Genomic DNA, 576,716 nt, shown 5'->3' with positions numbered 1-576,716 from the left:
ATAGGCTCTGCTCAGCAGTGTGTAGGTTGCTCATTTGACTGAGACATAAATAGATGGTAATTTTGAGGAAAACCTATAGCATGGATTCAATATAATCAAAACTCATGAGCCCCGGCTGGAGCTGCTTATCCTTGGCACTGACACCTTACCATGTGAGTGCCTATTGCCAGTATAATCTTTGATAGTGCCTCCCACAATTTAAAATGTATGGCAATCATCCCAGTTCACACAAAATTTTGCTCACTTTAGGAATTCAGACAATTCTAGACCTGCTCACTGAGAGTGGGTTATGCAATTTGCATAATATTTAAGGCTATAAACATCCCAGGTGGTTTTGGACAAGACACTCAACTTTGCTAAGCTTCATTCAACCATGGTTAAAATGGGGATAATGGGAGCATTTACTTCATCAGCTTGTTTGTGAATCACATAAGAAACCATATGTGTAAGCACCTCACCCACAATAAGCACACAATCCTATTTACAGGAGGACATTTGCATAAGGGGGAAATATTTGCACAGAGCTGCCCAGCAGAGAAAAAAAAATGAAGGTAATAACAGGTGGTCTATTCTGTGAGCTATAGAAAGAACTTGTGTCTTGTAATGAAAGAAAGAAATCAATTCCAGAAGGTGTTTTGTAAGAAGACAGGGCTTACTTGGTCTTCTTTTAAGCAATGACTGACATGGAGGGCAAGAAGGAGAAATTTCTCCATTGTTCTTGAACAGAGAAAGTAGTAAGAAGCTCAGAATCCTTTGGAATCTCAATGCTGTACATTCTGGGGAACATGGAGAGATCATTCCATTAGTGTTGACATTGGATTATCTCTATGAATGCAGATGCTGTTGGTAACAGGGAGATCCACCTTCCAGAGACTCTTTTCTACCAAAAAGAAAAGAAAGGGCAGGAATGCAGACATTAAAAGACTGTGTTGAGGCACACAGAAGACTTGCCTCTGAATTTTCTAGAAATATCAAGAAGAAACCTTGGTGGCAGCAAGCTGACATGCCATTTGTAAATGCCTATATATATATATATATATATATATATATATATATATATATATATATATAAATATATAAATTATATGTGTGTTATTCGTATGCATATGCATATATGTGTATATATATATATATATATATATATGTGTGTGTGTGTGTGTGTGTGTGTGTGCATATATATATGCACACATACACACACAGTAGGTAGTGACTCTAATACCTACTTTGAGATCAATGATGGAAAATCAGGTTTTTCAGTAGGTAGTGACTCTAATACCTACTTTGAGATCAATGATGGAAAATCAGGTTTTTATTAGCTCAACTTTGTCACTTTAACCCCCTGGTAATGTCTTCTGAGGGAAACCTATTTTATGAAAAGCCTCTAGTGTTTGACCCAATATGTGGATAATTGCTAGCAATTTCCCCTAATATACATACTTTTCATAAAAGGCAATTCTAGAACCACCTCAGTGCTTAGAGGAATCTCCCAGTGAAGCATGATCATTTGGGACTCTATGAGGACTGATTTGGAACTTTGTTCATTTTGCATGCCTGTCATCAAATTTGGGAGAACAAATGTTTTTCAGGTTCTTCGTCAACTTCTCCCCTTTGGCCTATTTCTGTTTATCAAGCAGGAAGCTCTTCTTTTGCCTGTATTTTGCAATCTTACCAAGTTTTATCCTCCATGATACAATACAACATAAGATTCTCTATCACTGTACAAAACATCTCTGAAAGCAGTGATGATTTGAAACACAAATATGGTAAGATCTGTATGGATTAAATCTATTTTATTTTTTATTAAGCTGATATTCTAAAATCAAATTTTTGAACTGAATATAATCAAAGAAGTACCAACATAACTAATATTTTTGGCTTTTCTTATGTGAAAGAATAATATAATAGAAACTATTGAAACACTTTGGAAAACTTATACTGAGGTGGAAAAGGAACGTGACAATTAGAAACAATTATCTTTCATAACTTTTCCTTGAAATGCTGGGAAAATTATAATATAAATTTAAATTATAATTAAGTCTGTAAGAATAATAAAATTTTTAAAGAGGACAAGGAAGAAGAGGAGGAAGAAAAGGAAGAAAAAAATAGAGGCTTCAATATATGAAAGCTGTTTTAAATTGATGTATATTTTACTCATTTCTGTATGCTGTAACAGTTGTTTTGTAAAAGCTCATATTGCCAAGGGAATAAACTTGCTTTATTGTTTTTTTTAAATGTTAAATTGGTGTCTGTTTTTTTCTTTCTTTGCTGGGATTTTCAGATGGTGGAAAATACTAAAACTCTTTTCTCATTTGGAGCACTACAGGCCTATCCATTTTTCTATGTCCTTTCTTCTTGCATTTCTAAGTGGATCGCACCAAACCAGAAAATGTACCACAACACACGTAAGAAATAAAATGAATAGTGATAATGCAGGTTAGTCCTTGCCATTAGTTACTTCCTTTGCCTTAGTTTTCAGTCGGCAAATAGATCAATTTGAGGTGTCTGCTTTATTTCTCACAAGCATATGTAAGCATTCACTTACAGGCTCCCTCTTAATACATTCCACATTAGAAAAGGCCAAGAGTATAACAATTCTTTAAAAATTCAAATTTCTTGAGAAACATGGAGGAGGTGAGGAAGAGGGAGTGTTAACTTGGCAGATTGTGTTTAAAATATTTTGCAAAAGGAGACCCCTAAGGAGCTGTCCATTAAACTCCCACCATTTTTCTGTGAGAAGAAAATATTTTTTCTGGCTTGGAATTTATGTGATTCTTAAATGTTCTCACAGATTGAAAGAGACTTACTTACTGTTTGAATATATGCTTGGCTATCCATAACTGAGTTGTCTCTATTAATTACAAGAAAAATTTGCTTTTGCTTGAACTTCATACTTCCCTTTTTCTTCTTACAAAATGCAAAATATGTGGATAAGTTTTATCACTATTCTTCTAAGAATATCAAAGAAGGAACCTTAGATTTATGCAACAATTTTTTTTCCCTCATGTCTGTGTTCGTCTGATTTTGGAGTGCAATTCACAATTGCAGGAAAGCAGTTATGTCTTTGAAAAGCACTAAATAAATTTCATTCACTGAATGGGTAATTGTTCAAGGTCATCCATTCGTTGTCTTTGTCTTGGTTGTTTGAATTAGTAGCTAATAACGGTGCTGAAATGTGAATGAATTATTAGCAATGGGGCATATTTGGGGGAGTGTCAGGAAATATTACAGGGCAATTATGGTTATCCAATAGCAGAGCTGTGTTCCCAGCAGATGTCTTATAATTACTGTGTTTAAAGAGTGTAAGGCTTAAACTAAGATTATAGCTTTTATATTGTCTGCGTTAAGAAGTCATATTTGGAATTTATTCAGTTTATTCTCCTGCCCTTTCCCTTTTGTTCTGATTCTGTCGCTTACATTTTGATTTAAACATAGTCTTTTTATGAATTAAAATAAGCATCAGCAGATGGTATGTAGTATTGGTGTTTATAAAATAAGAAAATGGCTGCAGAGATATTTAAAAATGACTATTGACAAATAACTTGTATTGATATTATTTATTTGTTCCTCATTTTTAAATTTATGTAGTTCAAATATTTTTAAATCTCAAAGAGTTCACAATCTGGTATTCATGAAAGTGTTGCTCCAATATATTCATTTTCAGCAGCCTGATAAAAATTATTCAGGAAATGTTGAGTTACCAGTAGTTTCAGAACTCCTCAGTTTTAACAGCTAAACTTAGTTCAGGACTAATTTTCTCCTTTCAGCATTGACCTCTCATTTTAAAATGAGAGGGGTAAAAATCCTCCCTTGTCCTCAGAATTTGCAGCTGGGGCTTCAGGAAACCAGTACACTGCATGCAGTGATCGCATCTGTTGTGAGCTTACATGACACAGCAGTGGAGGAGAGAAGTATTTCACAAACCCATTGCAAAATATGCTTGGTTTCCTTGTGTTGACATATTTGACATTGCAACCAGTGGGACTATTTTTTAGAAGTGCTCATATTCAAATCTAAAAGTAAATTTATTTGACCAACAAGTAAGTGTATGGGGAGGATAAAGAATGAGTGTGAGGGGTGGGGGTGGGGACACACAGTTTCCTTACTTGTAGAAATGTGTCCTTCCTGAGCTGTACAGAGGGTTTAATAAAGTTGAAATGAAAAAGAAATAACAAAAGAAATTTTTAAACTAACTTTAAAACTTTCAAGCATTAAATCTAAAGATCTCTGTCTTACATTACGAAGATTTGCTCACTTTTGGGTACCCTACAGAATCTAATAGATCACTTTCTTATAAAAATGTTGACAGTACTACCAATCAGACAGTGGATTTTCGTATTACACTTGATTTTTCATTCTAACATATTTGGGCAATTCTAATTGGGCTTTCTTATTATTTTTAAATAAATAATTTCAAATATAAATTTTACAGAACTTTTGGAATAATTTACCAGTAATTTGAAACCTTCATCAAGTGGTTTCTTGATCTTGCCTTTCTCCTTACAATAGTAGTTAGAACATGTGGCCACATCCTTTGATAGACTCATCATGAATAGTAATTATGAAAAGGCATATGTATTTTTTCAATATATTTAAAAAGTTTTAAAAGTCAACAAGCAATTCTTGCATACTTATTCTGCGTATACACTGTGATAATCGTTTACAGAAGTACCCCTCTGAATAAGAAGTGAATTCTCTACCAAAGGAAAACTAGGGATGCTCTCTTGTACATCAGGTATGCAAAATGTCCACATGGTGATCCATAACAGAATAACTGTTCTCATAGAAACGCAATGCACAATATGAACATAGAAGGAATAAAAAGGGGGAAAAAAAGATACATCAAGTGACTGGAGCCATTTTTTTCTGGGCCTATCAGGTCTTTATGTATGGAAAATAGGAAATCAGGTAGACTGGATAAGAAAGAGTACAAGAATGAGACTGACCCAGAAGCAAGCATGGAAATGGATGGCAATGTGAATAGATGGTCTGATTAGAAATGAGAAAAATAATTCTTTATACATAGTATATAGATTTCTGACAATGATTAAGAAGAAATAAGCCTGAGAAGTTTTGTTGGAGTTTGACTAGGTAAGAACTTAACTCACACAGAGGAATAGTTGTTTGGGGCTTTGGAACAAGGAAAATGACCAGATCTGTGATTAGGAGATAATCCTGGAAATGATGTGAAAGACTGGATTAAAGGGAAAGATTGGTGACAGAGAAGTCAACAGGGGCAGTATTGTAATAGCTGAATTGAGTGATGAAGGAGCCTTAAAAACCAATAATTGTGTATGGTAGCATTTCTTTGTATGTGCTCATGTTGTCTTTTCAGATAGAAAAACCCTTCTTCTCACCTCATTGCTTACACACACACACACACACACACACACACACACACACTTAATAAATTCTTTAAAAAATTAAACTTTCATATGTTAGTTTAAAAAATATATTAACTCAGGATTTTAACAAAAATAGTGGTACTTGGAGGCAAAACGGGGAAGGATGCTGAGGTAAAATTTAAATAAAAATTACAAATAAATTTTCTTGAGAGGAGGGTGAGAAGAAAGCACTTAATATGGTGCAAAAGTACTGATTTTAGTGTTATATAATAAAAAGTTATTGACAGCAGTAATATATGCATTTAGTAATAAGGCTGAAGGAATAATAGAAACTATTTTTTTTACTTTACTGTGATATGTATTTTACTTATGTTGACTTTTGTCATCACCTTATTATTAAATAATAATAATAATAATAATAATAATAATAATAATAATAAATTAAATAAATAGTAATACCTTATCTTACTGCTATCAATGACTTCTTGTTATGTGACATTAAAATGAGCACCTTTGTACCTAATATCAAATGTTGTTCAAAACATCTCCTTTCAACAAAATCATATCATAATTTTTATTTAAATTACATTTCAGAGTTTTCCACTTTCTTTTTAAAAGTATATTATATTGCTTACTTCTGTACCAAATAGTTTACTAAGCCCTGTACCCTTATTTAAATAGCTTTTTGTTTTTCCTGGACTTTTCTTTCTCTTTTCTGTTTCCTGAATTGCTATACCATAATCATTATAACATTTGTGAACAATGTTTTGCTGATTTTTTTATTGTCAGTCTCACCAGGTAATACTTTATCATTAATTTAGTCGTTCTTTTTTATTTTCCTAGAGACATTCATGCCTTAGTGTTCATAGTCTTGCACATAGCTATTCTCTTAAGAATTCCCTTTACCATTATTCCAGGAATCATTTACATCCCTTCCAGTGTTGAAACCATTTTTTCTTGAACCTATGTCTTCTTTGTCTACTTAATTCAATTTTTTTTGGTGAAGTATAACTTCCCATGGAAGAGCAAATTACAAATATGTATTATAAGATATAATGTGTCCAAATTGCTTTAATGTTTCTCCTCTGATTGATTTTTTTTTTAAATGGAGCATCTAATTTTAGATTGGAATTAACTTAATTTAGAAGTCTAAATGTTATAGTCTAGTTCCCATATGTTATCCCATTTATGCATTTGGAAGGTTTTTAGTATCACATTTTCGTATCTGATATCCTAAAATTTCACTATGAAGTACTTTATAATGTCTTTTTTTTTGTCATTATTTTGTTGGGTCTTCAGAGTGAATTTTCATGTATTTATTCAACAATCTTATTGATTGTTGCTAACATGCTAGGCACTCTCCTAGATTTTTGTAAACTAGTGATTTTTTATTAGATTCTAACTGATACACTGGATAAATAAAAATCAAATTATAATCAAGTATAAAACTACACACTCTAAATCATATTAATGTTAATTATCTCTGAATATGGTGTCATAATTTCACCTATCAGTATATTCTAAGCCTTTACAGAGAAAATATATACTTTTGATAAGAAAAAGGTCAATATACTTTTAATCCTAAAATAATTTTTGAAAAAAATTCACTTGTAGACAGTGAAGAATAATGTTCAGTTATCTCTGATTACTTGGTATGATTTAAGTTAGGCTCTTTGTACTTTGTTCAAATACTTTATAAAAAAAAAAAACTTAAAGATGAATAATCTCCAGAAAACACAGACTTAATACTGTTTCAAATACAAATTCATGATTCAACATTAATTTTTTGATGCATTAATGTATATGGGACATTATAACAAATTATTTCAGATATAAGGCAGATAATAGAAAGAGACAATAGAAATGCTAGCTTTCTCATTCAAGGAATACCACTAATCTTTTTGCCTAAAACTTTATTGGTTTCAACATTTAGTGTTTACTTAGGGAGGGTCTAGGAGTTTTTAACCTTTCAGACATATAAATTTGAATTTTTTGTCATGTTATAAAAATGTGAAGTTGTACTCATTAGAAGTAATCTAATTTGGAAAAGGTTCATCATTTCAAATTTTAGCTTCTACTAATATATTAGTTCTTGTGTAACAGAGCACAGGAACTCTAAAATAAAAAAAAAGTTCTGAATTCAATAGAGTATCTTAGGAAAGTGGATCTGTTGTATTGAATGACTGTGTAAGGGTTAGGGAATACACAAAGAAACTAGAGTTCTTAAAGGTTGGTAAAAATGGTTTTAAAAAATGGCAATTGATCCTAAATTAACTGACCATGGTAGCTTCCAAATTAGTAAAATCCTATACTGCTATAATTTTTAAAGCCCCATCACTTCTGTTGCAAAAACTTAATGGATACCACATTCTGCATTGTCCTTTGTAATAAAATTGAAAATTACATTATATGCATTTATGTGTCTCGTTATTTCTTAAAAATGTAATTGGATTATAGTAATTTTAAAGGGCAACCTCAGAACGTTAAAAATCAACCTTATCTTTCCTGAAATTTCTGCCCTGGAAAAAATAAGTCTTTTTTTTTCCCCCAGCATACTCAATATGCACCATTATGAATGCAGCAAAGGAATGTTCTAGGAATAAAACAAAACATAAAAAACCATGCTTAAGAATGGAAAATTTCAGGCAATATTAAAATAATCTAAAATCAGAAATTCACTAAATCAATTTTAAAAACATCATTGTACTACATATAAAATGTGCAGACTTGATATGGGGAACCAGGAGGACGATTCAGTTTTATATTATGAACTGTATCAAACATCAACTGTTCTTGCTAATTTTAAAATTCAGGCTGAAAGCAGGGACATAGACACCATACACTTGAGAGGAATAGTTTTCTTTTACTCCCATAATTTTGATCAGTAATTTTTATATTTTCTACTTCACAAACTATTAGAAAAAAATCATTCAAAATTTTGATGAGAAAAAAAAATCTGTATTCCAGAATATCAACACATTTGTTTTATATTTCAGTCTTAATTCACTCATCTTTAGGTGCTGGTTTGATTTTCCTACATTTGAGAAAACATCATTTTGTCCCTTCTGCTATCAAAATAGAAAAGATCATTTTATATACAATTTTGGTTAGCTTCTCGTTTTCTCTGTCAAATTTAGAACCACTTGAACACTGTGGTTTCTAAATTTAGTCAAACCCTTTGAGCTTTAAGTTCCGTTTGGCTCTAGCTGAACATGAACCGCTGCTTTGAAAAAAAAAAAAATCCCCTTGGCACTATCAGAATCTAGATGTGTGCACAGCACAGACCTCCTCTTATTTAAAAGAAATACATTCATTTTTATTTGAAAGTTGGGAGCTCCAAGGGAATAAATAATAAAATATGAAACTTTAAAGAAATGGGTCATATTTTTAAGACAGTTTTCAAGCAGAATTGGGACTTTGGGTTTAGGGCATGATATTCTTAAAAATAAATAAATAAAAGGTCTATTTTATTATTTAAAAATGTATTTTCTTTGACTTAGCAAATTAAAGCAAAATCTATTCATTATGTTACCAATGGTAGGTTTAATGCTATTGAGAAAGACCTTGTTGAACTTATTTTTTTCTTTAATGGTAAATTATTCTCCGCACTGTAGGAAAGAATCAGAGTATGCATTCCTGTAAGTCAGATTGTCAATCTTTCGCTTTTCATGCTTAGGCTACAAATTTAACCTGTAATGATAATAAAAGTAACATTTAAATAGGAGACATGTCAGGATATGTTCTAAGCTCCGTACATACATTAATTAATTCCACACCACTACCCTTGAAGACAAGTACAGGTCTTATCTCTGGTTAACAGATGAGGGAACTGAGACTCCATGTGATGAACCCAATTCCCAAGCATCACGTCGCTTACTTATGGTGGGGCTGGGGTCAGAACCAGAAGTGTCCCTCCCTAGAGTTTTCCCTTGTGACTCCTGTGCAGTATCCCAGAGTCTGGACTAAATTTAAAAACCACAATGTTCAGGGATCCAAGTTTCTCCCTCAGTCTGCCCACATCAAGCAAGTTAGCCTGTGTTTGCATAGCCAACTGTTTTTCCAATGTGTGCACTCATTCTTTAGGCACCCATGCTGAAAACTTACTTAAAGCCCACACACCTAATGTTCTGATTGTGATTTAACACAAGGTTGTAAAGTACAGGAAGTTTTCCAAGTGTAGATGTTATTTGTCTCTGAAACTGCATATTGTGTTTGCTTGCTTGGAGCTCACTCCCTGGGAAAACACACACACACACACATATTCTTCCTATTGTTCCTCGCACTTCCAGTCTCAGCAGCCTTCCTCTTCCTGACTGCTTGAGTGTGGGTTGTGCATTCTTCATTCATGTATTCATTCTTCTAACATCCATTTCCGTATTTCCCTGTATACCTCCTTGGCTTCTCCTATAGGCTTCATGCATAGTTTGTTTTGAAAAATGCTGGTTTTAAATAAGTTAACAAGTGGATAAAGGAATTCCTGTAACCTAGAGAGCTGTTCTTTTTGAAATGTTACACTTTAAACCAAAACAGGGGTGAGAAAATATTTTATGTGCACATTTTTAAAGTCTTCCCTTTGCCTGAGATGAACCAAAAAAGTTAAGGAGGGGAGGCAGAGAAAGTCTTTTTTCTGTGCCTACTGCCTCATGCGTGAAAGATTCATAGTAGTCTCCAGAGAAATGGGAGGATCAAGCTGCAATGTCAATGAGATCACTTCTGAAAACACTTTGGGATAAAATCTCCAGCTTTTATGAGCCTCTCCACTGGCAGTATATAAAACAAAACATTTAGATATGTTTATTGTTTCACTGTGGACCTTATGGGTACAATTTCTTAAACCATATTTTCCTTTGTCATTTTAGTCTTAGTTTATTACTCATATGTCTCCTTCCTAAGGAGGAGAAGGAGCTCAGATATCTGTAAGCCCTATGGAAAAAGAATTGTTCAACACCAACAAGCCCTACTCTGCAAAGAGGTAGTTTCTTTTCACTTTTTTGTATTTAATACCAGATCTTATTTACCAGACCTTCTTGTATACAGTCATAATTTTTGGTACTCAATAAATGTGTGTGTATTGAATTTGAATGAGTATTTAAGCACAAACCTTTGATGATCTTGTAACATCTTTCTTATAGCAACAAACTGAGGAAGAATTGCACAATTTTTCTCCATTTTATGTTGGACTATATATGACACTTTTAGGAAGTGAAAAATGTAGAAAATTGCTGGGGCAATAATTTGCTGAGTGTTGGGGATAGAAACATCAGCAAGATGATGTACTCCTAGCTCATCCACTATTTAACTCTGGATAGCCAACTTCTATTCTGTTTCTTTATATTATTGTCCCTGCCCTATCATAAATCATAGTGACAAGCACTGTAGCTATTTCTAACATTTTTCTGAAGCAGTATATGCAAAATCACCAATGTCACAGTCTCTACAGTTTCATGTAGATGGGAAGTTTGAAAAATAATGGAACTTTGAATGAGAAAAAAAAAAGGAGAAAAGACTTTAACAACCAACATTAACAAACTTGCAAAACTCTATCATTCCACATGCATTTTATTTTCATGCACTCTAATGTATAAATCCTTTTCCTTTCCACAAAAGGAACTGACAGAGAGGTCAAATGCTTATATACCTTTAAGAAGTCACGATTCTAATATGTGAGAAGAATAAAGTGAAAAGTTAGTATGGAACTGTAGCCATGAAGAAATCAAGAAATCTGCTTACCCATCCTCCAAATCAGCTGAAATTTCCTCTTCCCATCTTTCCCTTTTCCCTTTATGAATTATAATTCTAACCTGAAGCATACTGGTTATGCGAAAGTATTTACTATTAGTTCTTCCCTACAGGTTTTGTTTGTTCCTGAAAAATTAGGTTTTCATGGCAATTTGCTTTGGTGAGTAAACAGTACTTAGAACATCATTTACTCAAAGTAGGCACTCAAAATCTATTGACTGGATAAATTAATGAATGTGTTTTATGTCATGTAAATGCACCTATTCAATTATACAGCGTTGAATAAGAGTATTTCAAGGAGAGATTGTAAAGAGGAAGATTGTGTTTGAAATCTGTTCTAGCTCCAAGCTCCTTCCCTTCCATCCCTTTTAGATTGTCTTGCCTAAAATTGCAAAATTCGTCTCTGAATATAGCATGAGGTAACTGCAATCTCTACTTAGCAAAAAGGAAAAATTGGGGATTAGAATTTTAGCCCAGTTGAGGAGCATTTGCTTACATGTGCATGGTCCTGGGTTCTATCCCTAGCATTGCAAAACAGGAAAAACCTAACTCTCAAAATGAGATAATCTATGCAAAGATATGAAATTGGAAAATTAATACATGGAATATACACAAAATTATGTAATATTTAACCAGAGGAAGGGTATTCTGGGGGATCTGAGGGAAATTTAATTTCTTCCACTAGATTGTAAATTTTATAGAACAATGTCTATTTTGTTGGCTATTATGGTCCTACCTGCTAGTATAGAGCTTTACATGAGATACATGCTCAAGAAATTCTTGCTAATTAGAAGACATTGCATTTGTCTTTCTTTTATACAGGTTTTTATACAGAGAAAATAGTTTCTAGTCCGAAAAATAAACAATAAGGACCTTCATAAATATTTGTTGAGTGACTGAACCCAAGCAAAGAACATAAAACCAGTCATGCAAATTGTGAAATGTGAGTCACTGTTCTTCAGGTGGATGAGAAGGACACGTTTTTCACCAACATGAAAACCTAACATGGGCATGCACAGGTCACCGGTGATCCTGCCCTTCCCCGCATTCTATGTGATTATGCTGCTGCTGCTGCTGCTGCTGAAACCAGAACTTGGCAGTGACAGCTGGTTCCATCTAACCTCTGTTCTAATTTAAATGTACCTTTATCTCTGTGAATTTTTTTTCTTACTCTGCAGAGGTAGAGGAACAAGTACCATTTTCATTTCAAAAGCTAATGTCCATATCTGTGTCCACTGTTGCTTTCCCTCCTTCCTGCTCCAGGATCCAATTCCATCAAGTGCTTCTTTCTTTCTGGAACACAACTCCTGACAATGACCTTTGCCTTTTAGCCCACAGCTGTGCACAATTCATGTCTTCTGCAAATAAATCCCAAGTGCCTAACACCTGAATACCCAATCAAGCCACTGTTCCTTTAGTAACTTCCCTTCACCTTTCAAAGGTAAGCTATTTGCTGAAAATCTGAGGGATATTTGAAGCCTGTGGGGAGACGGGCACCACGGCAACTAAAAGTAACCTAAAAAAATAGCAAGATGCCCAAATAGGTCTGGCCAAACTTCTGCTCCCTTGGCAACCACTGCTGGTTCCTTATTTGAGTTTCCAATTCACAACTCTGATTGTTGCCCTTGCCTCAAGTAGCTGTGGCCTCTAATTGGGACATGGTATTTAGCTCTGCCATGCCCTGTTGTCACTAACCAGATACAGCCTTCCCCTGGCCCTCCTCATGACTACCTGAGATGGTTTGCTCAAGTCTTACAATACTGATAAAATCAGATAGGTTTTTTTGTTTCCTGACCCCACTTTCTCCTTATTTCCTAATTTTGGTTTCTGGCTCCACCACTTAAACAATTCTCTAAAGATTATCATTAGCCCAGGTGCGAAGTCACATGCCTGTCACCTGAACAACTCTGGAGGTTGAGGCAGGAGGATGGCAAATTCAAAGCCAGTCTCAGCAATTTAGCAAGATCCTGCCTCAAAATAAAAAGGGCTGGGGACATATCTCAGTGGTTAAACACCTCTGGGTTCAATCCCTAGTACAAAAAAAAAAAAAAGGATTATCAATAACCTCTAATTTGCAAAATCAATGGCTTTCTTCCATTTTATCCTACTTCATTTGTTATTATAGAGATAACAAACTAAAATGCTATGGACCAAATTGAGGTAAAAAGTGAATTTTCTATTTGAGCATTCTTTTAAAAAACATATTTCTTTTAAATTAGTTACTTTAAAGGTGGGGGGGGAGCACATGAATTTCATTTTGCTTTTGTCCCATCCCTTCTTATTACTTTCAACTTGTCTTGCTTCATTGACATTTTCCTGACCACTCGAGACTTGGGTTCACACTATTTACAGTGTCCTTTCCTTGGTTGTACTATTTTACTTTGGTTCATACTCTTATCATTTTTAAATAAACTCACCATCACTTTCTCTATATATACTTTTTATCTGAAGTTCTTCCAATGCTGTTTGCTTCTTGTGTATTTGAAATACAAATACTTTATAAAGATGTGTTTACAGTTGTAAGTTCTGTTACCATCTTCACCATGTCGACAACTACACTTGTATTCTTCAACTGCTCCCTTTACTTGGAGGCTCCTCAAGCCTATGTGTCTGCAATTGACTGTCCCTTGTAGGGACAGCTGTCCAGCACTGCATTTCTCAGTGTGCACTGACATCATCAAGTAACAATTCTCAAAAATATTTAAATTTAAATCCAATATTTAGAAACTAAAATTTTTCTTCTTATCTCTAAATCCTATTCTTTTCCCAATACTCTATTTGTTTCAGTTATTATTAATCGCCTAATCATGTAGACTCAAAATATCATTTTTTTTTCTTTCTCTGATATCTCTATATTGTCAAGCTCTGCATACTTTTATTTATTTCCTTCTGTCATTTTTTATTCCTATTTCTACTTTTCTTGTATAATGCTCATGAAAACACAGACTTTTCCTGAATTTGATGGTGCTACTTATCAAGAGTTAGAAACAGGAGTCTAAAATCTTTGTAAAATAATGCAAAATTCACTCCTTTTTTAGACAAACGGCCATTAATCTTTTTTGATTCGTATAGCCTCTCGAAGATGCTAGATTATGTTTACAAAATCCACCTTCTTCTTCTGTTGAGCATCATGAGGTCTCAGATCCCACACCTGTGTCTCATAGCTTTACTTCTCCTTACAAAGGCTCCTCCAAGTGATGTTACCTTGCATTCATGGACAAAGGGAAACCAATAATTTGGATGTATTAAGGAACTGATGAGTGAGTGAGCCCTTGCTTTTCCTAATGCACTTTAAGAAACAAAAGCTTTATTTTAAATTTTGAATTTGTGGTCATATGTTCTATAATACCATTATTTAATTCATTTTTTCAACAAATTAATGAATTATTCACTTTTATCCTAAACCAATTATTTGTTCTCCTTATCCATTTTGCAAGTCCTTTCCATATTAAACTGTACAAAGCTTAATGCCATTGATTTTCCTACTTTTTGTTCAAAATTATAAACTATGATTTTCTCTTGTTCGTGAAATATTGTTCAATTTCAGATTATGGCATTCCATTTTCTCCATGATCTGAATCTAATACTTCTTTCCCAACATGATTACATTGACTGACAATTGCCAGCCCCTCAGCTAAACCAAAACTTTGACCTTCCTCCTTGGTGCAAAGACTGGAGGGTGGTTCTCCATAATCTCCATCTCTGGGTATTCATGGTTTTGTACAGCACTGCCCCCTGGAGCATAGGCATGGCTTCGTGGAAACAATGAGGAAAGCAATAAGACAATCAGAAGAATGGGAAGAAATATCAGCAAACTATTCATCTGATGGGGGATAAATATCCAGAACATATGAGGAGAAGAGTTCACAGCAAAAAGTAAATAATATGATTAAAATGGATAATTGAGCAGGGTAAATGTCTTTCAAAAGAAGTCATACAAATGACCAAATGATTAATAATTAATATCAATTATTATAATACATAGTCATTATTACTAATTAATATTATTAATGTTATTAATCATCAGGGAAATGTGAATCAAAACCACACTGACATATCATCTTGACTCAGAATGGCTATCACCAAAAGGCCAAAAATAACACATGATGGTAAGGATGTGGAAAAAGGGAAATTCTCACACACGGTTGATGAGAATGTAAATTAGTATAGCCATTGTGGAAAATAGTGTGGAGGTTCCTGAAAAACACTAAATACAAAACTATCTTATGATCCAACAATACCACTACTGAGAGTGTATCCAAAGAAATGAAATCACTGTATCAGAGGTACCCGCTCTTTCATGTTTAGTAAAGCACTATTAACAATAGCTAAAATATGGAATCAACCAAGGTTTAAATCAACAAATAAATAGATAAAGAAAATTTGTGTATAAATATGCAGAGTGGAGTACAATTAAGTCATAAAGAAGAATGAAATCTTGTCATTTGTAGCATCATGGATAGTACTGGAAGATTATCATTCTTAGTGAAATAACCCACACATAGACAAATTCCAAATGTTCTCACTCGTTTGTGGAAGCTAAAAATGTTTAACTAATAGAAGAAGAGAGAAGTAGTTATTAGAGTCTAAGGAGGGTAGAGGCAGTGGAGGATAGATAGAAGCTTGATAACAGGTCAAGAAACAGAAGGAATTAGTTCTAGTGTTCTATGGCATAACAGTAACCACCGACTATAAAAATTTATGGTATATTCCAAAATAATTAAAAGAGTCTAAGGGTTTACCATGCAGAAATGGTAAATGTTTGAGAAAATGGAAATTTTAATTACCTTGACTTGATAATTACACATCATGTATGTGTATTGAATTATTGTACGGTGCCCCACACATATGTACAAATATTATGTGTCAACCTAAGATTGAATAGACAAGAAAGGGGAAGAAGGGCACCTATGCCTTGGGAAGCAATCTCCCCCACCTCTCAGCTCCAACAGCACCACAATGAATCTGCTGCCAAGAGCATATTTCCGTCACTCTTATGAAAGCTTATCTTCTTTTTCAGGCCATAAATCTCTTAAAAGGCAGAATGTATGTTTGATTCATCTTAGATACAAAGTGACCTGGTACATTGCCTTAAATGTCTTCATAGCTTAAGAAGTAGTTTTAATTAACCAATAAAACTTTATAAATAATTTGATCTTAAAAATTTAGTTCCTGGATAATAAAAATGCACGAATAGATGCTCAACTTTCTGTTTCATGAAATGACCACGCCAAATGGGAAACTGGTTGAAAAGATCCAGCCTTTTATGAGGAAATAGACTCAGACTTCCAACTATCTATTTTTCATATACACTTTAGCTGATATACAGTTTGGATTATAAGTCTTCTGTAAGGATTGCTAGGAATAAGTGGTATTAGTATTATGAAATTATTTAGAAATTAATTTTTACACAAATGGTAATAGTTGTCCCAAAAGTTTTACAAAGGCCTCATTACAAGATAAAAGTAGCTAAACATCTCTCCATGATCCAAGACCCTTGAATCTTCTATTCATAATGAACTTTCTAACTGTTGTGTGTACTGGAAGAACGATTTTTATCAATATACACAGGAGCATAGATAAATAATTTAACTTTTTTCTGCCTTCAGAACAAAATATACAAAAATGGTAGGTGACATGAAGAGAATTTCCAATTAACATGAAGATGGTCTAGGACTGTATGTGTGCTTTGTGGAACATCCATGTCATATGTCAAAGGTAGCTATGATTTCGTAAGAACTGCTTAACACTGAAGGGATTGTAATAATGTTTAATACTACATATGTTGATGTATAATATTAATATAATATGAACAGATTCAGAAATACATTATGCTAGGAAAGTATCTTCAAGTGACAGTCCTGGTTGTATTGAGAAGCCACGATTGTTACATTTATATTCCATGCTAATTAGCTGATTTCCTGAGTGTAGCAAGTACCAGTATATCCAAAGATATGAAATTGCTCTAAAAACTGTTTAGGTGTAATTGAGATAAACAATACTTTTCTAAATGCTCATTGATTCAAAAATTATTCATTTGCCATATTGTGATTTAACAAAAGACATTTTCAGATCTACACTGCATGAACCCAAAGGAACTAGTATTATAGTAAATTTTCTTTATACACAAATTTAAAGTGCTAACAAAAAGATGAAAATGATCTTTTGTGTTTTGAGATTTAAAAGGGGTATTCTGTATCTCAAAAATCTCAAAAAAATAAACAAAAGAAAAGCTTGACAACAAATTGATGCTATATTCCCTAATATGCTCCCTTCATGCCTGAAACATACCATTAGTATTCAGAAACTGCTATCAAATCAGTCTACATCAAAAGCATGTTCCCTTGCTAGAATTTGTGTTGTCATATTAAAATATGACTTCAAAGTACGAATCATATAGCATATAAATGCTATTGTCAAAAAAGTCATGCTATATGTTATTTAAAAGAACACATTAAATTCTACATTGCTGTAGATGTGCTTTTCATAATGCTGTTAGTTTTAAAAAAACTTTAAAAATATTTACAAGTTTATTTTCTAAAAGATTTTCATAGAATGAGAGATTTTTAAAGCACATATTCTAATTGTGCACTTCTGTACCCAGTGATTTCAGGATTATCATTATAATGAATACATTTTAAAGTATAGTTGTCTTCAATTCAATAGTCCTATAGTTGTCTGTTAGTCTATACATGTATATTCACATATTATTTCTATAGATTTTTATCTTTATTTCCATTTTTTTTTAAGTACCAGGGATTGAACCCAGAGGTGCTTAACCACTGAGATACATCCCCAGCCCTTTTTATTTTTTATTTTGAGACAGGGTCTCACTAAGTTGCTTACGGCCTCACTAAGTTACTGAGGCTGGTTTTGAACTCATGATTCTCCAGCCTCAGCCTCCCAAGCCCCTGGGATTATAGGCATGTGCCACTACACCAAGCTTCATTTCCTTCTTACATTTTCATTTTGTCTCCATAAAGACAAGAGTAATCAGTTTAAAACAAAACCATGATTATGCTATTCTCCTACTTGAAATATCCAAATATCCTCCCAATAATACTTAGGATGAATCCAAATGACTTGTTACTGAACAACACCCTGTTTGACTGTTCCTTGTCTCTATCCTCTAATATAATTCCTTATCATTGTTTCCTAGGTCAGGAAACTTTAGCCACAACAGTCAACCCTCTGGTTCCACAATACTCTTGCATATCCCAAGATTTACCTCTGTATTATAGTCCCAATGCCCCCCCACACACCTTTTGTGCATAGTTTCTTCTTGATATAAAATCTTGGCTCAAATGATATCCCCTCAGAAGTCTTTGTGGACTATCAACCTGAAAGTAGCTGCCATCTCCCAGCCATTGCCCATAATGTCACCTTGTTTAATTTTCATCTTAGCTATCTTATCACTGAGAATGTAGCTGTTTATATGTTTAGTGTCAGCCATACTTAGCCAGAAGTCAGCAGTATAGACACAGTGCCTGGCATATAGCATATATTCTGAAAGAATGAATGGAATATTAGGATAAAAAGGGCTGTACTATAACTTAATACCTGATATTTAAATTTTGGCTTTTTTTCATTAGTTATATAAACATAGGCAATCATTGAAACTCCCTGAGCCTGTTCCTTCATCAGTGGAAAAAAACATCTATTTAATACAGACTGTTTTGAGAAAAAATGATATAATACATGAACTATTTAACCTGTCAGTTGACACATATGTCAAAAGTTGGTAGTTATTTAATTGTTATGTACACACACACACACAGATAGTCTCATTCCCTAGGCAATCTGGTATTTTTTTCTGATGCTAATATTTCATGTCAGTTATGAATATTTTATACATAAAATAAACAAAAGATAAAGATTTGAATAATAAAAGGAATATTAGAGACTATATTTGGAATTTAACATAGTTGTGTCAATTTTTCCTCTCTAAAATTTGACTGCATTTTATTACAAATGTAAGAAAATCAAATAATGCAGAAGTATATGAAGTAAAGTTTCAAAAACACCCCATGATCACTACAATTGTATGATTATTGGTGACTCAGATTTTTTTTTATTTCTCAACAGAGTATGAAAAATCAGCATATTTTAAAAAATTAAGTCACTGGTGGGCAGACATTAAATATTATTTCATGAAAGAAAAATGTATTTCAAGAGTTTTAATAATAATATGTTAGAATTTATATTTTATAAGCTAAATTGTATTATTTTTCCAAAAAATTTAATTATTTCACATTTGCAATATGCTGAACTTCTGTAAGAACTTTATGCTTTGATTGAAAATATATTCTTTCTAAATCTTCATTAAAAGGTTGGCTTTTGCATTGCAAAGTCTTAAAAAAAACTCAGCTTTAGAAACCTTTGATATAGATAAGGGAAGAAAAATTATAAAAATGAATGAATTTATAATATTTTGATCAAAGCAATCACTTCCCTTCACTGGGATATAAACTTTTCTACTCTGTCTGGGTTAGTGTATAAATGTTGATTTAGGAAAGATACAGCAAGCAAGCAAAAATTTTACAGAACAAAATTCTACATGGCAGTCTGAACTTTTAGGAGGATATGGGTGGGATTTATGAACACTAAAAGACAGCAAAATCATCACAGTTTTAATATAGCATAAATGACTTTCTTTAGTAAAAATGTATCTACTCCTAACCCAACATTTAAACATACAGACAACTATAAAAAGAAAAGCTCACTACCAATTAACTGAGTTTTTTTAAACCAATCATGCAAACTTCTTAGGTACATTTGTTATTTTAGAAAAGTATATGCTAGACTTTGAGAAAACCCACATGGGGTTTGGCTTTTTTTTTTTTTTTTCCTTTTCAAATGAAACATGAACAGTCTTGTTCAAAAGAAGATCAAATTGATGAACAATTGCATTTGTTAAATTTTTTGTTAATCACATAATAATTCCCTTTTTTTCTCACAAGCTTAATGAACACCATTAATTCAGTTCATAGCATTTGGAATATAGGGAAAGATTTCAAAATATCAAGTTTTAGAACACAACAGAGTTCTAAAGAGTAAAGTTCACAGATTCAAACTTGCATTTCAGCCATGCAAATAAAATATTAATTTATACAATAAATAAATACATAGAGTACTTACTGCATCATATGCCAGGCATTTTTGCTAGGTGCTGGGACAGAGAGCTGAGGAAAAGCAAGCCCTGCCAGGGACAGTTTCTGTATATTGTGTAAAATGCTCCATGCACATCTCTTTGCTTGGTCTTGGAACTTTTTGGAACTTTTCACAGGAAACATAGTTTACTAATTAGCCTCTATATAATTTAATTGAATTACATGTAGGGTTAAGTTTTTCTCCCTTTGTTCCTATGTGTGCTGTAGGGTAAAGAGGAAGTGTCCTGTGTTGACTAGGCAGGCCGGCTCGGCTCTGAAGCCAGATGGTGCTGCTGATTGTCTCCTACACGTGGAACACTGGGCTCTTTCTGGCCCTCAGTTTACTCATCTATCCATTGGAGATTATAACAATATCTACCATATAAGTTGTTAGGATAAAAAATTAAATAGTACTTCTATAGTTCTTGGCATAGCTCTTGCCTAACACGCACTAAATAAACGTTCATTGTCATTGCTTAGGTCAAGAAAGCAAGTAGCTTGCCCCAGATTCTCATAAGTTGCTGCATAGGAGCAGACCTGAGAAAAAAAATTCATGTTTGTATTTTCTTTCAAAGAATTAAGTAAATGAACAATGAACAAAAGACTTTATACATGTAGTTCTAACCTCCCTGAGTAATTTTAATGAAAGAGGAAGATCATAGGTCTCACAAACTTTGTTCAATCATTTTTTATCAAATTGAAATAGAAACACTTTATCAGACTTCAGCTTTCTATAGAGTCTCACTTTATAAAGATATAACTTTACTTATCTACCTGTTTTATGACCCTACTCTTACGGTAATATTGGAGAACAATCTTTCCTTTGGGGATCTCTTTCTCATTATACACCACTCCCTTTACTGTTTTTTAGAGAAGGAATAAAATAATGACTTTTGGTGAACTTTGGAAATGAATTTCAGTAGCATGTATGAGAAATATTTTGCAGAGTTTTTCTTGTAAATGAGAGGTATTGTCCTGTTATGAATATGGCCAAAGCTAAAGTTCCTTATGGCCTGAGTACTAGCATCACCACCAATAATTAAAGGCTGCCATGATGTCTCTACTTAGCTATGATACCGTGACCATAATTATTTTAGGACTAAAAGAAGTATAGTTTGTCTCTGCTCCAACCCTATCATTTAACAGTTAAAGAAACTAAGACTAAGATGAATTTGTCTACCCATGGCCACTTGGCAAGTTGGCAATAGGAAGGAGAATAGAATGCACATCTTGGAATCCATATCTCCTGATTCTCACAATTGTGCCCTGGCCCTGGGCCACTTGAGCCCTCGTGATAATGAAAATGCCATACATCTTAAATAGTTTATTGTCATTTACTCTCCTTTTATTTTCTCTAGAAATGATAACTATGGAGAATTGCAATGAAATTGAAGGTAATATAATCTGGACTAGTTTTTTTTTAAGTTTTTAAATTTCAACTTCATATACATTCTGATTCCTGTAAGAATTCATACCCACCCAAATCCACTGTATTTCTTATATACATAGATAACAACTGAATATCTGAGAAACAAACATATGTGATGGCATGATATATGCACTGTTTCTGTGTTGGGCTTTTTATATAATTTCAAATTTTTAAATAAAGTTTTTATTAAAATAATTTGAGTAATTTAGGAAGTAAGTCATTTGCCCAGACTTCTCTAAGGAACCAGGTAACTGGGGATGTACTTAATGTATCCTTTTTTAGTCAACATAAAAGTAACTGATTTACTGTACTTAAACATACTAAATCATAAGTTAGACATAATAGAAATTTATCTATCTACCCATCCCCTAATTCAACTGTGTTCTATATAAATCATTTTGGTTTTCTTTCCCATTTTTAATCTTCATGGTTTTCCTCCTTAATAACAAACATCAATAAACATTTCACCTGTCATACATCAAGGATTGACTAAATGAATGAAGATGGTTTGATCTTATCGAGGTTAATTCTAAATTATCTAAACTGTCTTATCTATTAATGTCACCTCTTCAGTTTGAACAAGTGAGCTTTCTGGGTAGATAAAAAGGTAACTGCAGCCATATTATGTGATAATTTGGAAGAATTAAGTTAATGGGATAAAGTACAGCTCAGACCATGAGTTTCCATTCCCTCTAAGTGGAATGAAGACAAGCTTATTTTCAGCATTCAGAAAGCTCTGGGCTGGCCCTGTGAGTGGATGGTTTATTGGGCATCTGGATGAGAGTTAGGACCACTGAACTAGAAGAGGCTAAAGTGAAAGAAAAAAGTACGTATCTATTTGCCAGTTCTAGTATTTTGCCTGAGTCTGGCCCTTAACACGAGTGAATGAATGGTCTTCCTTCTTAGGTTTTTATGACACATTTTCTTTGGGTATGCTTCAGCCAGACATGCATAAATAAGATTTTTCTAACATGTTTTCATTCCTTGGTTGTATGCAGCCACTGAACACACTAGTTAAAATAGCTTACTTAGCTGCCTTGAACAGTTCATCAAGTCAGCTGGGGCTTCCCCACCATCAAGAAGTTGTTTTCTCTGTCCTTGCCCAAGATCTGCTCTGTAGAGCTTCTTCACAAGTTCAGGGGTGACTTTGTCCACATTGGTACAGAATTTTGTGCTCATTATTTGATTGCTGTTACACCTTTTTGGTATGTGAAATGTATTCCTCTTTTTCTTTTCTCTTATTTATTTTTAATTTGGCCAAATTGCTCTTTATTTCATTTTTCTTTTTCTAAGTTTTGTTTCCATTCTGTTAATGGCTATTCCTTTACTTGCTCTTACAATTACGTACTTACAACTAAGTATCTAATTAAGACCAACTACTCTTCCAATAAACAGGAACTGTCTAACCCAGGACAACATTCAATAGTTGTCCTGTTGTTATTGCTATTATCTTCATAGCAATAACAATAAAAATGAAGAAAACTTTAGAATAGTTATGTTAGGACTTTCCACTCCTTACATTATGCACCTTCAATTTCAAGAGTTTTTAACTTACTATTAAATAATCAAGTACTAGACTCTATTGATGAAGACAGGAAAAGATTATAGGTAAAGGAGATGAGTAGATTAATAGATGATGGTTGGATAGAGGGTAGATGAATAAGTACATAGATCACTACCACCTTCTTTCTTCCTCTCCAGTGTCTTAGGGATTCTGTTTTACTCTATTAGTCTCTTTTCAGGTATTTTCTTCAGACAGGGTATTTGGGTGGTAAGTTTTCCAGATTACTTATTGCATTTTCAAATAAATAAAATCTCAGCTTATTGCAGAAATCTTGAGTCACAGCTTCCTCTTGGCTTCAACCAACACTAATAACAAATATGATGTAAAATATGCCTTCCACCTCCCTTTGTAGGTGAATTTGTTTCCATTTGGAGGCTTGTATATTTTTAAATTTCTCTGTGTTTCAATCCTTTCACTTTTAGGAGTTTTATCAAGATACATTCAATGTGTTTCTTTGTTCATCAATTTATTTTTAGTACCCAAAGTCCTTTTACTCTATGGACTTGATTCTTCATGTCTGGGGAATTTTCTTAAATAATTAGTTGAACTATTGCCTCTCTTCTTTGTGTTTTTTCTCCTTTGGAAATTCTGTCCTTTATATTATATCTCAGGGAGCTAGCCTTCAATCTTTTTACCTTTTCCTTCAGGATTGCCATCTCTCTGCTTTTTTGCTTTGTTATTTGAAATGTTGCACTTGATCATCTCGACCACTAATTGTGATTTCTACACCGTCCTTCCCCTTTGTCAAATTGCCTGCTATATTGTTTAATCTGAAATAATGATGCTTGTTTTCTTTTTCTTTTTTTTTAATTGTTTTAACAAACAGGCTTTTAAATTTCAAGTGGTTTTTGTTGTTGTTGTTTGTTTGTTTGTCTGGGGTTTTTTTTGGAACTGGGGATTGAACTCAGGGGCACTCCACCACTGAGCCACATCCCCAGCCCTATTTTGTATTTTATTTAGACACAGAGTCTCACTGAGTTGCTTCGAATCTTGCTTTTGCAGAGGATGGCTTTGAATTTGTAATCCTCCTGCCTCAGCCTCCCTCCCGAGCCACTGGAATTACACGTGTGCACCACCACTCCCAGTTCAGATGTTCTTAATATTATTTTATTTTAGATTTTTGTTCGGACCCATGAGAAGTTCTACTTCACTGCAAATGAGCCCTGATTATTCTGCCTGATCATCATCTTCCTTCTGGTTACCAGGAATTTAGACAGGTTGTTAGTTTTCCCTATTGTCACACAGGACTCAGGTTGAAAGTTTAGAGTTTCCAAAATGGTTAGGGTCTCACTGGTAAGGAAAGTGAGGAGTTTGGGCACTGACCATTTGGAGGCACAGGGGCTGCTCCTTGTCACAACACCTGGAGGAATCCTCTGTACTTACAGATTTCCCTGAACACTTCCAGCTGCTGGGAGAGGAAGGACCCATTCACTGATATCTCCACCCTTTAGAGGCTAGGGACACCTTATGTGCTAACTCAAAGTGATTTCAGCCTTCTTATTATGAGTTCCAAAAATATAACAGGATAGCAATCATAAGGAAAATAATAAAAGAATTGAATAAGAGGCCCAGAAGGTATAAAGCTGTCAAATTTTAACCTTCTTCCTAGGTGCTTACAAATCTCCAAAAGCCAGGGTCATCCTATAATCTCCTTAATGCTCCTTTCCCCCAGGTAATAATCTTTTTCTCCCAATAGCTTACTCTGCCACAGTTCTTCCTGCTGTGAACCTAATGGATGACAGATCTCAATTATATCAGTTTTCCATGGATGCTAAAATCTCTTTCATCAATAGAGTCGAATAATTTGTAATCGGAGTTGATTAAAAAAATAAAATAAAGCAGAATAAAATAGCTATTCATCTTAGTGCCAGAATGTTGGCTCATGGCATCTATTTTCTATAACATTCATATAGTGAGATAATCAAATACTACCTTCAATTGCTCAAGAAACATTTGACTACCTCCTATGACACCAAAGAATTATGCCATTCACTTTGTTTTCTTGTCCATTTTGTATGTTTGAAGAAGGTAGATGCCAGTATCCATCTCTTTCTCATTATAGATAGTACTTTTGTAAATGCTAAGTGATAGAATAATAAGAAGTTGAGTCCCTCCCAAGAAGATTCCAAGTGCATTTTTCTTGCATGTGAAGATTTATAGTGAAGTCAGTGAACTGGCAATCCTAGATATCCATACTAATGAATGGTAAAGTATTTATAATGAAATCCAGAAAAATAAGAAAATGACTCATAGGCAAAGGGGAACAAAAACAAATGTAAAATTTTTTTTCATATAATTTTCATATATTTGACTCTTTCATCCATAAAAACAAATACTACCCATTTGTTGAGAAAGTAGTAACACATTTTTTTTTCTACAGTTTATATTGGGATTTGAATTTTTCCAACTCTAATGTTGTGATATGTAATACATTTAATTTTTTTTCTATCCCACATCCACAATTATGGATTAAGCAGCTCTGAATTTTGCCATTCTAAGTTGTTTTGATTTTTTAGTCATCTGCTATGTCATTAATAGATACAGAACTGCTATAGCCAAACTTAACAATTTCTGTTCTTCTGAAATGAGAACAATTACATACATCAAGTTCTCAAGTTACTATAGAGTCAAACAAATCTTTGGTACCACATTGCAAGATCTCAAATGCAGTGTCACAAAACTGTGTCCTCACTTCTGTTCAGTTCAACATTTTCAGCAATGGATTGTTGTGTGATTTGTAAGGCAAGTTCGGGGTGTGGCTTTGAAGCCAGTTGTGGCATGAGAGGTGCTGGTGGAAATCAAAGACATAGAAAACTCAAAATAGATCAGCAATGTCACTAGCCATGAGACAAACAGGCCAACAAAGTACTGTAATTTTTTTGTTGAATTGCAAGGAGAATGTCAAAATATCTAGGTTGTGAGATGATAGCACATTTAAAGTGGCACACCCACAGATTTTCAACTAGAATGACAGGAACACTCATATCCAAAACATGAGAAATGCTTGAAAATATTGATGTGCACAGTCCGTTCAGTCAGTGCTTTCCTGGGTCTGTCAAATGGGGACTGATCAGACTTATTCAGTAGTCTCAGAAGGCAGAACCAGCACAATCAGGTTTGAAGTACAAGGGAATAGAGTTCAGTTTTCTCAAAGAAGCTTTATTTTTTAATGACAAACTATCCAAAAATAAATGAGAGAGTCTCAGAAGGTTGAGGTTTTCCTGTCACTCAGAATATTCTGTCAGTGATAGAATAATGAGATTTATAATCCCAAAGTGGTCTATGATTCCAATTAGAGAAGGAATTCAAATAGCAGAAAGTGTAAGTGTTTAAAAATCCTTCCAATTTAAAATTTTATAATACTGTTAGAATTTGTTTTTTATTTGATTTAATTGCATGAAATTATTGATATTTGACTCTTTTCATCCATAAAAACAATAATAGCCTATGGATTCCTCCTAATATTATTGCAGTATTAACAGAAGCAGAGAATATGTGATTAATTTTGAGCTGCTACCATATGTCTGATATGTAATGTCTGTCCCAAGGAAAGGAGAGTGTCATCTTCACCCCTGCCATTTCTTCCTCATGCCCACACCTCCCTCATGCTTACCCTTGTGACATTAATATGTGTCATGCCTAGAAGTACGAATTTCACATGGAGATTATTCTAGATAATATTTAATTTTAAAAAATAAGACCTACAATGTAGGCTACTTGTGGCACAATCCAATGTTATTCCTAGCATCTATTTATTCAGCCTGACAAATTCCTTGAAGACATTCTGAAGAAAAAAAAAAAAGAAAAAATTCATTTTGGAAATCACCACTTGAAGCAGAATGTAGCATCCCACAGTGAATTGTGTTCCAAGAAATTATAAGCTTGAAATCCATAATCCAAGAAAAGTGTTGTCCAGAAGGTTGTTAATAGAAGGATCAAAGTAGCATTACTGTCAATTGACATTAATAACTCAGGGCCAGAGTTCTGGACCCTCTCAATGGAGATCTAGTGTTGAAAGTACATGTCGGTTATATAGAGAGCAAAAGATCCTAGAATTAAAATCCAATACCGTTACAGGGTAAAAAAAAATCTTGTGAATAATTATTTTGCATAGTTTGGGGTAATATTTCTCGTTGTGGCTCATAAATCTGGAATAGATTTCACCCAAAAAAGGTTATTGCATAATGTATCATCTGCCTAAAACAAACACAGTGTGCAAATACCATTAATAATGGATTAGTTGTGTTATATTTTAAACACTAATGTAGAGAAATTTTCTAAGATGGTTTAAAGGAATCTTGAAAAGAAAAAGTTGACAATTCTATCCATATTCAATTCAACAAATTGCCACTAATTATAGACAAGGAATGGCGTTGAAAGAGAAACTCATGAGTAAACTGTATCTTTGTCCTTAAGAGACTTGAAATCTGCAGATGACATTGGAAGAAATATTGAACAAAATAACTACAGAAACCAGAGACACCCCGTATTTGCCTGGTGTCCTAGCTGGCCTACTGCTTCAGCTTTCCATCTGGCTTGCTGTATGGGATAGGATCAGTGGATTTCATGTTCTGCACCCATTGACAGACCCCCTTTTGATAATGGAATAATTATGTGGGCTCTCATGTTGGTGGATCAGACAGTCTATAAATCCTTATATAGTACTGTTGGCTGAGTTCTTGTAGGTAGGAAAGGCAACTCGTGCCCAGAGCATGTATCAATTCCAGTCAAGATAAAATACTGTCCTTCCATGTTGGAAGAAGTCCAAAGCAGTTAACTTACTACCAAGTAACTAAAGACTGGTTTCCTTCAGGAGTGACGTTTAATCAGGACTCAGCATTGGTTTGGCTGCAGCCAAATTGAACATGGGTATCAGCAGTTGCTGAATCATCCTTGATGAGTGAGAATCCCTACTGCTGCTGGGCCAAAGGATAGTCTCCTCACTGTCAGTACAGTTACACCAAGAACCCCTGTGCCAACATCAAGGTGGCTAATGATGAGAGCTGAATAAGGTCAGGTAACTGAGTCTTCTATTTTATTTTCAGCATCTCCAAACCCAAATGTATCCCTTCTATCTTATGATGCTTCATTGTGGAGCTTAAGAAAATGTATGAGTTTTCAGGTCTGTGAGAACCCAGCTCATGGTGAGAATCACCAATTGATGTTCCACCCTCAGGTAGGTGCCTGGAGCTGTTTCTGATGATCCTGTGTCTTATAAATTCTTCCATGTATTTCCTTCTCCATATGCATCTGGTCAAATAAACATGACACTGTTGATAGTATGGACACTGTGAATATCTGAAGATGATCAAGATGGTAGAGATCCTTTAGATTGTTATGACAAATAGGCATAAAAACAGCACAGCCCTTGGTCAAGATATATAAGAATTTTTATCACAGAAAAATAAAAACTGTAGGGGTGGAAAATAATGAATTTGTTACATCAGTCACTACATGTCTGTGTGTATGGAGCTTGCTGATCTGCTGTAGCAAAGATAGTGTGTATGGCAGAGTCTATAATTGAGACATAAATTTCTTCATGTTATTGTAGCCCACTGTCTTGCCCAAAGATCCATAGGGCTTTTGTAAGTTGGTGAGTAAATAAAGATATCATAGAGACTATGTATCATTGCATCTTTAGGTTCTTAATAGTTGCATTAGTTGAGACTGCTTCCCAGAATTAAGTACTGGGATTTCCTGGGAAATCTTAACTTCCCAGAATTAAGTACTGGGATTAAGTACTGGATATCCTGTCTTGACTAGAAGGTATAGGGGCCATTCACAGGCTTCCATTTAGCATTACATTTTACAATAACTCCTATTTCACAGACTAATGAGCACTGTGGTATTTTTTCAGTTATGAAGTGTGACTACTCCAATTATGTATTCAAGATCAGGCAGGTGACAATTCATGGGCCTGGGGGACACACTGTGAACAGGACCTGTGCCAGAATCTACACCTCTTACCCAGTCCTCACTTGCCCCTACTCTAACACAGGGGCCATGATATTACCTTTAGTCCCTGTTTATCTATGTTAATCTTAAGTCCAACAGTTTATCTGAAGTCCAACAGTCCTTGAAATATTTATCAATTATCAGTTACCTGGAAAAGATGGCTATAGGCCCTTTTGAAAGGGACTGGAGAATTGCTACCTGTACACTTGCCATGTAATGCAGAGTCCGTCTCGTGAAGGCTTGCTCTCTTCTCTAACCAAAGGGTTCTAAGCCTGAAAACTACTTACATTGATAATAAGCATGAAATTGTGACTCTTCCTTCCTTAGGCAACTGCCCTATGTCCCACATTATCCCTCCCTGGTTTTGTGGTTTATACAGATAGAGCCAGACTGCTTACCAGTCTATACGTGAAGACTGAATAACTGAATATCTCAAGTATGATTAACGCATTTGGAAATATGTGATCTCATTGGTGTCTTCATCTATTGAATGGTCTTAGGCATAAAAAATGCATTTTGCCCCAAAACAACCTAAAAGTGCCTGCACCATTCTAGCCACTGTGGTTATTCTTGCCTCCTAGGGAGGCTTTATCTGGCATTACTCTATGGAGATCTGTACATATAGAACATGCAGACTACCTGTCTAGGTGATGTGTTTCTAATTTACTTGATTCAGAGCAATCTCAGATTCCAATGTGTAGACTCTATATCATTTGCTCTCAGTTTGTCCCTTCACTACCTCTCTCACTGACAGTGGTTCTGCCTCATTCTATATAAGGAGTAGGCATAAGCAGGTGTGTGTGTGTGTGTAAGTGTGTGTGTGTGTGTGTGTGTGTGTGTTTAAAGCAAAGTAGGAAAGGGCTGTGGGAAAAATATATCTATATTTTTTCCTCTTACATACTACCTTCTGACTTTACCGATTTACTACAGTCGAGCACCAATACAAAATGTAACTCAGGTTCAAGCATAACTTTCAGAGGTCTGAAAATGCACACTAAACTCTGTTCTCAGAATATATGTTGATTTTAAAAGACATTTAATCAGGTTTTTCATATTTTTTTACAGATAAAATAAGTGAATATTGGATGAATGACAATAAAATTATCATTGGTGGTTTTGAATAACCACACTTAGATTTATCAGGCTCTGAATCACTGTCAACCTAGAGTTTGGTTTCCTATGACATGTATTGGATGCCTTTTATTCACCATTTTAATCAATGACATAAATAAAAGTAAAGGTACACGTACTAAAGCAGAAGCAGCTCAAAATATTCAGATTTAAAAATAAATAAAATTCATGATGTAAAATTGACAACATGGAATTTAGAGAATACCATGTCAGAATTATATGACAACTTAAAGACGGTGCAGTTCATACTACTGATTTTATGGTGCAAGAAACTTATTCCCAGAGAAGTAAAGTCACTCAGCTTGCTTATATCAGAACTTGTATCAGAACTTGGACTCTTGATTTGTTTCTCCAGAGCAATGTCACAATTTCTTGGTTTTTTTTTTTACTTAATAATATCCTTATATAACCTTGATATTATATCCAAAATTGATTTTTAATTTATTGGAGTTTGAACAGATATCAACAGCTATGCTTATCAACATAGAATGCTATATTTAGTCCAAAACAAACAAACAAACATTGCTCTCATTAAGTACAGGATGGCCAAGGCAGATATGTGAAAAAGACATGCTTTTTTTGTTTTATTTTTCAACACTGTTTCTAAAATGTGATTTGACTTCCTGAAATGCTAATTCATTCTTATCTTGCATCAGAAGAGGTGAGGCTTGCTTTTCCTTGCATTCTCTTCTGCAATAATTACATGATAGATGGAGATAGAGGATAGATAAATAAGATAGATACATAGATAGATAGATAGATAATACTCAATGCAGTGCTGCTAATCAGCTTAACAAACTTGAGAACATTCATCACAGGACCATCTGAGGAACAGTCTCGAAATCATGACAAAAATTTGAGCATTTGTCAAAACTCACACTGAGGTATTTCACCTAGGGGAAATGTGACTTTTATTTATATGCGCGCTTGTGTATTCATTTGTTGGATTACCAAATAGCTACAAAGCATAAGCATGACTTCTTTTTAATCACGTTCAGTTCTGTCTGAACTGATCCGAAATTTCTGTATTTAAGAAATTCTGGTAAAGCTGAACTTTCTGATTAAAAGCACCATCAATCCTCTTTACTTTTATTAATCGAAAATGATCCAGTACTTTTTTTCTCCCAGAAACCACAAAGAGTTCCATTTCTCTGTTTAGAACCTGAAAATGTTACCCACTGAGCCAAAAGATATAAACCTCAGAAGAACTTTTATTCTTTTGGCTGTTAGGCTACATGGGCAATCTCTGGCCAAAATTTTATTTGAATGTTCTGAGTTAACCTTGCCTGAAAGTCTGTCGATTTATGAGTTACCCCCGTATGGTCATAGTCTTATTTTAAATCTGTGAAAAGGTTTTATTTAAAAAAAAATAAGTCATCTTTTATTTCTCCAAGCTGTTAGTAAGTTGTTCAAAAGGACACTGAAAATAAAGTGGGCATTGCATTTTTATTCTCTTAAAGTATCATTTTCTTCACAAGGAGAATCATTTTAGATCTTTTAGAAAAATATGAATTGAAAATATTTTATTAGTTAAAATACTCAAAGATTATATCTGTTGATATTCTTAAAAGGCATATATCCATATGAATAGAATATTGAAAATATTGATGTGAACCATTTGGGTAGCCCATACTTCTCATGTTATATATTGAAATTAAAAAATGCAATAATTCATACTGATTTTTGTTAGGAAGAGAGAATGTAGTCCAAAGAGTTCATTTGAAAAGCAAAACAAAGCATTAACATCAATGAAGGCATTTTGGCTATCATCTAAGCTTTAATTTTAATAATCTTTTCTTCGTTTGCAGCAGAGGAAATTACTTCATATTTTTCCAGTCCTTTCTCCTCTAAGCCTGGGCCACTGATTAGTTCACAAAAGCCAACAATTTGCTGCCAACATTATGATATTTTAATGGCTCTGTCATAATGTCTCTCTTGGGTGTCAAGCATGTCATTTCAAGCCCTGTATCGGTAAAGGAGTTGGAGTAGGGGCCATTGCTGGATTGAAAGGAAATGTGTGTGTCCAGGAGAGAGTAGGTGTGTAGCAAAGCCAGGCTAATGCTTCACAGTATTGTTTTGCTATACAGGCTCCCTAATGCAAATGGGCATATTAGAGAAAACTAGATACCTATGTGGGGATGAAACTAGGGGTCTCTCTCTCTCACTAGAATGTAGCTTCCTAAGAGAAGGGACTTGTTTTGTTTACTTGTGTAACTCTGCAGTAGAGCCTGGCACACAGTAGGTGCTCAATTAATAAATACTGGTTTAATTATTGAAGGAGTATCCGGATTGGAAGTGTTCTTAGGTTCAGCATTGTGCTTCAGGGTAGACCTGAAAATAAATTAAATGAATGAAATGTCTATCTCAAAACAAGACTAAAGTTTTGGAACTTCAAAATGAAGAATAAATCCATTTTTACACTTTGAAATGTTATATATCTCAAGTGGATCCTTTTATGGTTGAGCTCTGTAAGAAACTTTCTAAAATGTGACCAGTGGGTTGAAGATAGGAGATTAATGTACTGTAGACATTTCCTACTGGTTCACTGTGAATGGGTCTGTGAGTGCCCCATATTGATCCCCTTAACACTGTGGGTGGCAGGAGTCCCTCTGTGACCACTTTCATCTGAGAGAAGCCTCCTCCTTCTTCTCCCATGAAAATACAAACGGATTGTTTCATATATATATATATATATATATATATATATATATATATATATATATAAAGCTGACCTATATCCAAGTTTTCTGACTTATTTGAGCCTTCGTTTTCTCTAAATTTTAAATTGCCAAGTCTGTAAGGTAATGTGTAAAGTACATGAACTGACTGCCAAACAGTAATATTAGTAATTTTACAGCCTTACTGTAGAAAAGCTGATTTTGAACAATGCTGTACCCCTTACTGACACATTAGGCATGGAGTCCCTATCAACTTAAGCAGCCAAGATTTTATCGCCATTTAAAAATATTAATTTTACAACAAATATATCACTTCCTTAAGGCAAACTTTCTGGAATCTGAAAATTCACCTGTGCTGTTGAGTATGGATGGTTATTTGACTTCATAATCTTTTAGCCCATTTCCTTTACATCAAATAAATTAGAAGTGACAAAGGTAAGTCCCAGAATAATATATTGTTTTATGCTATTCATAGTTGGAGTTTGTTGATTCTGAACTGTTCTTGTGTATCTAATTTTGGTAGTATGTTGGGGTGTGTGCCTTGTGAAAATGTTAATGACCTGGCATCTCAATTTAAAAGCGTTTTGTACCAAAGGCAGATATAAGCGAAGGAATAATGCATTCCTGAGAAACTGGTAGACTTTCAAGGGATGTGTTTTAAAAGTTGGAAGATAGTATGTGAAGGAAAGCACAAAAAAAAGTATAATTTGGGATTTCACTTTGGAAGATGAAATAAACAATATTGAGTTCATTCTGAGAGAAATCAATTTAAAGATTTAATTAAGGAAATTGTTTGACATGAAAAGAGAAGGTTATTCATTGATAATATCTAAATCATTTTGACAACTAAAGGACTTTTCTCAGTGTTGCATTTATATTTAAGCAAATGATTAGTCATTTTAGAGTAAGGTAATATAATTGGATCAAAAAACAAACAAATTTTATAATGTAGGAGATTTTTCACAACACCCAAGTAGAATAAAATTTTAGCCATCAACAGATTTATACTCTCATAATTGTTCTTGTGAAAGCCTAATAGTATTTTAAAAATTTGGATCTGTAGTTGTTCTTAAAGGCTGAAAGGAACACTGTTCTTTGATACCCTTTATTATCTCCCCCCACTCACACTCAGATTATTTGCACTTTCTAAATTTTAAAATTAGTATTTATTCATTATTTAAAATCAAAATTCCATCTGCGATTTTAATTCACTTATTTTATCAATATTATTTTTCTTCCTATCTTTATAAAGCACAGATATTGAATGACATTTAATTGTCTAAAAATGGGATAGTCAAACCAGCTTGCCACGTTTCTAAAATCTGTCAGGACTATAATAGAGGAAATGTTTCCCCATGGAGTTCTTGGATAGAATGATATAAAAAGGAATTTGACCTCAAAGTATGATTTTTATGTACTTTAGAAGACTAACTAATTAGCCATATCATTCTTTGGTTTTACCTTCTAATAGTTTATAATGTTCAAATCATTTAGGGCAATAACAGTGACAATGTAAATTTTTTTTAAAGAAAAGCATTTACAATTGTTATAAAATATCTGCCTCAAGAACAGGCAGGAAAAGGACTAATTTTAAACAATGATGCTAGCTAGCTCTTTCCTAGAGAAACAAATTACCTTTAGATTTCCCACAGGCTACCACTGAGCATTATCCAGTTTTGATAATGACTTTAACCAGGTACTTTTCTCTTTGATTCAAACTGTTCTTCCTAGTGAAAGAGCCCAAAGGGAAGTGAGCTCCTCAATCCCAATCTGTATGCCAGGACCATTGACAATCCTGGCATCCAAAACCACTAACATCATTAAGTCAGATAATGGCTATTTGTATAAAGTTCACAGGGTTGCTAAATTGGTTCCAGATGTCTAAATAATTTGCATGCCATCAGCAGGAGGCATATCAAATCTATATGTATGTTGTATAGACATTAAACTACCACCTGTCAATTGTATCAGGATGGGACAGAGGACCAGGAATGATGGAGTTTTATTAGATGTGACTGGTAGCTCTGGAGCCAAGAGTCTCACTTGAGTACAAATGCATATAGCTAACTCACCTTCACTTTCGTAAACATGGCTTTGAACTAAAGATGGGGAGAACAAACTTCGACAGGGTTTTAATTCCATTAAAATTACATCTTTTGTGACCCTAAGGTAAAGTCAGAGAAAAGTTCAAAGGTGAGGTCTTTGCTTTGCGTTACTCATCGCAGGAGAGGATTTTAGTCGGAAAACTGGTATAATCTTCCCTAAGTTTCTTCAAAAATAAATTGTGGGATATTCCTAGGAATGTCTGTCTTTACTCCTCTTTTTAATAGAATATTGTCTGTTTCAGAGATTTAATCTGCAACATGAAGTATGATATGTTAGAAATATTGATTCGTATTTGTGGGATCCCTTCTCCCACTTCTAATGAACAAATGATCCTAGAGGAGAGCTGGCCTCTGGTTCTGGGATGGCTGACAGTGTGGTTGGATGCCTCAAGTGAGCACCGTCATATGGCGAATTTTAAGTCATGATAGGCGTCAAGGTCATAAATAGACATTTTAGATAATATAGATTCCAGTGCTCTCCTAGGAATTGTCTTTAGGGTTCAGGTACCTATCTGAGGTTGATAGTTTAGGATCTTGAAGGATCATTATAACCCTAGGAAAAGGAGGAATGGAATGTGAATTCCTTCCTTCAGAGTTTTTTTGTTTTCTCTATTTTCTGCACACAGAACAAATATGAAGATATATAAAATATTTTAAAATACAAACTCTAAAATTTGGTACATTCAATGAAGCATTAGGATACAATAATAAAATCTATTCTGGTGGTGGTGATATGTTAATATGTTAAGGTTTTTCCATTAAAGGAATGACTCTTAATTTTTTAGAGTTGTGATTACTGAGACTTTTATCACCAGATGAATGTCCTGCACCCATTTCAAATGTAGTTGACCCCTGCCTAAAGCCAACCTATGAAATTTTTAATAGGAAAGTGCCCTTCCACTAGTATTATCTCCCTCACCCTAATTTTTTTTTTATAATTTAGCCAGAAGCTATGTCAACCAGACACAAATGTAGTATATTCTTCAAAGAGTGTGTAAGAAATTTTTGTACAGTTTTAAATGAAAAGATTATTGTATCCTGCTGAAAGGATCTGAGTGTTTTTTTCTGGAAATGTCAATTTAATTAGAACCAAGGAATATGCTGGATTTCAGAAGGAACAGGCCAGGGTTAGCATATTCCCAACAGAGGAAATAATGTGATCAAATATTTATAAAAAAAAAAGAAAGAAATCTCTAACATGGTTGGTGATCAGCTCCATTTCTCAAACAGATGGGTCATGAAATGAATCTGAAAAAATGTTGGGATTGCATTATAGATGCCCTTGCATATTAGTTAACATTGTAAAAATTCTTGCTGTTAGTCAAAGAAACCATGCCAAATATTCAGAGAAATTTGTGACTTTAATATTACTGCTTTGGAAAGATTAATATCATGAAATTTACAGGATGGAACAAGGAAGAGAAACTAGATGAAGAAAAACAGATTTTTATGTCATCAAATATTTCAAACTAGGAAAGTTTCACTTCTGGCATTATTTCATTGAAACACCATTTGAAAATATCTTGGAAATGAACACCATAGAGCAAAGATCCTAAAACAAGAAAATAAATACCAGGTGTAAGAGATTCTGTGTAACTTTATGTTGAACTTTTATAATCACTTGATTCACGACAAATAATTCAAATAATAGAGAGAAACCAAAGTCTCCATGCAGGTGGTAACTTTGAGAAAGTAAAGAAGGTGACATATTGTAAAAGAAAAACATGATTGGTGGTTACTTACATGTGTACATATTAAGCATAAGCAGACCTTAAATTAATGATTGCTAATACTTGCTTTACATATTAATAAATCCAAAGGGTTTTACATAATTTAAAGATATGCTTCAAGGAGCTTACATGACATCTTACTCTAGGATGTTCACAGTATTAACAAATCAAAGTATGTGCGAAGTATGGTGGTAAAGAAATCTACTTAACTGTGTTTTAGCAAAAAATTCTCAAATTTACTAAATAGTAGAAACTTACATGTTTGTATAGAGCAGTAACTAGTATTGAAAAACAAGCATTCCGTTATACACACTTTCTGATGCTTATAGCAGTAATGAACATGAACTCTGCCTTGGGTTGTGACAGGGACATACTTGCTCAACATTTTTATTCTACATATATCATTGCTATTCAATGTGCATATTAGGGAAACATTTCAACCTTAATGGGTTTTTGAATCACCAAATATTATAAACTTGAAAATTTTCCATTCAGGTGAAAATCCACATGAAAATATCTTGGAAATTGATACCAGAAAAGCAAAGACAATAAAATGGGAAACTAAATACCAGTGGTAAGAGATGATATGAAAAAAATTCTGTTGAACTTTTATAATCAATTGATTCATGAAAATACAAATACATTTGATGTTTTAAAAAATGAGCAGGTAAAATAATGATGATTTCTAAAGACTGAATTAAAATACTCTATCAGTAAAGTAGACATAATACTCATAGTTTGTTTTGGCAGCACATAATTAATATCAGACATTTCTATTTTTAGATGAAAATTTTTAACACACAAATAATATCTTGACATTTTTTATTTTACAAGAATGAAGGTACCAGAATTCTTTCATTTCTTATAAAAAGCTTGTATTTATGTTTATCAATCTAATTTGATTTTCTATTTTTAGGTCTATAGTTGCAACTAAAAATAATACATTTATCGATAAAGGGAATGATTTAGACCCTGATGTTAAAATTTTGCAAAAGTTGGCCAAAGAGATAAGTGATAAAATACTTTTGCTTTGATTATTATAAAAATGTAAAGAGTTCTATCTTCCCAAACAGCAAAACAATGAACTATCTTACTGTAACTTTGACTTTGAGGCAGAAGTTTGTTTTCATTTTTTGTATAATCTGCCACTGTTTGACAGTTGCATTTTTTGGGTCCAGATGAGAATTGTACGTCAAAGCTCAGGTCCCAAGAGATGTTATCAATCTGAACAGCCCAGTGAACAAATATTTGTGAACCTCCTTCCAAATGTGATGTTGTATAGAAAGGTGGAAGTGGTAAGAAACCGTTGAAACCGTGGTTAAGAAGGTAGGTCTTTGTGGGTACTGATGGGAAATAGTCGTTAGGGGAAAGCTGCTTTACCACACAGGAAACAGAAAAACTCTTGAAAGCATCTTGTCCAGCTGTGGCAGAAGAATTTACATAGATAACACTTCAAAGTCAGATAGTTTGTACTCAATTGGTGACCAAGAACAGGAGAGAAGTCAAGGGCAGCAACGGAGGAGTGGAAAGAAGATGTTTTAAAGTTACAAGACCTATGAGCTGTGCTCTTTGCAAATCACATATTTACATACCTTCCCAGAAAAGATGCTTAAAATAGAGAGACCTGCATTTCATCATAGTGAAAACAGGGTGAATCTCATTGAAGGTGAAAAAAAAAAAGAAATGTTTCCCAAATAAAAAAAAGAAACTCAAAGGAGCTTTATATATTTTAATGTAACAATTAAAAATTGAAATATTTACATTTGCTGATAATACATTTGCTGATAATAAATCTAAAGATGACAACAGAAATTTTGTGTCCTTAACAAGGAACTGATGTGCTTTCATAATTATGCTTAGCCGTTCTTAAATTCTGTGAGCTTAGAACCACCACGCAAATAGTATAGATGAGCAAAGTGAGACAAAGGAAGGTTGAAGTTCTTGACCAAGATCACAGAATTCAGGTTTTGAACCCAAGCGTGCTGTGTTGTGCCTGTTAAAGATTGCTATGCTACTTCCACCATGGTATTTGGAATCATAATTTAAAAATTACATTGTTTTGTTTCATTTTCTCTTTTATCTTAAGTTTTTTTCTTCCAGGAATTCATATATATCCCTAAAATTTGGATATAGGTGATATGTATCCAAATATATGTGGATATTTTATCCTTAGAATTTGGAAATGCTTTCTTAGAAACGCCTTCTTGTGGCTTCTGGCTTTACTCATTATTTTGTTTTTAACTATTATTAGTACTATTCTTTCTCAATATTTTGGCATTCTATCAGACATTTCATTTTAAATACTTCAAAACTAAACAAGCTTCAGCAATAGTATTGTGGCTGTAACTCAAATTCTTGTCAATGTATAAATAATTGTGTATTTTTTTTTTGCTATGAAATTCACATCAAAAAAAGAAGCATGATGGAGAAAATGACTAAAATGTTGAAGTAAACTCATTCACAGGGTTCTTTCAAAATACTCTATTCATCCAGTACATTTACAAGATGGTAAGTTTGATAATTTACTTAAGCAATCCCAGTACTATTATTGGGGGAAATCTCAAAGTCAAACACTATAGTATTTTCCTCCCTAATTTAAGAGCATGCATACATACAAATAGTTGGCATGCATTTTTTTCCATCTTCTTGCCTCTTTTTTTGGGGGGGTCCCTTTTTCTAGTTGATCTCTTTTATTAAGAAAGTCCAGGTGGCGTTTCTTCTTGCCTCTAAAGTCTAAGCAAAAATTCTGCACCCTATTTCCTTTCTTTTCTTTGTGTTGCCTGGTCTGAGTACATCAGGAAGGTGACAATTGACCTGTAAACCTGCTTTATCCATAATTTCTTCTTTCGCATCCACAAAGTCTGGTTCATCTCACATCTGATTTCTCTTCTAATTCTTGTCACTCTCCCAACTGAAGAGTGACTGTAAGAAAAGTCAATCTCTCCCTTTGTATTTTAAGTACTTAGAAAATTGCTAGTCTCAGGGGAAGAAGTAAATTTATGTGAGAAAAAAATTCTGGTTGTTTATAATCTACTGATTTTATGATATTCTATTAGAGCAGCCTGAACTGAGTAAAACAGTTCCCATTCTTCCTAGTTTTATGAACATTTTGAATCAGTTGTAGTTTCTATTCTATTAGTCCAAAAAGATGAAATTTATCTGTTAATAAGTAACAAATAAAATAAGATACAACAAAGTACAAAGGAATCATAGTGTTTGAACTATGATGTTCAAATGTTTTATTTCGCCAAAGCCAAAGTAGAAAAACTTAAAGACAAAAGCAAAGGCAAACAAACAAACCGAAAAAATATTATCTACATTCATGTCATTTGAAATAATTTTATGTTGAAAACATTGAGACAATATCACCTCCATGGTTCTGAGATTCTTTTGGTACATGTTGGTAGCCTGTGACAATCAGAAATGTGCTTCTGGGCCTGTAACTTTACCACCTATTATGATGTTTTGATGAACCAACAGTCTAAGAATGAATTTGCTACATATGCAATCATTTACTAGTAAAAAAATACAAAAACAATGGTAAAGTTTGTTATAAGTAGTGGCCAAAGTCGATGCCTTCTGTTGCTTCAAGGTAGGTGAAAGAAGAACTTGGAAATCACCCTCAGACAAACTTCTAAGTTGGAGAAGGGCTATAATGGCAAACTCTCTACGAGGTTCATATTCACACTGTTCTCAATTCATTACAATTTTTAGTTTTGAAATGTTTTACATTCCCAGAATTAAAACATTTAAACTGGGAGGGACCTTTTACAGGAATTGAATCCAAACTTCTAGTTTTACAGCAGAGGGGAATGAGACAGTCTTACTTGTGCTTTGAAGGTTGGGATAAAGACCCAGTTGTTTTCTGAATTCAAAGTCATGTACTTAATTTACTATAATTGTTGTAATCAATAAGAGGATTAGAGTGTGCAGAAAAAATTAAAAATAAATGGCCAAAAGAACTTGGATGCTGTTAACATATCTAAATATTCCTATTTTTCAGAAAACTATGATAACATGAGTGGATTTAATTAGGACATAGATAAAGTATTTGGCTATCCTCATGACCACTGATTCACACACCTTTAGATTTTGAAGGTACAGGTCTTTAATAGTATTTGGAGGTGATCATCCTCTTTTGGTGCAATTGAATACTTAAGATAGTTTGTTTGGGAGTAAACCACATGAAACCACGAAATTAGAATAAACAGAAGTTACAGGGAAGACCAAGCATACACAGCCCTGAACAAGTCAAGATAGTTTTTATGATTAATGACTTTGAGGACCTGGGACTTGACTTCTGTAAAAAATTGCTTTCATCAGAAACGCTTCTCATACTATAATTTAAATGCAGTTCTTTGTCTGGTTTAGAATGGGCTGGAGAAGAACTGGCAAAGAGCCTATATTTCAAATTCTTTAAGGATCTTTAAACTTTCCCATGTATTCCAGTTTGTTTTTTTTTTTTTTTTCTCTCTCTCTCTCTTTGTTAAATCCATGATAAAATCAAAACTTTCAGGATGGTCTGGGCTGTGAGTGAAGGAAGTTCATCACTGCCATTTATACTTTCATGTTTTCTCTGCATTTCTATGTCATACACAGAGGTTTTGGTTTGTGCGAGATATTTTATTTATCTCTGTCTTTATAAACTCTGAACAAGTAACTTGCTTTCTCAGCCCATATTAATTGATTCTCTGTGAAATTTTTATAACACATTCACACATAAAACCCCAAAATTGTGATTATCAATTGCTTTCAATACTCTTTATATTTACCTATACAAATAATATATTTTTGCATTGTAGATTTTTTTTTGTTATGGGGCTAGGGTTCAAACTCAGGGCCTCATACATGCTAAGCAGGTGCTCTCTCTCACTGATCAATGCTCCCAGCACTGATTATACATCTTAAGATATATTCTTAGAGCCTATGTGCACTCTGGAAAGTCTACTGAAAATTCTGTTGCTCACTGATTTTTTATAGACTCCATGGTTGAGACTAGGGACATTGGAGTAGACAGAATGAGGCAGAATAACAGAGGACAAAGAAAAATTTTTAAAATAAGATTTTAGAATGGATGAGAGAAATCGAATATGTTGGAAAATAGAAGAGGAGCAAACTGAGGAAAGACTAAAAAAGAATATGAGGGAAATGTGAATTTAAAAAAGTAAGTCTATTATGCAAAACAAGAATATTGGGGGGAAAGTAAATTAAGCAGATTGACTATTTTGGCAGCACACAATAAAATATGTATCTTTATGCAGATAACCATGTCTATGAGGAATAGAAAAAAAGAAAAGCCAAACAATAAGACTGAAAAAAAATTATCATTGCTGTTCCTGTTTTTCTTTATCTTTTGTCACATTAAAGTCATATGACTAAAACAATTTCCTATGAACTGAGTCTTATGTTCTTACATTAATCAAAGTAATTAATAATGAACTAGCGGAACACATCTTTTCTTTGCACTTGCTTTTTCAAAATAATCACTTTGTTTTACTATTTGGTCAACTTGTTGTCCAGTGTTGGTCAAATTACTTCATCTTGTCACCATTTGAGACATCTTTTAAAGTGCAGAAATTTCAATTACTATGTAATGACTGTTAGGATTCAACAAATATCATGTTCAAATCTATCCAGAATACTTATTAAAAGAGACACATCAAATTGCTTTTAAATATTCCACATTTTGATCCCTTCAAACACCTTACTCTTGATGAATAAGAAAGTGCTTTAAGTGCTTAATACATGAAGTGTGTTTAATAGCTTAAATTAATTTTTATGTTCCTTCTCTTTGCCAAATGGGGTCCCTTTTCATGATCTGATAATGTGATAATGACAAGAAGGGAATTTTTGAAAACAACAACTCTACTTCCAAAATCTAGACCTGATTTAGCCTTGAAACTCATCCCAATGATATAAAACCTATGATATTTATTAGAAATAGATTTTAATTTCTAATTTTTATTTATTATGTCCCAATTTCGAAAAATAACTTACAGGATAATTACAGATGTCCTACCTGTCAATAGCTCAACAACACTTTCTCACATTCAAAGAAAATTTTGATCTTGATCTTGTTCCTGCCTACCCCATGCTTATTTTATAAGTATTTAATACAAAAATTAAGTTGCAAAAACAAAAATAAAAAACACTATGTAGCATTTTGATTGGTTGATTTTAAGTTACATAGTAAACCAAGGTTTGTAGAAAGAATACAGCTTTCACCCACTTGAAGACTACTTTGTGTCCAAATGCAGCCAGTTATTAGAATTTAGAGTAGTTTATGAACATCACTGAACATGTATTTTTTTAGCTTTGAAATGGAAATTATAATACAAACTTTAAAATATTTTGGCCAATTAAACAACATTATACATACAAATAATCTGGAAAATCTGAAACATCAATAATTACTGATATATATGTACATACATTCACAAGTAAAAACATACATATTTTAAGCTCACTTGTCTCAATGTTACTGAAATTTACTAAAAACTTTTAATTTTAAAATCCTATGCCCTTGAAGTACTAAGTCTGTCTTCCTTTTACATTTGGCTAGGTTTTTATACTTTGGTACCAAGGATCAGGTTATACTTTGGTACCAAGTGCTTGTATGATTTTGAAGTACTAATTTCACAAAATCCTAATATTTGTAAAAAGGTACTTTTAATAAACACATCATTGTAAAGAATAAATTTTCTACTTTAAAACATAGAATACATCTGTTTGTTTCCATTTATTATATTCATAATAAGTAAACTTTAAGTTTTCACTGAAATATAAGTGAATATTTTTACTTCTTGGTTGATGTAAGAAATATGAATGTTTTTAAGAGGAAATACTCTACTAAGATTACAGTAACTGATTTTGAGTCTATTCCATCCCAGAATATGCAATTGAATACATGTATGTAGATTTCTATTAAGACACCAATAGAAATTATCTGACTTGATTAAAAGTGCTTGAGGTCCATTAAAAAAAAATCACTGAATCTACTCAAGCATTTTTGTGTTGACTGTGGTTCTGCTTTTATTGGTTTTGGTGGTGATGATGATGATACTACCTTAAATGTTCCTGGTTGTTAAACCAGAAGGGCAAGAAGAAATGTGCTGAGTTTCTTAAAAGATATGGCCATTCTGAAATCAAGTTCCATTTCTTAGATAAAGCATTTCAAATTTAAATTTTTGGCAACCCAGGATGGTGGTACTGAACTAGAAGGAATCCCGCACTTAGAGACATTTACTTTAGACAGAGTACCATTGCATGCACCTCATTAGAAAATAAAGCTAATGGATCATCTTCATTTTCTAAGTGAACACTAATGGAAAGTCCTGGGACTAGAGAGAAGCAGAGAAACACTATAGCTGAGCCAAATTATGCCAGCATTCTTTGTCTGAATTGTCTGAAGGATGGTTTTCTGGGGAGAGAAAAAGAAAACAATTCAAAATAGCACTTTGTTTGTTGACAAAGTATTTAAAGATGGATCACACAGAGATTGAAAACTAATTCACAGAATAACAAAATTATGACATATGGGGCTTTTCCTGAATGGTCAATTCAACATTTGATACACAATAGAAAAGTTTACATCATTCTTTGGGTCAGATGAAGACTCACTAGAGAAACACATGAATGATGGACTATGACCTAGTTCATCATATGGCCAAATTCTCATTCTCCAATTTTCTCAGCAGCCAGTTCACATGGTGTCAGATTGGTACACCTTCAGTTAGCATAACATGAACATCTAGAAGAGGCGAGAAAAGAAACCGAGTCGTGTACCATGGCACTTATTATGAAAATCATTTGATCTTTAAAGCTAATAGGCATTGAAATAATTTGGGGAACACTCATATATTTAGGCATTCGTTATTTTTAATGACATTTTAATCAATGTGCAATGAGAAAAGTAGTTTAAAAGGAGATTGAACTCACCACATGTAAATTATTCAGCTCTGTGTCTGGTGAATACTTCATCTTTTTCAGGCAGTTTTCCTACACAGCTGCCCCAGAAAGCCTACTCATGTCTAAAAGCCTCTTGAAGGTCGCTTTTAATTTCCACTGTTGATGAAACTGCTTTTGGCAATCAAAGACTTCCTACAGATAGACCTGAAGGCACTCTTGAAGCTACAAAAATGCCTCATGGCAGTAACTACAAACATTGCTGAGCATCTGTGTGTTTTGTAGAGTGATGAGATGATGGGAAAAGGTTGCAGTGATGTTTGCACCTGTATGTCTAAGTTAATATTTACTGTGATTATTCCCACCCATTATTAAAAAAAAATATTATACAGTACTTAAATTTAGTGTGAAGTAGGCAATGTTTCAAATTATTTTAGAGACACAAAAGAAACATAAAAATAAATTAAATTATAAACTCTGTTTCCCTACATTTAATACTTTAAGTGATATCTATATCAATATGTACATGTACATATACTTTTTTGAAGGAAAAATATCCAAACACCTAGTTGTCTTTGCTAGTTTCCGCTAAAGACTTTATAAATACTCTGAATTACATTGGATGAAGTGTTTTTGCAAAGAATTGATGCCTTTTTTAAAGGATGGAAATTAGGATTTAAAATTATCCTATTAAACTGGAATACAGTAGCACCTTCTTATTGGTGAGCTTTGCTTAGAATACATTCTGATACCCTCAAGAGTTTGATAATTGTTGTCTTCTTGTCATCTAAAGGCAGTAAAATATTATTTAGATAGTCTCTTCATCTAAAAATGAAAACTTTTCCAGACATTTTCAGCCTTACATATTTTGTAATGAATTTTTTTGTAATAATAAAACTGAAGTTTAGAACTTAATAAGTTCATAAATTTTAGAACTTTTCTATCAATATTTCTTTCAAAGCCAGAATAAGTATGATATATAAGTTCACTGTGTTAATCTCAGAATGTGAAATACCTCAGGGAACTTAAATCAATTACTTTATAGTTAATCATATATGTTAGTGTATGGGTGTGTGTATATATGTTGGGTGTGTGTATATATGTATATAAATATCCGATGGTTAATCAGAGAGGGAAAAACAAGACAAGACATATATTGCTGATTGCTTATCTCTGGTGTCACTCAATAACAGAAAATGTCTCACATCATAGGAGAGCACTCATAGCAGAGTGGATCAGAGCTGACTAAATATGTCCAGAATACTGGCTATAGGAAACTTTTCTTGTATTTCTCATTCCAGGGTGTTCTTTTTATGTCAAGGGCAATGGGAAGCACCACCTGGGTTTACATGTCATACCAATTTAATTTTCTGTAATTTAAATTGTCTGTTTCATATCACTAAATTATTTGAGTGCCTACTGTTTGTAGAATACTGTGCTAGGTGCTGGAGTCTAGAATTCATGGTATCTGCTACAACTTACTATAGTGCCTAGCATATATCAGGATTCAAAAGATATTTACTGAAAATAATTATAAATAATAAGTGATAACACGGGAAGTTAGAATTCTTATCTAATTATGTGTCCTATTTCTAGGTTTGGAAAATAATATTTTCTGTATTGCTGGTAATAAATGACTTTGGACTTCAAGAGAACTTTTTGAAGAACTGCATAGATCTCTCACAGTCCATATCTAGATAACATAGGGAGAAAGGTCATATTTTGTTTGCAAGTCTCAGACTTTTATATATCTGAATTTGTTTTTTCTAAGGTGGAGAAGAGACTTCAACTCTAGAAACTGGTTCTGTCTGAATTTCTGTACTACTTAGAAATCTTGGTTTAACACAGTAAATATTTATTTCTTGCTCCTCTCAATGTTCAGAGCATTGGAGTAAAAAGCATACTGCTATACAGGGGCCCAGGCCTCTTTCATATTATTTCTCCTAAAGTCTTGAATTTCTCAGTGGAATCTTCTGTACCTGGTTGGATAACATATAAAGAAAAAGAACATGGAGCATAGAATGAGAGTGTTTAGAGGTCAGATCCGGAGACAGGTACATCAATTCTACAATACTCCATTGGCCAATAGGTTCCACATATCTGCAAAGACTCTGAGAGTTGAGTCTTGTATACTGTCTAGGATGAAGAGACACATGCTGTCAGTGAGCTTGGGCATTGTCCGTTACAATTGGCGAGACTCCCAGGTAGAAATGTGCATTTAGGATAACTACTAACCTTCACAGTGTTTATTTCATTAATATTAATTTTATTAATATTGATGTTTCACTACCCAGCTTTGAAAGAAAAAAGAGAGGAAAGAGGAGAGATAATGTAAAAACTGTCTATTTGTAAACAATAGCTGATTTTTAACTTTCCCAGTGCAAAAAAAATTGGTCCTAAATCTTTAGGAAAGAGATGGAAATTAGACTTACATGAGCTTTTGGAAGGAAGTTCTCCATAGGTTTATAGCTGTAGTAGGATGACCCAAGTAACGTTTAAATATGTAAGTATTTATAATTAGTCACATATATAAGTGTCTGTGACTATATGCATCTTCTCTGGAGATGCATGCTTGTTTTTCTTAAGGAATAAAGGTACAACATTATTTTCCAGATCAGAAATCAGTGGTTGAAGTGAGAGCCTGAACTCCCACTCAAAACAGTTCTTTATTTCCTTCCACTTTGGCACGACCCCTCCCCCAAAATCTAACATTGCTCTTTGATTTTTTTTCCTATGGAAGGAAAACTGTGTCCCCTGGAGGCATTCTCACAGAGTGGGAGTAACAGCCAGAATTTCTCACCATTGCCTTCTGTGGGCCCTGGAGATCTCAAAGGCAAACAAAGTCAATAGTGAGGTTTTGTCACTTATGGTTCAGGGATCTCATCCTTGCTTTGGGCAGACCATGTGATGACAGTGAGGGTTTAGAAAGTGCAGGCTACACTGAAATTTTCCTGGGCGTCTGAACGGCCAGGAAAGAATCAGACAGAGTGTTATCTGCAATTAAATTCACTCAATATTTCCTGAATAAACATCTCCTTCATAAAGCCTTCCTTATAAATTGCATGATTTTATTCTAAAATGGTATATAATTCATTTTCAGAAATTTTATCTTGTATTTTACTTTTAATATTCATTTTTTCATAATAGATGTCTAGAGATTCTACTTATTTTACCTATAAAAATGATGAGATATTTTAGTATGAAAAATGATTTAAGTGACCCTTTTTAATCAGTTTGCAATGTATTTGCTCTCTTTTTTTTCTTTCAGCCATAGAAAATTTCAATTTTTATTTCTAACATAATGCAATGTGGAAGAAAAAAGATTATACTAAGAAGTGTGTATTTCTGAAAGTGCTTTCCTATAGTTGAAGTCAAGGAAGTCTATTAGCACTAGAAATTCCAGTAAAAATCCAAACATCTATCTTAGATTAAGACTATTACATTGTTTATTATTCTGTTGATCTGAAATTACATTACTATAAATATTAATGTAATATATACACATTAACCATAGTGTAAATACTTAAAAAGTAACAACATAAATATATTCAATGAAATGAAAATAGCCTCTATTATATACTCTAATGAAAAATAAATTTATAGTTCATTTAATATAGAGCAATTATAGGTTAGATATTAAATTCCCTGTAAAAGACTATTTTATCACCTTGTATTTTAATTGTTTACATATTTATATACTATTAAACATAACATGTAGTAAAAGCTATTATGAACATATCACATTCATTCATTCATCAAATATTTATTAATAGGTCATTATTGTCCTAGTATTAAACAATTATAATTTAGAAAATGACATGTTGATTATAACAATGTAGCATACTTGTATTTTCTAGTGCTTAGAGAATTTTCATGCAGTGCCTTATTTGACTCAGAACAATCAAGTGACTTTCTACATTGAATATCCCCAAAGTTTCTAGAACATTTTATATAAGTAATCTCTCAATTAAATAATATTATTTAGACCTTACTCTCATTTGTCTACACATTATATCACTTGAGAAATAATATTACCTTTAGGAGCTGAGTTTCAGTTAATTTCAAAGTCTGTTTTCTAATGCATCCTACATGGTATTATAAAAGTTTTACCAAGAGAATAAAAGATGGGAAAAATGATTTCGGAATGTGTTTATGGCTTCCACATCCATAGCATGAGGTAGTAGCCAAAATACCAGCCTTGAAATCAAATGGCCCAGATCTGTGTCCTCTTACACTGGCCAGCTGCGATATTGGGTTAGTCATTTAGGCATTGTTTCTACCTCTGTGGAGAAGGTTGTTACTGTTGATAATGATGGTGATGATGATTAATACTTATTGAGAGCTTCTTCTCCAAAGTCATGCATCTTGTTGTTTAAAATATGTACCATTTAGTAAAAAGTTTTCAATAGTGATTTTGTGAGTAAAAGATGCATATGTAAAATACATACACACACACACACACATACAGTGTTATGAGATCCAAAAGCATAATAAAAAATAAAGAGTCTTGCTTTCTGAAGTTTACATGGAAAGGCAAAAGACCCAGATTAGAGAACTGACACTACTTACTTCAAGACTCACTACAAACTCATTGTAATCATAACACTGTTGTATTGGTAAAGAATAGGAAGATCAGTAGGACAGAAGAGAGAGCCCAGGAATAGACAGACCCACATAAATACACTCCACTGGTGTTCAACAAAGGAACACAAGCAACACAATGAAGAAAAGATAGCCTTTTCAACCACGACACTGGAACAACTGGACATTCACATGCAAAAAAATTGATATAATAAAGACCTTCAAAAATTAAATCAAAATGGATCATAGATGTAAATGTAAAATTCAAAACTATAGAAATGTTAGAGGACAACATAGGAGAAAAATCTGCATGACTCTGAGTAGAGTGATGACTTTCTGGATACAACATCAAAGCCACAATCCATGAAAGAAAGAAGTGATCAGCTGGATATCCATAAAATTAAATATTTTTGCTCTGTAGAAGATATTGTCAAGAGAATGAAAAGATGAGTCAGAATATTGACTTTTTTCTCTAATAAAAAGCTATGATTCTATATATATAAAGATTTCTCAAAACTCTAGGAAAATGAACAACCAGATTTTAAAAACTGGCAAAATATCTGAACAGAAACCTCACCCAACTAGATACACAGATTGAAAATAAGCATATGAAAACATGTTCAACATCATATGTCATCAGGGAATTGCAAACTAAAACAACAATGAGATAGCATACATTTCTATTAGAAATAGAATGGTAAAAATCCAAAACACTGAAAACAACAACTATTGGTGAGGTTGTGAAGCAACAGAAATTATCCATTCATTGCTGGTGGGAATGCAAAATGACACAGCAACTTTGGAAACCAGTTTGGTAGTTTCTTACTAAATCTGTCCTTTCCATATGAAACACCAATAATACTCCTTGGAATTTACCAGTACTCCACATAAAATCCTTCACAGAGATGTTTACAGCAGCTGTATTTATAATTGCTAAAATTTGAAGCAATTGAGATGTTCTTCAGTAGGTAAATATCTGTGGTACATCCAGATAATGGAATACTATTCGGTGCTAATAAAAGGAAATGAGCTAACAAACCATGAAAATAAATGGAGGATCTTTAATTACAGATTACAAAATCAAAAATGCTGATCTGAAAAGGTTACATACTGTATGATTCCACCTACCAGGCATTCTGAAAAAGTAAAACTATGAAAATGATTTTTTAAAAAAAAAAATCAGTGTTTTTCAGAGGTTAGGGGAGATGAAGGTATGAACAGGTGGGTAGACAGAGGACTTTTAGGTCAAGAAAACATGGTTACACATCAGGCAAAACCCATAGAACTTACAATGTCAAGAGTGAACCCTAATGTGAACTCTAGACTCTGGGTGATAATAGTGTGTCAACGTAGTCTCATTGATTGCAACTTATGTACCACTCTGGTGCAAGATGCTGATAATGGCAAAGGCTGTATATGTGTAGAGGCAGAGGGTGTATAGGAACTCTCTGCACTACTTGCCCAAGTGGCTGGAAATCTAAAACTTCTGTAAAAAATAAAGTCTATTTTAAAAATTTAAATAAAATTTAAAATGTTTAAATGTTTTCAGTATGTGATGGAAGTGGCTTAAAGGTGTTTTGGATTTATTGGTGGATTCTAAATCTTCTCCCCACTGAGTCTGCTCAATGTATAAATTCACAAAAGTGCATGTCTGCTTTGCCTTTCTAGTTTGCTTCCTTCTTCTTTTCCATTTCTTACACACTTTATGATGCTTGAGATACATTTAGAGTTGTATGATAAGGTTCAAGTAATGGAAGGTACCAGATTTCACTGGAAAATAGTTATTTTTATTCTTATTTCCTCACTTCAAGATCTAATTTGAAAATCTATATCTTTGACTGAAATTATCAATCATTCTTTGGTGTAACTACAACTGTTGCTAAGAAAAAGGGAAGTGATGTGTTAACATAAGAGAATATAAGCATGTAGCCCTTGAAGTGGATCTGAACAAACGTCAATATAGAACACACACACACACACAAAATAGTCTTCAACCATCTTCTTAACTAGGAACAATGAGAAATAATTTAATCTTTTAACGTTTTAATTGTATACATTTAAAAGACAATGTACTTTGGCAATTTAGAATACTTCTCAATATGTAACTAATATAAATAGTTTTAGAAGTTTTTATTAATTCAACAGACTTTCATTTAGCCTCTACCATGTGTTGAAAGCTGGGATATAGTAAAGAGCAAGACAGATAAGTTTCCTGCTTTTGTGGAGCATGCATTCTAGTAGAAAAAAAAAATATGATAAGCATGAAAACCTCAAATTACACAAAATAATGATAGTGTAAACACTTTTAAAATGGATTAAAAATAATGAAGGATATGACTATAGAAGACCTGACAGAGGGGGTGACATTTAACCTGAGAACTGCAAAATAAAAATGAACACACCAAGCAGAAAGCTATGGCAAAGGACATTCTTGGAAAACAAAGTAATGATATTCTTGGACAGGAAGGGTTTTCACAAAAATAAACAAACATGAACCCACAATTAAATGTAGGAAGGGAAGAATTCATAAGATGGAGTGCATAAATAGGATGAAGTCAGATCACCAAACAGCTTGCAAACCAGGGAAAACTTCAGGTTTAACCTAGACTCTTGAGACTTCGTTGTAGGGTTTTAATAGAGGAGTGCTATGATCTGATTCATGTCTTACAAAGTTCAGCCTGGTAGTTGTCTATAAAATGATGACAAGAATATGGTGGGATAGAGGAGTTGCTTTCCTGGCTCTCCCAAAGCAGACTGGGGACACAGGAGATTGGATATGATAAAATAAGGAAGACATTCCCAACAGCACAGCTGTTGCCAATGGCTCTATCCTATACTCTCGAATCCTACTGCTTGCAGGACCAGCTGGGAGAGATAGGTCTGGCAGGGAATTCAGAAGGGCAGAGGTGGGAGTGATTAAGTTGAAGATTGAAACAAAGACCAGAAAACATGTGGGCCACAGGTGATGTAGTATTGAAGAATTGGCTCCTCCATAACATGAGTGAAACCCAGGAGATCCCTGAGGTATAGTTTTTCAGCATGGACCAGCAATTACTGGACCCTAAAAGTGCACTAATTTAAAAATCTCCAGACCACTTGGCATTCAGCAAAGAGCTTGGAGCCCACCTAAGCCTAAAGCCTGCCTCCTGGAATTCTGCCTATGGGATTACCTCTTTCACTCTAAAGGGTGGAACAATATGACTTCACCTAAAACTGCTGAGAAGAGAAGCTGAGAATCTTTTGAACTCTAATGGAAAGAATTCTTTAACTTTTCATTGAGCTTTTTTTTTTCTCTTTTTTTTCTTTTTCTTTTTCCTCTGTTTAATTGTGACTTTAATAGAAAGGACATTTATACATATGCATAAATTTGCTTTTTTTCCCCTCATTTCTAGCATTTTTGAAGCCAGTTATTTTTCATGGGTCAGTTTTTTTGAGGACTAGGCTGTTTGTAATACAAATATAGTATAATATACTAATTATATATTTTAAATACTATGTATAAAATATATATACTACTAATTATATTTTAGTTTTGCTTTATATACTTTTGTTTTCATTTTTAATTTTTAAATTTTTACTTTATATATTTTTTCTCTTACCTGTTTCCCTAGATTATCTTTCACTCTTTTCTTTTGCTAATAGCCAATCTCTACTCTTCTCTTTTTCACTCTTCCTTTAATTTCTACTTCTCTCTTCTCTCCTCCTTCACAATTATTACATCCTATATCATTTCTGTTCTTTCCCTGTTCACCATTTGAAATTGTAAACTCTGTTGCAAACTTGATGTTTTTATTGTAGGCAATAACTGATCATATCATTTGTGTTTATTGCGATAATTAACATTGCATACATCATAGTAGGAATTATTTGGATTAATGCTGTATATTGTTTTCATTGGTTGTTGTTATTGTATGTCTCCCCCTAAACAGTGAGGTACTGGAAACCTTCAAGAACACTATAACTCCACAGGATAGAAACTACTGCCTCAGAGCCATACTGTTAGATAGATAGACACACAAAACAAAATGAAAAAGCAAGAGTACAAATTGCCCCAAACAAACCAAGATCTAGAATCCATCAATACCATGGTGGAAGAAATGCCAGAGAAGGAGTTTAGAATGTACATAGTTAAACTGATCTGCAGAGTTAAAGACAGTATAAGGAGTGAAAATACAGGAAGTGAAAAATCACTTCATAAAGAGAGACATTCTAAAAATAAATACATAAAACAGCAGAAATCCTAAAAATAAAGGAATCAATGAACCAAATTAAAAGTTTAATTGAAATCATCACCAATAAACTAGATCACTTGTATCATAGTGTTTCAGGCAATGAAGGCAAAATGTATAATCTTGAAAACAAAGTGACCATGGATAAAAGATGTTAAGAGACCATAAACAGAACACCCAAGAAATATGGGATAAACTCAAAAGATCAAATTTAAGATTTATTGGGATAGGTGAAGGCTTGAAGGTATAAATCAAAGGAATGCACTACTTTTTCAATGAAGTAATATCAGAATGTTTCCCAAACCTAAAGAATGAAATGAAAAATCAAATACAGGAGGCTTCCAGAACCCTAAATATACAAAATTACAACAGACCCACACCAAGGCACATTATTATGAAAATACCTCATATAAAGAATAAGGATATAATTTTAAAGGGTTGGTAGAGAAAAATGACAGGTAATATTTACAGGGAAATGATTTCAGCTGATCTCTCAACCCAGATCCTCAAAGCTAGGAGGTCTTGGAATAATATACACCAAGCTCTGAAAGAAATGGATGTCAGCCAAGAATACTATACCCAGCAAAATTAACTACAGAATTGATGATAAAAGTTAAACAAACTTTGACATAAACAAAAGTTAAAAGAATTCACAACTAGAAAGCTGACATTACAAAACATACTCAGTAAGATATTTCTTAAAGAAGAAATGAAAAAGAAAAGTGAAAACCAACAAAGAGAGAACTAAACTAATAGAACAGTAAATGAATGGAGAAATTCAAATAAAAATCAGAAATGGATCAAAATAATGGGGAATAAACATCATATTTCAATAATAACAGTTAATGTAAATGAACTTAACTCATCAATCAAATGACATAGACTGGTAGATTGATTAAAAAATAAGACCCATCAACATACTGTCTCCAAAAGACTCATCTCCAAAAGACATGCACAGACTGAAGGCAAAAAATATGAGAAAAAAAAAACATATGATTCACATGGATCTTGTAAACAAGCAAGGATTTTATTTTCATATCAGATAAAGTGATATTCAAGCCAAAGTTAATCATAAGAGACAAAGAAGGACACTTCATATTGCTTAATGTAATTATACATCAACAAGACATAACAATTGTAAATATCTCATACTACTTGTGGGAATTATATATGAGCAAGATGTAACAATTGTAGATATTTATGCCCCAAACAATGGAGCACCTTCTTACACCAAACAAACCATTCTCAATATTGAGAATCAAATAGATCACCCAATAATACTGAGTGACTTTAACACAAGTCTCTCACCACTGGATACATCCCTCAAACACAACTAAATAAAGAAGCTCTAGAGCTAAAAAATATAATTGATAATTTAGACTTAAGAGACATATATAGAATATTTCATCCATAAATGATTGAATACACTTTCTTTTCAGCAGCACATTATTCCTTCTCTAAAACAGACCATATCATGGGTCACAAAATAACTCTTAGCAAATTAAAAAAAATAGAGATAATACCTTATATCTTATCAGCTCATAATGGAATGAAATTAAAAATAAATGATAAAATAAAAAATAGAAGCTACTCCATCACCTGAAGACTACATAATATGCTGTTGAATGATGAATGGGTAGCAGAAGAAATAGGGATAAAATAAAAAAATATTTAGAGGTGATGATAATAGCAATAAAACATATCAAAATATCTGGGACACTACGAAGGCAGTGCAAAGAGGAAAGTTTATTGCATTGAGCTTATTCAATAAAAGAATAGGAAGTCAACAAATAAATAACTTAATATTACATCTCAAAGCCCAGGAAAAAGAAGAACAAATCAACCCCAAAAGCAGTAGAAGACAGGAAATAATTAAAATCATAGCTGATATCGGTGAAATTGAAACAAAAGAATCCAAAAAAAGTAAAATAAAACAAAAAGTTGGTTCAACAAAACAAAAAGTTGGTTCTTTGAAAAAAATCAATAAAATTGATAAACTCTTAGCCAAGCTATCAAAGAAAGAGAGAAAAAATCAATTTTCTAAAATTCATGATGAAACAGGAAATATCACAGATACCATATCACAACAGATACCACAGAAATACAGATAATAATCAGAACTTATTTTGAAAATTTATACTCTAGTAAAATATAAAATCTTGAAGACATCAACAAATTTCTAGAGACATATGACCTACCCAAATTGAATCAGGAGTATGTAGAAAATTTAAACAGATCAATTTCAAGCAATGAAATTGAAGAGATCATCAAAAGCCTACTAAGAAAGAGAAGTCCAGGACCACATGGATTCTCAGCAGAGTTCTACCAGACCTTCAAAGAAGAACTAATACCAATCCTCCTCAAATTATTCCATCATATAGAAAAGGAGGGAACCCTTCCAAACTCACTCTATGAAGCTAATATCACCCTGCTACCAAAATCAGACAAAACACATCAAGGGAAGAAAACTTCAGACAAATACCCCTGATGAACATAGATGCAAAAATTCTTAACAAAATATTGGCAAATTACATACAAAACATATTAAAAAATATTGCAACATAATCAAGTGGAGTTCATCCCAGGGATGCAAGATTTGTTTAACATACAAAAATCAATAAACCTAATTCATCAGTTCAACTTAAAGATAAGAATTGCATGATCATTTCAATAAATGCAGAAAAATTATTTGACAAAATACAGCACCACTTTATGTTTAAAACACTAGAAAAACTATCTTAACATTGTTAAAGGTGTATATGATAAACACAAGGCCAATATCATTCTAAATGGTGAAAAATTGTAAGCATTCCTTCTAAAATCTGTAATAATATATGGATGCCCTCTTTCACCACATCTATTCAACATAGTGCCAGAAATTCTAGCAAGAAAATTTAGACAGAAGAAAGAAATTAAATGGATAGAAATAGGAAAAGAAGAAATGAAACTGTCCCTATTTGTTGATGATGTGATTCTATATTTAGAAGACTCAAAAAAAAAAAAACTTCACCAGAAAACTTCTAGAACTCATAAATGAATTCAGCAAAGTAGCACGATACAAAATTCACACCCACAAATCAATTGCATTTGTATACATCAGGGATGAATCAGTGAAAGAGAAATTAGGAAAACTATCCCATTCACAATAGCCTTAAAGAAAATTAAATATTTTGGAATTGATCCAACAAAAGAGATGGAACACCTCTACAATGAAAATTACAGAACACTAAAGAAAGAAATTGAAGAAGACCTTAGAAGATGGAAAGATCCTCCATGTTCTTGGATAGGCAGAATTAATATTGTCAAAATAGCCATAGTACCAAAAACGCTATACAGATTTAATATAATTTCTATTAAGGTTCCAATGGCATTCTTCATAAAAATAGAAAAGGCAGCCATGAAATTCATTTGGAAAAATGAGAGACCCAGAATAGCCCAAGCAATTCTTAATGAGAAAAATGAAGCAGGAGACATCATAATACTAGACCTTAAGTTATACTACAGAGCATGGTATTAGCACTAAAACAGACATAAAGACCAATGAAAAGGAATAGAAGACACAGAGATAAACCCACATAAATACTGTTATCTCACACTATACAAAGGCACCATGAACATACATTGGAGAAAAGATAGCCTTTTCAACAAATGGTTCTTGGGAAAACTGAAAATCCATATTTAATAAAATTAAATTAGACCCCTATCTCTCACCCTGCATAAACTAAGCTCTAAGTGGATTAAGGACCCGAGGCATTAGACCAGAGACCCTGTGCCTATAAGAAGAAAGAAGAAAAAGTAGACCCAAATGCCCATCATGTCACTTTAGGAACTGAATTTCTCAATAAGACTCTGAAAGAGCAAGAAGTAATATCAAAAATAAATAATGGGTATGTATGAAACTAGAAAGCTTCTTTACAGCAAAGGAAACAATCAAGAATGTGAAGAGAGAGCCCACAGGATGGGAGAAAATCTTTGCCACCTGTGCCTCAGAGCATTAATCTCCAGGATGTATAAAGAACTCAAAAACTTAACACCAATTAACCAAATCATTAAATAGGCCAAGGACAGACACTTCACAGAAGAAGAAATACAATTTATCAACAAATATATGAAAAAAAAAATTAACGTCATTAGCAATTAGAGAAATACAAATTAAAACTACACTGAGGAGAAGAGGAGCAGCGCCCTGCTGAGAGGCAGAGCCGCCCCCTCCCCCTGCACCGGCAAGGTAGAGGGAACTGTGACCACGCACAGAGCAGGCCCAGCGGCCTGCTGAGGGGCAGAGCCGCCCCCCACCCCCGCGCCTGCCAGGTAGGGGAACTGTGACCACGGACAGAAAAGGCCCAGTGGCCTGCGGTGGGACAGAGCTTCCAATCACTCCTGCAAGGTAGGCGGGCCTGCGACCCACCGGCAGAAGAGGAGCAGCGGCCTGCTGAGAGGCTGAGCCGCCCCCTCCCCGTGTGCCGGCAAAGTAGAGGGACTGTGACCATGCACAGAGCAGGCCCAGCGGCCTGCTGAGGGGCAGAGCCTCCCCACACCCCCCGCGCCTGCCAGGTAGGGGAACTGTGACCACAGACAGAAAAGGCCCAGTGGCCCGCGGTGGGACAGAGCTTCCAATCACTCCTGCAAGGTAGGCGGGCCTGCAACCCACCGGCAGAAGAGGAGCAGCGGCCTGCTGAGAGGCAGAGCCGCCCCCTCCCCCTGCACCGGCAAGGTAGAGGGAACTGTGACCACGCACAGAGCAGGCCCAGCGGCCTGCTGGGGGGCAGAGCCGCCCCCCACCCCCCGCGCCTGCCAGGTAGGTGGAACTGTGACCACGGACAGAAAAGGCCCAGTGGCCCGCGGCGGGACAGAGCTTCCAATCACTCCTGCAAGGTAGGCGGGCCTGCGACCCACCGGCAGAAGAGGAGCAGCGGCCTGCTGAGAGGCAGAGCCACCCCCTCCTCCCCCGCGCCTGCAAGGTAGATGGAACTGTGACCACCATCAGAACAGGCCAGACCTGCAACCAAGAGACAGAACAGGCCCAGTGGCCTGAGGAAGGGTAGAGCCGCCCCCCCCGCGCCTGCAAGATAGGCGGACCTGCGACCCACTGGCAGTACAGCCCCAGAGGCCTGCAGAGGGGCAGTGCCGCTGCCTGCGCCTGCAAAGTAGACAGAACTGTGACCACCGACAGAACAAGCCTAGCGGCCCGCAGAGGGACAGAGCCTCCGCCCGCGCCTGCGAGGGAGACTTTGCAACTATACAAGACCAATATAAATATATAGGGGGAAAATTCAATAGCACAACAGTTTCACCAAGTAGAAAGGAACGCGAACAGTATGAAGAGACAAGGAAAGAAAGGACCACAAGCATTGCAGGTCAACTCAACGTTAGAAGAGGTAATAGATGCAGCAGATGGAATGTCAGATAAAGAATTCAGGATATACATGCTTCAGATGATCTGGAGTCTCAAGGAAGACATCAGACAGCAAAATCAGACAATGAAAGATCACTTCAACAATGAATTACATAAACAAATCCAAGAAGCAAAAGATCAACTATACAGGGAAATAGAGGTTATAAAAAACAAACAAACAGAAATCCTAGAAATGCAGGAAGCAATAAGCCAACTTAAAAACTCAATTGAGAATACTACCAGCAGAGTAGAACACTTAGAAGATAGAACATCAGACAATGAAGATAAAGTATTTCAACTTGAAAAGAACATAGACAGCTCAGCAAGACTGTTAAGAAACCATGAGCAGAACATCCAAGAAATATGGGATAACATCAAGAGACCAAATTTAAGAGTCATTGGGATACAGGAAGGGACAGAATTTCAAACCAAAGGAATGAGCAATCTATTCAATGAAATAATACGAGAAAACTTCCCAGACTTGAAGAATGAGACAGAACCCCAAATCCTAGAAGCCTACAGGACGCCGAATGTGCAAAATCATAAGAGACCCACACCTAGACACATTATAATGAAGATGCCCAACATACAGAATAAGGAGAGAATTTTAAAAGCTACAAGAGAAAGGAAGCAGATCACATTTAGGGGTAAGCCAATCAGGATAACAGCTGATCTTTCAACACAGACTCTGAAAGCTAGAAGATCCTGGAATAACATATTTCAAACACTGAAAGAAAATGGGTTCCAACCAAGAATTGTGTTTCCAGCGAAATTAAGCTTCAGGATGGAAGATGAAATTAAAACCTTCCACGATAAACAAAAGTTAAAAGAATTTGCAGCTAGAAAACCATCTCTTCAAAACATCCTTGGCAAAACATTACAGGAAGAGGAAATGGAAAATAACAATGAAAACCAACAGTGGGAGGTAGGACACTAAAGGGGGGAAAATAATCAAAGAGGAAAACAAACCATGTTTAGTAACATAAATAAACAAATATGGCTGGAAGAACAACCCATATCTCAATAATAACCCTAAATGTTAATGGCTTAAACTCACCAATCAAGAGACACAGGCTAGTAGAATGGATCACAAAACAAGACCCAACAATATGCTGCCTACAGGAGACGCATTTGATAGGAAAAGACATACATAGGCTGAAGGTGAAAGGTTGGGAAATATCATATCACTCATATGGACTTCGGAAACAAGCAGGAGTATCCATACTCATATCAAATAAAATAGATTTCAAGCCAAAGTTAATCAAAAGGGATAAAGAGGGACACTACATACTGCTCAAGGGAACCATACACCAACAAGACATAACAATCATAAATATATATGCCCCAAACAATGGTGCAGCTATGTTCATCAAACAAACTCTTCTCAAGTTCAAGAGTCTAATAGACCACCATACAATAATCATGGGAGACTTCAACACACCTCTATCACCACTGGACAGATCTTCCAAACAAAAGTTGAATAAGGAAACTATAGAACTCAATAACACAATTAATAACCTAGACTTAATTGACATATATAGAATATACCACCCAACATCAAGCAGTTACACTTTTTTCTCAGCAGCACATGGATCCTTCTCAAAAATAGATCATATATTATGTCACAGGGAAACTCTTAGACAATATAAAGGAGTAGAGATAATACCATGCATCCTATCTGATCATAATGGAATGGAACTGAAAATCAACGATAAAAGAAGGAAGGGAAAAGAATACATCACTTGGAGAATGAACAATAGGTTACTGAATGATCAATGGGTTATAGAAGACATCAAGGAGGAAATTAAAAAATTCTTAGAGATAAATGAAAACACAGACACAACATATCGGAATCTATGGGACACATTGAAAGCAGTTCTAAGAGGAAAATTCATTGCTTGGAGTTCATTCCTTAAAAAAAGAAAAAAACAACAAATAAATGATCTCATACTTCATCTCAAAATCCTTGAAAAAGAAGAGCAAAACAACAGCAAAAGAAGTAGAAGTCAAGAAATAATTAAAATCAGAGCTGAAATTAATGAAATCGAAACAAAAGAAACAATTGAAAAAATTGACAAAACTAAAAGTTGGTTCTTTGAAAAAATAAACAAAATCGACAGACCCTTAGCCATGCTAGCAAAGAGAAGAAGAGAGAGAACTCAAATTACTAGCATACGGGATGAAAAAGGCAATATCACAACAGACACTTCAGAAATACAGAAGATAATCAAAAACTATTTTGAATCCTTATACTCCAATAAATTAGAAGATAGTGAAGGCATAGATAAATTTCTTAAGTCATATGATCTGCCCAGATTGAGTCAGGAGGATATAGACAACCTAAACAGACCAATATCAATTGAGGAAATAGAAGAAACCATCAAAAGACTACCAACTAAGAAAAGCCCAGGACCGGATGGGTATACAGCAGAGTTTTACAAAACCTTTAAAGAGGAACTAATACCAATACTTTTCAAGCTACTTCAGGAAATAGAAAAAGAGGGAGAACTTCCAAATTCATTCTACGAGGCCAACATCACCCTGATACCTAAACCAGACAAAGACACTTCAAAGAAAGAAAACTACAGACCAATATCTCTAATGAACCTAGATGCAAAAATCCTCAATAAAATTCTGGCGAATCGGATACAAAAACATATCAAAAAAATTGTGCACCATGATCAAGTAGGATTCATCCCTGGGATGCAAGGCTGGTTCAATATATGGAAATCAATAAATGTTATTCACCACATCAATAGACTTAAAAATAAGAATCATATGATCATCTCGATAGATGCGGAAAAAGCATTTGACAAAGTACAGCATCCCTTTATGTTCAAAACTCTAGAAAAACTAGGGATAACAGGAACATACCTCAATATTGTGAAAGCAATCTATGCTAAGCCTCAGGCTAGCATCATTCTGAATGGAGAAAAACTGAAGGCATTCCCTCTAAAATCTGGAACAAGACAGGGATGCCCTCTCTCACCACTTCTGTTCAACATAGTTCTCGAAACACTGGCCAGAGCAATTAGACAGACGAAAGAAATTAAAGGCATCAAAATAGGAAAAGAAAAACTTAAATTATCACTATTTGCAGATGACATGATTCTATACCTAGCAGACCCAAAAGGGTCTACAAAGAAACTATTAGAGCTAATAAATGAATTCAGCAAAGTGGCAGGATATAAAATCAACACGCATAAATCAAAGGCATTCCTGTATATCAGCGACAAATCCTCTGAAATGGAAATGAGGACAACCACTCCATTCAAAATATCTTCAAAAAAAATAAAATACTTGGGAATCAACCTAACAAAAGAGGTGAAAGACTTATACAATGAAAACTACAGAACCCTAAAGAGAGAAATAGAAGAAGATCTTAGAAGATGGAAAAATATACCCTGTTCATGGATAGGCAGAACTAACATCATCAAAATGGCGATATTACCAAAAGTTCTCTATAGGTTTAATGCAATGCCAATCAAAATCCCAACGGCATTTCTTGTAGAAATAGAGAAAGCAATCATGAAATTCATATGGAAAAACAAAAGACCCAGAATAGCAAAAACAATGCTAAGCAGGAAGTGTGAATCAGGCGGTATAGCGATACCAGACTTCAAACTATACTACAGAGCAATAGTAACAAAAACAGCATGGTACTGGTACCAAAACAGGCGGGTGGACCAATGGTACAGAATAGAGGACACAGAAACCAATCCACAAAACTACAACTACCTTATATTTGATAAAGGGGCTAAAAGCATGCAATGGAGGAAGGATAGCATCTTCAACAAATGGTGCTGGGAAAACTGGAAATCCATATGCAACAAAATGAAACTGAATCCCTTTCTCTCGCCATGCACAAAAGTGAATTCAAAATGGATCAAGGAGCTTGATATCAAATCAGAGACGCGCTGTCTGATAGAAGAAAAAGTTGGCTACGATCTACATACTGTGGGGTCGGGCTCCAAATTCCTCAATAGGACACCCAAAGCACAAAAGTTAATAACTAGAATCAACAAATGGGACTTACTCAAACTAAAAAGTTTTTTCTCAGCAAAAGATACAATAAGAGAGGTAAATAGAGAGCCTACATCCTGGGAACAAATCTTTACTCCTCACACTTCAGATAGAGCCCTAATATCCAGAGTATACAAAGAACTCCAAAAATTAGACAATAAGAGAACAAACAACCCAATCAACAAATGGGCCAAGGACCTGAACAGACACTTCTCAGAGGAGGACATACAATCAATCAACAAGTACATGAAAAAATGCTCACCATCTCTAGCAGTCAGAGAAATGCAAATCAAAACCACCCTAAGATACCATCTTACTCCAGTTAGATTGGCAGCCATTATGAAGTCAAACAACAACAAGTGCTAGCAAGGATGTGGGGAAAAGGGTACACTTGTACATTGCTGGTGGGACTGCAAATTGGTGCAGCCAATTTGGAAAGCAGTATGGAGATTTCTTGGAAAGCTGGGAATGGAGCCACCATTTGACCCAGCTATTCCCCTTCTTGGTCTATTCTCTAAAGACCTAAAAAGAGCATGCTACAGGGACACTGCTACATCGATGTTCATAGCAGCACAATTCACAATAGCTAGACTGTGGAACCAACCTAGATGCCCTTCAATGGATGAATGGATAAAAAAAATGTGGCATTTATACACAATGGAGTATTACTCTGCATTAAAAAATGACAAAATCATAGAATTTACAGGGAAATGGATGGCATTAGAGCAGATTATGCTAAGTGAAGCTAGCCAATCCCTAAAAAACAAATGCCAAATGTCTTCTTTGATATAAGGAGAGTAACTAAGAACAGAGTAGGGTCGAAGAGCATGAGAAGAAGATTAACATTAAACAGGGATGAGAGGTGGGAGGGAAAGGGAGAGAGAAGGGAAAATGCATGGAAATGGAAGGAGACCCTCAGAGTTATACAAAAGTACATACAAGAGGAAGTGAGGGGAAGGGGAAAAATAATATAAGGGGGACAAACGAATGTCAGTAGAGGGAGCAGAGAGAGAAGAGGGGAGGGGAGGGGAGGGGAGGGGAGGGGAGGGGAGGGGAGGGGGGATAGTAGAGGATAGGAAAGGCAGCAGAATACAACAGACACTAGTATGGCAATATGTAAATCAATGGATGTGTAACTGATGTGATTCTGCAATCTGTATATGGGGTAAAAATGGGAGCTCATAACCCACTTGAATCAAATTGTGAAATATGATATATCAAGAACTATGTAATGTTTTGAACAGCCAACAATAAAAAATTAAAAAAAAAAAATAAAAAAAAAAAAAAACTACACTGAGATTTCATATCCCTCCTATCAGAATGGCAATTCTCAAGAATATAAGTATCAATAAATGTTGTCAAGGTAGTGAAGGAAAAGGAACATTCATACATTGCTGGTGGGACTGCAAATTGGTGCAATCACTCTGGAAAGCAGCATGGAGATTCCTCAGAAAACTTGGAATGAAACCACCATTTGACCCAGTTATCCCACTCCTCTGCATACACTCAAAGGATTTAAAATCAGCATACTACAATGATGTGGCCACATCAATGTTCATAGAAGCTCAATTCACGGTATCTAAGCTGTGAAATCAACCTAGGCGCCCTTAAAAAATGAATGGATAAAGAAAACATGGTACATAAACAAAATGTAATATTACTCAGCCTTAAAGAAGAATGAAATTATAGCATTTGCTGGTAAAAGGATAGAACTGGAGTCTATCCTGCTAAGTGAAATAAGCCAATTGCACAAAAACCAAAGACTAAATGTTCTCTCTGATATAAAGATGGTGACTCACAATAGGCGGGGTGGAGTGAGGAGTGGAGTCTCTCCAGATTTGACAGGGGAAAATGGGAGGAAGGGAGGAAGAGGTGGAAAGGGAAAGACAGTAGAATGATCCAGACATGCCAGACATAGTTTTCCTATGTTCATATATGAATAGAGGACCAGTGTAACCACATCATGTACAGCCACAAGAACGGGAAGTTATACTCCATGTGTGTTTATATGTCAAAATACAAATTAAAAAGGGCAAATTAATTAAAAAGGACAAATAAAAAGTTTTTAAAAAATAGAAAAAAAGGGAAAAATAATGACAATATAAAATGCTAAGGAAAAATTATTGAGCAACTTCACTTGTGAAGACACAACTAAACATGGCTTTAACTAGAGAAGTGATGGTGGAAAAAGAAACAATTGAAAATATTTACCACATCTGCTAGAAATCAACTGAATGTCAAATTACATGTAGTGGGTGGGAAAATCCAGATATCGAAGATAGCACCCAGGTATTTGTCAAGTAGGCAACTGAATATGCATCTGGTTTGGGCACAGGTTGTCAACATGCAGATCTATTCAGATTCATTTTTTTTTCAGTAGAGATTCCCACAGTGGGAAAATAGAAAATTACAACTTATAGTTTTACCTCTGTGGAAAGATTATTTTAGGATAAGTAAAAACACATTTCAGGATTAAGTCTCTCTGTTTAGAATTCATAGTATTTTGATACATCACAAAGGAGACCTCCTCCCTAAATTGAACATGTCTAAATTCAGAAGTCACAAAGCTCTTCTCGCTAGAATTTGGAAATGTGTAATATGAGATATCAGAATTTCTTAATTTCAATGTTTCCATAGATATGTAATCATCAGTAGCTGGTATCTACCAAACTGTGAGAAGTTTTCAAAAATGAAATATGCTGTACTTTTCTGCAAAGTACAGCATGAATTCACAATCTTTTCCTTTGTCAATTATTCCCAGGACAAATATAGAAGTTTGCTCATGTATTGATAGTGATAAAGCTGAATTCTTTTTAAGACATTGATCAATTAAAAGACAAAGCATGCATATGTTTCATTATACTATGAGTCATATAATTTGGAAGACAGATCAATTAACTCACCAGAAATGAAACTAAGTCTCATGATTTCTTGAATTCAATTCCTCTCAAATCTTTGTGTCAACAATTTAATTCTGAAAATGCCATATCATTCCAGGAAAAGATTATCCACCAATGAACCCATCTGTTATTTCTTTTTCTTTTTTTTATTGTTAGCTGAATGACATACTACAGCAAGAATGGAGAGGCATACAATTAATACTTAAGGTATTAAGCCAAAAAGTTCAGAGTTCTCATAGCATGGTCAGAGCTTTGCCATGCCCACATCATCATAGTTGAAATAACAAAACCCAGCAAGGTTTAAAGGCTTGAGTACCAGGAGGACTGCTTTGGCAGCTTTTTGCAATGAGTCTCAATGAAAAAGGAGCGTAGATAACAAATTATCCAAGTCCCCAGTGTCTATGGAAAGTGAGGGGCTAAGGCCAGGAGGTAGTCATCACAGAACCAGAATTCAAATCAGCAGTCAGAAATAGACCCAGAGGCAAAAACTGACAACCCATTCACGAGTCCAGTGGACAGATGCAGCCAGAATGACAGCTTGGTGACAACTGAATATGCTGTGCTCCACAGCATCCTAGAACCAGTTGGTCTTAAAGAATTGCTGAGATATGAGCAAGTCTGACCATGGGGCTCAAAGGAACAAAGCTCAGCCTTCTTGGGCACTGCAGAGGACACTCAACCTCAGAAAACGGCCATCTAGCTCCTGAGGCTCCCAAAGTGTGGCTACTTAAAATTCATGAGGTTCAATTGAATCCATCTGACAGAGTTCCTTGCAACAGACCAGAAATGTTATTTAATAACAGTGCAATTGGATTAAGAAAGTTCATTGATAAAACTTTTAAAAACTTATTCCATATCACTGCACAGATAAGACTTTTACCATAGTAAAAACTATATGTGGAGATGTTATATTTGTCTGAGGTGCCTATTGTTTCTCACTGTTGCTCTTGTTCTACCCGCAGAGGTCTAACAAACAAATTCTGTGTAACTTCTTAAATAACTGTTTCTTTTTCCAACCTGTGCTCTAGCCCTTGTTGCTCATTGAGGTTGAGTACTAGGTCTTTTTAAGTAATAGAAACTAAACGTATGTCTCCACTTGTGGTTGAATTTTAAGATAGGAAATACTTTTATGATCTTGAGATAGTTTATCATTTACCTTGTGATGCAATAGCATAGGAATTATTGTGATACTATACTTAGAAAAAAGCCACAGTTATTTTACAGAACACCAAACTTGCTTACTGTTTCCATTTCAATAATTCTGAAATTTGTCTTGACAAATTGTCTTCCTTCCATTGGGGGTATTTTTACTATTTTTTTCATGTCATATACAAATGAGCTATAGGTATTATAGTATTCAAAACTAGATTTTTATTCCCAACCCCATTTCTGCTTTTCAGTACACTTATTTTTATTTGTTACTTGTGTGTAAAGGCTTCTGATTTTATCACCTCTCCTAAATTCAATATATTCATTATAAGTAGCCATAAACATTCCCTACATTATGCTTTTTAATAAAAACACACCTAAACATTTAAATGCTAAATCATATAATTTTATTATAAATTAATTTCTTTTTTCTTTTCCTCTACCTTTGAGTTAGGTTACTATTTTGATTTTTTTTCTAATTATGTCTACAGATCATTCATACCAGTAAATTTTGGGGGGAATAGTAAAAAAGACAATGTTATAAAATACTTCATAATATTTTATGAATTTAATAGGCATACAATACCTAGTCAGCATTAAGTCTAATAGAAATGACATCCATTGGTATAAATGCTTTTGCAGGCAGATTATTAGATAAGATCATCCAGGAAATTGCATAAACAATAATGGCCAGAAAAAAGAGCAGTGCCCAGGACACTGTCCTTGGGCATTTGACACATAGATTGGACACTGAAGAGTACCACCAAAAGACATTGAGCAGCAGCCAATGAGGTAAGAAAAAAAAAACAAAAAAAAAAAAAACAGGAGATACTGATTTCTTGGAAGCCCAAAGAAAAAAGGTCTCAAAAGGATGTAGGGTTTTCTTTGTTTAAGACTGCTAAGAAGCCAAAGATGAAGAGAGACCAGTGTCCTTAACACTAGTCAACCACAGTTGACAACCACGGAACCAACAGAAAAGTAGGGGGAAAAGACTGCAGTAATTTCAGGGATTAAATGAAAGTATAAGTTTTTCTCTTTAATGAAAATAAAACTTTGTACATAGTAAGAATTTCAGAACAGTGGAAGGAACTTTCAAGATAAATATTAGAACATGGTGACAAGATAAAAAGGATTAAACTTTAGCAGCAGTATCTTCTGATTTTTTTCAGTCCGACAGTTACCTTATAAAGGACAATATATCTGTTATGGAAAACATTTTATAAAATAATATAATTTTTAATTTTAGTAAAATAACATAAATTTTAATTAGCAACAAATGGCTAATTATAAGCTTGAAATTTAAATAAGAAAAGGAAAAAAAAGCCCTGGCATATAGAAGTCACTCAGAGTATATTTTTAAATAAATAAGTAGATTATTTGTAAAAGATTGATATATTTACTGCTCTTTGGAAAAGTGTGTAAAGAAAAACCATAGACCATATTAGACATTTTCAGACTTTCTGCTGGGATTATATTTAACTTTTCTTCTTAAAAGAAAGAACATTAAGTCCTTCTTGGTTTTTACCTTCAAAGAACAAGCAGATATTTGACGGATATTTGATTGGTAATCTATGTAACCATCATAACTTAAATGTTGAACATTAAATAGAAAATCATTAGTCTGCTTAAAAATTGAAAAGGAAAAAATATTCAATGACATTCCTTTTGTTTTGAAGCACTATGCTAACATTTTATGCGGAAATTTTAAAATCTTGTCATAACAATGTAAAATATACTGTTCCAGTGGAAATTTTTCCCAGTGTTATTTTCTCTTTAGGCAGAATACCTCAAAATACAATGATAAAATTGTATTTGCTGGCAATGCAGTTTCTGTTAATCATCACAGAGCTGCCTTAGGGCAAAAGACTTTATAAGGTGTGTGCTTCAAGTTGTTTGAATACGTAAATTCAGGTAGGCTTGGAAAATGGATAGTAGGCTGAAAATTGGAGGAGTGGGCTTCTGCAAAGCAGTAATTCAACAGCTAACATAGTAATGGGCTAAATAAGTAGTTAAGTAGCTAAACCTAAGGGAATGAAAAGCCTATGCTGACCAGGAATTCACAAATAACTTTTCCCTAATACACAGTAGTTTGTCAACAAAAAGCCTTAGATAGGTCACAACAAAACCCTTGTGCCTCATTCCAAATCGTGTCACCTATCACTGCACTCACCATTCACCACTGGATGTAGGTTGGTTGTGGAAGGGAGGAATGGAGGGTGAGAACTGAAGGGGACTCTAGATTGCCACAAAATTATGAATGTTTCAGTCTCATGAGATCTTGAATATGCACTATCCTTCAAACAAAATTATAGAATCTGTTTACTATTTGCCATATACTCCCTGGAATTCTTCACAACCAAATTACTCCCGGGAGAAACTGACTTAGATTTTTTTTTTGTCATAGCCCAATGAAAATGTTACAGGTACAATTATTATTGTGGAGAGAATTATAAACTCAACCATAAGGAAAAATATTACTCAATGGCTAATTTGAAAAAAAAATGATCAAGAATTAAGTTTTAATACAATGATAGTAATTCTCATCCTACTACTTGCAGATAATATTTATTTTCTTCTTTACTAAATTTACCATGCTTAAAAACATTTCTTTTCTAACATTAGCATTTCAAATGTCTCTTTTCCCATATTGGGATCATGTATGGACTTGTTACCCATTATTAGATATTTCTTGATTTCAAGAAGTTCCTTTCTCTCCCCTCTCCCCTCTCCCCTCTCTCCTGCCCCCTCCCAACTCCCCTCTCCCCTCCCCAACCCCCACCTTCTCTTTCTCTTATCCAATCCCCATTACCCCTGTATTCTGTTATGGATACTGTAGTGAGTTTAAGATAAGGAGGAGGATTGAGCTTCTGCAAATGTTTTTGTCATATTTTGTCATATTTCTTTATGTCATATTTCTTTAAAGTGTACTATGATATACAATATAATGCACTACATCTTGAAAAGTTCTTAATTTCAAGATCGCACATAATTCAAAATAAATTAGCTTCCTTCATTAGCAAACTTCAAAGTTCAATTTGCTGCTGTTTAAGTTTATGATGAGTGATAGTTGTGTTTACCAACATAGAAGAATATAATCCATTTTATTTAGAATGACAAATTATTTATAAACCTGTTGTAGAGAGTGCATTGATTCTTTCTGTAAGCAATCAATTGTTCCGGGGTGAAAATATTTTATCTTAGTCCATATGCTGCTCTTTTTACCTTATGTTTAGATTTTCAAACTTAATCCTCAGGGTTTACTTTTTGGTTCAGTTTCCTATTTTTGAAAAACTTAATGATTAATTTTCTTCCCTATAAAATTTCCTCCAATCTATTCTTTTCAATGTTCCTCCCTCCTTAAATAGGTTTTGTTAAACTGAAATTTAATCAGAACTCAGTATGTAGTTTTCCCCAATTACCTCTACCATTTTGCAAAACATTACATGTATTTCTGAATCCAGGTCTGTGTAATACCTGAAAGGAATTAGAAGACACCTCTCCCATCTACTAATATAATAGATGGGAAAACTGAGGTTCTCAAAGGTCAAATGATTTCTTCAAGAAGTTAAAACTGGCTAAGACAAAGGATATTTCTCAAAATTAATTTTCAAAACAGTATATGTTTGATCACTTGAAAAACAAATCTCTTCAAATTTGTTAAATAAAATAAACACATTTTAAAACAAAAACAAATTATGTTGCAGCTGCATGAGATACTTAAAGGATAAGATTGTTATTATTTCATATATATAAACTTGAAACTTTCATTGGAGTAAGATTGTTTATATATATATATATATATATATATATATATGAAAGTTTCAAGCATATATATATATATATATATATATATATATATATGCTTGAAACTTTCATTTCAATGAATAATACCAACATTTTTTCCTTGTAAGATTTCACAGGAACGGTTGGTTAGTTGTGCTCCTAAGTATGCCTGTGGCTAATTCTGTCGATGAATTATTACATAACCACTCCTGCTCCAAATATGATCATATAGATGATCTTTGTTCACTGTACAGCATTTGGAAGATGTGTTTATACTGAGTGACCATGCCACAGGATGCTGATGATGGGTCTAGATGAAACTCAGAATAGCACTTTAATGGATTTGCTGCTGGCTATGGAGAAGTAACTTTGAATTAAATCAAATATATTCTTTATCTTACTGTGAATCAAGAGAAAAATTCTTGCATGGGTGCTCAGCACTTAATTTGATATAAGAAAGAATAAATTTCCAAGCTCTTCCTGTATTTTAAATTCCCATTGCTATCCTTTATCTTCACGCAACATGTAAATCATCTTATTCTATAAGGTGAAATATATGCTTTCGAATATAAATATTTCAAGTTTTTCTAATTATTTCAGAAACGCTCTCCAAAGTAGAATGCTGTAGACCACTAACAAAGCTATGAGTTAATCTTTAGTAGTGATACAACATAAATGTAATTTATCCGATTGCAGAGTAGATCAGTTCATGCTTATCTAGTTTTAGTATTTGGGAAGTAGCAATGTGAAATTTATTAAGCAAATGATCTCTAAGATGCAGAATGGTCTCCATTACAGAAGCAACATAAATCTGATAGCTGCATGGACTAAGGGCAGAAGAAGCAGTGAAATATATATATCAAGCCCTGAATCACTCTTTGAAATAAATGTTGGAGCTTTTCAGCTTTATTCATGAGTGGGAAATTTTAATGTACAAAGTTCACTAGACATGGAATGGGGTTGTGGCTCAGCTGTAGAGCGCTTGCCTAGTGCGTGTGAGGCCCTGGGTTCAATTCTAAGCACCACATGTAAATAAATAAATAAACAAATAAATAAATAAAAAGAAAGGTATTGTGTCCAACTACAATTAAAAAAAAGTTCACTAGACAAAGAGTGAGTAGAGCAGTAACTACCTTTGTCATAAATGTGTTTTTAATGGTTCACTATTTGAAAGAAACTTGAATGCTGGCCTATTGATGATGTGTGTCATTTTTTTTACAAATAGGAAAAAATATAGTCATTTTATTTGACCTTTGACAATGTAGGACCACATTCTTAATGGCCCCTTTCCCCATTTCACTCAAAGACATTGCTTGGTCACACCCAACCCTTCCACATTATATCTTCTCTGCATGGTAACTTCATTGATAGTATTTCCTACAACTCTTGATTATTTTGGTTATATATAACTGAAACATAAACATCATTATTATTTTTATTATGCATTTTTCCTTAGACACTAGAAAATAAATTTAACACTAGTAAATGCCCAGGCAAAAACTGCGTAATTTAATGGTAGTTAGCAATAATAAATTGGGCATATCGACTGCATCTTGCCACTCTATTCTTTTTTAAAATAAAAAAAAAAATTTAAAACTCCTTGCTATTTTAATCTATTACATTTGGGAATTTATTAAAAGAAGAAACCTGTCTTTTATTAAAAGCAGAAAACTGTCCTTTTTTTGACAGCATCTTAGATAAAGCAAATAAAAGTGATAGCTAGTGTTTATCAAGTGCATGTTTTCTAATCTTGACTGTGTTTATCTGTCTGGTATTTCCTTTGGGGAACATTACCAGAAGTGGCTACCCAGTGCACTTTAAACTTTCTAGCTTGTGATATGGTTTACCTGTGAACTTTACTCACATTATCCTATCTTCAAATCAGTAGTACCCAATAAGAATCAATCTTGTACAAAAATAGATTTCAAGTGTAATCCTTTTATGTAATTTTGTTTGAAAATTGCAACTGGTTTCCTGTGTATTAAATGTGAAATGTACTGAATAATTTAGGCTTATCTAGTTTAATTTCTAATCATGGATATTTAAAAGTATCTGAAGAATGAAGGATGAAATATTTATAATTAGAAATACTTATTAAAGAATTGCAATGTATTTTGTATTTTTCTTTTTTCTTGATTTATTGATGCATTACATTAGATAGACAAGCTCACATGTGGGTAGTTTGAACCTTACAAAACCATTATCATGCTGTGTTACTAAGCTCTTGGACATGATAATTTGTTCTAAATGTAACTGTGATGCTATGTTATGAGATTAATCAGTAGGCTCTTCAGAGTTAGAACTCTAGGAATGTCTCCTTCCCAATTCAGAATATACCATCCTGCAAAAACAAAATAAAAAAGATAATTTATTCTGTTTGTATGTACACTGTTAAGTGTACATTCTCCTCTGTCTTAATTCTTACCTAATAACTTTGTAATAATCAATAGTCGTAATTATGCCCAATTTAAATATTTACTTAATGTTGAACACTTATTTTTCAAAACCTTCCTCTATTGTATTTTTTCTAGAATATCATCACTCTGATCATTTTTCTCAGGACATGTGACAGTTTGAAATTATAGTTCAAGCCCCTCTAGAAGAGATCATATTGTAGATTAATGTATTGTCCATCACTTTCCTCTGCCTATGGGACATCTCTTCCTGCCATGTTACTTCATCAAAGGGATTCAGAGCATGAAGGGGTGAACATCTATCAAATGGGACTCCCCAAGAAGCTGTTATTGCAACAACACACTTGTTTTACCTTGCATCTCATCCATGTTTGGACATTGACTTTATATGTTAAAAATAACATTAAATACATAGCTGAGGAATAATGATGGTGAATTAAATATAATGCATTTATATTTTCTCAAAAAACTCCACTAAGATAAAAATAAAGGGATTTTTTTTAAATGTGAAAACATATACAGGCAAAGATAATGAGAGTAGAGACAACCATAAGCCTATTTTAAAGGATGGAAAATGTATAGATAGGTGGTATATCATTTAACAATATGGAAAAATTGAATTCCTAATCTGTGACAGAAAGGCCAAGAAACAACCTAATTAATACTGAAGAATATCCCTTAAAATTAAAAATTTGTAATGCCAGTTTTCTGTTGGGAAGTAAAGGCCATGTGGACTAAAAAGAAGATAATTAGTTGAAAAATGTAAGCAACAGTTAAAACTGCACACTCCTTACTAGGGATAAAATAAAATATAAATATCAACATGTGTCAACAAGGATATAGATTGTATATAAAATGATACACTCACTTTGAAAAAATGGAGGCTTCTTAGGAGTGCAATCATGTACATAGGCAAGAGAAATAGATGTGCATGTCCATACTAAGATTTATACATGAATGATTATGACATCTTTATTGAAAATGGCCCCAAACTGAAAGTAGCTGAAGTGTCCATTGGTTAGTAAAACTGATAAAATAAAGGTGGTATGTTTATATAATGGAATAGTAGTTAGGTATTTAAGTAAAGAATCACTGTAATACAACAACTGGGATGAATCTCAAAACCATCATGCTGAAAGAAGGAATGCACAAGAGATTACAAACTGTGTCCCATTTATAAGCATTGCAAAATCCCCTATGGTCACTGTCTGGGGTAAGGACTGAAGGGAAACTTGACTTAAAGGGACTTCAGGAATCTTGATGGGTGGCAGATATATTCTGTATCTGTGGAGATTTGGTCATAAGTGACTATAACTATTAAAATTAACTAGACTGTGTCCTTTAATTAAATGTAGTTTATTGTATACCTTATTTCTCAATAAAACTGATGAGTTAAAATGCAGTTTAAAAAACAACAAAGAAACAAATAGGACCTTGAATCTTCTCTATCATTGCCTGTTTTCAAAGGAATATTTCACATCAGCAGAAAACTGATACGAGGCAAGATAGGTTTCTCGACTGATGGATATTTGAGTTTGCAATATTCTTTGCAACACAGGATTAAATAAACACTTACAATATGGAGTACTGATTCCCTAGTTCTCTCCCCAACTTATCTTCTAGAATGACATCAACCAGGACTATAATCTTTATGCAGACTATTAAAAGATCATATATGGGGAATCTGCTCAGCTGAGAAAACATTTTTTTTCCTAAGAAAATGACATAATGATGATCACAGTAACAAAGCCCAATCCAGGAGATTAATGTTCCAAATCAACTTTACATGTTCTGCTTTTAAATAATAACAGATACCTAAAGATCATTCCTTGTATGTGAAAAGAAATCTTCCAATTAAAAGACATAGATCAATTTCCAGTTTTCCCAGCACCATTTGTTGAAGAGGCTATCTTTTCTCCAGTGCATGTTTTTGGCACCTTTGTCCAATATAAGATTTTTTTGTATTAGTCTCTGTGTCCTCTATTCTGTACCAATTGTCTACCAGTCTGTTTTGGTGCCAATCCCATACTGTTTTGTTACTATTGCTCTGTTGTATAGTTTAAGGTCTGAATGCCACCTCCTTCCCTCTACCTGCTAAGGATTGCTTAGCAGGAAGCAATTAGCTATTCTGGGTCTCTTATGTTTTCCAAATGAATTTCATGATTGCTTTTTCTATTTATATGAGGAATGCCATTGGGATTTTGATCAGAATTGCGTTAAATCTGTATAGTGCTTTTGGTAGTATGGTCATTTTGATAATATTAATTCTGCCTATCCAAGAGCAAGGTAGATATTTCCATCTTCTAAGGTCTTCTCTGATTTCTTTCTTTAGGGTTCTGTAATTTTCATTATGTAGATCTTTTACCTCTTTTACTAAGTTGATTCCCAATATTTTATTTATTTAATTTTTCCTATGTGTATCCCTTTAATTTCCTTCATCTGTCTAATTGCTCTGGCCAGTGTTTCAAGAACTATGTTAAATAGAAATGGTGAAAGAGGACATCTTCTTCTTGCTCCAGTTTTTAGAGGGAATGCCTTCAATTTTTTAAATTTAGAATGATGTTGGCCTGGGGCTTAGCATAGATAGCCTTTAAGATGTTGAGGTATGTTCCTGTTATCCCTAGATCCATATGAAAAAAAAAGAAATTAAACCCTATCTCTCACCACACACAAAACTCAACTCAAAATATATCAAGAACTTAGGAGTAAAACCAGAGACCCTGTGTCTAATAGAAGAAAAAGTGGGATTAGGCTCCAACTTCCTTAATAAGACTCCTTTGGTGCAAGAATTAAAATCAAGAATCAATAAATGGGATGGATTCAAACTAAAAAGTTTCTTCTCAGCAAAAGAAACAGTCTGTGAGATGAATAGAGAGCCTACATCTTGGGAGCAAATCTCTACCCCTCACACATCAGATGGAGCACTAATCTCTAGGGTATATAAAGAACTCAAAAATCTAAGCACCAAAAACACCAAATAACCCAATCAATAAATGGGCCAAGGAACAGAACAGACACTTCTCAGAAGATGATATACAATCAATCCAAAAATATATGAAAAAAATGTTCATCATTGCTAGCAATTAGAGAAATGCAAATCAAAACCACTCTAACATTTCATCTCACTCCAGTCAGAATCGCACATATTATGAAGACAAACAACAATGAGTGCTGGCAAGGATGTGGGGAAAAAGGTACACTCATACACTGCTGAAGGGAATGCAAACTGGTGCAGCCAATATGGAAAGCAGTGTGGAGATTCATTGGAGAATTGAGAATGAAACTATCATTTGAACCAGCTATCCCTCTCCTCAATCTATACCCAAAGGACTCAAAAACAGCATACTACAGGAACACAGCCACATCGATGTTTATAGCAGCATAATTCACAATAGCTAAATTGTGGGACCAACCTAGATGCCCTTCAGTAGATGAATGGATAAAAAAAAAATGTGGCACATATACACAATGAAATATTACTCGCGAAAATAAAAGAAATTAAAATCATGGCATTTGCAGGCAAATGGATGGAGTTAGAGAAGATAATGCTAAGTGAAGTTAGCCAATACCAAAAAATCAAATGCTGAATGTTTTCTCTGATATAAGGAGGCTGATTCATAGTGGGGTTGGGGGGAAGCGTGGGAGGAATAGACAAACTCTAGGGCAGAGGTGTGGGAGGGAAATGGAGGGGGCATGGGGTTAGAAATGATGGTGGAATGTGATGATCATTATTATCCAAAGTACATGTATAAAGACAATAATTGGTGTTAATATACTTTGTATACAACCAGAGATATGAAAAATTGTGCTCTATATGTGTAATAAGAATTGTAATGCATTCCAGTGTCATATATAATTTTTTAAAAAATTAATTAAAAAATTAAAAGACACAGATCAAAATAAAAAGAGAAAAGAAATAAATTTCTGAAAATAAAGACAATGCAGGGACAAAATACAAATGTTTTTGATATTTAAAAAGGAGATTTTTTTCAAGGAAAAAAGGCGCTATATAAGAATTTAGCAGAACTGAAAAATCTATCAACATGTTCAATGAGAAAGTGAAAAAAAATCTACCCCAAAGTGGAGGAGTATAAAGTGAGAAAAACATAAGAGGAGGAGAATTAGGAAATAAAATTTCAGGAAAATGAGAGGAACAAAGAGATAACAATATTTCAATAATAGAAATGCTAGAAAGAATAATAAAAACAGAAGGGAGGAAATCATCAATTAAATAATTCATGAATATTTCTCACAATGGAACATGGTTCACAAGAGTATAAATTTAAAAGTTGACCCCATATCAAGGAGCATTAACATGAAATTTTAGAACACCAGAGGCAAAGATCAGATTTTATTTGTTTTCAGGGAGAGGGAAATAATGGTCCCCATGAAAAGAACCCATAGTTGGGAAGGCTTTAGGCTGCTCAAGCACAATACTGGGAACTGGACACAATGAAGTACTGTCTACAAGATTCTCAGCAAATATTATTTCAAACCTAGGGCTTGATACCTAGCCAAACCATAAATCAAGGATAATGGTAGAGACATTCAGTGTCTCCAAAAAAATCCATTATATTTCTCACAGGCAGCTATTCTAAGAAGAGCTTCATTTTAAAAAGAGGGGGAGGGGATATGCACTAACACATATAGAAACGTGGTAGGAAGTGCAGGGGAAAAGCAAAGAGCAACTCTGGGATCTTGATGAAATGGAAAGCCCAGGAAGATAGCTGTAGCTAAAGGACAGCTACAGAAAGGTGGCAGGCCAGAGGGATCACAACAGATGTCTTCAAAAGACACATTTTATTGATAAAATGTTGTGTACTAAGAGGAGATTTAGACAACTGTTGAAGAGTATGAATTTGAATTAGTGCTAATTATGTGAAAAATAAATAAACATGCAAAAACAGGATATTTTAGTCCAGAGGATGAACAATAGTTTTAATATACAACAGGGCTTAAAATAGCATTTATATATTTATAATTATGTAAACACTGCTCTAACCAAAATTATGATATCTGTAATGAGAAGTGGGGAGAAGATTGTGTGTGTGTGTGTGTGTGTGTGTGTGTGTGTGTGTGAGAGAGAGAGAGAGAGAGAGAGAGAGAGAGAGAGAGAGAGAGAGAGAGAGAGGTAAGAGGTGTGAAGGTATGGCAGTAAAAGAGTGACAAAACTCATGTTCTCAGCAGGAGACAAAGAAGACCTGAACTAGAACAAAGAGTCAAGACACAGCCATTTGGTTCTGCTATTTAAAGTACAGAGTAAATACCAAAAGAATCAGCTAAAATGTTGAAAGTAGTTTCCTCTGTAGACAGGGAAATAGGAAAAAAAAAAGAGCACAATAATTTTGTCTATTATAAGCCTAAAAGAACTACTTGAATCTCCTAGCCTTGCATGTGCATATATATGTTGGGTAAGGATTAAAACAAAACCAAATGAAACCAATTAGAAAAATCAGAGTTAATACCCTGGCTTCAGGATTTCTTACTCATGTGCCTTTGTAATGATCTTCATCTCTCTTGCACACATGTATCATCATAAAATAATCACACTTTATCATCACAATCAACTTGTGTCATCAGATAGGAAGAAATGCAATTTTGTTTTGATACTAGGTAGAAATTCAAGATTAGCCTTCTAGTTTTTTCTTGCATCATCTTCTAATACCTGAATTTACCATGTTATTCTCCTTGTGCTTTAGAGTGTTTTTCTATCCTTAACACATTCCTATTCCTGTCTCTTTTCCCCCTTCCCTTGATCTGCTCATCACCCTGAACTACATATTCAGCCAAATACTATTACTTCTCCAAAGGTCATAGGTTCCTTATATACTTGATTTCCTCCATTGTTAATTTCTATTTTTTTTTCTTTTTAATTTGGTACCAGGTGCTTAACCACTGAGCCACATTCCTAACCCTTTTATTTTTTTATTTTTAGACAGAGTCCATATTCTTTCCAAGTTCCAAAAGAGAAGCATGGATTCTTTTACTGTTTTGTTGATTATCTATTCTATTCTATACACATCAGAATATCAGTTTTACTCCTGTTTTTCTACATTCATTTATACTTCTTTCATGGGGCTTTGTTTTCTCAACTTTGCATTTTTAATGAAAATATCCATAATGTTTGATCATTTTCTATGAAAAAAATTATTCCTAACTTCTTCTCCATTTTAACTAGGTCAGGTCCTTTTGAACTGTGTGATGATCAAAATTATTATACATCATCCGAGGAAGTCAGAAAATCCAAAGCACCGTTGCTTGCTTAAAGATGGAGGGTACATATGGCTAAGGATGCAGTCGTCTCTTGAGGGTTGGAGCAACCCTTGACTAACAGCCAGCAAAGAGATGGGAACATTGCCTAAAAGTAACTGCATTCAACCAAAAACAAGAATGGACATGGAGACTGATTGTTTTCTACATCTTCAAGATGAAAATTCAGTCTGGCCCAACATAGTGGTTCACGTCTGTAGTCGCAGCAGCTCTGGAAGCTGAAGCAGGAGGATGGCAAGTTCAAAGCTAGTTTCAGCAATTTAGGGAGGCCCCAAGGAACTTAGTGAGACCCTGTCTCAAAATTTAAAAATAAATAAATAAAACGAGCTGGGGATTGGCTCAGTGTTTAGGCACTCCTGGGTTTAATCCCCAGTAGCAAAAAATGAGGCTCATACCTTCACTTAATTTTAGATTAAGCCATTCCCTATTTAAACTAGTCGCCAATTTGTGGTTTTATAGTACTTTAAAATTAATTCTTATTCATTCTCATCCCCTCTCCACTCATACTTTTTCATTTTAAGTGTAAAAGTTGAACTCTAACTTTATTTGATATACTTTTTAGGTGGTGTGATTGGGTTGAACTAATTATATGCACTCCCAGTGATCTGGGATGCTACATTATATATAATATTGATCATCATGATTTTCAAAATTATCATTAACTGAATTGGCCTAGAAATAAAAGGTCTCCCCATTCAACCTTCCTCACATGCCAAACCAGGAGCATCAAATGCATTATTTCTGGGTACACAAGATTTCTGTTAATTATTACCTGTCAACTTTCCATCTATTTTCCCATACAAGACTCTTAATTTATATTGAATACATTTTAACTGATAGATAAAAGTCATACATATTTATGGGCCACTACGTGATGTTTCAATACATGCATACATTGTGTTACCTTTAAATCAGGTTAAACATCTCTACCTCCTCAAATACTTCCCATTTCTTTATGGTGAAAATATTCAAAATCTCTTCTCCTAGCTCTTTGGAGTATGTAGTACATTATTATTATCTATAGTCACCCTACTATGCCCACCAGGACCTCTTCCTCCTAACTGTAACTAGTACACATTGATCTACCTCTCTCCATCTCTCTCCACACTGTTCTCCCAAGTGTCTGGTAATCACCACTCTATCCCAACTTTTATGACCTCAAATTTTACATTTTCCACATGTGAGCGTTCCTGGCTTATTTCATTTATTATAATAATCTCCAGTTCATCCATATTTTCTCACAAGAGGATTTCATTATTTTTTTACAATTTCATGGTACTCCATGGTACCTGTGCCATATTTTCTTTATCCTCTCATCAACCGATAGAACTTTGGATTGTTTCCACTTCTAAGTCCTTGTGAATGGGAGAGAAAATGGCTTTGATATACTGATTTCCTTTACTTTGGATACATATTTAGTAGTGGGATTGCTGAATTTCATGTTACTTCTTTTTTTTTGAGAAGCACCTTTTAGCTGCTTTAGTGCACATTCTCCTCCCAAAATGTTCTGGGGTTCCCTTTTCTTCACATTCTCACCAGCAGTTATCTTATGCTTTTTTTTTTAATAGTAATTGTTCTCATCTGAGTGAGGTGATATCTCATTGGGGTTTGCATTTGTATTTCCATGATGATTAGTGATGTTAAAAAGACTCTTCAGACTCGTTTCAATCATTTCTACATTCAAAAGCCTCATTCTTCTGACTTTAGCAACAGCCACATGTTTCATGTATTACATTGTAGAATTCTAGAAACAAGTAATCACCACATGTTGCTGAGTTTTCAGATCAACTGCCTCCTTGCTCTGAATATTCGGTTTATGAATGTCAACATCTCATGCAAATAGTCATTTTTTTATCAACAATTTAACAATTTTCAGCCACCAGCTCCCACATTACTTTCCTGCAAGAGAGGAGTTCAGCATTTGCAATCTTCTAGTAATAATCTCAGTTACTGGATCATGACAATTAAGCCAAACCAGGATCTATAATACCAGGGATAGAGGATTACTTGAATAGATGATTTCTGCCACGGATTAAGTTATTCTTTGCATAGTGGCAGAAAACATGATACTTTCTGAGTCTCCATAATAAATATTTGTCCTTTTCTGTCCTTTAAAATTTTTAGCTTTGAATTCTTCCACAGAAACTATAGATATAAGCATAGTAAACGTTACATGATTCTGAATTTACCAGTACAACTAATCTTATGTCATCTTGCTCCTCAGAATTAGAGCTGCCTGAAATCTCAGAACCCACATAAAGCTGATGAGTCTGGTTCATTTTGATTGCAGCCCAATTTTTCCTCTTCTGCCCCCATCGCTGTATACTGTGGTCTACAAAGTCAACTAGATTTTGTCTTCTGCACACCAGATCTGATCTTCTCATGCTTTCTCTTCCTTCTTGCCCTCAGGTTGATGCTTGTATAAACATATTCAAAGGAAATGAACCAAAACAAGCAGAATATGGGAGGTTTCTGTTTTCTTCAGCTACCACATTGCATTTCTCTTTCTTCTTAATTCATAGTTACTTGGAGCTTGTTCTCAACAAATATATTTTTAAAAATTTTTCTAGGACATCTCCTGGAATGTTCTTTTTGTCACTGTTTGGGGCACATATAGAGACACAATTCATAGCACTTTTGAAAATGATACTATAAACTTGCTGTGAATTTTAAAACTCAATGCATTTAGCATGCTCTTTCACAGTCTTTATGTTTTATGATCTGACTTGAAATAAGCTCCAATTCTAGCTATTATTTTGTATAGCACATTGAAATAGATCATAACATTCCTTTTTAAATAGAAGGAACAAATCATTTTCACTCTTCCCATTAATGTTGAAGGCTCTTTTAGTAGCAAGTATTTGATAAAATACTTCTATAGAAAGTCCTACACAGCCTACAGAGAATTTTAAATAATATAAGACTGGTAGGAAACTAAGGTCTGAACAAATAAAATAAAAAAGCCAGGAAGTACAAAGAATCTGATAGTAGTAAAATGAGTACACAGAATAGAGAAGGATTTCGGCTACCAGTTTCTTACTACATTTGACATTTCACCAATCTTACTAGAACCCTTAAAAATATAAATTGCTTTAGGACTCGAGATTTTTCTTTAAAAATAATCCACCCATATTTTATGTACAAGTCATGAGAAATAACTATTATGGCAAAGGTGTGGCCCCTGATGGAAACTGACCTTTATACTCCACTGAGATTCACTAGGCCTACAATTGCAAAGAGAAAAAGCAGACATAACTCATAACCCTTTTCACCGGCCACATTTCTATAATAGAAGCCCATGCCAATTAGCGGTACCAAATTAGTAGGAGGAATAACCAGAAAGGAGTCAGAAAGACCTACCTAACAATTTCAAATCCATTCCTGAACTATTTTTAAAACGTTTACCAGTAATTAGGCTACTCATTTTATTTGACAAAAAACTAAAGACTATGTGTTCTAATTTCCATTTACAAACAAATATTAACAGATAATAATAATGATTTTGTTAAATGTATTAGGTTTCTGGTAAATGCTTCAATAATGGCCCTGGAGAACTTACCCATATGATTGCTACCCCTTATAGAGTTCCTATGTTTGAAGGGATTTATGGCATTTATGCCTGTGGGGGAACATATGGAGTGGAGCTTTCCAGAGGCTTCTACAAGCAGTTAAGTTTCCTGAAGAGTCTTGGTTTATGTGCTCAAAGGCATCATCCTTTGAGTTTTCATTTTTTCTCAACATTCTGCCAACTCTTTTCCAACTGTAAATTCAAACTCTCTTTGTTAAAATCTTATATCATCACTCTTTCCTCTATGCTTTGAGGCACGTTGACAATCTTCATAACAATTTCAATATCACTCCTTTTTCTACAATTGAACCTTGCTTTCACCTTCATTTTTTTGTTGTTGGTAGTTGTTAGTTTGCTTTTGGGAATAATGCAGAGAGAACCCTGGCCCTTGAACATGCTAAGTATGTGCTCTACCACTGAGCTGGACCCTTGCCCTTGATTTTGTATACTAATAGCTCCTGTTTTATTTTTTTCTCATATTTATCTACATACCTGTGACTTTGGCCAAAATATTTAACTGTTCTGTGATTTTTTTTTTTTTTTTTTGCGGCGGCGGGGGAGGGAAGGATTGCTAATGGTACCTACACTGCAAGGAACGGTGGAGATTATGGGGTAAATAAGATAAAAGGCACTAAGCAGGAGCCTGGGTGCTTTGCAGGCATACCAAGCTCTATTTTCTCAATTTCTTCTTTTATTACTTAATTTTACTTTTTCTTACTTAAGATATTCTCTTTTGCTATACTTAATTTAGATATGCTTTTTTCATTGGTGCAAAAAAGATTAACATCATTCTTGTTTAATATTTCTTATGTCTGTTGATATGTCTTGTGGCATTATTATTTTACCACCAATAACTAGGAATTTCAAAAAACCAGGGGATTTAAAATAGGGCTTGATCATACGAAGGCCAGTTCAGTGGCCAAAATCAGGACCCTATGTGCTTCAAAAAGCCTTTGGTAGAGCCGGGCATTGCTGACCTTCCTACTTCTCAGGTAAAGGCCATGCCCATTGGATAAATGATATCATGGGCCAAGACATTTTTGGTTTCCACTGCTCATACTTGACCTTTGAGTCCTATGTAATCCTGATTATTGTCAACTCACCCCCTCAGGATGACCTCCTGCCTCAATAATAGTTTCCCAGCTACAAAGTCATGAATCTAGCTTTTTGGGGAGAAAACATGACCATGTCTTATTTCCATAAAAGTAGAAGATTTCATTAACCAGGCTGTGGCTACACAATTGTGCTGAATTTTCCTATCACGGAAATAAATAATGTTGTGTTCATCTGTGCAAACCCATAGTTCACAAAGCTCTTCAGGTAACAATAAAAACTCAAATGGGTTTTGTTTTGTTTGTTTGTTTGTTTTACTCCAAAGAGACACCATCTTATCCCATTAGTTAAAGAATAATTAATTTCATAAGCTGAACCTAAAAATATGGACACTTGCAAAACATGAAACCTATTTATTCTGGTCAAATGATGGGTTACCACTGAAATTGAAGTGGCATTGTATAAAGTTTTTGCTGGATGGTTGTTCTATTTATTCTATTTCTCATGCAGATTCTGAGACATTTGAACAGTAGCTGTCTGTGATGTGGCAGTCCCTCTTTCCAACAATACTAAGAATCAGTCTTTTGTCTACACACACCAATTGCAATGCAGCCTCTGTTCTATCAAACACTGATGCCGTTGCCTATTTTCAGCTGGGTCGATGACCACATTCCAGACTCAAAACTGAGCACTGCTGTTATGGTACAAACCCTGGGTTTTCCTCTTGACTGACACTAAAAATACCCACCAAATTTGTAATTTTCAAGATAATTTTGACTTTGGCTTTATAATCCATGCATCTGGATGATGTCTTCTTACCTTGACATTATTCTTTCAAGTGTTGTCTTTGAATCCCTCAGTGCTTAGTGTTGACTAAATAAATTCATATTGAATTATTTGGTTCAGTAGCTATGTGAAAAGATACAAGTGCAAATATCTCAAAGATGATGCAGTATATATATTTACACTTATTCAATTTAAAGAAAATAATATTTACATGGCTATAATATATTGATTTACCAAGCTTACTTACAACATTTAAAATGCAATATTTTATTTCCAACTACTTTTCTTCCCCTTCAGATAGAAATAAAATATAATTGAAGTACAACTTCATTTTTTCATTTTAATTCCTTCAAAGGAATTAAATTTGGGCTTACCAAGCTTTCAAACTTTATTTCTTGTGGGGTGCTTATTATAGGCACTGAAGAGTGAAAAGTCTACTCATGCCTGTCTTCGGATCCTGCGACAGTGAAGAAAAGAGATTTCTAGCCACGCTCCAGCCTCTGCCCCAGCAGAGGGATAACACACTGGTTCGAGTGGGACATTTCTTGGGAAGCAGGAAGAAGCTGATGCAACTGGAAGCTTTGTCATTTGACCCTGTGACCACAGACTCTACACAGAGATGCTCCTACTAGGTCATGTATTTAGAGCTGTGGTCATGAATTTAGACTATGTAATTAGGACTGCTGAGGAGAGAAGAGGAAGGCTAGACAGTGAGGGTCTCTCCTTCAAACTCTTATAAAAAGCTCTTCCTGCCCTTGATGGCCTGATGTTGATCCAGAACTTTTCAAGCTATCAATTTAATGTAATAGATGGTTGTTGTGACACTAACAAGGAAGGTCAAATTACACGCAAAATGAATTTGGTGTTTAAAATTGGTCAGAGTTTTTCATGGACAGAATACAGAAAAATCCTCAGTAAGACTGAAGACATCTTCCTTTGGGGACTTGAACTCTCAGTCAGCAATTAACTTTATCAATAAGTCAGAGAGAGATTGGTTAGAAAATCTTAATGCCAAGGTAAAAGAGAGAAGTGGGAATAAGAAAAAATATACAGAAAAAGGAAAACTTTTTAAAAAATGCATACAATGTGGGAAGGATGTTCCTGGTGACATTTCAATGCATGCAGTCACTCATCACAACTGATGGAAAGAAAGAATAAATTTGCCTTGTATTGCTTCCCTAAGGAACAGAACAGTTAGTAAGAATTTGCTTCTTTTGTAACTTGACAAGGGAGAAAGCTGTATTCTGCCCTTTAACATGATGCATGTTTTTCAGATTAATAAACAATATTAACTTGGAGCTCAAGTTAAGAATGAGAGCATCACTGAAATTTCTGGCAATCAGTCAAGCCACTCAGGATCTTTAGAGCAAGTGTCTCAACCTAGTAATAGCACCTTAGCATGATTGCTTCACAGAGGAGGCCAAATGGATGAAAAAAAGAAGTCACACCCTTTGAAGTCACTCCACGGAATATAAACTTACACATAAAAGACTGCCTGGCGTTTATTATAAAATCACTGGAAATTTTTAGAAGATGTTAGGGCATACTCAGACTCTTCTAACAGGCTCCAGGAGGTTTTCTCAGCACTTTCTCCTACACTATGGCAGGGTGCACTAAAAAATCCACCCAGGGGGATCTCAGTTGTCATCTAGACAGGATCTCTGATTTTAGAGGAAAATAAGGAGGAAGGAACGGAGAGAGGGAAGGAAGGAAGGAGGGGAGGGAGGGAGACAGGGAGAGAAGGAGGGAGGGAGGGAAAGAAGGAAGGGGGAGGGGGGAGGGAAAGGAAATGGGATGGAAAGGAGGGAGAGGGACAAAATAAGAAAGAGAAAGGACAGCAAGATGACAGGAAGTGGGAAGAGAAAGGGAAAAAGTGTCACAACAAATAAAACAAGTTGAGACATTTTCTCTCTTCGACTAAACACAATTAGGGAGGAAAAGGAAATTTAACAATCTGTTGTCTTCACTGAATTGAGAGCTGTCCACTAAAAATGACTCAGTATGAAAGAGAATTCCACTTAGTAAATTTTTTTTAAAAAAATGAATTTCATTGCCTGATGATTATTTCGAGGCACCAAAGGGGCCTATGTTCTGTTCTTTCTAGAATCCGTGGGAAACTTGAATGTGCCGTCTTGTCTGATTTGCAGCATGTCATCAGGGTTAGGCTTAGAATAGCACTGAGAGGATCCCTCTAGTATTAGATGCCAAATGCAGTACAACATCTCCTAGAGGTTTCAGTCCAATGAGAAAACTGTAAAAATGCATAACTAAGAACGTATTAATGCAGAAACATACATAGAAAGACAAAATTCCATCTACTTTCTCTGAGACTGCACCTCCATCTTAAGGAACACAGAAGAATTATGGTCTTTTGGGGGCCCAAAATCCTTTTCCCTATTTCTCCCTTGGGTAATGTTCGTTAATACAAAATGGAACTTCTATTTCTTGAATGTCATTTTTTTTTGCTTCATTTGTTATCCTCACAACACAAAGTAGAAACATTCTTATAACAAGATCTCTTAGCACAAGAAATTTTTCCATTGTCTCCTCAATGAGCTCCTCTGGGACAGGACCTATATCTTATCTATCCCTTTAAAAAATATTTATTGGGCTTAGACACTTGATTTTTTTTTTCTCAAAAATAATACAGTGAAAAAATAATTACAGAAGATTAGGAGATGCAAAGGGGAAACATCATGGGACATTTAGGGACAATCAGAAAAGATTTCTGAAGATAGAAGGGAAGAGGAAAACATAAATTAGAAGCTATGAACTAGGGGAGTGTTAAAGGCGAAGAGCGTAGGAGTGTAGGTAAATAAAGCAGAAATAGGGAGTCTGGGTATAGGAGATACAGAAAGTTCTGTGTGAGAAACTGAGAGATAATAGTGAGAGGCTGTAACCTGAAACTGTGGGAATTAAGTCAAGAGGAAAATTGACTGATCAGCATGAAGAAAGAAAGGGAGAAGAATGAGAAAATATTGACATCTATGCAGAAATGGAGGAAATGAACGAGTTTGGAATGAAGGAGTACTAAATATACTAACCATGCCATGTACTAAGCGCGAGACACTACTGAAAATGGTGAGGCAAAACCAAAAAATATGAGAAGCAAACTTGTCCAACATTTTTACTAGAACTTCCTAAAGTTATCAAAGAAGGTTTCTGTGGATTATTTCATTGGGCCTCCATACTGACCATTTGAGAAAGGCAGAATAATTATCAATAACCTTAATTTGTGAATGAAAACATTGCCTCAGTTCTAAAGGGACTATTAACAAATCAAAGTGAGAAAATACGAAGAATAGGAATAAAAATATAATAGCAAGCAATGGCAGTAGATGAATGAGAAGTGTTTTATATGTTCACAACTGGGATTTGTGCTTGTATCTAGAATGGAGTGGCCTGAGATACTGTGAAACATCCTACAAAGGATAGGACATCCTCCTACAACAAAGAATTGCTCAGCACAAAATGTCAATAGTGCCATAGTTGGAAAAATCTGGTATATGGAACTCCATTAAGTCTATTTATTTAGGCAAACTCCTAATAAAAATAGAGATCCTTTTTTTACATACGCTTTATGTTTTATCAGCACAAATTTCAATTGAGACCTTCACTCTGATGATATCAAGGTGACTTTTGCTTTGTTTCACTATCTAGAAATCAATGATTTTTAAAAACATCTTGTTCCAATAAGTAATAACCCATTGCTTAAAATATCAAAATCCAAAATATGAAATTCCATATGGGACAAATGAACTAGTTTCTTCAACAAGTCCCTTACAAGGAAAATATCCATTGCAAAAGATAAGAAGGAAAAACATATTGATTGGAAGAGACCAACGTAATATATCAACAAATTTAATGCAAAAATTTTGTTCAAATTCTAATTTGAATAGAAACCTTAAAAATTCATGAGATGGTCAGAAATTGAAACCTAAATGGACATTTGATGCTAAGATATTATTTTAGGTGTGATAATCATATAATATTAGAATGTGTTATAAAAGGAAAACTTATGCATTAGAAAGGTATATCAAAATATCAATAGATAAAATGATATACAATATTGGATCATGGAAAGAAATATATATTGATATATTAAAAGTGGCTTTCCATGAGTTTATAATTTTTGAAACAAGGTGCTGGTTAGTATGGGTTTATAGTACTATTTAAATTGACATATTTACTAAAAGAGAAGTTTTGTAAAAAAAATCACATTTACCAATATATGTGTGTAAACACACACACATATACACACACATATGTGATTGATGTGTGTATCATATATATGATATATATATATATATATATATATATATATATATATATATATATATATATATATATATATATATATATATATATGTCACTAATTTATCCCAAAAGTAATAGTGCAGTGGGTTACTTATGGTTTTTCAATAAGTAGCACTACATCAATTGATTATCCATTTGGGAAAAAATAGTACATTAATCTGTACTCACCCAAGTCACAAAAATCAATTACAATGGTCTGTGGTCAAAGTGTGAACATACTAACAATAATACAATAATGGCTTAAGCTGACCACAGAAATGACCACCTTCATGCCTTTGGAGTAATACAAGTTTTCCGAAGCAAAACAAAGTAGCATTTTTTTTTCTGCAGAGCTGGGGATTGAACCCACAAATACATTTAAATTAATAACAATTATTCATCAAATAAACAGAATTTTTATTTATGGAATAAAAAGGAAACAACAAAACATTTGCCCCACAAAATATCATACATTATGTAGATTACCTAAAAGTCAATAAGAAAGAGAAAACCTGCAGAAAAATGAACAAAGCATTGTTCACTTTGATTATTATTTAATTATTTAAATAAACGACTCACAGAAAACCACATGTAATTGATCAATAAACACAGGAAAAAATACTTGTATGTGTTTTTCATTGGTAAAAAGTTAATTGAAACCAAAATATGTTATCTATACACTGTCGCCAGAATTGCTAACATAAAAAGCCAGATAGCCCTGGATGTTGGTGAGGATCTGCAGCAGCAGAAAGTTTGATGAATTGCTGCCTGTTTGGCAGTGTCCTCTGCAACTGAACATTCGTGTATGAGATGACCCACAATTCAAATCCCATGGACATACTAAACAGAAATGCAGACACGTTTACCAAAGTTCCTGTATTAACATTGCTCATAATTCTAGTAAAATCCAGTGTATCAGAATGAATAGCTACTTATAAATATGTGAAAAATAGTGATGAATTTTCCAAGCATGAGATTAAACAGGAAGTCACACATGACAAACACAAAGTGAATAGAATTTTGTTTTAATAAAATTCATAGACAGGTAAAATCAAGCTATGATTTTAGAAAAGTTAATGAGGGTCCACATTGGGGAGGAGTGCAGTAATGAGGTGACATTAGAAGGGATTTCTGAGGTGTCAGTAACACCTCTTCTTTGGCTTAGGTCATGGTTACATTTCTGAAAATGCATTGAGTGATACATTGAAGACACACACAAGTTTACATAAATTCCTCAAACTTCCATAAAAGATTGCCTTAGCAATGCTGCTAAGTCTACTTTTTGTTAAAATTTAGAGTTTGGTACAGGTAACTGAATACCCTAAAAGATGTACTTGAACAGGAAGTTTCTAGCATTTCTTGTGATCTTCCCTCATTGTAATGTAATGATAGAATAAATGTGTCCTTAAAAATGGAAAAACCAAATCATGATAAAACAGTCAAATATTGTCATAAACTGATGACGGATATTGGTTTTGATAAAATATCAAAGAAACCGAAATGAGAATTATTATTATATTTTCATGATCTTAAAAATAATATTTCAAAATGAATGAATGAATCAAGATGTGCAAAGATGTAATTTGATTAAGTGATGTAATATCCTAGGTAATTGAAAATACTAAAACTTGGAACATTTTCTTAACAAGAATCTGCTAAAAACAAAGCAGGAGAGAAAATATTGAAGTGACATTTTCCATAAATGCCATTATTTACAAACTATGAATTGCTCTTTCAGAGGAGGTTATGGTCTGATATTTATCAGTTGGTTCTCAATAATATTTTAGTATCAGCTTGTGCCATCATGGTGAGAAGACAAAAAGGGACATATTAAAACTGAAAAATTAAGGAACAAATTTCTCTCTAGAAAAAGACAGTCTCATAAATCCATACAATGGGATGCATCATTTGATCAATGGAAGAAAAAATATTAAAATACACTTCTGTATTTAATTCTTGCTTCCCATTTTTTTTTCTTTTCATCCTTTAAGCAAATGAGTGAGGTTTAAAACAATGTCCAATGACCAAGGCTATTTTCATAGCTGTTGATTTGGAATTGGACCCTGAAGCACAGATAATTCTCAAGAATAGTTCAAATCGGAAGCAGAAGTCATAAAATTTAAAATAAACTGTATTCACCTTATCCTTGAGATTTATGGCAAGTCCTAATGCCTGGTACCTGCAGGTGTTGCCTTATCTGGAAAAAGTGTCTCTGCAGATATGACTGTTAGTGATCTTGAGATGACCCTGGATAATCTGGGTGAACCCTAAATGTGATGGCACATGTTCATAGGAGGGGGAAGTAGAGGGAGATTGCACATAGGAGAGAAGCAGCCACATGACTGAGACCAGAGAAGCAGAGATGGGTGTGAGGTAGCAATGTGCAGCCATGGTTGCTCCATCAGAGCATCTGGAGAGATTTCTGTGCTGCAGCATAGGTTTCATCTAATAAACATGACTTAAGAAAATAAATTTGTGTTCTAAGCCACCCTGCAGATGTTGCTGATGGTGTGTTGCAAATCATGCACAGCATTTTCACATGAATGATAAATTTAAGGGGAAGGGAGTGGCTTGGTGGGAACTTCTGTAGATTATGAGGATACTGAGGAACACATCTACTTCTTCATACCGTGGTTGCTTAAAACCGATAGTTTCAGAATAGGTATTGTTTCCTTTCCCAGTGTTCCTCAAAACCGCTCATGTGAGGCAGTTGTGAAGACAGCAGAATTGGGCGTGCAACACACATAAATCACTAAAGCCAGATGGTGACTACATCATCAGGTAATCTCTCTTCAGCTCTCACTGCAAGCGGAGGAGGAAGCAGGGGAAAAGACTCCAATAAAAGAAGAGGAAGATGCTGATTACCATCCCTGGTCACCTCTCCACACTTCACTAGCTTGGGACAGCCACAAGTCAGGAGAGAAGAAAAATCTGAACTGGTGGAGAGATGTGACCTTCGGGGCTGGCCTTTCTTTATACCTGAAAGTCTATGTATGTCTACTATGCAGTTTGCCTAGGATTTCATCTTGGAAGGGAAGAAAACTTTGACAAGGTTTATTGAAAGAGGTAACAGTGAGAATTAAGTTTTGTTTACGAGCACATGCATTTAACATATTCAAAAAATATTATTCTTGTATATCTCATTTGATTTGCAGAATAAGTTTCAAAACTCACAAAAATATCAAAGTTAGATAATTTACTTAAAGTCACATAAGAAAGGAAAAATGATAAGAGCTATTGTTTTCTTAAGCTTTTTTTTTCTTGGTTAAGCAGTGCTAAGTGCCATATAGATTTTATCTCATTTAATCCTCACTTAACCCTAGAGGTGAGCAGTTGATCTCCAGTCTTTAAGGGAGAAATAGCCTTTCAGAGTTAAGCAACCACTGATTGGAACAGAGCAGGAATTGAATCCTCTATCTATCAAAATTCCGAAGAACATGTGCTTTTTTTCTTTGAAATGTGTAAAGAAATTAATCAAATTTCAAATTACAGCAAAGCATAGGCATTCTTTGTTAAGAGATGAACTTGATTAGATTCATGTAAGAAAAAGATTAGGACTTGTGAAAGTCTGTGATGGGGAAGAACTTAATTTGTTACTGTCTTTTAAAAACATTGCCAACTTTTATCTGGTGTTGTTTGAAAGGAAAATAAAACAACACATTTATTCTAGAAAGGGAAATTAATTTAACATTTTCTCATAGATAACTGTATTAATCATACAGAGGTTTTGGTTCAGCTCCTACAATTTTGTTAAAAGACAAGTCAGAGCACTAATGCTCCAGCTGCAGAAAATTGTTGGGAATTAGGTGATCAATTCCAGATAAATAGCCCCTTTATTGCATCAGTGGAAATGAAGAGGATCCTGTGTGCAATTTCTAAGCCCCTGGACCCTGGATGTGCAGGGTATAATTTACCTGGGGAAGAGCTGGGGTCTCACACAGCTGAAGACTGATGCATCAGGCAACAGAGTCTTTAGAGATATGACCACATATGAAAGACATGGACACTTTCCACGGAGACACCAAATACATAGAAATACCTGGGCATTTTTCTATTTATATATGGAGTGAATGAGAGCTTAGAGGAGATAGATCTGTCACAACAGAGGTTCGACTGCAAATGAAGAAAAGTCCAAAGCAATACTATGACATTTTTATGATACAGTAATATGGCAATTAATTTGTGGAGTAAAACTAAAAAGATATCAGAGGACAGTTTACTATCTTCTTTCTGTCACTTCCTAGCTGGCTAATTTTGTCCCAGTATCTTCTATTTTTGAGTTTTAATCTCCTAATACGAGTATCAATAAGTATTGATGTCTTTCTATAACCATGAGAAATTGCCAAATGATGTAGAATATTGCCTTTCTTTCTTCCTTCCCTTCTTCCCTTCAAGCGATGATACAGTTGCTAGCTTGGGAACCCCATCTCTTTCTGCAAAATTTGCCAATTCCCCAATATAATAAGGAAAATGCAAACACAATAAAAGGTAAAGGAAAAGACAGTTTTGATACATCAATGAAAGGTGAATTCTAGCTGGGCCGTAATCACGGCTGAGGTTATTACCAGCTGCCTTGCTAAATAAACAACAAGTTCCACTGACAGGAGCCCAGTCAATATTAACTCCCTTCTCTGCAATTATTCTACTGAAAAAAAAGAAAGAAAGAAAGGAGAAAATAATTTAATACAGGCAATTGTTTATACCCTTAGTGAAGAGCTCAAAAAGTTTACAGGGGAGGCTGAGTTTATCCAGAAATCAATAACTATCACCACTCCTAGGACTGGGAAAACCTAAAGGGAACTAGACCCTAGGACATAGGTGCTTGTACCTATTGAGAAAGGCTCTGTTTGGAAGAGGCATCACGTGTTTGACATTCAGATTTCTGAGGAGCCGGCTGTAACTCCAGCTGCCAAGTCGAAACTGTTACTAATACCTCTGAGGGGCTTCTTTGTGGCTGGCAGCAGGAGACCTGAAGAATATAGAAATTGGAGCTGCAGATGGCTGCTTTCTTTTAATGAAGTACACTGTTGACATTGCCAGAAACTAAAGGCGGGAAGGGAATCTCTTGTTCCTTTCCTCTTTCTTCCAATCTCTCTCTCTCTGGATTCTAAGAGCAGAAATTAGAGGTAAATTAGCTGACAAAGATATCTAGGAAGCACAGTGAAGTTTGGATTTACATTTCCCTGATGAATACTGACATGGAGGATCTTTTCATGCCATGGTATGTCGTGTGTGGATAAATGTCTACTCACATTTTTTTTTTGCCTACTTTTGAATTAGGTTATTTGTCTGGATGCTATTGAGATGTAGGGGTTATATTTTATGAATGTTAACACCTTATCAAATATGTGGTTTGCAATTTTTTTTTTCCAATTCCATAGTTGTTTCAAGCCATTGGTTGTGTCTTCTGCTATGCAGATTTTTAGTTTGATGTCATCTGTTTCCTTATTTTTCCTGTTGCTGGTGATGTTTATGTTGTTATATCCAAGAAATCTGGCTATGACATGAAATTTCCCTTTTAGGCCATGTTCTAAAAGTTTTATAGTTGCAGACTTTATGTTTTAGTTTTTTATTCATCTTGAGTTGATTTATGTGTATGGTGTAAGATAAAGGTAAATTTCGTTTCTTTCCACATGGCCATCCAGCTTCTCCAACACTATTTATTGTAGAGAACTTCCTTTACCCATTGTACATTGTTGGATCTTTGTTGAAGGTCAGTTGACTATATAAATGTGTGGGTTTATTTCTGGGCTCCCTACTCTGTTCCATTGCTCTCTATGTATGTTATTAATTTAATGGTGCGCTCTTTTGATTATTGTATATTTGTAATGTGTTTTGAAATAAGGAGTGTGAGGCCTCCAACTTTTTTTGCTTTTTTTTTTTTTTCATCATTGTTTTGGCTATCTATAGTCTTTCATAGTTCCATTTGAATTTTAGCCTTGTTTTTCCCATTTCTGAAAAACAACATGGAAACTTTGAAAGAGATTAAATCTGTAAATTGTTTTGGCTACTATGGACATTTTAAGAATATTATGTTTTCCAATCCATGAATATCAATGTCTTTCCACTTATTTATGTCTTCTTAAATTTCTTTGATCACGGTTTTGTAATTTTTAATGTTTAAGCATTTCACCTCCTTAGTAAGTTTATTCCCAAATACTTCATCTCTTTGAAGACACTACAAATGATATATTTGAAATGGTCATTATTAGTATATAGAAACTCAACTGAGTTTTACATTCTGCTTCTTTACTAAGTTTATTAATTTTTAAAAAATGATTTTTTTAAAGAGTTTCTACTTATTATAAGACATGTCGGTGCAGAGGTAATTTTGCTCCTTCCTCGTTTGGATACCTTTTCTTTCTCTTGCCTACTTTCTCTGACCAGGACTTCAAGTGCTATACTGAATAGAAGTGGCAATAATTGGTGTTGCTGCCTTGTTTCTGATCTTGGAGAAATAGCTTTCAGTTTCCCACCATTGAGTAATGTGATAACTGTAAACTTTTCATATGTGGCCTTCATTATGTTGAGGTAAACTTCTGTTCCTAGTTTGTTGAATTTTTTTTAATAATGAAAGGTATTAAATTTTGTCAAATGCTTTTTCTTCATCCACTTAAGCCATCCTGTGACTTTTATCTTTTTTTTAAATAATTAATGTGGGGTATCACATTGGTTGATTTTCATATATTGAGCAGTTTTTCTATCCCAGGGACAAATACTACTTAGTCATGGTAAGTGACCATTTTAATGTGATATTGAATTACATTTGCTACTATTATATTGAGAACTTTTGCATCTGAGTTCCTCCAAGATATTAACCTATATTTTTCTTTCTTTCTTTTTTTGGTAATATCTTTTTCTGACCTTGTAGGTAGGGTATTATGACCTCATAAAATGAATTGCAAGTATTCCCTCCATTTGTACATCTTGGTAGAGTTTTAAAATGATTGGTATAATTTTTCTGTAAATATTTGATAGAATTCACCAGTAAAGCCATCTGGTACTGAATCTGTTTATTGGGAGGTTTTAATACTTGTTCAAATTCCTTTCTAGAAGTAAAACAGCATAGTTCTTCTATTTCTTCATGAATCAATCTTGGTAGGTTGTAGGTTTCTAGGAAATTTCCATTTCTGGTGTGTGATCCAATTAATTACTGTAAATTTTTCACACTAGTCTCTTATATTTCATTTTATTTCTGTAGCATTAAGTGTAATGCCTCTTCTTTCCTTTCTGACATTATTTACAGTCACATATCAATTAAAGATATGGATATGTTTGGTAAAATGTGTTATTAGGCAATTATAAACTATAGTGACACACAACTAGAGTGTGTATCCTACTACACACCTAGGCTTAATAGTGCCACCTATGAATAGCTTTTACACTTCAAACCTATTCAACATGTTATTGTAATAAATACTTTTAGAAATTACAAAACACTGGCATTTGTATATCTAAGCATATCTAGACATAGAAAAAGTACATAAAAAACATGGTATAAAAGACTTTTTAAAATATAACCTGTCTTTGGCACTTGCCATGAATGGAGATTTCATACTTAGGAGTTGCTCTAGGTGAGTCAGCATGTGAGTAAATGTATGTGACTACCTTTGGACATGATAATTTAGCTCCTATAGATTTTATTAAATGGTCCATTCAGGCAACAATTAATTTATAAAATCTTTTTCTTCAATAACAATGACTTTGGCTTACTGTAATTTTTTCCCCATTTACAAACTTAAAAATAAATCTTAACATTCTGACTCTTTTGTAATAACAGCTTAAATCACAAACACACTGTATAGCTATTTGCTTTATATCCTTATTCTACAAGGCTTTTTATTTTTAATTTTTTAAAATTGTTTTTACACTTTGAATGTTTTCTGGTTATAATCTAAGATGAAAATGCTCTGTTATAGTCAGCTTTTGTGTCTCTGTGATCAAATACCTGGCAAGAACAACTAGTAGAGCTTATTTTGGGTTTATCACATATGAAACAATGCAAGAAAACTCAGAGGTGAAATGATGGGTTATGAGACCCTTAACCCCAGTCAGTTAATTAATCCCCTGATGAGATTAACTGAGTGGTAATGGGGTAAATTGGTCTTGGTAGATTGTAGGTTTCTAGGAATTTTTCATTTCTTGAGTAAGATCCAATTCATTATTGTAAAATTTTCACAGTCCTCTCTTAGAATCCATTTAATTTCCATGGCATTAGCTATAATGCTTCTTCTTTCCTTTCTGATATTATTCACTGGCATGTATCAATTAAAGATTATGATATATTTGGTAAAATGTGAAGGTAGTGGGGTATGGCTGGAGAAGGTAGGCATCAAGGGCATGGCTTTGGGTATATATTTTGTATCTGAAGAGTGGAGTCCCTTTCTCTGCTTTCTTATCATCATGTGAGCTGCTTCTGTCTGCCACACTCTTCCACAATGATGTTCTGCCTCTCCTCCAGCCCTGAGGAATGGAGCTAGCTTTCTACTGACTGAGACTTCTGAAACCATGAGCCCCCAAATAAACTTTTATTCAACTACAAGTGTTCTTGTGAGGTCTAGTCACAGCAGTGAAAAAACTTACTAAAACCAAAATTGGTATCAGGAGTGGGGTTGTGACAAGCCTGACCACATGGTTCGGAAGACTTTGGAGTTTCTTGGAATTTGTTGGAAGCATTTTGAGATGTGTAGCAGTACAAGCTGTAAATCCTTTAGACTCTTGTAAGCAGAGCTTAATGGCTGATTATGGTGGGATCTCGGAAGACCAGAATGTCAATAGGACTGTAGATAGTGAAGACAGGCTCAAGAGGTTTTAGAGGAAAAGGAGGACATTATTGGTAATTGGACCAGAGGCCATCATGTTACTTTCTGGCTGAGAAATTGTGTGCATTTTGCTCATGTTCTGAGACTTTCTGTGAGGTTATTTAATAGTGATGGACTTCTTAATGAGGAGGAAGAAATGTCTACACAGCATAGCATTCAGGCAATGCAATGGATATTGTTGGTGAATTTTAGACAAATTTATTGTAATAATTAGGTCAAGAAAGCAGATAAGAAAGATTTAAAATTCTTGGACTTGAAAGGTGGGAGTAAAATTAGGGTTAAAGGAAGTTGCAGTTATTAAAGACATCACTGTCAAGAAAGAAATGCTAACTTTTCCCAGAGACAATAAGAAAGATAACTTGAGGGAATTGCAAGACTACACCCATTCAGGCTAAAGGGAGTAAAAGTAAAAATTCTCTTGAGAAGAGATCAGTGGGACACCCTCCCTGCAGAAGGGAGCTTAGGAAGTTGTTTCAATGTGCTCAGCCACACAGGCACCCAGAAACTACTGCATCCAGGATCCCTGAAGGCTTGGTTACTGCTGGAGATGGAGGCAGACCTTGGTGTCAAGCACGTGGTGCTGGTTCTTCAGGAATGCAGGATACTGGACTTAGGGAGTCATGGAGGTTTCCACAAAGATTTCAAAGGAAGGCTTGGGAAGCCAAGCAAATTGCAGCAGGGTCAGAGTCCCTGTAGGCAGTCCCTGAGAGGGCAAATGTGGAGATGTGAGGAGGAAGCTGAAGCTGCAGTGGAAATCCCTGAGGTTAAGAAATGCCAGTACCACAGAATGTTTCCTGAGGAAAGCTGCAGGAACTGAGCAGAGACAATCCAACAGAAAGGCCACTTGGGATGCCACCAACAAGGTTACAGGGGCAAATCTACACAAGCTCTCTGGAGAAAACATCACCATGCCATGTGCCCCGGCTGTCATATCTGGAACTACAGCACTTGTTTTCCCAGCTGGATTTCAGTCTTGTTTTGGTTCTAGCTCTGTTTTCTATGCTCGTATTTTTCTGAATGAAAATGTTTATTTTGTACCTTTGTTATATTGAATACTTGTAAATTTCTTTTAATTTTACAGGAGCTTACAATGGGAGATAGTCTTGAGCCTCATAAAAGACTTTGGATTTGAACTTTTAGTCAACCATGGAATTGATGAGACTATGGGGACTCTTGGAAATGGATTTTGCATTGTGAGATGGCCATGAGCTTTGGAGGTTAGGGGCGAAATATTACAGTTTGAATGTGAGGTATCCTCCAAAAGCTCACGTGTGAGACAATGAAAGAAAGCTCAGAGATAAAATGATTGGATCATGAGAGCCTCCATCCAATCAGTGCATTAATCCCCTGATGGGATTAGTTGGGTGGTAACTAAAGGTGGGTAGGACATGGCTAGAGGAGGTTGGCATTGGAGGCATGGCTTTGGCGTATATATTTTGTATCTGGAGTGTGGAGTCTCTGTCTGTTTCCTGATCATCATGTGAGCTGCTTCCCTCTGCCACACACTCTTCTGCTATGATGTTCTCTTTCACCTCAAGCTCTGAGGGAGTTCATAGAAGTTGGACTTCTATGAACTGAGATCCCTGAAACTTGGAGTTTCTAAATAAACTTTTCCTCCTCTACAAATGTTCTGGTAGGGTCTTTTAGTTACAGCAGGAAAAATAAATAAACTGACTAAAACTGGGTTTATCATTTCAAAGTTCTCTGTCCATAGATGGTCAACTCCATTGCTCCCTTTTATCATAGGAGGAAGAGGAAAGGTGCTCACTTCATGACAAGGTCAGAAAGAAGAGAGAGAGAGAGGCCTCCAGGGCATGCACCCTTCCAGAGCAGGCCCCAGTGACCCACCTCCCCTAGCCATATCCCCCCAAAATTATCTAGTCCAAAATAGAATAGACTAAGTTACAGCTCTCATAAACTAATCATTTCACCTCTGAATATTCTTGCATTAACAGAATCTTTTTGGGGGGGGGGGGTCATCTCATATTCAACCCATAATACTCATAAAATAGTTTAGGTCTCCACAAGGTCAGGATCATGAATATCACTGTTTTCTAAATATTTTGCCATTGGAAGGTCTTCAGCGGCAGTAACATGCATGTAGCTGTCATCTCCTATGATAACAATATTGTCTTCTATAATCTTTCCTGAAAGACTGCTTGAGGCTGTTTTATAGTTAACCTTTTTATAAGCAGGAATAAGATCTTAATTAATGCAAAAATATAGTACGATACCTTCATAAACCAGTACCATAGTGATTTATTTTCATTATCAAGTGTTGTGTTCTCTACTTACATGTGTGAGCTATACTTTTATATGATTAACAGCACTGTAAGTTCATGTACACCAGAATCACCACAAACATGAGCAACGAATTTTGCTACAATATGCAGTGGATGCAATGTCACTGTGTAATAGAAAATTGTCTGCTGCATTATAATATTATGGGACCACTGTTACATATACAGTTTATCATTGACTGAAACATCATTTTGTTGTGCACAAATGAATTTGGATCTCTTCTTTTTTCTTAGTTTATCTAAAGGTTTTTCAGCTTTTTTTGATCCTTAAAAAACCCAACTGTTAACTTCATTGATGTTTTTCTATTGTGTTTCAATTTTCTATTGTTTATCTCTTCTGTAATCTTTATTATTTTCCTACCTTTGGTAGCTAAAGACTTAGTTTGCTCATGTCCCTTGAAGTGTGAATTTAGGTTGTTCAACTGAAATCTTTCTTTCAAAATGGAGGTGTTTAGTGCTATCAACTTCCCTTGTATTACTACTTTGGTGTATTTTTTGATTTGTTTTATTTTTTTGTCTCTTTCCAGGATGTCACCTCTTATTTCTCCCATGAACCATTTGTTGTTCAAGATTGTGTTAATTCCCACATATCAGTGAATTTTCTTGTTTTCTTTCTACTATTAACTACTAGTTTCATTCCATTGTGGTCAGAATATGATACTGGTATGATTTCAATTTAAAATTTAAGATTTATTTGTGACCCTAAATTGTGATACTTTTTGAAAAATTTCATATGTGCTTCAGAAGAATGCATATTCTGCTTCTCTTGGATGCAATGTACTCTAGATGTGTGATAGGATAATTTGGTCTAAAATACTAGTCAAGCTCTCTATTACTTTCTTAATTTTCTTTCTGGAAATTCTATCCATTATTGAAAGTGGGGCATTGAAATCTCCTAATATTCTTATGTTGCTATTTTTTTCCATTGTTCTATTGCTGTTTAATTCACATATATGGGAGCTTTAGTATTATGTGGGTGTGTATTTGTAATTGGTGTTATTTGCCTACTCAAATGACTCTTGTATCACTATAAAATGTCCTGCTTTGTTTCTCTCTCGAGTTTTGACTTAAAATTTATTTTGTCTGATATAAATAATGACAACTTTGCTCTCTTTTGGGTATCATTTTCATGGAATATCTTATGCCACACTTTCATTTTCAGTCTCTGTCTTTATTTCTAAAATGAGTCTCTTGTTGGCAGACTAAAGTTAAATCTGGTTTGTTCAGCCATTTTATGTCATTTGATTGGGGAATTTAATCAATTCACTTTCAGAGCAACTATTGATAATGAAGGGCTTACTATTAACATTTTGCTATTTATTTTATGTCTGTCTTGTAACTCTTTCACCACCCATTTCCACTTATGCTATCTTTCTTTGTTAGTTGGTGATACTTTGTAGTGTGTTATAGTTTCCATCTGGGCTATCTCTAGAGTCTCATGCATTCAAGGCTTGGTAACCAGTCCATGGCACTATGGGTCATGGAGGACACTTTGGGCGCTAAGGCCCAAGGGAAGGAAATAAGGTCGTTGGGGGCATGCATACCCTTGAAAGAGAAGTTTGGATCCTGATCTTTCTCCTTCATTCACTTCCCAGCCAATACGATATGAGCTGGTTTGCTCTATCACATGCTTTCCACCATGATGTTTAGCTTCACTCCAGGTCCAAAGCAACACAACCAAGTGAACATGGATGGAAACTTCTGAAACCATGACCCAAGATAAATCTTTTCTCCTTTAAGTATTTTTATCTCAGTATTTTGTCACAGTAATGGAAAGATGACTAGCTCAGAAAATTGCTACCAAGAAGTGGGGTCATTGCTGTGATTGTATATGGCCATGTGGTTCAATAGTCTTTGGAATTGGTTTTGGAAAAGTTTACATAAGCTGGCTAGAAAAATCCTAGAGTGCTATAAACAGAGCTAATGGGAAATTCTGTCAGTGATTTTGAAGACCAGAATGCTGATAGGAATCCAGACAGTGAAGGTTGTGCTGATGAAGTTTCAAGTGGAAATGAGGACTGTTGGGAATTGGACCACAGGAGATTCATGTTATACATTTTACCCATGCCCTGAAACTTAGTAGGATGCTGAATTTAAAAGTGCCAGATTAATTAATCTGGTAGAGGAAATTTAAAGGCCTCACAGCATTTAGGCATTGACATGAGGATTGCTGGCTGCTTTTAGCCAGATGCACTGTGAGAACTAGGAGCAAAAAGCAAAGCAAACTTACCATTTTGCCATAAAAGGAATGCATTTAAAGACACAATCAGGGAGGATACAGTTGCTAAAGACATCAGCTCCATTAAAAAGAAGCCATTTTGTTGCACTATAACAACAGGAAAGATTCCTTGAGGGCCCCTCAGTATTCCCAAGATCCAAACCACCCATCCCAGGATGAAGGGTATTAAAATGTTAATTTTTTTCAAAACTTTGCTTAGAGAAGAGATCCCTGGGGCACTCTGTTCTTGTAGCTCTACCTAGGGAATTATTTACCTGGGATTTATTTTCTCCTGCTCAGCCATTTAAGAATTCAGAGGCCACTATCATGGCCTAAGCCGGCCTGGCTACTACTTAGCAGGTGGCAGAAATTGGCCTCACCCCCACAATGCTGATTTATTCTGGCATGCAGAAGGCAAGAATTGTGGTTGTATAGAGGCTTCCACCAGGATTTCAAAGAAAATCCCTGGAGGCCAGGCAGAGTGCCTATAAGGAGACCGTGGAAAGGTGATGTCAAAGAGTAAAGTTAAAGCAATAATGGGGACATCAGGAAGTTAGTGATGTCATGATCATTGATCATCTGCTGAGAAAAACCTCAGATGGTGAGCATAGCCAGCCTCAGAGAGAAGCCATGTGGGCTGCAGCTAGAAAAAATCACAGGGGTGGCAGTGCCCAAAATCCCTGAAGACCTTCTTCCTGCCACCAGGTGCCCAAGGTGCTTGGAATAGAGCTGTAGGATTTTGCCCTGCTGGACTTTCATCTTGGTTTGGACATAGCCTTTCTATTCCCATATTTCTTCTTTGAACAGGATTGTTTAGCCTGTGTCCTTGTGTTGTGAAAGTATGTGACTTTTTATTTTCACAGAGACTCAGAGCTATTAGTTTGCCATGAAGCTCAGATAAGACTTTGGACTTGGACTTTTGAGCAATGTTGGAGCCTTTAAGATTTGGGGACTCTTGGACTAAATACATTTTTCTTTATGAGATGGATGTGAGCCTTTGTGGGTTGTGATACAAAGTGATAGTTTGGAAATGGAGTGTCCCCAGTCTCATGTGTTAAAGTTTGATCACCAGCAGTAAAAACTATTGGGAAGGGGCGGAAACTTCAGGAGGTGGTGCCTAATGGAAGGAAATTAAATCCTTTCAAGTATGATCTTGGAGGAGACATTGGAACCCTGAACCTTTCAAAACTCTTTTGCTTCGCAGCTACCAGAATGTAAGCCGCCAAGTGATTATGGACTAAAACTTATGAAACTGTGAGCAGAAATGAATCATTCCTCCATTAAAGTTGTTTATCTCAGCAACAGAAAGCTGACACAAAGTGTGGTGATTTGATTCCATTTTGCTTTCTTTTCTGTTTTTTTCCTTATTTTTCTTTTTTTCTGTTGTGGTTTTTATAGGGCTCACATAAAACATTTTAAGGTTGTAAGACGGCTTTACACTAATATACATTAAACTTAAATTGTAAAACTCTAAAATTTACCTCGCCATCTTCTTATATTACTGATGTCACAAATTATATCTTTTCACATTGCATGTCCTTTAGCAAATTATTGTCGCTATAGTTATATTGTATATTTTTATTTCACAATTTCTAAAAATTGGAAGTGATCTATAAGCCACTGTTCATAGTGTTCTGTATGTATCCATATAGTTACATTTAATGACAAGCTTTATAGTTCTACATTTTCAAGCTGCTGTTTAGTATTCTTTCATTGCAAATTGAAGACTTCCTTTACCATTCCTTCTAAGATAGGCTAGCAGTGATAAACTCCCTTCATTTTCTTTCTTTTTTTTTAACTGAAGGCTTTATCAATCCTTCATTTTCTAGATATTCTGGATATTGAATTTGTAGTTGGCAAGTTATTTATTTTGGCTTTTAAAATATATTATCCAACTTATATAGTCTATAAGGTTTCTTCATAGAAATCTACTGATAGTTTTACAGACAGAGACACTCTCACATATGACAATATGTTTTTCTTTTGGTGCTTTCAATATTATATTTTGTCTTTTTTGACTATGAAAATTTAATTTTAATGTGTCTCAATGTGGACTTATTTGAGTTAATTCTATTTGGAACCTGTTAGGGTTTTTGAATATGGATGTTCATTTTCCTCACCAGATTTGGAACTTTGGGGTCATTATTTTTTTAAATAAGCTCTTGTCCTCTTTCCTTCTTTCTTCTACTTCTGGAACATTCAAACCATTGGTTTGGTCAATGGTTCTTAATTCCCTTAGTCTTTATTAATTTTTCACTTTTTTTATCTCCTCTAACTCAATAATTTCAAATGATCTATCTTCTAAGTCACTATTTCTTTCTTCTGCTTGATCACGTCTGCTATTGAACCTATCTGATTTTTTTTCCAGATTGGTTATTGTACGCTTTTAGTTCCAAAATTTCTGCATCTGTCTCTTTGTCAGAAGACTGGTTTTTTTTTTTCCATGAATTATTTTCCTGAGATAATCAAGCATTTTTGTGACAGTTATTTTCAGTCCTGTGCCAGTCACACCACATGCTTTCTTTTCTTTAGGGCTGGTTTCTGAACCCTTTTTTTGTTGGTCATGTTTATCTGTTTCTTCATGTTCTTTTTAAATTTTGTTGGTATCTGCATATTTTTTAAAAAGTTACCTCTCCCATTGTTTATAGAGTAGCTCTGTACAGAGAAACTCTTTCATCAGTTAGCCCAGCTAGAGATCTGGGGACTGTTTAGACCCTTCTTGTGGATATGTTTTCTGTGGACTTGTGCATGTAAAAGAATTTTAGGGATCAGTTAGACAAATCTCCTAGTGTACAATTTTTTTTAGGAACTCTCTTGCTCTGGTTGCTAGGGCTCTGACAATTCTCTGGTTCTACAGCAGTAAGCTGTCCCATGCTATCTGGTTCTCAGTGACTGACATGCAACTCCCTGTCCATATCCTAACTTAATCCTAACCCTAATCCTTATTCATTCTAGAACAGTTGTTGGGCGGTCTTCCAAAAAGACAGATTGCAGGATGCACACTGTACTCCTCTCCATCTCTCTCATTCTGATTAAGGAGTGAGATGAAACAAACAAACAAAATCCATCAGACTGTTCTCAGAAAATCAAGGACATGGGAGGCACACGATTCGTCTCTTTTTATTCCAAAAAAGTCAGGTTAAGTACTTTCTCTTAATCATGCAAAGTCATTCCAGCTTCTGAAAGCTATCCACTTCTGTGTTTTCTACTGCCCCCAGATCTCCAAACTGCCAGTTTTCACCATAATCCACATGAAGAGTGAGGTGACACAAAAAGCAATCCCTTAGAGAACTCTCAGAGAGAAAGTGAAACATTGCAGGAAGATTCCACTCTTCTGTCTTACTATCACAGGGGAAATCTTAAGCTGAGTGCATTCTCCCAATCAAGCAAAGCTTTACCAGCCATTGCAAAGCTATCAGTCACTTTCTGCTATTCACAGATGTCCTAGCCTCCAACTTATGTCATTTATTCCAAAATTCTGAATGAAGAATTAGGTGAGATAGAAACCATTTCCTTAGTCAGGACTTCATAAAATTAGAATATTGGATGCATGTCAACTTTTATCTTTCCCCTAAGGGGAAATTAATAGGATGGGACCTCTCTTTTCACTGAGCTGTGCTGTTGTGGGAAAAGGGCTGGAACAAATAAAGTAAAACTGCACTTCATACCCATTTAAATAAAGCTGCTCTCAGCTGTGTGCTCACTGGGGCATTACTGGCTTACTTTGGTATATGACAGCAGCATTACAGATGCTAATACCACCTTTACTTGCTGTGCACCCACAAGCCCCTTGACTTAAAATGTATTAATATATTAAGTTCTGTGACCAAAATTGCCTCCCAGTGGTTCAATTTCATTATAATACCATACAGCCAAAAACCAAGATTCATATTAAATCCAAGTGGGTATCCATTTGAAAAGGATTTTCAGTACCACATTCCAGAGAGCAGTACTTCAGCCAAGACATCACCAATGAAAAAAACACATTTTATAATGACAGGGGCAATGGTCACATTAGGATAGGGAAAACATGGCGATAGAAATAGGGACTCCTCTTTCAATAAACTCTTTTGAAACATATTCGAAGTAGCAATAACTAAAGTTGGATGCTGGGCAACATTTTGTTGTTGTTGTTTTACCTGGATGAGAATTGGCAGCATTTACAACTGTGGGGCAAAAGACACTGAGAGAAAGAGATCAAGGATACAGATTGGGTATGTTGAGCAGGATCATTTATTCCTGTCCAGAGATTGTATTTTAATTGATCTGGGATGAGCAACAGCAAGCATTCGGTATTTTTTTAAAAGCTCCCTAGGTAATCTGCGTGTGCTGAGAACCAGTATTATAATTTATCCACTAGCGATTCTTTAAGTATCTTCTGTGTTCAAAGAACTGTGCAAGTCGTTTGCATTATAAACTTAACCTCCAGCTACCATAAAACTGTTGGTTTTATTTTGTTTAGTGTTAATAGCATTGGGTTATCTTAAGGAAGGTGTTGTTGAGTAATCAAGGCAAGATTTTCAATGTCAGGAGTTTCCATTTCTGTTCCTGGAAACTTTTTTTTTCCCTGTAGAATGACTGAATAAATATCTCTGGGTAAAGTATGTAACCTCTTAGTGTGTTTATTTATTTTCTTATGAAACAGAAACATGTATTTATCTGTTTAGTAAAGGTTTTCTGTGTATATTTTTTTTGGGGGGGTGCAATTTTAAGCCATGGTTCATGGTTCATTCTTAGAAACAGAAGCTTCACCTCTGATCATTTTCTTTTTTGTTCTTTGTCATTGCAAAGCCAGTGACAAAACCATCCACTAGAAGAAATATCAGAGGTAATATCCAAGGAGGATCAAAAGACCAAAGCAAGAACCAGTCTTGTGGTGTTCCTCTACAGAAGAGTCTCCATTGTTCCAAACTTGATCTTCCCTTGGCATCCTGCAGTTGTTCCTGTGCAGTTAGATCTCTTGTTATCTCCACAGATTGTAGCTAAGGTTTTGCAGTGATAATAAGGAGTCAGTTAAACAATATGTAATATTTTTTTTCAAAAATAGTGATAAGCCCACAGTGGGAGATAGAATTATGTCTCTAGTGGCAGGTGCTACAGATGGAATAGGTATCACAGAGACCTATATGTTGACAATTTGAAGGTTTGGGCAATACCTGCACTATTTCCCAAAAATGGTTATCCACATATTGGTAGCTTTAGCAGCATGAGAAACTGATGCCTATGCCATACCCAGAGATGGCTCAAGTTATACCAAAGGACAGTGATTTCCAAAGCCCAGGTGAGTAACAATCCTTCTCTGTGTGTGGAGTAGATGGCCAGGTCAACTCCATTATTTCTCTTAATTTTCCACATCCATTTCATATGAATGATTATGTCACAAGTCATAACATGGCACAATGGAAAATCAACATTGAATCCTATTACTCTCAAGAATGCATTCTATCTAGCTATTATAATAAACAAACACTAATGATTTTTAAATTATCAATTTGATGACAATACTCATTATTTTCCTTTCCTTTAAGACTGCAATCAAGTTTCATTTGATCAACCCATTAACTACTTCTGTCAAACATTCAAATTCATACATAGAATAAAAGGAGATGAATCACTAGCCAAAGGTAGCTAAGGGACAAAGGTAGAATTCCAATCTGGTGTATCTGACTATACAATTAATACATTTTTCACTAAGTTCCATCTTGAACAAGGTAATTAAAGGTATCATAAACACTCTAAGGTAAAAATCAATGTCATCTTTCTTTATTCTTTTGAGAAACAATGATTGAAACATTACAGCTTACTTTGTTGGATCCCGGATTTTATACTGTTCCTCATGTGAGTTTCAAATGCCTCCCACCACACTATTTATCTTTATTGTATCCTGCTAATTTAAGTTACCATTTAAAGAAATCATCTTTTCCAGTCAAAATATTCACACAATATTCAAAATATTCACACACCCCAAAGTAGAAGTGTATTCTTCTCAGTCCACCTAAAAATTGTTTTTCTGTACAAATAAGAGGTAGGAATTTTTACATGGATTATATTTGTATGCAAAACAAAATACACAGGCTTTTACTTTGTTTAAATAAACCATCTATTTTTATTACAGTAGAGGATCAAAGGCAATACGTTGCTAATACTGACATGGAAAGGGATTAAATCATGGGTTAAGTAAAGGAAATTAAAGGGGGAGGCTTGGCTTTGCTGGCTAATTGGTACCTAGAGTCTATGGACCTGTGTTTTCAGTGGTAATACTGCTAACATTTTGCAAATGGGTTCCAAACTTAAGATACTGGAATGAAACTATGTTATTTCCTTTTCTAAATTGCCTACTCTGCCTCTCAATACAGATGCTAATAAATTCTAGGGGAATCCTAGTGGGATACCTACACAGACCTTTTTCTTTTCTTTTTGTTTTTGGCCTGGATTTACTAAACCATAGATCAGAACAAAAGCAGCCATTTTTATGAATATTAATATAGTATAAATATTAATTTCAAGCCTTTTCATAGTTCAAATGTAAAGGGTAGTTGGAAAGCAATAACTATGAGAAAATGTTATTGAAAGGACCTATTGTTCTACAAAATTCCATGCAATTATCCAGGCTCCTATGATTTTATCTATTAAATGATTTATTTTTAACAATTAATAGAGCTCTTGATTCTCCTATTAAACCTAGATAAGTAAAGTCATACAGTGGTAGCTGAAAATTGGCGTTGATGGAGAATGTCACATTGACAATTCTCATTTTAAAGTTTAAAAACGTTATTTCTATACTTACACATGGATTTCATGTTTTAAAACACCACTTATCAGAAAAATCATGAACATTTACTAATTAAAAAATGTCCCTAAGAAAGTGTTAAGACACAGGCAAGCAGTTCTGGAAAGTGAAACCTACCGCTCTATTTTTTAAATAATTCAATTACACATCACACTAAAAAAAAATGAGTTTCTGATTAGTTTTCTTTATTATTTATTAGTTTTTATAATATTTAAGATCTTTCATGAGACTATCACTTTGCTCATTAACATGTTAATGATCTGGAGCTCATGTCTAGTATTTTCTAAGTTGCTTTTACTTTTACTTCTCAAAATTATATTTATTACCCGTGTTATGATCAAGGTGGCTCTGAGAGAGCAAATGTAATACTCTATTTGGAAATGAGCCAACCACACCATGCTCCCAAAAGCCATGGGACTCTTTCCTCTTTGTGGGTAGTTTGCAAGTATTCTTGAATGGCAGGTGGAGTATTTGACTCTGTGGCCACAGAAAATCTTTTAACAGACTATTTGAAAAGCAAAAAGAGTAAGAAATATAATTTTTGCTATGACATCAAAAATGATTTGCATTTCTTGTTCTCAACTACACAACAAACATCTGCTCATCCCTTTTTTTTGAACTCACTGGCAGACTTCTCAGAAATCAATATTTTTAATGGATTAAAAGTCTTCACTGTGGTTGTTTGTTTAGTAATTTGAGAATATCTTTCAAAGGCACTGAAACAAATATATTCTATTATTTTTAATTCATTAGACATGTAAGGAAAAATTTCCATGATATTTCTGTATAGAGAATAAACACTATATTAAAAGTGCAAATCACTAAAAACAAAAAAAAATAAATAAAACCTACATTGAAAATAAGAACTTATTTTTCAACATAATACACTCATTTAGGGATGTCTCAAACCCTGTATATACCCTAATATAAAAAAGTTGGCTAAAATACCCACATTGTAAGATTCCAAACATTGTGAACTTGTTTACTTGACCCCCATGGATTCTACTCCCAAGTATAGGTAGCCATTTTTCCTGAAGTGGTTGTTCTTATCTAGATGGAAATTGAAAACTAAACCTCTCCTAAAGTGCAATCCTCAAAGATTCTCAGCAACAATCATTCCTTAATTTGAAACTTCTGCGTGGGGACAGTGCTATGAATAATAATAATGTGAATTATTTCCTAATTCATTTATTGGCAACTTGACCTTGAGGAAATCACTTATCTTTATCTTTCCCAGTTTCTTCAACTAGAAAATCATCATTAGCTTTTTAGTTATTAAAAAGCATAGAAATTTGTGTTTCTAAAAGCCACTGTTCAATTTACTCTACCTAGTTTTTCTAATGTCTTCAAGTTTAATTTATTTCAATAGGACTCTGATAATTTTAGCAAAACAATTTTCCTAGCTGCTTAAAATTTTCCAAGCTGTAGAAAATATATCAGAGATAGATACTGGTTATATGTAATATTCTTAACAAAAGACAGCAACACAGCTATTTTATGCTTACTTTCTTTTGCCTAAGTACTAATGCAGGTGTTTGGAATTACTTTTCATTAAAAAAAAAAATCCCTATTTTTAGAGAAGGTGTATGTTTACAGAAAGTACACAGTCCCCATAAACTTCCTCCACCCCTCCTTCCAAGTTTCCCCTATTATTAACATCTTACATTTGTGTGATACATCTGTTACAGCTAAGAGGGCATATTGATACATTATTATTACCTAAAGTCTATGATTATAAAAGTTATTATTCAATTTACACTCTACATAAAATTTTGAGTACTTATTATATGTTAGATATGTTTCTAAATATTTCACAGGTACTAAACTAAATAGATTCTCATATAATCCTCATCAGGTAAAGCCATATGGTACTCATTTTGTAAACAATATAAAGCGCAAAGAGTTTAAGTGTCACACAAGAAGTCACAGTTGAATTTGTAAGAAAAGTAGAATTTGGATCCAGGCAGTTGAGTCTGTGCATTGATTACTGTATTAACATCCTCTGGATTTTTCCAAAGTGTTTTATGAAATGCTAATTCTCCAAAATTAGGGGGGGGGGCGAGAAGAGAGGGAACTTATTGATCTCTTGATTATGAGTGATTTCATTTTAGATGACAAGGAAATATTAATTCAAATCTATTTAAACAAAAATGAAATTTATTAACTCAAGGAATGAAAATGTTGCCAGGCATGGTGGCTCCCACTTATAATCTCAGCAGCTCAGGAGTCTGAGGCAGGAGGATCATGAGTTCAAAGCCAGCCTCAGCAAAAGCGAGGCTCTAAGCAACTCAGTGAGACCCTGTCTCTAAATAAAATACAAAATAGGGCTGGGGATGTGGCTCAGTAATCTAGTGCCCCTGAGTTCAATCCCTGGTACCAAAGAAAAAAGAAAAAAAGAAAAAATGTTGGGGAAGGAGAGAAGGGACTAGCTTTAGAAATATTTAGGTTATATCATTATGATTTAATTATCCTAGGTCTTTGGGCTCCAAGCAGTAAAAAGATGTAGCCAGCAACTCATAACTTCTCAACCTTCCCCACAACAGAGTAAGACTTTCATGTATAATTTCCAGTAAAAAAAAAAAAAAGAATACTTATGGCATAGTTTCTCTGATTGATTCATATGTCTATCCACAAATAGACTATGACTATGTAAATTGCTATGTCTAGGTAAATTTCCCAAGTCATTTGGCAGTAAGGCTGAATCCTGGGGGCTTTGATAGAATGTTTTTGATTAGAGTGTTTTCCAGGTATCCCAGGTATCAGAGTGTAATCACTAAAACTGGTTAATGGATGTCTATTGACAACCAAGATGTAGAGTTCAGCTTATTTTAGAAATATTTCATGATATATTTCTGTTGAAGATGTTATTGATGCACATAAGCATACTGAAACCTTCAGTAATTTCTGCAATAAAGTTTTTTTCACCTTATCATTTCCCAAATGTATTTGGCAGTGGAACAAATTATTCAAGCAAAATTTGTTAACATCTCTTTGACATAGTTTTCTACAGAACACATTTTGGAGAATGCCACTGAAGAGTCAGATTTTGACTTTTTAAAAAAGTTCCTAGTTTCATGTTACCTACATCATTGACTTAGCTCTGACTCATAAATTTTCCTTATATTAATTAATATTGAAATATAAAACTCATATTTTAGCAATATAACTCATCAAACCTTTTCAGAAAGTGCCAGCATGATTTTTTTTTTTTTTGCTATTGAAGTTTATTTAACAAAAAGTTTAATATGAAAATGTACATGACCCAGTTTTCAAGTCATAGATAAACAGGGCTTCTGGAGAGAGGACATCTGATGAAAGCATAATCACAAGTTTGAGCACCTATGTGTTCTATAAGGAATTTGTACTTGTTATCTTTTGCAAATTTAAGCAACCATAGTGATTTAAAACTACAAATATTTATTATTATTATTATTTTGTGAGCTTGCTAGGTAGTACTTTTAGACTGTGTCAATCAGCTGGCACTGGATTGTGTAGGATGGCCTCCACCTCTCATCTAGGGTTCAGTGGACTGGTCTGGCTGTGAAGTCTTAGCTTTGCTTCAGGTGGTCTCTCTCACCAAAGTAGCAAACGGGCATTTTCATTTGGTGTATCATGTTTCAAAAGAGCAATAAGTGGAGGCAGATACACACATGCAAGTGTTTTTGAAACCTTTGCTTTTATCATTTTAATTTCCAACCCAATTGTTGAAGTAACGAAATGACCAAACCTACACCTTGATGAAAGAAACTCCAATGACACATTGCAAAAGTGCATGCAGAGCATTCAGATAGCAGCAGGAAGAATCAGTGGCCATTTTTATCATTCATAACAGAGCTCTTAAAAATGGTTTCCCCAAACATTAGGTGTAATTTATTGAGCAAATGAGTTAATTGCTTAAATAAACCACAATATCAAGCTATATATTAAAATGATACATGCACAGAAAATGTCCTTTGATTGCTCTGAATAGTTAGGTCATGCTTAAATGATTCAACCTGTTCAGCAAGATTCCAAAGTGTCATTCAGGGAAGTGGTGGAGCTTTCATAAGATGATTCTGGACAGACTGAAATGTAGATTTGCATGAGGAATAGCTGTGGAAAAATACCTGTAATGAAGTGATAGAATTGAACTGTGAAGAGGTTACAAATTAAGCCTACTTTATTCCACAGGGATCTCAGTGCTAAAATGGACTTTGGAGTTGTCCACAAATAAGTTAAGAGACATGTGGTTTATATCACACACATGTATGCCACAAGCAGTCCCCAGGTGAGGGCAAACCCTGGGAAGAAGCTAAGCTTGTGCAAGGTGGATTCTGGGAACCCTGAGTAATTGCTGACACAGGACTCAGCAGTGAGCCATCAGCAGAAGGTACTCCTGCAGCTGCAGGGAGAGTCCTGGTCCTGAAGAAAACATCAGAATTCAGCATCAACCAACCAGAAGGCACTAAGGAGAACGATTTTAGATCAATAGGAAAAGATTGTTTTAACAACAGAAGGAACTAATGAGATCCCCTCTTTGGTGAAACTTAAAAATCTATCAAATTGACATTTTGTGACTACCTTGTACAATCAAATTATGGGAATGCCCATTGATCTTACAAATACATCCTTTAAATCTTAAGAATTTTGTGATATCTTATTCAATAGAAATATAATGTTTAAAATCGCGTAAGGATAATTGAATTAAAAAAAGACCATAGTATATCTGTTGGAATGTATGTAGTTTTTAAAAAAAATTTAAATAATATAGATGTTTGGTATTGACAAATTTTTAAAAAGTATCTCATCTGTTTGGTTTTATTCAATTGAATTTAAAGAGAGCATTCTGTTAAACTCAACCACTTTCCTGGGTACTTTCAGTGATGTATACCCAAGGACTGTTTTCTAAAATTAGCTGAAGGAAACATAATACCAAGACATTATTGCTTGCAAGCATGCCACATGACAAAATCCAAATAAATATTTCCAGGGTACTCAAGGAAAATTTGCAAATTATATAACCATGTGTTTACTTTCAAATATTGAATATACAAGGTTTATTACTCTATAATAAATTACGTGTTTGCAATCAAACTATATGTGAATTATTGAGGGGAGTTTTTATTAAAGTACTATTTTTTTTGTAATTCTTTTGGAAGTTTAAAACTTAGAATTATCTCTTTCATAAATATCTATTTTTAATATATTCAATTTACTTCTAATTCTTCTTGGAGAGAGCATCTTCTTTTTTTTTTTTAATTTTTTATTGTGGGTTGTTCAAAACATTACAAATTTCTTGACATATCATATTCCACACTTTGATTCAAGTGGGTTATGAACTCCCACCTTCACCCCATACACAGATTGCAGATTCACATCAGTTACACATCCATTGATTTACAAATTGCCATACTAGTGTCTGTTGTGCTCCGCTGCCTTTCCCATCATCCACCCTCCCCCGTCCCCACCTCTCCCCTTCCCTCCCCTCCTTTCTCTCTACCCCCTCCACTGTATAACCCTGAGGGTCTCCTTCCATTACCGTGCAATTTCCCTTCTCTCTCCCTTTCCCTCCCACCTCTCATCCCTGTTAAATGTTAATCTTCTTCTCCTGTTCTTCGTCCCTACTCTGTTCTTAGTTACTTTCCTTATATCAAAGAAGACATTTGGCATTTGTTTTTTAGGGATTGGCTAGCTTCACTTAGCATAATCTGCTCTAATGCCATCCATTTCCCTGTAAATTCTATGATTTTGTCATTTTTTAATGCAGAGTAATACTCCATTGTGTATAAATGCCACATTTTTTTATCCATTCGTCTATTGAAGGGCATCTAGGTTGGTTCCACAGTCTTGCTATTGTGAACTGTGCTGCTATGAACATCGATGTAGCAGTGTCCCTGTAGCATGCTCTTTTTAGGTCTTTAGGGAATAGACCAAGAAGGGGAATAGCTGGGTCAAATGGTGGCTCCATTCCCAGCTTTCCAAGAAATCTCCATACTGCTTTCCAAATTGGCTGCACCAATCTGCAGTCCCACCAGCAATGTACAAGTGTACCCTTTTCCCCACATCCTCGCCAGCACTTGTTGTTGTTTGACTTCATAATGGCTGCCAATCTTACTGGAGTGAGATGGTATCTTAGGGTGGTTTTGATTTGCATTTCTCTGACAGCTAGAGATGGTGAGCATTTTTTCATGTACTTGTTGATTGACTGTATGTCCTCCTCTGAGAAGTGTCTGTTCAGGTCCTTGGCCCATTTGTTGATTGGGTTGTTTGTTCTCTTATTGTCTAATTTTTTGAGTTCTTTGTATACTCTGGATATTAGGGCTCTATCTGAAGTGTGAGGAGTAAAGATTTGTTCCCAGGATGTAGGCTCCCTATTTACCTCTCTTATTGTTTCTTTTGCTGAGAAAAAAAATTTTAGTTTGAGTAAGTCCCATTTGTTGATTCTAGTTATTAACTTTTGTGCTATGGGTGTCCTATTGAGGAATTTGGAGCCCGACCCCACCGAATGTAGATCGTAGCCAACTTTTTCTTCTATCAGATGGCGCGTCTCTGATTTGATATCAAGATCCTTGATCCATTTTGAATTCACTTTTGTGCATGGCGAGAGAAAGGGATTCAGTTTCATTTTGTTGCATATGGATTTCCAGTTTTCCCAGCACCATTTGTTGAAGATGCTATCCTTCCTCCATTGCATGCTTTTAGCCCCTTTATCAAATATAAGATAGTTGTAGTTTTGTGGATTGGTTTCTGTGTCCTCTATTCTGTACCATTGGTCCACCCGCCTGTTTTGGTACCAGTACCATGCTGTTTTTGTTACTATTGCTCTGTAGTATAGTTTGAAGTCTGGTATCACTATACCGCCTGATTCACACTTCCTGCTTAGCATTGTTTTTGCTATTCTGGGTCTTTTGTTTTTCCATATGAATTTCATGATTGCTTTCTCTATTTCTACAAGAAATGCCGTTGGGATTTTGATTGGCATTGCATTAAACCTATAGAGAACTTTTGGTAATATCGCCATTTTGATGATGTTAGTTCTGCCTATCCATGAACAGGGTATATTTTTCCATCTTCTAAGATCTTCTTCTATTTCTCTCTTTAGGGTTCTGTAGTTTTCATTGTATAAGTCTTTCACCTCTTTTGTTAGGTTGATTCCCAAGTATTTTATTTTTTTTGAAGATATTTTGAATGGAGTGGTTGTCCTCATTTCCATTTCAGAGGATTTGTCGCTGATATACAGGAATGCCTTTGATTTATAAGTGTTGATTTTATATCCCGCCACTTTGCTGAATTCATTTATTAGCTCTAATAGTTTCTTTGTAGAGCCTTTTGGGTCTGCTAGATATAGAATCATATCATCTGCAAATAGTGATAATTTAAGTTCTTCTTTTCCTATTTTTATGCCTTTAATTTCTTTCGTCTGTCTAATTGCTCTGGCCAGTGTTTCGAGAACTATGTTGAAGAGAAGTGGAGAGAGAGGGCATCCCTGTCTTGTTCCAGATTTTAGAGGGAATGCCTTCAGTTTTTCTCCATTCAGAATGATGCTAGCCTGAGGCTTAGCATAGATTGCTTTTACAATATTGAGGTATGTTCCTGTTATCCCTAGTTTTTCTAGAGTTTTGAACATAAAGGGATGCTGTACTTTGTCGAATGCTTTTTCCGCATCTATTGAGATGATCATATGGTTCTTATTTTTAAGTCTATTGATGTGGTGAATAACATTTATTGATTTCCGTATATTGAACCAGCCTTGCATCCCAGGGATGAATCCTACTTGATCATGGTGTACAATTTTTTTGTATGTTTTTGTATCTGATTTGCCAGAATTTTATTGAGGATTTTTGCATCTAGGTTCATTAGAGATATTGGTCTGTAGTTTTCTTTCTTTGAAGTGTCTTTGTCTGGTTTAGGTATCAGGGTGATGTTGGCCTCATAGAATGAATTTGGAAGTTCTCCCTCCTTTTCTATTTCCTGAAGTAGCTTGAAAAGTATTGGTATTAGTTCTTCTTTAAAGGTTTTGTACAATTCTGCTGTATACCCATCCGGACCTGGGCTTTTCTTGGTTGGTAGTCTTTTTATGGTTTCTTCTATTTCCTCAATTGATATTGGTCTGTTTAGGTTTTCTATATCCTCCTGACTCAATCTGGGCAGATCATATGACTTAAGAAATTTATCTATGCCTTCACTATCTTCTAATTTATTGGAGTATAAGGATTCAAAATAGTTTTTGATTATCTTCTGTATTTCTGAAGTGTCTGTTGTGATATTGCCTTTTTCATCCCGTATGCTAGTAATTTGAGTTCTCTCTCTTCTTCTCTTCACTAGCATGGCTAAGGGTCTGTCGATTTTGTTTATTTTTTCAAAGAACCAACTTTTAGTTTTGTCAATTTTTTCAATTGTTTCTTTTGTTTCGATTTCATTAATTTCAGCTCTGATTTTAATTATTTCTTGCCTTCTACTTCTTTTGCTGTTGTTTTGCTCTTCTTTTTCAAGGATTTTGAGATGAAGTATGAGATCATTTATTTGTTGTTTTTTTCTTTTTTTAAGGAATGAACTCCAAGCAATGAATTTTCCTCTTAGAACTGCTTTCAATGTGTCCCATAGATTCCTATATGTTGTGTCTGTGTTTTCATTTATCTCTAAGAATTTTTTAATTTCCTCCTTGATGTCTTCTATAACCCATTGATCATTCAGTAACCTATTGTTCATTCTCCAATTGATGTATGCTTTTTCCTTCCTTCTTTTATCATTGATTTTCAGTTTCATTCCATTATGATCAGATAAGATGCATGGTATTATCTCTACTCCTTTATATTGTCTAAGAGTTGCCCTGTGACATAATATATGATCTATTTTTGAGAAGGATCCATGTGCTGCTGAGAAAAAAGTGTAACTGCTTGATGTTGGGTGGTATACTCTATATATGTCAATTAGGTCTAGGTTATTAATAGTGTTATTGAGTTCTATAGTTTCCTTATTCAACTTTTGTTTGGAAGATCTGTCCAGTGGCGAGAGAGGTGTGTTGAAGTCTCCCATGATTATGGTGTGGTGGTCTATTAGACTCTTGAACTTGAGAAGAGTTTGTTTGACGTACATAGCTGCACCATTGTTTGGGGCATAAATATTTATGATTGTTATGTCTTGTTGGTGTATGGTTCCCTTAAGCAGTATGTAGTGTCCCTCTTTATCTCTTTTGATTAACTTTGGCTTGAAATCTATTTTATTTGATATGAGTATGGACACTCCTGCTTGTTTCCGAAGTCCATATGAGTGATATGATTTTTCCCAACCTTTCACCTTCAGCCTATGTATGTCTTTTCCTATCAAATGCGTCTCCTGTAGGCAGGATATTGTTGGGTCTTGTTTTGTGATCCATTCTACTAGCCTGTGTCTCTTAATTGGTGAGTTTAAGCCATTAACATTTAGGGTTATTATTGAGATATGGGTTGTTCTTCCAGCCATATTTGTTTATTTCTGTTACTAAACATTGTTTGTTTTCCTCTTTGATTATTTCCCCCCCCCCTTTACTGTCCTACCTCCCACTGTTGGTTTTCATTGTTATTTTCCATTTCCTCTTCCTGTAATGCTTTGGCGAGGATGTTTTGAAGAGATGGTTTTCTAGCTGCAAATTCTTTAAACTTTTGTTTATCGTGGAAGGTTTTAATTTCATTCTCCATCCTGAAGCTTAATTTCGCTGGATACACAATTCTTGGTTGGAACCCATTTTCTTTCAGTGTTTGAAATATGTTATTCCAGGATCTTCTAGCTTTCAGAGTCTGTGTTGAAAGATCAGCTGTTATCCTGATTGGCTTACCCCTAAATGTAATCTGCTGTCTTTCTCTTGTAGCTTTTAAAATTCTCTCCTTATTCTGTATGTTGGGCATCTTCATTATAATGTGTCTAGGTGTGGATCTCTTATGATTTTGCACATTCGGCGTCCTGTAGGCTTCTAGGATTTGGGATTCTGTCTCATTCTTCAAGTCTGGGAAGTTTTCTTGTATTATTTCATTGAATAGACTGCTCATTCCTTTGGTTTGGAGCTCTGTACCTTCCTGTATCCCAATGACTCTTAAGTTTGGTCTCTTAATGTTATCCCATATTTCTTGGATGTTCTGCTCATGGTTTCTTAACAGTCTTGCTGAGCTGTCTATTTTATTTTCCAGTTGAAATACTTTGTCTTCATTGTCTGATGTTCTATCTTCTAAGTGTTCTACTCTGCTGGTAGTATTCTCCATTGAGTTTTTAAGTTGGTTTATTGCTTCCTGCATTTCTAGGATTTCTGATTGTTTGTTTTTTATAACCTCTATCTCCCTGTATAGTTGATCCTTTGCTTCCTGGATTTGTTTGCGTAATTCGTTGTCGAAGTGATCTTTCATTGTCTGATTTTGCTGTTTAATGTCTTCCTTGATACTCCAGATCATCTGAAGCATGTATATCCTGAATTCTTTATCTGACATTCCATCTGCTGCAGCTGTTACCTCTTCTAAAGTTGCGTTGACCTGCATTGCTTGTGGTCCTTTCTTTCCTTGTCTTTTCATACTGCTTGCGTATCTTTCCTGCAGGTGCAGGCGGCGGCTCTGCTCTCTCCTTATTCCAATTGGGGTGTCGTGGCTACCACGCCAGCAGGTCACTGGGCCTGTTCTGGGAGCTGGTGGCGGCTCTGTTCTGCCCCTACTCCAATTGGGGTGACGAGTGTACCACGCCGGCAGGCCACCGGGCCTGATCCGCCAGTCGGTTGCAGGTTTGCCTACCCTGCAGGCGCGGGCGGCAGCTCTACTCTGCCCCTACTCCAAATTGGGTGACGTGTCTGTCGTACCAGCAGGCCACTGGGCCTGTCCCGCTGGTCGGTCGCAGATTTGCCCACCTTTCGGGCACGGGTGGAGGCTCTGCTCTGCCCCTACTCCAATTGGGGTGTCGTGACTACCCCACCTGCAGGACGCTGGGCCTGTTCCTGGCAAGGGAGGCGACTCTGCTCTGTCACTACTCCAATTAGGGTGGTGTTTGTACCACGCCGGCAGGCTCCTGGGCCTGATCCGCCGGTCTGTTGTAGGTCTGCCTACCTTGAAGGCGCGGGCAGCGGATCTGCCCTGCCCCTCCTACCACGCCTGCGGACCCCTGGGCCTGATCTGCAGGTTGATCACTGGTCTGCTCACCCTGCGGGCACGGGTGGCGGTTCCACTCCGCCCCCACTCCAATTGGGGTCACGTGACCACCACACCGGCAGGGCCTGATCCGGGCGTGGGAGAAGGATCTGCTCTGCCCCTACTCGAGTTGGGATGATGTGTGTACCACACTGGCAGGCCACTGGGCCTGACCCGCCAGGCTGTCACAGGTCTGTTTACCTTGCAAGCGCGAAGGGCGGCTCTGCCCTGCCCCTCCTACCCTGCCCATGTACTACTGGGTCGTGGGTCTGCCCACCTGGCGGGTGTGGGTGGCGGCTCCGCTCCGCCCCCTCTCCAATTGGGGTCACGCGGTCACCACGCTGGCGAGCCGCTGGGCCTGCTCCGGGGGCTGGCGGCGGCCCGGCTCCTTCCCTCCGGCTCGAGGACAAATTGAGGAGACTCGGGTGACTGAGCCTCACCCCCCTTACCAGGAGACCAACTGCTTATGTCACCGCTGGTATTGATGAAGATCTCTCCTCCACCGCTTTCTGCTGACATCAGATCTCTGCCATGTTGGTATCCTATGCGAATGGCAGCATTTCGTTCCCCTTGCCGGGCAACCCAAGCAACGGGTGAGTCCTGACCGGCCCTCAGCAGGACCCGGACCGAGACACAGTTTCCGCGGGCTCCTCCCCCGGTCCAGGGAAGTTCCGGGAGCCGGAACTCGGCCGCTCCGTGCTCGGTGTAAGCTCCTATAAGTGTAAGCTCCAAGAAGCAGTCCCCGCGGGCTCAGTTCCGGGAGCTGGAATTCGGCTTCTTGGTGTTTCGTGTTTGCTCTGATATTAGCAGGGTCCAAGAAGCAGCCTCCGCAGGCTCCACAGCCCTGAGCCAGGGCGGTTCCGGGACGGTTCCGGGAGCCGGAACTCGGCCGCCCCGCGCTCGGTGTTCACTCCGATGAGATCAGATTTTAAGAAGCACCCAGGCGCTGAACCCTAGCAATCTGTCTGCAAGCCGCAGGAGAATTGCAGCCTGAAATTACCTGTTCTATGGCTGAATGAGCTGCGGTCAGTCAAAAACAGGTATGGTGACATCAGTTTACCAACATGGTGGCTGCTGGCCTCCTCTGTGGTCTGACCGGTGTGGAGAACCGAGATGGACCGCTTCCTTCCCCCGTCTCTAACCCAGAATTCAGCCCTGAGTGCGGTGCTTGTGCGGCTGGCAGAAACTGCAGCACTGTAACCCTGCGTCTCTATCCCAGCGAGCGTTTCAGACTCTAGCCACGGGGCGATTTGCTGAATAGAGAGAGCATCTTCTAATGTGTCTTTCAACACAAAATTGGTTCAAAGTAACTATTGTCAATAAACCACAGATTCCAGGTTTTTACTTGAAATATATGTACGTCACTCATTTTCAAACTAAACTACTTATAAAGGTTTTATCATCCTTTCTTTTCTAAAACCAGGTAGTGCTCAAGTATCTTTTACATAGGCTGTTTTATCTGCAGGTCACATTTTCATTGCAATATGCAAATTATAATTCTCATGCCACTTTGTGGTAATATATAAAACCCTTATTTGCAAACTTCTCTGATTTCTGTCTGTAAGTCAGTGAAATTAAATGCAACAAATACCATGCATTATTATTTCCCTATCCAGTGGTCATTTTTGTGGTGTTAAGAAATGGACATTAGCCATTGGAACATAGAACCAATGGTCTTAAAATATACTTGGTACCATGACCAACACAATAAATCAAAGTTAATGATCAAGAAGAAGCCACAAAACATTGCTAAATTTTAATAGCTTCCTAGTTATAACTTACATTAGAGAGGATTTAGTTACTGGTAACAAATGTCTCTACTGCCTGGAACCCTGATTTCAAATAATTTTTTAAAAAATAATTTTATGGAAAAACAGATCAAAATGTATTTTTATAACTTAATCATTTCTAAGAGTAATTTAAAGCATCAGATGTATACCCAAGGACTGTTTTCTAAAATTAGCTGAAGGAAACATGATACTATTTATTAATATCCTAGTATGAAGTTGAACTTGGATAATACAATGAATAAAATTTCTAACAAACAACTCTATGGAGATGCATGGAGAAGAACTTTTGCAAAACACATTTTAGGGAAACAAAGATTAAAATGTACTATTTTAACTTTAATATCCCTAAGAATAATTAAAATACAAGGCTTATTCCTAATATGAAATATCACTTAGAAATTAAAGCAAAGAAAATTTCCAAATTATTTATCTTTAAAATGTTTGTGCCCTGTTTATGGTTATATGAATCCTAACATGACAGAGAGTAGAGATTAATTAATGAAGACACACAGAGAGCTCTTGAGGACTATTCTGTCTCATATGCTCTCTCTTTACTCTATTCTTCCTAGAAAAAGAAGTCTTCCACTTTGCATGAAAGCAGAGAACCTTTACAAAATAAGCTATTGTAAATTGCTTTACTTTTATCTTATACATTTCTTGAATTTGGAGAAATAATTTAACCTATAAAACAACAGTAAAGAAAGACATGTGACATTACATTCTAATACAATGAAATTATGCAACTATAAAATGAGAAAAATATGCATGAATAATTACACCAGAGCAATTAATCTATAAATAATCCAGAAAATTCTATACTGCTAATTGACAGCAACTTATTTAAAAAAAAACTACAAAAAATGAACTGAACATGTATATCAGAAGTAGTGTTTTCCTACCATGTACAAAGCCCAGGGTTTGATCCCAGGCACCATGAAAATAAGGAGGAAAAAATCAAAAGGCTCATTGAAAAGATTCAGTATTATTTATTAAGCAATTTATCTACAGAAGTGTTTTAGTCAGTTTTTTCACTGCTGTGACTGAAAGGACACAACCAGAACAACTGTAGAGGAGGAAAGTTTTATTTGAAGGCTCACAGTTTCAGAGGTTTTAGTCCATAGGCAGTCAGTTCCATTACAGCTCAAAGTGAGGCTGAACATCATGATGCGAGAGTGTGATGGAGGGAATCAGCTCACATCATGATCAGATATCAGAGAGAAAGTCCACCTACCAGATACAAATATATATCCAAAGCCACACCCCAATTCCTACCTCCTCCAGCCACACCCTATCACTTCAGTTACTAACCACTCAGTTAATCCCTATCAGGTGATTAAATCACAGACTGAGTTAAGATTCTTAAAACCCAATCATTTCTCCTCTGAACCTTCTTGCATTGTCTCACATGTGAGCTTTTGGGGGACACCTCAAATCCAAACCATAACAAGAAGAAATGAATCAAACTTGTGATCAAATAATGTGATCAAATTTATGAATAAATGCCCCCAAATTAAAATAAAATATATGATTTTACCCTAAAGATTGGTACATATTAAAAGACTGATGATATATAGTGTTGTACATGTAAGGCAGTAGACACTAGTGTTGTTAATTGTAATGTGAACAATTTTCTAAGGAGTAATTCAGCCATAGCTATCCAAAATTAGTTTGTATGAATTCCTATCAGGTCCTTCCATTTTTAGGAATTTATATTTTTTAAATACACTAATGTTCATAATAATTTGAATGTGTCTTAAGATATTGTTTTTGTTGCTCCAGCCGAAAAAAGACCTGAGAAGAACAATTAGAGGAGTAAAATATTTGTTTTGGGGCCAACAGTTTCAGATGTCTCAGTCTATAGATGGTCAACTCCTTTCCTCTGGGCCCTAACTGAGACATCATGGCGGAAAAGTGTAGCAAAGGAAAACAGCTGGAGACAAGGCACCAAGAAAGAGAGAGAGAGAGAGAGAGAGAGAGAGAGAGAGAGGAGATATTTACTCAGTAAGAACAAAACATATATCCCAAAGGCAGCCCCATGGGAACCCACCTTCTCTAGCCACACCCCACCTGTATACAGTGACAACCAGGATAATCCCTATCAAGATTAATACACTGCTTGCTAGACATATGCCCAGGAGTCACCACTCTTTGACATAGGATGCAGCATGCCTCATGGTACCTCCGGGCCACTTTCTGTCCGGTTCTGCTGAACCACATCATTCCAGATGCCACCTATATTCTTATGTGCAAAACTGTTTACTCAATGCAGGCAGAGACCATCTACTCTGTATCGCAGTTGCCCTAATTAATTGACTGTTAGATTAGAATCAGTGGTAACTGTGGTATGCTGATCCTGCAAACAATAAACCATTTTTCTCATTAAGTAGAAAATAATTATGTTCCTTTTTAATTGACACACTGATGCCCTAATATGCCAAATGAAGAAAAGAATTACAGTAAAAAATATTGGAGCTTTGCTTTCCTTAAATTATGGGGAAGGTGCTTGAATTACATGATATATATTTGTGCATTTATTTCAAGTAAATTGATTTATTATTTTTGACTGTTTACATCATCTAGTTCATTGATAGTTACATATTTATTGATTAAACCAATAATTTAAAAAATATTTACATTGGGAATATGAACACAATCCCACATTCTGATGGCACAGATTAAGTAAAAACTCAGTAAAACCCAGTCATTAAAACAAGAAATATGTATCTACCATCAGAATGTATTTAGCACATATTTTTATTTCTTGTTATGCTAATTTTCAATTAGTTAACTACAGTAAGTGGACTAGATCTACATTGATCTGTATTCACAAATAAATATATATTACTTTAGGCGATGTCTATTTGTCAGATGGATTTGATCAATTTGTGGCTAAAACAGTAATTTTGAATAATATCACTCCTAAGTACTTAGTTGTCAATATAGGGTTGAATAGTTCATCTGACAGTTTTGTCTTAATGACTAATTGTCTCTTTGACCAATTCAACTTGACCCATTTATAAGGTAATCAATCTTTTAGTTATTGATCTGCAAATGACATATCCAGGAAATCACAAAAACCTTGTCTCAGGCTCTTGAAAATATAACTCAAATATACTTTTACTATATCCCTAATTCAAAATGTACCAGTACAGATTTGGGTCACATGAAAAGTTTTAGTCCATTAAATTGGACTGTCAAGGTTGAAAGTACAATGAGAAGTAGGTTTTTTCTTTTCTTTTCTTTACATTTAAATGTTTATAAAAGAATTTCAATTGAAACTCTAGGTATAGAAATTCACGTTGTTCTAGTTTGGCATGGATATTCAAAATTAACTCCAAAACTGATCCATTGCATATGTTCATGTCTATCTTTAGTTTATAGCACTTTAGATGTTCAATTATAAACTCCAGCCAGAATTTTTAAAAATGCTTTCTTTATGCTATAATAGGTAGGATAAGAGCTCTGGATTAATGTACACAAAAATATTTTAAAAAGATTAAAACCTTATTTCTTGGAAGGGGGTAAAGTTATGAGAGTTCCTTATGTATTGTCTCTATGTTTTTGTATTGTTTAAAGTTGTTTTTCATTTAACATGTATTGGCATACAATCACAAATAAAAGTGAAACAAACAAGAGTTGAATGGATGATACACTTCAAAAAAATTTACATTTATAAAAATAACTTTCATTTTTTTCAATTGTTTGATGTTTTTCTTTGCAATTTCCCTGGGAAATAGATTATTATTAATCTCATTTAATTTGTCTAGATATGGGCATATTAACAATTTACCCTTTGAATTGGAGGACTTGGGTTATTACTGAAGTATTTAGAGTATCTCTCTCCAAACATCAATCTGAAAATTATAAACTGTCACATTGACATGAGAATTATAAAACTGCAACTTTATCTTATTGAGGACTGTTTCTTCAGTGATATCATCACTCTTTTAACATAATTCCTTTTATTTTCCTTTTTGGCCATCTGCAGAAATTTGAGTTATACAAAACAAATTGGAAAGATTTGTGAGAATTCGCTAAATTCAAGACACACAATATTCACTGAGTGGAATCATACAGATGATACAGTTCATATACTTTTACTCTCTGCTTCTATTTAGTGTCCTCAGTTTGTAGTTATTAAGCACAGATAATTCACTTAAAAATATTGTTGCTTACTTTCTAGAAGTTGAGAGTTACTGAGACATGAACATTTTTTCACAATGTATAAGAGAAATTGTGGAATCTACTTTGAAATATAAACAGTTAACATAATGATCAGTAGTTTTTAAAAAAATGTTTTTTAAAAAAAATTTTATCTATAAAAAACATGAACAAAAAAGCCTAGTAATTCCCATACCCTGTGTGTTGTCAGATGTAAAACTCTAAGGCCATTCTGCCTAGTCAGTGTTTCCCATCTAATGTCAGTATTTCTGCCTTTAGTGATTCTTTGATTTATTAATCTCACAAGATAGCAATTGTAATGGCAAGGTACCTTTTACTCTGAGCTGAACTCCCATATCTAGTTGCTTCTATATTCAGCCTTACATCCACACAATTTGTGACCAAAAACTCACTTTTTTTTTCTAGAAGTGGTTGGACTGTTGTTCAAGCCAAACTATTGCATCTTGGGTTGGACTGGTAAGAGAATAAAATATTTAATTAGTATCTATCATATGCCAAATCACTTGTATACATTATATCGATTAAATATTAATTTAAAACTTTGACCTTGGCATGCAAATTCTGATTTTTAAAATGAGGAAACTGAAGCTCAGAGACACTACTTAGCTTGTCCCATCTTGCCTATAAATGGTGGAGCTGGGGTCTGAGACCAGTTCACTTGTCTTTGAAGTTAGTGATATTTTTGGTATTTCAATGTTTCTCACAATAAGCGATACCTGCTACGTGCATCAGAATTACCAGGAAAACTTGTTAAATTACCAAATCCATTGCATCAACACAAACTTACTGAATCCATTTTTGGATGTGGATCCCAGAAAATTCCAGTTGAAACAGTCACTGCATTGACGCTCACCCAGAATTTACACATGTGACCAAGGTCAGGCCTGGTACAATCTCCTCCTCTGACCCTCATAATGCATCTAACAGGAGATGACCAGATGTTCCTGTTATTTTTTCTTTCTTTCTTTCCTCTTGATCATTTTTTTTTTATTTCTAATGATGGAGATTCAGAATTTTCTGGTCAGACAGTATGGACTTTTTTTTTCAAGGATTGGGTAAAGCTAGATAGCATACTGATCAAGACAATCGCAGACATGAACTTGGGAGAGGAAGTCAACATATTGGATATGAGTTGGCTACAAATTCAAAATGATCTTGGCAGGCGAGAACAATGAGCTAAATCAAATTCTACATACTTTAATGAAGGTCTAAAACCAGCCCACAGATTAGTAGAAAGAACAGGAGGGCTCAGACCAAAGCCGTCTGAAAAACATAGAATTTAAGAAGATCTACAACAGGGCATCCTCCTACCATTCCTCTTCTGAACAACGCAGAAAATGAAATCCTCAAAAATAATAAATAAATTAAAAATACAATGCAGTGTGATCTTAGACTTTTTTGAATAGATTTATCAAAATAAGAGAAGGCATATTTCTTTCCCATTTCATTTTGTACCGGTTGAACTGCCTGTGGAATTTGGTGGATAGCCCTGAAACCACAGTTGAATAATGACATTGATAAATTTATTGTTTACCAAGGAGATTACCCCCAAAAAGTCAGGCATGTGATACTGTGTGATATGAGGGATGAATTAAGACATAGGAAAGGTTTAACCTGAGAAGGAAAAGTCACCAGATACACGAGAGCTATCTTCTAAAATTTGATAAGTTATCCTATAGAAAAGGGATAGACTTATTGAACAAGGCTAGAGTTTAAAGTAAGAACAAGGAGTGGAAACTTTCTAAAGTTTTCTATCAACATAAAGCAGGAAGCTTTAAAATAGAGGACTTATTAAACACTTGAAATAGTATTCTCAATATAAATCTACTGGCGCAGAGTATTTTTAAGCCTTGTGTTAAATTCTTCTTCTTCATTGTGGCTATGATCTTGCCTGCCTTGATTTCCATTCTACCTAGCACACAGTCATTTCTTCTTTTTTATTTTTATTTTTTTGGGGGAGGGGATGGATTGAGCTCAGGGACACTCGACCACTGAGTCACATCCCCAGCCCTAGTTTGTATTTTATTTAGAAACAGGGTCTCACTGAGTTGCTTAGAGCCTCATTTTTGCTGAGGCTGGCTTTGAACTTTCAATCCTCCTGCCTCAGCCTCCTCAGCCTCTGGGATTACAGGTATGCACCACCGTGCCAGGCCATAGTTATTTCTTGATAAATATTTTTTAGTGAATCTATGTACCAGTTTTCATGATCACATTTGCCAAACACCAATTCCACATTTACTTATATTTTAAGAGAACAGCATTCATTTTTCTTCTGGCCACATTGTCCAATGTCCCATTTGTCCCAGAGTCCCATGGTCAACACCTACCCCCTTCTAGCCATTTAGAGAAAATATGCCTCTGTCTGGTAATTGTGATAGATAATGGGGCATTTGTTTTTATCTAGTAATATTCCATCTAGAAATGTTGAATTTTGATGGTTTTAGCACAAAACTCACTCTTGAATGTTCCAAGCAAGCTGGTTACTAGACTAAACATCAATTGGCTCTTGATAAGAACACATGCCAGGCAAATTTAAAGTTCAAAATGGGAAAAAAAATATGTGATTTTAAATAACTATTTCCTAGTTATGATTAAAACTTTGGGATCCTGACCTGAAAAGGTATGTGTGAGTGCTATTAAAAAGTCACTGGAATGCAATGCATGCAGGTGAAAAAATAAAATAAACAAATATAATTATTCCTAGACCAATGATGTATAAAAGTCCACCCTTAATTTTCTTAATCAACTTATTAAAGTTTAATTTACTCATTGTCATTTCTCATTGTCATGTTAACAACTTAGGCATGGAGGAGACACAAGATTCATGCTTTGAACCTATATAGAATATCTTATTTTCATATTAATTACACCATTACCTTAATAGATACTGAGCAATAGGTGGTCTCAGTTAACACCGAGTTCCAAAAAAGTTGCAACTTCTCTTGGTAAATGTGAATCAGCCTTCCCAAAAGATAACTGATCTTTAAACATAATTTTGATTTAGCTTTATATTAACTTAGATCAGTTTCTTGTTGGCAGTTTCCATATTTTTAATTGTATGCAACATTAATATGCAATGTTTTAGAATATAAATGACTTATAGTACCCATTAAGTTTATAAGTGGTTCTTTTCCCTTTATCCCTCCCTCCACTTGGAACAAATTGCTTTGACTGATATTCTTTTCACATTAAATCCTTGTGGTTGCTATATATCACAAATATCTCAGTATATCTCAGTTTGTACTATTTATAAGCACAGTTTAACTTTTCTCATGCATAGAGTAGTTATAAATATATACAAGATCCCTCTGAATATTTTATTCCAGTGATTTATCGTCTGTAACACAGCTGTGGTTGAAAGGTAATAATGATAACTAGATAGCAAATTATGAATTTCCTGTAAACATGTTCACATATTAAATCAAAACACATTCTAGCATACAATTCATGTTGAAAACAGGTAAATTATCCAGTAATAATTTGACATTCACTGGTAAACAAAAGCTTTCTTCAATTATTTTATCACCTAAAATTTGTCATGTTTATTAGAATGGCCTGGGTAAATATTAAATAAAGACATTTTCCTTTTTTCAGGAACTGAATATTCTATCTTTGGATGTGCTCCATCTTGAGACTTCATCTTGAACGTTAACAGAGTATTTTTACTATATGTAAAAAAAAAAACAGGTGGCGGTATATAACTCAGTATTTCTTTCAGCAGGCTTTATATCTTGAAAATTTTATTTTGCCAGCTTGTGAAGCAAGAATTATTTGGTTCAGATAATTTTAAATATTCTTGCTGTTTGACTACATTGGTGTGCTAGTGGTACACTTTAACACACTTTTGTTTTTGATCCTAGGTGGTGTGAAGACTCAGACTAATGATATGAAATCATCAGGTTTCAAGAATTCCCAACTGCTTTACCTAGAAGGGTTTGTGGGGGTTTTTTAACTATCCTTAATTAACTTGTTATTTAATCAGCCTTACAGCTGCCTCTCATTCTGCTTACTTAGAAAGATGCCCGCCTTTGTGCACATGCGCACCCATACCTCCCACCTGCCAGACCAGTGGCTAGGAGATCAGATTCAGAACCCAGTGTTCTGTGTTCGAAGCATATAAGGGACATTCCAATGGTGGGAAGACAAAGAAGGTGAAGAAGGAGGGTTTCAAGTCAGTAGGGATTTTCTTGGGGGAGCCAATCTATAATGATAGGGAGGTGAGTTGGAACTTTGCATTATGTTATAAAAGATACATTGACCTATTTTAATGATTAACTGCATGTGGATATCTATTGCCCTCTCCCTCCATCTCAAATCTCTCTCCCCTTGATTATTTTCTCCTGGATCCTCTCTGATATCTTGAACTATTCTTAATGTATTTCTTTCAATTCACTGAAGTTCTATGTTTGTCCTTCAAGTATTGATATTTTCCATTGATTTTTCCTCAGTCTGTGTTCTTTATGTATTCATTCATTAATTCACTCATTCACTCATTTTTCAAGGAGTGCATATAACCTCCTTGTCTAGCCAGTTGAAACATAAAGAGCTATAATATTCAGTCTTTTCCCTAGGAAAAAAATCTAGTTGTACAGGTGATAAAAAAATAAAGCAAATATTCAGGTATTTGGTAAATATGAACTTTTCCTGAAAATCTCCCTGGGTTTCTGCCTCTTCATATGTTTCCTGAGAGCATGGTTTCATATTGTTTTTCTTTCTTTTCAGTCTAAATTTTAAAAGCATAACCAACTTATGTATAAGAAACTAAGTAAATCTTTTGTTGAATCCTTCACATTTTAATATTCTCTTCTAACAAAACTAATTTTAACTCCTCAACCCCCCAAAACTGAGTTATTAGAATGGATACATGTCTCTTTTGTCTTTATTAATTATACATGTTTCCCATGCCACTTTAATAAAACCATAATGACACAAAAATGAAATGTTCTTTGTATTTATTTCTATAAAATATGATGCTATTATTTTGTAATTTCCTAGTAAACTCATAATTCTTATACTTACTTGTGGAGTTATTTGCATGTTTAATCACTACATAATTTGTAAGAGTACATCTTAAAAAATATTGAGTGGATTTTCAGAAAACAGCATAAGACCCTATTATTTGGGCATTTGGCCACTTGCTTTTTGTTTTTTTATTAATTTGTACTTGAAGAGTAAAAATGGAAACACTAAAAAATAAGGGTAGTTTCCTGTAGTTGGTAGTTGATTTGTTTTTTCCTTTCTATCTTTTCTTTATAACAGGTAATGTGCTAGTCAGCTTTCCATTACTATAAGAAACACCTAAAACAATCAGCTTATGAAGGGAAAAAGGTTTATTTTGGGTCAGAGTACTGGTGATTGATTGACCTTATTGTTTTTAGACCTGTGGTGAGGCAGCATATCATGGTGGGAATGTGAGGCAAAACTCTATGATGAGGACCCTAAAAATGAGAGGAAAAAAGAAGGGACTTGAGTCATGAAATATCCTTCATGAACACATCCCAGTTTTTAGAAAACCTCCTTCTAGGCCCCACTTCTTAAAGGTCCCACCATCTTCCAGTAGCACAACTGGGTGAAGAGTAAGCCTTGAACACACATGGGTCTTTGGGAGACACATGTCAAAACCACAGCAGTTGAAATATGGACACCACTCATCACCTACTTTGATTGATAAGTGGTACACTGGATAATACAATCTGAAGGAACTACTTTGATTAGCACCTACAGGACACGGCAGAGATTGTTAAAAAGGTGTATGTTGCACCTGTCTTTCCTGTTAACATTATACAGTCACAACATTAAATCCTTCTGAAGTCTTAATTGAAGGTCTTATGGCCCCACCATGGATATGATGTTGTTTAGGAGCCTTTTTAAACTTGAATATTCTGAGAGACTCAAGTGACTGTTTTGCTTCGAACTGAGGAAGCAGTGGAAATTTTACACTCAAAAGTTCTTCCTTTAGTTCATCTTTCCTTGACCACATTTTACTATAAGCAGCAGGAAGCCAAGCGACAGTTTCGATACTCTGCCCAGAAATCTCCTTGGCCAAAGCATTCGGTTCATAAGGTTTATTTATTTATTTTAAAATTTTCCTCTAGCAACGGTGTCACTAAACCTGCTGCTGTTACAGAACAAAGGTTCTCTCTCTTTCCTTCAGTTTCCACCATGTTCTCCTCCTTACTTTCCTCTAAGACCTCACCAGCAGCTTCTGCATGGCCTTCAAACTTTTTAAGTGTTTTCCTGTCCCTTTAGGCTGTTTCTAACACTTCCTTCAAGGTCCTTCCAGCTTCTTTTCATCCACCTCCTGGTTCTGGAGCTACATTTTAGGTTTTGTGATGGCAGCATCCTTCTCCTCCTAAAAGAAAAATCTGTCCTAGTTGCTATGCCTCCAGGACAAACTTCTGCCAAACACAACGCTGCTGTGAAAAGAACCCTACAGTGCAGCCCTGGTTTCTGTGTGTCAGGATTTCAGACCCAGCACACAGAAAAGGCACCTTCCTCTCTGCTCCCACCTCAGCTTCTGCCAGAGCTGCTCAAACACCAGGACTGAAACCACCTAATGAACACGTCAGGCAGGTGACAGGGGAAGACCCAAAGAGTTCTTCAGACTCATGTGCCATTTCCCTGGGAATTCTCCAGCAGGTTGTCTTCAAGGGGCTGGAATTCTTATATGTTGGCTCAGGGATCCTAAAACATGTATCCAGAGAGTTAGTAAAAAAAAAACAAACAAACAAAAAAAAGAAACTGTGTCTCCTTTTCTAACCTAGACTCAGAGGTCACATGCCATCACTTCTGTCAAATTCAGCTTACTAGAAATAATTTACCGAGGCTGGACCCATTCACAGGAAAGAGAATTAAACTTCACATTTATGGTAGACAAGTTAAAAAAAATTAGATATTGCTTAAAACTACCACATGTGGTATAATACAGAAAAAAAGACTGAGAACAGAATTACAGGACACAGCAGGGAAAACAATTTTCCATAACTAGGAACATTCGCTATACATAGCAAGTTTTTTGAGAAGTAAGGAGAAACATAGAAAGCTGTCAGTGATGCTCATAGATTTATCTGTCCCTTGTTCTGCAGGGCTTGACCTGTTTTTCCTTGTGCCTATAGGATCACCCATATGTGTTTGGTCAGAGATCAAGCCTCACTTATGGTTGGGGAATACTACGATCTTATGATCCCCTAACTCTCCTCATTGTTTCACTCTTTAGTTATGAGTTCTTGAACCTGATTGTATGGTCTTAATCTTGAGTCTCAGTTCTTACACCTGGACTCCTGCTTTTATTTCTACTGCAACTTTTTCCTGGAATTTTTTTTTTTTATTATAGATTATCTTACCTGTAGGTGTACTGAATCCTTGAAGCACAGGGAGTTTTTCAAGTGGAGAATACAGGAAGACAGACAGTTAATGCTTTTTGAGTTTGATTTCTGAAGCAGATGCTGTGTGAGATGCTATACATGTCTTGAGTTCCTTAATTTAGTCTGAGAAACAGGGAAGGGAGCCCATCTCTTTGGGAAAAGTTGGGCAGTATTGGAATACCAAAGAAGTAGGCCAAATTAACAGAAGAGACTTCAGTGCATGCAGTGATCGGGGCAAAATGAGAACTAGGAGAGATTTAGTCATAAAAACTGAATAAAATTGGAATACACATATGTGTATATATACATATATATACATATACATGTGTGTGTATGTGTGTATATATGTGTGTGTGTGTGTGTATATATATATATATATATATATATATATATATATATAAAATATTTATATCCATAGTGCCTAGCCACTCCTGGCTTTCAGTGAATGTTTGTTGAACTAAAAAAGAACTCAACTATTGGGTACATGGATGATGGGTCAGAGAAAAAGAGAAAGAAAATAATTTATGTAAGGAAACCAAACACAGATGATGCTAAACTCCACATTTAAATCTAACCCCCAATCTAATTTGGCCCCTTCTGTAGTGTTAGGATTGTTTATCTCTGCCTCAGAATGTCAATAGGAACATGGTTTTAGTTTGCAGAAACTGTAGTACTTATACCAAAGCAGCTAGGAATTACTTCATGAGAGATCAAGGGTCATGCCTTTATCTTGCCACTTTCCTCAAAAATTAACTTTACCTAGGAGACTGGGATTTGATTCTTGTGGATGAAGCCAAATGTGTCTAGACTTTGGGACATTATTCTTTTGGCCTCTTGCTGTCGTATTGTATCTAAAAGCTGGAATCCCTTTTCCTGGCAGTTGGGTTCCTCCATTCCACTGTTGACCTCGACTGAGATAAGAGATGGCAATAATTCTTAGGCACATAGGGAGGCCTGAGCTTTTTCCTTGGTTCCCAAAATTGAGCCATCAAAGTTTTAGAAAGAAAACATGAGACCTATGACAAAGGTTGATCATACTTTGGGAGATGTGGCAGAAATGGAAAATTGATGGCATTTTCCTTCTATAGAACACCCAGCCAAATTCCATTTCTCAGCCTCCGTTGCAGATAGGTAAACCCATGTGACTGAGTGTAGCCAACAGAGGTGAACAAAATTTACAGTAAAACCTCTGTTAGCATAATTTTACCTAAAACAATGATCTTGGAAGGTAAGTGTTAAAGATGGCAGAGATCAAATAGAAGGTGACTGAACCCCTGTATCATCATTTGGAAGATAGATTCCTAAGGATCACAATCCTTGTTAGATATGTTTGTGAGACATAAGCTTAAATTGTGTGATGCCTGTGAGATTTTAGAGTACAGCTTTTTCATCATTTCCTGTACCCTTAACTAATGAAAAAGACATTCTTGAATTGGGAAAGCTAAATACATAAAATTCGATTCTCAAAGAACTTGCAACATATCCTGGGAATATATAGCTATTTTTAAAATTAACTAATAAAAAGTAGTATGAATTTGTAAAATAATTAATCTCATATAAGTTATGATGAGAAATATCACTGTATAGTTAACCATTTCTTGGGGTTAATATGGTGTTTGTAATATTGAAGGAAGGAAGAAAAAGAGCATTATATAATGTGGGTCTAATGAAGATACATAGTAAGGGATGCATCCTACAGACAACCATAAGTAGACCAGGCTGTCTGGAGCTTTCAATGTATCCAAAATGCTGGAGATAATGGGCTGAAGGTGTGACTCAATGGAGTGCTTTCCTAGCATGTATAAGGTTTGGGGTTTGCTCCCCAATACCCCCCACCCACACAATAAGTAATCAAAGATATAAGAGATTATTATGTATAAAAAGGTATACCAAGAACAGACGTCAGGGATAATTTAATATAAAACACTGAATTTGTAATTCATCTTTTATGCAATGAAGAATCATTTTGAGATAGGATTGAAATGTTGAATCCAACATTTTGAAAGAGGACCTGGGAAACCAAGTGTCTGTAATATTAGTAAAAAAAAAAAAAAGAAAGAATTGTAATATTGTGTAGTATATAAACTAAGATGGTGACATAAAGAATAAAAACATATGGCAATTCCTCTTTGGCTATTATAGAGCAATTTGGGTGAAAATAAAATCCTCCCATCATAAGCTATTGAACTGAGAAGCAAGGGGGAATATGAGAAGCTTCTGTTCCAAGGACTAGATATGCACTGGAGAAGTTCCTGTGAGAAGGAAGACACATACTCCAGGATTGCCATTGCTCTTTGCTTGGGGACATGATATCAACTATGAAATGGCAAGCTGGAGTTCAGGCAGAGTATGATGGAGTAAGAATAGCTCAGAGGTAGAAATCAGAGAAAGGAGCAGATGACATGGCTGTGGTCTATGGAACAAGGGAGAGATGAGACAACCATGAAGAAGAAGGAACCATGAAGTCCACATGGAAATTCTGTGGAAGACATGACTCGCTAATACTAAATCAATAAGGAAATCTTAATATCTCTTTATAAAGAAATGGAATTCATTACCAAAACTGTCCCACTAAAATAACACCAGACCTAGATTATTTAATTGGTGAATTCTGTCAACATTTAAAAATGAAATGACAGATTTAAATCAGTTCTTTTGCAATCTAGAGGACGTTTCTCAACTAATTTTGGAAGCAACAGAATTGTGCTAACAAGACATGAGAGAAGCATTATAAGAAAAGAAAATCAAAGACAAAAATTCATTAAAAACATAGCTTTTTCCAAGATTCTCAACCAAATATTAGCAAAATAAATATAACAACATAAAAATAATAACCAAGTAGCTTAATCTAGAAATAACAGATGAAGTCCATATATCAAAGTCAATATAATTCACCTTACTAACAGAATAAAGGGGAAAATCATATAAATCAATGAGAAAAATCATGTTGATTAATAGGGTCCATATATAAACCCACACGCATGTGATTAATTGATTTTTAACAAAAGTCTCAGTGTAATCAATACAAAAATCCTTTCTTTTTCAATAATGACACTGGAACAACTGAACACTCATACAGAAAAAAAAGTGAACTTTAATTCCTGCCTTATTAAATATTCCTTATTTTATATTAAGAAGTAACTAGAAAGAGAGCATCAAGTTAACCATAAAAGCAAAATCTATAAAGCTTCTGGAGTAAGTCATAGTAAAACATTCTTGCTTTGGAAGTAAATATCTCTTTTTTAATTTTTATTAATTTATTTATTTTAATTAGATATATATAAAAACAGAATACATTTTGATTCATTGTCCACAATTGCAGCACAATTTTCCATTTCTCTGGTTGTACACAATGTACCATCCCACCCTATGTGCAGTCATACAGGTACTTAGGGTAACGATGTCCATCTCATTCCATCTTTCCTATCCCCTTGCCCCTTTTCCCATCCTTCCCTCCCCTTTGCCCTATCAAAGTTCCTACATTTTTTCCCATGCCCACCCCCATTGTGAGTCAGAATCCACTTATCAGAGAGAACATTCAGCCTTTGGTTTTTGGGATTAGCTTACTTCGCTTAGCATGATATTCTCCAACTCCAGCCATTTACCTGCAAAATGCCATAATTTTATTGTCTTTTAATGCTGAGTAATATTCCATTGTGTATATATGGCACAGTTTCTTTATCCATTCATCTATTGAAGGGCATCTAGATTGCTTCCACAGTTTAGCTATTGTGAATTGGGCTGCTATAAACATTGATGTGACTGTATTACTATATTACGCTGATTTTAAGACCTTTGGGTATAAACCAAGGAGTGGGATAGCTGGGTCAAATGGTGATTCCATTCCAGGTTTTCTAAGGAATCTCCATACTGCTTTCCAGATTGGTTGTACCAATTTGCAGTCCCACCAGCAATGTATGAGTGTGCCTTTGCCCCCACATTCTTGCCAACATCAAAATTTCCAGGAATGCAAGTAAATATCTCTTATATGTTAAAAAAAAGTGGGGGGACAGCACTAACCATCAGAGGTTTATCAAAAGATAGGGTTCTTGAAGGGTCTGTTCCTGAATTCAGAGGATCTGTTTTCTATAGAGAATTTAAAAAATAATAATAGTGCTGGCTACATTTGACCTACTTTTAATTTTTATCACATTTTCATGATTCTAATAAATGTCTGTAAAGAAATTGAAAAAAAAAGTCTAAACAGTCTCTATGATTACTTTGAAGTTCTAGTAATACACACATAAGCCTCATTTTAGCAATTTGGCTTATGCATTGTTAATAAACATTGTATTGTATGTAGAAACTAATTCATACAATTATGAACAATGCAGTCAGCCCCCAACATGCCCAGAGTCTGCTGTGCATGCTCATTTCAAGAGTAAATTTGTTTTGCTCCAGAGGCATTTAAGCTTGCAAGCAGGCTCACATGAGACCTTTTACCCCTTTGCTACTATGAAGACCTCTGTCTAAACAGTAGTTTTGAAATAAAGAGTGAAGGCAAAGTGATTGAGAGATAAAGAAACTGTTAGAGACTGTAAACAAGTCTGGATGGCGCCTGGCATTTTGCCAGAGGGAGTGGTTTGTGAAGTAACACCAGCGAGCCATTAAGTGTGGAGATTCCTTATTGGTTGACTGCTGTATCTAGTTTATGTTAATTAGATAAGCTGTGTGGAATGTATAAATACCCCTCCTGTCTTACAATAAACGGCTCCCACTCCTGCTGTATCAATCTACGAAAGTTGTTCGTCACCCCCCGGTTATTTTGCTGCAGCCGGACTGCGGCAAGAAACCACTGGAGCTAATTCAATTCTATCAGTCCAGGTGAATATTTGAATTTTATTTGTGATTAAAATTTTAAACAGTAAAACATAGTGTTAATTGTGAGGCATAGATATATTTGCTTATAGGGGAACATGTTAGTTTATAAAAAAATATTTTCTGAATTTGAATAACAAAATTTAAAATTAAAATTTTCCTTAGTGATCTGCATCAAAATAACAATAAATCAAGAACAGAAAATGTAATATTATTATTAATTACTACAACATACTATAATGCTTTTGAAGTCTTTTTTGTATCAAACCTACTTTAATATAGTTAAGTTATTGAGACATTACTCTTTTCTGCACTGTGTTATTTAATTTTCCTGCACTCAAAACATGTACACACACATGCCTTATCTGTGATACAATACTGAGAGTAGAAAAAAATAAATAAAATATAATCTTTGCTTCTGAGGGATGAAAACAGTTTCTATCCTCTCAAAGAAAACAGTTGTTTTTTACCTTCCTCAAGCAGATGTATTATAACTTCTTTAAATCATATTTCTATTGTGATTCACATATGAATGTATCATTTAACACTTAGCCTCTTCCTTTATCCAACAGAGTTATCATGCAAATGAACAATGAAGACTTGACAGAAGGCATAAAAACTTAGGCTTAGAGACTAACAGTTTAAAAGTACAATACAGTCAAGTTAACTAGAAAATGCTTTAAAAATACCGTTCTTAATTCTGTTTCTATGAAAACAGTGTACGAGACAAGTCTTTGTCTCTTCTCACACCCTCTGAGCAGAGTTTTTATCCAGAAGATGTTGTGACAAGCAGCTGTAAATATATACATCCTGGTAGCATGTGAACACTTGAGTAAACCAGATAGGAAGGGAGTCAATATCCATGGGTCATTACCATAACAGGGACAGGACATGGCAACTCCCTCCTCCCTTTGGACAAGAAATCCCTGGTGTCTTCCACACAGACACGGAGAGGGGTTACCGTGGGAACTGAACTCCCCTTGTCTAGAACAGTGAACAACCTGAACAGCAACCTTGGACAATATGCTTTTCCATTGATTCTTACACTCCCCCTGTTCTGATCACTTGCTAAAATAAAAAAAAATCTGCATATCAGTCCTTGATTCTATTTTCTTGGAAGACCCACGCTAAAACATTTGGTAAGAGTATTTTCATATATCTATCTTCTCATTGTAGAGGCTCTGAACTGTTCCAGGCACTTATGCAAGACACTCTTATCTTATTTCAGAAAGATCATTTCTTTTTGTCACCTGCCAACCAAATACCCATTAGAGTAAATGTTTGTCTATGTATCTGTGTATGTCTTCACATGCTTGTCATGAAAGAATTTGCATGTCGCCTGGCATTAAAGATTCTCTGTATTCTAACTCCATTTACATACTCCATTTACATATTCACATTCATTGGCCATTTTTCCCAACACAAATAGTGAATTAAATGCCAACATTTCTCCTTAATTTCCTCCCTCAACTCCAAACATATTATGCTTCAAAATTATATAATTTCCATGTGTTTATATTACTCATTGCTACCTGTTTCTCAACCGTTAACTGTACACAAATGTTTAATACATAATAGATATGACACTGTATTGTTTCCAGAGTAGGTCCAAGACTTCACAAATACTTAAGAATTTTATTAAAAGGCAAGAATGAGATAAAGTGGCAAAGCTAATCTAGGCAAAAGGACCTGGTTATACAAGGATATAAAAGAAAGAAAGAAAAAGGGATATTCAGAATATTTCTATTTTATTAATGTTTAAGAAATAAATGCACAGAAAAATCCTAGGAAAACAAATTCAGTTTACATGTCCATTAAAAAAATTTACTGTGACCTATACTAAGAATGACTTTGCCATCCATTACCATGGTAAATAATACATTTCATCATACAACCCATTAATCCTTGAATGTGAAAGGTAAAACTAAAGATAATTAAAGAGGAAACAGGCATAAGTGAGGTTTTTCCTGGAAGTTGGAGTGCATGTTTACCCAAATCAAAGGAGACACAAGCACCCAGGTTTATAGTGAGTGAGAGTCACAAATTTCTCTTCTGTTTCATATTTCTGAACATCCTGTTGTGACCTACTGTGTTGATGTTTCACTAAGGGCTAAAATTAAAATACTGGATTAGAGAAAACTCTACCAATATTCTTCACCAAAAATTGTAGCTATAGATGTAGGCGATAAGAACCTTTGAAAGTGTTTGAGAATCAGAATGATGCAACTCTGTTTACATGTTAGAAAGACCGTTCACACAGGAGAGTGTTGGGGTGTTGTGGTTGACAAAACCAGAGGTTGTCCTTGAGCAGTCTTTCCAATTAAGTCTCACTCTCTGAGTAATAAAGCAGATCACTTATGGCAGGTTATTTATTTGTCTCACCCCCAATTAGAAATTTAACCAAACATAAATAGGCTTTAATGCATATAAGAAAAATAGATTTACGAAGTCTAAATGATCATTAAGATTTCTAATTGTCCATTTTATTTATTCAGCATTAACTGCTTATTCTTAGTTTCTTCATGTTGTTTCATGGTATAAGCTTTCCTTTACATTGAGTTTTCTTTAACTTCTAAACTTGGCTTAGGTTTGCCTGATAAGTCTCTGCTTGTCCCATGTAAACCAGAATTCAAGAATAGACATAACATGAAATACCATATTTTGAAACTATATAGCATTTGTTCCCAAGGAAAATTACAAAATTTACTGTAATGACTTTAAACTTTATTTGGATAACCAAGACAATTACAACTAAATCTCAATTCAGTATATAAGAATGTTCTCAGTTGTGTGACTCACTCCCTTATTTCTATATATATTTGAGAAAGAGGTAAGTGTGATTTAACAAATTCTAGGAAACTTTTGTGATTGTGATCACTTGGCTCTAACCTTTACAGAGGAAGATGTGAATGCAGTCATTCTTGGGAAAATAATTTCAGAACATGTTCAGTCAACAATGATTCAACATTATCATCCATGTACTAATTCATTAGGAACCTCTAACAACCAAGGGTCCTCTTACTTTAGGTCTATTTTTTGTTCCTCATGGCATTTCTCTGACTCATGATTGGTTTGACACTGAGTAACTGTATTTAAGTTAGCAATCACAATCAATAATACTATAAAATACAACTTACAAACAATATAAAAAAAACCCCACAAACTCTTACATAGATCCCAAGTAGCAATCAATAATTAACTGAATTTTAATCACGTAAAGAACAATTTAGGTTAATTTTTTAATTTTCTCAGATTATGGGGACAGTGTTCCATAAAAACTCATTATATTACTAAAACTTATTTTTATATACTATTAGATTTTATTTATCTGTATGTGTTTTCAAAAGACTGAAAGATTTCTAAAACAATCTTGTTGTAACAGAATTAACTGTAACATTACCTCACAACTCAGAATTAGAAATGTTGTATTTATAGTAGTTTTAACCCCAAAGGAATTTGAATAGAGGAAAACATAAACAGCATATTTAAAAAATATAGAAGAATCTCTAGCCTAAGAAAAAAAATCAAGAAAGATAAAAATGGGCAGAATATAACAAATGATTCCTAAAAAACTGCAAAGAAAAATAATAATGAAATGCAAGCTATTGACTATCAAAGAGACTTAAGAATAGTTAAACTACTAGCTGCTTTTTCTAGCTCAGCTCCCAGAACATCAGCAACCAGACTGAGAGAAACCTTGGCTCACAGGAGTAGCCCACAGAGAGAATCCTCATAACATGACATCTGGGGTCAACCCAAAAAAGCCAGCCTACCACTCTACAAGTATATCCAAGGCACACAGGGTTATTTTTTCCCCTAGCATTTTTAGTAATTTCATTAGTAAAATGAATCTGCAGTTGAAAATCACCAGGCTTTCTTCAAAGACCTCCAACATGAATGAAACAAATATATGAAAAATAAATAAAAGGAAAAAAATAAAGATGAATTCAGAGGGCATATAAAATTCAAAAAAGTAAGAAAAGTCTTTTTAAAAAACTATTATTAATACAGTAATATATGAGAAGAATGGTAATGGGAGCAAATGGATCTGGAAGGATATTTTATAATTGATGTTTGAGGAATTACTGGTGCACAGTGATGATAAAAAACAAATTTATTCTTAATCAGATCTAGTATTTTCTTTAAATACTCTACAGTAACCACCTTCATTTCTATACCAAGAAGCAACCACTTCTACCACCCAGGCCTTGACATATTGCTAAGTTACTATCTTTGGAGTGATGAGAGAAGCATTTTCATCCAGCTCAGACTAGACCAGTGCCTGGGACACTTCTGCATGGAGGTTTTAAACAAAATTCAGTGTATTTGACCCCAGAAAGTTGTATTCAAAGGTTGTTGAAGGTATGGGACAACTTAGAACTCTGTCAAAAGCCTAAACAGTTGAAAAAAATTAAGAAATTATTTAATATGACAACAGATAAAAAAGAGTACACAAAAAAAAGAAAGAAAGAAAAGAAAACATGGAATGCTAGTAACAGAGAATAGTGATCACATGATAAAAATAGTGGCAATAAAAATATTGATAAGAATATAAAATAATACCTCTCTGTCAAGAATTTTATATCAAAAATAACATAACCTGTTTTTTTTCTTTTATAAATATGGAGTTGATAATAGAATAAAGATCCCAAAGAAACTTTGGTATCTATCTAACCTATGTGCATCTTCTCATATACTTTAAATCATTGCTAGATCATTTACCAAGCCTAACATAATGTCATAATGTAAATGACATGTAAATTTTTATTGTACAGTACACCAGTACACACACACACACACTCACACACACAGATATATAAATGGAATAATTGCAAGAAAAAAGTCTTTATGTGATCAGTACAGATTCCTGAATTTTTCCACCAATGGTTGACTGAATCCATGGAGGTAGACCCAAAGACACTAAAGGCCAACTCTAGCTGTGTCTAGGGATTATAATGATTGTAGTTCAGACAGCAAAAGCAACTACTTTACATTATGAGTCTTTTGGCATAATTCAACTTTGTTAAATAAAATACATGCATTACTTTGATTAAATTAAAAGAAATCAAAGATTATGTGGATTTAATGAGAACAAAGTGATTATAATGACATAAACCATTTCTCATAAATTGATAGGCTGTCATATGGTATAGAAATAAAAAATATCAGATCTGCACATTTATTTCACACTATATAATTATATTTTACTACCTTTAAAAACTTCTGTAATTCGAACATAGTAATTATTATTAGAATGAAGCCTAACCTAGTTATTATTAGATAGAGAATTCTTTTACAGCTTAGAACATGACCATCTATTTCATTTTTAGTCTAATAAATGACTTGGAGATATTTATTTTAACTTCAAAAATAAATAAGCATTTTTACAATAAAATGCTTACTTAGAGTTTTGTGATAGAGGATGTGATCTTTTTGGCTAAGTATACTTTGGATTTGATCAGGTTCAAATTGATACATGTCAAATGAAATATTCTAGAGAACTCTCTGACTTTTGGGCTTAAAAGAATACTCATGAATAATTAACAAACAAATTTCTTTACATATATGAAGGAAATGATTTTTGTTGCCATAAACTAGAGAACAATTAAAACACATTCAAAATTTAAAATGTTAATTTAAACTGATTTGAATTTAAATTTGTATGTCTTATTTGGTGGATTGAAAGGTATAAACTCCTAATTCTATCAAGATCATAGTATATCATGGTCATATGGGGAAGAGTTTTGCAAAGCCAAAAAGTATCGGACGAAATGGTCTTTGCTGACAGTGTGTAATACCCACTATAATAGGGTAGAGGATAATGCTTAGATTCTTTTCTATTAGCAGCAAAATGTCCTTTTTTGAATACTGAATAGGAGCATAAACAAAATTTGCTTTATAAAAAAAGGAAATCTGGTCTGTTTGTCTATTTGCTTTATTTGGGGGCATTTTTCACTAGAAAAGATTCCTTCCTGCTGCTATAACATAACAGATTTCAGGATTATGAAAGTTTAAAAGTGCTAGCATTTTAGATCCTCAAATTGAGGACATTATTTTGGTAAGTTTCAAACTTGGATTATATCAAATTTAACTTTTATCTATACAAATTAAGCTGCATAGTTTTCCTTTCAAGTTGAGATCAGGTAAATTGAGACTTAGATGCATCTAATTCATTTTAACTAAATCTTGTTGAAGGTTACCTAAGGGCCCAGTAGACAGTTACAAATCAGTTTTGTAACTTCTAGCAATAGCTTTTTAATTTTTCTCTCTAAAAGCACAATTAGTGAAGAAGAATTTTCTCTAACATTTACTGTATCAGCTATTTACAAAAGAGTTTCATATAGGATTTTATAAATAAGAGGACATCAAAAATTAGAAAGTCAATGATGTTATTCTTATTGTGCACCTGAAAGTTGGTTTCCCTCTATCAAGGCACCATAATAGTTTTAAGGTCATGAATCATTTTGTGATCATCCCTCACATATTTTCCTCTCAGAAATATGTGCTTCCTATTTCATATCCATTGCTCAGATTAGTTCTTGCCTTTGAATTTTATTATAATAGACACATTGGGGTTGGCTAGTGCTTGCTCTATCCTTTCTTGTTAAGAACTCTGTCATCCTGGTCCAACAGCTTTGTGTATGATTCGAATTTTGCTTTTCACAGAAGCAACTTTTAACCTACAATGCAAACATCCTCATTATGGGGGGGATGAGAACAAATGACAGCATGATATGCTGTCTTCTGAACTGTGCTCTTATTGACCTATTTACCAATTATAGCTTTCTCATTTTAACATTGTGCATTATGGATATTCATAAAGGACAGCTGATAAGTCTTATGAAAGTACAATACATATTCCTATTGAATGGTGGCTACACTATTTCCTGTAACATTTACTAAAAGGCAAGCATTAAAAACACAGAAATAAACATGTAATACAGAAAGTCTGATTTAGTACATAATTATTACAATAGTGCTATGGTGGATTGGAAAGATTAGCATTTCAATCTATATTCAATCCATTTTAATAAGGTTAATAATGCTATATATTTATGTTGCTATTATAAAATGAAGATGTTTTTCATTTCATTTTTTTTCCTCTGTGGTTGACCGAGTAGGACTCCAAAATGATCAGAAATATTTCAGAGCAATAAGAATCATTTGCCCTTGACAGGTTCTAGTTTAGCAGCATGAGTGGTAAGATCTTGTCACTTCATAGTGTCATGTCTTTGACATTTCAGATAAAACTAGTTCAAATATATGTGTGTGCATGTATGTATGATGAGAATGATTAAGTGTACTGTGTATAGTTAAGTGTAATGAAGTTAGAGGATGATATCGAAAAGGATAAAAACCAAACCCCATAATTATCAAAACTTAAAACTGTATTCATAGGAATCAAGTTTAGCTCAATTATTTTCCCATAGAAAGTACCAAAAATACCATAAACTAGGTCAGCAGTTGTTAATACTTTGAAGCTATTTCATTGATACATTAATACTCAGTTTTTATTCTTTCCAAAGGTGTAGATTGAATGGAATCCACACAATATATATTAGATACAATGTGTCTCAGTAATAAAGAAATATGGACAATTAATTATTTTATTACAAATATATGGAAAAAAAATCCATAAATAAAGTTAACTTTATAAACATATTGACTAAATTGTTATTAATCATGGGGGGAAAATGTCACCATCAAGAAAAAATAAAACTTTTTATTTTTGCCTAGAATCTTCACTAGTCATTGAAAAAGTAGGTCAGTGAAATAACTGGATTACTGAAAATAATCAGAACTGACAGGTAGACTACTAGAAGTCTATACACTATAGATTTTGTGGTTTGAATGTTTTTGTAAATCTGGCATTTCTTAGGAGACAGATGAGAATTAATAAGATTATGCTAATTTATAGCATAAATTAAAGTGTTTCATAGGACTAATGCATAGAAGACTTTTACTGGGTACTGTTAAAAAGATAAGTAAAATTTAATCATTCCAGTTTTATATTCATTTTACATTTTTCTAAATCAGAAATATTTCAAAACAGCTACATTAATGTGATTATTTGTGCATGCAAATATAGCTGGAATGAATATTTTATAATGCTTAACCTCAAAATGATAATAAAATTTCCAATACTATTATATTTTTAAGTTCATGGCAAGAGAATCTAATTTATTTAAGAAAAAATAGGTCTGAAATACATGTATTGAATTATAATATTGTAAACCATAAATAAGTAAACAAAGTCTGTGAATAAAACAGGAAAAATAATATAGGCCTAAGCAAGTATAAACATAATGTTTTTTGAAAAATAATTCTATGTGGATTTGATACACCTGTATGATCCTACTTGACAAATTGAATATATTAACGAAGGCCAGAATTTTAGAGAAGAGTGATAACGAATATACTTATGCAGCCCAAGGTTTTAAATCTCGAATTATTCTGAAATGGCTTCTTATGCTACTGGATATGTCACCAGATTAAATATTCTCTGGATTTCAAATTGATGGTAAATGTCTTTGCCCCCAATTGAAGATTCCATGTTAAAAATGCTGTCTGCAAGAAAATGCATCACTCTGAAGTGTATTTTAAATCTATTAGTAAAGGCACTTTCCACCCCAGTAATTTGCATAGAACACAGTGAAGCAAAGAAGAATGTGCTGCCTTCCAGCTAGATGCTAATAAGGCCACAGGGAGGAAAAAAAGAAGTAGTTATTTCAAATCTGTCTGTATAAACCCATGTCTTTCTCCAAAATAGACTAAAGATTCTGCTGTTGCTTATACTGCAAAAATTTAGAACACTTTCAAATAAAATATATCTTTACCACTTTTCTAAAGGAAATTATTACATGTTGCTCTTAACCGATCTATTTTTAGGAGCCAAAAGCAGCAGGGTATGTCAGAAAGGCCTGCTTCATGAATTATGTATTTGTCCTTTTCCACTTGACTACATTCTCTTTATTTTATGAATCCCTGAAATCCTAAAACCATAAGTTTTAGGTTGAAATTTCAAAATCTAGCCGCATGCTTACTTGTCCAGTTACACCTTTCTACTATCCCTTGCTCCTGAGAGACACCAATTCCAGACCCTTTCCTCACACAGTATACTAAATACATTCATTTTAAAATGAAGTTTGTGAGTTACTTGTACTTATTTTTGTTTGGATCACAAATTATTATTATTATCTTCATTTTCACTGAGAGTTGTGGCTAAGGGTTCAAAGTGTATTAGCTTCTCAAGGCTTGAATTACATTATATAGCATCTATTTCATGATTGGTTACTGCTTTCTAGAAAATGAAAACAAATTATTGAAATTAAGTAAACTAGAAAGCAGAGAAGCTGTACAAATCCTGCAATTTCCATTACTGGAGTTTTGTAGCTACAGAAGTGTAATACACAAAATTCCTACATACACAAAATTCCTACATAAAGCTTTATTTGAGTTACAAAAATAATTCTGCTACCATCAGTGACTATTACTCCAGAAATATGAAGGCCTTTTTGCTGTCCCTGAGCTGAATATTGAACATAAAAATATTGATTTGATCCTCATTCTCCACAAGAACATTTACCTTAGCCGTGAATTAGAGGGTCTATCTCACTGGAAGAAGCTCCCACTCTGACCCTCAGCATCCCTTTGTCTTTGTCTAATTCCATCATCTCGGATACCAAAGAGATTCCCATTCACAATGGTTTGCATTGGCTTGTCATGCATGACCCTCTGTATTTTGCCTGCTCTTTTCTTTGCCCCTGGAAAAGCTAAAGGGCAGGGGAGTAAGTTTTACTGCCTTTCCCAAAGCTGCCTCTGCTCAGTGTTGTCCCTGGAGTAACTCAAAGAAGGTGAAACTCCTGTTCCATGGACTGTTTTTTTTTTTTTTTTTGTTGTTGTTGTTGTTTTAACTTTAACATGGACTTTAATTTTTAGAAGTCCACATCATACTTAAATAATATAGCAAATGCAATTTTAGCCTTTTAGCCAAGATTCCAGCCAAGAAAGCCATAATCGAAGAAGCTAATTCAGATTTACTAGCACCTACTTTTAAAGACACTGATACAAAAGTTGATGTGGTAAGAATTTGCAATCACCTTCTTAGAGATCAGGGATTCTTTTCCTTAATAATTTATTAAAGTTTGATAATATTAGGAATAATACTACCTCAAATAAAAGTGGACTATTTGAACTTTTAAAGAATTTTTTTTTGCAAAGTGATTTTTCTTCTGTCCAAGGCCCTATGGTTTGCAACAAATCATATTAAAATTGCATTGGAATAATTTTCTGGAAATGTTTTCCTGTAAAAATAAAATTGGCACTTAGTGTTTTGCTCCATTCCAAATATTAGAAATTTTGTGATTTCTGGTGATATTAAAAGATGACAAAACGTGTGCTAAATGTGAGAAGAAGTGAATGGTGGGAAAGGAGCAGAATGTGTAAACAGGAAATTTACAAATTTTAAAATTATCATTGGACAAAACAAAATTATCAATGGTGAATATTAATGTTGTTTTGTAATTATTGTTTATTGCTTCTAGAGTTTATCCAAAGCACCCTTCTATTCTAAACTTTTACAGATACACATATACATACACACATACACATTGTGTATTTCCCCTATTTAAAGATAAAATTTCAAAGTATATGGGCTATTTTTCAGACACAATAAGCTAATGATTTGTAAAGTGAAGTTATTTGATGATTTTAAAAAGGCAAAGTAACCAGAGAGAATCTTATCCACTTGATTAGAAAGTTTGATCTCTAGTGCTTACACTGCTCTTAAGACTGAGAATACAAATATAATATAAAAATGATGAAAATAGCTGAGTTTGCAATATCTTTGCCCACAGAAGCAGAAAGAGCACTATTTTTGCTCTTGACTTGTAATGAGATGCTCTATTATTAATCACCAATTGTGAAACAAGATTCTTTTTTATACACTATGTTCAAGTTGTTTCCTTTTGCTTATTCAATTCCGTTTTGTATAGATGAGGGTTGTTATTAGCCTTTCATCACTGAGACAAAATACCTGAGAAAAACGACTTAAAGAAAGATTTATCTTGGCTCACAGTTTTCAAGATTTCAGACCATAGACAGCCTGCTCCATCGCTTTGGGCCCAAGGCAAAACATCATGGCAAAAAGGTGCAGTAGAGAAAACCTGCTCACCTGACAGCAGTTGGGAAACAGAGAGGAAGGGACCAGGGACAAGATGTACTCCCCAAGAGTGTGCCCCCAACTCCTCTAGGTTCTGCTCCTACAATTTCCACCAAGTCCCACCAATGACAAATCCCTGAAGTGATGAATTCATTGATGAAATCAGAGTCCTCATGACTCAATCACTTCCTAAAATCTCCATCTCTGAACACTTCTGCATTGGGAACCAAGCTCTCACATGAACATTTGGGAAACATTCCAGACCCAAACAGTAACAAGGTGATCATTATATCCAAAGTATCTATGCTTCAAAGATTATGTGGATGGTTGCTTAAAGCCATTCATAAAGTTTGTAAGGAGAGACATTGACCAAAGAGGAAAGACTACTCACTTTGTATTTAATACTACAGTTTTTATTAAGAACAAATTCTGTGTAAAATTTCTTTCAAAAAAACCCTATAAACAAAACCCGAAACCAAGTATAAAGGTATAGTTTATTTTTATTTTTTTTAATTTTTTATTGTTGGTTGTTCAAAACATTACAAATTTCTTGACATATCATATTCCACACTTTGATTCAAGTGGGTTATGAACTCCCACCTTCACACCATACACAGATTGCAGAATCACATCAGTTACACATCCATTGATTTACATATTGCCATACTAGTGTCTGTTGTGCTCCGCTGCCTTTCCCATCCTCCACCCTCCCCCCTCCCCACCTCTCCCCTCCCCTCCCCTCCTCTCTCTCTACCCCCTCCACTGTATAACCCTGAGGGTCTCCTTCCATTTCCATGCAATTTCCCTTCTCTCTCCCTTTCCCTCCCACCTCTCATCCCTGTTAAATGTTAATCTTCTTCTCCTGCTCTTCGTCCCTACTCTGATCTTAGTTACTCTACTTATATCAAAGAAGACATTTGGCATTTGTTTTTTAGGGATTGGCTAGCTTCACTTAGCATAATCTGCTCTAATGCCATCATTTCCCTGCAAATTCTATGATTTTGTCATTTTTTAATGCAGAGTAATACTCCATTGTGTATGAATGCCACATTTTTTTTTATCCATTCGTCTATTGAAGGGCATCTAGGTTGGTTCCACAGTCTTGCTATTGTGAATTGTGCTGCTATGAACATCGATGTAGCAGTGTCCCTGTAGCATGCTCTTTTTAGGTCTTTAGGGAATAGACCAAGAAGGGGAATAGCTGGGTCAAATGGTGGCTCCATTCCCAGCTTTCCAAGAAATCTCCATACTGCTTTCCAAATTGGCTGCACCAATCTGCAGTCCCACCAGCAATGTACAAGTGTACCCTTTTCCCCACATCCTCGCCAGCACTTGTTGTTGTTTGACTTCATAATGGCTGCCAATCTTACTGGAGTGAGATGGTATCTTAGGGTGGTTTTGATTTGCATTTCTCTGACAGCTAGAGATGGTGAGCATTTTTTCATGTACTTGTTGATTGACTGTATGTCCTCCTCTGAGAAGTGTCTGTTCAGGTCCTTGGCCCATTTGTTGATTGGGTTGTTTGTTCTCTTATTGTCTAATTTTTAGAGTTCCTTGTATACTCTGGATATTAGGGCTCTATCTGAAGTGTGAGGAGTAAAGATTTGTTCCCAGGATGTAGGCTCCCTATTTACCTCTCTTATTGTTTCTTTTGCTGAGAAAAAACTTTTTAGTTTGAGTAAGTCCCATTTGTTGATTCTAGTTATTAACTTTTGTGCTATGGGTGTCCTATTGAGGAATTTGGAGCCCGACCCCACCGAATGTAGATCGTAGCCAACTTTTTCTTCTATCAGACAGCGTGTCTCTGATTTGATATCAAGATCCTTGATCCATTTTGAATTCACTTTTGTGCATGGCGAGAGAAAGGGATTCAGTTTCATATTGTTGCATATGTATTTCCAGTTTTCCCAGCACCATTTGTTGAAGATGCTATCCTTCCTCCATTGCATGCTTTTAGCCCCTTTATCAAATATAAGATAGTTGTAGTTTTGTGGATTGGTTTCTGTGTCCTCTATTCTGTACCATTGGTCCACCCGCCTGTTTTGGTACCAGTACCATGCTGTTTTTGTTACTATTGCTCTGTAGTATAGTTTGAAGTCTGGTATTGCTATACCGCCTGATTCACACTTCCTGCTTAGCACTGTTTTTGCTATTCTGGGTCATTTATTTTTCCATATGAATTTCATGATTGCTTTCTCTATTTCTACAAGAAATGCCGTTGGGATTTTGATTGCCATTGCATTAAACCTATAGAGAACTTTTGGTAATATCGCCATTTTGATGATGTTAGTTCTGCCTATCCATGAACAGGGTATATTTTTCCATCTTCTAAGATCTTCTTCTATTTCTCTCTTTAGGGTTCTGTAGTTTTCATTGTATAAGTCTTTAACCTCTTTTGTTAGGTTGATTCCCAAGTATTTTATTTTTTTTGAAGATATTGTGAATGGAGTGGTTGTCCTCATTTCCATTTCAGAGGATTTATCGCTGATATACAGGAATGCCTTTGATTTATAAGTGTTGATTTTATATCCTGCCACTTTGCTGAATTCATTTATTAGCTCTAATAGTTTCTTTGTAGAGCCTTTTGGGTCTGCTAGTTATAGAATCATGTCATCTGCAAATAGTGATAATTTAAGTTCTTCTTTTCCTATTTTGATGCCTTTAATTTCTTTCGTCTGTCTAATTGCTCTGGCCAGTGTTTCGAGAACTATGTTGAACAGAAGTGGAGAGAGAGGGTATCCCTGTCTTGTTCCAGATTTTAGAGGGAATGCCTTCAGTTTTTCTCCATTCAGAATGATGCTAGCCTGAGGCGTAGCATAGATTGCTTTTACAATATTGAGGTATGTTCCTGTTATCCCTAGTTTTTCTAGAGTTTTGAACATAAAGGGATGCTGTACTTTGTCGAATGCTTTTTCCGCATCTATGGAGATGATCATATGGTTCTTATTTTTAAGTCTATTGATGTGGTGAATAACATTTATTGATTTCCGTATATTGAACCAGCCTTGCATCCCAGGGATGAATCCTACTTGATCATGGTGCACAATTTTTTTGATATGTTTTTGTATCCGATTCACCAGAATTTTATTGAGGATTTTTGCATCTAGGTTCATTAGAGATATTGGTCTGTAGTTTTCTTTCTTTGAAGTGTCTTTGTCTGGTTTAGGTATCAGGGTGATGTTGGCCTCGTAGAATGAATTTGGAAGTTCTCCCTCTTTTTCTATTTCCTGAAGTAGCTTGAAAAGTATTGGTATTAGTTCCTCTTTAAAGGTTTTGTAAAACTCTGCTGTATACCCATCCGGTCCTGGGCTTTTCTTAGTTGGTAGTCTTTTGATGGTTTCTTCTATTTCCTCAATTGATATTGGTCTGTTTAGGTTGTCTATATCCTCCTGACTCAATCTGGGCAGATCATATGACTTAAGAAATTTATCTATGCCTTCACTATCTTCTAATTTATTGGAGTATAAGGATTCAAAATAGTTTTTGATTATCTTCTGTATTTCTGAAGTGTCTGTTGTGATATTGCCTTTTTCATCCCGTATGCTAGTAATTTGAGTTCTCTCTCTTCTTCTCTTCGCTAGCATGGCTAAGGGTCTGTCGATTTTGTTTATTTTTTCAAAGAACCAACTTTTAGTTTTGTCAATTTTTTCAATTGTTTCTTTTGTTTCGATTTCATTAATTTCAGCTCTGATTTTAATTATTTCTTGCCTTCTACTTCTTTTGCTGTTGTTTTGCTCTTCTTTTTCAAGGATTTTGAGATGAAGTATGAGATCATTTATTTGTTGGTTTTTTTCTTTTTTTAAGGAATGAACTCCAAGCAATGAATTTTCCTCTTAGAACTGCTTTCAATGTGTCCCATAGATTCCGATATGTTGTGTCTGTGTCTTCATTAATCTCTAAGAATTTTTTAATTTCCTCCTTGATGTCTTCTATAACCCATTGATCATTCAGTAATCTATTGTTCATTCTCCAAGTGATGTATGCTTTTTCCTTCCTTCTTTTATCGTTGATTTTCAGTTTCATTCCATTATGATCAGATAAGATGCATGGTATTATCTCTACTCCTTTATATTGTCTAAGAGTTGCCCTGTGACATAATATATGATCTATTTTTGAGAAGGATCCATGTGCTGCTGAGAAAAAAGTGTAACTGCTTGATGTTGGGTGGTATACTCTATATATGTCAATTAAATCTAGGTTATTAATTGTGTTATTGAGTTCTATAGTTTCCTTATTCAACTTTTGTTTGGAAGATCTGTCCAGTGGCGAGAGAGGTGTGTTGAAGTCTCCCATGATTAAGGTATGGTGGTCTATTAGATTCTTGAACTTGAGAAGAGTTTGTTTGATGAACATAGCTGCACCATTGTTTGGGGCATAAATATTTATGATTGTTATGTCTTGTTGTTGTATGGTTCCCTTAAGGAGTATGTAGTGTCCGTCTTTATCCCTTTTGATTAACTTTGGCTTGAAAGCTATTTTATTTGATATGAGTATGGACACTCCTGCTTGTTTCCGAAGTCCATATGAGTGATATGATTTTTCCCAACCTTTCACCTTCAGCCTATGTATGTCTTTTCCTATCAAATGCGTCTCCTGTAGGCAGCATATTGTTGGGTCTTGTTTTGTGATCCATTCTACTAGCCTGTGTCTCTTAATTGGTGAGTTTAAGCCATTAACATTTAGGGTTATTATTGAGATATGGGTTGTTGTTCCAGCCATATTTGTTTATTTATGTTACTAAACATGGTTTGTTTTCCTCTTTATTTTCCCCCTCTTTACTGTCCTACCTCCCACTGTTGGTTTTCATTGTTATTTTCCATTTCCTCTTCCTGTAATGTTTTGGCGAGGATGTTTTGAAGAGATGGTTTTCTAGCTGGAAATTCTTTTAACTTTTGTTTATCGTGGAAGGTTTTAATTTCATCTTCCATCCTGAAGCTTAATTTCGCTGGATACACAATTCTTGGTTGGAACCCATTTTCTTTCAGTGTTTGAAATATGTTATTCCAGGATCTTCTAGCTTTCAGAGTCTGTGTTGAAAGATCAGCTGTTATCCTGATTGGCTTACCCCTAAATGTAATCTGCTTCCTTTCTCTTGTAGCTTTTAAAATTCTCTCCTTATTCTGTATGTTGGGCATCTTCATTATAATGTGTCTAGGTGTGGATCTCTTATGATTTTGCACATTCGGCGTCCTGTAGGCTTCTAGGATTTGGGATTCTGTCTCATTCTTCAAGTCTGAGAAGTTTTCTTGTATTATTTCATTGAATAGACTGCTCATTCCTTTGGTTTGGAGCTCTGTACCTTCCTGTATCCCAATGACTCTTAAGTTTGGTCTCTTGATGTTATCCCATATTTCTTGGATGTTCTGCTCATGGTTTCTTAACAGTCTTGCTGAGCTGTCTATGTTCTTTTCAAGTTGAAATACTTTTTCTTCATTGTCTGATGTTCTATCTTCTAAGTGTTCTACTCTGCTGGTAGTATTTTCCATTGAGTTTTTAAGTTGGTTTATTGCTTCCTGCCTTTCTAGTATTTCTGTTTGTTTGTTTTTTATAAACTCTATCTCCCTGTATAGTTGATCCTTTGCTTCCTGGATTTGTTTGCATAATTCCTTGTCGAAGTGATCTTTCATTGTCTGATTTTACTGTCTAATGTCTTCCTTGATACTCCAGATCATCTGAAGCATGTATATCCTGAATTCTTTATCTGACATTCCATCTGCTGCAGCTGTTACCTCTTCTAAAGTTGCGTTGACCTGCATTGCTTGTGGTCCTTTCTTTCCTTGTCTTTTCATACTGCTTGCGTATCTTTCCTGCAGGAGCGGGCGGCGGCTCTGCTCTCTCCTTATTCCAATTGGGGTGTCATGGCTACCACGCCGGCAGGCCACGGGGCCTGATCCGCCGGTCGGTTGCAGGTTTGCCTACCCTGCAGGCGCGGGCGGCGGCTCTACTCTGCCCCTACTCCAAATGGGGTGACGTGTCTGTCGTACCAGCAGGCCACTGGGCCTGTCCCGCTGGTCGGTCGCAGATCTGCCCACCTTTCGGGCATGGGTGGCGGCTCTGCTCTGCCCCTACTCCAATTGGGGTGTCGTGACTACCCCGCCTGCAGGTCGCTGGGCCTGTTCCTGGCACGGGCGGCGACTCTGCTCTGCCCCTACTCCAATTAGGGTGGTGTGTGTACCACGCCGGCAGGCTCCTGGGCCTGATCCGCCGGTCTGTCGCAGGTCTGCCTACCTTGGAGGCGCGGGCGGTGGATCTGCCCTGCCCCTCCTACCATGCCTGCGGACCCCTGGGCCTGATCTGCAGGTTGGTCACAGGTCTGCTCACCCTGCGGGCACGGGTGGCGGTTCTGCTCCGCCCCCACTCCAATTGGGGTCACATGGCCACCACACCGGCAGGGCCTGATCCGGGCGTGGGAGAAGGATCTGCTCTGCCCCTACTCCAGTTGGGGTGACGTGTGTACCACACTGGCAGGCCACTGGGCCTGACCCGCCAGTCTGTGACAGTTCTGTTTACCTTGCAAGCCCGGGCGGCGGCTCTGCCCTGCCCCTCCTACCACGCCCATGTACCACTGGGTCGCGGGTCTGCCCACCTTGCGGGTGGGGGTGGCGGCTCCGCTCAGCCCCCTCTCCAATTGGGGTCACGTGGTCACCACGCTGGCGAGCCGCTGGGCCTGCTCTGGGCGCTGGCGGCGGCCCGCCTCCTCCCCTCTGGCTCGACGACAAATTGAGGAGACTCCGGTGTCTGTGCCTCACCCCCCCTACCAGGAGACCAACTGTTTCTGTCGCCGCTGGTATTGATGAAGTTCTCTCGTCCGCCGCTTTCTGATGACATCAGATCTCTGCCATGTTGGCATCCTATGCGAATGGCAGCATTTCGTTCCCCTTGCCGGGCAACCAAAGCAACGGGTGAGTCCTGACCAGCCCTCATCAGGACCCGGACCGAGAAGCAGTTTCCGTGGGCTCCTAGCCCTGGGCCAAGGCAGTTTCGGGAGCCGGAACTCGGCCGCTTCATGCTCGGTGTATGCTCTGATAGGAGCAGGGTCCAAGAAGCAGCCTCCGCAGGCTCCCCAGCCCTGGGCCAGGGCGGTTCCGGGAGCCGGAACTCGGCCGTCCCGCACTCGGTGTTCGCTCCGATAAGATCAGGTTCTAAGAAGCACCCATGCACTGAACCCTAGCAATCTGTCTGCAAGCCGCAGGTGAATGGCAGCCTGAAATTACCTGTTCTATGGCTGAATGAGCTGCGGCCAGTCGAAAACAGGGATGGTGACGTCAGCTTTCCAACATGGTGGCTGCTGGCCTCCTCTGTGGTCTGACCGGTGTGGAGAACCGAGATGGACCGCTTCCTTCCCCCGTCTCGAACCCAGAATTCAGCCCTGAGTACAGTGCTTGCACGGCTGGCAGAAACTGCAGCGCTGTATCCCTGCGTCGCTATCTCTAAAGGTATAGTTTAAATGTCAAATCCAGTTCTCACTAAATTACTGAAGAAACAAAACAGGTAGAGAGGAAAGATGAAACCAGCAGTTGGGGAATCAAGCCTTGTCTGTACCCAAGCGCAATTTCACTGCTCTTGAGGTAAACTTCTTTCTTCATGAATGGTGGCTATGATCCTGATGGTGAAGTTTCAAACATAAGAAAACAAGAAGGGAATAATTTCTACAAAGGAGCCCATATCCTGCATGATATTGACCTGTCTTCAGTGTGAGATCCTGACCATGTTCTTAGTATTTCAGAAAAAGTATTCCATGGGGATTACGTGCAACTGTGGGCCTTTTATTATCCTATTTCTCACAGGTGTCCTCCAATTTCCACTCACAATGCAGGTCCAATTCAGTTATTATCTTCTCATTAATTGTTTTCTAGCCTCCATATTCCAAACCAACCATTTGCTCTTCTGATCACACTTAGCCCTTTGCTTATGCTAATATTATGCCAACTAAGTGTTTGTGTGTCCTTCATTAACTGATCAACTTGTGAAAGAAAAGAGCAAACTGTCTGTACTCAGGGACTTTTTTTTTTTAAATCACCTAGAATAGTACAGTTAAGTTTTCACAAACATAAACAATTAGCATTGAAAAGATAACATTATTGTGATGGTTAATTTTAGATGTCAACTTGACTATCTAACAGGACGCGCAGATATTTGGTTGAATTATTCTGAGTATGTCTGTGAGGGTGTTTCTGGGTGAGATTTAATTCATACTGGCAGACTGAGTAAAGCAAATTGCCCTACCTAAGGTGGTAGCATCATCAAACCTACTGAGACCCTGAATAGAAGGAAAAGACTGAGTAAAAGAGAATTGCTGTATCTGACCTCATCTCATAGTATTTAAAATGAAATATCAATGTTCTCCTGACTTATACTTTGACAGTAACTTAGACCAGTAATTCTCCTGGTTCTCATGCCTTTGGATGTGCATGTGCGTGCACTTGGTTATGTATATATTCTCCTATGGATTCTGTTTCTGACAAATACAATTATCAAAATCATTTGGGGCTAAGGAAATTTGCTAGTCTTGAATCTGGTCCAAAGTCCCACTTTAAAAATAGTTTTTCTTTCTATTAATTATGGAACTAAAATCAACTATCATTTTCAAAAAAGAAATAGGAACTTTGTAAAACATTTTTCATCACTTTACAAACAATTTTCAGGGTGTAAGAAGTTTAGTTTGTATATTTTGTGATGCTGTTTTATCAGAAGACAAATGATAGGCCACATATAGAAAAAGGTTCCACATAAAAGTAATTAGATCACCTCCTTCTTACCTCTGTTGCAATGGCTTATAGTGTTTCTAAAATGAGAGAAAAGATATAGTTACCCCAATTATGACTTGTTGGGTTTTGTCACTTAAAACATTAACCTGTTTTTAGCAAAGTTGTTTTGGATCGTCCATATTTATCAAGCAAATGTTGTTCTTTTTGCAAACTTTTTCCTGTGGGATGTCATTTAAATTATTTACAGATCATCAACACTAGGGAAAATTTATATAACATATATCAGCCTCTGCTTACAAGGATTAAGACATAAAATATTTGAAATAATAACTTATGGATAGACCCTAGAGATCTGGTTCTTCTAGAAGGGTATACATAGAAAAGTGCCCATGTTTAAAAATGTGTGTACTTGGAAAACATGGCTCACAATAGCTTACTCTTGGTCTTTCACAAAGCCAAAAGAATATTAATGACTCTGGGAGGAGGTACAATAAGAAAATACATTTGATTTTATTTTGTGGACTCTAGGTGATAATGATGTGCCAATGTAGGTCCATTGATTGTCACAAATGTACCCCTCTTGTGTGGGATGTTGACAGTATGAGAGCTGTGCATGTCTGTGGGCAGGGGTTTTATGAAAATTCTATTTCTGCTCAGTTTTGCCATAAACCTAAAACCTCTCTAAAAATAAAGTCTATCTTTAAGTAGAGGCAGTAATCTATAAGCATGGAATCTTCAAGGGGTAACTAGCCTTTCCAGATGCAGGATGTGCTGGTCTGCTTTTGCCCTACAAGTCCAATAAGATCAAGGGCCATTGCCTCTCATGAATGTACTGAGGACCTTGAGCACAAGGGCCAGATGACTTCCTATCTCTCAGTCAGAGAGGTCTAGACTTAACTACTATCAAGAGAATGACAGAGGCAGAACTCAGCCTACCTTCCAGGAACTTTCTGGCTCTTCCAAAATATCTTTTCAAAATATCTTTTCAAAATATCACCAAAAGGTGATGATATTTCTTTAACATTCATCTTTGCATATTTTTTTCTTAAATACTGAAAAAGAGAAGGGAAGACTATAAGCCCCATAAAGTGCAAAGGGGAAGAGAGTGCTGTTAACAAGGGTGATAGATGTAGTTGAAATCTGGAGTGCTGTTAAATTTTTAACTGTATCTCCTAATTATAGCCCTCCTGACACTGTTTCTGAGCTCCATCAATATATGGTAGAAATGACCTCAATACATTTCGTTAACTAGATCTCAAAATTTTTTTTTCATTCTTCAGTCATGTAGCAAAGCATCTCTCAAGCCTTACTGTCCTGTGAAAGGTGAGATCCCCTTCTTGAATTGAATGACTCCCTTGGGGTTAGAGAGTCACTTACCTTTGCTTAGTCCAGTAGATGGAATGTTGCATCCTTGGCTCAGGACTCCTGGCTCAGTGCCCTGGCTGTTAGCACAGTTGCATCACTCACAGGGTGGCTTCAGACACAATCCTGGTCCCTCTTTCTATGGCTCTCAGCTACTTGAGAAAGAAATGAATTACTGTTACTAAAAGCTTGATACAGAATCCTACATTAGATATGTATTCAAGAAGTAATTTTGATAAGACATCCTTATTGATTCATTTCCAAAACTTAGAAATGTTGGACCAACGTCTTAGAGAAACCAAGGGAAGAAAGGGGAGTTTCTTAATCAGACATTTATTTCTTCTGCTTTAGTTTTAGTTACATCAGAGCATTGATACTAAAATCCATGTTTATCAAATAACTGAGTAGTTGATAGAGAACATGATGCATACTTCACAGATTGTCAAAATTAGTTAGGAAGAGATGGGGTGACACGTTCATAGAGCATTACGTTTGTGCTGTGGTTTGTGCTAGGCTGTTTGCAATGGATTATCATGCTTCTTTTTCACTGCCTCATTACTATTTTACTCTCTTTTGGATGGGTGGAAAGAGAACTGGAGATTCAGACATGAGAAGAGTTACTCTACACAGTTAGTAAAAGACAAAATTGGAATATGAGTTCAATTATGCTTCTTATTAACAAACTAGGACAGAAAAATGCAAAAGCGCAGAATTTGAAACTCTCTCTTGACCATGAGTGTATATTGCTTTGATGACAATTCATACATTGCTATGGTTGCCTGAGAATTTTCTGGTAGAATGAGAACTAAAAGGGTAGTGGACAATGATGTATCCTGAAAAATTCAAGGGCTTCAGAGGAAGACTTGCCTTAGTCTAAATCTTAATGGAGCAATTGAAGGAAGATGTAATTGGGGGAAAATAATTTAACTTCTATAAAATTTCCATTTCAACCTTGCAAACCACTAATATTCACCTCATAGGAAGAAAAAAACATAAGATCTATAACTCATATATGGGATTGTGAAAACTGTACATAAAGTACATAATTATGATATTTGGTGTTCAGCTGTTGGATACTCCATTGTAGACAATGAAAGTTTTTCCAAATATCTTTCTAATATTGGTATAAAATGAAAATATCTTGCAAATATATTTTTGTCTGAGTCTATTCACCCAACTAAACTTCTAAAAGCTTATAGGATAGGGGATGATGTGAAAGCAAAGATAAGAAAAATGAAAGGAATATTAGTTTCTTAAATGCAAAACAGGAGGTACCAGGAAAATAATAGCATTGCAAAGTGGACTCATATCTTGCTGGAAAATTAACCAAAAATTTTTTACCCTTCCTACCTGCTACCTCTTGAGCATATTAATGGTTAAAACACTGCTAACATGTATGGAGAAGATGCCTGTATGCCTATAACAGCCAAGCACCACCCAACAATAAGATAAGGAGATGTACTATCACCTACGAGAGGCAGCACGGAGGGCAGGTGGTCCTCTCGCACCTTCTTTCCCTACCCCAACCTAGAGAGAGGGAGCTGTGATCTAGCTGTGATCTAGGTTTCAAACATCTGTAAGCAGCGGATTCTCCTTCCACTCCCTCTAGGACTTGAATTGAACACCGCTAATTGTTTTGTTGTTGTTTGGCTCAGTTTTTGTATCTGGTGTTCTCTACTTGAAAAAAATCCCATCACCAGGTTTGCATGACTTTGCCCCAAGTCTGTGGTTCCTCCTCTAACAAAACAATCAGGAAGGAAGAAATAAGCAAGGGAGAGAGGGAGTGAAGAAGGAAAGAGAAAAAAATCAGGAAAATCAGCCAGCAGTAAGTAGGGGACGTGGTGTTTGGGAGTAAGATGTGAATGGCCATACATACAATAAATAAATGACTTTTCTTTGCACAGTTTGGTTAAATTTTTTTAAAAATTTATAATTCTTTAAGAGATTTTCTCCTGATGCCCTCCTCAATTTCCTAATTCAATGTTATTTAAATTAATTTTATATTTTAATAGAAATACTCCAGTTAGCTAATAAAAAGCATTTGGATTATTCTTAGATGGGATTTAAGAATTTGGATTATTTTAATTATATTTTCTTTCCCGAATCATTCTTTCTTTGCCTCTGTTTCAGCATATAGTCAGCTCTGTGCTCCATGCCTCAGGGGAGTGAAATGCAGAGAGCAGGAAACAAAAGAAAACAGCTATGGCTGTGTTCAGGTTTTAATTAAGTCACTAATTTACTCCTTCAATGTTTGGAATTGCTAAGGAATCTCTAAAATAGCACCACCTTTTCCCCCCTCAACTATCCTGGGAGAGTCATGTCAGCTCAGAACTTACCAAGATTCATTCACTTGGTAAATAAATATTTGTGTGTGTACATGTATGTGCCAGAGTGTTCTGGATTCTAAAGATAAAATGACAAGAGGACAAAATCCATTTCATCTGGAGAGAGAAGGTGGATAGCAAATAATAACAATAATATGAATATTAAGGAATGGTCTTGATCTTGATGAATTTTCTATCCCACAACTAATTTCCCCTAGTCAGAAACTAGGTACCTTATAAAATACAGTTTTATTTTGTGTTTTTTATTTCATGGACTACGACTCATATTTATGATACTAGTATTTCTCACCTACGTCCCATGCACTCGGTAGAATTTGGGTTTCCTCTCTGTGTAACGGGCTGGCTTCGAAACAAAGCAAAATGGTGAAGAAACCACAAGACACAGGAAGTAATTTTAGAAAGCAGGGATGGGATGCTCTTGGACCTTAGGGACCGAGCTTCTCTTTCTGGAAAGAGAAAGAGAGAGCCTGCATTTGCTTTATTTATATTGGGAAAGCATCAAAGATTTCTTCATATTGTTTTGCCAAATAAGGCAGGAGGTGGGCTGTCCAGATTCCAACGGGTTACGCCCAGCTCTGGAGCTACCAGAGCTGTCCCACTAGTAGAGTAAGGACAGAGATCTCACACCTTGGGCAATCTGCACACGGGAATGTCAGGATTGTTCCCAAGGGGAGACCTAAGTCCCCTATGACTCAGTACCAAGTAAAAGACCACTAAAGTAGCTTCACAGGTGGCATCCCACAAGTATTATACCTGAGAAATATGTTTTGATATCTTTATATTTTGCATTGCCATACTAAAGCTGATGTCAAGTTCTGTTTACACCTATGTAAGTATCTCTCACAACTATTGCCGTCTATCTTAATTACTATTAGCTGAGTTCATCTCTCTGTCTTGTTACCGTAAGTCCCCAACCAGTGTCCTCATTTCCTATCTTAGTGTCCTTTAATCAATACAATATCCACAGCATCCTATTTAAAATCCACATCTCTCAATGTCACTTCCCTGTTCCATGCCTGCCAACAGTTTTTCTTTGCCACAGAGTCAAGGATATGACACACGAATGCTTCATGGACTAGTTTTCTATTCTTCTCCAGATTTCTCCAGCCTTACCTCTCTACATTTTTGGTTTCTATTTCATCAACATTGAATAATCCCCCCTTTTCCCTCCTAGTTTCAATTTCTTTGCTCATGCTGTTCCCTCTGCATGGAATTACATTTGCACTGACTGTCCATATAACTCTTGGTTATTTTTTAACATGTAGTTCAGGTGTCTTCCTTAACAGGAAAGTCTCTGATGTCGTTTTAACCTACCTCCTGTAATACTATGCTAATTTAAGTGATAATTACACTTAACTCCATTTTACATTCTGTGGACATTCAATTATATATTCATAATTATGTGTCCATAAACTGTGAGTGCTCTGAAGGCAGGAGCCATGATCTCCTATCTGCAAGACTATTGCCTTGAACAATTCCTGGCCTCTAAGAGACATTCAATTCATGTTTGGAGAACTGAATAAAATTATCTACACAGAAATCTGGCAATACTTCAGGGATCTTTCATCAGGAATCTAATTTTAGAGAATCCAGATGTTTCTAGGCAAGCAAATTAATGTGCCAGTAATTCTTCAGGGACCATCAATGTATACTTTATCTGATGAGTTTAAGGACTTATCAGATGCTGTTTCACAGATGGGAATGTGGAGAACTGTTCCTGAGGTAAGACAGTAATTATGCAGATGTGTCCTTCAGATCTGGGGTCAGTCCTGTTATCATGATTAGCCGAATAATGATAAGTACAGTAATAGCAAGAGTCCTCACCATACAGTGTCTCACAGTGCGCAAAACAGTTTCTTACACAAAACATCTCTAAAAGATAAATGAGGTGGGCCTTATTTCCTGCACTTTATAGACAAGATAACTGAGAGCCAGAGAGATTAAATGCATGGTCTAAGACCTCAGGCACATAAATTTCAGATCCAGGATTAAACTGATTTGTTCATACTTCACTTACACTGTCTGTTAAAACATGTCAGCAGCAATCATGTTCAAATATATTTCAATTCATTTTGAACTCTAATTTCAAACACAGATGGAAAGAGATACTGATAGATAAATGGGAAACGAGGTGATATTTCTGTTGTATACCATTGCTTTGGAGTTCTCCATTAAATCAGGTAAACTGAGTCTGCTTTTATTAAATAAATAAATAACATGATGATTGATTGATACTGATCATCTGAAGGTAATGTAATGGATAGGTAATTATTTTTAAATTGAGCTTAGGGTTGGCACAGAAAATTTGAAAAGAACAAGGGAAAGTCATTCAGAGCTGCTTGATCTCCACCCCTCACCCCCACCCCCAGCATCTTCACTCTAACTCACCACTCTACATGATCAACTTATGGTAACTAATCTCTCAATATTTGTCTTCTGGTGTTCTGTGCCCAGGTCTCATTCCCTGTCCTAGTGCTCAGACACTATAAATATAGAATTAATATCTAATTTAGCCTCATTAAGTCATTCATTAAGCATGAATTGAATGTTAATTATGTGCCAAGATTTTATACTCTCTAGCATTACTCAGATGAGTAGGACCTAGAGAGTGTCAGCTCAGTGTGGCACATACAATCCAGTGGGGGTGACAGGCACAAGAAGCATCATTCATTCCTGTGGGTTGCAGAAATATGTAACATCACCATAATAGACCAAAAAGGAATAATCAGCTCAGCTTCAAGAACTCCAATAAGATCCCAGAGAGGATGCATATGACTGTTGAGCTTCAATTTCAACATAACTCATCAAGCATAGGGCATATTGTAGACAGTCACTAAATACCCACTGGTTGATTAATATAATCTGGTGCAAGTTATTGAAACCCTTTTTTTTTTAGATATGAGGCTGATGCCAGATAAGTTTTTATTATATAAGAAATGTAATTGGAAATAAAGGTTTATTGAATCCTTTTTAAAGTCAAAGTATTCTATTCCTTCTCCTTGAGTCATAGACCTTGTAGCTTCATATGACTTGTGGAATTAAATTTTTCTATTATGGTAACTAAACATTTGCAAAAGGCAGTGTGTGATGCGCTGGAACAGACTTTCTTCCAGTTATATTTGACAATCAGCTCCCATTCTTTCAAGCAAAGTAATAAGTCTTGTCTCAGAAGTTCTTCAATCTAAATGACTGGTTTGTCCACTTTCAGGAGACTGCGTGCCTCCTATACTAGAGAAGTCTGTCTTCTTGACTGATTTAGGTCTTTTCTTTAGTCTATGTTCTAAGATTAAATGCATTGTAGAGGTTCTTTCCACCTACCCATCTAAGTTAAATGAGTCAATATGAAACAATAAAAGATTGATAAGTACTTAAAAGTCCCTGCAATCTCTTAAAATTGACCACAAAATTAAAAATAGTTTCATTAGGTAAATTCCAGAAAACCAAGCTAACTGTTATCTATTGCATTTTTTTTCCTTTTTGTGGATACTCCAAAAATCTACTTTAAAACAAAATTTTGTGACATTATTTTTTTGCAAAAGATAATAGAGCAAAAATGATTCTAATGTTTAAAAGTTGCATGTTTCCCAAAATGGAATAAAAATCTTTTGACAGCATACATTTGTAGTTCCAGGAAATTCAAATAAAAATAGTGTTTGAAGACTTCAATAAATCCCCAATAGAACTATGGTCTTCTGGAGTATCTGTAAAGCACTTCCTGCCCTTTGGGTCTATTTCTTTGCACAATTCCTATTTTAAGAATTTCCTAATGGCACTGATTCTGGAGTTGTACACTAGCTTCCTAATATAAATATGCCTGCAAACCTGGCTTATGTACAAGCAGTATACTGGATGCTCAAATGTTGAAATCAAATAAACCCCTTATTCATAATTTTCCTTCATCCTCCCTTTCCCCTCTCATCCTAAATTCCACAGCCTTTACAGCAGAGATCAAAAGGCTCAAATATTACTGATATTTTGGAGGGAAGAACAGATAGAATCCAGATGGATGGAAACCTTTATCTGATCTTTGCAAATATGACCACACTTGACTACTGCATTAATTTCTGTCAATGGTTTCTCTGTTCTTCTAGCTTGATGACTTCTGCCAAAATATCTTTCCAAAAATGGAGAATAATGCTTTTAAAATAAATAATATAGTACTTTCATAGAAAGAACTTCATAAAAACACTCTTCTTCCACCAACAGTCCATGCAAAAATCTAAACTATTAACTTGTTTCATATTAACCTAACCTAGTGAAGTAAATAGTAGGTAAAATAGTAAACATTCACTTGACATTATTCTATTCTGAATAAATTTAGAAACACTCCAACTCTGTTGCCCTCATTTAAATAAGGAAGCTTAGTTATCACATATTAATTTGCAATAAATTATCTGGAATATATATAAAAGTATAATGATAATTATTTAGAGTAGCAGTTATCAAAAGCAGTCACATGACATAGTAGAAATAATAATGAATGACAAGTCAAAAAAATCAATATTTTAATCCTAGATCTGCTACTTTTTGCTCATGGTCTAATGCAAATTACTAAATCTTTTAAGAAAACAAAAACAAACAAATACAAGAACCAAGAGAGTAGCTATAACTTCCCTGAAGAAGCTTATTGTATTTTCATGAGGCATTAGATCCAGTATCTATAAAGTACCTAGATATACCAATACGTGAAGAAGTTATACACATTTTTCAAATGTATATGCACTATATAGATAATGTATGGTGAATTTCATTTCATTTCTAATGCTCAAAACTGATAAAGTAGAAATAGAACGTATCCTACACAGAAATTATGGTTGAGACTTATTGGACTACATGCCAAATATTAAACACTTCCCACCTACTAATTTATTATTCTGCAGGACAACTCTAAGAGAGGGATACAGTCTGATGCTCATTAACAGATAAGCAAACTGATGTTAGAAGCTGTTTTTTCCTACTCTTTTCTGTTTGCACCATTGCTATATTTGGCATGGGTGATAGATTTTCAGTCAGTCACATGTTAACACCCAGGTTTTCCTACAAAACAATCTCCAACTGAATAGGGTTAAAGTTTCAAGTAACAAAACACTAAATTCTACTAGTGGATTTTATTCCTGCCCCTCCCCCCTCTTTCTTTCCCACTCTCCCACTCTCTCTTCTATTTCTACAACTGAGCTTACCATCCTTGAAAAAGCAATGTTTCAGTGAATACAAAGGCATAGGTATTAGTTAAGTGTGTATTTCCTTTAAGCTAAAATGTAATTCTAATATGTTACATAATGGACTCTTGTGACGTCCTAGGGGGCATTTTTTTTCTTTTTTTTTTTTTCAATTTAGGAACCAAGAATTTTTTCTTTAAGAGTCCAGTTTTTATTTAAAAACTTACATCATTAAACACATTTTTACTTTTTGAAAATGTACATATTATTTAGAGCAAAAACATGAGATTCCATTGGCTTTGTTAATGCCTTATTATACTTGGCATCAAAATTTTGAATTAAAAATGTTTCTCTGTAGTTATTTTAAGGTCTATAATTTTGTGCCATTTAAATAAAAGCTATGTTTTAAGAAAATTTGAAATAAATCTACTGTGCTCTTTAATATCTGTGCCTTGGGTAATGGAAGGACAACTGAACTAACCACTTAAATGCTTTTACACTGATTACTTTATTTTACATAAACTTTTCAGTTTTTGCTCAGATGTCTTGGGTCCAAGGAGATGAAATTTAAAGTAAATATGGAAGATTGTATTTAAAAAATTCACCATATTATATGCAGCATTTTAAAGTTTCAAATAATATAATTAAAAAATATCTTCAAAGATTATAGAAACATCAAATTTCTGGAAATCTTAGCAAATGTTTAACTGACTAACCTTTTGGTATTTAGTAACAACTGTACCAGCCTTGATATTGTACCAACTACCATGAGGACTATTAAACAAACAAAACAAACAACAGACAAACACACAAAAAAAGCTTTTTAAAGCTCCTGAACTTCTGAGGCTCATAATAGTAAGAGTAAATATTATTTGTGAACAGGAAATCATTTCAGAGCTATAATAAGCATGTACAGTTAAGTGTTAGCCCTATATGGTCTTCTGGAGTATCTGTGAAGCACTTCCTGCCCTTTGGGTTTATTTCTTTGTACAATTCCTATTTTAAGAATTTCCTAGTGGCACTGATTCTGGAGTTGTACACTAGCTTCCTAATATAAATATGCCTGCAAACCTGGCTTATGTACAAACACTATACTGGATGCTCAAATGTTAAAATCAAATAAACCCCTTTTTTATAGAATTTATAGACAAGAATCTAGGCTGGAATGATATTTTGGATACATGTGTATTATATCACATAATTCAATAGTCTCTAACAGAAGTATATCAAATTCTGGTATTTGTTCAATTTGAATACATGCATACAATAAACATTTTTAAGAATCTATTATGCACTAGGCTCTATACAATGCACTGTAGGGAATACAAAGGTAATTAAGCTAGCAAGGTAAATAGGAAGGGAAGAACTGAATAGGACAGTCAGTATCACACGTGTAATAATGTGTGAATTGTAATGAAAGGCTTAGGGATTGATGGAAAGGAGTAGCCAATTCCAACTAAAGGAAAGTTCCAAGGGCATTTGGTTGCAAACTAGATATGATGGCAAAGATGTTTTTGAAAGCAATCGGAGAAGGATTTCCCAAGATGGAAGAATAAGAATATAGGTACAGAGGGAGGAAATATAAATTTTGGGAGTGGGGAGGGGTAAAATCATTGTGTCTTTTAATCAAGGAACTCAGGAACAAAGAATTTGGATCTTCACTTGCTAACTCCTAATTCCCACAAGGTTACCAGAAGAAACAGATGTGCAGAAGCAACGACCAACCAAAAGGAGACTTCTCTGAAGCTGTGACTTTAAGCATTAATGTACTGGCTTAGGAAGCTAGTTTGACCTTCATAGAGAATACCTTCTCAGCTGCAAGAGGCTTCTCCCAGCAAAGATCAGCAGCTTAAAACAGGTCTTTCCAGTCCTTTCCTAGAAACTAAAAGCAAATTTTCTTACCTTAACTAATTCATTTATTCAACAAATACTCAGACAGTCTTATAAGCCCTTGGGATTCAAAAGTGAACAAAACAAAGACCTCTAAAACATAGTGTGGTGAGTTTGTATTCATATAGGTGGATACAAGTTTATTTCTCTATAACTGAAATCATCCCTGAGTTCTCATTCCTTAACCTTTCTGATTTAAGGTATATAGTGGAATCCCCACCTTCAGTCAGATTACTTGGAGAGATGATTCTGCAGTTAGAGAGAAATGATAAGATTCAATTTGTAGTCTAGGAAAATAAAACAAGGTAGGCCAGGCACCTGCCCAAGAGCAGAGGGAAGAGAGCTTGCTGCTGCTGTGTGCATTTGGAAGAATGCCTGAGTGCTTCTCAAGAGCAAAACATGGGCTCTTCCAGAAAGAGGGCTGACCTAGAACCATTTTAGTTTCTGCGTATTGCACTGAATGGAGGGGAAAAAGACACTGAAAAGGAAAATCTGTTTGATTGAATCATTGAAAATTAAATTAAATCAAAGATCTAGAAAGAACATCCACTATTCCAAGTCAAGTTCCTTCACTGTTCTAAGTCAAGGAAAGGTCATTTTAAAAAAAATTGTAAAAATACCCAAGACAAAAAGGTCAGCGAGAGTGACGTCATCCTGTATGAGTACTGACCCTGTAAGAACTGCTGGCTCCTGGGGGCGGTGGCCTCTAAGTTTGGGAGGCTAAGATAGGAGGATCTTGAGTTTAAAGTCAGCCTCAGTAACTGCACGATAACTAAGCAACTTAGTGAGACTCTGTCTCTAAATATAATACAAAAAAAAATAGGTCTGGGAATGTTGCTCAGTCATTGAGTTCCCCTGAATTCAATCCTTGGTACCAAAACCAAAAGCAAAACAAACAAACAAAAAACCTGCCTGCCTCCCCACCTGACTCCCCGATCTGCGGTGATTCCAGTGAATGTCTGACTGACTGGTTGTAGGAAATAACCAAGTGATAAAGACAGAAATACCCAGAGAAGGTTAAATGCACTCTTCCATTTCTCCAAACCTCCCTTGAAGTTAGCTGGTCCTTTATCTAGTTATAGCTAAATAACTGTAAGTAAAATGGATGTGCATCAATTTAGGATGGCTTTCTCCACGTTGCTATGGTTGCATCACAAGATGAAAAGTAAGCACGTCCTCAAGCTACCAAATATATTATCTCCCTACTTCTGCTTAACAAATTATCCAAAATGACCATTTATCGTCCCATAGTTTCTGTGGCTTAAAAGCCCAGGCATAACATAGTTCAATTCCACTGTCTCAAGTTTTTGCATAGACTGCGGTGGTGCTGTTTTGGGGCTGGATGGAGTCTCCTCTGAAGGCTCAGCTGGGGTGGCGGAGGATCCAAACCCTAGCTCATTTGGGTTTGTCTGCATGCTTGAGTCCCTTGCCACCAGGGCCTCTCCACAGACTTCCTTTATATTCTGACAGTAGGCTTCCTTCAGGGCAAGTGATACAAGAGTTTCTAAGATGAAACCCTGGGTCTTCTTAGAGCCTAATCTTGGAAGTGATGATCTATTATTTCTGCAGTATTTTATTCATAAGAGCTAAGTTAATAAGCTCAGTACATATTCAAAAATAGGGGCCAATCCAAGGAGGTACAGAAAGAATAAATACAAGGAGGCAGGATCATGGGATCCCCCAAATTTTTACCCCAACAGATGAAACACAATACACAATTAGCACACAACTTCACATGAGTAAGAGGAAAAAAAAACATTTGCTTTATGCTATTGAGGTTTTTGAGGTTGTTATTTCAGGATAGCCTATCCATCATGACTAATAAAAGATCTAGTAGGAGACAGAATTGAATTGAATCATTCAAAAGCAAATCATGAAAGTAGATGGAGATGATAGGGCATGATCCTACATCAATGTTGTTTTCAAATATTATGCTTATAGGAAGCTCTACAAAATAATTTGGATGCTACACATACTTTTTTATTTTTTAGGTTATTCTTCTAAGGTATTAAATATCATTAGTCCTCCTAAATGATGTCAGTGTGATAAAATCTTTTTCCGTGGTGATTATCTAAGGCTGCCTATATGTAGGACTGTTAAAACATGTCTAGAGACTTTACAAACAGATGGTTCTTTGTATCCTCCTACAGACTGTCAGCATGAAAGTGCAACTAACAGCTTTCTGTGATCTTCTATACCTCTACTTCCTCCATTTAGTTACCAAAATTGATTTTAATTTTTTTTTCTCACACCTCAAATTTTGATAATCTAAAGTAGGTCACTCTGTGGCATCCAAAACACTCACAGTAGCTCTGTTCACAGAGTGTGAAGTCAGACACTTTTAGAGCATTCAAAGTGAAAGCCAGCACCAGGAACAGAAACATAAAATGTGTTCAAGTAGCTCTGGAACAAAACAAGACGCAGCTAGGTCTCTTAATATAATCTAATTCAATGATGATGTTCACGGTTCTTTCCATACAGCTGAGTTTGGTCATTGTTAAGAAGTCTTAGCATCGTTCTCTTTTTGGCTAGCTGATTTCCTGCATCTGGCTTATTTAAGGTTTTAGAAACTGAGCACACAACTCTTAAAAGATACCTCAGAGAGGCATGTTGGCTCAAACGGTGTCTCCCACAAATCATGTCCAACCAGAACATGTGAATTTGGCCTTCTTTGGAAATGGGCTCTCTACAGATATAATCAAGCTAAGATGAAGCCACGCTGGCCCTACATCTAGCAAACATAAATGATGTCCTTAGACAAAGAGGAAAATTGAGAGACAGAGCTGAGGGAGGGGGCCACGTGAAGATAAAGACAGATACTGGAGTGATGATAGAAGCCAAGAAGTACCAAGGAATAACAGCAACTGCCAAGAACCAGGAGAGAACACAGAACAGATTCTCCCTCACGGCTTCCAGAAGGAACCAGCCCTGACAACATCTTGATTTTAGACATCTCCACTTCGGAACTGTGACAGAATACATTCCTTTTAAGCCACTCCGTTTATGGCTCTTTGTCATGGAAGCCCTAGGACACTAAGCAAGAAGGGTAGAAGAAAATTATGCTTGACAAAAGTTCGGCCACCTTGCCTTGTGCAGCTCGGCCTCCTCTCTAGCTCTAGCCCCAGCTCTAATGCCACCTCCACCTCAGCCTTAGTCCCTAGGGCCAGCAGGATAGATCATATCCTCCTGATTCAGATGGTTGGAAGAGAGAGCACTGAGAAAGAAATCTCCAAGTGTAGCTACTCCTCTTTAATGTTCCAGGAGGCTTTAAAAGCAAGTTAAATGAAACCCACTATTACATATAACATACTACTGGGCTCAATGGTGCATGCCTGTAAATCCTAGAGGCTTGGAAGGCTGACACAGGAAGATTTTGAGTTCAAAGCTAGCCTCAGCAATTTAGTGAGACCCTAAGCAATTTAGAGCCTCTAAAAAAAATATATATATATATATATATATATTTTTTAAGCCGGGTAGGGTATGGGTCAGTGCTTAAGTGCCCCTGGATTCAATCCCTATTATCAAAAATAAACAAATAAGTAAATAAGTAAGAAAGTAAATAGATAGTGAGAAGGAAATCCATAAAATGGAAAAAATATTTGCAGGTGATTTCTTTGATAAGGAACTTGTATCTAGCACATATAAAGAATGCTTAACAACTCAGTAATAAAGACAAACAATGTGAAAATGGGAAACACATATGAATATAGGCTTATGTTAATTTTCTTTTAGAATTAATAGTGAAAAACATTCTAATAAATAGACTTAATATCATAAAAATGATAAGCATTTTTCAAACTTTTCTTGGCACTTATTTCTTGGGCATAACCTAACTTCCAGTTTGTCAACCAGCTGGTGTCTGCCCATCAACCTTCTCAGATTCTTTGACTCCTACACATGAGAGTTTATATTCCAGCTTTATTTTTCTGCCATTTTTTTTTACATTTGCCTTGAGATAGTGAATATCAAACAGAGGAAAGGCTATTTGCTTCTCCTTCCTTAGCAATGTTTAGAAAGTAGAAATCCTGTGGTGTGTAGTCAGAAAAACATTTCCCTCAGAGCGATGCCATATTTTTGCAGGAACTTTTGTGGTTTCACGCTTGAAACAGGAATCCTAAACCCAGAGTGCCCCCTCCTCAATTTCTACATTTTTAAAATAAATTATGATGCAATGTAACTTTGTTTCAGTGTACTATTTAGTTTCAATTGCTTAAATTAAAGCATTTTTGTATTCTTAAAGTTTTGTAGCAAGTCCTTTTGACTAGAAAATTGCTTTTGTCTAATGATATGTGAATTTTCCTGGTAAGAGTAATATGAATTGAGAAGAATCATTTTAAAAAAATCAGCAATCCCATTGCCTTGTGTGATTTTCAGTGTAAGCACAATTTAATGATTCTCACACAGGGCAGCACTGGTCATGCCCTGTGGCTGGATGCCATATCTACCACAGGTAGAGACATAGCCCCATGGGGAAGGGTATTGAGAACATTCTCATGCACTAAAAAGGGAAAAGGGAAAACCGAGGAAATCTTTAATGGGGACAAAGAAAGAGGCTAATGTTACTGAGTATTACCAACTCTCGGATTGCATAAAGATAGAAATGAACTGCTTTCCTTCGCCCCCCCCCCCAAAAAAAAATATGTGAAACACTTCCTCCTCATTCTCCCAAAGCACTGTTGTGGAATTTTCCTTTTGAGGATTAAATGCCTAAAATTTCCAGCAAGAAAATCCCTTTGAAGTGTCAAAACATATGGGAAACAACCAAAACCATGTAACACTCTCTTTAAAAAGTCTAGAAAATGCCTTTCTAAAATAATGGGTTGAAAGGCAGTAGGATTCCCACATGGCAAATATTGGTATTGTTTGGTTGTTTTGTTTTGATTCTGGGGGGAGAGGGAGGAAATGCTTCTGTCCCTAACTACGACCAAAGTATTGGTTTTATTCAGCTCTACTTTAGACATACGCATTTTCAGGTTTATGCTCTATGTGTTCCTTATTATAGCTTTTTCATTCTGAGAACAATTTAAGAACGTAAAATTTTGTCTGCCTATATAGATTCTGTATTTTATTTTACATGTTATTTTCTGCACCACAACTCCATGTACTTTAGAAAATTAAAAGAGAACAGAAAAGATTAACAGCTACTAAAATTAATTAGAGTCTACAAGGGGTCTACTAACATGTGTATGGTAGTCTGTGTTCATTGTAAAGAAGCATCTGAGAATTTTTAAAGCCTGTAAGCTCTGCTTTTGTCAAGGCACTTTGAAAAAAAAATCTCATTCTTACTTATTCCTATAAAATCTCCTATTAATTAATTACTTGGGAGAGAATCATTCTATGAATCCTAATGTCAAACTGAAGATCATTGAAAGCAAAAAAAATTGCAGATTATTGACAAACTGTACAGCGTGTTGTTATTACAGAGATTTACAAGTCTTGTTGAGTATTTCCATTTCTATATCCTACCAGCATCTGAAATTCAAAAAATCATCAAGCTTTCTTGTATATTTATAGCTTCTTACTCCTTATGCCAAATCTTTCCATTCTAGTCTTTATATCAGCTAAAGAAACCACTTTCTCTGAAAGGGCAAGTCTAGGAAATTTGCAATTATCATTAATCCTTTCTCTTCCACTCTATCTTCCCAATCATTCGTCAAGTTGTAAGTATTCTACTTCTATGTATCACATACACATCTATCTATTTATTCCCACTGTCTTTTTAAGATTATTTTCAATCTCTCTTCAGCTATCTCATCATTCACTATAATTTTTTTTCCAAATGTAAACCACAGAATTGCTGCTTTTTCAAATTCAAAGTATTTAATTTGAAAAATAATGCCTTTCACCATCTAGATTCATAGTATGGTTTTAGCCTCATAGGCCTTTAGTTCCATCACATTCTTTGTTTTCCAATTCATACTAGAAAATTCAGGCCACCTTGAACTGACCTTGCATTTTTATGTCCCTGTGCATTAGCACATGGTGGTCTCTGAGCTTGGAAATCCTTGCCTGTCAAAGGTTACCAAACTCTAACACCTTTACTGGATGAGATGTTTTCAGTTCTAAATAACAGAACATCAATTGAATCTGGCTCTAGAAACAAGAACATATAATATCTCACATATCAAGAAGCCGGGAATAGAAGCAAATCTAAAGCTGGCTAATTTGGCAGCTCCAGGTGTCATAATGTTAAATTAGCTTCTCTGAATTCCTCCAGATTTTCCTTCATGATGGCAAAGTGGCTGACACTCTTATCATCATACCTTTACATGACCATGTCTTAAGGCAGCAAGTGTCACATTTGCAGCTCTACCCCCTTCTTAGGGTTCCCCCTGACTATCCATGTACCTTGCCTTGGGAAAAGTAATTATCATGATTGACTTTAACAGGAGCTATATCATCCCCAAGAAGGTCATGGCTGATAATGGGGGCTGAGGATTAAAAAAAATTCTACTCTAATTTTATGCATATACAGTACACGTAAATAGATATATACTATATCTGCAGTATTAAAATTTCATAGGGGAAGGTAATTGGAGAAAAAATCCTGAGGGACAAGATAATGAAAGGAGCATTGGTACAACACTAGTTTAAATTACTCAGCATCTAGCCCCCAGCGACAGGTAGAGCTGTGAAGCACACAAAGACCTAACACTGAAAACAGTCAGAATCTTATTAGTAAATAGAGCACAATGACCCTTGGTAGTTTCTGCCCTGGCACCTCATTGAAATGGCACATGCTTTTGGGAAGGCACCACTTATCTCCTCCAGCTGGAATTAATTACATCCACGCTGCTCTGACACTGCACCTATTTTAGATCCGTATTGTTACCTTATTCCGTCTGCTGTGTATTGTAGCTAGTTATCTACAGACACACCTCACCCCCATGGAAACTGGATAATAAGCTACTTCTGGGAAGTTAGGGTGTCCTAATCAATTCTTGCCTCTCCTAAAAATCCTTGAACTAACAGACACTCAAATGTTTCTAGTATTTAGTATACACACACACACACACACACACACATACATGTTCCTTCTGAATTCATATATTGAAGCTCTAACTTCCAGAGTGATGGTATTTGGAGACAGGACCTTTGGGGACTATTTAAGGTTAGATTAGGTCGCGAGGGTGGGGGCCTCATGGTGGTTGTCTTCAAGAGATCACACTTTCTCTCTCTCCCTGCCCCTTGCCCACTCTCTCATATTGTTTATGGAGAGGCCATATAAGGACACACATCTATAAACCAGGAAAGAGCTTAATCCACCAGAAAATTAATCCTGGATTTCCCAGCCTCCAAAACTTGGAGAAATAAATTATTTTCTTCAAAGCATTCATTCTGTGCTATTTGGATGTAGTAGCCCAAACCCACTGAAATGCACGTATACACATTCATACATTATGTATAGTTACTCTCATGTATAATCATATTTAGTAATTTTATTTTACTGTGAAGGTGTGAGGGACAGGCTGGTACTTTCCAGGTAGTTCGGAGGCTCTCTGAGCATGGAAGTGACTGAAAGCCACAGTCCTGGGGATCTCTTTCCCATCTTCCTCCTTCACATGGGGAAGGACTGCTGCTCCTCTGGTTGTCTCTAATCAAGTTCATCAGTACACCCATGACACCTTTTGCCCCCCCCCCCCGAGTAGAAGTAATGTAGAAGGACTTCAAGTAGCATTCTCTGTATTTAAGGAGCTGGGGGAGGACGACGGAAACCTTATCAGAATACTAAAAAATCAACTAGAGGCTTGGTTTCCCCTGCTGACTGACTCATTGGAAACAGAAAAACATCACAGTAACTTAGTTTGACAACACTGAGAAAAGGCTGTCTGAATGTACTAGTTCACATTAAGACAAAATTCTTAAAGGTTTTGAGTATGTTTTCTTGTTAACAAAAAGTTCCATTTACCTTATGCCTTTGAAGATCGGCACCCCAATTCTTTGGCATAGTTAAGATCTCACTGTGGAAGGTCTGCCCTGAAAGAGCTCACCAGAAGTGGGAAGGCTAAAGGGCATGGTGAATTGCTGACATAGTACCCCTGAACCTTGGTTTTCATTACACCTTAGCAGTGGATGACTGCAGGAAACAACAGAATTATAGCATCATTCTGAAGCGATCCTTGAGAAGTGAGAGTGGCATTGTCAAAATAGCAGTGAGAAGCTAAAAGTATTTACAAGCTTCTTGTTGAGAGAATTGAATGTATTTCTCCTAGAAATGGAGTTGGGCAAAGCAATAGAATTTTCAAAAATATAACTTCACTGTTCATAAGGACTGAGTTTGAGAGTAGAGGGAAGGAGAGGGATGAAACAGAGCAGAAGCCAGCACTCTCCCTGAGGCCTGTGGCAGGCACACAGGGACCAGACCACTGGAACCTAACACCTTCCCCCCTCTTTTGAATAAAACTAGTCTATAAAGTTGATTCTGAAGCTCAGTCCAAATTTGTCCTACTTCCCTATCCTCTGCAACATGTAAAATTAGAACTAAAAAGACATATGTTTGTATTGACAAAAAGTCAATGTAAAAGAGAAAGAAATGACATGTGATAAAAGTGAAGAAAAGAAATCTCTTCAGTTCTAACGCAGAGTGTTCATTTCGTCTCTCTGCAACTCACACAGGCATGTGGGATCCTCCCCGGTCTGAGCATCCATGCCAGTTATTGGTTGGTCTGTTTTAGTCCATTGCACACTGCACTGCTCTTCTTCTGGTGTATCTTCCTCACTAGACCCAACCAACGTGCAGCAGCACACAGATGTGTCAACATGGTAAATTTACCAACGCTTTGTAATGGCAAAAGAAACGACTTCTAAAAATCAACCACAAATGCATGCAATTTAAATAAAACTACTCATTAAAAAAGGGCTTTAAGCCTTTACATTTTCAGCAAGAGATAGTCAAAATTCATAATTGCTATGAATTAAATCTAGTTTGAGATTGTCCCCCAGTATGGTCCCCAGTGTGGCAATGCTAAGAAGCTATAGGACCTTCAAGAGGTAGGGACTAAGGTCATTGGAGAGTTGTCCTTGAATTAAGCTAACTCTCATGGTACCCCTGAGTTCTTGAAAGGGTAAATTATTTTAAGAGCAAACTTGAACCCTGAATTGCTCTCTGTCTTCCTGTTGTGATGTGATCTCTTGATCTCCTGCCCATAAACTCTCCTCCCAATACCAATAGCCACGAGGTGACATACTAAGGAGGCCCTCACAAGAGCCTGACCCTTTGTGCTTGGACTTTCAGACTCTAAAATTGTGAGCTAAATAAGAAACCTCTTTTCTTTATAAAGTTACCCTACTTCAGATATTTCTTTACCTTAGTGAAAAATCTTATAAAGATTTTAGAATTTCATTGTTTGATAAACAATAATTAAATATTCTAATATTATTTTGCTTATGTCATGCTTAATGTTTCAACTTTTATGTGATATTTATAATACCTTTAAGAAAGTCAAATTTCAAATCTATTTTCTGTGATGAATAGCCTATGTCTTTCCAGAGTACTTCATATTTAAAGATGTTTAGTTTTAAAAACTAAAGTCAAATGTTTTGAGTAGAGATGGAAAGTAATAATACAGACATTGTAAATTAAATTTTCAAAAAATCCAACTCATTAAATAAATAGCATAATGAACAGTTAGGTTAAATTTGGATTGATATACCTGATAAACATTCTCTTCCTCAGACTAACTGACTTTTCTAACTTGCATGGGAAAGTTATCAAACAAATCTACAAGCCCAGCAAAGCTATATACATGTTACACTGAAAATAATGATAGAATTTTTTAAGTTGGAAAGTGCAAAATAAGAAACAAAATTACTTTCTGAGCTTAGTTAGTTATAATAGAGTTGGAATGAACTCAAGAAGTTAAATGCAAGGTCTTTTTCTCAATTGGTATTTGAAACCAAAATGTCTTAATTGCAAAATTGTTTATATTGTGAGCCTGTATGGAAATTGTTGACACTGTATTTTTGGACTACTAAAATAAAGGAAATAAAATGGACACAGTTAATAGCATACAAGTTCAAGTTTTTCATTTACTGGTATCATTTTGATTTGTTACACCAATTCAATATGCAATGTATTCCCTAATGTTTTAAATTTCAGTTTCTTTTTAGAAATTGTTGTTTAAAGAAAATATATATTTTTTTCTAAGCCTCAGGTACATGCCCCAAATCCACTCCAACTTACCCGCAGTGTGCTACAGAAATATTGCCATTTTCCTTTTGCATGGTATGATAAAAAGTTTGTGAATCATTTGGCATATGATTTTCCCTGGTAGGATTATATCTTATTAATTATTCTGTATCACTTAAAACACAATAGTCTATAAGTCTTTGATAAATAGATGTATAGAACAACAGATAAATAAAGCAATACATCCTTTCATAACTTTAAAAAAGCTTTCTCCAATGATCACTGGCTTTGAATAAGGTGCTTTATTTTTTTTTTAACTTTTTATTACAAACATTTTCAAATATACAGAAAACAAAAAGAAAAGTAAAAAAACACCCATATGTTCACTATCCACATTCAACATTTGATAACAATTTTCCAGGTATTTTTATTATGCATTTGTATATTTAATTAACTCTTATAGCAAATTACACATCATTTTGACACAAAATATGCCTGGGTGAGTTACAGACAAGCAAAATTAATGCTTAGAGCCAGAACCAGAGAGCTTTATTTTTTTTTCACTTTTGCCATATGTCATCAATTTCTGTATCACCCTTTTTAATTACATGACTTTTTCCAATAAAATTTTTGTACACTTGTCATTTGTTTCATCCTAATTTTACATATTTCAAGTGACACGAAAATGTGATAAACTTAGACAAAGTTTAAAAATTTTTTAAAAGAATGAGGAATTCTCTTTCATAAGGGCAATATCATTTTCAAATTTAACCAAGCTAATAGCAAGACAGTATTGTTTAGTAAGCAATTCACATTGGAATATACTAATTATCTCCAAACATGAACTGGATAGATGGTTATTCAAATCAGTGTCTAATTAATGACCACAAAATTGCATATGTTTTCCAAGTCTTTAATAGGGTAAACTTTTATGGATATCCTCCCTCTGTTTAAAATGATGAGATATTTGTGACATATTTCACTCCAAATATCTTGCTGGTTTTCTAGAGTCAGTTGTTAATGTTTCTATTTATGCTGTATCATTACTAAAGAGTGTGGTTACTGCAACACATCACATTAAACATTTGTTTCCTAAGAAATAAATTTAAAAACTTACTAATATTTTTGTAAAAATAATTCAAAGGACCCAGGAATTCATATTTTGCATGTAAGTGATACTACTGCTGAAATACTGTTCCATCAAGTTCGAAAAGTATTTTTCTAGTACAAATGGCCCATATAAATGCATTGTATTCACACATGCCATCATATAAGAAAGCATAATATACAGCACCTCCAAGTTCCTGAACTAAATTTGCTTGTAATAAAGAAAAATAAGTTTGCAAGATGCAAATAAGTAAGATATTTAATGTTGATGATCAAAAATGGTTCCAAACACTAAATCTTGCATGTGAATTTACATGGTACTTTTAGCACAACAAAGTTTTGTCTAATTTACTAATAATTTATGTTCAAATTATAGGGCCTTATTTTCTACCTACAAAAAAATGAATTTGGGGAAGTTAGTAAAAAAGAAAAAAAGCAATTCATTTCAATGACAATAAGGAGAATACCTACAATGACAAAGAAGAAACACTAAGTTTTAAAAGTTGAAATCCCAAAAGGTTCATGAGCCCCATGTTCAATGGCATCACTCAGCACATGAGTTTTTCTGTGAACTTTGCAAGTTAGGTTTACCAGGTGATGGCTGAGAGAAAGTGGACCACAAGGGAAACTTCTCTTTTTCATTACTGGTTAAAAAAATTATTTGAAAAAAGCCGAGATGAAATATGAAGGATTTTGTTGTCTTTTTTTTTTTCCTCCCCCCCCCCTTTAATGCTACAGAAAAGTCAGAAAAGCTTTGTGAAAGAATTTACTGAGCTAATTCCTGATCAAGAGCTTTTATGGAATGAAATTTTGCTGAGAGACACAAATTGTCAGCCACTTAGCAGCTTTCAAGAGGCAGCTTTCTTAGTGATCTGACATAACTAATCAAACACAGGAAACTTGAACCTGCAAGGAAAACAAGAAAAGGCCATTGTTGACCTGTATAAAAAGTGCACGTATTCATATTCAAATGACATGGTAGATTAAACAGATGTCACTGAATCACGGATTTTGTAGAATGTAGATCTATTTTGGTGGAAATGAGGTCAGCGTTTCAGAATAGATTCAGCGTTTCATGAGTATAATCATGTGTCAGGTTTCTGTGCCTGCATTTTGGGATAAACCTTCAGGATAGTTCTGCATATTATCATTATACACCTCATCAATGTGATTTAGCTTCAAATTAAGTACATAAATTACAACCAAAATGTTCTTTAAAACAAAACAACAAAACAAAAACACAGCTTCACTGGGGTTTGAGAAATGACATTATGAATTGCAATGTGGCCTTGACTGAACATGCCTGCTCTCATATTAAGATGAATTCTGTCTCTTTTGTATTATTTGGAGAATGAGTGTTTGTTCACCATTACCACAGCACCTGGCATTGCTCCTGGCAGACCAATATGTCCTCATAAATTCATGCTTTGGGAATAAATGAGTGAATAAGTAAATTAATATTAAGTATGGATTTTTCTATAAGTGGATCAAAGTTGTTTAATGATTAATTCTATCTCCTTAACTGTGCATGAAAGCATACACAAAGTTCATGTAACAGTTTTATCCATATTTTGAATGTTTCAAAGTCTACATTTCACCACTACTAGAAGCAAACTGTGCATCTGGAAGATATAATATAAATTTATGGTTACATGACCAAGTGAAAAACTTGGAAATCCTTATACTAGAAAGTACACAATGAAACAAATTGTTTGGCTATATGTAGTAAAATATATATCTTTTTTTTATTTTAAGCTTTTCTCTGTTACTATCAGAGGGAATCTAGAGAAAAGATCACAACACAAAAGCCAAAATCAGATTTGTAAAATAATTACAACCATAAATGCAATAATTTCATTTTTTTTCTATTCTGATTCATGTTTTATCTCTGATCCTTATTCTGGGTTTCTAAAAGAAAGTATCTTGCATTTTTAAAGTTTTATTTAGTCTTTAGTAAATATATACATACTTACAGTTATTGTTATAGGTATGTGTATATGAATGTGTGTAGACACACATACACATATATCTCACCTAGTACCAAAGTACATTACAAAAGAAATCAATTTCTATCTCAGACCTCTGAGTGGGTACTTTGGTACCAGGATGAAAATAAACTGGTAGGAAGAGAACTTTCTCTTTAAATGCTTTTGGAATTAGAAAAAAAAAAAAAAAAAAAACAGAAGTTCCGCAGACATAATATAAATCTGATCAGTATATTGGCTTAGGCTGGGTATAAGGTTGTGTATGTCAGGCAATCATACTATTCCAAAAATTTTAAATGATTCTAACTTATCCACCACTGCAGCTGTTCCACCTGAATCTTATAATAGGATTAGAATCTGAATTGGAAATTTTTTTTTTTGGTAGGGTTCCAACTGTGAATAAAATCATAGCAACCCCTGAGTGCTAAGATATATTTTTAATGGGAATAGGTATAAGACATTTAATTTAAGGAGAGAGCATGACACAGTTATGGGTAGGCCAGAACCAAAGAATTCTCAGCAGGAGTGGTGTCTCAGCCATGTCCAAAGATAAACTCGCCAGCAATAGGCTTCCACCTCAATACAGGACTTACTCCTTTTGTAAGTTTTTTTTTGTTGTTGTTGTTGTTGTTTTTTTAATACAACTTTCCAGAAAATAGCAAGAACAACCTAGTTCTTTCCTGATTTTTACCTTTACAAATCAGAAACATTTTCTATGTTGAAAGAATCAAATGAGATGATATAAAAATTAATTTATAACATTCCAAACAATTTACAAATGCCAGTTATTTTTCAGTCAATATCCACTGCACGGCAATTTTGTTCACCTAGGATTAAACTGAGGGAAGAGAAACTGACAAAATAGAGAATAGCTCTTTATGGGGGAAAGTGAGAGGAGATTGCAAATAAATTCTGAGTAAAGAGTTTTCACTTTTCTCAAAAGTTTTCTTTTTAATTACATTTAAATGATGACTAAATGGTTGGAATTGAATTTGAGTGCACAGACTTATTGCTCAAACATTCTGGATTATGCGTTTTGGGGGATGCTGGGAATATTTAGGATTCTACATAGCAGGTGGGCGGTGTTCTCCTTCTCTAATCAAGTTATGCTGCTTTCCTGTGTTCTAAGGTCACGAGGAGAAGAGCATAAATTATTTCATATTTGCAGGTAACATTAAGTTGCTGGATTATATTCAATCTCCTCACCAAGCTCTTTATCAGATTTTCAGGTAAGTAAAAAATGAGCTTAAATTTTAGTGTGTTCCATTTCATTCTTTTTATGTGAGGATGCTAAGAGGCCAGGTTAGAATTAAGAAAATGATTAAAATATTAATGCTAGCCAGGTGTGGTGATGCACACCTGGAATCCCACCAGCTCCAGAGGCTGAGGCAGGAGAATCATGAGTTCAAAGCCAGTCTCAGCAAAAGCGAGGCACTAAGTAACTCAGTGAGACCCTGTCTCTAAATAACAAAATAGGTCTGGGGATGTGGCTCAGTGGTTGGGTGTCCCTGAGTTCAATCCCCAGTTCCCCCAAAAAACCATTAATGCTAAAATATCTTTGAGCAATTAGTTCTTAAATACCTTGAAATGTATCATCTTTATTGTTTTATTCCTGCTTATTTATTTTTGGTTTGCATTACAAAAGTTTTATAAATTATAAAGAACTTGACTCAGTAAATATAATATGATGTATTTAGATAATATTTAAATGCCCTCAAATAAAAGCTATTGATGATTGAATTAGCCATATTTAAATGTGATAGATATTTACATAGAAATATCAGAGCTTGGTGCTGTGTTCCTTATTTTAAAAAAAGAATTAAAACTTCAAGAGAAGTTTGAGCTGGAAGCTTGTAATACGAACTTCTTGAGACAAAAAATTTTCATTGTGTGCTCACTTTTGATTTTAAATAAAAATACATATTTTCCCAACATGCCACTTCAGTTCCACAAAGAGAAGCAGTCACGAAACTTTATGGTGAAATATTTAAAGAGAACCTTGAACACTTGCCAAAAAAATGCTTTTAAGCTTTCTTAAAACAACTGAGATCCAGGACTTTATTTGCTCATTAGGCTCGTAAGGGGCACAGGCTGACTTTTATAAAGAAAGAAAAATTCCTTCCTAGGTTATGACTCTGATGGCTTTGTGAGCCTACTTTAAAACAAAAGTCAGAGCAAGAGGAACTCATAGTTTTGAAAGTGACTCTAGAAAACCAACAGCATACTTGCAAGAGAATTCAGCAAGGGTATGGACAGGAACTCAAACATGACATTTATAAAAGATACTGAGTAAAATAAAATCTTTAAGATAGTGAGTTAGAAATAAATCTTCCAGAGACTCTTTGTATGACCAGACCTGTCCATATGTAAGACAGAATCATGACAAGGACGGTCAAGTTCTTGGCCTTGGCAATCATGAAGTCTGATCATTCCTTGAGATCCATGTGCTGTTCTGTGAACTGAATATAAAGGGATTTGTAGTTGCTCTGGGATGAAGAGGATCCCATGAGCCAACAGCAGCACCAGGCCTTCCCTACTCTTGTGGCTCAGTGCCTCAACTCGACCCACCCCAAATTCTTCCTACCTCAAGGATATTCAGATGTTATTTCTGAAATCAAAGCTTCATCCTTCACCCTACTAGCCTCTGGCTTCAAGGTCATCCTCTAGTTTGCATGTATCCTTGTGGGGTGCATGTGTTTCATTAAACTGTGGGATTGCATGTGTTTCATTAAATTGTCAGGATCTTTAGGCCCTATATATGTCTATCTTCATCATCTCCCTCCCACAGAAATCCCAACACACTGAAGTGCATAGAGTAGACACAACATTAAATAAATTCAACCCAAACTTAGATGGAATAGTATATCATATAATAAAATATTTGAATATAAGTTTCTGAGGACAGGGAACTTCTATGCCTTATTTGATTCTTTTCTCCAGTTCTTAAAGCTATGGCTGACCTACAGGAGGTATCCTGTAAGTATTTATTAGATCAATGTCCTGATATATGTGAACAATATTTACCTAACCCCTCTTACATGCAGTAAGAATTTCATCCTACACTGAAATTATTTCATCCTAAACTGAAACTAGTCTGTAACAATAGACTATGGTTCCTGTTCTCAAGGAGGCCAAAAACAAGCCCAGAATTAGTAGAGATGAAAAACAGAAGGAACGTGGTAAGGTAGATAACAAAGAATGAAAATTAAGTGCTGAGGAAATTGCTATGAAAAGAAACAGTGGAGATAATAATGTGGTTTTCTGAAGGGAGCCCCAATATCCCCTAAGAACCCACAACAGAGCTAAAGTAAAGTGAAAAATAGAAATAAATTTTTAAAATATCAAACCCTAAAAAGGAAGAGAATATGTTCAAACTTGCAGAAGGAGAAACTAAATTGCAGTGATTATGTGAATGGCTTCAGTGAAGGAGGACACAGAAGGAAGGTGCGCTTGAGTAGGTTTTTTTTTACAATCTGGTACAAAGAAGGATAGAATTTTCCTGGTGCCTAATTTAAAGTCTGGAGAGAAGTTGCAAACAATAACTAAAAATGATTATGTCAGAGATTTGATTTTAAATTGATTCTAAAACAATTAAAATGACACATTTGGAGAATTAATGGTCAGTGGTAAAAGTTAATGGAAGAAAAAGGAAAAGCCATGTTAAGTAAGAGCATTAGGGTTCAATTATTTGAAAAATATAACAAGGGCCTGGGTTTTCTCTTCAGATAAAGAAGAGGAATTTACCAAAGACAAATGGATCATGAAACAATTGGTGGAGAAAGAAAGGATAACTATCAACAATACCCTTCTGATCCAATTGCAGGAAGACTGTGATATCTACCCAATAGCCTTTGGGTGAATTCATTTTTCTAATTAATACCAATAATAATAAACTGTAGTCAAATGAGCACATCAAATCAGCACAGTGTTAAAGAACCAAAATATTAGATGGAAAACATTTTCTAGGTGCTATGTTGAATTTTATCATGGAATTTTAAAATATAAATGTAAAATAGAAGGTGCAAAATCTACCCAGAAGGGCTGTGGCTTTGGCTCAGTGGTAAGGCCCTAGGTTCAATCCTCAGCACCACATAAAAATAAATAAATAAAATAAAGGTATTGTATCCAACTACAAGTAAAAGAATAAATATTTTTTTAAAAAAAATCTACCCAGAAGAAGAAGAGAAAAGTCAATTTCAATGGGACAACTAGGTTGGTGCCATTTTCTAATCAGCAGGATAAGAATTGCTAGTAGAGGAAGTAGCAGCAGCAGCAGTAGCAACAACAACAAAGTTACTTAGGGTGAGTGATAATGAGTGTAGAATTTCATGCTTGGGTGAAATATGTGGGTTGGGAGATCCACACAAAGATGTTCTAAATCAATCAGAGTCTGAAAATTTACCTCTCACGCTTTCATAGGAAATGACTGAGGGAGAAGTTTAGAAAAATGAAGGCAAAATTAGCAAATTTAAAAGATTTTGGATATAAGAATAGGAGAAGACAATTGGGCAAAAAGTTAGTAAACCATAGCCTTTTAGGAAAGAAGAATGGATTTTAGAATAAAAAAGTAGTCTAGGTTCCAGATAATTTTAGCAGCATGGCAAGAAGAACCTAATGTCTCATATCAGCCAACAAGAAGGAAACAATTAAAAGAAGAACATATAAAATCTATAAAAGAAATTAAAATGCAGAATTGACTAAAAGAAGAAAAGAGATGACTTTGTGTTAGATACTAGGAAAATGATCTTTTAACTGGCAGAGGAGTGGTGACATTAGAGGGGGCAACTTCCTAATACAGTACCTAGCACTGCAGTGAACAAGTTATTTTAGATATAATCTTATGTCCAGACAACATATCTAGATGCAATAGTATTAATACTATTTCTATTTTCACTATTTACCTTCTAGAGTCAAGCATATAAGCAAAAGATAGAAAGTTTAAGTGTGGTTTTAGAACAGAATGAATATTTTAATTTTCTTAAAAATGTGGAAAATTTTGTAGCTTCCTGGAACTGGGGAATAGAATGTAGGCTGAATGATGGCTTCCCAAATCACACATCTATGTCCTAATCCCCCAAATCTGTGACTGTTACTGGATATGGCAAAAGTTCTGACTGAAGTAAGGATCTAGAGACCAGGGTTTATGCTGGATTGCCTGATTGGTCCTACCGGCCATCACATGTGCCCTTCTAATGGGGAGTCAGAGGAAGTTGGAAGAAAAGAGGAGACAATGTGATTGCCAGGTAGGGTTTCATCTGATGCAGTCCCAGCCAAGGAACAATAGGAGCCACCAAAAGCTGGAATATAGAATTGTCCAGTGGAGACTTTGGAGAGTACATGCCTGCTGATACCTTGATTTTGGACGTTAGGAAATACAGTTCTAGTGTCTTAAGCCACCATGTTTATGTTAACTTGTTAAAACACCTATAGAAAAGAAAAATGAGTAGAAACTCATAATTTGAAGTAAATCAGTCAAAAATGTTGCAAGTTGAATCAAGAAAATAAGAAGATATGTATACATTACTATGGAAGTGAGAAAGGTCCATAACTATAAGTATAGAGGATATTTTAAAATAAGGGAGCACTAAGTATAAAGTTTATATAAATAAGTTTGATAATTTGAAAAAAATGAGGTCTAAAAAACAAAATATATAGTCCTAAAATTTTCTTAGGAAAAACGTTTGGAGAGACTAATATACATAAAGGAAACTGAGAAGATAGTTAAAGACTTGCTTCTAAATAAACATCAGTCTTAGATGCCTTTCAAGAGATTTCTTATAAAATATAAGTAATACCAGTATAATGCCGAGTAAGAAGACATAATGTCTTTGAATGACCTAGCAAAAGATACATTTAATACATCCATTCTGATTATTTACATCCTAATCTTGGCTATTGTGAATTGTGCTGCTATAAACATTGAAGTATCCCTATAGTATGCTAATTTTAGATCTTTTATATGTATACTGAGAAGTGGGATAGGTAGATCTTATGGTAGTTCCATTCCTAGATTTTTGAGAAATCTCCATACTGTTTTCCAGAGTGGTTGTACTAATTTGCAGCCCCACTAACAATTTATGAGTGTATCTTTTTTCTCCCTGCATCCTTGCCAACACTTATTATTATCTGTATTCTTGATAATTGCCATTTTGACTGGAGATGAAGTCTCAATATAGTTTTGATTTACATTTCCCAGATTGCTAGAGATCAACACTAAAATCTTAAACAAAACATAGTTAAAGGAAAATTGGAATCATATCATGAGACTAATACTTCTCATCTAGATAAGGCTTAGTTGCAGAAATGATATAGTTCAACAGCAGATAGGAAGCTTTGTGCAGTGGTGTTGTGGCATCAGAGAAGTCCACCCAAGAATCCATAATCATTGAAAGCAATAGTAGACAACAATCATTAGGTCAACATGTGTGAGAAAATATCAAAGAAGTTTCATAAATTTAACAGCCATTCCTGGTTCCAAATTGAAAATAACGTAAACAAGGAAATTTCCTTAAATTGATACAGAGAATCTGAAGAAAAAAAAAAACTTAGAGCAAACAGCATAATAAGGGTAAAATATCATGGTTAAATAAAGGAGAAGGTACACCACCACTGTGTAAAACTGCACAGAGTTTCAGCATGAAAAGGAAAAGAAAGACCAAGACTGAGTCTTTAAAAGGATGAGCCAAAGCTCACAATTTCAGAAGATATAATTATCTTTTTTATTTATTTATTTATTTTATTGTTGGTTGTTCAAAACATTACATAGTTCTTGATATATCATCTTTCACACTTTGCTTCAAGTGGGTTATGAACTCCCGTTTTTAGCTCATATACAGATTGCAGAATCACATCAATTACACATCCATTGATTTACATATTGCCATACTAGTGACTGTCGTGTTCTGCTACCTTTCCTATCCTCTACTATCCCCCCTCCCCTCCCCTCCCCTCCCCTCTTCTCTCTCTACCCCCTCTACTGACCTTCATTTCTCCCCCTTCTATTATTTTTCCCTTTCCCCTCATTTCCTCTTGTATGTTCTTTTGGATAACCCTGAGGGTCTCCTTCCATTTCCATGCAATTTCCCTTTTCTCTCCCTTTCCCTCCCACCTCTCATCTCTGTTTAATGTTAATCTTCTTCTCCAGCTATTCATCCCTACTCTGTTCTTAGTTACTCTCCTTATATCAAAGAAGACATTTGGCATTTGTTTTTTAGGGATTGGCTAGCTTCACTTAGCATAATCTGCTCTAGTGCCATCCATTTCCCTGCAAATTCTATGATTTTGTCATTTTTTAATGCAGAGTAATACTCCATTGTGTATAAATGCCACATTTTTTTAATCCATTCATCTATTGAAGGGCATCTGGGTTGGTTCTACAGTCTTGCTATTGTGAATTGAGCTGCTATGAACATCCATGTAGCAGTGTCCCTGTAGCATGCTCTTTTTAGGTCTTTAGGGAATAGACCAAGAAGGGGAATAGCTGGGTCAAATGGTGGTTCCATTCCCAGCTTTCCAAGAAATCTCCATACTGCTTTCCAAATTGGCTGCACCAATTTGCAGTCCCACCAGCAATGTACAAGTGTACCCTTTCCCCCACATCCTCGCCAGCACTTGTTGATGTTTGACTTCATAATGGCTGCCAATCTTACTGGAGTGAGATGGTATCTTAGGGTGGTTTTGATTTGCATTTCTCTGACAGCTAGAGATGGTGAGCATTTTTTCATGTACTTGTTGATTGATTGTATGTCCTCCTCTGAGAAGTGTCTGTTCAGGTCCTTGGCCCATTTGTTGATTGGGTTATTTGTTTTCTTATTGTCTAATTTTTGGAGTTCTTTGTATACTCTAGATATTAGGGCTCTATCTGAAGTGTGAGGAGTAAAGATTTGTTCCCAGGATGTAGGCTCCCTATTTACCTCTCTTATTGTTTCTTTTGCTGAGAAAAAACTTTTTAGTTTGAGTAAGTCCCATTTGTTGATTCTAGTTATTAACTTTTGTGCTATGGGTGTCCTATTGAGGAATTTGGAGCCCGACCCCACAGTATGTAGATCGTAGCAAACTTTTTCTTCTATCAGACGGCGTGTCTCTGATTTGATATCAAGCTCCTTGATCCATTTTGAATTAACTTTTGTGCATGGCGAGAGAAAGGGATTCAGTTGCATTTTGTTGCATATGTATTTCCAGTTTTCCCAGCACCATTTGTTGAAGATGCTATCCTTCCTCCATTGCATGCTTTTAGCCCCTTTATCAAATATAAGATAGTTGTAGTTTTGTGGGTTGGTTTCTGTGTCCTCTATTCTGTACCATTGGTCCACCCGCCTGTTTTGGTACCAGTACCATGCTGTTTTTGTTACTATTGCTCTGTAGTATAGTTTGAAGTCTGGTATCGCTATACCGCCTGATTCACACTTCCTGCTTAGCATTGTTTTTGCTATTCTGGGTCTTTTATTTTTCCATATGAATTTCATGATTGCTTTCTCTATTTCTACAAGAAATGCCGTTGGGATTTTGATTGGGATTGCATTAAACCTATAGAGAACTTTTGGTAATATCGCCATTTTGATGATGTTAGTTCTGCCTATCCATGAACAGGGTATATTTTTCCATCTTCTAAGATCTTCTTCTATTTCTCTCTTTAGGGTTTGTAGTTTTCATTGTATAAGTCTTTCACCTCTTTTGTTAGGTTGATTCCCAAGTATTTTATTTTTTTTGAAGATATTGTGAATGGAGTGGTTGTCCTCATTTCCATTTCAGAGGATTTGTCGCTGATATACAGGAATGCCTTTGATTTATAAGTGTTGATTTTATATCCCGCCACTTTGCTGAATTCATTTATTAGCTCTAATAGTTTCTTTGTAGAGCCTTTTGGGTCTGCTAGTTATAGAATCATGTCATCTGCAAATAGTGATAATTTAAGTTCTTCTTTTCCTATTTTTATGCCTTTAATTTCTTTCGTCTGTCTAATTGCTCTGGCCAGCGTTTCGAGATCTATGTTGAACTGAAGTGGTGAAAGAGGGCATCCCTGTCTTGTTCCAGATTTTAGAGGGAATGCCTTCAATTTTTCTCCATTCAGAATAATGCTAGCCTGAGGCTTAGCATAGATTGCTTTTACAATATTGAGGTATGTTCCTGTTATCCCTAGTTTTTCTAGAGTTTTGAACATAAAGGGATGCTGTACTTCGTTGAATGCTTTTTCCGCATCTATCGAGATGATCATATGGTTCTTATTTTTAAGTCTATTGATGTGGTGAATAACATTTATTGATTTCCGTATATTGAACCAGCCTTGCATCCCAGGGATGAATCCTACTTGGTCATGGTGCACAATTTTTTTGATATGTTTTTGTATCCGAGTGGCCAGAATTTTATTGAGGATTTTTGCATCTAGGTTCATTAGAGATATTGGTCTGAAGTTTTCTTTCTTTGAAGTGTCTTTGTCTGGTTTAGGTATCAGGGTGATGTTGGCCTCGTAGAATGAATTTGGAAGTTCTCCCTCTTTTTCTATTTCCTGAAGTATCTTGAAAAGTATTGGTATTAGTTCCTCTTTAAAGGTTTTGTAAAACTCTGCTGTATACCCATCCGGTCCTGGGCTTTTCTTAGTTGGTAGTCTTTTGATGGTTTCTTCTATTTCCTCAATTGATATTGGTCTGTTTAGGTTGTCTATATCCTCCTGACTCAATCTGGGCAGATCATATGACTTAAGAAATTTATCTATGCCTTCACTATATTCTAATTTATTGGAGTATAAGGATTCAAAATAATTTCTGAATATCTTCTGTATTTCTGAAGTGTCTGTTGTGATATTGCCTTTTTCATCCCGTATGCTAGTAATTTGAGTTCTCTCTCTTCTTCTCTTCGCTAGCATGGCTAAGGGTCTGTCGATTTTGTTTATTTTTTCAAAGAACCAACTTTTAGTTTTGTCAATTTTTTCAATTGTTTCTTTTGTTTTGATTTCATTAATTTCAGCTCTGATTTTAATTATTTCTTGCCTTCTACTTCTTTTGCTGTTGTTTTGCTCTTCTTTTTCTAGGATTTTGAGATGAAGTATGAGTTCATTTATTTGTTGATTTTTTCTTTTTTTAAGGAATGAACTCCAAGCAATGAATTTTTCTCTTAGAACTGTTTTCAATGTGTCCCATAGATTCCGATATGTTGTGTCTGTGTTTTCATTAATCTCTAAGAATTTTTTAATTTCCTCCTTGATGTCTTCTATAACCCATTGATCATTCAGTAACCTATTGTTCATTCTCCAAGTGATGTATGCTTTTTCCTTCCTTCTTTTATCGTTGACTTTCAGTTTCATTCCATTATGATCAGATAAGATGCATGGTATTATCTCTACTCCTTTATATTGTCTAAGAGTTGCCCTGTGACATAATATATGATCTATTTTTGAGAAGGATCCATGTGCTGCTGAGAAAAAAGTGTAACTGCTTGATGTTGGGTGGTATATTCTATATATGTCAATTAAGTCTAGGTTATTAATTGTGTTATTGAGTTCTATAGTTTCCTTATTCAACTTTTGTTTGGAAAATCTGTCCAGTGGCGAGAGAGGTGTGTTGAAGTCTCCCATGATTATTGTATGATGGTCTATTAGACTCTTGAACTTGAGAAGAGTTTGTTTGATGAACATAGCTGCACCATTGTTTGGGGCATATATATTTATGATTGTTATGTCTTGTTGTTGTATGGTTCCCTTAAGGAGTATGTAGTGTCCCTCTTTATCCCTTTTGATTAACTTGGGCTTGAAATCTATTTTATTTGATATGAGTATGGACACTCCTGCTTGTTTCCGAAGTCCATATGAGTGATATAATTTTTCCCAACCTTTCACCTTCAGCCTATGTATGTCTTTTCCTATCAAATGCGTCTCCTGTAGGCAGCATATTGTTGGGTCTTGTTTTGTGATCCATTCTACTAGCCTGTGTCTCTTAATTGGTGAGTTTAAGCCATTAACATTTAGGGTTATTATTGAGATATGGGTTGTTGTTCCAGCCATATTTGTTTATTTATGTTATTAAACATGGTTTGTTTTCCTCTTTGATTATTTTCCCCCTTTACTGTCCTAACTCCCACTGTTGGTTTTCATTGTTATTTTCCATTTCCTCTTCCTGTAATGTTTTGGCGAGGATGTTTTGAAGAGATGGTTTTCTAGCTGCATATTCTTTAAACTTTTGTTTGTCGTGGAAGGTTTTAATTTCATCTTCCATCCTGAAGCTTAATTTCGCTGGATACACAATTCTTGGTTGGAACCCATTTTCTTTCAGTGTTTGAAATATGTTATTCCAGGATCTTCTAGCTTTCAGAGTCTGTGTTGAAAGATCAGCTGTTATCCTGATTGGTTTACCCCTAAATGTAATCTGCTTCCTTTCTCTTGTAGCTTTTAAAATTCTCTCCTTATTCTGTATGTTGGGCATCTTCATTATAATGTGTCTAGGTGTGGATCTCTTATGATTTTGCACATTCGGCGTCCTGTAGGCTTCTAGGATTTGGGATTCTGTCTCATTCTTCAAGTCTGGGAAGTTTTCTTGTATTATTTCATTGAATAGATTGCTCATTCCTTTGGTATGGAGTTCTATACCTTCCTGTATCCCAGTGACTCTTAAGTTTGGTCTCTTAATGTTATCCCATATTTCTTGGATGTTCTGCTCATGATTTCTTAACAGTCTTGCTGAGCTGTCTATGTTCTTTTCCAGTTGAAATACTTTTTCTTCATTGTCTGATGTTCTATCTTCTAAGTGTTCTACTCTGCTGGTAGTATTCTCCATTGAGTTTTTAAGTTGGTTTATTGCTTCCTGCCTTTCTAGGATTTCTGTTTGTTTGTTTTTTATAACCTCTATCTCCCTGTATAGTTGATCCTTTGCTTCCTGGATTTGTTTGTGTAATTCCTTGTCGAAGTGATCTTTCATTGTCTGATTTTGCTGTCTAATGTCTTCCTTGAGACTCCAGATCATCTGAAGCATATATATCTTGAATTCTTTATCTGACATTCCATCTGCTGCAGCTGTTACCTCTTCTTTAGTTGAGTTGACCTGCATCGCTTGTAGTCCTTTCTTTCCTTGTCTTTTCATACTGTTTGCATTTCTTTCTTCTTGGTGAAACTGTTGTGTTTTTGAAATTTTTCCCCCCCCTATATATTTATATTGTTCTTGTATAGTTGAAAAGTCTCCCTTGCAGGTGCGGGCGGGGGCTCTGCTCTGCCCCTCCTCCAATTGGTGTGAGGTGTCTACCACGCCCGTGGACCCCTGGGCCTGATCCGCCGTTTTTTCGCAGGTCTGCCTACCTTGCAGGTGGGGGCGAAGGCTCTGCCCTGCCCCTCCTACCACGCCCGGGGACCGCCTGGCCTGATCTGCAGGTTGGTCGCAGGTCTGCCCACCTTGCGGGCATGGGTGGCAGTTCCGCTCCGCCCCCACTCCAATTGGGGTCACTTGACCACCACACAGGCGGGCTGCTGGGCCTGATCTGGGCGCGGGCGAAGGCTCTGCTCTGTCCCTACTCCAGTTGGGGTGAAGTGTGTACCACGCTGGCAGGCCGCTGGGCCTGATCCGCCGGTCTGTCGCAGGTCTGCTTACCTTGCCGGCGCGGGCTGCGGCTCTGCCCTGCCCCTCCTACCACGCCCGCAGACCGCTGGGCCTGATCTGCAGGTTGGTCACAGGTGTGCCTACCTTGTGGGCGCGGGCGGCGGCCCCGCTCCTCCCCTCTGGCTCAAAGACAAAGCGAGAGAGACTCGGGTATCTGTGACTCACCCTCCCTACCAGGAGACCAACTGTTTCCGTTGCCGCTGGCACCGATGAAGTTCTCGCCTCGGCCGCTCTCCGATGACATCAGATGTCTGCCATGCTGGCATCCCCTGTTCTATGGCTGAATCCCATTTTCTTCTCTTCCAATAGGCGGAGCTGTGCCCTCTGAGCCGAGCTTCTGCCCTCTATGTGCTGACAGAAATCCCTGTAAGGTGGCTCCTGGGAGTCTCTCAATCCTGTTAGTCCAGAGCCCTTTCACTTATCCGGCCCCTCCCCCTGTTCCTCCTCCCAGCCAGCCAGCCAGGTCCTGTTCACCGGAGGCGGTTCCCCAAGGATCTGATTACACTTGCAGCCCCACCACGTGTCCTATATCCCGAACGATGAACACCCTCTCTGTCATTCATCTAAGCCCCAGTGCTGTGGTGGGGTGATCTGGGAACCAACAGTTTAATTTTTCCGGACCCCTTTGGTGGGCACGCCCCCAGAAACTGGCGGCTAAGATCTTGGGTGTCGCCGCTGGTGTTAAGGGGAGGTGGGGATCTGGAATCCCCTCTGCTTCCCTACAGACACGACCCCAGAGGGATTCCCGAGGTTTCCTGGCTGCTTGTATCTGGGCGGGGGGGGGGTGGGGGTGGGGTGGGAGTCACACACCTGCTAACGTGGATTCTGCTGGGAAGGAATTCTGTTGGCGGAACTCTGGTGATGTCACCTCTCTGCTATGGCGGGCCCCAGGCTCCTCAGATATAATTATCTTGAAAAAATAAAAGAGAATAAACTCAAACACTTGAGTTATTAATAAAACTCAGTAATTTAACCAGATGAAAGCAATAAAGCTATATAAGATATTGAAAAAGTAAAACTGGCAAACACATGTAGGAGGTTGGTATAGAAAATTATCAATCTTGATAAAGTGGATTAGTGAACATCTAAATAAATGTATGTTCCTGAATTGGATGACGCAATATTGTTAAGAAGTTAATTTTCCCCAAATTAAGATGTGAATTTAAGTGAGATCCCAATCTAAATTCCAAATATTTATGGAACTTCACAACTTGACTCTTTTCATCTGTAAAATATGAAATAATTAAATCAGAATAAATAAGAAAAATCAAAAATAGTAAATAACTTGCTTTAACAGATAGCTTTCAAAATATACCCCAAATTTTATTAATTATAACATCATGGTATTGGCATAATATAAAGTAACTTTATGCAAAAGATGATAGTTTAAAACAGAGAAAATATGAAATATTTGTTTTAAAATGTTGACACAGTGATAAAAACAATAAAATTAGGTTTCTCCCTCATGTGACACATGAAAATACTTCATTTATCAAAAATAGATGAAAATATTAAAATTAAAAATAGATGAAATCTGAGGGAATGTTTGTTTTGTCTTATGGGGAAATAAAAGCTCCTTTTTTCTTTCTTTTTTTTTGAAAAGACAAAACTCAAAAGTGCATTCATGAACACTCAAAGGAATGTAAATTGTTAAAATCTTTTTTGAGGACCTGGTACTTGACACCATTCTATCAATAAAAAAAAAAAAAAAACGTACATATCACTTTTTCCCAGCAATCCTACCCTTTCAAACTACAAAGCCATTCTTCAGAAACACACACACACACACACACAAGATGTCATGCACCCAGAGTGCTCATTTCAGCCTTGTTTTAATTGGGAAATTGATGAAATATGGGAGTAGTAGAATAAATAGTGGTTCATTCATATTATGTAATACTTACAGACGTTTAAAAATATCTCTCCTTGAAAAGGAGGAGCACAATTCCCACCCCCTGAAATATGGCTGACACTGCAACTTTTTCCAACAGTACAGTATGAAAAGAGTAACTGTAGAGAAACCTGACACACCAGGCCATCAAGGTTAATGAACTTCACCAGTGACAGGCCATGTAAATGGAATGTACCCTTGATAGGATTTAGCAAGACTGGTACTTCATTTCTATGATATTCTTCCAAGAAACATCTGTCTAACTATGAGCAGAACATCAGGAGAAAATACATGCTCACACCACACACACACACACACACATAGAAGAAAACTGCACAAAACACATAACCAATGTTCCTCACACTGTAAAGGTCATCAACAGAAAACCTGAAAAGGCATCACAATCTGGAGGAGACTAAGGAGACATGACAGCTAAATATCCTATTATATTCTGGTTGGGATCCCAGAGCAGGAAAAGGACATCATTTAAAAATTAAGGAAATCCAATTAAAGTATGATCTTGAATTTAATAATAATGTAAATATTGCTTTATTGATTGTAATAAAGATACCATAGGCAGGTAAGACATGAACAATGGAGGAAAATTAACAAGGAATATATGGAAATTTTCCTTGCTACATTTTTGTTAATCTAAAATTGTTCTATAATTAAAAAGTTTATTATTAAAAGTAAAGTACTTAAATATTCAGGACTATATGGCCTAACATAAAGTTTTTACAATTCTAAAGAAAAATCAAATCACAAAAATCCAAATAGTATGATTTTATTTATGATCAAGTATTGAATTAGATGTGCATTAAAAAACTGGTAAAAATATGCATTGAACTACTAAGTTTGTAGAGTGCAGTGAAGCAGAATGGCAGAGTCAGGATGAAATAATGGATAATTTTTCAGAGTTTTGACATATTAAATACTCTTCAAATACTTTATGAAAAAGCATTTCTTGGTTAGCTGTAAAGTTATAATGAAAAGACAAAAACTACAAATGAATCAAGCAATAGAAAATAAGGAGGAGAAAATTATAATTCTCTGTAGTAAAAACTTTGTAACAAATTTAATCTGAGCTCAAAAGAGGTGAGATGAGTCCTTGCAAGTTCATGATGATGATGCAGGAAATTATGCAGAATCACACAACCTGTAAGTGAAAGAGCAAATACTAACACCCAGATCAACTACCTGCAAAATTCTTGTCCTTTTTCCACCATGCTATGTTTTTACAGAGCATAATTATGGGGTGGTGATGTATGGGAGCAGTCTTCACTCAGAAAACTCTGTTCCTGTTATTATGTTTTAAAATGTAATATTATAAGCCACAATAAATCTCAATTACCTTTTCTTTTACTTTATATCTATCAATCAGCCTATCCTTCACAAAATTCAATCAGTGAATAATCAATCTTTTAATCTCTTATAAGGTAGGTTTTCTTTCATATCTATGGAAATTTCAGTGATAACCCATTTTCTTTTTGCTCACATTTCTTATATCTCAAATCCTGAACTCACAAGAAGTGAATAAGTTTGTAAGTCTCTGGACATACATACCTCACGCGTGTGCATGCGCGCGTGCACACACACACACACACTCATGCACACAAAACACAGACATTGCAATGCTTGATTATTCCTGGACTTATAAAAACCTATTAATTCAGAATTTCTATTTTGAATTTTTAGGATGCTGCTCATTAATACCAGAATTATACCTACCATGAGAACACTAGCAAACATAGAATACAAATTAGGTTTAACTCTCCTTGAACATTTATGAAAGTGCAGAATATATAATATGCATGTTTATCTTAGCTCCAGTCCCTTCTATAACTCAGGATGTGTGCACTAGGTCCATTACTTCTATCTGTTTAATTTTAACATGCTTCACTGAATGGTCAGGAGATAAAGGGGATATTAAAGTTCTTAAATATAAAAAATAGCAAATAAATAACTATGTTTCAAAATATTACTATAGAAATGGGTGCAATGATGTAATAGTGTTTAAAAGGTAACATTTCTAATCCTAGATACAACTGAATTTCATTTTAGTGCAGAACTTAGACTAAAGTGGAAAAGGGTTATATTCTAGATTTGATTTACATTACCAATGGGAGCTAACCCCCCTTCAAGTACACAGGACACTCCAAAAATATGTTTATTTTAAAATGTCAACATAATTAGATCCTTTTGGATCTCTTTGAAATTACCTACACAAGAAGCACTTAATTTGCTGTGTGAATGGGTGCCAGAAACTAACATGCATTAGTGATTTGAGTTAGCTGACAGAAGGAATAGGTGGGACGTATAGAAGAAAATTCTGTGGCTTAGTATTTTCAACCAAGCTAGGAAAGAAAACCCTCTGATTTAACCTCAAATGGAAGTTTTAATTTTTAATTATGAAAATTATATTTCCTAAATTAGCTTGAGCTGTATTACACATATATACTGCCAGGATCTATAGACACTAATGTCTAGTGTCTTCCCTGAGACTTGAGATGCCTTTCTTCCTGTCCTACTAACAAGGAGACTCTTCCACAGTACAGCAAGAGCCTGAGCAGATTGCTCAGTTGAGTGCATATTTCTAGGAAATAGTAAAACATGGGCACAAGTTTCTGGAGTACATACATATGTATATACTAAAGGAGTGTCAGAAATGCCAAATTTTAGGCAGCAAAAGACATCTACTTCATATTTAGAGAAAGGGGAGGATATTTAAAATAAAATCAGTAACTAATGTACTGCAAAACTTGAACATGTACAGACTTTGTAATAGACCAGGTCTCCAATTCATAGTATATTTAATTAAAGTCAAGGAAACCTTAAAAATTGAGTTCCCTGTTAAAATAGAAATGCTTTTTTTTCTGCTTCTCTGAACACCATGCACAGTTCATTGAAGAACTTAACATTTTGGGAGAACCTGCTCATTTCTAGAAAGCCATCTAGATTCAAAGTTAATACCATCCCATCCAATTATTTGTAGCAAAGAGTTTTGCCACGAGACTATGGTAAAACCTAGCAAGATAGCATATCCAAGATCTAGTCCATGTTGGTAAAGCTGTGTTAGTAGTCAACTGCCCTAACCAAGCTGTTGCTTCCAGGTGCTTCCTCTTCCAGCTTCTCAAAGGAGGAGGGATACTGGTGTTAAAAAAAAAAAAAAAATGTTTGGCAAGGTGAAAGGAAGTCAAGTGTGAATGAAATTACAAAATAAATATGTTAACTCCTTGAGTCTTATCAGCTTCCAGGAAACAGTCAAGGATCTGCCAAGGCCCCTTATTATCTAAATTAGAAAGTCCAAACTCCTTAGTGGTATTCAAGACAGCAAGACACTTGGGAGTTACTGCTTCGGGGTAACTGTTAAGTCTCATAACTCCTCACCTCCATCCAGACCCACCCACTACTCACCTTGTAGGAGTTGCAGACATAGTGTTCCCATTCATATACCTGTGATATTTTTTTTTTCCACTCTGTGGTCTCTTTCTGAAATGTTCCCCCAATCCTGGCATTCTTGACATTCCAGATAAAATTTCACCAACTGAAAACTTTTCCTGTACTTAGGCAAAATTAATTACTTAGTTCCTTGTATATTACTTAATATAACATTAGTTACATTTTGCTATAATAATTTATATTTTTATCTGACCTCATCAGAGAGTACTGAGAACAAAAATATTATATTATTCATTCTTTAATCCTTCAATTTTAGCATAGTATTTTTCAGTGTTCTAGACACAATCACTAATCTCCAGATAAAATACATTTAAAAAATTAAAATACAATGAAAGATATTTTGCTAAATGAAATTAAATAGGCTATTTACAACAGAAATTATTAGAATCCCCAATATACTAATTTACATTCATTTACCCTAATATAGTAGGTTGCATATGTTAGATTTCATAGTTATTTAGCTATGGAATCTTATTCAGGGCTCTCTGCTACTAAAAATACTTTGATAGTTGTCTTTGTAGCACATGGCAGATACTCAAAAAGGTATTTTAGATAAATAATTTTGTTTTATGCTATGAGATACTTACTTTATCACAGAGTTTGAGATTCTCTTACACTGCCCAGTGGTTAAACTGGAAAATGTTTCTGCCTGTTTTATGCAAGGATATATATGATGAATCACACAACTTGTCTGCATCCCTATTTCTCTATGGTTGAAGCAGGTAATAATCACCTTAATGGTGCCTGGGGATAGTTTTTGAAGTATTCAATTTTGTTGAAGTGCAACTTGAAGTGAAGATATATGATTATTGACTGAAACCATTATAAAAAAAAATAACAGTTTGCTTTGGTATGGAGAAAAAGACCAGGTCTGTGTCATTTTGTCTGAGATGTAATCAGTATTTTCAGCTTTAATGAACAAGCCTTTCATTTTGGTTTAGTGGTAGTTCTTATATGCAGCAAATCATGTCTTTGGGGGAAAAAAAAGAAGTCTTTACCATAAACTGTCTACCATAACTAATTCCTTCAAAGTCATTGGAAAAAAATAGACATATTTTCTGAATTTGCTTTCTGGCTCAAGATTGCTCTAAGTTCCCTGAATATATTTAATTAAAACCTTTATACAAAAATCACATGAAGCAGATTTCTGAAGCCCTGTAATCTGGGCTATTCGTAGGAGCCGTCACCTTGCTATAGACAGACTTCTCTTGGTGGAAAAAATCCTCTTTCCCAGTCATCATCTAAAGGTTCCTTAGGCATGTGCTGTACTTAGTATTTCTCCAGGCTCAGTTTTGCAAGACTTCTTGTTTCACTGTGGGTCTTCAAATATTTTTCAGTCAGTCATTAAGCCTATAATTAAATGTCTTTCAAATAAGGAACATCCACTTCATTGAATGCTTCTATATTTTTCACTCTACTGAAAATTAAATGCATATTTCTAACTAAAACATCAGATCAAGTATGGCTGCGGCAGACAAAGGTGGCTCATTGGCAAGAACATCTGACCCCGGGATATTTCAATACCCCACCTGGAGGTCAAGCTTCCAAATTGTTTATCTGCTCTCGTGGTCTTTGTTCTTTGTATTTCCTGGCAAATTGGTATCCATGGAGAATCATTGTTACAACAAAATAATGTAATTTCATTGTATTGGGTGAACTTTGGTGGCGAAGAATGTAAAACAGCAAATTTCAACCACATTTATTAAATAAAAACAATTCAGTCTGAATTAATTGGTGCATTTGGTAAACATTTACTGTGGTCTTAATATGTGCTGGGCACTGTTTAGGCACACTGATACATTAGTGAATCAGTCATAATTTCTGCCCTAATGAAAATTACATGTTGCTATTTTAGCTCAGCAAAATGAGCTTTTTCTTCTGTATCTCCTCTATACCTAAATATTGCTTTTCATCTTTTTAGTTATTTTATTCCTGTGAAGTTCAGTTTTCTGCGTGCTTTGGACAACCTTAATTTGGAATGAGAAAAATGGTAATGCTAAATTCCATGCAACTGAGCAGAATCAGGTGATAATAGGAGAAATGAAATTATTTCACCTTATTTATAAGAGCATGACACTAATTATTATATATAGCAAACTGATATGCCTGATCATCATCACTAAGGTAAGTATAATTTATACCCAGTCTACTAGGCACTCAAATATTTCTTCAGCAAAAGATGACCCTTTGTGACATATTGTCTCAGAATTATCTTTTATACTTGCTTTAGCTGATTTCTTGTGTATGAAAACATGCAGAGGATTGGTAGTTCAGAGATTATAATGTTCCCTCAAATAAATTCTTCTAGGATTGGCTCTGAACCTCACTTCCCAAAACACAAATTGTGGTAAAGGAGATCTTCAAACCTTGCCCAATTAGATTCAGAAATTTTAAAGTTGGAAAAGACAGTAGAGAGCATTTGTCTCCCATCTCAGTTCTCTTTTCACACATATCCCAGCTATATCCCTTGTAGTTCCAAATCCTCCTTATCAACACGGAGAACAATGTAAATCAAAACTCAGTACTGACTCCCTGTATGAATCTCTGAAGCAACAATGCTATTAGGAAGAACTACTGAATCTCTTGCATTTGTACATCTAGTAGTCTGAAATTATACTAGAAAGATATGAAGTTAATTTATCCCTCAATTTCCTTAATCCATCAATCAAATAAACTGTGCAAGTATTCAGAATTATATCTTAGGACCCATCTGAAGTTTTTACTTTTCTTCTCCTTAGGAATCTCTCCCTATTTTCCCAACTCCTCTGCTTCTCTCTGATCGAATTACAGGGTCTAATTTGCTTTCTCCAAAGTCTCTTTCCCATTTGTCCTTTGCCAATCCCCAAAGTATTTGCCTAACCAATTACCCAACTTCTCAACTACTTAATAATGATAAATAAAGGTTTTGATTTATCTGCCTCTGTGTTGGCAAATAAAGGCCTCATACTTCCATTAGACAGTCAAGTTAAAGACCTGTTCCAGTTAAAATAAAATATTCTATCCCAGTTAGTAAAAGAGCTGTAGGGAACTTCCATAGGTGGCTGCCCAGTAAGGCAAGTGTTGGTCTCAGGTGAGGCATTTGTGTATGTGTGAACTCATACAACCCTGAAAGTCACTTAAACATTCTATTACACATGGCTAAAAAAGTATATGGCTTCGAAGATTATAAATGGGCACTTAATTCCACCAACAAAACCACAGCATTGAAAATTTTTCTAAGACCTAGCTCTAAGTAAACAAAGGCAGCTGTGAAAAAAAGTTCCTAAATCTGGGATTGAAGATGTGCCAGAGGAAGGACAGATGGGAGGTGCCAAATGTTGATTATTTCTACACTTTCATTCCTTACTGAATACAGCTGTCACAGGTTGGGTTCTCTGAAAGCAGATGCTGAGACATAGTTTGGGGTACACATGCTATAAACATCAGTGAAGGGAACATGAAAACTCAGCTTCTGGCAGGAAGGGAAATCAATCTGTGTTAACCATAATGCTGACTTAACCAACCCTCTTTCAAACACCTTGAGTGCTCTAGTGTGAGTATGGAGCTTTAGAGTGTCCATGTTGGGCGGATGGACTGTGCCTTTATATTCTTCCTTTGCCTAGTCAACAGATTCAGGCAGCTGTGGAAGAATATGATCTGAAGGGGAAGAGGTTGGTTCTCTGGAGCCAAGACAGGCTCCAAAAGAGCTAACAAATAGAGGCTGTTTGACAGCCAGAGTGGGCACAAGTCCTTCCCTGAGAGGGAATCTGAGTTCCCATCACCATGTCTTCAACACGAGCTAAGAGAAATTATGCATAAATCTAGAATGTGTATGTGAAATATTTCCAATTAAGAACGTGTCTCCAAGCTTTCTAACACAATAGGACCTAGTTATGACTCTTATGGGAGACTTCTCTCCTGCAGCTGATTCTATAGTATAATCCCAAGGACCACAAGATCTCCTCTGACGTCCCTGAAGCTTGTAGCCTCTAGATGTAGGCAACAACATCTGTGGGAGCATCATTGGCTGACCACCTTATTCTAACAGTGCTTTGACTATTGTCTATAAGTGAGGGAAGCATTCTTTCTAGAAGGCACTTATCCATTTATGCAACCATTATTCATTCATTTATTCATTAAATCACGTGTTCTTCCTTTTGGCGACTTTAAGAGTTGCATGTGAAGAATCTGAAACTGGAAAATTTTCCGAGAGGTCAACCTTGTTTTATAGATGGCCTCAACCAAAAATCATGAACATTTACCCAAGATTTTACCTTTTAACCATCTTGACTATCACTGCAAATTACTGTAGCTAAATTACTTGACAATGATCTGGATGAACATAATAGTCACACATTAGTTGTGTTGGCTATTTACCAATTTTTCTCTCCATATATGCTAGAAAGGAAGACTACTTTGATGGCAATATGGAGGATATAAAAGAAAGAGAATTTAAAGTAGAATGGAAATACCAAATTGGGTTTTAAAAAAGAGTAGCTAGAGGCGGGGCTGTAGCTCAGTGATAGAGTGTGAGCTACACTTGCATGAGGCTCTGAGTTCAATCCCTACCTCCAAAAAAAAGACAGGAGGAAGGTAGGAAGGGAGGGAGAAAGGGATGAACAGGAACCATAGGGCGGGTTCTCAGAAGTGAATTAGGGACAAAGGTACAGGTTTCTGGCTCTCAGATAATATATTGACCTTTGAGATGGGTGTTTACCATGTACTTTTCCCTGAGAAGTTCATACTTTAAGGTAAAAATTATTTTCCTAAAATGGTGGATAGATATTTCATAGTAAAGTCTAATAGAATGAGAATATTCTTTTAAACCTATTTATAAGGAATTTCTGGAGCAATGCAGGAAAAAAATGATTTTTCTGGCCATCCTTTGTATACTAAATAGGCACATACCAAAATATATTGATGACATTGCAAAGGGGGTTTTCTAACACTGAGATACCTCTCTCTCTCTCTCTCTCTCTCTCTCTCTCTCTCTCTCTCTCTCTCTTTTAAAATTTTTTATTTTGTGGCAAAGGTTTTCTAAATTGCCCAAACTGGGCTCGAACTTGTGATCCTCCTGTCTCAGCTTCTCAAGGATCTGGGATTATAGGTGTGTATCAATGCATTGACCACAGATCTCTCTTTTGCTCTCATAAGTGCTCTTCTCAAAGTCTAACAGAGATTTTTCAGGTAAAGGTAAAGGAGAAATTGAGAAGGATCTGGGGTAATTGAGGCTGCATCTCATAGGTCAAGAGAGGCCCTGGCTACTGATCTTTTGAAACATCTGCTATATAAATCACCAAAGTGTCAAGGCAGAAAAAAACAAAAAAAAATTGAGTTTTAATTTAACAATTTAGAAAATTACCACTTTGGGGTAAATGATAACATATTGTTCACAGGGAATACAAGAGTCCTAAAGCTTCTAATTAACAGTTTATTTAAGACAATATAATTGGATGATGGGACAATAGGACCCATGTTCTAAGTTGTACAATGGACAATTTCTTCTTTCAAACCTTACAGTGGTTTGAAATGCACTGGAATGCACCTATAAATTTGGTGATAATATCAAAATGTCCACATTTGAGAATCTGTTAAATAATGGTGAGATAATCCCTCCCATTGCACCCTAATGGGCTTGTAAGAAAGGAGAAAAGGAGGAAAACTGAAAAAAAGACAAATGGGGAGAAAGAAGTAATGGTGGCTCTACTTCAGACCTGTAGCAGGTGGGGAAAGCTGAGGAAAAGCAAATGGCAGTCTTCACTGGGGTGGATGGGGATTGATTGATTGTATGAAGGGGGAATCTTACAATGGGAAAGGAATGTATCGATTTCATGTTAATCCTACTCTTTAATTCACCTGAACTGATTTAACTGTCTGCCAACTTCCTGCCTTGGGCACCCAGTCTTTAAAAAAATCTTACCCTTGCTATCACTTATCATAAACTGGAGGATTCTATTACATGGTATTCTTTTGAAACCTGGCTCCCTATATCCTCAGAAGGCATCAACACTGCTTTTCAGTCTACATTGCTCTTTGCCCATCAAGAGCTTTTGCCAAAATCTTCAGGGCTACTACAAAAACCCAAGGGTTCAATGACTGATTGCTTGACTTGTTCATTCAGTTGTCACTCACATGCATGAAACAAGTGTTCACTGAGCACCTACTACATGTATCAGACAATAAATTAATGCAGGATACAAAACTAACCAAGTTGTAAAATTCATGATAGTAAAACACTGCCCTTCTTATAAATGTTGGCTTGAGTAGACATTAGCAATATCTGTGGTCTCAATTCCTCATTTTTGGATATGGGTTATTTGTCACACACTTTCAATGGATCAAAGTGGAAAATAATGAGGTTTTATAAGATTGCACTAGTCCATTCTTCATTCCTATGACAAAATATCTGAGGCTGGGTCAGTTGTAAGGAAAAGAGGTTAATTTTGCTTACAGTTCTGGAAGTCCTAGAGCATGATGCTGACTTCTCTTCAGCTCTAGTGAGGGCCTCCTGGCAGATGGTATTACAATGGCAAGATTATGTCTGGAAGATTCTTCATGATAGGAAGCCAGAGAGATTCAAAGGACAGGCTGTTTTCTAACAAACTGTTCCCACAGAAACTCACTCACTACTGGAGAAGCAAGCCTATCCTTCCTGAAAACACACTCCTGACGACCTAATCACCTCCGACCACATCTTTCCTCTCTAGGGGACTGCCACCTCTAGCATGGTCACACTGGGGACCAATCTTCCAGCATATGAATCCTTGAGCAACAGACCATGTTCAAACTACAGCAAAGGCTGAACATTAAATTTAAAAGATGACTTTATGTTCTGAGATTATTTACATTATTTCTTTTTCTGTGCATTAAATTTATTGCCTTCTTACTAAATAATGGTAACAAGGTATTTTAATTTGGAAGTCTATTTACTTTTGGTATTTAAAATGGTACTTGTCAAAATAAAATTTGCACATTCTGTGGAATCTTCTTCTTTTTTTTTTGGCAATTTTGTGAACCGTGAAATCTCAAAGTCTGAGCACCACTGATTTACACCTTGAGGTCAGGCCTGAGTCTTATATCAACTCTGGGAAATTACTCCTTGTATCCAGTTGACAAAATAGGTATTCAATATTCCTGGGCCTTGGCACACTATGCCCAGCCACAAGCATGACTGGAACTTTCAATTCTCTTAGGTTTTTACAAAGCAAGCACATCTTTCTAATTTACTTCTTATTGCTTTATGTGCAATTCTTTTAGCCAGTGACTATGATTATATTTATCAACACCGTAATTAGAAAAAATGGCCCATGTGATTTATCACAAGGAAAAATGTAATGCATTTAGAATTAGCAAGTTAAAAGTAAAATATAAGATCATATTAAACTCTCCCATTTTACAGTCTCCGGGCTAGGGATGCCAGTTGCTATACATTCTACTGAGACAAAGAGTTTTAAATAATTTGTCTGGACTTTAGGATATAGTTGCTAGAAAATTAAAAAACCTGGTTATTATAGCTATTTCTCCTCTCCCATCCAATTAGGCACAAAGCCCTGGTAACTGATTTTCCCAAATGATTTCTCCTGCATCCCTGACTCACTCTTTGTATTGTCACTACCTATGTGGGCACTTCACCCACATGTGTGCAGCGTCCTTCCCCTAACTTTCTGAGAGACAGCTGTAAACATGTCACTCCTGTTCAGAGGTGTTAAGGCCTTCCATTGCTTCCTGGGTGTCCTTCAATCTCTGTGGCCCATCATTTAAAGCCATCCTTAACCTAATCCTATACACATTTCTGGATATTAGCTTAAAATTTCAACACACAGGAAAAAATAAAATTATTTTCATTAAAAAGGAGAAGAAAAGAAATAATTACTGAAATTCTCCCAGATTCTTAGTCAGTGAGCTCTATGAAAACAAATAACCAAAGACCAGGTGGCTTGCATGATGGAAAGTTACTTCTCACTGTTCGGGAAGCTGGGTAGTATAAGGTCAAAGAATGGACAGACTGGAGTCCGGTGAGGGCTGACTCCTTGCTTTGCTGATGGTTGACTTCTTGTTGGATCCTCATGTGGTCAAGAGAGAAATCATGTCATATCTCTTATAAAGGCACTAACTGGTGAGAACTCCACCTTCATCACTTAATTGTTTGCCAAAGGCCTCCTTTCCTAGTACTGACCTCACTTGGATGTCACCATACGAATTTTGAGGGGATATGAATATGCAGTCTATAACAGTGCTAATTGGCTTATGCACAGTGTCACATGTATTTCTCACCAGAAATCTGAGATAGCTATTATTATTTCCATTTCACATATGAGGAATCTAATGCTCAGAGACTCCAAGAAGCACATGAAAGTGTATTAAAATAATAAGTCATGGAACTGAGGTCTGGATCTATCTTCCCTCCTGACTTGTGTTCTTTCTACTATGCAGAACTGTTGTCTTTTAATTTGGGAAGCAAAACTTTTGTTCCAGCCTAAAGTCATTACCAGCATCAGTGGACAAGCAGGGACCATTTAGAAAGGTATTGAAAGCTTTGCTGCAGCCTCTGAAATCATGCCAAACACTTATCCGTGACCTGCCACTGTGGGGACAATAGCTTAGACATTCCGACACTTGACTAGAGAACTTTCCCTAGGAGGCTGAGAAGATCCACTTCACTCAGGTTGTTTCTCAGTTATGTCAATCTGACCTTTCAGTACCTGAGGAGAGGAGCCTCATGAAAATATAGTCAATTGCTAGAAGTGCTCAGATCACAAAGTGAAAAGACCAAAGGAAGATGCTATTTATACCTTCCCTTCACCAGTGTGGCCAGTGGAATCCAGAGAGAAGGGGCTTCTTAAAGTCTCCCAGCTAAGAGGCAAACGGCAAACCAAGAAGATCAACAACATTCACACATGTGGAAATTCTCTGATTATTCGTTAATGTGAGGTGTACCTGAAGTGGGAAATAAAACAAAGGGTCATTGCATTGTCTTATATCATTTACATTAATTTAACATTTTTCATCATTTTATATTATCTAAAATCTAAAGCAGTAAAAATGTTGTGTTCACAAAGATCAAAGGGATTGAACTAAAATTTTTTAAAATTAAATATGTTTGAAAAACTTGAGGGTATCATCTGAACAGGACCTTGAAAAAGTGTAGGTCCTATTTTGCTGCTGTGGTCTAATGTGGCCTCCGAATCCTCCTGTCACAGCACTCCATGCATCCTGCGATATGTGAAGTGTCAGGCTGTGCAAGATGAAATCTGTTTTTGGCACTGAGCTATCCGGGAGATAACAGAGGCCAACAAGACATCAGTACGAACATATATGGACCATTCAAGGGAGATTAAGTTACCAGGATGCTCAAGTATTATTTGCAAACATCAGAGTATGAAATGAAAACAGGACAGGCTTTGACACAAAGCTCATTTTGACTTTGTTTTTATATGTCTTCCCTATACACTAAATCATCATATTTTTAAGACGTGCTTGAATTCTTGGCCCTTTTCCCTCAGCAAAGATTTGGTTTCAACGCCCCCCCCCCCCCCCTTTTCTTGAATGGGACTGTTCTAAATGTTTGAACATGTGCTGAGTGATTCAGGAGGCTCTTGCAATCACTTACAAATTGGAGCACTCAAACAATTCCACATCAATGTATTCTTTGGTGTCTGCACATGCCCAGATGTCAGAATACAAGTGAATGGCTTTATGTTTTACGGTACTAGGGAAGGAACCCAGGTTCTTGTGAATATTAGGCGAGTGCTTTATTGCTGCCTACATCCCCAGTTCCTTTTCTAAAAAGTTTCTATTTTGACAGAGTCTCTCTAAGTGGCCAGATCTGGCCTCAAACTTTTAATCCTCCTGCCTCAGCCTCGGGAGTAGCTGGGATTACAGGTATGTACCACTATGCTGGGCTTTTTTGTTTTTTTAAAAAGTATTTCTAGAAGCATCAAATTTTTATGCATTATGCATTCCTGGAACCCTGATAACGTTCAAATTGAAGCACTCTGGGAAATTTGAAGAGCTTGAATAATTTTAAATTGCCCTGTGCATGGCTCAGAGCTTATGTACTTCTCAAATTAGGGAACCCTCTCAATTTTGAAGCATTTCAATAATTTTAAATCAAAGCATGTGCATCTAAATTTAGTTTTGTATTTGTTTATTTAACGTAGAGTCATCTCACATAGGACAACTGAAAAATAAAGAGGATCTTCATTTTGAGACATTTTGAGCAACTCACTTTCCTTTTCTAGTATATTTTTGGTCTTTTGCTTTCCTGTTTGTGATTAAATCAATACAGCAAAAGTATTACAGGTTGAAGAGGTATGTTTGCTTCACAAACAAGTTAAACTTGACTATGATTGTTACACTTGAATTCAAAAACATCAATACAACAATGTACCTTCCTCTAAAAAATTAAAGCCATGTCATCATTAAAGCTGACATTTGGCAGTTGCAATAAATATCACAACTGGCAAGCATTGACAACAACAAAGAACAGCCCTTTTCTTAAGCTAAACTAGCTACGATAACCAGAGTGGAGAGAGGGAAAATTTGAGATTGTGAGGCACTGTAGAGTTTTTATTTTCAAAAGCACAAATTATAGAATTTAGAGTGAGAAGGCGCCTCCGAGGGTACTCAGTGAGTCTGCAGAGTTATACAACATGCCTAAAGGAGCAAATAAAAAGCTCTGTACATTGTAATTTGGGAGACACTGAATGAACTAACCTCTCATACCCCCCACCTCCTCAAAAGTAAAGATGTTTAAAGTAAAAGCAAAAGAGTCTGCCATCCAGTCTCACCAAATAACTCCATGGGAATTCTCCACATGAAAGATTACAGGATATGACCTACAGGATACATCACCCTACACAGTCATAAATTAAATTTACTGTAACAACCATACAAACAGAGAAAAAAGAATCTCAGAGCCAGACAACAAAAGGAAAGCTAAAATTAAGGGTATTGATCATTTGCCTCAGAAGTGAGAGCACAAAACCATAAAGTGATTAATAGTATGATTATGAGAGGGCTCACCCAGCCGCCTGTATTTCCAACCGAAAAGTGACAATGTATTAAATGTTCTCCCTGCTGTAATTTTTAAATATGTCTGCCAAATGTTTTGTCTCATCTAAGTGGGCTTCAGCATAACCAGAAATGATTTTTAATTCAATATAAATAAGTGTTTACATTTCATGTGCAGCAGAGGGGAAAGTCATCTAATTCCATATATATTTTTTTTTGGTTGCTTTTCTCTCACATGAAATTCCTAGACAATATAGTGGCATTTCCCCTAAGTAAACATGAGTAAATCAAGCCCAGAACCCATTCTCCAAACTGAGAAGATTGGAAAATGTCCTTTCCCACCCTGAGGTCTCAGATGAATAGCCATGGGTGCTTCTTAGCAGCTGGGACAAGAGGAAAAAAAAGATACATGGAAAATACACCTCTGTTTTTAAATAAAAGTAAAGACTTGATTTTAAGTGGAGGTGAGGGTCAGGCCAGGTCAGACATTTGATTCCCTGGGTCATGCTTCCTCAGTCTGGGACCTACCAAGAGAGGCAGCATGTTCTAAGTCTTCTCTGACAAAAGCAGCAAAAACAAAGCATTTTAATACAATCTGGACTAATTAGGCTTCCAAGTTAGAAAAAAGGGGCGCTTAAAAAAAAAAGACATAGAGCCTTTTTTATTTTATGGCAATTTAAAAGTGCATTGTGATCAAATAAGGGCGTAAGTAAAAAGGGGCATGAAGCAAATTACCCCGCTTTCCAAATTTCAGGAAAATCATTTTTTTTCCAACCTAATAGGATTACCCATCACAAAGAACATTCAAAACTGCTATTTTATATGCCAACAAATCCAACCATGGAAAAAAGAAAACAGAATGAACAGCCTCAAGAAAGAAACATAATGGAAAAGGCTCATCGGGGGTTGTATCTGGCCCATTATTTACAAGTGAAAAATTCTTTTGTTAGTTGTGTGTCTTGAACAGATTTTATGGCACAACCTGACAAACCAGTCTCTGACCAAAAAAGATCCCTTTATATTTGTAGGAATTAGGCTTCTATACATTAGGAGATCTTGGTGCCAAGCTTCATCATTTTTAGGGAAAAAAAAATGTTGTGTACCTTCTTAGTAAGAATTATGAATAATTAATTATATAATGAAAATACTGGCGTAAGATACACAGACCCTCATTTGAGAAATTTGAGAGTTTCATGCTGCGGAATTTCTATTGTGCCTCTGAGGCATATTTAAATCATGTGACTTCAGAAATATTTTCCTTTTTACAGTGGAATTCCTAGTATGCCAACTCTTTACTTTTTAGTTAATAAAATTAGTCATATTATTTATTGCTGAATAATATTTGAGAAAATAAACATTTTAGAAAATAACCAAAAACTGTTAAAGGGATGATATGCAACTTTCAATCTGTATGCGTCTCTGCACAAGATACCACTGCAAGTACTGAAGAAGTATCAAAAAGACATTAAAAGATTTCTTTTTCTGGTTTCATCATTTCTTTTCATATTCAAGCTCTAAGCATATTAGAAAAGAAATTATTTTATTTCTCATTTTGCCCAAGCAGAGCTATAATTTTGGTTAAATCTCGCAAATCACTCAAAGCTTACTCACAATCTGCAGAAGTCGGTGTGTAGTGCCAAGTTGTCATATTTACTCATCACATGGTTCAATTAACAATATAGAAGGAGCCCACCACTCAGTGAGCTAACACAGACCCTCATTTTATTTCTAACAGTACAAAATTGTTAGTAAATAAAGCTGACACATCGTACAAAGCAGAAAATACAGTAATGACCCCTTTTCTGTAAAATGTCTGCCTATTTTTATGTTTATATGCTGAGCATAGACAAGGGCACCATATGTGGTTGCATAAAGGGAAAAGGTAGGTTACAAAAGCATTTGCGAGGCAAAAAGATAGGCCTTTGTCATGAGGTGAACACTTTTAGGAAATAAATTGAGAAATCAAGATTGAATTCAAAAACTTCATGGATAGAAGGTGGAAATTAAAATAAAATAATTTCAAGTATATCCTAAGGTATCAGCAGTATAGCTAAGTGCAGAATGGAGGTTGATTTTTTTTTCTTTTTAAAAAGTAGACACAAAAGCATATGTGAAAATCAAAAGGCAAGTCAGTGGACAGAAAGAATGACCGAGTGAGGTCAGCCCAAAATCTAGAAGGCATTTTTTTTCATTTCACTAGTACAGCTGTTAACACATTAAGAGTTTGAGTAATAGGTAAGATGTTGAGTTCTGGTTCAGTGTTTTCCTTTTAGCTGTAGGGCAAGAGGATTTCCAACAAGAGGTAGGAAAATGTCTGGCATTATTTTGGACATATTCTATAATAAAATCTTGAAGACTCTCCCTGTGGTCTATTGGATATTTTTTTCTGGGAATACCCTACAGAATATTTTTTTTGGCACAAATCACTTGGCTGATATAGTTCTCTTTGGGATTTTACGTAGTTGGTAGACTCTGACTTTTGTAAGAAAAGGAAGTTTCATTAACATTTTGCAGACAGTTTGCAGATCAGGTTGGAATACCTAGATCTGTTACAGAAATGACCATTAAGTAATATGGAAAATTTGTCAATTTGTTATATGCTGTGTCAGGAGGTAAATAATCCAATTAAAATACTGTTGTCTTCATTGTTTCGTGGAAGTTCACAATTTGAAGTTTCAGCTCAGTAAGGGTTTACACACAGACTAACATTAGCACTCACAAACATTAGCTTTCCTAATATAACTGAACTTAGAGAGTTGGTTTGAATATCATCCTATGGAAGCCAATGTAATGATAATAATATCTTGTAATTATTAGGCTGATTTTTTTTTTTGTACCAGAGATTGAACCCAGGGGAACTTAACCACTGAACCATATCCCTCAACCCCTTTTCATTTATTTATTTTTAAACAGGGTCTTGTGAAATTGCTTAGGGCCTCCATAAATTGTTGAGGCTGGTCTAGAACTTAAGATCCTCCTGCCTCAGCCCCCTGAGTTGCTGGGATTACAGGCATGTGCCACAGTGACCAGATACGCTGATTTTAATATAAGGAATTTAGAACGCTTTGCAAACATTAATACTATTGACTATGTTTTCATGTGGAGAATCACAGTAAAATGAGATGCCATCATGGTAGCTATTTTAGCTACTTGAGAAAGAATGGGCCCTAGGCAGAGACCATGTAAGTGTGATTTTCCAGGCACTGAACATCTTGCAACTTTCCACACCTCCTCCTTCAACTCTCAAAAATATTTCCCTCAAAAGATCTTTACTCTATCTAAAAATTCAAACAGTAGTCAATCTATTTTGAATTGCAATTTAGGTGGTTTTAAAGTATATTTAAATGCTTCTCTAGGAACAGAAACGTATTAAAACATTAATAACCACAAAATCTTTAGGGTAAATTAGTTTATTAGATTATTTAACCAATTATCTTGCAAATTCTACACAGAGAGTTTCATTTCAATGCTTATGAGGAAGTTCAGGCATGACTTTAGAAAAGAAGAATTGCTTAATAGGTCAAGTCTGCATGAAAGACAATGTATTATTCCTCTAGTAGTAGGGGAGAACTTATTCTGAAAGAAGAAAAAACAAAAAAAGAGAGTTAAGAAAAAAGCACAGGACAAAGAAAGCATCTCCTCAAACTTCATTTTGATTATCTATTGTATAGTGGCTTAAAACAACCACACTCATTATATTATGTCTTAGCCTTTATATGAATCAGGAATGAGCGAAGAACTTGGAAATGTGGTTTTGGCTCAGGTTTGCTGTGAGGTTAGTAAGTCCACAGAGAGAATCAGAACAGAACAATGGAGAGCTGAGTCAGCTGGGGGCCAGATGGGCATGTTTCTCTTTACATAGTCTCAGCAGCTCCCAGTGATCTCCTCATGTGGACTAGCACACAACAACAGCACAGCCGGACTGCTGATGTGGGCTTGAAGGACTAATGCATAAATAGTACAGCAAGCAAAGTGGAAGCAGAAAAACTCGCATGATTTAGCTTTTGAAATCATAGTGCATTATTTCTGCCATAATGTATCAGCTGAAATAAGTCACAAAAGTTTCCTCATTGGAAGGAGAGTCAGTCACATTGCAGGAAAAGCATATGAGATGAAAGGCACAGTCAGAATCATCTTTGGAGCACACAAGCTGCCAGAGCCTGGCTACTTACCTGCCACAGCTCTGGCCATCACCTTTAGCTTTACTGTCCCTTATATAAACATCCATAGAGTCAACATGACTACTTCTATGTTACTCACCAATGCAAGCAAATTTTAGCTCTATAAATCTTTCTGAAAGAATTATAGTTAAAATCATATACGACTTTCCGTTAAGCACTGTGTTAAATATTTTATATGCATTATGTTTAAATCCTCATAACTTCTAATAAAGACATACAAAAATTAGAAATTACAGGTGCAAAACCATTATGTTCACGATTCCATAGGTCATATCTAAATTTCCCTCATTCTTTCACAGTTGAAAAGAAATAGAAAGAGAGAGCAAGACCTGGCAATACAAATTGATAGTTCAAATGGGTCTTCCGAGGTCATCTATTCTGCATCTGATGAATAGCGACAAACAATGGATGGGCCAGTTCCCACTAAATAAAGTTTCAGCTTATAATGAGCGTTGCTCAATTACTAATGGGTAACCAAAAAATGGAGAAAAGTTTCTGGGTGAAAATTTGAATTTTAAGTCTGTAATTCCTAACAAGATATGTACTGCCTAGAATAAAAAATTATAAGACATGAGAAGATGGATAAATAAAGAGTATCCAAAGTGAGGCACAGAATAATAAGAGGGATATAATAGGACAAAAGTTGTATTTGAAGAGACGATGGCTAAAAAATTTTCCAAATGATTAGAAATATATTTACCCACAGATTTAGGAAGCTCAGAAAATACCTACAGTGATAAATGGAAAATATGAAAACACTTGAAAAATTAACATACTGAAAACCACATACAAAGAATCTTAAAAGCAGTTCGTATATTTACTTCAGGTTTGAACATACAACATAACATTTGAAGATAAGTAATGGAACTTAGAAAACAATGAAATAACATCCATGAAATACATAAGGTTTGGGAGGAGACTGCCAATTTATAATTTTAATTTCCTAGTATGTGTAGTTTAAAAATGAGGCAATATAGCCAGTCGCAGTGGCTCATGCCTTTAATCTCAGAAGCTCATGAAGCTGAGGCAGGAGGATCAAGAGATCAAAGTCAGCATTGGCAATAGCGAAGCACTAAGAAATCCAGCGAGACCCTGTCCCTCCAATTTAAAAAAGGAAAAAGAAACCTAAACCTGTGTGCCAGTTGACCTGCCATATAAGTGTTACTAATGAAGTTTTTCAGGTTGAAATGAGGTAAAACATGGAAGCATAAAGTCACATGAATGAAGAAGAAACAAGAAAGGCAAACTTGTAGAGAAAAATAAAAGACTGTTTTAGTCATGTTTTCATCATTGTGACAAAAATACCTGACAAGAACACCTTAGAGGAGGCAAAGTTTATTTGGAGCTCCCAGTTGCAGGGGTATCAGTCCACAGATGGCTGACTCCATTGCTCAGTACCTGAGGTGAGGCAGAATGAGAGCCCAGAGGAGGAAAACTGTTCAGCTCCAAGTGAGGGAGTGGCTGGGGAGAGGTCAGGTAGCAGAGAATAAGTGAGAGAGAGAAGGGGGAAGAGGCCACAGGGAAAATGACCCACCTCCTGCAGTCACGGCCCCCTGCTTATAGCTATTACCCAGTCAGTACATTCAAGCTGAGACAGCCTGATTAGGGTATAGCTCTCATGATCTGATGATTTTAACTCTGAATATTTCTGCATTAATAAGTGCTTTGGAGGGACACCTAATATCCAAACCATAACAAAGACTGATTTTTAAAAAAAAAGTAATGATTATGCTTCTAATTTATAACATAAGGAGAAATAAAATATTATCAATAATATCAAAAACTGTGGATAAGGGGTGGTGGCAAATGGAATTTGACAATTTTAGTTTCTTATGTCATTCAAGAAGTGGGTAATGTTCTAATCGAGGGGAGATAAGTCAAGAACAGGTATTCTAAATCTTATTGTAAGCATGAAAATAATAATACAATATATTAAAAAATCAAAGGAAAGAGATAAAACAAAATATCATTAAGGGCACAGAATATTTTATAAACATTATTAACCATCTGAACTTGATGCTTACAAACCACAAGAGTTGAAGAATGATATTATTTATAGTATACAATGAGACATTTAAAATAATAGATCAAATTAGTGATGAAACACTACTGTGAACAAATTTGAAGAGACTGGAATCATAAAATATGTTCTGACAAAAACTATTAAAATCAATAAAATTAAATTAAACAAAATTCAAACTGGAAAATCTCCATATGATTAGAAATTAAGCAATGCATTTCTATATAATAATAAGTAAAGAGGATATTGAAATGAAAATTAGAAAATATTTACCTGGTTGATAAGGAAAAAATGCAGATCAAAATGAGTAAAATATAGTTTAAGTAGTTTTTAGAGGGAGGTTTATAGATATATTGCATACGTAGAAAAAAGAAGAAAAATTGAAATTCAATTACTGAGCAACCTGTTGAATAAGTTAGAACATAAACAGAAAAGAAAGTAGAAGAAAGTAAATAACAACAATACAATCAAAATAATAAGGAAAATAGAATATAAATAAGTCTACCCAAAACCATTGCTGAAAGAAATGTAAGAACACCTAAACAGTCAGATACACTAAGCTCATGGAACAGAAAACTTAACACTGGGAAATGTCAATTGATCTATAGAGAAAGAAAGTAATCTCAATTAAAATCCCATGATTGTTGTATGGTTGCTATAAATAATCACTACAGACTAAAATAGAAATGTATGTTTTCCCAATTCTACAGACCATAAGTCTTCAATCAAGCTTTCAGATGGCTACCATCCCTCTGGAGGTCTGGGGACAGTCTGTTTCTTATCTCTTCTACCTTTCCATAGCTGTCAGCGCTCCTTGGCATTGGTTGGCCTGTGGCCACATCTGTCCAATCACTGCCTTTCTCTTCCCATAATCCTCTGTCTGTGTGTATCTCTTCTAAGACTATTTGTGATTGAATTCAGGGCTTTTCAGAATAATTCTGGCCATTCTCCTTTCAAGACCCTTAGATTAATCACATCTGAAATGTCTGCTTTTCCAAATAAGATAATATTTGCAGATTTCAAGGATTTGGGTGTGAAGATGTTTTTGAGGCTGCCACCCAACCCACTACCAATATCAACAGAATTTTGTCTTGGAAATTAATTGATTCTAAAATTATAAGGACCTGCCTGGAATAGCTAAGTCCATCGTAAAGAAGATGAACAAACTTGGAGGACTTTTACACTATCTGATATGAAGACTCCCTGAAAAGCTATAATAAGTAAGACAACATATTATGCAAGCAGAAATAAAGGAACCTATGAAACAGAATAGAGAGCCCCAAAACACAACCACACATGTTTGGTGACAAAATTTTTCTGACATTTCAGTAGAAAAAAAATCTTTAAATGAATGCTGGAGTAATTGCATATCCATATAGAAATAAACAAACAAAACCCACCTTGGCTCCTACCTTATACCATACACAAAAATTAACTTGGCATGTGTCTGAGGTGAGACCTCTGGGGGAAAAAAAGACCATAATTCATTACATGAGATGTACTAACAATGTTCTTCAGGAAAACAAGAGGGATTGAAGTACAATAAGAGAGGGTCAAAAACAAGTAGGTCTCGGATAAGGTCTGGTCTTGACTTGATCTGTAGTTTATGTCCCTGAGGCATAGACTGCATCACCTGTTACCTTTCCTGGAGTCAAGGAGCTTTGCACTTGACACACCTGACACACCTGTCAGTCAATTACTGGCCATTGCCATGACTGAGAGAGAGGTATAACTTCCTAAGCCTTGGAGCCGTATTAAATGAAACTGCAGTTTGAGATGGATGGATGCATGGGTCTGAGAAACTCAGTCTTGGTAAGGATATTACAATATTTACTGCAAGATGGATCATACAACTAAAGTAACAGAATGTTTAGAAAGGAAGCATAGGAAAATATCTGTAGAAACTTGGAATTAGATAAATGTTTCTTAAATAGGGTACAAAAGGAATTAACTACAAAAGAATAAATTGATTAGTTGTACTTTACTAAAATCAAGAATTTCTGGTAGAAAAAATTAAATGTGAAAAGGGAAGCCATAGAAATTCACATATTTTACAACATGTACCAAGAATGTATCAAAAACCAAAAATTAAGAAGAAGACCTAATTTAAAAAGGACAAAACATTTGAACTAACATTTGCTTATTGTTATAAGAGGTGTTCAATGTAATTACTCCAACCCAAGCAAAATTCAACATAAAGTATACATGTTTCATCCAATCATGTATCAAATAACAATATTAGCAAGGGTATAAGGTATATGAACAAAAAGCAATTAGGCACTATATTACAAAACATAAAATGTATAAAAATCCAACAATCCTGTTTCTAGAAATTTAACTTATTGTGATAAATATTCAAGCATGAGAAAAAATGCAAGAATTCATATTTAAATACTACTTATAATGGTAGAAAATAATACAAAAACAATCTAAATATTCATAAATAAAAATCTGATTAATACAGTGTAATACAACTCAAAAATGATCATACATTGACACAGAAGATGCTCACTACATTGTTTGGGAACCTATGTGAACCATTGAATAAAATATTTGGCTTAATGTTTGATGTGAAAGTATATGTGTATATTATTTCACATAGAGACATCTCAAAAACTTTCATAAAAATATGAATGACTGGTGTCTCTGGACAGTAAAATTTCAAGGAATTTCACTATCATCTTATATGTATATAAGATACAAGTTTTTGCAATGAAAATGAGTAATGCTACAATTTTTCCTACTTAAAAAGCAATTTTTAAATATCAGCCCAACTTCCAAGACTGCACTGCACATACAACAAAATGATATCTAGAGTATTAGGGGCAGCGTGTGTCTTGTGTTGGGCAACTACAAACAAACTAAAAACATTCTCAGAAGATATACCCATTCAATATACTACTTGAATATATTATCTTGCTGACAGGTAGATGAACAAATTTGGGGTACTGAAACCAGTAAAATATCAAAGAAGATGGGCTGGGGTTGTAGTTCAGTGGTAGTGCACTTGCCTAGCATGTGTGAGGCACTGGGTTCGATCCTCAGCACCACATAAAAATAAATAAACAAAATAAAGGTATTGTGTTCATCTACAACTAAAGAATTAAAAAAAATATATTAAAGAAGAATGAGCAATTTAAAATTGTGGTTAGAAAGGGGAATTTGAGTATGAAAGAAGAAATATAAAACATAAAAAGGAATAGCTGAATATAAGGATAAAGCCCCCATATCCCACCACTGAAGACCAATACGCCAGTGAAGGACAGAGAACTAAAGCATTCTTCATGTCACAAAAGGACACATCAGAGAGTTTCAGAAAAAGGCCTTTGTGCAGGCAATGCCTTCCAGTTGTGTTTTTACGTTTCTCTCTCTTCTTTCTTTCTTTCATGAATTTAGGAAAATTACTTATTTCTTATTAGCAATTTTCTTTTCTGTTCAATAAAAACAAGATTACTGTAAGAACATTTGCCCACCTCCACCCGCAGCCCATTGTCCACCTTTCCCTGTGCAGCCCAGTAGCTCAGGAGGAGACTTCCAGCAGCTGCCTTTTGGGCTCCCAGGCCTACAAGCTTCCAGGAAGCCTGGGTCTGTGGATGGCTCCAGAAGTAGGAAAGAGGGGAGAGGGCAGCAGATGACAGCATTTCTCCCCACTCGCCCTGTTCTGGCTCTGGCTCTGGCTCTGAAGTCGCTGTGCCCTCCTGAGCATGAACACAGCTCCTGTCCTGTAGCTGGTCCTCTGACCCTCTGTGACTCCAGATCTCACCAGACTGCAGAAACACTGCTCTCCCCAAGTGCCTTTCTCTGTGACCATAAAACATTGTTGCTGTTGCTGGTCTCTGGGTGTTGCCCGGTGCCTGCCTGGATTCCCACAGCCAGCCTACTCTCTGGAAACAGACTCATTAAAGTCTTCCCATACACATTATCTGGGGTAAAATATGTTTCCTATGGAAACCTAATTAATACAAATATGCAGAACTGGGATTGTTGTGAGGCTTATATGAGATTTACATATAGTGCTAAATATAAGGCTTAGCACACAATAAGTACTTAATACATTTTAAATTAAATTAATACTTCATTTTATAAGTTTAGCAAACAAATCTCAAGTACTTTGAGATAAGAAAGACCACTTCTATTTAAAAAATACTGTCATTATATATTATTTTAATGGTATTGTGTCATTTATTTCCTCTAATTCTCTTTATCTTAATTCTATGCTCTCAAAGCAGCCTTCTGAGTTTCATTGTTTCTCATTTAAATGAGAAATATGAGACAATGTCTTATAACAGATTTTTCATGAGTAGTCCATTCTGTGATGATTATTTCTCACTTCACATTAACAAACTGGTGCCTGGATTCTAGCAGGACTACTTAAGCTAACCTGATTAATGGAAATAAAAACGCCATTCACATTGGTTCAAATATTCTGTCTTCTTTGACAATGTTAATACTCATTTTAAATGAACATATTGTCATCTTACTTTTATACATAAATCTCATGAGCTTGTCTATTTCTATTCAAGAATTCAATAATCATTTATTTACTGCTGTGTGCCTGAATAAGCCTATGACCCAGCGATATATCAGCACATTAAAAAAAAGACTAGTCCTTATTCACATGGATCCTACACTCTTAGCAGGAAAACAGAAGTAAATAAATACTTGAAAAAAATCAGAGAGCAATAAGAACAATGCTTAAAATTAAAACACAATGTTGTGATAGAGGGTGACTAAAGTCTCGTTTAGACTAGTTGGCTAGGAAAGGCATCTCTAGTGAGATTACATTAAAGCTGATGTCAAGAAAAAGTCAGTTATGACAAAATTAGGAAAAAGAACATTTCAAGCCAAAGGAATGGCTAGGTGCAAGGTGTGAATGAGCTAGAAGTTCCAAAAGAATTCTTTGTCAACTGTAATACGTTTACCAAAATATGTTTCTGTACTGATTTTCTCAGGTATGAGAAAGTCATGGTGTGAAATTTGTTTTTCTTTTTTTAATCCCACACTTCTACTTTTTCAGTATTTACATTTTTATCATTTTTTAAATTGGAGTAAAATATGTATTATAATCTATTTTAACCATTTTAAGTGCATGTGCTGTGTTGTGCAACCATTACCACTCTCTTGTTCTAGAACATTTTCCTCATCCTAAATAAAAATCCTGTACCATTCAATAATAGTTTCTTATCCCCCCTCACTACCATCACCCTTAACCTCTATCTGCTTTCTGTTTCTCTGAACTTGCCTATTTTTGGTATCTCATCCAACTAGAATTACATGACATTTGTCATTATTTTGTCTATCTTATTTCACTTAATTTTTTCAAAGTCCATCTGTGTTGCACTGTATATCCAAATTTCATTGCTTTTTATATTGAATAATAATCCTTTGACGTATATACTATGTGATGTTTATCCATTCATCTGCTGATGGGCATTTGGGTTGCTTCCATCTTTTACAAGTGTGAATAATGCTGCTATGAATCCTGGTGAACAGAGACGTTTTGAGTCCTTGCTTTCAATTGTTTTAGGTATATACCTAGAAGTGAAATTGCTGGTGGATCATGTGTTAGTTTTATTTTTAAATTTTTGAGGAACTGCTAAACTGTTTTCCTCAGCAGCTGCATGATTTTACATTCCCACCAATAATAGGAATGTTTTCCAATTTCCCCACATCCTCTCAGCACTTGTTAGTTTCCATTCTTTTGATAATAGCTCTCTTAATGGGTGGGGAGAAGTATCTCATTCTGGATTTCATTTGTATTTTCCTAATGACTAGTGGTGTTGGGTGTCTTTTCAAACACTTATTAGTCATTTGTATATCTTCTTTGGATAAGCATCTACTTAAGTCTTTGCCCATTTTTTAATTGGGTTGTTTGTTTTTTATTGTTGTTGAGTTTTAGTTCTTTGTATATTCTAGATCCTTCATCAGATATGTGACTTGTAGATATTTTCCCTAATTCACTAGATTGTCTTATACTCAAAAGTTTTTTTTTCCCATTTTGATGAAGTCCAATTTATGGATACTTTGTTTCTTTAATTACTTGTACTTTGGTGTCATGACCAAGAAATCATCAATAAATCCAAGGTTATGGGATTTTCACATTGTCTTCAAAGAACTTTCTAGTTTTAGTTTCTGTATTTAGTTTTTGATCCACTGTGAGTTATTTTTCTATATAGTATAAGGTAGGATATAACTTAATTCTTTTGCATATGGATATTTAGTTTTACAAAAACTATTTGTTAAATAAATTGTCCTTTCCCTTATTCAAGAGTCTTGGCATCCTTATTGAATGCTGATTGATCATTTGTGCCATAGTTTATTTCTGGGTTCTGTTTTGTGGAACAAGACTGTTTTAATTAGTGTAACTTTGCATTGCAATTTGGAAATCAGCAAGTGTTGTTTCTTCAACTTTGATCTTTTTCAAAATTGCTTTGGCTATATGAGGCATCTTGAGATTACATATGAATTTTAGAATATACTTTTTATATTTCAACAAAATATGCTGTCGAGACTTTGAACAGCAATTGTATTGAATCTGTGCATTGCTTTTGGAAATATTGTCATTGTGTTAGCTCATTTTCTGTTACTATAACGAAGTACCCATGGCTGGGTAATATATAAAAAATATCAGTTTATTTTACCACAGTTTTGGAGGTTGAAAGTCCAAGATTGGGCAGCCCCATAGATTTGACTTGTAGTGAGAGCCTTCTGGCTATATCACACATGGCACAAAGAATCATAGAGGAAGCTCATGCAAGAGGAAGAGAGTAGTCAAATGGCAAAACAGGAAGTAGGGATATTCAGAACAGGCTTTTATTTATTTTTTTTTAATTTTTAACTTGCTTTCATGAAAGCTGAGGTCCTATAAGAACTACATTAATCCTTTCAAGGGAGCAACACCAGTGACCTAACCACCTTCTACTAGGCTCTACCTCTTACGGGTTCCCCCACCTCAACACTGCCATACCAAGGATCAAGTTTCCAACACAGGATCCTCTGGGGGACACATTGAAGCCATAGGTAAATAATAGTCACCCTCTTAACAATATTAAGTCTCCTAGTACATAAACATGGTTGAATTTCCTTTATTTACATCTAATTTATTTTGGGAATGATTTTAAATCTTCTGTGTACAAGTCTTTTACCACCTTGGTTAAAATGATTCTTTTCTGTTTATGTGTGTTTATGAATGTTCATGGTAACTGGGGATTGTATTAAGGGCTTCATGCATATTAGGCAAGCACTCTACCGTTGTACCATATCCTCTGCTCTCTCTATAGTTTTATGTCTTTATTTTCAGCAACATATCAAGTTATAATTTTACTCATGATGTTTTCCCATTATGTTGGCATTGGTCTTTCTAATTCCTATAGAGGTATGGCAAATATCATTGGCCTATCTTTTACATCTAACACATCTCTCAAATCTTTCATATCTCTTTCTTCCTTGTTTTTCATGATTAAAACAAAATTTCTCCAACTTCTATTTGTTTGAGATATAATACTTGGTGTTTTCTTTCTTTCGTGTTCCTTTGCATTCAGTATTCATTCTCCAAATTATCATTTCATTTTTTCCAATCGTCTTTAACACAGTGCCAGCTTCTTTTTAAATCTTCTTTTTTTCTAATTATCAAATATCTGAGTTTTCTAATTCTCACTGATGTTTTTACTTTATACTTCTATTGTTTCATTAATATTTTAGCTCATTTTGATTTTAATTTCATTTTTCCAATATAATACAGTCATACCTTTTTTTAGTAATAATTATATAGAAGATCTGACCACAGACTTTTATATTGTTCCTAAATAAGTGAGATGAGACTTTCTGCATTATTAGGAAGGAAGGGAAGGCAATGTTAGCTCAATTAGCATCATGAATATAGTGCTTCCTCCCCCTAGTTTTTTGTTTCCAGAAAGTGTTAGAAATGATTGCATACTTTCTGAGATCTGCTGGTTCATGGTTCACTTCCCTTCTCTCACTTATATCTCAGCCATCTCTCTTCTTTGTCTCTGTTGTCCCTATCCTGCTAAATATGGTTCCTACTCATTAGTTTCTCTTTAGTTCATAGCCTAGACCTAGAAGGGAACTTGGGGCAGATTTCAAAAGTTCTTACAACCCAGATCCATCCAGCACCATCCAAATTTATCACAATCTTTTTTGTATTCATGTGCTAATATGAGGCTGTAGCCTAACTGCTGCTCCAGCTTTGACTGTTGGTCTCATATTGGTTCCTTTAAAATTACAGTGAGTACTCATTGGCTCATTTGACACTGTATGCAGTAACTGTATGCAGCTTGTACAGGGAGTACAGATTTGCAATCTGCATACAGTTACTGACACTTGGATCTTGTTATTGTCAATACTTTATCCCTTGCATGTGCATTTAAAGATATACAATGATATCTTAATTTTGTTTCAGATTTATTGTAGACATGTTGTAGATTGTCCAAGAGATTTTGCTTTAGCTACCGTGTTCTAATAGTTCTTTATTTTATAATGGGGGATTTAAGAGGCAGAATCACTATTGCTGCCATCTTGTTCTAATCATCAGATTACCTTTCAAAATTATCTTTGAAAAGAAATATTTAAACAATAATTTATGTTAATGAAATATATGATATTTAAAAATCTTTTAAATAGCTGTTACAGGGTGGAAAGATAGTATTACATTATTGCCTTGTTTTGATTTTTAGTTGTGTTGTAAATTGCACAGATGTTATGCATTCATACCTATGTGTGTGAAGGTATCTATATATGTGTTTATGTATATATGTAACAAAGGAACAACTATTGGATGTTTTCCTTTTTATACTGTCTTTGTACTTGAATGTCTTTTTTATAATTGAAATATTTGAGGAAAATCACACTGTTTCATGCTTAGACAGTCCACTAGCAAGATGACTACAAAGAGTAAGTATATCTAAATAATGGGGCTAGGCTGTTTATGATGCAAACTAAATTTTAATTGGATCAACACAGCTTTTCAAATTTATGTGCAAAGGAGAACAAAACTATGAAAACATGATTATTTTGATTTGGAGACAATAGAACGAATTGCAGAATTTACCTGAATTTTCAACCAGATGCAATCATGTTTTTCAATTTGAGAAACTTAAGCTTTTTTCCTCACAAGTGAAGTGAAGCAGGAAATCAGTTATCTGCTCTAATGCGTAAAACAGCTGATTAGTCCAAGTTCTCCTTGGGATCCTATTTTATTCACTGACACATAAGCTTATGCTGATGGTGAATATAAGATGACAATTTCCCAGATGTCATTTTTAAAGATTTATATTAGGATTATAATAAAAATAATCTTCAATGCAGATGCATGAGAAAACTCTCATTTCTTAAGTCAGCACTCAAAACACACAAGGGAAAGAAATGGATAGAATACATGCACCATACAATGTATTTTCATAAGTATTATACTTACCATGTTGCATAATAGAGTAGGTAAACATGGTGACATGATTTTAAAAAAAGAAAAGGCTGAGAAATAAAGTTGTTAGACTTTCCTCTACTCCTCTGCTATTTCCAAGCTATTCACTGAACTTTCTGTATGATTTATTAATTAATATCTTATAAAACACATTTGTCTCAACCAGTACAAAATTACATTCTCAAATTATTGCCATGTGACTTACCAACATTCAAAAACTTCCCATTTTGGAAGGAATCTCCAAATGGTGTTTAGATAGCCTCTTTCTTCCATTCTGAAAGTCAAATGGAAGGCGATGATTCTATTCTCTGTCAATTTAAGGACAGATATGTAGTTTAGGCTCTTGATCAGATCTTTGAATCTTAAAGGTTGCATGGATAAAGGAATTTCCACATATTAGTTACATGACAGTGGTAGAATTGATAGCAATAGGCATCAATAGCTCAATAGTGACAGTGACTGATTTCTCGATTGCTGAGTTTCAATTATTTCTAATACAATTTTCTTGAACATGTTATTTTGTCTTTCTATTGGATATGTGAGCTACTATTTTTTCTTAATCACTTACTCTTTTTTTCTTTACTGTCTCCCACAGACACATTGGTTTCTGCCATTTGCAACCAAGAAGCCTTAGTTTGGAAGACAAACTATTTACAGCATTCAACTCAGAACTGAAGCTGATAGAACAAATCACTTAAAAGTTGCAAAATACCTGTTGAAGCTTTAATATCTAAAGATGTGAGATTACCTTGTCTATTCCCATTCTTACTTAAAAATATGTTATTAAGTAACTATTTTTTCAATTATTTTCATATAATGCATATAAACCTGTGAGCTACTAAAGACTTAGAGTTAGCATATATAATATAAATATACAAAGCTTACTAATTTTGAAGCAAATTTTAAAACAATAAAACTATCATCACTCAGATATAAAATTCTAGTTTTTCAAATCCATATTCTACCACTTAGCATATCATGACTTATCATTGCAAAAACGACTTATCTTTTCCAAACTTAATTTTCCTCATCTTTCAAAGAGAAATAATAGCAATGTAATATTAGCCTTGCTAATATAATACTTGTTATGAATATTAAATATATAATGATTTTGAAAATATAACCTAAGTTAAAGTAAGTCACTAAAAACAAAAACAGAGATGATTTTCCAATGTTGTATGACTTGCTTCTCTGTTTTGCTGTATCAACACTGGACTCAAAGAAACTGACTTTGAAATCAATAGTTGCAGAATAAACACTGTGTAGTTCCTCACTCCCTAACTCTCTGATACACCTCCTCTGTAAATTAATTTGATTCCCCCCCCCAAATTTCTCATCTTATTTCTATTAACAGCCCCCAAAAGGATGAGTTTCTACTCTCCACCTGATGCAGCACCTTTGCCAATCACTTTCACAAAAGACTAATCTGCCAGAGCTGAAATAAACACTCAGTTTCCAACTATGGCCCCTCCACCCTGCTCTTTCCTACTTATTTTCCTTTATATCCGCCTGCTCTGTGAACTTCACCACCTTTTGGCTCCCTCTCCAAAGGAAGTTCCCCAAGGGCGTGGTTTGCTTTTTTGCTTATATTAAATGGGTCCTATCCCTAAAACCCTTCCCTGACTTACATACCCAGCCATCTCTCCTTTCCTTTCCTCATTTGCAAAGTAATTCTGCAGAGCTTCCTGGCCCTAATTCCCTGTTCTATCCCAAGGCCACTCCAGAACCCATTAAAAAAAAAAGAAGAAGAAGAAAAAAAAAAAAAAGAAAAAAAACTTGCAAGACATCATTTATTTAAATCCAAGAAATCTGTTTTCCAAGCTCTTTGATTTCTCTGCTCCCTGAATCCCTGTGGGCCTCAGTTCCTTGGCTGTTATTTGAGGGATATAGATATAGACTAAGGTCAAACCTTCCATGATCAGAGAAGGGAGGAGGAGGGGTCAAGTTCAAGAATGAGCAGGAGAGGAGACAAGGACAAAACTGGAGGATGGAGTGGAAATGGAATAAAGCCAGAGAGCAAGACACAGGGCTGGGGGAGGGACCTTCTCCCACTTCAGCTCCCAAAAGACTTGTAAGGCAGAGTACCAGCTCCCCCTACAACCCAAAGCCCCTGCTCACCTAGCTGGGGTGCATTATCTGTACTTGATGTGCAAGTACTCAAGTTACCCCTCTTCAGTTTTGCCAAATCAGGCTCGTCAGCTCCCACCCTATGAGTTTAACCCATGACACCTGTCCTCCCAGGCTCTCTTGCCAGCCCATTTTCTCTGGCATGCCTTAGATTCTATAACTTGTTCTGTTTTCTCTTCTTTGGCCTGTGGTTCCCTTGAGTAGCTTCAGGATTGGGTAGCAGACTGGGTAAAAGACACAGGTGAAGGAAGAGGAGGCTGCGGTGGTAAGGACAGGGGCACCAATCCCACATTCCTTGCCCCACCTTGTGGGGGCTGTGGATGGCAGCAAGTAGAGGGTGTTCAAGGCAGGGGTGGAGGGAACTCAAAAGCAGGGAGGAGGAGAGGCATTGCCAGCGACAGTGGTGGAAAAGGTAAGAGAGAAGAGTGGGATATTAAAGTAAGCCTTCCGTAGTTTCTGGCTTCTTTCCTTGAGAATGGAGAACATAGCTTCCATCAGGCGAAGGCAGAAAAGTGGGAGGGAACACCAGGGGCCATGTGGGGAAGGTTTCAGAGGCTGGAAAGTCCGTTGGCTTGCCATTCAAGCAGAGAAGCACCTAGGGTCCAGTCTACAGATTCTTGGCCAGAGCTTTTCCTATGGGGTCCAAGTCATGCTATCAGTAGAAGAAATCCAGACCTGAGGGTGGGAAACCTTACTTGCATTTTTCAATTCTGAATTTTGCCTAATGTAAATACCCATTAATCCCCTCTCCCAAGAGTTGACTCTGTACCCAGCTCAGAATGAAGATGTTTCCAACACATACCCTTGTCCCCACTTCTGATCATGGTACCACTATTTCTTCAGAGAATTATGCATAAAAGTCATATACTTCTCCCCCCCACCATCCATCTGTTATGTAATCAGATATTAATTTCTGTTTATTCTTCCTTCACAATATTTTCCAAATCTACTTTCTCTTGTAAATTCTTTTATTCCCCACTACCATCTACAAGTAAAACTTCAGTACTTCTGGTGTGTGTTATGAACCATACGTAATTAAATAAATATACATAAAATACCAAGGTAATATAACAAGAAAGTTATATATGCAAGTTCAGTTCCCAGTGCATATAAAAACTATATGCAGAAAACTTGGAATAGGACCACTATTTGACCCCACTCCTTGGCGTATACCCAAAGGACTTAAAATCAGCACGCTACAGTGACGTGGCCACATCAGGTTCATAAGAGCTCAACCTAGATGCCCTTCAACAGATGAATGAATAAAGAAAAGGTGGCACATATACACAATGGAATATTACTCATCCATAAAGAAGAATAAAATTATGGCATTTGCTGGTAAAGGGATGGAAGTGGAGACTATTATGCTATGTGAAATAAGCCAATCCCCCAAAGCAAAGGCTGAATGTTCTCTGTGATGTGCAGTTGCTAATTTATAATAGGTAAGGGGGAGGAAGGAGTAGAGATTCACCTAATTGAACAGGGGGGGAACGGGGAGATGGGAATGGGAAAGACAGTAGAATGAATCAGACATAACTTTCCTATGTTCGTACATGAATACATTGTTACTCCATATCTGTACAACCACAAGAATGGGAAGTTATACTCAAATATGTATGAGATATCAAAATATATTCTACTGCCATGTATATCTAAAATGAATAATAAAATAAATAATAAAATAAAAAGTCAAAAAAATAAATTTCTATTCATACAAACAAAAAAGTCATGTGTATGTTATACTATAATCCATTAACTAACTATACAATAACATTTTCATAAAAATGTATATATTCACTTAAAAATACTTTGCTAAAAAATTCTAATGATCATCTGAGCTGTTAGAAAAACGGTTCAGATAGACTTACTTGTTTAGATTAACTCTCATGACTAATCATTTTGCCTCTGAATGTTCCTGTATTGTTTCACACATGAGCTTTCAGAGGACACCTCATATCCAATTCCTAACAAATACAATGAGCAGTTCTATGTTTTCTAGCTCTTTAATATTGTGGCATACAGTATCTATATGGGAGATGATGTGAACCAATCACCAACTAAAATTAAATGCCATCACTAATGCTGAAACATATACATATTTATACCAAGTATATATGGGCATCCCTTGTATGCTTGGAGGAATTGGTTCTAGAACCCCTTTGAAATACCCAAATCCATGAATGATCATGTCCCTTATATAAAATTGGATGTTGTTTGCTTATGACCTATGTCTATCCTCCTGTATAATCTAACCTCTAGGATATTTATAATAGCTAGTATATTGTAAATGCTATGTAAACAGGTTTTTTTTACTGTGTTGTTTAGAGAATAATGACAAAATAAAGTCTGTATACATTCGACTCATACACAATTTTCTTTCAAATATATTTGATTAATGGTGTGTTGAATCTGCAGATGCAGAACCTGCAAGTGTGGAAGATCAACTGTATCTATGACACAATTGGAAGCAAACAATTGAATTTAATGAAGAAATTAGACAGTATTTAGTAACAGTTATAAGTGCATATTATAAGTCAATAGAATTCTGGGAGAAACTCCTTTACTTAATTCTATCATACTTAAAATATTTCTGAATGTGAAAGCATTTTCTGAATCTGAATATATGTAATCATTGATAATAATATTGGATTAAAGTAGTATCCATTCATCCACCTTACAGTGCAGGTGACCAAGTAACAAAGCCAACCATACAGTGTGGAAAATTTCTTCTGCTTTCTAACTTCAATTCATCAAATGCCTTGCCGGCCTTGGAAAGCTTTTTTAAAGCTCTCCTCCTCATGTCTTATTCAGCATACATTTTGAGGACAGCTGGAGAAGCTCATAATGAGTTACATTAATAACTGAAGATGAAGAATGGTAGGCATTCTTAAAGGTAGGGGAAGAGAAAAGGAGAAAACATGCAGATATTTGTGCACAGCAAGGAGTGAATCAGTAATGAATGTAGTGTCCCTACATCAGGGATGGAGACGTCATGGAAAGGAGGCCTACAAATATGACTTTTGGCAATATATGACATGCTGGAATGTCACTGCCTTAAAGCTACATAGTGTGTCAAGCCAGTTACCCAATCTGGAGAAAAACAGAAGGGAACATTTACTCAACCTCTTGGGTTATTTATTTATTTACTTACTTACTTAATTTATCTCTAAAGGAATTTGGCCAATTAGAAATCTATTTTTATTTGAAGGTTCAGGCAATCTAGAAGAAGCCAATGCTTCATTATAATAAGAGGGCAGACACAAAAAGGGAAAATATATTGAAAGTAAAATAAGGTATTACATACCCAAATTTTACTATTTATCTTAAAATTTGTCTTACTTTTCAATTAATTATCTATTGTTTAAACCCAAGTATCTCTCAATTCAGCAAGATTTTTACCTATGTCAAGACAAAAATCTCTTCATACTAATTTAATCTATTTTGTAACTACTAGACCAAAGGTGAGGAAAGAGCTGGCAATAGGTAACTATTTATTTAAGTTAAACTCTTTATGAGTACCAGTTTACCATATCAGAAGCCACATAGATATTACCAAAATCTATTTTCAATTAAATCTTTAAGTACTTTGCAGAGGTAAGGGCAGAGAAGATGTTACACAGAGGATATTATGGTTGCATATATAAGAAATGACAATTTTAAGTTTGTAATGAAGGGTGAGGTGTATGCTTTGTTTATGCCCTTACCTGAATTAATCATCAATTACACCCACAGCATGACAGAGTACATTTGTCATGGAAAAGCTCTAATTGGTATTCCTTTGTTCCAGTTCATTAAGGAAGATAAAATAATGTTCTGACACCAAATGAAAAAAATAATTCAAGAGGAAACCCAGAAGTAAAACATTATTAGTAACTAAAGAGTGCATAAAAGGACATGACTTAGCCAGAGGAAGAAATGATACTGGATAATGAAATGGACCTAAAACGTCTCCCATGAACAATGATTTCTGGCTTTCTGAAAAAGCTTCATTTTCACTTTGAGGTGGTCATGTCTTTACCCATTCTGGCACACCACCTACCAACACCCTCAAGTAACTCTACCTATAATACAAATGTACATACAATACAAAGTAATGTCCTATTTTGATAAAGGACAACATGTGATGAACATTTATCACCTGGTACCTGTGACTCCATTTCTTTTTCATAACTCTATCAGACAAACTAGTGTGTTACAACATTGTGGTTGAACTGTAATCCTTCAACATAATGCCCAAGAGCCACAAGCCCTAGCAACAAGTTAAAACAATCTTGCTATTTACTACAAATGAAGAGAGGTCATTGTAACAGTTAAAATAGTAAAGCAGTCATAACTAGATGTACATCCCTCTAAAGTGGATGTCTGAAGTGTAGTGGTTTCAACTGCTAAGATGCATCTAACAGACTAGTCACCAACTATTTCTGTTGTTCCACATGGGGAATGAATAGTAGGCAGATCTGAAATATGTACACATACAAATTTGGTAGAGAATGAAAATAAATGGCTGCCTAAATATACAGTGTGGCAGACCTGTATGTAATTTTTAAACATACCATGAAAATACTGAAAGCACAGATTTTGGGTAAGAGGTTCATATGCACATCTCAGAAAGAGTTCAAGAACATATATAACAAGTCTTTTCATGTGCTGGCTTGACCAAGAGACATTTAAATGAGCTAAAGTGTGGTGCTGTGTAAGAACTAGATAAAGGTGCAAATAGGAAAATAGGAATAGCTATAGAAAGAAGTTCTTTGGTGAATGAGAGATCCAGCAATTTCCCATGACAATTAAAATGATGAAGGGTGAGAAACAAAAGTCAACATAGTTCTACAGAGAAATATACCTTGGCCAGAAAACCAACACAGTAGACAACACGTAGGAAAAAAGATTGATCTCATTATATGCCATTAGAAAGATGTAATTTAGATTTGATTGAAAAAGACTCACTAAGGAAATAAATAATGATTAGAAAAAAAAGTTTTAATAAGAATAATTTTAATATGAATAAATATCTATAAAATTGAATATGGGCATAAAGGGAAGATTATTTAATTCACTCTTTGAAGCTCATGAAGAACAAGGAGACAAAAGTAAGAATATTGGGCTGGGGTTGGGGCTCAGTAGTAGAGTACTTGCCTACCATGTGTGAGGCACTGGGTTCAATTGTCAGCACCATATATAAATAAATAAAGTCCACTAACAACTAAAAAAAAAAATTTAAATGAGAATATTAACAATAATAGCTAACCATTTTGAAGTCTTATTATGGACCAAATACTAATTTAAGTGTATTATGTGTATGAGTTGACATTTGAAGAAAGTACTGAGGCAAGAACTCTATTTGCAAACAGTTTTCAGATGAGAAAAGGTTAAATATCTTGTTCAAGGTAATACAGCTGGTAAGTACGGAAGCTTGACCTTGAACTCCACCAGGGTGTCTCCATAGTTAGCCTTCTTAACCACAACCACCTCCCAAATAAAAAAGGGTAAGTGAACTCATAATTATGTAGGTCTAGCAGCTAAATATCAACATTTTTGCCTGAAATCCTTCTTTTCAAATGCATATTTATCAAAAATATTGAACACATATCATTAGTTTACAAAATCTCAAAACACCACACAAAGTAGATAAAATACAGATAAAATTTCAACTGTAAATTTAAAAAATAAAAAATACATTACACTATTAAAATACATTTAAAATTTTTTGAAATAACTATATAGCATTTAGATACAGAAGAAATTAATATAAAAATAAAAGTTGAAATAACACTGGTCTTGAAATACACATAACACAATGTGTGTGGCTCATTTAAATTAGAACCAGAAAAAAAGTCTCTGTGTCTCCATCTAAAGCTAATCTTCTCATCTATGCCTTAGATCACATTGCCCCTGCAGTCTCAGAAATGGTCTACTATTGATTATCTCTTGCTTCCTGTATATTCAAACCCACATCACCCTGCAATATCTGCTTCCCGTTAGCTTTTAAATATGGACAAGATTTCCCCATAAAAGTATATACCATTCAAAAATCTTCAACTATTCATTTCCATTTCACAGCCAAACTTCTTGAAAAGGCTGACCATATTTACTATCTCAGTCTTGATATTCCTTAACTCATAAAATCTGGCTTCCAATCTCATTTATACCCTGAAACAGCTTTCATTTGTATTACTCTGAAGCATTCAACAACCATGTCCATGTTTCTAACTGAACATTTCTCAGGCTTCACTGTTTCTTACTCACATGAACACTGTTGATCAGACCTTCCTTTTTAAAACACTCTCTTCTTTAGGTTTCTGTGATATTGAACTCTCCTGATTTTCTCCTACCTAAATGGCTATTCCCCCATTTATTTTGAAAACTTTTTATTTAATATTCCATCTCTCAAGGCTTGTATCTCTACTTCTTAGCTTTGAGTTTCTATATAGCTTCTAGCTTTTTCTTACTATACATACTCTTTCTAGATGATCACATACGCACTCATAACCACCTTCATGCCACTTAAATTAAAAAAAAAATTCTAGCATAGAAGTCAATGAGTTGCAGATGTACATACAAAACTGGCTAGTTTCAATGACAGCTCAAATTCAAAGCAGTGTAAACCCTCCACCCCTTTATTTGCAGGTGATACATTCCAAGAACCAAAGTGAATGTATGAAACCACAAATATTATCAAATTCTATCTGTCCTATACTTTTTCCTACACATACACAGCTATGATACAGCTTAATTTATGAATTAAGTACAGTAAGAGATTAACAAGAGTAACAATAAAACAATCTACTTTAATAAAAGTTGTGTGAATGTGACCCTCTCTGTCTCAAAATATATTATTGCGTGTAGTATTTTTGGAACATGGTTGAACATGGGAAACTGAAACCCATAAAGTGAAACTGAAGGTAAGAGGGATTACTGTAAGTTTAAAACCAAATTCATAATCTCCCTCCAACCTCTTCCTCTTCTATTGTTTCAGTGTGCTAGCTTCCCATCACTGTGACCATAATACCTAACGAGCAATTTAGAGGAAGAAACGTTTATTTTCAGAGTTTCAGTCCAGAGTCAGCTGGTTCCACTGCTCTGGGTCTGAGACCAAACATCATGGCAGAAGGGCATGCCAGAAAAGTGCTCTCAGTGTATGGCAGACTGGAGGCAGAGAGAGATGAAGAACAGGAAGGGGTCACAGAGAAGAAGAGTCCTTCCAGTGCTTACCCCCAGTGGCCTACCTCCCTCAGTCACTTTCCACCTGCCTACAGCTACCACCAAGTTAGTGCATTCAAACTGGGATGGACTGATTAGGTTACAACTCTGACAATCCAGTCACTTCACCTCTGAGTATTCCTTCATTAAGACAAAATCTTTGGGGGAATACCTCATATCCAAACCATAACACTCAGTGAAAGACACTTCCACCAGTTTGATCAGTTGCTCAAGCCAGAACTCAGAAGCCATTTTCATGAGCTCACTCTCCCTGTACTTTCCCAGGTTCAACCTATTACAAAACTCTGTTGATTTTTATCCCCTAAGTATATCTTAAATCTATCCAAGTCTCTTCACATTTGCTATTGCTTCTGAAGTTCAAATTAAAAATGGTTATAAAGAACTTAACACATATTACTAAACTCTGGACAATAATAACTTTTAAAATATGCAAAATATCAAATAAAGTAAAACAGTAAGTCACCTGTCATTTTGTTAATCTCAGAAGAAATATCTCTAGCAATGATTAGCTCGAGTGCAACTTATGTACGAAAAAAACTAAAAGCATCTTAGAAGCCACTATATAGTTGAAGCAAATATAATAAAGTATAATTTACTAGAGAACCAAAGGTTCATTCCTGTGTTTGATGACCATTGTAATCAATTTCCCAGTATCTTAGTGGACTTGGGAGTAGGGGAATTAGTTTAGAAGGAGAAACAATGATCAAGTGGATCAAGAAGTATCCATGTGATTTAAGTATAGCTCTCTAATTTGTGAAGCAATTTATGAATGTGTTCACTTGTCAAGGAGAAAAAAAAATGTATCCTGAAAGAAGGAGAAGATGTCAGTTTCTAGGAATACTCCATGATGATATAATCCCTTCTTCATTAAATGGCATGGTTTAATGCCAAATTGGCAGCATAGACTTGACTTGCTCTTGGTTTAAAGATTTGCTCTTAACCGTTGTGCTGTACCATACCACCTGATAATCAAAATAACAGCTTGGGAAGGAGAGACAAGGGCTGACTAAATGATAGAAAATGGTATTATCAACTGGAGAATATGCCTTTCAAAAGTCAGTAAGACTTAGTATTGGGCATATGTGAAAATAATTGATCTTTTTGTAACTATCAAGATAGTATGCCTTAGTAAATTGCAACCCAGAGTTTTCAGTGATTTAGATAGTGATAGCTTTATTTCTAATTATCACTCTGCAAGTTCACTATTGTCCTCTTTCGGAAACTCAAGTTTAGGGAGCCTCGACCTCTTCATTTTCACTATTGCTGAAATAGGAAAGGGGGAAATGACAAACAATATCCTTAGTCAAATTTTTTGCCCAGAAATGTTTTAAATCATATCTACACACATAGCATCTTCCAAAACAAGTTCCCCCAAGAGGATAATCCTACCTTATTTCTGAATGGAGGAGAGAGTTTGGCATATTTGATGAATAAAACTAATAGCAACAGCAATGGCTGCTAAAACTTTACAGAATATTGGGGCTCTAGGTCAGATTGTTGCTGCAATGCCCAGTGAAGCACAGCTAAGTCCAGAATCCACCTCTGGTATATTTCTGTGTACTCCAAAATATACTGTGGGTACTCTATTCATCAGGACGTGATGCTCAGAAGACAGCACGAGCATGAGAGTAAGCTGAGCTATAACTTGAAAGTTACATTGTCTCCATAAAATTAGGGCAATGGAATTAGTTACATGGTTCATATATTTCATGACTTTCAATGGAAATAACTTAAAACATCCATTTCTATATTTTATGTTTCCAAGAATATGACAGTTGAACTTTTGGCATTCTCTTTGTGGATAATGTTTGGTTAGAACTTCCTAGTTCAACTTTTATGATTCTCTTTCTTCTATACATACAATAGCTGGATGAACTACTTTCAAGTCAGTGCATTTGTTAGATATAATAACTTATTCAATCAGGTCATGATCTAGTGTGGCACATCTGGGAGTCATTATGTCTTTCTAAATCTCTACACATAGTTTTCTGATCTAATTCCATATATTTAAATCTAAGCTTTGTCTCAGAAATCCTATTTAATCCATTCCCAAGTTATGGAGGAGCTTGCTATGGTATGAATGTATCCCCTAAAGTTCATGTGCTGGAAGCTTGATCCCTAATGAGTGCTGAGGAGTAGGACCTTTAAGGAATGTTTAGATCACAAAGTTTCTTCCCACACGAATGAATTTATGAGTTATTGTGGAAGTATGTTCCTGAAAAAGGATGAGTTTGGGCCTGTTTATTCACTCTCTTGCCATGTGATTCCTTCTACAATTTTATGATGTGGCAAGAAGGTCTTCAACAGATATAGGCCCCAAATCCTAGGTTTCTCAGCCTCCAGAATCATGAACCAAACACACTATTTTTTATTATGAATTATCCAGTGTGTAGTATTCTGTTATAGATACATAAAATGGATTGAGACCAAGTTCCACATGATATTTTCCAATTCTTTCTACTCTCACTTAAAATTTCTTCCCTCTCCTATGATACATATTGTCATTGAAACATGCTGGTATTTCTCCCATCTTTAAACATACAAAAAAGTCTTAATTTCACTTCCTCCTTTATCTGTGGCCATATTTTTCAACACCCCATTATGAAAAAAATCCTATATTTACTGTCTCTCTACCCTCATTCTAATTTTCCTTAATCTAAATCTAACCAGATTTACAGCTACATCTAATAATGACTTATATTTTATAAATCTAGTGGGAGATCCTCAATCTAACTTGATTGGTGAGTAGCATTTGAGAGTGAATTTCTCTTTACTTCGTAAAATACTTTCTAAGCTTGACTTTCAGGATACTGCTTGCTTAGCTATTTTCCTAGTTCACGAGTCACTACTTCATTGTCCTCTCTAGTAGTCCTTCCTCATTTTCTTGACTCCTAAGTATCAGAGACACCCAGGTTTACTCCTCTGATCTCTAACAGATAATATGATCAAGTCCAATGGATTTTAATAGAATTTATATGGTGGTAATGTCCAAATTTATGACTTATCCTTGGGTTTATCCCCTAAACTCCAGACTCATATATCTGATTATTGACTTATTCTACTATCTAAAAGGCATCTCAAACCTAATATGTTCAAAATTAAATCTCCAGGGCCAGGGTTGTGGCTCAGTGGTGTCTCTGGACAGTAAAATTTCAAGTGATTTCACTATCATCTTATATGTATATGTATCATATGTGTGTGTATAATATATATATGATATAAATTTTTGCAATGAAAATGAGTAGTGTTATACTTTTTCCTACTTAAAAAGCAAATTTTAAGTATCAGCGTGACTTCTAAGACTGCACTGCACAAGGCAATGAAATGATATCTACAATATTACGGGTAGGAGGTGTCTTTTGTGGGGGGCAACTACAAACAAACCAAAAACATTCTCAGATAAAATATATATTCATAAATATACTACTTAAATATATTATCTTGCTGACAGGTAGATGAACAAATTTGGGGCACTGGGCTGTGGTTGTAGCTCAGCAGTAGAGCACTTGCCTAGCACGTGTGAGGCACTGGATTTGATCCTCAGCGCCACGTAAAAATAAATACATAAAATGAAGGTATTGTGCTTATCCACAATGAAAAATATTTTTAAAAAAGAAGAAAATTAAATCTCTGATTGCTACCAAATTTACTTCTAATTATTCCCCATCCTTCAAAGTGCTCAATATAAAAAGTGTGGAATCATCATTGATCTTTCACTTCCTCACAATCTACATACAGTTCATCACAAAGTCTTGTTGACTCTACCTTCCAAATTAGTGAAAATTAAAACTCTTCCCACTATTTGGTTCAGTCTATCCTCATCTTACTTCAAGTTTATTGCAGGTGTCTTGTAATTGTTGTCCTTCCTCTATCCTTTGTTTGCTCTGATCTATTCTTGACATTGATGTCAGAAAAAATCCTATTTAAAAATAATTTATAACATGTAATTCTTCTACTTAAGATCACTCACATACTCACTATAAAATAAAAAGAAGAAGAAAAAAAAAAACAAGAACCATACAATCAGCTGAAAATATCCTTGCCCTAAAGATCTGACATAATACCCTTTATCACCTGTCTCTTCATTCTAGTCCTTGAAATCTTGCTCCACACAACTCAGGTTCCTTTTATAATGCCTATTCCTCAGATAGCTGCATAGCATGCTCTCTCACATTAGCCAAGTGTTGGCTCAAATTTACTTTCCAGTGAAGTCTTCATGAAAGGCTTAAATAACATGGTAACCCTTCCTTGCATGTCTTCTATTCTTTGACTTCTCATCCTGATAGCTTAGGGATAGTTGGCATACTGTATTTTGAGTTGTTTGTTTATCAACTTTTTACGATATTACAAACTCTATAAGAGCAAACTTATGTGTCACCAGCTCCTAAACCAGTACCAGCACATAATAAGCACTCACTAACTCTTTGGTGAATGAATTGACAAAATACTAGTGACAGAAAGTAATCAGAATTGAACATGTCAGTGCTCAACAATTCCTAGCTTCCCCTGATCTCTATCTCTTCTCTAGTTTCCTTGAACTCAGAATCTTTCTTAGAAACTCACTCTCATCATGAATGTGGCAGTTGTATTATACAAGATGATATGAGGTTCCTACTACTCTATAGACAATGCTCCCCAGAGATTCTGTCTGAGAAAAGTTTCTAAGAATTTCTAAACCTTCCAATCACTTCATTATTTTCTTATATGTGTTCTCAAATCTGCATCCTTTTGGATGTCAACTTCTGCTGATAAGATACATGGTGAATGGAATTTTCTCTGGTCATTAAATTCACAAAACAATATTTTTTTCCTGTGGACTATGGTTGTCACAAGCCATCTAAAGGATTTGCTATCTCCTTACCAGTCTTAACCTAGAAGCGTTAAGTTGAAGTAGTCCAAATTCAACTGAGTGTTTAGTCTTGTAGTAGGATAATGTAATTTGGACTTCAGAAATAGGGCTTCATATAAAAAATAATACTGCTATGAAAGTATTAACTTAATTTTTAGGGACTGGGGAGGTATCACGTTTAGGAGTTTAGTACCTCCCCAGGAAAGACCAGTTATCATACAATATTTTCTTCTTATCATTAAAGAAATGGGTCATGGGCTGGGGTTGTGGCTCAGTAATACAGAGTGAGCCTAGCACATATGAGGCTCTGGGTTCGATCCTCAGCAGCACATAAAAATAAAATAAAGGTATTGTGTCCAACTACAACAAAAAAAAATTTAAAAAAGAAATAAAAGAAATGGGTCAAACCATTTCTTAGGAGGCTGTCATAACTCATTTCTGCGTGTTGTTGCACAGGCTAAGGCTGCAGTCCTTATTCCCTAAACGTTACGACATGTGATTGTAAGGGGCACACCCTGATTACCTTGGTCTGACGCATGTGTCTTATATTTTAAGCAGTTCCTCCAGTAGAAAGGTTTTATGCTTCTATATACTTGCTATGGGTTAAACTGTACCCCCTAAAAGATTAGGAGTCTTAATCCTCAGTCCTGTGATTGTGGTCTATGTGGAAAGAGGATCTTAGTAGATGGCCAAGTAAAGGTGAAGTTGATGAGACCTATCAATTCCTTTTAAAAGATTAATATTGAAACACAGAGAAAGACATGAACACAAAGAGACTACCATGTGAACACGACAGGGGAGATCAGAGTGATGTATTTACAAGTCAAAGAATGTCGAGGATTATCCGCAAACCACCAGGACTGAAGAGAGGCATGGAAGTGATTCACCCTCACAGCCCTCAGAATGAGCCAACAAGGATGCATTTCTCCACTAACACACTAGGTCTTATAACATGCAGATTCCAGTATCTATAGTTGGTTCTCTGCCTTAGCACTTCTCAGTGATTTCAGCTAATCCTACTAAAATTCTGAATTCTTATTTTTTTTCCCTTTAGAAACCAGATTTTCTTCAGTCTCACCCACTGAGATCTGATAATGTGAGTATTTCAGCAAATACAGAACATTCTTTCTGAAACAGGACTCTTTAATAATGTAATTATAGAAATCTCAGAGACAAAAATATATATATTCAGTTACATGAAAATTGAAGTCATATTGGTAAAAGTCTACTGTACATAGCATGTTTGAGATTGTATAAGCCAATGAATACAACCATGATTTTTCAAAATACCTTGTGCCATCTAAAACAGGCTGGAAAGTTGATGGATTTCATTAAACAATTAGTAATATAAATATGTTAATATTACCCAAGTTATCTTGCTGACACTGATGATGTCTTCTTCCAGAAGTATTCTGGACAGATTTCGGGGGGGGGGGACTATTGGCCATACTTATTGTGTTTAAATTCTTCATGTTTTTGTTCTCTGCTTTTAATGACACTGGTTGCTCTTTTTTCCTCCTTTATTCCATAGGATAGAAATTACTTTGCAGGTTTTATTTAAAATCATATAAAACAGCATAAATAAATGATTACATCTATTATAAATATTTCATTGCTATATCTCTATATTACTGATGGCTTCAGAGGAAAAGAAATCCTGTGGATGGTAGATTATATTTAGTACAGGAGAGATAGGAATAATTGTTTCAAGCATTCACAGGAGTGTCTAGGAATAAAACCCCCAAGGATAAGGTGGAGCGGGTGGTCACATATTTACTGAGTAGCTTTTACTTTAAGAAATGTGATTACAGAGATTAATAAGTGAAATCAGGTCCCTTCTATTCAAAACTTTCATTACAGTAATGGCAGGCAGATGATATTCAACCACATTAAGATGATTTTATATAACAAGGGATGATGATATGACAGAATCATAGGGAACTGGATATTTTTTTTATATTGAGTCTTCAAGAACAGGTTCTCTGAGAATATTACACATTTGAATTAAGACTATAAAAAAAAGCAGGAATCGGCCACTCAGGGAGAGAAGAGGATCAGCCAAGCAAGAGAACAGCAAGGCCCTAACGTGGCAGAGTGTTCAGGAACAAAAACAAAGTCACCATGGCTGGAAGCAAGTGAGCAAGGATGTGTGGTAGAGACAATCAGGTGCCCACCAAGGATCTATGCTTGCCCTTCACCAGTAGTAGCAGGAAGCTACGATCTAGTCAGTCACTTCATTTCCTCTCACATCTCCATGGAGCCCTATGAGTAGTTTCCATCTGCCAGCTGAGTGCTGTCCTTGGGTCAAATTTGAAGCCTCCAGTTGAAGTGGAGTTTTGTCAGACTGGGTATCTGAATGTCAGAATCTTCCCCCACTCCTCCCTATTACCCTGACTTAGATTGCAAGTGAGTAAGAAATTGGCTTTTATTATGTTCAGCCATGGAAATAGCAGCTATCAGTACCTCATCCAGTATACGGGGTTAGTGGTACAAACTTGAGGCCATACAAAGACCCGATCATGTAAGGTTTTATGGCATAAGACTTCAGAGCAGTATTTTCAGAGTTCTTTGTGGACAGTTCCCATAAAAAGCTGAAGGTCACATAAAAAGTAAACTCTTCATTTTTCTTAGCCTCTACTTGCTTTTCCCCTTATTTTTCTTCTTTCTATGAATAGAAAGCTATTGAAGCCTACTGATTTCCAGCATAAGATAAAAGGATTAAAAGGGAGAAGAAAGCTCTGAATGAAATACATGAGGACTCATCCCCACAAAAAAGGATTCTGTGTGGTATATGGAAAATTATATTGATTTAATCTTTACTCTGATTTTCCTGGATTTCAATTCTAGTTTTATCACCTATAGGTTTAAAAATAGTGGACCATCTACTTTATCTCTGTGGATGTCTATTCTATCACATATGCACATGTTCTAAACCACAGCTTCCATATCCAGCCCAGCTATAAATCATGAGGTATAAATTGTTAATTGACTGTTTTCATTTCACTGGACCAGTAATAAGATGTTATCTATTCAATTAAATAAATCTGAAAATTTCAAAATATTTAAAATTTGATACAAATTTTTTTCACTTTACTTTTTAATATAAAATTGGTAACTGATTATTGATATACATATATGTATGTGTATGTATGTCCAGGTAAAGGATGTTGTTCTTTAAATTATTAAATGTTTTTTTTTTCTCTTGGTATGATATTGTGAATGCCTTTGGCGAACTCAGAGATATTTTTAAGACTTGATAGAAAGATTTAATTATATACTGGGAAACAGTCTATCCTTTTCTGTTGTGGAGAGATTTGTGTCATGCATGCAGTGACCATCTAGGCCTCTCAGGAACTCAAGGAGGGGTTGTTCAAACAAGTCTGAACTATAGGTACAAGGTTTTGCTTTGTAAAAAAGTGTTCAGAGCCAGAATTGAAATTTATACCTTATTCTATCACCCTGGGCCAGTGTTGTTATTTGGGAGAAAACTGTCTAATAAATGATGCATGATAAATAACCTGTCTTCAGCATCAGTTAGAAAGCTGAATAGTTCAGGTAGTGATTGCATCAGACAGTTGTTCTAAATGGTGATTAGGAAGCCATTTATACTTTATATGCTAATATTTTATTATTTTACTAAATATTAATGCAATGAAGTACACATCTTGATTCTGGTTTTCTAGTACTAGTAATTTTCCTAGTCTTTTCATTTCCCCATCTGCTTCCCCTCTTTTGACTGTTGCTCTGGTTAGTGTTCTGAGTTTTCTTTGTGGTTTTTCTACTAAGTAAAGATGAAAATGCAACCAACTTACTTTAAAATTCTGAGCCTTGGTTTTCCTTTGAAAGCCTTAATATATGTGTGAACACAGACACACAAATGTAATTTTAAGAATGTTCACAATGGTCAAAAGAATAGATAATCTTTAGAATAGAGAATTTTGGAGCATGTGTTTCTTTAATCAAATACAGTAAGTTCAAGTTCCTAAGAAATACAGTAAGTTCCAGTTCCTAAGTTGCCAAGAACAAGCTGTGAGACCATGATCAAATTACTTAGTTCCAACAAGATTATTTCCATCATCTATAGATTGTGGATAAGAACATCACCAACTCCTAGAGTTGTGTTAGTTAAGTGGCCTACTCACTCCAGTGCCTAAAACACATAAGTGTCCTTGCACATTAGTTCTTAATTCTACTATTAATAGGGCCACCCCTCTGTGTAGACAGCAAAAACAACAACAAAAAAGACCCTTTGCAATTTGGGACATTCTATCTTAAATTTGAGAAACAGAAAGCAATTATTATACACAAAATGTCTCTCCTAATTGAAGACTCTTAGAATATATTATATTTTAATCTTTTTTTTTCTTATTGTGTTTCTGAGGACTGAATATAGGATCTTATCATGGCAGGTTAGCACTTACCAATATCCCCAGCCTTATTTTTTAGTCTCAGCAGAATATTGAGAAAATACAATTTGCAAGAGTAACACATACACTGTTAATGGACCTGATGAGGAAGAAATTTTCTTAGTATGAATAAGTGGTGAGAACTGAAACTATTTTGAACTTAGCTAGCAAAGAAAGGATTTCTGAATTATACTATTTTCTTAATAAAATCCTAAGATGAAATGCAATGCATAAAAGACATGTGTTGCTCATATTTAATACCCTATGAAACACAAGCACTGCCAGAGCCCAGCATGCATCTTTCTGTTAAAAAAAATATGAATTTCCCTGTTTTATAAAGATGCTGTGCTAGGTGGCAAATCACAGGTTCCTTCTACACCCAAGGAGAGGGGATTTACATGGGGCATTAACATGGAAAATGCTCCAGGATCAGTCTGCTGCACCATATTTCTTCATTCTTGACTGCTATTGTCTTTATCATAGGGAAACAAGTAATTTGGCACACAAGGCATAGAAAAGGAATTAAAATTTGAGTTTCCTCTTTTCCTTGAAATCTCTAGAAAGGCAGTTGAAACTACAAAAAAAAAATCTGTTTATTTTCTCAAGTCCAGCTGTCTGTGTTGTTCCTGTGGCCCATTACCACAGATAACTGATTCAGTTTTAAGCATGTGCTGTGAATCACATGCTTTAAGTTATTAGAACATGGTACCAATCCTCCATAAAGAAAGAGGAAAAAATATATCTTTGCTTGCTAAGATTTTTTATTTTGACTCTTTATCATAAAAGTTATCTGGACAGAAACAGAAATACTAGGAAAGCACAACTAGTAATTACAGAAAAATCAAATGTTTGGGGTACAATTTTGCTCCTAATATGTGTTATACAAAAGAAAATATCCATCAGAAACTAAGAAGTTGTTCTATATATGGATATTTAACTTACCCAGCACCATTTGTTTAAAAGACTATCTTCTCTCTAACATATGCTTTTGACAACTTTGTCAAAGATCTGATGACTATATCTAAGTAGATTTGTCCCTGTGTATTCTATTCTATTCCATTGTTCTTTTTGTTTATTTTAATGCAAATGCCATGCTACTATTGTTATTATAGCTCTGTAGTAAAATTTGAGATTGGGTAGTGTGATGACTCCAGCATTGTTCTTATTGCTCAGAATTGCTTTGGCTGTTCTAAGTCTTAGAACTATTCTAAGAACCCTTCTAAGTTCTTCCATATGAATTTTAGGAATATTTTTTCTAATTCTAGGAATAGTATCATTGGTATTTTGATGGGGATTGCAATGAATCTGTAGATTGCTTTTGATAATATGGTGATTTTACCAATATCTGCTTATCCAAGAAAAGGGGAGATCTTTCCATTTCTAAGGTCTTCTTTATTTTCTTCTTCAATGTCCTATAATATTCATTATAAAAATTTTCATCTTCTTAGTTAGATTTATTCCAATGTATATTTCCTGAGGATATTGTGAATGGAACTGCTTTCCTAATTTCTTTCTTAGCAGGTTCATTATGGTTTGCAGAAAAGCTAATGACTTTTGTGTGTTGATCATGTATTCAGCTAATTTGCTAAATTTGTTTATCAGATTTAGAAGTACTCTGGTCAAGTTTATTTGGATCTTTCAAGTATAGGAACATGTCATCAGCAAACAAAGATAATTTGATTTCTTCTTTTCCTATTCATACCTTTTTATTTTTTTAAATACTTATTTCTTAGGTGTAGATGGACTCAACACAATGCCTTTATTTTTATGTGGTGCTGAGGATCGAATCCGGGTCCCTCCAGTGCTAGGCTAGGACTCTACCGCTGAGCCACAATCCCAGCCTATTCATACCTTTTTAATTTCCTTGTCTTGCCTGATTGCTTTGGCTAGAATTTCAAGTACTGTATTGAATAGTGAAAACAGACATTCTTTCCTTGCACCTGTTGTTAGAGAAAATGCTTTCAGTTATCCTGTTCAATATAATGTTGACTTTGAGTATGCCATATACAGCCTTTATGATATTGAAGTAATTTCCTTTTAGCAGTAGTTTCTTTAGTTAAAGGGTGTTGTATTTTTTCTGCATCTATTGAGATTATCATGTAATTTTTGTCCTTAGTTATGTTTATGTGTCTTAGTTTTGCTTTACATATGTTAAACCAATCTTGCATCCATATGATGAAACCAACTTGATCATAGTACACAATCTTCAACAGGGAATTGATATCCAGAATATATAAAGAACTCAAAATATGCTATACCATAAAACAAATAACCCAATCAATCAATAGAAAAATGTTCTAAAAGACATCTCTGAAAAGAAGAAATACCAGTGGCCAAGAAGAAGTAAATGAAAAAAATGTTCAACATACTTAGCAAATCAGGGAAAAGCAAGCTAAAGCTACACTGAGAATTCACTTCATTCCTGTTATAATGGCAATCACTAAGAATACTAATAATAATTGCCAGTGAGGCTGTGGGGAAAGGGGGACTAAAATCATCTTATACATTGTTGGTGGGACTGCAAATTAATACAACCACTTTAAAAAACAATATGGAGATTTCTCAAAAGACTAGCAATAACACCACCACATAATCCAGTTATCCCACTCCTTGATATTAATCCAAAAGAACTAAAATTGCCATACTTCAGTGATATGTGCAGACCCATGTTTATAGCATCACAATTTACAATAGTCAAGTTATGGAACCAATCTAGGTGTCCATCAATAGATGAATGGATTAAGAAAATGTGTCATACATACACAATGGAGTTTTTCTCAGCCATGAAGAAGAATTAAATCACATCATTTGTGGGTAAGTGGATGGAACTGGAGAATATTAAGCTAAGTGAAATAAGCCAGCCTCAGAAAGTCAATGACAGAATGTTTTTTCTCATATGTGGAAGTTAGAGGGAAAAAAATTAAAAAGAAAGAATAAAAATGGGGATCTCGTGAAAACAGAGGAAGACCAATATAATAAAAGAAGGGGATCTAGAAGGGAAGAGGAGGGGAGAGCATGGGGAAAAATTCTACCAAATTATGCTTATGACCATGTAAAAATACACCACAATTAATACAGTTTTATATATAATTAAGATGCACTAATTAAAATAATAATAGTAATAATAATAATAAATAAGAATATGTGGAGTATAGCAAGTGGATTAGGGAAAGAAAGAAAGGGAGAGAAAGGGAAGGTATGGGGAAATAGAATGATCACATTACCTTATATGGATATACAAATATGATATAATGAATCCTATTATTATGTATAATCATATCAGTGAAAAAAGGAAAAAAAAGAAACCAAGAAATTGGATTTTAGTCCATCAATCATCAATGATATTACAGAAGTTAATTTAATGTTTAAACATTTGTTTGAAAAGTCCAAGTTCACTTTAGAACTCTCCATGACTTCCTGAGGACAAGGTGTAAGCACCAAGATGAGAAAACAGGCTTTCAGGATGAGGGCTCCCTCCCTGCTGTGCTTACATGGTTAACTTCCTGCCTAGACACCAGTGAAGGGCAGGCCCAGGTGGCCAGTACAAGTTAGCACCCTCCCCCACATCCTTCTCTCTTCTTTCATTCATCTCACATTTATTGGGCAGCTTTTATTCCTACTGACACCTAATAAAAAGTTTTGCACAAGAGTATCTGAAGAAAGTACTCTTGGCTGTTCCTCCAGGGGCCTTCATGTGGTCATTTTTGTGCTGCTTTAAGTTTTCTTAGCAGAAAAGTTTCATCTAATAGGCTCTCCTCAGCATTTTCTTGTTTTGAGACTTGGTTATCAAATGGCTTTTGGGAGAAAAAAATACCTGCAATACTAGCTCTCAAGTTGAACTTTTGAAATCAAGGTTAAAAGTTCTCAAATATCATTGGAAATTGCTCAAAAATATCCAGATATACAATTTAAGTTCAGATGACGATGTTTTGCAAAGCAATTTGTTATTAGTACTGTTTACGTCAATACAAAACTGTGACAGGAACAGTACTATTTCTTCCATCATTTTCTAGTTAACAATACAAATGACAAATGTTTGCATAGGTAATAATAATAGGTCATGCCCTATTATTATCAGGGCAATGCTAGGCACGTAGTTTGCCCTAACTACATTCATTGAAAAAAAAAAAAAGAATCTCTAACATTCAAATCCCACTTACTAGGCCCAATTACTTGTTTCTACTCATCATTGTTCAATTAAATCTATACTGATATTGGAAGCTCTTTGAAATATCTATAACATTTTTTTTTCTTCAAAGTACAATAATGAAGTATAGCACAAATCTTCTAATCCAGACTCACAGTGATAGCATTTCATGCAGAATTAGAAAATCCTCAGGCAATAATGACTAGTAAGGAAGGCATTTCCTGGCAGCTAATGATCAGCATAGGGGAGCTTGCTCTTGACACCAAGCCAGCAACCCTCAGCCCAGCTGGCTACTGCCTAAACCGGACATGCCAGGCCTCCCTCTGAGGTTACTGCGTATTTATTTATAAACTGTTAGTATAGTAACAAGAAATGGAAAATGAAGTAATTTTTAGGTGTTGTTCAGTTGAAAATACCTGTGGGCATTACAATTTCTTAGCTGTTGTAATTATATGGCCCAGATTATTCTTTCTCTGTAGAGGTGACATTATATATGTTCAACATTTAGAACTTTGGATATTAAATGAAGCCTGCTTTTGGAAGCAAACAGGAGGTGTAAAAGAAATAACAATAACAGCAGAAACAATAATATAGGTAGTACTTCCTGAACATTTTTAAGGTGCCAAGTTCTATAAAAAGCACTTTATATGCATTATTTGATTTAAACCTCATAGTGTCTCTACAAAGTGCTATTTTTCCAAAGGAAGAAACTGAGACAGAGAGAGGAGAAAATAACTTGCCTTAAATTCATAAGTAGTAAAAATTACATCCAACTCCAGAGTCCTTGATACAAACTGCTACTTTCTGTTATTACAGATCCAACAATAGAAAAACAAGGCAAAATCATTTAAGCCATAATTAACAAACTGTAGAAAACCCAAAATCTTGCATGCACTATAATCTATTGTTTGCCTATAGGATGGCCCCAAAGTTTTCAATAAAAAAATATTTAGAATTTATGAAATGTTCTTCAATAAACTTAGAAAACACCTCTTATTGTCTGAATGTGTCCCTGAAAGTTCATGTGTTGGTCCCCAACACAGCAATATTGGGAGGTGGAGCTGAAAGGGAGGTGATAGGCTCAATGGGGCAGAGCCTTCATTGATGGATTATCGCAAGTGTGGCTTAGTTATTTTGGGGTGTTATATAACTGTTTCCTCTTTTGCATGTACTTACTCACCCTCTTATCTTCCACCATAGAAGAACCCAGCAATCAGATCCTCTCCAGATGCAAAGCAGATGCCTCAACTTTGCCCTTAGACTTCCAGCCTCCAGGACTGTGGGACAAATCAAGTTCTTTATGTATTACTCAGTCTCCTTACAGCAACACAAAATGCACTACAATGCACTCAACAAATGAGACAAAATCAATTTTTCTTTAGATTTAAGTAGCAAATTATTAGTGAGCCTATTTTCAGAGTCCATAAAAAATTCTGAAATTTGTTTCAATGAAGATAATATTCCTGAAACTTATTTAAACCTTTGTGAATATGAGTAAAGAGGAATGAGAGTGAACATACAGAAAATGTTGCCTTCCAGAAACATTTCCTTTACTGTTTAAATATATATATATATATATATATATATATATATACATTTACCTTTTTAAAATTGCAACACTATCTATTAATTGGCAATTTACTTGAGTTAACAAATTTCTATTATTGAAATGCAAGTGTTCCTGGAGAGTAAAGATAACCTCCTTATTAGTCACTCACACCAAAGTAAAATTTATTTTAATGAGCTTTCTCTTAATATCCAGCATAATGTCTAGCTCTGGAATAATTTGAGTTGTAAAAGATAATAGGAATAAAAAATGGGCTGCTGAGTTATTTTTGGAACATGAGAATTTGAGTTACAGTGGCTATTGTGAGACCTTACCACTGGGAATCCTTAAAGGAATTTGAAACTAGATGGGAGCCAAGAAATGGAGATTGGAGGGAAAATATTATCAGATTTATAAATGTAAGCATTATGATTTCCAGATATGTTTAAAAGCAAGAGCTTATAACTTCTCCAGGCTCTAAGCATTGAGAAACAGGTGGTAGCAGTGCCAATGGACTGAGAAGGTCCCCTCTGACTTGGCCTGGCATTGCTGGAATGCAGCCAAAGTCCAGATCCATGTTCTTTCCAGGTGCCTTCTGCCACCTGCCACTTGCTACAGCCCATCAGGTATTCTCACATGAGCCACATTCAAGGTCCAAAGTAGTTGGCATGTGAGTTCAACACCTGAGGAACTGTGTTGCCTTTTCTCTGGGCCTAAGGCTTATTTTATTGCATTTTAAAAAAATTCATAACAGTCTTACCTTGACTCAGAGCAGTCTACAATTATATACAAGATATTGTTTCTTAAACTGGGGTTGTGGCTCAGTGGTACAGCACTTATGTGGGGCACTGAGTTCAATCCTTAGCACCACATAAATAAATAAATAAAGATATCCATCTACAATTAAAAACATATTTTTTTTTAAAAAAGATATTGTTTCTTTTAACCCAATGCAGCATAAGGTATAATGCAAATACACTGGGCTTCTGAATTTACTGTGCATTTTAGCGCAAAGAGGACCAGCTCTTTGACATTAATGTTTTGGGCACAAGACTGTTATTCCTCGCTTGTTAACCTCTACTCTGCTACCACAGACCTGATGGATGAGGATCACATGTGCATCCCTGTCTGTGGACATTCTGGATTTATATGGAAACAAATCTGATATAATCTCATTTGCTAATTTAATTGTGTTTACCATGCTTATGGTGTCATATTATTACCAAGACCAATGTCAAGAAGGTTTTCTTTTGTGTTTTCTTCTAGGAGTTTTACCATTTCTAGTTTTGTGTCTTAAGTCTTTAATCCATATAGAGCTGATTTTTGTATATAGTACGAGAGCAATTTCATTTTTCGTATGTTTTTTTTCCAATATCATTTGTTGAAATAATTTTTCTTTTCCCATTACATGTTCTTGGTAACCTTATAGGTTTATTTTTTGAGTTTTCTTTGTGGTTCCTTGTGAACTTGAAGATAATTCTTTTTGTTTCTGTAAAAAATGTCATTGGTATTTCAAAAAAAAGCTTCTGCACAGCAAAATAAACAATTGACAAGATGAAAAGGAAATACATGGGAATAGGAAAAAGAATTGTATGACATATACCCAATTAGGGGTTAATATCTAAAATGTATAAGAAACTTATACAACTTAATATCAAAAAGCAAATAACTCAGAAAGTATACAAAGGACCCAGATGCTTCTCAAAATAAGAAATTCAGATGCCCAACACAGGAAAAGGTGCTCAGCATCTCTTAATTATCAGGCACATTCAAATCAAACCAAAATGAAAGATCACATCTTACCTCTCACTTTACTATCAAAGACAAGAGATAGCCAGTGTTAGTTAGGATGACAAAAAGGGAGCCATTTATAATATTAGTAGGAGTTTAAATTGATAAAGTTGTAAGAAGCAGTATGTACTTTCCTCAAAAAATTAAAAACAGAACTACCGTAAATTTAGCTATCTCAGTTTTAGCTATATATCCAAATAAGTCAAAAGCAGTGTCACATATAGATATCTGCACTCCCGTGATAATTTTAGAATTAGCTAAGATGTGGAAATATGCAAATGTTCATCAATCACTGAATAGATAAAGAAACAGGATAAAGAAAAGGTGATCAATGTATATATCTCATATCTATGCATACATATATCAAATTTTCTTAATGTATTCAATTATTCAGGCTTTACAAAGAAGATCCCGCCATTTGCAGCGAGATGGACAGAGCTGGACATCACTATGCTAGGTAAAATAAGCAATATACAGAGAGGTACCACATGATTTCACTTTTATGTGGAATGTTAAAAAAGTCAGACTCATAGAAGCAGAGTAGAATGGTGGCTGCCAAGGGTTGGAGGAGGGAAGAATGAGATGATGTTGGTCAAAAGGCACAACGTTTCAATTATGCTAAATGAATAAATTCTGGATAGGTAATGTATAGCATGGTGAGGATATGTAACTACCATCTCACATACTTAAAAATTTCATAGAAGAATAGCAGTTAAATATTCCCAACACACACATGTGCATGCACACACACTCTCTCTCTCTCTCTCTCTCTCTCTCTCTCTCTCTCTCTCTCTCTCTCTAATGGTAACTAGGTGATAGATACTTAATTAGCTAGAATTTAGTGATCATTTCACAAGACATAGTAAAAAAAAATTATATTAAAGTGAATGTGAAGCACAATTCCCAATAGCTAAACTGTGGAACCAACCTAGATGCCCTTCAATAGATGAATGCATAAAAAACAATGTGGCATATATGCACAATGGAATATTACCCAGCAAAAAAAGAGAATAAAATCATGGCATTTGCAGGTAAATGGATGGAGTTAGGGAAGATAATGCTAAGTGAAGTTAGCCAATTCCAAAAAAAAAACAAATGCTGAATATTTTCTCTGATATGAGGAGGCTGATTCATAGTGGGATAGGGAGAGAGAGCAGGGGAGGAATAGACAAACTCTAGATAGGGCAGAGGGGTGGGAGGGGAAAGGAGGGGACATGGGGTTAGAAATGATGGTGGAATGTGATGAACATTATTATCCAAAGTACATGTATGAAGACACGAATTGGTGTGAATATACTTTGTATACAACCAGAGATATGAAAAGTGTGCTCGATATGTGTAATAAGAATTGTAATGCATTCTGTTGCCACATATAAATTTAAAAAGTTAATTTTAAAAAGATAAGGTGAATGTGAGTGAGTTATAGAATGACCTTCAAATCTACTCTGATTTTATATTTTCTTACATGGCTATAAAATATAAATTTTAAATAATAGACTAGTTATATGCATACTGAATTAAGTAACAACCAATTACTTTCCACACCAATCACCAACATGTCATGTTCCATCATTCAGAATCCCTGCACCAACAGGTTAAAAAGCTGTCATAAAATCTCACGTGGATTATTTCTCTATTTCACAAAATGTAAATTAATTCAGAATTAATCAGTTTGGGGTTGGTCATTATTAGGAACAATGTTAGCCAGTGTTGGTTAGGATGTTAAAATTCTATTCCCCAGTAAGTCAGAAAATATCTGTACTTGGAAATAAGGCCTTTAAAGAGACAATATGAGGTCTGATGGGTAGGCTGTAACCCAATGTGACTGATTTTCTTGTAAGAAAAGTAAATTAAGACACAGTCATACATACAGGAGAGGCCATGTGGAGATACAGGGAGAAGATGGCCATCTACAAGTCCAGAAGAGAGACTTCAGATAAATGAACTTGGCCAACCCCTTGTTCTCAGTCGGACTTCTAGCCTTCAGAACTGTTAGAAGATAAATTTCTGTTATGTGCCCAGTCTATGGTACTTTGTTACAGTCACCCTAGAAAATGAATATAATCATCAAATCTAAATGACCTAAATTGTTCAGACTTCTCTAAATTCATAACAATTTACAGAAAAAAATATCTGAAATGGGAATCACACAATGTATACCTTTACTCAGTTTTCTTATTGATTACCTTAAGTAAAAATCTGTCAGCTTAGATCACATGTTCTGTAAAATTTGATTAAATTTGGTCTCTGTCCTGCTTCAACCAGAACTTCACTTTTATTAATATTTTATATGATGGTCTTATGTAAGATTCTACTGGGAAAAAAATGACTTCTTTTGCTAAAGAAGTTTTTGAAAACCCCCGAATTAAAGGGTCCTTAAGGCCACAGCCAAATTCTACAAATCCACTTGCCAACTGACTACTCTGATTTCACTGTCATATGTAATTGTCAATCATCTATCCTGAAATATTCGACATAACCTTGTGAGTATATGATAATGTTAAAGTTATTATTTAGGCCACTTGAGTCTCAACTCAAGAATATACTTAAAGCTTTGTTTATGAATTTGTTAATAGATATTTTATAATTAGCAAATGAGTATTAGATTCTGTGGTAGTCCTTAGTATCCTTATTAGTAATTCAAGACAAATCTATAGGGCTGCCTCTCTTTTGTTATATTTTTCATGTTCAAAATATAATGTTGGCAAGGCAAGCCTTCTAGGAATGCTTTACATTTGTGAAAGATTTTCTTAATCTGCTGCTTTCTGAATTTAGTGGGTCCAAGCAAAATTCAAACTCAGCCACCCTCTAATTATCCACTTCCCTAAAGTTACAAATAGTCATAAAACCTAAATAATGTTGCTAGTAGGTTTCTGGATCTCTTTCAACACATTTTGGCATGGTTAAGGAAGCTCTATTTCTATTATTGTTAACATATTTAACAAGTGGTCCTAATGGAATGGGCATGGGGCCTGGCTTTGAGGGAACACTGTGTAGCACTCTTAAACTTTCCCCCTGTACTCCATAGGAACAGAGTGGCGATCTAAATTTACACCCATCCCCCATCACATGGGTTACAAGCACAAGCACATACGAAGAAGGAAAGGGTAAACACTCTTGCCTTCTTGTCACTAGTATTTCAAATCTAGATCCCTGTCAATTACGAGTATTTCCATCTCCTTTCTTGGTTTGGTTGTCTTATGCTTTTGTCCATATTTTCTCCACCCATAATGACATTCTTTTAGTATTTAAAATAGAAAGCCAACCAATAAATAGAGCCACCTCTGATGAATTCTATGCTTTGGGGTTATACCATTTAACTCATGAAGTGTGGTCCAAACCCAACTTCTATGTCTCTGAGAAGAAAAGGATGCTCTTCTGCCCTCACCCCGCCTCCACTATGCACCTAGCTGTGTCCCAAGCCCAGTTTCAGGGTTGATATCAAATGGTAAGTCCTTAGGGAGATGAATCAAGTACTCTGTGGCTGTCAGCACGTTCAGGAGCAAAAATCAATAATTCACAACAAATACACAGTTTTGACAGTGGGGAAAAAAAAACTATTACTATTTTCCCATAATGCAAAAGCTAATATTAAGAGAATTTTTCTTTGACTTTTTAACCAGGTCAGCGTGCTGGTGGTTAAACACACTATGTTCTACTTCACTTAAGTCATACTAATGTCTTTTCCTATTTAACATTTTTTTTCAAGTCCTCCCTTGTCATATGTGTCAAAGAGTGGTTCTCCTGCCAAAATCTAAAAAAAATCTCTGATCATCTTGCACTGGAACCAGTAGAAGTAAGAATGGATTGCAATTCATTATTTTCTAGTCATCCCAATTCATATTCCTTTTAGGTCAGACTCTAAAAATATGTGTATTCTTTTTAATTCAGTGTTTAGTCTAGTATTCTTCCTAATCCTTACTTGTTGGCAGACATATTTTGGGGGGAAATTATGGTTGATCATATTATTTCTCCATCAGACCATTTATAGAAGTAATAGAGATCATCTCCACTTTAATACACATGCAATGTGCTTTTGGATAAAATTCTTTAATTAATTCCCTTCATAACAGTAAGCTTAAATTCTCAATTAGCAAAATGAGAGCTTTTGTAATTCAACTAGGAATTACAGGAGTGATTCATTTACATTTATTTACTGCACATTTTTTTTCAATTTTTTTTTAAAGAGAGAGGAGAGAGAAAGAGAGAGAGAGAGAGAGAGAGAGAGAGAGAATTTTTAATGTTTATTTTTTAGTTATTGGCGGACATAACATCTTTGTATGTGGTGCTGAGGATGGAACCCGGGCCGCACGCATGCCAGACGAGCGCGCTACCGCTTGAGCCACATCCCCAGCCCCTATTTAGTGCACATTTTAATCTCAAACTAATTTAACTTCATTATTTGTTAAAATTTATTGTTATGTAAACTGAAAATCTACCAAAGAATATAATTCAGGACGATGTTATCTCTCTGAAGTTGAGAATAAGTTTTAAAACCACATACGGATTTATCACTCTGCTTACCCTCACTCTAATAGTGTCAAAATTGTTTGACACAATTATCTATGTCTTAATTTATCATATGTACATAACAGTAATACTAACTCAGAATTTTGAATTTTAAATTTGGCATACATTATCTTGACAAATAAAATTTTGAAAATTTTCAACATTTCATTGTAAAAGACACAGCATATAGTTTAATGTTTGCAACCAAAGACTCAATATAATTAATTATTCCCTAACGTTTTTTGTCTTGAAAATTTGAATAAAACAGTATTTTAAATAATATGTATCTGAGAAATAAATATTTTAATAACTGATTTTAATTTCTTAGTTTTTTTTTAGTTTAAGATAAGTAATCTCCTTGGAAATAATAAAATACAGTTCATTGAATACATTCTCTAATCCATCTTTATCTCCACAGACTACTGCTATCAGTCTAAATCAATGTGGTTTTATTATAGTTACACACAAAACAAGATATTCATATTTTCATAGTATAATGAACATTGAGCCATATAATTTTATTTTTCACTTTTTGTCCACTTATTCATTTATCCATTCAAAGAATATTTAGTTTTTCCATTATGTATATTATTCTTTGCAAATTTCTGGAGTATACAAAGAAAAGAAATGGACAGACAGCTCACTCCATGCTGTCCTAATGTAGTTGATGTGTTCATAATTAACCATGAAACAAATTAAAAAACAACTTCATCAGTAGTTTATGCCTGAATTTAAATGATCTCCAAAAGTAGGGCCTGGGAAGGAAATGATGAAAAGTTTGTAAGAAGGGATGGTATCTGCAGTAGGATTTTTAATTCACACAAGCAGCAATGGAGATAAGAAAACTATTCAGAAGAGACATTATCAAAGTAAAAAGAAAGAAAAGCCTTCATCCTGCAGGGAAAGAAGTGATGCCATTGCCAAAGGTTAAGTCAGCTGGTACAGGATCTTACATGCCAACCTAAGGTTTTCGGTAATAATGACTTGTGTGTGGTCAACAGGATAAGACACAAACTCTATCCTTGGCTTTTAATGCACCATAAAATGTAGCCTTGGCCAACTTTTCCAACAGTACCTATAGGTGCTCAAATAATTTCTGTTGATTTGTACTAAAAGTGAGTCTCCACCTGTGCCTTCCCATATTCTCTCCACCCTCAGAGGATACTTTACTTAGCATTCCCATACTTAGTCTGAGATCTGTAGCTCTGCAGCTTTTTCCATATAGATTACTGTTTTTCTTTTCCTATCCATTTTAGTTGTTAAAATTCTTTTTTTTCTCACCCAACTAGAAATGTGCTCAATTTTCTTTATATTCTCTATTATCATTTTTATTTTTGGTTATTTGTTATATGCTACAATATAGTGCAGTAAAGGCATTTTTAAGTTTCCTATAGGATTACAAATCCTCAAAATGCAAAAAAAAAAAAAAAAAAAAAAAGAAGAAGAAGAAGAAGAAGAAGAAGAAGTTTTAAATGCTGTGCCATTGAGTTTCATTAAGATTTCACCTATAGTTATCAATCTCATCCTGGGGTGAGGTTAGATATGAGACGAACAGAACAGAGACTCAGAGTTCCAGGGACTTACAATCCATCATGAATGACAAATACCTCTACTACTCTGATAGCAGACACAGTAAGTTCTGATGTATTTTAAACCTTCTAGAGTAATTAAATTCTACAATATAGGAATATAAAAATTTTTTAACAAAAATCCCCAAACTGTTAGCTAGCCCCTCCTTCCAGGAACAGCAAATGCAATTTGAAAAATTAAAGGAGCAAATTCTCCAATAATAAAACTTAAACTAATCTGAAACCTGTGAGTGAGAAGTTACTTGCAAGTTTGAACTTCATCTTTCCTAAGATATTTTTCATTGTCTGTGCCAGGGAACTGGGGAACCGTTTAACTTACTATAAGTGATTGATCCAAAAGTGTGGCAGCAGTCCTGCTATCCAAAAATACCAGGTGAAATAGCAGACTGCCAGATACGCACAGCTGGATATGTTTCGCCTGTACTGGGTCATCCAAGTTTACCACATGTCAGTTCAGCAATTTAGGGTGGACTGGAGATAATCCAGTAGAAAGAAAGGGAAAGTTGTGTTGCTTGCAGTCTGCAGAGGTTCTCCTCCTTGTGTTCTTAATTCATCTCTTTCTCAGAGTTTTGTGGTTTGTTTGTCTTTTCAGCTGCGGCAGTGGTTAATACTGCTGATGGGAAAATAATTTGTCCAACCTGAGCAGATCTTTTAAAGTTTTCAGTTTACTGAATGTTAGTCTGCAGGTGCCCAAATATTAGGTACTGAAAATCTGTGTCATCATTGCATAAACTCTTAGGATTTGCATCCATCAATGAGATTTGCCAGGACTTCTTTTTTTAATCCTTCACTACCCACTCAGAGTGGCTAAATTTAGATGTGTTCCACTGTCTGCTTCACTCATTTAAATTACGAGTTGACCTACAAAATAAAGACTCATAAGAGGATCTTTAGATCAAGTGATCTTAAACATCTGTAAGAAATATGAATGTTTTAAAGTCCTTAATAAGACAAGAGCAAGACCCAATTTAAAGGAAAAAGGGAAGCTATTCTGTCTGCTATTTCCCCAGGTCTGGATGTAAAAAAGGGGGTCTACTTGCTTATAATTCCTCTACTGTAACATTAATCTGTTTACTAAAGTATTTGATTTCTTTTTCTAATTTAAGCCATCATTTTTATTCCATTACTTTTAAGCACTTAGCACCCTCCTCCCCTCCCAAAAATCTTCTAACGTTGACTCTTTATTTTCTCCAAGAGATTTGCAAGCATAAAATGGTTATACCTGAATTTTATTGCATAGCTGAAGTTTAGAGCAGCTTATCTGCTATTCTCATATAAAGATATAGAAGCTAGGCACAAACTGTAAGAGAGCACCAGGCTAGAAGTCGAGTAATGTTTCTGTTTTTCAAGGAACAAAATTGTACAAATTTGGGCAAGATGTTGAGAGACTCTCAAACCAAACTATTCTCTATCATTCCCTCCCAAAGGGGCCAGAGAACAGTTCTTTTCCATATTTGAAATATGTCAGTATATAAAATGGAAAGAAATATCCAAAGATTTATGAAAATTGTGATACCTTTTAATGGTATACTTAAACAAGACTAACACACATACAGAAATGTACCAACTCTGTATAACTTCATGTGAAAACAACACCAAAATTCTAAAAATGTAGGCTGTTTGTGAGCAAATTACTACACTTCAGTGTGGGCTCTGCTTCCCATTGACCCATTTGTCTTCCTTGGGGTAACTGTTTTGTAAGTGAACTGCCTGATTCTAGTCTTATCTCCATTTTGGAACCATACTGATACAATCACTATGATATAAATGTGATTGACACTTTTCAATTTTTGTCTTAAAACAATCATGAAGGACCACATACTATAGTTTCCAGATTATTACATTGCTTCATATATAAATCTGTGATCAAGTTGCTTCCTCTCCAGAGAAGTTTTTCCAGCGATTATCTTCATGTCTGAGAATCAAGACATCAAGGGATAGACGATACCTTCCCTCACATGCCATCTGTATTAGTCCTTTTTCTGTTACAAATAATATGATACCATAAACTAGGTGACTAACAAGGACAGGACTATCATCGGCTCACAGTCTGGAGATCCAACATTGAGGGGCTACATCTGATGAAGTCCTTTATGCCAGCAGAGTTCCAAGGTAGTGCAAGATGTCAATGGTTAGAGACAGGGAACTTGTGTGTATGTGTGTGTATGTGTGTGTACCTTCTGATTTCTCCCCCAATTCCAACATTGCCACCGTGATTAAATCATGGGTGATCCACCCTAAAGATATATATAATCCCAATTTCCTTCCAAAGCCCTGACCTCTAAACACCGTAATCAGATTAAGTTTCCACGCTTAATGTAGAAAACACAATATATTAAACCAGTGCAAGTCTCAGGGGAGCAAACCATATTTAAAGCATGGTACCATTCTTAGCAAGGCCATGTATATATTCTTCAAATGTGATCTAGAAGCACCCATTTGTCCATATAGTATCATACTTACCACCCTAAATTGTGATTGACTGGCCAGTTATTATCTTTACACAAACTGTAAACTTCTTAAGAAGTTTAAGGAACTCTTGTTTTCAGTCTCTGTGGCCTTATAATTTTATTGTGACTATCATTAATGAGGATGATGAATAAATATATGTTAATAAATACAGAAATTTTGAGATATCTCAAGAATGGTTTGTAACTTCCCATATCAATCTTTAACACCTTCGAGGTAAACGGAGATATTTGGAAGGTCTGCAGAGTCAGGTGTAGTTTGGGGATCAAAGAACAATATAAGCATTTTATTCTTGTTTTTTTCTTTAGCAAAACCCCAGGTCACTACAATTTTTTATTGCTATTGTTCTCACTTTAAATGCTATATATAAAATTAAATCTCGTTTATACTTCATTATCTATGTTCTAGTTAGATCTCTTCTGAGAAAGAATAAAAGCTATCTGAAGCTGGATTTTATGCATCACGCACCCAGTGTAATTACATGTCTTTAATTAGCACATGTGTTTTATGTTCCAGAATAAAATGCCTTTGATAAATCTATAATGAACAAAGGACCTTAGTGAATGTACGTGAAAAAATATTTGGAAGTACAATAATCAGGTTATTCATATTTTACCATGTTGATGTCACAGCCACTATGCTTTCTGTTATTGGCATTCATCAAAATAATTCAGTGGCTAAGGAGAAAACTCAGATAAATAGCCATAGGATGAAACAGATGATTATTCGCAAATTAAATTATATAGCATATAGCAAGAAGAATCTTACTAAGCCAACTCATTTTCCTAAATCTGACTCATGGTAAAAGCTTTGGGGATTTTTTTCTTTAAGTGCAGTAAGTTCATCTATACCAAATGGCAGATTTTTTCTGAGGATCAGAAACTCGTTCCAGGGATAAGAAATGAATGATGACAATGTAAATTGTTAGTTTCTCTTCAAGGAATTCTTATTTTATTGGGTTAGATGTCTTAAACTAAATGTAAGAATATAGGACAAAAGGGTAGCATTTTAAGAATGAGAGAGCCAAGAAGGAAAAGTATATGTGTGTGTGTGTGTGTGTGTGTGTATGCGCCCAAGCATGCATGTGTCATGTATAGCAGCTTAAAATGATATAGTTTTTTATGTTGTGTACATGAAATGCTAATAAGTGGAATTTTCTTCTGACAAATTAGACTGAATCTCTTAAAGCACCTGAGCTAGTTTCCTAACTCCCCTGCATTCTCCAATGTTGGTTGGCACATCATAAACATGCAATAAAATTATAGAATTAGTGATTACAGCCTACTGAAACAACAATGGTCAGGGAAAGTTTATATTCTTCTGTTTCAAAAGTTGTATCTCAAAATTATGAGCCTTATTTTTTTCTTACTGAGAGAAAAATCAAAGGCTGGAGACTGAACCACATGAAGTCTCAAGATTTCTTTTCAACTTTTTTATCACCACAGCAATAAATTGAAATAACCCCCTGCTGTGAGTTGACCATGACCTCAGCATTGACTCATCTCAGGATCCTCACAAGCACTGCTGACTTGCAGTGTCAGAGGACCCAGATCAAGTACATTTAAAGTCCCCTCAATCAAACGCAAAGAGGGTTGACTACCTTTAAGATTCAGGTTTTGATTTCAACAGGGAAGAAATTATTTCTGGCTCCACTTGTAAGGAAAACCAAAAAGTTAAAAATGACAGAGAGGATGACAGAATATAAATATCTTAAAACATTTATAAGCTATAAGATTGCATTTTGGCAGGACCAACTTTTCTTTTACAATAGTGGGAGATGGTCTGTAGCATTCCAAGCTGGCTCTGTAAAGATCTGTTCTCAGTATTAACGTGTCCTTTGGGAATGCCTGAGCTGATGTTTCCCACATTGATTCTCATGTCATTGACCCTTCTTCCGTGCCGGCAAAGCAACTCACATACACAGGGAAACAGGCCACAGGAACAAAAGTTGCAGATACCATGACCAAGATCAAAGAGTCTCTCTAGTCTTGAGTAAAAAACAGCAGCCGCCTGGCATTTCTCTAGAATAGCTCTGGCAATCCCCAAGAAAGGAAGGAGGGAAAGACATTGTGAGCAACAGTAGCCAATGGCCTGCAGAGAACTTGAGATGGGAGTCAATGCCAGGAAAAATACAAGCTCAGGATACTACTTTGTACTTTATGGAGTCATAAAAGCTTTATTCTGAAAAGTTCAAAGCCCTTGACAGACATTTCATTAGTCCTCCCTCTCTCCTTTGAGGTACACAGGTGGCAAGTGTAATTATTGTCATTTTTATGAATAGGAAAAAAAATGAAGCATGGAAAGTTAAGTAATGCATCCAAAGTTACATGAAATCACATACACAGAAGACTACACTAACCCCTCCCTGATGCTTCCTGAGATGCCTTATGACCTTTCTCACTGTGTGGGTCTTATATCATGTTTTTCCTAAAAGCTACTGCCTTAAAAGACTTCTTCTGCTCCTTAGTACATGCTGTTTCCAATTTTCAATAAAAAAAGGAGGAGGAGTTAAAAGAAAAGCACACTGGGTCTTGGCTTGTGTTTCAAACAACCAAATCATTCTTTCAATGCTACTGATATAACCTCATATATCAAATTTATTATGTTTTTGTAACAAAACTTACAGCTGACTTTCTTGGTGCCATTACTTCATCTAAAAGCCTTCTTACATCCATATTGCTCAGATGCATGCTCAGATTCTAAAATCTATGAATATATTAAAGTTAATTCTTCACAACACTGCTAAGTATCTCTGAAAAGATGAGTCATATGACTCCCTGGAAGTGCCAAGAAAAGAGTAATGACCTCTCTTTCCTCTTGACAGCTGGCAGGAAAACACCAAGTGGTGATATTGGAACCATTCACTGGCACTTCACCTCCACGTCCTGAAAAGACATCTTTGCTTGGCAGCTCTTCCAGTTGAAACATTAAAAAAATAAATAAATGGTAATAGCAACCAAATGGAAAAAGCTGAAAATTACTAGAGAAGGGGAAAATTTTTAACTTCTAAGAAGATATTAGAAAGTGGAAAATTTACAGAATCTCTTTTTGCCAATGAGGTTATCCAAAAATCAACCAAATTTAGTATAGAATAATAAAAACCAATTTTGTGCATGAATCAGTGATGATGTAAGACAGTACCATGTAAGCATTACTTAAGGTTTATTATTACTATTTAATTTATCTTCAAAGTAAGACTTCAGCTTGAGGCTTTCCACTGCATTTCGTTATGTAATGGCCATGTTGACTTGGTGCATTGCCGCAGATGTGAATCTAATATGATTTGATTCATCATGATGAGACTAAAATGAAACATACCACTTTTTTCATGCCACTTTCTCATAAGCACAAGTTACAATAAATAACCAATTTGAATATGAGAAGAGTGTTAAGTTCGAGACTTAAAGATACCTTCCAAAGATTATTTTTCTGTATCTACCATACACAGTTTATTTAGGGAAGTAATATTACGTAGCTAAACCTCCATCTCTATTAGTGCTAAAATATCAGAGTTGAAAACTAAATGTTTGGTCACCTCATGTGAGGATAATTTAATGGAGTTCACACTGCCTGGTAACATGAAGTGCTTTTTCTCATCTGCCTTTATAAATGTACAAAGTGGAAACCATTATACCAAAAAAAAAATTGGTTTAGCTTTATCCAGTAAGTTACTAATTGTTCTCATATCAATCTATGAACATATTTTCATGTATAAAAGCCTGATTTTCCCTTTGTCTTTTGATATTCTAAAATAAACATAGATATCTAAACATTCAGACTTTGAAGTTGGACTATTAGAATGACTGTCAAATATTACATTGATTTATTAATAACTCCCATATGGTAAGGAATTCTTTCTAGACCTTGAACATCTTTCAACTGTTGTAGCTAATTGTTGTATTGAAATAATTTTCTTGATCATTCTTACCTAATTCCTCCATATAAGATTGTACTTACTTATTTTACTGCTTAAGAATTCACAGTGCTTTGTAGTTCATTTTTTCAGCAAGAAAGCCCTTTATTCCCGTGGGAGGGAAGTGTGCAGGACTTATATAGAGAGCAGCTGTGAAACAAATGCAATACTTCATGCTCAATTGTAAAGAGACCTGCTAAAATCTAATTTCCTGGGCTTATTGTTAATAGTACCTATTTCTATGCTTAATACAGTTTCATAATACTTTCTCTTTTTTTCATAATAAAAAAATTATCTAGATGGGGTGTGGTGGCACGCACCTGTAATCCCAGGCTCAGGAGGCTGAGTTAGGAACATCGCAAGTTCAAAGCCAGCCTCAGCAACTTAAAGAGGGCCTGAGCAACTTAACAAGACCCTGTCTTAAAATAAAAAATAGAAGAAGCTGGGGATGTGGTTCAGTGCCCCTGGGTTCAATCCCTGGTGCGAAATAAATAAATAAATAAATAAATAAATAAATAAATTGACATGCTATGAAATACATAGCATATTACTAGCTTTTGATACATGATTCATAGTGTGTTGTATTTATATTAGCACTAAAACAACTACTATTTATAATAAAAGGCTTATTTTGTGAATGACACAACTTGCAAATTTAATTTTTAGATGACTGATAAGTGCAAATGCTTGGTCATTTTCAACAACCTCAACATCATGAAGGTAGCATTTTGTTTCCTTTTGTGCCTTCATTTCTTTCTGACATTCTTAAATACACAGCTGTTGGAATCATTGCTTTCTTATTATCTGTTGGAATTCCTAATAAAAAATACCACGTCTAGGGGAGATTTCTCCACTGTAAAATTTGTCAGAAAACATGATTAATTGTCTAATATACTTCTCCTGGAATCCACCCCCACCACCATCACATTTTTGCTTTATTAGTTAATTCTAAATATTAATTTTTATTAAGAAATACATGACACAAAGGAAGGGTGGCAAATACATTATGCTTTAACTGTACTTTATCAGCAAAGAATGCCTATAAAAACTTTGTTTAGAAGATCTGTGGGAAAAGCACATAGGTTTAGGAAAGAGGCCAACTCTTTCCTTCCTAATCAAGATGTATCTTCACTTCTTGGTAAAGAATAATGCTCAGATCTCACTCATCAGTGGAAGTTGGATATCAATATGTATTGAATTGCAAACAAGTTCAACCATTCAAGGTTAATCTAGTGTCACAAGGTTAATCTAGTGTCAGATCTACTGAACAGAATCTTCATGTATTTCCAAGGTAAAAATTTTAGCTGCAAATGATCCACAGGAAAATACATTGCTCACCTAGTGTATACAAAGAAATATTAGAATAAATTTTAACTCAGTTTCTAACCTTTAAATTTCCAGGGACATATATATTATTGAGCTTAGTAATAAATGTGAAAAATCACTTTGAATGTAGATATTTTCTATTATAACTCTAGTAAAATGTAATAATCTGTTTCACTGGGAAACAATTTTAAATCTGAAGCATGTCAGCTATGATATTCAAAATGTATTAAACATAATCCGTTCTCTGATTCAGGATGTACTTCATGACTTCACAATACCATCTGGTCACGTTTATGAAGACAGATATAAAATATGGTCCTGACACTGAACAAGCAACAGTATGCAGAATTGTTAAGTGCTGAAGCCAGACATTTATGCTACTCTTCTGGTTTCACTGTTTATGTCAACATTGTTCCTTAATTTCCTCATCTGTAAAGTGGGGATGATAATAATATTACCTACCGTTCTGATAGCAGCATTTAGCACACAGCTACTACTTCATAAGTTTAAGTCATTGTTGTTCTGTCATTGTTATAAAGTATAGAAAATTGACCTAATTTTTTTTGCTTCTGAAAGACAAACTTTGACATTTTATGATTGTGTGTGTGTGTCTTTGAGTGGTTTTGATAGAGCATGTAAGCATATGTGTTTATTTTATTTTGACAAATCCATATTTTTACCTATTTTTTATCATGTTTTTCTTATGACTAAAAAATTAAGTCCTACATGTATTTAATATATGAGCTGTTCTAGATAATGTACTATTTATTTTGTTCTACTACGTCTTCATTTGTACTATATGAAGGGACAAATATCAATTAAATAATGTCATGCCTTTAGCATTAATTCTCTACCATTTAAAAAAGGGAAGTTTTAAATGACATCTACTGATTTTTATAAAGAAATTTTATTTTAAAACTGTGAATTAATCCTCACTTTTTAAATTCGAGGATCCACTATTTTCGTACCTCATCAGATGAGATATTGTTTTATATGTTCTACTTCAATAGGAGAGGAATTTTAGTTTGAATTTTGTGTTTGAGCAGTGCATATGTAAGCTGAATGGGAATTTTTACCCTGCCTGGAAGCTTTGCTGAAGGGTGCTGAGTATGAGATTAGAATTGGGTTCTGTATGCTTAATGAGGAACAGATTTTGATATCAACATAATTCTGTATTTGGATATCCTTGATCTAAGACTACTAAAAGGAATAACCATGCTTAAAAGCCAGTGACTGTGAAAGATGGGCAAATTGAAACTTAAATAATCACTTACTTGAAATATTCAAAACAATTTCTAAAAATAAATAGATTATTTAAGTGTGAAAATATCTGACCATTTTTTCCTCTGGCCAATGTTTTTTCTCATATCTATCAGCATTAAAAATCCTGAAATTCTATAAAATTCTGATTTGTCAGTCTGCAGTCCCACAGGAAAGAATATAAGGAATCTTAGGGGTGCTGAATCTCTAAAGCTAGATATGTAGGTTTTGATAAGGAAACATTTTGTAAACTAACCACATCAAATCAAAGCTATGAACTTAGCCAATTACTAATGATTCCAAGGAACTTGGATGACATCATTGTATGCAAATCTCAAAGGGTTTAGGACTTAACCCAGGCCCCTTGAAGGTGGAAAGCAAACCCAGTCTTGGCTGGGTCCTATCATTAGTTTTGTATAAATATCAAACAGGCTCTGGGAATCTGTCCAGCAGCCATCCAAAAAGAGAAACATATGCATTACAGTTAGCACTGTGGCTACCTTGGAATAGAGGAAAGGCGGCAGGTTCATGTTCATGTAAAATGCTTTGAGACTAACCTGAATCAGTCTAATGACCTTTGGCATTGGGAATGCTGAACCATCTAATAGCCCTGCATCTCCAAGTGCTGTTTCTGGGAAAGGCTGAGAAAATTAGTTGATGAGGCAGTGAAATGCTCAGAAGCACTTCTCTTGGATACTGCATTTATGGGAGTGGGAACTAAACATATCTAAGGAGTGGGAAATGTAGCTCTACTGCTGGTAATGCTGGAACTCAGCTGTGAGCAATTAGGAGTCTTTCAAACAAGGCACTCAGAATTCCACAATCCGAGGCAGCAGGGAGCTTGTAAATGTGCACTAGTCATAAGTGTTGCAAGCGCACACCTTTAGAATCAAATAATCGGAAATCTTTGTAGGACAAATAATGGATCATAAGTGTAACATCCTAATTTGTACATTAATTGTTTTATGGATAGAATATGAAAGTGGCTTCTCTTGATTTTTAAGCCTATTATAAGACTGTAAAGATTGGATGGCCATGAATGTAAAGTAACCTCGCCCTCCTTATGTGGGGCAATTATCTGTACAAAGTAAGAAACAAGTCTCATGGTTATTATTCTTGCTTTAGGCCTGACACCAATTACTACTGTTATTCAAATGTAACTTCTTAGAATGAACCACTACAAAATCGATTTGTTAATAACTTCATAAAATGTAATTTTTTTTCTGCCCCAAATTAAGAACAAAAGATACATGACATATATCAATGAAGTGATCTGTTTAACTACAGTATTTTTGAAGCATTAGATTTTAGTTAATAAGGGCTCAAGAAAATGAGTGAAACATATGCATAATTTTGTGACTTTTTCTGAGCCCTAGAAGAAAGGGCTAAAGAAAGCAATGACTTTGGTATATTACAGATTTTCTTTAACCCAGCAGTTTTTAAAAGTCTGGATTGCTTTAAAAAAAAAAAAAAGCTGCACCCAAGTTGGGAGTGGTGGAAAGTTCTGGAATCTCAGCCATTCCAAAGGCTGAGGTAGAAGGATCATAAGCTTGAGGTCAGCCTGGGCAATTTAGCAAAACCCTATCTCAAAATAAAAAATAAAAAGTGCCGGGCATGGCTGGCACCTCTGGGTTCAATCCCCAGTTCCACATTAAAAAAATGAGGAGAAGAAGGAGAGGAAGAGAAGAAAGAAGGAGGAGGAGGAGAAGGAGACAATGAGGAAGAAGAATAAAAGAAACAAAACAAAATGCATGATTGCCAAGGGGCAGAGCCAGGGGGATTTGGAATGGGGTCTGTCTGACTCCAATTCCACCCACCACTGCATAGGGAGGGCATCCCTCAGAGGGAGTCAAGGCACAGATGAAGGGCACCTGTAAAATTCAACGTCCCTCCTTCTGAAGTCATTTGTATTTCATGTATTTCTTAAAGCACTGGGTATGTAGTTCAATGGTACTGCTCCCCTGGGTTCAGAACCCAAGACTGCAAAAATAGAAATTAATTAATTAACTAGTTAATTAAATAAGAAAGCACCCACTATAAGTGCCTTTTATTCCTCAATTTTTAAAAGAAATTCCATGTTCTTTTTCTAAACAATCTCCAAGCCTGAGTATGTACTCTTCCTCCTAGGACATGAGATTGCTCTCAAAAATATCTGAAAGACATAAATGTTTCGGAACTTTTTTAGCAGAAATAAATCCCTGACTGTCATAAAAATATCATGAGCTCAGCCAAGCCAGGATCAATAGCAGCTGCCTGGGGGCAAGTAGATTTATCAAAACCATGAAGCCTCCCTGCCACATTTCTAGGAGTGAGTACCTTCTATTTCTGTAGAATTTACATAATCTGCGTATGTCATGAGGGCACCCAAATGGCATGGTCTTAACATTTAAAAAATGATCTACTTTGTTCCCTCCACATAGGAAGGGAAAACCTTTTTGTTTTTTGCTTATGCACTTAAATATAATTTTAATTCACCTATTACCTTTCTCTTCCATTCTTCAATTCAATTATTCAGGAGATGCATTAATCTGGGCCTCTGTTTGTGCTCTAATGCTTTTCTGATGGGTTTCCTTTCCACAGATGCTTTTTTAAAAGCTGCATTTTATGCACCCCTTTTAGACAACTTCTGATATAACCCAATGCCAAACAACAGGAGTCCACTAGATATATTCCCCATATACTTGGAAAGGAACCAGCGTCAGTATTAACCCCATGCCTTCCCTGCCACTAAATTTAGTACTTTAGTGACATGTGATGGTTACAGTAACAGTGGCCACACTGATTCTTCTAATCTTCTCCAGTTCTAGTTCTTTCTATTTGATTAACTATATACAAAGTTGCTTAGGGTGAGACAGATCCTATAGGAGGCTGGAGAATGTGGAAAACGCCTTCTCATCTTCTTCCAGTCTCTCAGAAAATCAACTGGCTGTGGCTGTTATCTGCTTGCAGCCATTGCTAAAGCTGTCAGTATAGATAATAATGTTTAAAATGTCAATGGTTACCAAGCAAAACTGGCTATTGGGGTCAAGTTCCTATTCCTAGAATTGGGTTAGGTACTATAACCTTTACAACATTCACCCAGTAAGATAATCATAAAAATACTTTCACAATTGCTTTTATTAGATCCAGTCTAAAAAATATAACAGGATACTTTTAATCAGAGATGTACTAATTCATGTCGCTAACTAAACCCCCAGGTTGTATTTACCCCAGATTGCCTAGCTGATATTTTCCTCTTATCTGCAGAAGCTGAATGCATTTTTTTTTCTGTTTATCTCAACCTTCTCTTGTTCTTTTCTTGTAATTATTCTCTTTTTTTCCTCCTAAAGTTGAATCTAAAACTCCTCCTATCCACACATTCCTTGACTTCCAAACACTCTACCGCTTTTGAAATATCTCCACTGTGGTTCGCTTCACTCTGCTCACCTGTGCCCTAAGTCTTCTTTTTCAGGTCTGTGTCTATAAGGATAGATTCCCCCATTAGCTTTCCCTGGAACTTCAGTACAATACCTGCTTGCTCAGATGCCTACTAGTATTGTTATCTGGAGACACGTTTTAAAGTCTCTGATTCCACAGATTCTGTACCCTAGTGGACACAGAATTTTGTAAACATATAGTCATCATTTCACCTTAGAAAATCCAAGAAGGCACTTATATTTCTAGATATCTAGGGTGGGTACACTAATGTCACTACAACTACCCTCCCTTGTTTGGACATGTGCAGTACTCATTCCTTAGCACATACACAGGGAGTTCACCCAGTGTTAACCAATAGCACAGGGCATGCTATAGGTTTCAATACTGAATGGCTCCAAAAGGTCCATGTGTTAAAAGCTTCAGTCCTCAGGGTGGCACTACTGGAAAGTGGTGGTATCTTTCAAGTTGAGGTCTATGGAAGGTCCTTCAGTCATTAGGGAGTGGGCCCTCAAGGAATTGTGGGACTCTTGTTCTTTGTATCTCAGTTTGTGAGATATGTGGTTTTGCTCTGACAGGTTTTTGCCACAGTCCCAAACAGTCATGAACTGGAATCTCCAAACCTGCAAGCCAAAATAAACCTTTTATCTTTTTAAGATAATTATCTCAGGTATTTTGCTATACTGTTAAAAAGCTAACTAACAACAGAGGTTATAGTCCACTATGAAAATGATGTTAGTTTATTATGTAGAAAGATATATATATATATAGCTTTTGTAGTTTTGTCCTGCTGCTTGCAGTTTGACACCACTGCCGCAATCCCCATATCTCTTTTATGCAAATGAATTTGCTTGGACTGTAATTACAACTTCTTAGCTACTTAAAATAATGCTGCTCAAAGGCCTTTGGTGTGTCTGTTTTAATCTAGATTTGGCCTTTGATTTTCCAAGTTTAAGGCACACCTGTTTGTTTTTTGGGTCCTATTTACATGTATGCTCCAGCAGAATTTAATTGTTGACAGTATTCTAGCAAGGCGGGTGGACGATATGTATTCCAGGGCTTTGTGGTGGGTGGTCCTGTCCTGTCATTGGTTGTTCAACATGACATTAAGATTATGTTGAGAAAACTTCTCAAGAAGCAGCAAATGGTATCTGTAACAGATCCAACTCTTGAACGCTATTTTGCCAATCACTTGTTAGACAACCACTTAATACATATCAGTATTAAGTCTGGCTTCCTGCATGCTGTTCTTTATACTACAGTCTTCAGGTTCTTTATCTGTGCTTATTTATTAGTGTTTTTCTAATGGGGCATCTATTCCTTTTACATTCCTGTGTGATTATAGCTCTCGTTGTAAGAAGCCTGTCATAAACTTTGTTGCCTTTAAAATAACACGGGTGAGGTGTTCTGAAAAAGGAAAAAAAAAAAAAAAAGAGAGAAGAAAGGGGAAGACAGAAAGTCCATGATGTGCTGCGTATGGTTTTCTCCTTCCTTACAGGAGCATTTAAGGGTTTTCCAATCTTGAGAACCTTTACATAATACTGCATGTATGCTTACAGAAATGCTCAAGTCTGTGGCAGGCACATACTCTGGATGCATTGTGTTAATTTAATCATGATTCTACAAAATAACTGTAAAAATAGGTAATTATGTGATCTTTTCAACTCCTTTTCCATTATTCATATGACATACTGGTTGAAATTCATCTATAAGCCAGACTTGTGCTAGGTGCTGGGGAAACAGGAGTTGGGCTGGGATGGAGCAGACTCATCTTGTTGCATATGGGAAGGTTTCAAGTAAAAGCAGGAAACTGAGTTGAACCAGGAAAATGGAAGCTCTCAGGAAGAAGGAGGTGGGGAGAGTGGAGGAAAATATAAAGCAAGGAACAAGCATAAAATCTCAGCAATCTGACTGAGCACTGTTGTTTTTAAGAAATAAAAACAACAGCAGTGATTCTATTTATTGATTGCTTATTATGTGCCAGTCTCTGCTATAACTACTTTATCAATATTACTCAGTCATTTAAAATTCTTTGTGGGATAAGGCAGAATATTGATGATAGATTGTGCATACATATTTAATTCTTAAAACAGCGATACAGTCTGAATAAAATTATCTCATTTTACAGATACAAAACTAAGAATCAGAGATACTAAGAAATATATCCAGGGCCTGTTAAAACTGTCTCCAGGGCTGGGGTTGTAGCTCATTGCACACGTGAGGTACTGGGTTTGAGCCTCAGCACCACATAAAAATAAATAAATAAAGATATTGTGTCCACCTACAACTAAAAAAAGATTTTTTTAAAAAAACTGTCTCCAAAGACTATGTTCATTTTTCTACCCACTACCATACTTCTGTCAGACTATATTCACAATCATTTGTAGAGCAAATTGTAATTTCTTCAAAGACACTTACTACTATGCCTTATAATTCCTTTCAGTTCTCAGATTGACTGAAACTTGACACATTTAATGATAATAATATCTTTTCAGCTCTGGGTTCAAATACAATACTTAAAATTTCTAAGTAAATCTTTCAATTAGAAGTAGTTTTGGTAATCCAAAGACCACCCCCCATCCCCTGCCAGTATATACACAGCAAGGTCCAGAGGTTTTTAGCAGACAAAATCTGAGAAATAAGGTAAAAGTAATTAGTGTGACACACACACACACACACAAAAATGCTATGAAATATATTAAGTGTATTCCCTATGCTGAGTTCAAAAAAATAAAACTAATTGGAATAATGTATTGGTAATAAATCCAAATGCTTCTTTTTATAAAATTTGATAAGGACCAATGACTTCCTCTCTTGGAGATTTAATCTAAGGACAACCCCACCTACAAAAAAAGAACAAAGTATTATGTCTAATATTAAAATATTATACATAAATTAAATGTTTAACAATGGATGAGCAATGAAATGATGGCTGATCCTCCCCTACAGGTTGCCCTTCTGATAGAGTTTACTAAGTTTTCATAAAAACAAAATATATAAGATATGGTAATAAAACAAAGGAAGAATACTCTGTATTTTCAATGTAATGTTGGATTATGTTGAATAAACTAACCCAAAAAGTGTCTCTGTGTGGCTCACATATATTATTTACCATACTCACATTCTGTTAAAGAACATATGTCAACTTGAAGATTTGTGTCCTATCATGATGACAATACAAACTGTTATGGCCTAATTAAAATGTAGGTTATTAATTAATTAGTTGGGTGTCTAAACTAACAATCCTTTGCCAGCATTTTTTCCTCCATTCCTAAATAACTTCTGTCTCTCCAGTTATTTCTTTGAACTGACTAATCCTATTGCTGATTTTCTCATTCATGATATTTCCATGAGAGTCTTGTTTTTAACTTCTTGAAACATATATTCTGACACAGTAAATGTCACCAATTATTTAAGCCTAAAATTTTGAGGTCATCCTTAATCTTCTCTTTCTCTTGCATCTTGCAATTAACCTATTAATAAATCCTGTTGCCTCTGCTTTTAAATCCCACCCCTTATCTCTGTCTGTGTGGCCAAACCCTTATGCAACGTTAAACATGTAGGTCAGATCATCCCCTGTTTTTAAACATCAAGAGGCTCCAACCCTCTAGTAAATAGAAAGTCTTTACCTTGTTTCCTCAGCCCCCGGCCTACAGGAAGCCCTCTCAGTGATGCTGACCTCATTCAGAACTCTCTCACTAGATGAACACATTCCTCCCGATCTGGATTGCAGGTTTTTCCAAACTTTAAGCATGATTACATATCAGGGCCTTTGTACTTTCTCTTCTCTTTGCTCAGATTTTCACAACTAACACCCACCCCCTTTAATGTCTCTAAATATCTCCATCTAGGAGAGATGTAAAACATCTCATCTGAAACAGTCTCCCGCTCACTGATTTTCTGTCCCATTTTCCTAATTGATTTTTTTCTTCAAAAGTCTCATTACTACCCATCATCTTATTAAATATTAATTTATTTCTTATCTGCCTTCTCCCTCAGATCTTGTGTTCTCTGGTGTATGCCCGGTTCCAAGAACAAGGCCAAGAATGTGGCCCCAAGTATGAAATAAGTATTGCTGAATGATTGAATTGGAAGCTTACTGGATGACAGAATATTTTTGCAACGATTACAAAGTTTAAAGATAAAGTGAAAGTATCCATAATATTTATATCATCTTAAATAAAGACTTATAAAAATGTCTAAAAATTATATTGCTAGTAGTTTGAACATCCTATTCTTACAAAAATAAATATAAAACAGAAACATTAAAATTGCTTTCTAACAGCAGCATGATTCCTATTTTCTATTTCCTGAATTTTCTTGTATTGTTATAGTGACTTTCCCTTCAGAAAACATCATTATATAATCATTATATAATGCCTTATACGGAAGAAAATATCCACATGATGGTGTCATATTCTTGAGGCTTTTTTTTTTCTGAGTATCCCTTCTGTTCCTTCAGCGTGAGATGCCTTGGGCTACCTTTGCCTATTACCTAGGACTACACTTGGAAAACCTTGAAATCAGGGTTTCTCTCTTTGCCATTCTTAAGTTCCCTTTCCTTGATTCTTCCCAGAAGATATTTATCCCTGTTCTTATCACGGATTGCATTCTGATAATACTAAAAACTTAATTTATCATGTTTCCTAGAGGCATTTTCACTTAAAAGGAAAATCTCAATTTTAAAATAAAGGACTGACTTTTAAAAGATGGAATTTGACATTTTGGCTTTTATTGATCTGCAAGGTATATTCAAGGACACTCTCCTGTACCTCAACCCAGGTTAGAGTTTTCTCTTTAGCTGCTTGCCAATCACACTGACTGTGGATGGAATATAAGCTTATAACCTAAATTGCCAGTTTAGTCTCAAGTTCAATTGAGAAGAGAGCAAGGAGAGTATATTTAGTAGCCATGGCTAGTCTCCCAATTTGTGATCCACACAGAGCTTAAACTTTAGGCATGCAAACATGTCAAAATATTTTATCTTTGACAAGCGAAGCTTTCCAGAGAGTTGCCTAGTTCTAGCCAGTCGGTGTGGTCTTGAACTATAGTGTCATTTCTGGCAAAAACTTTCAAGCCTGCTTAATGTTAACATCAATTGCCATAATACACTTTGACACTATTTGGGATTTTACACTAGGTAATCTACCCTCTCTCAAGTCAAAATTGAAGCATCTAAGAATACCTTAGAAATTGAAAAAGTTCAAGTATAATCTTGTGTCTACTTGACCCATACTCTGGTTCTTCACATGCCAAAATTGGTGTGGTTAAAAGAAATCTGTGACTCAAATATTTCCAGACACATAACAACTTTTTTTTTACTTGATTTTTTAAAAAGACATTGAATTATTTAGTTCATTGTACTTGACTTTTTAAGTTTTCTTACATTTTTTGAGTGATACATTCTTATTCCAAAGTTACTATAAATGATCTTTATGGTAACATAATTTCTTAGTTAAACAGTGGGGATTACAAGTATACCTCTTATACAGGTGATAGATACTTCTTCTACAAGTAGGTGAGATCAAAGAAAAATGAATTAATGTGACAGTTTCTCTTTTCAATAAGACAATTTTGGGGAGAGGTGGGATGTAAGCAAAATCAATCAAATCTATTATTTGTCTGGTTTAGACACTCTTTTCTTAGTCAAAAGTGTCCAGTTGGTTTTGTATGGTCACAGCCTAAAAGCAGTCTCAATGAGCCAACTCGATATAGGGTGCTACAGTCCAACTCCACCTGAACACAGAAAGACACATGTTATGGCCTAACATCCTTCTCATCTTTAAAAATACATAATTTCAAGGTATAATGAACATTTATTAATTTCATTAAAGTCAACAAAATGTCTTCTATTCTGGGAGAACTACTTCCTATTTCCATATTCAACATCACAGTGAGTAAAACCTGCCTCTACACAACCTCCACTCCTTTCCCTCCCGTATATCACATCATATTCATTTTTCCTTCTACTCCTTTCACTCCAGGACGGGCAGTTTTCAAGCATGTATATGTGGTTGACAACAGAGGAGAAAAGAATGGTGAGAAAAATGCACAAGTACAATTCTAGTGCCCACCCACTTCCTGATTGGTATTCCATATTATTTTGCCAAAACATACTGAATTATATGTTCAGATTTAGAGGCTAGCTTTACAGCCCATCTGGTCTTAATTCTCTGCATATCCAATTGTACATCATGAATCGGTCTACAATTTTAGTTTATGTCTCTGTGTTCCTGTTTGATCTGAAAATGAAATTTTACTCTGCACTAAATGAAAAAAAAATGGCTATGAATAGTCTTTATACTATTTTAAAATGAAACATATAAAATTTTAAATCTTAACATTATGTCTGAAATAAAAGAAAACTGGCTTTGGAAACAATGAGCCATATCTTCCAACATACATCCACCATGGGGTTTTCTCAAGATCAGTTTTCCCTTTTCATTTATTATTAAACTTGGCAGTATTAATATTTATTAAACACCAATGGGGTGCCAGTAACAATTCAGAGCACATAAAAGAGGTGGTCTCTAATGTCAAAAATCTTAAAAAGCTGTTATGTGCCATTGTACCTAATCACATGCTGGCCAGAGAGGAAATGTTTTTATCATCACCCATCAGAGCTGTTGCTTTCATTTTCTTTTGTCAGGATGTATCTATCCTACATGTGTAATTCTAAATGTTAAATGCTACTAAGTCTAGTAAATGCTCTTGAGAGTTCATATCTACATTTCAATATTTTTTCAAACTTAATTGAATTTGAAAAAAAAAAGAAAGAAGGTGAAAGCTAGATAACAATAGCTGGAAAAGAATGAGTCACAAGGATTGGTGGAACATATCTTTCCCGCCATGGAAGTGACACACAGGATCTAATGAGAGTGCACAGAATACTAAGAGGGGATAATGTGGATTACTTTTTTCATTCCACTTATAGAGCACAAAGAGCTTTTAATGAAAGTTAAAGGAAAATAAAGTCAGTACAGACTTAAGAAAGCACTTTTTCATTCTGCAAGTAATAAATGTTTGGAATGGCCTGCCAGGCAGGGATTTTAAGGTAAAGGACACTCTGGGGTCATTCAACAATCGGATGCTGAGCTGTAGTAAATTCTAATCAGTTAAACAACGGTATTTTTCCTTATTTCTTATGTTGTTATGACTATATATCCAAGCAATACTTTACAGGCCCTAATTAGAACCAAATCTATATAAATAACATTCACAAGAAATCACCTAGGGCAAATGGGAGGAAATGGAGCAGATGCCTGAAGTCAAGTTTATGTTCTTCAAATCTCATTTATAACAAAGAAAACATACTAATTCATGAAATTTAAAAGCCATTAGAGAATTTCAAGTGTATTAAGTTTTCATTATCCTTACTATGATTTTAACATATTTTTTAGATCTTGAAATTTTAATAATTATACAGATGATAAGGAAATATGGATAGATAGCCCTATTTATTGAAATGCATTTAAATATATTAAATATGCATATATTACAAATATATGAACAATCCAACTAAAAACAATAAGCAATTTAAATGCCTGTAGAAAAGGTATGAATGAAACAAAAGAGTGGAACTGTCCCCAGAAGTCATATATCACATTAGCTATTTAGTCCCCTTCCTCTCCCAAATACACACACCACACTTACCACCAAGACTGTATTACACAATTGAAACAGTGCTCACTGTTTGTATAAAACCAAAATAGAAACGTTGTTATACCCCATACCTTTGTATTTACAAGTTATCATTATATGCAGTCACAAGTAATGTTTGCTCACAGTGCCTTGGTGATGCAGCTTAGCTTCATCTGGTTCTGGAAAGTTCTCTTAGGTCTAGGTAGCAAAGCTTTCATTCATTCATCCTTCCTTCTCTCCATGGGCACTTAGTGAACATTACCAGGCTAGGAGGTTATGGTATAAATATGATCAAAACATTGATTTGTAGGAATTTAGTTGGAAAGATACACAAAAAAGATAGAGAAGTAAATAATAACCGTGATGGTTTAATATGATGAATCTTATACATGTTGTTCTGTTAACACCAAGAAGGGGCACATAAATCACACTGGGAAATCAAAAAAGGATCAGAAAAAGTTCTTATTCTTAGTCTTAAAGGACAAGTGAAATTTAATTGAACAGAGTCAGTAGACAAGGACATTTGAAGCAGACAGAACATGTGAAAGAAACACCCTGGTGTATTTGGAGAACTTAGTCATTCAGTACAGCAGGTGCAAAGACTCTGCATAAGACACTGGCAGGAGATGGGCCTGGAGAAACACAGACTCCAATGTTCAAGGGCATAATGTGGTAGTCTTTAGTTGACCTTTATCCTGGAGCTTCAGGGAGTCATCAAAGGACATGCAGCATGCCCAGATCTAAACTTGTCTGGGTTACAGAGGACAGCTTAGAGGAATATTGGCTTCTGTAAGATGTTCCTGAGTTTTCTCTCCAACGATATAGAAAGAAGATGTCTGCTGAGTTATTGGGAAAAGTCTAGTGGGGTTGAAAGGAATATATAGTACTATACTATACTATATTAAAATATAGTAAATAAGATAATAAGATGTAAGTCAATTAATTTTCTCATTGAATAAAGTGACACTGACATAGCTTCACAAAATGTATGAACTGTGATATGCAATGAACATAAAACACACATCTGAAAACCCATTTAACCTTCTGTTTTGGAATTAGTATGCATCTGGACATGTCTTCTGTGTCTCCCATAAAGGCAAGAAAGCTGTGCGTGCAGAAAAATCAGTCCTCAAAACACTCGCATGTTTATGAACAACCTGTGTTTCTAACCGGTACCCCGTGGCCCTTTCCAGCCCCAGTGAGTGGGCCCATACACTCCATTAGATTTGAGGACATAATGGTCACATTGTCCTCAGCCCTCCATTGCTTAGCAAGCCTCACTTCTAGAAGAATCTGAAGGATGTCCTGCTTTACTCAGCACTTAGTGATATCAGTCCTCTGGAATGATCTGCATTCAATATGTCATGAGTTGTAGCATATGAGTGTCATTTTAAATAAAGGAAGGCAACTCCTTGCATTTACCTGATTTTACATTCAAGTGCTCATTACAGCCTGCTTATCTAAGCATTTATAGGTGCACTGACCTAAAAGGAAAGCCCTAAAATGTCTTCCCAATACCCCAGAGTTTATTTATTTCTTTGATGTTTGGTTTTGGTTTTGTATGATTAGCTAATGTGTGTTATTCTATATATTAACTAAGTTACATGTTTAATTGATTAGAAGGGTAAAGAAAAATATGTTGTTAATCTTTTCAGTATAATCTGATTCAATCAATCATTGTAAGGGAGCGAGTGGAATAGAATAAAGTAGCCAGGGAAGTTTTACCAGAGGGGAATGCTGAGAAGGTACAATTAATAACAGCTAAGTCATGGAGTTGGCCTAGGTGCCTGACAGCTGATGAATGAATAAAGGAAATATGTTATATATACATGATGGAGTATTACTCAGCCTTAAAGAAGAAATAAATAATGTCATTTGTAGGAACAGGGATGGAACAAGAGATTATAATGTTAAGTAAAATAAGTCAGTCTCAGAAAAGCACTGCACATTTTCCCTCATATATGGAATCTAGGGGGGAAAGATTTTGTGAAAGGAACTGGGAGACTATTAGAGAAGAGGAAAATGGTGGGAGAGCGGACTAGAAGGTTAATGGGGGTAGATATGATCAAGTATGTTATTTGCATGTACGAAAATGCCACAAAGAAACACATGCTTCTGCCTAAATAAAATGCACTAACTAAAAACCACATTGATAGAGGGCAGAACTATATTTTCAGTTAAAATAAATAAAGGGCTGGAGAGTCAGACAGAAAACTATGGAAAGTAGCAGTTATTAGTATTTCTATAAACTGTGGACTCATTTAAAGTTCGCTAAAAGAACTAAAACCTCAAAAAAATATATCATCATCTGCATGTAAAAGTCTGCACAGAGCCACATACTGGAAGCTAAGAATGCGTTATCTAGAACACCGCCAGGGAGTACAGATTTTCAAGACAAAGTGTGTGCCAAAGTATGTGGAAACATTGCAGTGTTTTAAAGGCATGTTCAAGGATACGAAGATTAAGCTGTGATTTTACTTTATTTTATGTAAGTACAAGGGCAAAAGGTAGTGGAAAATACATAGTTTCCCATCCCTGGAGTAAGACGAACCTGAATCTGATGCTTCTGGACAACTGCCTACAGGCGAGACTGAGTTCCCACTATTTCTAGAAATTGAACAAGTTATTTGAAAAGCTCTGCCAGACCCAATCCCATTTATTTCACTTTCTCCCCTGCTGCACAGAAGTTCCCTGAGGTAGTAAGAGTCCTCTGGAAAAGCCAGTGTAGCAGAAAGACTTCGCATGGATGCTCATAGTCAACTTGAGCAATCTGGAATTCCTCCTGGTAACTCACCAAAGAATTGTCACAACTACTTGTTACTTTCATAGTGTTTCTATCTTTAGATAAGTGGCAGTATAAACCTAGAATGACCTATTTCTGGGTAAATGAACAAACAGTCATGAAGAGATAATAACAAAGGGATGATAATTTTTACTGAAGTAATATCCATGAATTTAAAAGCCTTTTATGGTTCTGGATGCCAGTGTATTTATAACCAACCTCCTTTTACTTAGTAGCCCAACATCTTCTTCTATCTTATAGAAATCACATATAAATCATGAAGTTGCTCCTTAGTAAATTCATGTGCATCTTGTAAGAATATCACACTTTGACTTTTACAGTATGCTGTAGAACACTGAGGTATAGGCAGTCTGCTCACAAAGTTGGTTGTCAAGGAAACTGCACCTTCATCCAATAAAACACCAAAGGGATCTTCCAACAACATCTTGGGGATGAAATATTTAAGAATTTACTGCTCCCATGCTTGTTTTTCTTTGATCTATGGATGATGATATAAATGTTTATATTAGTTACTTCGTAAATCAATAAAAAAGCTCTTTTTCCATTTCATCATCATCTGGAGACAAAACTGATGGAGTACAGGTATGAATAATCACTTCACTTCCCATAGCTTTCCTCAGAACACCCTTACTTAGCATATGTTATAGAAGATTACAAGAATTAAACAGAAAAAGGATCTAAATCTCTTTTATCCTACATGGCAAGCATTATGATTATTTGATTTTCTAACTATTAAAATATGAAACTACAGCACACTGTTCCTCTACTCTCTTTTTATCTTAACTAGCTCACATAGTTCTGATGTATATGGAGACTGAATAATGGAAGCACCATGGAGGGAAATAACTCTAGAAAAGGCCAGAATTAAGTTCCTAGGACAAAATTTATAAGCTGTTTCTTCATGCATCTGAGTCTCCTTTTTTTCATCTGCAAAAGGAAAATAATGAATATTTCATCAAGTTAACTGTGGGGATAAGGAGAGACAGCAGAATGTGATGGTGTTTCATAAATCCTGGAGGCAGAAGGTAGCTACCATAGGAGGCACAGGGAAGCCCGTAGTCCTGTCATAATCCCAGCCATCCACTTCTTGGCTTTGTAGTTAGGGAAGGTTTTCTCTGTGCTTCAATGATCCCATTTGCAAAATGGGCAAAATAATATGTAGAGGTATTTCATAGGAGTTTTCAGGGTCTCAATGAGATACCACAGGTAGAGCAGTGTCTATCTACTATTAGACAATGGAAGAATATTTAATTTCTTAAATCCAAATTAGTGAAACAGCGCTGTACTGCTGGAAAGAGCAATGGCACATCTTGTGAGCAGCAATGAGAAATTAATTGGTTCATTTTGTGAAAGGTTGATTCATTTTGAGAGGAAAAAATTGAGGCTAAGAAGTAGAAGTCATTGAAAAAAGGGGGGGAAGGTTTTTCAAATAGCAGCTAACATCTTGAAGGAAAGAGTGTTTTTTCAATATTATTTGACAATTTGAAAAAACACTACTGCCTCGCTCCTCTCAGCAACAACTGCAACATGATTTTGCTGATAGTTTTATATGAATTACAAAAAGATAATTTGTATGTTTTGCTTCTTTGCACTTTCCCCTGCCACCACCCAATTTCAAATTCTCTTCATTTTATTCCAGGATTACTTCATTATCTTCCTTGTTATTTGCTCCCCTCTAATCAATCCTGTAAGAGGTTATATTAATATTATGAAAATTACATTTTGTCATATAATTCCCTAGGGAAAAGAAGGGGTTCTACCATCTGTCCCGTGACAATCAAAGGCTACCACAGTCCCTTGTAGAGCTGCCTGGATAACCCTATGCCCTACGTCATCAAGAGAACCCTCCATTTCATGCCCATCATCCACCCTGCCACCTGCATTCCTTGGCGGCATTTATCCCTTTTATTCCTGTACTCAAATGCCACCCATTCTTTGAAGAACCTACTCAAGTTCCACCTCTTCATTAAATGCTCCCATAACCTCTCTGGTACCTTCATGATCTTTCCATCCTCTGACTTATCAGCACTTACTAATTTCACTTCATCTGCTACATGGTCAGATTTTTTTTTAATTCCATTTTTATATTTTTGCCCAACTCTTCAGCAAGACACAATAGCCATTTATTAAATTTTAAAAAAATCCTCACTGCTACCACAATCCTTGGCACATGGTATGTATTCAAAATATATTTGCAGAAATACACAAGTTTTGAAACCATAGCCTTGGCTTTATTGACATTCCATCTATATTGCATGTTCAAATAAACAGCAATCGTTCTCCACCCACACCAAAATTAACTGATGTATTCTAAATAAGTGTCTAAATAACAGTCCCTATGCTTTCAGACTCAGCTGTCAACTCTTATTTTTGAGTAGCTAAATAAGAGAATGATCTGACATTTCTAAAATGTTGGTGCATATCCTTCTTTATACAGCACAAGGAAAGGTCTGTTAACCTAAAATTCCTAGCTGTGAAATTCCCCTTTGCCTTTCAGCTCAAGTTTTCTTTGAGTGAAATGTTATCTCCCACACATTTAACCTAAGAATAAAATAGCAACATAGAAGCAGGGCAAAGAGGTAATAGTTTTTATTGATGTGGGCAAAAGCCAGACTTAAGATCTATTGTAGAAAGTGTGGTTCACAGGAAAACCATAGCATCAGAAATTCTTAGTTCCTAAAATAGGTCTTGTTTCATCAGTGTCTTCTCTCATCTCTTCATATATAAAATGGTTGCAATCACAATCTTAAGTAATAGCTCACTTTCCATTTTTCCCTATTTCAACTAGATGAATTATAGAAGAAGTCATTATGGAGCTTTCTTCGTATACCCTCTAGAAAATTAGATTGAAAGTCAACAATTTTAATCAACTTCTACTCTGTTCTTTGATATTTCGGACACAACAAAAAACGTAGGCCTTTAGGGAGCTATAGGTCAGACGGGAAAACAGCTTAAATGAGATTAAAGCATATGTTGTTTTAAAAAGAAAGAAAAAACAAGTTTACGTGCACTGGACTGTGTTAACCCCATGTAACATTCGCATGACAGTTGTGATTTACAGAGCATTTTTAGTGATCCCATTTTGACCCTTATAGAGACATGTAGTGAGATTAAGTTATATCCATAGTCTGCCCTCTAACTTAAGCACCAGAAGAAAACTGGCACAAAGACGTAAGATGGTTTTTCCAGAACGATGTTAACAGTAGCTTAGGCAGGACCCCAGCTTATGAATGATCGTCAATGCTCTTTCTGTAGAATTATAGTCAGTCTACTTTTCTAGACAGACTGACCCAAACATTTGGTATGGACCCTCTAAAGAGAGCTCCTGCCTCCGCCAGTGACCCTCCGCCAAGAACTCACTGTTATAAAGAGGCTGACTACATACATGAAGGATAGATGTGGTTCCTAGTCCTCCCACCTCAAAATTCCCAGAAATTTGGAGAAAAGCAGACTTCTATGAATTCAATAAAATGTTATGCTCCCATCTAGATGTTTCTGTAAGTTTGGTGCAACCGGGTGATGTTTCCAGAAACCATAGCGATAAAGAGAAGAAAAATTTTATGTTGGTGTGAATAGATGAGCCTTGCTACAAATCTAGCCCCAGACAGAGAAAGCCATCTTCTTTGCTCCTTTGACTTTCCTCTCTTATGCTGACAGTACAGCAGTAGCACAGAAAGCCGCGGGGAACCAACAGTGCCCAAATAAAGAAACTTTTCATTTCTAACAGGAGGACATTTGAAGGGTATACAGCCTTCGGGGACTTCATAAAACTAAATCAGCCATTGGAAGGTTTATGTGGATGCTTTTTAGTAAGATCCAAGAATTAGGTTGCTGGCCTTTGTTTCTGGTCGGAATTGATTTTCCTTTGGGGTGAAACTTAGAAGTCCCTCATTTTGAAAAAATTGACTTTCCTTAGAAATCCCTGTGCAACAGAAAATGAGACTTGTCAAAGCAGCATAACAATGGGGTGGTGGTATTTTAAGGAAAGATAACTTGTATTCTTTCTTCACTCTGCTAAACCTTTGGACTGCAGTAAGGATTCGGTTGCAGCCATAGTGAGGAAAGCACCAATGGAGCTGACACCTCATGAACACGTCTACATTCCAGGCTCTGATGAAGTCCTTCTCAGGCCATTTATCTTCACCAGGTAACAAGAACAGAACTAGGGAGGGCAGAATCAGAATTCAAATCCAGGCATCTTCTGTCCAAAGACAACCTTTTCCCAATCCTGATCATGTCTTTCAGCAGCTTGACTTTTATTATAACCTAGCCCTATATCTTTAAAAGTTTTTTTTTTTTTTTTGAGACTGTAGGAGGGAATTGGGGAGGAAAAAATTGAAGATCTAGCAATAACATAGTTGATTTCAGTCTATTTCTGCAATACACTTCAGACTGGGAGAGCAGTGAGGAATTGAACTAATGACCTGGAAAACCAGCTCAGATTAGGAAATATCAAGTCAGCGTGACTTGGTAAAGGAATGGAAATGAAAGCAAATAGGATTCTCCCACACCCTGTTTCATTCTTAACTTTTATTTTATAAAATGAAAGGAAGGAAAAGAGGATGATCTTCAGTTTTCTGTAACAAGCCATGCGTTGTTGTACATCCTGCAAGGCCAATTTACTCATATCCTCTGCATTGTCTATGCAAAAACTGCAATCCTGATAGAAAGGAAATAAATAGCAAGAAACCCTGATCCTGCAGCCGGTGTTTGGCAAAGATATTTGTAACACAAGTACATCGGAGTCATTAATTCATATTTCACTATGCTATGAACCTGAAAATTCTCATTAAAAAATAGCATTTCCTGAAGTGCCACCAGGATATATTGACTGTCAAAGTGGCATTTCCTAATTGTCTACTGAAACCCAAGGAAAGTATTTATTATACTGTTAAATTCTAGCCTTTTTTTTTCACAGTATAATGAAAACACATTTGTTTGGAGTAGCAACCTTGATTCTTTCCCATTTTATTTGTTGATATCATCACTAATCTGCCAAATTTAATAGTTTGCTAGTCACTAAAAAATGAATTCTGAACTTAAGATCAAGTAGGGGTAGATTGGCTATCTGTACTTTAGGAAAATGAAGAAATATGTGTGTAAATTTCCAAGCAGGGTTTTGTGATGTATATATGCTTTTGCAATTTGATTTGAAAATTTGCTATTCTTAACATAATGTGATTAAAATAATAGCTAACTTCTATTGAGCATTCTCTGGGTACCACATACTCTTCTAAGTGTTTTTAATGTACTAACTCATTTAATTCTCTCATCAACCCTACACAGTTGGCACTACGCTACTACTGTTTCACACACATACACAAACAAAGTTATCCAGTGAGTAAAGAGAACATCTAAAACTCAAATGTATGCAGTCTGACTCTAAAGTGGGATTTCTCAGCCTCAGTACTATTAACATTTTGGACCAGTTCATTCTTTATTGGAAGGGGGGTTCTGTCCTGTACAATGTAGGATACTTGGCAGCATCCTTGGTATCTACCCTCTATCTGCCAGTAGCACCCTGCATCCTCCCCTCCTTGTAGTTGTGACAATAAAAAATGCCTTCAGACACTGACAAATCTCCCCTGAAGGATAAAAAATGCCAATTAAAAGCCACTGCACTAGAGCATACATTTTCAAAGGAAGCAATATTGCCCTCAAGAGGATAAAATTTGGTTCTGGGATTGGGGTGCAAAAAGTCCTCTTCTAATTATGAAGATATACATTCATATATATATATATATATGTATATATATATATATATATATATATATATATATGTGTGTGTGTGTGTGTGTGTGTGTATGTGGGTGTGTATGTGTACATACATACATATACATATACATATAGATACACATATATTATGAAGAGCATAAACAGATACATAGTATATTTGTAGTAATAGAATTCCATATAGAGGGTTTAGAAAAACTAAAATATCTAAAAAAATCTAAAAAATTTTCTTTAGGAGAGAAATAATGAAAAAAAAGAAGTTTGAGTACCCCTGGACTAGAGCTTACATTTCCATTCTCTGTGCTATACAACCCAGTAGTAGGGCAAATATTCAAGACCAAATTCTGGGATGAATCCTTATTTGAATAACTCCTCCACAATGATCAAGGAGATTCTCTGACATCCTCAAGAATGAGAAGATAACCTTCACCTTTCTGAGGGTTCACCATCTTCACCCTCTCCCTCTGGATTGAAAAACTTGGTACTTTGAGTTGTGGGTTCACAAAACACTTCAAACTATTTTTCAAACATTTTATTCCAGCAAAAACTATAAAACTATATTTGCCAAGAGCAATTTTTCTTAAACTTTTTAATCCCCAGTGTATTTCAAAGGAAATTTATGCATATGGTTCTCATTCATTTACTCTTAATTCATCAAGATGGTGTTTTGTAAAAACCAGTTGACAACCAAGGAGCTGTATGTATGTTTTGTTTTGTTTTTTAACTTGAACCTGAAAGTTCTACTTTACTTGGATTAAACAGAGTTTAAAATCTTTACGTTTTCTAATACTTGGCTAGGTATAAATTTCCCAGTTTACCAATCATTCATTTAATGTCTACCTTTTTGATATAAAATGTTTTATGGTAAAAGAAGCAAAAGTGGAAAAAAATATAATTCACCAAGAGAAAGACTTTAAAAACTAGAATATAAGAACAAGAATGTGGACAGAAAATTTTATCTGCAAAATACATTGCTTCTGTAACCTGATTTGCACTCAGTAGTACTTGGTAATATAAGAATTACACACACACACCTCTTTTAGAAGTTAGGATTATAATTTTCAAATAGTTCTCTGTTTGGCAAAATACCATGATTTTATAGGAGACTTGCTAGCATCTTCTTTTACTTTTTCCTCCATTCCTACTCTCCCCATACCCCACATAATAATCTTTAAACTTTGCATCACTCTCCTCTTTGAACATAGTGCCACCACCACCAATGATAATGCACAGTAGGAGTCATTAAAGCTAAATACATATGAAAAAACAATAAAATTCAAACATGCATCTTTAAAAGCACTTTACATGTTGCATGGGAATAAATTGTTTAACATTCTGACTCTAAAGGAAGATTTTAAACTTTCACATGTGTTATTTTTTAAAAATCAGTCAAATGGTTCAGAAAAAAATTCAAAACTCTGAATAACCACACTTTCAATGATCCTTTTATGAGGAGAGAGGTGCTGTTTTTACATGACAGGAAATAATAAGATCATTTTCCCTTTAGTATTTCTATCACTAATCCGGCTCTCTGTTTTAGGCAATTGATATTAAAAAATAAGCAAAAACAACAAATTCAAGGAATAAATCATACTACACTGAAGATATCTTTTATGCAATACAGATTTGAAGAATTGTACCAAGATTGGTTTTAGAGACATTTCCAAATCATTTTGTCACATATACATTTCTAAGTTAAGAAATAGCCATTTCATTACAATTCAAATCTACTGAATAAAAATCTCTATGAGAGGGACCCAGAAATGTGCTTTTTATAAACTTCCCAACTAATGTTTATATATAATAGTGTTTGAGAATCATTGACTTTGATCATAGTAATAACTGATTTGGGGGCTAACATGAAAAATTAAATGATCAAATCAAACTTACATGAAACAGAATTCTTATCTTGCATCAAACATTACTTAAATTGTTACTGGGATGATGAAGAAGGAGGGGAAGGAGGAGGAAAAGGAAAAAGAAGGAGGAAGAAGAAGGAGGGGAGAGAGAGGCTGGGATGTTGAAGGTGGTTCCAAGGTGGTACCACATTCCCCTTGGTCCAGAATCAAGAAGATCACAATTGTTGTGTCTGAGGCTCCTCAGAGCTCTAGAGAATTGGAGAGATGATGTGACATTCTGCAGAAGCCATGTCAAGGATTTACTTACTCTTGGGAATCCTTAGGAATAGTTTTCCAAGTCTATTTCGAAGACAAGATTGTTTTCTAGCAAATATTATGAGTCTGTTCACCCAGAGTACAGTCAAAAAGCATTGTGGGTGTCCCCCAGTATAAGAAGTAAGTGGGTCACAACCTAGCTGCTTTAACTCCTTTCTCCAAAATATGAATGCAATGAATATTCTACAGACCTGCATGACCTGGCTTTAGTGATAAAAGGACACAGAAGGCCCGGAGGAAACACCTAACAGGATGCTCTCATTTATTGATATGGCATCCAAGTTGATAGCAATAGCATTACATAAGAAATCAATCACCTTTTAAAGATACAATGATAAAACTATCATTGCTCTTTCTAGAGTTTAAATTAACTGTAAATATTACAAAATTCTTGTTTGTTTGTAAGTTAATGAAAGGCAAATAAAACATTTAATAATTTATATTTTCCACTTGAAATGACAGTACCAACCTTTGCCTTTTATGAATACATACAAATTAGAATAATATAGTGCAATTCTAATTTGTTCAATTCTAATTTGTTCATTATGTCTCAAGGTATGAAAAGCTATACCTCAAATTTATTATATTTTAAAAGTTCAAAATGGTGAACTCATTGGTTTTAAGGCTGATAAAATATGTCTACAGCTAAAGACCTACAGGAAGTTATTGGAAACCATCATGATGATTCTAATTCATTTTGCAGGTCCAAGCACTAACTCTGTACTTTCACTATACAGAAAACATCCAGGGTGTCCTTAATCAATGCAGGTGTTAAAAGCATCATCCAGTTGTTTGGACTAGAAGCAGAAGCTACGGATCACAGAAGTATTTGATTATAGCTTACAGTCAATTCTCAGTGCATGTTTTTATAGAGCAGCTAGGTGTGAATCCTTGAATGGCTCAGTTATTATTGTCATATAGAAAGCTTACCATAAACACTTCCTTCAATCTGACATGACACAACAGCTCATATGAAAATTCAAAGTAACATTTACCAAAAAAATCAGAAGACTATGTATTAAAGAACAAAATCTTATGGTAGAGATTTGCCACAGATGATAGAAGATAGACGAATTCAGGAGGATTGGGGAAAGATAATTAGGGAAGAGTCCTGAAGATGGTAAGTCAGGGTGAATTTGTTCCTTTTCAACTCACTGTCACCAATAAGGGAAAAAACAGGAGAATGGTTGAGCATTCATTGCATATTCTGTCAAAGGACTATGCACATAAATGACATGAAAATGGAAAAGAAGGTTATGTTAGGCTAAGTTATTCAGACATTCTGCTCTTTTCTTTTTTCATGTATCAATACATTTTTTCATGTTGCCTGAGGATATATGAGATGAAACAATTTTGTATATCTAATCAAATGTCTTGAGTTTTATACTTAAATGTTTAAGGATTTTTTTTACTAGAGAAATGCATAGTCCTCTTCAGATGAAGTTTCTGAGCATAATAATTCAGATATCCTTAAGCTTTCGATCAGAAATGTTGCTAGAACCTAAGGGAACCATTGACTTCAAACTTCTAGTTCCTATGAGACCTAGCAAAGAAAGTTTTTAAAAAGTTTCTACAACACAAAGAACTGCTTTTCAATTTTTAATCTCAAAAACTGACAAGGAAACTCACAGCAGCTTTTTTTATTGCTGCTGTGACTAAAAGACCTGTCAAGAATTATTAGAGCAGGAAAAGTTTATTTGGGGGGCTCATGGTTTCAGGGGTCTCAGTACATAGATGGCCAACTCTGTTGCTCTGGGATGGAGGGGATATAGAACATCATAGGGGACTAAATATAAACTCCAAAAGACACTCCTCCAATAACCTACCTCCTCCAGCCACACCCTATCTGCCTATAATTACCAACCAGTTAATCCCTATCAGGGGAATAATTCACTGATTAAGTTAAGGTTCTCATAACCCAATCACAAACTTTCTTGCATTGTCTCACACATGAGCTTTTGGGGGACACCACATATCTAAACCATAACAGTGACCTGCAATTAAAAAAAAAACAGAAGAAACTAAATATGTTTACTATCTATGATAGAATTATATAACTAAACCATTAGGGAGTTTCTACATAAATTAGAGATTAAGTGTCACTTGTAAAGAAAGAATGGAGATATGAGTTTTTCAGCTTTGATTCTGGATCTTTGTTATCCAACCTGAGTAAAAGAGGAACTGAGATATAATTCATCATTATTTCTATAATGGAAACTACAAAGGGACTTTCATTGCAAATGAATGCAAAGTTAAGTCTTAAATAAAAAATGAACATTTTAAAACTGAATTAAACAGAAAAAAATAATGTTTTTTTCTCTTAACAATATAGGCATGAAAAAGTTAACTATATAGGCAAAAAAATCATATATATATATGTGATTCTTGAATGTGTAAATAAATATATAAAGTCACCAGAAGCTCTAGTGACAACACAGATTAAGAACTGGTGGGGACTTGGACCAGGCTGGTAGCAATGGAAGTAGTAAAAATGAACTTCAGATTTTACATATATTTTGCCTTCGTTTCTGCCTCCCATAGGCTCTCTTTAACTTAGCAATTACCCAAGTGATCCTGGTAAAAGTTAAGTCAGATCATTTTACTTCCATGTTATTTTCATTCCATCTAAATAAAGGCTTGCCTTTTATCTTTATAGAAATAGGGTGTCTATATATTTGTTATGCTCCAAATCAGAGCCCTGCTAAATGTGAAAAGTTGTTATAAATTATAGCAGGACAAAGAGCTTCAACTTAGGCTGTTTCAGACAAAATAATAGAACCCTATATTACCTGCCTTTTCACTACCTCTCTGACCACATCTACTACTTTCTACTTTGACAATAAGCAGTAACTACTCTGGCCTCCTAAACCTGCTCTTTTTTTTTTCCCAGATCCAAAATGTTCCCCATTTACTTCTTAACTTTCTTTTCAAAGTTACCTTCTTAGTTAATACTTTCATAGACAAATTATCTCATATCCTGATCCTGACCAATTTCTTCTATCTTTTGAAATTCCTTATTCCTCCCTATAGAACTTTCCACTTGCTATCATGCTATATACTTTTATCTTTTTCCTTAACCTGTCTCCTGTACTAGATGAATGGGGATTTGTTTACAGTAGCACCCCCACACAATACATCCACCCTATCCCATGTCTGGAGATACATTCCAAAACCCCCAGTAGATGCATGAAACCTTGGATTGTACCAAACCTTTTACATAAGCACTGAGAAACTACAACCACTGATCTGATAACTGAGACAGTAAATGACCATTGGGTTGATAGCTTATATGTTTGGATACCCTGAACAAAGGAATTATTCATGTTGGTGGGGTGTTAAGTGGGAATGGCATGAAAATTCTATGACCTTACTCAAAGCAGGGCACACTTTAAAGCTTACTGTTTATTTCGAGAATTTTCCTTTGGATATTTTTGGACTATGGTTAACAGCAGGTACCTGAAAATGTAGAAAATGAAGCTGCAGATAAGGGAGGACTACTGAATATTTTTCACTAATTAGTTCCCAAAAGCAAGAAAAATACATGACCTATAGAAACCATTTAGTAAATAGTTGTGGCTTTAATGAATGCATAAATGAGTGGGTAATTTTGCTGTTCTTTTCCTATAAAGTGTGCATTTCTTTCAAGGTTAGATGACCAATCTAAGGACCACGTGGATTGGATTTCTATATGTTAGCAATAAAATATTATTTATGGATATATTCCACTCCAAGCAATATAGATAATTGTCTACATATGAAATATTCTGACTGAAAGAAATATATTTAGAAATGACGAGGAACTTCTTGACTCTAACCTACATGTGACCTTTGTACATTCTGAAAGATTCTTCTGAAGGTGAGGAACATTTCCCTTCATGGATATAATGATAAATAATGTGGGGATGATAGCATCAGTAATAAAATTCTCTAGAATTTGAGATCAAATGGTCACAGAAACCTTGCACTTTGAATTTGTTGTGCTTTAATTGGTCCAGCATATTCTTTTCTTCTGCCTGATACATGCATTCAGATCTCTAAATTTCCTTTTCAATGTCATTTAAGCTGTATTGCACAAATTTGAATATATTCCTTTAACTGTTATTTAATTTTAATGTATCCTTTTAATATTTGTATTATTATTTACTTAAAATTTTAATTTTTTTTATTTTTCAGACTTTCTTCTTACTATATTTCTGTTATAGGTTTCTGATTTTGCATCCTTGTATCATATTAAATGGTCTATCTGTATTGATTAATTTTATAATTCTGAGACTTCTTTTGTTGACAATTTTTAAAAAATATCCCATATGAGTCAGATGTTTCTAAACACTTATTCAGGTTTGTTAACTTTATTGTTCACTATTGTATATTAAGTTGACTTTTGTTTATTCCATTCATTTATTACTGAACTGTGAAACGTAAAAACTCATGACTCTACCAATAGTTTTTCATATAACTGTCAATATATTTTTTAAAAAAATGTTTTTGAAGTTTTCTGGGTAAGTGCTATGCCTACTATCAATTTATTGCCTTCCAATTCCAGGTCTGCCTTTCATTGTCTCTTTGTAATTCTAGAACATTTCTCTCTTAAAAACTTCCAAGAAGTCAAGCTTTGTCAGCAGAAGGCAATGAGAAATGTCGGAGAAGACTATTTTCCTGGCCCTCTGTGCTTTGATTCTTTTTACTCCTATAACTTGGGCATGGTATGCAGGACATTCAGTGGGTCTCAATCCCCAGTGCTAGGGTGTTCAGTCTCACCACCAGAGGTGGACTTTCAGCAGCAAGTAACCTCAAGGAAGTTTGACAGAGTTTCATGGATGCCCAAGTTTTCTAGTGACAGCTTTTCAGGGCATTCAATAACATCCTCCTCCCCAACTATTGGCAGCTTCCTGGTAGATTTTCAAGAGTATAGTTATTGCCCCAGTTGACTTTTCAGCAAATTTAATAGTACCCCTTCCCAAACAGCTTCCCAGTGAATTTTGTGCGCACAAAACAGGTATTTCTATGCCAATAAGCTATAGTTTCCTGGTTTTAGATCAGTTCAGGAACGACCCTGTGAACTTCTACAAGATCCAGTAGGTTCCAACCATACCCTCCCTAGTGAGGTCTGCCTCTCAGACTAGACAGAATTTACCTCCCTTCCCCAACTTCCAAGACTATTCCTTCCTTGAATACTCTCCTGTAGTTCTATAGTATTCTTTAAAAGGAATTATTTCTTATGTGATCTTAGTTAACTCCCTGTAAATGGTTAATAAATTTTCATAATATATTTTCCCTGATAAAATTCTATCTGGTTTTTGAATCCTTATTAGAACTTGACTGACACAGGTGTATACACAATAATAACAAAATTAAAGACTCCAAGTGTTTATTATTTACTAGACCTGCCTTATAAGAATTGCTAAGAGGAATCTGAGTTTAAATAAAGAAATATTAGACAACAACACCAAAGATATAGATTTCTGATAAATATAAATGTATGAACAAATGCAGAATCATGTAATAATGTAATGGTGGAACATAAATCATTTTAAAATCAAGTATAGAATAAAAAAATAAAAGCATGAAAAACTTACAACCATAAATCTATAGTAATTGGTAAAGATATTAAAATATTCAATTTGTGACATTAATAAGATAAAATGGATTGTGTAGAAGACTGGAGTTTTTGAAAGCAATTGAAGTTATGTTTCTATTAGTTTAAAATAGATTACTATAACTATAAAATGTTTTCCATAATCCTGATGGTTGCCACAATATACATATAGAAGATACACAAATGAAAATTAGAAAGAAATCCAATGTCGCTACAAAATTAACAAAATATCAAGAAAAGCAACAAGAGAGAAAAACAGTGACAAATATAAAACAACATACAGAAAATAACAAAAAAAGTCAATAATAAGTCCTTTACTATCAGTAATTTCTTTCAATATAAATGGATTAAAATCCTCAATCAAAAAGCACAGAGTGGCTAACTGGCTTAAAAAAAAATAAGATTCCTTTATGTGCTTCCTATGAGAGACTCATTTTAGATATAAACATACTGAAAATGAAATAATGGAAAAAATACTCATGCAAATTGTAACCACAATGCAGCAGAGATGACTTACATCAGACAAAATAGACTTTCTCAACACTGTCAAAGGAATAAAGGATGTAATATGATGATAAAAGGGTTAATTCACCAGGAAAAAATAATTAATACATGCATCTTGTCAGAATTGAAAGATTAGATATAAACAGATAAGGAAGAAATACTATCAACAGGAAAAGATCAACCAGACAGAAAAATCAACTAGAAAACAGTGGACTTCAATAATGCCAAAGAGCAATTGGCATTGCCTAGTAAGCACATACAGAACACTCTACCCAACAAGAACAAAAGGCACATTCTTCTCAAGCGCACACAGTACATTCTCAAAGACAGACCTCAACGTTAGGCCATAAAACCAATCTTCATATATTTGAGAAGGCTAAAATCATACTAAGCACCTTTTCCAAATATAATAAAAGAAACTAGAGATCAATAGGCAAAGGAAAACTGAAAAATTCACAGATATGTAGAAATTAAAACAACATACTTTTGAACAATCAATGGGTCAAGGAAGAAATCACAAGAAGTTAGAATATATTTTGAAACAAATGAAAATACAAATATTATACCAAAACTTATGGGATGCAGCAAAAGCAGCACTAAAAGAGAAGCTTATAGTGTTAAATGTCTACATTGAAATAGAATGAACAGATTTTTCTCAAGATGGTGGATTAGCAAGAGGCACCATTTCTCTTAGCTCAGCTACCCATAACTCAGTGGGAATAACACATCTCATGAGTTCTAGAGTGAAAATTCATGATTCTGGAGGGATATTCTGTCCTAGCCAAACCAAAGACTCTTTGTTTCATCAATCAGATATACAAAAAAAAAAAAAAAAAAAAAAGAAAAAGAAAAGAAAAGAAAAAGGAAAAAAGCCTTCTCCACTGGTCTATGATTGAGGAGCCATCTTGGAACTGCAGCCTGGGAACTGGAAACTCAAATCCGTGAATTTGCAGCCAGGTCTGCATGGACTTGTCTGAGACTAGCAAACCTGTGGAAGGTCAGAAACTGGATTCATTTCCCTGGGGGAACAAACAAGTTAGGGAAGCAGGAGAGAGCCTAGAGGGTTGTGGGGATTGATGGGTCTGGGGATGGGGATGTTGGAAGTGGGTGTGAGGGCATTTTGCCCTTGGCTTGTGCAGCCAGTGGTCTGGCACCCAACAGATTCCTGGGGTTAACCTAGACCAGCACTCACCAGGTCCCAGCACCAGCCTGGTCCCCATACTCCCACCCTCAACCACCAGTTCCTGAGTCCTGCTGGGACAGGCATCAGTCTGGCACCTAATAGGCCCCTTCAGCTCCCCAGTCCCCAGTCTCCTAACCCCCCTCTATGCCCCGACCCGGCCAATTGTTCCCAGCTGCTAGGAGCAATTGACCTACATGCAAGTCAGGTGTCCAGCCTTGATCCACTCAGTGCTAAACAGCTGGGTCCCTGGCCTGGTCCCAAATTGCCCAACAGGTGGAACAGCTGCCAGACTCACCCAGTCTAGTTCCCAGCTTTGCCACTGACTGAAAGTCCTGGGGCTCACCTGCAGGTTCCCACAACCTTGATCCCACATGCAGAACAGCTGACAAGCTCACCTAAGTGCTTTGTAGGGAAGCTGAGAAACCTTTGAACTCCAATGAAAACAATTGTTCAATTTTTCATCACATTCCTACCATTTTTGAAGCCAATATTTTTCACACATCAGTTTATTGAGGACTGGGATGTCTAAATAGTATATTTCAATTTTGTTTTCCATTCTTTTATTTATACCTTTTTCTTTCTGTTTTTTAAAATATTTATTTCTTTTAGTTGTAGTTGGACACAATACCTTTATTCCATTCATTTATTTTTATGTGGTGCTGAGGATCAAACCCAAAGCCCAGCGCATGCTAGGCTCTACTGCTGAGCCACAATCCCAGCCCCTCTAATTATATATATATATATATATATATATAATTAGAGGATATATATATATCCCACTTATCTTTTTCCTTTGATCACCTTTGTCTCTTTTCTCCTGCTAACAGTCAACCTAAATTGTTCCCTCTTTCACTCTTCCTATAAACTTTTACTTCTATCTTCTCTCCTCCATCCTCATAAACATCACATCATACACCACTCCTGTTCTTTGTCCAGCATCTGAAATTGTAAACCCTTTTGCAAACTTACTGTTTTTATTGTAGGCAATAATTGAACACATTATTTCTTTCATTGCAAAAAAAACCTGCAGATGTCCTATAGGGGCTATTTGGCTTAAGGCTATAAATTGTTTGTACTGGTTGCTGTTATTATTTGTCTACCCCTTAAAGGCAATGAACTTGGAAAACTTCAGAGACACTATGAATCTCCAGGATATAAACTGCACTGCCTCAGATCCACACTACTAGATGGAAAGTCACACAAACAGCATGAAAAAACAAGGGTTCAAATCACCCCCAAAGAAACCAAGATGACCCAACAATAGAATACAATGATATCATAGTGGAAGAAATGCCAGAGAAGAGTTTATAAGTATATAGTTAAATTAGTTCATGAAGTAAAGGACAACGTGAGGGGTGAAATCAGAGATAAAATTCATGAGGTAAAAGATCACTTCAATAAAGAGAGATATTGGAAAGAAAGCAAGCAGAAATCCTCAAAATGAAGGAATCAATAAACCAAATTAAAAATTCAATTGAAAGTATCACCAACATACTAGACCACTTGGAAGACAGAACCTCAAGCAATGTAGACAAAATATATAATCTTGAAAATAAAATCCACAATGCAGAAAGGACATTAGAAACTATGAATAGAACTTTCAAGAAGTATGCAACATGAAAAAAACAAAAGTTAAGATTTATCTGGATAGATGAAGGTGTGGAGACACAAAACAAAGGAATTCAATGAAATAATATCAGAAAACTTCCCAAACCTAATGAATGAAATGGAAAATCATATCCAATAAGCTTAGAGAACACCAAATGTACAAAATAACCACAGACCCAAACCAACTCACATTATAATAAAAATGCTTAAAATACAAAATAAGGACAGAATTTTAAAGGCTTCCATAGAAAAGCAACAGGTAACATTTACAAGGAAACCAATCCAGATCTGAGCTGATCAATTAACACAGACCCTCAAAGCTAGGAGGTCTTAGAATCACATAAACAGAAATGGATGTCAGCCAATAATATTATACCCAACAAAATTAAGTTTCAGATTTGAAGATGAAATAAAAACATTCCTTGATAAACATTAAAAGACTTTGCAACTAGAAAGCCTGTACTACAGAACATTCTCAACAAAATATTCCATGAAGATGAAAGGAAAAAAAAAGTGAAAACCAACAAAGAGAGGAACTACTCTATAGGAATAGTGAGTCAAAGGAGAAACTAATTCAAATTAAAAACCAGAAATATACCAAAATGACTGGGAATACAAATCATATCTCAATAAAACCTTGAACATTAATGGCCTTAACTCATCAATCAAAATATATAGACTGGCAGATTTGATTAAAAACAAGACCCAACAATATGCTGTTTCCAAGAGACTCATATCATAGGCAAAGACATCCACAGATTGAAGATGAAAGGTAAATCAAACATTATTTCCCCATGTGCATATATGCTTACACAGCCAGTGTGATTCTACCTCATGCACAACCAGAAGAATGTCCGAATGATTCTACTATTCTTTCTACCCCACTACCCCCTACCATCCTTTCTCTCCCCTCTGTCTAATTTAAAGTACTTCTATTCTTCCCTAGCCCCCACCCTTTTGTGAATTAGCATTCTGCATATAAGAGAAAATATTTGGCCTTTGGTTCTTTAGGGATTGGCTTATTCACTTAGCATTATGTTCTCCAGCCCCATCCCATTAGCCAGCAAATGACATAATTTCATTCTTCTTTAGGGCTGAGGAATATTCCATTGTGTAAACATTTTCTTTATCCATTTATCCATTTTAGGACACCTAGGTTGGTTCCATAGTTTAGCTATTGTGAATTGAGCTGCTATAAACATCAATGTATAGTATGCAGATTTTAAGTCCTTTGGGTATAAACTGAGGAGTGGAATAGCTGGGTCAAATGTGGTTCCATTCCAAGTTTTCTGAGGAATCTCTATGCAGAAAGTATGTTAGAAACTATGAACAGAACTTCCAAGAAGTATGGAACAACAGGAAAAAAATTTTAGGATTTATATGGATAGATGAAGGAATGGAGATACAAACCAATACTGGTTGCACCAATTTGCAGCTCCACCAGCAATGTCTGAGTGTTCTTTTTCCCCGCATCCTTGCTAACATTTATTGTTGCTTGTATTCTTGTAAACTGCCATTCTGAATGGAGTGAGATGAAATCTTGGTGTAGTTTTAATATGCATTTCTCTAATTGCTAGAGATGTGAACATTTTTCATATATTTATTGATTGATTGAATTTCTTCTTCTATAAACTATCTGTTCAGTTCCTTTGCCCATTTATTGACTGGGTTATTTATTTTTTGGTGTTAAGTTTTTAGACTTCTTTATATAACCTGGAAATTAATTCTTTATCTGAGGTGCATGTACTAAAGATTTTCTCCCATTCTGTAGTCTCTCTTCACATTATTGTTCTCTTTGCTGTGATAAAGCTTTTTAGTTTTATTCCATCCCACGTATTGATTCATGATTTTACTTCTTGGACTTCATGACTCTTGTTGAGGAAGTCAGTTCCTAAACCGAAATGGTGGAAATTTGGGCCCGCTTTTTCTTCTAGTTGGCACAGGGTCTTTGTTCTAGTGCCTAAGACTCTGATCCACTTTCAGTTGATTTTTGTGCAAGGTGAGAGATAGGGATTTAATTTCATTTTGTTACATATGGATTTCTAGTTTTCCCAGCACCATTTGTTGAAGAAGCTATATTTTCTCCCGTATATGTTTTTGCACTTTTGTCCAGTATGAGATAACTGTATTTATGTGGGTTTGTCTCTGGGTCTTATATTGTGTACATTGGTCTATGTATCTATTTTGGTGCCAATACCATTCTGTTACTATACCATTTTGTTACTATTGCTCTGTAGTGTAATTTAAGGTCTAGTATTGTGATACCTCCTGCTTCATTTTTCTTGCTAAGGATTGCTTTGGATATTCTGGGTATCTTATATTTCCAAATGAATTTCATGATTGCTTTTTCTAGTACTATGAAGAATGTCATTGGATTTTAATAGGAATTTCATTAAATCTATATAACATTGTTTGTAGTATGACCATTTTTTTCTATGTTAATACTGCCTATCCAAGAACATTGGAGATCTTCCATCTTTTAAGGTCTTCTTCAATTTCTTTTTAGTGCTCCTTAGTCTACATTGTAGAGTAGAGCATATCACCTCTTTTGTTAGATTAATTCCCAAGTATTTTATTTTATTTTTTTGAGGCTATTATGAATGGGGTGGTTTTCTTATTTTCTCTTTCACTGCATTTATCACTGATGTAGAGAAATGAGTTTGATTTATGGGTGTTGATTTTATATCCTGCTACCTTACTGAATTCTTTATTAGTTCTAGAAGTTTTCTGGTGAAATTTTTTAAATTTTCTAAATATCAAATTATGTCTTTGGCAAATAGTGATAGTTTGAGTTCTTTTCCTATTCATATCACTTTAATTTCTTTCATCTGTCTAATTGCTCTGTCAAGAGTTTACAAAACTGTTCAGAAGTGGTGAAAGAGGTATCCTTGTCTTGTTCTAGTTTTTAAAAGGAATGCTTTCAATTTTTATACATTTAAAATGATGTTTGCCCTGGGTTTAGCATATATAGCTTTTACGATGTTGAGGTATGTTCCTACTTTCTCAGATGTTTCTAGTGTTTAAAACAGAAAGAGAAGCTGTACTTTGTCAAATGATTTTTCTGGATCTATTGAGATAATCATATGATTCTTGCCTTTAAGTCTAACTGATGAATTACATTTATTGATTTTTGTTTGTTGAGCAAACCTTGCATCCCTGGGATGAACCCCACTTGATCATAGTGTACTTGGCATCCATATTCATCAAGGATATTGGTCTGAAGTTTTCTTTCCTTTGTGTGTCTTCATCTGGTTTTGGTAATAGGGTGACACTAGCCTCATACAATGAGTTTGGGAGTGTTCCCTCATCTTCTATTTTATGGAATAATTTGAAGAGTATTGGTGCTAATTCTTCTTTGAAAGTCTTGTAGAACTCAGCTGAGAATTCATCTGGTCCTGGGCTTCTCTTGGCTGGTAGGCTTTTCATGGCATCTTTTTATTTCAGTGCTTGAAATTTATCTGTTTGAATTGTATATGTCCTCCTGGATTCCATGTAGGTAGATTATAGGTCTCTAGAAATTTGTCAATGTCTTCAAGATTTTCTATTTTATTGAAGTATAAATTTTCAAAATAGTTTCTAATTATCATTTGTATTTCAGTATGTCTGGTGTGATATTTCCTTTTTCATCACAAATTTTAGTAATTTGAGTTTTCTCTCTCTTTCTCTTCTTTAGCATGGCTAAAGATTTATGAATTTTATTTATTTTTTCAAAAATTCAACTTTTTGTTTTGTCAATTTTTAATTGTTTCTTTTGTTTCAATTTTTTGATTGGAGCAATGATTTAATAAATTACTGTCTTCTACTGCTTTTGATGTTGATTTGTTCATTTTTTAGGGCTTTGAAGTGTAATTTTAGGTTGTTTATTCATTGACTTTCTAGTCTTTTAATGAATGAGCTCAATGCAATGGCATTTCCTCTTAACACTCACTTCATAGTATTCCAGAGATTTTTATATGTTGTATTACTATTCTCATTTACCTCTAAGTAGTTTTTTATTTCCTCCTTGATTTTCTATGCTATACATTTGTTATTAAATACTTTACTATTTAGTCTCCCAGTGTTGGAGTAGATTCTATTTTTTTTTTAATTTTATCATTGATTCTTAATTTCATCCCATTATGATCTGATTGAATGTAAGCTCATATCCTATTTTTTTGTATTTGCTAAGAGTTGATTTGTAGCATAAGATATGGTCTGTTTTAGAGAAGGATCCATGTGCTGCTGAGAAGAAAGTGCATTCACTCATTGATGGATGAAATATTCTATATATGTCCACTAATATAAATTTTAATTGTATTATTTAGTTCTATAGTTTCTTTGTTTAGTGTTTGTTTGGAAGATCTACCCAACAGTGACAGAAATGTGTTAAACTCACCCAGTATTACTGTGTTGTGGTCTATTTGATTCTTGAAATTGAGAAGGGTTTGTTTGATGTATATAGATAATCCATTGTTTGGGGCATAATATTTATGATTGTTATGGCTAGTTGATATTTAAATCCCTTAAGCAATATGAAATGGTTTTCTTTGTCCCTTCTGGTGAATTTTGACTTGAAGTCCACTTTATCTGATATAAGGATAGGAACCCCTGCTTGTTTCAAAGGTCTAGGTAAATGATATGTTTTTTTTTTTTTCCCATCCTTTCACCTTCAGTCTGTAGATGTCTTTGACCACAAGATGAGTCTCTTGGAGACAGTATTGTTGGGTCTCGTATTTTAATCCAGTCTTCAGTCTATGTCTTTTGGTTGATGAGTTTAGGCCATTAACATTCAGGGTTATTATTAAGATATGATTTGTATTCCCAGTCATTTTGGCTTATTTCTCATTTTTAATTTAATTTAGTCTCTTCTTTAATTGACTTTTCTTGTAGTGTAGTTCTTCCATTTGCTATTCTCCCCCATTTTTTTCTTTTCCTCTCTATGGAATATTTTGCTAAGAATGATCTGTAGTGCAGTGTAAATATTCCATATTTGTATTTCTGAAGTTAAAAATTCCTGACACATAAACTTTATCTTCCATCTTTCTTAAAGTAATCTCAACACATCTATCCATACTTGTGAAAACCAAGATGTAATTACTAAGTGACGGGTTCATAGGTCATGACCAAATTGGATTTTGGACACAACACTGTTAACACTTGGTAGAACTCCTCTTTGTTTTTCCTATGTGACACCAGCTGAAACATTCTTCCCACAATGCACCAAGGCAAAAGTGGATGCAATCTTATTCTTGAAGCTTTCTTAATTGAGGCCATGTAGATTCCAGAATGTACACGAAGACAGGAAATGATTCTGAGACCCCAAATGTTTGTTTTTAATGATTGAAATGACTGAAAATATTAATAGATATATCCTTGCACATGGATAATCTTATGTGTGTATACACAAATATATATAATATAAATGACATAATTAACATTTGATTACTAACCACATGCCCAATACTTTTCTAGCTGTTTAACCTATATAATCTCATGTCATTCTTATATTGATTTTTGGCAACTAATGATAAGCATGACTTAGAAGGAAAATAATTTATTCTGCATTAATGAAGCTGTGAAATGACATGAAACCTACTCTTATCTCCAAGTCTGGGGTTAATGTGGTGCACAAATATGAGTTTCATAAGACTGTAAGACATAAGCAGAAAAATAGAAAGGTCATGAGAAGGAAAATCATTCTACCACGAAGGAGAAAAACCGGTCTTTTCCACAACCATTTAGCTTTGGCGCTTAATGCAGAAAAGGCAGCAAGATTTAGTCTGATGCTAGTGTGTTTGCTACATCTATTTGACAGGAGGAAGAGAAATCTTTAAGTTATCAACTTCAATGTATTTCCTCAAAAATCCTGGGATTTCTGAAAAGTTAAATTTTCTTAAAAATAACTTTGGATATCTAAGCAACCATGTTTAAGTTCTCTCAGTCTCTGCTAATATTTATATTCCATTTTCTTTGTTTGAAAGTTTTTAACTCACAGGATTACAATGTTTCACAATATTAGTTTTATTAAGCCCAGTTCTAAGAACTATGGGAGCTATTACTTGTGAGTGAGTGAAAAGCTTTGGGAAGTAACCTTAGATCTGTGGCCATGTTTCTTAATGTTCTTGCTGACTACTAAGGGGAAGTTTGTGCAATAAAAATATTTCTCATCGTACAGTACATGGAATAATATTCACTGTAAAGTCTAACACTTGCATTACTTTCCTTAGACATAAAAGCTATAATCAGGTATAAAGCTTTTAGGTTTGGAATATTACACAAGAATAACACTAGAATGATTAGGTATTGTTACTTATTAAATACACACACAATTTTTTTCAAGTAGAAATTTTAAAAATAGTAGTTTCTTCTATCATCATTTATTGAATTGTTTTTGCCAGAAAGTTTACCTTCTTACTGTAGGTCAGGCATTTTTTTATTTTTAAATTTCATGACTCCTTAGCCTGGATATTCATGTTTTTCTACATTATAGATAAGCAAACTGTCACCAAAAAATAAAAAGAGTAGAACCTAATTCCAGGCCATACAGTTTTTAAATGATAGATTCAGGATTTAAACCTTGTCTGACTTTAAACCCTCATAATAATACCTAATGTCAATCAGTTACATAAATTAAGTATATGTAATCTATGATGTTATCAAGGTATCTAACATAATACTTTAAGAAAATCTTATAAATTCCAAGAAGTTAATAACACAACTAGGCTAATTAAAGCTGTGTGAAAAATCACAACTAAAGAGTCCTCATTCAACCATTTTATATTTAGTATCAGCAGTTTCAACAGCTTTGGACTGTACACTAAAGATTTGTTTATCAATAACTATTCTCCCAGAGTTAATTAATTTTATTCTAAAATACTACTACATGAAATTCAGAATTAGTCAACTTCTTTGTCCACATAACAATAAAGATTTTGGAGAAACTACATATAATAAAGACTGTTCTATTTGGATCTGGAATGTCCCCAGTCTTGAAGTCTTGGTCCCCGTAATAGCAATAATCATAGGTGGATCTTTTGGAAAGTGATTGGCTCATTAGGGCTCTGAGCTCTTTGATGGATTACTCCATTGAGAAACTGATGACTGAATTTATTATTGGGAAACTGTAGAAGGTAGAACTGATTATTGGGAAAATGTAGGAGGTGGAACTGAGTAGTAGGTAGCAAGTCCTTAGAGGCTATACTGGGGAATATATCTTGTCCCAGGTCTCCTTTTCCCTCTTTTCTTCTCTCTTCTCTCTCCTCTCTCTCTCTCTCCCCTTGGGTAAGCAGCTTTGTTCCTCCACACCCTTCAACCATGATATTCTGCCCCACTCAGGCTCAAAACAATGGAACCAGCTAACCTTAGACTAAAACATCGAAAACCATAAGCCAAAATAAATCTTTTCTTCTCTCAGTAGATTTTCTTGGGTATTTATCACACTGATGAAAAGCTAGCACAAATACTTTCTTTTAACACTGATAGAAGTCATTATCTGGCTCAAAACTTATGCTACTTTCTACTCCACAAATGGTGACTTTAGCATCAAAGAAACATCTGTATCTAATGTTTCCTATTTAGAATACAGACAATTCTACAATGACAACACCACCCTAACTGTTCACTACTGCTAAAGACAAAATAATAGCTACGGCAATAAAACATAAGATGGTAAATTATGTTAAAAGTAATCCAAATAAAATACAAAATAGAATAATACAAATACAATTTCTTGTTCTTAATATCTATGTAACCCTGGGCAAGGCACGTATCCTCTTTTTATCTCAATTTTCTTATCTGTATGATGAAAATAATATTGTGAGGGTTCATAATACATATGATGTCCTAGACCAATGTCTTAAAAGGAAAAATATTTTTAAATACTACAAATAAAAATATTTTAAAATACTACTCTAAAATATAATAAAGAGGTAAATAAGTCCATTGAAGAGGAGGGTGAGAGAAATTTTTTAAAAAGATGAAGATAAAAGCAAAAATTAAAGAAAAAAATTAAGATACAAACCAAAATATTTAGAGTTGAGTTAAAATTAATGAAAATAGTTTTAAAATTTAAAAATGTAAGATTGTAACTGCAACAAACTAAAAAGCAGATTAATAAGCAAAGATACTATTCCTATAACTAAAATACTTTTATCAGAGCTCTTTGAGCTGTGAAGTTCTCCACTGGTTAAAGTCCCTCTGTAAGATGATAATAATAACTTGAGTTTATATATCTGAAAATCCCTTGAAATTTAATAATAATTACAATAGTAATTTAAACTAATTTTTATTATGTGACAGTATTTTCAAGTAATATTTATTAACCCACCTACTCTTAAAACAACATTGTAAAATATTATTTATATTTCTGTTTTTCAGATATGGAAACTAAGGAAGTTAAGGAATTTCCCAAAGATTATATCTCTAGTACAGGCAGGAGTCAGAATTTCAACAGTTATGTTAAAGATAAAGGAAAAAGATATGTAAGAATATTGGGCTGCTGAAAACTAGAAATTTGAAAGAAAGAAAAGAATTTAAAGAGAAATTTTTAAAACTCTTTATGATGTGTCAGCTAAACATTACAAGAACCCTATTGTAAAGATCAATGTGAGTCTTCAAGGGCTTAGCATCAAATTTGTGGTTTTGGTTTGATTTGATGTGGTTTGGGATAAATGAGAATGTTCAGATTGGTCTTTAAAAAACAGCAGGATGACTCCACAGACCTATTGCAAGGGGTCACACAAAGATTAATGAAGGTTGTCAGAGCAAAACCACATATAAAATCCAAGATGTTCACATGCCCCTCTTTCTTAATTAATCTTTATTTTTAGATGAATAAAATTATGTAAGAAAACATGACGTGTTCTATTATTTCATAAAAAACTTACAGGAAATCCTTTTGCTATATGTTATGCTCTAAACAGAAAAAGAAGGTCAAGGTGAGGAGACAAGTTATAGAATTTATTTCTTTCCTTTCTGGAATGAAACATGGACAGAAGTTGCAAAGATAAGTGCCAAGACTCTTGTGAGAGAATGTTTTTTCTTCAGCTGCCTGCTACAGTTTGTGGAACAATGAAGAACAATGAAAATAATGACAATTGTTTTCACATTTGACGAACAAATGTAAAAATTAATTTTTGAACTCTAATGTACGATACTTCCTCTAGGAATAAGTTTTTCGTCTGCTAATTAAGTGGGCTTTGTATAATCATGAATTCACAATGCTTTGGTAGGGTAAATTGTTTCCTTAGACAAGATCATATAATTTTGTCAAGAGTCAACTCTTAGAAAGAAATGTGATTTATCTTAATAAATACAGGGTCATGCAATTAATGTTAAGAAAAGAGAATACAGTGTTTTTTTTCCTTATGTACTTCTCCATAATTACTTCTTATTTGTTTTTTGAAGTCAATATTTAAGAGATAAAATAAAAAGAGAGATAGTAATAATATTTGATTTTTAGATCTGTCATGTAAATGAACCTTTTCCAAGTTTGCAAAATAATGTCTATCACTGTAATTACAGCTTGGAAACCTAATTCAGAGAACAAAATCAAATTTGACCTTTTTTTGAACTGAACTGAACCTTTGGGGTTCATAGGAATTCAGTTTGCTTCTTGGAGTCTTAAAAAATATGCTGTTTTTAATTATAATGACTAACTGAAATAGTTCATTGTCATAATTCTATATTAAGCAGGCATGTGTCAAGACTAGCAGAGTTCAGTGCAATATTTCATGCTTCTTGCCTTTTGACCTCCATCATTTTCTTCATGCTTAGTGTCTATAAGTGATTAATTGATACAAGAACAAGATTGATGAACATAAATACAACAGTAACATATAAAAGGTTAGTAACATTAGCTGAAATTAGTTTCTACAACCAAAAAAAAATCAAGAATCCTCAAAATACTTTTTACGATTTAGATATTAGGTGTCCCCCAAAAGCTCATGTGTGAGATAATGAAAGAAAGTTTAGAGATGAAATGATTGGATTATAAAAGGTTTAACCTGATCCGTGTATTTATCACCTGATATGGGTTAGCTTGGTGGTAACTGTATGTAGGCAGGTGGGTGTAGCTGCAGGAGGTGGGTCCCTGGGGACATGTATTTGGGGGTATATATTTTGTCCTTGTTGAGCAGAGCTCTCACTCTGCTTCCTGGTGTGATTTCTTGAGCCATTTCCTTCTACCCCACTCTTCTGTCATGATGTTCTACTTCATCTCAAGCCCTGAGGAATGAAGTTGGCCATTTATGGACTGAAACCTCTGATAAACTTTTCCTTCTCTAATTGTTCTTGTAAGGTCTTTTGGTCACAGCAGCAAAAAAAAAAGCCAAGTAAAACAATGCTTAATATGATTCCCCACCTCTGGGGCAATTGTTGGGTAGAGGAATGCTCACAGCTCACTCTTCAGTTTTGACTGCATGATTCTAGTGACTTTTATTTGCAGTTCAGGAAATTACTTCCAGGGCCATATGCTGAATTTTCTGAAATTCAAAATAGAGTGATTTATGAACTCCTCCCTATAATTTAACATTTTCCTATCAAATTCTCCCATATCCTCTTTCGTGTAAACTGGTATTTAATTCTATCTAATCTCTAATTGTTCAATTTGTCTAGCTTGTTGATAATAATGACTTTCACTAAAAATTTTATATTTATATTTATTATTCATGAGGAGGCATTTTCTCCACTAGGGAAATGATGAAACTTTGGCTGACAGATGTGATTTAGTTGATGATCAGCAACACACTGCCTTTGACTTAGGTTCACTTAAGTATAAAGCTCATGTTCATAATCACCACAAAATATGCCCTTCATTGTCTTTGGTTTCTTTCCCATGTATTAACCAGTTCAGCCAAACAATCTATAATATCTTAGATTTTCTCTTCCTCTTGGCTCTTTGAAGTCCCAATATTACACTACCTTTAATCCTAGATAAATCTGCAAGCTTTCTCTTCCTTGCTTTTGAGAAATGTTTGAGAAAATTAATTTTCTATGATTAAAAGCTATATCAGAAAAAATGTTATTTTAAACTTTAACTAGAGCTTTAAATATGCACAGCAACATTTTCACTAGTTTTGTGACTTCCCTTTCTTATACTTAACTCTGGCTATAAAAAAATCCATACAAGTTTCTAAGGCCTCCAATTCTACTTCAAATTTTCTTACCCATGGGGAACCTTTGGTTCTTCTTTTTTTGTTGTTTGTTTGTTTGTTTTTTAAAATATTTTGGTTGTGGATGGACACAATAACTTTAATTAATTTATTTATTTGGTCCTGAGGATAAAACCCCCCGTGCCTCACACATGCTAGGAAAGTACTCTACCACTTAGCCACAACCCAGCCCTTGGTTATTATTTTGAAAAGAAGAAATGAATGTGCACTCAGGCTCCAAGGCTACCTCAGTGCCAACAGGACACCAAGGACCTAAATGCTATGTCCACCTGGGCACCAGACTGGACCTTAGGGAACCAGGATTCAGGTCCCTACCTGTGAGTCCAGACCCCAGTGAACTCCAATACTAGAATAACCCCCATGGATCCAGACACCAAGATTAATCCAATCCCAGACAGGCCTTTATATACTCAAGGTCAAGTCATGCCCATGTAGATGCTCCAGGATTAAACCCACAAACACAGATAGTAGTCCTTTTCCTTTTGGACCCCAATGCCAGGATGACCATCTGGACTCAGACACCAGACTTACTTACCTACAGACTCAGATATCAGGTCAACCCTTCTGTGAACCTCCACAGAAAGCCTACCTGTGTTTCCTATCTGCCATTCCTTCCCTCCAAATCTTTGACCAGGTTTACTTGTTGAAGGGCTTTCCCTACCAAACCTTGTCTATAAAGATTGAATGAAGTAATCATTCTGCCAAGACTGGATAAACACTGTATAAATGCACAGACATCAAAGTTCAGAAAAGTCTGGCATCACCGAAGAAAAAAGTGAACAAGAAAAAAAAAGAGATAAAATGGACGCTGATCTATGATGGCAGGGAGGTGGGGTGGGCATGGGAAGAATAGAGGAACTTTGAATTGGGCAAAGGGGAGGGTATGAAGGGGTTATAGGGGTAGCAAAGATGGTGGAATGAGATGGATATCATTACCCTAGGTATATGCATGATTACATGAATGGTGCACCTCCACACTGTGTACAACCAGAGAATTGAAATGTTATGCTCCATTTGAGTATTATGAATTGAAATGCATTCTGCTGTCATGTACAACTAAGTAGAACAAGTAAAAATAATTTAAAAAGAGATAAAAAGCTAAATAAATAGAGATCTATGAATTACCTAACAGATAATAAAAAAATAATCAGCTCAATGAAGTTCAGCAAGCTTCAAAAGAACACACATAGACAATTAAAATCAGGATAACAATTCATGAACAAAACTAGTATTTCCACAAAGAAATACAAGCCATAGATGTTCTAGAACTGAAGAACACAATGACCGACCAAAAAGAATTCAATACAGTTCTTTGACAGCAGAATTTGAGCAGAACAATCAGTGAGTTTCAAGACATATAACTTAAAATTAGTCAACAACAAAAACTGAAAGCTTTCTAATATCTGGAACAAGACAAGAATGTTCATTCTTACCTCCTCTATTCAATATAGTACTGGAAAACTTAGATTGTGCAATCAGGCAATCAAAATAAATACAAGACATCAAAATCAGAAAGGAAACAGTAAAATTAATGATATTATATGTAGAAAACTCTGAAGATGCCACAAAAAGACATTGCTAGAACTAAGACTATATTCCATGAAGATGCTTGATACAAAACATATAGGTATGTTTTATCAATTTTATTTCTATACACTAACAACAAACCATCTGAAAATGAAACAAAAATAATTGCATTTATAATAATGTCAAAAAGAGTAAAATATTTAGGAACAAATTTAACTGAGAAGATGAAAAGTTTATACACTGAAAATCTTAAAACAATGCTGAAAGACATTCAAGACAAATAGAAATATATCCTATGTTCATGGATTGGAAAAATTAGTACTCTTAGTATTTGTACAATCCAAAGCAATCTACATTTTCAATACAATCTCCATCAAAATTCCAACAGAATTTTCCATAGAAATAAAAGTCATTTCTAAAATTTGTATGAAACTGCAGAAAACCCTGAATAGAAAAGCAGTATTTGACAAAAATGAATATATCATACTTCTTGATTTCAGCTTATATTGCAAAGTTAATAATGAAAACACTGTAGTACTGATTTAAACATAGACATAAATACTGGTAGAACACAATAGTTTAAGAATAAACCCCACTGACGAAGTCAACTGAATTTCAACAAGAGCACTAATAATACAGAATGAGTAAAGAATGGTCTGTTCAATACATGGTGTTAGGAAAACTGAATATCCACAGGTAAGTGAAATGAAAATGAATCAGTATCTTACATGGTACATAGAAAAAAAAAACTCAGAAGGGATTAAAGACTTAAGCATAAGTCCTGAGACTGTAAAATAAAGTAAAACTTCTTTACATTGGTCTTAGCAATGATTTGGGGAATGTAATACTCAAAGCATAGGCAACAAAAGCAAAATAAGTGAGATTACATCAAATTGAAAAACTCGGCACAGTAACAGGAACAAGCAACAAAATTTTTAAAATTTGTAAAATATATATTTGATAAAGGATTAATATACAAAACAAATAAGAAACTCGGAATATTTAATTAAAAATTATAACAACCTGATTAACAAATGGGCAAGTACCTAAATAGGCATTTCACCAAAGTCACACAAATAGCCAACACGTATATGACAATGGATTCAACATCACCAATCATGGAAATGCAAATCAAAATCATAATGAGACATTACCTTATAACAGGACGGCCATTAAAAAAAAAGTGGTAAGTGTTGGCAAGAATGTGGAGAAAAGATATCCTTAGTACACTGCTGATGGAATAAAATTATGTCTGCCACTTTGAAAGACAATATGGAGTTTCCTAAAAAATACTTAAAATAGAACAACCATATGATCCAGAAATTCCCTTTTGAGTATTTATACAAAGGAATTGAAATCGGGATCTCAAAGATATACCTGCAGGCACATGCTTATTAAAGCTTATTAGCAATGGTAATGCTACAGAAACAACTTACATGTTCACTGATTGCTAAATATATAAAATAATGTGTGATATATTTACAATAAAATATTATTTGGTCTTAAAAAGGAAAGAGATCCTGCCATTCGTGACAACATGGATGGACCAAGAGGACATAATGCTAAGTAAGGTAAGTTATATACAGAAAAATAAATAATATACAACCTCACTTTTATGTGAAAGTTAAAATTGCACATTTATAGAAGTAGAGAATAGAATTATGATGATTTCTCCAATGAGGTTTTAGTTATGCAAGATAAATTCCAGAGATTTACTATACAATATTAGCTATATACAGCTATATACAATATTAGCTATATACAGCTCATTGCCTCTTGCTAACAATGCAGTGTTATATACTTAAAGTTTCCTGAGAGTGTAGATTTTACAGTAACTGTTCTTACGCACACACACACACACACACACACACTCTCTACATACAATAATAGTAATAATTAAGGGGGCAGGAGAAAACCTTGGGAAGTGACTAGTATATCAGTGACCTTGGTTTTCATGATGGTTTCCCAAATATACACTTATCCCTAAACACATCAAGCCTTACAGAACGCATATGTACAATTTTTTGCATATCAATAATAAATAAATAAAATGCTTAATAAAACATAGTTCATTAGTACTTCCATAAGGAATTAAAATAAGATGTTCCATAAATTTTCTCTCTTTCTCTAAACCACAAAATAAAGAATACTAGGAATTCTTAACCAGACTCTAGAGACTTCTTGAACCTGTCAAGTTATAAGCAGAAATGTGGGAGGTTGTTCATTTTTTTTAAAGAACAGGACAATAATATTCGATACCCCAAAGGAATCAGTGAATCAATGATATAAAAGAAATTATTCAGGACCAGGTGCAGTGACACATGCTTGGAAAGGCAGTGACTTGGGAGGCTGAGGCAGGAGGATAGCAAATTTAAGGCTAATGTTAGCAATTTATCAAGAACCTAAGCAACTTAGTGAGACCACCTCAAAATAAAAAGTTTAATGAGTTGGGTATGTAGTTCAATGGTAAAGTTCCCTTGGGTTCCACTTCAGTACAAAAAAAAAATTGGGGGGAATGACTCCAAGATGTCTAAATGTATTCAGCACTTAGTCTTTCCTACACAAAGAAGAATGAAAACAACAAATGAATACTTTCATCTTGAAGAGAGAGGCCAAGGAAGAATACTGTAATTAATCAAGGGACACATGGGAACCCTGCAATACACAAAGACCTTAGATGCTGTCATACAAAACAAAACACACCAATAATTCTGATTATTTTTAAGTAATTTGAATTGGTTCCCTTGATATGTAAGGAGCAGGCTCACCTAAGGAGCATGTGAGAATGAAAGAAGGCAGGACTGCATCGTGGTTAAGCATATGGATTCTGGATTCAGGCCACCTGGGTCACATCCCAGCTCTGCCACTTGCAAATTCTGTGACCATCCCTGTATTTTCTTTCCTTCAGTACTTTCTTTTAGACATAAAACAATTCACAGTGGCAACAGCACCTATCCCTAGGGTGGTTATGGTAAATGGATTACTTAATACATGCAAAAGAGTTCAGAGTAGTTCCTGATCACTCATTCAAGAGGCATGCATTAAGTTTTGTTTTCTACTATTATAATTAGAACAAATATCCAAGGAACCGAATACATAAAGAAGTAAGTGGGGAGGGGTAGAAGAAAGGAATGAAGCCTGCAAAAAGAAGCTGAGGGAAAAGGAGGAAGAACAGAGGAGCTCACAGTCCTGGGGCCCCAGGACTACATGAGGAAGAGAATCAACAGTATTGGAAGTGGCATGAAGTAAAAAGAAAAAAAGGTAAGCATTGCAAATAGCTCCTTGGATATAAGGAATGGAGGTTTTGTTGAGCCTGGAAGCAACAGTGTAACACAAATTTCAGTGAACTAAAAATTTAGTGGAAATGAAAGACATGAAGGTAGAGATAATAGATAATTCTTTCAAAAAGTTTGGGGAGTCTGAGGAGGAGAATTTCAACCATAGGTGAAGGAACATGATGGCGGTCTGGGGGTTTTGTTAATAGAAGAGACTATTAAGCATCTTTACAAAGCAATTTGTTTAATTTATTTAACATTAGTTTTTGTAAGTACAATAAAATCTCTCCCCATCCCCTTTTTCTCTTTCCCCCTCTTTTTCCTCATATATATGTAAATACAATCAGAATAGTCCCTCTTAACCATGGGAGACAATTTTTCAAGATTCTAAGAGGATGCCTGAAATTACAGATACACACACACACACACACACATACACTGTGCAATGCAACAAGTCTAGACCAGACAGCATCTCAAAGACATGTGAAGCCCTGTGTATCCAAAGGCTTTCCCAATCCAAACTGTATAAAGGAATTGCAGTGATGAATTTTAAAAGAGCAGAGAGGACAAGGGATGTATTCATAAGAATATTTAAGAGTGAAAATTCTCCCCATCTGCTTGTCCTTCTTTCTACAAATGCTCAGTGAGAGAAAGTATTAGTGCTCCTTACAACACTAAATCCCAAACCTATCTAACTCTTTAAACTTGAATGCAACTAATGATATATTCAAAAGACTAAAGGGAATTTTAAAATGATTTTTGGAATTGATGCATAAATGTTTCTTGGGACCTTATTAAAAATTAACAACTGTAGATTTGCCTGCTTTTGCAGAGCTTAAGGTTTTGGAGTAGAGCTCACTGCTGTGTTCAGGTTTCACGAGAAGCCAAATTCAGGGTGAGTCCTGATGGTTGATCCATCATAAAAGTTACTCCCACCTCCCTCTGTGCAGGTCTTACTGGAGAAAAGCTTAAATAAGAGAAAAGCTGGGGAGGGGGGTGGGCAGAGGGTAGAGGTGGCGGGGAAACTGGTGCAGCTGTGGGTCATTAACAATAATCACAGCCCGCCAGCATAAACGGAAGCAGAGCGTGAGGATCCCCTCTTCTCCCTCTCCCTGTAAGAAGCCATCTGGACAAGGCAGTTTGAATTAAACGCTACTAAGGGAATTTTATTCTGTCTGAATTTATTAAAGGTCCTAGTGTAGACCGGGCCTCTGCTATGGCTTTGAAATTTGGGACTAGGAACCCCGTACATAAAAGCACACCTCAGGGTTAGCAGCACCCGGTGTTGTCCTAAAGGAAAGTTCACAGCAGAATGAGAGTTTATTCCCCTCACTGGACAAGGAGGGAGAATGACTCACTGCAGTGGCCCAAGGCTCAGTGCCAAGCTGCATCCTGTTTGGGGTTGACGGGCCAGTACTATCTTTGCTGTCTGGTAGAAATGTTAATGTGCTAATAATTACCACTTTGCTTAAAAATCCAGCCCTAATATTTATTGATAAAAGAAATAGAAGGAAATACTTTCAAGAAGAAACAAGCAAACTTCAAATTTCTTTGGAGTATAAAATTTACTTATGTCTTCACTTTTCTCTTTTGTCTACAAACTTTTCTTTATTTTTTTTTTCATCAAGGCCTTTTGGTGAGAAACTTAAAACAAAATAAACCAAGCCATTACCATTATTCACTTAGTGAATGGAACAGGACTCTACTACTTTTAATTCACTTACCATGTTTGAAAGTTTTATTGCACTTTGAGGATACTAGAGAAATATCTTCAATTACAATAATGTTTGAAGGCACTGATTTTAACCAACTAATTCCATTCCTTCTTGGAGAAAAGATATGTTTTCCTCTTTGAAAATCACACAAAATAATACTCTATAATGAAACCACATAAGAGTTGTAGTGGCTTCTTAAGAAGAATTGAGTTGTTCTCTTATTGTTACATTTGACTTTTTTTTTTAGTTTGTACCTACCTAAACAATAATGAACCTAGGGATGTGGTGAAGATTATTAAAACAATGCTAAGGATACATGTGAACACTCAGAGTTAGTCTCTCAGCTTCTCATAAGTTACATATCGTTCCAAAGCTGCTAACCATGAGACAACATCTTTGGACCTGTAAGTAAAGAACAGGATTCTACAGTATGGCATTTAAGATGCCCACAGATTGTCAAACATGGGAAGCCCAAATATATAAGAATAGCCAAAAACTTTGGCATTCTCACCCAACAGGAATAATCCCAGTCCCCAAAGTAACTCCATCTGTCTTTCTTGAGCATCTAATGTATGGTTGGGATTCGTGTAGTCATAGTGAAGATGCATAATGACATAATGCATAATGACAGTGAGAAAAAAAAGGATATTTTATATATTTACCAAGGAAAGAGCTTCATATAGCAACTTCTGTTTTATAACAGTTCACAGCATGTTTAACATATAAAATATATATTTTAAAATAGTGTTAGTTTGCTCAAGAAACACAGTATACAATTGGTAAAGAAAAAAATAAAGCAATTATAATTTTATGCTTGATTTTGTTTAGATGTTGTTTAAGAGAGAGGAACAGATGTTGTTGGGTTTTGGCTATAGAAATAAAGAGCCCATGGAATTTTATTTTGCCTTCTCCTATTCAATGGCATTTATAAAGTTACATATTTAGCGCTGCTTAAACTGATCAATCTGGACATGAGGCTAGAAAACTGCTAACACTGACTTGATGTTCAAAACCTTTTTGTGTGAAGATTGACTTGAGGAATTATGTCAGTTAGAGGGTTTTTTTTTTCAGTAAGATCTAACTGGAGTTTGGTTTACAAAACTCAAAATGAATCCAACAAAAATAAGCTGAAAAAAGACTAGTTGTCCTCATTTGTCCGTGCTTTCCTCTTCTCAAGCTATTTTTTCCCTTTGGTGGTCAAGTTTTTACTGTGGGGTTTCTGAAATGCCCTCGCTAGCTGTTATTTACATTTTGAATACCTAGTCATGTGGAAGCTTAAATTCTCTATTGACACAGCTTTGAATGACGTGTTTCTTTGAGAACCATCCAAATAGAATGTTCTGGATTCACAAACAGCTGATGCCACCCCTTATGTATACAATGGAAAGGAAAAGCAGCCTTTACAGTAACAGAGTGTTTCCAGTGTTGCTAGAATAATCTGCACAACTCAAATAGTGAAGTCATTTTACAGACAATGTTATTAGAATGATTTGTTCAGTTCTGTTGTGGGAGATGTCCTACCAGAAATGAAATATCATTATTAAAAGAAGTCGCAGCAACAGGAAAGAACAAGAGGGAAAGGAAATCCCCTGAGAATCACAAAGGCCTTGGAAGGAAATGCTGCCCTGAGGTGAGAGGAGCTTTAGATGTCAGGGTACATGGAGGATGAGGAGGTCTGGACGTCCAGGGAAGCAAAACGATACCTGGGGACTTGGCCCAGGTGACTTCCAAGGGCGGCCTGTCTGACCAGTGGGGTGCGTGAAACCTGATGAGTCTGTATCAGTGCTTTTGGGGCCAATTTCCCTCCTGAGAAAGAGCTGTATCCAAACTGAGATGGTTAGTAGCTGTAGCTGAAAAACTTTCTGCTCAATCCTGTATTAAGCATGAAGCTGGGGACTCACTTTTCTGTGGAAAACAGCTATGAAAGGGTTTCGGTCTCCTCTCTGATCCCATATCCATCTTCAGGGGTACCCTCACCTGCTCTGCCTGTCACTCCTGCTGACTGAAATCCATATCCCTCCTCTCCACCCTCTGTTCTCTTGGCTTCCCTCAGGGAGGCCCAGAAACCCAGCTCCCGTATTTTAAACATGAAATGTTGCAATGTTTTAAAATCAACTCAAAACTCCAATACAGAGATTTGATTTTCCCCTAAATTTCCTCCTAACCTAATCTTTCCCATTTCAATAAATGGTACCCCAGCCCTCCAATGTCATCTCTAGGAGTTGTTCTTTTCTTTTTCTTTAGAAAGTATTATTTTTTATTTTTTAATTTGTTCTAATTAGTTACACATGACAGTAGAATGCATTTTGACACACTGTACACAAATAGAGCACAACTTCTTCCTCTGGCTGAACATGTGCAGAGTCACATTGGTAGCATAAACATACATGTACATAGGGTAATAATGTCTGTCTCATTCTACCGTCCTTCCCATCCCCACACCCTGCCTCTCCCCCCACTCCCCTCTGCAAAATTCAAAGTTCCTTCCTTCCTGTCTGCATTATGGATTAGCATCTTATTATCAGAGAAAACATTTGGCCTTTGGTTTTCTTGGTTTGGGCTTATTTCATTTAGCACGATATTTTCCAGCTCCATTCATTTACCTGCAAACGCCCTAATTTCATTCTTCTTTAATGCTGAGTAATATTCCATTGTGCATTTTCTTTATCCATTCATCTGTTGAAGGGCATCTAGGTTGGTTCCATAGTTTAGCTATTGTGAATTGAGCTGCAATAAACATTGATGTGGCTACATCACTGTGGTATGCTGTATTATTTTAAGTCCTTTGGATCTAAACCAAGGAGTGGGATAGCTGGGTCAATTGGTGGTTCCATTCTAAGTTTTCTGAGGAGTCAAAGAGTCATCCTTAATTGATATCTTTATCTCATGCTTCGCATTCAGTTCCTCAACATTTCCCATTAGAATTTACAGAATATATCCTGAATCCATTTCCACTGCTACCTTTTTAGTTGAGACTATAATAGGCAAATGAAATACCCTCCACTCTGGTCTCTTAGCTTCCTCTCCTGTCCCTCTATAACTTGTTCATCAGATAGCATTCAGAATGATGTTTAAAAACATACATCATGTAATCACACTTCTTTAGGGGGTCTTCCTTCTGTTCTTACAATAATTCTCTTTCACTATAGCCTACACATCTTGGCAAGAGATTTCTCTTAACTCACTTCTTCTGATCATCCTGTAATATTCTCCCTGCTGTTCAATTTGTGATAGCCACACTGGTCTTATTCCCAAAACATGCCAAACTTATTTATTTTTTAAATCCAGGGGCACTTACCCACTGAGTCACATCCCCAGCCCTTTTTTAATTTTTATTTTGAGAGGGTATCTCACTAACTTGCTGAATACCTCACTAATGCTGGCTTCAAACTTGCAATCCTCCTCTCTCAGCCTCCCGATTTGCTGGGATTACAAGCATGCACCACCACACCCCCATGTCAAGAATTCTGTTATTAGAGAAGTTAAGTGTTATTTTTATTTCCATGATGTCTTCAAAATATGATCTTGAGAAAAGTACGTAAACTCTGTAAGACTCAATTCTTTCACCTCTAAAATAGGGCAACTATTTGGTGGTACAATATACATAAGGTGCTTAGTATACTGTGTCTGGCATAGAGTAAATAGTCAATTAATATAACCTAAAATTATTACATGATCCAATAGGCCACTTTTTTTAAAAAGTACTATTGTGTATGATCATAACAAATCCTTAAATTATTATTATTGGAAAGAATGGAAGGAAAAAAAAAAACCTTCCAAGGCAGTCAAAACCATTTTTTCAGACATTTTAATTGTCTTCCTGCACTTGAACTCTGGGTTGAGCACAACTTGATCTCAAAATAATGACGAACTAGTGAAGGCCAAAAAGCCAAATTTTCCCCAGGCTATAATTGTGATAAATTGAAAATGTTTTCTGAGTGATACATTGACTCAAATCCACTGAAGTAGTTCTAATTATGCTGTTGTTTATTACTATGACAAGTGTTTTGACCACAGGATTGATACTAGAAACAAACACAGATTTTGTTAACTTGCTGTAAATTTTTTAAGTATGTGGGTTGCGTTTTGGAGAAAACATGCAGCTATAATAGTGGAATCACTGTTTTTTTCAAGCCACAAGAAATGCATGGGTAGATACTCATTTTTCTTTAAAAGGTATCTTATAATTTAATAAAACTGTTTTGGTTTTGGGAACCTTTTTTTTCCCCACAATGAGAAGAGAGTTAACTCTTTAGATTCTGAGATAAACAGTACACCCGCTGGTTTCCAGCATCCCTAAGAGGATCAGCCTCCAAGGAGCAGATGCTTAGAAAAGATGGGAGGGACTCAAGGAGAAAAAGCAAAATGGTGCCTGTACTCAACAACTCCCCTTCCGATGGCTTCCTTGGGGCAATTACTACTTAGAATGCAAAGAAGGCATCTCTCAGGGTTTGACCCCATCATTTAAAAAAAAGGAAAAATGAAAAAGAAGGACATATTGTTTCAAGAAAGGGACAAGGTGAATAGGCCACTTGGCTATGCTATGTGCAGTGGCTTGGGAGCTGGAGGCTGAGGCTCCACATGAACTACAAGACACCAGTTTTCCCAGAGGAAACTTCCTCAGATGCCACTTGCTTTCCAAAGTGGCCAAGAAGTTGTTGGCTGATGCATGTTACTCACATCCATTAGTTCATATTGAGTTTCGTTTCTCATCTAAACCTGAAACTTTCATTCAAATTTCAGTGAATGTGCTTTTTAAAAAATCCTACATAATTTAAAAAAGCTAACATAACCACTCTTCTATTTTCCCTCTCTGACTTTTTCCTTCCAACAAGGTCTTGCTTCCAGCTACAATCTTTCCTGAGTGACAGAGAAGCGTTTCTCAAGATGGGATCCAATAACCAATGCCATCAAAATCATAATGGAAGCTGCCTAAACATGCATATTTCTGGGCACCATCCTGGACCTACTGATCCAGTTAGTCCCCTCCCCAATATCTGAGCCACTGGGTTTTTTGAAAATAATTCTAAAGACTTGAAATATCAGGACAGTGGGATATGTGTTTAATCCCCCAAAATGCTGACCAGAGTTTCTGGCAGATAAGAGGGAACTGGCAAATGTTTGTTAAATACAATGAACAGCAAAACAGCAGAATTTCAGGTACCAGCATTGATCAGACAGTTCTCCCTGTGTCCTGAAGATTATACTCTCCAGCTAAGCTTACTAAAGAAATTCTCCAACTTTCCATTGAGGTAATGATTATGAGGCTAAAATTTCTTCTGACTTGCAACATGGATGGTTCAGTAACTCCTTTTAGCAGAGTCCTATAAAAGAGAAGCAAGCTGTTTGCAAAAGGAAGTAAATTCAATTCCAGATTTGAACAGTTGATTTGAGAGATTCTTTTTGATCCCAGAAGAATCAGCTAAGTACTTGGTTGCAAATTTCCATTAACTGCTGTTTTCTAAGGGGAGAATTACTTTATAGCCTCCTTTTTATAATTTTCATCTAAGGAATTTTTTTCAGTTACTTTTAGCTCCCAAACATATGTAATATAACATCCAGAATACGATTACCTAATAGGAAAGTGTTTCAATCTGCAACTGGTTTACTAATAGAAATGCTAGAATAAACCCAATAGCTCAACTTAAATTTTTAGAGTGCCTTACAGATTTTTCAAGCATGCTCATAAGTAGGATAGTTACCATTTTAAGGTAATGTCACTGAAGAGCTATCAGTGTGATTGGTCACCACTGACCCCTTTGTTTTCCTCCTCTATTATCCATTTTAATTCCCCATTGCCCTCAGCTAGTTTCAGTGGTTTTACCTGGTGGTATGAACCAAATCTTTTTGTTCATGTCACCTGGACAAGAGCAATAGTCCTATGTATCAAATTAGTTGTTTTCAGTATCAAAAGAGACCTACTAGACACCACACTTCCTTTTTGTAGTGGACAAGATACAGAAGTTTGTTTTTTCATTATAGTAATGTGATGGCACACTCTGGCCACTAAAGCCTTAAGGAAAGCCTGTTGTGGCAAGCCCCACAGGATCTTTTTTTTGGGGGGGAGGAGGGGGGAACAGAGGCAGTTGCTGCATTTGAACTCAGAGGCACTGAGGCACTGAGCCACATCCCAGCAGTATTTTGTATTTTATTTAGAGACAGGGTCTCACGAATTGCTTAGTGCCTCGCTATTGGTAAGGCTGGCTTTGAATTCGAGATCCTCCTGCCTCCGGCTCCCAAGCCACTGGGATTATAGGCGTACGTGGGTACACCACTGCATCCGGCTTCCCCATAGGATCTTCATACAGTGTGTTTTCTTCTCTAAGGAGCATATGTAACTAACTTACCAAGGTCCCCAGCATAGCAACCTCCTGTTACTCCTCCTACTCTATTAGCATGATGCCATTGATAGATCAAGATGATGTTTTCTGGGATATCTACAAGGTCCAGATCTTTTTAGATTATACAGAGCAGAAAATAAGAGAAAAACAGTGAATGTATATTTTTTGTCTATTCTGTGAAGATGCAAATGCTTTTGGATCCTCTTTCCTAACTAAGAAAAAGGCACACAATTTACCCAATCACTGGATTCCCACAACTTACTGTAGGCTGTATCAATCTGCTCAGCAAAAATTGTCATCCTTGGCATGGCAGACTCCTATCAAACCAGAACTTGTGATGATAGATCTTTTTCTGACCACTACCAAAAATAATGATCTTCTTTGGTAATCATTTCTTTCTTCCACTAGGTCCCCTATGTTCTTCTCAAGGACATCATTCTAGCAGTTTTCCCTGCTTTCTACATCAAAATTTCTTCCTCTTTTTCACTATTGCCATTAACACATATAACAGACGCATACTCTTATTTCTTGATTACAGGGAAACCTGCTATCCCAACTCTCTTTGCCAGCTACTAGCTACTGAGCTAGTTTTGTACCAAAACTCAGATTTGATATACTCCATTTCTTTCCTACAATTTTTTTTCAAACAATTTCCAAACAGACTTCACCACCACAAATCGGCATAAACTTCTCTTCAAAGGTGATCTTCCAACTAGATCACAATTCAGTTGACCTAATGAAGTATCTAACACAAATGATCATTCTCTGTTTCTTAATATATTTTATTCACCACTTTGTTTTTCTCCTACACATCAATTGGACCTTCTTGGTATCTTTTGCTATTTCCTTCTTTTCTGCATGATCTTCAAGTTTCTTTTTTCTACATATATTTTTACTACCTTATTCATTAATTTATTCTCATGGCTTAAATATTATCTTTATTCCAATAATCTCATAATTTTTATCTCCGTAACAGGCCTCTCTCTTAAGTTGCAGATTTGAATACCTGTATTCCTACCAACCACATCCATAAGGATGTCTAATATTCATCTAAAAATCAATAAAACAAAACTAACTGTTAATCTCATTTGTAACTTTTCACATTCTAATAAGTGGCAACTCCTTTTGGGACAAAAGTATTATTGTCTTCTCATCTCTTCTCTTTCACTTATAATTCACATTCCTTCTGTCAAGGAATGCTGATGGCTCTGCCATCAAAATACTTATAGAACCCAACCATCCCCTCTACCATTTCCTTGAATGGAACCATTGTCATCTCTCAGATTCCTCAAACAGCCATCTCAACTACTTCAACCACAGAGATTATGACATCCCTCTGTACCAAACTTTGCAAATCTTTTCAGCACCCCTAAAATAAAGGCAAAATTCCTTGGGAGATAACCAGATCCTGCAATATGCAGCCTCCATTACTTCTCTAACCTTCTAAACTCCTCATTCATTTTTCTCAAACCTCCTTACTATTCTGGAATTCTTCAGGCACAATTCCATCACAGGACATTTGCCCTGGCTGTTGAATCTGCCTATAATAATTTATTAGTCCATTTTCTGTTACTAAAAAAAATATCTGGAACTGGATACAACATAAAGAAAGGAGATTTATGTCACTCACAGTTCTGTAGGTTCTAGATCACAGCAATGGTACCAGTTCAGCTCTTCTGAAAGCCTCATGGCATCATGGTGGGAACACATGTGAGAGGCAATCTTTACGTGGAAAAACTAGAAATCAGAGAACAGCTCACTCTATTTATTGGGGTGGGATGTGTACTGGGGATTGAACTCTGGGGCACTCGACCACTAAGCCATATCCCCGGACCTAGTTTGTATTTTATTAAGAGACAGGGTCTGAATGAGTTGCTTAGCACCTCACTTTTGCTGAGGCTGGCTTTGAATTCATGATCCTCCTGCCTCAGCCTCCCAAGTTGCTGAAATTACAGGCATGTGCCACAGAGACTGGCCAGCAGCTCACTTTTCTATAACTTGTTTTCACATGAAATAACTCAGTGTCCCACAGAATTACCTTAATCCCTTCCCTCAATGAGTAAACAATTCCTATTAAGCCCCACTTCTCAAAGTCTCAACACCTCTCAACACTGCTACACTGGGGAACCAAGCTTCCAACTTACTAACTTTTGAAGGATACCATAGCAAACCATATCAAATATTCTTCCTTCAATTTCTTTAAGTATTTACTTTTTTTTTCTAAATTAGGCCTATTCTGACCACCCTATATAAATGGAAAACCACTGCATTTGCCCCATGACTCCTGCCATCTGATTTCCACTAATGTACTTTAGCTTTTCATTTTTCGCTTAGCGCTTAACATTGTTTGACATACTTTGTATGTTATTTATATGTCACTTTACCTGGTTGGTATAAATTCCATTTTCTCAGTGATACTCAAACACTTAGAATAATATCTGGAGCAAGAAGGGCTCAAAAAATATTTGATGATATAACGAATGAACTTTATTGAAGTTAACAAAGCAAGTATAATTAAGGGTGCCATGAAAAAAAAAAAGAATGTCATAATGACATCAGATTTCTTCAAATTTGTAAAAACTTCACTGATATAATTAATTTTAAATTACAAAATCCAAAATTAAATTGAGAATGCCCCAAATAATAATGAACAAGAAGAATAAGCTTGAGAGTGGCATTGTCACTGGTCTACACAAATAAATGAATGGAAATCAAAGGATATGTCTAATGTGTATTCTATCTATGTGTGATGGCTAAATAGCAACTTAGAAAATCATAGTGATGACCTTGTAAGTCACTAGTAAATGAAATGAGAAATATATGTCATACAGAAAATATAACATTATTCCACTTCATAAAAATTAACTATAGACTTCTTAAAGGTCTAAATATGAAAATAACACCTTATTCCTTAAATAAGGAATTCAAAAGAAACACAGAAGGCAAGTTTATGATATTAGTGCAGTAAAAACCAAACTTCAAAAAGAAAAACCACAAAAGAAAAAAATTGGTAACTGTGACTCAATGACAAAAAAATATATATTTTTGTAGATTTAGAGACAGGGTCTCTAAAAAATGTGTGTGTGTGTGTGTGTGTATATATATTTTTTAAGATTGTCATTAACTTAAAGACAATTGATAAAATATTTAATGGATAAGAGGTGGGTATTTACAATAGATATATTTTTACCACTTGCACATTTATAAGAAAAAGAAAAACTTCACAAAGAAAACCATAACCATGGATTTCACAGGAGAATAAATGCCCCATACAAATATGGAAAGATGAAAATAATGACAGAATTTTTATAGCCATCCAAGGGATAAATATTAAGAAGTCTGACAATATTATAAGATGGCAGGAGTGTTAATGGTTACTATTTTGGTGAAACATCTAAAATATCCAACAACAGTGAAAAGCACATCTTATGACTCAGCAACTCTAAGAACTTCCCCTGAGAAAGCATTGCCCCTGTGCTCAAGGAAATATGAAAAGATCTCCCTGCAGAACTGCTACCAATAGTAGTTGAGGACAGAACAGGAATTTATAGTTGAAGAAAATAAATTCATAATTTGAGATATTTAAGCTGAGCCATTTTGAGATGAAGGTAATCAAGGAATTACAAAATCAGGATGTTAGAACCATCCCTAATGAGGCTAAAAGCAGATGATAAAGTGGAGATAAAGGCTACAACCCAGCACTGGAATGATTGAGAAAAATAGATCTTTTCTCTGGAAAGGAATATAGCAAAGGGGATCATAGAGGGGGAAAGCATATACTTCAAAAGAGAAGTCCAGTTTCATTTGCAAAATAATATGGATATGGCTTCATGGGTTAGGTGAAAAAATAAAAGACCATTAACAGAGTGATTGCTCAAGGCAAAATGGAATGACAAGGAACAAGTCCAATTTAAGTTAATGGAAGAAGGAATACCAATTTCCATGTCACTTATATTTTATGTTTATCTTCAGTTGTAAAGGTAAAGATTTTATAATGTCAAAAAAACACCTAGTATCATGTTTTCAGTCTTTACCAATTCTCTGATTACAAATATAAATATCATCAAAGATAACTACTGGAGCAAGCAAAAAGTCCGGCAGTCAGGACTACAGCAGCCCTGGCTTCACTTACTCTTGACATTATAAACAGGAAGGTGTGTGCAATTTGATCACTTCAGTTGGATTTAAAGACAATGTAAAATAAAATAAAAACACAAAGAGAAGAAATAATCAAAACTGATTTTTCTTATTCAACTTGAAATTTACTATCCTTATATTTTCCAAATAACAGTTTTAGAAAAAAAATATAAATATCAAATCTTTCTGGAATACTGGAAAGGAAGAAAAGAAGAAAGAGAGGAAAGAGGAAAGGAAAGGAGCAGGATGGATTTCAACAAATCTATTAAATTTGGTGACATACTGAGATTATCACTTGGAAGGGAGAGTGAAACAATAGCATTAATTACTAAAGTATCACATTAAAAATAGGAAAAAGAAATGGGCTGAGTAGAACAGCAAGAGCTGGTCTGGCATTTCACTCCCCACTGAGGGCCCCTGTTTAAAAAGTTTGAAGGAAATATTTTTTGGTTCAGATGTCTAGCGAATGACAAATGGGCTCTAGAACTGTCATCACTTTATCTGGGATCTTCCTTACTCTCATGCACAGGTGTGAAACTCTGGGTAGCCATATCCTGATCACATGATAGTAAATTCATATAGCAAATTTATATACTTAGAAAGTAGATCAGTGCTTCCCTGGAACAGGAATTAACTATAATGAACTATAAATTGTTACAAATGGTGTTACAAAAGAAATGAAAATGTTCAAAAGTTGATTTATACTGATAGTTGCAATACTTGGTGTTATTCAAAACCCTTCATTTGTATATTTGAAATGAATAGTATTGCAATATATAAAATACATACCAAAAATTTTTGTTAAAAAGTTAATTACCTATTTAAAATGAAAAATATATATATTTTATCATAGGATTTAAAATAGCTATAGAATAAAAATGTATTGTAATAGTCCAAACATTATAGGAACAAAAGGTTTATTGTTGTAAGGTTCTGATACTATATTTGATGTCATAGAATATTTCATGAAAGCAGATTGTGGTAGGTTAAAAGTGAACACTACAAACCCCAAAACAACTACTAAACACCTAAACAAAATGTTATAGCTAATGAGCTCACAATTAAGTTAAAAATTAATTTTAAAATTAGCTAATTTCAAAGAAGGTAGACAAGATGAGCACAAAGAAACAAAGAAGAAATGGAGCATATGGAAAACAATTAACAAGTGTTAGATTTAGACTCAACTATAGTAAAAATCATGTTAAATATACAAGGTCTAAATTCCCAAGTTTAAAGACAGAGATTGACAGATGTACAAAAAGACAAGCATCAGCTATATGCTGCATAAAAGTATTTACTTAAAATATAAACACAAATAGAATAAAAATGAAAGGATGGTAAAAGATGCATGATGATTGTAACTGATCAAAATAAGCTTGGAGTATCTGTATTAATGCCAGAAAAATATGATTTCATAGTAGAGAGTATTACCAGGAAGAAATAGGATCATTTCAATAAACAATCAATTTTATGTGCTTAATAGAAAATCTCTAAATATATAAAGAAAAAACATCATTTTAGCATATGGGACTTTGAGGGACATTCATCATGTAATATATGATAGAACCAAGGAGATGTAAGCCAATAAAAAAATTACAGTAAAATATTTCAACATCTCTTAATAATTGATAAGACAAAGAGACATAAATGTTTTAAACAACTCTATCAATCAATCAATTGGCCTAGTTGACTTATATAGAATATTCCAATGAAAATAGCCAAAGGCAGACTCATTTCCAGTATACACAAAACATTTACCAAGGAAGATTACATTCTGCTCCATAAAATCTCAATAACTTGAGAAGAATATAAGTCCTACAAACTTTATCTGATCACAGTGAAATTAAGTTAGAAATCAATAACATACAGATATCTAGAAATCTCTAAATATTTGGAAAATATCATACTTCTAAAATATCCATGGGTCAAAGAATTAAGCAAAAGAAAAACTGAGTGAAATGGATTTGTGAGATTAAATTAGTGTTTAATTAGAAGTTTATAGTATTAAACACATTTATAAAAGAAAAAAGGTGTAAAATCAATTCTTATAGACATATCAAAATAAAAAGAGCAAATCAAACCAAAAGAGACAAATGGATAAAGGAAATATGTATATACATATTGTAGAGTTTTACTTGGTTGTTTAAAAAATGAAATTATGACATTTGTGGGTAAAAAGATGAACCTGGAGAACACCATGCTAAATAAAATACTACTAAGTCATGGGTCAAATGTTTTCTCTCATGTCCAAGGTAGAGAGAGAGAGGAGAGAAACAAAAAGGAGTTAGGGGTGTGGGGAAGATCTCATGAAAGTAGAAGGAAGATTAACAGAATAGAGGAAGGAGACTGAGAGGGAAGGAATGGGAGAGGGAATGGGGAAGTATGGGGAATGAAATCTACCAAATTATACTACATCAATGTATTAATAAGCCACAATAAATATATATATATATATATATGAATAATTATAACACACTAATTAAAATAGTAACAATAATAGAAGGAAGATCTGAGAGCAGAGCAAACAAGGGGGAGGGAGGAAGCAAGATAAAGGGAAGGTCCAGAGAATGCATTATGAATACAGCATAATGAATCCCACTATTAGGTATAATGATAATGCACCTATAAAAATAATTTTAAAAAGAGTGAATCAAACCAAAAATAAGCAGAAAAAGGAACTAAGACAACTATTATAATTACATATTAAATTAACTATATATAATTATGTTAATTATATATTTTGTTAATTATACAATGAACAATTCAAAGCAAAACATCTAAGATATAAGTAAACATAATGTTCTTTGTTGTTTGTAGAGAAAAATCATTGAAAATTTAAAAACAGTTGTATCTTTGAAAAAATTAATAATATTGATAAACTATTAGCAAATTTCCCAGAATATATGAGAAATAAAACCATAAAATACCAATATCAGGAATAAAATAGGGATCATAACTATAAAGCACAAACTATAACTTTAAAAGTAGTTGAATTTGTGTTTTAAAAATTCCCCAAATGGAAGTCAAATCCCAGGCCCATATGCTTGCAACAGCAAATTCCACCGAATAACTAAGAAATAATGTCAATTCTGTACAAATATTTAAAAAGAGGGAATATTTCTCAAATCATTCACTAAGAAGAAAATAAACTGGTTACCTGAATTAGCCAACTTCCTTTTAATATAATGAAATACTGAAGGCAAATAACTTATAAAAAGAAAGGATTTATTTTGACTTATGGTTTCAGAGGTCCAAGTCCAAAATTGAATGGCTTCTTAGAGCATCTGTCAAGGTCAGCACACCATTGTGAGAGTGCACTGATAAGCAAACAACTTATATCTTGACCCCAGAAATAGAAAAGAAGAGCCTCAGTTCCCCCAATCACCTTAAGATCATATTCTCAGTGACCTGATTGAGGCCCCACGTCCTAAAGGTCCCACCATCTTCCAATGGTGCCATCCTGGAGCCAAGATTTTAGAATATGGGACTTTGAGGGACATTCACCATTCAAATTACGGCATTCTACCCCTCATGGTCAGAGATTCATAATCCTCTTACAATGCAAAATGCATTCATTCCTTCTCCCAAGATTTCTCAAAGTCTTCACTGTTACAGAATTGCTTTAAAGTTTAGGTCCAAATTCTGCTCCAAGACTCAAAGCAAACTCAACTGTGAAACCCAGCAAAAAATTTAAAAGAAAGATACAATACCTACAAGATGCAATGATGGGGCAGGCACCATGTCAACATTTACGTTTCAAAGAGGGAGGAATAGAAAAATAGTAAGGAAAGATCAACCTAAAGCAAGATGGAAACCTAGCACAGCAACTTAATCCTGAAGCTCCATGTTTGGCATCTGAGGCCCTGTAGTGGGATTGGGGGTTACCAAGGGCTTGAGCAGTCCTGCCTGTACAGCTTTGCTGGTTGTAGTCCACATGACTATTCCCTTGAGCTGGCTTTAGGTGCTGTCTCTAGCTTTCCCTGATTAGTGTGACACATTGCCAGCAACTTTACCTTCTGAGACCTCCACTGCAACATCAGTTCCACCCTGAGAGCTCCATACATAACACCTATCAGTAGCTGAACCTGGTACCACAGCTGCAGTCACTGAGTGCTCTGCTGGCTCAATGTAGAAAAAAGTAATCCTCAATCCAATCAGGGTACACAAAATCAATGCCAAAATGAGATGTAGATAATACAGCAAATAAAACTACTGATCATTATTCCTCATGAAGATAAAATATAAAAGTTGCATACTGAAATTTAGCAAATTAAATCCAGAAATATATCAAAAGGATAAGAAGTCATGACCAACTGGTGTTTATCTTAGAAATATAAAACTTATCTAATGTTTAAATGTGTTTCAATGTGATTTACCTAAAAACAAAGAAATAGTCAACTCAGTAGAAGAGGGGAAATCATTTGAAAAAATTTAACATCTAGTCATTAAAAAAAAAAAAACTCAGCAAACTAAGTACATAGGGTCTTTGTCAACTTGACAAAGAGCATCTACAAAATTTTTCCAGCTATTCCATACTAATGAAAAAGACTGAATTATTTCCTAATTAACTTAGGAAAACAATCATCATTTTTACCACTGGTGTTCAGTACCAGTTTAATACTGAACAAACTGGAGGTCCTAAGCAGTAAAATCTGTCAAAAAAAAAAAAAAAAAAAAAAACAAGAAAGAAAAGAGAAGAAATCAAAGCATGTAGATTAAAGAGAGATCAAATACTCTGTATTAACAAAGAAATAATTGTGAAAAACTTTTGAAAAAAATGGTAATAGAATAAATGAAAGCTTAACAAATTTGCAGGCTACAAGGTCAAGAAAAAATAGTATTCTATTCACTAGCACAGAACAATTAAAAGTTGAAATTAATGTGCAATTTATAAAAGCAGCAAAATGTAAGTAGAAATAAGAAAATGGTAAGATAATTATAATACAATAACATAATCCATTAAAGAATAAATCTAACAAATTTGGTATAAAATCTGTATACTGAAAACTATAAAACACTGATACAAGAAATCAAAGAAGTTATAAATAAAGAGAAAGATATACTACATTCATGAATCAGTTAATCCAATATCACTAACATGTCAATTTTTCCCATTTAATCTACAAGTTAAATATAAATCCAAATTCTTAGCAACATTTTTTTAAACTGATGAATTACTTCAAATATTTATATGAAGAAGCTAAAGAACAAGAATAACCAAAACATTTTGAAAAAGTAAAAAGTTTCAGGACCCAACTAATTAATTTAAATATTAATAATATAGCTGTGATAAAAACAAATATGTTATTGGTAAAGAGAAAGATTGATAGATCAGTAAACTATAAAGGGATTCACATACAAATGATAAATTGATTTTCAACAAAACAGCAAACAATTCAGTGAAGAAAGGAATCTTTTCAATAAACCTATCATAAGCAAACATCAACTTAAAATGGATTGTAAATCTAAACCTAAAGTGAAAAACCATAAATCTGTAAACTAAAATAAAGAAGAAAATATTTGTGAACTTCAGCCAGGCAAAGATTTCTTACATCTAATGATAAAAACACAAACCATACAAGAAAAAATTATGTTAGACTTCATCAAAATTTAAAACTTCTATTCTTCAAAAGACACTATTAAGAGAATGAAAAGATAATCCATAGGATGGGAGAAAATATTTTCATCTATATATCAGATAAAGAACTTGAATGCAGAGTACAGAAATAACTTTAAAATCAATAATTAAAAATCAAATTTGAAAATATGATAGTTGGGGTACAGCTCAGTGGTAGAGCACTTGCCTAGCATGTACAAGGCTCTAGGTTAGATTCCACCCATGCAAAGATACAAACTAAGATTACACCCATACAAAGATACAAACTAAAATTTTAAAAATATGAAAATGATTTGTACAGAAATGCCAGGTAGAAGATATATAGCAAATAAGCATTCATATTAACATTTTATTAATAAATCATTACAAAATTTAAATAAAATTCTCAATATCAATAGCCAATAGAGAAATGCAAATTGAACCTTCAATGAGATACCACAACACATCCATTAGAATGGCAATATTAACACAAAAACACAGATAATCAAGTCTGGCTGAGATATTTAGATCACTGTAATGCTTTACATTTTTCTAGTATATGCACAAGATGGTGATGTATTCTTTGGAAAACAATTTGGTAGTTTCTGATAAAATTAACATATAGTTAGCATATATCCAACAATCTTTTCAATAAACAAATACTCCTCCAAAGTATTTGTCCTAGTGAAAGGAAAACACACATTCACCCAATCTGTACATTAATGCTCATACAACATTATCCATAATCACCTATAACTGAAAACAACCCAAATTTCCTCCACATGCAGAATGGATAAATACATTGTGGCTATGCATACAATGAAAGACCACTGAGCAAGAAGAAGGAGCAAAACACTGATACAGGTAACAGTTTCAAGGGCATTAACCTAAGTGAAAGAAGATTTGCTCTCTGTTGTGATTCCATTTACATGATTTTCTGGAAAGGTCCAAGTGTGGGAACAGAAATCAAATCAATTGCCAAGTCTAGGGATAGGGGACACTAACTATGCAAAAAAATGGGGGTTTGATCCCTCGAGTATGAAAGAGAGTTTTTAAAAGTTTAATTCTTACAACCAGCTTATGAGACAGTTTTATGATGCCCATTTTAGAGATGAAACATCAAAGTAGATGTGGTTGCACTAACAACTTCAGGGTTAGAGGGACCAGTGACTATGAGCAGTAATGAACCTAGTGGGTCCAGCTCATAGTCCTGAATCTCAGTCACTGCAAGATTGCAACAGGGACACAGTTTTTTTTTTTTTTTAATTTTTCTTTTCTGGTAAATGACTACTTTAAAAAAAAATAGTCCAGAATTTCAAAGGTCAAACAACTTATTGATTACAATTCAACTGCATTAACAGCCAACAAATTTAGTTTGGAAAGAGCACATATCAGAAGGACTTTCTTATAACATGTCAGAAATTATAATATTCATTTTGTTTACTATTCTTTTCAGGAATATACTCATGCATTCGTTTTGTAACAGTAATTAAATATCATTTCTTCCTAAATAAAAACTTACATAATGCACTTTTCCATGGGGATGGAGGTAGTGAGAAAAAATATTTTCTGATAGGTAATCACTGAAATATTTTACATGTTATCCACTTCACACAAGGAATGAGTAGCAAATATATTGGTCTTAATAATTCTCTATTGTATATATAAATTTTATTGTCTCTGATAAAAAAAATTGACCAAGCACTTCTGAAAATAACTGACTTGATTGATGTTCCTGCTGCCTCCTTCTCAAGTACACGCCAGCCTCTGTTGAATTATGCAGAAACAAGGAAGGAAGGAAGGAAGGAAGGAAGGAAGGAAGGAAGGAAGGAAGGAAGGAAGGAAGGAAGGAGAGAGAGAGAGAGAGAGAAAGTATAAGTGTTTGTTTTATTTTATTGGGAATTTGCATGATTATTTTTGAGAGAAAACAAATTCAGAAATTTCAATATTTCAAATTAAAGTGATTTGGGGCAGTCCAGATGATGTTCAAGTAAGTGAAAATTGTTAGTCTGAGCTTATTTTTACATGACCAGTATAAGTCCAGATTCACAAATTTAGAAGTCTTATGGGAAAAGAAGGATTCTGATCTTGATTCTTTCTACACATATGTCTACATGTGAATTCTTGAACTTTCATTTCACATTAAGCCTACAAGTGTTCATAATTACCAAATGGGGTGAAATTATTTAAAAATTAACTAACAATGCCAGTTATAAAAAGGAGTAATAAGGATTAACTGATCATTTAGGAACAGGAGCATTAAAGCCCCAAAGGGAGCTCTTAGTCATTGTCTACCTTTATTTACCTGTTTCTTTCAGGTACAATGTTTCCATCTTTTTAATCACTCCAACCTGTCTGTTGGTCACTGAAGAATATTGCCAAATAAAGGAAAATAAAGACATGGACTTTATAAAAGTAGACATCAATAACTAAGGAGACGGTGAAGATTTTTTCCTATTTTTCATTTTGCAGTTGCAGAAGATATATAACAGCTGTGTTTCTAATGGCAGAAAAATTGAAGTCTTAGGTGCAGGGCTGAGAGTCACAGATGCACAATATCATTCAGACATTGGGTGTTTACAGTCCACTTCCAAGGGAACCTGCTATTTATTCTTTCCCTCGATGTCATTAATCACTTTTCAAGATATATTTCTATCTCACATCTTGTCCTCCCAAATTGCTTTATCTGGAAGTACAATTAATAACTCTTCAACCCACTTCAAAAGCAAAATTGTGTTCAAATAATAGTTGTTTTTCCTTGAAGAATACAAATTATAGTAATGTATAAAGACTTAAATCTATAATACAAGAGCAATTAACTTGTTGGAACCCAAAATGTATTTGGCTAATACTAGGATATTTTAAAGTAAGCATTGCATTAAAGAAAACCAAACAACAATAACAAGATAAATAGAATCAACTGATTTAGAAATTATATTATTTACATATTTCATAGAATTTATTTCTTTTTTCATATGGACAGTTACCATCAAAGGATCCATTAAAAACTTGTCATTCCTCTGGAATAATATATGAAATAATATTATATCAAGGACTCCTTTGAGTTTGTTGTGACTTTCCTCCACCTTTGTGCAGTGAGACTAAACACAGGGTATTTTTCTGGCCATTGTAAAGCTATTCACTCTTGGAGTAAGACCAGTGAGTAAGTCTGATTTTAAAACTGACTACACTTTCCACTGGAATTTATGGACAGAGACAGATGTTAACTTGTAAAAAATTTGAAAACATAATTTCATTTTCAGAGCCATGAACCAAATATGAACTTTCCAATGTTAATCACTCCATTCAACCATAACTTTTCAATATTTAGTTAATTCATTATGGTCATTTACTAGAAAAGGTTCCAACTCAAATTAGTAGAAATACCACAATACCACTTTTTTAGAAATTTTATTGAGATATGATTTGTATACTAAGCAATTCATCCATTAAAGGTACACAATTCAATATTTTTAGTATATGCACACAGATATGCAACAATCTCACAATCTAATTTTAGAGCATTTTTCAGTCAACTCCCTTACCCCCAAGAATCCATATATCTATTAACAGTCACTCCCCTCCGTAGGCAACTACTTTCAGTTTCTAAACCTTTGACTATTCTGGACATTTTATATAATGGAATTGAATCTTTAGTGACATTCTTCTCTCAATAACATAGTGTTTTCAAGAGTTATCCCTATCGTAGCTTAAATCAGTATTTCATTCCTTTCTGTGGCAAAATAATGGAATATGTCATACATTATTTAGCCATGCATAAATTGATGAGCATTTGGGTTATTGCCACCTCAGGGCAATTAGGAATAATAGTGCTATAAATACTCATTCACAAGATCTTGCACAAATGGAGGATTTTCAATTCTTAGTTATAGTCCTAGAAGTGGAAATGCTGAGTTTCTTCTTTAGGTTTAACATTTTTGAGACCTGTCAATTTTCCAAAGCAACTGTAGTTTTACATACCCACCAACACATGCAAGTGTTACCATTTCTCCACATTCTCTCCAACACTTTTTACTCTGTATGTGATGATAACATCCTAGTGGGTGTGGACTGGCATTTCATTGTGGTTCAATTTACATTCTCTAATGACTTACATATTAAAGATCTTTTCAGGTGCTGATTGTCCATTTGTCTATCTTTTCAGAGAAATATTTATTCATCTCTTTTATGTACTTTAAAATTGCATTTACTTGTCTTTTTATTGCAGAGTTAAAATAATTCTGATTATATTCTATATATATATATATATATATATATATATATATATATATATATATATATATATATTATAGCCCCTTATCAGGTAATAATTTATAAATGTTGTCTCACTGTATGGGTTTTCTTATTATTATCTTTATTTTATTTTTTGTAGTCCAAGTTTTTAGTTTAAAAAATTCTGTTTTCCCCCTTTGGTCAGGGGTGCTTTTAGTGTAGTGTCTAAGAAGGCATTACTTAACAATCATGAAGATTTACTATTTACTATGTATTTTCTAGATACTATCTAGATACTAGATACTACTATTTACTATTATGTTTTCCTTAGATCTTCATAGTTTTAGCTAAAAGTATACATCTATGATAAATCTGACCTAATTTTGTATATGTTGTATGGAATTGGTCCATCACTTATTCTTTTGTATATGGATATTCTGCAGTTCCCACACCATTTATTGAAAAAAAAATCTTCCTCAATTAAAATTATTTGATATTCTTGTTAATTGACCATAAAGATAACTTGTTTATTTTTTGATTCAAAATTCTAATCTATTGACCTATATGTATTCTTTTATTCCAGTACCATGCTGATTTGATTCTTTTGACTTTGTAGAAATGTGGCTCCTACTACTTTTTTCTTTTCTCTAGATTGCTTTGGACATTCTAGGTCCCTTGCAATTCCATATGAATATATTAGTCAGGATTCTCTAGAGAAATAGAACCAACAGGATGTGTATATGTATGATTAGAAGAAAGGGGATTTATTAGATTGGTTTATACAGTCAGAAGCTGGACAGTACCACAACGGCTTCCTGCAGGCTGGAGAGCCAGAGGAACTAGAAGCTGAAGCTAGAAGCCGGAGCCTCAGAAAAAAAAGCAGACTCAGTCTAAGACTAAAGACATGGAAATTCCTTAGAGAATCACTAGTCAGAATCCAATTTGGAAGAGTAAAGGAGACTCCAAGTCTTCAAGCAATTACAGCAGCAACCAAAGCACCCACTCAAGACCAGCAGAGATTATGTCTATGTTGGCTTCCTCCTTCTTCCATGTTTTGTTATATCCAGATCCCCAGCTAATTGGACTGTGTTGCCTACCTTCAGGGCCAGCCTCTCCTGCCAGTTTGCTGTTCCTTATATCAGTCATTCCTGGAAACACCCTCATGGACCCAGCCAGAAAGAGATTAAGGGATGGTTGGCACCTCTTGATCCAATCAAGTTGAAAATTCAGATTAGTGAATTTTAGAATAAGTTTTTAAATTTACAATTAAAAAAGAAAGCTGTTAATTTGTTAGGAATTATGTTGACTCTGTAAATCAATATGGGCAAGGATTAGCATTTTTACATATTAAATCCTCTAACCAATTAACAAAGGATATTTTTCCATTCCTTTGTGTCTCCTATGATTTTTTTCAACAATACTTCCTAGTTTTTTGACTATAGGTTTTGCACCTCTTTTGTTAAGCTTATTCCTGAGTATTTTATTCAAAATGTATTATTTTCTTAATATCATATTCAGATTGTACATTGCTAGTATGTAGAGATAAAATAGATTTGTATATATTGATCTTGTATCCTTTAGTCTTGCCAAAATTGTTTATTAGTTCTAATTGTTTTTTAATGAATTCCTTGGGATTTGTTATATACTAGATCATGTTGCTGCAAATGAAAACAGGTTATATCTACCTTTCCAATTGAGTCTTTTACTTATATTGCTAGCCTAATTGCCCTAACTAGAACTTCAGGTAAAATACTGAATAGAATTGGTGTGAGTGGGGATCTTTGTTTTATTTGTGATCTTAAGGGGAAATGAATTCAGTCTTTCACTATTAAGTATGTGTTTTAGACAGCTTTTTTGCTGCTGTGACGTAAAGACCCAACCAGAACAGTTGTACAGCAGGAATAGTTAGAGGTCTTAATTCATAAAAGGCTGGCTCCATTCCTCTGGGCTTGACGTGAGTAGAACATCATGGCAGAAGAGTGTGGCAGAGCAAAGCAGCTCACATAATCATCAGAGCAGAGAGAGGTCTCCACTTGCCAGATACAAATATATACCCCATAGCCACGCCTCCAATGAACCTCTTTCTCCAGCCTCACCCCACCTCCTCCAATCATCATTCAGTTAATCCGATCAGGGATTAATTCACTGATTAGATTAAGGTTATAACTCAATGATTTCTCCTCTAAACCTTCCTTCATTGTCTCACATGTGAGCTTTTGGGGGATATCCAAAACATAACAGTATGTTATCTGTGGATTTCTTATGGATGTCTTTATCACTTGAGAAAATTTCTTTCTATTCTGAGTTTGCTAAAGAATTCGAGCTAGTCAGACAGAGGAAGAAAATTTAAAGGAAAAGGGGTTGTTAGGAAAAAGGCCACAACAGGAGGCTGTTACTAACTCCGTTTTATCACAAGAGGGCGTAATTCAACCAACAGCCCCACCGATGGAGACAACCGAGTGGCCCTCAAACCCTGTAGTTGATAAATGGGATCCTGAGACAGGACCTCAAAGATTAGCATGCCCTGTACTTGAACAGGTAGGAGGGCAGCGAATTCACCGTGCTTTAGATTTTAAAACAGTGAAGCAGTTAAAGGAGGCTGTAACAACCTATGGTCCCCAAGCTCCCTTCACGGTAAGCATGGTCGAGTCCATTACTAACTTGGACATGACGCCAGCAGATTGGGCTAGCATGTGTAAATCTGTACTAAATGGAGGACAATATTTGTTATGGAAGGTTGCCAATGAGGAATTTTGCGCGGAGACAGCTAGGCGAAATGCAGCAGCCGGTTACCCTCAAAGAAATCTAGATATGTTGTTAGGAAAAGGACCTTATGAGGGTCAACGGCAACAAATTGAATATGATCCTGCTATATATGCACAAATTGCTGCAGACGCAGTTAGGGCATGGAAGACTTTACAAGGACATGGAGATTTACAAGGTCAGCTATCTAAGGTAATACAGAGAGCTAATGAACCTTACGCTGACTTTGTAGATAGGCTAATTCAAACAGCTGCCAAAATTTTTGGGGATACAGAACAAGCAATGCCATTAATAAAACAACTGGCTTATGACCAAGCAAATCGTTGCTGCAGAGAGGTTATTAGACCATGGAGACATGAAGATTTAAACACATATATTAAATTATGTAGAGATATTAATGAACAAGGGCAAGTCTTGGCAGCTGCAGTACAACAGGCTTTAGATGCCAGGCCAAAAACATGCTATGATTGTGAACAAACAGGACATTTTAAAAGGAATTGCCCCATAGGAGGAGGGTTTAACAAAAGTAGGTATCAAAGGAATAGAATACCGGGTATTTGCCCACGATGCTGTAGAGGGAGACATTGGGCTAATGAATGCTGTTCTCAAACCACCATAGACGGTACTCCCTTATCAAAAAATGGACAAAGACCAGGTATTTAGCCACAATATCGTGGAGAAAGGCATCAGGCTCCATTGCCAAAAAACGGACAGGGGGGCCCAATGCTCCGGGGCCCACAACCACAAATCTACGGGGCAATGGAGGAACCCAGCAACACCATCAGGGTGGTGCACAGGACACATTGTCCATTAAATCCCTCATCAGACAAACCTGAGGGAGCTCAGGGTTGGACATCTGCGCCTCTGCCAGAGCAGTATTAACTCCAGAGATGGGAGTTCAAATCATTCCCACAGGAGTAAAAGGACCTCTTCCCCAAGGAACAGTAGGCTTATTATTGGGACGTAGTTCATCTACATTAAAAGGACTTATGATAAGTCCTGGGGTAATTGATCCCGATTATGTAGGTGAAATAAAAATTATAGCTAGTTCTCCAAGAAGTATATCAGTAATTTCACCTGGAGATAGAATAGCACAGTTGTTAATAATACCCAGCCTACATAATAAATTTCCTAGTCATAGTGTAGAAAGAGGTTCCAGGGGATTAGGCTCCACAGGTGTAGATTGGGCTATGTTGTCTTTAAATTTAGATTCTCGACCAATGCTAAAACCAAATATTCAAGGTCATGAGTTTAATGGGCTACTGGACACAGGAGCTGACCTTAGCATCATATCTCATCAAGAATGGCCAAAACATTGGCCATTACAACAAGCCACTCAAACGCTTCGAGGCCTAGGAGTGGCGACTAATCCCCATAGAAGTTCTATGATATTAGATTGGAAGGAGCCTGAAGGATGTGAAGGAACTATACAGCCATACGTATTGGATCATCTTCCTATAAATTTATGGGGATGAGATGTCCTAGATCAATTAGGTTTGACGTTAACAAATAACATCAATCCTAATGCGCCCACTACTAGGGCTAGACAAGGCTTTAGGAAAGAAAAAAGATTAGGAAAACAAGGGCAAGGTATAGCAGCACCAGTACAAATAGATCAAGGAACAGACAGACATGGGTTGGATTTTCAGAAAGGGCCACTGAGACAATCAAAATTACTTGGAAATCAGAAAGACCAGTGTGGGTTCCTCAGTGGCCCCTGACTAAAGAAAAGATACAAGTAGCCCATGATCTGGTCAAACAACAATTAGCGGAAGGACATATACAACCTTCTGTATCTCCCCATAATACTCCCATTTTTGTCATCAAAAAGAAATCTGGTAAATGGAGATTATTGCAAGATTTAAGAGCCATTAATAATGAGATGGTTATTATGGGACCTGCTCAATCAGGGATTCCTCAATTGTCTGCTTTGCCAAAAACCTGGCATGTTTTAGCTATAGATATTAAAGATTGTTTTTTTTCAATTCCAATTCATCCCAAGGATAGTCCACGTTTTGCATTTACTATCCCTGCATTAAATCATGAAGGTCCTTATCAGAGATATGAATGGAAAGTACTCCCTCAAGGCATGGCTAACAGTCCAACTATGTGTCAAATATATGTTAACAAAGCAATCCAGCCACTTATAAATCAAAATCCTGAACTACAAATATTTCACTATATGGATGATGTATTATTGGCACATAAAGATAAAAACATATTGCTGGAATGTTATGCCACACTTACAAACTTATTAAAAAATTATAATCTAGAGATAGCAATAGATAAAGTACAATTAAATTTTCCAATTAATTATTTAAGAGTTCTATTATTCTCAACCATGGTCCGTCCACCAAAAATTCAAATATGAGTAGATCAACTCAAATCACTTAACAACTTTCAAAAGTTATTGGGAGACATAAATTGGATAAGGCCTTATCTAGGTATACCAACAGGAGAGTTGGGACCTTTATTTGATATTCTAAAAGGTCCATCAGATCCAAATTCACCCCGCATGTTAACTCCTAAAGCAAGAAAGGCATTAAAAATTATTGAAACATATATGGAAGTATACATTTGGATAGAATTGATATAAGTTTGTCTTTATTATTTATTGTACTACCAACAAAAAATATTCCTACAGGAGTATTTTGGCAAGAAGGTCCATTATTGTGGATACATTTATCTTATTATCCTAACACTATTCTTACTAGGTATCCTGAGGCTATAGGACAAATAATACTCAAAGGAATAAAAGCAGCGAAGGGAGTGTTTGGAATTTCTCCCAATAAAATTATTACTCCATATACTATGGATCAAATTGATGAGTTAGCTAATGAGTTAAATAGTTGGGCAATAATCATGCATAAATCTAATGTTTCATTTGATAATCATTTACCATCTAATCCTTTGTTGTCTTTTTGGTCTAAGCATCCTGTAGTTTTTCCTAAAATGACAAGAAAAACACCTATCATGAATTCTCCAAATATTTTCACTGATGGGTCAAATAATGGTACAGCAGCAGTAGTTACCCCTGATCAAACTTTTACATTTTCAGTACCCAAACAATCAGCTCAAAAGGTAGAGCTTAATGCAGTTTTACAAGCTTTTGTGATGTTTAAATATTCTGTATTTAATTTATTTTCTGATAGTCAGTATGTAGTTAATGCTATAGTATCTCTTGAAGATGCTGGTAGGATTTCCCATTCTTCTACTGTCTTCTCTTTGTTTTCCACTATACAAAGTCTAATCTGGGACAGAAAAGATCCATTCTTTATAGGACTTATTAGGGCACATACAGGATTGCCTGGAGCCCTTAGTTTGGGCAATGATTTAGCAGATAAAACTACACACGACATACATATTTTCTCTACATTTGAAGAAGCTACAAATTTTCATAAAAGGTTTCATGTTAATGCTAATACTTTACAAAAGTGTTTTAAAATAACTAAGGAACAAGCCAGACATATAATAAAACAATGTCAAAATTGTGTGACCTTTTTACCACAAGTTAATCTTGGAGTCAATCCTAGAGGACTGATACCTAACCATATTTGGCAGATGGACGTCACACACTTGCCAGAATTTGGAAAATTAAAATATTTACATGTTACAGTCGATACTTCTTCTGGATTTTTGATGGACTCCCTTCATGCCGGAGAAAAAACTAAAGATGTTATAGCTCATTGCTTACAAAATTTTGCCACTGTGGGCGTTCCTAAACAGTTAAAAACCAATAATGGTCCTGGCTATACCTCTACCTCTTTTAAACAATTTTGCTCATCATTTGGTATTACTCATATAACAGGAATCCCATACAATCCACAGGGACAAGGCATAGTTGAAAGAGCTCATCAAACTATTAAAACGTACTTATTAAAGCAAAAAGAGGGAACTGGAAGGGGGTATATATCCCCCAAAGATAAACTTAAAATAACGCTTTTTACTCTAAACTTTTTAAATTTGGATTCATCAGGACTTAGTGCTGCGGAAAGACACATGTATCCAAAAAATGTACATAAGCCTAAAGTACTTTGGAAAGATATTCTAACAGGACAATGGAAAGGTCCTGACCCAGTGATTGTCTGGAGTCGGGGGTCTGTTTGTGTTTTTCCACAGGGAGAACAGCAGCCAATTTGGATTCCAGAGAGATTAACTAAAACAATTTCTACAGATCGAAAAGAAGATGATTTGACTCAAATCCATAACAGCTGATATCCAGAACTCCAGCTGGGCCATTCTTACATCTGCGACAGTGATTAACCAGGATGCTTTTTTCAATAGCTATTTTAATATTGCATTTTTCCACATCATAAGGTTCTATTTTTATTTTTTGAGCTCATACAAACCTAGGTTAATGTTTTTCTGATCAGTTTTATTTTTTGACTGTGGAGTTTTTAAACATTGCAATGGAGATTTCACCTAGGTAAAGCTACAAGGCCTTTACTATTTTCTTATGTGTTGTACGTTTGTGTGCACTCTTGTGTTTTGTGTTGTATGTCTGTATGTGCGTATGTCCATATTTCTTATATGAGGAGCGCTCATGAAAAAATGGATCCGAATTATTATTATTTTTTTATTCACGTGATTTAAATGGTTTAATTTAAATTAGGTAAACAGCTGTTAAGGATTGTTTTTAAAGGTGGTTAACAGATCTGTTTGTTTACTAATTTAAATTAGGTAAACAGCTGTTAAGGATTGTTTTTAAAGTAGGTTAACAGATCTGTTTGTTTACTTTCACCTTTCCTTTTCATTATATTTAATAATTCTTTTCAGGATAATGTCTCTTTAGCATCATTGCCAGAATTCCTATCTTCATCCCAGTGCCGGTGAAGACAAAGATAAAACCAAACTACAGCTTCTATGATAGCTATCACAGTAAACTGTATAAACTGATGCATCAATGAATATAACTCAACAAGTAATGCTCAATCAAGGAGTCAACTTACTTTGGGAGGAAACGGATTTTGGGAGGAAATGGACATATTGATAGATTCCTCCGCTTTGAACTGCTTGCAGAACTTGCCTGTACTATGTAACTGTCGTTTGGTGCAGCGAATTGTGGTAATGCTGGCATATCTTTGCTGATGGTGTCACCAGTGATGCAATTTTTATTTCCTTGCCAGCGCACCCCATGTTAATTGTGGTAGTGCTGGCATATCTTTGCTGATGGTGTCACCAGTGATGCAATTTTTCCCAAGGAGCCGTCAATTGGCTTGGTGTCATGGCATTTCTGTATCCTCCTCCCTTCTGCTAGTGATGGTCTAAAATTTGGGGGCCAATGGCTATATGCTGGACTGGTAGTCAGTGACGGGTATGATCCAATTGCAGTGGTATCAACCTAAGACAGGAGGCTGACGCCTAAAGGTCAGTTTTCCAATGACGGGTAAGAACCATATGTTGAATTGGACAACCTACCAAGCACGGTCCTTAAGCCACATTGCTTGTTGTTTAATTAATCAGAAGGGGGGAGATGCTGGGAGCCATTAGCCAAGTAGGTATGACAATTTCCCTGCCAGCATACCCCATGTTGCTTAGTGGAAGGACTCGTGGAAATAGGACATTTTGCAGTGACATTGCATGTAGGTGACCTTGCTCAAGGACCAAGGCGGATCCGAGTTTAGGGCGTTCCCAGTTTAGGTTCCAGGTTTAAGGTTTAAGATTATTCCTGCTGGGAATAGGGCATATCCTGCTGCCTGAGTTCCCCTTGAGTTCTCACAGGATTCAGACAGTATTTTTTGGGAGACAGAAGCCCAGTGGAGGTGGATTTGGGCAGAGAACGTGGATTTCCCCAGAACGTGATTGTAGACGGCTGGTGTGAGTTCAAGAATAAAGAGTTGATGTTTGAATCTACAAGCTGTGTGGTGGCTCGTGATTTTGTGCCCAGCCAGACTGCGGCATTTGTGCCCAGCCAGACTGTGGCAGTCTATTGGATTCTGTGAAAAAAAAAAGAAAAATTTTTATTATGTATTGTCATGAACATGCATTTTTTTTTGTTCTTTGTTTTATAGAGAAGGCATGTTACATTAATTACTTTTCACATGGTAAACTAACCTGGGATAAATCCCATTTGAACATGGTATAAAATTGTCTTCTTTCCTATGCTTTTTTTTTAATTGCTGTATTGAGTTTGCAAGTATGTTGTTGAATTTTTTGTGTCAATAATCATAAAATGTATTGGTATACAGTTATCTTTCCTCAAGTTGTTTTGTCTGTTTTAACATCAAGGAAATACTTTCTTCATAGAGTGAGTTCATAAGTATTGCCTTCTCTTCTGTTTTTCAGAGGAGTTTGTGAAGAATTCTAATTAAATCTTTGCATATTTGGGAGAAATCACCAGGGAAGCCATCTAGGACTGAGATTTTTCTTTGTAGATATTTTTAAGTTCCTAATTCCATTTCTTTTCTTATTATAGGTATGCTAAAATTTTGTATTTCTTATTGAGTTACTTTTGAATATTTATGTTTTAGCAATTTGGCAGTTATTTAGTTTATTGGCATATAGATATTCACTGTAATCCTCATATTCATATTTATTTTTGCAAAGGCATTAGTAATGTCAACTCATTATCAATTGTAGCAATTTAAGTCACTTCTTTTTAGCATGCTCACACCAGTGTTCAATATTGTCAACATTTTTAAAGAAACATACTTTGGTTTTGTTCATTTGCCTATTATTTTTATCCTCTTCTTAATTTATTCTACTCTAATTTTTATTATTTTCTTTGTTCTGCTCCCTATGGAGTTTTTCTTTTTCTTTTTCTTTTTAACCTTTCTTCCAGATTTATAAGTATAAAGTTAGGAAATTGATTGGAAGTTATTCTTATTCTTATTTTCAGATATGGGCATTTACATAAATAAATGTCACTATAAGCATTATGTTAGCCATGTTACACAGTCATTGTACCATGATGTGTTTTCATTTTCATTCATCTCAAAGTATTTTCTAGTTTCCTTGGTGATGTTTATTTGCCAGAAAGAGTCATTGATTAACTATTTTTATCAGGTCAGTATCAAAAGAAAAGTGTAAAGTAGAACTAATTTTCAAATGTATGATATAAATTAGTTTCAAAGAAGTAGAAATTTTAAAAATAATTTAGATTTATAGTGCAATTTGAATTTTCCCAGACTGTAGCAATCTAAAGAATATATATCTATAGATTCATATCTGTACATACATACATACATATATGTTCATTATACATATATGTGTGTACATATATATGTGTGTGTGTGTATACATATATTTTTTATATGTAATATTAATGGAAACAAACTCTTTGTATTGGCTTAGCTCTCATTTTCAGAATTGCTATTACCATTGATACATCTAGTCCTTGTTCCTGTCTATCTGAAATAGCTAGAAAATCTTGGCAGATGTCTGATATACTGGTTATTGTAGACATTTGGACTACTTGCAGTTCAATGTGCTTCTATCTTACTCTTTAGGATGGCACCAAAGATCCCAGGTCATTCCTTGTAGAGGCACCAATCCTGGCTGCAGAGGAAATGTCCTTCCAAAAAAATGGTAGTCCTTGCTTCTTTCCCATAAGCCCTAGTATTGGTGGTCATGTTTTAATGACCACTCCTTGTCTTTAGAGAAATAAGTCAAATCACTTATTATAAGGTGATTAACCAAAGAAAGAAAAAAGATGTAGACTAAAATCTGAATAATACACATTACAATCACTTCAATATCATCATTCCATCTGTCCTTAGGAGAAGTTGGAGTTATCTCTCTTAAATTTCTACCCATGGAAAGCTTAATATTTCATACAAATAAAGTTAAAGCAATTGTTGTGGCTGAGATATGAGATGCCCCCCAAAATTTCATGTGAGACAATGAGAGGAAGTTTAGAGCTGAAATAATTTGGTTATGAGAAATTTAACCTCATCAGAGAAATAATCCACTTGAATGGATTAACTGAATGGTAACTGTAGACAGGTAGGGGGTAGGTCTCTGAGGATGTGACTTTGTGCCAAATATTTTTTCTCTGGTGAGTACAGCCCTCTCTGTTTCCTGTTGGTGATGTCCTGAGCTGCTTTCCTCCTCCATACCCTTCTTCTATGATGTTCTGCCTTTTATCAGGCCCAGAACAATGGAATTGGTCATTTATGGACTGAGACCTCTGAAATCCTGAGTGCCAAATAAACTTTTCCTTCTCTGCATTGTTATTGTCAGGTCTTTCCATCACAGCAATGAGAAAAGACAAAATTAGCAATGTTCTAGATATTGTTAGTTATATTAATGTTTTGGAGCTTCAATTATGCCATCAGTCAGGAACATTAATAAACTAATATGAGTAAAATAGTAAGATTAAAGTTATTGAACTACTTTCCATCATGAAATGCATGCCATTATTTTCTTAACAGAAACATTTATATATATTTTACAGATACACTTTTTCCCTATTAGGTTTAGAATATTTTTTAAGACTCTAGAAAATGACTAGGTTATGAAAAATTAACCAACTATAGAAAAGGTTGAAATTGTACTTAAAATAAAGAATGTAAAATAGCATATTGCTGCTTATGATACTTGTGTTTTAAGTATGGTATATTGACCAACATTATACACAGTAAAAAAGCATATTTACTACACAGGACACAGTCAGCTGAGGCTCTTCAAAAGCAGATATTTTAAAGTTTACTTTCACATTTTATGTCTTAAAAATTACTATTAATTTCTTTAATATCATCAAATATTCAGTGTTCAGATTTCTCTCATGGGCTCAGAAATATTTTTATGAGTATATTATAGTTAAACATAATATTTAGGATCATTTGACATAATCATACAAATATGGAATATAATTGTTCCAATTCAGTTTTGGGTACTTCTTCTTTTACTCCCTTCCTCCCTTCCCCTGTTTCCTTTCTTCTATTCCACTGCTCTTCCTTCTATTTATTTCTAAGGTGAAATTCACTTTAGTACATTCATATATGTACACATGATAATTGGTTCAATTTCATTTTATCATTCCTCTCTGTTTCCATTCTTCCACCCTCCCTTTCAATCCCAGTCTTCTACTCCACTGATCTCTCTTCTATCTTCATAGCATCTCCCCTGCCTTTCGTTTTCTTCTTATTTTGTTCTGCTTTCTGCATACGATAGAAAACATTTGACTTTTGACTTCATAGTCCAGCTAATTTCACTTAACATGATGTTCTCCTGGTCCATCCATTCACCAGCAAATGTCTTATTTCATTCTTCTTTATGGCCAGGTAAAACTTAATTGTGTATATATACCACATTCTCTTTATCCATTCATCTGTTAATAGGCATCTGGGCTGGTGCATAACTTCTGAACTATACTGCTATAAAACTTGAGGAGTGGAATAGCTGGGCCAAAGTCGTTCCATTCCTACTTTTTGGAGGAATATCCATAATGCTTTCCAGGATGCAGTCCCACCAATGATGTATGATTGTACTTTTTTTCCTACATGTTCTCCAGCATATATTATTATTTTATTCTTGATAACTGCCATCCTAATTGGAATCAGATGAAATCTCAATGTAGCTTTTATTTGCATTTCCCTGATTGCTAGAGATATTGAACATTATTTCATATCTTTGTTGAACATTTGTATTTCTTTTGAGAAGTGTCTGTTTAGGATTTTCTTTCAGAATTTTCTTTCTTTCTTTCTTTTTTTTTTGCCCATCTATTAATTGGATTATTGGGGATTTTATGTTAAGTTTTTTTACTTCTTTATGACATTCTTCACAGAACTACAAAACAAAATAAAAAAACACAGTTCTAAAATTTGTTTGAAATAACCAGAGGCCCAGAATTGCCAAAGCAATCCTGAACAATTAGAGTAATGCTAGAGGCATCACAATACCAGACCTCAAATAATACTAAGAAGTATAGTACCAAAAACATCATGGAATTGGCACCAAAACAGACATGAAGACCAACTGAACAGAATAGAGGGCACAAAGACAAATCCATGGAGATACAGTCATCTGATTCTTGACAAAGGTGCTACAACATATGTTGGAGAAAAGATTGCTTTTTTTAACAAATGGTCTGTGAAAACTGAATATCCATATGTAGAAGAATGAAACTCGATCCCTATCAAACTGCACAAATGTCAATTCAAAGTGGATCAAAGACCTAGGAATTAAACCAGAAGCTTTGCAAGTGCTAGAATAAAACATAGGCTCAACATATGGGCACATGAACTGATTTCCTTAAAAGGATGCCTAAAGTGCAAGAAATAAAACCAAGAATCAATAAGTGGGACAGCATCAAATTAAAAAGCTTCTACATAGCAAAAGAAACAAGAGCATGAAGAACAAGCCTACATAGTGGGAGATCTTTGCCACCTGCATCTTGGACAGGGAATTGATACCTAGAATACATGAAGAAATATTTAACATGTGCAAAAACTCATGTAAACAGAAAGGAAATAAATCTATTGTTCTTTGGAAGTTTCTAATTTTCTACTATTGAAACATATATTTTTGCCAGAATAGCATAGAAACAATTCATTGCAGGTTAGTTTCCCTATAGATCATAAATTAATACCCTAAGTAAAAATTTCTACAATATTCTTTTGCCTATTATTAACTGCTAAGCACTTATCTCTTCAAGTGAGATATGTTCCTTCATTCCTAGACCTACATAGGATGCTTAGGATATATTTATACTTTGACCTTAACCTCTGTCTTCCACAAATTGTACATTGCTTCAATTTTGTTTCATATCTTCCTGCTGGGCATTAATTCAAGATGACTAGTAGTGTGAAAAAGCACTTAGATTCCTTCCATCTCTGAAATTCTGTGTTCTGTGACCTAAGGTAAGTCACCTGTTGTTAAAGAAAGCTTTTTATATTGTTCTTCTTAGTCCTTTTAATTTAATATATTTTTGAGCTTATTCTGTGGGATTGAATTCTTTTGCAGACAATGCAGTACCTCAAAGATATAAAATAAAACAAATAATCAAAATACACACACACACACACACACACACACACACGATTGAAGCATTTTATCACAATAGAAAAAAAAATGTCCCATAGAGAAATAATCCTGTTGGCGGGGGAAGATGGCGGCGAAGGGAGAGCATTACCCCCGTGTGCCACATCACTGTGTGGGAGAATGACGAGTTAGAACGGCTAAAAGCTATCTTGTTAGGAATTTCCAGCAAAATTGGGGTGCTCCAAAACCTAGAGGAAGGATTTCCATCGCACGAGGATCAGCTACGGGAGCTCAAACGCGAGAGATTTGTCCACACGGAGGGTCACGCTGCTTATTCAGCAAATCGCCCCGCGGCTAGAGTCTGCGGCGTGCTGGGAAATGAGGAGATAGCAACGCAAAGATACAGCGCTGCAGTTTCTGCGGGCTTCTGCCAGCTATGCAATCACCATACTCAGTGCTGAATTCTGGGTTTGAGACGGGGGAAGGAAGCGGTCCAATTCGGTTCTCCACACCGGTCAGACCACAGAGGAAGCCAGCGGCCACCATCTTGGAGAGCTGACGTCACCATCCCTATTTTCGACTGATCGCAGCTCATTCAGCCATAGAACAGGTAATTTCAGGCTGCCATTCGCCTGCGGCTCGCAGACAAATTACTCAGGCACAGTGCTAAATAACCCGCGGAAACTGCTTCTTGGAGCCTGCTCCTATCAGAACATACACCGAGCACGGAGCGGCCGAATTCCGGCTCCCGGAACTGCTCTGGCCCAGGGATAAAGAACCGCAGAAACTGCTTCTCGGTCCGGGTCCTGCTGAATACTGTGGAGGTAAATACCAACCGAGCCTTCATAGGCAGTGGCAACAGGACTGAGACGGGGCTTGTGAGGGCCGGTCAGGACTCACCCGTTGCTTTAGTCACCCAGCAAAGGGAACGAAATGCTGCCATTCGCATGGGATACCAACATGGCAGAGATCTGATGTCATCAGAAAGCAGAGGAGGAGAGAACTTCATCGATACTAGCGGCGACAGAAACAGTTGGTCTCCTGGTAAAGAAAATGAGTCACAAACACCCGAGTCTCTCTCACTTTGTCATCAAGCCAGAGGGGCAGAGCAGAGCCACCACCTGCGCCCGCATGGTAGGCAGACCTGCGACCAACCGGCAGAACAGGCCCAGTGGACCGCAGGCATGGTAGGAGGGGCAGGGCAGAGCCGCCGCCCGCGCCTGGAACAGGCCCAGCGACCTGCCAGCGTCGTAGTCACATCACCCCATTTGGAGTAGGGGCAGAGCAGAGCCACGACCCGTGCCCGCATGGTAGGCAGACCTGCGACCGACCGGTGGAACAGGCCCAGAGATCGGCCGGGGTGGTAGGCACGTCACCCCAATTGGAGTAGGAGCAGAGCAGAGCCTTCGCCCGCGCCCGGAACAGGCCCAGCGGCCCGCGGGTGTGGTAGACACACCAATTGGAGGAGGGGCAGAGCAGAGCCGCCACCCATGCCTGCAAGGTAGGCAGACCTGCAACCGACCGGCGGATCAGGCCTGGTGGCCTGCCGGCGTGGTACACATGTCACCCCAATTGGAGTAGGGGCAGAGCAGAGCCTTCGCCCGTGCCCGAGACAGGCCCAGCGGCCCGCCGGCGCAGTAGTCACATCACCCCAATTGGAGTAGGGGAAGAGCAGAGCCGCCACCCGTGCCTGCAAGATAGGCAGACCTGTGACCGACCAGCAGAACAGGCCCAGGGGTCCGCAGGCGTGGTAGACACATCACACCAATTGGAGGGAGGGCAGAGCAGAGCCGCCGCCCGCGCCTGCAAGGAAGGCAGACCACCGCCCGAGCCTGCAAGGGAGACTTTTGAACTATACAAGAGCAATATAAATATATAGGAGGAAAAATTTTTCAAAAACACAACAGTTTCACCAAGCAGAAAGAAACACAAGCAGTATGAAAAGACAAGGAAAGAAAGGACCACAAGCAATGCAGGTCAACTCAACTTTAGAAGAGGTAACAGCTACAGCAGATGGAATGTCAGATAAAGAATTCAGGATATACATGCTTCAGATGATCTGGAGTCTCAAGGAAGACATTAGACAGCAAAATCAGACAATGAAAGATCACTTCCACAATGAATTACACAAACAAATCCAGGAAGCAAAAGATCAACTATACAGGGAGATAGAGGTTATAAAAAACGAACAAACAGAAATCCTAGAAATGCAGGAAGCAATAAAACAACTTAAAAACTCAATTGAGAATACTACCAGCAGAGTAGAACACTTAGAAGATAGAACATCAGACAATGAAGAAAAAGTATTTCAACTGGAAAAGAACATAGACAGCTCAGCAAGACTGTTAAGAAACCATGAGCAGAACATCCAAGAAATATGGGATAACATTAAGAGACAAAACTTAAGAGTCATTGGGATACAGGAAGGTATAGAGGTCCAAACCAAAGGAATGAGCAATCTATTCAATGAAATAATACAAGAAAACTTCCCAGACTTGAAGAATGAGACAGAATCCCAAATCCTAGAAGCCTACAGGACGCCGAATGTGCAAAATCATAAGAGATCCACACCTAGACACATTATAATGAAGATGCCCAACATACAGAATAAGGAGAGAATTTTAAAAGCTACAAGAGAAAGGAAGCAGATTACATTTTGGGGTAAGCCAATCAGGATAACAGCTGATCTTTCAACACAGACTCTGAAAGCTAGAAGATCCTGGAATAACATATTTCAAACACTGAAAGAAAATGGGTTCCAACCAAGAATTGTGTTTCCAGCGAAATTAAGCTTCAGGATGGAAGATGAAATTAAAACCTTCCACGATAAACAAAAGTTAAAAGAATTTGCAGCTAGAAAACCATCTCTTCAAAACATCCTCGGCAAAACATTACAGGAAGAGGAAATGGAAAATAACAATGAAAACCAACAGTGGGAGGTACGACAGTAAAGGGAGGAAAATAATCAAAGAGGAAAACAAACCATGTTTAGTAAAATAAATAAACAACCCATATCACAATAATAACCCTAAATGTTAATGGCTTAAACTCACCAATTAAGAGACACAGGCTAGTAGAATGGATCACAAAACAAGACCCAACAATATGCTGCCTACAGGAGACGCATTTGATAGGAAAAGACATACATAGGCTGAAGGTGAAAGGTTGGGAAAAATCATATCACTCATATGGACTTCGGAAACAAGCAGGTGTGTCCATACTCATATCAAATAAAATAGATTTCAAGCCAAAGTTAATCAAAAGGGATAAAGAGGGACACTACATACTGCTTAAGGGAACCATACACCAACAAGACAAAACAATCATAAACATATATGCCCCAAACAATGGTGCATCTATGTTCATCAAACAAACTCTTCTCAAGTTCAAGAGTCTAATAGACCACCACACAATAATCATGGGAGACTTCAACACACCTCTCTCACCACTGGTCAGATCTTCCAAACAAAAGTTGAATAAGGAAACTATAGAACTCAATAACACAATTAATAATCTAGACTTAATTGACATATATAGAATATACCACCCAACATCAAGCAGTTACACTTTTTTCTCAGAAGCACATGGATCCTTCTCAAAAATAGATCCTATATTATGTCACAGGGCAACTCTTAGACAATGTAAAGGAGTAGAGATAATACCATGCATCTTATCTGATCATAATGGAATGAAACTGAAAATCAACGATAAAAGAAGGAAGGAAAAATCATGCATCACTTGGAGAATGAACAATAGGTTACTGAATGATCAATGGGTTATAGAAGACATCAAGGAGGAAATTAAAAAATTCTTAGAGATAAATGAAAACACAGACACAACATATCGGAATCTATGGGACACATTGATAGCAGTTCTAAGAGGAAAATTCATTGCATGGAGTTCATTCCTTAAAAAAAGAAAAAAACAACAAATAAATGATCTCATACTTCATCTCAAAATCCTAGAAAAAGAAGAGCAAAACAACAGCAAAAGAAGTAGAAGGCAAGAAATAATTAAAATCAGAGCTGAAATTAATGAAATCAAAACAAAAGAAACAATTGAAAAAATTGACAAAACTAAAAGTTGGTTCTTTGAAAAAATAAACAAAATCGACAGACCCTTAGCCATGCTAGCGAAGAGAAGAAGAGAGACAACTCAAATTACTAGCATACGGGATGAAAAAGGCAATATCACAACAGACACTTCAGAAATACAAAAGATAATCAGAAATTATTTTGAATCCTTATACTCCAATAAATTAGAAGATAGCAAAGGCATCGATAAATTTCTTAAGTCATATGATCTGCCCAGATTGAGTCAGGAGGATATAGACAACCTAAACAGACCAATATCAATTGAGGAAATTGAAGAAATCATCAAAAGACTACCAACTAAGAATAGCCCAGGACAGGATCGGTATACAGCAGAGTTTTACAAAACCTTTAAAGAGGAACTAATACCGCAGTCTGACTGGGAACAATCAGGAGCCACTTGTCAAAAGAAACTAACTTTATTTTTAGAACCACACACGCCAAACAAAACAGCCTCTCAGGAAAAACCCTCAGAGCCTCAACCGCCACCACCGGCTTTCCACAAGCCTCTCTCTCCCACACAAGCTTCTCTCCACCTCCCACAATCCTCCTGCTCTTGAGGCCGATTGGCTGGGTCACGTGGGCGGAGCCAAAAAAGTCCCCCAATGAGCAGCTCCGTGGTCTGAAAGGGCAGGGAAACAGCCCAATGAGCATCACCGCAGAGGAGCCAATCAGCTAGATGTTGCTGGGACCGCTGTGAGCCAATCATCAGCCGGCAGCTGGAAGTTTGCTGGCAGCTGGAAGTTTGCTGGGGCCCCTTCAGCTGACTCTCAACATCTCCCCCTCTCTGTTTAAACAACAAGCATGTGGCTTAGGGACCGTGCCTGCCTTAGGTTGTCCAATAGTACATATGGTCCTTAGGTTGGTACCATTGCAATTGGATCTTACCCGTCACTGACTACCGGTCCAGTATACAGCCACACCTGTGGAGAGGTCTTTGTACCAGCGGGGGGGTGAGGTTCTTTGCCTCACCTCTGTTGGCCCCCAAATTTTAGCTGGACAATCATGACAAGCAGAAGGGAGGAAGACACACCAAGCCAATTGATGGCTCCTTTTGGAAAAATTGTACCACCAATGACATCATCAGCAAAAATACCCCAACACTACCACAAGTCGCTGCACCAACAGATAGTTCACAATGCATACAGGTGAGCTCACAATGTGTCCAGGCAAGTTCTGCAAGCAGTTCAGTGATGGCTATTGTAGAAGCTGTAGATTGGTTTTATCTTTGACTTCACCAGCACTGGGATGAAGATAGGAATTCTGGCAATAATGGCTAAAGAAAAAATTATGTAACATTACAGAAGGCACTAAAACAAAACAATTTTCTTAACAATTTACATTGTCTTCACCGGCACTGGGATGAAGATAGGAATTCTGGCAATAATGGCTAAAGAAAAAATTATGTAACATTACAGAAGGCACTAAAAGAAAACAATTTTCTTAACAATTTAAGTTATCTTTAAGAGAATTATTAAATATAATGAAAAGGAAAGGTGAAAGTAAACAAACAGATCTGTTAACCTTCTTTTTTGTTTACATATTAAAACAATCCTCAACAGTTGTTTAACCAATTTAAATTAAACCATATAAATCATGTGAAAAAAAAATATTTGGATCCATTTTATCATGAGAGCTCATCATATATGATATATGGACATACATACATTCAAACATATAACACAAAACACAAGTGTGCACACATAATATAATACATACACACATAACATTATAGTAAAGGCCTTATAACTTTTTACAGGTGAAATATCCATTGCAATGTTTAAAAACTCTATAGTCAAAAAATAGAACTGATCAGCAAAACATTAACCTAGGTCTGTATGAGCTCAAAAAACAAAATAGAACTTCATGATATGGCAAAGGGCAATAATAAAATAGATATTGAAAAAAGCATCCTGGTTCTGTTGCAGATGTAAGAATAGCCAAACTGGAGTTTTGGATATCAGTTGTTATGGATTTGAGCCAAATCATCTTCTTTTTGGTCTGTAGACATCGCTTTAGTTAATCTTTCTGGAATCCAAATCGGCTGCTGTTCTCCCTATGGAAACACATAAACAAACCCCCGACTCCAGACAATCACTGGGTCAGGACCTTGGTTAATCTCTCTGGAATCCAAATCGGCTGCTGTTCTCCCTGTGGAAACACACAAACAGACCCCCGACTCCAGACAATTACTGGGTCAGGACCTTTCCATTGTCCTGTTAGAATATCCTTCCAAAGTACCTTGGGCTTATGCACATTTTTTGGACACATATGCCTTTCCGCAGCACTAAGTCCTGATGAATCCAAATTTAAAAAGTTTAGAGTAAGAAGGGTTATTTTAAGTTTATCTTTGGGGAATATATACCCCTTCCCAATTCCTTCTTTTTGCTTTAATAAGTACATTTTAATAGTTTGATGAGCTCTTTCAACTATGCCTTGTCCCTGTGGATTGTATGGGATTCCTGTTATATGAGTAATGCCAAATGTTGAGCAAAATTGTTTAAAAGAGGTAGAAGTATAACCAGGGGCATTATCTGTTTTTAACTGTTTTGGAACACCCACAGGGGCAAAATTTTGTAAGCAATGAGCTATAACATCTTTAGATTTTTCTCCGGCATGAAGGGAGTCCATCGAAAATCCAGAAGAAGTATCAACTGTAACATGCAAATATTTTAATTTTCCAAATTCTGACAAGTGTGTGATGTCCATCTGCCAAATATGGTTAGGTATCAATCCTCTAGGATTGACTCCAAGATTAACTTGTGGTAAAAAAGTCACACAATTTTGACATTGTTTTATTATTTGTCTAGCTTGTTCCTTAGTTATTTTAAAACGCTTTTGTAAAGTATTAGCATTGACATGGAACTTTTTATGAAAATTTATAGCTTCTTCTAGTGTAGAGAAAATATGTATGTCATGTGTAGTTTTATCTGCTAAATCATTGCCCAAACTAAGGGCTCCAGGCAATCCTGTATGTGCCCTGATATGTACTATAAAGAATGGATCTTTTCTGTCCCAGATTAGACTTTGTATAGTGGAAAACAAAGAGAAAACAGTAGAAGAAGGGGAAATCCTACCAGCATCTTCAAGAGATACTATAGCATTAACTACATACTGACTATCAGAAAATAAATTAAATACAGAATCTTTAAACATCACAAAAGCTTGTAAAACTGCATTAAGCTATACCTTTTGAGCTGATTGTTTGGGTACTAAAAATGTAAAAGTTTGATCAGGGGTAACTAGTGCTGCTGTATCATTATTTGACCCATCAGTGAATATATTTGGAGCATTCATGATAGGTGTTTTTCTTGTCATTTTTGGAAAAATTACAGGATGCAATGACCAAAAAGACAATAAAGGATTAGATGGTAAGTGGTTATCAAATGAAACATTAGATTTGCACATGATTATTGCCCAAGTATTTAACTCATTAGCTAACTCATCAATTTGATTCATAGTATATGGAGTAATAATTTCATTGGGAGAAATTCCAAACACTCCCTTTGCTGCTTTTATTCCTTTGAGTATTAATTGTCCTACAGCCTCAGGATACCTAGTAAGAATAGTGTTAGGAGAATAAGATAAATGTATCCATAATAATGGACCTTCTTGCCAAAATACTCCTGTAGGAATATTTTTTGTTGGTAGTACAATAAATAATAAAGACAAACTTATATCAATTCTATCCAAATGCATATTTTCCATATATGTTTCAATGATTTTTAATGCCTTTCTTGCTTCAGGCGTTAACATTCGGGGTGAATTTGGATCTGATGGATCTTTTAGGATATCAAATAAAGGTCCCAACTCTCCTGTTGGTATACCTAGATAAGGCCTTATCCAATTTATGTCTCCTAATAACTTTTGAAAGTCATTAAGTGATTTGAGTTGATCTACTCGTATTTGAATTTTTGGTGGACGGACCATGGTTGAGGATAATAGAACTCCTAAATAATTAATTGGAAAATTTAATTGTACTTTATCTATTGCTATCTCTAGATTATAATTTTTTAATAAGTTTGTAAGTGTGGTATAACATTCTAGCAATGTGTTTTTATCTTTGTGTGCTAATAATACATCATCCATATAGTGAAATATTTGTAGTTCAGGATTTTGATTTCTAAGTGGCTGGATTACTTTGTTAACATAAATTTGACACATAGTTGGGCTGTTAGCCATCCCTTGAGGGAGTACTTTCCATTCATATCTCTGATCAGGACCTTCATGATTCAGTGCAGGGATAGTAAATGCAAAACGTGGACTATCCTCAGGATGAATTGGAATTGAAAAAAAACAATCTTTAATATCTATAACTAAAACATACCAGGTTTTTGGCAAAGCAGACAACTGAGGAATCCCTGATTGAGCAGGTCCCATAATAACCATCTCATTATTAATGGCTCTTAAATCTTGCAATAATCTCCATTTACCAGATTTCTTTTTGATGACAAAAATGGGAGTATTATGGGGAGACACAGAAGGTTGTATATGTCCTTCCGCTAATTGTTGTTTGACCAGGTCATGGGCTGCTTGTATCTTTTGTTTAGTCAGGGGCCACTGAGGAACCCATACTGGTCTTTCTGATTTCCAAGTAATTCTTATTGTCTCAGTGGCCCTTTCTGAAAATCCAACCCATGTCTGTCTGTTCCTTGATCTATTTGTATTGGTGCTGCTATACCTTGTTCTTGTTTTTCTAATTTTTTTCCTTTCCTAAAACCTTGTCTAGTCATAATAGTGGGTGCATTTTGGTTGATGTTATTTGTTAATGTCAAACCTAATTGATCTAGGACATCTCGTCCCCATAAATTTACAGGAAGATGATCCAATACATATGGCTGTATAGTTCCTTCACATCCTTCAGGATCCTTCCAATCTAATACCATTGCACTTCTATGGGGATTAGTCGCCACTCCTAGGCCTCCAAGCGTTTGAGTGGCTTGTTGTAATGGCCAATGTTTTGGCCATTCTTGACGAGAGATGATGCTAAGGTCTGCACCTGTATCCAGTATCCCATTAAATTCATGTCCTTGAATATTTAGTTTTAGCATGGGGCGAGAATCTAAATTTAAAGAAAGCATAGCCCAATCTACACCTGTGGAGCCTAATCCCCTGGAACCTCTTTCTACAGTATGACTGGAAAATTTATCATGTAGGCTGGGTATTATTAGTAACTGTGCTATTCTCTCTCCTGGTGAAATTACTGATATACCCTTTGGAGAACTGGCTATAATTTTTATTTCACCTTCATAATCGGGATCAATTACCCCAGGACTTATCATAAGTCCTTTTAGAGTAGAAGAGCTGTGTCCCAATAATAAGCCTACTGTTCCTTTGGGAAGAGGTCCTTTCACCCCTGTGGGAATGATTTGAACTCCCATCTCTGGAGTTAGTACTTCTCTGGCGGAGGCGCAGATGTCCAACCCTGCGCTCCCTCTGGTTTGTCTGATGAGGGATCTGATGGACAATGTGTCCTGGGCACTACCCTGATGGGGTTGCTGGGTTCCTCCAGTGCTCCGTATATTTGTGGTTTTGGGCCCCGGAGCATTGGGCGCCCCTGTCCATTTTTTGGCAATGGAGCCCGATGCCTTTCTCCATGATATCATGGATAAACACCTGGTCCTTGTTCGTTTTTTGATAATGGAGTACCCTCTATGGTGGTTTGAGAACGGCATTCATTAGCCCAATGTCTCCCTCTACGGCATCGTGGGCAAATACCTGGTATTCTACTCCTTTGATACCTAGTTTTGTTAAACCCTCCTCCAATGGGGCAATTCCTTTTAAAATGTCCTGTTTGTTCACAATTGTAGCATGTTCTTGGCCTGGCATCTAAAGCCTGTTTTACTGCAGCTGCCACAATTTGCCCTTGTTCATTAATGTCTCTGGCATCTAAAGCCTGTTTTACTGCAGCTGCCACGACTTGCTCTTGTTCATTAATGTTTCTACATAATTTAATATATGTGTTTAAATCTTCATGTTTCCATGGTCTAATGATATCTCTGCACCAACGATTTGCTTGCTCATAAGCCAGGTGTTTTAGTAATGGCATTGCTTGTTCTGTATTCCCAAAAACTCTGGTAGCTGTTTGAATAAGCCTATCTACAAATTCAGCATAAGGTTCATTAGCTCCTTGTATTACCTTAGATAATTGACCTTGTAAACCTGCATGTCCTTGTAAAGTCTTCCATGCCTTAATTGCAGCAATTTGTGCGTATACGCCAGGATCATATGCAATTTGTTGCTGCTGATCCTCAAGAGGTCCCTTTCCTAACAACATATCTAGATTTCTCTGAGGATAACCAGCTGCTGCATTTCGCCTAGCCGTCTCCTTGCAAAATTCCTCATTGGCAACCTTCCATAACAGGTATTGTCCTCCATTTAGCACAGCTTTACACATATTAGCCCAATCTGCTGGCGTCATGTTCAAGTTGTTAATGGATTCGACCAAGCTTACAGTGAAGGGTGCTTGAGGACCATAGGTTGTTACAGCCTCTTTTAGCTGCTTCACTGTTTTGAAATTTAAAACTTGGTAAAATCGCTGCCCTCCTGCCTCAAATACAGGGCATGTTAATATTTGCGATCTTGTCTCAGGATCCCAACTATCAACTGCGGGGGTTGGGGACCTCCCAGCATATGGAGGTGGCCTTGTTCGTTGGACACTTATGTCCTCTGGTGATAGAAAGGTGTTAGTAGCAGTCTCCTGTTGTAACTTTCCCCCTGATGGCTTTTTCTGTTTTACACTTTCTTTCTCTGTCTGACTAGCTTGAGAGGCCTTCTCTTTTACTTGAATCTTTTCCTCTGTCTGACTAACTTGAGAGACCTTCTCTTTTACTTGAATCATTATGTCTTCTTCTTCCTCTACCATTGTCTGAACTGAAGGCTTTGGACTAAGCAAACAAGATATGAACGTCCACAATGCAATGTGCCAACTGGCAGAGTCCCTGGGCTTTTCTTTTCTATTCTTTTTAAATCTTCACCATGATGGTTCCATTGTGATATATTTAACAACTCCTCCTTAAAAAGCCATGGGCTACATTTTTGTATTGTATCAACGTATGCCCTGATTGTTCTTGATTTTACTGAGATGCCTCCTTCCTCTAACAATTTACTTAACAATCTTTCAGTTTGTTTTTTACTAATTTCTGATCCCGTATTTCTACTATAATACAACCCAACAAGATAACGCCTAACAAAACTGAAACAGAGTGAAACAAAATTGGAACAACACAAAATCATTATAATAGCCTCCTGAAATGTCCATCCGTCCTTTCTCCCTATCTGTTCCTCAGATGTGAGCAGTTTTTCTTCCATCTTACACATCTCCAGGGACAGGCAACTTAAAACAAAAGTGAAACAAAATAACAAAAGAAGAATCTTAAAATGGCTACCCATCCTCTTGCCCTGCCCTCAGGGGCGAGCAGTTCACTTACCCTCAGTCGCTCCCCGTGCGAGCCACCAAATGCCGCAGTCTGACTGGGCACAATCAGGAGCCACTTGTCAAAAGAAACTAACTTTATTTTTAGAACCACACACGCCAAACAAAACAGCCTCTCAGGAAAAACCCTCAGAGCCTCAACTGCCACCACCGGCTTTCCACAAGCCTCTCTCTCCCACACAAGCTTCTCTCCACCTCCCACAATCCTCCTGCTCTTGAGGCCGATTGGCTGGATCAAGTGGGCGGAGCCAAAAAAGTCCCCCAATGAGCAGCTCCGTGGTCTGAAAGGGCAGGGAAACAGCCCAATGAGCATCACCGCAGAGGAGCCAATCAGCTAGATGTTGCTGGGGCCGAGGAGCCAATCAGCTAGATGTTGCTGGGGCCGCTGTGAGCCAATCATCAGCCGGCAGCTGGAAGTTTGCTGGCAGCTGGAAGTTTGCTGGGGCCCCTTCAGCTGACTCTCAACACTTTTCAAGCTACTTCAGGAAATAGAAAAAGAGGGAGAACTTCCAAATTCATTCTATGAGGCCAACATCACCCTGATTCCTAAACCAGACCAATACACTTCAAAGAAAGAAAACTACAAACCAATATCTCTAATGAACCTAGATGCAAAAATCCTCAATAAAATTCTGGCGAATCGGATACAAAAACATATCAAAAAAATTGTGCACCATGATCAAGTAGGATTCATCCCTGGGATGCAAGGCTGGTTCAATATACGGAAATCAATAAATGTTATTCACCACATCAATAGACTTAAAAATAAGAACCATATGATCATCTCAATAGATGCGGAAAAAGCATTCGACAAAGTACAGCATCCCTTTATGTTCAAAACTCTAGAAAAACTAGGGATAACAGGAACATACCTCAATATTGTAAAAGCAATCTATGCTAAGTCTCAGGCTAGCATCATTCTGAATGGAGAAAAACTGAAGGCATTCCCTCTAAAATCTGGAACAAGACAGGGATGCCCTCTCTCTCCACTTCTGTTCAACATAGTTCTCGAAACACTGGCCAGAGCAATTAGACAGACGAAAGAAATTAAAGGCATAAAAATAGGAAAAGAAGAACTTAAATTATCACTATTTGCAGGTGACATGATTCTATACCTAGCAGACCCAAAAGGGTCTACAAAGAAACTATTAGAGTTAGTAAATGAATTTAGCAAAGTGGCAGGATATAAAATCAACACGCATAAATCAAAGGCATTCCTGTATATCAGCAACAAATCCTCTGAAATGGAAATGAGGACAACCACTCCATTCACAATATCCTCAAAAAAAATAAAATACTTGGGAATCAACCTAACAAAAGAGGTGAAAGACTTATACAATGAAAACTACAGAACCCTAAAGAGAGAAATAGAAGAAGATCTTAGAAGATGGAAAAATATACCCTGTTCATGGATAGGCAGAAATAACATCATCAAAATGGAGATATTACCAAAAGTTCTCTATAGGTTTAATGCAATCCCAATCAAAATCCCAACGGCATTTCTTGTAGAAATAGAGAAAGCAATCATGAAATTCATATGGAAAAATAAAAGACCCAGAATAGCAAAAACAATGCTAAGCAGGAAGTGTGAATCAGGCGGTATAGCGATACCAGACTTCAAACTATACTACAGAGCAATAGTAACAAAAACAGCATGGTACTGGTACCAAAACAGGCGGGTGGACCAATGGTACAGAATAGAGGACACAGAAACCAATCCACAAAATTACAACTATCTTATATTTGATAAAGGGGCTAAAAGCATGCAATGGAGGAAGGATAGCATCTTCAACAAATGGTGCTGGGAAAACTGGAAATCCATATGCAACAAAATGAAACTGAATCCCTTTCTCTTATCATGCACAAAAGTTAATTCAAAATGGATCAAGGAGCTTGATATCAAATCAGAGACTCTGCATCTGATAGAAGAAAAAGTTGGCTCCGATCTACATATTGTGGGGTCGGGCTCCAAATTCCTTAACAGGACACCCATAGCACAAGATTTAAAAACAAGAATCAACAAATGGGACTTACTCAAACTAAAAAGTTTTTTCTCAGCAAGAGAAACAATAAGAGAGGTAAATAGGGAGCCTACATCCTGGGCACAAATCTTTACTCCTCACACTTCAGATAGAGCCCTAATATCCAGAGTATACAAAGAACTCAAAAAATTAAACAATAAGAAAACAAATAACCCAATCAACAAATGGGCCAAGGACCTGAACAGACACTTCTCAGAGGAGGACACACAATCAATCAACAAGTACATGAAAAAATGCTCACCATCTCTAGCAGTCAGAGAAATGCAAATCAAAACCACCCTAAGATACCATCTCACTCCAGTAAGATTGGCAGCCATTATGAGGTCAAACAACAACAAGTGCTGGCGAGGATGTGGGGAAAAGGGTACACTTGTACATTGCTGGTGGGACTGCAGTTTGGTGAAGCCAATCTGGAAAGCAGTATGGAGATTTCTTGGAAAGCTGGGAATGGAACCACCATTTGACCCAGCTATTGCCCTTCTCGGACTATTCCCTGAAGACCTTAAAAGAGCGTACTATAGGGATACTGCCACATGGTTGTTCATAGCAGCACAATTCACAATAGCTAGACTGTGGAACCAACCTAGATGCCCTTCAATAGATGAATGGATTTAAAAAATGTGGCATTTATACACAATGGAGTATTACTCAGCACTAAAAAATGACAAAATCATGGCATTTGCAGGGAAATGGATGGCATTAGAGCAGATTATGCTAAGTGAAGCTAGCCAATCCCTAAAAAACAAATGCCAAATGTCTTCTTTGATATAAGGAGAGTAACTAAGAACAGAGTAGGAATGAAGAGCATGAGAAAAAGATTAACATTAAACTGGGATGAGAAGTGGGAGGGAAAGGGAGAGAGAAGGGAAATTGCATGGAAATGGAAGGAGACCCTCAGGGTTATACAAAATTTCATACAAGAGGAAGTGAGGGGAAAGGGGAAAATAATACAAGGGGGAGACATGAATGACAGTAGAGGGGGTAGAGAGAGAAGAGGGGAGGGGAGGGGAGGGGAGGAGAGGGGGGATAGTAGAGGATAGGAAAGGCAGCAGAATACCACAGACACTAGTATGGCAATATGTAAATCAATGGATGTGTAACTGATGTGATTCTGCAATTTGTATATGGGGTAAAAATGGGAGTTCATAACCCACTTGAATCAAAGTGTGAAATATGATATATCAAGAACTATGTAATGTTTTGAAAAACCAACAATAAAAAAATTTAAAAAAAAAAAGAAATAATGCTGTTATACACAAATGAGAACATTAAGTCATATTAAGCTTTCCTAAACAATTATGATGGTGGAATAGAGTAAATTATCACTTCAAAGTCTTCATTTCTCAAACATTCTCATAAAAAAAAGTTTAAATCAACACTTTTTATTTTAAAATCGTATGGAAAATGGCTATTATTGGTGTCTATTTTCATTTTTATCAATGACTATTTACTAGAAAATAATTTCCTATTATTAAAAGTTAAAGTTAATTCTCAATGCATATAGACTATATATAAAGACCCAATAGTATCATTTTTTAAAATTTTTTTTAGTTGTTGATGGACCTTTATTTTATTTATTTATATGTGATGCTAAGGATCTAACCCCGTGCCTCACACATGCTAGAAAAGCACTCTACCACTGAGCCACAACTCCAGCCCAAGACCTAATATTTTATGTAATGATACACTCTTATTCCTTGTTGTTATTAAAGTTTTAAATGTTTCTATAGCCATGCTACTATCTAAATATGGAACCAGTGTTTAGACCTAAAGTTTGGTGATATTAAAATGTTAAATGTCAAAGGATGAAGTAGATATACTTCTTTCTACCGTTCTTACTTAGTACAGCAAAAAACTTTAACCATTAAGTGTACAAGAAACATAAAAGTTTTCTGAAACTTGAGAGAACACTGGCTGTGGATAATAGGCCTCCAGAAAGGACATAATGGTGTTTTTCTTGACTTCCTTTTGCCAGCTATATCCTAGATTGGGACCTAGAGAAGCCAGCAACCCACATGTGCCATCAGGTACAAAAATAAAATAAATAAAAATTCTAAGAAAAACTGCTTTATCTAACAGGTCAGGGAAAGAGCCTTGCAAAACAAAACTTTCAGATAATAACCTTCCAAGAAGAAAAATGGCACATCAGAACACACAATTTCATAGCAGCAATACTGAATTAAACTAACAGTTCTGTGGTAGCATATTGAGGAGGAAGTTTGTGGGGAAATTTGGATACTAGCTCCAAATGAAAAAATAAAACTATTGGTTTCTAGAATAGAAAGAAAATTAATAAAATCCATAGATAGAAGTCGTGCCTGGTGCATGGTGGCTCAGTGGGAGAGAGGAAGCTCTCCTCCAAAACAAAAGACATTCTTCCACCAAGTTTAAGATAAACAGGTGCCACTGTCCAACAGTTTTACAATCTGAAAGTTCAGATTTGACAAGCAGAGTCAATGAGGGAGAGTCCTGGCACTTTCCAATGGAAATACTGAGAATGGGGTAGTGGTGATGGCATAAAGACTCTCTGGACTTCCTGAGTGGGAAACTAGAAATCCATGCAGTTTGCCTTTATTTTATATTTTGCTCTCTAGTTTTTGTTATTTTTGTTATTTTTTGTCTTATTCTTAAAATAGTTGCTCTTTGAATACCTGAGATCAAACATCCACTTAGACTTTACTTTCACTGGACTGGTGAGTGCTCATGCCATGAGTCATTTGGGCATAGGGTTGAGACTACATCACAGATTCAGGGGAAGGTCTGGGCAGTCGTGGGAGTTTCAGTGCTAGTCTGGCAGTCTGCAGAGTGGAGAAGAGTAAAGGGCACTTTCATTTAAAATTGTCAGTCTGATCTCTGGGATAAGAAGCATGATTGATGGATGGAAATGAGATAAATCAGCATCAGATGACCCTGCAGCAGCCTATCACAGAAATTGTGCAACCTCCTCCATGCCCAGAAGGGTCTAAAAAACAGACTGATGCTTCTCTCACACTTCCCCACAACAAATGGACTGAGGCTCTCAGAACAAGGGGTGTGACACAGTTCAGAGCAGTCCAAGGTGGAGAAGGTGAAGAAGCTGACAACAGCCTTGCCAGACTTACACTCCCACTAGGGTCACAATGACAAAGACATTCTGAGACTGAAGTCAGCTGTGACTCAGATAATGTACCCCCAACAGATGCTATCAGGAAACAAAGGGAAGGAGCTCAGTATAAAGACTCTCTAAATAAGTGTGGCTGATTTGGGTTAAGGCTGAAAACAAACAGCATGAAAACTATGTCACCCAACCTTCCTCAGAAACAAACAAACCTTTCTAAAATCAAAACCCAAAGAGAAATGTCTTCATTTAAAAAACCTCAGCAAGAAAAAAATTGAATTCATTTACTAGTTCTAAACCATGGGATGAGATGTGTGGTGAGCCGCTTCTGCCGTTTCTGCAGATTATGGTCGCCATTACAAGATGACGCTGGCTCCGCTGTGGTCTGTGACAAACAACTCCTTATCTGGGAGAGTTGGCACATGATTTTTCACCACCCTGTGAGAAAGCTCCACGCGGCAGCTTTGCATTGGGGCTTGGGATGCTTTATTAAGGCTGGGAGGGGCATCCGGGAGGGAGAAGAAGAAATATCAAGGGCCTGAATAAACTGTTGAAAGAAGATTCTCGAGTTGCGTCTTCCTTGCGGGCAAGGGGTCGCGACAAGTGGTGCCGAGACCCGGGAACCAGAACTTTCAGCAGTCAGGGGTGGTGCACCGGTTAGTCCCAGGTAAGTGGGATCCGCGATCAAAGCGGGGTTAGTCCCTAGTAAGTGGGATCCGCGACCAAAGCGGGGCAGCTCCTCTGTAATGAAAGAGAGAGCCTTACATTTTATTGCAGCTGCACTGTGTACTTTCGCTTTTGTTTTCTGTGTTTCTTTTGTTGTGTCATTTCGCTTTTGTTTTTTGTGCTTCTTTTGTTGTTGTTACGACAGGGACGCTCCCCTGTAAAAGGAAGAGAGCGGGGAATTCATAGAACGGAACGCTCCCCTGTAAAGGAAGAGAGCGGGGACTTTTGTACTTTCACTTTCTTTATAGCTCTAAAAACATTATGGGCGTTGCTTCTTCAAGCCCAATTTTGTTGGCCCTAGATGGGTTGTTACATTCAAAAGGACTTAAGATAAAGCAGAGTACTTTGCAGATGTTTTTAAGAGAAGCTGATATAGCGGCTCCTTGGTTTGCTTTTTCAGGGAGTCTTAGGATTCCTAGCTGGGACAAATTAGGGAAAGATCTAGATTTCGCTCATGAGCAAGGTACCTTGCAGGGTGGCATTATACCACTTTGGAAGTTAGTTAGAGGATGTATAACAGATGGTAAATGCCAGGAAGCTGTGAGTGAGGGTCAAGCTATTCTTGAGCAATTGCATGAGGAAAAATCTGAAGGATCATGTAGTGAAGTGGCAGAGAGTATTAAAAGTAACAGTAGTGAGAAGGCAAAAGAGCCTGAAGATAAAAATAGGAGAAGGCTCTACCCAGACTTGACCGAATTAAAAATGCCTGAGAACACAAGCGACTCAGAGAGTTCTGAGGACCTTGATATATTGTTACAACAACTACATAAGATAAAAATGAAAAAGAAGAAAAAGGAGACACAGGGCACGCAGGCCTACTGTAAGAAGGGGAAGGGAGTTAACATTGGTCAACAAAACTCTGAGGAGGAGGAGGTAGAATATCTAGAAGAAGATATGGTGCCGATTGCCCCACCTCCGTATGTGGGGGGAGCCAAGGTTCCGGGAGATCTTTTCATGCACAAGTTTGGAGGACAGTTAATACAGATATGGGACTTGCATACCCTGTATTTCAGGACAATAACAGGGGAAGATATCATGAGCCTTTAGACTTTAAGCTAATTAAAACCTTGGCAGAATCTGTCCGCACTTATGGCATAGATGCCGCTTTCACTCTCACTCAGGTGGAGGGACTTACTAGATTTTGCATGACTCCCTCAGATTGGGCTAGTCTAGTCCGCGCTTGTGTTTCCCCAGGGAAATATTAGGAGTCCAAAGTTGGCTGTTTAATGTTTCTGGCAGTACCCAAGACTCGGAGAGAGGTAGGAGGCTTAAAATTACTTCACACAATTCACAATTGTTTAATGCTACATTACCCTCCGCAGCAGTCTGTCTCCAATCTCCGTTCCTGTTTCTTTTGGCTAATGATACATCACAGGGGATGCTTAATTGCTCTAATATTACCTGTTATTTGTCTGAGTGTTGGAATGGATCCTGGCCTATGGCAATGGTTATGAAAATTCCAACTTTTGTCCCGATCCCGGTTACTGCAGATCCAGAGTCATTTCCTATTGTTGAACTACTTAGAGCCCATAGAGATTTTGAAATTACGGCAGCTATAGTGACAGCTGTGGCGGTATCTGCTGCTGCAGCAGTTACAGCTGGAGTAGCCATGGCCAGCCAGGTACAAACTGCTGCCACTATTAATCAGGTTATTCAACAAACATCCACCATACTTGAATCTCAAAGTAGAATTAATCAACACACTTTATCTGGGATTCTAGCTGCTAATCAAAGGATAGATCTGCTTCAAGCTCAAGTTGAGGAATTGTCTGACCTAGTACATTTGGGTTGTATTGATCAACGTGCACATTTATGTATAACCTCTGTCAGATTTAATAATTCCAGAAATGCCTCCCGCATCATCGGAGAATATTCATCCGGAACCTGGTCCATGGAAGCAGAAAACATGATCCAGTCTCAACTAACCCAGATAGCTGTCTTGAACAGTACCCGTGTCGAACCAGTGACTTTGGGTCAATTCACCAGTTGGCTATCCTCTGCCTTTTCCTTTTTTAAGGAATGGGTGGGAGTGGGCATTTTTGGTGCTATGTGTTGCTTCGGTGTTGTACTTTGTTTGTGGCTTCTCTGTCGCCTTAAAACTCGCCATGCACAAGAAAAGGCTATGATCATACAAGCTCTTGCAGCTTTAGAAAATGGCAACTCGCCTCAAGTCTGGCTTGCGCATCTTAAGCAGTAAACCTTTGTCATGGTCATTACACCCCAAGTTATTATAACATTGCACTGGGATTGACATGACTTTCCTTGTTATTCTCTTAGTGTTGGAAAGCCCTTGCACTCTGCCGGTCTTACTGCCATTGCACACAGATGGGTTTCCACACTAGTGCTTTTCTATCGCCTTAAAGTCCGTGCCTTTCTTTCAGGGTGCTGTCAACTTGTTTGTCATTATAAACAGCCACAGTTCAGCCTCAGCTATCCCCCTTCGTCCACCATCGTCACGATACAGGATGCGAGGCAAGGCACTGCACTTGAGTGATCCTTGACGTGGACCTCAAGGAGAGCATGTCCTATTGCATGCGGGTTAGACGCGTTCACGCCCCGCCCCACGAAAAAAGGTGTCGGCTGATATGGCCTCAGATCTGGGGAAGGGCCCTCCTTAGGACTGAGTCATACTATGCAGCCACTTCTGCACAGTGGGATAGGACCTCTACTCTCGCCTGTATTGTTTTAAGAAAACAGAAAAGGGGGAACTGTGGTGAGCCGCTTCTGCCGTTTCTGCAGATTATGGTCGCCATTACAAGATGACGCTGGCTCTGCTGTGGTCTGTGACAAACAACTCCTTATCTGGGAGAGTTGGCACATGATTTTTCACCACCCTGTGAGAAAGCTCCACGCGGCAGCTTTGCATTGGGGCTTGGGATGCTTTATTAAGGCTGGGAGGGGCATCCGGGAGGGAGAAGAAGAAATATCAAGGGCCTGAATAAACTGTTGAAAGAAGATTCTCGAGTTGCGTCTTCCTTGCGGGCAAGGGGTCGCGACAGAGATGAAATACAAGAGGCATTAGAACATCAAAGAGACAACATCAGAAAATAACCTTTCCATGACACATTATAATTAAAATATAAAATATGAAGAATAAGAACAGAATTTAAAAGCCAAGAGAGAAAAATATCAGGTTACATTTAGAGGTATACCAATCAGAATAATATCCAATTTCTCAATAGAAACCATAAAATCTGGGAGGTCTTAAAATGATTCATTGTCAAGCTCTAAAAGAAAATTACTGCCAACCAAAACTGCTATATCCAGCAAAGCTATCCTTCAGAATCAAATAAGAAATAAAATGCTTCCAAGATAAGCACAAAATACTAAAAGAAAGCCTATATATAGAAATTAAGAATGAACTTCAGATCTTGGGAAAGGATGAATCTTATTAGAAGAGTAGTTAAACAAATGAGAATTAAGATGGAATTAAACATTAGGAATGAACTAAAATGGCAGAAAACAATAAAATCTCTCTATAATAAAACCAAATGTAAAAGGTCTCAACTCTCCAATTAAAATACATACACCAGAAGAGTGTATTAAAAATAAGGCCCAAGAGCCCTCCCACCCCGAACCACCACGGCCAGGAGTTCTGGGGGAGATCTGCCCCTGGAGTCCTAGGGGAGAGCCACCTCGTACCCATGCAGAGAACTACCCCACTCTGGGGTTCCTTATTCACCAAAGCATGGCTCCACAGCTCAATATCAGGGTACATATAGGTTTGAGGCTGCCACGGCCACAAAACTGGGATAGCACCACTTCTATCAAGGGACAACAATAAGGACCTGGTAAGATGTTTCCAAGGTCCCTGTGGGCCTGGATGCACCAGAGGTTTCTCTACTAAGGGAGCTAACAGTTATTCTGTTGCTAAGGTAACAGGGAGTCTTGCATGGGGTTGTCTATCTCATGTTTCTCCTACTAATAGCCAACTTCTTATTATTACCCTCTCACTACTCATATAATCTAATATCTACATATTCTCACATCCTACCTCATAAAAATCTCAGCCAATCCCCAAACCCCCTTCCACCATCAAAACTGTAAACCATTACACAAACCTATTGACTATATGGCAGAAGATAACCAAACTCATCATTTCTGATTATAGTGACAAAAATGTAAATGTAAAAAAGAAGTTAACTGATATATGGCTGCACATTGGGTACCCAATTGAGTGCTGTAATACTGATCTCTCCCTTAAAAGTGAGGTATTGGTAACCTGTAGGGATACTATAAGACAACAGGGCAGAAGCTATAATACCTCAGATCTACACTGCAAGAGAGGAAGACACATACACATGATGAAAAACAAGGGAGGAAAGTGCCCCGGTATGGATTCCTTGCAAATCTGGGAATGGAACCACAATTTGACCCAGCTTGCCCACTCCTCAGACTACACCCAAAGGACTTAAAAACAGCATACTACAGGGACACAGCCACATAAATGTTTATAGCAGCACAATTCACAATAGCCAAACTGTGAAGCCAACCTAAATACCCTTCAGTGGATGAAAGGATAAAAAAAAAGGTGGCATATATATACACAATGGAATTTTATTCAGCAATAAAAGAGAATAAAATTTTATGGCATTTGCAGGTAAATGGATGGCATTGGATTAGATAACTCTAAATGAAGTTAACCAGTCCCCAAAAAACAAATGCCAAATGTTTTCTGATATAAGGAGGCTGACTCATAACAGGGTAGGGAGGGGGAGCATGGGAAGAATAGATGAATTCTAGATAAGGAAGAGGGTGGGAGGGAAAGGAAGTGTGCAGGGGATTAGCAAGGATGATGGAATGTGATAGACATCATTATCCAAAGTACATGAAGACACAAATTGGGTGTCAGCATATTTCATATACAGAGATATGAAAAATTGTGGTATATATGTGTAATAAGAATTGTAATGCATTCCACTGCCATTTATTTATTTATTTAAAATCAATTTTAAAAAATCCTGAAAGTTAACATCCCTAGAAATGTTGAAATTCTAAAAGTCAAAGTCCCCAAAATTCTTACAGGGGAGAAAAGGCCATATAAGAGAGGTAGAAAACAGGATTCTGGGGAAGGAATTGGTCAAATTTTCCTTAAAACTTCTGTTTAAAAATGCATTATTTGTCTTTTTTGGCATTCCTTTCAGCTGACAAAATTCAGGAGCTTTTAATAAATTAAAGCCACACTTGAGGAAACTAGTAAAGTTAACTGATTGGTTGGAACAGAATTATGTCAGTAGGATAAGAAGACACTTACAGAATGGTGTTGCTGTTCCATCACCAGTATTGGTTTCATGAAATTCGTGGTCTGTGTGAAGACATGTGGAATAGATTTCTATCAACATAGAAGCATCCCACAGAAGATGGGGAAGCATTGTAGGGAATGCTGATGTTGATTTTATTGAGCCAGAGAACTTCAAAAAGAACAGTATCATGTAAAAAAATACATATGAATGAAATCTCAATGAGAGCTGTAAATGAAAAGAAAAACACAGCCAATCATCATTATGCAGACTTCAAAATATACTTACTGTCTTTGAGTATTGGTCAACAATTATGGACTACCTCTGCGCAATTGCTCATAATCTAACTCTGTGATATCCTTTTGCATGTATTGAATTCTCTTTTTAATATTTTTTCTTATTTGTTGGTTTTCTTTTTTCTTCTTATTTTTTTTATTAGTTGCTCAAGACAATTCAATGATCTTGACATATCATACATTTGATTCAAATAGGGTATGAATTTTCATTTTTCCACGTGTACAGATTGCAGGATCACATTGGTTATACATCCATGTGTATACATACAGCAATCCTAGTGTCAGTTGCATTCTGCTGCCCTCCCTATCCCCCCTCCCCTCCCCTCCCCTCCCCCATCACTATTCTCTACCCATTCTACTGTGACACTTATCTCTCTCTCTTTTTTTTCCCTTCCCTTCCCCCTCACACCATCATATATGTATTTTGTGAACCCATGAGGGTCTCCTTCCGTCTTCCATGCAATTCCCCTTCTTCCTCCCTTTCCCTCCCTCCTCTTTTCCTTGTTTCGTGGTAATGTTCTTCTCATGCTCTTCCTTCCTACTCTGTTTTGAGTCACCTCCCTTATATCGGAGAAGACATTTGGCATTTGTTTTTTAGGGATTGGCTAACTTCACTTAGCATAATTTGCTCTAGTGCCATCCATTTCCCTGCAAATGCCATGATTTTGTTATTTTTTAATGCTGAGTAATATTCCATTGTGTATAAATGCCACATTTTTTAATCCATTCATCTGTTGAGGGACTTCTGGGTTGGTTCCACAGTCTAGCTATTGTGAATATTCTTTTACTTTGTTTACACTATTTTAAATTGTCAACATTATTGTTTACTGTTCTATGCCTTATTTGCTATACTATTTTATCTTTGTATCATATCCAAATTTCCTCAATAAGTAAAGAGATATCCTTTTGTATATTTACATTTGTGAAAAATAAAATTTCTCTAGATCTTGACTCTTTGGATAACTGCTTAGGCAGTGGTGACACTGTAGTTTTTGACCCATGTTGTCAAAAGACTTATGTTATCTGTTACGGCACTTCAGATAGCAAAAGTTATAAAGCTAGGTTTACCCAGTTATCAACTACAGTGATATACATTTAAACATTTCATTTTTTACCTATTTATTAATTGTCTGCCCATAACTTTTATCCATATGATTGTCATTTGTATTTACATATAGGCAAAACATATTTGATATCATTGCCTACTTTATTGTTAGAATAAAGAACTGTTCCTTTATATTTTCATATGCTCCTCAAATAAATTTTTGTTTAAAAGGTCAATAAATGTCCTTTTAAAATCTTTTAAGGATGGGGAGGGGGAAATTTTTAATATTTTTTCAGAAATTTGATCTTTCAATATTTCAAAATTTAGGATATGGAATTCAGGATATATCTTTTGGGATTATGATCCAAACTCAATATAATATATTTAGAACAATTACTAAAAACTCTACAAAAATATAGTCAAAAACACAATAGATAAATCAAAATACATACCTGTAATTAATCCATTGAAAAACAGAATAAAGAAAATAGAGAATTAAAAACCAAAAATTAGAAAATAAGAAAATAAAATGAAACATTTAAGCCCTAACACATCAATAATTATAGAACAGAAACTATACAATTCCTAGAAAAAAACATGGGGTCAACACTCCAAGTCTCCTGCAACAACTTTCTCAATAGGATCCCTAAAGCTCAGAAAAAAATGCCAAGAGTTAATAAGTAGAAAGAAGTCAAATTTAAAAGTTTCTGCACAGCAAAGGAAACAATTAAGAATGTGAAGTAAGAACCTACAGAATGGGTGAAAATCTTTGCTAACTATTCTTCAGAGGATTAATATCTAGAATATATGAAGAACTCAAAAACCACTAAAAAAAACCCCAATTAATGAATGGCCAAATGAATTAAACAGACATTTCCCAAAAGAAGAAATACAAATGGCCAACAAATAAGTGAAAAAATGTTCAACATCATTAGCAATTAGGGAAATGCTCATCAAAACTACACTGAGATTCCATATCATATCAGTCAGAATGGCAACCATCAATACAAACAATAGTAAATGCTAGAGAGGATTTGGAGAAAGAGGAACACTTTTACATTGTTGGAAGGATTGTAAATTACCACAAACACTGTGGAAATCATTTTGGAGGTTCCTTGAAAGACTAGGCATGGAGCCACTATTTGACCCAGCTATACCACTCCTCAGTATTTATCCTAAAGAATTAAAGTCATTATTTATAGCAATACATGCATACCCTTGTTTACAGTAGCACGATTCACTATAGCCAAACTATGGAACCAACCTAGATGTCCATCAATAGATGAATGACTAAAGAAAATGTGGTATATATACATAATGGAGTTCTATTCAGCTATAATAAAAATAAAATTAAGTCATTTCAGGAAAATGGATGGAACTTAAGAACATTATGTTAAGTAAAATAAGCCAATATCAGAATGTTGAGGATGATATGTTTACTCTCATATGTGGAAGCTAAAGAGAAAAAAAGAAAAGAAAGGTGGAGTGGGAGAATCTCATGAAAATCAAAGGGAAATCAGTAGAACAGGGGAAAGTGACAGGACAGGGAGGAGATGAAAGGGAAAATGGAAATACTGTAAAATCATACTGACCAAATTATATTGTCATATTGTATGCATGTATGAATATGTAACAAAAAATCCTACCATTATGTACAAGTATAATGCACCAATCAAAAATATGGAAAAATATAATAAATACAGAAGCAAAAAACAGAAAAATTAGAAAACAAGAAAATAAAATCACACTTAACCAATCAACATTTACATTAAATGTAAATTGAAGACACCGATAAGACAGAAATTGGAAGATAATTACTATTAAAAGAAACAATACCTTGTATGGATTTCAAGGACATTATATACCTTAATAGAATATCTATGAACATAACTGTCACATTACTTCAATCACCTGTTCCAGTGAAGAACAACCTCAGCATCAGTAGCAGCAGCAAGAGGAAGAACTCAAAAAACCTCCTAAGTGAAGAACATCAGCAAGGCAGCAGGAAAAAAAGTAGGAAAAATCAGTGAGCTCACCTGATACCCTCTTGGATTTTCCATATAGTAACTAGGATCGAGTCAACACTTATCAAGTAAATGGGATACTGAGAACACTGTGATGAGATAATACTTCACACTTTATCAGTACTAATGTTTTACCTTCTTCCATCAAAGTTTCTACCAAGAAAGAAAAATGAAAGAAAAAACATCTCAGATAAGCATGCCCACCCTAGACTCTAGAAGAATTTTGTTCAAAAAAATGCAAAAAAGAAAGCACAATTTCAGGAGGTGCAACTTACACACTATTACTATCTATAGACCAACATACATATTGTGAATAATAAATTAAGAATATTAATGAAAAAGTAAACTTAAATACCTTGCAGTTTAAGTCCAACACAGTAATACACCAAGGGTTTTCACTGTGACCTCATATAATTAGACCTCTGATTAACATGCAATGATAGGAATGTAACCTAATTCAAACAAGAATAATTTGTGATAGGTGATGCATTATAGTAGCCCTGTTAGTGAGCTTTCATCACTGTGACTAAAATATCTGACAAGAACAACTTAGAGGAAGCAAAGTTTATTTTGGCTCCCAGTTTCAAGGTTCAATCTATGGTTGCCACTCCATTGCTTCCCACCCAAGATGAGGTGTCGCGACCCCTTGCCCGCAAGGAAGACGCAACTCAGGAATCTTCTTTCAGCAGTTTATTCAGGCCCTTGATATTTCTTCTTCTTCCCCTCGGATTCCCCTCCCAGCCTTAATAAAGCATCTCAAGCCCCAATGCGAAGCTGCCACGTGGAGCTTTCTCATAGGGTGGTGAAAAACCATGCACCAACTCTCCCAAATAAGGAGTTGTTTGTCACAGACCACAGTGGAGCCAGCGCCATCTTGTAATGGCGACCATAGTCTACAGAAACGGCAGAAGCAGCTCACCACAGTTCCCCCTTTCTGTTTTCTTAAAACAATACAGGCAAGAGTAGAGGTCCTATCCCACTGTGCAGAAGTGGCTGCATAGTATGGCTCAGTCCTAAGGAGGGCCCTTCCCCAGATCTGAGGCCATATCAGCTGACGCCTTTTTTCATGGGGCGGGGCGTGGACGCATCTAACCCACATGCAATAGGACATGCTCTCCTTGAGGTCCACGTCAAGGATTACTCAAGTGCAGTGCCTTGCCTCGCATCCTGTATCGTGACGATGGTGGACGAAGGGGGATAGCTGAGGCTGAACTGTGGCTGTTTATAACGACAAACAAGTTGACAGCACCCTGAAAGAAAGGCACGGACTTTAAGACGATAGAAAAGCACTAGTGTGGAAACCCATCTGCGTGCAATGGCAGTAAGACCGGCAGAGTGCAAGGGCTTTCCAACACTAAGAGAATAACAAGGAAAGTCATGTCGATCCCAGTGCAATGTTATAATAACTTGGGGTGTAACGACCATGTCAAAGGTTTACTGTTTAAGATGCGCAAGCCAGACTTGAGGTGAGTTGCCATTTTCTAAAGCTGCAAGAGCTTGTATGATCATAGCCTTATCGTGAGCACTGCGGGCCTTAAGGCGACAGAGAAACCACAAACAGAGAACATACCGAAGCAACACATTGCACCAAAAATGCCTACCCCCACCCACTCTTTGAAGAAGGAAAAAGCAGAAGATATCCAATCGGTGAATTGACCCAAAGTCACAGGATCGACACGAGTACTGTTCAAGACAGCTATCTGGGTTAGTTGAGACTGGATCATGTCTTCCGCTGCCATGGACCAGGTTCCGGATAGATACTCTCCGATGATGCGGGAGGCATTTCTGGAATCATTAAATCTGACAGAGGTTATACATAAATGTGCACGTTGATCAATACAACCCAAATGTACTAGATCAGACAATTCCTCAACTTGAGCTTGAAGCAGATCTATCCTTTGATTAGCAGCCAGAATCCCAGATAAAATGTGTTGATTAATTCTACTTTGAGATTCAAGTATGGTGGAAGTTTGTTGAATAACCTGATTAATAGTGGCAGCAGTTTGTACCTGGCTGGCCATGGCTACTCCAGCTGTAACTGCTGCAGCAGCAGACACTGCCACAGCTGTCACTATAGCTGCCATAATTCCAAAATCTCTATAGGCTCTAATCAGTTCAACAATAGGAAATGACTCTGGATCCGCAGTAACTGGGATTGGGACAAAAGTTGGAATTTTCATAACCACTGCTACAGTCCAAGAACCATTCCAACACTCAGATAAGAGACAGGTAACATTAGAACAATCCAGCATCCCCGACGAGGTGTCATTAGCCAAAAGAAACAGGAACGGAGATTGGAGACAGACTGCTGCGGAGGGTAATGTAGCATTAGATAATTGTGAATTATTTGCAGAAATTTTAAGCCTCCTACCTCGCTCCGAGTCTTGGGTACTGCCAGAAACATTAAACAGCCAACTTTGGACTCCTAATATTTCCCTGGGGAAACACAAGCGTGGACTAGACTAGCCCAATCTGAGGGAGTCATGCAAAATCTAGTAAGTCCCTCCACCTGAGTGAGAGTGAAAGCGGCATCTATGCCATAAGTGCGGACAGATTCTGCCAAGGTTTTAATTATCTTAAAGTCTAAAGGCTCATGGTATCTTCCCCTGTTATTGTCCTGAAATACAGGGTATGCAAGTCCCATATCTGTATTAACTGTCCTCCAAACTTGTGCATGAAAAGATCTCCCGGAACCTTGGCTCCCCCCACATACGGAGGTGGGGCAATCGGCACCATATCTTCTTCTAGATATTCTACCTCCTCCTCCTCAGAGTTTTGTTGACCGATGTTAACTCCCTTCCCCTTCTTACAGTAGGCCTGCGTGCCCTGTGTCTCCCTTTTCTTCTTTTTCATTTTTATCTTATGTAGTTGTTGTAACAGTATATCAAGGTCCTCAGAACTCTCTGAGTCACTTGTGTTCTCAGGCGTTTTTAATTCGGTCAAGTCTGGGTAGAGCCTTCTCCTATTTTTATCTTCAGGCTCTTTTGCCTTCTCACTACTGTTACTTTTAATACTCTCTGCCACTTCACTACATGATCCTTCAGATTTTTCCTCATGCAGTTGCTCAAGAATAGCTTGACCCTCACTCACAGCTTCCTGGCATTTACCATCTGTTATACATCCTCTAACTAACTTCCAAAGTGGTATAATGCCACCCTGCAAGGTACCTTGTTCATGAGCGAAATCTAGATCTTTCCCTAATTTGTCCCAGCTGGGAACCGTAAGACTCCGTGAAAAAGCAAACTATAAAGCCGCTATATCAGCTTCTCTTAAAAACATCTGCAAAGTACTCTGCTTTATCTTAAGTCCTTTTGAATGTAACAACCCATCTAGGGCCAACAAAATTGGGCTTGAAGAAGCAATGCCCATAATGTTTTTAGAGCTATAAAGAAAGTGAAAGTACAAAAGTCCCCGCTCTCTTCCTTTTACAGGGGAGCGTTCCGTTCTATGAATTCCCCGCTCTCTTCCTTTTACAGGGGAGCGTCCCTGTCGTCACAACAACAAAAGAAGCACAAAAAACAAAAGTGAAATGACACAACAAAAGAAACACAGAAAACAAAAGCGAAAGTACACAGTGCAGCTGCAATAAAATGTAATGCTCTCTCTTTCTTTACAGAGGAGCTGCCCCGCTTTGGTCGCGGATCCCACTTACCTGGGACTAACCGGTGCACCATCCCTGACTGCTGAAAGTTCTGGTTCCCGGGTTTCGGCACCACTTGTCGCGACCCCTTGCCCGCAAGGAAGACGCAACTCAGGAATCTTCTTTCAGCAGTTTATTCAGGCCCTTGATACTTCTTCTTCTTCCCCTCGGATTCCCCTCCCAGCCTTAATAAAGCATCTCAAGCCCCAATGCGAAGCTGCCACATGGAGCTTTCTCATAGGGTGGTGAAAAACCATGCACCAACTCTCCCAAATAAGGAGTTGTTTGTCACAGACCACAGCGGAGCCAGCGCCATCTTGTAATGGCAACCATAGTCTGCAGAAACGGCAGAAGCAGCTCACCACAATGAGGCAGAACAAAGCATGGCAAAAGGGCACTGTGGAGAAGCACTGCTCTGCTCATGGTGGAAAGGAAGCAGAGAAGAAAGAGGAAAAGGCCATAGGGCACACCTCCAGTGACCCACCTTTTCCAGCCATGCCTCCTCTACCAGCCAGGTTAACACCCAGGTGGTCCATTCAAAGTAAGATGGACAGTTAGGTTACAACTCTCATATCTAATCACTTCAACTTGGAATATTCCTGCATTAACTTCTGGGGGAATTTTAGGGAGAGGTCTCATTTCCAACCACAAGTCCTGCAAAACAATCAAAAGGGAACAGTTGAAATTCATGAACCTAAAGGTAGATGCACTTTCCATGGCATATTTGAGAAGGGAAAAAGACAATGGATTTCCAGCATATACTACAAAGTACAAAGCCAGTTGCAGAAATTTAAGAATATTTTCCCAATGCACAAATGTGACAAATTGGAGTAATGTTATGGGAATTCAAAAATAAATGGATGACTCTTTGGGGGAAGAAAAAATCAGAACATTTGAAAAATTTTTCCCTGTCTTATGAAAATTTGAACTCTTATCAATTTCATCTTAGTGAGAAATAAAGGCAATAAACAAGTAAGCAAGGAGGATAAATATAATGATTGATTTATCTGAAGAAAATAAAGGTATACCGAGGTAACAAAAACACAAGTGTATTCATATAAAACACAGCTTGCTGTTTGTCTCCGATAAGGAGTGATAAAAGAAAAACTTAGCTTCTTAATCTTTTGCTTCGAACTTCTCTGTCAACTACAATGACTTTCACACTAAGAAGAATGAACAAGCTTTGGTAGAATGAATTTAAGTCCATGTTTGATAAGATGATAAATAAACCTGCACTTTGATTCTTTCATTTAAATCTCCAAAATGCATTATATATGGAATGAAATATGTTAGACATTAGATAAAAATGTTGTCATCAGAATAGACTGGTGAGGGGTTAAATGTAATATGAAGAAATCTGATAGCAATAAATAAAAACAATTCACTGTGGCCAAAAAATAAAAATAAATGTAACTGTACAAGTTCAGTATAGGGAAGACATGCTGCTTTTTCATACCCTATCTTATCCCCAAGCAAAGTCATTATAAAATTTAAATGATGACAGGCTAAGAGCAAAGATGAAAATAGTAACTGCTATGTTGGATGATGGTGATAGGATGATGTAGACTTTGCTAAAAAGCCAAAATCTGGTCAGCAATGAGGCAGAGATGAATTTGGCCAGATATCTGTGTTTACTTTAAAAAGATCTATCAAACTGCAGTATGGAAACACAAGAACCAGAATCTCTAATCAATAACCAAAATACATGAAAATGAAACACAGGTCCCTCATCAGGCATGTAAACAATCTATGTGAATACTTGTGGACAGCTTTTCTGTTCACTAGGTGTCTTTTTTAAAACACTGACAACTTTATCTCTGTACTTAAAATTTAGTATGACATCAGGTAACTTAGCATGACAATATGAAAATTAGATGACTTGATATATAGAAAACCTGGTTTCAGTTAATTGTAGGATGCACATACCAAAATAATAATGATAATGTGATTTCTTAGTATGAATTAAGAGAAATATAGTAGAAAAAACTACAGTATATCATTGTATTTCACTTCCTGGTACTAGTGCAAATATCTATGAAGGTTAGCACTTAGAGAATAATTTGAGAATATACAACAGTAGTTTTCACAGGGCACTGAGCCTAATCAACAATTAAATTTCATATTTATTTGCAAGTAGAGAAACCCCAGTTAAAACATGATAGTTGTATTCAAATACTTGAAATATTATCATAAGAAAGGAGGTTTTGATTTGTTTTATTCATGTAATCTCAAGGAATGTATCTAATACTAATGATTTATTTAAAATACTTTCATTAAATAAACACATTGAAATTTTTTCATGAACTAAATAAACTGGATCAAAATTCAGTAAATTAAAAGCATAGGTTTTAATAAAAAATCTTATAGGGAGAAATTCAAATACCAAATAAGATACTAAATTGATAAATAGGACAATATTCATCCTAAGGTTTCAAAATTTTTGTCATTAAATGTCAAAGGACTGAGTTTTTTGCTTCAAGTCTTTGATTTAGCAGTCGAGGAAGTATAGAATGGGAAACTGTAAGAAAAGAAAGCATATGAGGGCAAAAATAATTCCAAAAGAACTCAGTTCTGTTCTTTCTGTTGAAAAGGTTAAGAATGTAAAAATTAAGTTCTGTTTTCCTGGAACCTGAAACTCATGTAGAAGTTGAAAACAACTCCCGGAAATGCCCACTGATCATCTGGTTGCCCTACGAAAACAACCCCTCCCAGAAACCGTGCAATGATTGGCTATGCTGTATGTGAAGTCCCTGCCCTCTCCAAGGAAAGTATATAAGCTCTGCTTAAGCTGTTCCCAGGGCTCTCTCTCTCTGCTCTATTCAAGTGAGCTCTGAGCCCAGCATGCTGGACCCCCAATAAACCCTTTGCTGTTGCATGAGACAGTCTCTTGGTGGTCTTTTCCTCTGACGCTCGCCGGACCTTTACATCTGGAGGTTCCACTGAGATCTGGCAGTGGCAGAAGAAAGACCCCAACAGGCTCCTCTCGGGGTAAGTAAGGCGCCTCTTTCCGGTTTCAGGTTTCAGGTTAGGGCTTGGCAAAGTGGCTGTCAGTGAAGAGCGTGAGCTCTCTCCGACGGTGGCTGACAGACGTGTCACAGAGCCACAGGCCACGTCCCTGGGGGACGCTCCAGAGGACTCAGGAAATCGAGGAACAATAGTCTCCTCGACTCGGTGATATTTTGTTTCGGATTCGGTATTGCCAGCCCATCGGGTTTTGCCAGCTACTCAGTCCTGGTCTCAGTGTTGGACGTCCATTGTCTGTTTTTATTGTCTTGTCTTGTCTGTGTCATGTGTCGTTGCTTTCACTGTTTGTGTATCTTTCATTATGGGACAGAGCACTTCAACACCTCTACCCTTGACCCTTGATCACTGGACCGAAGTCCACTTAAGGGCTCAGAATCTTTCTTTTTCAGTAAAATGCCAGACCTGGCAGACTCTCTATGCCTCAGAATGGCCCACCTTTGGAGTCGTATGGCCCCCAGAAGGATTTTTCTACTTCCCACTAATTCGAAAAGTCAGAGATATTGTCTTTCAGCTGGGGCCACATAGCCATCCAGATCAACAGCCATATATCTTAACTTGGCAGGACCTCTGCAAATCTCCTCCTCCATGGGTAAAGCCTTTCCTTGTCCCTGCCCCCACTCCTACTCCTTCCCCCATGATTCTATCTCTCAAACCCTCTGCTCCTCCTCCTCCTCCACCCTCTGTTCTCCCTGAGTCTCAAAATTTGACTCTACTGGACTCTCCTCCCCCTCCTTATCCCCTGCCCTCGTCCCCCAACCCCCAACGCCCTCTAAGTGACTCCCCTGCTGCTGACTCAGCCCCTCCTCCCCTGGAGAAAGCTGGCCCGGCTAAAGGAACTCACCAGCGGCGAATGATTGAAAACCCTGGAGCCCCCGTGATGCTCCCCCTCCATCCCTATGGGCCAATGATTGACGATGGCCATGGGGGAAAAATGCAAGCCTACCAGTATTGGCCTTTCTCCTCTTCAGACCTATATAACTGGAAAAATAACAATCCCCCTTTTTCCGAGGACCCCACCCAGCTCACAGGTCTGGTTGAATCACTGATGTTTTCACACCAGCCTACTTGGGATGACTGCCAACAACTCCTAGGGACTCTCTTCATGACAGAGGAACAAGAGAGAATCCTCCTGGAAGCTAGAAAAAAATATCCTCAGACCAGATGGGCAACCGACACAACTTCCCAACATAATCGAAGCCGGCTTCCCCTTGAACCGACCCAACTTGGACCCCAACACCTTTGAAGGTAGGGAGCATCTGTCCACTTATTGCTGGGCTCTAATAGTGGGTCTCTGAGAGGCCGCTAGGTGACCAACTAATTTAGCCAAGGTAAGAGAGATTATTCAAGGGCCTGATGAATCTCCCTCTATGTTTCTAGAGAGAATTATGGAGGCATATAGGAGATATACTCCTTTTGATCCTCAGGCAGAGGATCAAAAGGCATCTGTCATGATGGCCTTTATTGGGCAAGCTTCCCTGGATACTAAAAGAAAGTTACAACACTTAGATGGATTACAAGATATGACTTTGAGAGATTTAGTCAGAGAAGCCGAGAAGGTATACTATAAGGGAGGATGAGAGAAGCAAAAGACAGACTAAGGCATTGACTAAGGTCCTGGTCACAACAACAAATAGGCCAGAAATTAAGAAACAGGGAGACAGGAAGGGATACCTGGGCCCACGCCAGAGGCCACCCCTGGCCTCAGATCAATATGCCTACTGTAAAGAAAAAGGAAACTGGGCCAAAGAGTGCCCTAGAAAGAGACAGCCACACCAGCCAGCCATTCTGACTCTGGAGGATGACTAGGAAAGTCGGGGCTTGGATCCCCTCCCCGAGCTCAGGGTAACTTTTGAAGTGGAGGGGACCCCAGTAAACTTTGAAGTGGATACAGGGGCAATATACTCAGCCCTTAAGGTCCCATTGGGCCCTCTATCAAATAAAAGGTCTCTAGTTCAAGGGGCTAACGGCAGTAAATATCGGGCTTGGACAACTAAGAGGACCATGGACCTAGGGAAAGGAAAAGTCTATCACTCCTTCCTAGTAATCCCAGAATGCATGGCTCCATTGATGGGCAGAGATCTGCTCACCAAGCTCTGGGCCAAAATAACTTTTAACCCTGAAGGCCCCCAAGTGGAATTTCTAAATCCTTCAGTAAAAACTCCTATAGTCATGGCTTTAACTATGTCAGTAGAAGATGAACATCAACTCTTCACACCCCCCCCCCCAAGACTGATCAAACAGGCAAGCTACCCCAGAAATGGATAACAGATTACCCAGATGCCTGGGCATAAACTGCTGGGTTAGGCCTTAGCCATGAAACAACCTCCAATAACAGTGGAGTTAAAAACCTCAGCCTCCCCAATCAATGTCAAACAATATCCTCTGAGCAAAGAAGCTAAAGATGGGATAAGGCCCCACATTCAGAAATATCTGGCCTTAGGGGTCCTAAGGCCCTGTCAATTGGCCTGGAACACTTCCCTGCTACCAGTAAAAAAGCCAGGAACCAGGGACTATCATGCCGTTCAAGACCTAAGAGAGATCAACAACAGAGTGCAGGACATTCACCCCACAGTACCTAATCTGTACAATCTGCTTAGCACTCTGAACCCTGAGCAGAAATGGTATACTGTTCTGGACTTAAAAGATGCTTTCTTTTGCTTGCCTCTGCATAAAGATAGTCAGTTGCTGTTTGCTTTCGAGTGGGTAAACCCAGAAACCAGAACGTCTGGTCAACTAACTTGGACTAGACTCCCATGGGGGTTCAAAAACTCCTCCACTCTCTTTGGTGAAGCCCTCCACAGAGATCTCAACAACTTCAGAACTACGCACCCTGAAGTCACCCTGCTTCAATATGTGGATGACCTGCTACGGGCAGCTGACACCAAGGAAAACTGAGTCTGGGACCCAAGCACTATTATCCGAGCTTGCTCAACTCGGGTATAGAGCTTCTGCCAAAAAGGCCCAAATTTGCCAACAAGAAGTAATCTTCCTGGGCTATTCCCTTAGGGGCGGTAAACGATGGCTCACTGAGCCCAGAAAACAAACCGTTGTGCAGATACCACCCCCATCTAACAGGAGGCAACTCAGAGAGTTTCTTGGGACTGCTGGCTTTTGCAGGTTATGGATACCTGGGTTTGCATCCTTAGCTGCTCCTTTATACCCGCTGTTAAAGGGGGATGCCCAATTCCAATGGACCCCTGAGCACCAGCAAGCTTTTGATAACATCAAAAGGGCGCTGCTATCTGCTCCGGCCTTAGCACTCCCGGATGTAGAAAAACCCTTTACTCTCTACATTGAGGAAAAGAAAGGAATAGCACGAGGAGTGCTCACTCCGACTCTAGGGCCCTGGAAAAGGCCTGTAGCCAACTTGTCTAAAAAGCTGGACTCAGTGGCTAGTGGATGGCCCCATTGCCTAAAAGCTATAGCAGCGGCGGCCCTTCTAATCAAGGATGCTGATAAGTTAACGCTGGGGCAGAAGCTAACCATTATAGCCCCCCATGCCCTAGAGAGCATCATCCGCCAGCCACCAGACAGATGGCTATCAAACTCTAGAATAACACACTATCAGAGCCTGTTGCTCGACAAAGACAGAATAACGCTGGGACCCCCTGCCCCGCTTAACCTGGCTACACTACTACCTGAACAATCATCAGGACCCGTCACTCATGACTGTCAACATATACTGGCAGAAGAAACCAGTATACGTCGGGATTTAAAGGATCAGCCACTGCCCCACCCTGAGGTTATATGGTTCACTGATGGCAGCAGCTTCCTCCAGGACGGTAAGCAGCGGGCTGGGGCAGCAATAGTTAGCAGAACTAAAGTCATCTGGTCCTCTAGCCTCCCAGAGGGAACATCTGCTCAAAAGGCAGAGCTGATCGCCCTCACAAAAGCATTGGAGCTAGTGGCAGGCAAAAAGGCCATCATATACACAGATAGCCACTATGCCTTCGCTACCGCTCATATACACGGGGCTATCTACCAGCAAAGGGGACTATTAACCTCGGCGGGAAAAGAAATAAAAAACAGAGATGAGATCCTCTGCCTCCTCTCAGCAGTGCAAAGCCCTAGGGAACTAGCTATAGTGCACTGTCCAGGACACCAGAAAGGAAACGATTCCATAGCGGTCGGGAACAGGAGGGCGGATGAAGAGGCTAAATTGGCAGCCCTAAACGGAGTAACCATGTTAACACTTTCCACACCGGGGGAACATAAGTCAGGAGATTTAACTACGTCGGAGCACCCCGACAACTTAACATCTAAGGACACTGACACTGAACTCCTCGACTTCACTGAGCCCAGCCTGCAATTTCAGAAAGCCCTACACTACGTTAAAAATGTACATCAACTCACTCACCTTGGTTCAAAGAAACTGCAGGCATTCTTGAAGGATCAAGAACAGAGTTTTCCACTAACCAACTCACAGCGAAATGAAATAGCTGAACAGGTAACAAAAGCTTGTCGGGTCTGTCAATTGGTTAATGCTTACCCTTCCAAGCTTCCTGCAAGAAAGCACCTACGAGGAACCAGACCAGGACAATTCTGGGAAATGGACTTTACTGAAATTAAGCCAGCAAGGTATGGACTCAAATATCTCCTAGTCTTTGTAGATACATTTTCAGGATGGATTGAAGCCTTACCCACAAAAAAGAAACGGCGCAAATGGTGGTCAAGAAGATCCTGAAAGATATTTTTCAAAGATACGGCCTGCCTAAGGTAATAGGGTCTGATAATGGACCGGCATTCGTGGCCCAGGTAAGTCAGGGGTTAGCCAGGACCCTGGGGATTAATTGGAAGTTACATTGTGCTTATAGACCCCAGAGCTCAGGACAGGTAGAAAGAATGAATAGAACCATTAAAGAGACCTTAACGAAATTAAGCTTAGAGACCGGCATAAAAGATTGGACTATGCTCCTGCCTAATGCACTGTTTCGTGCAAGAAATACTCCCTCTGTTTCTTTGTGTAACCTCACCCCCTATGAAATTCTCTATGGTGCCCCTCCTCCAGTAAGGGACCTAACCCCAACTCTAAGACCTAACGATTCCTTTCACACCCCCTTGCTTGGCAGACTTAAAGCTCTTGAAAGAACCCACCGATACCTGTGGAAACAGCTGGCCACTGCCTACCAACCTGGGGACGAAGGGACTCCACACCGATATCAAGTGGGAGACTTCGTCTACGTAACCCTCCCAGAAGTAACCAGGGCAGGCTTATATATAGGGTGCCCACCTAAAAGTAAACAACACTTATGTACCCAGATTAGAAAAAAATAGCACCACACAGGGTTTCCTTACCCCTGAAAATGGAACCTGGTGGGCATGTGACTCAGGGTTAACTCCTTGCATTTCAGCCCAGGTATTTAACAGCTCTATAAATTATTGTGTAATGGTGCAGATGTTTCCCAGAGTGCTCTATCATGACGCAGGTTCGTTTGAAGATCAAATAGGGGGGCATACAACCCGGTTCCGCCGGGAACCTGTATCCCTCACTTTAGCCATCCTATTAGGAATAGGAGTTGCTGCAGGGGTGGGCACAAGAACCACTGCCCTGGTCCATGGGACACAACAAATGACCCAATTAGAAGCAGCAATAGACCAAAACTTAAAGATATTAGAAACCTCCATCACAGCTTTACAGGAATCTTTAACCTCTCTCTCTGAAGTTGTTTTACAGAACAGGCGAGGGTTGAACCTCCTCTTCATGAGAGAAGGGGGCCTTTGTGCTGCACTGAGGGAAAAATGTTGTTTTTATGCCGACCATACTGGAGTTGTAAAAAAATCTATGAGTAAATTAAAAAGACACCTTAAAGAGCATCAGCGAGAGAGAGAGGCCCAAAAAGGGTGGTTTGAGTCTTGGTTCACACAGTCCCCCTGGTTAACTACGCTTTTATCAGCTCTGGCCGGTCCATTAATAATCCTCATACTATTGCTAACTGTAGGACCCTGTTTGCTCAACCGTGTAGTTTCCTTTCTCCAAGCTCAAATTGGACAAGTTAAACTTATGGTAATCAGACAACAATATGCCTCACTGGCAGAAATAGAGTATGATACCCCTCAATAATTATGATTTCTTACTTTTAAGATTAAAAGTAGTCAGAAAAAGAAGTGGGGAATGAAAAGGTTAAGAATGTAAGAATTAAGTTCTGTTTTCCTGGAACCTGAAACTCATGTAGAAGTTGAAAACAACTCCCAGAAATGCCCACTGATCATCTGGTTGCTCTACGAAAACAACCCCTCCCAGAAACCGTGCAATGATTGGCTATGCTGTATGTGAAGTCCCTGCCCTCTCCAAGGAAAGTATATAAGCTCTGCTTAAGCTGTTCCCAGGGCTCTCTCTCTCTGCTCTATTCAAGTGAGCTCTGAGCCCCAGCATGCTGGACCCCCAATAAACCCTTTGCTGTTGCATGAGACAGTCTCTTGGTGGTCTCTTCCTCCAATGCTTGCCCAACCTTTACACTGTGTCTATTTTTTTCTGCCCATAATTATAATGACTGCAATCATATAAGAAAAACTCTTAAAAGTTTCTTTTTCTTCTTCAAAATAAAAACCATTTGTTTAGAGTTGGAATCATGGATGAAGTTATACTTTTCTACCAGTTGATGCCTAGACAAAGCCAGTTTCAATCACAATACAAACACCTAACTGCCAGAGACAGGACAACACCTGCCCTAGGAAATGAATAGTCAAAGAAGGAGGAATAAGAAAACCAGATTGTGAAGTGCCACAACAGAACAGGCTTATTAGCGTGTACTACAGGAGCCTCAAGAATAATGCTTATCGTATTCTTGTGAGAATCAGTTCATCAGCTTCTAAAATGAAGTAGATCTAAGTTAATCTGAAGAGTAAGACTTATCCAGGTAATTAAGTATGATAAATGGGGCCCAGAAGCAAAGACAACTGTATATACAAAAGCCCAGAAGCGGGAGGGACAGATATAGTCAGAATTCTGCAAATTTTTTCAGTTTAAGTAAGGTGGAGAGTGATGTGAATAAAGCTGAAAAAGTAAACATGAAAGATCTTCAATGACATGCTAAACAGTTTTGTTTCTTGTCTGTAACAAATAGCACAGAAGACAATGTTAATGGAAGAAGAACACCTGGACCAAGGTAGAGGAGGCTGTCTTGATGTTTTGCCATTAGGGACCACATCTTTAGATCGTCACACTTGAGATTATCTGTTGGTATCACTGGTGTCATGAGTACTAAGCCATTACTAATAGTGCTTCAGTCAATATAGAATGACCAAGATAGTTGCAAGTAAGGTTATGTGGGAACTGAACTAAGAATATGTCCCTATTGATAAGATATGGTCCAGTCAGGGAGACACAGGTTAATGAAAGTGAAGTGCCTAAGTCTATTCCAGGTAAAATGATAGCAATATACAACCAGTTCCTGAGATAGAGTTTTGCTCTTGAGTTATGTTCAGGTGACAAAACCATAAGAACTTTCCACATGAAATCGTTTCTGCAAATAGTGGTTCTCCATCTTTCAACCATAGGAGCCAGGAACTCTGACTTTCCTGGCTTAGGGCACTACTTTATTAATAAAGATGGGTAATGAGATAGATGAAGGTATGGAAGACATAGAAGATTGAAGACAGAAGAAGCACTCAAGGAAGTGGTATTTGTGGGTTCCCAGGATACACTTTCTGTGTGATTCTCCAGTGCCTTCCTCTTCCTCTAGTTCTCTATATTTTTCTCCTAACCATCCATATTTTCTCACCCAACCCTACACCAATAACCCAAGAAGCTATCCAGCCTTGTGCTTGTGTGTGTTTTCTAAAAGCGTTCTTATTGCTGTGCTGTCTGCCCTCAGAGAATAAAAGAGGGCCAATTCAATAGTCTAAGTCACACAATGTCCACCCTGTCTTGTTCCAGGGGTTTAGAAGCTACAGAGGAGGTAATGCAAGACATTAGCCATGAAAGGGTGAGTGGAGAACAAAACAAAGCTCTTCCTTTCTTTTCTTTCCTCATCTTTCTCTTTGCCACAAATAGTCTTTTTTCCCAATCTGCTGTCCTAAGCCTTCAACTTGGAGTAAAATTTAAAAATGGGAACTGAATGCCTGTGAAGGATAAAATAAGAATTTGGAACTACATTTCTATAAATAATTAGAGAATAAACACACAACACAGACAACCAAAGAACTAAAAGCAGCCTTAAATATTAAATAGAGTTTACTTTAAAGAATTTTTACAATACATTTAATTTCAATGTCATTCTAACATCAAACATGATATAAAATTAAAAATCAAGATAAAATTCTAATTTATGATTTATAAAAATATTTAGATTATATTTTTAGTCAATTTTACTAACTGGAACATAAGCTGTTATTTTTAGCTACAATCTCTTCAATAAAAATATTTTTCATGGGGAAAAGTATCTTCTCATCTGACAAATGCACAATGCATAAAATATTAAAGATCTTAAAATAGCAAAGTGGTATGTTCTCAGAAAGAAGACTTCTTTATGCACATGGTACCTTTTAGCCCAAAACAGATATGTTCTGTCATTTCTGAAATCCAAGCTGGGATTCAGTCTCCTTGACCTTAACCAACCTGTGCAATAAAACAAAAAATTATTTAAGTAATGTTTCCAGTAGCAACAACATTTAATATGCAAGAAATCAAATCCCAGCTCCAATTAATAAAATACAACTTTCATATTGAGCTATTAAACAATTTTTCTAAAACCGCATGAATTCAGTGAGAAAGAAATTCATTTAATCAAAACATCATTAGTGTAAATTGAACTAATTCTAGCCAAGAGAGAATAAAGTCTTTAAAATATAATTTTTAATATGAAACATATTAATAATTAATGTGAAACATTTTGAAAATAAAACATTGATTTAAAAGAAATATATTATTAATCCTGAATATCAGCTGGTAAAATGGTGTTAAGGGAAACAATAAATTCCCACCATTTAGAATCTGGCACAGTAAAGTAAATGTTTAAGAAACACATTGAAATTCCTGAAAATTTGAGGGAGAGCAAAAAAATATATTAATATGATTATCTTTAATTTCTTCCATACAATAGTGAGGTTTTGATTTTCTTTTTTCTAGTAATGTGCCTGTTTAAAGGTTTTTTTCTGGAAAAACAAAATCATTATGGCCCAGAAGAACAACCAAGGATTAAACTATTCAGTTTCATGATGCTCTTTGAAGGTGAGTAATAGGCAAGAGCCATTATCCCTGGTCTCTTTGTTGTATTCTTTACTATTATTTTCTCTTGGTAAGTAGCTACTGGTTTTTAAAAGTTTTATCATTTTCTTTGGATTCCCATGACATACATCTTGATTTAAGGCTTCATCAGGTATGCTGCAAGCCCAGCTGCCCAGCCCAGTACTGTGGCCCAAGTTCTTACTTGGATGCCATAATTAGCAGTCCATTTCTATTTCTGAAGATAGAGTACCATGTCCCTCTAGGGTTGGTGGTATTAAATAAGTATGCTTATCACCACAGTAAACAGTGTGCCTGAGACTTGGCTGTATTTTCTGTGGTGTAGTCACATCGATAGCTGAATCTCTTCTCTGGATCAAAGAGACAAACTCTGGCAGTAATAACGAAAGATCCATTAAAAATAAAAGGTACATTAAATACACTGCCTAGAAAGTTTCTGTAAGTGTGAGGGGAACAGAATTATGTCTACTGGTTAGGATTCCACTGTTAGTTACAGTCACTCATTCTTTTTTCAATGCCTAGCACTCACAAATGGAAAGGAAGGGCTGCTTCTCACCCACTAGGAGCTTGTAATATCATTCTGTAAATAATACTCATTCAACAGAGAGTAATTTGTATATGCTGTAAATTCATCAGGTAGATGAGATTAGTTTGGGAAGATTGAAAGCAATAGAGCTCTTCTATAATGCTTGATTTGAGGGGAGCAGCATTAGCTAACATGTATTTAATTCAATCTATTTGCCAAGCACTTTCACATATAATATTTAATTAAAACTTCTCATCTCCCTGGGAATAATTATTTTTAATCCCCTTTTAAGAAGCTAAATGCTGCAGAATGTAAGTAACTTCCCAAGGATTATATAGTGACAAAGCTATGTTATGAATAAACTCTATCTAATAAACTCTAAATTCTACCATCCTTCTGCTATACCAAGACCTCCTTTAGTCTATGCTGGCTTTGAATGTTGAGAGAAAAACATAGTGCATCACAAACAAAATGCAAGTTGAATGCACCAAGCAATTACAATGTAGTATTGCTGCATCTTTGTAACAGAGTTTTCAATTTTTAAAGCACACGAATCTCCCAATTTGGGGCTAAATGCATAGATAATCACTGGATAACCACTACTATCTTTCTGGGAAAGTGAAGAAGGGCCTAGATGGAGAGATTTTCCTCTTGTATCTACATGACTTCATCTTAGGCAGAGAACTGCTAACCATCTCAGGTGAGTCAGACCTAGGAGGTATAAAACTTTCTTCTTTGAAATACACTTATTTAACAGAGATAAAATCAAAATAAGAAGTACCGGCCATTTTATCTTGAAATACTCAGAAATGCCTTGAGGAGATGGAAATTCCTCACTCACTGACTGCATTGAAATTTTCCCCCAACAGTCCTATGTTCTAGTATACAGCACAACATATTCAAAATAGTTGTGGTAGAACAGCTGTACTGATCAGACACAGATTTTAAAAGTAGATGAAATAGCAGTATTGTGTCATCAAATCTTCCAGCCCTGGGAGCAAATGATAAGACATGCTCTTTTTCTTTCTTGTTATTTTTCATTTGCAGGTGCAATCATTTACAACTAAATGGCAGGAATGTCTCTCACACAAGCAGTTAATATGCACTAGAATTTTCCCAGTAACCAGATGGCATGCATTTCATACCAAGCTTGTTGAAATAAGAACTAAAATCATCTGCCAAAGTTGCATGGAAGTTTTCCACAGTCTCCTTAGGTGACCCCATTTAAGATTTTGAATTTTTTGAGGTCAGAAAGCTTATAAATATTCAGTTCTTAGTGACTCACTTTCAGGGCTGTGGTGGAGTAATTATAGAATAATTCTAGTTAGCCATCAATGAAAATATTCTGACTTTAGCTCATGTTAGGTTGTGCTATTTTTCTTAGTACCTTCCTCTTGATTTTCAATACAGTCCTAACTCAGAGTGCCACCTAAAGAAAGGGAGATGAACTGAAAAAGCCATGGACACAGTTATTTTCTTTGAGACATTTTCTTAGAAACATCATCACCTTAAGTCCAAAACTTTATAGAATATAGAATATATATATGTGTGTGTGTGTGTGTATATATATATATATATATATATATATATATATATATACACACATATATATAATATGAAAGTATAGAAATTATACTTTACATTTTTTGAAGATAGTAAACACTGTTTTGGCCCAAGCAGCCTCTGTTTGCTAATGCTCTAATTCTCCTTGGAATGGTCTCCCAACACTCCACCTTTCCATAGCTGCAGGGGAGCATGGATGTGGACTTGCCTGGGCAACAGGCCTCTCAGGATGGTCACATGTCCCAATCCAGCCAATCAGAGCCAGCAAAACACACCTGAGGAAATTTTATTGAATTTTTGGGGGGAGAAATATTTTTATTTTTCTTTTCAGTTAAAGTTTAGAGAACGAACACATGGAGATGAGGGTGGACAACATCTTGTTACCATTTAAAGGAACATGAAAACAAAGTCAAAAGAATAGAAAGATCTCAGATGGGAACAGAAAAAGAGAGGTAGGTCAGGTAGAAAGAGAGAATATGAAGGATATGAAGAGAGAAGGGGGGCTATAAAGAGGACGACTGAGTCCTGATGACTTTTGAACCTTTGGATGCAGATACTTGCAACTTTAAAGAGTCTTGAATAATATATGTAGCAAATTACCTTTGTGCTTTCCCTGACTCTGGAAAAACAATGATGTCTTCCCAGGCATTGATTAAACTCCTCTGTGGGAATTTTCTAATCAACTTTTGGAATAGAATTCATTTTCTTGGAAACCTGACTTATAATTCTTGCTCTGTCTGCATACACCAAGATACGGATGACTTGCTTTTTCATCCTCACACAAGCAGACAGCCCAGTGAAAATGAGTGGGGCCCTCAGTGAGGAAAATGCTCGTACCCATGAATTGTTCATTTTTAAAAACATTTATACACATGGACAGCAATACCATAAGCTGCCGGGTTGTCATTTTTTCCTATACATGAAGGAAACCACATAATTTCTTTTTTCTAAGAAAGGGAATAAAGTACTATTTCAGATGCCATCTAGAATTATGATTTCCTTCGTCCTTTTGGGTTCCGCTTTCAGCTTCGGTTGTTCAGAATGGCCCTGGATGGATTTATGAGGCATAACTAGGTCTCTCTAGTCCATTTCTCACAGGGACTGTTCCAGGCTTCCTCTCTCTCTTCACTCTCATATTTCCCTTTGCAAACATCTCACTCAAAGTCACCTCAACTTGGGATGACTTGCCTGTTCTCCAGCGTATCCTTTTCCTGTGTTTGCTATCATGTTTCTTCCACTAAGGACTTCATTGTCACTTTTGCATATTTTTTTTTTAATATTAAAATCTTACCTGCCTCTATCAACTGGCTTTTCCCCTTCTTCTCTTCAAGTACAAAAATAAAATAAAATAAAGTTTTAACTTGGAAAAAGAAAACTCTGGATATTATCACCCTTTTCAAGATCCATGCTATACGAATCATTAGCTACCACCTGCCCATATCTGGTTTGTGTCTCCGCAATTAGGTGGAGCCATGTGGCTAGATCTGAGCAAAGAGTTCTGAGTGGCAGGGTCATTTGTCACTTCCACTAGAATACTGCCAGTGCAAGACTGCCCTGAGTTCCCTTTCTATCTGCTGTTGGCATGCAAGAAGGTAGATTTTCCAGCAGTGTGTGTCCCAGAGTTGAGGAGACAAGGGGGAATGCCAGCCAAAGAGCAGAATTTTTGCTCTGTTAAGCCAGTAAGGTTTGAAGACTGTTAGTGTTACTTTACTTGGTGCATGCTGACTAATATGCTCACTGTTATGGGGGTGATTTTCTTGTTAGTTTATTCATGGATTTTTTTGTTAGTTTATTTAATAATTTCCAACATCAAAAAGTAAAGCTTTTTAAAGTGTTGTCACTATTTTCTGAATATTTCTTCACTTCTAAGAGTTAAATCTTGCTTCCATTTTATTGGAGATTACAAACAGACACTTAAAAACCTGGTCTATTTTTCTTGCTCTATCTAGACTTCCTGCTGCATCTCCTACCACTGGCCATGTCTTCATTCTGAAGTTCCCACAGCTTCAATTGTCCTAAACCTCTCTGACTTGCCCACTTCCTCTCAGACATGCCCCTGCTATCTACATTGATTCCTCTTCCTTTGCCCTGGAAGGATCTTAAGATGAGAAAGTCAAGACTATGGAATGAGATAGCCCAGGTTTAAATCCCAGCTTAACCACTTATTAGCTATGTGACCCTGGATAAGTCACTTCAATCTTAATTTACTTTTCAGTAAAATAGGGATAATCGTAGCTATCTAGAGCACTGTAATGAAGATCACTAATACATTGAATATAAAATGGCTACCTCATAACAAGGACTAAATAATGGTGACACTGACTTTTATGCAGTTGGAACATCACTAATCTCTCTAATTTGGGGGAGCGTGTAATATGTTCTTTAAACAGTGAATTCTTGATACACAAATATTTAACATGCACCACAAATCCAGGATGGCTGTTGCTTGGATGGCCTGAAGAATTGTTGCTACAGAGTTCTGCAGACCATACTTTACCATCGGCTATGTGCTAAATGTTTGTGTCCCCTCAAAATTAATATGTTGAGTTTCATTCTCATTGGGATGAAATCAGAGGTGGGCCTTTGGGAGGCTATTAGGGCACAAACACCCTGCCCCCTTCTTGAGCCCCCTTAGTGCTCTATAAAATTACCCAAGGTAACTTGTTCATCTCTTCCACCATGTGATGACACATGAGGAAAGGGTCCGCAACAGACAAGGAATCTGCTGACACCTTGATCTTGGACTTCCCATCCTACAAAAGTATAAGGAATATGCCGTAGTCTGGCTGGGCACAAAATCACGAGCCACTCACAGCCTTGTAGATTCAAACAGCAATTCTTTATTCCCGAAATCACACCGGCACTCTACAAACACGTTCTGGGGGAAAATCACGTTCTCTGCCAAAATCACGTTCTGCGCAAAATCCCAAATACTCTCTGAATCCCACAGAACTCAACGAGAACTAAACAGGAACTCAAGGAGCAGGCGCGCCTGAGGCAGCAGGATACGCCCCATTCCCAGCAGGGTACACCTTAAACCTGGAACCGCCCTAAACCCCCTAAACCCGGATTGTCCTAAACCGGGAACGCCCTAAACCCCCGATCCGCCCTGGTCCTTGAGCAAGGTCACCTTACATGCAATGACACTGCAAATGACCTGGGTCATGCCATGCGTCATTCTTACTTAGCAATGGCCCTCAGCAGGAATACATTTTCATTACCTATAAATTACCTTGTCTAAGACATTTTGTTATAGCAGCAGGAAAAGGTTAAGACATCTGTCTCATTTACTGACTATTCCAGACTTATATTGCTTGGGTTATACCAGTATTATTCCCCAAAGTACAGCTAAAGCCAACTTAGACTTTCAACCCCCTCTTTCAGAGATTTGAGACTAACCAAAGCACATCACAAAGAACTTTTTGGGCTTTCAATGAAACTGATTCTGAAACAAGGTTACTCTTAGGGCCCAATGGTACAAACTTAGCACTAAGGAGGCTATCAAATAGCTCAACATCTACTGGTGGGAAAGCTCCAGCTTGGGATCTAGAACCAACTCAGTTAAGACTCACAGGAAAAAAATTAACCATTCTCCACATCAATCTAAGAACTCTATCCTGCAGGAGGATTTTTCTTCTATTATGTTGAGAGCCTCAGGTACAGTAAGTATCTGCTAAGATAAGAGCTAAGGAGGCTGAAAAGCTATATCTCTGACCACAAAGTCATTGATGGTCAATTTAGAAAGAATACCACACAGCAGAAATCGCTAACAGAAGCAAGTGAGTAGAGAAAGACAGAATTGACTGGGCTCTTATATCAGGCATCCTGGGTTGAACCCCAAATGCATCATCTATTTATTTTTACTTGTTCTAATTAGTTATACATGACAGAATGAACTTTGACACATCATACATAAATGGAGTATAATTTCTCATTCTTCTGGCTATGCATGATGTAGAATCACACTGGTCATATAGTCATATATGTATATAGGGTAATAATGTCCAATTCATTTTACTATACTTTATACCCACATACCCCTCCCCTCCCTTTACTCCTCTCTGCCTAATCCAAAATACCTCTATTCTTCCCTAGAAACCCCCCAATGTGAATTAGCATCCACATATCAGAGAAAATACTTGACGTTTAGTTTTTTGGGATTGGCCTAGTTCACTTAGCATAACATTCTCCATCTCCATCATTTACCTGCAAATGCCATAATTTCATACTTCTTTAAGACTGAGTAATATTCCATTATGTGTGTATATACTCTTATATGTCCCACCTGCAACGTATTAGTGTACCTTTTCCCCACATCCTCACCAACATTTATTATTGCTTGTATTTTTCATAATTGCCATTCTGACTTGAGATGAAATCTTAAAGTCATTTTGATTTGCATTTCTCTAATTACTAGAGATGTTGAACACTTTTTCATATTTTTCTTGATCACCAAATCCATTATTTTTTAACCTAGTAACCAGGGAAGTCCTTGAAACCCCCTGTATCTTGGTCTTTTTATAACTAAAATGAGAATATCATAGCATCTACATATATTGACTTGTTGTGAGATTGAATGAGATGATGCACATGAAGTACTTAGTACAGTATCTGCTTAATATAAGGACTCTCTACATTTCAGATATTTTTATCATCACTATTATTAGACAGTATTGAGCACCTGTAGAGTTCCTATTCTGTCCCTATCACAGTGTTAAGTACATTAGATATATTTAACCCTATAAACTATATTCCATTAGTTATATTATTGTGGGTACAGAGAACTGACTTTTGCAAGGTCAGAGCTGAAACTGGAACACAAAAGCATTTTCTTATGTTTATTCCCATTGTTCAAGAATGCAATAGCAAAACTCAGGAGCCCATTCCAAACTTGATACAATTTATTGAAAATGAAAATGTATTTGTAAAACAAGCAAGCCAGCAGATTCTAGTACTGCTTGATCAGCCTCTTGCCACTAGAATAAGAAGGTACACCTATGACTTTTCTAGTCTTTCTTCTTGAGCCATGAGCCTGATGTCCTGTGACATCCTGTTCAGAACATACATAACACATACACACTCTACTCAATTTTCAGAGAAATGGAAATACAAGTCCATATTTAAGAAAGCACCACTGCTAAGCAACTCAATATATATTACTAAGTAGAGAACTTAGTAAAACAACCTTGAAGCAAAGCTTCCAAAATTTCTTTGTACTTAATTTACAGATATTTGACTAAAATGCTTATAAATGCCCTCCCCCAAGGAAGGGGGAAAAACCTTCTACCTTAAAATATAGAAGTTTCCTGAACCCCCAAAGAATGGTACTATTTTTAATATGTTTTGATCCAATCTCCACTATTTGTTTATCTCAAATATGTGAAAATGCACTCCCCATTTGTATCACCAAGTATCACCAACACATTGCTGACTCCTAAAGGAAAAACTACTTACTATGTCCTTGGCTGAGGCTCTAATTCCATATTCTCTACTTCTTCCAGACATCCTTGCTCAGATATCAACTAAGAAACACAAGTATAAGGCTTAACAGTGTGGCACATGATGCAGAGTATGGCATTAGAATCATCCAGCCCAATCTGAATACAAGTTCCACCATTTATAGCGTTTTGACCTTGAACAACTTACATAACCTCCAAGACCCAGATTCCACACCCATAAAAGGGAACAAGTAATATTGCCTACATGACAGGGCTGTGGGAACAATACATATAAGCTGCACAAGAATTACTAGTTCATCATTTATGTAACTACTAAATATTTTCCACATTGTTATCATTATACACAAATAAAATTTATTGCTCATTATTCTAATAAATTTCTATTCTGCACAATTGTACTCTTTCCTCAAATGAACAGTATCTTGGAGCTTCCTTTAGTTTATCTTGCCTATATGTCACTTAAATTCTTTATAGAATACTGTATCAATGAATAAATGAATTAATGAGTAAATCAATGTAATCACCAAGCACTGATTTCTTACAAACATGTCTCTCATAATCTTTATTTCTACTATCAACACTCTGACTTGAACTTATACCTCCTAATGTCTAATCACCTTTATGAAGCCTCCATGATGGAACACTCCTTACCCTTTGGGTTTTGACTCTACAAGTCATTGATTAATCAAGTTTTCTAAGACACTGTTTTCAATCTATCACTCTACAGTGGCTCTTGATTCCCATGTCTGATTTTATTCCAGAATGTTCATTACTCATTGAAAGATTAGCATTAGTAGATTCTTCCCAACCCTTCCCCTCATCTTATTTCTCCCTGCTCCAGGGACTGACCTTCTATCCCATATCCCAGAGTTTTCACCCCTACCACAAGCCAAATGCCCTGGATATCATCCCACCTCTGCATCTGCCACCTAGAATCCCCCAAGATTTTAAAACACAAATACGATCATGCCAGTTTACACTTCACCCTGCAATAGCTCCTTTGCTTTTAAAATTAAATACAATCTCCATATTTACATGTTCATAGAGCCAAATGTGCTTTAAGCATCATGCTGGGCAAGAGTGAAGAAGATACAATTCTGGCTTCTCAGGGGCTTACAGTCTTCCATATATGATAATGTCCTATAAACTGGGCCCTTGCCTATCCCTGGCTTGTTTTCCACTTTTTATTTGAATGTTATTCTTCAGCCTTATCTAATCAAATGCCAGCTATTTTACAACTGTGTCCTAGAACACCCTGGGAGGCCTTCTTTCACAACATTAGGAAACTGAGCATGCAGTCTCCCAGCCAGTCTGTCAACAGTTAACTCCCACGGCAGCTAGTACACACCACAACACAATGACACGTGACTCGTTTCCGGTTATTGACACTTATGCCATAATGTTTTGATTCTCTCCTTCAGAAAGAAAAATAAATCCACGTATTTGAAAATTATTGTCATTCCTTTCCTAAGAGAACTACCTGTCACCGCAGGCCCTCCCTCCTTTTCCCTCAGAGTTTGTATTCCAGCCCTCTTGGTTTTCTTTATTACTCTCCTCTCAGCAACTCTTAACAGCTTGTGTTTCTCTGCTTAGGATTTACTATTCTGAATCATATTTTCTGGCATATAATGAATGACAGTCAAATAAGCTTGGGGGGCAAACAAATATGATATCAGATTCTGGCTCTCCTGAGGTAAAGTTTATAAATTCACCCTTCTGAACCTTAGTGTTTTCCCATCTCAATTTGGATAATAAAATCCTATCTTAAAGAATAATAAAGATTATTAAAGATGTACTCATTCAAAACCCCACAGAAGCCAGAACTTGTTAGGGAATCCAAGTCTATTTATCTGCCTGCTTGTACCTTTATCTACCTACCTATCATGTATTCAATATTGCTTTGGTGTTCAGTTCCTAGTTTTTACCACAGATATTTTTATAAAGCTCACAGGGCTTGATTTTTATTGCCTTGTGCTTTCAGACAGATGAAACCAACAGTGAAAGCCACACAAAGACTCATGCTCAGAGACTTTCCAACCATTGCACACATAAATAAATTATCAGAGCATTCAACTTTCTCCTGCAGTATCCGCAGAGGCTTTCCCTCCTGCTTCCCAGAGAAAGTAATGTCATCAGACAGGCACTCCCTCAACACCTCACTTCCAGTCTCCATGCTCACAATGAGGATGTGCCTCCAATTAAGCACAGGACTTAAGCTCCTTCTGCCTTCCCCAAAGCTTCTGCCATCCGGTAAGCCTCATACTCTCTCTTCATAAACTTTAACTCCTCACCTTCATGAACTGTTCTCACCTAGGAATGGTCACTTAGCCCTGTGTCCTGAGCCCCCTTCTGTGACTTGGTAAACACTGGGAGTATAAATACATACATCTGGATCCCTGTTTGCTAGCAATCAACCTACTCTATTTAGATATTCTACTGCTATTGATCTTCCCTGTCTGAAGTTTCTTCTACATTTGTATAACCACATTACCCTTATCCAAATAGTACCAATCTTCTCCAAAGTTATCCTGTTTCATGCAGAGTCAACACCAACAACCTTGCAATGGGCTGTGAAGGTTTCAAAAGATGCTGGCTCTTTCTTCTACTGGGGTGATCTTCCCTGAGATGTCTGCCCAACTACTCCCTCTCCTCTGCCCAGTTCTAGCTCTGCTCTGAATTCATCTGAGTGACACCAACACCAGTATCACCACTCTCTCCTAATCCTCTTCCTTGTTTTGTTTTCCAGTATGATGCTGACCACTGTCTAACATGCTGATTTATTTTACTCATTTATTTATTTATTTGTTCCCTGTCTCCCATACTCATATACACACAAACATTAGCATTATGGACATTTTTGTTCATTTCATATTTTAACTCATATCTAGTACTTAGAATAGTCCCTGCTACAGAGTTGTGCTTGATGTGTATTTGTTAAATGAGGGAATTAGTTTTCAATTGATTTTTTTTTTATCTCATTAAAAGATTTCACAAATATTTATTGATAAGTTACTGAGTATGAATCACGGTACCAGGGGCTGAAGCAGAGTAATGAACACAAGCAACAAGGCCATTGACAATACAGAAATTTATATTACCTTTAGTTATTAAGTATATAATATGTAATTTTCCCTTATATAAATTGTAATACACTGAAAGAAAGGAGTCGTGACTTAATATATTTCTTTTGAGTGGTTGCCACAAAGTACCTTATTCAAAATATTCATAATAATTAATATACATTTATATGCCAGGAAAATAATAAGCTTCAAGATTGTGCTGTGGACTTTTAGTCCTAAAATCCTCAAAATTATACATATGAAATATTATTGAATAGATTTTCAGGAGTAAGAACAGAAACATGAAACTATTTAGGAATCTAACAGCTTTTCTCCCCCAGGCAGAGAAAGAATTGCTTGAAAAGAGAAGGCAACAGAGAGCAGATTCCATGACAGAATTAAATAGGCAGGGATTTTATTAGTTATCACAGTATTCCTAAAATACTGGGTGAGAGATAAATAGGGAGGGAGGCAGGAGAAGCTGAGAGAGCTGTCAGACTCTGATGTGGATCTAATCCTGAGTGAGGGAGAGAGGGAAGGGACTAGGTAGAAGTGTCCTGGATGGCTATGGAGGCTAAAAAATGTTTGGCAAGGCCATCAAAAAGACCTCAAGCTAAAGTCGGCTCTCAGAGTAGTTTTGCATCTCCAAGGAATGGACCTGATCTAATGTATAAACAGCACTTACAATTTGCTGGAAGCAGACTATGGGAAATTGGACACATCATAAATCCAACTTAGACATTTAAAATTTTGGAGCAGAGAGACTTCCCAACCACTGAGCACATAAATAAAAGTTGAATGCTCTGAAAGTCTTCAAAATATAAAATTTTAGAGCAAAGGCTATACATCCTTGGAAATAATTTTACTACTATTTTAGATACAATTTACATCTTGCTATTTAGTATTTAGGCCTATTAAGACTGAAAACTTGATCACAGGTGACCAAATTGTTATGCAATACGAGCTGCCCTTCAGATGTTGTCTCCCCACCACGCCATAAGGCTGGGCAAGCATCACTGTACTTCATCAAGAAGTGTTACATATGAAACCAGACGGGAGCAAATCGGAAAGCACAAATGTTTTACATGAGAAAGTAGCCCATATTTTTGTGGCTCCCACTACTGCTAGATTGCCTACTCATTCTCGACCCACATTTGTGACTTCACAGGGAATTTCTTGTAACCAGTTGACTAAGGAATAAAAACGTCAGTTTTAGTTTGCAGATAGTTCTGCATGCTCTGCTGGCACACTCAAAAGTGAATAGCTGCAGCCCTACAGCCCAACTCAGAAGTAACCCTTAAGGACAATTGTGAAGAGGAATCCAACCAGGGATCAGAATTTCAAGCAATGAAGCTATTTGTTCATTTTCCTGGAAAAAGAGCTGGCCAGAGGTATACATCTATACTGACTCATGTCCAATGGCTAGCAATGTGGCTGGATCATCAAGAACTTGGAAAGAAAATTAATTGAAAATTGGTGATACTGATGTCTCTGTATCCACACAATGGCACACTTCTCAGAAACAAATTATGAAAAAGCTTCCTAGCATGTCACAGCATAAATGACTCAAAATCATCATTCTGAAAGTCAGGCACAATTAAAAGGTGCCATGGATATGATTCCATCTGTAGAATAATTTGGAAAAGAAAAATTCTAGGGGCAGACAACTGAATAGTTGTCACCAAGGGCTGGTGATGGAAGGAGCTAAAGGGGCATGGGGAAATTGGGGGTGGGGTGACAGAGCTTTTCTACACATTGATTAAGGTAAAGTTTATTTGTGCTTATCAAAAATTGCAAAACTATACAGCCTAAAGGGGGAATTTTATTGTGAAATTAATATAACTTAATACAAGAAAAGACAACTGATAATAGCTGATAAAGTATACTTTGCACAAAGACTATTCAAAAAAGAGAATATTTCACAAGAGTTAAGTGTAAATTCATCAAGGAAATAGCAGTCTTATATGTATGTGAGGCTAATACAACAAACACACCTGAAGAAAGACCAATAAAACTAAAAAGTAAAACATCCTAAAGTTACAATTGAAAATTTTAGTATTCCCTTCTCAATAACAGATTAAAATCAGTTAAGTATAGATAAAAAGAATGTAACAACCACCATCAATGAAATTTATACAACACTACGCTCAAAAAAATAGAATATATATTCTTTTGAAGTGAATATGGATTATACAACAAATAGAAAAAATTCTGGGTCATCTAAACAAACAAAATTCTAAATGCATTTGAAGTTGAAAACATGCACAAAGGAAATAAAATAGAGATTAACAAAAGAATGGCTTCAGGAAAGTCACTATATACCTCAAAATTAAATAAGAGACCTCTACATCAAATCACGATGAAAATTAGAAAATATTTTGGGTTGAATGAAATGAAGAAACTATACATATAAACTTGTGAGCTGCAAGCAGAACAGTTCTTAAACAAACTTTGGTAACCTTAAATGCTTAAAATCAATGATCTAAGTTTCTACCTTGAAAAACCAGGAAAAAAATAGACTGCAAAAAATAAGAAGGAAGGAAAATAAATAATAAATTAATGAAATAGAAAATAGACAAAAACTGAGAATTAATGAAAACAAAGTCTTGTTCTTTGATGAAGTTAACAAAGTTAATACACTTCTGGTCACATTGATCAGGAACAAAAGAGTGAAGACACAATCAATAGAGTAGCCCCCTCTTACCTGCAGAGGATACAGTCAAAGATGCTAGTGAATGCCTGAGACCAAAGAGAATACCTAATTTCATATATACTATGCTTTTCCTATACAGAACAGTGATAAAGTTAAATTTATAAACTAGGCACAGTAATAAATTAAAAACAATAACTAATGATTAAACCAAATAATCATGATAATATACTCTAATAAAAGTTACGGGAATGTTGTCTCTCTTAAAAGTCAAGAAAAACATTAACATTTTGGGGCTGTAGGTAACCCCAAGCAAATGAAATTGTAAAAACCAAAACTATGGAAAATGGAGAACTACTGTATCAAGAATAAGGATATAATATCCTCCAAACTTTAACACAATAATAAGAAAATAGTGAAAAAAATTATAACCATAAATTTAACAACTTACAAAATGAACACATATTTTTAAGAAAGTACTAAGTCAATAAAAATAGGCAATTTATTAGAAAAGTTGGAGTCATAATTAAAATCTCCCCCCAAAAAACTTTAGGCTTCACTGTTGAATTTTATAAATTTTTAAAAAATATTTATTTTTTAGTTGTAGTTGGACACAGAAGACCAACATTACCCTAACACAAAATCTGGATAACAGTCATTATAGGAAAGAATATTATAGACCCATTTTTCTCATGAGTATAGATGCAAAAACGTTTAACAACATTTTAACAATAAAATCCAACATGATCTAAAACTATACTAATGGAATGATTATGATGGTTAATTTTGTTACTCATCTGGACTGGACCATATGATGCCCAGATATACGGTTAAACTTTTCTGGGCATCAGTGAAAGTGTCCCCAGAAGAAATTTGCATTTGAATTGGTGGACTAAATAAAGCAACTTGTCATCCCCAGTGTGCAAGGGCAACCTCCATTTCTTTGAAGGCTTGAGTTGAAGAAAAGAGTAGAGTAAGACTGAATTCTCTTTCTCTGCCTGACTGCTTAAAGTGAGACATGGCTCTTCTCCTGGCCTTTCACCCATTGGTCCTCCAGTTCTCAAAATTATTCCCCTAGTGTTTCTGGGTCTCTAGCTTGCAGACAGAAGATCTTAAGACTTCTTGGTCTACACAATCATGTGAGTCAATTCCTTATGTTGTATCTGTGTGTTTACATATGTCCTATTAATTCTTTGAGGAACTCTAATATAATGACCAAGTGGAACACAATTCAGAAATGCTGGTTTAACACTTAAAAACTCTGTAATTCAGCAGATTAACAGAATAAAAAATAAAATAATATAATTTGAAAAAACCCATTTACCAAAATTTAACATACATTCAAGAAAATGAAATATAGACACATAGTTTAAAAAAATCAGGCATAAAATTAGACTTTCTTAACTTTAAAAAGGCCATCTATGAAAAATCCACAGCTAACACTAGTTAATGTGAAAAGGTGAATGTTCTCTCCCTAATATCCAAACAAGGCAATCTATTCTCATCCCTTCTATTGAACATTGTAGCAGAGAAACTGACTTCTTCAATAAAGCAGAACAAAAATTCTAGATTAGAAGATAGAAGTAAAACTATTTTTATTTAAAGATGATATTTTGATCTACTTAGAATATCTTAAGAACTCTTTTCAAAAAATTACTGAGATCTAATAATTCTATTTAGCATAGTCTCAGAATAAAAGAATATAAAAAATCAACTGTATCTTATATAGTAACAATAAACAAGTAGAAATTAAATTTTTAAAAATGTCATTTACAAGAACATCAAAATCAACAAACACTTAAAAGTAAGTATAACTAAGATTCTTAAGAACTCTGCACAGAAAACAATGAAACAGTAGAAGGTTATTCAAGATCTTAATGAACGGTACCATATTACTACATCCATGGATTAGTGGACTTAAAATCATTAAGCCGTCAATTCTCCTCAGTTTTCCATATTTATTCAGTGCAATTCTTGGGTATTTTTGTCTGTCTCTTTTATGGAAATTTATAAGCCAGCTCTGAACTCTGCTATGAAAAGGTAGAAAGCCTAGAACAGAAAACAACAAGGTAAAACAACAAACTACTGATGCAGGCAACATGAGCATGGGTGGCTTCTAGGACCATTATGATAAGCAGTGAAGCAAGACTAATTTTAATATCAGCTGTCAAGATAGTAGAGGCCCTTACAGGAAGGGAAAAGGAGAATCCTAAAAATAATACTGTGAATGAGCAGTCAGTGAAATCATAAATAAAAATCAGGAGAAACTGTTTATAAGTTCTGAAAGGTTATTAATAGAAAAGTGACCAAGTGTATCTGGGATTTAAAGCGGCAGGTACAATCCTCCAGGAGCCTAAGAGAATATATGGTGATTTTCCTACACATTCTCCACTTGGCTTGCACTAGCAATAAAGCCATGTCTTTAGCTTCTCTCTGTAAGGGGTTTGTCCACACATCAAGCATCCCGACTTTTAGGCTCCTACCTTAGGTTCTGGCTCCTAAATCACTATCTCTGGGAGCTGATATGTCTCAACATTTATGAGTCCTCAGCAACACACATAAAAAGAGGTAGTTTTGAATGGATACATGACAATTACTAGCAGCTACCCTCCCCTCCACAGCTTAGTACAGAGATAGCAAGGAAAAATGTCTAGCTGCCAGTTTCTGCCTACAAGTTTTACTGCACACCTAATGTACCAATGTCTGTAACTAATGCTCATGAGTGAGGCTGTTAATTATCTTGTATGTGTGAACCCATTGAGCAGGCATGCTGTAAATCTGTGGAATCCAGAATGAACATGTAGGCACTCCCCAGTGCTTTTCCCCATGGATTCCAATGATATACTAAAGCTTTGGGTTAAACCACCTTTTCTGAGAGCTAATTCAAGCATTCACTGGGTCCCTGGAAGTGACAAAGAACAAAGCAATGGGTTGAGAGAGAGGACAGTTATTTGCCACAGATCTTCTCCCAGTTGAGTGCAGAGCAAGTATGAGATAAACTGCAGGTCCCTGCATCTCCCTGAAGAGAGAAAATGAGATCACGTATCTAATAGCCAAACATTTAAAGCTTCTTCTCAAGGTACTGGCTTTTATCTCACCTGTCTCAAGGCACTGATGGAATTTACACACCTAATCTCCTGATGACCAACAAAACAAAACAAAACAACAACAACAAAAAAAATCCACTGATTTGAAAAAGTACAAATACTATCAAAAATTAAAAATAATTAAAAATGATCCAGCAATCCTTCTTCTGGGGATACACACAAAGGAAGTGATATCAGTGCTTCAAGGACATATCAGGTTCATTGCAACATTATTCACAATGAACAAGTTATGCAAACGACGTAAGTGCCTGTCAACAGAGAAATGGATAAAGAAATTGTAGTGTAGTGTATATATGCATGCATAATGGAATATTATTCAGCCTCTTAAAAAGAAGAGCCTGCCATTTGCAACCAAATAGAATGAACTTAGATGGCATTATGTTAATTAAAATAAGAATACTTCATGATCTCATTTATATCTTGAATCTTAAAATCTGACTCCATATAAAGTCAAACAGTGATGATTAGGTGGACAGATGGAGAAAATAGGGAGATGATGGTCAAAGGAAACAAAGTTAACAGTTATATGGGATAAATAACTATAGAGTTCTAACAAACAGCATAAGGACTATACTTAATAATACTGAATTGTGTACAGGAAATTTACTGAGAGATGTCAGGTGTTCTCAACACAAACCAAAATTTAAGGTAATTATGTGAGCAGATGGATATATTAATTTGCTTTATTGTCATAATCATTTTGCTATATGTATATGTATGTCAAACATCATGTTGTACAGACTTGACACAGGATATTTTTTTTAAAAAAAAGAAACAACATCACTAGTGATTCTGAGCTCCACAAACAGTTTCAGCAGTGCAAAGGGAATTAATGTGTTATGGGAGGAGGTTAAAGACAATCAGATTCCAGACTGTGTATGGATAATATTTTGGATGAGTTTTGCTATAAAGGAAAGAAAGAAATTGAGCAGTAGATGATGGATAGAGAATGGGAGGTCAAGGCACTTTCCCATCCCCCATAGCTTTATTATGGTAACATTGAAGTACAGTAAAATGCACATATTTGAAGTATGCAATTTGATCAGTTTTGACATGTATGCAACCAATACAATCAATATAAAAAGCATTTTCACGACCTTTTTAAATTTAAAATCATGCAGACTGTGTGTCCTGCTTGATTTATTACATTAAAATCAATCACCTTAAGATATATAGAACTCCAACTCCACATGTCAACTATTTCAAAACTAAATAGCACATTTATAAATATCTCATAGGTCAAAGAAAAAGCACAAGAAAAAATAAATAAAAAGTGCTTTGAACGAAGTGATAATTAAAAACTTTAAATATCAGGATCTCCACAGTGAAACCGTATTCAGATGAACATTTATAACTTAAAGTATTTGTATCAGAAAAGAAGCTAGAATAACAATCCAATTATTTTCCAATTATGTAGTAGGAAGGAAAAAATAAGAGTAGGACCAGAAATATAGGAAATAGAGAAGAAAAAATCCAGCTAAAATTTCATAAAAATCAAATAAGTCTAATCAAGAAAAAAGAATACAAAAATTAATATCAATGATAAAGGAGCTAGCAAAATAACCCAACAGATGCTAAAAATATATTAAGGATATATTACAATTGTATGCCAACACATGTGATAGCTTACCTAACATGGTCTATATTAAAGAAGAATTCATGTGCTGCTAAGAAGACAGTATATTCAGTCATTGATGGAAGAAATATTCTATGTCTGTTAGGTCTAATTATTAATTATATTTTTTAGTTCTATAGCTTTTTAATTTAGTTTTTGTTTAGAGGATCTATCCAATGGTACAAGAGGCATGTTAAAATTACCCAGTATTATTGTGTTGTGGTCTATTTGATCATTGAAATTAAAAAAGGTTTGTTTGATGTACACAGGGCATAAATATCTACTATTGTTATGTCTGGTTGATGTATAATTCCCTTAAGCAGTATGAAATGTCCTTCTTTGTCCCTTCTGATTAACTTTGACTTAAAGTCCACTTTATCTGATATGATAGAAAACCATGCTTGTTTACACAATCCATATGAGTGATATGTTTTTTCACATTCTTTCACCTTCAGTCTGTGGATGCCTTGCCTATGAGGGGAGTCTCTTGGAGGCAGTATATTTTTGGGTCTTGTTTTTAATCCAATCTGCCAGTCTGTATCTTTTGATTACTAAGTTTAGGCCAATAGTGTTCAAAGTTATTACTGATATATAATTTGCATTCCCAGTCATTTGGGTTTATTTCTAGTTTTTAATTTGAATTAGTTTCTCCTTTGATTAACTATTCTTGTAGTGTGGTTCCTCATCTTGCTAGTTTTCACTTTTTTTTCATTTTATTTATCATGGAAGGTTTTTATTTCATCTGCAAATCTGAAGCTTAATTTTGCTGGATACAGGATTCTTGGTTGGCATCCATTTTCTATACCATTGCAGGCCTCCCAGCTTTGAGGAGTCTGGATTGAGAAATCTGCTGAGATCCAAATTGGTTTCACCCTACACATAATCTGATATTTTTCTCTAGCAGCCTTTAAAATTTTATCCTCATTCTGTATGTTAGGCATTTTCATTATAATATGCCTTGTTGTGGGTCTGTTGTAATTTTGTAAATTTGGGATCCTGTAAGCCTCTTGTATTTTTCCATTTAGTTCTTTAGGTTTGGAAAATTTTCTGATATTATTTCATTGAAAAGATTGCGCATTCCTTTGGTTTATATCTCCACACCCTCATCTATCCTGATAAATTTTAAGTTTAATCTTTTCCTATTATCCTCTAGTTCATGGAAGTTCATTTCATGGTTTCTTAACACCTCTCCATGGTCAACTCTATTTACAAGATTATATATCTTGTCTTCATTGCCTGAGGTTCTGTCTTCCAAGTGGTCTAGTCTGTTGGTTATGCTTTCTATTGAATTTTTAATTTAGTTTATTATTTCCTTCATTTCAAGAATTTCTGCTTTTTTTTTCCAGGATCTCTGCCTCTTTATTGAAGTGATCTTTCTCTTCCTCTATTTTCTCTCTGATTTCATTTCTTATACTGTCCTTTACTTCACAGATCAGTTTAACTATGTGCATTCTAAACTCCTTGTCTGACATTTCTTCCACTGTGGTGTCGATGGATTCTGTTATTGGAGTATCTTGGCTTGTTTGGGGCAATTTATTCCCTTTCCTTTCAATGTTGTGTCTCTACCCATCTAACAGTATGGATCTGAAGCAGTAGAGTTTCTACCCTGTAGATGTATAATGTCCCTGGTTTCCAGTAACTCACTGTTTAGGGGGAGACAAATAATAACAACCAATGCAAACAATGTACAGCATTAAAGCAAATAATTCCTATTACAACATCTACAATATTAATTATCACCATAAACAGAAATGATATAATCAGTTATTGCCTACAATAAAAACAGCAAGTTTGCAAAAGGGTTTATAATTTCAAATGGTGGACAGGTAGAGAACAGGAGTGATATAAGTGTGATGATTATGAGGGAGGAGAAGAGAAGAAGTAAAAATATTAAAGAAAGAGTGAGAGAGAGAACAATAGAGATTAGCTGTTAGCAGAAGAAAAGAGAAAATCACGGTAAATAGGAGAAAAATAAAAATGAAACAGTAAAAAATTTAAAAGATTAAAAATAAAAGAATACAAAACAAAACTAAAATATACTAATCAAACATCTTAGTTCACAAGAACTAATCTATGTAAAATAACTGGCTTCAAAGATGATAGAAATGAGAAAAAATATAAATATGTATAAATGTCCATGTACCCATTAATGTCACAATTAAACAAACAAACAAACAAACAAAAAAAGAATTAAAAAAAATCTTGATGAAAAGTTAAACAATTCTTTCCATTGAAGTTTAAAAGACTCTCAATTTCTCTTCTCAGCAGTTTCAGATGGGGTTATCTGAAGCGTGACTCTCCTTGCTCTGGGCTGCTGGAGTGAAAGAGGTAATCCTGTAGACAGAGTTTCTGGAGGCAGGGTATAGGCTTAAGTGTGCTCCAGGCTCTTCACTGAATGCCAATTGTCTAGAGATTTTAAAACAGTACACCTCCAGCACTCAGTACTTGCTGGTCCATGCTGAAAGACTGTATCCCAGGGATTTCCCCTGAGTTCTACTCATGTGGTCAGGGATCCAATTCTTAGTCCCCTACATCACTTTCAGACTGCATGTTTCCTGGTCTTGGGTTCAGTCTCCAAATGATCTCTCCCGCCCCTGCCATTCTTCTTAGTTCCCAGCCAGATGTGTCAGTCCTAGCCCATTCTGCAAACAGTAGATTGGAGGGGGATGGGTAAATCTCTCTCCACATTTGATTTTTTCCTAGTCACTTAAGCATACTCTATGTCATGCAGTCTGTGTTTACTGGGCCTGTATTTCAGGCCAAACTCATGTTTCCAAGAATTGGCCCCCTGAGCTCTAAATTCCAGTAAAGTAAAAATAAATTCCCTAATTTATTTGTTCACCCACCTTGCTGAGAAGCTGCCTGTCTGCTTTCTTGGTTTCAGTCCCCAGAGCAGCCAGGAAAACAACCTCCTCTATTCCGCCATCTTGAAAATCTATCAGCACTTCCTTATAATGGAAAATATTGTAAGATTATATGCTGATTTAGTTAAATGGAAATTTTAAAGGTGTATGGGGGGAGGAGGGGACAAGATCAGGAGCAGCAGCATATTCCTGGAGTTATAGAATATGGCCCTGGTCACAGGATGGTTGTTTCCACTTAGAGTACTCTTCTGATTATACCTTGTTTTAGTTGCAAAGACATAACACTCTTATTATCATTGACTTAATCTTGAAATCCCAACCAAACAAACACTACAGCTTGTTTTTAATTTTGTAACTTTCTAAATATTTCACCAGTGGATTTTTCCTGACATAACATTGGTCCAAAAGTATGGGTCCAAAAGTAGGGGATCGTCCTTAAAATATGAATGGTACATGCTGTCTTTGATCCATCAAGTGCCCTGACAATGTAAAAACATGCTAGCCTACAAAGACCCCTAGGAAACTGTTAAGTTACCAAGTGTAGTTCCTTTAGAGATGGATAAGTCTAATAGAAAAATCCAGTGAGACTTTTCTCCTTGTACTCAGAACAAATATAATCACAGAATAAATTGACTTTTTTGAAGTAAAATATAACAAAACAGATTTATTAATTTAAAAAAAAACCTAAGAATTTTTAAGTCTATACAACAATATGAACTGTGAATATTACTATTAAAGTGCAAATAGTTATGTTTTTCTCTCTGCAAAAGTGAAATATAAACAATGCCTCCTTTCCATATTCTCTCTCTCTCTCTCTCTCTCTCTCTCTCTCTCTCTCTACTGGGTTTTCTTTTTTTGTTAATGGAGTGTTAATTCTATCACATTCTACTTATATAGTATGTTTTTAACAGTTTTTACACTGTGCTAAGTACTTTAGTGAAAAGCAGGGAGGAATGTGCTTAATTTAACACTGCTTAAAAATCACCTTAACCTTTCTATTTCCTACATGCATTATTTGAATATGTAGCCTCTCTCATTTAATGTTTTAACTTACATTTTCTATGGATTTTTTAAAAATTTGCATGTGTATGTAAGGACTAAAATCTAACATTTACCCATGTTCAGTAACAATTGGGTTATCAATAGAATTTTAGCCCTAAGCCTTTTTCTCAAAAAAAAAAAAAATACAAACAACAACAACAAAAAGCTTATTTGGCCTGGGATAGCTGCCTTTTTGTAAATTGTCATTTTAAGCAGAGTAATTAATAACTTGCATACAAATTCAATTTTTTTTAGGGGAAAAGTTTATCTGGGGACTCACAGTTTTGGTGGTCTCAGTCCATAGATAGCTGATTCCATTCCTTGGCACCCGAGGTGAGGTACAACATCAACATATGCACACACACACACAAAGTCACATTCACTCTTTTATTCTTGAAATTCATTGTTTGGAAATTAGAAAGAAATGCTAGTGCCAAAAAGCCTTCATGATGACAGGCAAACGAATTCATTAAGAAGATGAAGATCAGCAGAAGTACAATTCCTTACAGATTTTTTTCTGTATTCTGGGCTTCAGAAGGTGGGACATTTTTACTTTGAGATGATAAAACCAGGAAAGGTCCCCTTTCAGCATGCCTTCAGTTTTCTCATGTATTTCTTTTCTAAAAATGTGATGGTTAGTGACTTCAGCCTGTTTGCAAATGAGACAATGGGGGTGATCCTAAGATTTAATTTCAATTGTATCCTAACATTGCCATAATTACATAACAATTTAGGGGTCCAATTTATATTTACTTTGCTTCTTATAGATCCTTTCTATGTTTTTCTGGAAATTATAACATATTTTTTGTTGTAACTCAGTAATTCAGATTCAGTGAACATATTTTTTAAATTGACATAATTCAGTAAAATCCAATTTTATTCAACACCCATCTTTAATTGTGTTAACCCTACATAAGAAATGGACTGTATGCATTAGGAGACCTCCTAGACTTTCTACTTTTCTCATGTTCATATTTTTTACATCAAAATAGGAAACTGTGTACTAAAGATGTGCTATTATATCAAAATAAAAATTTAAATGATATGTAATTAGAATTATGTTTATCTTATAAATTGAAGTTATATTGGTGGCAACAGGAACCAGGGAGTTGGATGGTGGAAAGAAATAACAAATTCTTCCTTCCTTTGCTTTGTCCTAATTCCTTCCTTCCTCCCTCTGTCAAAAATCACAATGCACTCTTCAAAAAGAACACACCATGTGTCAGAGAGATCCCGACTCCCCAGCTTTCATTCTGTATATACCAGCGGTGGCAAATGCCACAGTTCAATGCCAGGGCCCTGCCTGCTTGTCTATTAACCTAATTGACAGTGCCCGTGACACGTGTCGAAATGACTCCTCTCAGAACAGCTCACAAATTTGAGCAAATCGGGAGAGGGTGAGTGAGGAAAAACTAATCACCACTCCTCCTTCATCACCAGAAGAATAAAGTGCCAGCTTGATTGTTGGGATCATGTCAAAAACTCAAGAAGAAATTATTTGCAAGAAATACACATGCAAGGAGGGAAGCTTTCCAGGGCAGACAACAAAAGCATGCTACTGAGGGCCTCCAATGTGGCCTCACAACCAGGATACAGCTGTGTGACTACCAACAAAGGAATGTTCAAAGGGTTCCTGGACAGTGATGACTAAAATTATTCATCTAGAGACAGGTGCCTTAAAAAGGAAAAGCACTGTTAACCCCTAACATGGGGAGTAAATATAAGGGCCCAAGAAAATGAAAGCTGGAGAATTACAGAAAGCAAATGCAGATATGCAGGGCAATGCTGATAAATTAGTAATACAGCCCCAGGCTTTTTGCCAAGAAAACTGCCAACCCTGTGGCTCAAATTGTCATGAGACATGTTTAGTAGTACGTCAAAAAAATCAAATTTTACTCCCCTTATCTAACAGAGGACAAGAATATATATATTTAAAATGCTCCATTGCAGTCCTACCCATAGGTTATACGAAACTTGCTATTTTTCACACAATGTATTTTCCAGTACGCTACTAAGGCTTTTCTGTCTCATTGAAAGGAAGAATTTAACAAACAAACCAAAAGCCACTGTCAATCTCTCTTTGAAAAGAATTATGAAATATCTCCCAATTAAAAAGAGAGGAACTAAGATTAGTCTGTTGTCACTTCTGCAATCTTCTACACACATTTTCAAATAACAAGCCAGGCCTTGCCATGCAAAAGTTAGTTTAACTGGGAATTCTGATAGGACATCATGAATGTGAAGGTATTAATGGTTGCTATCAGGTTAAGCTCTGCAAATTTTGTGCATGTGCGTTAGAGATAATGATTTGATTCCTCTGCCTTTAATTTTCATCATAGATATTTACAAACTATTTATCATTGATTTATTCAACTAATATTTATCAAACATTTGTCATGTGCCATGCCCCTCAGAGATCCTTGTTTATTGTCAGTGTAAACTTTGCAAGAATGCAAACCCCATCAAATTTAAACTTTGCAATTTTTTGAATATGTAGAAGTTGCTAATTAATGTTACCATTAGGATAAAAATTCTCTCTCTTCAATCTTAAATGATAGGCTTCTGAAGACAGGTCTTGAATCCTGTTTGTTCTCATTTTTCCCCCTAGGTATCACTTCACAAAGAAAGCCTTCAATTTTTTATACAAATGTAAAAGAGTGAAAAACACATTTGGGTTCTGCCATCTTAGGAAGATTGCATTCTTCTGAGATGGAAAGTAAACAGACAAGCAAACAAATAACTGTACACTTTGGTAGATTTACACACACCCCCAAAAATAAAAAATCTACAGAGGCACTACTATGGAAAATAATTAAAAGTAGTTTCCTCAGATTATACATGAAAGGTTTCTCTGGGGAGGCAACACTGAATCTAACAATTGACAGGATTATAGAATTTTAGATATTTTTGCAAGGGCCAAGTCTCTAACTTGACAAAGAAATTGGTGACACCTAATTTACTGAGTCAAACAGTGTTCTCCCAAAATTCACATCTGCCCAGAACCTCATAATGCGACCTTATTTGGAAATAGACTTTTTGCAGATATTATAAAATCCTAATGAAGTCATACTGGATTAGAGTAGAAGTTAATCCAATCACTGGGCAATGCAGACATAGATGCACAGGGCAGAAGGCCATCTGGTAACTGAGGTAAAGATTGGAGTTATGCTTCTACAAGTCATGGAATATCAGGAGCAACCAATAACTAGAAGCAAGGATGAATTCTTCCATAGACCCTCTGAGTGGGCACTGCCCTGCCACCATCTTGATTTTGGACTTCTAGCCTCCCCACTTGTGGGAGAATGAATTTCTGTGGTTTTAAGAGATACAGAAATTTGTGATTTGTTACAACAGTCCTCAAAAACTAATAGATTTAGGAAATGTCAGTAGGCTTCTAGGACTAATGGGAAAGAGGAATTTTTTAACTGGGACTGCTAATCTGGGTGAATACAAACTAGACTACTGTGCCATAATGAGGAAAGTCCTTGCCAAAGAACAAAGTCAACACAGATAACATAGAAGCAATAGATGGAGAAAGACATTACAAGATCTGGATTCAGCATGAAGTCTTTTTAGTGTAAATCAGTTTTGAGTAGGGTTTCTGTAATCTGTGGCTTAAAAAACTAGATACAGATACCAGTGCTTGGAATCCGAATGTTATATATGATAATTTCTAAAATATGGAGTTGTCTACATCAATATGGAGCTTGGAACAGTGAGAATATCCCTGTGTCAAGCTGAAAAACTCTATATGGCAGGAAGACAACTAATTCAGCTGATGCCAGTTGTTTCTGGAGACACAAACCCTAAAGTTTGAAGAACTTTATAAATTATATCAAATTTGTGATTGTAATTTCTTACATCTTTCAGTAAAATCCAATGAGAAAAAGAGAACTTCTGTTGAAGAACATAAAAATGGAAGAAAATACATTTTTGCTAAAAGTAACCGTCTGCCTTTGGTTAGAAATTTTAGAACCTGTTGAAGTTTCATGGGAGCAAAGATAAAGAGACTATTAGGAGATATATCCTGATTCCCCCAGCCTTTCCCAAGTACCTTCTATACATTACTTCCTGCCTGTCCATAATTACAAAAGTTATCTCTGGAAGCAGAAACAGACTGTGCCTTCCTCCCCAGTGGGCAGTCCACTGACCCAAGATACCAGTCAATAGAAGCCATTAATTAAGGAATTAAGATCTGTCCAGAGAGTATTGAGTCTAGTTTTTAAGAGATGGACAATGTCAAGCCATGGTATAAATTCAAGGACAAATATGTGCCAAGATTTGACTTATGTAATTAGCTTATAAATTAACAACAAATTGACTAAAACTCTCAAAGAAACCCCAAGCCTGGAAAACAAAGACATGTAAAAAAAAGTTTTAAAAAATCCTCTTTCCCATTAGTCCTAGAAGCCTTCTGACATGAATTACATAAATGCTAACACAGTCTTCATATTTCCAAACTCGAACCAAAGGAGGAATATTTCCAATACCTGCCTCTAATGTGGTCAAGAGAATAATGAAAAATAAACAAGAATACATACCAATAGAATCCAGATTGATAAATGTTTGCTCTTTCTCATTCACAGAATATGTTATATTCCATGGTGTTGTAAGTTTCAAAATGAGTTTTAATTGAATGTAACTGTTTTCCCTCTTTCAGTCATTTGGGTGATTTGGCAGTGTTTGCATTGAGTATTAATATCAAGTCTCAAGACTGAGGAGCTACACTGAATCTGATCAAGATTATTAAATATCACATCGAGTTCTTGAACTTGGAGTTCAATACAATTGGATATGTATTTAGTTTTCTCTTGATAGGGAATAAATGACTATGACCTTGGGGCTGGGGTTGTGGCTCAGTGGTAGAGTGCTCGCCTAGCATGCATGAGGCACTGGGTTCGATCCTCAGCACCACATAAAAACAAAATAATGTGCCCGCCTAAAACTAAAGATATGTAAAAAAATAAATGTTTTAAAAATTTTTTAAAATGACTATGATCTCTTGTAGATGGCAGAATTGCATAAAATTAAATGAAAACACATTGAAATCCTACATAGTTGAAAGAATAATTTATGTGGATCGTAAACAGCCAGGAATTAGATCATATTAGACATGTATTTTTTTTTACCTTCCTTACATCTACTTCAGAGGCTATTTATTTGATAGTGATTTGTTCCCTATTTAAGTCCATATTATTTGGGGTGGGACTTATCTCACCCTGGGAGCCAAACAGCAGCACAAAAGTCAGACTCAGGCAAAAAGAACACTATGATTAATGCAGAAGTGGGGAGAATCATCAAAATCAATAAGCATAAGCTCCAAGATTGTTTATCCCATTCTATCAGATTGACATCCTGTCCCGCCTTGTTATCCTAAAAATACCCAGTCTTTCAAAATCAAATTTAGATGACACCTTCTCCATAAAATCCTTTCTCACAGTGCTATCCACATTTTTTTATTAATTTCCTTTCTTTCTTAATTTGTTCTTATTTATAGAGCATGTGCAAGATTCCAAGCATTATCTTGGCACCAGAGTTTCTAAGAAAAGTAAGTTAATAATTATTGTTTGGGGAGAATTATAAACTTAGGGAGAAAGAAAGTAACTAAACACTTGTGAGATAACATTAAAAATACATTTTCAAAAAATCTTATTCAGATGATTTCAAATTGGTAATTGATAGCAGGAACTCTATTTTTGATACAGGTAGACTTTTTCTTGTGATAAATGTGTGTGTGTCATGAAACATATTTGCACAACCAGTGTCTCAGAGAGCTGAATGAAGAAGCCTCTGCTAAGATGAGCTACCAGAGCTCAGACAAAAACGAAATGATCACCTTTATTTCTCTGAGAAAAAATAAGATGATCATGTAAAGGAAGCCCATATTTAAATCAGCACAAAGGAGAAAAGACATTGTAAAAAACACAGTAGATCTAAAAGGGTTTTTTAATTGAAAAGTAAAGGAACAGTAAGTTTAAATGGAGTACAAAAATTTGGAAAATATACAAAGGAGAGTAAATGTATATAAAATAGCTATTCCTAAGTATGGTGGGGGAAGGTTTCAGGGACATAAAATATATCTAAAGAAAACTAAAAACAACCATTGAATAATTCACAGAAATGCATATTCTAATAAATTTATTATGAAAAATATTTTTCTTCATGAAGAAGAAAGAAGGAAGGGAGGGAGGGATTAATGGAAGGAAGAAAGAAAAGAAAGAATGGGTGAAAGGAGGGGTACCATATTCACTGCTCTTCACTACTCTGCTACTGCTTCTTGGTGAGCAGAGACTATATACATGTGGAACACCAACTGCACTGAGAATACCAAATTCCAATCTTACACACTCATTGTTAGCACACTTTTAAACAAGTTAATGTTGCTTTGAGGGTCTGAAGCAGCTAGGCTCAAACTAATTTTATGACATTTTTCTGTAACGTCTTTATAGAAAACCTCTGTACTCCATACTCAAGAAAGTGAACCCCATGAAATCCTTTGCCTGGGCATCTCAATCCTCACTCAACAGATTCTTCTTGATGCTTTCAAAAGAAGACAATTATGTTTTTCATTCTTTGGCCAGCAAAAAAAGCTATAATGATGTCTAATACGAAATCTGAGTATTGTTCACTATTCTGATTACTTGTTGGAATGCATGCTAATGACTGGTCCTGAATACTATAGATACTAACAATGCTGAATAATTGATAATTAAATCAAGGATATTTTGAAATTATCACCCACATGGTGCTGCTCCCTTACAAAAACCACCGCCTCTATCTTTTAGATGAAATGCTGTCTCCAGTAGTTTTTCTAAATAAAACTATTTGGGTTTCTGTCATATGCAAAGAAAAACAAGCCCTGCATCTCTGAAGACTGATTGGCAGGGTTCTCACAACAGATTCAAAAGTAGTAGAATACACGAGGATGAGATGACATTTTTGCCCAAGAGACACAAAAACATAAGATTATTAAAACATAAACATTATTAAAAACAAACATAATAAAATTCTCCTTTTGACCTATAATCCTTTTGAAACATAAAAAGAAAAACGTGAATTTTGCAAAATTCAGATTTGTCCAAAATAATTTTACTCCAAAGAAATATGAGTTCAATTAAGGATTTTTTTGTGTTATAAACCACTAGAGAAAATCACTAAAGGTGAACAATGAAAGGAGATCTCTGACTTAAAGTTGTCCTGGAATTGTAAAACTTAACTCCCAGGGAACTCAGAACAGTCTTACTGGACTATTTACTGAATCAGTGAAACTGGGTTAATATTTTCATTAGTGAAGAGAAATTCAATACAGAAAAATGCCTCAGGAGACTTTAATTGAAATGAAGTGGATAAAGTTAGATCACAATCCACAGGAACAAGGAAGAGAGCTATCCAAATCAGCCAAAGGTTTTCATGAAATGTTCCTAGATGAGAAAACTTCTCATGAACTGAGTTCTTCAGAGTAATGAGCTGTGGGATGAGGAAAGGACTATTTCATAAAAATAGCAAGTAACAGGGACAGAAATAGCCCAGCATTTTTGAAAAACCACAAGTTATTTGGTAAGAAGATACTCAAAGGATAAGTAAGACTTAACTAGGAAAAACATGGAGGGAAGAATATTTTAGGCAGAGAAAACAGTGTGTGGGCAGTCCCTAGGGAGAGAAAGAACCAGGCACATTTGCAGATCTGAAAGGCTCCCACTGTGGTCAGAGCAGTCTGAGCTAAGGGAAGAGCAAACTGAGGTCATGTTGGACAGCTGGGAGGGGCCAGCAGTTCATGCAGTGCCTCATGGGTATTTTTAAGACTGTATTTTGTCTTATGTTCATAAGAAACTATTAAGAGTCCCACAGAGGAGTGACACTTTTAAGTGATTGCAATGGATACCATGTGAAGAATGGATTATCAGGAGGCAAGAATGGCCACAGAAAGACCAATAGCAAGGCTTTTCATTCTTCCAGGCAATATATGACAGTGTTTTAGGCCAGCTTTGTGGTTTGGGATAAATGAATATAATGATAAAATAATTTGGATTATATATAATTTAGACGGGAAGAATCAATTTATTCTATAGCTATAGGGAAATTTAAGATTTGAAGTAGAAGTGTTGGTAATAATTTAGTATCTGAGTATTCTATGATATGAGTGTGAAGACTAAAAGAAAAGCTGTCTAGAATTTTAAAAATCAGTCAATGAAAAAAAAAAAAAGAAAGATAGCTGGAAGCAGTGGTATACCACCTATAATCTCAGCAGTTCAGGAGGCTGAGGCAGGAAGATTGTGAGTTCAAAGCCAGCCTCAGCAATGGCAAGGCAGTAAGCAACTCAGTGAGATCCTGTCTCTAAATAAAATACAAAAAGGGCTGGGGATATGGCCCAGTAGTTAAGTGCCCCTAAATTCATGCCTCATACCAAAAAAAGAAAAGAAAGATATACTAATAGAAAATAATTAAAGAAAAAACAGCTCTTGATGAATGATTTCAAAAAGGGATGATGGAGGAAAGGAATCTGAGATGAACAGACCTTTCTTCAACTACAGAATAAGCAGTTGGAACTTTTAATGGTGTTGAAACCATGAGAGGCGATGGGAGATTTAGAAAGTAATAAATAAATTTGCTTTAGGATACACTGAGTTTGTAGTGCCTGTGGGACATCCAAAGACATGTGTTTGGATTATGGGAGGGTTATGGGAGGAAGTTCTGAAGAGCCATAGAGATTCACGGTCACTAGTGTATAGCTAGTTCTAAAGTCACAGGTTTGGATAATTGCCCAGGAAAAAGTCTTTGAACAATTCAGATTCTAAACCTCTCTTTTTGTTTAGCCAATTCACTAAAAGCATAAGACATAAACTTCTCATCACCCAAGTTTCTCTCCTGCAATGATATGGACCATAGCAGCACACTCACGCAATGCAGACAGGCAACAACAACCAAAATGAAGGTAAACTCATACAATTTTCCACTCTATCTTAATCCCAAATTAGTAACAGCTCTCTAAAGAGATTAATAAGTGTAGGCATCCCTAAGGAACACCAAAATTGCCAGAAATAGTGGCCTTCACAGAACAAGCTTTCAAAAACTGTAAAATGTTGAATGTTGACCAGAGAAACAGAAGACAGCCAATGATACTACAATAGGAAATGGTTGAAGATAAAGAAGTAAAACAAGGAAGAATGATGCTTAAAGAGACCAAGGAAGAGATCAAACTCAAGGCAAAAAATGTCAAAAATAGGCAGGTGGGTCAATTTATCAAACTCTATTTTAATTATTTTTCTTATTCCTTATTTAAATAACAAATTTTAGGCAATTGTACATCAAAATAAATAACAACCTTTTGAACAACTATGTCTGGTTACAAAGGAAATATAAGATGAACTTCAGTTTTGCAGGTAAATTAGCCTTTCTTTAATACCAATCCTTTAGGTGCCACTCAAGACAGACATCAGGGTACCAGTATACAGAATGACTTCACTTTAGGAATAAATTATTGATGAGAACAAACTACGCCCCACCTTTAAGAAAAGAAAAGAAAAAAAAAGTATTAGTGCAAGTTATGTGAGACAAACCCGACAAACAATCATAACATCAGAATATACCAGTGTGAGGCAATGTTGAAATTGGGAGGTATTGAACTAGACTAGCAGCTCCTTTGACCTTTTGTCTTCTCAGCACCTCACATCTGGTAGTCACCAAATATATGTTTGGTGAAGTAGAATGAGTTGATTTCCAAACTGAAGATCCTTGGTTTGCTTTTGTCTTCATGGATGCTTTTGATCTGCTATTTCTTGTCTATATAAGCTGGCTACCACTCACTTATTCTCAATGACTATGTCCAAGCATTACTCCAAAAGCCTACTTTAGCCTCCTATCCTCTCCACTACCATTTCAGGTTGAGTTAGATGTCTCTTGTTCATACTGTGAAGCAGTGGGGATTCTCAATGGAAAGCAAATGTACATTTGGAAGGATCTAGAGGCATTTCTGGTTGAAGACTTGAGGAATGAGGGTGCTACTGTTTTAATGGGCAGAGGCCAGGATGCTGCTAAATAGCTTACCATACCCAGGATGGTCCTCCACAACAAAGAATAATCCTGTTTAAAATGTTGATAATGCCAAGATGAAGAAGCCCTATGCTAAAGCATTCTTTGTGTCTCTTACAGTATTTGTTGCATCATATTAGTTTTTTGCATGCACACTACATTTCAAAGGAATGAATTTTCAACTATTTTATTCAAATATTTGGCACCATGGATCACAACCTTGCACTGACAAACCAAGGACTATAAACTAGTATGCTGGGGCCTTGTGTTTATTCATATTGTCTGTACTAGAAACTAAAAAAAGGGTAGGTGTTCAATGAATTCCTGAGTATCTGTTACTTAATTCTTCACCATTTGAAATTTGTCTTCCAGCTCTAGTCCATTCAAATAATACTGAGGAAACTTGACAGCTTGTCATCTTGGTGTTTTAATTTAGAATGTGTTGTTACATGCAAATGTGGATTTTTTTATTCCTCAATACTATGTATAAAATTTTGAAAGTAAACTCTTTCTAAGCATGAATCCTTAGGGTCCTATACCACTCACATTTTTCCATTATATAAAGTTTCCCTTTCTTTCCTTCATTGGCTTTCTGTCTTTGTTATAGTTCCCTAGACATGGTAAAATAGGCCACAAAACTTAGGGCAAATATATTGACCAATAATTTTCACTGGGAAAAGATCTTTGAAAGCCTAAATTCATCTTCAGTTATGGCCACCAGTTCTTCTTATGTACATGCTAATTTACCTACTCAAAGAACTTGTGTAGGTAAGTTGGGCATTATTTCTGTACTGAAAGCCATGATGCCTATTCCTCCATTAGTTCTGTATTTTAATGTTCAATGGATTTGCTTTCCATTCTTTGTTCAGCTGGTAACTTGTGAGGCCCCCTCAAGGGATAATATTAGCTCCTCTGAACAATCTGGGCAAGAGATGTCAACTAGGCAGAGGATGCTGGCACTGGAGCTCCTGGGAACTGAGCATCTGTCTGACTTCCCACTGAGCTCATCTAATGTTGTGCCCCAAGGTGCATATTTTCCCCTAACCTCAGTGGCTCTGCTGTTAAAGCGAGCATAATATTTACTACTCCCCTGTCTTTAAGGAAAGGGAGATCATGGTAGAATAGCATAAACAAGGACTTTGGAGTTCAAAAGGCTTGCCTTTGAGACTCCATATTGTTATTCTTTAGCTGTGTGACCAGGCATGTCTTTAACCCCATTTTCTTTATCTGTTAGGAGATAAAAACTACTTCAGATGCTAACAAATTAATGCATGCAAATACTTAGCAAAGGATCTGACATATCCTAGATATTTGATAAGTGAAATCCCCTCATATTTTCCAGTAATTTTGTTTTATGTTATCCCATAACAGTGAGTTGGAGAATTTAACTATATGTCCTACTTTGAATTCTATTTTTTAATGAAAGAGAGATGAGTGCATTGAATCACAGCAACACATTTTGTCCTCTCCATGACCAAAATATAAAATGTAGCAATGAGGGGCACAGTGTGGATTTTCTTGGTCCGGCTTGGTATATGGTAAGACAGTTTAATGAACTTGGCTGATAAAGTATTCCCAGGTAACTGTCTCTTAAATTAGTAGCATGCTAGCCTTTTATTCTTTTCAATTTTCATGTAGCTGTCTCTTTTCTATCAATCACAGGGACCAGAGATTCCAGCTGGTTAATATGTTGCATACTGTGAAATAAATGCTATTTTAAATTAAGTCACTATATGGGAACACACAAGAAGCATATAAAAATCATTTGACTTTTTTGACATTTCCATATTTTTTGATTATTAAAAGGACAACTTCCAAATCTCCTCAGCAGTCTATAACAGAGATTCTCAAGGGAAATACTGAGTCCTAAGAAATACTCTAAATGCAAGTGAGTCTGAGACTCTCAAATGGCTTCATGGTGTAATTTTCTTTTCCACAGACTGGATTTTGTGCCTGGATGATCACTTTTCCTTCAGCAAGATGTAAACTGTATTTCAGTTGCTGCTCTTGCATATTTGGAGTTCCAAAGCATCTTTGATTGCTGAGACATTGCATATTGCAGTTTCAATGACGTGTTCATAGGAAATTAATCTGCTTCCACAAGGACTGACATTCATTGCACCTGCTCTGGTAATGGGAATTGTTTATGTGTTTGCCAAGTGGATGGCTTCCTGAGATCAATGTTCAAATGTAGTATATTATTAAAAATAATAATATACTAAAGACCCTGCATAATAAGCCACATAACACAACATGGAATAATATACAGTAATGAACCACAGGGTAACATAATCTCAAACACCATAAGATATGATGACATGCCATAATATGACATAACATACTATAACATGCTGTAATCCATGGAAACATAACACTGTATGGTGACACAACATAAGATAAATCACATACCATAGCATACCACAATATATGATAACAGACCATAATTGGTCATAACATTATAACATAACACAATGTAACATGCACAGCATGTGAAAACATGCTGTGATGTGTGTTAACATGTTGTAACATGCCTATATACAAAATCATAACATGGCAGGTACTAATATGTAACATCATTGTTAACATGCTATAACATACTACAAACTATGATAATGTGCTATGGAGTCCACTGCATGTAATAACATGTGATGGCATAACATAATACACTAAAACATATCATAACCCATGGTACATGAAGGTAGATTATAACATTTCATAACATGTGACAACTTACCATGATGTGTCATTCCACAAGATGAAATAACTTATGATACCATGCCATACCATTTCATAGGATAATGCCATGCCATGTCATAGGATAGTATGCTATAATATACTGTTACATGGTAATGTGCCTCCACATCACATAATATGCAATAGCATTCTCTAATATGGCATAACATGCCATAATATATCATAAGACATGTGGTGGCTAGCTTTTCATCACTGGGACTAAAATATCAGCCAAGAACAACTCAGAGAAGGGAGTTGGGCTCATGGTTTCAATGGTCTCAATCTATGGTCAGCTGACTCCATTGCTATGAGGTGTGGCAGAGCATCATGATGGCAGGGCAGAGAAAAACTGCACAGCTATGGCAGCCAGAAAGCAGACAGGAAGAGAGGAAGATGCCATGGACAGACATGGTTTAAGCCATGGCCCTGGTGACCTACTCCTTCAGCAATATCCCACTTACCTACCTTTATCACCCAGTAGTTCATTCAAATTATTAACCGATCAATTGCATTAACCCATCAATGAGGTTACAGCTCTCATGATTTAATCATTTCACTTCTGACTATCCCTACATTATTAACACATGAGTTTTCAGGGGACATTAAAGATCCAAACCATAACAAGATAACAACATAGTTATGGTAATATGCACTAACATACCATAACATGTTACAGCATGGCATAACATGTAATACTACAACATACCACGGTATACTGTCACATGTGACAACATATCATACAATGTGATTACATGCCAGGACATATATCACATCGTAATATGCCATATCATGGGATAGCATGCCATGAACATGTCATTGCATAAGATAACATAGCATATGATGATATGCCATAAAATGACAGCTCATACTGTATGATAAGATACCATAATATACCATGAAATAATACATGACAGATATGAAAATAGCATGATATGCCATGCCATAATCAACACACAATAACACGTGACAATATACCATAATGTGCAATGAAAGGAAGTACAGTAACATGCCATTACATCCTATAACAGAATATGTCATGCCATAACATACAACATGACATAGTGTGGCATGTGATAACATGCAGAATATATTATGTCATTGCAAATAGTAATATTCTGTACTGAGACCTTCCATAACATGTGATAACATAGCATAACACACCATAATATAGCATAAAGTGGTGTGGAAGAATTAACACATGGTTACATGAAATAACACGCAATAACATGCAGTGGTATGCTGCCATATATTATTAATACATAAGATGATATGACATGATGCCATTACATATAACATACCATAAGATGACATGATATGGTATGTAACTATGATATACTGAAGCATAACAAACATTCATAATGCACAATAACTCATCATGATGTTACAGACTATAAAGCAGCACTGTATTATATGCCATTACATGTACTAACATAGCATATCATAAATAGCTACCCTGTGATAAGATGCTACAACATGTCTTGGAATGCCATAAATAGTACAGCATAACATACAATGACATATTATAATGTGCCATACATGTCACAGCATATGATCCAAAGCCATAACAAACCATGCTACAATGTCATAAAATAACATGGAACATGTTATAGCATAATACAACATATGGTATGGTGCCACAACATGACATAGCATGTGATACCATGAGATAGCATACCATATTGTGCCATTAAGTAACTTGTGTAGCATATATAGAACATGGCATAACATAATGTAAGATATATGCTGTAACATATTATAGTATGCTATAACATGCTATAACATGTCTTACTTTGCAGCATGTCATAATGCATCAAAACATGTCAAAGATAACATAATGTAATATATACTATAATACAACAAAAGTTACCATAACATGCCATTAGCTAACATTCCATAAAATTCTACCACATGTGTTAACATTATCATCACATATGATAATATACCAGAACCTGCCACAGCACAGCTAGATAGTACAGCTGTGATATGACATTTTAATGTGATAAAGTTGTGATATGCTATTTTAATATATTTTCATATATGTTACTTCATGGTCTTTTATGGTATTTTATCATGTTTGGCATTTTATCACACAATATGATATACCATTTTATAGAATATCACTATGGCATATGATAACATACCATGTCACATCATAAGATGCCATAACATACTATAGCATATTATAATATGCCATAACATTAAATAGCATACAGTAATATAACACACCATATAATATGCAACAATCTGTCATAACAAATATGCCATAACATGGTATGCTGACATGCCAAAGGTTACCAAACCATAACATAACACTCCATATCATACTATACTACAGCATACCGTAATATACTTAACTCCATAATATAACATGATATACTATAACATAACATAACTGAACCTAACATACCATAACATGCCATGCCATAACATAACATAACCTTAAATATTCTTTTCTTAAATCCTGAAACAAATTATTTTCTTAAATCTTGAAACAAAGGCTTTGAATAATATTTTAACAAGGATCTTGGCTGTCATAAATTTGAAATTTTATAATGATGTCAACTTTTGAATTATCTTTTCAGAAGATCTAATACCATTTTTTCAAAACAAATGACAGCAATTCATTTAAGAGTAAAACATCCAGTGGCCCTTTGCATTTATGTTATCACACTTTCCTATTCCTGTCAACAATATTTACAGTTTCTCAGGTATCACTAAGAACTTGAAAAAATGGAGATTTAAAACTACCAGTCAGTCAGGAAATCCCAACTGTCCTCTGTGTTTGATGGCAAAGTATAAAGTACATTTGAATTTATAACAAACGTTCTCTTAAACTTTTAGATATTTGCATATTTCAATGTGCACATGTGTAAAAATAAATGTAGAAAATCTAAGTCTCAGCCTACTGACACAGAAGTGTAAGAAGTAAAACTTTCTTTCTTTTCCTGCCACTGGATTTACTTCTTATTTGAACTCCAATTGCCCCAGTTTTCACTGTGGCCCTGGGTCTCACAACACTAGGGTCAATCTTTGGAGAGAGGAGGTTCCAATACTGTTTTACACTGGGATCAACTGTAACAGCCTCACTTCCTCTGGTCCCTCCTAAAATGTGTAAGTCTGAGTTGCACCTTATTTCATTACTAGCCTCAAGGCCTCTTAGGGTTTTGCCTTCATTATTTTGGTGCTCTTCCCCCTTGGTGCATGGGCATCTGTCTTGGTCCATTTTGTGTTGCTATAATAGAACTGCTGAATATCTGTTATTATTATATTTTATAATTTATAATGAACCAAAATGTGTTGGCTTTTAGTTCTGGAGGCTGGTAAGTTCAGTATCCAGGTTCAGATATCAGAAGGGGACCTTCTTTCTATGTCTCAAAATGGCAGAAAGCATCATATGGCAGAAGGACAAAGAGAAAGCAAGAGAGATGAGAGACAAAACTCGTCTCTTTATAAGGAACTAATTCCCATAGTAACAAAATCACTCCTCCAATAACTGCATTAGTCCATTCATGATGGTGGAGTGAGCCTTATGACTTAAACACCTCTCAAAGATCCCACCTCACCTCCCAATACCATCAAAATAGCAATAAATTTCAATGTGAGTTTTGAAAAGGACAAATACTTAAATCATAAAGGAATAATTTTTTTTTTTTTGCTCCTAAATGACACTAGTCATGGGAATTATGTTGAATTAAAACCTTGTTGACCTCTAAGTCACCTGTGAAGATAGGTTCTGTCTCTTGTAGCAGGCTCTTGTAGCAGGCTTGTTCTGTCTCTTGTAGCAGGCTGCAGAGAACAAGTGTCTGCTACTATTAGCTCTGCAAAACTATCTAGGATTTCTGCATTTCTCCCTATTCCTGGGACTCATATCCAAGGTAAAGGGAAAAAGTCAGGACTCCTTCTCACAGACTAGCTGTGATTAAGCTCTGCTGACTTCTCTTTTAAGGAGCTTCCCACTACAATTTGGGAAGAGTGACATTTATCTTTAGGCAAGAAGTCCTGCTCTGAGTTATTTGTTTTTTGAATCTGTTGTTTGGGACTTAGGTTCCCTATGGCTTTGATATTGGAAATCAAAAGGCATAAATGGCTCTCTTTCTTCCACTGCATTATAAAATTCCTTCCCCAAGCATTGTAAGTTTAAGGACCTGAGTGTTCACATTAGAAACAGGTTAAGTAGCATGAGGAAACTTAAGAAAGAACCTTGGTTTGTATTTCAAAATACTGTCATACTGCACTAAAGATTATTGAGTTACAACTACGCATTATGCAGTGTTAACAGAATTTCAGGGGAGCTCTCTAACCTATTTTAGGACATCTATTTTGAGCAAATAATCAATATTTAGATATATGCAAGCAAAGAAAACCCTAAGTATATGTGTCTCTTAGGTCTTTAATCTAAATGACCTTGAACTTTTCTGACTGCAAAAATCAATTTTTCTAAATCAGGTCCCTTAAAAATCAGTCTTTACAAGTAAAAGGCAAAAGGATGATAAAGATAAGGAGGAGAAAAGACATAAACTGGCCAGAAACCAAACTATATTTCGCTGCTTTGATTTCAGCACTAATTTTACTTTATTTTCCCAACTATAGTCACATGTTGCTTAAAAACAAAAACACATCTTGAGAATGGTGTCATTAGGCAATGCTGTCATTGTGCAAATATTTTAGAGACGACCTACACAAAACTAGATGATGCTTGTCAATCATTCAACCTGTCTTGGTATACATGAAATGTATGAGGCTACTTGCTGCTGGCATAACATGGCACACTGTTTAATAGTAAACTTTTTTATAAGTAGAAGTAGTACATTATAGTAAATATATAAACCAATAACAGTTGGTTATTATCCTTATCAAATACTACATACTGCACATAATTATATGTACTATACTTTTATACATAAAACTGTAGCACAGTGCAGCAGGTTTGTTTATACCAGTATCATTACAAACACATCTGTAATGTGTTATGCTATGACATTACAATGGCTGTCACTAGGTGAGAGGAATTTTTCAGCTCCATTATAATGTTATGCGACCATAACTATATGCAGTCCATCATTGACCAAAACATCATTATGTGGTGCATGCCTGTGTTATAAATATAAGATGCTATCAGCCATTAGGAGCAAGTAGGATGCCTAATCACATTCTATTACATATCCTATCGTCCCTGCCTGTAATATTCATCAACTAATTTTGGTCTTCCAATGTTAGTTATTTTTAAAAATCTTTCAGTCTGAGTGACTTGTTTCTCCCTAAGCTTCCCAAATACTTTGTTACATTGTTAGAATTAATCACACATTGTAATTATCTGACTAAGGTCTATTTTTCCATACTGTATTCTAAGTTTCTAAATGATTTTTTTTACCTTTTTATGACTAGTACCCAGCATAGCATGTGGATATTCACTAAATGTTAAATACAGGAAAGGCTAGGGGGTGGTAGCACACTTGCCTAGCATACATGAAACCCTAGGTTCAATCCTGAGTACTACAAAATAAATAAATAAGCAAACAAATAAATAAATAAATAAATAAGAAAAAATAAAGTTAAACACAAGGATAGGGAGGGTCAGATAAGATTAAGCCTTATCCTAGTAGAGCTGGGTCTTAAAAATCCATTAATTCAGTCAGTCAGTCATTCAAAATCATTATTGAGCACCTGCTACATGCTAGGGACTATCCTAGGCATTAGGTTCAATTGGTGAACAAAATAGACAAAATCCCTATTGTGCTAATTTCTAAAAGAGGATAGAGAACATTTAAAAAAAAAAACTTAATATCTAGAATATCAGTGGCCTGGGAACAATAAGACAAAGTAGAAAGAATGAGCACCAGATTGGAGACAACATAAAAAGCAGTTCCAGAAAAACTGAGTATCTCAGTTAAGATTATATTAACGCTAAGACCAGAAAACATGTGGCAAATTATGTTGACATCATAGTTGAAGGAGACAGGGAACATTCTAGGCAGAAGGAACAGTGAATGCAAAGGCACAGAGGTGAGACAGTGCTCAGAGCACTAAGGAATTAGCAGAAAGAAGTAACACAGGTAAAACAAGGACAGTAAGAAGTTAGGTCTGAGAGATACTTTTGTAGGTGTTTTTAGTCTATGACAAAGGCTTTGGATTTTATTCTGCGTGGGATAGAAATTCATTAGAGGGTTCTGAAACATAAGATTGACATGATCTGATTTAAGTCTTACAAGTGTCGTTCTTTATACTATGGTAGAAAAGCTGCATGGGAGTAGGGTGAAAGCAGGAATCCTGGTGAAGAGGTTACAGCATTGGTGCTGATGAGAGATGATGGTGGCCTAGACCTGGGCTGTGAGAAGTGGGAGGATTCTGGATATATTTAGAAGCAGAGCCAACAGAATTTCCCAATGGAATGATGTAGATTGTTAGACAAAAGTCTGGACTACGGGTTACTTCAGGATTTGAGACTTGATCAACAGGAAAGGGTCATGCTATATCCTGAGAAGAGTGACAGTGAATGAAGAGCTGGTTCGGGGGAGGTACCAGAGGACTCGGGAGCTCTGCTCTGAGCATATCTATTTTGAGATGTCTATCTGACCTACAGGTGGAGACAGCAATTGTAGAGGTAAATGGAGGATTGAAAATTCAAATTTGGAAGATGTCTGTGTATAAATGGTTTTTAGAAATATGAACATAGTAAGTATACACAGGGACCAAAGGATAGAGCCCTAAGCATTGCAATATTTAGTGAAAATAACAAAAAAGAGGAAGATGGAAATACAGAATTGAGCCCATCTATCATGTCTAGGGTGGCAAGGTGCCCCTCCCCTCTACCTCTACTGTCCAGGGACTGTGACACACTGACGTTCAGGTAGACAATGTTTCAGGGTGGTGTGATCAGTGGGGTCAAATGCTGCGAAGTGGCAAGTTAGAAATTAGGTCTGAGAGATATTTTTGTAGGTGTTTAGATTCTCCCATCAAAGGCTCTGTATTACTTTGTCAAGTAATGAGAACTATGAATTGAATTTGTCAAGGAAATGGTCAACAAAGACACTGACACCATTTCAGTGGAGTAGTGGGGACTAAACTCTGGAGTGTGTCAGAAAAGTGAAAAAAAGAGTAGAAACAATAAGTATGTGATCCCATGGACCCTTCCTCCAGCTTCCTCCAAATAAAAGAGTTGAAAATAATATCTATTATATTTTTGTGTTCTTGGAGAACTATTCAATGCATTCGATAAAATGGTTGATATGGAATAAATCTGAGTAACTGCAATCATAAAGCCCTTTTGTAGGTAAAGGTATAAGATCTTGTTAGATTTTTTCAATTTCCTCACACACTCAGTTTCTTATTTAAGTCAGAAATGGGAACCACCTGATGAGGATTCAGGCATGTTTGATTGATAAATGCATATACTATAGATAGCATGTCTTTCCACTAGCAATAATGTCATGCTCAGATTTTAGTCCAATGCTTCCACTTACACATTAGATCTTACTCCTTAGGTTTGAAATGATTATGCCAGTTACCTTGTGCCCCAGCCTGAACATTTGTGGTAGCTGTGACTGCAGTAGATCACTGAGATTTAAAAAAAAAAAAAAAAAAAAAGCTGGAGAATGTTATAAAGAAGGAAGAAACAATCTTATATAAGCAGCAGCATGGAATAAGAATACTAAGTTCCTCCCCCACCCAGTCTCCCCCTGTATGTGGGTGTTAAAGGGGACAAATCATCAGATCATGTTCTGTAGAATCAGCACCCTCAGGGAGCAGTCACACTAAAAGAAGGTGGAGATACAGTAACAGACATGGAAAGGACACAGGCACTTTACTCATGAGAAGTCATTTTCAGGGTTCAGGGGTTCAAGGTTTAAGACTGAGAAAAATAATACAGAGCCTTATGATGGGAGAATCTAGGTCATAGATATGGTCTGGGAATCTTGGACTTCTTGTGAAGACTGAGATAATTTGGGATGAAGAGAATAATAGGATTAATCCTGATTGTATCTTGAGAAAATCAAATCTAATTATAGCCTCTTCTGAGGACTCAATTCTTTGGCATCCTGAGTCATGAGGTAGAAATGCTGATGGAATGAAAATAGGGTCAGCAAGATGGATTGCCTTTGCCGAGCTTGGCCAAGGTGAATATGGAGGCTCTATGAGAGACTTACAATGAGAATTAAGTGTGTATCAAAATACAAATCACTGCTACTTTTAAAAAGAAACTAATTTGTCTGAATAAATTGATTTAGAATTTGTCTTACTTTGGCCTGACCTAAATTAAAGCTCACTGTTTTGTGGTATTTGAAGAGTAGTTTGCTCTGCACATTATTGCACAAATAATATTGCAGATGTTTAATTTATTTAGAAATAGTTTTGGTAACGTGTGCATGAATGTGTTAAATTGATACTGTTATTTACAAATTAGTCATTTAATGTGTTATAAATATATGATCAGAGAGGATTTTCACACAGTGAAATGCTGTTATGATAAATTCAAAGACAAAGCATGCCTCTATAAATATCTAAATGCACATTTATTTTAGTAGCAAATGCTTACCCAATTTTGTCTCAATATTAGAAATCTTAATATTGTGCCCCGTTAGACAATCTTGGATAACTAGCAGCATCTATTCCTGCTTCTGTTGTTGTCTTTATTCTATTAAATACCTAAATGTTTCATTCTGTAATGGTTTATTAACCTGTAAGCCACCTCCAAACATCTTCAAAGAAGATGGCATGGCATTTTATCAAAAAAATTCAACAGGAATTAGTCTTCATTCTGCAATTAATTAGCTATCAGACCTCTGTCAAGTCACTTTACCTCATTAAATATAAGTTACTTACAGGGATTCAATTAGACAATCTTTTGAGGTACCCTTCAATTCTATGAGCATTAATAAGTCCTAAATTAGCAATTATTCTAATTTTCATGTGTGGCATATAGATAAAACCTCCTCAAACTCAATAATTGAAATTAACAAGCATTTATTTAATATCATCTTAATGAAAGTCATTAAAAGGTGAATAGTATACAAAGACTGAGAGATAATCAACATGGTATATTTTATATTAAACAGAAATTTTCAAATATCAGGCTTCTAATTGAAAACTAAATGCTATATTAACTACTGAAAATTTTTGAAATAAATATAAAGAAGACAAAACTCTCATCACCAATCCCCACCAGTATTAGTTTAGATATATACTCTTGTCTCTTTTCTATAAATATTCATATTAATAAACTTCTAAGAGAATAGTTCTATGAGGATTTTTAATTCCCAATTTAGGTATTCAACATTCCAATGTAATTAAAATTATATATTTTTGAAAACATTTTAGTTTTCTCCTCTAGTAATCATGGAATGATTGTTACCAGATTTGTCTAATATATCAGAAATTTAAACATCAAACAATTGTTTAAAGACACTGGACAATAAGGAGCACATGTCTATAATTCCCTAAGAGGAGAAAAACATGAGCCCAAATATTCCCCAGTGTTTCCAATAATAAAATGGAAGAAGGTATAGCCTGAACAGAGCATAAGACACAGATATCAGAGTTTGGGGAAGCCAATATGGCTTGAATTAAAAAGTCAGAGTACCTGAAGGAACACACACACACACACACACACACACAGACACACATACAGTACAAAACTCTGCACAAAAGTCTGTCCCCTTGACCTTTGACTGAATATTAAGCTAAGCATGCATAGGAAGAGACTACATGATATTAAACAAAGAACTACCAGTAAAGAAACAACTACTGGGACTTGTAGTTTATGAATTCACAGAATAAAAAGAGTACTAGAAATCACTCTAATTCTGACTAGCCAAAGTGAACAGTACTTATTCAAATCTCTGTGCATTCAGCAGAGATTCCAAAAAGAAAATCTTAGTGGGGCCAAATTAGCTCTAGAGTCAAGTCTACCATAAAACCTTCCTAACAGAGCTTAAGAATAAAAACTTAGTTTGATATGCAAGTAATTTAGCTGGCTACCAAACAAACAAACAAAAAGTCTAGATCTTTAAAGGAGATCTTCAACAATATAACATTCATAATGCCTAGCATTTGATCAAAAACTGCTAGATATATGAATACATGGGACTCATTTTCACCAGGAAAAAAAATATAGTCATTAGTAACAGAACTAAGTATAATGAAAGAGAACAACATTTAGAAATAGTTTCAAAGATTTAACAGAAAAGATGAACGTAATGAGGAAAATGAAAAACTTTTAAGAACCAAATGGAACTAGTAGAACTGAAAAAATAACTGAGATTAAAAATGTACTGGTGTGAACAATACACAATTCAGAAAAACTGATAAATTACAAATATAGAAGAACTGCCTCAACCTCAGAAAAAAACCTTATAGCTAACTTATATTTAAAGATGAAAATACTAAGCTTAGGAAAAGAAGAATTTCTCTATGAAAATACTAAGCTTAGGAAAAGAGAAATATTCTCCTTCACCATTGCTATTCAAATTGCACTAGATGCCCTAAAATAGTAAAATCAGAAAAAAAAACTCTTCAGATTGTAAAGAAGTAAAACCCTGATCATTTGCATATGACATGATCATATAGGCAGAAAAACCTAATAAGTCTGAACAACAGCAATTATAACTAGTAAGTGAATTTAGCAAGGTCACAGCATATAAAGTCAACAAATGAAAGCCAATTCTTTTATTTTTATCAAAAAATTAAATTATTACCACATAATTCCATGCATAAAAGAATATAAAATTCTTAAGGATATATTAACACAAAAGTATAAGAATCCTACACTGAAAACCACAAAACTTTGCTAAGATAAGAAATCCTCAAGAAATGGCAAGTTATATCATGGCTGAGTGCTGGAAAGTTACATTATTAACATGTGACTGCTCTAAATTAATTCCTAGAGTCAATAAATTTCAGACATTTTGTAGACTCAATTAAAATGCTGATTCTACAATTTACATGAAAGTGCTAGAGATATCTTGAATATGTAAGACAATTTTCAAGGAGAAAAGGAACTTTTTGGAGAAGTTAGTGCAGCAGTTTTATGACTTAATATAAAGTTACAGTAATCAAGACAGGTGATATTGTAAGAAGGATAATGCAAAGATCACATAGAGGGTCCAGAATCACGTTAACATATATATTGATCTTCAAAGAAGTTAATTCAAAGGAAGTAAGAATGGTCTTTTCAGAAACTAATGCTGGGAAAACTGGAAAAAAAAAAAAAAACCTTCTCCCTTATCTCACATCATACATAAAAATTAATTGGAAATGGACCATAGACCTAACTGAAAAACTCAAAAATTTCTAAAACAGAAACACAGGAGAAAATCCTTATAGCTTTAAATCAAGAATAAATTTCTAGTACACCAAATTATTACTATAAAAACATAGTAATAGAAAAACCAAGACTTCATCAAAATGAAAACCTTCATTGCAATTAAAATATCTTAGACACAATTAAGACAAAGAGAAGCAAACCACAAAGAAATATATGCAAAACATATAGCTCAATAAAGACTTGCACTGAGAATATACAAAGAACTACAACTCAAGAATAAGAAGACAACCAAACTAATGACATTTGTCCAATGAGATAATATTACACTTCTACAAGAACAGCTAAAATCAAAAAGAATGAAAACACCAAGTCTTGGCAATGATACAGAGAAACTGAAATATTATTACATTGATTACTTTGATGGTAAGAGTATAAAATGTCACAGCTATTTTGGGGTAATGTTAGGCAGTTTATAAACTTAAGCATCTACCCCCAGTATTTCCACTCCAAACATAAATGAAAATAAATTTATATTCTAAAAGAATATCCATAACAGATTTACTCATAAAAACCTGGAAATAATCTGTTAGGTCGGTGGCAATGACTTAGAACAAAGCAGCCTGCGTGGAATAGAAACATCAATCAGGTGCAGACAGAAATGCCTGTCAATCACCTGAATCTCCTGACTAAGGCCTGTCAATCAGCAGGACCCCTGGCCAATCCTGGAGTTCACCCAACTCCCCTTACCAACTCCAATGGGACAAGGGACTCTAAAAACACCTTTTCCTATCCCAAGCCCTTCCCTTCCTGCTGTAGGCCCCATAAAAGTCCAGTCCCATCAAGCTCCACTGGTTTCTCCTCAGACCCTCCTCCTGTCCACTCTGTCTGATCAAGGACACTCCCGCCAGGGAGTGTCGCCCCGGAGTGATATCTCAAATAAAGCCTCCCTTGGGTGGCCTTTTTAAATCTGCCTCCTTTGGTCGCTGCCCGCCTAGCCTGATGTTACACAACCTAAATATCCAACAGAAGGATAATGAACAAATTGTGACCATCAAAAAGAGTGAATGCTGAGATTGTGCAATATTATGAATCTCAAAAACAAGTGTTCTGAAGACGCTGAAGTACACACTCTATGATTCTTCTTACGTGAAATTCCCAAACAGGTAAAACTACATACTGACCTGAGGCAGTGGGTGGAGTCTGGGGCCAGGGACTGGGGAAAGACTGACGACTGACCACAAAGGGACAGTAGGAAACATTTGGGGAGATGGTTGATAGAAATGTTATATACTAATTTTGTGCTTACATGGGCATGTTCACTCATCAGACTCATCCAGGTGTACACATAAAATGGGTTTATAAAATCAAATGTAAATTCTACTCCACAGCCAGGTGTAGGCAGCTAACAGCCTAATGGGGGAGCCTAGGTCGTTGGATTATTATTATTAATGGGTTAAACATTAAAGTCAAGATTTGATGAGAATCGCTAGAGCTTGTGTGTTTGCTAGTCAAGGTTCTCTAAAGGACCAGAACCAGCAGAATGTAGGTACACTTCTGAGAGGATTTATTAGATTGGCTTACAAGGTGAGAGGCTGGAGCCTCCCACAATGGCGTCGGCAGCTGGAGACAAGGGAAACCAGCAGCTGCTCAGTCCCACAGGAAGCTTCAGAACAAGAAGGAGCAATGATGCACTGAAGGCCTGGAAGCTCCCTGGAGAGTCCCTGGTGTGGATCCACGTTACAAGGCTGAAGATTGTGGAGTCCAACTCCCACCAGCGACGACAACAGCAAAAAGCAGGCTGCTCAACAACTGAGCTTGCGCACTGAGCCAGCGTCGCCCTTCTTCCGGTTTGGTTCCATCCGGGTCTCCAGCCTAGATGGTGGACGCTGCCTCTAGTCAGGGTGGGTCGTCCCGCTCCAGTTTGCAACTCTTTCTGAAAAGTCTTCACATGTGCACCCAGAAGCTTGCTTTACCAGTTTTCTACATGGTAATCAATTCAACTAAGTTAACAACCAAAATTAAGCATCATATTTTGCAAGAAGTAAACTTTTCATACCACCAGGGGGGAAAAGTTTCCATTTAATAGGAGTAAAACGTACACATAACACTGTTGATATTATATAAAATAAGATCTAGGCAGACAGCTAGAACTTATCATAAAAAGGACATGTAATATCACAATATGAATCTTTGTTTTCCTTTGTGTGTTATTTGCCTATTATTTATAATAATAGTTCTGTTAAAATAGAAAGAAGCCTAAGTATAAGATAAATAAAGCACAAAGAGGACGCTATTCTAATATTTCACAGTATGTTTTCCTGTATCTCTGTCTTTCAACCTTGAAATTTCATTTTGGGGATACCCACATTCCAGATTAAATGTCTATAATTCAGGACCACCCTGCCTCCGTTTTCAGGGGTATGGTTGAAATAAAAGCATACCCCTTTCACTCCCAACAGATCTCTTGTGGCACCTCAGCATAGCTCTCTCCAGGAATAGTAACTAATTAGCTAAGGTTTGGGGGTTTTTTTGTTTTGTTTTGTTTTTTTTAACCATACCTGTGTAACATATGTTCCAGTACACCTCCCCAAAACTCATTTTCTAAAATATCTCACATTCAAAATAACAATATTTAAGGAGGGGGGAAAGTTGAGGAAAAGCAAACAAAACCTCTGAAACTTTATTAAATGCATTAGCCTAATCCTCCAAATATTCAACACAGTTAAAAAAGAAACTATACTACATGCACTAGGCCCTGGGTTCAATCCCTAACAAGACAGGAAGGAAAGAAGAAATTATGCTAAATCCCTTAAAAATAGCATTAAATGTGGGACTTTAGGGAGGACAGTATGGAAGGATCAGAGGTGCAGAGCTGCAGTGATAGGGCAAAATGCACATCTGGCCGACCTGAGCCAGAGGACAGGGGCTGAGTATAAGGTGCTCTTGAGTTGCAGTTGCTGTTCCCCTGTAGCATGCGAGCATTTACCTTATGGGGAAAAACTGCAAATGGCCCATGTGTCTTCTGTGTCATATGACATTACTCTCTCCAAATCATACTAACTAATTTGCATTACAGAAACACATGTAACTTTATTGTTATGGCAAAGCAAACTGCACATTATTTTTCAAAAAATAAAAAACAAACAAACACAAAGTGAATTTTCCAATAGTAAGGCAAAAGGGATAACCATTCCCCAAAGGACAATATGTAGAAACAATCAAAATAACAAAAGCAGAAATGCTTCTTGCTAATCAGTAAGTTATGGATCACCTAAAGAAGCTAGCTCTCTCCGAACATCTGATAATTATTTACAGGGGGAACATTAATCCACATAAAAATTAGTATATGATAAGAATGTATCACGGTTTTATAAAGCTAAATTAACAATATTTGAATAATGATCTTTGTATGTAGAGTAGCCAGACATGATTTACCTAGGATGTCGTCACCTTTAAAAATATCCTGGTTTTAATAAAGGGCATGGTAATTCTATTAATGAGATTATTTTTACTTTGTTAGAACATTATAATCTGTTATTTTTCTTTAGGATAGCTAAGTATAAACAGTATACATCTGTAAATTATTTTTGATATATTCCCTAGCAGAGAACCTGTAAAGGTAGTTAGCATGCAAAGTACCTTATTCAAGGATCTACATCAAAGCATTGCTTAGTTTTCACTTGGCATAGGAATCTGCACTCCAGGGGCAGCCAAAACAATTGTTTTACATTTTTTACTTTTTAATTGTATTTATTTATTTTGCAGTGCTAGGGATGGAACTCATGACCTCATACATACTAGGCAACCTCTTAGAGCAATTTTTTAAATACGAGTGACTAAACCATAGGGGTTGTTAATTAGTTAAAGGATATTAGAAATAATTGGCAAACTGAGTAATGTCCAAAATATGTAATTATCTAAGAAGATTGTACAGGTACCAGTGTCTTTTGATAAGAATTTTGGAAGCTCAATAACCTAGTACTTTAAAGAACACTGGTCCTTGTTCTTTGCACAGAAGGAAAGGTACCCTTGCATCATTTAACTAGAAAACATCCTGTGGTCCTGCCAACAATATTGTATTGCTTCCAACTTGAAATGACCTTTTATACCAAATGCTTATTAGACTATTTGAAAAGTCAGAAAAGGACTTTGCACACAACTTAGAATAGACTATCATTTTTTTGTGCCTGTTTGCTAATAAATGTTTCCATACATAACAAATTCATCCTTCGACTTTGGGCTCATTATAACACCATACCAAGTAATGAGGTTGAAGGCAAGAAGCTGCACAGTCTTTGCATTGCTAATTAACAGAGGCTACCAATATTGATCAAGAGTTCATGACTATGAAGGGTAAAATTGCCTCAGAGTTTTCAACTCAAGATTACAATTTTTTTTTAAAGAAATGAATGTAAAAGCAAATGAGAGATTTTTTTTTGTTTTGCTTTTTGCTTATGTGTTTTGGTTTGCTCTTGTTTCACTTTAGCAAATAAAATGTCAAAAATTTATGCTTTATTTTTGTTTTGTTCATAATTTGTTACTTATTCACAGATGGATGGATTTTATCCTTTAGACCAACAGAATAGAAACCACTGATTCAAAATGTCCATAAAACTTCAGAAGATGGGAACTGTTTTAGAAATTTATTTCTTCCTTGGAGTCTGGGAAGTTCAAGATCAAGGAGCAGTGTCTTGTGGGGGCTCACTTCCTGGTTCAACACTCCTGTCTTCTCCCTCTGTCCTCACACAGCAGAAGGGGTCAAAGATCTCTCTGGAGTCTGTTGTATAAGGGAACAGTTCCCATTCCTAAAAGCTCCTAATCACTGTCTAAGGCCACATTAGAAATTGATTTCACTGTATGAATTTCGGAAAGACATAACAAAATACAATAGTAAAAAAATCAATAATATCTAGTGGATTAAAACAGTTTATATGTTAAGAATAAAATATTAACCTTAAATTTGAGACCGTAAGATTGTCTTATTAGATAAAATGATGAATGGAGAAAGAGAAAATGACTAAGCAAATGTTTTAGTCCATTCCTGATGCTATAACAAAATACCTGAGACTGGATAATTTATAGACAATTGAAATTTATTTATCCACAGTTTTAAAGGCTAGGAAATCCAAAATCAAGTCACTTGCAGATGTGGTGTCTGGCGAGGTCCACTCTCTGCTTCCCAAATGGCCCCTGCTTGCTACATCCTCATGTGGCAAAAGGTGAAAGGGCAAAGTGAGTGAATTCTCTCCCTTAATCCCATTTATAAAGGCACAAATTCTATTCAGGAGAGAAGAATCCTTCAACATAATCACCTTCTAAGGACCTACTGTAAAATACTTTCATATTGGATCTTAGGCTTCAACATGAATTTTGGAGAAATTAAACCATTCAAATCATAGCAGAAAAGGACAAAAATTCATTGATTAAATTTCAGCATGTTGAGTTTAAGGCAGTGGCAAACTTTTTGATTGAAAAGTATCAGAGCCAAAGGGATTGTCAAGGCTGTGTTTTACTAAGCAACTGTTTCTGAGCCCTTTCCAAGTGTCAAGCAAAGGAAACTGAAACAAGGCTTACAATGGTGAAAAGACAGATGTAGCTCCCACCCTTACAGAGTTTAAAATTTCAAGATAATAGTCTAGGATAAGCATTTGCTATTCACGTTTCAAAATGTGCCAAATATAACAGAAAAGTCACAGTAAAAATTAAATAGAGAATTGTTTTCATGATACTGGGTATTGAACACAAGGTATTCCTACCACTAAGCTATATCCACAGCCCTTTTAAACTTCATTTTAAGAAAGAGTCTAAGTTGCAAATCCTGGGCTCCAATTGTGATCCTCCTGCCTTAGCCTCCAGAGTTGCTGGGATTACAGGCATGCACCACCACACCCAGCAGAAAGTGCCCTTTGAGAAAACATTCTCATGAGTGGAGAAGGACACTGCATAAATGGACGATGACATCATTACTATCTTCAAAAACAAGAAGGGTTGCCTGGTGCAGTGGTGCACACCTGTAATCCCAGTGTTTTGGGAGACGGAGGCAGTAGGATTGCAAGTTCAAGGCCAGCCTGAGCAACTTAGCAAGGCCCTAAGCAACTTAGTGAGAACTTGTCTCAAAATTTAAAAAAAAAAAAAAAAGAGAGTGAGGTGGACTTGAGGATGTGGCTCAGTGGTTAAATGCCTGGGTTCAATTCCCAGTACAAAAAATAAAATAAGGAGGGTTATTATGAAGGAAATGTTGACCAATTGTTCTCTTAGCTTTCTTAATTCAGAACCAAAATTTTAACTACATCTCATAATACTGTAAATGGTCATGAGAAAGAATTAGCTTAATGACATAGCATTCTCAAATGCCCATAAAAAAGTTGTGAAATGTAGAAATCCTTGCCTCTGAAATTGCTATAAAAAGAATAGAAAATTACCCTAAAGGATCCTAAAAATTGTCCTTTAAGACTCTGGATCTGACACCTCTCAAGAGTCTTCCAAGCTAGTTGCCTGGATATAGAGAAGGATGACCCTGTTTTGAATCCAGATGACAGAGGATAATGTCTCCTTCAGAGAAACAAGAAGAGGTGAGGAGCAGATTCAGAGGAGGGGAGCCCATGAACTGAAGTCAAAAGGCTGAGTTGAGGGGCAAATGATGTGTTCATATTGATTCCTGATGATAAAAATTTTTTCTTTGATCATTTTCTAGGCTCTCACAAATCTTTATGAATCCCTTTTTGATACAATTTTTCAGAAAATCAACAAGTTATTCCTGATTTATCATTTTTGTAAACTCACCTATTTTATTTTTGAAAGATGCATTAAACTGGTTTTTCTGGAGTCTTCTGGAAACTCCCATTTCCCACATTTCCTCTGAAGCAGACAGTGGTTTTGCAATTCGTCTCTAGGTTCTTTTAGGATCCTGATTATAAACTGTGTGGGCCTAGACTCTAATTCCTTTGAAGCAACTAGGTCTCTTGTAATCTTCTCATCCATCTTGAACTTTAATTCTCTCTAATGATTACCTCTTTAAAAGGATTGCAAGTTCAGACTAATTCAATTCGGCCTTTGCCCCTTATCATTTAGTTCAAATTAGTGACATTACAGTGTTTCATTTTAGACTCTATTTTTATTTGACCCCACAGATTATCAGATAGGATTTTGAATGGTCTTGTTATGGGAGAATTTACTGTAAAAGACTTTCTTTGTAAATGGCAACTCTGTATCACTTAATCATTATTTTAACAAACAGACCCACAGTGGTATGTTTTCACAGTCATTGGTTACCCAATAAATGAGCCAACCTATGGCCCTTAGTGGGTGGGAATAATCCACTCTGATAGTATCATCCTTGTTTTCTATCATTAAAAGAATAAAGGCATCTTATAAAAAAAAACACACAAGATGTCTTTGAAATGCTTAACTTCTAACATTTCTAGAAATTCAACCCAGTGAGTTGTTTTTCTCTAAATTGAAGAAAAATAGATCTGCTCTCTGACTGAAGTTCTGATGTTTTAAGTTTCAGCTTGCAGGAGACAATTTTAAGGCAAACAGGAACCTCTGACAATAAGAGTATTAGTAGAACCACTGGCACAGCTTTCTCCCGGTGCCTCTCCTGCTGCTGGTAGGATTTTATGCAAGAGCTAGAGATAATGGCTCCAAATTTCTTAGTATTAGAGAAAAGAGGCCTAAAATTCAAGCAAAAGAAAAAAGTTCCTTTACCAGGTAATATAGTTTCTCGATGCATTTGCTAGTAAATCTGTTAGCACCTCCAAAATCACTTTCCAACATCTTAAGGGACTCATCTTTAATCAATTCTGCGGTTCAAAACAAGACTGTTGAGAGAATCACAACATTTGAGATTATGAAAATTTTTTTAATCACCAAAGAAATCCATCTTGGCTTCATTTAGAAATGAAATAAAGTACAGAAATAAACGAATATCTCAATGTATCTTAATCCTAGTATTGCAAAGTTTTCCCTCATTCCTTCTCTATTGCTGAGAGAGTAGCTGAATTCATTCAGAAAGGAGCAAATTAAAATTAAAATCACTAGAACAGTCACATAAACTTTAATTTGGACAATTTTTTCATTTGACCAATTGTTTCAGTATTAAGAAAGGAACATAGGATTTGAAAATTTCACCCTTTCTGAACAAGAGTATTGAACTTCAAAACATACACACTTAAAAAAAAAATGTTGTTGTTGTGTTACTCTAGATGGACAGAATGCCTTTATTTATTTATTTTTATGAGGTGCTAAGGATCGAACCCAATGCCTCACACATGCTAGGCAAGTGCTCTTCCACTGAACTACTGCCCCAGCCCAGTATGTATTTGAAACATACACACTTTCAAATTAAATATATATATAATTTAATATATAAATCAGAGATTTGCAATATGCTAATTTTATTGCAACTTATAGATAATAGGATTACTCATGTAGAATACACCATAATTTATAAAATATGCATCTTTATTCATGAAGAAACTTCTTTTACAATTACATTAAATGTCATTTTAAATGTCATGCACTATATTGGTTTTCCATGATGCTGGTAACAAGTTACTAAAAAATTAGGCTTAAAAAGCATTCATTTATTATCTGATAGTTCTAAAGTTTGGAAGTCCCAAATGGGTCTTATTACAGTAAAATCAAGGTGTGGACAGGACCGCATTCTATTCTAGTGGCTTAGGGGGGATTTCCATAAAGAAGCCACTCATATTCTTTTGCTTATCGTTCTTTCTCCATTTTCAAAACCAGCAATAGCTGATCAAGTTCTCAGGTACTACCTCTCTTACCTCTTCTACCTCCTTCTTTCACATTTAAGGACCTGGGTCCTTTGGGTGTGGATAATCTACAAATTCATCTGATTAGCAGTCTTAATTCCACACGCTGCCTTCATCTCTTTGCTACATAACACATTCAGAGTCTCTGAGAATTAGAACAGGGCCATCTTTGGAGGACCATTATTTTTTCTACCACATGTATAGTTTTTAATTTGCATAAACCAGAGGGGAAAAAGCATATTTGTTAGAATTTCAGTGATCAAAACTGCCTTTCATTATACAATTTTTTGCTTTTATTAGAAATTTCTGATAAAGAAGAATTTTCAAAACCATCAAATAGAAGAGCCCTTTGAAAATTTCCACAGGTAGAACTAAAACTGGCTCAGTAAATGCTAACTACTGTTTGTATTATTGGCACTAGGAAATTAGTCATAGATCTGAGAGAAGACATGTCTACATTGAGGAACATTCTCTACTGTGTATGTTTCCTGCTTCCATTCATGCTAAGCAGGACAGGATTCCATCCATTTCCTTCCCAGACATTATTAATTTTAACAGACTTCACATTCGAATAAAACTAAAATATTGAACCTTGAAATGTCACCAAAATACAACAGTCAATAATCACGATAAAAAGTCATCAAAATATAAGAGAGTCAATAATCGCGATGTCTCTGTGCATAGAAGAAGCTCAGTTTTCATACTTTGAGAAACATTACAGAGACAAATGAACCCTGAATTTTTCTACTTTGCATCTAGATTTTGCTTTTGTAATACTCAGTGTTGGTGAAGGATCCCAAGAGCACAGAATGGCAGAGGTACCTCCAGTGTTCACAGTGCTGCCTGAGCTTTGCTTCATCGCCCCCTCCCCACTTATACCCAGAGAAGCTCTTTGCACACTCTCAGGGTTTCTTTACTATGACACAGTTTCCTTTAAATCCAGTACTTCCCAGCTCCATTGTTTACCTTAGGAATAAAGAATTGACTAGGAGTCATACATAGGTTTCAAAAGCAGAGAAGGGAAATCATCCATCTGAAAACCATCCTAACCCTCACATTTTTATTCCATGTCATTGTTTAACACTCTAGTAGCTCTCCTATTTGGTCACTGTTGGGAACTTGGGTGCTGTAATAATAGGACACAGTGTAAATTACTCATCCTTTTGCATTGTACATCACAATACTGATTTTCACTAAGATGGATAATTGTTTATTGACTTCTCTTTGACCTAAAGTCAGTCCTTTGAGTGCCCTGTTACTTGAACTCTTTGGCTGAAAATAGGAATGTTATCTATGCATTGTCCACATATACATTGTAAAGAATGCTGCTCATAATTTTGCCTATTGTCCTTTCTTTCTGTATTAGTAATTATATCCCTTTCTTGCATTATTTTGATGACAGTAATGACAATACTGAACTAAATATGGATTAAGTGGTATAAGATTCAGAAATTACATTAAAAATAGTATCTCATGGTTAAAGAAGATGGAACCATATCCTTGATCAATAGTAAGGTTTTTTTGTGGGGAGGGGGGGTACCAGGAACTGGACTCAGGGGCATTCGATCACTGAGCCACATACCCAGCCCTATTTTGTATTTTATTTAGAGATAGGATTCTACTGAGTTGCTTAGTGCCTTACTTTTGCAGAGACTGGCTTTGAACTTGTGATTCTCCTGTCTCACTCTCCCAAGCCACTGGGATGACAGGCATATGCCATCACACCCAGCATAAGACTTTCTCTTTAAGGCAAAATTAAAACCAGAAAAAGGATAGATGGAGAGTGCCACTGAGGCACTGCTACAATTTAGATATTGAACACCTCCAAAGTCCCATGTTTTGAAAGATTGGCCCCATGGTGGTACTATTGAGAGGCAGTGGAAACTACAAGGTGGGGCCTGATGGGATGTTCTTGGGTCATTGGCAGCTTGTTCCTAAGGGCAATTGCAAGATACTGATCTCCTTCTGGTTTTCTTTTTCTTCTTGTCTTAAGAGGTGAGTAGTTTTGCTCAAGGCTTAACCATGTGCTTCCTCCATGTTGTTGCATACTCACCAAAGGACCACTTGACCTTAGACTGAAACCTCCAAAACCAGAAGTCAAAATAAGCTTTTTCTCTTTATTTGTTAATTGCCTCAGGCATTCTGCTGTGCTGATGGAAAGCTGATCAAGATAGAAAGTTGTTACCAAGAAGTGGAGCCATTGCTGTAACTATTCCTTATGATGTAGAGGAGACTTTGGAATAAGCTTATGGGAGGAGTTTGGAAGAGTTTGGAGGTGCATGTTAGAGAAGGTTAAAATGCTGTAAGTTGAACTTAATGTGAAATTCTGGTGAGGATTCAGAAGACCCAATTGCTGAAATAAATGTGAATAGTTCGTGAAGGCAATGCTACTTAGGTTTCAGATAGAAAGGAGAACTCTATTAGTAACTGGGCTAGAGGCCACCCTTGTTACACTGGGACAAAGCATTTGTATGAATTTTTTCCATGCCCTAATACTTTTTGTAAAGGTGATGGACTAGTTTATCTGGTGGATATTTCAAAACACTAAAGCATTCAGGCTATTTTATGGATATCATTGACTGCTTTTAGTCAAATTTACAATGAAAATTGGGATTAAAATTCTGCAATCTGTATATGGCGTAAAAATGGGAGCTCATAACCCACTTGAATCAAAGTGTGAAATATAATATATCAAGAACTATGTAATGTTTTGAACAGCCAACAATAAAAAATTTTTAAAAAGACCTAAAAAAATAAAAAAAATAAAATAAAATGGAGGAGAGGGAAAAGATTTTAAAATTTTGCAGTGTGGCCAGAAAAGCAGCATATGTAAATGTTTAGCAGGGAGGGTGAAGTGATACTGCTGTTAAAAAGAAGCCAAGTGTTTTGCATGAGGATAATATGAAAGATGCCTAGAGGATACTTCAGAAATCAGCAAAGCCCACCCATCACAGACAAAGTAATGTAGGAATGAAAATTGTTTTGAAGACTTTCCAGGACAGAATCACTTTAGAAAAGAGCTCTCGGGTGCCCTTTAGGCCTAGAATTATCTTGAGATTCATTTCTCATGTTTAGCTGGCAAATCATTCATCAGCTGCAACTATGATTCAAAAGGCACAGGCAACAGAAATTGGTGTCATCCACATGATGCTGGTTTTGCAGATAGGCAGAATGTGACAGTTCTGAGGTCATAGTGGCTTCTGCTGAGATATCAAATCAAAGCTTGGGAAACCACTAAGCATGCTGCAGGGTTGCAGTCTCTGCAATCAGCCCCAAAAGGGCAATGTGTAATGGAGTGCAAGTGAAACCAAAGCTGCAATGGAGATTCAAGGAGTCCCAGCTATCTGTAACATGTCTCAGGAAAAGCTGCAGGTAGTGAGCAGAGCCACCCAAGAGAGAGGCCATGTGGGCTGCAACCAGCAAAGCCATAAGGGCAGCAATGCCCAGGCCTATATCCCACCACAGTGTGCCACAGATGCCAGACATGGAAGATGATGGCTCAATGTTTGCCCTGCTGGATTTTGGTCATGTTTGTGTCAATCTCTCCTCCCTATTTTCCTGTTTTCCCCTTTTGAAATAATAATGTTTACCCTAAGCCTATCCTACCATTGTATCTTGAAAGTATATAATTTTACTTTATTTTCATAGAGGCTCACAGCTGAGTTTGCTCGAGTCTCAGAGGAGACTTGGAATTTTAAATAATGTTGGAAGACTTAAAATTTTAAGGACACTTGGAGATGGGATGAATGCATTTTACATTGTGAGATGGACATGAGCCTTTGGGGGCCAGAGGTAGAATGCTGAATGGTGGATACTGAATGGCCACACAAAGATTCTTATGTTTCATACCTCATTCCCTGGGTGGCACTAGGGGAGATTGTGGGATCTTAAGGAGACAGACCCTTATGGTAGGTATTTAAGTCACTGGGAGCATTCCCCTGAAGGAGATTTTGGGACCCCACTCTCTTCCTGGTCTTCTTTCTTCTTCCTAAGCTCATGACATGAGCAGTATTGATCTGCCACATGTTCCCCCACACCATGATGTGCTGTTTTCCCTATAGGCCCAAATCATGAGGCCTCTCAATCTTAAACTGGAGGCTCCAAAGTCATGAGACAAAGTGAGGCCTTTCTCTTTGTAAGTTGATTGCCTCCAGGATTTTGTTGTAATAAGGGAAAGTTGATTAATACAGTCAGCCCAATATCATACTGTGTCCTGTTTCTTATTTCATTCCTTTCCTTATCGTTAAATTGTTTTCTTCAGAGGGCCATGTAGACACCGATAACTGTCATCAATTTGTTCGAAGACAAGAAAAGTGAGTGAGGCTCTCTGTTGATTTGTCTTATTTGAAATTCATGCTGTAATTAAGCTATCATGTGGGCTCAAAAGTCAATGCCATCCCATAGAGATTGATAAAGTCGGGTAAGGACATTACAGTGGTTCATTGCTCAATAGTTGTGCTAATGCTCAGACTAGTGCTGCATTCAAGGAAGATGTTGTGTGTGCCAGCAGGAAGTACAGAACCCAGAATTGCATTTCCTAGAGTGTGAGTCTTACAAAATTAACCTTAACAGCTATCCCATGTTAAAAGAGTCCCATGGTCAAAATATTTGGAAAAGGTTGCATACTATATCGCTCTGTCATGGAAATTTGTCTCTAACCTGCTTGTCAAACTATCTTGTTCTAGTAATAGCAAGCACATTCTTCCTATTTCTCAAACAAAAATCCTTGTGATTTTCTCAAATTCTCATTTCCCTCATTCCAATGTCAAATACTGACAATCTCCATTTCTCAAAATCTTTAAAAAATTTGAGTAATTTTTTGATTTCTTTGATTTGAATCATGCCACTACCATGGTATAAGACACTTCATCATTCAATAGAATTATGTCATCGCCTCTTAACTGGTCTTCTTGCTTTTATCTTGTGATCTTTTAAGTTGTATAATTCCAGTCTTCCACTCAGAATCTTCCATTGGTTTCCAATTTAACTCAGCATAATATCTAAAATGCTCACTGTGGCCTCTATTGCCCTATGTCATCTGTCCCTTTGCTGCAGTGCTGACCCTTGCTTTGTTCACTAGCCCCTATTTTGTTTCTCAGTCATGTCAATAATATTGCTAATTCAAGGTCATGCCAAAAGTTTTTTTTCCCCTTGGACTTCTGGCACGCAACCCACTTCTTGACTTTATTTAAGTCTCTGCTTGAATGCAATATGACTGATTGGAGACCCAATCAAACCCATAAAAAAAAAACAGTACTCCTCCAACATATGTCTTTGGTCAATTTTACTTACAACTATAATTTAGATATAATTTAAGTGTGTTCCCCAGAGTTCATGTGTTCAAAGTTTGGTCCTCAGTGTGGTGATATTGAGCAGTGAGATATAAAAGGTGAGACATACTGGGAGGTCTTAGGTGCACTGAGGGTGTGGCTTCAGACAAAATTTTGTTGGAGCTCAGCCTCTCTGGCTTCCTGTTTGAGATATGATGTCTTCTTCCCACGTACATTCCCACCATTGTGATGCCATTCACCGTAAGATCCTCACTGGAGCTAAGCTAGTGGCTGGTACCATAACTTTGGATTTCTAGACCCCATGAGCTTCATAAACCTCTTTTCTTTATGAAGTAACCGAACCTTAGGTATTTCATTAGAGCAATCAAAAATAAGCTATAAACACTCCCCATTATATCCTTAGTATCTCTATAAATATTTATAAGTTGCAACAAAAAGGCCTAATGGTAGTTCTTAAGTTGAAAGTATTAGAAAAGAAAAATCAATCATGTGTTACCAAGAGTAAACTCCCCAAATTACTTAATTTTTAATGTGAAGAAACAAAGACAATTCACTCAAAAATCTAGGGAAACTGGAGGGAAGAACTTTTTGAGTAGGATGAGATAGCTCAAAATTATCATCAGTCTTTTCAATCTCTTGGTTTTTACTTCTGATTCACTATTTAACAACTCTCTGACTTTGGTCACCTCACCGACTTAATATCCTTGAGGCTTGTGTCCCTCATCGAGTAGCTCATCATCTTCCAGAGAAGCAGAAAGAATCCCCCTAAAGGAAAAGATATGTCACCTAAATTTGGTAAGGCACTGTGACAGACAGGAGATGCAGAGGTTTCAAATATAAAGCAGCAAGTGGAAATTAAATTTGGGACAACTTACTTTTTCCTTAAAATCAGTGCTTATGAATTCAAACAGATGAGAAAAAAATAAGTTATAAAATAGTGGTGCATGCTTATTTGTGTTTGGTGCCAAGGGAAATACACAAATATAATTTTATGTAGTTCAACATTTAAATTTAGTAGGGTATCTTTGACCCTGAGGGACTATTTATGAACCTACAAGGTGTTTCCTGGACCTAAACCAGCATTCTCTGGTATCTTTCCTAGTTCAAGTGCATATTAAACCCCTGGAGTTTAGTTCCAAATCTTTGTGTTTTCCGTTACTAATTTTAATGAACACTCAGAGCTTGTATGCATCTAGCGTTTAAACATCACACTGTTTTTTATAGACTGAAAATTCTAAATTCTGAAGATACTAGTAGTACCAATGAATGCTTCTATAACCTTTGCTTTTTAACAAGAATATTTGCTTGCTCCTTTGTTTTTGCACACATAAAGTCGTCAGAAGAGTTACACCATTCAATTCTCAGACACAAAACTAAATTCAGAGCACTGCTGAGCCAAGGGCAGGAAGAAAGTTCAAAAACCAGGAACGATCCTAACCTCAACATTTCAAAAATGAATATTCTATGAGTACACAGTATATTATTTGCTTTTTAGCAAAAAAAAAAAAAAAAAAACATTCTAAAAAATAACTCAACTATTCTTAGATTTTTGTTCCCAATGGCTAGATCTTAAAATGCATTTTTGTAGCATAAAATGGGAATAATGATCAGAAAAGGGGCATTTTAAAAAACTTACAAACTCAAGTTCAAAGTCTCTAGGATCCAGAGGTCTCAGATTTATTTATGGTGTCGTCCCACTCCTCTATTCCCTCCCTCCCTCCACATACAATAGGCATCTAACCACTGTTCACTCTGCCTCACCTGGTAAAATTTAATTAAAATGAATGTCAGGCATTTTGCAAATGATAAAGCACTTTACAATTATACACTATTGCTGTTCTCCTCTGCTGCAAATAGTTTCAGCATCATTACCAGGAGAAAGAGCACATTTGAGTTGAACTACTTAGGAAATGTATCATGAACAAAGGTCACAGAATCTTAGTGCTAAAAGGTAATTCAAATATCATGTTATCTAACTTTCAAAGCCTTGAAGGAATTTCCTTCTACTGCATCCTTCACAAATGAGGTCACTCATTCCCAGCTTAAACAATTCCAGTGATGGGCAATTTGGTGGGTTTTTTTTTAATTTTAGGTAGTTTATTCTACTAATGGAAGAAGAAATGTTCTCCTTATATTGATTTGAAGCCTTTTTCAGAATTTTGACTATAATCAGACACATCACTCATAAACCTTCTACCCTCTTCTATTTGGCAGTGCTTCAAATGTATTATAAAAATTGTTACGGCTTACCTGTTGCATTTATTCAGCAATGCTATGGTCAAGCCGTAGGCTCAGTGCCAATAATTACAGCTGAATCATAGCAAATACCTATCCTCAAGTAACGTGAGAGTCACTATCCAGAACATAAAAATAAGAGGCAGAAATTAGTGTAGTCATTTCAAGCAGATGGAATTTAACACAGAAAGAATTGTTAACAAGAGTGGAAGGTCACAAGTGTTGGAATGTTAAGGTAACCAGTTATTGGCACCTACAAGAAACAACTGTTGTTCCCAGAACTGAAATACTGCAATTACTAGTAGTCCCAGAATGCAAGGATCACCCTCAGGAAGAGGTGGAGTTGGCTAAAGGGAGATGTACCATGCCACTTAGTCCTTGGGACCACCAAGAGAGGGGTGGCTACTTAACTTGGAACTCGGAGGGGGCCAGGCACAATTGGAAATGAGGATGAAAACAAATGAACAAAAATGCCTAGAGACTTAAGCCATAGCCATCCTTGATGGTCCTGGATTGCCTGAGGAAGCTGGCAGACTTAAGAACAGGAGACACATCCTTCTCTCGCTCCTGCCTGTCATGATTGACTCCTACTTGCAGAAGTTAGTTAAAATAAAGGTTTACAGGATAGCCTGGAACACAATTACAGAATCCTGGTCCCAGAATTACAGAATAAAGTATGCAATGGTAAGCTTTATGCCGAGATACTATAGGTAGATAAGTAGCAATATCTATACTTTGGACAAGTAGCACTTTGAAAAGTACTCAGCATCCATTTGAATTTTCCCATCTTTATTCAGACCTCCATACAGCAACTACATCATGCATCTTCCTAAAAAGATCTAAGAATCCTTAACAAAAACAAAAGCCTTCTCATTTACCTCTCCCCACAAAAGGAAGCACACAATTCCAAGAATCACATACCTGTCTCTGGGTAATATTATTACTCTTCTGATTCAGTCATACTCTCAGCTGAATACTCACTCTAGAACCCAAAGACTAAATTTGTCACTAAAAGCAGCTCCTACATAAAAGAATTGGAGAAAGAGAAAAGGAAGGAAAGTTGATTTAAAATATATGAAACATCAAGAAGAAAATATGCTTAGCTGTTACTGGCCTTGATTCCATATTGGGTCCTGAGAACAGGGATATTTTCACCTTTTTTATCTTTCCATCTATTTCTTGTCCCTTTGCCCTCAGCTGGTCGAGGTTCTATACCTATTAGAATGACACACACTTCATTTGAAAACAATATGAATTATCGGCAACACTGATTTTATTGTATCATTCAAGCTTTCCACTGAATTTTACTCTGGAGAAAAAGGAGAATGGAAGGACAGAGATGCTTCCCTGTGATCTCCTGGGATCTAGTTATAACGCTCCTTACTATTTTGCTGCAATAGTAGGTTCAATAACGCCAGCCAGCAGAGACATTGCATTCTTTGCCTATCAATTCAGTGGCATGAGAAATCCAAATATGGTCAGATGTCAATCTCGACTCTGAACTCAACAGAATTGAATTTTTGAGTCTCCTGGTAGCAAGTTTTTCTCGACAGAAGACAATGTCTAAATCATTAGACATGAAAGTTGCAGGTTTAAGAAGCCTAAGTTATTAAAATCACCTTTTCTCTGTAATATTGAGAGAATGCTTCTCAGAGTTTTTCATTATTTGATTTTCACATCCACTTATTTATTGCTTCCTGTCCAAAGAATATTCTATGTGATAATACTCCAACCTTGCAAGGGTTTTACCCAAATGACATGTTAACTGAATTTTCTATTAGTCAAACTATTGCTGGGTGAGCAGGTATATATTAACATCAATAGATTTCTTGGAAATTAATCTATTGCTATTATTTTTTCCCATTAAATGAGTTTCTTGGTCAGAAGCAATGTTGTGCAGAATACCATAATGGTGAATCTGAACTTCATTAAAACTACAGACAGTTGTATTACAAAAGCACTGTTAGCATGCTAACAGGAAAGAAACATCTGTATTCAGAATCCATGCTCATTCCGGTAAGGATATGCTTCCTTTTTCATGGTGAAAGTTGCCCAACCTGATACCAGTTGGCTGCCTCATTTCCTCAGAGAATGGTCCACATAAACGGTTGAGTGTTATCTATTCTGTGGGCTGGTTAGGCACTTGGCAGTGACAGCATTTATGTCGGCCTTCATGAGAGGATATCTTTGTTGTTAAAAATATACATAAATTCATCCTTCCTACAAAAAATGATTCGTATTTGAACCCACTGAGCAACACCAGGGATTACAGGAAGTGAGTGGGGGAGGCTCACTGATATCCACAGAAGGGATCACAAGTCTGTAAAGGGAACCATGATCGATTGGCCTATGTGGAAACCTCTAAAGGGCAAACACTGAACTCCATTTCATCCTTACTTGTTGTTAGTAACACAGTGCTGCTACTTCAGTCTCAGTTTCCAGAACATGTGATTCCTGTACAAGCTAGAAAGCTCATCCCCAAACCACCTTCTTCCTCTGTCATCCCCAGACTACAGAGGAGAAGCCCGACACAGCCTTCCAGGCAGGCTGGCTCTCAACTGGTTCTTTTCCCAGTGATGTCATGAAGTAGCCTCTTAGCCCTGTTAGGGAATTTATTCTGGGGGTGCGGAGACAAGTAGTAAGTAGATAAGAGGTTGTACATAATTATACTCCAACATTCTCTCACCTTTGGATTCCTCTTGCTGCATTATGTGTCTGTGTTGAGTATGAAGGTGAACCTACACACTCAGTTTCCCATCATCCTTACCGGACGTTGCACTAGCCTAAATCAGGGGTTGGCAATTTGCAACCCATGGCCAAATACAGCCTATTACCTTTTTAAAGTTTTAATGAAACAGAGACATGCTCTTTCGTGTACATTTTACCCATGGCATCTTTTATATACCTACTGCAGAGTTGACTAGTTGTGAGGAGAGAGGAGAGAGTCAGCAATGTGTTCTAAAGGAGACCAGGATGCTCAGGCCTACTGCTTGGAAGACCTGGAACTAACTCCTGTCATATCAAGGGGTGATGAGACCCTGACAGCCTCATTTGTGAGTGCTGAAACATGCACAAGACAAGCTCACATCAGAATGCTAACTTACTGATTTACAGTGAGAAATTCCTGCCACACAGACCAGAAATATGTGTTGGCCATATGCTCAGCACATGCTCTCCTGCAGTCGAGCCGTAGGGAGAGCCAAAACCTTATCAGAAACCATTTCATTGATTTTTCTAGGAAAAAATTATTGTCAAGCTGGACAAAAATACTCATAACTGTATGATTAGTGCTTTTAGCCTGTGGGTAAACTTGTATGGGTATTAGAAGGCTGTTGGTGAACATGGAAACAACACAGGAAATGAGAGAAACTGGAATTTAAGGCATCAGGCTGAGGTATCTGGATGCATGCATCATATCAAAATGGTGACTTTGTAAGTGGGGATAGAGACAGTTAAAAACCACTCTGACAGCCCTACATTATCACTACCTTAAAGACTACCTTAGCAGTTTAGACCAGAAAATTGAAGACTTCTTTCTGTTTTTCCTTTTCCTGAGCCCCTTACAAATGATCAAACTTTATTGAAATTGTATCTTTGTAGGCATGAGGGTTATAGATCCCACATGACCTCCTACCACTTTGAGATGACTTTGCCTATCTCAGTTCCAGGGTATTGTGTCCTGATGCACATAAAACTCATCCCATTTCCACATAAGTTGCTAAGGGGGTTGAATAATACAACACTTAGTGTAGAGCGCTGATTGCAATGTTAAGCAGACAATAGGTGCTCAATAAGGAAAAACAGTAATAATATACTGGAAGTGGAAGAATGGAATCATCAACTGTGCCACAATGTGAGCTCTGCTGTTGTAAAAGTGGTATAAACAAAGCATTGCAGTACACAGGGACGAAATCGTCCCAGGACCTTCAAATGCTCAACATATGCAACAGCAAATCTTCACTGTCCCTGTCACTTTTCCCTGGCTGTATTCCAAAGCATAAATAGCAGACTTCACGTGGGGCCCAGAATTTAACACTGCAGGTTAGAATATAGTCCAGTGCCCTCTGAGTACAGTGTAAACATCACTTCTCTATTAGCTCAGAAGAAGCCAAGCCTCAGTTACTCAAACTGAGCTTGTGGTTCCCCAACCCCTCTGGTTTTTGTAATGTCAATTGTTTCACACCAAGTTTCTCCTGTCCTGGTTGTGTACAATGGATTAAAAACAACAACAAATCTAAAACACTACATTTGGCTGAAATCGTTTTCTTTCTTCTGAACCATGGACACTTGCTGTTTTTCTTCTCATGTTACAGCACCACATTCTGCACGTGAAGTTTTAGAGCGCTGAAGGTCACAGCCATGTCTGGAAAAGTCAAGGAATGCTGTCAGTCTTCTGAAATTGCCCCATAACTGACTTCTTCCTTCTGTGCCTACCTGCTCATTAGTTTAGTTTTTTTAACTGATTTTGTATTTAACAAACGTATAGTTCTTACAAGTATCAGGCGTTGTTTGGAACAGTTTAAAAATATCACCTCGTTTTATCCTCCTAATAACCTCGTGAGGAGCAACCCTATTATTATCCTGCAAGCCTAAGGAAACCTGGCAATTCTCTCACAAACCTGCCTGTGGAAGTGAGATCCAGCAGTCTGGCTCCTGAGCACGTCTCACTGTTCTGCTCCTTGGCTTTAGTTTGGTTTCCCATTACCTTTAAACTCAGACAAAAGATCAGTTACTAATTTCTCTGTCCCCAGTCCTGTCTCTCCCTGTTTGAACTCATCACACACATTTTAGGCAGAGCTACATTTCTAAAGTTGCAAAAGTACATATGACTTAAAAACCTGAGTCATCCTCCTAGAGAAATGATGTAAAGTCTTATAATAAGGATTGACCTGGAATAATTGGCAGAGAATACATGGCCTTTCACTACCTGCCTTCAATTTTCCTGTTTGGGCTTATCTACTGGTTTCCTGTTCATCCCTCAACAGACTCTCTCCAGCCATGATGGATATTGCAAGTTATTCCCTGAATGCATCCTAAATGTTTCAGTGTCTTGATCACTCCCTCTAACAGTAACATCTTTGACAATGGCCTTGGCAACTGCTCGCCACATGTGTGCACACATGCCCATAACACTCATACCCTCACTCATGAAATTCTAATCATACATCAAAGCTTTGATCAAATACCTTTGATATCATCTACAGAATCACCCTACATACATTATGAATTAATCATGCCTTTAAGTTCTCATAGGACTTTGTTTCTTCTGAAAAAGAAAATGGCTTTTCAAATATTGCATCTCCTTTGTGATATATATTAGACAGCTTTCTGTCACTGTTGCAGAATACCTAAGATAATTAATTTAAAAAGAGGAAACGTTTATTTGGACTCACAGAAGAAATGTTTATTTGGGCTCACAGTTTTGAAGGTTTCAGTTTAGGGACAGTGGCCCTGTTGATTTTGGCCCTGGGGGAGGCAGGGAGAAGGTGGAAGAGCAAAGCTGCTTATGTCATGAGGATAGGGAAGCAAAAAGAGAAAGAGGTAGGTCTTAGGATCCAATATCCTTTTCAAGGAACTGCCTCCAAAGATCTAACCTCCTTCAACAAGGCTCCACCTGGTACAGGTTCCAGCACCCCCCGCCCCAATAGCACCACAGACTAGGAACTAAGCTTTTAACACGTGAGGACAGATAAGATCCAAACCATAATATGTACATATTTTCTTCTCCCACTAGATTGTAAAATTCTGGAAGTCCGAAACTGAAACTTGTACATTGTTCCTTTCTTAGCATTTAGCATATTTGGTTCGTTAAAATATTAAAACATATCAAATTGAATTAAATGTTAGTAAATAATACTAACAAAATTTAAATATAATATTATCCCAATATTTATAAATATATATCTGTAGGTATCTGAAGATGGTTTTCTATCAGAGACACATTAAGATATTAAAAATGTCTGATTCAATAAGATAAGAAAGATTATAGGTTAGGGCAAATGACAGAAATACTCTTCTGGTGTTTCATAATTTTTCTATTAAGATTTTTAAGAACAAAAAAGTGTTGCTCTCATTATTAAATCTTCTTTTGGCGATTTTGGCAATATCTGGCAAATGTTCTTTTTAAATCTTTATACTGTTTATCAAACTTCTGCTTCTAATGAGGTTGAAGAACATGAATACCTGCAGTCCCATGAGGACCATAAGAAAAGCCCAGGAAAAATATTAGTGACACTTTTCTTGGCAGATATCCAGGAAGGGGATGAAAGAATACTTAATAAACTGAATTGCAGGGAAAAAAAAAAAAACCAAGGCCTTCATAGTGAGGAGAGAGCCTAAGCATCTCCTCAACCTGAGGGAAGGATCTGAATCTGTGTACAGGCAGAAGAGTGGCAGCATAAGACTATAACAAAGAGGCTGCAAACCTGAGAGAAATTAGTTGAGTCTTGGATGATAGCATAGAGTGGAAACGCTGGGATCTGGGAGAGTGGCAAATGTAGAAACAAATCAAATGGCTCAAAAAGACTCTTTCCCTAACCAACCACTGATTCTGAATTTTTTCATGAAAGGAGTAGTGGAAGGCATTCTTGGTAGCAGAAGTTTTATAGCAATAGGCCCACACATTCTCACAATTCTTGGATGGTAAAGAGCTACTGGGGCTGAAACTAAGAATTAAAAAAGAAAAGAAGAAAGAAAGAAAAATCAGAAACTGATATTCAGTTACTTCTCTGATCAAATAATATCTTGTTCAAATGGAAAGGGGGGGTGGTTCTGCAGGAGTGTATCCTGGGCCCATCACTGTGTCAATCTAATTGAAGTTCATGCACAAGCCTCTAAAACTGACTCTATCAGATCCTACTGCAAACCCTAGACAGAGGAAAGACATTGGATTATCTTATGAAATAAATATAAAAATAAAACTTGGTAGCAATCTCCAATATAATTTTATCCAATGTCACTTTTATAATTAAAAACTGTGAAACTAAACTGCAGGAAAATGCAACCCACAATCAAAAAAAAAAAAAAAAAAAAAAAAGCATATCTACAAGAAGAAACCCACAGATAGCCCAATTAATAAAATTAGCAATTACTTTAAAACAAGTTCTATAAATGTGGTAACTAATTCAGAGAAAAATGTAGATATAATAAATAAAAATATGTGGTATCAGAAGAAATATGAGATCTATTATTAGGAACCCAATGGAAAGTCTAATATTTGAAATCTAAAATTCATTGAATGATCTTCATTGCCGATTGGACACTAGAGAAAAAAAGATAAGTACAGTCAAAACAGGCCAATAGAAATTAAAACTGAAATAGAGAGGAAAAAAAAAGATTGAAGAAAACCAAGAGAGCATGGTGGCCTGTAAGATAACAGCAAATGACCTAACATATATGTATTTTAGTCCAATAAGGAAAGCAGAAACAAAATGAAAATGATGAATAAAAAAAAGACTTGAAGAAATATTAACCAAAAGTTTTCCAAATTTAATTTAAAATTTCAAGCCAGAGTTTTAATAAATTTAATAAACCTCAAATAGGACTAACCAAAGAAACTTTATCTAGACAGATCATAATCAAGTTTCCAAAAACAATGTGTGAAGAGTAAGCCTTAAAAGAATTCAGAGAAAACAACACATTATATCCAATGATAAAAATGATTATTATGTTCTTTTAGAAAAATGCAAGCTGCAAGACAATAAGACACCGTTATTAAAGTGTTAGAGGGGGGGGGGATGATAAGAGAAAAGACAAGTTTTTAGTGAGTTTGGACTGCTGTAACAATTATAGATTGGGTGATTTTAACAACAAATATTTATTTCTCTTAGTTGGGCAGAAAGTTGGAAATCAAGGGGCAAGTATGGTTGTGATGTGGTCAGGGCCCTCTTCCAGGTTGCAGACAGCAGATTTCTCCTCGCATTCTCACCTGGAGGAAAGAGAGTGAGCTAGCTCTCTTGCCTGTTCTTATATAGGCCCCATTGCTACTCAGAAGGGCTCCCCTCTAATGACATAATTATCTCCCAAAGGCTTTACCTCCACATACCTTCACAGTCCCCATCACACCAGGGAGTAGATTTCAATGTGTGAATTTTGAAGGTACATAAACATTCAATTTATAACAGGTAGGTCAACCTAGAATTCTATATTCAGCAAAAACACCCTTTAAATTAAAGATAAAACAAAGATTATTCTAAGATTAATGAAGCCTTAAAGAATTTATCACCAGTCAAAAACTATGCATAATACAAATATCTAATAAAGAATATCCCAAACAAATGTATGACACGGTGTTTTAATAATAGCTATCAGGAAAATGCAAAGAGAAACTTCACTAGAATAGCTAAATAATAATAGAAATTCTCTAGAATAACTAAATTAAAGAAAACTGACAAAAATATTGAGGTTATGGAGCAACAGGAATTTTTATATATTGCCAGTGGGAATGCAATTGCTTTGAAAAACTAGTGGGATATTTTTTATAAACCTCAACTTGCATATGCCACAGCAATTTCCCTTCTAGAGAAATGAGAATACATGCTCACAAAGAGACTTATAGAAGTTTTTTTTTTTCTTAAAGTCAAAAATGAAAACAACTTCAGTATTCAGTAATAGAAAAATAGACAAAAGCCTCTCAGCAATAAATATAAATAAACAAATGATACAGAAAATGTCATGAATAAATCTTGGAAGCACGTTATGTTAAGAGATGGAATACAAACATGGAAGAGTGCCTGTGCATAATTCCATTCATGTTGCAGTACAAGAACAGGCAAGAACAATCCATAGTGATGGAAATCACAAGAGCAGTTGGCTCGCCTATGAATATTGAATGGAAAGGGGCACAGGGGAACTGTTTGGGTAATGAAAGCATCATTTATCTTTATTGAAATGTGAATTACATTTGTCTAAACTAATCAACCTATATATTTAAGACATATCTATGTTCAGTATACATACCCCTCAACAAATAACTATCAATCTGTACCAATAGATGCAATGACAGTAGTCATTACTTATGCCCCTCAAGGTTTGTGCCCCCTGCAAGTTATTCAAATACCTTTTGTATTACATTGCGGGTGGTAGAGACATGGAATTAGATGCTATTAAGCATTATACATTTTCATTCACCTCTTGGAGATTACCTCCAGCAGGTTATCAATCCTAATCAAGATTTTGGTGTACAATCGGTGTTAATCTCAAATTGATCATTCTCATTTATTGATTCGAAATTCTCAATGATGCCTAGTAAAATGAGGATTATCCAAAATCTATTCTGTCCTCCAGTTGTGTTTTTAAATAGAGCACACAAAAACTCAAAAGTTGGACCACTGATCCAGGTCAACTTAATTAAAGCACTTAATTTCTCTGTCTTGGTGATTGTCTCACATGGGCAGGTCACTCATTCTGGGTATTTTTTTTTTTTTTTTGTCTATAAGTTGGAGGAAAAGGGAATTTCTTTTTATAAATATTTTTCTGGAGGAATGTTAATTGGAACTTCTGGAAATCCTTTATCCTGCCTCAGAAAAAAATTATAGTAAAGGAGAAACATGAAAGAGGGAGAATTCTCTCTGCATTGAAACTAGAAGTAGAGAGGTTACTTAACTCACTATATATAGCCAACACTGCCAAAATAACAGATCCAGATAAAGATATGACAAGAAAGAAAGCAACAATTATTCATTAAAACAGATGCAAATATCCTCAACAAAATATTTTGTCTAATATAATAATGTATAAAAGGAATTACATAGTATGGCAAAAAAAGCATAATTCAGATGTGCAAACTTAGTTTAAATTCAACTAATGCCATTCCTCAACAGGTCAAAGAAAAAACTCAAATGCTCTTGTTAATAAATACAGAAAAATAATTTAACAAAACCCAACATCTATCTATAATTAAAATTCTCATATAGTTAGAAATAGAGAATTTCTTCAACTTGATAAAGAGAATCTACTTAAAAATCAATAACTAATATTATGTTTAATGTTGAGAAACTAAATGTCTTGCCCCTAAGTTTGAGAATAAGGCAATGGTGATCTCTCTCATCACTCCTACTCAATATTGTACAAGAAATACTTGCTAATGCGAGAAAAAAAATAGGTCACAGACCTAAACAAACCATCTCAAACTTTAAAATTTCTAGAAAATAGCACAGAAGAAAATATAGATGACCTTAGATTTGATTATGAGATTTTAGATACAAGATCAAGATCACTGTCTATGAAAGAAAATAATAATAATCCTAATTTATTAAAATATTCTTCTCTTCTAAATGAAATCTTTAAGAAAAAGAAAAGATAACCCACAGAATGAATGAAAATATTTTCTAAACATGAAAAAGATAAAGAACTATATCCAAAATCACAAAACAAATTAAAACAAAACAACATTTAAAACTCAGCAATAAAAAAAGGCAATGTAAAAAGGGACAAAAGAACTATATGGAAACCTTACCAAAGAAGATGCACATTGAATGCCAGCAAGACCAGAAGATGAGAAGCTAACATTAAGACACTCAAAGGAAAAAGTCTGAATTGAAGATTTTATATCCCATCATCAACAAACGGTTGTCATGCCAACAAACGGTTGTTCATAGGGAATACCTTAAATCTTTCCCAAAATAATTTTCCAGAAAATAACCTTCAGATAACAAAGAGACCTCAGTAAAGGATTTTTACGTCCTTAAAGACTAAGATTATTAGCAATGTAGAAAGAAGATATAAATGCAAGAATATAAATTTAAATACAAAGTATCAGTATAATGCATGATACAGTTTCTCTTTCAAAATCAAGAACCTATACCTAGTTCTTCTGCTGACAAGGAGACAATGACAGCCAACCCAACTGCAGTGCATACAGATAGCACATAAAATCCAGTCTGTCATCTCAGTACCATTTCTTACAGAAAAGAACCCAGCAACCCTTGGGAAATAAGATGCCCAGGACTGGGATAGGAACATACCTGATGGATGAACTATTCAAGATAGCCATGAGTCTATTCAAAATTATTCAAGTAGTTTAAAAAAAACCCTCAGGAGTAAAAGATTGAAGAGGCTCTTGATAGCTAAAATTATTTAATTGGTCCATCAATAAAAATAATAGCTATAATATACTAAAACATATTAGACATTTATTTCCATAAGTGCATTATAACCAAAAACAAAAGAAAACCTAACAGGAATCATCATCAGAATATGCTAGGAACATAGCAAATGTTGAAAATGGGTAAAACACTTATCCTATCTGCATTGATCTGAATAACTGTCTTGGAAAGGCCCATGTGTTAAAGGGTTAGTCCCCAATCGGTGGCATTACTGGGAAGTAGTGGAACCTGTAAGAGGTGGGGCTTAGTGGGAGAAAGGCGTGCCCTTGCAGAGGCAAGCCTTGGAGGTGATATTGGGACAAGCCCCTTCCTCCCTCTCTCTCTCTCTCTCTCTCTCTCTCTCTCTCTCTCTCTCTGTGTGTGTGTGTGTGTGTGTGTCCTGGCTGTCCTGAGATGAGAAACTTCTTCTGCCATGTGCTCCCATCATGATGTGTTGCTTTGCCAGAAATTCTAAAGCAGTGAGCCAATCAACCATGAGCTGGAAGTCCCAAAACAATGAACCCAGATCATCTTTTTTCCTTATAAGTTTATTGACATCAATATCTGCTAATCTCTCCTCTCTCTCTCTCTAGCACACACACAGACACACACACACAGAAACACACATAAAAGAAAGAAAAAGAAAAAAACACAAAATTGAACATTTTTGCTTTCTGATAGAACACTCTACCATTAAAGAAATTATAGTGGGAAAAATGTCTAACCTAAACCAGATCAAAACTCTAGACCTAAATACCAGGATCTACAGAATATAGAATACAGGAAACCTGCTCAAGCACACACAAACAACTGACTTATTCAACAGCAATGAAAATAAAGAAATAAAGAGAGAATAAGAAAGGAGAGGGAAACTAATGAGTAAAAGAAACTTTAAAGATTGAATTGTCATATATGGACTCATTCAGATCCTGATTCACACATGTATAAAATAAATCTTTAATGGCATTTATGAGATAATGACACTTGGCATATTACTTGATATTTGGCAATATTAAAAAGTTATTGTTCCAGTCTTAGTATATTCATACTTTCTTCATATTAATAAATGAGTCTTTCAGAAATATATGCTGAAATATGGAGAGATAAAACTCTGATTTCTGGGACTCCCTTCAAAATTCTATGAACCAGAAGAAAGTGAATGCAAATGGATAGAGAGCCTAGAAAGAGTTGATGATTATGGGAGTTATGTAATAAGTTTTAGGAATTTGATGATATCTATTTGTGTACATGTTTGAAATTCTCAATAGTGAAAAGTTCCTTTCAAAATCGAGATAGTGCCCAGTGTGGTGGCACATACCTGTAATCCCAGTGGCTCGGGAGGCTGAGGCAGGAGGATCAGGAAGACAGCTTCAGCAATAGCAAGGTGCTAAGCAACTCAGTGAGACCCTGTTTCTAAATAAAATACAAAAAAGGGCTGGGGATGTGGCTCAGTGGTTGAGTGTCCCTGAGTGCAATTCCCTGTACCAGAAAAAAAAAAAAAAGTCAAGATAGTATTGTCCTTTCTCTAGTCTTCTGTTCTTTTGCTTGATTTCAATGCTACTGGAATAACATCATCAAAAGCTTTGGAATATTTTGTATATGGAATTGGAGACTTAAATACATGCAAAGCAGCTCAGCTTCCCCTTCACTACGCTTCCCCCATTCGCCAGGCTGATGATTAGTCATGAGAAAGAAGGAAACAAAGGAATAGCTTAGCCTTGGCAAAGGGTCAAAGGGAGGAGAGTTGTCATGACCAACAGCCCCCAGGAATTTCTCTTTCCAAGTGCAGAGACTTGCATGTAAATTTGAAGCATACATGATTGGTTTTCTATTCACGTTAAGTAAACCCAGCTCTCACTGAGACCAGGAAAGGGGGCTACAGGTGGACATTGCAAATAATATAGATTTGGAGTTTTCAGTAGCTGAGCTCTTTGCTTTGTTAGTGAAACGACATCATTAGTTTCCTTAATATTGAATTCACAGACCTACTTCTTTTAAATAGTGCTTACTTTTAACATTTTCACACACATTATCTTGTCATAATTTTTTTAAAAATGTTAAGTTGACATCTTTCTCCCTATAACCCCCAGTCTCAGTGAAAAATATTTATTATGTGACCTTTGTAAAGAAAGGAATTCTCAAAATGATTTAAACTTATATTCTATTACCCTTAACCTGAAATTAAGAGCTTACCAGGAAGCATTTGAATTTCTAATTTCTTCCTTCATAGTATAGCCATGGCATAGACCCAGCTGCAGGATAATATTGGCAAGCAGAGCAACGAATTTTCATTGAAAACCCCAAACACTGAATGCTTCATTTTTCTTTCCTTTTCTTTCTTCCTCCCCTTTTTTCTTAAGAACTCCCCTATCATATGAGATATGCAATGCCATCAGTACCAGAGTGCTCTGTGGAATAATGGATCCTTCAGTTTTCAGCCACACAAAGAAGCGTCACTAAGGGAACTCGGCACTAATATCAACAACAGAAAAAAAGAAAATTGCCTGTTTTTCACTGAAACTGCTCTTATTCTTCTTCTATTTTTTTTTTTAGCAATTTTGTCTTTTTAAATGTAAATACTTGTAAGGGTTCAGAAAAGATATCCAGTTATTAACATTTCAGGTATAATTATTACTCTTCCTAATCTCCACCTTCTCCATGGAGCAGTCTCCTTTGGAAGAAGTATTATTACCTTCCTCCTTGTGTGGGCCCTCAGACATCTTCAAATAAATGTCTGTAGGTGGGTCTCTCTGATTATAAAGGCTGAGTGAAATTAATGTTATTAATGTACCAAGGTGTGAAGTCTGAACTTCAACTGCCTTTCCCTAAAGATCTCTGTTGATTATGTGTTTGAAGCTACAGAAGATCTGTCCCAAGTGTCACTGTTGAAGCCTTTTACCAGCTCTTGAGCTAATAAGTGGAGAAAATATGCAGTTTTTCTCTAATGTGGAGTTGGAGTGCTGACGAGCAGCTTATCAGTGCTAATGATAACTGCTGTGCTGCAGCAGCTAGAATCAGGAGATGCATTTCATATTTGCATTCTTTTTTTTTTCTTTTTTCAAAATTGAACACTTTAGGAAATCAGTAGAATGTAGCCCGGAGCCTTGCCTACAAGCTGCTGCCTTTGAGAACATTTGCAAGGCCTTGAAAGAGTATAAAGATTGCATTTCTTACGTATTTCTTGGTTTATGGGCAGCATGGAATTGTAAGGTGCCTTCTCAGGGACTGTTAGACACGTATAACGTTGCAATCATTTTCTATATATCTGAAGTCCCTTAAGACTGCTGCTCATGTTTTCAAGTGTATCAGAAGCTGCAGCTTTTAGGGTACTGATCTAAAGTTTCATTATGTTAACAAAGAATGTTAAAATTCTAAGAGTTCCTCTTGATCCTCCAGATTACATTGTCACTGGACTTAGAATTCTTGATTCAGAATGGTCTTCAACCCACATCTTTGGTTCCAGGCATTCAGTTAATCATGCATTCATTCATTCACTTAGTGGATTGGTCAAAAAGTATTTATTAAGCACCTTATTATGTGCTATAATTACTATATTTTATGTTGTTATATAAAGGAGGGCAAATTAATCCAAAAGGAACTCACAATCTAGGAAGGATAAAAACATGAAAGCTTGAATAAAATACTCTGGCAACCAGGGAAAGAATAAAGAATGTTCCCTGGCCTGTGAGACAGTCTTCAAATAGAAGGTAACGGTTACCCTAGGACTTTGTGAAAAGAAATATTAGTACATTTTTGCAGCATGTTCTTTATCACTCCAATGAGTCTTCTGCCTTGCCCCCTGCAAAAAATAAAGTAAAATAAAATTATGATTATAAGCTAGTAACAGTGCTTTGATCTTTGGTGTCAAGAAATTCTATCTCCAGAAAGTCCCTGTTAAACTGTGAAGGAAGTTTGCTCATTAACTTTTATAGGGCTCTCCTGTTACATCTCACGAGCCGTGTGAGGTTCAAATGAAAAGATCACATTCTTCATAAAGTATAAAGTACTATGCAAGTGTCAGTTATATGTGGTATTATTGCTATATGTTATAGTAATATAGTAATAGCACTATTACTTTCATAAGGATTATTTTATCAATTTTTTGGACTCAGGCAATATAACTTGGAAAAAAATTGAAAAGCATAAATGGCTTAAAACTATTTTTATATAATACCATGGTAGATACTTCCAAAACGTTTTTTTAAAGGAGACAGGCTTGCAGCTTGGCATAAACAAACAAACAAAAAAAACCTTTTATGATACCAGAGAGACAAAAATAGTCCAGATTATCTGCTGTAGTTTAGAAATTATAATGACTTCCAACTAGTTGCCACACACTGTAATCAGAAGCCCCATCTCATGCACCAGGCATGGTACACTCTCCCGATGAAGCTGGCTTCATCCTTCTTATATGTTCTCAAACCACACCTCAGCTGCCATGGATGCAGTAAATGATTCAGTGGCTAACCTAAACACTACTCTGGGTGCCAACAATCCAGAGGCCCCCAAGCCTTTTTTGAAGGAATGTATTTGAAATGTCTATTAGAAGCATCAAAATAGTTAACCATTTAAAAAAGAACTCTATTACACGACTTCTTTTGTCATGTAAAATTGTTTTTATTTTGGAGTGCAGGTGGGAGGGGATACCACATGTTTTTCAGTGTTTAAAGACCTCAAAAGGTCATAACGTGATCCCACTTGGGATTTTAAAGGTTTCCTGCAATTCTAAGTCACTGGAAGGAATAGCAGCATGATCTCATAAACTGAGGGCAAAGCTGGATGGATATCAAGGTCTCTGAGCTCCCCCACTCCAACCTACGAACTGAAAAATGGGCTAATGATGCTAAACGAACAGAAAAGGCTGCTCTCAAATCAGATTGCATTATTACCTGCAGCCAGGAGGTGCCAACACTAAAAACAAAGAGCTCTCCCCTCAAGCTGTAAATATCTCCTGATAAAATCTCCCCCATTAAAAAGTGTCTATTGTTTCAATTTTGTTGATTTCTGCTCTAATTTTAATTATTTCTTGCCTACTGCTACCTTTGCTGTTGTTTTGCTCTTCCTTTTCTAGGGTTTTGAGATGAAGTGTGAGCTCATTTATTTGTTGGTTTTTTTCTTTTTTTGAGGAATGAACTCCAGGCAATTAATTTCCCTCTTAAAACTGCTTTCACTGTGTCCCATAGATTCCGATATGTTGTGTCTGTATTTTCATTTATCTCTAAGAATTTTTTTATTTCAAATTGTACTACAGATCAATAGTAACAAAAACAGCATGGTACTGGTAACCAAAACAGGCGGGTGGGCCAATGGTACAGAATAGAGGACACAGAGACCAATCCACAAAATTACAACTATCTTATATTTGATAAAGGGGCTAAAAGCATGCAATGGAGGAAGGATAGCATCTTCAACAAATGGTGTTGGGAAAACTGGAAATCCATATGCAACAAAATGAAACTGAATCCCTTTCTCTTGCCATGCACAAAAGTTAACTCAAAATGGATCAAGGAGCTTGATATCAAATCAGAGACTCTGCATCTGATAGAAGAAAAAGTTGGCTCCGATCTACATATTGTGGGGTCGGGCTCCAAATTCCTTAATAGGACACCCATAGCACAAGATTTAAAAACAAGAATCAACAAATGGGACTTACTCAAACTAAAAAGTTTTTTCTCAGCAAGAGAAACAATAAGAGAGGTAAATAGGGAGCCTACATCCTGGGCACAAATCTTTACTCCTCACACTTCAGATAGAGCCCTAATATCCAGAGTATACAAAGAACTCAAAAAATTAAACAATAAGAAAACAAATAACCCAATCAACAAATGGGCCAAGGACCTGAACAGACACTTCTCAGAGGAGGACATACAATCAATCAACAAGTACATGAAAAAATGCTCACCATCTCTAGCAGTCAGAGAAATGCAAATCAAAACCACCCTAAGATACCATCTCACTCCAGTAAGATTGGCAGCCATTATGAGGTCAAACAACAACAAGTGCTGGCGAGGATGTGGGGAAAAGGGTACACTTGTACATTGCTGGTGGGACTGAAATTTGGTGCAGCCAATCTGGAAAGCAGTATGGAGATTCCTGGGAAAGCTGGGAATGGAACCACCATTTGACCCAGCTATTGCCCTTCTCGGACTATTCCCTGAAGACCTTAAAAGAGCGTACTACAGGGATACTGCCACATGGATGTTCATAGCAGCACAATTCACAATAGCTAGACTGTGGAACCAACCTAGATGCCCTTCAATAGATGAATGGATTTAAAAAATGTGGCATTTATACACAATGGAGTATTACTCAGCACTAAAAAATGACAAAATCATGGCATTTGCAGGGAAATGGATGGCATTAGAGCAGATTATGCTAAGTGAAGCTAGCCAATCCCTAAAAAACAAATGCCAAATGTCTTCTTTGATATAAGGAGAGCAACTAAGAACACAGCAGAGAGGAAGAGCATGAGAAAAAGATTAACATTAAACAAGGACGAGAAGTGGGAGGGAAAGGGAGAGAGAAGAGAAATTGCATGGAAATGGAAGGAGACCCTCATTGTTATACAAAATTACATATAAGAGGATGTGAGGGGAAAGGAAAAAAAAACAAAACAAGGGAGAGAAATGAATTACAGTAGATGGGGTAGAGAGAGAAGATGGGAGGGGAGGGGAGGGGGGATAGTAGAGGATAGGAAAGGTAGAAGAATACAACAGTCACTAGTATGGCAATATGTAAAAACGTGGATGTGTAACCGATGTGATACTGCAATCTGTATAAGGGGTAAAAATGGCAGTTCATAACCCACTTGAATCAAATGTATGAAATATGATATGTCAAGAGCTTTGTAATGTTTTGGACAACCAATAAATAAATAAATAAATAAACTCTTAAAAAAAAAAAAAGGGTCTAGCCCCAGTCTTCCTGTCTCTTGTGCTACCCACAGAATAGAAAAACTGGCCCCGTGGTTTGATTAAGGTGTATCATGAGTACCCGGATTATGGAAAAACTTCCTTTAGTATCTTTTTCCTGGCGTAAAAGATGTCCTGAGAAAGCCACTGGTGCACTGGACAGTAAAGCCCCCCATCCCTCACAACAGGCCTACGCACAGGTGAGCAAGAGGGTCTCGTACATCTTCCACAAATGCTAGAATTCACCAGAGTTCCCCAGAGCCTGCTGAGTTGCAAACTCCAGAGAAATAACTATGGTGTTTAATATCATGACGGTGGTGCAGTCAGGCAAAGAACAGTAGGTTCAAGACAGTTCTCGTCGCACTAACAGTGACATTCTCAAAGTCCCCCTCTTTTCCCAAGCCTCTCGTTTGCATCCTCAGATGCTCCTTACCTTCGCACCAGTATCCTCCTAATTCTCCCTTTGTTTTCTACCATTCAACATCCACTTGGGTTTCCTTATGAATTTCAATATTGTCTCACAAAAACCTAACAAGGAAAAATTGGTATGCCGACAGCAGATATTTCCTTAGAGGGTGTAAAGAGGAAACCCCAAGAACAAAAATTTAAACATTTAAAATTTTGGCAAAAAAATGATCTCTGTCCCAACCCAGTTGTCATCTCAAAAAGCTGAATGTGGACTCATAAGTACATAAGATATGACAGGCCAGTTTTATATGGGCCTAGGTGATATGAGGATCCATGGGCCACCAGAAAAGGCACCCATAGGAGAGTCATAAACATAATGTGCCAGGGAGTTTTGCAACTATTACTTTATTGTCCTTCAGAGTAGTGCAGAAGGACAGATTTTTATTATCTTTGTTTTATAGGTGAAGAAATAGAAATTCAGGGAAGCTAAATAATTTGCCAGCTAATTATAGCTAAAATCATGGGGAGGGTCCTTGCTGGTAGATTCTAGGCCAAAGTGCCTACCCTAAAGTCACACTATCTGTACAGTGGGAGGACTGGCCCTTGAAGTCAGGGAACAGCATTAGAGATTGTGCAGCTCCTTGAATAGAAAGAAACCTTTCCAAAGATAGCACTTATCCACCTCCCCCTTCACTCCAGGCCTGGCTCAGTCTCTCCCCAGCGCCTAAGCCTGAGTTGACACCAAGCGCACCAGGGCGGCTCCTGCTAGTTGGTGTCCTCTTCTCTCACAATTGTCCTGTGTGTCTGATTTCCAATGAGGGCTGTAGAAAGAAATGACCATCAGGGTGGCAGTCACGCATGCCAGCGTTGGGCTAGTTGGTGGCAAGTCCAAGAAAGATACCATTCTCTGCCTGCTTCTCCTCCTTCCTTCTGGTTCAGATGGGAAGGCTCACAGCTTGCTTAGGGGTGAAGGGGGTTAAATCTCCATGGGCCATTCTGACAGCTTTAAAACAAAACAATAAAAAAAGCTCTGTAAGCCCTAACACCTTTTATATATTTTTCAATTAAAAGAGAAGAAAGAGAATAATGTGCCCCTAGCAAGGCACATATATACCTTCTCCTTCAACCTATGGCATTTCCATTCTAACCCTGTTTTCTCTCTACAGCCTGCCAGCAATATCCTTAATTAGGGGGTCACTATTTCTTTCTTTTAAAAATAAGAAATAGTATAAAACCTCCCATGCTCCACTTTTATGGAAGGGACATAGAAACACATTAGTTAAAGGCACTTTGCATTCTTTTTTCCATACCCAAGTGATCCTTATAAAACCCGGTTCACTGTATAATTAATGACCCTTTTCTCATGCTTTAGGGCATAAGCTGATTACCAGTCTGGGTCAGAGAAAACATTTCCCGGGTGTAGGATTGCACAATTAAATGTGTTGTGAGGAATTTGTGCTTTCCTTTGATGCTTGGGTCTCTGCCACTGTGGGGGGCAGGATGCTGGGCAGGATGGGCAGTTGGTGGTTATGGAGTCCAACACCCTCCTTTTCTCCACACACACTGAAAGCTGACCTGAGACCACCTGAAACATACATCACATGCGGCCTTCTCTTACCCCCACAGGGAAGCAGATGTCTACCAGGGAATAGTCAGGATGCAGCCAACTGAAACAATTTTTAACACTATGTGAAAGTTGATCTTTCTGGGGGGGAAAAAAAAATAATGGAGCAGCCTCTCTTGACTACATTTGCTTTGACTCACAAGTTGCTGATGTAGCATTTCTTGACTAGATTAAAACCTGTGTTTCTGTTTGAAACTTAAGCAAAGAGAAATCGCGTGTTCCCTGAAACAGAAAGGAAAACTAACGACAAAATGAACACTGGTTATACAGAGCATTAAAATATTAAAGTGAGTATTGATTACGGTGTCAATAAAGCTGGCCAAATTTTATATCCTAAAGCAGTGCTATCAATAGAATTTTCTGGGATGATGGAAATATTCTATGGTTTTGCTATCTGATATGGCAACCATTAGTCACATCTGGTTAGTAGTCCCTTGAAAGATGACGTGTCTAACCAAAGGAACTGAAATTTCCATGTAATTAAATTTAATTGATTTGAATTAATTTGATTAAAATGAGATTTCGGTTTATTTAAATTTAAATAACCATATCTGGCAAATGGCTGTCTTGTTGGACAGCACAGTTCTAAAGGGTATGGTGTGAATATTTACATTTCAGGTACTGAGAATATTAAAAGAATATTAGTAAATAAAATCTGGTTTCTCTAATGTTCATTGATATCTATTATGTCCCACAAAAAAATATCTATTTTGTCGGCTAAGGCTTACTAGACAAGAGCAGGCACTGGATTTGTGTTTCGCCCTCCATCTATGGCCTTGCCTGCAGGTGATAAAAATGAGTCCAACACATGTTAGGAAGCACTCGTATAGTCACTCTTTTACTCATCTTCATTTCTATATTGCTTTGTTAAACTACAACATTGAGAGCAAATCGGTAAAGGGACTATCTAATTGAGAAAGCCCCCACCCTCCCTTTCTATTGCTCCTATTATCTTTTGAAAGATCAACTGTACAAAAGAGTTGAATTATATTCCATTGATCATATTCAATTTGCAAGATTAAACGATTCTTTTTAATAGTTCCTTTTGCTTACTTTGCTTTTCCTCATTTTTCCCTTACCAGGTGACTTTTCTTCTTTCTGGCTTGGGCCAGAAGGTATGCTAGACCTACCATGACAAATATCACAGATCAAGAGGTTTAAAAAACAGAGATCCGGCTGGGCATGGTGGCACAAACCTGTAATCTCAGCAGCTTGGGAGGCTGAGACAGGAGGATCGCACGTTCAAAGCCAGCCTCAGCAAGAGCAAGCCAGGTGCTAAGCAACTCAGAGACCCTGTCTCCAAACGAAATACAAAATAGAACTGGGGATGTGACTCAGTGGTTGAGTGTCCCAGAGTTCAATCCCCAGTTACCATCACCCCCTGCCAAAATAAAGAGATTCATTCTCCCACTGTCCTGAGGCTGAAAGTCAAGATCGAGGTGCCAGCAGGGTGATGTCCTCCAAGGACTCTCTTCTTGGCTTGCAGAGGACCACTGTAGAGCTGCCTTTTCACATGGTCTTTTCTATGTCCCCATGCATGCTGGCTGTTTCTCCCTGTGTCCTAATCTGTTGTTAGAAAACACCAATCAGATTGGATTAGAACCCACACTAATGTCTTGTTTTAATTTAATTACCTGTTTAAAGGTCCTGTCTCCAAACAGAGTCACATTCTGAGAGAGTCTGCAGGTAAGCATCCACATATGAACTTTAGAGGAATCACAAACGTGTCATTAACAATGAACAAAAGCAATATATTGTATTTTTAAGAGTTATGTGTATCTTGATTAATAGTTTTGATGTTTCAATTATCAATGAAGGGTCATCTGTCTTCAGGCATTATCTTTCTGACTTACTGGTGGGCATGTAAACTTTAAAAAAATCTAGTATACAAAATGGAAAGTTTCCTATTGTTCTAACTAATTTATATAGGATTACAAGGTACCAGGTACCGTATGTCTACCACATTCTTTTCATGTCTAGTTCATCTTTGTCAAAAGGAAAGAGAGACCAGACACAATGGCTCACACTTGGGAAGCTGAGGCTAGAGGATCTCAAGTTCAAGTCTAGCTTCAGCAACCTAGAAAGACCTTTAGTAAGACCCTGGCTTAGATAAAACGGGTTGGGGATGTAGCTCAGTTCAATCTCCAGTTCCCCTGCTACAAAAAAAGTTAGGAGAAATAACAAAGAGAAGGGTATCTTTTAAAAATATGTATAATCTGTATAATCTTAAAAATCCTAAGGGAAGGAATAAAATCTTTTTGTATGCATCTGATATTTCAATAGTACAGGTTTATTAGGTGCGAATATCCTTAAAGATATAAACTATTTTTCAACCACCTAGTCAATTCACATTAAAAAATATTTTTAAAGGTGCTTTGACGGTGTTAAACAATGATTATGAAACATAAGAAAGAGTGAAACATTTTCTAACAGTCAGTTACTGTTTAGAATTTGTGAAATAGATACCATGATGCAGAGTTGATGTATTTAACTTAATTTCTTGAAAGCAATCCAAAGAAGTTATTAAACCTCGACCAAATGTAATAAAAATGTAATGTTTTCCTATTTAAAAAGATATGCAAATTCATTCAAGGTCTTTTTGACTAAGAAATAATTTAAGTCCTAACTAAAATGAAAAAAAAAAATCTAAATTATTTTTAATCACCACTGGAACAGTTTTTGGTAGTCAACCTACTCAAAATGATTTGCACATGTTGATATAACTTAAAAGAATCAAAGTTCTCAATTTCACTCAAGCCCATATTTTAAATGAACTTGAGAACTCAGGAACTTTTGCTCTTGGTTTTATGTAGCTTGCCATCTCTTTAGTATTCAACTGCTAATCACCTAAAACTAGAAGTTAGTCAAATGTGTTCTTAACATTACCTCCAGTGGTCATCTTGGTTACACTTCTGAAGAACAGATTTGTGAGGCAAAGCAGAGTAGTTCCCCCTTCTATGTGTGGGACTCATTCCAAGAAGGCCCCCAGTGGATTCCTGAAACTGCAAAAAGTATCAAACTGCATATATACTATACTATGTTTTTCATATGCATGCATAGCTATGAGAGTTTGAATTTATCTAACAGTCACTGTAGTCAATTAACAACAATAACTAATAATAGAACAGTTATAACAATATGCTGTAATAAACTATGTGAATGTTCTCTCTCTCTCTCTCTCTCTCTCTCTCTCTCTCTCAAAATATCTCATTGCACTGTACTCATCCTTCCTCTGTGATGATGAGATGGTACACAAGTTAGGGCACTTCATAAGGGATTTCTGGACACAAGCATTACAGTACTGTGTCAGCTCATCTGATAACCTAGACAGCTGCTAATTGATAAATGGGTACAGTGAAAATATGCTGGACAAAGGGATGATTCACATCCCAAGTGGAACAGAACGGAATGGTGCAAGATTTCATTGTGCTACTCATTAGAGTAACAGAAAATGAACTCATATAGTGGCATAAATAAATACCAAAAAGCTACACATCATTGCCTATCAGCATATAAAGCTAAGCAATTTTAGTCAAATATATATTTTTATTAACCATTATATACTTCTTTTATTTTTATTGGTGCATTATAATTTTACATAATAGTGGGATTCATTATGCCATATTTTTAATTCAATGAATCTCATTCCCCAGCATCTGTCCCTTCCCCCTTTTTTCTCCTGGTCCACTTGCTCCATTCTACTGATTCAAATATATTTTTAAATGGTCAGTTTTCAATTAACAGGCAGGTCATAGACTATGGGAAAACAATATATTCAATACGTGTATCTGAGAAAAATCTTATTTCTAAACTATATAAAGAACTCAATAACTTTAGAATCCTATGGAAATGGGAAGGAAAAAAGTATAAGACACTTCAGAAAAATAGAATATCCAAATGGTAGGAACATGCATAACTGCTTAACACATCAGGAACACAAACTCAAACCACAATGTGATACCATTTCACATCCATTAGAAGGTCTAAAGTCCAAAAGACCAAGACCAACAATGCCAAATGTTGGTGAGGATGTGTGACTGCACTTTCACACTCTGCTTGTGAGAATACACCAACTTTAGAAAGTTATTTTGCATTTTTCTTATTGAGCCACATATTTGCTTTGCTTTATGACCCACCCATTCCATTTCTAGGTATTTATTTAGCCTAGGAAAATAAAAATATATAACCACAAGAAATACATGCATAAGACTCTTCACAAGGACCTTATTCATAATACCCCAAAACTAGAAACAACCCAAACTTCATCAACAGAAGGATACACAAAAATATGACATTTATACAAGGAAATGCAACTCAGAAAAGAAAATGATGATACATATTCTGATATTCTGGTAACCATGTTCTGATACAATATGGATGAATCTCAAAACATTTTTTAATGAAATGTTTTAGACCAAAAAAAGAATATGCTCTGTAATTGTGTATATGAAGTTCAAGAACAGGTAAAAACTAATCTGTGATGAGAAAAATAAGAAATTGGTTTGTGTTAGCTTTTCGTTCCTATTCCAAAATACCAGATATGAGCAACTTCAAGGAGGAAAGGTTTATTTTTGACTCGTGGTTTCGAGGTTTTAGTCCGTGGTTGGCCAATTCCATTTCTCTGGAATTGAGGTGAGGAACAATGTGAGGTCAGAAGAGTATGGGCGGGGGCCGGGGGCGGGGGGGGGGGGGCAGCCGATCAATTCATGGCAGTCAGGAAGCAGAGACAGAAGGAGGAAGAGACTAGGGACAGGATATAGTCACCCAGTGGTGTATACTCAGTGACCTACTTCCTCCAAACATGCCCCACTTGCCCTCAGTTCCCACCACTGCCCGTTGTCCATTCAGCTATCAGTGTATTAATCCACTGATGAGGTCAGAGCCTCATGATCCAATTACTTCCCCAAAGCCCCACTTCCAGACATTGCTACATGAAAGACAGATAAACTTTTGGGGAACTTTCCAGATTTAAAACCGAACATGCTTGCTAGGAAGATTGTGGGTTAAAAAACATAACAACTTGCAATATGAGGAAACTTTCTGGGGTGATAAAAATGGTTTATATTTTGTTTTGAGTGGGAAATTACACAGGTGTGTGCAGTTGTCAAAACTGCACATGAATGAACACTTAGGATCTGGTGTTTTATGTTAAATTCTACCTTATTTTTTTAAAACCTCTTTTCAGAGTTGTCTTGACTTTGGAATTATGTATGAAGTACTGTGCACCTATATTAAATGCTTATTATTTTTTTAAAAACAACTCTGGCATCCAATGGAAGAAGGTAAACACAATCTGCAGAGAAGATTTAATTCTTTTGTTAAAATTTTTTTTTTAATTCTTTTTTTTTTAATTTTTGATTTTTTTTATTATTATTAGTTGTTCAAAACATTACAAAGCTCTTGACATATCATATTTCATACATTTGATTCAAGCAGATTATGAACTCCCATTTTTATCCCGCATACATATTGCAGATTCACATCCGTTCCACATCCACTTTTTTACATACTACCATACTAGTGTCTGTTGAAATTGCTGGCTGCGGAGCCAATACCTAGTGCTATGGTTTGTATCAATTGTCCTCCAAAGGTTTGATGTGTTAAAGGTTTGGCACCCAGAACAGTACGATTGGAAGCTGGTGGACCTTTTGAGACATGGGGTCTAGTGAGAGGACTTTAGGTCATCAGGAGTTATGCCCTTGGAGAGGTTAGGGTGGCTGCTGGCCCTTCCTTTTCCTGTCTTTTATTTTCCAAATATTGTATGAGTTATTTTGCTCTGCCATAGCTTCTGCTGTGATGGGCTTCCATGCTCCAGGCCTAAAGATAAAGGCTCAACCATGCATGAATTGAAACTTCTAGAACTATGAGCCAAAATAAAACTTTTGTTTTTATAAGTTGATCATCTCAGGTGTTAATTAAATTGATTGTTTAACTTTTCATAGACAAATGTTATACAGTGTCCTTTATAAACAGATGAGAATTCAAAGATAGAGAATGCGGTTTAGGAATAATTTTTCAAAGTACAGGACAGGTTAATAAACCTGTAGCTAACGTTTACATCAAAGCTTTTTCTAGATATCTGCACTCAAAATTGTGTCTTGTTAATTGTCCAACTAAAAAGGAGGGGAAAATGAGAGACAAGGCTTCACTTACGTGTACTCATTGTGGAGGGTTCCACAGATAGGGGGCCTGCTGTTCATTTACTCTCAAGGACCTGTCACGTTTCAACATGTCCACTCACATCACAATGCGAGGCCTCAGACTTCTTGTTCACATTATTCTCCATATTGTAGAATAAATACACAACTCCAGTGGGAAAACTCTTCCAGGTGGAACATTTGTTATAATTGAGAATCTATTGGGAATGACCTAATGAAGTCTTTCAGACCAGGTTGTGTTATCTTCATTTAAATATTGGCTTTGAAAAAAAGATGAAGTACTTGAAAAACTAAGTTTTTTTTAATCAATTATCTGTGGCACAGAAAAATGAAATTTTGCATGCCTCCAAATAATGTTAAATCTTCAAATTGTGTTATGTACTCCTTCTACTCAAGTTCATTAACAAAAAATTCCTTATTTACTTTATAATATCTTTGTTTTCATTTAAATTTAAATTTATTTAAATTTCTGCCAAGTGAATGGCACTTATACACTTACAACAGATACATTATAAATTATGTTAATCATATGTCCTGAAGACAATTCGACATCTAATCCTGTAAGAAATAGTGTAAAATGGAGGAAATGACTGCACAGTTTTGGTAGTAGGACCAGGAGGATTCAAATGCAGCTATCTTTCCTAGCCATGCAACCATGGACACATTTTTGACATTATTTAAGTCCTCGTTTCCTCCTCTATAAAACAAGTATAACAAAAACAACTTTAATAGCTACTGAAAGAATTTGTATCTTAATTGTTCTCTAAAGGTTTGATGTGTTAAAGGCTTGTCACTCAGACAGTACTATTGGAAGCTGGCGGAACTTTTAAAACATGGGGTCTAGAGAGAGGACTTTAGTTCATCGGGAGTTAATGCCCTCGAAGGGCACCATTTGACCCAGCTATCCCACTACGTGGTCTATACCCAAAGGGCTTTAAAAACAGCATACTACAGGGACACAGCCACATCAATGTTTATAGCAGCACAATTCACAATAGCTAAACTATGGAACCAACCTAGAAGTCCTTCAGTAGATGAATGGATAAAGAAAATGTGGTATGAATGAAAAAAAGTTATTCAAGCATTAAAAGAGAATTAAATCATGGCATTTGCAGGCAAATGGATGGAATTGGAGAATATCATGCTAAATGAAGTTAGCCAACCCCAAAAAACCAAGTGCCAAATGTTTTCTCTGATTTAAGGATGCTGATTCATAATATGCTATGGTGGCAGGGAGAGGGAGGTGGGGAGGGGCATGGGAGGATTAGATGAACTCTAGATAGGGCAAAGGAGAAAAGGGGAGAGAGGGGAGCAGAGGGGATATGGGGGTAGGAAAGACGGTAGAATGATATGGACATCATTACCCTAATTACATGTATGAAGACATGAATAGTATGACTCCAGTTTGTGTACAACCAGAGATATGAAAAAATGTGCTCTATATGTGTAATATGAATAGTAATGCATTATGCTGTCATATATAACAAATTAAAATTTTAAAAAATGAAAGAATATAAAGAAAAAACAGCAAGTGAAAAAGCACTTGCATACACAATTACAGTTTTACAGAAAACCTAGTTACAATTTGATAAAACACACACACACACACACACATAAATAAATATATGATTATACACAAACGTATGAGTATATAAAGACATGAATAAGTTATTCTAAAATATAAATCATAATCACTCTGGTAGTGCATAGAAAATTTTTATTTTTCTCTTTTATTTTTATATAATTTTTAATTTTCTATAATGGGTTCATAAGTAAAAAGGAAACAGTCAAATTCATAAACTATATTAGAGAGCTAAAAAATTTTGTTTTCAACATAAACATAAAACGACATTTAAAATGAAATTTTAAGCCCTTTTGCCCTTTGGCTATATAACTGCAGTCTAGTTGCCTACTGGCTAAGAGGACAATGATTGTTACCTATTCAGTATTGTTAACAGGAGTAGACATAACAAGTGGGAAGAACCTAGAATACTAGAGTTGTTCAATTAGAGTTGCTATTCTCATTTACATCCTGCCTTACATTTTTATAATTTGTGATGTCTATATTACTAAATCAGGATCCCCATGAGAAGAAAGGAATTATCCACATTCCCATGGCACCAAGAAGAAAGTGGTAAGAGCAGACTTTCTATTAAACTAACAAAATGGTACATATAGTTATGAAATGGCTGAAAAATGCCCCCAGTTTAAATATGATCAAGGAACTACCTCACCCTTTCTTCACAAGACTTCCAGGACAGCGCCCTCTGCTGGTTTCCTTCTGGTTTCACGCTTCACTCTGGAATTTCTCCAGAACCGGGGTCATCTTAATGTTGGACAGCCCCAGAACTATACTGTTGGGTCTTCTCATCTATACATATTGCCTTGGAAGACTCATCCATTTTCATGTCATGAAGTGCCATGTATATTTTTTGTCAAACTCCAGACTCATACACCCAATTTCTTACAGTCACTTCGGCTCAGATGTCTAACACGGATGTGTCCTAAACCCAATGTGTCCAAATCTGAACTCTTGCTCCACCTGCTGCCCTCCCCATTCCAGTTCAAGACACCACTTGCCAGTTGCTCCAGGCAAAAAGCTTAATGTCATCTTGGATCTTTCTCACACATAATACTATCGAGTTCCTTAGGAAATTTTGTTGGCCCTGCATTCAAATCCACAGTCCCACAGTTTCTCACGTTATTATTTTGTGAGTCACCAAGAACTTTCTCTCCCTTGAATGGAAACAGTTGCCTTACTGGTTTTTCTACTTCTACTGTTGCCCACATACACAACCTTATCCAATGGATTCCTTAAGTGTGAAGGTCGGATCATGTCACTCTACTGCTCAAAACAGGCAATAGCTCCACATTTCACAAAGGAAAAAAATAACTCCCAATGGCTACACACCCCCACATCATTTGGACCCCTGTCCCTGTCATTTGCCCCTCTGGCCTTGAATCCTTCAAACAGCTACAGCACAATGGCCATCTTGCCACTGGTATACACTTGGCACACTCTGGCTATGGGTCCCTGCAGTTGCTTTTTCATCTCCTTGGATCACTCTTCTTCCAGATATCTATTTCTCCATTATCTTCTTCAAATATTTGTCCAAATGCCTATCATGACTCTCTTAGTTAAATTAAAACCTCTCACCCCTTTTCTTCCAACCTTGGCAATTTTCTTGCCCTATGATATTCCCCTGACCCCATGGAATTTATCTCCTTTTAACATACTATGTAATACATTTAATTCTCATGTTTATTGTCTGTCTCTCTCTCTCTACAGGAATATAAATTCCATGCAGCAAACATTTTTAACTATTTTGAATCCCCAAAACCTTGAATAGTACCAGGCACTAGATCAGTAAGTATTTAGTGTTTGTCAAATGGATGGGAAGATGGAGAGGTGGGATGGGCCTCAGGAGCAACCTGTTCCACAACAGCACTACGTGTCTGTCGAGACTTTCTGCACCCAACATCTCCAGTTTGTTTTCTCTGTGTTTTAGCCTTATTTTCCCCTACTACAGGCAAATTTCTTCTACAGCATGGAGCAGGTAGGTTAGAGATGAAGCCAAAGAGAGTTGCATATTTATGCTGCCCCAGCTATTGATCTAAAAGTGAAGAGAGAGCTCTTCTCTTTAAGAGTCAATAAATCAAATTCCAGGGCAGGACTCTGATTCAGATTGTCTATGAGCAAAATAATTTACTCAGTCTGGGTCACAAAGCCAATCCTCCTGAGGGGTGGAATCCTGTGATTGGCAGTCTCTCACCACCACAAACAGGGACTAAGTGATATTACCAAAATACAGCAGAATATTATAGAATCTAACAGGCTGAAAATATCAAAAGATGATTGATCACTACACAATCTTGTTCCTCTAAATTTTTCCTTTTTTGTCATTCTTTTCCTAATTTCATTCTGTTTCCTCTTCTACAAAGGCATATGCTCTTTGTTCAAACTGTGTCTCTTCTTGGAATACTAAAAATCTGCAAACTTGGGGCTGGGAATGTGGCTCAAGCGGTAGCGCGCTCGCCTGGCATGCGTGCGGCCCGGGTTTGATCCTCAGCACCACATACAAACAAAGATGTTGTGTCCGCCGAAAACTGAAAAATAAATATTAAAAAATTCTCTCTCTCTCTCTAAAAAAAAATTTAAAAAAAATAAAATAAAATCTGCAAACTATCACCCCAAACTTTTAGAAGCATCCAAAAAGGAGTGTGACATTGAAAACTAGAAAAACGAAATCTATACATTCATTAATAGTGCTTGCCTAACAAATTCTCCATGATGATCACAATAATAATATTTCTGAACGTGATGCTGAAAGTGTGCAAAATTATGTACATTCTGATTATCACATATCCTTTTAAGATAAATTATTATTAACCAGCTTTAGAAGGCACATATGAGTGGTAAAACATCTTGGGGTCATGAAACAATGAAATGATGAATCCTAGATGCAAGTTGGAGCCCTTTGAGTCCAAATGTTGTAAACAACAATGCTGCTCATAAAAGAGAGAAAGAGAGAGAGAGAGAGAGAGAGAGAGAGAGAAAACAAAACAAAAATAAATTACTAGCAAGTAACACTTTATCTGTTATTTAAGTTTTCCCAGGGACCCAGTTCTTATCCAGCCCCCAACCAGCATCATCAAGAGTAGATCACTCTAGGATTCTCACATGCCTGGCCAAGCCCAGTTCTTGGCAACATGATCAAATGTATGCTTCCATCACTTCCACAGGATCTATAAGAGAGATATCAATGTGCTAGAAATTTATGAATATTCTGTGCTTTCCACCCGTACTTCAAGATCATTATCCCTAGAAAATATCTGATGTGATGGAATCAGTCCCAAATCATTAAGAAATGGAAATTCTTTCAAAGGTGAAATGAGGATGGGACTGTTCAGTCACACTGTCCTATTTTTGTCCTCTCAGCTGCAATGATTCATCATAGTTTCAAGAAAGTGTTTCATGAAAGGCTTTTATAAACAGATTCATCCTGGCTTCGTGTATGAATGAACACCTCCCACTGATTCTGGGCAAGAAAGCATTTTATACAAAATTATATACTAGTTTCTGGATAACAGTCTCCTTCCTACACAACACTGCAAACATAGTCACAAGATGCTGGAAGAACAGGGGGTGGTGATTAAGAACCCTGATCCTAAGGCCATCTCCAGTGTAAATTTTAGTTTGGTACTTACTAGCTGTGTGCCTTTGGACAAGTTATTTCTCTTGTCCATGCCTCTCTTTCTAAATCTCCATAAAAGGAAGCTGATATCAGATCTTAGTCCATAAGATTCCTGTGAGCACTCAGTGAATTATATGAAAAGCACTTAGCTCAGTGCCAGAAAAAGAAAATGGAATATAAGGATTTGCTGTTTTGATTTTATGCAATTTGTCATTTTGCAGATGAGGAAACAAAGGCAAAACTAAAATAAATAACTTGGCCAAGATAATAAATCTAGTGTGTAAACATCTGCCATCCCTTAATCCATTTGCTCTTAGATGCATTGTCTTGCCTTTTATATCCTTATCCTTAACACAGAAAAAAAATCCATTCATTAAAAATACATGTTTTTTAAGAAAAAAATAAGTTACAGAAAAATCCAACTTCATCTGCCTTGAATCTGTCTTATACTCGAGGTAGTAAATATTTCCAGGAATGTAACTGAAGGACTCTGAGAATGATGCACAAGCCAAGTCGTATTTTACAACCCTGTTAGCCCTCTTGATGAGGGCAATGAGGGACATGTGTCTTTTATTTCTGGGATTATGATTTCATTGCTTTGCATGAGTGAAGACTTATTTCTTTCCTATTCACTTCAGTTCATTTGCTGCACAAATGGGCATCAGCAGAGATACACTTAATAAAGTGTGGAACATAAAAATGGAAAACTTACTATTTGTTTCAACCAAATATATAGGAGAGGAGCAGTGCACTCAGAGCCCCGGCCCTGAATTCATCAAGGTGCAGTGTCAAAGTCAATGTGTGTTACAGTGAAGGATGCCCCCTCCGAAGGCTGGCCCTGCCACATAAAGCAGGACATATGAGAGCCTGATATACCATCTAAGCTATGAATTACCTCTCCCTTTTCCATTCACCCCTTCCTTCCATTTTATTTTAATGATAATGAAACTCTGAATTAGGTGTTGCGTGTCGACCCCAGGCGTGTGTCACGAATGCCCTTGCATTTATCACCAAACACAGCGTACACAGCTCAGTAAGTGCTTCCAGGCTGGCCTGCGTTCCCTCCTGGTGCAATGCACAAGGACAGAGCAGACAGATCCGTGGCTGACAATAAGGCACACTGATGTAATGTACACACTGTGTCACGTTGACAGTTCACTCCCGGAAACACCACAGGGCCCAGCCAATCCTGTTTTTATTGCAGCAACGCTTTTTAGAGGGAATTTATGTTCAGACAGAGATTGATTCTTAGATAGTCTGAAGGTTGGCATCACCAGAAGCCAAGACTGGGTCCTTTCCTTCTCAAGTATTTAGTTACGCTTCTCACACACAGTTTGTCTTAGAATACTAGCTTAGTTCCATCTTATAATATTGAGTAAATTGTGTGACCGAATGTGAAGAATCATAAGTTTGAAAAGATTGATCCAGAAATCCATAGCTTAAGAATGTATCTGAGCCAGGTATGGTCGCCGAGGGGGCTCGGCAGGAGACAGGAGGATCATCGTGAGTTCAAAGTCAGCCCTCAGCAAAGTGAGGCACTAAGCAACTCAGCAAGACCCTGTCTCTAAATAAAATACAAAATAGGACCAGGGATGTGGCTCAGTGGTTGAGTGGCCCTGAGTTCAATCCCCAGTACCAAAAAAATAAAAAAAAGAAAGAAAAGAAAGAAAGAATGTATCTGAATTGACCAAAACATTCTTTAGCAAAATGAGCTCTCTTCTTTCATTGTGTATTTATTCATTTGTCTATTCATCAAGTATTTACTTAGACTTCTCATCATGGTAGAAAAGATACCAGGGAAACAAAGTTCATGATTCTCCCAAGGGCACTCAGAGATCAGTAAAGGTAGCAAATACATTCAGAAAATTGCAGTGTCCAGTTCCTGAAATGCAATGAGTTCAAAGCATATCTTTGAATGACTGGTCTCCGATAAATTTTTAATACAGCATCATATTTTATCTGATATCAACAAAAATATAGTGCCAAGGAAGGAAAGGCTCCCTCTGCCCCCAGGAGTGTCAGATGTTGGAGAAGGGAAGACATATGCAATGGGTCCTGAAGGATTATTAGGGAGTCAAAATTAGAAGATAGTGAGAGCTCGTTTCAAACCCAGGCAAAAGTCTGCAAGGGCACAAAAGCCTGAGAGGGGAGAGCTTGCTTGGGGCCCCATGAGACATCATTCACTGTGCACCTGAATGTATCATGAGTGAGGGAGAAAACGCAGCTGAAGGGGCAGGCTGGAGTCAGATTTCCTATTCACTTCAGTTAATTTGGTCTGCAAATAGGCATCAGCAGACATACACTTTTATAGAGCCATGCGAAAACCCTTTAACTTTATCTTATGATCATTACAGAATCACCAGGAAGTTTAAGCCAGACTGTGATATGGCATTTAGGGAAAAGGTATCTGGAAACAGTATGAAGTCTGAACTATAGTCCGGATAGACTAGCACTGGGAAACCTCTTACCAGACACACACAAGACGTCGCAAGCCAGAAGGATCCAAAACCAAACTGAATCAAAAACCAAGCAAATCAGGGAAAATCAACATTAAAAAGCTGAATTTAGAGGAAAAAAATTCCTTTCTCACGAATGTGAAAAGACATCACTAGAATAATGTTGCACCTGATTCACAAAGTCTTTGTTTAGGGATGGGGGAAAGACAGACTTACTTAGAAAGACAACATGAGAAGGTTTTAAAGTGAGAGGATTTACCAAGGATGCAGGCAGCCATGGCATCTTGATGGAACAACAGGATGAGACATGTAAATTCGATGTTTTAGGACAACATGGTTAAAATTAGGGAGAGTGTCAGCAATAGCATCCACCCATTTTCAAGATGCTTAGTAACGACTGGGGCCAGGGACCATGATGTGCCCCTGTTGTCTGCAGTTATAGCGAGGTTAAAGCAGATCTCAAACAACAAAATGAGTAGGAGAAACCAGAAGGAGCCCCAATGACAAAATGTCACCAGTAAGTCAGTGAGATAGAACAGGCAACGGTAGGAAAGGGGTTGAAGAAGCCAGTTGTCAGAATCACAGCTGCTTGTCAGTCACTCATCATGACTGTGGTAAGCCCAGAAGCTATGAATGTAGCCTTATTTGGAAAAAAGTCTTCAGATTCAAGTCAGTTAAGATTCTCAAGACCATGCTAAATCCAATTACAACTTTCCTTAGGAGGGAAAAGAAATGGGGAAGATTCACAAGAAAAACACCAAATGAAGAGGAGGCAGAGATCAGTGATGCATGTTCAAACCAAGGAAAGCCAAGGATTGTAAGCAACCACCACAAACTAGGAGAGATACATGGAATGGATTTTTCTGCAGAGACCCAGAAGGAATCTACTCAGCCAAAATGTTGATTTCAGACCCAAAACCATGAAAGAATACATTTCTGTTGCCTTAAGCCATTCCCTAGGAGGTAATTTTTTTTTTCTTAGAATGGCTGTAGAAAACTCACATAGGGAGTGTGTTCTGATACTTCAGTTAACAAGTCCCAATTGAGCAGTCATGGGTATGCTCCACATTGCTGAGAGCCACGGCCGAGTCTGTATGGCCCCTGGCATTTTGCCAACAGTATTGATTGACAGGCGAGGCATTACTATCCGCCTCTGCCACAACTTTTGAGTTCTCGCACTATTTTGGAGTTCTCGTGGGGATTTCCGGGGATTCCCCGAGAGTTCCCATTGGTTGGGGAAGTGCAGGAGAAGGGATTTCCGGGTGGCCCGTACGGGGAATGTCTGAAGCTTCGGGGTAAGTGAAATTGCTTGCCCCTAAGGGAAGGCGAGAGAATGGGCGACCATTTTAAAAAACAATGTGTTCTTGTTTTGATTTGTTTTGTGTTTGTTTCAAGCTGCCTATCCCTAGAATTTTCTCAGGCAGATTGGGAAAAATGGTTGGCTCAAGGTTTGAAGTTGTTCGCCCCTGAGGAAGAGATAGAAATAGACCACAAATGCACATGTCAAGAAAATAGGAAAATTGATACAACGATTTTTTGTTCCGTTTTTGTTTCATTCTGTTTCGGTTTTGTTTTGTGTTATCTTACAGGGTTGCGTTATCTTTATAACAGATTAGAAATTAGTAAAAAACAAACTGAAAGAGTGTTAAGTAAATTGTTAGAGGTTCAGACCATGGAGAAAGACATTTTAGATCAAGCAAAAGAGAAGGTCTCTCAAACTAGTCAGACAGAGGAAGAAAATTTAAAGGAAGAAAGCTTAGAGGAGAAACAGCTATTAGGGAAAAAGCTACAACAGGAGGCTGCTACTAACACCGTTCTATCACCAGAGGGCGTAATTCAACCAACAGCACCCCCTATGGAGATAGCTGAGTGGCCCTCAAACCCCGTAGTTGATAGATGGGATCCTGAGACAGGACCTCAAAGATTAGCTTACCCTGTACTTGAGCAGGCAGGAGGGCAGCAAATTCACCGTGCTTTAGATTTCAAAACAGTGAAGCAGTTAAAGGAGGCTGTAACAACCTATGGTCCTCAAGCACCGTTCACTGTAAGCATGGTCGAATCCATTACCAACTTGGACATGATGCCAACAGATTGGGCTAGTATGTGTAAATCTGTGCTAAATGGAGGACAATATTTGTTATGGAAGGTTGCCAATGAGGAATTTTGCAGGGAGACAGCTAGACGAAATGCAGCAGCCGGTTACCCTCAAAGAAATCTAGATATGTTGTTAGGAAAAGGACCTTATGAGGGTCAACGGCAACAAATTGAATATGATCCTGGCGTATACGCACAAATTGCTGTAGATGCAGTTAGGGCATGGAAAACTTTACAGGGGCATGGAGGTTTACAAGGTCAATTATCTAAGGTAATACAAGGAACTAATGAACCTTACGCTGAATTTGTAGATAGGCTTATTCAAGCAGCTTCCAGAATTTTGGGGGATACAGAACAGGCAATGCCATTTATAAAACAACTGGCTTATGACCAAGCAAATCGTTGTTGCAGAGAGGTCATTAGACCATGGAGACATGAAGATTTAAACACATATATTAAATTATGTAGAGACATTAATGAACAAGGGCAAGTCTTAGCAGCATTACAACAGGCTTTAGATGCCAGGCCAAAAACATGCTAAAATTGTGATCAAACAGGACATTTTAAAAGGAGTTGCCCCATAGGAGGAGGGTTTAACAAAGCTAGATATCAAACGAATAGAATACCGGGTATTTGCCCACGATGCCGTAGAGGGAAACATTGGGCTAATGAATGCCGTTCTCAAACCACCATAGAGGGTATTCTGTTATCAAAAAACAGACAAGGACCAAGTGTTTACCCACGATATCGTGGAGAAAGGCATCGAGCTCCATTGCCAAAAAATGGACAGGGGGGCCCAATGCTCCGGGGCCCATGACCACAAATGTACAGGGCACTGGAGGAACCCAGAAACACCATGGAGGAACCCAGCAACACCATCAGGGTAGTGCCCAGGACACATTATCCATCAGATCTCTCATCAGACGAACCAGAGGAAGCGCAGGGTTGGACATCTGCGCCTCCGCCAGAGCAGTACTAACTCCAGAGATGGGAGTTCAAATCATTCCCACAGGAGTAAAAGGACCTCTTCCCCAAGGAACAGTAGGCTTATTGTTAGGACGCAGTTCTTCTACGCTAAAAGGACTTATGATAAGTCCCGGGGTAATTGATCCCGATTATGAAGGTGAAATAAAAATTATAGCTAGTTCTCCAAAGGGTATATCAGTAATTTCACCAGGAGATAGAATAGCACAGTTATTAATAATACCCAGCCTACATGATAAATTTTCCAGTAGTACTATAGAAAGAGGTTCCAGGGGATTAGGCTCCACGGGTGTAGATTGGGCTATGCTGTCTTTAAATTTAGATTCTCGTCCCATGCTAAAACTAAATATTCAAGGACATGAATTTAATGGACTACTGGATACAGGTGCAGACCTTAGCATCATATCTCGTCAAGAATGGCCAAAACATTGTCCGTTACAACAAGCCACTCAAATGCTTCGAGGCCTAGGAGTGGCGACTAATCCCCATAGAAGTGCAATGGTATTAGATTGGAAGGATCCTGAAGGATGTGAAGGAACTATACAGCCATATGTATTGGATCATCTTCCTATAAATTTATGGGGACGAGATGTCCTAGATCAATTAGGTTTGACATTAACAAATAACATCAATCCAAATGCACCCACTATTAGGGCTAGACAAGGTTTCAGGAAATAAAAAAGATTAGGAGAACAAGGCATAGCAGCACCAATTCAAATAGATCAGGGAATAAATAGACATGGACTGGGTTTTCAGAAGGGGTCACTGAGGCAATAAAAATTACTTGGAAATCAGATAGACCAGTATGGGTTCCTCAGTGGCCCCTGACTAAAGAAAAGATACAAGCAGCCCATGACCTGGTCAAACAACAATTAGCGGAGGGACATATACAACCTTCCGTATCTCCTTACAATACTCCCATTTTTGTCATTAAAAAGAAATCTGGTAAATGGAGATTATTGCAAGATTTAAGAGCCATTAATAATGAGATGGTTATTATGGGACCTGCTCAATCAGGGATTCCTCAATTGTCTGCTTTGCCAAAAACCTGGTATGTTTTAGCTATAGATATTAAAGATTGTTTTTTTTCAATTCCAATTCATCCTGAGGATAGTCCACATTTTGCATTTACTATCCCTGCACTGAATCATGAAGGTCCTGATCAGAGATATGAATGGAAAGTACTCCCTCAGGGATGGCTAACAGCCCAACTATGTGTCAAATTTATGTTAACAAAGCAATCCAGCCACTTAGAAATCAAAATCCTAAACTACAAATATTTCACTATATGGATGATGTATTGTTAGCACACAAAGATAAAAACACATTGCTAGAATGTTATGCCACACTTACAAATTTATTAAAAAATTATAATCTAGAGATAGCAATAGATAAAGTACAATTAAATTTTCCAATTAATTATTTAGGAGTTCTATTATCCTCAACCATGGTCCATCCACCAAAAATTCAAATACGAGTAGATCAACTCAAATCACTTAACGACTTTCAAAAGTTATTAGGAGACATAAATTGGATAAGGCCTTATCTAGGCATACCAACAGGAGAGTTGGGACCTTTATTTGATATCCTAAAAGGTCCATCAGATCCAAATTCACCCCGCATGTTAACGCCTGAATCAAGAAAGGCATTAAAAATTATTGAAACATATATGGAAAATATGCATTTGGATAGAATTGATATAACTTTGCCTTTATTATTTATTGTAATACCAACAAAAAATATTCCTACAGGAGTATTTTGGCAAGAAGGTCCATTATTGTGGATACATTTATCTTATTCTCCTAACACTATTCTTACTAGGTATCCTGAGGCTGTAGGACACTTAATACTCAAAGGAATAAAAGCAGCAAAGGGAGTGTGTGGAATTTCTCCCAATAAAATTATTACTCCATATACTATGGATCAAATTGATGAGTTAGCTAATGAGTTAAATACTTGGGCAAAAATCATGTGTAAATCTAATGTTTCATTTGATAATCACTTACCATCTAATCCTTTGTTGTCTTTTTGGTCTTCGCATCCTGTAGTTTTTCCAAAAATGACAAGAAAAACCCCTATCATGAATGCTCCAAATGTATTCACTGATGGGTCAAATAATGGTACAGCAGCAGTAGTTACCCCTGATCAAACTTTTACATTTTTAGTACCGAAACAATCAGCTCAAAAGGTAGAGCTTAATGCAGTTTTACAAGCTTTTGTGACGTTTAAAGATTCTGTATTTAATTTATTCTCTGATAGTCAGTATGTAGTTAATGCTATAGTATCCCTTGAAGATGCTGGCAGGATTTCCCCTTCCTCTACTGTTTTCTCTTTGTTTTCTGCTATACAAAGTCTAATCTGGGACAGAAAAGATCCATTCTTTATAGGACATATCAGAGCACATACAGGATTGCCTGGAGCCCTTAGTTTGGGCAATGATTTAGCAGATAAAACTACACATGACATACATATCTTCTCTACACTAGAAGAAGCTACACATTTTCATAAAAGGTTCCATGTCAATGCTAATACTTTACAAAAGCATTTTAAAATAACTAAGGAACAAGCTAGACAAATAATAAAACAATGTCAAAATTGTGTGACCTTTCTACCGCAAGTTAATCTTGGAGTCAATCCTAGAGGACTGATACCTAACCATATTTGGCAGATGGACGTCACACACTTGCCACAATTTGGAAAATTAAAATATTTGCATGTTACAGTTGATACTTCTTCCGGATTTTTGATGGGCTCCCTTCATGCCGGAGAAAAAACTAAAGATGTTATAGCTCATTGCCTACAAAATTTTGCCACTGTGGGCATTCCAAAACAGTTAAAAACAGATAATGGTCCTGGTTATACTTCTAACTCTTTTAAACAATTTTGCTCATCATTTGGCATTACTCATATAACAGGAATTCCATACAATCCACAGGGACAAGGCATAGTTGAAAGAGCTCATCAAACTATTAAAATGTACTTACTAAAGCAAAAAGAGGGAATTGGAAAGGGGTATATATCACCCAAAGATAAACTTAAAATAACCCTTTTTACTCTAAACTTTTTAAATTTGGATTCCTCAGGGCTTAGTGCTGCGGAAAGGCATATGTGTCCAAAAAATGTACATAAGCCTAAGGTACTTTGGAAGGATATTCTAACAGGACAATGGAAAGGTCCTGACCCAGTGATTGTCTGGAGTCGGGGTTCTGTTTGTGTTTTTCCACAGGGAGAACAGCAGCCAATTTGGATTCCAGAGAGATTAACTAAAACAATTTCTACAGGCCAAAAGGAAGATGATTTGACTCAAATCCATAACAGCCGATATCCAGAACTCCAGTTTGGCTATTCTTACATCTGCGACAGTGATTAACAAGGATGCTTTTTTCTATATTTATTTTATTATTTGCCTTTTCCCACATCATAAAGTTCTATTTTATTTTTGAGCTCATACAGACCTAGGTTAACGTTTTTCTGATCAGTTTTATTTTTTGACTGTGGAGTTTTTAAGCATTGCAATGGAGATTTCACCTAGGTAAAGCTACAAAGCCTTTACTATTGTCTTATGTGTTGTATGTTATGTGTGCACACTTCTGTTTTGTGTTGTATGTCTGTATGTGCGTATGTCCATATATCATATATGAGGAGCGCTCATGAATAAATGGATCCAAATTTCTTTATTCACGTGATTTTAATGGTTTAATTTAGATTGGGTAAACAGCTGTTGAAAATTGTTTTAATATGTGAACAAATAAGGAGGTTAACAGATCTGTTTGTTTACTTTCACCTTTCCTTCTCATTATATTTAATAATTCTGTTCAGGATAATGTAAATTGTTCAAAAAATTGTTTTCTTAGTGCCTGTTGGAATGTTACATAATTTTTTTCTTAGCATCATTGCCAGAATTCCTATCTTCATCCCAGTGCCGGTGAAGACAAAGATAAAACCAAACTACAGCTTCTTCGATAGTTATCACAACAAACTGTAAAAACTGATGCATCAATGAATAATAACTCAACAAGTAATGCTCAATTAAGGAGTCGATTTACTTTGGGAGGAAATGGACATATTGACAGATTCCTCTGCTTTGAATTGCTTGCAGACCTTGCCTGGACTATGTATCACTTGTATGCATTGTGAACTATCTGTTGGTACAGCGAATTGTGGTAGTGCTGGAGTATTTTTGCTGATGGTGTCACCGGTGGTACAATTTTTCAAAGGAGCCCTCAATTGGCTTAGTGTCATGGCATTTTGCATCCTCCTCCCTTCTACTAGTGATGGTCTAAAATTTGGGGGCCAACAGAGGTGAGGCAAAGAACCTCACCCCCCCACTGGTGCAAAGGCCTATCCACAAGTATGGCTGTATGCTGGACCGGTAGTCAGTGACGGGTATGATCCAATTGCAGTGGTACCAACCTAAGACAGGAGGCTGACGCCTAGAGGTCAGTTCATCCGATGACGGGTAAGGACCATATGTTGAATTGGACTGCCTAACAGGCACGGTCCCTAAGCCACATTGCTTGTTGTTTAATTAAACAAAAAGGGGGAGATGCTGAGAGCCACGGCCGAGTCTGTATGGCCCCTGGCATTTTGCCAACAGTATTGATTGACAGGCGAGGCATTACTATCCGCCTCTGCCGCAACTTTTGAGTTCTCGCACTATTTTGGAGTTCTCGTGGGGATTTCCGGGGATTCCCCGAGAGTTCCCATTGGTTGGGGAAGTGCAGGAGGAGGGATTTCTGGGAGAGATATTTCCGGCTGGGGGTTCCTGGACAAGCTCCTGGCGCATTCGGGAGGATTCCCCGGGAGCTGTGTGAAGTGTTTTCCTGCAGTTTAAAAATAAAGTTTGTTCCTGCTTCAGTGGCTAGTGATTTGTGCCCAGCCAGACTGCGGCACCACATCTGGGGTATGCAGACTGGAATCTACCTGACTTGCTCTGAAATGCGACTGCCGATTTTAATTTGCAGACATAATTAAAATATTCAAAGAGCAAATGAATATTTTAAATGCCACACTTAAATTTTTGCTTCTATATTACCATTAGAAAATGTTGCCAGGGATCCATTTGGATTTCTTAGAAGTTTTGCTTGAACGAAGAGTCGGTCTCCAGGGAAGGAGTAGGAGAAAGAGGAGTAAACTCTTGGTCCCATCAGTGCCTGCACTAGCCACAGCAGACCCTTTTTTTGTGACAAGGCTTCCCTCAATTTTACTCTTACATCTATAATGACTCTCATTACCCTTTCCACTTGTGACATTCCTATTTGCCGCTAATTGACCAAATTAATCAGTGGGACGGGAAATAATCGCTCACTAGCTGTCAAGCAAACCTTGTCACTTTGTGACTTCCAAGGGCTCAAAGCCATTCAATTCAATTAGCTTCAGTGTTTTACACACAGTGTTATGCCGCCATTTGCAAAATTCCTTTATGTTTTTTTTCTTCTGTTTTTCCCCAGCAGAAAATGACACATCTTAATAAATGTGCTAAAAATAGATACAGAGCTGACCCTGGTAAAAGTTGCAACTTTTGAAGGATTCAGTATCCTCTGATTCCAATTAACCACTGCAAGAATTCTATCCTTCCTAAGTACCCTTTCAATGTGTAGAGAGGAAAAAAAAAAACAGATTTTCTGGTTGTCCAAAAAGATCAGTGGCTAATTGTAGCTAATTGCAGTCAACTTTCACCTATCCGTGCTAATGGAAGGAAGCACTGATGCAGGCAATCCCCAATTGGCAGCTCTTCCATTAGACTTCAGCAAGTAAGAACATAAAAGACATTTACACGTTAAGGATTTTCTTTGAGAAAACTCCTGATCAAGTCAAGTGTTGGCTTTCAGATTGGTCTAATGGTAGCAGATATGTTCCTACCACCCCCTGGTCTTACTGTTACAACTATACTTACACTAGAAATAAAATGCAGTGCCCATCCTTTAACAGGAGCTGGCTGAGAAATGATCAGAGGAAGATCAGAGGGCTGAGGTGACCAGGTCATAAAGCCTGTAGGCTGAACTGGATTACTCGAAGCAGCAACAAGAATAATACAGTTCCCATTACTGAGCACCTGTTACATATCAGGTACATCACTTGAACTGTCTTTTATCCTGGTTATAATTCTGCAGGGTAGTGATATCTTTATTTTATAAGCAAGGAACTGAGAATCTGAGAAGGTATTTGACTAACTTTGTTATCCAAATAGAAAATGGCCAAATATCTTACTCCATTTAGACTGGTATAAAAAAAATGCCTTGGTGGCTTATAAACAACAGAAGCTTATTTCTCACAGTTCTTGAGTGTGGAAAGTCCAAGATCAAACTGATAGCAAATTCTGAGTCCAGTGATGGCCTATTCTTCATGGACAGCAGCTTCTTGCTACATTTTCATATGGTGGAGTAGACAAATGAGCTCTTATGTCTATTTTAAAAGGGCACTAATTTCTTTCATGAGGGTCTCACCCTCATAATCTAATCACCTCCCCAAAGCCAATACCACCACATTGGTCATTAGATTTCAACATATTACGTGGATGGGGGTACTAACATTTACATTCCAAAGTGGATATGACTCCAAAGTTTAGCCATTTTTCTTGAGGCTGTTCACTCCAAAGAGTGTACAATGTTTACTGATTATCTCAAAATTCTCCTGTTACAATTATGGATGTGTGTTGCATGTACAGATGCTCCTCAACGATGAGGTTATGTCCCAGTGAACCCAACCTAAGTTGAAAACATCAAAAGTCAAATATCTTCACTGAACCTATACAAAACTTCACACATTAGCAACACAGGACGCTCATAGCAGAGCATTGGTTGTTTACTCTTGTGGTTGCCTGGAGACAGGGAGCTGTGGCTTGCTGACATTGTCCAGCAATGAGAGAGCCTATCATTCCACTTAACACTTGCCCAGGAAAAGATCAAATTTTAAAATTTGAAGCAAAATTTCTACTGAATACGTCTTTTGCACCATCATAATGTCAAAAAAAGAAAAAACATAAGTCAAGCCAAGATGAGTCAGGGAATACCTATACTTGTTAAATCACTTTGCAAAATCAGAAGCTTGACTAATAAAAATAAACTAACTTCTCTTTAAAGGACAGAATTTATTGTATGACAGATAGAGTTTCAGCTTAGTTACTTACATTTTAAAAGAAGCTGGCTAAAGGTTATTTTATTTAGAAGGTAATCAAGAGGAAAATATTCTGAAAGGCCCATTACATCAAGTCTGATGTAAGAACTCTGATAGTCTTGCCCCCACATTAACATAACCCACAGCCTGGTTGAGTTCCAAACCAAAATTAAGATCATATAAGTTAAATTCATTTTAAATAGTTTTTTTCTAGAAATTGACTTTCCTTTTAAAAGTTTAAAGTAAATATTTTAGGGAAAAAATACAGAAATACTCAATAAAGAGAAATTACACTTTTTCAAAATGAAAATAATGACAAAGATACATCATAAATTTTTTATATTTCTTAATAAGAACATGATCCTTAATAATATTGATTCAACTAATAATTTCATGCTTTGATGTTGGTGATTAGATTATTATCAGTAAAATCCATTCCAATTTACAAGCTGATCGAGCCAGATACCATACTAAGTGCTGGAGTGCAGAAGTAATCAATAGTCTGACCACATGCTAATAGAGAAGGCATATAGCTTCACAAATAACTATTTCTAAAAGTATACTTGCTGTTGGAAGTACTACTGTTGACAGTACTCTTCCAAACAGAAACATGGAGACATTTTTATCCCTCACTCTCTGGAACCTCAAATTTCATTCATTCTTAATTTCTTGATAATTCCATACACAGAATCTAGAGAGGAAAAAGGAAAAGAAAGATGGGGGAAGAACTCATAAAAATCAAAGGAAGGGGCTGGGGTTGTGGCTCAGCGGTAGAGCACCTAGTACGTGCAAGGTGCTAGGTTCAAACTTCAGCACCACATAAAAAAATCAAAGTATTGTGTACATCTACAACTATATATATACATATAATACATATATACTTATATATATTTTTTTTAAATCAAAGGAAAATTAGTTGAGGAAAGGGTCCAAGGGATGGGAAGTGGGGAGGGAGGGGGGAAGAGCTTGGGAGTGATATTGGCTAAATTACATTGTTATATTATGTGCATTTATGAATATTTAACAACAAATCCCATCTATATGCATTCACTAAAAATGTGCAGAAAAAAATAAATGAAAGTTCTGATCATGAGAACTTCATGCTTCCAGCTAAATTAATGAATGTCTTAATTAATGATACCAAATGGGATTGAAAGATTAAAAGATGCTCAACCCTAGACTTTTCATGTATCACAGTTGTGATCTTTGGCATTATTTATAGTCTTTGAGCCTAGTTCATGATATATAAACTGTCAATATCTTGGCAATCTCAGGGATAAATAAGAATAATGCAAATAAAACACAAAGCATGTAGAAGTCACTCAATAAAATACAAATTGTAATCATAATTTCAGCTTCTTAGTTTTATATGCCCCATAGTTTTATGCTTTAATGACATAGAAACATTCACAGCACCTGAAATGCTATGCTTTCCCTTACCATGGTTTCATCTATTCCAGTGGCTGAGTTTGGAATACTTTGTCTTTTTATGGAGAATGTTCAACAGAGAATTGCCCTACTGGAGGTCCCACTCATCCTAAAGGAAACTATATGTAGTAGATAAGCTATTTGGAAACATAAAGTCCCTGCCATTTTGGTTCAAAGCAGAAAGCAGAATAACTCTGATGGACAATATTCCAGAATTCTATATGGGGAGGGTATTACTTGGCCAACAATTAATTCTCCATCCTTGGTGAGTAGAAGAGCATAAACAACCTTTAACAGAAGATGGTGGTCCAATTGTTAACAGTGGTGGTGAATTGGGCTGGTATATTAGGAGGAAGGATTTGAGATGGTCATCTAATATGTCCATTACATTCACCAGTCTGGGCTCTCTAGAAGCCAAGTGGAGCCTAAAGAATGACTATAGATCAGGGCTGAATCAACTTTTTCTTAAAGAACTAATTGTAAATATTTTTTTTGTTGTTTTGTGGACCACAAGGCAATATTGAAAATACATAAGTACTTATATAAATCTTTAAAATGTAATCATTTAAAATGGTAAAAACATTCTTGGTTTGCAGGTTGTAAAGAAAAAAGTTAAGCAAGCAGATTTAACCTGTTGGTCTTAATTTGCCACTCTCTATTATTAACCACTGCAAGTTCAACTGAATAGAAGTGAGAAACCATACAAGGGTGTGACTATCTGGAGATAAAAATCATTGAGAATCAACTGAAAAGCTGTCTACAATATTGAAAATACTTAAAAGAAGCACTTTGTTTAATGTGGAATATAAGAAACATATGTGCAAATCTCTTTAGAAGGGACATAACATTATGTAAATTCCATATACTAACAAATTATATAGAGAGAAATCAATTACCATGAGGTCATTTTTAGTACATTATAGTTATACAAAATTTGGGGGTTCATTTTGACATAATCATATAAGCATACACTATAATTTGTTCTGCTTCAGTTCCCAGTACTTTTTCTTTCTCTTCCCTTTTCCCTCTCCCCTTCCACTTTCTCTACTCTAGTGGTCTTCCTTCTATTTATTTTAAGGTTTTTAAATTATTGCTTTATAGATATATAAAGGTGGAACTCAATGTGGTCTATTCATATATGTTTAGAGCATAGTTTGGTCAATTGCATTCCACTGTTCCTTCCACTTCACATCTCTTCTCTCTCCCCGCTCAATCTCCTTTCCTCTGCTCCACTGATCTCTCTTCTATGTTCATGGAATTCCTTCCCCCTCCTTTATTTTCCCTAATTTTGATCTAGGATCTGGGCCTGTTTTTTTTTTTTCACTTAGCATGATGTTCTTCAGTTCCATCCATTTACCCTCAAATGCCATAATTTATTGTTCTTTATGGCTGAGTAAAACTTCATTGTGTATGCATACCACATTTTCTTTATCCATTCACATGTTAACGTGTACCTGAGCTGCTTCTGTGACTTGGCTATTGTGAGTTGTACTACTATAAACATTGATGTGTATCATTATTGAACATTTGATTTTAATTCTTTTGGATAAGTTACCAAGTGGGATAACTGGGTCATATGGTCGTTTCATTCCTAGTTTTTTGAGGAATCTCCATACTGCTTTCCAGAGTGGGCATACTAACTTTTAGTCTCACCAACAATGTATGAGTGTGCCTTTTCCCCTACATGGTCACCAGGATTTATTAATATTTTTACTCTTGATAATGGCCATTCTGACTGGCATGAGATGAAATCTCAATGTAGTTTTGATTTGCAGTTTCCTGATTGCTAGCAATGTTGAAAATATTTTCATATATTTGTTGGATATTTGTATTTCTTCTTTTGAAAAGTGTCTGTTTAGTTCTTTTGACTTTTTATTAATTGGATTTTTCTTTTTGTTCTTTTTATATTCTAGATACTAATCCCTTGTCAGAGGAAAAAATAAGCAAAGACTTTTTTCTATTCAGTAGGTTTTCTGTACACCCTCTTATTTCCTTTGTTGTATAGAAGATTTTTATTTGATGCTTATCCACTTTTTGATTTTTGGTTTGATTTCTTGTGCTTTTGGAGTTTTGCTAAGGAAGTTGGTGCCTACAACAACACTATGTTGAAGTGTTGAACATATGTTTTCTTCTAGTAATTGTAAAATCTCTGGTCTAATTCCTAGGTCTTTAATCCTCTTTGAGGTTGCTTTTCAACAGGATGAAATATAGGGATCTAGTTTCATTTTTCTACGTGTAGACATCTAGTTTTCCCAGCACCATTTATTTAAAAGACTGCCTTTTCCCCAGTCTATGTTTTTGGCACCTTTGTCAAGTATCAGATGACTGTATCTATGTGGATTTGTCTCTGTGTCTTCTATTCTATTCTATTGGTCTGTTTGGGTGCCAATAACATGCTGTTTGTGTTATTATAGCACTGTGGTATAATTTGGAATCTGGTATTGTGATGCCTCCGGAATTGCTCTTCTTTCTCAGGCTTGCTTTAAATCTTGCAGATTTCTTGTGCTTACAAGTAAATTTTAGGACTGTGTTTTCTTATTCTATGAAGAATATCATGCATTAAAGCTATATAATGCTTTTGGTAGTTGGCCATTTTGACAATATTAATTCTGCCTATCCAAGATCATGGAAGGTGTTTCCATCTCCTAAGGCCTTCTTCAATTTCTTTCTTCAGTGTTTTATAGTGTCCATTGTAAAGGTTTTTCACTTCCTTGGTTAGACTTATTCCCATTTTGATGTTATTGTGAATGGGAGAGTTTTCTGATATCTTTCTCAGCCAATTCATTATTGGAGTATAGGAAAGCTATTGATTTATTAGTGTTGATTTTGTATCCTGCTATTTTGCTGAACTTTTTATGAGCTCTACAAGTCTTCTGGTGGAGTTTTTTCGGTCTTCTAAGTTTACAGTCATGTCATCGGCAGAGATAATTTGACTTCTTCTTCTCTAATTTGTCTTTCTTTAATTTTCTTCTCTTGCCTGATTGCTCTGTTTAAAGTTTTAAGAACTATTTGAGTACATTTAGTGAGAGTGGTCCTCCCTTGTCTTATTCTTGAGTTTAGAGGAAAGGTTTTCAGTTTTTCTCTACTCAGGATGATATTGGCCTTGGGTTTGTCATATACGGTCTTTACAGTGTTGAGGTAAATTCCTTCTATACCTAGTTCCTCCAGTTTTTTTTTTAAACATAAATTTGTGCTGGATTTTGTCAAAAAATGCTTTTTCTTCCTCTGTTGAAATGATTATATGATTCTTGTCTTTAACTCTATTTGGTGAATTGCATTTATTGATTTTTATACATTGAACCAAACTTGTATCCCTGGGGTGAAACCCATTTAATCATGATACACTATCTTTTTATGTGTTTTTAAATGTGATTTTCCAATGTTTTATTAAATATTTTTACATCTATATTTATCAGGAATATTGGTCTGAAGTTTTCTTTCTTTGATGTGTCTTTCTCTGGTTTTGGTGTCAGGGTGATATAAACTTCATAGAATGAATCTGGCACTGTCCCCTTCCTTTCTACTTCATAGAATAATTTGAGGGAAAATGGAATCAGTTCTTCTTTAAAATCTTGTGGAACTCAGCTTATAATCTATCTGATTCTGGGCTTTTCCTTGTTGGAAAGTTTTTAATTGCTATTTCAATCTCATTACTTGACATTGGTCTATTTAAGTTTTCTATAGTCTCACGGTTCAATTTGAGTGTGCCAGATGTGTCTAGAAATTTGTCAATATATCCTAGATTTTTTAGTTTTCTGGAGGATGAAGTTTCAAAATAGTTTCTATTGATCCTTGGGATTTCAGAAGAAGTGTCTGTGGTTGCGTCTCCATTTTCATCTATAATTTTATTAATTTGGGTCTTCCTTCTCTTTTTTTAGTTAGGCTAAGGATTTATCAATGTTGTTTACCTTTTCAAAGAACTCTTTGTTTCATTGATCCTTTATAGTTTTTATTCTCAATTTTATTAATTTTGGCTCTAATCTTAATTATTTCCATTCTTCTATAATTTTGGAATTAATTTTATCATTCCCTGCCCCCCCCAGGGCCTTGAGGTGTAACAGCAGATTATTTATCTGGGATCTTTCTATTATTTTTAATGTAGGAACTCAGTACTACAGAATTTCCCATTAGAACTGCCTTCATACTGTCCCAGAGATTTTGATATGTTGTATCTCCATTCTCATCTGTTTCTAAGAATCTTTTTGTTTCTTCTCTGATGGCTTTTATGATCCATACTTCATTCAAAAGTGTCTTATTTAAACTCCAGGTGTTACATGGTTTCTGCTTTTTTGTCTTGTGGTTTATTTCTAATTTTATTCCATTATGATCTAATAGGATGCAAGGAATTATCTCTAAATTTTTTATTTGCTAAGACTTGCTCATACCCTAAAATAAGATCCATTTTAAAGAAAGTTCCATGTGCTTGTTAGAAGAAAGTAAATTCAGTTGTAAATGGATGAGATATTTACAGTTGAATTGAGGTTGTCTGTTAGGTTTATTTGATTAATAGCATTTTTTAGATCTGAAGTTTCTTTACTTACTTTATGTCTGGATGACCTATCAAAAGGAGAATGAGGTATGTTGAAATTACCCAGTATTACTGTATTATGCTCTATTTGACTCTTTATATTGAGAATGGTTTGTTTTATGTACATAGGTGCACCAATGTTTGGGGCATAAATATTTAAAATCACTATATCTTCTCATTGGATGATTCCCTTAATCAGTGTGAAATTACGTTTTTTGTCTCTCCTTATTATTTTGGCTTGAAGTGTACTTTGTTTGATATGAGAATAGCTACCACGTTTTTTTTTCAGTTTTAGTTTGAATGGTATATTTTTTTTTCTATCTGTTCACCTTCAGCCTGTAGATGTCTTTGCCTATAAGGAGAGTCTCTTGTAAGCAACATATGGTTGAGTCTTGTTTTTAAGCAAATCTGTCAATCTATGTTTTTATATTGTCTTTTGATGATTTTTATTTCCTGAAATTTTGATTTATTTCTATGCTTAATTCAGACTCGATTCTCTATTAATTGACTGTTCCAGGGAGATTCATCTCTATGCTGGTTCTCAGTTTTATTTTTCACTTCTTCTGCATGAAATGTTTCATTGAGTATGTTTTGTAGTGCAGGTCAGTAGTTATGAATTTGTTTATTGTCTGCTTATCATAGAAGGTTCTTATTTCATGTTCAAGTTTGAAGAATAGTTCTGTTGGTTACAATAATCTTGGATGGCACTCTTTTTCTTTCATAGGTTGGTTCATATTATTCCAAGTTTGGTGTATATTATTCCAAGGCTTCCTGGCTTTTAGGGTCTGGGTGAGAAATCAGTTAAAATCCTAATTGGCTTACATCTAAATGTGATCTGCTATTTTTTTCTCTTGCAATTTTAAAAATTATATCCTATTCTCCATATTGAGCATTTTAATTATAATGTGTCTAGGAGAGGATCTTTTTTGGTCTTGCCCATTTAGGGTTCTAAATGCCTCTTATATTTGAATTTTCCTCTCATTCCTAATGTTGGAAATTTTCTGATGTCATTTCATTGAATATGTTGTACATTCCTTTAGTTTGTATTTTAGTGTGTCTACACCAATGATTATTAGATTTGGTCCCTTTATGTTCTCTCAGATTTCTTGAATATTCTGGACATAGTCTGTTAATATCTTTTCTTTATTGTTGACCTTATTTTCAAGACATATATTTTGTCTTCAAAGACTGATTATCTGTCTTCAAAGTGGTCTAATCTTTAGGCCATAATTTCTACTGAATTTTTAATTTGATTTGTCCACTTAGCTTCTTCATACTGCTTGTATGTCTACCCATCTGCTGAGATGATTATCACCTCTACATTTATGCAAAGGTCTATTTAGTGAACTTCCTTCTCTTAAATTCCCTATATTGGGTTAATAACCAGGTGTTGATACTTTCACTCAATGTGTGTCTTTTGTTGTTCCCATTATCAACACCACTTTGAGAGAAAATTTATTTACTAAAATCATTTAAGAGCAAAGCCATGTATTAATCAACCTTAGGAAAAACAGAATTTTTAAAAAATATTCTTCTTAGTTCCCTTAATCCAGGTATAACATTGTAGTAATGTTCTGTAATGTTGAAAAATTAGTTATTTAAGATAGCACAATTATTATTATGTTATATACAGGCTGAAAAGGGGAGGAGAGAAAATTTTGGAAAAGAAAATAATAATACAAATCAAGAAAAGAAAAAGGTGGAGGTGAGATTTGAGGCAGTAGCAGGTAATGTAAGAGTTAAAAGAGGGGAGAAGAGGAGAGAGTATAAACATGAACTAGGGAAACAAAGATAGAATGATTCCAGTTAATGTTTTAAAACATTAGAAGACATACAATCAGAGGAGATCCAACACGGCGGTGGGCGCAGAGAGACCAAGTCTCTGACCTCTTCAGCTGCGCGGGCATAGGGAGCCGTAAATTGTCTAAATGCTGTTTGCTCAGGATCACTAGGCAATGTTGAGCTGACGTAGATCTGGGGTGAACAGTCTGGGCCCCTCAGAACACACACACCGAGCCCGGATCGGCTGCATTCAAGCTCCGGTTCGCCTGCTTCTCATGACTCAGCACTAATGATCCTGCTGAAATAACTGGTCGGCCCTTCTGAACTTACAGAGGTAAAAGCCAACTGAGCCTTCATAGGCAGTGGCCACAGGATTGAAACGGGGATTGGGAGAGACAGTCAGGACCCACCCATTGCATTGGTCACCCGGCAAAGGGAACGAACGGTCACCATTTGCATGGGATACCACCTTGGCAGAGAACTGACGTCACAGGCAGAGGAGATAACTTCATTGAAACCAGCGCGACAGGTGTGTAACCCCCTAGCCATCTCTCTCCACACAGCAGGGAAAACTTAAGGGCCCCTCCCAGCTCTCCTGTGAGCGCGATAACCAGACCGAGGGAATCAGGAGTGGCGCGGGACTCGCGGCGCGGAACTCCCGGCTACCGCTCCCACCAGTGCTGACAACTGAGGTCTCTTGCACCAGCTACTGGGGGCGTGGCTACCGGAGGGCAAGCAAATTTGCTGGGGGTTCTCAGCCCCAAGCTCTACAAACTTAGGGTCTGAGGGAGGCAAACAGGGAGAGTGAGCCCAGGTGTTCATGAAAACAGGGCTCCCAGGAGCAGCAGACCTAGCGTGTAGCCAGTATTGTGGTGAGCGTCACAGGTGAGCGGGGCCTGGCTTGAGGAAACACAAGAGAAGGCCCTAGGCACTCAGGATTGGAGACCCGCCCAGTCTGGGAGGAAGAGCTGCTGCACAGTGATTGGTTCCCACCTATTGAGAGGAGAAGCTTGGCCCAGTGGGCACAGCTCCACCTACTGGAAGAGAAGTTAATCGAACTCTATGACTGCATTTATTTATTTTTTTTCTTTTTTTTTTCTTTTTCTTTCATTTTCATTTTTGTTGTTGTTGTTGTTCTTTAACTTTTTTAATGTTTTTAATTTTTTTTTAATTTTTTTATTTTATTATTATTTTTTAAATTTTAATTTTCATTTTTTTATTATCATTATTATTTTTGTAAAAAAATTTTTTTCTTTCTTTATTTTCTATTTTTTTTGTTTCTTTTGTCTTTTCATTTCTTTTCAATTTTCTTATTCCCCCTTCCTTGAATTCTACCTGCCTACTCTCATTCTCTTTAGTGACTTCTTCCCTTCCCTTCTAATATCTTTCCTCCCAAGCATCAAATAAATTTATAAGAGTAAACAGTAACTCAGCAGTCAAACAGAACAAGAAGTAACATGAGCAGCATAAAAAAGCAAGGAAGAAAAGGAGTACAAACAATGAAGGACAGCCTAAATATTCAGGAGGACCTAAAGTCAGCAGAAAAATGGTCATATAAAGAACTCAAGGAATACCTTAGACAGATGGAATGGAACCTTAAAGAGGGTACGAGACAGCAAATCCAAACAGTGAAAGAACACATTGAAAATGAATTACATAAACAGATAAAAGAAGAAGTTAAGCATCTTTATCAGGAGATAGAGATTATAAAAAAATCAAACAATAATTCTACAAATGAAGGAAATGATAAACCAAATTAAAAACTCAATTGAGAGTATCACTAACAGAGTGGAGCAAGTAGAAGCCAGAACATCAGATAATGAAGACAAAATATATCATCTTGAAAAGAGCCTAGCCAACTCAGAAAAGTTGGTAAAAAATCACAAGAAAAACATCCAAGAGATATGGGATAACATAAAAAACCAAACTTACGAGTCATCGGGATAGAGGAAGGTACAGAGATTCAAACCAAGGGAAGGAGTAACCTGCTGAATGAAATAATTACAGAAAACTTTCCAGAAATAAAAAAGGAAACGGATATACAAATTGTAGATGCATACAGGACACCGAGCACACAAAATCACAGTAGACCAACGCCAAGACACATTGTTATGAAGATATCCAATATACAGAACAAAGAGAAAATATTAAAAGCTACAAGAGAAAGGAGGCAGATTACATTCAGGGGTAAACCAATAAGGTTAACAATGGATTTTTCATCACAGATTCTGAAAGCGAGAAGATCCTGGAACAACGTATTTCAAACATTGAAAGACAATGAATGCCAACCAAGAATTCTGTATCCAGCAAAATTAAGCTTCAGGTATGACAACGAAATAAAAATCTTTCATGATAAACAAAAGCTAAAAGAATTTGCAGCCAGAAAACCAGCATTGCAAAGCATCTTGAGCAAAACACTACACGAGGAAGAAATGAAAAACAATAACCAAAACCATCAGTGGGAAGTGACTCTGTAAAGACAGAGGGTGGGGGGAAAGCTAATCATGGAGAAACAAACTAAATTTAAAAAAAGAAGAAGATAAATAATCAAACATGGCTGGAAGTACAAACCATATATCAATAGTAACTCTAAACGTTAATGGCTTAAACTCTCCAATAAAGCGACATAGGCTGGTAACATGGATTAAAAATACAAATCCAACAATACGCTGCCTCCAGGAGACACATCTGATTGCAAAAGACATACACAGGCTGAAGGTGAAAGGTTGGGAAAAAATATACCACGCACACGGTCCTCGTAAGCAAGCAGGGGTGGCCATCCTCATATCGAATAAAATCGACTTCAAGACTAATTTAATCAAAAGGGATAAGGAAGGACATTATATACTGTTAAAAGGAACCATTCACCAACAAGACATAACAATTATAAATATTTATGCACCAAATAATGGTGCTGTGACAATCATAAAACAAATTCTCCTCAAGTTCAAGAATCAAATAGACCACAACACAATAATTATGGGTGACTTCAACACACCTCTCTCACCATTGGACAGATCCTCCAAACAAAAGTTGAATAAAGAAACCATAGAACTCAATATCACAATCAATAACCTAGACTTAACTGACATATATAGAATATATCAACCATCATCAAGTGGATATACTTTTTTCTCAGCAGCACATGGATCCTTCTCAAAAATAGACCATATATTATGCCATAGGGCAACCCTCAGTAAATATAAAGGGGTGGAGATAATACCATGCATTTTATCTGATCATAATGGAATGAAACTGGAAATCAATGATAAAAGAAGGAAGGAAAAATCCTACATCACATGGAAAATGAACAATATGTTACTGAATGATCAATGGGTTACAGAAGACATAAAGGAGGAAATCAAAAAATTCTTAGAGATAAATGAAAATACAGACACAACATATCGGAATCTATGGGACACAATGAAAGCAGTTTTAAGAGGGAAATTCATCTCCTGGAGGTCATTCCTCAAAAAAAAGGAAAAACCAACAAATAAATGAGCTCACACTTCATCTCAAAGCCCTAGAAAAGGAAGAGCAGAAAAACAGCAAATGTAGCAGAAGGCAAGAAATAATTAAAATCAGAGTGGAAAGCAACGAAATTGAAACAAAAGAAACTATTGAAAAAATTAACAAAACTAAAAGTTGGTTCTTTGAAAAAATAAATAAGATCGACAGACCCTTAGCCATGCTAACAAAGAGAAGAAGAGAGAGAACTCAAATTACTAACATACGGGATGAAAAAGGCAATATCACAACAGACACTACAGAAATACAGAAGACAATTAGAAATTATTTTGAAAACCTATATTCCAATAAAATAGAAGATAGTGAAGACATCGATAAATTTCTTAAGTCATATGATTTGCCCAGACTGAGTCAGGAGGATACTCACAACTTAAACAGACCAATATCAATGGATGAAATAGAAGAAGCAATCAAAAGACTACCAACCAAGAAAAGCCCAGGACCGGATGGGTATACAGCGGAGTTTTACAAAACCTTTAAAGAAGAATGAATACCAATACTTTCAAGTTATTTCAGGAAATAGAAAAAGAGGGAGCTTTGCCAAATTCATTCTATGAGGCCAACATCACCCTGATTCTGAAACCAGACAATGACACCTCAAAGAAAGAAAACTACAGACCAATATCTCTGATGAACGTAGATGCAAAAATCCTCAATAAAATTCTGGCGAATCAGATACAAAGGCACATCAAAAAAATTGTGCACCATGATCAAGTAGGATTCATCCCTGGGATGAAGGATGGTTCAATATACGGAAATCAATAAATGTTATTCACCACATCAATAGACTTAAAGATAAGAACCATATGATCGTCTCGACAGATGCAGAAAAGGCATTCGACAAAGTACAGCATCCATTTATGTTCAAAACATTAGAAAAACTAGGGATAACAGGAACTTACCTCGACATTGTAAAAGCTATCTATGCTAAGACTCAGGCTAGCATCATTCTGAATGGAGAAAAATTGAAGGCATTCCCTCTAAAATCTGGAACAAGACAGTGATGCCCTCTATCACCACTTCTATTCAATATAGTTCTCGAAACACTGGCCAGAGCAATTAGACAGACGAAAGAAATTAAAGGCATAAAAATAGGAAAAGAAGAACATAAATTATCACTATTTGCAGGTGACATGTTTCTATACCTAGAAGACCCAAAGGGGTCTACAAAAAAACTACTAGAACTAATAAATGAATTCAGCAAAGTGGCAGGATATAAAATCAACATGCATAAATCAAAGGCATTTCTGTATATCAGCGACAAAACTTCTGAAACGGAAATGAGGAAAAACACTCCATTCACAATATCCTCAAAAAAAATAAAATACTTGGGAATCAACCTAACAAAAGAGGTGAAAGATTTATACAATGAAAACTACAGAACCCTAAAAAGAGAAGTAGAAGAAGATCTTAGAAGATGGAAAAATATACCCTGTTCATGGATAGGCAGAACTAACATCATCAAAATGGCAATATTACCAAAAGTTCTCTATAGGTTTAATGCAATGCCAATCAAAATCCCAATGGCATTTCTTGTAGAAATAGATAAAGCAATCATGAAATTCATATGGAAAAATAAAAGACCCAGAATAGCAAAAGCAATTCTAAGCAGGAAGTGTGAATCAGGCGGTATAGCGATACCAGACTTAAAACTATATTACAGAGCAATAGTAACAAAAACAGCATGGTACTGGTACCAAAACAGGCGGGTGGACCAATGGTACAGAATAGAGGACACAGAGACTAATCCACAAAGCTACAACTGTTACCACTGTTGACCGGTGACGAGTTCTTGCTTCCCCAATGTTGAAGAATAACACCAAAGAAGCACGCCGAGGCAAGGTCAGAGTAGAAATTATAAGTTTATTAAAGGACAGCAGAAAAGACTTCTCCCGGAGGAAGAAGGGGACCCAAGAGGTGGAATCCGTGGAAGTGCGGTTGTTTCCCCTTTTTATAGTTTTGGTGATGGAATGTAGGTGGGAAGGCCCGAGGGGTGGGACACAGGTGGGCCAAAGAAGTAATCTGGTAAGGAAGGACTTCTGAGTCAGCACCTTTTTGCTGGGGGCTGTTCATTAACATTTCTTTGAGGTGGACTTTGGCCTAGGGACTTTTCAGGACTTCATTAACATTCCATGAGTTGTCCTGTGTTTCCTGGAATCATTCTCAGCATGGCCTCCATTTTAGATTTCACTCGATATTAGACCTGATTTACCTAACTACACTGACTACCTAACTTTAAATCTGGCTTCACAACTATCTTATATTTGATAAAGGAGCTAAAAGCATGCAATGGAGGAAGGATAGCATCTTCAACAAATGGTGTTGGGAAAACTGGAAATCCATATGCAACAAAATGAAACTGAATCCCCTCCTCTCGCCATGCACGAAAGTTAACTCAAAGTGGATCAAGGAGCTAGATATCAAATCAGAGACACGCCGTCTGATAGAAGAAAAAGTTGGCTCCGATCTACACACTGTGGGGTCGGGCTCCAAATTCCTTAATAGGACACCCATAGCACAAGAGTTAATAACAAGAATCAACAAATGGGACTTACTTAAATGCTGAGAGCCACGGCCGAGTCTGTATGGCCCCTGGCATTTTGCCAACAGTATTGATTGACAGGCGAGGCATTACTATCCGCCTCTGCCGCAACTTTTGAGTTCTCGCACTATTTTGGAGTTCTCGTGGGGATTTCCGGGGATTCCCCGAGAGTTCCCATTGGTTGGGGAAGTGCAGGAGAAGGGATTTCCGGGTGGCCCGTACGGGGAATGTCTGAAGCTTCGGGGTAAGTGAAATGGCTTGCCCCTAAGGGAAGGCGAGAGAATGGGTGACCATTTTAAAAAACAATGTGTTCTTGTTTTGACTTGTTTTGTGTTTGTTTCAAGCTGCCTATCCCTAGAATTTTCTCAGGCAGATTGGGAAAAATGGTTGGCTCAAGGTTTGAAGTTGTTCGCCCCTGAGGAAGAGATAGAAATAGACCACAAATGCACATATCAAGAAAATAGGAAAATTGATACAATGATTTTTTGTTCCGTTTTTGTTTCATTCTGTTTCGGTTTTGTTTTGTGTTATCTTATTGGGTTGCGTTATCTTTATAACAGATTAGAAATTAGTAAAAAAACAAACTGAAAGAGTGTTAAGTAAATTGTTAGAGGTTCAGACCATGGAGAAAGACATTTTAGATCAAGCAAAAGAGAAGGTCTCTTAAGCTAGTCAGACAGAGGAAGAAAATTTAAAGGAAGAAAGCTTAGAGGAGAAACAGCTATTAGGGAAAAAGCTACAACAGGAGGCTGTTACTAACACCGTTCTATCACCAGAGGGCGTAATTCAACCAACAGCACCCCCTATGGAGATAGCTGAGTGGCCCTCAAACCCCGTAGTTGATGGATGGGATCCTGAGACAGGACCTCAAAGATTAGCATGCCCTGTACTTGAGCAGGCAGGAGGGCAGCAAATTCACCGTGCTTTAGATTTCAAAACAGTGAAGCAGTTAAAGGAGGCTGTAACAACCTATGGTCCTCAAGCACCGTTCACTGTAAGCATGGTCGAATCCATTACCAACTTCGACATGACGCCAGCAGATTGGGCTAGTATGTGTAAATCTGTGCTAAATGGAGGACAATATTTGTTATGGAAGGTTGCCAATGAGGAATTTTGCAGGGAGACAGCTAGACGAAATGCAGCAGCCGGTTACCCTCAAAGAAATCTAGATATGTTGTTAGGAAAAGGACCTTATGAGGGTCAACGGCAACAAATTGAATATGATCCTGGCGTATACGCACAAATTGCTGTAGATGCAGTTAGGGCATGGAAAACTTTACAGGGGCATGGAGGTTTACAAGGTCAATTATCTAAGGTAATACAAGGAACTAATGAACCTTACGCTGAATTTGTAGATAGGCTTATTCAAGCAGCTTCCAGAATTTTGGGGGATACAGAACAGGCAATGCCATTTATAAAACAACTGGCTTATGACCAAGCAAATCGTTGTTGCAGAGAGGTCATTAGACCATGGAGACATGAAGATTTAAACACATATATTAAATTATGTAGAGACATTAATGAACAAGGGCAAGTCTTAGCAGCATTACAACAGGCTTTAGATGCCAGGCCAAAAACATGCTAAAATTGTGATCAAACAGGACATTTTAAAAGGAGTTGCCCCATAGGAGGAGGGTTTAACAAAGCTAGATATCAAACGAATAGAATACCGGGTATTTGCCCACGATGCCGTAGAGGGAAACATTGGGCTAATGAATGCCGTTCTCAAACCACCATAGAGGGTATTCCGTTATCAAAAAACAGACAAGGACCATGTGTTTACCCACGATATCGTGGAGAAAGGCATTGGGCTCCATTGCCAAAAAATGGACAGGGGGGCCCAATGCTCCAGGGCCCACGACCACAAATGTACGGGGCACTGGAGGAACCCAGAAACACCATCAGGGTAGTGCCCAGGACACATTATCCATCAGATCTCTCATCAGACGAACCAGAGGGAGTGCAGGGTTGGACATCTGCGCCTCCACCAGAGCAGTACTAACTCCAGAGATGGGAGTTCAAATCATTCCCACAGAAGTAAAAGGACCTCTTCCCCAAGGAACAGTAGGCTTATTGTTAGGACGCAGTTCTTCTACACTAAATGGACTTATGATAAGTCCCGGGGTAATTGATCCCGATCAATTATGAAGGTGAAATAAAAATTATAGCTAGTTCTCCAAAGGGTATATCAGTAATTTCACCAGGAGATAGAATAGCACAGTTATTAATAATACCCAGCCTACATGATAAATTTTCCAGTAGTACTATAGAAAGAGGTTCCAGGGGATTAGGCTCCACGGGTGTAGATTGGGCTATGCTGTCTTTAAATTAAGATTCTCGCCCCATGCTAAAACTAAATATTAAAGGACATGAGTTTAATGGGCTACTGGACACAGGTGCTGACCTTAGCATCATATCTCGTCAAGAATGGCCAAAACATTGGCCGTTAAAACAAGCCACTCAAACGCTTCGAGGCCTAGGAGTGGCAACTAATCCCCATAGAAGTGCAATGGTATTAGATTGGAAGGATCCTGAAGGATGTGAAGGAACTATACAGCCATATGTATTGGATCATCTTCCTATAAATTTATGGGGACGAGATGTCCTAGATCAATTAGGTTTGACATTAACAAATAACATCAATCCAAATGCGCCCACTATTAGGGCTAGACAAGGTTTCAGGAAAGAAAAAAGATTAGGAGAACAAGGCATAGCAGCACCAATTCAAATAGATCAGGGAATAAATAGACATGGACTGGGTTTTCAGAAGGGGTCACTGAGGCAATAAAAATTACTTGGAAATCAGATAGACCAGTATGGGTTCCTCAGTGGCCCCTGACTAAAGAAAAGATACAAGCAGCCCATGACCTGGTCAAACAACAATTAGCGGAGGGACATATACAACCTTCCGTATCTCCTTACAATACTCCCATTTTTTTCATTGAAAAGAAATCTGGTAAATGGAGATTATTGCAAGATTTAAGAGCCATTAATAATGAGGTGGTTATTATGGGACCTGCTCAATCGGGGATTACTCAATTGTCTGCTTTGCCAAAAACCTGGTACATTTTAGCTATAGATATTAAAGATTGTTTTTTTTTTCAATTCCAATTCATCCTGAGGATAGTCCACGTTTTGCATTTACTATCCCTGCACTGAATCATGAAGGTCCTGATCAGAGATATGAATGGAAAGTACTCCCTCAAGGGATGGCTAACAGCCCAGCTATGTGTCAAATTTATGTTAACAAAGCAATCCAGCCACTTAGAAATCAAAATCCTAAACTACAAATATTTCACTATATGGATGATGTATTGTTAGCACACAAAGATAAAAACACATTGCTAGAATGTTATGCCACACTTACAAATTTATTAAAAAATTATAATCTAGAGATAGCAATAGATAAAGTACAATTAAATTTTCCAATTAATTATTTAGGAGTTTTATTATCCTCAACCACGGTCCGTCCACCAAAAATTCAAATACGAGTAGATCAACTCAAATCACTTAATGACTTTCAAAAGTTATTAGGAGACATAAATTGGATAAGGCCTTATCTAGGCATACCAACAGGAGAGTTGGGACCTTTATTTGATATCCTAAAAGGTCCATCAGATCCAAATTCACCCCGCATGTTAACGCCTGAATCAAGAAAGGCATTAAAAATTATTGAAACATATATGGAAAATATGCATTTGGATAGAATTGATATAACTTTGCCTTTATTATTTATTGTAATACCAACAAAAAATATTCCTACAGGAGTATTTTGGCAAGAAGTTCCATTATTGTGGATACATTTATCTTATTCTCCTAACACTATTCTTACTAGGTATCCTGAGGCTGTAGGACACTTAATACTCAAAGGAATAAAAGCAGCAAAGGGAGTGTGTGGAATTTCTCCCAATAAAATTATTACTCCATATACTATGGATCAAATTGATGAGTTAGCTAATGAGTTAAATACTTGGGCAAAAATCATGTGTAAATCTAATGTTTCATTTGATAATCACTTACCATCTAATCCTTTGTTGTCTTTTTGGTCTTCGCATCCTGTAGTTTTTCCAAAAATGACAAGAAAAACCCCTATCATGAATGCTCCAAATGTATTCACTGATGGGTCAAATAATGGTACAGCAGCAGTAGTTACCCCTGATCAAACTTTTACATTTTTAGTACCGAAACAATCAGCTCAAAAGGTAGAGCTTAATGCAGTTTTACAAGCTTTTGTGACGTTTAAAGATTCTGTATTTAATTTATTCTCTGATAGTCAGTATGTAGTTAATGCTATAGTATCCCTTGAAGATGCTGGCAGGATTTCCCCTTCCTCTACTGTTTTCTCTTTGTTTTCTGCTATACAAAGTCTAATCTGGGACAGAAAAGATCCATTCTTTATAGGACATATCAGAGCACATACAGGATTGCCTGGAGCCCTTAGTTTGGGCAACGATTTAGCAGATAAAACTACACATGACATACATATTTTCTCTACACTAGAAGAAGCTACACATTTTCATAAAAGGTTCCATGTCAATGCTAATACTTTACAAAAGCATTTTAAAATAACTAAGGAACAAGCTAGACAAATAATAAAACAATGTCAAAATTCTGTGAACTTTTTACCACAAGTTAATCTTGGAGTCAATCCTAGAGGACTGATACCTAACTATATTTGGCAGATGGACGTCACACACTTGCCACAATTTGGAAAATTAAAATATTTGTATGTTACAGTTGATACTTCTTCCGGATTTTTGATGGGCTCCCTTCATTCCGGAGAAAAAACTAAAGATGTTATAGCTCATTGCCTACAAAATTTTGCCACTGTGGGCGTTCCAAAACAGTTAAAAACAGATAATGGTCCTGGTTATACTTCTAACTCTTTTAAACAATTTTGCTCATCATTTGGCATTACTCATATAACAGGAATTCCATACAATCCACAGGGACAAGGCATAGTTGAAAGAGCTCATCAAACTATTAAAATGTACTTACTAAAGCAAAAAGAGGGAATTGGAAAGGGGTATATATCACCCAAAGATAAACTTAAAATAACCCTTTTTACTCTAAACTTTTTAAATTTGGATTCCTCAGGGCTTAGTGCTGCGGAAAGGCATATGTGTCCAAAAAATGTACATAAGCCTAAGGTACTTTGGAAGGATATTCTAACAGGACAATGGAAAGGTCCTGACCCAGTGATTGTCTGGAGTCGGGGTTCTGTTTGTGTTTTTCCACAGGGAGAACAGCAGCCAATTTGGATTCCAGAGAGATTAACTAAAACAATTTCTACAGGCCAAAAGGAAGATGATTTGACTCAAATCCATAACAGCCGATATCCAGAACTCCAGTTTGGCTATTCTTACATCTGCGACAGTGATTAACAAGGATGCTTTTTTCTATATTTATTTTATTATTTGCCTTTTCCCACATCATAAAGTTCTATTTTATTTTTGAGCTCATACAGACCTAGGTTAATGTTTTTCTGATCAGTTTTATTTTTTGACTGTGGAGTTTTTAAGCATTGCAATGGAGATTTCACCTAGGTAAAGCTACAAGGCCTTTACTATTGTCTTATGTGTTGTATGTTATGTGTGCACACTTCTGTTTTGTGTTGTATGTCTGTATGTGTGTATGTCCATATACCATATATGAGGAGCGCTCATGAATAAATGGATCCAAATTTCTTTATTCACGTGATTTTAATGGTTTAATTTAGATTGGGTAAACAGCTGTTGAAAATTGTTTTAATATGTGAACAAATAAGGAGGTTAACAGATCTGTTTGTTTACTTTCACCTTTCCTTCTCATTATATTTAATAATTCTGTTCAGGATAATGTAAATTGTTCAAAAAAATTGTTTTCTTAGTGCCTGTTGGAATGTTACATAATTTTTTTCTTAGCATCATTGCCAGAATTCCTATCTTCATCCCAGTGCCGGTGAAGACAAAGATAAAACCAAACTACAGCTTCTTCGATAGTTATCACAACAAACTGTAAAAACTGATGCATCAATGAATAATAACTCAACAAGTAATGCTCAATTAAGGAGTCGATTTACTTTGGGAGGAAATGGACATATTGACAGATTCCTCTGCTTTGAATTGCTTGCAGACCTTGCCTGGACTATGTATCACTTGTATGCATTGTGAACTATCTGTTGGTACAGCGAATTGTGGTAGTGCTGGAGTATTTTTGCTGATGGTGTCACCGGTGGTACAATTTTTCAAAGGAGCCCTCAATTGGCTTAGTGTCATGGCATTTTGCATCCTCCTCCCTTCTACTAGTGATGGTCTAAAATTTGGGGGCCAACAGAGGTGAGGCAAAGAACCTCACCCCCCCACTGGTGCAAAGGCCTATCCACAAGTATGGCTGTATGCTGGACCGGTAGTCAGTGACGGGTATGATCCAATTGCAGTGGTACCAACCTAAGACAGGAGGCTGACGCCTAGAGGTCAGTTCATCCGATGACGGGTAAGGACCATATGTTGAATTGGACTGCCTAACAGGCACGGTCCCTAAGCCACATTGCTTGTTGTTTAATTAAACAAAAAGGGGGAGATGCTGAGAGCCACGGCCGAGTCTGTATGGCCCCTGGCATTTTGCCAACAGTATTGATTGACAGGCGAGGCATTACTATCCGCCTCTGCCGCAACTTTTGAGTTCTCGCACTATTTTGGAGTTCTCGTGGGGATTTCCGGGGATTCCCCGAGAGTTCCCATTGGTTGGGGAAGTGCAGGAGGAGGGATTTCCGGGAGAGATATTTCCGGCTGGGGGTTCCTGGACAAGCCTCGTGGCGTTCAGGAGGATTCCCCAGGAGCTGTGTGAAGTGTTTTCCCGCAGTTTAAAAATAAAGTTTGTTCCTGCTTCAGTGGCTCCTGATTTGTGCCCAGCCAGACTGCGGCACTTAAACTGAAAAGTTTTTTCTCAGCAAGAGAAACAATAAGAGAGGTAAATAGGGAGCCTACATCATGGGAACAAATTTTTACTCCTCACACTTCAGATAGAGCCCTAATATCCAGAGTATACAAAGAACTCAAAAAATTAGACAATAAGATAACAAATAACCCAATCAACAAATGGGCCAAGGACCTGAACAGACACTTCTCAGAGGAGGACATACAATCAATCAACAAGTACATGAAAAAATGCTCACCATCTCTAGCTGTCAGAGAAATTCAAATCAAAACCACCCTAAGATACCATCTCACTCCAGTAAGATTGGCAGCCATTATGAAGTCAAACAACAACAAGTGCTGGCGAGGATGTGGGGAAAAGCGTACACTTGTATATTGCTGGTGGGACTGCAAATTGGTGCGGCCAATTTGGAAAGTGTTGGCAGCAGGTCCACCCTGGCCCCTGGAGCCCTACCTCCACTAGTTTGTTCTGCATGCCAGTGTGGCCAGCTCACAAGGCCATGGCGAACTTGCGGTTTTTCTGTTCCTGCTTATCAGTCTGAGACATATGTGTCCCACGGGAATGCCTTGACCTTTTCTGGTCTGATGGACTTCTTGTTAAGGGAGGTTTCGGTACCTGACAATAACAGATGTTGAAACTAAATTTCTCCCCCCTCCCTCCTGCTTTTGGGTAGTTTTCCACTTCTGCTGCTTGGGGTATAAAAGGAAGTATGTTAGCAATAAAGTGTGAGACTCCTGGATGAAGAACCTTGGTGTCCTGTGTGTCTTTTAACCTCGCCATCCCTCGCCGGACTCGGCTCCCTTGGCCGGACGCGGCAGGAAAGCAGTATAGAGATTCCTGGGAAAGCTGGGAATGGAACCACCATTTGACCCAGCTATTGCCCTTCTCAGACTATTCCCTGAAGACCTTAAAAGAGAGTACTACAGGAATACTGCCACATCGATGTTCATAGCAGCACAATTCACAATTGCTAGACTGTGGAACCAACCTAGATGCCCTTCAATAGATGAATGGATAAAAAAATGTGGCATTTATACACCATGGAGTATTACGCAGCACTAAAAAATGACAAAATCATGGAATTTGCAGGGAAATGGATGGCACTAGAGCAGATTATGCTTAGTGAAGCTAGCCAATCCCTAAAAAACAAATACCAAATGTCTTCTTTGATATAATGAGAGCAACTAAGAACAGAGCAGGGAGGAAGAGCAGGAAGAAAAGATTAACATTAAACAGATACATGAGGTGGGAGGGAAAGGGGAAATTGCATGGTAATCGAGGGAGACCCTCATTGTTCTACAAAATTACATATAAGAGGTTGTGAGGGGAATGGGAAAATAAACAAGGAGAGAAATGAATTACAATAGATGGGGTAGAGAGAGAAGATGGGAGGGGAGGGGAGGGGGGACAGTAGAGGATAGGAAAGGTAGCAGAATACAACAGTTACTAATAGGGCATTATGTAAAAATGTGGATGTGTAACCGATGTGATTCTGTAATCTGTATTTGGGGTAAAATTGGGAGTTCATAACCAACTTGAATCTAATGTATGAAATATGATATGTCAAGAGCTTTGTAATGTTTTGAACAACCAATAAAAAAATTGTAGTGGTAGATGGACAGAATGCCTTTTTTAATTTGTTTATTTTTATATGGTGCTGAGGATCAAACCCTCACAGGTGCCAGATGAGTGCTCTACCTCTGAGCCACAACTCCAGCCCTTTAACAGGAAATTTTTGACTGCTTCCATGTTAACATAATTCTTGGCTTTAGTTTAATAAAGACTTATTAAAGACATCTTTCTCTGTTTTAAGGAAATTTTTCTTATGAATAATGGATACTGAAATTTTTTTTTAACTATTATTATAATGTATTAGGCTAATAGAGTCCTAACACTGAACCTTATTTATATTACTCAATAAAGACCAGATTATTTTGTTTCATTCTCTTAAGAAAAAAAAAAAGAAGAAGACATACAATCAAATGGGCTGAAGACACCATGCTGAATACTAGAGAAATTACTATTGATTCAAAATGGAGAGTAATATATATAAAAGCAAAATTGACATTAGCATTATTTATAATAATCCTCACCAAGATAGATACATTTCTTACTTAATCTTCCTGGTTTCATTAGGAATTGGGAACTTTATAAGATGCCCATCACTCTTCAGCTTTGGATCCTCGTTAAGGTGCTGGGCCACAGTAGCTACTTCCCTGGTTGCTATGCATTTTTTACCAGCTACTTCTTTCTGGTCATCAGGGGCCTAAGCCTAGATGCTTAGATGGCAGTCTGTTGCATTTTCTGGCTGTTTCTCTTAGGTGCAGGAGCACCGGATGCATGACTCAAGGATAATGCACTGACTACTGTGGGATGCTATGCACATGCTTCCCTTCACAGGGCTGCCTTTGAAGTAGCATAAAGCCTGGCAGCTGTCTGCCAGTGTGGGACCTAAGATTGTGGGCTCTCTGGGTGGTCTGTGGTTAAAAAAAAAAAGCCACAAATAGAATCATAGAGGGTGTAACTTTACACTGACTTCCTTTATATATTTGTGTTGTCACATGTATTAACAATTTATTATTGATGAGTTGTAGTTCATTGTATAAATGTACAATAGTTATATTAACCAATTAGTCAAAGATATTGAAGTTATTTCCAGTTTGGGATAATTATAAAGAATAATGTTATGTACATTCACAAACAGTATTTTCTATGAATATAAAACCTCATATTTCATATCTAGCAAAAATACCTTGCAAGGTACATATTTAACTCTAGATACTACCAAAGTGTTTGCTAGAGTGCATATACAATTCCACATTTCCAACTAGCAGGGTATGAGACTTGCAAACTCTCAACTTCATTCCTGGCACTTCTTAAAACTCAGACAAACAGGTGCTTAATATTATCATATGGATGTGATATTTGGTATTTTCCTCAGAATGTTGAGCATCTTCTCCTGTGCATAGTTGTCATCTCTATATCTTCTGTTGTTAAGTGTCTTTTTCAAAACTTTTGCCAATTTTTATTGAGTTTTGAATTCTTATAGTTCTTTCTATATTCTAGACTAAAACCTTTCATCAGAGTGTAGCTTGTCTTTTTGTTTCCTTATCACTGTTTTTCAAAGAGAAAAAGGTTTTACTTTTGATGAATTCTAGTTTATCATTTTTTTCTTTCAGGGATCATGATTTTAGTCTTGTATCTAAGTACTCGTTGCCTAACTCAAAGACACCAAAATTTTATCCTATGTTATCCTATAAATTTTTTATACATTTTATGTTTTCCAATCAAGTCTGACCCACTTTGAGTTAATTTTTGCATAAGGCATGAAATATAAGTGATATTCAATTTTTTGTTCTTGTGTTTGAATGTCTGTTTCAGCACCATTTTTAAAGAGCTTACTCTTTCTTCCTGTTTTGCCTTTAAAATTTTGATATAAACTAATTGAACATACTTGTGTAGGTCTATATCTGGGTTCTTTCTATGTAAAGATATATGTATCTATTCTATCAAGATCACATTGTCTTGAGTACTGTGGATTTATAGTAGGCAAAAGTCATGTGATATTTGGGGGGGGAGTGTATTAACTCTCCCCATGGTGATACAAATAAACACATAATTAAAAAAAATTTTTAAAGAAAAAAAACTTCATTTAATATTTCTTGTTGTGTGGGTCTGCTTATGACAAATTCCTTCATATTTTGTATTCTTTCACCTTTTATTTTAAAAGATGTTTTTGCTAGGTAAATAATTCTAAGTTGACAATTATTTTTCTTTCACTGTTTAAAAAATATTATTTGACAGCTTTGTGTGTCCAGTATCTGAAAAGAAATCTGCTCTCATTTATATTTTTATTTTTATGCAATTATTCTTTTTCTGTGTGCTTTTAAGATTTTCTCTTTATTACTGGATAATTCAATAAACTTGATTAAAATTTACTTTAGCGTAGTGGATCTTTGTGGAATTATCTTCATGTTTGCTTAGGTTACTTGACCTTTTTCTTTGGTGCGTTTATAGTTTTTACCAAGTTTGGGAAAAATATTTCCTTACAGTAGACTTACAAATAAGTCATGGGTGGAGAGGAATTTCAAAGGAAATAAAAGTTTTTGAACTGATTGAAAATAAAAACAAAAGGTATCAAAATTCATGGAATCCCACTAAAGAAGTACTAAGTGAAAAATTATACCATTAGATTCCTTTATGAGAAAAGAAAATATCTCAATGACCTCATTTTTATCTTTAAAAAGTAAAAAGAAAAGCAAATTTAAAAGAAAAGCAAATAGATGGCAAGACATGATAAAAAGAGCATGAAAATGAATAGCAATGAAAATTTTTTTTTTAAGACTAGGAAAAAAAAACACAATGTTAAAAAAAAAAAAGCTATTTCTTTAGAAGATCAATATTATTGATTAACATCCCCAGCCAGATGATCAGGAAAAAAAAGATATGAATTCTTAATATCAGGATAAGAAGAGATATTAAAATATTAATAGAGAAATTATGAACAAATTGATTGTCAATAAATTTGGCAACTTACATAAGATAAATATCTTAAAAGATGCAAACTACGGAAGCACACTCAAGGAGAAATAACCCAAAAAGCTCCATATCTATTGTGATTATATTTATAGTTAAAAACATTCTCACAAAGGGAACTTTAGGCCCAAATGACTTCATTGATGAAATCTGTGAAGTGTTCGAGGATGATATAATACCAATTTAAAATAAACTCTTTCAGGAAATTGAAGAGGAAGGAATACTTCCCATTCATTTTAAGAGCATAGCATTATCCTGTTACCAAAGCCAGCAAGGAGATTATAAGAAATAAAATGTATAGACTATTTTTTAGTCAGCTTTTCACCACTGTGACCAAAATACCTAACAAGAGCAATTTAGAGGTGGATAAGTTTATTTTGGCTCATGGTTTCAGAGGTTCAGTTCATGGTTGGCTGACTCCACAACTCTGGAGTAGAGGTGAGGCAGAACATCATACCAACAACAGCGCATGGCTGAGGAAAGCTACTCAGTTCAAGACAGCCAGGAAGCAGAGAGAAAGAGCAGGAGGTGCCAGGGACAAAACATAATCCCCAAAGGGACGCCCCCAGTGACTCACTTCCTCTAGCCACACCCCAACTGTCTCAGTTAACACCCAGTTAATCCAGTTGAGTGTATTAATCCACTGGTTAGGAGACAGCTTTCATAACCTAATCATTTCATCTCAGAACTTTCTTGCACTGTCTCATATGTGAACTTTGGGGAGACACCTCATCTCCAAATCATAAAATAGACAAATATCTCTAATGAATCTAGGATGCAAATATTCTTCACCAATTTTTAGGAAATTGAATTCAACAATTTGTAACAAGGGAATCAGTTCTGACCAAGTGAGATTCAGTCCAGGAATTCAAGGTTAGTTCAATATGTGAAAATCCACCAATGTGATGCATAATATTAACAAATTAGGAAAGAAAATATTATATATATATATATATATATATATATATATATATGATCATTCCAATAGAAACAGAAAGGCATTTGACAAAATCCAACATCCAGTTTTGATTAAAAAAACAAAAACAAAAACAAAAAACCCTCCCAGCAAAGGATCCAGCAAAGAATGAAACTTTCCCAACATGATAAAAATATCTGTAGCATATATTTGAGGACTACTCAGATCAAAAAATTATGGGATGTCAGGAAAACATAGTATATTCATATAGCATCCAGATAATACCACACAAGTAGTATATGTAGCATAGCAAAGTAGCATAGCAGATACTTCTTATTTAAAGTTAAAAAAGATAATGGGCATGGCATAAACCATGTACTATTTCTCTACACATGAACTACACAGACATATATGAAACATCTTCACGCTCCTGGATACACTTAAGCTGGCATTGAAATAATACTTAAACACACAACCTCAAGTCTGGTTCAGAATATTAGAATCTTGAAGATAATTAAACATCATTGGAAATTAACCTTTAAATTCTGCTGCAGGCATAGAATTTTTTTTTATATAGCTGTAACCTTTAGACAAAAATAAAACAAAAGGATCCACCTCAGGAATTAACTATTCCAGTTAATATTAGCCAACAATCATTACTGGCAACCACAGATTACACATGAAGCATATGAAAACAAATAGCCATGGTAGAAAACAATGAAGGTAATATATGGATCCAAAGCAAGAAATTCTACTGTACGTGACTGAGCTAACTGCTATCATCTCTCAATGGCCAATCTGCCAAGAAAATAGACTAACACTGCGTCTCCACTATGATGTTACTTGAGAAGATTAGCTGTTGATTGTCAGCTGACTATAATGGTTCCATTCCACCCTAGAAGGACTAGTTAGTGGTTAGTACTCATAGGGAAAAATACCACTATTGAGTATGATTTTGCCTTTTCTGCTCACAAAGCCTCAGTTAGAACCATCATCTGAGTTCCAACCATGCAATCTTACACAACATAATATCTAGCAGGGAAGTCACTACACACTGAAGGAGGTATAAGGATAGAATCATGATTATGTGACCTACTGATCAAATTATTTACTGCACCATGTTGAAGCAGTCAGTCTCATACAGCACAGGAGCTGCCTTGTGAAAATGTGATTAAATTGCCATCTTAGAAGCAATATTTTACAGGAATTAAATACCAGGATGCAGTAGACACACTGACTAAAGAACCTCAAAATGATGCGGATTGCAATAGGAACACATGAATCAACAAACCAAGGACTGGAAGATGAAGTGGTTTCCCTTAACATCACTCCTAAGGATCCATTAACAGATTTCGTGTTTCCCATACTTATAATACTAAACTAGGGGTCTTGTTAGTCAGAGGAGCACACCCTTCAGGACATACCATGGGTCCTGTGGAGCTACAAAGCAAATGCTTTTTCAACACTTTGGACTGATTGTGTCCAGGTGTCAGGGGCCACTATGAACAGGAGCAGAGCACGTACCCTCAGCTTTGAGCAATGGAGGTGTGGAACTGGCTTACGCTGGCATGTGAAAGCAGGTGGACCTCATCTTCACTCAGCAAGGAATTACAGCTCTGGGAGTGGGCATCACCCATTGGGAGTGGGCTACACCCCCCTGAAACCCAATCCCTTGCCTCATTTGGGTGGAACTTTCTCAAGTGTCTTACCCTCAATAAATAGGGTTTCAGGTGTGCTCTCTCTCTCTCTCTCTCTCTTTTTTTTTCCAGCCTCTCTTGCCTCCTTGTGGGAGCTGGGACAGAGGAGCCGTAGCTGAACCCCAAGAAGAAGGTAATTTCTCTTTGTGTGATTATTTAGTACCAGCCCAATTCACCTATAGTGGCCCTGACGGATTTAGTTATGTGTTGTGGCATCCAGGGACCAGCAGGTAAGCAGATAAGTTGCCATCATGACAGGGCATTTGATTTCGATAGCATTTCTTTTATGCAGTAAGTGAAGTGTGGAATTTACAGGTGGAACTCAGATGATCCACTTGCATGCACTCAGGATGATCGCTTTCTTGTACAATTAGAAATGTTCATGTGCCCAGGCCTAAGAAAGGTTATCATTACCTGGAGTCAGAGTCCTGAGACTACACCATCAACTAGGCCATGAAGACCTGCAGGTCTCAGCTTCATTACTGAGGTTGAAGAAAAGTTAGAGAGGAGAGTGGACAAAGTAGACAAGGAGTGCCGATCTCAAATATGAGGCCATTATAGCAATACTAACCCCTCACTCCGAGATCTTCCTCTTAGGAGGAGAGACCTCCAAGAAGCATGGAGGAACTGCTTCCTGAACATAGATGTGGGCAACACTATGCAGAGGAAAGGCTGTATAAAGGCAGCCATGTGGTATCCACCCAGATATCCCTTCAAGAGAGAATCTGCATGAGAATAGTAGCTGATTAGCTCATAAATTCCAACTGCTGTAACTTAGGAATCATTCACAGGATTCACTCTCGGCACACACTCTTTCTGGGTTCTTCCCAGACAATGAGTGAGCACAGTGGGTTCGGGAGAGGGTGTCCTAGAGCCTGACCATTTATACCCATAAATGCAACTCTTCTAACAAGTTATGATTCTCTGGAGCTCCCTGTAAGCCTGAGCAAAACATTCCCAAAGTTGTAATGCAGCCTGAGGCTCCTTTTACCCTATCTTCCTTTCCTTTCCTTCCTCCATTCACAAGTGCTAGACTTGCATGAAGCTCTGAGACTCTCTCTTTTCATTCTTCCTCTTTATCTTCCGTAAGCATTTCCCCCAATACACCTGGCACTTCTAATTCTATCTTGGCTCTGGTTTCAAAAAGCATAATCAATTTTATCTATTTCTCAATTGTGGGTCATTATGTTGTTTTGTCTGACTCTGTCCTCTCTTCACCTGGATGCCTTCAACTTTAACCATGTCAGACAACAGATATCAACTTGGGCATCACTTCCTCCAATAAACCTTCCCTGATCTCGCCAATACCCCAAACTCTGTGTTGGTAGCTCATGCTAGAGGTACTATTTACACTCCCATGTAGCCGTTGTCCCGCTGATTTGTTACTTCTTTCAGTTGGTCTTCACCCCTCCCCAAACTATAAATATGATGGAAAGGTCTGTATTTCTTCATCATAACTAGGATCTGTCATAAGCTCTTACAAAATGCATGGTGCTTTTAAGGATTCGATACATAATTGTTGAGTTAATAACTTGACACAAGGAAAAATAATGAAAACCCCATAAAACCATCCAAAGAAAACTCAGAGAGGAAAGATGTAGGATATAAAAGTCCACTGACTCAAAAAACACTCTTCAGACATTTTAAAAGGAACCCTGTAGTCTCAGAAATGAGCAGAGTAGGAGGTATTAAGGGAACTGATCCAGCTCAGAAACAAATCTTCAGAATACTGGAGTCTAGCCATGACCCTCCTTTCCCTGGCAACATGGTCAGTTCTTGCTGAGTTAGAGTTGAGGCCATCATTGCATGCTGGAAATAATCCAAGCCAGATGATGCCAGATACAGTAACTCTCTAGAGTCATAGCTTTAATTGAATCAGTGATAAGAACTGGGCTGTGTATGAGCAAGTCATGGTATTTACTCAAACGCACAAAGATTTGCATTTGCCACCTCAGAAAAACAGAAAAAGAAGTGCCTCCAGGACATTGTTCCTCAAGAACTATTTTACCCTGTTCTTCCAATTTGATGGTTGCTTATAGCTATCTCTGTCAACATGATCCCGTATTCAAAGTTTTATACTCCAAAGTACACACTTGCTTTTAACACTATTGTAGTTGATGACTCTGAATCTTCTCCTTGACTTTTCTGTCAAGCTTAGGAATTCTTCTATGATTTTGGGCTTTTTGTGCTCCAGCTGTTTCTGTGTCCATCTGGACTTTAAATGAAGATTCTACAGTACTGTCAAAAGAAAAAAAAATGCTACTACCAGGTGCAGTTGCACATGCCTGTAATCCCAGCACTTCAGGAGGCTGAGGCAGGAGAATCACAAATTCAAAGCCAGCCTCAGAAACTTAATAAGACCCTAATCAACTGAGTGAGATCCTGTCTCAAAATTTAAAAAAAAATGTAAAAAGAGATAGGATGGGACTCAGTAGTTAAGCACCCCTGGGTTCAATCCCTGGTACCAAAAAAAAAAAAAAAAAAAAAAACCCACCAACAAAACAAATCCAATTCCCACTCTCATAATTATAGAGGTCATTTCATTTTGTGGTGAAAAACCATTATTTAAAATAATATTCACTTTTTTAAATATCTATCATCCAGAAGCCATGAGAATTGCACTCACTTTTGAGTTATGAAGAAATAAATGATTGAGTGTGTAGTAAATTCTGCTAAATCAACAATGGTTTGAAGTTAGTTGTTATGAAGTCATCAGAAACTGATGTCACTTCAATTAGACACAAAAAGTTGACATGCCCGGGAATATAGTTTGCACAGTAGATTTTGGTGTTTACATATCACTTTTTGGTAAATTCTCAGATGGACATTTTTTCAAAAAGAGAAAGAATGCTCAAAATCTAGAATATTTTTTCTCATAATAATCCATCCTCCTTTCCCAATAAGAAAGCTGTGTAGGTCTTCCAGAAGACTACCCTACCTGTGCAGGTGAGTTGGCAGCAGAAAGACTTCACAGACACAGCTGTAGTCCTACCTTCATTCAGAGGATGAGATCTAGAAAAAGATGTCTAAATAGAACTTTCAGCTCAGGGGGCAGGCAGTACAAGAGGGTCCGGGGCTACAGTAGAGAATCAGGGGCTCAAAGAAAAGGAATAGCAGGTTTAAAAGGACAAGTAAAAGGAGTATATTAGAGACAATAAATTACAGTCCACAGCCCAATCCAGATGTCAATTTATGGTTCTGCAGTAGCCACTGCACAGAGAGGTTAGTGAACTACATTTAAAGTGTGCATTTCATTTTATTTAATGTTTAAGCTCTTTAATTCTTTGTGTCTACAAAAAAGTCTCAGTCAGAAAGTCCAGATGGACTATATTAATCAGAGCACATAATTTTAGTGGTAGACATGCTTACTCCCAAAGCTGGATATAGTCCTAGAGCCTTTGCAATGCCTCGTTGTCTCGAGGTAAGAAATATGGTTGGCTCGGCAGCATTTGTTAATTTATGTAAGAAGGAAAATGAATCACATATAAACATATGGAAATATCCAAATGCCAATTTTTTTTTTTAGGTTAATTCTTTGCGTCCTCATTTTCCTCTTAGCCTGGGATTGCTGCTATCAACTTTTAACGTTAAACAGACGCCTTACCTTTGCTTCATTTTCAAATTGTGTTTGTGTGTGTGCGTATGTGTGTGAGCATTTTTTGTGTGTATTTAAGACTAAGTAAAAATAGTGTTTTCTTTGGACAGAACACTGACAAAGGACGGGAAATCCTTACTCGAGGATATTACAGCTAAGGGTCATGAACATTTACGCAGGAGTTACTGCCATCCAGAGGCAGAAAGCCACGAGCTGCCACATCCTATTACAGTGTTACTATAAAGGAAGTAAGCCAAGAAAAATGTGTAGGTTGTTGCAGTTTTGTTCATTAAATCATCAAAGGATGGAAAATACCTAGATGCAAATGTCACTGGGTCTGTGGTCCCACTGTCTTCCTGAGTGACGGAATGTAGATAGCATTCTTCAAAGCTAGTCTTAGCGAAAAAGAATGCAGCTTTCTGTGATCTGAAGCTGACCGTTTTTACAAACTCCTCCAAATGCAAAAGGGTAAAGCACCTTGGAAATGACCTTTTCTAATATTTCTTTGAAAATATATTATTATTGTTTTGAAGCCATAGGTTACTTCAATGGGACACGGAAATTAATGTTTCTGGTGGCTGACAGAGGCAGCCCAGTGTCTACCAGCATAAGTAAAATATAGTCTTTCCTGGCTATGGAAATACTATATTTGTCTATTAGGATACAAGGATAGTCATCATATAAAATAATGCCTGCATTTAAGTGTGGGTTTCCAAAAATGTTCAAAGTAATTAATTGTTACAGCATTAGTAAGTAAAATCCTTTAAGAGTTGACACAAATGAAAATTGTTCTGGGATTGTTGTAAGGGAACCCCTTATCATACACGCTTGGACTTAGAGAAAGCAACGCTATCTTTATAGGACTGTATCATTGAGCATATTGTTTGACCATTTATGGGAAAGTTTCTACAGCACCCCAAAGGCCAAGTTTTCCTGGCAATAAGTAAAGTAATACATTAATTCTAGAGTTGTTCACATTTTTGTGATAAGCAAAATTCAAAACCTGATTCAGTTTCTACTCTTAACAACAGGACCAAAAATCAACTCTAAACTACTTTCGCCACTTACATTTTACATACCCCTGACAGGCACAACTGTTTTTTAATAATTTTTACAACTTTAAATACAATCTGTTTTTACAGCTTTAAATGCAAATTTAAATTACAATCTCTGTTGACTGAGCATGTGTCAATTTTCCAACCAGTTTCTGCCGGCCCAAATGCTTTCAGTATTTCAACACTTTGAGTAAAAATAAAATAATTTCTAATTAGATAATAAAGTGTTATTAAATAACTATTTTCACTCTGCAAAAAAAAATGTATGTTAGAATACTTTTTGGAAACCCACATTCAAATGTGCTATAGTACAGCTGGGAAAATCTCCACCCATTCATAGTATAAAGAGTTTTAGGTTTCAAAAAAGAGACCCAAACAAGAAACCCTACATTTCTACAGTTTCACTGTGCTGTGATTCCTGCCTTAAAACCCTAGTTCATTTTTGTCAGTATCTTTCCATTGACTTCTTGCTTGCGCAGGGTTATCAGTGCCCTCTACTGGTTTTCTGCCTGAAGTTTAAAAAAAGAAGGAAAGGGATAAAACAGAGATTCAAATCCTGGGGAAATGCGTTGTGTAACTAAATAGGAAGAAGAAAATGGGATTTATCTATGTTGACATAATTTGTTTACTTGCTTGTTGACCCAATACATTATACTGATAAGTTGTGAGATGACTTATTTTTTTTTAACTTTTTAGTTGTTGAGATGGTTTATTTTTGAGGAGTTCCAAATAATTTACTAAGTCTTGGTTCAGCACCCGGGAAAGAGGTAGCGACAGAGAATATGAGTGAAAATTAAAAATAAATTGCAAGAAAATATTAATTTATTTTCTAAAGACATAAACCATTGATAATTGGTACAGGAAAAGGCCTGGTGATACTTATGCATTAAACTGTTAACCATGGTTACTCTGAAAAGAAGACTGGCCCTGGAGGCTAAGGTATGGGGCAAGGGTGCCGTTTTCACTCATCACTTTTTATACATACAGGCATTGTTGAACGTTTTTAATAAAGAGGCTATATTCTGAATCCTACCACTTCTTTCCTCTTCTCTGATTGTTATTCCCTTCCAAGGCACTATCACCCCTCACGGGGCTCCTGCCTGTTTCTCTTGCTTCCCACTACCCTTGAATCCCCATAGAGCAGACAGAATGGTTCTTCTTAAATATGACTCATATCTTGCTTTTCCCCAAAGTCCACCAATGGCTTCCATTGGGTTCGGAATACAGCCCCGTCTATTTTGCTCCCTGAATTTCCCAGAAGCAACAATAAGGCCTGACATATTACAGGTGCCTGATAATGAGTTTTTAAATCAATAGATGAAAGGCAAACAAGAATGTATTAAGGTACTGTTTTGCAATCATTAAAAGAAAGTATTGAACTTGGAGAGGTAGTGAAAACAGATGGCTGACTAGTGAACTCACTTTATCTCTTTAGATTTTGTTTAGCACATGCACTAAATAATAGACCTAACTCTAAAGCTTTAATGGTCGAAGGTCTCAAATTCTTGTGCCAAAGCATACAAGATAGAGTCCTGTCTTAGGCTGTTTTATGATGATATATACCTTGTAAGTGACAGAAGTATAAGTGACATTATTGAGCATTTGCTGCGTCCCTGTACTGTGCTAAGCATTTATAAGTTTATTTATAACTTAAAGTATATTTATTAATTTGCACTTCAAACAACCTTTGATGTAGGTGCTACTATTATTCGTAATTTACATATGAGGAAAATAAGACACTGAATAATTAAATATCATTTCCAAAGACATCTAAATAGAAAATGACACATTGAGATCCAAACCTCTTCTGTCTGATGATATCACTCTAAGCCATCCTGGGCCAGTATTAGACCCCAGAGGAATGCCAGATGATACTTGGCTTTGTAAATCCAGTTTCCACACTGAGAGTAGTGATGGACACATCTTCCCTGAGTCACATGGGAGATGAGGAGATATCTGTATAGAAGAATAGCTTCTGCTGGGAAGGAAAAAAAATGGATGGCATATGTATAAAGTATTTTCAACTAAACAAAAATATGTTCACATCATAAATGGCCATAACTCATGGGAGAGTTACATGATTCACAAAGGTAAAATATGACAAAGGCACTGAAAATAATGACAGCATCAAACAGCAAGAGATATGCAGGTATACAGAAATGCACAGAGGAAAATCAGAAGGCACTGTAATTATAATTATGCAAAATTGTGTGTGCATATGTACAAGAATGGGAAAAAATTGTGTTTACCTTTTAGCTTTAGATTTTCATTGTCTGGAATCATTATTACTCGTGTAACAAAAAAAAAAAAAAAGAAATCCAGTAATCAATATGAATTTTCCTAAAAACCTACTCCAGACAAATGATCTAAATATAATCTAGCCTGAACCAGAGACTAAGAAAACTAGAAAGAATGCTTATCTCATTCTGAAAGTATTAGTCCTCACAAACAGCACATGGTTTTTTGTATTCCTTCTTGCTTCCCCCACACACACCTTTAAGTACATCTTATTCCAGATACTATATCTGTAGATATTTTTACCTCAAAAATTAATCCACATTCCTATAATCCCAGTGGCTTGGGAGACTGAGGCAGGAGGATCACAAGTTCAAAGCCAGCCTCAGCAACTTAGCAAGACCTTAAGCAACTTCACAAGATCTTGTCTCTAAATAAAATATTTCTTAAAAAGGGCCGAGAATGTGGGTAAGTGGTTAAGCAATTCCTGGTACAAAACAACAACAACAACAACAAATTAATATATAATGTTTTCCCTGGTTGAAACCATCCCACATAGTATACTTACTAATTCTGTCTTATTATCAATTCTTTGCAAAAGAAATTTGATATTCATAGTTTATCATTAATCAAATACTATTAAATTCCAAATATTGTGTAGCAACTCTAACTGAATTAAAAATACATAGGTAACATTTTGGCCAGGTGGAGGGGGGGATAAAGAAGCAAATGGGTTTGGGGTGCACATCAGAGTGGCAAGATTCCTTTCCTGGTCTTATAGTCCAAAAGTTGTCAAAATTTAAATTTAAAAAATTCAAATCACCTGTTTTCCTATAATTGTTAAACTATATATGCATAGTTTGATAAAAAATGAAAATCAATCTAAAGACTAAGCCAGAAAACAACAGGGGCAAAAAGATGTAAGATATGAATAAGAAGTTCAAAACATTATGTATAGAGGAGGTAACAAAATATAGAATAAAATAAACAGGGATAGGCTATATGTAAAATGTTGATAGCTGAGAATTTGGATTGGGGAATCACAGTAAATTATCATCAGAATAAAAAAAATTCACACTTAGAAAAATCAAAATGAGCCCTGCACCGGCAAGGTAGAGGGAACTGTGACCACGCACAGAGCAGGCCCAGCGGCCTGCTGAGGGGCAGAGCCACCCCCCACCCCCCGCCCCTGCCAGGTGACCACCGACAGAAAAGGCCCAGTGGCCCGCGGTGGGACAGAGCTTCCAATCACTCCTGCAAGGTGGGCGGGCCTGCGACCCACCTGCAGAAGAGGAGCAGCGACCTGCTGAGAGGCAGAGCCGCCCCCTCCCCCTGCGCCGGCAAAGTAGAGGGAACTGTGACCACGCACAGAGCAGGCCCAGCGGCCTGCTGAGGGGCAGAGCCACCCCCCATCCCCCGCCCCTGCCAGGTGACCACCGACAGAAAAGGCCCAGTGGCCCGCAGTGGGACAGAGCTTCCAATCACTCCTGCAAGGTAGGCGGGCCTGCGACCCACCGGCAGAAGAGGAGCAGCGACCTGCTGAGAGGCAGAGCCGCCCCCTCCCCCTGCACCGGCAAGGTAGAGGGAACTGTGACCACGCACAGAGCAGGCCCAGCGGCCTGCTGAGGGGCAGAGCCACCCCCCCCCCGCGCCTGCCAGGTAGGTGGAACTGTGACCACCGACAGAAAAGGCCGAGTGGCCCGTGGCAGGACAGAGCTTCCAATCACTCCTGCAAGGTAGGCGGGCCTGCGACCCACCGGCAGAAGAGGAGCAGCGACCTGCTGAGAGGCAGAGCCGCCCCCTCCCCCTGCACCGGCAAGGTAGAGGGAACTGTGACCACGCACAGAGCAGGCCCAGCGGCCTGCTGAGGGGCAGAGCCGCCCCCCACCCCTCGCACCTGCCAGGTAGGGGAACTGTGACCACGGACGGAAAAGGCCCAGTGGCCCGCGGCGGGACAGAGCTTCCAATCACTCCTGCAAGGTAGGCGGGCCTGCGACCCACCTGCAGAAGAGGAGCAGCGACCTGCTGAGAGGCAGAGCCGCCCCCTCCCCCTGCACCTGCAAGGTAGAAGGAACTGTGACCACGCACAGAGCAGGCCCAGCGGCCTGCTGAGGGGCAGAGCCACCCACCACCCCACGCCCCTGCCAGGTGACCACCGACAGAAAAGGCCCAGTGGCCCGCGGCGGGACAGAGCTTCCAATCACTCCTGCAAGGTAGGCGGGCCTGCGACCCACCGGCAGAAGAGGAGCAGCGGCCTGCTGAGAGGCAGAGCCGCCCCCTCCCCCTGCACTGGCAAGGTAGAGGGAACTGTGACCACGCACAGAGCAGGCCCAGGGGCCTGCTGGGGGGCAGAGCCGCCCCCCACCCCCGCGCCTGCCAGGTAGGTGGAACTGTGACCACGGACAGAAAAGGCCCAGTGGCCCGTGGCGGGACAGAGCTTCCAATCACTCCTGCAAGGTAGGCGGGCCTGCGACCCACCTGCAGAAGAGGAGCAGCGGCCTGCTGAGAGGCAGAGCCGCCCCCTCCCCCTGCACCGGCAAGGTAGAGGGAACTGTGACCACGCACAGAGCAGGCCCAGGGGCCTGCTGGGGGGCAGAGCCGCCCCCCCCCCGCACCTGCAAGGTAGGCGGACCTGCGACCCAGTGGCAGTACAGCCCCAGAGGCCTGCAGAGGGGCAGTGCCGCTGCCTGCACCTGCAAAGTAGACAGAACTGTGACCACCCACAGAACAAGCCTAGCGGCCCGCAGAGGGACAGAGCCGCCGCCCGCGCCTGCGAGGGAGACTTTGCAACTATACAAGACCAATATAAATATATAGGGGGAAAATTCAATAGCACAACAGTTTCACTAAGTAGAAAGGAACGCGAACAGTATGAAGAGACAAGGAAAGAAAGGACCACAAGCATTGCAGGTCAACTCAACGTTAGAAGAGATAATAGCTGCAGCAGATGGAATGTCAGATAAAGAATTCAGGATATACATGCTTCAGATGATCTGGAGTCTCAAGGAAGACATCAGACAGCAAAATCAGACAATGAAAGATCACTTCAACAATGAATTACATAAACAAATCCAAGAAGCAAAAGATCAACTACACAGGGAAATAGAGGTTATAAAAAACAAACAAACAGAAATCCTAGAAATGCAGGAAGCAATAAGCCAACTTAAAAACTCAATTGAGAATACTACCAGCAGAGTAGAACACTTAGAAGACAGAACATCAGACAATGAAGATAAAGTATTTCAACTTGAAAAGAACATAGACAGCTCAGCAAGACTGTTAAGAAACCATGAGCAGAATATCCAAGAAATATGGAATAACATCAAGAGACCAAATTTAAGAGTCATTGGGATACAGGAAGGGACAGAGTTTCAAACCAAAGGATTGAGCAATCTATTCAATGAAATAATACGAGAAAACTTCCCAGACTTGAAGAATGAGACAGAACCCCAAATCCTAGAAGCCTACAGGACGCTGAATGTGCAAAATCATAAGAGACCCACACCTAGACACATTATAATGAAGATGCCCAACATACAGAATAAGGAGAGAATTTTAAAAGCTACAAGAGAAAGGAAGCAGATCACATTTAGGGGTAAGCCAATCAGGATAACAGCTGATCTTTCAACACAGACTCTGAAAGCTAGAAGATCCTGGAATAACATATTTCAAACACTGAAAGAAAATGGGTTCCAACCAAGAATTGTGTTTCCAGCGAAATTAAGCTTCAGGATGGGAGATGAAATTAAAACCTTCCACGATAAACAAAAGTTAAAAGAATTTGCAGCTAGAAAACCATCTCTTCAAAACATCCTTGGCAAAACATTACAGGAAGAGGAAATGGAAAATAACAATGAAAACCAACAGTGGGAGGTAGGACACTAAAGGGGGGAAAATAATCAAAGAGGAAAACAAACCATGTTTAGTAACATAAATAAACAAATATGGCTGGAAGAACAACCCATATCTCAATAATAACCCTAAATGTTAATGGCTTAAACTCACCAATCAAGAGACACAGGCTAGTAGAATGGGTCACAAAACAAGACCCAACAATATGCTGCCTACAGGAGACGCATTTGATAGGAAAAGACATACATAGGCTGAAGGTGAAAGGTTGGGAAAAATCATATCACTCATATGGACTTCGGAAACAAGCATGAGTATCCATACTCATATCAAATAAAATAGATTTCAAGCCAAAGTTAATCAAAAGGGATAAAGAGGGATACTACATACTGCTCAAGGGAACCATACACCAACAAGACATAACAATCATAAATATATATGCCCCAAACAATGGTGCAGCTATGTTCATCAAACAAACTCTTCTCAAGTTCAAGAGTCTAATAGACCACCATACAATAATCATGGGAGACTTCAACACACCTCTATCACCACTGGACAGATCTTCCAAACAAAAGTTGAATAAGGAAACTATAGAACTCAATAACACAATTAATAACCTAGACTTAATTGACATATATAGAGTATACCACCCAACATCAAGCAGTTACACTTTTTTCTCAGCAGCACATGGATCCTTCTCAAAAATAGATCATATATTATGTCACAGGGAAACTCTTAGACAATACAAAGGAGTAGAGATAATACCATGCATCCTATCTGATCATAATGGAATGGAACTGAAAATCAACGATAAAAGAAGGAAGGAAAAAGAATACATCACTTGGAGAATGAACAATAGGTTACTGAATGATCAATGGGTTATAGAAGACATCAAGGAGGAAATTAAAAAATTCTTAGAGATTAATGAAAACACTGACACAACATATCGGAATCTATGGGACACATTGAAAGCAGTTCTAAGAGGAAAATTCATTGCTTGGAGTTCATTCCTTAAAAAAAGAAAAAACCAAGAAATAAATGATCTCATACTTCATCTCAAAATCCTAGAAAAAGAAGAGCAAAACAACAGCAAAAGAAATAGAAGGCAAGAAATAATTAAAATCAGAGCTGAAATTAATGAAATCGAAACAAAAGAAACAATTGAAAAAATTGACAAAACTAAAAGTTGGTTCTTTGAAAAAATAAACAAAATCGACAGACCCTTAGCCATGCTAGCGAAGAGAAGAAGAGAGAGAACTCAAATTACTAACATACGGGATGAAAGAGGCAATATCAAAACAGACACTTCAGAAATACAGAAGATAATCAAAAACTATTTTGAATCCTTATACTCCAATAAATTAGAAGATAGTGAAGGCATAGATAAATTTCTTAAGTCATATGATCTGCCCAGATTGAGTCAGGAGGATATAGACAACCTAAACAGACCAATATCAATTGAGGAAATAGAAGAAACCATCAAAAGACTACCAACTAAGAAAAGCCCAGGACCAGATGGGTATACAGCAGAGTTTTACAAAACCTTTAAAGAGGAACTAATACCAATACTTTTCAAGCTACTTCGGGAAATAGAAAAAGAGGGAGAACTTCCAAATTCATTCTACGAGGCCAACATCACCCTGATACCTAAACCAGACAAAGACACTTCAAAGAAAGAAAACTACAGACCAATATCTCTAATGAACCTAGATGCAAAAATCCTCAATAAAATTCTGGCCACTCGGATACAAAAACTTATCAAAAAAATTGTGCACCATGATCAAGTAGGATTCATCCCTGGGATGCAAGGCTGGTTCAATATACGGAAATCAATAAATGTTATTCACCACATCAATAGACTTAAAAATAAGAATCATATGATCATCTCAATAGATGCGGAAAAAGCATTCGACAAAGTACAGCATCCCTTTATGTTCAAAACTCTAGAAAAACTAGGGATAACAGGAACATACCTCAATATTATAAAAGCAATCTATGCTAAGCCTCAGGCTAGCATCATTCTGAATGGAGAAAAATTGAAGGCATTCCCTCTAAAATCTGGAACAAGACAGGGATGCCCTCTCTCTCCACTTCTGTTCAACATAGTTCTCGAAACACTGGCCAGAGCAATTAGACAGACAAAAGAAATTAAAGGCATCAAAATAGGAAAAGAAGAACTTAAATTATCACTATTTGCAGATGACATGATTCTATACCTAGCAGACCCAAAAGGGTCTACAAAGAAACTATTAGAGCTAATAAATGAATTCAGCAAAGTGGCAGGATATAAAATCAACACACATAAATCAAAGGCATTCCTGTATATCAGCGACAAATCCTCTGAAATGGAAATGAGGACAACCACTCCATTCACAATATCTTCAAAAAAAATAAAATACTTGGGAATCAACCTAACAAAAGAGGTGAAAGACTTATACAATGAAAACTACAGAACCCTAAAAAGAGAAATAGAAGAAGATCTTAGAAGATGGAAAAATATACCCTGTTCATGGATAGGCAGAACTAACATCATCAAAATGGCGATATTACCAAAAGTTCTCTACAGGTTTAATTCAATGCCAATCAAAATCCCAACGGCATTTCTTGTAGAAATAGAGAAAGCAATCATGAAATTCATATGGAAAAACAAAAGACCCAGAATAGCAAAAACAATGCTAAGCAGGAAGGGTGAATCAGGCGGTATAGCGATACCAGACTTCAAACTATACTACAGAGCAATAGTAACAAAAACAGCATGGTACTGGTACCAAAACAGGCGGGTGGACCAATGGTACAGAATAGAGGACACAGAAACCAATCCACAAAACTACAACTACCTTATATTTGATAAAGGGGCTAAAAGCATGCAATGGAGGAAGGATAGCATCTTCAACAAATGGTGCTGGGAAAACTGGAAATCCATATGCAACAAAATGAAACTGAATCCCTTTCTCTCGCCATGCACAAAAGTGAATTCAAAATGGATCAAGGAGCTTGATATCAAATCAGAGACACGCCGTCTGATAGAAGAAAAAGTTGGCTACGATCTACAGTCAGTGGGGTCGGGCTCCAAATTCCTCAATAGGACACCCATAGCACAAAAGTTAATAACTAGAATCAACAAATGGGACTTACTCAAACTAAAAAGTTTTTTCTCAGCAAAAGATACAATAAGAGAGGTAAATAGAGAGCCTACATCCTGGGAACAAATCTTTACTCCTCACACTTCAGATAGAGCCCTAATATCCAGAGTATACAAAGAACTCAAAAAATTAGACAATAAGAGAACAAACAACCCAATCAACAAATGGGCCAAGGACCTGAACAGACACTTCTCAGAGGAGGACATACAATCAATCAACAAGTACATGAAAAAATGCTCACCATCTCTAGCTGTCAGAGAAATGCAAATCAAAACCACCCTAAGATACCATCTCACTCCAGTTAGATTGGCAGCCATTATGAAGTCAAACAACAACAAGTGCTGGCGAGGATGTGGGGAAAAGGGTACACTTGTACATTGCTGGTGGGACTGCAAATTGGTGCAGCCAATTTGGAAAGCAGTATGGAGATTTCTTGGAAAGCTGGGAATGGAGCCACCATTTGACCCAGCTATTCCCCTTCTTGGTCTATTCCCTAAAGACCTAAAAAGAGCATGCTACAGGGACACTGCTACATCTATGTTCATAGCAGCACAATTCACAATAGCTAGACTGTGGAACCAACCTAGATGCCCTTCAATGGATGAATGGATTAAAAAAATGTGGCATTTATACACAATGGAGTATTACTCTGCATTAAAAAATGACAAAATCATAGAATTTACAGGGAAATGGATGGCATTAGAGCAGATTATGCTAAGTGAAGCTAGCCAATCCCTAAAAAACAAATGCCAAATGTCTTCTTTGATATAAGGAGAGTAACTAAGAACAGAGTAGGGTCGAAGAGCATGAGAAGAAGATTAACATTAAACAGGGATGAGAGGTGGGAGGGAAAGGGAGAGAGAAGGGAAAATGCATGGAAATGGAAGGAGACCCTCAGAGTTATACAAAAGTACATACAAGAGGAAGTGAGGGGAAGGGGAAAAATAATATAAGGGGGACAAACGAATGTCAGTAGAGGGAGCAGAGAGAGAAGAGGGGAGGGGAGGGGAGGGGAGGGGAGGGGAGGGGAGGGGGGATAGTAGAGGATAGGAAAGGCAGCAGAATACAACAGACACTAGTATGGCAATATGTAAATCAATGGATGTGTAACTGATGTGATTCTGCAATCTGTATATGGGGTAAAAATGGGAGCTCATAACCCACTTGAATCAAATTGTGAAATATGATATATCAAGAACTATGTAATGTTTTGAACAGCCAACAATAAAAAATTAAAAAAAAAAATCAAAATGAAAATGAAGTATTGTAAGGACACAAAAAAGAAATTGCTAAAGCAAAGAGAAGACGCAGTCATACAAAGGTATGTCAATTGATTTTTAACAGCAATAGTAGAAGCCAGAAGACCATAGAAACGCATTCAAATTCAATAGCCTAGAATTGCATAATGAACCAAATTGTTATATAAAGGTCAGGAATAACATAAAGGCTTTTTATTCAATCAAAATCGTTATGGAATTACCTTCATAGGATCGCCCTAAATTAAGTTGTAAAGAGGCACTTCAGGAACACAGAAAATTACCTGGAAATTAATGAATGAGAAGCAAGAAAAAATAGAGCAGAGAAATAACTAAAACATAGAGAAGATGGAAAAATGCTAACTATATAAAATGTCAATAAGAACAACTAATTGTAAAGTCTGAAAGAAGATAGAATTTAAAACAAAGAGGCATACAAAACAATGGAATTTCATTAAATTTAAAGAGTTTAAACCTCTTATATAGTTATTTAAAGGGAAGATTTATCAATTCCAATGTATGAGTCCCAGCAATACCAATAAGAAAAGATGATAAACAGATATTGTCAACATGTGCATACAGTATAAATAATAAAATTTAATAATAAGCACTTTGGTAGACCAGTTGCATGGAAGGTTGATTGGTAGTCCCTAATTTTGTGTACCTCCTATAATCTGTTATGCTGGTAGTATTCTCTGATATCTATTTTATTCTTGTCATATAGCTTTCTTGGACCAATGGGAAAATAGCATATTTGATGAATTCAGTCTTCAAAAAGTGCTTGGATGTTTATTTTTCTTCTCTTCTTTCTCCTCCTCTTTCTCATTTCTCTCCTCCTCCCCCACTTCTTCCTCCCCTTCTTACTCTTTTTCCTTTTTCTTCTTCTTCCTCTTCTTCCTCCTCTTTCTCTCCCTGCCCTCTCTCTCCTTTCTGCAGCTTCCCATGAGTCCATGCAGAAGCTAACCTGAAAATATGCTCAGACTTGCCTTCTGGAGAAAAGTAAGAGATAAATGGAAAAGATCTAATTTATTTCAGATGAACTCACCTTAGACCTGTCAGTTCTTCTCCCTTCTCTCCAAAACAACCTGCCAAAGGCTGGAGAAGTGTGAGCAAGTCTCGCAGAGACTAGTGAAGACTGGCTCAAATCTGCAAACCCCTCAACTGACTAGGCTCACAAAAAAAAAATCATAAAGCTTACTTTTCTTTAACTTACCAATATTCAGAATAGAGGCAGCAAAATCTAAGTGATGCAACCACAAAAGAAAAGAAAGAAAAATTTCAAAACAAATAGAACAAAAACATGAGTTTTTAAAAAGCAATTTCTGTGGGACAATATCAAAAGTTGCAAAGTGCATATAATTGAAAAGAAAGAAAAAAAGAGAAAAAATAAAAAGAAAGGAGCCAAAGAAATGTTTAAAATAATAGTGATTAAGAACATTTCAGAATTAATGATAGACACAAAAACCACAATTCCAGATAGCTTGGATAACACTGAGCAGGATAATATAAAAAATATCACACTTAGCCATAACATATTCAAACATCAGAAAATGAAAGAAAGAGAAAATCTTAAAAGAAGTCAGAGGGGTTGGAGAACACCTAATCTATAGAACATGGACAAGAAGTACAACAGCCTGTCAGAAACTATGCAAGAAAAAAGGGGAGTACTTTTTAAAAGGTTGAAAAAAGAAGTAAGCCTAGAGTACTTTATTCTATATCTGGAAATCATCCTTCAAATGTGAAAGACAAATTAAAACTGTGTCATACAAACAAAACCTGAGGGAATCCATTGTGATTAAATCTTTCCTGAATAACCATGTTAAAAGATATTATTGGGCCTGAAGGCATAGCTCAGTTGGTAGAGTGCTTGCCTAGTATGCACAAGGCCCTGGGTTCAATCCCCAACACCATCACAAAAAAAAAAAAAAAAACATTCTGAGGTAGGAGAAAAAAATTATGTAAATCAGAAATTCAGTAATTGATTACATTAAGAATGCAAGAGAAGAATAAAGGTAAAAAATATCAGAAATGCAGTAATTAATTACATTAAGAATGAAAGAAAAAAAATAAAGGTAAAAATTAATTTTAAATATTTTTATTCTACATTGAACTAAAATCTAAACATTTGTCTAAAATGATAATGGTAACAATGTATTGGGTCATTATAAGCATATGGCTAAATGAAATGAAAAAGATCATCCTCACCAGAAATAGCAAGAAGAAACTGGGAATGCTTAGTTCTTCGGTAGCTGCACTACATGTGAAGTGGCATGGAATTATGTAAAGATGGGATTACATTAGTTAAAAATGTATGCTGCAAACTTTTGGGCAAGTACTCATAAATTTTTTAAAAAATATAATTGATAATATATGAAGAGGTAAAATGGAATCATAATATTCTCAGTTAAAAACATGAGAAGCAAGAAGTAAGATTTTTAAAATAAACAAAAATAAGTGAAAATATTTAAAACATGATTGATAGAAATCACATATATATATATATATATATATATATATATATATAATTATTTTAAATTTGAGTAGTCTAAAGGACATAGAACACTGGGGTAAATTTTTAAGAAAACCAATCAACTATATTCATCTAGAAAAAAATTCCTTTTAAATATAACTCAAACTAAGTTAACTAAGTTAAATAAAAGGATGAAGAAAGATATAAGAGGCTAATAATAATCAAAGAAAGATGGAATAACTACATTAACTTAAAACACAAAAAAACTTTGGACAAGGACCAGGGATGATAATTATGGTTAAGAGGAGCATGACATAATAATAAAGCAGATTTACATATGCATAAAGCTGCTCTAATAATTTGCCTGCAGGTTTTTGCAAGTTACATAAGAATCTTAAGACATGCAAGCAACTAGCAAGACAGCAGCAAAACACATGAGGAAAAACCGAAAGAAGAAATAGACAAACTCACTAATAAAGTTGGAAACTTCAACACCCCCTTGGTCAGTATTAATAACTCAAGCAATCAGAAAATTAGTAAGACTATAGAATTCCTGGCCATTATTCTCAATCAACATTATTTCATTGTGATTTGTAGGATATTCCATCACAAAACAGTGAAATAAGTATTATTTTCAAGCTCAAATGGCATATTTCCAAGATAGAATATATTCTTAACCCAACAACAAATTTAAAATCACATAAATTATATGAAACATATTCTCAGACCACAGTGAAATTAAACTAGAAATTGATGACAAAAAAATAGAAAATACTCAAATATTTGCAGATTATATGATGTACTTTTAAGTAATATGTGCCAATGAAGAAATCTCAAAAGAAATTCAAGAACATTTTGAACTAAATTAAAACACAACTTAATTAAATTTGTTTGATACAGTGAAAAATGCTCATTGTGAAGTTTGTATTAATAATTACAACCAATCCTGGGCATGTCATGCACTGCAGCAATCACATTATAAAGTATATATCCAAATTTGAAAGATTTGATTTGAAACATTAAGTTCACACAAAAAAACTGCATGCAAATTATTATAGCAGCTTTATACTTATCTAAATTATTCCTCAATAAATTTAACAACAAATATATAAAAATAAATTTTATTCCTATTCCAGGACCAACCTACCTTTCTTTTAAAAGGCCCTAAATAAATAGTGAGACATACCATGTTCATGGAATAGAATATTCAATATTTCAAAACTATCCACAAGATATCTATAATTAAAATAAATGCAGTATATTAATACAATTTTAAAATATAAAATGTAGGAAAAATTGAACTCAAAATGAACCATATTTAAAGGAATAAATATAAAACTTTATTAAAATAATTTATATTAAGTGATAAAAATAAAATAAATGATATGTCAAATTCATATATGCATATATGATATATATTTATGTCAATACGTACCAACACTTTCAAAAAATTATTCTTTTTTTTTTTTAATTTTTTATTGTGGGTTGTTCAAAACATTACAAATTTCTTGACATATCATATTCCACACTTTGATTCAAGTGGGTTATGAACTCCCACCTTCACACCATACACAGATTGCAGAATCACATCAGTTACACATCCATTGATTTACATATTGCCATACTAGTGTCTGTTGTGCTCCGCTGCCTTTCCCATCCTCCACCCTCCCCCCTCCCCACCTCTCCCCTCCCGTCCCCTCCTCTCTCTCTACCCCCTCCACTGTATAACCCTGAGGGTCTCCTTCCATTACCATGCAATTTCCCTTCTCTCTCCCTTTCCCTCCCACCTCTCCTCCCTGTTAAATGTTAATCTTCTTCTCCTGCTCTTCGTCCCTATTCTGATCTTAGTTACTCTCCTTATATCAAAGAAGACATTTGGCATTTGTTTTTTAGGGATTGGCTAGCTTCACTTAGCATAATCTGCTCTAATGCCATCCATTTCCCTGTAAATTCTATGATTTTGTCATTTTTTAATGCAGAGTAATACTCCATTGTGTATAAATGCCACATTTTTTTTATCCATTCGTCTATTGAAGGGCATCTAGGTTGGTTCCACAGTCTTGCTATTGTGAACTGTGCTGCTATGAACATCGATGTAGCAGTGTCCCTGTAGCATGCTCTTTTTAGGTCTTTAGGGAATAGACCAAGAAGGGGAATAGCTGGGTCAAATGGTGGCTCCATTCCCAGCTTTCCAAGAAATCTCCATACTGCTTTCCAAATTGGCTGCACCAATCTGCAGTCCCACCAGCAATGTACAAGTGTACCCTTTTCCCCACATCCTCGCCAGCACTTGTTGTTGTTTGACCTCATAATGGCTGCCAATCTTACTGGAGTGAGATGGTATCTTAGGGTGGTTTTGATTTGCATTTCTCTGACTGCTAGAGATGGTGAGCATTTTTTCATGTACTTGTTGATTGACTGTATGTCCTCCTCTGAGAAGTGTCTGTTCAGGTCCTTGGCCCATTTGTTGATTGGGTTGTTTGTTCTCTTATTGTCTAATTTTTTGAGTTCTTTGTATACTCTGGATATTAGGGCTCTATCTGAAGTGTGAGGAGTAAAGATTTGTTCCCAGGATGTAGGCTCCCTATTTACCTCTCTTATTGTTTCTTTTGCTGAGAAAAAACTTTTTAGTTTGAGTAAGTCCCATTTGTTGATTCTAGTTATTAACTTTTGTGCTATGGGTGTCCTATTGAGGAATTTGGAGCCCGACCCCACCGACTGTAGATCGTAGCCAACTTTTTCTTCTACCAGACGGCGTGTCTCTGATTTGATATCAAGCTCCTTGATCCATTTTGAATTAACTTTTGTGCATGGCGAGAGAAAGGGATTCAGTTTCATTTTGTTGCATATGGATTTCCAGTTTTCCCAGCATACTTTCTTGAAGTATAATGGAAAAAAATCTCAAAAGACGCTTTGTAAAATTCTGACACTGATTTTTAAACATATATATAAAAAAGAGTGAACACTCATTATATTTCTAAACAAGATAATGTTAGGATATTATTCTTCCAAATATCAAAATTTGTTATTTGAACAATTAGAGAACCAGAACAATTAGACCACAGAAGTAACAGCACACAAATGATCAAATAAAACATAGTAAAGGCCCAGGCATATTTATATATGTGTGTATAAATAGTATAAAATGCCTCCAGCACTGTAAGAAGTGAAGGAGAGTGAACTAGCATGAGTGGCCATCTGTACAACTGCTTCTGCTTTGAAAATTATGTCTCAATGCCTCACCTGACACAAAGATAAATTCCAAAGGCAGTAGAAAACTTGATGTGAAAAGCTAAATATTAATTGGAAAGATAACATGGAAAAAAAGTCTTTGCAATCCCAGAGTAAATGGAAAATTCTTTTAAAAACAAAAATGATGACCCATAAAGAAAAAGATTAATTTGCTTATCTTCACATTTTAAAATATCTATTCACCAAAGGACATCAAAATCAAATTGAAGAAACAAGCCACAGTCTTGAAAAACATATTTTAAATATATGTAGAAGAAAAAATATTAGTATCCAGGATAAAAGTTTCCATAAAAAAATAAAAAATAATAAAATTATTCCTCAATAGGAAAATAAACAAACCACATCAGTAGGCAATTTACAGAAGAAGAAAGCAAATAGTACATGAGCTTTAAAAAGCACTTTACCAATGGTATGGGAAATGTGAATGAAAACCACACCGAGGAATCACACAGATTTTAAAATATGTTTTTTAAAAAAATTGTTTTTAAGAAAGCTTGACCATAGCAGGTGATGTTAGAGAACAATAGGAACAATGCTAGTGTAGCTGCACGTCAATGCTGAGTGATTCTGAAATTTATTTAGACTACCTCTTAAATTTGAAGATGCATACTCCTTACCACAGGCCACTCATATACAGAAAAAAGCAGTGCATAAATGTTCCCAACAGCATCCCATAATTGGAGTCACAAAAATATCTACCAAGTAGAGGAAAGACAAATAATTTATACAATATTCTGACCACAATAGACTGCAATATATGATATAAAAGGTTAAAACAAAACTCCCACATCATGTGGACAAATCTCACAAAAATAATGAAGTCTTGGAGATATACTAATATATATCACATATATATACATATATACATGTAAGTATGTGTGTATATACATGTAAAGCAACTCTATATATTGTTTAGTTATATTCATAATGTTTTTATCTCTTCAATCAGTATGTGAGTATTTATTAGCTTTGTCATCTTTGATATCTAAATTTTTCACAAAAATAAAGAGCTCAGAACACACAATCAACATTCAAATCAAAACCCTATCATTAGTTACTTTGAACCAATTAATTAATATGTGTGAGCCTCAGTGACCTAATGTAAAAATAATTATAAAAACTAACTTGCACAATTATGTGGGGATTGCCGCATCCGGCCAAGGGAGCCGAGTCCGGCGAGGGACGGCGAGGTTAAAAGACACACAGGACACCAAGGTTCTTCATCCAGGAGTCAATAATAATCTTTATTGCTAACACACCTTTTTTTATACCCCAAGCAGCAGAAGTGGAAAACTACCCAAAAGCAGGAGGGAGGGGGGAGAAATTTAGTTTCAACATCTATTATTGTCAGGTATGAAACCTCCCTTAACAATAAGTCCATCAGACCAGAAAAGGTCAAGGCATTCCCGTGGGATACATATGTCTCAGACGGATAAGCAGGAACAGAAAAACCGCAAGTTCGCCATGGCCTTGTGAGCTGGCCACACTGGCATGCAGAACAAACTAGTAGAGGTAGGGCTCCAGGGGCCAGGGTGGACCTGCTGCCAACAGGGATAAATGTGTTATTGTTAGCATATGAAAGAGCACATAGCATAATGCTAAACACAAAAATCACTCAATAAGTGAGAGCTAATATTACCTGCATGTGGCTCATCCCCTGGAGAGTTGTCTCTTAAACCTAATTATCATGAAATTATGTCTATATTGTGGTGCAGACGAGGTTTTTCTCAAGAGGATACCCACTATTTACCACAAAGCTCTGGTGTCCCTTGTCAGTCATATTTGTGGCAGAAATGTACCACATTTAAGTAGTCAAGTGACATTGAGTTAATTTTTAATATGCAAGCAAAATTATTGGAAAAATCCCACTTCTTTGTTAATTGTAAAATAAACAGCTCTCTAGTCAAGAACTAATTCTAGGCTAGAATTTCAGAAAAGTAGTAAATGAGCTATTCATGGAGCCTTAGAGGTTTTTAATAACTTTCCTCTTCTCTAATAGTCTTATGTGCTGCTCTTGGAAGTACTTAAGTTTTGCATTAATAGATAACTTGGAGGGTTTTTTTAATTGCACTGTATTTCCTACAGAAAAGATAAAATTGAATATCCCTTCAAGTCAATAGAGGATGTTTCTTCTTCTTTGGGGGCCCAATCTGGTGAAAAAAGAAGAAAACTTCTTTCACATATTTTATCAGTAGTACCAAATCTAAATTTTTAAATTTGATTTCATTTCTACATTAAAAAGAATACACCTCTTTGAAAATCAGCATGTCAACCACCATGATAATTTTTGTTCTTGGTCTATCTATTCTCAAACACATATATAAAATTGATTAAGAAAAATAATTAAAGAAAATGACCTCTAGATATATCGCTGTTAAGTTGAACGTCAATGGCAAATTGGTGAGCAAACTACATGTTCATCTCATCCCTTCAAATGTGGAGAAAAAGATAGATAAACATCCTCAAAAGACCATAAATGAACAGCATACTACAGGGATACAGCCACATCAATGTTTATAGCAGCACAATTCACAATAGCTAAACTGTGGAGCCAACCTAGGTGCCCTTCAGTGGATGAATGGATTAAAAAAATGTGGCATACATACATAATGGAATTTTACTCAGCATTAAGAGAGACTAAAATTATGGCATTTGCAGGTAAATGGATGGCATTGGAGAAGATAATGCTAAGTTAGCCAATATCAAAAAAAACAAATGTTTTCTCTGATATAAGGAGGCTGACTCATAGTGGGGTAGGGAGGGGAAGCCTGGGAGGATTAGATGAATTCTAGATAGGGAGGAGGGGTGGGAGGGAAAGAGAGGGGGCAGGGAATCAGCAAGGGCAGTGGAATGTGATGGACATTATTATCCAAAGTACATGTATGAAGACTCAAATTGGGTGTCAACATACTTTATATATAAACAGAGATATTAAAAATTGGGGTATATATGTGTAATAAGAATTGTAAAGCATTCCACTGTCATGTATTGTATTTAAAAAAATCAATAAAACTAAAAAAAGACCATAAATGTTAACTAGAAAAGCATAATTACTAATTTCAATCCCAATATATTTCTCTCTCTTTCACTATTACAATGTTCTAAGTCAGGTGGGATAGATTCATGTCTCATTCCTAACTGGATGTGCATGCTTTTCTAAGCCAAAAGGGGAATTTCTGTCCTGAAAATTGTGTAGTCTGGTTGGAACATGAAACCAAATGATGATTAGGAGACAAAGCAATATAAAGTATAACTCTACTGGTCAAACTGGAAATAATGTCACCTCAGGTGAGGCCCTCCAGCATGCACATCCAGTTAGGAATGAGACATGAATCTATCCCACCTGACTTGTAAAAGGAGACTTGGCAACGGTCAACATTTAACATAAAAAAATCAATTAAACACAGGTTTTATTTATTTCTTTTCACAAAAAACCAACTTCTTTTCTAATAGGAAAACACTGGACATATTCCATCTATAGTCAGGACAAAGATGTCCACTCTCTTCATGTCTCAGGTATTAACTAATAAAAACAAATTGAATGGAATTAATCATACTGATTAGAAAACAAAAGCTAATAACACTATTTCTGTTACAGATGATTATGACTTTCTATCTGAAATATTCAAAGGAATCACTGAAAAAACTACACAAAAAGAGAATTTAGCAAATTAGTAGGATAAAAAATTGACATTCAACTATCATTAATCTTCACATAGATAATAACCAGTTAAAATACATAATGAAAATGCCCAGTGCGATGGCATACATCCCAACAACTCCGGAGGTTGAGGCAGGAGGATCATGAATTCAAGACCCTAAGCAATTAGCAAGACCCTGTCTCAAAATAAGTAATAATAAAGGGCTGGGAATGTGGTTCAGTAGTTAAGCACCAGTACAAAACACACACACACACACACACACACACACAGGAACAGATGAATCCACATACAATATTTTAAAATCTAGAAATAAATACAAAAGCAAATGTGCAAAATCTCTCTGAAGGAAATAAATATTGTTAAGTATATGATTTTCTGGTGGCAATTTCCCTATAATTAATGTGCAGATTCAGCACAATCTAAATAAAAATACTACTCACTTTTTTCTGAACTTAAACAAGTTGATGGTAAAGTTCATATAGAAAAATTAATGAGCAAGAAGAGTCTTAAACACTTTCCATAAAAATCAGTGTGTATAAAAGGTGTTGGGAGCCATCTATGAGCTGTGTGTGAACTGAGCCATTAGGCAGGGAAGCCACTCCTTTTGGAACTCCTGGGCAAAATCCCCCATTGAAAAATGCCCAAATCATGCTGGCACGCTGACTACCACTGATCTAGTTCACAGATCCAAGTTCAAACACAGCCTCCTGGAGATGGACCTAACATGCCAAATAAGCGGTTCACTGCAAGACCCCTGCCACACCAAAAAGCAAGCACTGAAACAAGACTCCTCCCACATGGAAACCTTATATCTACCCATCCTCTTTGATCTGTACTGCTATAAATAAAGCAAGCCCAGCCTTCTTCTGGGTTAGAAGCCACACCCCTCCAGTGGGCTCAACCGGTCATGCCCCTGCTTTAAAAATATTCAAGCCAATCTCCCAAAACCAAAGGCCAAATGTTCTCTCTGATAAGTGGATGCTCATCCATAATGGTGGGAGGGGCATGGGAAAAATGGAGGAGCTTTGATGGGGCAGGGGGGAGGGAGGGGTGATGGGGGCAGGAAAGATGGTGGAATGAGATGGACATCCCTACCCTAGGTATGACTGCACATATGGTGCAAGGATACATTGTGTACAACCAGAGAAATGAAAAGTTCTGCTGCAATTGTGTGCAATGAATCAAAATGCATTCTGCTGTCATTTATACCTAATTAAAATAATGTAATTTTAAAAATAAATTATTTATTCCTATCCTTTCTCTTATTTAAAATGAAAATACAAAAACTGACCACTTAATGGTCAAATTAAAGAGGCGCATCGACAAGATGGTTCTTTTGCTTTCAGTGTACACAGAAACTTGGGGTCAAAGGCTTAGGATAAATATTTATAAGTGACAACATGTATCAGTCAGAAGAGTCTAGAACATGCTGAAATAATAAGCAGCCCTAAACACTCAGTGACTTAACAACAAATGTTCATTTTTTCTAATAATACACATCCAACACAAATCAGAATGCTGAGACATATTCCATGCTCAGCTGTTCCATGTGGGATAAGTGGCCTTCTCAGTTGTCATAGGGATAGGTAAAATACACCAGGTACACCGATTAGCATATTCCTACTCAAAAGTGACACACACAGATTGTTGCTATAACTAACCATTGACCAGAGTACATTATACATTTCTAATTAAATGGTAAGAAGACATAGAAACAAATATGCATACTTCCAGTCATCTGATACTTAACAAAGTTGCCAAAAATACATTTTGGAGAAAAGACAGCCTTTATAAAAAAAATGGTACTGGGAAAATTGGGTATCTATATGTAGAAAAATGAAACTAGACCCCATCTCTCACTCTGCACAAAACTCAAATCAAGATGAATCCAAGACTTAGCAATTACACCAGAAACTTTGCAACTGCTAAAAGAAAACATACAGTTAACACTCTGTCATATAAGTGCTGGCACAGACTTCTTTAATAAGACCCCCAAAGTGCAAGAAATAAAACCAACAATCAATAAATGGGATGCCACCAAACTAAGAAGCTTCTGCACAGCAAAGGAAACAATTAAGAGTATGAAGAGAGAGCCTAGAAAAATGGGAGAAATTCTTGGCCAGTTTCTCCTCTGATAGGGGATTACTATCCAGAATATGTAAAGAACTCAAAAAAACTTAATACCAAAAAAATGAATAACCTAATCAATAAATGGCCAAAAGAACTAAACAGAAACTTCTCAAAAGAAGAAACACATAGCCAACAAATTTTTGAAAAAAAAAAAAGTTCAATATCTCTAGCAACCAGGGAAATGCAAATCAAAACTATGTAAAGATTCCATCTTACTCTAGTCAAAATGTCAATGATTAAGAATACAAACAATAATAAATACTGGTGAGGTTGTGGAGGAAAAGGAATGCTTGTACATTGTTGGATGACAGCCTAGTACAACCACTCTGGAAAGCAGTATGGTGATTCCTCAAAAAACTATGGATAGAACCACCACAATGACCCAGTTATCCCACTCCCTGGTATTTTCCCAAAAGATATAAAACAAGCATACTCTAGTGATACAGCCACCTCAATACTTACAGCAGCACAATTCACAATCGCTAAATTATGGAATTAACCCAGGTGCATGTCAATAGATGAATAGATTAAGAAATAGTGTTACACACACACACACACACACAATGGAGTTCTACTCAACTGTGAGAAAGAATGAAATTATGGCATTTTCCAGTAAACAGATGGAAATGGAGAATAGTATGCTAAGCGAAATAAGCCAAACTCAGAAACTCAAAGGCTGAACGTTTTCTCTTATATGTGAAAACTAGAGTAAAATAAAAGAAAGGGAAAGGAAGGATAGGATATCATAAAGATAAAGGATAGGTCAGTAATACAGAAGAAGGAGATCGAGAGGCAGAGTGGAGGAACAGGTAAAGGGAGGCAATGCACACTTAATTCTTAAAAAATCATGCTATATGCATAAATATACCACATCTTTATGCATAATTAAAAGAACCGATTAGATATGAATAAATGGATGAGCGAAAGGATGTCTGGTAGAGGAAGGAGAACAGGGGAGGGAGGGAGAATAGGAGAGAAAAGGGAGGATTATGAACTGAAATCAAATTTCATGCATGTATTATTTTGTCAAGATGAACCCAATTACTATGTCTAACTATGCTCTAATTAAAAGGGGCAGGGGCACTGAGGTTGTGGCTCAGTGGTAGAAAATTTACCTAGCACACGTGAAGCACTGGGTTCAATCCTCAGTACTACATAAAAATAAAGGCATTCTGTCCATCTACAACTAAACAAATATTTTTTAAAGGATGCTGGGAAATAAAGCTTTCTTGTGTGTACAATAAGAACAAATTGAAATAAAACTTAGAAAATATATATTCTTTCTGCCCCACTTAGAGTTTCCTTTTTATTGTGAAATCACCAATACTGAGGAAGCACTGAAGAACTTTGAATTAGAGCAAATAAAATTAATCGATTAAAATCAATATCCCTATAGTTCCAAGTAGATATGCAAGAAAGGCACAGATAATTCCCAGGTCTAGGAACATGAGAAGCTCATTCCAGCATCATTCCAGATTTGAGATCTGTCCTGTTATACTTTGCATTTTGTCTTTGGGAGGGGAGTGAGTGAGTGTGTGTGTGTGTGTGTGTGTGTATGTAATCAGTGGAAACATAAGTAGGTACATCTATGTTTAATTCTCACAAAGACCTTGGTAGAGACTAAGCAAAAACTAACACAGTTCACCTATAATATTATGCTAAAATGCCCTCCCAGCACAAACCATCCATTGACTCAACCACCATCCTAGGATCTAGAGACATAGTAGAAAGCAAAAGAGATGTCACTGAGATCCCATGACCTTCACTCAATGGCATCCACTTGAAGTCTGATCAGCTTACACTCATACTTCCAGAAATATACTGCAGAAGCTTACTAGATTCAAAGACTGCCTGATAGTAGGATGGCATATATTTTAGAGTGAAATATATGAATCCATATTCATATCCAATGGGTAGGAGGATATGAGAAGTAGAAATGTAGGCTTAGAAGAATTCTGGGAAGTGTTGTGCATATTAGCATAGTTCCACACACACACACAAAAAAAGTCACACTACAAATCTGTTTTCCCAAGTAAAGGAAACTTAAGGTCTCTCTGTGACATTATTTTTTTCTGAATATCATTGCTTACTATGTGCTATGGCATCGAGCCAGTTAGCTTTAACTTTGCACATGTATCAGAAAAGCATAAATCAATTCAAGAGGTTTCAAATCATGCTCTTTGAACATGTAGGCTTTCAAGCCTAAATAACAGATGCCTTTTACAACTTTTGAAATTATTTTATTGAAATGACAAAATAATTTTCTGGTGAAGAATAATTTTTAAGCACATTATTAATAGCCAAAGCACACCATATTTAATTCGATATGCTGTTAATATAATAAAGGGGAAATGGAGCGATTTATGTGACTAACAATGTGTGTGGGAAACATGTAACCCTTTGTTGCGGTGAACAAATTTGATGTGAAATTCATGGATTTACTTAATAGCATTACTTTTTAGATGAAAAAGAAATAAACAGCATAAGCACTTCCTGGGGCACTTTGTAATTAAAATAAGTCAGAGAGAAATGTAAATAGGAATATATTTCCCTTTCAGAAGGAAATTGCTGTATCCACTGAGAATGGTTCCCAATTTTAGATAGATGGTCATTAGTTCCTGCCCTCTTTTCCCCTTTCTTCTTCCCTTGCTGTTTTTATATGTCAGGAGATTTTACCATAAAAAGCATTTGAGAAAAAGGTAGGCTACTTTGCTGTGTGACAGCTGCTCTGATAAATACCACTGCAGACAGGAAAGTTATATATGATGGAAAAATAAGATGGATGGATTTACAGCAGATTAATGTGTCTCCTACCACTTCAAATATGTTCAACATTTACATTAATATTAACTCAAATAGCTATAATTTTTAATCACTTGTTTATCATGAGATGTATCTTGACTAAAAAATAAAGTCCTTTATTTGTATTGTTTTTGTATGTTTTTTCCCTGAAGGTTCATTTTGTGCTAGTTGTGAATTATATGCAGATAGATAGAATCTATTTTAGCCACGTGAAATTGACATCTTAAAATGGGTCAAAAATGCTTAAACATGTCTATGGAGGTTATCTTATGATTAGGTTTTTAAATGGAAAATATGGAATTAAACAGAAATAATTATATAAACTCCTTACTGTCAGCCATAGTATCTATTGAAAAATTGAGAAAATTATATCATTAAATAATAAATAAAAGTCAATCCAAAGTTATCAAATGAATCAAAAAATTTGATTCTAAATTATTTTTAGACACTAATCTGAAGGCTGCATAATATAGACAACATATTTAGAATAGCTTTTCCATGTCCAATTTACATTTCAATGATAGGATCCCAAAGTTAAAATGTCCAACAAATCTAGAATGCAATAAATTCACCACCACAAGTTCCCAAAACATAATCATATGCTCTTCTTTACCTATTTTTGATCATAGAAATAAGAATAAAAATTATAGTAGTAATCTTTTTTTAACTGAAATTTTAAAATATGTCCCAAGAAAGAAAATCATCACTGAAAACAAAATAGTTTGCTGTAGGATAGTAATGTGTTCTCATATCTACTGGTCAAGTGTGGCTGCATTTTTGAGCTAAAGTTTATTACCTTTTTCTAAGGATACTACATGAACCAGTTTCATGTATTTTATGAAGAAAATTGATATTCAAAGGAGAGTGAGTTGTTTAACACTCTAGGTGCGTTCTTTGCTGGTGCTCAGGTTTATACTTTTGTTTCTAAGAGATTATTTTTTTCAAGCCATAGAAGATAAATAAATTTCAGCATAAACACTGGAAAAAATAATAAAGTTCTCAGCTTCTTTAGTTTTGTAATCAAAAGCTAGAAAACCTTAGCTTATTCTTTAGCTTATTTCCATTTTTGAAGAATATATTACAATTTTTTTCATCCCTCTTTACCTGTTTGGTGAACATGAGGCAAGATTCCTCATGAAAATCAGCTTAGAATTCCTCATTCATCTACTTTACTTTGCCTATAAATTATTTGCCTTAAAGCAGAAGCTGTATGGAGGAGTGATTTGTGAATGTTTCTGGAAGCACTTTTCTCAAAGTAGTGAGATGTATTCCAAGGAAGGTATAGAACCTGAAGCTACTCACTTCACCTCGTTACTACAACGCTCCTTTGAGTGGGTGGAAAAGTGACTATTGCACATAATTGATCTCCCTTACTCAGTAGGAAATCTAGTTGAATATCCTATTGATTTCACTGAACTCTCTACCACAAAGATATTAAATGAAGTTGGTAGTCTGAGAGGACAAGCCACAGGATGTGAGCCATGGACCAAATACCTCCAGTATAACATTGTGTCAGGTCTGCCTCCATCGTGAGATGATCTATTTCAATAGCGTGTGAGAGAAAATCCATCTTGCAGGAAATAGACAACTCCAAAGTAATAACATCAAAGGAAAGCAGAACAGAAATCACTTGAGTGCAAGCTTCAAGTTCCTGCAATTGAAAATGAGCTTTTGTGGGAGATTTAAACCCCAAACGGATGCATTCTTGTTTTCCAGAACAATTATATAATCTATATTTTAAAATCCATGTATGTTGATCAAAGATAGAAAAAAACAATGGATTCTATTATTATACATAAACTGTGTCAATACTAACTGTATGCGTATGATGGATGGAATGATTCTCAAAATCCAAGACATAATTTCCCACATATGATCAGCAAAACATATACATACATATAAGGAGTCTTGGCAAAAGTTTTAACTTGTTGGTGATTTTTGAAATATTGTCAGAAAAAGGGAGGAAATCTCAAAAGAATGAAATCATTAGAGCAAGTTCTATTTGTGTATCGTTAGACAATCAGAACAATTCTTTGAAGGCAGTTTGTGGTGATAATTTCATGCAAATTTCCTATATTGAGTGTGCCTGGAATCTGCCCTGACTTGACTGCCTGGCTGGCTGCCCTCCTATAAACTTTGTGAAAATGAAATGCTGCCACAGAGAATTGTCCTCGAGACAGGTCACTCTACTACAGCACATGACACAGTGGCAGTCTGAGTTAAGAACAAAAACCACTTCATCAAATTTAAGACATTACAACTAAATGCATTTTGACCCTTTTTTCCTTTAGGAATAATAGTGATGAGGAGGGTGACTATCTATGGAGCACCCTAATGAACACCTCTTGATGTAAGCAGAGTTAGGCATGGCGTGAATTTGACTTCCCTGTGATAACACTACAGGTCCAGTGTTAGTCTCCCAACCTCACAGGGCAAATACACCAGAGATGAAGACTTGTGCAATCTCCTGGCCTGCGGCATCTCCCCAGCCCAGCACATAACTGGCAAAGCTAAAATTCTAACTCATCCAGCAATCAGCCAACTGACAGGCTCCTAAAGTCGGCAGCAGCAGTCAGCTGAATCCTGAGCAAAATAAAGCATGATAGAATAGTGCTCTTCACGGAGGATGAATGATTTATATTGTCATCTCTTTAAACCCATTAATACAGATCCCAACAAAAACTAGAGGAAGAAATTTTTATAAAGTATGAAATGTTCTGTTGATATAAAAAACAAAATGAATATTCAAATGTATTTTGAAAAACAACTTTTAATCCTACCCAAGTAAACTACATCTATTTCAGTGAACGTGACTTCCATCTTCCAAAAATGAGAATGGAACAGAATATGTGAAAGACGTTTGAAATAAGATAAAAGGTGACATAACTTTCAGTGCATATAAAAAATCTTTGCTTTCAATTTAGAATTATGCAAGTTTAGTCAATATAGAATTATGTAATTTTAATCAATATGAATTAGTTTCTACCAAACACCACTAGATGAATATAAATGATCATTTCTAAATGTCAGTTAGGTGAGGAAGAGCTCCAAATTATTAGGGAAATAAATGGTAGTTTGAATGCCATGCTTTATTTGTGTACTTAATCATTCCACAAATAGTTATTGAAAATTGTGATTTTGCTAGCACCTAAGGAAAAAATAATGGACTAATAAGCATAACATAAAATTTCTGCCTTTAAGGAGCTAAATGACTCCAGGATATCTAATTTTTATTGTTTAAAAATTTATATAAAAATGTGCATTAATTCCCTTCCATGTCCTAGTGTTCTCTCTGATTCTTAGACCAAGAAGAAAATGCACTTACAGTGTTTAGTGCAGATCATATACACTAAAGGCATGAAGAAGGAAATCAAGTTGCAGTGAATCTGGAAGAGAGGGTGGAATGATGCAGACTGCTGGATGCAGATAAAGGAGGTGTTTAGGGTCCAGAGCCACAGTGCCTGCGAGCCAGCATGGGAAATGGTCCACTCTTCATCCAACCTACCATCTCGGTTGATGATGAGCAGAAAAATCAAATCATAGAAGAGATGTAAAGATGGAGTAAGAAATCTAGGTGTTAGTCCCAGGTGCCTCTGCTTATGTCCTGCAAAGTCTAACATGAGTAGCTGAGGCCCTTCACATCTCAGGCTACCCAGATGTGAACTGGAAGAACTTTCTCCGCTTATCAGAGAAAACATTCGGCCTTTGTTTTGGGGGGTTTGGCTTATTTCACTTAGCATGATATTCTCCAGCTCCATCCATTTACCTGCAAATGCCATAATTTCACTCTTCTTTAAGGTGGAGTAATATTCCATTGTGTATATATACCACATTTAGCAATTTAATTTTTCCTTAATAGAAAGATTTACTAATCCAGAAATATCATCATCATCTCCAAAGGACCTTTTATACTTGTTTGTCAGTGGCAAATGAGCTACACTGTGGGCAGAGTGTATCTTGGGAGGTTATTTCCAAAAGGTAAAAATAATAAATAATAAATAAAAGGCATATGACTTTAGTCAAATCACATTGAAAAATGAATGTGAAAGGTAGAAGATTGGAATGATTATTGGAATATTCTATTAATATGGTGCCTTCCAGAAAGGGCTTGCCTCCTTTTGGGTGGCATTAATGGTCTCCTACCTGTTGTGATTTGAGGGCTCTGTGTTCCTAAATTGTATGTGTCACTGTATCTGAGAGTCTACCTTTACCATTTTGTTTATTCCCATTAAGATGTCATCTCTGTAATTTCTCATTTGAGATAAAATAAAATTTCTTATTTGAGAATAAAAATTTCTCATTTGGGAGAAAGTCTGTTCTTAGAGAGTTCACTAGCATAAGCCTTGAGCAGGGGAAATGTAGGGCATGTTCATGCTGATGACTAGGAAGGAAAGAAACTCTACACAAAGTGGGCCAACTAAGGAGAGGCTTTCCACAGAAAGAACCAGGATGATTGAGGCTGAATGAAAGCATGGAGCTTGCCAGAGGGAGATTTGGCTGCATCAGGGGGAAAAAAATAATAGCAAACCGCTGGGCAAGGTGGAAGAATGCAGAAGACTGAGTTTGTCTATTTTATCATTTTCCAAGGGGTTATTCCTGTTGCCAGATGTTTATCATCTAGGCAATAAAACTTGTGCTGACTAAACTCTTCCTAGTTAAACCTGAAACATTTTAATTGCTTAGATATGTTCATGGACATGTCAAGAATGGTTGGAATTAAATGAGATATTGTACATGAAATGATGTGAATCGACTCTAAAGTATAAAACAGATGGTATTGTTTTTATCTGAAAGAGAAAATAAGGGCAAGGGGCTTTGAGGGATAAAGGGTGAAGGAAGTAGCTATATAAATACATAAAATTGTGTCTGGCAGCATGGACTAATTTAGTACAAAAAAGAAATTTTGCCCTTTCTTAATCATAACACCAGTCCTTCACTTCTGAACAGAAATAGGTCGATCTTTTGGAGAAAGGTTTTCCCTGCCTGAACATAGCAGGGAGGTCACAGAACAATGGGCTTTTATCAGAGGAAGAAGTTATGGAAGCAGTTAACTCCCAGCATGCTCAGAAGATACTAGGGTTTCAACCGGGAGAAAGTCTGTTCTATTTCATTTTCATAAAATGTGATAAAGAATAAGTTCCAAATATCAACTATAATTAGCACAATTACCCAGAGTCGATTCATTCAATGTTCTGTGAAAGACAGTCAATCCAAACTCAGCTTTGAGCTTTCCATTTGTGGATGATGAATTGTAGGTGAATTTCCGTGTGCTAATCCAGCCATCCTATCAGCAATAATTACAAAATGATTTTTAAAACTATTTTTTTTCTGAAAGTTCAGCACAAAATGTTTTTTAGAGTAGCCAAGGACTAATTCTCCACTCTCAAATAATTGCAATGGTTTGGTTAGTCTTTGAAGCCTTTTTAGGATATAAGTCAAATAAGCATAAATTAAGAGAAGAGACAAATTCTAATTTCTTTATGAAAATTCGAATAGTTGTCTGGTAATTCAAACATGTGCTTATGACTCCCCAAAATCAGTTCTAAGCATTAAATCATATTATACCAGACTGTTTTCCTGTTCCCCAAACTATTGCTCTACCATTGATTCAATTGCTCCTTAAAAAAAAAAAAAAAAAAAAAAATGGAAGGAAACTAGGCATTAGCCCTTATTTCAGGAAGAAAATAGCCAGATTTTTATGTCCACACATCACCATCCAGTGGACACTCTCCACACTCTTGGCTTCTAGCCCAGCCAATTCCCTGGGGGCATAGACATCCCTGGAAGTGGTCAAGCTATGGCTACAGGAATGCAGAACACTGAAATTTATTGCAGAGACATGCAAGCTCAAGGACCACGCTTTCTCAAAATTTCTAGCTAGATTAATGCCTGAATACTCTCCAAATAACTGGTCATCCCAGCAGGTTCTATGAGGCTTGAGTTTCTAGAGTGACATAGCCTGGCAAATAGCACCCTGTGATTGCTCAGCCACATTGGGTCCAGGCAGTTTAGCCATGCTCCAAACCGTAAAAACATGAAATAAACCCTGAAGGCAGAGGCACAACAGAAGGAGAATTTTCCCTTCACCCTGATCCTTCTCTCACAGCCACATAAGAATGATGAATGAGAGGTGTTCATCACAACTTACACAACCAAAGGTAGCTACATTAGCCACAGTCATTCTTCTTCCAAGGCTTTGCTGTCCCCACCTGGAAATTAAAAACATGGAGATAGCTCTTTACACCTGTTGGACGAGCAAAAGCTAGAAAACCCATCATGCCAAGTAAAGACAAAAACATGGAAGATTAAGGATCCTTGTGCATTGCTTGGGGAAGTGTAAAATGATATGACTTTTCTAGAAAACAGTCTTGGAACACTTAATCAAGTTACATATACATATTCCTCAAGATCCATTAGTTTCATACATGCATACAAGGGAGGGATCACACATGCATGCGCCCACCAAAGAAATGTTCGTAGGTCTCTGAAAGGACCCATATGAGGATGTTTATCTCCATGTAAATCTGCAAACAAGAAATTGATGGCAATTTGATACTACAACTGTGGTAAAGTAGATAGGAAAAATATGGTAGATGCACACATTGATTTAAGAAACATAAGAGAATTTTACATATCTAGGATTGTAGAGAAAATAAAAAGTAATAAATGAAGAGTGCAATATTACATGCATAACTTTGACGTACAGGTACAGGTATAAACCCCCATTTCGAAACAAAGACTGCAAAAAACAAGATCCATATTAAACACTATAGAGGTCTGTCTGAGGGGGATGGGAAAAGAGTAAAAGCAGGAAATGGGGATAAGAGATCAGAAGGAAGGAAGAAAATAAGAGGAGAACCCTTACACAGAATCACAATAATTTGCTATAAATTAGGGAATATGTTTAATGAAATCACATATCTGTATCTGTATCTGAGTACAAACAACAATACAGTCTGGCTCCGAAAATATTTTCCTCATTCCTTGCTCTCCTCCTGTATATCAGCAAGTATGTCTTATTACAGACATTATAAAGCAGAGGTCTGTAATAATATCTTATTATGGACATTATAAAGCAGAGGCACAATATCCTGTATCTGATGGATCTTAAAGAGATACAGGGCTCCCTACACATACGTGTGTTCCAAATCCACGTCCAAAATTTATGGACAGACTTTCTAAAATTGTTGCACTTTAAATCTGGAAAAGACCTTAAATATCAATCAAATCCTCACATTTTATAGATGAAATGACTGAAACCCATCAAAATGACATGTGACACAGAAATAATGCATAGAATTTAATTCCAGCAAAATTTTCCATTACCCACTTGAACTGCACGGTTTAGTGCTAAGTTGCATTGTCTTATATAATTCTTATGTAATTTTCTACTACTTCATCTGATAGTGTTGAGGACAGTGACAATGTCTTATTTACCTTTCTCATTGTGTCTAATGCAACAAAAATGTACAACGATGAATAGAACCTAATACATTCTAAAATGCTGATTATCCTCACCTGCTATCGACAGGGTTATAGGGCAATAATTAGGACTTACTTCTGCAAACATGTTCTATTGGTTGTAATAAGACCTGAATTCATAGCAGACCTCTATGAATATCACTTGACACAATTAAATTTATGAGTTGATACCATAATGAGAGACCAAATGTCTCTAAGATGATTCCTGTTTTGTCACAATTCTTACCTGTAACATAGCAAATTAATTAAACCATGACTCAAGATAGAGATCAGTACTTTCTATTTGCTGAATCTCATGATCTAATATTGAATTAACCTCATGACAGCCTTGCCAAATTGATTCCTCAACAACCACTGTGTCCCAGTATGGCACAGGAGGTAGAAAACAAAAATTTTAAGTAAACTCTAGTGATCATCACATTTTCCATACACCTGCACACCGTATTGGTCCACACCTCTGTATTTTCGCCATGTTACACAGCAGTCAGGAGGATTTGTGACCTGATTAATTTTCACTCATCTTTCAAAATAGAACTCAAATGTCATTTACTCAGGAGAGCTCCTTGAGCTCATACTAAAAACTCAAGAAATAATCTCAGTGTGTGTCTCTTACTCACACTAGTTCAGAGCTACAAAACTGCAGGAATTTAGCCTTATTCTATACTTCCCACAGCTTCTGCCCAATTCTTCACTCAGAATGGGGGCACAATAATGGAACAAAGCACATGTAAGAGAACTAAGAAAGGCAAGATCTGGAATTCAACTAATTTTTTAAGAACTATACATATGTTTATATATGTGTGTGTGTGTGTGTATATATGCACATATGTATACATAAGTAATATATATATATATATATTACTTATGTATATATATATATATATATATATATATATATATATATATATATATATTCAGATATAATCAGGAGTTGACAGTCCAAAGGGACAGGACAGTACCATAGGTTCAGGCAGGCAAAGGGCACAGCTTAGGCCAGTGTAGCGTTAAAGGGTAAACTTCTCTCTCGAGTTAGAATCTGGTTTGAGATAGCTATTGAAAAAGAAGAAACAGTTGTTACTCAGTTGTTACTCAGGTAATGAACCTGGGCAAAAAAACTGTCAAAGCCTGAGGCAGGATAATAGATAATAAAGGGTCCCAATACCAGGAAATCAGAGCTAGTTACAATGCCAATAACTCTGAGCCGGGGCTTTCTAAATGTCAGGCCAAATATAGAGGCAGTCTTCAAATATGGACTGACCCAAGATCCAAGCTGGCATCTGTCAAAATAAGTTGCTAGTATGGACAGAAAAGAGACCAAGAACAAACCAGTTTTCAAATAACTTTCATGTAGCTTAACATGAATTCAGTAAGACAAGGCTACCTCCTACTATCTCTATCTAAAATGCCTAAGATTCAAGCTGTTATAGAAATACATTCTAAGCAGAGTATATTCTTATAAAATCTCCCAGGTTTGTTTCAATTAATATTCTTATATATGAAAAGAACATTATTCTAAAATCACTGTATTGAAGGTCTACAGAGGATTTTAAGGGCTCTCATCACACACACAAAAATATGAAAAGAAAAAGGAGATAATTATGTGGGTGATGCATACATCAATTAGCTGAATTTAGCCATCTCTTCATGTTTACACATTTCAAAATAACATGTTGTAAACAATAAATATATATAACTCTGTCAATTGGAAAACAAAAGATCTATAGAGGAATGATGTTAAATAATTCACAAGTATTACTGTTACCCCCTTTGAATCCCTTTGTATCCAAAGGGGATTGTCTCCCTGATATAAATGGTTTGGTATTTGCTGGTAACCTAAACACATCCTCCCATTATGCTAAGTCATCTCTAAATTACTGATAATATCAAATATAATGTAAATGATATATAAAATAGTTATTATACTGCATTATTCAGTGAATAATGGTCAGGAAAATATTCTAAATAGGTTCAGGACAGAAGCAGTTTGTGTTTTTGATTTTGGAGTATCTTCCAATCCAAAGTTGGTTAAATTCACAGGTGCAGAACCTGCAGAAGCAGAGAACTTACAACGTAGATGTTACACCAGCCTTCTGATGTGCTCCAAGCAAATGTCATTTTAATTCTCATGTGACAAAACTAATTATTCAAATAAAATATTCATTTCAACTTTTAAAATATAGCTTTGTTTTCCTGGTAAAATGCTGTGCCTTTCCGTGTTTAAATTTAAGTCTGCATGTTTATTTTTTTTTAGAAAATTGGACTCAAAAGTGAAATAACAGCTTCTGAGGGTTCCATCTTATAGAACATAAAATAAGTATTTTTGCAAAGTTGTCTTCTTCCACTGTCTCCTCCGTTTAAAACTCTTCTGTGGTTCAGTCCTTTTTCTAAGCCCTCTGCAAGGAAGCCTCTCAGCAGCTGTCAGACAGCGCTTTTCCAGGATTCCAGGGAGTTATAACCTTTCCCAGAAATATTTTAGGGGAAGAAATCACTTCTAGATCAAGGCAAAATGTGTTACCAATGACAGAAAGTGATTCAGAAATTTTCCAGAATAGGTTTCTTTAAAAAAAAAAAAAATGCTTCCAGAAGCAATCCCCAAGCTTCCTTCTTCAACCACAATATCCAATGCCAAAGAACTAGAAATGTGCATCTTGCACTTTGTTCACAGAAGATGATTTCATGCCCTTTAGAGCAGCTTGCTAATACTTCATCAAGAACCTACTTGAAGACTACAGGTTACTGAGGAAGGGTGATTGAAAAAGAATTTAAAATGCTGGAACATTTACCAGGTTATCAGAGAGGGGAGATGTGGGATAGGATTTAAGGTAGAGAGTTAGTCAAGTGTGCAGTTTCTTCTTCACTCTCACTTAACTGAATGAAATGAGGAAAACCTGAGGAAGGTTTAAAATTATCTAACAGACAGTAGCCGAAATGGTTCCTTCCAAGGCATTCAATCACAGGACCAGCATTCTCTCAACGCTTGGACTTGGATTTGAGATGATTGGTTTGGTGTTAAACACACACAATGCATTCTTTGTGGAAGACAGACATTTGTTACTTATTCTAAAAATTTATTTCAATTAAAACTGTATCTAAATGCAAGGTAGTTTACTAGATCAAAACATGGGATAGAAAAAAGGACAACATTGGAAGAACTGGAGAAATCTGAATAAAGTCTTCTGTTTTATAGTAAATGTGCAAATGTTGGTTTCTTGGTTTTTCCAAATATACCAAAGTAATGTGAGATATTAAAATGAAACACTGAGTAAAGGACACGCAGAAACTCTCTGTACAATCTACAACTTTTTGTACATCTAAAACCATTCCAAAACAAAACGTTTGTTTTTAAAAACCTCTATAATATTCTTCTCAATATGATAGTATAGTAAATTTATCATTCCACCCAAAACTAATTTTCCCATTGTGATCTCTGAAATACATATTACAATACAATCACCTCGTAAATTAAACTGATAATTCTAACTCATGTTGGAAGAACAGATATTTCTAATGGCTCTGGAGAATCTGTAATCTCTTTGTAGGTAAAGTCATTGATAAAAGAAAATACATGAATCAGGGAATCAAAAACAGCAAGATGTAAGTTTATGTGACTCTTGAAGGCATTAAAAATTCCATTAATAAAGACTGTGAATTTCACGTTTCCAGTAGCAAGTGTCTGTTACAAAAACAATTGAAACTTGTTTCACTATAATTTGCTAAAAACATGAGTTAATTTCAATTTAATAAAATTTCTTTATTGTTGGTGACCCACTGTTTTGATTTTGGGAACAGGGTTCTGAATAAGGATAAAAACATGATACTGAATCTTTGTCAATTCACAAAATATACAAGCTTTTTCCCTAGTGTATGACTGTGGCCAGAGCTACTGAAAAAGCAAACTTTTGAACATAAAAATTAATAGGATTTTGCTTTCTAACATTTCTTTTAAATATTCCCCCAAATGAGCTCCTATTCTATCTAAAAAGCAAGAAGAAAAACACTCTGAGCTCTAATAAGTTGAGGGTTGGAGGTACAACAATAATATAGTGATGGGCCTCAGCAGATGCCACCAACGGCAGCGTCCATAGCACTTCCCCAGCACGGCCATCACCATCCAGCCTCCTGTTTGTAATGGGCCAATCCATAATCATCCTAGATAATTATTCTTACTCCTATTTTAAAAATATCCAGGAAGGACACTCACATGGACTCCCTCAGTTGTGCATTGCAACATTTAGCAAATCTCACAGCTGAAAGTTTCCCTTACTTTAGTTTCAAAATTACTGTGCAATTCCATATATGGAAAACAGAGAATAGAAGTACATTAGCATTTCTAGCAGTTGTTGTATTGTTTTGTTTTAATTTTGGAATAGAGTAAATCAATCCCTTAAGAGACTGATATCCTACAGATGAATGACTGACCCTGGATGGCGAAAAACCGACTTCCCCAGATGACTTCCATTCTGACCCGCCAGGACACATCCCAAAATGAAACAGCAGACTTGACAGGCTTATCCTGAAACAGCCAGTTCTTCTTAATATTATGGTGCTCCCTAAGGACCCAATATATGAATTTATCAAATATACAAGAACATTGTCAATAATGCTGGATTTGACTGTCATTATTGAGATTTGGATTAGAGTAATACACATTAGGAAAATCAAATCTCTCTGTGATATCTAGTATGGCATAAACATTACATTAATAAAATTTCACAAGAATATTACAAAACAGGTAACTCATTAGGCATATATTGTCCCCCAAACTACTTACCCACATACTTTACTAAAAAATCTTTATGTAAGACTACTGCAGTTTCTTTAAATTTTTTATCATATTAAGGCAGTTGAAAAATTTTTATTAAGACACTAAAATTAACAAACTACCTTGGATTTGAAATTTTATTAATTGTTCTTCTTTTGTGTTTCTTGGCACCCTCAGAACACTTTGTAACACTTTTATAACTAAAGTTGACGAAATATTTTAGGCCACTGGAAATCTCACTTATGTCATTTTCCAGACCAGTTTCAAATTGAAAACATGTTCATACTCTGCACACAATTTTGTCACACAATTTCTCCACAGTGAACTCAGCAAATCAACTATGTTTTTTTTTTTTAATAAGGTTATTTGTGGACACTAGAAGTGGCAATTTTTGACAGACCAACTGAAAAATAGACAAAGTCAAAAATCTTTCCATTCTTTTTCTATAAAAAAGTATAAAGTGCTAAAACTAACATTATATGGCAAACTATATAATATTTTAGACAGTACCAAATTATCTTTAATGTCCAAACTGGCCATGATTTCTTTGAATTTGACTGTGGAAAAGAAAGGCTAAAATATGCTGTAAAATGCAGACTTAATAAAAAGCAGAATAAAAAAGTGTTTTGAATTCTAGCTTAGTGTCATACCCATAGGATCTTTTTTTAAAATATTTTTTCTTTTTTTAAGTTGTAAATGGACACAATATCTTTATTTATTTACCTTTATATGGTGCTGAGGATCGAACCCAGTGCCTGACACGTGTCAGGCAGGTGCTCTCCCACTGAACTACACCCCCAACACCCCCCCATGAGATCTTTTTAATTAAAAATAATGTGAATTTTAAAAATTAGACTTCTAGATAGTTCAAAACGTTTGGCTTAAGCCATTAAGAAAACAAACAGTAAATAAAACTAAAGTAATTAACTGTGTAAAAATAATACAAAAAGGAATATTATATTTTCTTTTATGAATTCACTTTTTATTTGAATCTTTACTCAAATAAATTCCTATTCCATCTAAAGGCAAGAAAGTATGTATTAATATTTAATAGAGTAATACTTAAGGGAATAATAATAAAATAAAGGTAACAGTGACAGGAAAAAAATAACATTTGAGATTTCTTGGCAAACTACTCCTTGGCAAAACCTGCATATTCTTGTTGGATATATGGTGTTTTGGGATATAATATTCCTCTGCATAACACTCCCACTTGTTCCTCATATTTCATTCTACCTGTGGGAATGAATGACAAGTTTTTCCTAAAAATAAAAAAAAATAAATATATATATATATATATTTATATAGGATTTTGCTTTCTAACATTTCTTTTAAATATTCCCCCAAATAAGCTCCTATTCTATCTAAAAAGCAAGAAGAAAAACACTCTGAGCTCTAATAAGTTGAGGATTGGAGGTACAACAATAATATAGTGATGGGCCTCAGCAGATGCCACCAACGGCAGCATCCATAGCACTTCCCCAGCACGGCCATCACCATATATATTATATATATATCACCATATATTAAATTTATATTGAATTTATATTAAATATATATATATATATATATATATATATATATATATATATATATCACCATATATTAAATTTATATTGTTATTCTGATTGGGTAGCTGTAGGGTCAGATGGAATGGGGCCAGGACCTAGAGACTAGGTAGGTGTATGCGCTGACTGGAGTTAAGAGTCTGGGTGTGCAGGTGTAGACAGGAGAGGAAATCAGCTAACCCAGATGTAAGAATGGTGACCGGTGTCAAGAAAATGAGGGTGATACAGGCAGACTAGGGAGTCGTTGGCCAACAATGAGGAAGACTGGCAGAGAGATAGACGAGTTTCTTAAAAAGATTGTATTAGTTGGCTTTTCATCACTATGACCAAAACAACTGACAAGAACAAATTAAAGGGGAAAATTTCATTTTGACTCATGGCTTCAGAAGTCTGAGTTCAAGGTTGGCTAATTTCATTGCTGTGGACTTGAGGTAAAGCCAACCATCATGGCAGAAGGGCATGGCAGAGGAAAGGTGCCCAGCACATGGGGGGCAGACTAGGGACAATTAATCCAGGCCACACTCCCAGTCACCTTCTTCCTCCAGCTGTGTCCCACCTTCCTACCTGATAGTCCATTCAAATTATTAATCTATTGAATTTAATAATCCACTGATGAGATTACCATTCTCATAATCTAATCATTTCACCTCGAACATTCCTGCATTGCCTAACACATGAGCTTTTCGGGGGCCATTAAAGTTCAAATCATAACAAATGTACGATGTAATGCATGCAGTAAGATAAACACGGAATTGGCCTTAGAGAGACTTGGCAGCTTAAGGAGACTGTATTTCAATGAGAGATCACCACATTTGGGGAATGAGCATGAACAGAACCAGCCCTGAGTTTGGGAGGTCCTGGGACAGATTAACCAAGTATAGAAGCAAGGAGAGGAGCAAAAGAACTCTCTCCTTAAGTTGCTATTCAATGAAGATCAAGATTTAGTTCAGCAAAACTAGTAAGTTCTAGGAGCTGTGCTATACAACTTTGCAACTACAGTTAACAAGTCTATAGTGCACATTTAAAAAATTATTAAGAGGACAGATCATGTGTTAAATGTGCTTGTCATTACTAAAGTAATAAACCCAGAAATAGCAACGTCTGGATCACTGAGCCAGGCAAGGAAGCCCTGCCACTAGAACCTAGATGTAATTTCAGAGCACGGGAGCATTAGTGACCAATGTCACATTGAAAGAACCCTTGCTCCACTAAAGGATCCGTAGTTTCTCCTTTTCACCTCTTTGTTTTTTCTTTTCGGTGTCATTTACTTTCCTTACCTCGGGTCCCTTGTCAAAATGGGAACCACTCTAGAATTACTCACGCTCATACTTTAAATATAAATTTCTCTGGCATCTTCCATTTAAATTTTTGGTTTCTGATTACAGAAGGGAAGGCTTGGAACACTATTGGTGCACAGCTCACTTCTGGGGAGGTCAGTTGTCTGAGTCAGAAAGGTCTTTTGGCTGTTCCTGTGATCCACTGGCTTTGGCATTTCAAGCATCCAAGTGGACGACAGGAATCCTAGGAAGATCTCTACTGCTTGTATCTGTCTTCCTTTTCACCAAGTCTTTCCATCATTTAGCATAAGCCATTCCCTGCTTCTTTGTTTTCTATCTCTTTGCTTCTAAATAATCTTGATACATCAGTTAATTTCATTTGTATCAAGTTTTCTTGCCTCGACATCAATTTGTTGCCTTTGTGATACCTAAAAGCCCATCATCGTGTTATGCTATAACTCACTGTTTACCTGTCCATTCTCCACTAGACCACAAATTTCAGGGGAAAAAAGTGATCAAGTTTATTCATTATACATTTGTAGCCTCAGCACCTGGACTAGTAGTCATCATTTATAAATAAGCATTCAACAAATATTTGTTAAAGGAAAGAATAACTACATAAACCAGAGATAGAAGTTTGCTCTCTCCTTTTGCTTAAGACTCTAGGTCTACCCTTCAATTCCATCTTTACATCCACTCACCTCAAAGCATAGAGAGCTAGCTGACAAGCCCATTACATCACAGTTCAAGTGGTCTGCTTCCTCAATGACAGATGGGCTGCTAAATACCTCTGCCACCATGAACACAGTTCTACAACAAACCACAATCGTCTCTTTCCTGAGCTACTATAGTCATAATACTAGGTCTGTCTACATCACTTTTGCCCTGAGAAAGGTCCCCAAAGGGCTGCCTTGTCCCTTCCACCATGTGAGGATGCAGCAAGAAAGTGGTACCTAAGAAATAGCAGCACTCATTAGAAGCCAAATGTACGTCACCTTGATCATGGACTTTCCAGTCTCCAAGATTGTGAGAAATAAATTTCTCTTGTTTTTTTAAGTTACCTAGTTTATGGAATGTTTGTTATAGCAGCACAAGGAAGCACAGGATGAATTAATGACGCATGCCACATGGTAAGATTCTTAGCATTCAGTGTTTTGCTATCTGATTGATCCCCTATGCATATGCTCCTAACATGTCTAACTGGTTATAGATTAATTATAGATGGGCAATTTATTTATGTATTTTACTTTTATTTAGGCCATAAAGGCTTACAAAATATCTCCCTTATTGCTTTTGTAGTAGTCTCATTAACCTTCATACATATAAATTTTCTATTCTTACTACTTTTCAGATCCTCTAAAAGGAATTTAGTTCATTATGAAAAACTTGGTAAAGCATTGAAGAAATGGGATCAATGAGAAACTTAAAAGGACAGGGAAATTTTTTAAATATATACTAAACCTATACACATAGAATTTAAATTAGAAAAACAGAAGTAATATCATTAAATGACAAACTTGGTAGAGGTAATAGTCTGAGTTTTAGTAGGACATTTTAAACACTGCATTATAAAGCTCTCCAAGAAAATGTTTTAAAATTGATTTAGTTAAGTAACCTGTCACTGAGATTGAAATAGCAAGTAATGAAAAATGTCAACACCCTGAACTAAGATATTTAATGGCATGACAAAGAAGCCAGGGGTAAGTTTGGTTTTATGTCGCATCTTAATTAATTATTTGGAAGGAGGAGTAAGCATTTACAGATTATATTCTGAAATGGCACTAACTTTGATGATGCTACAAAAATGATTAATAGGGAAAAATAAAATGCACCAGGGCTTGGAACATTTAGGAATATTAGTAAGTGGAAGAAAAAAAAGAAGATATAATTGAGTAAATGAAAATAAGTTTTGAAATTTTTGAAGAACAATTTTGAAAGCAATAATGGTAGGAGTTTTTAACATCACACAGGTTAACATATTGTTCTGAATGTAATAAATCTAGCAAATATGAGGCTTAGCAGCTTTTGCTTGACCCATTCAAAGACAAAATGGTCAAATTTTTCTTTGGATAACATATAATCTGAATGAAAAGGACAAAATTTTGGAATGATTCAATGTAGCTAAACTCTTGTGTACTCATGAATTTGGAAGTGAGATGGATGGCATGATGTTGTTGGAACAAATACTAAAAGTACTAGAATTGAAGTATTCTTTAACTATTCTACTTTCTCTGGACATCATGCTCTTTAATAAAGAAAAAAACTAATGACTGAAGTTTCTCTAGCATGGGGCTATCAAGAAGAGAAGCCTTCTGGTTCTAGCAAGATGGAAGAATAATGTATTTTGAAATTCTCCTACCACAAATATTCCTAAATTATGAAAATAATTTTAAAGAAGAAACTTGAAATAAAGAGTAAGCTGCCTTTGTATCACCCCCTGTGCTTGCCTTAGATGATGCAAGGAGAGAGGAACAGCAGATACTGGCCCCATAGGAGTAGATATGCTATCTCAGGACCAGTTGAAATGAGAGTTAGAATTAGGTCTGCATGTTCAGTCAATTGGAGCTAGAACACAGTTTACCATCAGCACCAAAAGACAAGGAAACTTGTCTCTACCTGGGATTTTGAGGAAAAGGGAGGAATTCTTCTTAGAAGTTACCCCTATCAGTATCAGGAAATAAAACCAGAGTTGATGAAACAGAAAATTTTATGAATGAAACCACCAATTAGATACAAAGGAAAGAAAATTCATGATTTAGGAGACAAAACTGGACAAAGTATCCAGACTGAAGACAAGAGATACTTAGAGGAAGAAAAAATAAAAATGAGACACAGAGGACAGGGATGGTAGAAAAAGAAATTTTACCATATGTCTCAGAGCAGTTGCAATTAGCATGAATTAAGAGAATATGAAAGAAATAATGATTGAAAACTCATTAGTTCAATTTTTTTTTAGAATTAGTAAACAATGGAAATACTAATGGTAAGGAAGCTCAATAAGAATAGAGAAAGATCAAATGGGGAGAAAAAACTGCAATAAAAACATTAAAGTGAAATAAAATGAACCAAAGATGAAGAAAAATAATCTTAAAATAACCAGAGGGAAAGATGAATTATCTGCCTGGAAAGAAAAATTAACGCAATATTAGACTCCCAACAGCAGCAAAGGAATTCATTTAAAAAGTCTGCCTTCAAAGTGCTGAGACAAAAATAACTTTTGGTCTAGATTTCTATACATTGCTAAATAAGAATTCAAGAGTAAGAGCAAAGTAAAGACATTTTCAGACTAAAATAGTTTCCTGTGCATAATCCTCTATTAAGAACTTCTAAAGGCTGTGCTTTAGGACAAAAGTTATTTAGTATCATGTAAGAATAAAAGTTAGCAAAGAGATGAGAAAATATGTGTGCAAAACTAAATAAGTAATATTTCATATAGAGTAATAATGGTGATAAAGCTGTACAAAATCAGGAAGATCATATACAAAAAAGGCCTAAACTCAGTATAATTTAAAAGAATGTCATATCGCATTAAAAAGAAAAATATCCAGAAAATCTAATTAGATGCAGCGCAAGGGAAATACCTAAAAGACACACAGAGACTTATTCTTCCATATTACATGATCAACTTTGTAATGTCTCATAAATATTGGTGCTCTTGGTTTGTTGATTGTAGAAACTGTATTTATCTAATAGCTGGTGAATATTCATATTACTCAGATCTTCTACGTATTGGCCTATTTTTCTTTCTTAGAGTAGTTAAAGTCTCTAGCTACTTACCTGAACAGTTTTGTCAGCTTTCACTCTGTTTGGATGCTGTGTATACAGGTATCTATAGGTAGGTATATATTCATCATGGTCTATCTATCATCTTGCTCCAGGAACTATTTAATGGTCTCTCATATCTCCGCCCTTATGCTAGCTTTGTCTTGAATTCTATTTCTTAGATATTAAGATTGCTATTCTAGCTTTCTCTCATGTTCTATATACCTAGTATATTTTTTCCAGTCTTTTATTTTCAATTTTGTATGCTTTGAGTAGTGTCCCAAGTAGACAAAATATTGATAGAGATAATGATTGCTCAATCCAAAGGTCTCAGTCTCCTTTGACTCTTTTAGTATCCTCCTTCCACACACATAGATTGTGATTTCTTCCCTTTTGAGGGCTTTTTTTGGCATCTTTTTAAATTTTTTCATTTCTTTACTTCCTATTCCTTTTTAATCTCAATTTTATTTTTCCTTCATCAAAATACAGTTCACATTTTGGGTACTAAACTGGCTCCTCCGACTCTCATGCCAAACTCTATATTCTAAGTAGTAGGAAGAAATCAAAGAGAAGAGAAAGGCAGGCTCCATGCCTTTAAAAGGAATGACCTGAGAGTTGCACACTCTACTTCCACTAATATTCCCTGGCCAGAAATTAGTAGCATCTTGAGCTGGCCACACCTAGCTCAAGAAATGAGTTTTATTAACACTGGTGGATTTTTTGTTTGTTTGTTTGTTTGTTTTGTTTTGTTTTGTCTTGTTTTACTTATGAACAAAGACTTGTAGACAGGTGCAAAGCTTCAATCCTCTTTTTCAAGCCAGAACTCATTTAGTGTGAGTTTTGATACATATAAGAAGGAATATAAGACTTAAGGCAGCTTAAAGTGATGCCATTTCAATAACTATCAAGTTGTTTAAAAAAAACACACACACACAGGTCATGAGAGAAATCCCAACATTCCAATTTTCATATCATGATAGAAAATGGACTTTTTAAAAGAACAAAAGAAAGAAAAACATGAAGCCAGGCACAGTGGTGCACACCTGTAATCCCAGCAAGCTTGGGAGGTTGAGGCAGGAGGATCACAAGTTCCAAGCCAACTTCAAGCAAAAGTGAGGCACTAAGCAATTCAGTGAGATCCTGTCTCTAAATAAAATACAAAATAGGACTGGGATGTGGCTGGGTGGTCAAGTGCTCCTGAGTGCAATCCTGGGAAAGGAAGGAAGGAAGGAAGGAAGGAAGGAAGGAAGGAAGGGAGGGAAGGAGGGAGGGAGGGAGGGAGGGAGGGAGGGAGGGAGATGAGCATCTTTCATCCCAGTGAAATCATGTTGTTTTTCAATGGAGAAAGGAGAAAAGAGATGTTGACTCAACCACTTGTGCTTCTTGTCATAGCACATCCACTGTATCATATGGAAACCCACTCCCTCCTCAAGGAAGACAATCCTAGACACCCATTCAGCTATAAATCCAACTAAAAGCCCACGATTTCTAGATAATACACAGTCCTTCCCAGCAGACCCAAATATGATGTTCACAATCCTGCAACCTAGAAACCAAACAAGAAACCTGTCCCTTCTTTCATTTCCAATATATAATGCTAGAAAAAGAGCAAGGTCACCAAAATAGAATTTTTTTTTTAAAGGAATGGTACCAAGAGCGTGGTTGCTGGTCCATATCAGTTTTCAAATGCTAAAAGGCAGGAGTTCCACACTCCCTGACCTGACCATAAATTCTTTGGTTAGCTATATGGTGCTGGTCTCCTGGAAGGATCCCTCTGCATGATCCCTAGATTGGTCCTCTGAGGATCTGGGGGTTTACTATGTTCCATGATCACATCTGATGTGGGCATTGACTAGTATGTTCTTTTAGGGCCTGTTCGGATTTTGCACCCCACTGAATGCTAGTGCAGGACTAATATTGGGTTTTCTTCAGCAATTAGGCAGAAAACAACCATAGATTTTGCAGGCTAGGTTGTTGTTTCTTTGAAAATACAATTTCCTGAAAC

General features: G+C 36.0%; 1 non-coding gene and 1 pseudogene across 1 annotated transcript; both read left to right on the top strand.

The window, feature by feature from the left end:
• The first annotated feature begins 383,414 nt into the window (after positions 1-383,414).
• On the top strand, positions 383,415-384,690 carry LOC124105616 (formin-1-like; annotated as a pseudogene).
• Positions 384,691-575,453: 190,763 nt separating this feature from the next.
• LOC124107180 (small nucleolar RNA SNORA40) lies at positions 575,454-575,575 on the top strand. The gene has a single exon (XR_006856312.1). It is a non-coding gene; the product is annotated as a small nucleolar RNA SNORA40 (small nucleolar RNA).
• The last annotated feature ends 1,141 nt before the right edge of the window (positions 575,576-576,716 follow it).

The sequence above is a fragment of the Marmota monax genome, unplaced genomic scaffold (assembly GCF_021218885.2).
Source record: "Marmota monax isolate L192 unplaced genomic scaffold, Marmota_monax_Labrador192_F-V1.1 WCK01_AAM20220418_F8-fsc00099, whole genome shotgun sequence".
Lineage (NCBI taxonomy): Eukaryota > Metazoa > Chordata > Mammalia > Rodentia > Sciuridae > Marmota > Marmota monax.
Note: the sequence above shows the minus strand (reverse complement) of the source record. Positions and strands in the feature narration are given on the sequence as shown.